The sequence below is a fragment of the Cavia porcellus genome, unplaced genomic scaffold (assembly GCF_034190915.1).
Source record: "Cavia porcellus strain 051 isolate PalLab524CR breed Dunkin Hartley unplaced genomic scaffold, mCavPor4.1 scaffold_8, whole genome shotgun sequence".
Classification (NCBI taxonomy): Eukaryota; Metazoa; Chordata; class Mammalia; order Rodentia; family Caviidae; genus Cavia; species Cavia porcellus.
Window position 1 is genome coordinate 45,833,988 of NW_026947491.1, and position 576,716 is coordinate 46,410,703.

The 576,716-nt window shown below is 38.8% G+C and overlaps 9 protein-coding genes, 1 non-coding gene and 2 pseudogenes across 18 annotated transcripts; 5 read left to right on the forward strand and 7 right to left on the reverse strand.

Moving 5' to 3' along the window:
• Positions 1-1,527: 1,527 nt before the first annotated feature.
• Positions 1,528-8,216, reverse strand: LOC101787806 (gametocyte-specific factor 1-like). Its single transcript, XM_063254209.1, has 8 exons — positions 8,125-8,216; positions 6,541-6,603; positions 4,777-4,888; positions 4,448-4,568; positions 4,197-4,298; positions 2,839-2,905; positions 2,233-2,304; positions 1,528-1,819 (listed from the first exon to the last, which is right to left on the reverse strand). Exons 3-8 carry the CDS (start codon positions 4,867-4,869, stop codon positions 1,747-1,749), a joined length of 528 nt encoding a protein of 175 aa, XP_063110279.1. The 5' UTR covers positions 4,870-4,888; positions 6,541-6,603; positions 8,125-8,216; the 3' UTR covers positions 1,528-1,746.
• Positions 8,217-9,638: 1,422 nt separating this feature from the next.
• On the forward strand, positions 9,639-62,489 carry Nckap1l (NCK associated protein 1 like). The gene is made up of 31 exons (XM_063254887.1): positions 9,639-9,831; positions 10,900-11,010; positions 13,285-13,377; positions 27,918-27,974; positions 28,557-28,699; positions 29,552-29,646; positions 29,733-29,866; positions 31,040-31,088; positions 31,186-31,342; positions 34,614-34,670; positions 34,953-35,049; positions 35,567-35,676; positions 35,831-35,963; positions 36,350-36,431; positions 36,598-36,656; positions 36,865-37,010; positions 37,729-37,861; positions 38,139-38,258; positions 40,859-41,004; positions 41,289-41,420; positions 44,166-44,384; positions 45,994-46,124; positions 49,827-49,924; positions 50,024-50,117; positions 50,252-50,334; positions 50,627-50,707; positions 53,628-53,721; positions 54,589-54,705; positions 55,191-55,300; positions 57,186-57,275; positions 61,090-62,489. The coding sequence occupies exons 1-31, from the start codon at positions 9,730-9,732 to the stop codon at positions 61,219-61,221; spliced, it is 3,405 nt and encodes a 1,134-aa protein (XP_063110957.1). The 5' UTR covers positions 9,639-9,729; the 3' UTR covers positions 61,222-62,489.
• Positions 62,490-67,155: 4,666 nt separating this feature from the next.
• Pde1b (phosphodiesterase 1B) lies at positions 67,156-94,855 on the forward strand. Of its 2 annotated transcripts, XM_003476233.5 has the most exons (16): positions 67,156-67,350; positions 67,439-67,561; positions 83,595-83,708; positions 84,788-84,970; positions 85,154-85,220; positions 85,511-85,627; positions 87,865-88,005; positions 88,633-88,733; positions 88,814-88,939; positions 89,065-89,166; positions 90,229-90,349; positions 90,670-90,751; positions 91,068-91,176; positions 92,344-92,474; positions 92,928-93,047; positions 93,503-94,855. In XM_003476233.5, the coding sequence occupies exons 2-15, from the start codon at positions 67,452-67,454 to the stop codon at positions 93,029-93,031; spliced, it is 1,608 nt and encodes a 535-aa protein (XP_003476281.3). In that variant the 5' UTR covers positions 67,156-67,350; positions 67,439-67,451; the 3' UTR covers positions 93,032-93,047; positions 93,503-94,855. The 2 variants fall into 2 exon arrangements, with proteins under 2 accessions (XP_003476281.3, XP_013014684.1); XM_013159230.3 differs by lacking the exons at positions 67,156-67,350; positions 67,439-67,561 and adding an exon at positions 79,193-79,352.
• An 860-nt stretch (positions 94,856-95,715) lies between these two features.
• On the reverse strand, positions 95,716-103,631 carry Ppp1r1a (protein phosphatase 1 regulatory inhibitor subunit 1A). Of its 2 annotated transcripts, XM_005006427.4 has the most exons (8): positions 103,386-103,631; positions 99,728-99,788; positions 98,689-98,726; positions 98,311-98,374; positions 97,955-97,990; positions 97,565-97,720; positions 96,350-96,456; positions 95,716-95,850 (listed from the first exon to the last, which is right to left on the reverse strand). In XM_005006427.4, the coding sequence occupies exons 1-8, from the start codon at positions 103,467-103,469 to the stop codon at positions 95,845-95,847; spliced, it is 552 nt and encodes a 183-aa protein (XP_005006484.1). In that variant the 5' UTR covers positions 103,470-103,631; the 3' UTR covers positions 95,716-95,844. The 2 variants fall into 2 exon arrangements, with proteins under 2 accessions (XP_005006484.1, XP_003476063.2); XM_003476015.5 differs by lacking the exon at positions 97,955-97,990 and having other exon boundaries at positions 103,386-103,627.
• On the reverse strand, positions 96,652-96,767 carry LOC111753330 (small nucleolar RNA SNORA61). The gene has a single exon (XR_002788145.1). It is a non-coding gene; the product is annotated as a small nucleolar RNA SNORA61 (small nucleolar RNA).
• Neurod4 (neuronal differentiation 4) lies at positions 102,310-382,136 on the forward strand. 6 transcript variants are annotated; one of them, XM_063254893.1, is made up of 7 exons: positions 288,255-288,408; positions 323,302-323,366; positions 323,964-324,024; positions 324,573-324,633; positions 349,970-350,075; positions 350,253-350,497; positions 378,662-382,136. In XM_063254893.1, the coding sequence occupies exon 7, from the start codon at positions 378,671-378,673 to the stop codon at positions 379,664-379,666; it is 996 nt and encodes a 331-aa protein (XP_063110963.1). In that variant the 5' UTR covers positions 288,255-288,408; positions 323,302-323,366; positions 323,964-324,024; positions 324,573-324,633; positions 349,970-350,075; positions 350,253-350,497; positions 378,662-378,670; the 3' UTR covers positions 379,667-382,136. The 6 variants fall into 6 exon arrangements, with proteins under 6 accessions (XP_063110962.1, XP_063110964.1, XP_063110963.1 ...); XM_063254892.1 differs by lacking the exons at positions 288,255-288,408; positions 324,573-324,633 and adding an exon at positions 102,310-102,895; XM_063254894.1 differs by lacking the exons at positions 288,255-288,408; positions 324,573-324,633 and adding an exon at positions 262,034-262,106.
• Positions 324,670-345,165, reverse strand: Tespa1 (thymocyte expressed, positive selection associated 1). Of its 2 annotated transcripts, none has more exons than XM_003476014.4 (10): positions 345,010-345,165; positions 342,323-342,431; positions 335,537-335,744; positions 334,644-334,686; positions 330,105-330,154; positions 329,324-329,377; positions 328,520-328,556; positions 327,975-328,073; positions 326,196-326,404; positions 324,670-325,678 (listed from the first exon to the last, which is right to left on the reverse strand). In XM_003476014.4, the coding sequence occupies exons 3-10, from the start codon at positions 335,697-335,699 to the stop codon at positions 324,807-324,809; spliced, it is 1,527 nt and encodes a 508-aa protein (XP_003476062.1). In that variant the 5' UTR covers positions 335,700-335,744; positions 342,323-342,431; positions 345,010-345,165; the 3' UTR covers positions 324,670-324,806. The 2 variants fall into 2 exon arrangements, with proteins under 2 accessions (XP_003476062.1, XP_063110959.1); XM_063254889.1 differs by having other exon boundaries at positions 342,211-342,431.
• Positions 382,137-439,523: 57,387 nt separating the features above from the next.
• Positions 439,524-440,464, reverse strand: LOC100722101 (olfactory receptor 9S13-like; annotated as a pseudogene).
• A 31,788-nt stretch (positions 440,465-472,252) lies between these two features.
• Positions 472,253-473,194, forward strand: LOC100721825 (olfactory receptor 9K2-like). The gene has a single exon (XM_003476013.1). It carries the CDS (start codon positions 472,253-472,255, stop codon positions 473,192-473,194), a length of 942 nt encoding a protein of 313 aa, XP_003476061.1.
• A 42,915-nt stretch (positions 473,195-516,109) lies between these two features.
• Positions 516,110-519,489, reverse strand: LOC100724686 (little elongation complex subunit 2-like; annotated as a pseudogene).
• A 2,737-nt stretch (positions 519,490-522,226) lies between these two features.
• On the reverse strand, positions 522,227-523,165 carry LOC100724409 (olfactory receptor 6C70-like). The gene has a single exon (XM_003476231.2). The coding sequence runs from the start codon at positions 523,163-523,165 to the stop codon at positions 522,227-522,229; it is 939 nt and encodes a 312-aa protein (XP_003476279.1).
• Positions 523,166-570,508: 47,343 nt separating this feature from the next.
• On the forward strand, positions 570,509-571,450 carry LOC100721550 (olfactory receptor 9K2-like). The gene has a single exon (XM_003476012.1). It carries the CDS (start codon positions 570,509-570,511, stop codon positions 571,448-571,450), a length of 942 nt encoding a protein of 313 aa, XP_003476060.1.
• The last annotated feature ends 5,266 nt before the right edge of the window (positions 571,451-576,716 follow it).

The window sequence follows — 576,716 nt, forward strand, 5'->3', positions numbered from 1 at the left end:
GGTTGGCCTCCAACTCACAGTGATCCTCTTGCTTCAGCCTCCTGAGTGCGGGGGTTATAGGCTTGCAACACCATGCCTGGCTGAAGGTTTTTATTCTGATAGAAATATTTATCCCAGAGTATTGAATCTAATTTTACCTAAGCAAGGCTTGCAAGTATAGATTCTCTTTCTCTCTCTCTTTGGAACCAGGGATAGAACTCATGACCTCTTGCCAGGCAAGCGCTTGTACCACTGAGCTAAACCCCCAACCCCAACAAGTATAGATTCTGTACATTCAGCAAACTTGACTGTGGATACAGGGCTATTACACAGTCAAGATCGGGTCTATCTTAAAGCATCTTATAGCTTAACAAAAAAGCAGAATGAAGGGTCCTATGGAGACAAACAACCTGTTAATCGGGTATGATAGCACATGCCTGTCATTCTAACACTCTGGGAGGCTGAGGCAGAAGGACTGCAAGTTCCAGGTCAGCCTAGGTAATTTAGCAATCTAGTGAGACCCTACCTCAAAATAAAAAAGGTGGAAGGGGGAAATCAGTGGAATGTAGCTCAGTATCACAGTCCTGGGTTCAATCCCCAAGATTACCAAACAAGACAAAATAAATGAACAAAAATCCCAGAATGATGAAGATGAAAGCACATTAAGATGGGAGTATATTGCCTTTAAAGAGTTAGGAAAGTAGATTTTTTTCTATACATTTTCTTTAGTGAGGAAAGTAGATTTTTAACCATATTCCAAAGTCAGCTTTTCATAAAAACTATCTTTAGGGCTGGAGATAAAACTTGTGCCACACTGGCACAAGTGCCTGTGTGGTAAGCACAGGGTTCTGAGTTCAATTCTCAGTACCAAACCAAACCAAACCAAACTCCAACCCCAACTCCTCCCTGCCTCAAAAAAGCAGTGGAAATTTTATAGAGAGAACTGATTGAAGAAGATTGCTCTGATGGTCATATAGTAAGTGACTTGGAGAAAAACTTTGAGGAATGAAGAACCTAATTGTGGGACAGTATTATCACCCAGAGACTATTTTCTTTAGTAATAAGGGAAATAGGGGCTGGGAATTTAGCTCAGCGGCATAAGTGCCTGCTTTGCAAGCGTGTGGCTGTTTGATCCCCAGTACCACCAAAAAAAAGAAAAACAAAAAGGAAATAGGCAAATACATTTTCAGATTTTTGGTTGACAAATGAGAATATGAAAATAAGGAAGGCTGGGTGTGGTGGTGCATGCACTCAGCATCCCAGCTCTCAGGAAGCTGAAGCAGGAGGATCTTTTTGAGTTCGAGGCCAGTGTGGGTTACAAAGTGAACTCAAGGCCAGCTTGAACTGCATAGTGAGACCCTATCTCAAAAAGACAGAAAAGAAAAAAAAAAAAAAAAAAAAAAAAAAAAAAAAAAAAGAAGAAAGGTAGGCCTGGTGGCATATGCCTGTAATCCCAGCATTTGGCAGAAGGATCCACAAGTTGGGGGCCAACCTGAGACACAGAGAGACCCTGTCTCAAAAAACAAAACAAAAAAAGAAAATAAGGAAGAATAAGAAACCAAATGGAACTTGTGATAGAAAAAATTATCTTTATTTAAACAAATTAAAACATGGTGAAATGCCAAAGTAAGAGTTGTCATTAAAACTTGACAGTTAAGATTTTTCTTTTACTGTGCTGGGGCTTGAACCCAGGGCCTCATGCATGCAAGGCAAGTACTCTGCAACTGAATTACATTCCCCACTCCACAATTAAGAGTTCCATAAAGCTTAAAAAAGACTGGAAAATAAATCTTTGGTCTGCTGATTCTTTAATCCACTCTTCTCTATCAGTTTTTCTGACCTGTAGGAAGAAAGAAGATTGAGATAGTCTCATTTTGATATGAGTACTATATGAAACACCTTAACTTGAGGTGAGTTAACAGCATTTCAGATACAGCCCTACACAGCCTTTCCTTCCAAGTTTAATTTGAGGCCATTAGGACTTCCCCTCTATCGTGAATGGAGGAGGAATTTAGAATAATATGACTTAATTTTCTTAAGAAAATTTTGGCTGTTTTAGGTTTTTTCCTCCCTTACCCGTACTGGGGGTTGAACCCATCACCTTCACACTGACCTATACCCCCAGATTTTGCTAACTCACTAAGCTGCCCAGGCTGGGCTCAAATTTGTAATCCTCCTGCCTCAGCCCTCTCAGAGTGTGGGGATTACAGGTATGTACCACCATGCCCAGCTATGTTAGTTAAAAAAAATTACCTTTTTTTTTGTCTTTTATTGTTGCTAGGGTTGTTATCAGCCATAGCCTCTTTTTTTAGGTCTCTTGAGTCACTATAGGAGAGGATCACAAGAGGAAAGTTAGTTGAAAACCAAAACTGGAGAATGTTTAGATAACCAGTTATAGGAGATGAAATTATTTTTATCAAACATATTTGATGTTACTAGGTGTCAGGAATTTTTTCCCCCTATTTTCTGTTTTGTAAAGTACAGTTTACGCCTTCTTCCTGTGTATGCTGTGGGTAATTCTATTAACAGCTCTTAGAACTCTTGAAAGTTCCTTTCAGGTTTGTTCGGTTGGGGATCCTGACCTGGTTCTTTCCCTTTCATATACTAACGAATTGTTCTTTTTTCTTTGAAAATCTTACACAGCATCAACAACATTATGTATGGGGCTCTTTATAGAAATACAGTGCAAAGTGGACCCATGGAGAAGAAATGGGAAGTACTCAGGGGCACCCCACAGATCTTAGTATTTGAAGCTTCGATGTCTGCTGTGCCCATGACCTAATGCCCATCTCACTTTAGAACCCAGCTCTAAAAGTATTCTGTTCTCCAATCTGACAATGAAAATGTAGCTTATCTCACCTTTCACAAACCAGGAGTTTTGGAGTAAAAGTCTTAAGAATGAATGGAGAAGAGTGATGCATGTTACCTGGAAAGAAGGAAAGGAGGAGTAGGTGACACAAGTACTAAGCACTTCTGTAACATTGCAGAGAAGACTCCCTGGCCGCAGCTGTTGAGCCCTCCTTCTGTAGTTGTCACTGGGAAGTGGCTGTTCTTCCAGGGACCACTTTCTCACTTCTCTCATGTTTAGGCCTGGCAATGTGACTAGTCTGCCAATGGAAAAGGAATGAAAGTGTTCTGGGCCGAGGCGCCTACTTCATTCTTTTGTGGTAGCTTTGAAAGCTAAAAGTGGACGGTGGCAGCAAGATGAAAAGACCATTTGCCTTTGATTCTCCATCCCTTATCCAATACTTGTACTGGGATTTATACAAGAAAACTTCTGTTGTGTTAAGTCACCACATTGCCTGACATGATCACCCATACCTCTAATCTTGGCACTCAGGAGGCTGAGGACAGAAGATCACTGGCAGTTTGAGGCCAGTCTGGGCTACTTAGTGAGTTCAAGGCCAGCCTGAACTAATAGTGAGAACTTGTCTCAAAAAAGAAAAAAACAATCCACTATATTAACATGGGTTGGAGGTTATGTATTATAGGAGCTAGTGTTGCTCTAACACACGTACCTTTATTTTGTGGTGGTGGAGGTTGAACTTAAAGAGTTTTATGCATGCAAGGCAAGTGCTCTGAACTACACTCAAGCTCCTGTTTAATATTAAGACCAACTGTGAGGCAGTCTTTTATAGATGAAGATATATCTTTACTTAAGGCCACAGCATATTGCTGAACCTAGATATGACTGAAAGCCAGTGAGAGATCCATTAAAACACTTTGCATTGTAGAGACAGGATATTACTTGAGATAAGTGATAAATTCCAAACTTTCAAGTTCCAGATGTGGGTAATCAGAATCATTTTTTTCCAGTACAGGGGATTAAATCCAGAGCCTTCCCATTCAGCTAGTTTTCAGGCTTTTCTGTTTTTTTATTTTGAGACAGTCTAAGTTGCCAAAGCTGGGCTTGAGCTTCTGCTCCTCCTGCTTCAGCCTCCCAGCATATCGGGATCACAGGTGTGTTGCCTCCATGTTCAACTTAAGAGTAGAAACTGTTATAAGTGAACTCAGATTTTTAGCTAGGCTCCTTTTTACTGGGCTAACTCTCCAGAGTCAGGTGAAATTCTTAGATTTACTAGTAGGATTGTTTAGTGAAGGATTTTATGGAAAGACTATCAACATTTAATTATCCAGGGCTCTGATTATTAGCTATTAAAGGACATAGAAATCAGGACTTCATTCATAATTATGCTCACCATTTCACCCTTGCTCACCTACATTCCAGACAATCGGGTCAGCAATCTGACTGGCACCATTAGAAAGTTTTTCATTTAATTCCAAACTTGTAGAAATAAACAAGGGAAGATTAATTGGCTCTGAAATGAAAGTAAACCAGGATTTAAAGGAGTAGAAATTTCATTTTGTATATTATTCCTCTGTTAAGGCTTCCATAGTTGTGAGAGATGGTGGCAAAGGGAAGAGCAGAATTTAATGCTGCTTACCTGCTATCAAATGAAAAGCTTACCATCATCGATAGCAGTTCTGCAGACACAGTTAGCCTCATGTTCCTTGAGTCTTTTGATTGGAACCACATGACAAGCATTATACTTGCAGTTAGCCATCTTTTTAGCTATGTTTGGATTTTTCTAGAAAGAAAAAAGTTCTTGTTAGATTTTGCTTGTATTCTACTCTCAACTCATTACTGGAAATGCTTGAAGAACTATCATATTTCAATGTTAAGAACTACCAGGTGCTATATATGGTCAGAAGCTTTTGTTTTCAACTTCAACTCCTTATATTTTCAGCTTATTTTTTTCCCCTCAAGGGATTTTTGTTCTTATCAGAAAAACTAACCTTTTTGCATAACACCAGGTGGTACTGTAATCTGCTAGCTGGCATCTTGTGAGTTGGGATATAAGGACATATTTTTAAGGCTTCTGGCTCCATGAGGCCTAAAGAGCAGGAACTGTAGGTTGGCAAAAAATTGACATTTTAGATTAGGGTAGTCTTGTCATAGGCCTATTTTCTATTTTTGAAAGAAAAGTAGAGTGAAAGATATAAGGTATCTCAAGTTTCACCTATGAAAATTTTGAATTACTAAAGCAGTAACCTAGCTGATTAGACAATAGAGGAAATTTATTTTCCACTCCTTGAAAGATCAAAATTTTAATAATAGTACATGTATTATAGGTTGTTTTAAAGAAAGTGTGTGGCTCTTAAAGAGAGTATTAAACAGGGAGGAATCTTTAGAAAACTAATAGACCTGGGACGAAAAACAGTGCTTAACACTGTGAATTAGAATGTTGGAGAAAGCAAGGCTGGGATAGAAAGTTCCTTTACACTGCTCAGCATTGCTTCCCTTCCTTCTCCAGCTTTCTTAAATTAAGCTTTTTGGCAGGGAAAGATGCTAATTGTCATATATGTCCACCTTCGGAGGAGAATGAACAGTACAATTTTCAGGTTTAGACTACTTTATAGTTACTTGAGAACATCAACCCAAAATCTTTAAGGTTGTACATATTAATATATGGAGACTCTTAGAAGTGAACTAAAAATACAACATCTCAAATGTGCTACATTTTTTACTGCCAATAGGAGGCCTACTTTTTCCTATGACTAGCTGTCTTTATCAGTCCTAATAGGCATTAATTTCAAGGATTCCTAAGTTTCCAAGCAATCAGCTACAGCTGAGATTCTGCATCAGGATGCATAGTTTGATGGGGAGATGGGAATGGGTGGGTGGAGATAAAGGCAGACTGGCATAAGTAGTAAGGATAGAAAAGTTCCCTAGAATATCCCATTTCAGTTCTACTTTGTATCATGCCGAGGGCATAGACAAAGGGCACGGAGCTAGACTGTTAAATGTTAGATTTTCCTGAGGGCATTTTGGTGATTAAATCTAGGGCTTAGACTCAGGTAGCTTTTAGGGATATAAGCCAGGGTAGTTCTTTAAAGCTTTCACTGCATATGAATGACTGTGTTAGAGCCATGACTACTTATTATAAAGTGAATTGGCTTTTTTGGAAAATAAAGTCCTCAATATAATCCAATATTGTATATAATTATTCTCAGGTTCTTAAAGATAATGAAAAAAGGTCTACAGATACAATTTTCAGATGATCCCAAATCCTTATGTTAGCCAGCAGCCTAGAAAAGTATGAATTCTGACCAGAGCAACAAGGCTAGTCTTAAAGACTGTTTCAGAATAGACGGTAACAATTAGTGACATTGGATTGTTCACCTAATTATTATGGTGATGACAATTATTATTTTGAGAAGGGATCTTGCTAAATTTCCCAGGCTGCCCTTAAATTTACAGTCCTCTCTTGTCAGCCCCCTGGGTTGCTGAGATTACAGGTGCACACCATCACACCCAGATTCACCTAATTACTCCCATGTAGGGAAGCCAAGACCATCATGACAGCCATGTGTGTGTTTTTCTTTTTAACCTGGAATTGAATTTGGGACCTCACACTTGCCAGATAGGCACTGCACCACTGAGCTAAATCCCCAGTCCTGAAGACTATGTGTTTTAACATAGGTCAGTTTTGTCAAAAGTATTTTGACCTTGGTGCCACTTTGACACTTAAACCTGCCCTAGAGGATCTGGAGACCTACCTGATCTCAAAGTAGTGTCAAGACTCCTGAGGGAAGTGTCCCTGGAAGAGGAATATGATCCTTCTGTAGGGCACACAAGTGGAATAGATGAGTATTTGAAGTGACAAAGCACAGTACCTTTCAAGCAATGATGGGAATCAACATGTTGTTCAAGCTCTCTGTGTAATTCCTTACCTCCCACCATAGCTTTTGTAGTTTCTCAGAGATTTGGAAGATTTTAATGTCATGATGAAATCTTTGAAAAGTGATTCTCAGTTTTCTTGGGAGTAAGAATCATTGAGTAGTTTTAAAGTGACAGATGCTTTGGTGTCACTCTAGAGTGATTGGATCAAAATCTCAAGAGTGTAGTCAAGCTGAGTGTGGCTTTAAAAAGGCTCCACAGGGGATTCTGGTTTGCAGCTGGGGTAATGGGTTTTGCTCTAGGGTAAATACCTTTAGGAGGGTTCTTCCAGTTCACAGTAGGATCTGCTACATAGTCTTTCCAATAACTCCTCTTAAGACTTACCAGTTGGCACAATCAGTCCCATATTGAAATTTGGCCTTTTTTCCTTACAGAATACCAAAAAGTCACATAAAAAGCTCACTATAGGGCTGGGGATATAACTCAGTGGCTCAAGTTTCTGCCTGGTAAGCATGGGGTTGTGAGTTCAATCCCTGGTACAAAAAAACAAAACAAAAAACCAAAAAAGCTCATTATATACTTATAAATAAAAATTTACTTTATTGTTGGCATTCCTAATGTACTAGGCCTTGAGCCAAATGTTTACATTTGTCAAATCATTATCACTTCCACCATTATGAGGGATTACCAACATAAATAGATTAGGCTACTAACTTATAATGAGCAGCCTGCAGTTGCAAAGCTAGAATGTGTTTGAACAGCATTATTAGTATTGTTTGAGGTAATGCATATAAAGCACTAAAATATTTAGCATATAGTAAATAACTAGGTTATTGTTTTGTATATACTAATTATTTAATACACAGAATAGACCCATGAGATAGGAGTTATTAATATCTCCATTATACAGGCAGAGAAATTTGGTCAGCTGGTGAATCATAGAGGGAGAATGTAACTCAAACTACTTGGCTCCAGAACCTGGGCTCTTAGCCTCCAAGTCATAAGGCTTAACTGTCTGTACTCAATTATGTTTGAACCCAATCCTGACAGATACGAAAATGTGAAACTTTCCTACCGAGTAAAGGAGAATACGTATTTCCAGGCTGAGGCAATCTTTCACTTTAGTAGGGAGTGTAATATGAAAGGGGAAATTAAAGAGAAAATCTGATTTAAGATGTAAAATAAGTGATATAAACCAAGAGTTCAGAAAGGACTAGACTTGGGAGTATTGGAATAGATCCTGAAGACTGAATAGTGTTTGTGTCAGTAAGAGGGAACCATACCTAAATGAAGGCAGAAAGGAGCACAGCACATTTACAATAGATAGATAGAGTACACAGTCCCTTCTATCGATATTAGGGAACCACACAAGACAAGGTTGGGCTGGGATAGAGACTCTTTGATAAGAGATTAGGATGAGAATAAGAAATACAAGTACAAAAAATGAAGAGAATGATACTAACCCTGAGAAGGCTGGTCCTGTTCTACTGCCCAGCTGCCTAAATGTTGACCTCCTTACAGATTTCTCTTTATGTTCTCCCACCAAGGTAAAAGACCAATAGAAATCACACAAGCCTCTTTAGTAGGTTCCAGGTTTCTTTGATTTCAGCAGGTGATTCTGATTTTAAGGGCCAATTTTACATTATTCCAGAGTCCTAGTTTTTAGGGACATAATCCAGAAAATAAACTGGAGGATAGTCTCTTTTCCAAAAATTCAAAGTCTCCCTTCGAGATGTTTAAAATTTAACATTTTAACCATGGGCACCTGAGGCTTCTTTAAAAAATATAGTCTCAAAAAAAAATGTTTTCTTGAGAGCAAACACATGCCTTCAATAATACTAATCAGTCCTGACTCCCCGTTCCTACTTGCCTCATCACCAGGGTTTATTGGAACAATGTGACAGCTCTAGATTTGGAGAAATGGGAATAACTAAATAGCAGAGAAAAGGTATTGGAAAAGACATGAATACAAAGATGACTATCTGATTTTGAATTTTTCCTAGGGCCTTTTTTAGTGTGTGTTGTGAAAGGAACTTAAAATGAGTTACAAGTGTTCTTGAGTTAAGGGTTAAGGTTTGGATCAAATGACAAGAATATTTTAGTGTGAAATTTATTCAGTCCTCTAAGATTTAAAGGTCATTAATTTCCTCTTGTTAATCTTGATTATTTGGTTCTTTTTCATGGACTTATATCTCAATGTAATCATAATAACTCAACAAATAAGCCAGTATATTTACTGAGTGGCAGCTGTATCCAAGAGGTATTGTTTCTAAATCAGTGCTTTTCATCATGTGTTCCCTTGAACTTTTGTAACAAAACCTCTTATGGTACATATAAAATCAGATTTCTGGGGCTTCCATTAAACTACCTATCTGAATCTCAGAGGACAGGGATTGACGGTTTAAGAATCACTGTGCTAGAACCTTGGAAGAATATAAATATTAGGAACAGTTCCTGTCATTAGGAGAATATGTGGTACTTAAAGAAATAAGACATCTACTTAAAAATATAGTAAGTCATAATACACAAAATTGTATCTATTTGGGCAATGTACAATATAATATTTGACATTGGTAGGGGTAGATGGGATTTGATCTGGGTTCTAAAATATTGATGGGGCCTAAGTTTCAGTAGACACATTCTTGGTGGGGACATAAAAGAGGGAAAGTATAGCAATGTGTGGGGTGGGATATTACATAACTTGCTGGTATGGTGTAGAACTTTTTCCAGGACACTTGTGGAAGGTTAAGATCAAAAAGATTGGTGCCACTCTATAGTCTTGCAAGCCTGTCCTTTTCTCTGCCACCACCCACTTCACAGCCCTACCAAAAGACTCAGAAAGAGGAAGTCTCCTTTGCTGAGTGTGCAAGAGGAAGCACAAGGGGGCCAAAAAGGGCCGTGAGCCATAGTGACTGCTGTTGCCCATGAGCCAATTGCAGAGGCAACAGGAAGACTTGTGCACCAACCAGCCTGAGTTCCTCCGCCCGCAGGGTGTCACCACCCAGGCTGAGAGTGTTTGGGCAGACCAGACATTGCTGTTTGGATGATCCTCTCCCTCGGTGGCCATCATGTCTTTGACCTCTGCCTACCAGCATAAATTAGCAGAGAAGCTCACTATCCTGAATAATCGAGGTCAGGGAGTTCTCATCCGTATGTACAACATCAAGAAGGTAAGTAGGAGCAACAGAACGGGTATAATTCTACTGTCGGTAGGACTGGGACGCCTGGAGTTGGCAGGTCCAGAAGTTAGACTTCCCTTACTTTTTCCCCCACTCTGACTGGCCTTAAATTGCTCAGATTGTGTAGGCCAGATGGTTCAGGAGGCAGAGAAAGGCTTCTTTTTAGGGGCTCCCTTTTCTAGGTCTGATTTTCACTCCAGGGATAGCGCTTGCTTTTTGCTGGAGCTAAGGGTTAGGGTGAGGGTGGCAGGGAGAAGAATTCTGAGTGATCTGAGCAAAGGTTTAGAATTCTGGGTCTTTTTATTATATATTGCTGATCCCCCACACTCTTGAGATGATCTAAAAATTGAGTCTGCAAAAACCGTCTCATGGAAGCAGTTTCCTTATAGGAAAAACAAACTTAGATTTCTAAAAGGTAGATGCCTCTTGAGGCACTGTATCTTAGACAACTCATGCTCTATTTGTGTATGTTGTATAGAATGGAAACTGTGAAACTGGGAGAAGCCGGTGACAAGAGGGGGTTCAGGGGCCCGGCAAATTCATAGGAAGTAAAGAGAAAGATGGTACGTCCTGGAAAAGATGATAGAATGTGGGTGCGAGAACTTCTGTGTATTTTGTAATAAATCACTAGAAACATGGTTTCTCTGTCCCCGTGTCTCTAATAAATGCCCTTTGGGATAAGATATTTATATAATGGGTGGTGTGTCACAAATTCTAACTTCTGAGCAGTCGCTTGCTCACTGCTTCCGGCTTCAGTTGAAGGGCAGGGAAACTGTTTCCTCTTTGTGCTAGGGCCAAGCAGATGTTATGCTTTACCTAGCAAGACAAGATTCCCAGGTTTAACTGTTTGAAAAGTAAAAAAAAAAAAAAATTCCCAAGTTGTTAGTTAGCTCTTAGTTGGCTTACTGTCCTGGGACTTGTTGCTGATCTACTCTGATACTGTTATAGTTAATTCCCAGATTGTCTTTCTTAAGAAACTGAAAATGAATGATGCAGGAAGAAGTATGTTTCTGAGGGGCAGGAGAAAGTGTTGAAAAACAGTTTGATTTATCTGTGCAGACTTGTTCAGACCCCAAATCCAAGCCACCTTTCTTAGTGGAAAAGTCCATGGAATCATCTGTCAAGTACATCAACAAGAAATTTCCCAACATAGATGTCCGAAACAGCACGGTGAGAACTCAGTCACTTTTTCCTTGTATCTCTGAAATAACTATGCTTGGATGGCTCACTTTCTCTCCTCTGCTTCTCTTCTAGCTTGGCAGGGAATGGAGTAGCCTTCTTTCAGTTTTCCTAGGCTCACTCTTAGAGTTTCAGGTTGAAGTGGAGATTAGGTCTTGAGAATTCTAGGATAAGATGGAAGTCTCTTAGGGTAAACTGGAGTAAAGCATTACCCGTTTCTCCATTGCAAGATTCACAAGAGTGCTGTGCTTGTAGATGAAGATAGCTTACCAATCCAGCAGCGTGAAAATATTCGATTGTTGTTGCTGTTTCCTACTCAGTGTTTCCTCACTACTTGTTGTAGAATTATGCATCTACCAGCATATCCCTTATTCTCCCTTATTAAATGTTAGCCCTACATGTCTTACCTTACTGACAGCATCTTCTCATTCTGATTCTTTTTACTTTTTATAAAAATAGTAAGCCTTGTGCTGGGCGTGGTAGTACACTCTTTTTTTTTTTATTTAAAGAAAGATTAAACAAAACAGAAAACAGGTAGAAATAGTACATATGTTCAAAGGAAAAAAAACAGTAAGAAATCAGTAGTTGATGTTGTCATTTTACAAATAGTTGTTCAAGGTACAAAAATGGAACATATAAAGTGGGAATTCAAACAGAGAGACTGCAAAAAGTTCTAATCAACTGTCCAACAAAAACTTAGTAACATGGTTGTCAATCCTATACATTTAAACATACATGCAGTTATCCATATCTTCATTTATGTTTAGATTAAACAAACTAAAGCAGGTTAAAATCATTCTGAACAAAGAATAACAGTATTGCTGGATTTCACATCATGACACTCCGTGATCAGCCCTGGGTACTGTAGTGTCTTTTTTAAAAATTTAATTTAAAGAAAGACTAAACAAAACAGAAAACGGGTAGAAATAATACATAATTTCAAAGAAAAAAATAAATGGTAAGAAATCACTAGTTGATGATTACAGATTGTCTTCTTACAAATAGTTATTCAAGATACTAAAGTGGAGCATATAAAGTGGGGATTCAAACAGTGAGATTGCAACCAGTTCTGTTCAACTATCCAACAAAAACTTAGGAATATGGTATTTAATCCTATACACTTAAACATATATGCAGTTACCCATATCTTCAATTATGTTGACTTTGAATAAATCCGAGCAGGTTAATATCACTCTGAACAAAGAATAACACTATTGCTGGGTTTCACATTATGACACTCCAGGATCAGCACTGGAGTCTCCTTTTCTTCAAAGTATCTGTTCATTTCATCAATTGTCATAAGATCAGTTCTCATAAACTGTTTATAGATCCTACACATGCATGTATCTTAACATGTATTTTTTTTTTAATTTTGAAAGTAGTAAAAATGCAACAACTCAAGACAGAACAAAGCCAATCGAGACAATGCAGTGAAATTGATACAGGATTTCACAGTAGAATACTGGGATAGTAGTAATAAGTACTATGGTATATCTCTTTAACTTAACAACAGCTGTCCAGTCAATTACGTATTGTAAAATCAAACCAAAAATAGAACGTTGTAAAACCAATTGAGAATACTGAATAGAGCAAAAGAAACATAACAAAACAGTGAAAACAACCTATGCCTTCAAACAGAAGGAAATCCCCCATATTTGCTATACTGCATATGGTCATCCTCCCAAGAGATGTTGAAACATCTATCCCTAGTAGCTAAGGGGGGAGGGGGCAGGTGGGAGAAGGGTGCTTGATTTTCAGATCGCCTAGCAGTAGGCTCACAGGTAAAGGTTCTTCTCCAGGCCCAAGCTGCAGACCAAGAGGGCGGGCGAATAAGCTGCCTGAGTCCCTCCATGGCTGGATCTCTGGAGCTAGTGCACTCTTATAATCCCATCACTTAGGCGTCTGAGGCAGGAGGATCACTGCAAGTTCGAGACCAACCTGGGCTACAAAAGGAGCCTGAGGTCAGCCTGAACTGCATAGTGAAACCCTGCCTCAAAAAGACAACAACAACAATAAAGAAGTAAGTCTCTTCAGCTGAAAGAAATCATGAAATTTTGCCTAATTTAGCCCTCTGTGTCTAGTCAAAATCACCTGCAATCATAGCCTATGTAGAGACTTTATCAGTTTAAGGAGACTATTGGAGAGGCTGTAGTTCCTCTGTCAGTTTATTTCAGTTCTCTAAGAATGTTTAGATATTGTCTTTGTCCTCAAGTTACTTTGATTAAGTCTTTTTATTTAGCATTTTTTGTTTTGTGTTTCTCTCAGCAACACTTAGGACCTGTACATCGAGAAAAATCTGAGATAGTCAGATTCCTCACCAGCTACTACCAGTCATTTGTGGATGTCATGGAATTTCGGGTGAGCTGTCTCTAGCCCAAGTTTCCAACATGATATGATCTTTCAGAGATGATTTTTTTCTTAATACAGATTTTTGAAAAAATAAGAGAGGTTTACCTAGTGGAAAAATATCTAAATTATAATGAAAGCAAATTGTGGAATAGGGTATGATGTATTATATCCTAATAATTTTAATTTTTGGTGCTGTGGATTGAGCCCACAATCTCACATATGCTAGGTTCTACCACTGAGCTACACCTCAACCCATTTTATTTTGACACAAGGTCTCATTAAGTTGTTTGGCTTGTCTTCAACTTACAGTCCTCCTGCCTCAGTCTCTCATTGATGTAGGATTATAGGAATGTGCTTGGCTCACGTTTTGAATTTTTCTTTTTTTTTACTGGTACACTTTAGCTATGTATAAAAGACAACATCCATCATAGAGAATTTATACCTGAACATGGTATATCTTGCTTCATTTTTCCTATTCTCCTCCCCTCCCTTCAAACCCTCCTCCTCTTTTCATTTATTTATTTTTTTGGTTTTTTGGAGACAGGGTCTCACTATGCAGTTCAGGCTGGTCTTGAACTCACTATGTAGTCCAGGTTGGCCTTGAACTCACAGCAATCCTCCTGACTCAGCTTTCTGAGTGCTGGGATTACAGGAGCAAGCTACTAGGCCTGGATTTTCCCTCTTTAGTTACAAAAGCTTTGTTTTCATTTTTTTTCTATTCTCTTTATTTTCTTATTCCTTTTTTCCTTTTACTCTCCTCCTAGTCTTGGCCCCCTTCTCATTTGAACTTTTTCTTCCCCTTTCCCAATATATATTACATATTTTGGCCCTTATTTACACTTTCAAGTTCTTACACCAGAGAAATAATGTGGTATTTAAACATGTATGTCCAGTTTATTTCACAGTCTCAAGGTCTGTCTATTTAGTGAGAAATGTTGCAAACTTCTCTTTCTTTATGGCAGAGTAGTTTTCTATTGAATTTAAAAAACCCTACATCTTCTACATTCATTCCTCATTTGATAGGCATTTGGGCTGTTTCCAGTTTTAGCTATTATGAACTGTGCCACTATAAATATGGATGTGCATATATCATTGCTTGATGCTTTTAATTCTTTTGGGAAGATACCAAAAATGGGATCAGTGTTTTGAGAAATCACCACACTGATTTCCACAGTGGTTTTACCAGTTTACACTCCCACCAACAGTGGAGAAGGGTTCCTTTTCCCTACAGCCTGTCAGCATTTGCTACTGATTATTTTCTCAATAATGGTCATTCTTTCTGGAGTAAGATAGAATCTCAGCATTGTTTTAGTTTGTATCTCTTGAACTTGACCAATGATGTTGAACATTTTTTCATATACTTATTTGCTGTTTCTCCTTCTTCATCTGAGAAATGTCTATTCATTTCAGATGCCCAATTTTGGACTGAATTTTTAAATTTAGGAGGTCTAATTTCTAGGCAAATGGAGGTATCTTGAGTCTATACTCTTAACTGAAATAAATATGACCATATTGTAAATACCATATTGTTTCTCTGGTGTGAAACCAAAAGTATAAATAAGGACCAAAAAGTATAATAGGTATTGTGAAAATGTTCAAATGGGGCAGGGGAACAAAGGAGAAGGGAAGAGGAAAAGATAGAAGGGAAAAGTAAAAAAAAAAAGACAAAAGAAGGAAAATATGTAAACAAAGCTTTTGTAAATGTGGGAAGGAGAAGAGGTTGAAGGGTGGGTAGAGGAATGGGGAAAAACCCCAAGTTATAGCATCTACTGGTACAAATTCTCTATGATGAATATGATTACTATGTATATATAAGATGTGCCAATAAATCCTGATTAAAAATAAATTTTGGGGGCTCTGATTTTTTTTAAGTTCTTTATTCTAGATAGTAGCCCTTTGAGGAACAGCTGTTGAAAATTTTTTCCTATAGTGTGGATTGTCTCTTTACTCTGTGGGTGTTTTCTCTTGCTGTGCAAAAGCTTTTAAATAAGACGAGATCCCAGTTGTTGATTCTTTGTAATATTTCCTGTGTGATCAGAGTTTTGTTCATAAAGTCTTTGCCTTCACAAATGTCTTTGAGGGTTCTGCCTATTCTATCATCCAGTGGATTTAGTGCTTCTGTTTTAATATTTAGATCTTTGATCCATTTTGGTTTCAGTTTAGTGCATGGTGAAAGTTGTGGTCTAGTTTTAATCTTTAGTATGTGCAAGACCAGTTTTTCAAGCACCATTTATCAAAAGGCTATCTTTCTTCTAGTGAAGGTGTTTGGATAGGGTGTTAAGTATGTCTGGAGTGGTTTCTGTATCTGCTATCATTCCATTGATCCTTGGGTCTATCTTTTTTTTGCCAGTACCATGTTATTTTTTTTTTAATTTTATTTTGAAAGTATACAACAGAATAAGACAGAATAAAGCCAATTAAGATCGTACAGTGAAATTGGTACAGAACTTCACAGCAGGTTACCGGGATAACAGTAATAGGTATCACAGTATATTTTGTTATCTTTATAATAGTTGTTCTTTCAATCATGTATATCAAATTGAGATGAAATATAGAACACTATAGAACTTATCAAAACAGAATATTGAATAGAGCAGTACCATTAATCAGAAAAGAGCAAAACGGTAATAAAAATATTTGCCTTCAAAGAGATGGTAGAAGGAAGTCCCCCTTATTTGCTATGGTCAACCTCCCAGGAGACGCTCAGATTTCTGGTTCCCATTTGCTAATGGGCGGTGGGGTGGGGGTGGGGGGCAGAAGGGGGGTAGAGGAAGTGGGATATTTGACTCTAGGCCGTATATCAGTAGGTTCACTATTGCTTAGCAGGGAGGCAGGCTGGTTGTTTGGTTTCACAGCGTCCTAAGTTCCAACATGCCATGGATCTCAGGAGCTGCTGCTGGTTCTCCCCCTGGAGGGGCCGCAGTCTGCCAGACCACCACCACTTACCGGGGAGGGGAGGTGCTTGCTTTGCTTCCCTGGGTCCTAGGTTCCAACATGGCGTGGATCTCAGGAGCTGCTGCTGGTTCTCCCCCTGGAAGGGCTGCAGTCTGCCACACTGCCACCTATTACCAGGGAGGGGAGGTGCTTACTTGGCTTCCCAGCGTCCTAAGTTCCAACATAGTGCAGATCTCAGGAGCTGCTGCTGGTTCTCCCCCTGGAAGGCGCAGTCTCCAGTACCATGTTATTTTTATCACAGTAGTTTTGTACTATAATTTCAAGTCAGGAATTGTGATGTTCCCTGCCTTCCTTTTGTTGCCCAGAATGGCCTTTCTATTCTAGCTCTCTTCTGGTTCCAAATGAATTTTAGGACTGTCTTCTCTAATTCTATGACATATGGTGTTGATCAGGATTGAATTAAATCTATATAGCAATTTTGGGAGTGTGGCCATTTTTATTGTATTGGTTCTTCCTATTGAAGAACAAAGGATATCTTTCTATTTTCTAATATCCTCTTTGATCTTCTTTTTCAGAGTACTATAGATTTCAATGTAGAGATCTTTTACTTCCTTTGCTAGATTGACTCATAGGTATTTCATTTATTTGGATGGTATTGTGAAAGGTATTATTTCCCTAATTCCTCTCCATGAGTTTTTTATTTGAGTACAGGAAGGCTATTGACTTTTGAATATGGACTTTGTATCCAGTTGTGTCACTGAATTTGGTTATTGTAAGTATTTTGGTGGAGTTTTTGGAGTCTTCTGTACACAGTATTATGTCATCCACAAATAATTATAGTGTACCTTCTATCTTTCCTACCCTTATAACTCTTTTCTAAGTGCTCTGGCTAATGGTTCTAGAACTATACTGAATAGAAGTGGTGATAGTAGACATCCTTGTCTTATTCCTGATTAAAATCACTTCACTCTAAAGAGTGAAAACTTTCAATTTTTGTCCAATTAATATGATATTGGCTGTTGGTTTGTCATAGATGGGTTTTATTGGATTGAGGTAAAGATCATCTATTCCAATTTTCTGAGTTATGAATGGGTTTGGACTTGCCAAATGCTTTTTCTGCATCTGTTGAGATGTTCATATGGCGTTTGTCATTGGCTTTGTTAATATTGTACATTATATTTAGTGTTTTGCATTTGTTGAACCATTCCTACATCCCTGGGATGAATCCTACTTGGTCATGGTATGTAATCTTCTTGATAATTTGGTACATTCTGCTTGCCAGTATCTTATTGAGAATTTTTGTATTTGTGTTTGTTAAGGAGATTGGCCTGTAGTATTCTTTTTTGATTGAGTTCTTCTCTGGTTTTGGTATCAGGGTAATGTTTGTTTTCAGAATGAATTTGGGAGTATTGATTTCCTTTCAGTTTTATTTAAAGAGTTTGAGAGGTAGTACCATTAGGTCGTCTCTAAATTTCTTGTAGAATTTAGCAATAAACTCATCAGGGCCTGTGCTTCTTTGTTGATAGGTTTTTAATTACATCTTAAATTTCATTGGTTGATATTGGTTTAAAATTTTTATGCCTTTTTGATTCAGCTTTGGTAAGTCATATGTATGTAAGAGTCTTTCCATTTCTTTCATGTTTTCCATCTTATTAGAATACTGGTTCTTGGCTGGGGATGTAGCTCAGTGGCTCAGTGCTTACCTGGCAAGTGTGAGGTCCTTAGTTTGATTCCCGGTAGCCCCCACTCCAATAAAAATAAATAGCAGACTGGTTCTCATAGTAGGTATTGATGATCTTCTGAGTTTCTGCAGGATCTGTTGTGATTTCATCCTTTTCATTCTGAATTGCATAGATTTGAATCTTTTCTCTTTTTTTTTTGATAAGGTTGGCTAAGGGTTTGTCAATTTTATTTAGTTTTTCAAAGAACAAACTCTTTGATTCATTGATACTTTGTAATGTTTTCTTAGTCCTCATCGCATTAATTTCTGCTTTGCTCTTTATAATTACTTCCCTCATATGAATTTTGGGTTTGACTTGCTCTTCTTTTTCTAGAAGCTTTAAGTTCTTTATTTCAGCTCATTCAGTTTTTTAATATGACAGTTCACTGCTATAATTTTCCTTGACAGGACTGCTTTCATTGTGTCCCATAAGTTCCGGTATGTTGTAGTGGCATTATTGTTTAATTGTAGAAACTGTCTACTTTTTTCTTTAATTTCATCTGTGACTCATTGGTTTTTCAGGAGGATATTATTTAATTTCCATTTTTTTTTGAAGTTTTTGTGTTTTCTTTTGGCATTGGTTTCCAGTTATGATCAGATAATATACATGGGATCATTTCAACTCCTTTGTGTTTACTTAAGCATTTTCTATGCGCTAATATGTGGTCTGTTTTGGAGAATGCTCCACAAGCAGCTGAGAAGAATATTCTGGTATTGTGGAGACAGAACACTCTGTAGACATTTTCTGAGTCCATTTATTAAAAAATTTGGTTAAGTTTTGATATTTCCTTGTTGGTTTTTTTTTTTTTTTTGGTCTAGTTGATCTATCTGTGAATGTAGGGTATTTTATCTTTTATTTTATTTTAAAGAAAACAATAATAGCTATCATAGTATATCTTGTTATCTTCATAATAGTTGTCCATTCCATCAGGTATCACAAAATCAAATGAAAAACAAAACACTATAAAACTAATCAAAACAAAATATTCAATAAAGCAAAACAATTAATCAGAACAAATCAAAACAGTGAAAACAATATTGGACTTCAAAGATAAGATAGAAGGAAATCTCCCACATTTGCTATATTGCATACTATCATCTTCCCAAGAGATGTTCAGACCACTGGCCTCAGGCTTGCATAATCAGCCAAACAATATAAGAATTTAGTTACTTAATGTACCTTAGTTGCTATCAACTCAGGCTGTCCTCAGAACTATCCGGCTGCTAAGGGGTGTTAGATGGGGGAGGTATGGATGGTGCACTGGTAGGCTGACAGAGGTGCTATCTGACTTTTGTCTCCCTGGAGTGTGTATGGCTTACACAACTTACCAGGAAGGCTGGCTACTTGATTTCTTGGTTGGTCCCCCAAGTCCTAGCGTTGAAAGTGTTTTTTAAAAAGATTTTTAAATTTTTAAATTTTTTTGGGATCAAACTCATAACCGCACACTTGCCAGGTGCCAGCTAAGCAGGTGCTTATGCTGCTGAGCTAATTCCTGGCTGAAAGTGGGGTATTGAGATCCGCCATTATAGTTGCAGTAGTGCATATTTGATTTTTCATGTCTATTAATATTTTATCTAGTTGAGTCATTGGTATTTGGTACACATATATTTGTGATTGTTATCTCTTCTTCTTGTATATATTCCTCCTTACACTTATGTAGTAACCTTCTTTGTTTCTCTTAATCAGTTTTGGCTTAAAATGTACTTTATCTGCAAATAGAATAAGCTATTTCTGCTTTTTTTCTGGATTCCTGCCACACAGAATATTGTTTATTATTTTTTGACTTTCAGTCTATGAATTTCTTTTTGAATTAAATGTGTTTCTTGTATGCAGCATATTGTTGGATCTTGCTCCTTGAACCATTGTGCAAGTCTGTTTTTTTTTTTGATTAGTGAATTGGGACCATTTACATTGATGCTGGTAACTGTTTTGTATTGACTTATCCTTGTGATATTATTTTCCTGTGTTTGATTCCCTTTTTCCCCCTCTGTTTAATTACTTGCCTTACCTGGTAGATTCATTCTGTTGGGGTTCACAGGCTTGTAGTCTTTATCTCTTTCTAGAATGTCATTCAGAACATTTTAGAATGTTCACTTGGTAGTCATGATTTTTTTTTCACTGAGCAAGTATTTAATGAGTACAAGAAAGAAAACAAATTGAAAATGCATTTTGGAGACATAAATTGTATATGCAAACAGCCATAAACAAAAGCTTTCTTTCAAGCTTCTCATTTTGTAAGAGGTCTGAATTGGAGCTTCTAGTAATGATCAATAAATGGGAAACTGTTCATTAAACCCTGTCTTTCTCTAGCCACTCTAGGAATAAAAAAGATAAAGGAGACTCTGTCTCCCTGAATCACTTCAAACTGTGTCCTATTTGAATAGAATTAGTGGTGCTTTATCTTCTAAAATATAGACACACTGCTGCCATATGTACTAAGCAAGCTATACCAGGAAAAGATTATGTCCACTTTTTAAAAAAATTTTATTTTGAAAGTGGTAAAACATAACAGAACAAGATAGAATAAAGCCAACTGAGATTGTACAGTGAAATTGGTACAGAACTTCACAGCAGGTTACCGGGATAACAGTAATAGATATCACAGTATATTTCATTATATTTATAATAGTTGTTCTTTCAATCATGTATATCAAAATGAGATGAAATACAGAACATTATAGAACTTATCAAAACAGAATGTTGAATAGAGCAGTACCATTAATCAGAATAGAGCAAAACAGTAATAAAAATATTAGCCTTCAAAGAGATGGTAGAAGGAAGTCCCCCTTATTTGCTATAGTCAACCTCCCAGGAGACGTTTAGATTTCTGGTTTCCATTTGCTAACGGCGGGGACAGGATAAGGGGGTAGAGGAAGTGGGATGTTTGACTCTAGACCGTGTATCAGTAAGTTCACTATTGCTTAGCAGGGAAGCAGGCTGGTTGTTTGGTTTCCCAGCATCCTAAGTTCCAACATGCCATGGATCTCAGGAGCTGCTGCTGGTTCTCCCGCTGGAAGGGCTGCAGTCTGCAACACCACCACTGCTTACAAGGGAGGGGAGTTGCTTGCTTGGCTTCTCAGTGTCCTAAGTTCCAACATGGTGTAGATCTCAGGAGCTGCTGCTGGTTCTCCCCCTGGAAGGACCGCAGTCTGCCCCACCGCTACTGCTTACCAGGGAGGGGAGGTCGGTAGTCATGAATTTCTTCAGTTGTTCTTTGTCTTGGAAGTATTTTATTTCTCAGCAATTTTGAAAGATAGTTTTGTAGGGTACGTCAGTGTGGGCTGATGGTTGTTTTCTTTTAGTACTTGAAATGCTTCACTCCAAACTCTTTCTTGACTTGAGGGTTTGCATTGAGATGTCTCCTGTGATTCTGATGGGGTTTCCTTTAGAGGTGATTTGTTTCTTTTCTTGGTAGCTTTTTTCTTTCTTTTTGAGATGTGGTTTCACTATGCAGTTCAGGCTGGACTTGAACTCACTTTGTAGCCCAGCCTGACCTAAAACTCACAGTGATCCTCCTGCCTCAGCCTTCTGAGTGCCCTGCTTATTCTAACAGCTTTTTGTATTTTGTCCTTGTGTTGAATCTTTGGAGTCTTGGCATACATTTTTTTTTGATCATGGATAATTGGAATTCTATTTGTCTCATGTATCTGTATGTCAAATTATTTTTTCATGCTTAGGAAAATTTTCTACCATTACTTCTGTGAAAAAATTTTAATGTCATTTGTGCTATCGCCTGCTTTTTGATTGACTCTGATCAATCTTAAGTTATTCTTTTTTGCATTATCTAGCAGCTGTTGCATTGATTTTCCATGGTGCCTTGGTATTTTAAAGAAATCTTTCTTTTCATAATCACTAACTGCAATCCTGTCTTCTGTGTCTGATATTCTGTCCTCATACTGGCTCATTCTAATGCATATAGATTCAGTGGAATTTTTAATCTCCTGGATATCTGATTGAATCTGTTTCATGGATTCCATTTCTTCCCTATATTTGATGTTCATAGTTTCCATCATTTACCTAAGACCCTGTATTTTTTTAATCTGCAACTACTCTAGAGTCATTGACCATGTCTTTCATTATTGTCATCATTTCTGCAGTATCTGAGAGATTACTTGTGATTTGATTTTTTTGTCCTAGAGCCTCATTTATCTGCTTTGTTATTTACATTTTTGGTACTTCAGAGAGTCCAGGTAGGTGGCTTTTGGATTGTTCTACTTCATTGCCCTCTGGGTTTGTCTTTGGTGAGTTAGAAGGCTGGGGTTGCATCTTGCATAAGTGTTTTCTGATTTTCTTTCTTTCTTTCTTTCTTTCTTTCTTTCTTTTTTTTTTTAGTTTAATTCTTGAGTTGATGCTTGTAAATTGCTTAAGGCAAGTAGCTATATTGCTAGTCTTTTTTTTTTTTTTTTGTCTTTTTCCTTTTTTTATCAGTACCGGGGATCGAACTCATGACTGCCTGCTTACAAGGCAGGTGCTTATGCCGCTGAGCTAAATCCCAGCTCCTATATTGCTAGTCTTTAGAACCTTGAGGTCTGCTTCTCAGACTCTTACAGGTATATATGGCTTTTGAGTTTTGAGTCTGTTGAAAGACCTGACCTCTTTACTTTACTGAGGATGAGAAAATGCTGCCTTTATGGCCTATCCCCTGGTTCTTTGGCATTGGCATAGTTTTATTTATGATCCTTAGGTAATCTCAGTCTTGGCATACCAGGAAGAACAACTGATTAGAACAATTATGTCACCTTGACTAAAGTAATATATTCAGCCATAACAATATCATTAAGCACAGCCTAAAAAATGGTAAACTGTGGTAACTATAACTTGCCACTTTAACCATATGAACTAGATTTGTGGTTATGTAACAAAATATAAAAGAAATAAGAAAAGTATGTATAGTAAATATACCTTCAATATGGTGATTTTACCCTTAGGGGAGAAAGTTTAAAAGAGTTAGGTGTAAAAATAGAGAAATAGAAGAGGAAAAGATTAGAAGCAAGACTCTATGACAAAGGAAGATTATGCAAACTTTGGGAAACTGGTGAAAAAGATGGGAGGGAAAGAAGGAAGAAATAAAAACAAGAACAGAACATAAAAACAGCAATAAATAACTAGAAACAATGTTCACAATAACAGACATTCAAGGAAAAAAAAAGAAAAGAAGAAAAACATGTCTGCTTCGATATTACTGGTAGACAGAGTGGGTGGGCAGAGCCCAGATCCATGTTGATTAATCCCTACAAGCCAACTGTAGATTTACTGCAAAGTAGTGGGTAATCACAGCAAGCCTGTACCTTTAATTCCACTGAAATTCCAACTGGTTTCTGGCTGTGAGGCTGGAACTTGACTTGGTTAGCCTGTAACACTCTGTGTACCTTCTGCCAGCATGAGTTCTGCTTCTGACTTCCTGGTGACTTGAATTCAGGCCCACCTTACCCTGACACTGGGAGCTGCTAGATGGAGCCAGTTTACAGATGCTCTGAGTTCTAAGATCAGTTCGTGCCTCTCCAAGATGGCCAGTCATCCTCTCTGAGGGAATATCTGAACCCAGTTAACTCACCAGTCACTGCAATGCTGTGTCCACTGCTCTGCTCCACTGGTGCATTTGTCTGTGGAGGCCTCTGGGGTTGCCAGTAGTTACTATGTATCTCCCAGTTTGAGTCACCCCTCCTATGCAGTTTGTAGGGAATAAGCAACACTTACCACCTCCTATAATGAGGTCTCTCTTCACTTTCCCCATGGGCTTCAATCCTTGCTTCAGGTCCTTGCTGGGTTTCAGGGACCCATTTCCTTCCTGCTTTTCTTCCTCATGTTGCTATATTCCGGTGTCTGGACACCAAATCTTGGAGAAGCTGTTCTCCACTCTGTTTACCACTCTGCCATCTTCCTGGAAGTCTCTTTGCATTTTGATTCTAAAAGGTACATAAACATATCCATATAGTATTATTACATAGGGATGTACTAATTTTGGAATGTTGTACATTAAAATGTTATAAGTAACTATTTTTACTTTTTTTTTTTTGAGATGGCATGTCACCATGTTCCATAGGCTAGTTTTGAACTCCTGGGCTTCAGTGATCCTTTCAAGTAGCTGGGACTACCAGAACATAACACTATGCCTGCCTTCTGTCTTCCAAATTTTTACTGTTAACCACGTTACAGCATATAACTTAGTGGTGTTAAGTACATTAATGTACAATGTACAATGATCTTTTCATGTCATAAAACTCTTTGCACTTTAAATAACAGGTCTTCCTTTCCCTTGTCCCTCAGTAGACCACCATTCTACCTTCTATTCCTATCATTCTGGGTACTCTGAAGTGCTTTATATAAAAGGCACTTCTTGTCTTTTTGTGGCTGGCTTGTGTCACTTAGCAGAATGTCTTCAAGTTATAACAAAATAAAGACTTTCCTCTCTTTTTAAGATTGAATAATCTTCCACTGTATGACAATGCTACTTTTGCTGACCTATTCATCTGTCAGTGGTTCAGGTATCTTTTACATTTTGACTGTCATGAATAATGCTGCTGAGATTGGATGTTCAACTATCTCTTTATGACTTTGCCTTTTAATTCTTTTGAGAATATATTTGAGGATATATTTGAGAAATGGAGCTGAGTGTGGTGGCACATGCCTGTAATTCCAGCACTCGGAACGGTGAGGCAGTAGAATCATTGTGAGTTAGAGACCATCCAGGGCTACATAGTAAACTCAAGGTCAGCCTGAACTATACAGCAAGATCCTGTCTCAAAAAAAAAAAAAAAAAAAAAAAGGCGATTCTGTTTTTAACTTTTTGAGGATCTGTAATAGTAGTTGTACCATTATTATATCCCACCAACAGTGCACAAGGTATTTAATTTTTCTGTATTTTTGCCTACCTTGTGTGTTTGTGTGTGTGTGTGTGTGCGCACATGTGCTGGGGACTGAATCTAGGGCCTTACATGTGTTAGGCAAGAACATTACCACTTACCTACATCCCTGTTGTAGACTGATTTGCATTTCCTTAATAACTAGTAATTTGAGAATCTTTTTGTGTTCTTATTGGTCACTTGTATTTTTTTGGAGAAATATATATTTCAAGTCTTTTGACTATTTTTGATTTTTTGGTGTTATATAGTTTATATAGAAAACTAAAACTCAAGCTTTTTGTGTTATTTGAATTAAAGTTTATTATTGTGCTTCTTTTTTTTTTCTTTTTTTCCGGTACTGGAGGTCGAACTCATGACCGCCTGCTTCCAGGGCAGGTGCTTATGCCGCTGAGCTAAATCCCCAGCCCCCTGTGCTTCTTGTAATACAGAATAACATGATTCATTTTGGTATAGGCCCATTGAATATTTTGATTGTTTTCGTATGCATTACCTAATTTTCCCTTTTTTCTCCATTCCAAATGTAAGAATTTGAGAGTATTTCCCCCAACATTTTATTATAAACCTACTAAAAATTTTCAAAAATTTCTAATCTGAAAATCTGAAATGGTCCAAAATTTGAAATCTTGAGCACTAACTTGATGTCACAGATGAAAAATTCTACATCTGACCTTCTTTGACTGGTAGTAGTCAAAATGCAGGCACACTAAAAATATTGTCTAAAGTTACTCTTAGGTTATATGTTTGAGGTATATATAAAAAAATAAATTTCATTTTTTGACTTGGGTCCCATTTCCAAGAATTATGTGCATGAAAATATTCCCAAATCTGAAAAAATCTGAAATATGAAACACTTTTGGTTCCAAACATTTTAGATAAGGGACATTCAACCTGCAAAACACTGTTCTGCTCTTCTCCTGAGTTTCCTAGTTGTTAGTATTTTGCCATATTTGCTCATTACTTTTTCCTGAACTAGTTGCTGTCATGACATTTTTTTACCAAAATATTTTAGCAGGCATCTGCTAAAGACAAAAATATTTTCTTGTATAATATTAATAAAATTATTGTACTGAAGAAATACTACACTGCTTCAATGTTACCAGTTTTTTTCTTTTTCTATTGGTACTGGGGATGGAACTCATGACTGCCTGCTTGCAAGGCAGGCACTTATGCCACTGAGCTAAATCCCCAGCCCCCAATGTTACCAGTTAATGCATAGCACATTTTACTATTTCTCTAGTTGTCTCAAGGATTGTATGCTGAAGTTAGTTATTTCTTTGTAGTCTTTAAGCTAGAATAACTCCCAGTTTTTGTTTGTCTTTCACACATCTAACTTTTTTTGAAGAATCCAGGATAGTTATTTTTAAAAATATTGCTGAGGGCTGGGAATATGGCTCAGCAACACAGCATCTGCTTGGCAAATGCAAAGTCCTGAGTTTAATTCCCCATACAAAATGAAACAAAACAAAACACAAAAAAAAATTGCTGAATTTGGATTTGTCTTGTTAAAAGTTTTTGATAGCAATATTATATGGGTGAATTTTTTTGAATAATAAGCATATACTGTTTTTGAAAACATCAAAACCATTTAAAATTATTTAGTATAATGTTTTTGGGAGGCAAACTGATGACAGGGCATAATGATGCTTATCTGTAATCTCAGCTAATCAGGGGGCTAAGGCAGGAGAATTGAAAGCTTTAAGGCCTGGGCTAGGGATGTAGCTCAGTGGTAGAGTACTTGCTTGTTAAGCATAAGACCATGGGTTCAATCCCCAAGTACCTGTGTCCCTGCAAATAAGCGAAACACTCCTCCACAAGCAAATGAAAAATGTGCTTCAAAAGTTTTAAAAATTGGGGTTGGGGATTTAGCTCAGCAGCATAAACGCCTGCCTTGCAAGTGTACAGTTGTGAGTTCCCCGATACTGATTAAAAAAATAGTGTTAAAAATTAATGAAGTCATTGTTCTTCTAGAATTTTTTCCTAAGGAACTAATCAACTAGAAATGCAAAGATAAATGTGCATGTCTGTAATCTTAGTATGTGGGATGCTGAGGCAGGAGATTTTCTAGTTTGGTACTAGTCTGGTCTGCATAGTGAGACTTATCTCCAAAAATTTTTTATTGTGCATCTCTTTTTAAAGAAACATTTTTGAGTAGTAGGAATCAAATCAAGACTTTGCGCTTTCCATGTAGGCACTGGGCCACTGAGCTATACCCCTGGCCCTATTGTACATCTTTGTAATACAGAATAACATGATTCATTGTGGTATAAGCTCATTGCATATTTTGATTTTTTCATCCCCATTACCAACTTTTCCCTTTTCTCTCCTTTCTGAATGTAAAATATTAAAAGTATTTCCCCTAACATTTTATTATAAACCTACTAAAAATTTCAAGAGTAGTAGAAGTTGATCTTTTCTAATCTGAAAATCTGAAATCTGAAATTGTCTAAAATCTGAAATCTTGAGCATTGTCATGACATCACAGATCATGTGGAAGAGAGAAGGGAGGTCAGGGAATGAAGAGAGACAGAAGGAAGAGAGACAGAGGGGAGAGGAAAAAGTTTTTGTTAAAAGTTCAGGATATATACATATAAATGATTATGCAGTTATTAAAGATAATATATTTGTGTTAATTAGCATGTAAAATTTTTCATGTACTATTTAATATAAGTGGAAAGTATAATAAAGCTTAAGCTGTAAGATATTCCTGAAATATTTACATAGATAAATATAAATATATAAAAGGGTAGAATTTCTGTCAGTAGGATTATGAGTGATTTGAAAAACTAATTGCAATTAAGCTTGTCAGTGTGTTCTAATTTTTCTACAGTGAACATGTATTATTGTTACATTTAACAAATAATGCATATTTTAGCACTCTGAGTGGTCCCAGTTTGTGGTCAACTTACCCATTTGGCAGAATAAGTTGACAAGGACCACTACTGACTAGTGGGGAGAAACTTCATTTTAACAATGCCTCACTAAGGGAGTGGGCCCTTCCCTTCAAATTCTAGTAGTACATGTCACTTTCTTTTTATTATTCATTTACATTCATTTTAAATTCTACCCCCAGGATCATGTATATGAACTTCTCAACACCATTGATGCCTGCCAGTGCCATTTTGATATCGTAAGATCCTTTGCAATTTTCTTCTACCCTAGAACAGAATTAAGAAAAGGCCAGCTCTGGTTTGGGGCAGTGTGGTGTTGGATGGCCATTTCATTTGTTCATGGAAGAATGGCCATTTCATTTGTTCCTTCTCAGAACCAGGATCAGAACCACGATTCTTTTGTAGAGTGTTGAAGTTATAATGAATGTACTTACATATAAAACAGATACATAATGTGGCTTTTTTTTTTTTGGATACACTAACAACTATCTAATATATTTGAAATGAGTTACAGGGTTACCATTATTAGCTATTATTTATTTACTTTTCTTTCAAATCCATTTTGTCCAAAGATAAAAAGGAAGAAACAAAACTATAACAAAATTTCAAAGCATGTCAATCAGGGGGCAATAAAACAGTATGATGTAATTCAAACCAAAATTAAAAATCTTTTACTGTACCTTCTCCAACCCCCAAATGTTATCTTATTTCCTGGCCTTCTTGTATCTCAAACTCATATCTAGCACCTAAGTTTGTTTCTATTTCTCTTCTGAGTGTTTAACTCTGTCAATCACTACTTTGATGTGGACTCATTCCTTTAGAATCTCAACTTTGACTTCACTCGGAGTTACCTGGACTTGATTGTGACTTATACCTCAGTTATTTTGCTTCTGTCGCGAATTGAGGATCGACGAGTACTCATTGGCATGTACAACTGTGCCCATGAAATGCTACATGGGCATGGGTGAGTAAAGAGGTGGCAAAGAACCTCACGTATGGTACTGTAAAGTAGGGGTATGTACAAAAGAAATAGAATGCCATGCCTTCTCATATGAGAATGTATAATCCACATGATGACCCATGGAAAATAAGGTACATTTTTTATATGTAGTTAACTTTTGAATATCTGCCAGTGGATTATCCAGTTTGTATTATCTCTGATCAATTTTTAATCTTAGACTGGCTTCTAATCTGCTTTTCAGGTTATTAGAAAAGGGAAAGATAATTCTTTTTAGTATTAGTAGAAGTATTAGTAAGATCAAACCTTTGGAAATACATAATATATGATAATACATTTGAAGGCAAATATAAATGAATTTTGGACTATCTGTAATTCTGCGCCCCCTTCATTAGTTTAAATGTAAGTATTATGGGCTGAAAAATGAAGACCCGAGGAAGCAGAGTGGGATATGGCAAATCGTTCTATGTGTGATGCACATTTCTGTTTATCTATATGGATACCTTGATGTGTGCTTTACCCATTAGCTTTGAATATTTATGAATTGCAAGTGTATGTATTTAGATCTAGGCACATTACTTGATTTCTAAGTAGTTGACACAAATAAGGTACCTATTATGTTTCCAATCCTGTTCTGCTTAACAGAAAGAAATTTTCACGGGCCCCCTTCAAATTGTATGGTTCTATTTAACCATAGCTTAGTAGGTTTGCATAGGTAACTCACAGTTTAGTGTGTCCATCTTTGGAGCTGGCAGGGAATGCCAGCCTATGCATATGGCTTTTGTCCTTTATGCAAACATATTCATTTACATCAAGGTTAAGGCCTATAACTCCTCCCTCAACTCTGCTTTCTTCTAGCGATCCTAGTTTTGCTCGTTTGGGTCAGATGGTCTTAGAATATGACCATCCACTGAAGAAGTTGACAGAAGAATTTGGGCCTCACACAAAGGCAAGTTCACTGAGACAGTGAATTCTTTAGGCAGATGTTTTAGTTCTTGTTTTTTCCATTAAGGATCTACTTTCTTTCTCCCACAGGCAGTGAGTGGAGCCCTCCTGTCTTTGCACTTCCTCTTTGTCAGGAGGAACCAGGGGGCTGAGCAGTGGCGAAATGCCCAGCTTCTCAGTCTCCTTAGCACTCCTCCCGCCATGATTAACCCTGCAAACTCAGAAACGGTGAGTTACCTTTCTTCCTGTTTACCAAAGCTATCTCCAGCGGCAGATAAGCTTTCAGGAAATGTCAGCCTTAAGGGTCTACCCCTTTTGAAGAACATGGCCCCTAGGTTGATCACTTCTTCTTCTTCTTCTTCTTTTTTTTTTTTTTTTTGTATCTGGGATGGACAACTCATGACCACGTGCTTATAAGGCAGGTGCTTATGCTGCTGAGCTAAATCCCCAGCCCAGGTGATCATTTCTTATAGCTAAAAAGTTGTGATTGAATTGCAACCTCTGTTCTGGCCAGGATTATTCAGTAGATATTTGTAGGACACATGAATGAATTGATGAAACTCAGGCACTAGTAGGGACTTGAACTTAGCAGTCAATCAAAATGTTTTTTCTCAACTATTATGGGCTCAAAGTCCTTCCTCCAAAGAATTTATAGTCTGAGTTGGGTGTGGTGGGGCATGCCTGTAATCCCAGCTCTCAGGAGGCTGAGGCTAGAGGATTGCTTAGAGTTTAAGGCTAGCCTGGACTATATAGTAGGTTCAAGGCCACCATGAATGACACAATGAGACCTTGCTACAAAACAAACAAATAAACAAATAAGTTATAGTCTAGTAGAGAAGACATGCCATGTTGTCGTAAAAAACACAACTGATGGTATAAGATTAGTGATAAGCACCAAATGAATGTTAATACTTAGGATTTATAATTTACGTGGTAAGAGAATCTAAAGGAGGAAAAAGTCATGGGAAAGTTTTGAATCTTGTTCCCTTGTTACTAAAAGTATCTGAACTGTTGAAGACAAATTAAACCTTTTATTTTGTACTGACTTCCAGCCTAAACTTCCTTTCCTTTTTCAGCTGTCCTTTTTTCCTGAGTCTGCTTCCAGTGCCTCCCCCCCTATTATTGGCAGGATTCCCAGCTATTGGTTTATCCAGTGCCCTAATCTGGCTTGTTAAAACAAAGTGTGTATGTGTATGCGTGTGTGTGTGTGTGTGTGTGTGTGTGTGTGTGTGTGTTTTGGTGCTATGGATTGACTCAAAGGCCTTGCTCATGCTAGTCGTGTACTCTGCACTTGATCTCAGATTTTAACAAGTTGATACTTAGATTCTAGATTGATTTTTCTCCTTTAGGAGAAGATTAGGTGAAATAATCACTTGGCCATTTCTGCCTCTCTTCTCACAGATGGCTTGTGAGTATCTGTCTGTGGAAGTAATGGAGCGCTGGATTATAAGTGAGTTTTGTGGGATTAGCTGGGGATAGATGTGGCAGCATCTTACACAATGGAGAGCAAATTCTAACAGCATTCCTCTGGACTCTACCACCTACAGTCGGGTTTCTTCTCTGTCATGGATGCCTCAACTCTAACAGTCATTGCCAGAAACTGTGGAAGCTGTCCTTGCAGGGTTCCCTGTATGTCACCCTCATCCGGGAAGACGTGTTACAGGTGCACAAGGTCACCGAGGACCTCTTTAGCAGTTTGAAAGGGTGAGACGAATGAGAACCGAACTGTTCTTTGGGGACTTTTAGCACCCTCCCAACATCATTTTGGTCTCTGTGAGTGTTTCTATAGTATGGGTGGTAAGGGTTAATTCTAATTGTTGAAGAAATACTTGTCAAATACCTACCATTTCCCAGTCATGGTGGTCCATGCCTCTAATCCCAGCATTTGGAGGCGGAGGCAGGAGGACTGCCTGAGTTCAAGGCCAGCCTGAACTACATAGCGAGACCTTGTCTCAAAAACCAAACCAAGCCAAACCAAACCCTATTATTTTAGGCATATGTTGGTTAATAAGATTACATAGAAGTTAATGGACAGCCTGAAACCAGACAGCCTGAATTTGAACTCAAGCTCTACCACTTACTAACTATGTGACCTTAGGCAAATTACTTAATTTTTCTGTGCCATTGGATCAATTTCCTTACCTGTAAGATATGGGATATTAATGCTTCTCTTATGACTCACTTCATAGGGTTATAGGGGATGAAAGAGTTATTATATTTGTAAAACATGTAGAAAAGAGTCTGGTACATTAAATGTACTGTACTTGTTAAATAAAGGTAGAATCTCTGTTGCTGAGGAGTTTACACATTGGTAGAAATTAGACATACTGTAAGGGGTGAACACAAAGCACTGTGGAAACATTTAGGGCACTTAAACTGGATACTGCAGAATCCAGAAAAAGCTGGAGACAGATCTCAGAGTTAAACCATTGAAAATTATGTGTGTGTTGTGAGGAGTTGTAGGAAGGTGGGGAGGTAGGGAGTTGCCTAAAGCAGAGAGATGTGTTCTAGGGAGAGAAACTATCAAGATTTTTTGAGGCCAGAGAGAGCACACATGGAAAATGCTGGGAGTCTCAGGTTTTTCAGTGTGTTGACTGATCGTGAAGAACATGTGGAGTGAGAAGAATAAGAAATAAACCTCTGGACACATTGCTTGTGTATATGTGTGCATGTATATATAAACTCGTCTATAAACACACAAAGATGAGCATATATTTGCAACTTTAAATGAGTAATTTTAAAAAGCAATGGTTCTACATTGTATTTATGGCTAGAGTTTGCTTATTTTTATTAATGTATTCTAGATACCTTTGAATATCAGTCTATTCTTTTTTTTATATCAGTCTATTCTTAATAGTTGAAAAATATTCCATTTTGCAGTTGTAACATAGTTCATTTGCCCAATCCCCTGTTGATGGATATTTGAATTGTTTCCCTTTTAAAAAATCATTGTAAACAGAAATCCTTAGGCATATATCTTTGTGAAACTATGCAAATATATCTATGTGGTAAATTCCCAGATGTTGACTAGAGTAAAGGTTATATGCATTTCAAATGTTAATAGCTTTTATCAAATTGCCCTCTAAACAAATTGTATTACCAACAGTCTTTGTGAATACTGATTTCTCAACAATATATTATTAGAAAAAAAATTACCTAAAGAGGGAAAGATAAAGAGAAAGAAATATAAAAATAAAAACAAAGAAATAAAAATAAAGTTAAAAAAATAATTGCCAATTAGTGATGCATACCTCTAATCCCAGTACTCTGGGAAGCTGAGGCAGGATGATTATAAGTTTAAGTTCAACCTTGATAACTTAGTGACTTAGTAAGACTTTTTCTCAAAAAGCAAAACATAACAAAAAAAAGGGCTGAGGATGTAGCTCAGTATGAAGGCCTGGATTCCATCCCTAGGATTGCACAGACCAAAAAAAAAAAAAAAAAAAAAAATCATTGTTAGAGTTAAGAGTCAGTAAAATCTAATCCAAGATTAATAATTAAAAATCACTGGGGGTATATTTGGATATATGTGAAAATTTTTTTTCTGATTGCCACCTTTTTTTTGATTAATACTTTTTTCCTTTTCTTTTTGAGATAGGGTTTCACTACACAGTGCAGACTGGCCTTGAGCTCACTTTGTAGCCCAGGCTGGTTTTGAATTTGCAATGATTCTCCTGCCTCAGCCTCCCAAGTGCTGGGATTACAGGCGTGCACTAGCATGCCTGGCTTTAATTACCACTTCTAAGGATTGGAAGAGAAATTTGAAGGTTATTTAGTTCCCTCATCACTAAGATCAGCAGCTAAGACATACGATTTATAGTTTAGGGAGTTCTTTGACATAAATGATCTATTTTGATCTTTATAACTCACATATAAGTAATAATATATATTTTTTGTAAGTAAGAAAATGGGAAGCTCAGTCTCAGTGTCCCTCAGTTAATAAAAGGTAGAGTTATGATTTTGTTTTCATTCTGAATCCTGTCTCTTTCCTCTGTATCATGTAAAGGTTGAAATAATTAGCCATCAGGAATAGAGTTGAATCCTAATTTAATTAAAATAATTGCAACTCTAAACTTCTTTGATTTGTCCTAAATTCAATAAGGGAGTGGCTTGGAGAAGGGACATGAGAAGTTTTGAAGTCCCACTAATGTGGTGGCAAAAGGGATACAGTAAAAGACAGAGCAAAGAGACTTTGGCACTGCTAGGATTCCAAGCACAGTAGAAAAAAAAAGATAAATCAAATTTTACAAACAATGAGAAGTCTTTAATTTGGTGATTCAAAAGTTCATGCTGCCCCCAGAGACAACAGTTTGTTACATGTCAAAGGCCTTGTGAGATTCAAAGGTCACTGAGAGGTGAGGAAGTCAAAAGGGAGTTTCTTTGGAGGAGTTTGGTGGCGTGGGAGAGTGGGAGAAGGTTCAGGGTTAAGTGAGGGGATTTTTAGGATAAGGGAAGCTTTGACATTGTTTGTTGGGGGAAGAGAATAAGCTAACAGACAGGAGGAGATTAAAGCAACAAAGAGATAACCAGCTGAGTTAAATTTTGAGTGGAAGTGGGTGGAAATGGGACCAGGTTGCAGCTGGTTGAGAGCCAGCTCTGTGTGATACTTGTGCAGTGTTTCTTTGGGCCATCTCGAACCTGGATGAGGGCCTTGACCTGAAGGTATGAAGGTAGGAGCGTGGGACAAGAAAAGTCTAGCTCAGCTTTGTGTTAAAGCCTTGTGTGACTTTGGGCAGGTCACTTCCTTTTTCCTAGTTACTTTCTTTATCTACAAAATAAAGAAGTAGACCAGAATAATCTATATGTCAGTGAAGCTCTATAAGTCCTTTATTAATGAGCTGGAGACGCATGAGTGGAAAGGTCCTGCTGGTAAGGGCTGCCTGTGTTTCCCCAGGCAGTAGCTGGAATCTTTGAGGATGAGAACCAAGTCCTAGCTGGTATTGTTGTCAATCCTGCTGTGCTTGTCAATCTTCAGGTATGGCAAGCGCGTGGCAGATATCAAGGAGAGCAAGGAATATGTGATTGCAAACAGGTAAATGTGGGAATGGGCTCTGGGGAAGGGATGGACTAGCAATCTTTCCTGACTTACTCTCATCCAAGCCATTATGAGTTCCGCTACAGACCCGTCCCTTCAACCTCAGAATATGCTGCTGGCTCACATATTCTTGCATCTTCTTTCCAAAGCTAACACTGGCCCTGAACCTTCCTCCTGCCTTCTAGCCCTCCCTAAGCACAACTCTCTTCTGGTCTGCATGTGGAGGATTGTAAAGAGAGGGGAAGGCGATATTCTTTAGTTTCCACTTGTCTTCCTCAGTGGCCAGTTTCACAGTCAGCGGCGGCAGTTTCTGCGGGTGGCTGTGAAGGAGCTGGAGACCGTGTTAACGGATGAGCCAGGACTACTGGGTCCTAAGGCAAGGCAGAAATACTGGGAGGGCTTATGACCAACGATAAGGGATCCAGGGAGGGAGAGTCTTGGCTTTCTCTAGATTTGTGTGGTTGAGTCTTGTGATTCTATTTGATGGGTTTAGGCTGATTTCTTGAATCTTAGAGTACTCATTGCATATCTATTTATTTCATAGTTATAGTATGCCGACTATGATAGCTGTTTGTGCACTTGTCTTATCTGTTTGAGAATGATCTTATTGATGACAGAGCTTGCTTTTTTGTTTTAAAACATATAAATGCTGAGTAAATATTTCTAAAATTTAATTTGGTGAGGGTGGGGAGGGTGCGGGCTATGAACCAGCAACACTTATATGGATGTCTGATTCTGCGTCACATGCTTGAGGTGTTTTGTGATTCTGAGTGTCTATGACTGGACATGGTTGGTGTGACTATCTGACTGTATCCCATGTGCAGGTTATTATAGTAATTTATAGTGAATCCTCTGTGCGTTAAATATTCTAATAAGCCCAGTTTTCCTCTTAGGCCCTTTTTGCTTTCATGGCCCTGTCCTTCATTCGTGATGAAGTCACCTGGCTGGTTCGCCATACAGAAAATGTCACCAAGACAAAGACACCCGAGGACTATGCTGACTCGTTAGTACCTGACATGGTTAAAAACCTTACCCTTCGGCGGACAGGGAGAAGGGATCAAGTGACCTCAGGAGGTCTCAGATTCTCAGTTGGAATCACTGACTGTCTCATATTTCTAGTCCCATGGCCCTTTCTGTTCTCACCCTCACCTTTACAGGAACATCGCAGAGCTACTGTTCTTGCTGGAGGAGATCAGGGCTCTGGTGCGACGACACATCAAAGTGATACAGCAATACCATCTTCAGTACTTGGCCAGATTTGATGCTCTTGTGCTCAGTGACGTCATTCAGGTATGTTTAACTGATTACACTTTGAAAAGTGCACGGTGATCTCTGATCATTTTCCTCTCAAAGCCATGCTCACTGAAACTCATGCTTTGTAGACTGGGTACCAAAAAGACTGATTTCTTCCTCTATATTTGTTAAAAGAACAAAATATGAGTAATTTCAGCAGCCCTACGTCCTAGTGATACTACATAGAAACAGGAGAGAAGAATAAAGAGACTTTGGATGTTAACAAGGCAGGGATCCCAGGAAGTTCCTTGTATCTTATGCCTGGCTCCTGATTTTGGCATCTAGCATTTCTTCCTACCCTTAACCACTTCCTGAGCCTGTGGTTCTAGTTTCTGTTCTGGGAAAACCTGTACCCACTGAAAGCAACTCCAACCTCTTTTTAGAACCTGTCCGTGTGTCCAGAGGAGGAGTCCGTCATCATGTCCTCATTTGTCAGTACCCTCTCCTCTTTGAATCTCAAACAAGGTAACTGAAGGGGAGAGGGAGGGCATATGTGAGGGTTGATAGTTTTTAAAAAACTATTGGTCTTTGAGCCAGGGATTAGGACAACATGACTTTGAAAAGAACATAGTTAAATACTAGGATGCTGTTCTACTATTTTCTTTCACACCTGCTTCTGTTTTTCTTGAAGTTGACAGTGGAGAGAAATTTGAGTTCTCTGGATTGAGGCTGGACTGGTTCCGCCTTCAGGTAACATTTGTTTCTGTTAGTGGTCCCATCCTCAGATTCTTCCTCTTTTTTGCCCCTTCTCTTTTTATTTCCTGAGCTCTGCTTTATGAATCAAATGAACCTTGAAAAATGACTGGATGGGACACACCCACACAAACTACAATATTAAGGCAGGGGTGCCAACTCATTCACCTTGTTTTCCCCACCCTCTCCCCACTACCACCATTAGGCATACACCAGTGTGGCCAAGGCCCCCCTGCACCTGCATGAGAACCCTGATCTAGCCAAGGTGATGAATCTCATTGTTTTTCATTCCCAAATGCTGGACTCAGTAGAGAAAGTGCTGGTGGAAACTTCTGATCTGTCTACTTTCTGGTATGTCTGGGTCTAGGCTTCTTTACCAATTCACTGGCTCTCCTTTCTGGCCTCTGTGGTCTCCATAATTCAGGCTGGCACAGAACTCACTGTGTAGTTCAGGCTGGCCTCAAACTCACTATGATCCTTCTGCCTCAGCATCCGATAGATGTGCAGCAGCTATGCCCAGGCAACATTGTTTTTCATGCTGAGGATCACACACAGTACCTTGTGCATGGTAGACCACTGAGATATTTACCCTGTACTGAATTGAGAACTTCTAATATAGGAAAAATGGCTCAAATCATGCAACTTTTGAGAAAGGAATTGCAAAAATTTTGTGCAGGAAAAGGCAAAAAAGATTATTATTAAACTGTCCTGGGGTCTATTATAAAAGTCTGAAAGGATTAAGTTTCTGTGGTTTCCTTCTCTCTCATGGGTAGAGAAATAGGGGGTGTGGTGGACATTAATAAATATATTTCTTCTCTTTTTTTTTTTTTTTTGTCTTTTTGAGACAGGGTTTCACTATGCTGTTCAGGCTGGCCTAGAACTCACTTTGTAGTTCAGGATGGCCTCAAGCTCATAGCAATCCTCCTGCCTCAGCCTCCTAAGTACTGGGTTTAGGGGCATGCACCACTATGCTGGAAATACATATTAGTTGAAAGAATTACTGTCATCTCCTCTTCAAAGGGCTTAACTCCTACATCCTGGTTTTAAGTCTCTTCCCCTTTCTCTACAGCTTTCATCTCCGCACCTTTGAGAAGATGTTTGCTATGACCCTGGAGGAACCTACCATGTTGCGTTATGCCATTGCTTTCCCGCTGATTTGTACCCATTTTGTCCACTGCACTCATGAGATGTGCCCAGAGGAGGTGGGTGTTCTGAACGCTAAGCCCTGGCATTTTTCCAGTCATATCTCATCCTTATTCTCCACAACAAAGCCAGGGGTTGGTTTTGGTCCTAAGAGGAATATAAGCATAGGTTTGTGATGTGAGCCTTTCAATGTCTTGGTTGATATGGAGTTGTCCTCTCTCCCTGGACCTCAGTTTCCTCTTCTGAGGGTAACTCAGGCAAGGGGCTTCCAGTGGTATGCTGAGGTAGCAGTGGTGATCCTGCTGATGACAGCTGCTCCTTTGGTCTTCCCTTTAGTACCCTCATCTGAAGAACCATGGTCTTCACCACTGCAATTCCTTCCTGGAAGAGCTGGCCAAGCAGACCAGCAACTGTATCTTGGAGATCTGTGCCGAACAGCGAAACCTGAGTGAGCAGGTGGGCTCAGTCTGCCTTTTCAGTCTCTTGCTCCCAGTGCTTTCTCTTTCTCCACCTTTGTTTTCCTCTCAGATGTCAGGTTTTCTAACTCTTCCTTGAGCAGGGTGATGAAGGTTTTTGTGTACTTGCATTTATGGCCAGAATCCTCACTTAGTGTTGTCTTCTCAGCCCTAATTCCTTTAGGACTAGATAGAGGTGTCTAAAAATACTCTTATTTGAACAGCTGCACTCCAGCGTAATTGGTGTCCCATTTGAAGAGTTCTGGGAGATGAGTTAACTTTCCAGTTCATTCTCCTCCTCCTGTCTTTGCCCTGTGAACACATGCTTAGGGCAGTGGCCCCAGGTCATCTGTCTTGACTCATCTTTCTGTCCATCTGCATCCTGACCTGCACTATTTGAATATCCCTAGGCACCTGTTTTGTGCTTATCCTCATGGTGCTTTTTTGTCTTTGTCTTCTGGCTTTTCCACCACCCCTCCTTCAACTGGTTCACAGCACCTGGTCATGATGAGCTCAACCTAAACTGCAGAAAATTTGAAGATGAGGAAGTAGTTTTGCTATTTCCCTGGAATCAATAGATTTCCCAGACTTCCCACCCTTCCTGAGTTTGAGTCAGGCTTTGAATCAAATTTGGTAGAAAGGGAGCTGGAGTGTATGTTTGTATCTGTGTGTGTGTAGATGCACAGCTGCATTATTACCTAACTTTTTCATTTTCTCATATAAAGCAAGGATAAGAATGCGATCTTCAAAGAGGTATCATAAAGATTAAACAGAGTACATGAAATATTTGATGTACTGTATTAAATGTATGTTAGTGTTTGTTGGTTTATTTTTTGAAACAGTCTTACTTTATAGTACAGGCTGGGCTTGAACTCACTGTGTAGCCCAGATTGGCTTTGAACTCTTGGTGATTTTTTTGCCTCAGCCTCCCAAATGCTGGAATGATAGACATGTACCACCACACCCATCTACATGTTAGCTCAAATATCCTTGCACTAGACATTTGGAGCAGAAACAATCCTTACACTGAGGAATGTTTGAGTTTAAGGGGAAAGGAGCTATAAATACTTTTTTTTTTTTTTTGGTGGTTCTGGGAATCAAACTCAGGACTTAATGTTTGCCAGGCAGGCGTTATGCCTCTGAGCTAAATCCCAGCCCCTATCAATACATGTCTGAAAGATATGTAAGTAATTACTACAAGGAAGATATGCAGATGAGTATACTTACAGTATATTAATAACTCAAAAATACCAACCAAAAGGATTGAGATGCAATATGTACATGTACCAACTTCCTACAATGAATGCATTGGTTATGTATTGCAGATATGTCTTAATAAAGTTTTTTTAAAGTTAAAAGAAAATGAATATTGACCACATGCGAAGGACACAGGTAAAGAGATTGGCTCAGTGTGTATCAGAAATGACTAAACCACGATGTGAATAATTGTTTTCACATACACCAGACTTTCACAGCCAAATGAGTATTGGCCCTCCAGAGTTACATTTTGAGTAAATCATTAGTGATATTGCTACTATTAATACAGTTATATTTTGGGGGACTGCTTTCAGAATTTTCCCCAGACATTTTTGCATTTTCGGGGGGGCTGACACAGCTTTGTTTAGCAAGATGGATTTGCTTTCTTGGGACTAGTGCAGTTTGGATTAAAAACAAAAAAGCGCAAATTCCAGCACTCTGGCAGCTTGAGAAGGAGGATTGCAAATTTGAGCCCTGCTTGGGCAATTTAAGGGCTTAATGAGACAAAGCAAAACACCAAAAAACAAAAAATATACGAACAGAGCCAAAACTAGTGCTAGGTATATAGGCTGATTGAAAGTCCTAGGTTAGGTCCTCAGTACAAACAAACAAACAAAAATCTGACTATAAAGTAGCAAAACTAGTTTTCTTGTATAGCTGTTAGGCTGATCTAAAAGTAATTCCTGCTGAGAAGTTTCCAGACATGCTCTACATGTGCTCCTTAATACTGGAATCAATGAAGAGAATTTCAAGATGTTTCCTTGAAGATGACACTTGGATATCCAATTTTATTTTCTATTTTCTATGTGGCTAACTAGAGACGAGAAGAGATGTAAAGCTGATGTGTAAGTGAACAAGAAAGAAATATATTTCAACAAAAGAAGTGGGAAGAGACTGTTGGCCACGTTGTGAACTCAAGTTTTGGAGAACTGTGGGGGTGTAGGTAACTCTTTTCATGAGATGGAATAAAAAGGAATGTAGCCAATGAGACAATTGTTCTATCTTACAAAAACAAATGCTTTTCTAAGGCTGGAAGACCATAGATGGAACAGCTGAGATCCTATTCTTTTTGCTTGAAATTTTCCACTAGGAAAGGCTCTCAGGATGGAGTGGGGGAACAATGCTCTGAATCTCACTAGATTCTGCTGTCTTGAGACATTGAGGCTGGCTGTGTATGGGGAGAGATTTATAAAAATCTAAAGGTAAGTGTGCTCCAAGTAGGCTCCCATTAGAGAAGAGAAACAGAAAGATGAGAGAGCAGACCATAACCTTCCAACTGTGAGAAGGGTTACTTGGTAGTTTTGGCAATGAATCTCATTTTCTCCCTTCACCTTGTTTCCAAAGCTTCTACCTAAGCACTGTGCCACAACCATCAGCAAGGCCAAGAATAAGAAGACCATGAAACAGAGGCAGGCTCCCAGGAAAGGAGAACCAGAAAGGGACAAGCCAGGAGCTGAGAGTCACCGGAAGAACCGCAGCCTTGTCACCAAGTGAGGACTGGGCCCCAGGGACCAAGGGATGCTGCATCAGAGAAGGGAGAAAAAGGAAGAGGAAAGTGGTACAGGAAAAAAGCTGTAGCAGTGGTGCTTATGGATATGGAAAAGCACTTACATGTGAATGTCTACTTGTTTTTGAAGTCAGCATTGATGTGTAATGATCTAGGCTGAGTATTCCTAGAAAATGAAAAGGGTTGAAAGGCCATGGACTGACACATCCTTCCCAGGAATCCACAGACAGAACAGGTTCCTAATTAATCTTCATTTTTTCTATCCAGCATGGACAAGTTACATCAACACTTGATGGAGCTGGCACTGACAATGAATCACGTACACACTTTCTCTGTGTTTGAACACACTATCTTCCCTTCTGAGTATCTCAGCAGTCACTTGGAGGCCAGGCTTAACAGGTATTCCTCTTTGCTTGTGTATTTTGGCACAGTATAGTAGTCCTCAACATTGGGCTCCGTTAGGTCCATCCCGGTAGTCATATCACGGGCTGGGGATTCTGATATGGTCTGTCTGGCAGAGGTCCCAAGTACCTCTATGAAAGTAGATGAAAAGAACCCCTAATCTCTATGAGTGGTTTTGATGAACAACCAGAATAACCACTCTTATTTAACAGAATGAACAGAGATCTTTAGTCAACAGAACTGTGTTGATATCCAGACCACTAGAGAAAACATGGGTGCAGAATATCTAGTTTATTTGAGCCAGTTTTCTTTTGTTCAAAGTAAAGATCATGATATTTACTTATAGATAATTGAAAATTATCTGGGGTTGAGAATTGGTAGACAATTAAAAACGATTACGAGTGCACAGTTCCTCACTCATATAATGGGCCCTAGTAAAATAAATTTTCTTTCCTCTGTGTTCCTCATTCACTTGTTCCCTAAAGTAGGAGCAGCACATTGAAAGTGGATGCTGTAATCATCAATTAGGGAAGAAATGCGAATAATTCCTTAGCTTTCTGTGTTTTGTTTTGGAATATGTAGCACATTCATGCATTTATTCAACTAGTATTTGTTGCACACCTAGTATGTGTCAGGAGTATTCTAGAAGCTGTTGATCCTGCAGTATACAAAATAGGTAACAATTCCTGCACCATGAAATTTATCTTCTAGTGGGGGAGACAGACAAAATAAGAAAGGAGAATAGATGTAGATTATGTTGTGATAAATGCTAGTGACTAGAAAGATAAAACAGGAAAGGGAGAGGTAAGTATGTGTGTGAGTGTGAGTGTGTGTGCTGCAGTTTTAGATAGGATGGTCAGGGAATGCCTCCTTGAGAAAGCAGCATCTGCAGAAACCCCTGAAGGTATTAAGGAAGTCAGGCATGTGACAATCAGGAGAATAAGCAATGTTGGTGAAGGAAATAGCTTGCTCCACCAGTATGAGGTGGGAACATTCACAATACATTTGAGGGATGTGGAGGAGGCTAGTGAGACTGCAGCAGAAGGCCTGCTAGAGATAGGGGAACTAGAGGTTAGAAGGGCCAGGGGAGGGGCCTGGCACTGAGGTACTTGTGTGTTATTGTAAGGACCTGTGCTTTTTTTTTCTTAATGGAAAGTTCATTTAATACATTTACAATGACTTACAGCCATTTTAGGGAAAAAGGCATAATAATACATCACAAACAAGAAATTCCTGGCTATATAGTAGATTGTAAGTACAGAGTTTAAATATTCAAGCTTGTGAGGAAAAGCAGCAAGGTAGGACCTGGGAATTTTTGTCTGAGATGGGGGCTTGGGCTAGTTTTTTTTTTGGGGGGGGGGGCTAGTTTTGAGCAGAGCTGTAATAAGATTTGCCTCCGTATTTCAATCTGGCTGTACTGGCAAAACAAGGTCTTCTAGAAGCAAGGAGACCAGTTATGAGTCTCAGTTTTGATTCAGGGAGATTCAGACTTGTTTTTCAATTAAGATCTTACTTGAGTGCAGGAAAATTAGTTTGTTTTCATTGCATACACATTAGCTATATGGGAGTAAGTATCTCATTTGCATATACAATGTCAAGAAGATGAGAGTGTGGTAATTGCCCACAGGCACACTTTGAGACTCTGTGGTGGTTTCCAGGCTCTGGAGCTTGTAGATATGATCCTATAGTTTTCCCTGAATATCTCTGATTCTTTTTTTTTTTTATTATTGGTACTGGGGATTGAACTCACGACTACCTGCTTGCAAGGCAGGTGCTTATGCCGCTGAGCTAAATCCCCAGCCCCATATCTCTGATTCTTGCTTCATGGACGTCATCGTTCCAAAGTCACAAGGCTGGCCCAGGTGTTCGGCCTCAGTGAAAACTTTAAAGTACACTGGGTTTGCCCTCAGTTTGCCCTGTAAGTAGTACAGGAAAGATCTTTTCACTTTTGTCTGAGGAGCAGTATCTCCTTCCCTTACAAATATTTTGCCAAAAATGCCAAACAAACAAATTCCCAAATATTGTGTGGTTTCTAAGGAATCTGAAAAACTCAATTATACTGATGTGCAAGTGACTGACAAAGGCATAAAGTGAGATTGTTCCTCTTTTCACTGGGTTTACCTTTTTACAAGGAAAAAAACACTGAAGTCCGATGATTAACTGTGAAATCTCAGGTACCTGAGGAAGGCGGGAAGATGTCTTGGAAGGATTTGAGGGGTCATGGGGAGGTATCCTCCTGGTGAGTCCCTGCATGCCAGCCCTGTGTGCTGTGTCCATACATGGTACTTGGGGTCACTGGGGACGGCACTGCCCTGCCAAGGATTTCCAAGGATAGTTTTCAGTTTCTAACAGTGATTGGAACTAATGCTTCCCGAGGAAAAAAGACAGTTATTGGCACTGAGGATGCAAGTGATATGAACCCATAAAATCAGGTGAAATTTGGGAACTGACTTAATTTTTCCAGCAGAGGCAGAAGAACATAATGGTTAGAGATTAAATGTTACTTGATCAGGTCCTAGCTCTACTGTGTGGTTCTCAGCAAATGATTTAGTATTTCTGTGTCTCAATTTTGTTACTCATTAAATGGGGATAACATTGTCTCTACCTTATTGACTTGCTATGAAGTTTATATGAAATACTATGTGTGGTAAAATCATGGCACAGCACCTGGAGCACAGGATATACTTAACAATTGGTACTGTGGTTATCCTTGTGATTGTAATTATGATTTTTATCACTTAGAGCCATTGTGTGTCTAGCTGGCTACAATACCACCACGCAGGAGATCCTAAGGCCTTCTGAGCTATTGGCAGGAGTCAAAGCGTACATTGGGTTCATACAATCATTGGCCCAGTTTTTGGGTGCTGATGTGTCCAGAGTCATCCGCAATGCCCTACTGCAGCAGACCCAGCCCCTGGATTCTTTCGGAGAGCAGACCATCACCACACTCTACACCAACTGGTCAGTGCTGCATGTCCTTCCACACTGTCTCACCCCTGTGTCAGCAGTTTTTTCTTTACAGAGGAAGGCCTCAGGTCCCATGCATTTTGCCTTTTAGATAATGGACACTCAAAGGCTTGTTTCTACTTGCGGACTGGAATAATAAGCTGGGGGCAAACCCAGATATCCTTCTGTCCACTGAGCAGTTTTCTCCTAAACTTCAGTATAACACATGTCAACCTATCCTGTAGCTACTTGACTTTTTTCCTCTTAATCTCCAGTTCTTAACTTTCCTTTTCTGGACTTTTACTGTTTTAATTTTGAATGACCTCACTTCCTCTTTTTATCGTCTTCTTATTTCTCTTTTTGCCCTGCCATCTACATTGGAGAACCATGCTGTCTATTCCCCTGTCTCCAGAACACTGACTCTTCATCCCCACACGGGACCATGTCAGGAATACTAGATCATTCCTGATAGGGAAGGGGCCTCCTCCCTGCTACTGAAAGTTTCCTTTGGAATGTATAAGGAATGGAGAGCCAGATTTCCTGCCTCCCCGAGCCACTGGGTGGCACCCTTAATCTAATATCAGCTTTGTGGGAGAAGTTTCAAAGAGGAATCTCACCCTCCCATTCGGTCCCTCCCTCCTGGGAGGGGTAGGAACAAAATTTGCAAGTGTAAATGCCAATAGGAATCAGGCAGGTACCCCAAAGATATTGTATGCTAGTGAGGACTTTGAGAGGTTGGAGAGGGACTGCCCTTCTCTAAAGGGCACAGCCACTGTTTAGCAGTACTTGAATTCTGCCTCACTAAATTCTTACTGTTTTATGTAAGATCTCTGTTTCAAAAATTTGACAACTAATTGAAATTATAGGACAAAATTATGTTGGGCTGCTCAGTTTGGTCCACTGGTGTTTAGCTTGTGATCTCGGTAAAACACAGACTGAAGCTGGTGCCTGAGAGGTAGGGGTTCATCAAACCCTCCTCTGTTAACCCTGGCTGGAACCCAGCTCTTTTGACATTGCTGAGAAGTTAGGGGGGAATTTTGGAAACTAGGTGGCCATTTTTTAGGGGCTTCTCTGCCCAGGAAGTTTGATGTAAGACTGACTTCCAGGATTCTGGATCTTGGGTACAGCATTTTCATGGTAATGTTAGGGCTAAGTATATTTCAGAGGAGCCCCAGTTAGTAAAGTTATTTTTTGTTTGTTTTTTTGCTAGGGATTGAACTCAGAGCCTTATACATGCTAAGCAAGTACTCTACCACCGAGGTACACTCTTAGCTCCCAGTAGTATTTTTTTAAATCCCAGGTTGATCCTGTCTTAGCTGCCAGAGGGTAAGGGTGGGGAATGCAATTGTTGGAAAAGAGCAGGAACTGAGGGAAAGGCTTGAGATGTGCACATCAATGTATTTGACAGCAGACTGGAGGCAAAGTGGAATTATATTATTGCTGGTTGTTTTTGATCCAACAGCTGATGGTGTTAATTAGATCCCTGTACTATCTTCTTTGAGTCTTTTCTTCATATCTCAGTCTTCACTGGAGTTTTACTTCCAAAGCCCAGTGGTGGTGTAGGGAGCAATGGTAGGGAGAACAGAGTGGATACTAATCTATGCTTTCTTGACCAACCTTGTAGGTACCTGGAAAGTCTGCTCAGACAGGCGAGCAGTGGGACCATTGTCCTCTCCCCAGCCATGCAGGCCTTCATCAGCCTCCCCAGAGAGGGTGAGCAGAACTTCAGTGCAGAGGAGTTCTCAGACATCTCTGGTGAGCACAGTCTGGTCTCCTTGTCAAGGAACTGAGCCTTCCCCCTCAAATGATACCTGTAAATCTCATTTCAATTATCCTGCTTTCCCAAAGGTCCACACTACATTCTCTTCAGCATCTCTGGGAGAACCTGCTAGACTTTGTGGACAATAAAAAGAGATTCTGATTAAGGTCTAGGACTGAGGAGTGGACTATGAGATGGAGACTGAGAAGGAAAGGAGAGGAGGTTAGGAGATAGTCAGTGACACTCAAGTTACTGAAGGGATGTATTTTTCTTTTGTTTTTTTCAATTTTTTTGGTCTTTTTCATTTTTATCGGTACCAGGGATCGAACTCATGATCACCTGCTTGCAAGGCAGGTGCTTATGCCACTGAGCTAAATCCCCAGCCCCAGGGATGTATTTTTCAAAAGGTAGAAAATGGGTCTTCTCTTTTTCCACTAAGAACAAAGGAGAAGCACATATAATGACAGATAAAGGATAAAATGTAAGTTGGGCATCTCTTGCGTGGAATGATTGAACAGTGGTCTGATGTTATGGTGTCTTCTTTGGGGATGAACTTCAGAGCCTTGGCCGATGTTTGGATGGCTCATATTTAATGCTGTAATAACGATGATGAGATGATGAATGACGTTCACTGTGAACCAGGTTCTAAATGCGTACACATATTAACTCAATCCTCATAACAGCTTTGAGGTAGATACTTTGTCTTTTGAGACAGTCTTGCTATGTAGCCCAGGCTGTTCTCAAACTTGTGATCCTCTTGCCTCCTGAATGCTGGGATTACAGGCAGATATCACCATGCCAGGCTATAGATATTATTCTCATTTTTCAGAGGAAGACACTGAGGTATGTGGAAGTTAAGGTGCTTGCCTGCTCGATGTATTTATAAACAATAAGACTGGAATTTTTGACTCAAGGCAGTCAGACTGCAGAACAGTGCAGGGCTGCTTCCCAGTGTATAGAAGTGCTTTTGTGTTGAAGGGAGGGAGGTAAAAGCTATATAGTGAATGAGATTTTAAACAGGGCTTAAAATCATATAGATCCATGTTTTTAAAAATAGTTCTAGAGATTGAACCCAGGAATACTAAGCTACACTCCCAGTCCTTATTTATTTATTTATAAATTTTGAGACAGTCTCACTAAATCATCCAGTCTAGCTTCTAATTTGTGATCCTTCTGCCTCAGCCTGCTACCAACTGAATGATTACTGCTGCCAGTTGAGTAATTCATGTATTATCCTATTTCTTCCTTCTCTCTCACCTCTGTTTAAATCATGGGTTGTTCATGGTATCTGGGACAGACAGAAGATGTCATAGTGATCCTCCCTCTCTGTTTTCCTCCTTATTTAGAAACATTGCAGGTGCCACAGTACAGAGGTACCTCAGTTCACAAACTTAATTCTTTCTACAATTCTGGTTGCAAATTGAACTGAACAAGAACTAAATCAAATTCAATGGTGGGTTCTATTTTCCAGTTCTTCTTTTGTGTTATCTTGACCCCATCAGTAAGTGGTTCCCACTCTACCTGCTGGTGGTTTTAGATGCCCACTTTTCATCAACTCTACCCATAAGCTGTAGGCAGCTTCTAAAATCCACTTTAGGTCTTGCAGATAACTGACAAGCAGCAGGAGGTAATGCTTATTCCCCCTTTCACCACCCCCACCCCAATTTCCCTAGGTTGCCATGGTGATGGGGCAATGCTACTGTAAAAATAGAAATATAGAAAGAAAAGGATGCCCCAGGGTTACTAACTGGGGGTAGAGAGGACTGGAGTAGGGAGTTCTGCAGATCCACACCAGCAGCTCAGTGTGCCTTCTCACCATCGGCTCCAGAGAAGACAATTCTGCTCCTCTTCCCCACTGTCAGCCATCTTAGTGTTATCTAAAGTGACCAATTAGGAAATCCTAATATAATTCTCAGCTCAGTTCTTTCTGTGATACGTAGGCACCTCTGAAAACGTGTAGTGTCTACTCTGCGGCCGTGACCAGGTCTGCTTCCTCTGTCATTGATGGAGGTGAAGATCAACTGGTCTTGCCTTCAGAGACTGAGCCTTGGGTTTCTTTCCTCTCTGTACACTGATGAATGATATTCAACTTGTCTTTCTTCTACTGGTGTCTCATTGTTGTTACTTTTGGCCTTTTATGTTTTCCCACTGCTGAGATGGTACACAGCCAAAGATCGTGGCTACAGCTCCCTCCTATCTGAATTTGTCATTAGCATTTTCCACATGGGATTTCTGCAGGCAGATTTTATTTACTACACCAAGGGCAAGAGGAGGCTGACTAGGGAGGGATAAGGCATTGAGGAAGAGTAGACTTAGAGTAAAAAAATAATTAGGGGAAAAAGAATTAAGCTCTAGAGATCAGAGACTGGGGCACTGCACTGGGTTTATAGACCCAACCTGATGTGGTTAGGTGACCTTGTCTGTAAAACTATGCTGAAATGCCAGTTCCCCATGCTGAGGGTTACTGACAACTGCTATAAGAAGCATCCCCTGTTTATATACAGGCTTATAGTTTTCTTTTCATTCTTTCTTTCTCTCTCTCTCTTTTTTTTTTTTTTTTTTTGGTACTAGGGATCAAACTCAAGACCTTACATTCATCAGGCAAGTGCTTGAGCCACTGAGCTAAATGCCTAGCCCAAAACTTTGGTTTGTTTTTTGGTACCAGGGATTGAATTCATGACCTTGTGCTTGCCAGGCAGGCACTTGTGCCATTGTGCTGTATCCCTGATCCACAATGCTTATAGTATTCTAAGGTATTTATAATGTAATATCTTACTCTTACATCAGTTCTGTGAGGAATTCCTAAAAGGTACTAATTTCTTCATTTTACAGAAAAGTAAATGGGCACAGAGTGGTTCAGTGAGTTGTTTGAGGTTGTCAGTTTTTTTTTTTTTTTTTTTTTTTTTTTTTTTTTTTTGAGGTTGTCAGTTTAACAAAACTAGTACAGATAGGACAGCAAGAGTGAAAACCAGTACCATATGAAGGAGGTTGGGGAAGTACAAATTCTTATAAGAAAATCAATAGTTATCATTTATAGTAAGCCTTGGTTTGAATTCCAGTGGAAGAGATTAGTCATCCCATGGACAGACCAAAAATGTCACTTGAATATAGGATTTTACTTGTTTATTTTGGTACTGAGAATCAAACTCAGGACCTCACACTTGCCAGGCAGGCATTGTGCTGTGAACTACATTCCCAGATGAATGTCTGAATGTAGGATTTTATGTTTTATTTACTTTTTTTTTTGGTACCAGGGGTCGATTTCATAATCTTGCACTTGTTATGCTGGTGCTTATGCTGCTGAGCTAAATCCCTGGTCCCAGAATGTAGGATTTTAGATCATGTTTTTGCTCCTTGACCTTCTTTCTACTTCCTTTCCTAGCTAGCAACATTTTATTGACTGATTGATTGATTGATACTAGGGATTGAAAGCAGGGTTTTTGCACTGAGCTACATCTCCAGTTCTTTAAATGTTTTTTTTAAATTTTGAGACAGGGTTTTACTAAATTGCTAATTTTCTCAGCTGAGCTTAAATTTGTAATCCTCCTGCCTCCTGCCTCAGCCTCCCAGAGTGCCGGGATTCTAGCTACCATGTCTGGCTTGACAACATTTTAAATGTTCAAATTACTCTATAGCCATTGTACCAATGCTTCAGTATACTCCGAGTCCAACCTGGGACCTCTGAAACTTTATTCCAGAGATGCGGGCCTTAGCTGAACTGCTGGGTCCCTATGGCATGAAGTTCCTGAGTGAAAACCTGATGTGGCATGTGACCTCTCAGATTGTGGAACTGAAGGTACTGTAGATCCACCCCCCCCAAACCCAAACAAACAAACAAAAAAAACCCATCTTGCCTTTGGGACCTGCTTAATGTCTCTGTGTTCCTGAGCTGCAGAAGCTGGTGGTGGAAAACATGGATACACTTGTTCAGATCAGATCCAACTTTAGCAAGCCAGACTTGATGGCATCTCTGCTGCCCCAGCTGACAGGTAAACACCTTGTCCTGTGGTCAGCAGGAACTATGGGAGCAGCATTGTGAATGGAAGCACTTCTCAGGGATCAGGGGGTTGAAACCTTCTCTGTTCTCCTAAGTTTTCTTCTCTAACAACCTTCTTTCTCTCAGGGGCTGAGAATGTGCTGAAGCGCATGACCATCATTGGAGTGATCCTCAGTTTTAGGGCCATGGCCCAAGAGGGACTTCGAGAGGTGAGTAGTAGGGAACTCCAAGAGAATCACAGTCTCTGCTGTGGTAGGATTTGTGAGAAGTTTGTAGAAGGGATTGGTGGGTGCTGAACCTAGGCTGCTTCACTCAGCAGGGGTCCTGGAAGATCCCTATGAATAGATGAGTTTAGGAGACCAGATTCGTAAGGAGAGGAACAGCTAGGAAAGCTGGCCAGGTTCTTTAAATCAGGGCCCCTTTCCTATTTGGTTTCCATCTGCTTTTGAAGGTGCGGCTTCTGTGCTTTGCTGTGGATTCACTCAGCTTCTCTTCCTACAGGTTTTCTCCTCCCACTGCCCATTTCTTATGGGTCCCATTGAGTGCCTCAAGGAGTTTGTCACTCCAGACACAGACATCAAGGTAGGCGGTGTATAGCTGGACCCAGCTAGGAGGCTTTCACTGTGTGAGGAAGATGTAGCTGGGATTTTGTAGGGGATAAAGTAGTCTGAAGAGCACTACAGGGACAAGGGCCAGGATTTAAACAGGAAGACTGGTCAGGAAGGCTTTTAAGAATAGAGACAGGGCAGAGCTAGGGAGACCTGGGGTGCAGAGAGAAGTAGAAGCCCTGTGGGAACCAGGGAGGGAAAGGAGTGAGATCTAAAATGGTGGATATAGGTTTTCATTTGAAATGAGCAATATGCAAATTACATGCCAAGCTATGTGCAAACAGGTCCCTTTTTTGCTCAGGAGCTTGGGCAATTTGCAAGATTTGGTACTTCAATTCATAGCTACCCTGCCTGTCTTCAGTTTTCTTTCTTTTCCTGGCTTTTCTTCCCTTCCAGTTCTTAAGCTTCCTCTCCGCCACCATCCCCTGCTTTTGTCACCTGCCTCAGATCCCACTGCCACAGGAGACCAACAGAGGAAAAAGGGCTTCTGCAAATAACCTGAATTAAATGTCCATTCTCCACCCTACTCCAACATGTCCCAGTCAGCTTGTCTTTTGAATCATCTGGAGCAAATGAATGTGTCACACAGGAAATGCAGTCAAAATCCGGGGACAATGTCCTTCCAACACAAAGTAGAGGCTACTTCTCCTATAATTGATTCTTTTTTTGTTTTGTTTTGTTTTTTTTTTTGTTTTTTTCCTTTTTATCGGTACTGGGGATAGAACTCACGACTGCCTGCTTGCAAGGCAGGCGCTTGTGCCACTGAACTAAATTCCCAGTCTAATTGATTCTTTTAAAGGAAAGAGTTCTGATGCAAGGGAACTGGTGAGCAGGAAGAATTAAAATTTTGTGTTAAGAAAAGCATACTTACTTTGGATTCAAAAGAGTTAGGAACTTCTACCTCTATTGTTCTGAAATTACTTGCTGGTCACATGGCCACAGGGGCAGTGAGGGCAGATGCTTGACTGGTTGGCTGCCCCACCTAAATGGTCTTTGATTTTGCACTGATCCAGGGTTTCTGGCAGCTGCTGATGTTGGGGCTGACTTCTCCAGACTTCTTCAGCCTGTCAGGAGCTTGTCTACCTGGGTAGCTGTTTGACAGCTCAGCTCTTTAGGCTGTCCTTGCTTGTAAAAATCAGCAGGTGGGGGCAGACAAGGAAATGACCAGGCCATCATTGGTGCTGTTATGGCCTCAGAGGGCTGATAAGATTAGAAGAGAAAAACGAGACCCCTGCAATCATTTTTTTCTTCATCCGGGAAACCACAGTTCCCTGATTGGTCATGGCTTAGACAAACCGGGTCATCTGGATCATAGGGGATTTCAACAAAGGGCAGAGCAGAAGGCCAATATTCAGCTTCTGCATCAGTTCCATGGGCCAAGTGCATGCACAGTTTAATGTTTGGTGGTGGTGGTGGGGGTGGCAGAAAGATGTGTTACTCAGGTGTCCCCTATTGAAACAATTATCCTAGTTTTCTCAAGACACCTTAAGAGTATTTATTTTTCTTACTTTTTCTTTTTGTACCAGGGATCAAACTCACAATCTTATGCTTGCCAGACAGGCACTTAGGTCACTGAGCTAAATCCCCGACCCTAGGTATTTATTTTTCAAAAGGGGTCTAAGTACTTGGTGTGGGGGTGGGGGTTGGGCTTTGTCCTGGGAACTTGATTCTAAGTACAGTGAATGATTCAGTATCAGTCAGTCTTTATTTAGTGCCTTCTACATGATTAGTATGGTGTTGAACTACTGGACAGGTTAAAGAAAAAGGCATAGTTCCTGGCTGTAAGATAAAGGAAGAATTAGTCACTAGGGAAGGTGCTTTACAGCTGTGGTCTAATTTGATTTTCACAATAGCTCTGTGAGGTAAATATTATTATTCCAGTTTTATGAATGAGAAAATTGAGGCCCAAAGAGATTGAGTAACTTTCAATCAAAGTTACCCTTTTAGTAAGTTGTATCACTAATATTTGAGCCCCGATCACTCTTCCTACAAAACTGCCTTCACTGTTCAGTATGCCCATGGATTTAAACATTGTAGTCTATTTGATGAGATAGTCATGTGTCTCCCACTCTTCCTCTGAAAAGATAATGGGTACCAGGCACTGTGTGTGATCCACATGAGGTCAGTGCTATCAGTTTTGGGAGGAATAGAAGAGTTCTGGCCTAAGCAGTCATGGAGGACTTCACAGAGGAGATGAGATTTGAGTTACGGGAAAGGGCTGGCTGACTCATAGGTAGAGTAAAGGAAGGGACACTAGAGAAAGGGAAGGCTATAAACCAAAGTATGAAAGAAAGAAAGGAAGGTATAATTTGGGGACACTGAAATAAATTACCCTGGCATTGACTGAGTAAAGCATTTAGGGAAATAAGGTTAAAAAGTAAATTTGTACTGCATAAAGCATGTGGGTTTTTTTTTTTTCCCTGAAGGTTAAGGAGCATTATAGAAGGGTTACCTAGAAAAAAATTATAGTACACCAAAAATTTAAAATTTGTGATCTAGGGGCTGGGGATATAGTTCAGTGGCACAAGTGCCTGCCTGGCAGGTCCTGAGTTTGATTCTCGGTAACAAAATAATAATAATAATAACACAAAATTTGTCACCTAAATTTGTGTGTGTGGTGGCAAATACCTATAATCCCAGAACTCTGGGAGGCTGAGTCAGGAGATTAGCAAGTTTGAACCCAGCCTGTGGAACTTAAGAGACTTAGCAAGACCCTACCTTAAGATAAAAATTTTAAAAGGGGGCTGGGAATGTAGCTCAATGTGAAGTGCGGTATGTCAGGGATGGGGAGAGGAGATCCATGATCGTGATCCATGAATCCTGCCACTCATAGCTTCTGATAAGTACTTTTCTCCTGAAATTCCTCTTGAGAATGCTGTTTTCTTCTCTATCAGGTAACTCTGAGTGTCTTCGAGCTGGCATCTGCCGCGGGAGTGGACTGTGACATTGATCCAGCCTTGGTAGCTGCTATTGCCAATCTGAAAGCTGGTAAGACAGGAGCAAGGGGGCAAGGCTTGTGCCCTACTTTTAGGTGGGAAAACCTCAATGTCAAAGAAACTTTTCTTTGTAATTGTCAGTTCAGAGGATATAAGCTGGGAGGTAGGGAAGATTTCAAGTGTAGACCCTAACCTCCAGAAAATACTTACACGGACGACTGAGGTCCTACCTCATTGGTCTACCAGTCAGGTAAGTAGTAGTTCTCATGGAGAGTCTGTTGATGCTCAGGAAGTGATGAAAGGACTTATTCATAGGGTTAGGGAGATAAAAATAATGCAAATGAATCAATGAGAGAACAATTCAAAATGGTATATGATTTCCCCCTAAGTTGTGTGCTACGGTATCTAAGTTCTCCACCGTGATCTTGTGTGCTTCCCACCCACATAATCACTTTGAACTCTCCACTCCTTCCCCAGTCTCATGCTTGACTCTTATATTTTCCATAGCACATTTCCTCTGATTAGCATGTTCATATTAAACGTACTCAGAGGAGATTACAACCTAGGGGCTGGTTTTAAGGTTTTTTAAAATTACAAGGTGCACTCTTTCCCTTCTCTCTTGGCTGGTGAGACTTTTCTCTCCTTTCTGCCTTTCTGCCCTTTCAGGGCTCTGACAGATATCTTAGAGTCCTCGGCCTAGAGTCAGGCCTTGTGAAGGGGAGGGAGGCCTCTAAGACTCGGGCTGTTCCTAAGTGTGAATGCCAGTCCTGTCTCCTTCAGTAATGACAACTTGCCTGTAGTGCTTGATAAAGTGTATCCTTAGATATCTTCTTATATGTACATAATTCTGTACAGTGGAGTTCCTGTGGAGACAGCCTGTTTTCTGAGCTTTGTCACTTTTCTTTTTTCCCTTTACCAGATAACTCATCTCCTGAAGAGGAATACAAGGTGGCCTGCCTGCTCTTGATCTTTCTTGCTGTTTCCCTCCCGCTGCTTGCCACAGACCCTTCTTCCTTCTATAGCATTGAGAAGGATGGTAAGTAAGCACTAGGTCTGAGGGACCAGTGCTTCTAGGTTGGTGTCCTGGGGTGGAGTTGAGATAGATGAGACAAAGACACTTCCTGAAACATACAGAGTTCTGATTTAGGTGTACATTTCTGTTTCAAAAAGCACTTGAGCTAGGGATGTCTGCACATGCCTATAATCCAAATACTCCAGAGCCCAAGGGAGGAGAATCATGAGTTTGAGGCCAGCCTGGGTTACCTGGCAGATTGTCTCAAAACACCACCACCAACAACACAAAAAACACTTGAGATTGGACAATAAAATTGTATTGCAGTCAAATAGATAAATAAATAAATTCCTACCTTTCCTCTAACCCCCCAATACTTTTCAGTCCTCTTGGTATCAAATGGGAGAAGCCCACACTGAAACTATAGAAATTATCACTTGGGATCAGCCTCGGGTGGCTCACTTTGTCATTTCCCTTGTGTCACTCCCTGTCTATCCGTAACACCCCAGGTTACAACAACAACATCCACTGCTTGACCAAGGCCATCATTCAGGTGTCTGCTGCTCTCTTCACGCTCTACAACAAGAATATTGAAACACACCTCAAGGAGTTTCTGGTGGTGAGTGGGTCTAGATTCTAAGCAAAGGAAGATTTCCAAGAGCCAGAATTTGTTTGAAGTTCATAGACAGTTATTGTTAAATAAGTTTTTGAGTCTAACCTCTCATCTGATTCATTCAGGAGATAGTGAAAGGCTACTATTAAAAAGGTAGGAGTTTGTCCTAAATTCCTCAGCACCTGGAGAATACTAGGAAAGATTGCTGGACAAATAGTAAGATAATCAGAATTCTACCACAATGAAGTTGTGTGAATTCTAAAGAGCCATGCTTGTGGTGCCTCAGTTTTCTTACTTAGTAAACTGTGGGAGATTAAAAGTGGGAGATTAAACTGAATCTACGACCTAATATCTTGGTCCATCAGGATTATCTCCTTGGGTACTTGTTAAAATAAAGGTTTCTAATTTGTCCCCATACCTACTGATTGGAACATGCTAGACTGAGGCTAGGCCTCTGTGTTGCTGGTTTGGTCTCCATGAGATCAAGTACAAATTAAAGTTTTAGAGATACTGAGTTTTGTAACCTATATGGCCCTTTCTATCTCTGTTTTGACAAGCCATCAATGACTGATTTTCAAACTTTGTTATAAATCAGAATCAGCTGAAGAATTTTTTTTTTTACATTTTCAGTAAGTTCCCAGTTAATGTTGGTGTTTTTTGTCTTGGGTTCTTACTTTGAGAATCATTGCTCAGATTTCTAAGGATTGGAATTTACAGCTAGGCAGTGGTTTCCATTGTAGGTCATGTCCAATTTGTTTGAGCAGTTGTTTAAGAAATGTTTTTAGTCAAAGTTTGACTCCCTGTAACTATCACTATTGATCTTAGTTTTGCCTCTGGAAAAACACAGAATAAGTAATCTCCTTTCTTAGTTGAAAGAGGCCCTAGGGTTTCGCATTCTAAATCCTCCTTGGAGGATTCCCATCCACTTATTTCTGATACATGGTCCATTTCCCACTTGCATGTTTGAGCATTCTCAGTAATAGGAAGCTTCTTTTTTCTCTTCTTTTTTTCTGGTGTTGATTTAAGAACTAATGCCTCACTTTTCTCCTTCCAGGAGGGAATAGTGAACATATTGTTTTCTTAGGACTTATGTCTTTGTCCTGAGAAGTACATGTCAGGGGCTCTTACATTGGTTACAGGGTCTCTGTGTAAACTTGACAACCAACCAGACAAAATGGGCTTTGAAAGGCTAAATAGCTTAGTGGCACAAGTACCTGCCTGGCAAGCACAGGGTCAATTTTCAATCCCCAGTACCAAAAAAAGAAAAAAAAAAAGGGCTTTGAGCATCTTAAATATAAAGAAGATTCATGTTAGATCTCTAACATAGGAAGAGAAAGAGTTTTCCTTTTCACCCTATTTGTTTGCTAAATGCAGGTGGCCTGGGCCTGGGATGTGATTCACAGTTCTTCTTCCCTCTTTGATCTGCTGGGGGCCTGGAGGTGAATGGAGATGACAGCCACTTGGGAGCTGACAGGAGGAGAATATCAAGGGCACTGTGTCTGAATCAGAGGCCCTGCTCTGGCTCCAGTAGGTTGGGAGTCAGCTGTAAACAGCCTGATGACAGAGGTCCCTGGAGGCTGCCTAGGAAGAGAGATTAATTTCTGGGCACATAAAATCACTGGCCTTTGTTCTAGGTTCTTCCCTTGCTTTTGCCCCCTCACCCCAGTCCTCTTAGCAAGCTGCTGCTGTCTGCACTGGCAGGCCAAGGGGATCCAACCTGTTTTATAGGCCACATATGTCCCTGAAAACCTAAGGGACTTGACTGCTTTTCTACCCTGAGCCCTTAGGAACATCCCCCGCACTTCTTAAGTCTCCCCCTTGATCTTCCTATAGCCTGAGGCTGTCCTACTCTGACCTCTATAAAATCTGCTTTACAATTCTCTCTTTACAGGTGGCTTCTGTCAGCCTCTTGCAGCTGGGCCAGGAGACTGACAAGCTTAAAACCAGAAATCGGGAATCCATTTCTCTGCTCATGCGCCTGGTATGTATCTCGTTTAAGATTGCTTGGGAGAAGAGAGGAAAGACAAGAGGGAAACTTCCTTTTTAGGGTCTTTGGGTCCCTGCCATGATCATCACCTAAAACTGTTAATGAAACTAAATTGTTCCTGACCCTCTGGGTTCAGTCCGCACATTCTGGTGAACATTCTAGATGTCCTATAATCCCAGAGTGGAGTATTCAAGTTCTCCTCTGCAGGACAGAACCTTCCTTGTCCTCTCATTGCTGTGTATCTTTTCCTGCAGTGCTCCTGACTCTGACCTAGTGGGGCAGCCACGTTCCTTATTGGTAACTCCCTGTCCAACATGTGTTTGGTTTTACTTGATAATTTTGGTACTAGAATATTTCTTGCCTCTGAGGATACTACTATGATGAGTATACTGGGTGATGCAGCGTGGAACTGAAGGGGTTTGGGAGTGAATCCACTAGGGGGATGGGATTTCAGCTCCACGGCAGAGAGCTTGGTGGGCCATGAATCAGGAAGTGCCTGCTATGTCTTCTTGCATCTGAAGCTTGGGGGTTGCCTTTACTCTGGCAAAAAGTTCTGGGAACTCTGACTCAGTAGATTTTAAAAAATATTTTTCCTCATGACCCTTTTCAACATGCTTATTCTTTTGGTCTAACAATCTGATTTTCCAGGACATTCTTTTTTTTTTTTTTTTTTTTTTTTTTGCTACTGGGGATTGAACTCACAATCTCATGCTTGCCAGGCAGGCGTTTATGCCACGGAGCTAAATCCCTGTGACTCTTAAGTTTTGCAAACTTAAATATGAACAGGAGAGGCTCCTGCCCCTAGCCTGTGTTTTAGAGACCCTCATTTGGTCTAGAGGCTGAGTATTCCTACTTGGAGTATATGACCCACCTGAAGTCTCACACTAAAACTATCTGGGACCCCAACTTTTCTAGCCCTGTGTGGGGCATGTGCAGAACTTCTCCTAAGTCTGCTCTGGAGGCAGACTAAGGATATACCTGTAGTACCTAAGAAATATGAGGTTGGAGTTTTGATACAGAGGTAGGGAAGGCTATTGTGTACAAAACCCTTCACACTGGGTATGAGAAATTGGGAGGATGAAACAAGACGCTGGTTCCCTTTTCTTTTGTGGGGTAGAACTCTGAGGAGTCTAAGAATTCTTAGTTCAAGTTCAGATTTCCATGAAATTACAAAGGTATATTGTAAAACAGCATAATAGTTTGTTTAATTTGCTTCTTAGTCATTTGCTGTGCGGGCCTCTATTTGTATTCTTGGTCTGAATCAAGACAGACCTTGGCAGACTCTCTTCTGGCCCCCTTCCTTAACTACTCAGGTTGCTGGGTTTGGTGGTATACATCATAATCCTAGTACTTGGAGGCTGAGGCAGGAGGATTACTGCAAGTTCAAGGCCACCTTGAACCAAGTTGCAAGACCCTGTCTCAAAAACACAAGACGAACAATAAAAATTTAAACAAAATGCTCAGGTCCCAAGAGGTAACTCTGCTCAGTTTCTCCATCTAGAAAAAGGCCTGGAATGATTAAGGGTTATGATGGAGGAGCGAATGGGCATGAAGATGTGTATGTGTGAGGCATGTGTGTGCTGAGGAGTAAGAGGCAGAGGAGGGAAACAAAGACAGAGGGAGGGCAAAGGTCAGCAGTGGACTTGGGGTACCACTGTGTTTGGAGCAGCATGAGTCCTTATCCAAAAAAAAATGGATAATAATCCTTACATTAGTATGGTTAGAATTCATGAGCTAATACATGGGAGCCTACTACACAGCAGTTACTCAACAAAAGTAGCGCCCTCTGCTATTCAATTTTGTGTTTGGGTGATTTAAGCATCCCTTTTTAATTCTTATGGTGGTTTTCACCTCCTTAAGGTGGGAGGTGATTCTCAATTGCCACTCAGCCTCACTCTTCTGCTCTGATCTCTACTTCAACCTCTGCCTTAAAGTGTTGGAAGTGCTTGTCTCTTGTGTCCTTCCAGTGAGGCTGGCAGAATGGCAGAGCAGAGCTAGGACTAGGCTCTTTTTGTGCTGGAGGTAGAGATTGGCTGGACTAGACGCTGCAAAACAATTTAAATGCAAATGTTTCCACAGAGAAATTGGAAATGACTGGAGGGAACAGAGCTGTATTCCAAGTTAAAAGGCTACTCATGTAGCCTCAAATTCTGACCAGCACTTCACTCCCTGGGGTCTTTCTGTTTTGGTGTCAAATCCAGGCAGTGTCCACCCAATGTTGCTAGTCTGTTCCTAGCATAGATTTCCTGGGGGAAAGTGATGCCTCTCTGACAGCATCATGGAATCTTTGATATCAGAGCCAGACCAAATGCTAAGAATTAGTCTAATACTTACAATTCATAGTGAAAAAGCTGAGAAAGAGATTCAAAGATTCCTCTAAAATAGATGGACAGATTTGGGAATAGAACCTGAGTTTTTTGTCCACGACCACTATAAATACCTTCCAGTTAGAAGCCTTGTTATTGGTGTTGTACAAACAAACAACAAAAACAAAATGAAACAAACAAGAAAAAAAAAAAAACAAAAAAAAAAAGAAGGCTTGTTATTTTCTTTTGCTTTGTGGAGACTAGGAAGTCATGGGCCAATGCATCCTTCTTGAAGTCATCACTCATGTCCAGGTACCTGAGGGTAGTTCAGTATCTGGAAAAGAGAGCTCATCTTTCCCTGGGTCTCGGGTTTGGAATTCTTGTCAAGCAAGGCGTTGTCTTTGCTGTCAACTTGGAGCAGGGCTGTGGTTTTGCCAGCAGATTGCCTTGCCTTCGGATTATGGAGTCTGCTCTTCCGAGGCTGCTGTGTGTACTGCACATGCAGGTGTTTCAGAACAGCAAAATCTTACAAATTGTAAAACTAGAGGGAGAGAGAGAGAGAGAGAGAGAGAGAGAGAGAGAGAGAGAGAGAGAGAGAGAGAGAGAACGAATGAACCAACATATTAGAGTAAGTATGATAGGTTTTCTTAGTGGATTTTCAGAACTTGAAATAACAGATATATTAGGAAGGGCCCATAAGAGGGAACTGCCAGCTGTATGGTGTGGAACACAGCTCTCCAGAGCATGATTTTAGTCCCTGTAACCTATTGGATGAGGAGGATGATGAAGGAAAAATACCTGATTCTTCCCCAGGGGTGGAGACCCTCCAGCCAGTGCTGGATTGTGCTGCTTTTTGGAACTTGCCCCTCTGCCACCTTCAGTTTTATCTCTCCCTTAGTCTTATCCAGGAATCCTGATCTATCTTCCTGCTTGGCTGTGGGGGCTGCTGGGATTACTACAGCACAGAGGCTTGTAATTAAACTAATTAATCATGCCTGCTCCTTTATGTAGCATCTTTACTGTTCCCCAAGCACTGTACTAAGAGAGGGAAGAGACTGAAGCCCAGCACAAGAGGACCCATATGGATTCCAGACCCACTTGCTTGGCTTGCAATGACGGTTGTTTCTCTTGCTGCAGAGCTTTGTAATTACTACGTTTACCCATCTTTACCTGCATTTGATCTGTGCTGCCCACTTACATAGGGTTTAATATCTTAGAGAGAATGTTTCTCTGCCCCTCCCTCTCTTTGGCCTCCCTTTTGATTCTCTGCCCTTTGTGTGTGCCCTGATGAAGAGGATACAGATGATTATAATGGAACTGAGGAGGCAATGTTGCCCTCTTGGAGCCAAACCAAGTGACAGAGGAATTGGGAAATGTGATTTGGAACCCTGTTCACTTGTAACTCTAAGGGCCACAGGAGGTCCAGGAATTGCATGAAGACATGCAGTGTCACAGAGATGTATCCCACCAGAGGTGCTCATCTCTTGTCCCTTCTGTTCCAGGTAGTGGAGGAGTCATCCTTCCTGACACTGGACATGCTGGAGTCCTGTTTCCCTTATGTCCTGCTTCGAAATGCCTATCGGGAGGTATCCCGTGCCTTCCATCTGAGTCGGGTGACTGCTAATACCTACTGAAAGGCCATTTGCATCCCTCAAAATCCATGCCAGAGTGGAAGCTGTGGACATTTTTTCAAGGGTGGGAGTGGGGTGGGGTCACTAGGGAGAGGATTAGGAGCCAGGTCTGAAGAACAAGTATATAGATGAATAATCCAGAGCATAGAAATCATACAGCAAGAAGTAGGGCACGCTAGAGGCATGAAAGACAGTTTATGGGGCCACATGTATGAATTTTTATCATGAAAAAACAAGTGACATATAAGTATATTTGCTATCTTTTAGTGACTGGAGCTTGAGCTCTGACAGACATGGGCTTTCCGACCTTCATCACTATTCTAGGATAACGCTGGCAGGCAGAGATGATCAATCATCATATTAAACCATAATGAGCTTATAATCCTCCCACTGGAGCTGCTATTGTCTCCTGCACATTCATTAGGACGATTATCTCTTTTCTTCCTTTCCCAAATGTGTTCAGCAAACATCCAACCTGCTCCTACTGCAGAGGAGCAAAAAAGGGACCCTCTACTTTGTGAGGCTCTTCCTCTGCCTCTGTTTGCCTGCTTTTCCTACTGGGGCAGGGAGGAAGTGCCCTTTAGAGAAAGGTATACACACACACTCACACACACACACACACACAATGTCACCACCATGGGTAATAAGTAAATTTTCTGCTGTTCTGCTTTTTCTTTGATAGCTCCAGAGCTCAGAGTAGAGGGGTAGTCTAGGTTAATCCTAAGTCACATGACAGCCAAGTGGACCAGACTTGTGTGAGTTTTCTCTCCTGTACCCATTTGGGGACATTCTGCCTATTTGGAGGGAGGAATCTAACCCCAGATCCTCTTTTCAGTCTAGGTACAGCTGTTGCTCCAGGCAGGGATTTCTTTTCTAGATCTTAAATTTCACAGACCTCATTAGGTTGTAGGGCCCTGAGAGTGTGTACCTCCAGGGAGTACAAGCTCTTTCAACTTAGCTCTTTTCTGCACTAATTAGAATTTCAAGTGTCATAGTGCCTGGGGCATTCAAGATAGCACTAAACTAGGTTTAGTTAACTCGAAGACAGGAGGAAGCCATGGCCCCATCCGTCACTGCTGTGCACCTATTGCCAGGGACGGCTGGAGCATCAGATCACGTATGTCAGTCCAGAGTGGTTGGAACGGGCAAGTATAATTAACTAATTGATTAATTAGGATCATACCCATATTTTCTTGATGAAAGGGAAGCAATTGTTGACTTTCAGTAAAACCATCTGGCATTCATTAAACCTGTTTGGTGGTTGCTTTGGATTTTGCCTGTGTTTGTTATTATTTCTCCAGACCTGGGCTTAGTCAATACTTTCTTGACTTTGCACCATAATCCACATACAAGTTTTTCTTAGCAACAACTGCCTGCTCATCAGGAAAGAAGCAACAGAGAATCCTGCTTCATGCGTTGGCTAATCGTCCTTCCTTGCTACAGGAAGGACATTTCGTTCTAAGGAGTGATTCAGTGTCAGACCTACAGAGACTGTGAACACAACTGACAAGGGAGAGAAGACTCAGAAGGATCTAATCAATGACCATACATTCTTAATATCTCTGCTCATTTCTTCAAGGCTGGGGAACTACTTACCAGGATTCTCCTAGAGGACAGCAAAGCAAGTTGGTTTGGGGCACGGAGGGTAAACAGTACCCTTTATAAGTTGAAAATTTTATTGAGATAGTAAACCCATATGCACTTGTAAGAAGTAATACAGAAGCAGCCTGCGTACCTTTACATAGTTTCCTTCAGTGGTAACAGCTCACAAAACCAGTACACTAGCACAATCAGGATATTGACCTTGATAACCCACTGATCTTAATCAGATGTCCCAGTTTTACTTATACCCATTTCTCTGTTTGTGGATTTAGTTCTATACAGCTTTGTCACATGTAGGTCTGTGTATCTACCATCAGTCAAGGCAGTTTGAGCATCACAAAGACCCTTCATGTTGCTATTTTATAACCATTCCCACTGCCCTCTTGCAACACCTTTTCTATCCCAATCTCTGGTACTAGAGATTTTTTTCTCTATTTCTAAAATTTTGTGGCTAGCCATACCTCTTCACAAACATGAAATTATACATGCATTTATGGACCAGGTCTACTTTTCAAAGCACTTTTGCATCCTTAAAGCAATTCTGCAAGGTAGCCAGGGAAAGCGTCCTCATTTCAGTTCAGGAAACAAACTCAACAGCCTTAAATTACTTAATGAGAGCCCTATGTTTAGCAGTAGAACTATGATTGAGATCCAAGTCTGACATTTAGTCTTGGACTTTCTTTTTTGACCAGACTGCTGCTTTTCAAGGGAAGATGTAGAGCTCAAAGCCCCAGTAGGAGGTGACGACACAGAGGACCACCTGAAGATCTAGGGGTGAAGGGACAGATCAGGTAGCAAGACCTATTAGCATTTCAGCAGTTTGTTTCCTTGACCAGTTTATTACTTTTTACAACCTGGAGCACAATCAATAAGCTGGGTTTTGCTCCTAAATTCTCAGCTTGCTTTACAGGGGCTCTAAAAGAAGTGAGGAATGACTATGAGGAGAAATTCTGGCCGCAATTGTTTTGTCTTGTCTTGGAGGCAGAGTAGGTGCTAGCCTCAGCATTTTCATTAGTGCAGTGTTTTCATTAAAGTATCCATTAAGTTATTTGCAGCAGTGAGATGGAATTATCCCTCCCACGAGGTCCAGGAGATGTGTGCCAGGTCTTCTCATTCCCTTGGGTAGTGGAGACATTGCCTCTTCTGCTATGGTGCTAGATATAGTAGGCAGGGGAGGAGTATAGTAGTCTCAAGGTACAGAAGGCCAGAGCTGTGGCTAAGGGGACCTTTCCCTCTGGCATTGTGTCTTTCAGGAAGGGAAGAACTGTGGTTGGGGCACCAGAATCCAAGGGGGATGGAGGTTCCGCCTAGAGAGAAGGCTTCCTTAGCCTTGGGTCCTCGTGTCAGGATCTGTTCTTTTCTAACAAAGTTTGATTTTGAGGAGCTGGCACATGGTTGAAATGCACTCAGGCTGTTGGGGGAAGAATGTTCTTCTAGTCCTCCCCACAAGGCCTCCTGCTTCTCCTGAGTACCTGTCATCAAAGGAGATGAAGATGAGTCTCCCTCAGCCCCCACACCTCAGGAGTTGTCAAGTACTCTCCCTCCCACCTGCACAGGAAGCAGGAACAGCAGGCCAGGGTGCAGGTTGGGGAAGTCAGAAGTTAACTTGAGCTGAGTTTGCAGCACTGGTGAGATTGAGGAGCAAGCTTTTCTCTTGTCACTTTGGAAGGAGAGAATTGTGGGGCCACCCCTTTAAATAGCATTCCTGTAGGAGGCAGATCACATCTATCCGTCACCTGCTGCCAAAGCATCGTTTTTTGGTTTCTATCAAACTCAGAGCTTTTCAGAAAGGATTGCAGGGTTAGGGGAGTGAGGAGGCAGGATTTCTAAGAGGTTGGGGACACTTCAGCAGCTGGAAAGAAGAGAAATAGGTTGGGAAGAAGAAGCCTGGGGAAGGGGGAGATGGGAGACAAGAGGAAAAGACAAAGAGAGAATAACTGTCTTTTAAGTCTAGGAATGGAAAACACGCATCCTATTTGTATCTTTTCAGAGGTTTGGTAAAGCAGAAAAGGGATTGGTTTGAAACAAGAGAATGAGGTTGAGACTAACCACAACACTGGTGACTAAAAAAGTGAAAGAGCCGCAGAAAACAAAAGGCACAGGAAAGCTTGAACTTTGTCACTGTCTGAGACACCAGAATTTTTCTAGGTTTAGTATTCCCATTTATAAAATGGAAGAGACTAGGCTAGATGGACCTCAATTTCTCTTTTATGAATTTTTTTTTAAGTGCTGGGGATTAGCAGCCTATATTGAAGGCTATATTAGAGCCTTATAAATGCTGGGCAAGAGCTCTGCCTCTGACCTACATCCCCAGCACAAATGACCCTTTTCTTAAGATGATTTAGAATTTAGGGGATGAGGACTGGATGTGCAACTGTATTGACCAGAAGTGATGACCGATCACTCTAGAAGAATATCTCCTGCCTCTTCCCTATCTCTCCTAGTTTAAACACAATACTTCCCTACACTGGGAAATTCCTTAGCTCTACTTTTAATTCTCTAATTAGAATATATATAGGCAGTCTACCTGTATAGTTCAGGCTGGCTTTGAACTATAATGATACAGCCTAGTTTGGCCTCAACCTCTCAGTCAGTGATCCTCCTGCCTCAGTCTCCTGATTGCTGAGATAACAGGTGTGCAGCACCATGCCGAGCCTAATTAGAATCCATTAATCTCAAATGTGCAATTCTTTTCTAGTTTCCAGCTCATTTCCTTTTCAATCGATAAGGAAGGAGATTGCTCCCAAATTTTGAGAACTAGATTGTGTAGGAGTGTGATGGGGTCTTAGGTGCAGCTATCTCTTGGCTGGGATAGCTCCTCAGGCCAGTGAGGAGAGAACCTGGATGCGTGCTGAAGCTGAACAGAAGGGAAGGTCCTAGTATAGTATTTCCACTTTTTGGTGCGTCTTTGACTCTGCCATCTTCTGTCTCTGTACTGCCTGGGAGCTGTTTCTGTTGATATTTTTACCAGATCCAAAGCCTTGACCTAAAGTTGAGAGTTAGTTTGAAGGGACTTTATGCTGAATCCAGGGCCTTTACATTGAGCTACCTTCCCAGCACTTTTTATTTTGACACTGGGTCTCACTAAAGCACTAAACAGACCAGGCTAGGCTTGAACTCACAAATCTTTTGCTTTAGCTTTCCAGAGTGCTGGGATTATGCACATGCTCACTCACCTGGTTCCATCCTTTTCTCTAGTTCACCATTCCCTTCTGTTATTTTCTCCTGATTTGCCTGGAAAAGGGGGAGCTTCTCCCATATATTTAGAAAAAAAAAAAAAACTCCTCCCATTCATCCCTCATCCCAATTTCCACAATTCTTAAAACTAAAATTCACATTTGAGATTGAGGATTAGCAGCCTATATTGAACACAGCAGTAAGTGACTACATCTGAACTTTATTTGCTTGAGAGTTTCCACCCTACAGATGCAGGTGGTCATTAGGGATGCACAACACCGAGAAAGAGAAGTGGTCTCTGCAAGAGCCTCAGGTAGGATGCAGTTAGCTGGAAGAGGTTTTGCCTCTGTCACCATCTTGAGTTCCAGTACCTATTGCACAAATGTATATTAAGCACTGAGGTTATTTAGTGCTGTGTCTTTAGCCCTTTGGTTTCTTTTCAAAGACAAAAGAGGAAATGAGCCGAAATGACTGGAGGCAGAGTTGAAGGAAGCCATCAGGAATGATTTCCTGGCAGTGTGCTGTTATTAGGTAGTCAGGGAAGATGTGAGGCTGCCTCTTCTGCAAGGCTTTAAACTTGGAAATTCCGGTTGGCCAGGGAGTGGTTAGAGGCACTCTGTGGCAGGTCACAGGGATGGAGACAGGTCAGGGAGACAAAGTGAAGGGGTTGAGAGGGAGGTGTGAGATGCCAGCACGGCTCGGAGGGGACACTGAACTTTTCCAAGATGGGAGCACGGGCGGGGTCTGGCCCTGCTGGACTGTGATTGCAGCAGGTAGCCACCGTGACCTGAGTCCGGTCCCGCTGGGAGGGGGTGGGCTTCTCCCCCCCTCCCCCACTGGACAAGCGGGCGGTGGGCACACGTGGATGTGTGAGGTCGTATTTGCACAGACAAACTCCAGCACACACTGAGGGCCCCGCCCCCACCGCAGTCCTGCCCGCCGCCCGCGCGGCTCTGGGTAAACACGCACTCCAGTCCTCGCGCGCTGGGCTCATGCTGCAGCTTGTGGTGCCGGGCGCCGGTGCGCGCTCTCGCCAGGGCGCTTCGGGCTGCGTGAGCCCGGCTCCCAACCGCTCCTCCGGGAGGGGGAGGAGTGGCTGTGCGGAGCGAGAGACGGGCGCGCGGGCTGGTCGGGGCGCAGGGAGGGGGGAAAGAAGGGGGGGCCGGCCCGTGGAGGAGGAGAGCGGCGAGGAGGCGGCGCTGGTAGCGCGCGGCGGCGGCGGCGCGGAGAGCTCGGACCAGGAGCCCCGAGATCTGCTGGGCAGCGGGAGACAAGAAGCCGCAGGAACTGCAAGCTCTGCCAGCTTGGGCCGAGACTAGAGACACCGGCCTGGCTGGTCCACGCCAGCCGCAGGTGGGAGCGGATAGAGATGGGGGGCAAGGGTCTCTCTGAAGAGGGCTGAAACTGAGCCGAGATCCTGTCTCCTTCCTCTGTTTCCTAGACGGTGGCTGAGCATGGAGCTGTCCCCCCGCAACGCTTCAGAGATGCTAGAATCGGATTGTCCGTCACCACTGGAGCTGAAGTCAGCCCCTAGCAAGAAAATGTGGATTAAGCTTCGGTCTCTGTGAGTCCCAGGCCGGGAAACGGGGTGGGGGGTGGTGGGGGGTGGGAAGACCTCAGGGAGATGGGAGCGTGTGTGTGTGTGTGTGTGTGTGTGTGTGTGTGTGTGTGTGTGTGGTGTGTGCGCGCGCGCATAATGGTGGTGATGGTGAATAGCTGGAGCCAGGCTGGTAAATTGTCCTGGCACGTTGGCAGGTGCGAGGAAACACGGCTGTGACACGCGTGTCCAGGCCACATGTTCAAGACATGTGCGGAGCAAGCCGGTTGGCTGGAGCTGGGTTAGGAGTTGCAAAGCTAATGATTTGCTTGTGCCTCTGGACCCGCGGGTGACACGCAGAGCAGAGAAGTGGCACAGTATGTGCGGTGTGGCAGGGCTGCAGACCGGTGCCAGGTTGACTCACACGTATCCCTGTGCAGGGTTGTGCAGATGTGAGATATCACATACGTGTGCACAAGTCTCTGTGGGTCACAGAGGTGTGTAGACTGATTACACATAGCTAGCTGCAGATTTAGTGCATGGGGATAATTGTACCAACCTGTGGGTTAGATGTATCTTGGTTAGAGTCGGTAGTTTCTGCCTCTTGAATCCTGCATAGGGGTTGGGGGGGGTACCCCACACTTAAGCCACTTATCTCTCCAGGGGCCTGGAAACTCACTCTGCATATTAATGGCACACCTGGAATCTGGAGGAGGGGGGGTGGAGCCCCACCTGGAAACTGTAAGAGTGGGTAGTAGGGAAGAAAGACTGATTGACAGGAGTAAGGTAATGTAACTGGCTTGATCAAAGCTTTTTGTTTATATAGGAGCTACCAGAATCTTCAAGCACATTTAGACATCTTACTGTTTCAAGACCTGGGGACATGGGGAGGAATAAATAGGAAAAGGAGGAACTCAGTTGTTCCATACACTAATCTTTAGAGAGGAAAGCAACTTTTCTTTCTACTTCTTGGAGGAGGAGAGGATTTACCTCCCAATCAACTGCCATCGATAATATCCGTTGATTCTTAATCACGAACAAGGGAACATGAACAAGGGAATCATGAACGAGGGAAGATGCCTCTCTCCATGAGATGACTGCCTAGAGCCTCAGGGAAGAGGCTCTGATAAGACAGCATGGATGTTTAGTGTGGAAACAGTAAACATAGCCCCTGAACCTCCATTCCTCCCCAGTATCCTCAGTCATGAGTGCTGAAGCTTCTCTCCCCATAAAGAGAGAAGGGGGATAGGAGATGGAGAGAAGGGTATTGTGATTTTTAAAAATACTTTACCTGTACTGATGACACCTTTATGTTGGACAGGTGGGTCTGATTTATATGCTTACCTTAGGGAGAACAGAGGCATGGTGCACCACAAGGCTTGGGATCCAAATGTGCTCCCCAGATCCCCTCCTTTCTGCTGGCCAATCCAGTTTGCCAGGCTCTATGAAGTGCAGCCTTGGAATGAGTTGTAGAATGAAGAAATGGAAACCAGATTGAACTGATTTTTGTTGGGAGGAACATTGAGTGATTCTTGATAGAAAATGATGCTCTATTAATGGTGACTGAGCTGAGGAGAGGAGGTAAGAAAATGATTGACAGGCAAAGAAAGGACCAACGAATGGGAGAATTCAAGGTGTCTTGGGATGTCTTTTTTATAGTAGTGGCTCATCGTATATTCCCTTCCCTTGCCTTGATTCCAGGTAGCAGAACCCTGTAGAAGAGTAGTTTTTACCAGTTTCATTACCTCCCACATCTTTTTTTTTTTTTTTTTTTTTGGTCTTTTTCGTTTTTATTGGTACCAGGGATCGAACTCACGACTGTCTGCACTGAGCTAAATCCCCATCCCCACCTCCCACATCTTTTAAACTAAAAGTTGTTCCTGAAAATGAATTGCTGTTTCTTCCTTTAGTGTAAGAAGTGCTCAAGAGTGAGGGAAGAGGGTCCTTAGAAGGTATCAAGACCTGGGGCAGAAGGGAGTAGAGGCAGCTGTTTCTACAGAGTGCCTAAGCTCAGTTGACCTTATATCGTGGGCAAGGATCACTAATCTTATTGCTTGTTCTGGTCTTCACTCCAGTGATCTGGTCTTTAAAGCTACATGTACTAATTAACCTAGAAAAGTAGTATTTTCTGATTATTAATCACCAGAATAGATTCTATTATTTTCTCCAAGCAGAGAAAGATCTTGATGTCAAGATAGATCCCAAGTTTATGACTCTCTTGATTTGTCCTTGTTTCAATATTGGGAGACTTTGGTAATCAGATGAAGGGAAATGAAAGGATTTAGGATTTTTGCTGGATAGGAGAAGTTCCCTAATTCTCTCAGGTGGTTTCTAAAGAGGTGAGAAAGGAGGAATTTTCTTATATGGAAATAGAGCCTTCCTCTTCTTCCTGGGCTAGGTAGGAGAAGGTTGTTTGGTCTGGAAATAGGAGTAGACATGATTATCTGGGTGACTGAGTAGTAAATGGAAATGAAGACAGATAAAATATCTATAGATCTATCTGTCTATATATCTATCTTGATTCCCCTGCTCAACACACATTCTCTCCTTCCCCTTTTAATTTCTGATCTAGACCATTTAGACTCTCTTCAAGGAGCCAGTTGTGGTGCTTTTGCCTCTGGATAAAAGACTGCCACCCCACCTCCGAATATAACTATGCAAGGCAATTTCTTTTTTGGAATAACATACAGGATTTCTGTTTCCCAAACTAGGACTCTGTTAAGGATAAATTCAGAAACTAGAGTACAGTCTATGAGATTTCACCTGTGGCTACCTGGAAAAATTTAGCTTCGCTGTCTTACAAACTCCAAGGCATGAGACAGGCTAAGAAAGTTGATCTGGAGATGCTGATGTTCAGCATCTGTATTCCCAAGATGAAGGATTTGATTTGGCTGTCCAGCTTTCTGAGACCAGAGGGCTTTGGAGATTGTGGGGGAGGGTCAGATAGAGGTAGACAGAGTTTCCTGTGTCTCTTGTAAATCAAGAAAAATCGGGGGCTGGGGATTTAGCTCAGCGGCATAAGCGCCTGCCTTGCAAGCAGGCAGTCGTGAGTTCTATCCCTGGTACCGATAAATAGGAAAAAGACCAAAAAAAAAAAAAAAAAAAAAAAATCAAGAAAAATCATGAGGAAAGAGAGATTGGTTTGCTACCTCGGTTCATTTGGTCATGAGCAATGATCTGAATGCCTTCTGTGGGCCCAGGTGCTGTGCTGGATGCTGGTATTACACAGGTGGACAAAATGGACTGGCCTCTGTTCCATGCTTGGAATCTGGTTTGACTCTATTCAGTGGTGTGGAGAGTAGGGGAAACATCCTTTATCTCACTTTGCTATAATTGGCAAAATTCTATCATGCTGGGTTTCTGCCATTAGGCTGTTACATATACAGGAAATGCACAGATAGAAGTTTGTCTTCCAAGATAGTACAAGCATCACTCTCATTTCTCTGCTTCAATTTCTTTTAAATTTTTGTATTTTACAAATAGCACTGCTTTCTTTTGGGACAGTGTAGATATAGTTCCTTTTTCTTCTCTCCCTACTTGGTTCACGCTAAGAACTCCTAACATTTAGACTCAATGTCGTGTACTGTGGTTCAAGGTCATTACAGCTGAGCTTTGAGGAAAGGATCCAATTTAGGATTATTTATTTTCTCATTTTCTTTCATCAGAATGGTACCTTGAACATAACAGGTTCTAAATAATACTGTTTTTAAAAAAGGGATGAACAAATGAATTAATGTATATATCTGTGTCATGGAGCCTAGTTCAGTCTCTGATTCTGTGGTGCGTATGTACCTCTGTGCAGAAAGGGAGGGCATAGAAAATGGAGGGGGAAGAAAGGGAGATGATGTTTTTTGAGTGGGTGACGCTTAAAAGGTGTGGGGTTTGGGGACCTAGCGACAGAGCCTAGAATTGGAGCAGTTATAGAGAGGATATAAAAACTATGGTATTTCAATTGTGTGAACAAGATATGTCAGGATGAAATTGTGAATGTCTGACATGTATATGTACGTGTCTGGATGCAGGTTGATGTACGTGCCGGAAGGAAAGCTCCATGATGGTTATATTTTTGTTGTTAAGTTTATAAATGGCATGTGTAATAACAAATGCATTGAGAAGGTATGCACTCACCTTAATACCTGAAATTGTCCTAGGTATGAATGAGATGACCTTTGTATGTAGGTAATGAGGTAATACAGATGTGTGATCTTAAGTATATATTTATGATACCTTCAACTTTTTTGATAATCCTGGGGGAAATCCAGAAAGCAGGAAGAGAAGCTGAGAGATAGGACTGGGTGCCACATTGATTTATCCTACCTTTTGTCCTCATTTTGTGTGTACCCCATGGGATGATCTGGTGTGGCTCTTACCAGTTTTGAAAATCATTTTGCCTTCCTCTTTTCTCTGTATGTAACTGGGGAGCTGCTGTGAAGATTTCAGGATAAGCTGTGGCTCCTTAGACCCCTGGAGGGAAGAAAAAAACTATATCTCCCAGGTCTTGGAGGAATGTTTTTTGATGCTGTCCTCTATGGATCAGCTTCATTTCCAACCTTCATCTCCAACCATGGCACAGGGAATCTGTTTTATACCCCCTGTCCTATGAGAGTTTCTTGTCTTTATTTTCTTGATGAGTTTTGCTTGACAGAAGATTGTGTAGTATCTCTGGAATAGTAAGGGTAGCCAATTCCTTTAGTAAGGTGAAAAAAGAGGTACAGAGATAGGGGGAATCAAATTTGGACTAGAGGAAGACCGCCACACGTTCTGGTCAGAGTAAGAGACTGGCGGGAATCCTGGAGGCAGTGTGATGTCAGGGAAGAACAGAGAGCAGAGTGGAGACTGGAGTTTGAGTTCATATTCTCACTCTGCTGATTACTAGCTATGGATCTTGAAGTCATACAGTCTCAGCTTCTCAGTTCTTTCTTTGACATCATCCATATGAAGGGGCTTTTAAATGTTGAAATCTAGAAAGAGATCTGTCAGCATGGAAGAGCATGCTTTACAAAGAAGAGGAAAATGAGAATGAATGGTTGACTTGACTGCAATGAGGGAGAAAGAGAAAGATTCAAGAGGCAGGAATCATTACCTAATATGTTCAACTTTCAGTGTTTGGGACATGATTTAAAAGAGCCTTGATGAATGTTTATCTGAAAGGTGTGAGGGCAGGGGTCTGAGTTTAGGGAATAAGACACTAGGCTATCAATGAAGGATATTGACTCCTAAAGTCAAAGGAGAAAGATTCTTTATCATTTTGTGCCAGTGGTCAAACGAAGTAAACAGACTAATTGTAATTCCAAGGCATGGTGAGGGTGGGAAGCCTCCACATGAGTGGGTTCTGTGAGCATTACGGATTTCTTCTTTGGCCTTCATCCTAGTCCCTAGGCCCGAGGATTATTGTTATCAGGTATGCCACACCCTATTTTAAGCACTCTTCAAAAGTCTGTTAGCACTTAATGGCAGTGAGCCTTAGTAGGTGGGGTAGAAAAGGACACAGAACATTCCACATGTGAGGTTGCGTTTGTCACTTTTGCCCAGAAGAAGGTAAAGGAGATTGGGGATGAAGTGGCAGGTGGGTGAGAGATTCGGTCAGATCAAAGCCTGGATATCTCCAGACCTTTTCTACTTGCCCTATGTCCAGTGCATTCCTGGAATCCATGCACTTTGCTCAAGTGTTCCTCTTTTATTTTTTGGTCTTTTTGAAACAGGATTTCAAAGTGCAATTCAGGGGGCTGGGGATTTAGCTCAGCGGCATAAGTGCCTGCCTTACATGTAAGCATGCGGTCATGAGTTCGATCCCCAGTATGGATAAAACAAACAAACAAACAAACAAACAAACAAACAACAAAAAAAAAACCCAAAGTGCAATTCAGGCTGTCCTTAGGTTCACTTTGTAGCCCAAGCTGGTCTTGCAAACAATCTCCTGCCTCAGCCTCCCAACTGCTGGGATTACTGGAGTGCACCACGCCCAGCTTTTTTTTTTTTTCTGGCCTCTTACTGTTCACCCTTGGGCTGGTAGGAAGAAGTAACCTTGGACAGAGATTTGCCTGCTTTCAAGACAAATCATTGGCTTTGTCTCTGTCTCCACTGTACTGTTTCCTTTCTTCTTCCTTAATTGCTGCTGCATCCTCTCCCCTGCCCTTTCCTCTTTTGTCTTTATCTTTCTCCGGTTTTCTTTGCTAGGATCCATTTGGTCTTCTTCCTTGGCTCTTCCCCTCTGGATTTCCTTTGACTTATGAGACCTCTCATTCTTGCCTTCAGTGTCAGGTGTTGCTGTGGTGATGTGTGGGACAAGTTTGCTGCAGGGACCCTTTGGGGCCTTCTTAGGAGTCCAACCTCAACTCCTGTTTTCTGCAAGGCCTTTCTTTGGCCTTCTTAGTGACCTCATCCTCTTATATCCTCCAGGGAGGAAGCTGAGTAATTGGCTTTGAATCTCAAGGGGCTGATTTTTCTCAGTTATGGAAGTTGGGTAGCTATTTTCCAACTCTCTTCAGGATAGCAGCAGAGAAAGAGGGTCAAAACCAAGGCAGCAGGTAGGGTGGAGGTGAGACAGCTGGGGAGACTGTAAGTGACTAGATAATGAGACTCCCTGCTAAGGGAGAAAGACCAGATGGCCCAAGTGATCTGGGAGAGGATCTTAGGAGGGGCCAGTGATGGGGCCTGAGGAGGGAAGAAGGGCTGCTGAGAAGGGAAAAGGAGAATCCTGAGCTGTTATCCATTCAGTTCAAGGTTCTCCCCAGTGCCAGTGCTTGCCCTCTGCCCTCATATCCCCAAGTCCTGCAGCTGCTCCTGTCCCCTCAGCTCCAGCCACATTTGTGGAGCTTAGCTTCATCTGGAAATGAAGCAAACAGCAGGTTAACATTCTGCTTTACCATTCTAGATCTGGCAGAAATCCACTGAAGAAGTTGCACTGGGGTTTTGGTTAGAGGAGCAGGATTGGTGGGAAAAAGGCCATGGTATGTCCAGGGAGAGGCCTGGGAAAAAGAGTCAGAAAGGGAGCAGTTCAGAGGATGATGTTGGCTAAAGTCAACCTCTGAGGGCATTTGATTCTACAGTTGCAACCAGGAGTCAGATTTGCAAATTATTGTGGAGGCTGCAGTGGGGTGATTAGGCTGCCAGCTGGTATTGGCACCATTTAGGTTAGGAAAGGATCTTGGCTTGCTGGGATGGGGAATGCAGGCAGGACCTGGAGACAAAGGAAGAAAGGAAGACAAGAAGAAGGGAAGGAAGTTTCTCTTGTCCTTGGTTTCCTGCTCCCGTTTATCAGCTCCTGCACATCTAGCTTGGCACCGTCTCCTGAGTTTTCTATGTCTACCTTGTTTCGAAACTTCTTGGAGCCTGGGCTGATTAGGCATATATGCCAACTGTGTTGCTGAGCTCCTAAACTCTAACTAACTCTTTACCAAGCAGGAGCTTTAGAAATTCCAACCTGAAAAATACATTATAAATCAAACTGCAGTAATCTCACCCAAACAATGTCTTTATTCCTACTGTTCTCCTTTTAAGTGCCAACAAAGTTAGCTGTTGTTTTGATTACAGCAAAATGGATTGGAGGTAGATATACAGGAGAACTTCCTGGGAAATTCTTGGAGGTTAGAATGTGATCTTTCTCTTTTTTTTTTTTTTTGTCTTTTTCCTTTTTAAGGGTACCAGGGATCGAACTCACGACTGCCTGCTTGCAAGGCAGGTGCTTATGCTGCTGAGCTAAATCCCCAGCCCCTATCTTTCTCTTATTAAAGAAGAAAGCAGCCCTCTTCTAAGACAGGTTAGCGCTGACTTGGGAAAATCAGTAAGCTAGTCAGAAAGGATGAACTCTTGGAATCTAGGAATCAAGGCCCCAGGCAGCCTATTCCCCTAGTGCTTCCACCCTAGATCCTAAACCTGAGAGGCATAAGGGGTTACAGAGAAGGAAACCGATTCCCTCAGATAGTTGGTATGATGGAGACAGTGCTGGAACCAGATTCAGATTCTGCTAATCTATAGGTCTAGTTGCTACTCCACTATATATGTGATTATCCCTTACCAAGTTTCCAATTAACTTTCCCATCCCAGGCTGCCTTTAGCATCTGCTAGGCATGCTAGAAGCAGGGCATCTGCTGGGAACATGTATGGGATTTGGTTTGGAAGGCCAGTGGAGTGGTCCATGAGGAGGTGATAAATGAGCAGAATTAAATAACATAGGAAAGGAGAGAAGGATGGATTAGTGAACTGGAGACAGAGTTCTTTGCACTGTGTCCTGAGAGTCTCCTCTCCCACCTGCTGTCCTCTGACTTCCTTGCCTACTCTTCTCAATTCCTCCCTGCCTGAGGGCTGAAGTCTGAGGCAGAGGGAGGTGATTTGTTTGTGTGTGTGTGTGTGTGGGGGTGGTGGGCTGAGAGCTGGGACACCAGGGTCATTATTAGTTTGGGCTCAGGCTTACACTGTTTAGCTTACTTCCTTCCTCATGTGATCTGCACTGTGCTGGGCTGTTGCTAGGAACACCTGTTGGAAACAGTTTCTGGTTAGAAGGCAGAGGGGGAGCTGCTTTCAGACGGCAGGGAGAAAACAGTCTCCCCTTTTATACCTCCTTCCTCAGTATTTTCCCTGACTCCATCCTGTAGCACCTTCCAAATCCCTTTAATTCCCTTCCTTCTCAGTAAGTCTTGCCTCCTCCCTTACCTCCCTGCACAATCTTGGTTTTGTTCTTCCCTCATTATTTCCCACTTCCTTTGTCCAGGGCCTTAGAGATCTCTCACCACTGCTACCATGTCAACCTGAGGCCTGCCACCTCACAGGATGGCACCCCAGCTCTGCCACCAGGGGGGCTATTTTTATCTCCGGAGCCACCCCCGCGGCTCTGCCCAGCCAGCTGCCAGAACTGGGGCTGCTCATAAAGCAATGGGGAGCCAGGGGCATGAGGGGAACAGAAATGCTTGGGTGAGGTAGAGGGCTGGTGGTTTTTGGTTTCTGGAGCCATGCTCCGCATAATTCCTGGCCTCCCTGGCCCCTGTAGAATCTGAAACCAGAGAGAAGCCCTAGACATCTTCAATGGTGGTGGCAGGGAGACTGGAGCTTTTCTTCCAGTAGTCCAGGTACTATTTGTGGCTTGGATAAAGAAATGAATTCTGCCTACAAGGGTTGGCATATGGTGCTTTGTTTGTGGAGGACTTTCAATAGATATTTACTGAGCTAACTAAAGGATGGGATTAAATGATAATTCTTTGCATTCATGTATTATTTTACAGTTCCCAAAGTGCTCTCATACAATATCTCATCGTCTTTGTGAAAATTTTTTTTTACCTCCTTTAGTCAAGGAAACTAGAGCTCAGAGTGACTTGCCCAAGGTCACATGTCATGAGAACATTTAGGTAGAATTCTCCTGATTTTAACTGATATCCTCTTTATAGGATTTAGAATTTGGTAATTTTAATTTCTGGGATTTTGGAGTCTTGAGATCAACCAGTTAATCCCTTCTCTGACACATGTCCCCTGCCCCTGTTGCTGCTCCTCTGATCTCCTCTGAGCAGAGGCAGTCTCCCATCTTTCGTTCCTTGTCCCAGAACCTATTCCTGAGTACGGAGTGGGAAAACCTGGGCATGGGCAGGGGAGGGAGGCATTATTTGGCTTCTATTTTTAAACAACATTTAAGGACTTCTGTTTTTAAACAACGTTAAGGAAAATTTTTACTGTACTCTTTGCTGGAGCCTTCATATCTAAGTTCTGCTCTCAGACTCAGGCAGTGTGTGAAGTGTGCATATATGTGTAAGTGTGTGAAATGTTTTCCCCGGGAAGGTATGGCGGCTGACCAATATTCCATCCTATTAAGATGCGTTCGTTAATAGTAAGAGGCTAGAATGAGTGATATAGCCTGTGTATGTGGGGCAAGGACCCCAGAAGGCAGTCATTTTCCAACCAACTTAATTGGACAGGACAGCAGAGAGAATGGATTAGATATCCTCGCCAAATGTTTCTAATTGAAGAAAAAGTTGCTGCCTTCCAGTAGCAAGGTTGAGGCCAGAGTAGCAGGGCCTAGAGTGAGGGGCCGAGGGAAGGAGGGGAGCTGGCCTGGCCTGGCCATTGTTGATGTTCCAGGTTGTGTGCAGCTGGCTTCCACCTGACCCACTCTCAGTCCTGCTCCTTTGGGCAGCATGTCCAAACAACAGGCCAAATGACTAGGCTCTCATACTCTGGCTGGCAGTTCTGCCTCTCTGACATTGGGTCAGTCAGCGTCTGGTGCTGTGCAGAGGCTGGAGGGTTAGGGCACAGAGTGAGTGGGTTTCCTTCCACAGGCTGCAACAGCCCTGACTCATAGCTACCAGTTTAGTAGAAAACAACTCAGAGGTCTTTGACCTCCAAATTCTCACTGCTGTTGAAGCCCACTTGCACTTCTCCCAGTGCTAGCAGATATGAGAAAAAGCAGGTCCCTAAACTTCAGTTGTTTAAAATCCTTCAAGGTTTAGGTATTTTGACAACATATTTTAATTTTTCTCTGCTTTTGAGGAGAAAGACTTCCCATCATGAAATCCAAACTCTTGGCCTGTTTCTTTTTTCCCCTTTTTTCTGCTGTGCTCATCCCCCTGGGCCCTTCTCCTCATTTCCACACCACCCACTACCCTAACGTAGAATAAGAGAACTACAGGCGCCCAGAACTCTCGCTGATGCCTTAGGTTTCACCCTGTGTTTTTAGCCCCGCCCTACGCCTCAGATGACCAATCGTAGCCCCAGTGTACTTGCATTGGTGATGTCATCTCACAGCCAATCAGGAGGCGGCTGGTTCTGTGTGCGCACGTTCTTTATCTTGCAGAAGCCAGCTTCTTTTTTCCCTAACCCGAGAGAGAGAGAGAGAGAGAGAGAGAGAGAGAGAGAGAGAGAGAGAAAGAAAGGCAGAGAGAGACAGAGAGACAGAGAGACAGAGAGAGAGAGAGAGAGGAAGAAATCCTGGTCTCTGAGTTCCTGGGCCCCCTTCTGGGCCATCCCACCACTTATGGGTCTCTTGGCTGGATTGACCTTTGGTTCAAGCAGTTTCCCATCAGTCTCCAGATGAGAAACCTAGGGCTGGGAATGTTGCAGTATTTTGCGCAGCTTCTTGGTCTTTATGAACAAGTTTCCCGGACTTTTATTCACTGTTTGGGTGTGAGGGCCCTTGCCTCCCTGTAGAGCACTTCCTGGCTCCTAGCTTTAGCAAGCCCCTCCCCTGCGGTTTCTAGATCTCCGGGAAGTTGGTCCCCTGTTTCCCTTCCATTCTTTCAGGAAGGTTAAAGATCATTTTGAAGAATGGATTCAGAGAAAAACCAAGAAGGATGCAAATCTTCTCAGCCCCTGGTGGTGGGGGAGGGCTTTGGCCATCCCCCCCCCTCGCCCCGCCCCCAAGCCAGACTTCTCCTTGACAGATTCAGAATGGTTGCTGGTCCCAGTGTCCTAAAGCTTCCCGCTAACCTCTTGTTCCCAAAGAGGAGCCCCACCTCCTCAGAACAAGGGGCTGGCCTATGCTATTTCTGTCCTTTCTGGGATTCTTCTGACAACAGATTCTTGTTTTCAGTCTGATTCAGATGTGAAACTTTTCCTGAGGCCTCTCACCAGATTCCTGTAGGCTGGGTCTCTGCCTCATCACTCCTTTCTCCTACTTTAGCCAGGCTCCTTCAAAATTCTCCTCCCCAAAGTGCTTTCTGGTCAGATGTTGAGTTCTGGGATTTGTAGGAGGAAGCTGGGGGCTCAAGAGGGAGTTGTTTCCCTTGCCCCAGGTCCCTAGGTCCCGGTGTTTTGATTCTCTGGAGTGGAAATCTTTGGTTCTCATGGCCAATCCTGTTCCTGTTCAGAGGAGCCATCTGCAGGGCCCCATTCTCAGGTAGGTGATAGGAGGTGAGAAGAGGGGAGGAAGAGTGCTCATGGATGGATCCACCAATTGAAGTTTAGTGGAGGGGAGGGATCAGGACTTGACTGTCCCCCCTGTGGTGTGTGCACATGTGTGTGCCTGTGCACTTTTTACTCCACCCACCTTGCCTTTACCTTATTCTCCTTCTGTTTCCATTTCTTTTTGTCACTTTCTCTTGACTATGGTAGGTAACTTAGCAGAGGTTCCCCTCTTTCTCTCCTTCCTGATCTCCAGCATCTTTAGAATTTTACATCCCTTTGAAATTTCTTTATCTTTCTTAAGAACTCAAACTAGAAATAGAATTCTTCTTATGCCAAGCTCCCTTGGCCTGGGGTTGTTTTAGCCTAAATACCCTACTTACACTCATCTTTTTTAGAGGATGGGTGCTGAAAGTAGTGGTGAGAGACTTTGGAAACCTCCAGAACATCAGCCATGAGGTGGTGTGGAGAAATGAGCTGGGGGGGGGGGGCTGGGAAAACTGGGCTTTCTGTGGTGTTAGTGATAGACCTTTCTTCCAAGTGGCTTCTAAAGCTAGGAGAGCCTTGGGCTTTTCAGGAGTGGAGATCTGGGGCTTTTCCAATCGCTTGAGGACTGAAGGTAAAGGAGAAGGAGGTGGCAGTGATCAGGCAGTGGTAAAGGATGGAAATAGAAGCAGTGTTGGGAGAAGGTTCCAGTTTTCCATGGGGCTGGCTGAGGATGATACTGTGCTCTTCTACAGGAAAAGGGCCATCCCTCTCTGGTTGGTGCTCTGAGGGCTGAGCTAGAGGACTGCATTCAAACTGATATGGGTAGGAGAAAGCCTTTCTGTAGAACAGTGAGGTGTGGGCTGTGGCTGAGATTGAGGAGATCCTAACTGGGTTTTGAAATAAGAGGCCCAGCTAGCCAGCAAGTATTGTGTATGTGTTTATTTGACGTTAGGAGGGTGCAGTTCAGCATCTGTGTCCTTTCAACTGCTTGAGTCAGGCTTCTGTTCTTGGACTTCGTCAAATTTATTCTTTAATCTTCCCTTTCCTCTTTATCCTTCTAGCCTTCTAGCATCCAGATGTTTGTTTCAGATGTCAGCAGAAGCTATACAAGAGCTCCTGGATGAGATCTAGAAGCAAGAGAAAGAGGAGCTTGGAGTTTAAGTGGAAGGAGTGATGTTTTCCAAGTCAATCTATGATTTCATTCTTCTTCCAGGGGCACTATTGGTGTCCCAGAAGTTGTGGCTTGGGAGTGTCAGTTGCAAGCTCTGGGAGATGGACTCCCACCTGAGGAATCTGCCCCATTTTCCTGTTTCTTAATTGATGAGTGCTCACTGAGCATACACTACTGCTCTGTGTATGGACGCCAAGGTACCAGCAGTTAGGTCAGTTGTCCAGGGGCTTATCATCTCTCAAGGTTGGACTGGCTGAGGCTGAAGGAGCTGGAGGAATGCTTTCTGCCCCTGTCCACATGATTAGAATAGTCCTGCTCTGACAACTTCATTGTGTGGCAATATAGGTGGATCCCATTAGTGTGAGCTGTAGGCCTGACCAAGCTGACTGAGATTGATAAGACTGACAAATCATTTGACGTTTGACAAGTTATTTAGCCACCTTTGTAAGGTTATGGAAGAATCAAATTGTATAGGGGAGATCCTAATCATCATAATTCTTTTATCTCTTTCATTAGAAGGCTTTGTCTTCTCCAGGTGGATTTAGAATGCTAGAATAGGCAGGTGCTTGGTGGGTTTGAAGGGAGCATGGTGTGAGCTGGGTTAGGTCAGTATAATGCTAGTCACTTTCCTATTCAAATCAGATTTATGGAGACCTTTTGCATGTGTCAGGCCTTTGGCATATATTATTTCATTTAATTCTCTTAATAGCCTTTTGAGAATGGTTTATTATCATCTTCATCATTTCATAGACAAGGAGATTGACACTCTAAAAGCCCTCAAACTCTGCATTAGAATGCATTAGAATCATCTGGGTTGTTTAAGATTACCATCTCCCTGGAGCATCTTCTCAGAAATCCTGGTCCAGGGAGGACTAGAATCTAATGTTTAACATGTCCCAAAGGCAGTTCTGATTTTGGGAGTCTCCAGGCCACATTTTAATAAATACTTACTAAGACTTAGTGACTTGCCCAAGGGCTCACAGCAGAAATTGATAGCTTTGAATTTACGGTTCCAGTCTTCTAGATTTCGCTGCTCTGTACACTTTGCTGAAAGTGCCTCTGTAGCTGAGTTTTGCATTGGAAATGGAGTTAGCATTTCTTTCTCTACATCCCTCCCTCACAGGCCCATTGTGAGGATAAAATGAGATAATGTAGGAGAAAACACTTTTTAAAATGTAGAGCTGGCAGCATGGTTAGAGATTATGCAAATGTATGCAAATAGGGACCCGTGGGTGTGGCTGTTCACTTGGGAGCCAGTGCTGGATTTGTGTTTCAAGTGATGGATCTAGAAAGAAATTGGGAGAACTGTGGTCGACCTTGACCCCTGGGGACAGAGTTTTTGGTTGTAAAGGGTTGATTTAAGTAGGAGGTTAAGGTAGGGGTGGAAATTAGGGTCAGAGAAAACCACAGACAGAAGTAAAGGCCTTCCTTTTTGGGTTGTGTGTCCCTATCTTCCAGGACTCTGGTCCTTAGGAATGACTGCTGTAGAAGAGGGAAGCCCTGGCTTGTGCCTTGGTCCCAGAAGCAGAGTATACCCCTTTGTTCTGTGATCTCTAGTGTATTCTGGAAGGTACTGGCTGGCAGCCCCTTTCTAGCTCATTTAGCAGGAAAAGCCTTTTGTGATGTCTAGTCTCCCTCCCTCTGTCCTCCTCCCTACTGCAAGTGGAGCTGGGGCTGAGCTTGGTAAACCTGCTCTCCCTCTCATTAAGCAACCCGCTGTTTCCACTTGGAAACAGTGCAGCGGGGAGGCTGGAAGTGAGATTTGAAGATAGCCCACCGGCAGAGGCTGCGGTGCCCTGTCGGACTCCTTACCCTCCCATTTTTACCTTTCCCTTCTGCCTCATTTGCTTTCAGACATGTTGGCCAGGACTGCTGGGCCTTGAAGTGAGAGTGGCCAGTGATTACTTCCTGGGCTGGCTATTTCGGGCTTCCCTGTTTCAAAGCTGCTGGGACCCCAGGATTCTAAAGCTGCTTCTGTTCAGGAATGTTATTGTCCTTGCTCCCTGTCCCAATCCCTGGAAATTGATGCTAATTTCAGCCTCTGGTCCCTGACTCATGCTCTTCTTTCTGACTCATAAGGTGACCTTGGGTGTTTTGAAGCCCCTCTTAGTGGGAATTGCAATGGTTACCATTTCACTCTAGTGTTGTTTTAGATGGAGTGGGGCAGGGCTAAAGAGAGGAAGGAATGTTTAATTTCTTTCTTTAAAGCCACCATCTAAAGCTAGGGAGCCTTGTTTGCTTTGTTACTGCCTGGGCTGGACTTGCCAGACTTGTGAGGAGCCTCTCAGCTGGTCATTGGCCTCAGAATTCATGAGGGCCAATCACAAGGGGATCATCCCTTTCAACAAAGCATCTAGTCAGTGAGGTCCCTGGCTCTACCAGATCACTTTTTCCATGGGAGATGCTTTGGCTGGGCCAGGGTGGGCATAATTATCTGTTTATGATTCTCTTAGACACCTGACTGGGGAGACAGGGGTTAACCCAGCTTTGTCCTGGTTGACAGATTCTGGAATCATAATCCATTAGCTCTGCCTGTGTGGAGTGAGGCCAGGCAAATCGTTCAGATGGGTCTTTGTTCTGTGCTGTTTGCCATCCTTGCTAGGGACAGAGGGGCTGCGTACATGTTCCTTTCTTCCTTGTCTTGACCAAGAGACAATGAAAGAATCCTGGGGATATTTTGATTACTCTCCAAAGCCCTCTTTTCTAGGGGAAATGAGAAATTTCAGCTCTTAGTTATTCATATATGAAAGAAATCATCCCAAAAGCATCATCCCAGGGAATTGTATCTGCCTAATTCTGCTCAGCCCAGACAGGCAGTTTAAACAAGAGTTTGTAGAAAATACTGGCTGGAGGGGTGGAGACAGAGTCAAAGAAGTCTGAAATTAAAGTTTGGGAGTAGATATATTTAATACTGGCAGTGGTCATGGCCCAGGATGAAAAACATTACCTGGTGTTATCATTAATTTTAGAATTATTAACAATTTGTGGCAGGCAGAAGGTGTTGCTATAAAATGTACCCTATAAGAAGGTTCTATGATGAGGTAGCAGTGTCTAAGCAGGACATCTTACACCCTGCAGGCTGCGCTACATGGTGAAGCAGTTGGAGAATGGAGAGGTAAACATTGAGGAGCTGAAGAAAAACCTGGAGTACACAGCTTCCCTGCTGGAGGCCGTCTACATCGATGAGACACGGTGAGGAAGACCAAACCCAAGAAGAAGTATCAGACGGGTGCAGTGTTCAGGGTGGGGAAGTAAGATGGAAAGCGGAGGTGAGGGTGAGTGAAAAAGACAGTCAAGAAGATAGAGATGGAGGGACACACAGAGCTAGTAGCGGAGATAAAGAGAAGAAGAGGCAGGGACGCAGAGGGAGAGACAAACACTGGTAACAAAAAGGGGCATAGCTCAGTGGGAGAGCACTTTCCTAGTATTTATGGGATGCCAGTTTCAGCCCCTGGCACCAGAAAATGAGAGGGAGGGAGGGAGAAAAGGAAAGATGGGAAGACAGTTTCAGGCTCATCTAGTCTTCGCCCTTCATGTGTGGAATACCTCTGTGCTGCTCAGTATGAGAGCCACCAATTACATAGCACCGCTGAGCGCTGGAAATGTGGTGAGGATGAATTAAAATGTGTAAGTAGATTACATGGTGGATTCCCAAGTCTTAGAAAGTGGAATGTAAAATATGCATTAATATCTTTATATAGATTTGCATTGAAATAATATTTTGAAGGTATTAGTTTAAATAAAATTTATCGTAAAACAAGTTTCACATTTTTAAACCTTTTTTTATCTTTCTGAATGTAGCTACTAGAAAATTTATTTTTTTTATTTTTTTTTTTGTCTTTTTTCTTTTTATCGGTACCGGGGATCGAACTCACGACTGCCTGCTTGCAAGGCAGGCACTTATGCCACTGAGCTAGATCCCCAGCCCCCGCTACTAGAAAATTTAAAATTTCATGTGTGTGGTTTAATAGAAATAATTATTTCTATTGGACTGCTCTGTAGCATCCACAGCAAACGATACTCCTTTGCTTTCGTGAACACTTTCATAGTCAGGGTGCTTATTGCTTCATATAAGTGAGCTATGTCATCATTGGAATCGTTAGATAGTAATACAGAAATACAAAGAAAGAGCAAGAGAAAGGAGAGGGAGAACCTGAGACCTAGAGCTGGCTTGAGAGTCACTAGGTAAGTGTGGTGTGGCTGGGAACAGGGCCTCTACGGTGTGGGAGCACTCGCTGTCTTTCCCTTGTGACTCCCCTTCTGGACCTCAGGCAAATCTTGGACACAGAGGATGAGCTCCAGGAGCTGCGATCAGATGCCGTGCCTTCAGAGGTGCGGGACTGGCTGGCCTCCACTTTCACCCAGCAAACTCGAGCCAAAGGCCGCCGAGCAGAGGAGAAGCCCAAGTTCCGAAGCATCGTGCATGCTGTGCAGGCCGGGATCTTTGTGGAACGGTGAGGTTTGCGTGCATTCAGCCTCCCTTTTCTTTTTGCTGTGCTCCCTCTTTCGCTGGCGTGCTGGTCTTTCATGATCCCACATGTCTGCAGTGCGTCTTTGTTGCTCTGTTTGCTCCCTGTTGCTCCAGACCCTGCTACCCAGGACTTTACACCTGGCTTCTTTGCATTCTTCTCTCTTAGGATGTTCCGGAGAACGTATACCTCTGTCGGCCCCACCTATTCCACTGCAGTCCACAACTGTCTGAAGGTGATGCTTGGGTTTTTGGAAAAGAGGTGAAATTTGGAGTTGGAATAGCCACCGGGGACTTCCAGACGCTGTTTGTGGTGTGATTTTTACCTTCCTTTTAACTGTGTTCTTGTGTTCCTCAGAACAGCTTTGCCCACTCTGTGGGAAAACCCGTCTTCTTATCTTTCCCATACTGAGAGACATTTGGGCAGAAAGAGGCCTACTTCACCACCTCTTTGTTGTCCTGCTTCCCAATTTCTGTAATCATTGGAAAGTCCTTCTTGAAATCTAACTTCATTGTTTCTCCACAGAACCTGGATCTCTGGTGCTTTGATGTCTTTTCCTTGAACCGGGCAGCAGATGACCATGCCCTGAAGACCATTGTTTTTGAGTTGCTGACTCGACATAACCTCATCAGCCGATTCAAGGTTGGACAGCATCCCACCTCTGCCTCCAGGAAGGAGTCCTCATTTCTCTCATTTCTGTTCTAAAACAGTCACAACATGTAGATTCCATGGATCAGTCAGTCTTGGCATCAAAAGCCTCCCTAAGTCTATCCCAACTCAGTCTTCCTGGCACTTGCTGCAGTTCCAGCCTCTGACCTTATTGATTAAAGAAGGATTCTGGTCCCAACATGTTTAGCTTGAGATTCTGTTCCTCCCCTTTGACTCCCCTGACCCGACTTGTTTGCTACTGCTGGTCTTAGTTCACTCTCCCTTTCAGCTCCTCTCTGGGGACTCTGGAGGCCTAGAGTCCGGATGCTGTCAGCAAGTGCCCTTTGGGACGAGAGTCTCCACTTAATTCCTAACACTAGAAAGGGAGACAGAACTGGTCACTCCCTTGCCTGTGACCCTGCTCTTGGCAGGGCTGGGGTGGGGCTGTGTGCAGCGGAGAGTGGATGCGTTCCATGTGCTCTTTAGCTTGGCTGTCCAGGAAGAGTACTGTGGGATGCAAGGCTTCTCTAGAACCTGCACTAGGAGGGAATCTCTTTTGGGAGGGAATAAAGGCCAGGAAAAAACACTTCCACATAGAAAAACTATATTTAGAAGTGAGGAGGAAGGGGTTTAAGAGTTGCCGTGGGTTACTTGGTTGGCACTTAGGCTGGACATTAGAGGTGAGGGAAACATGTTCTGAGTGGCCATGGAGGAAGGCAGTTAGGTGAAGGGCTCTCTCCCAGCTGGGTGCTGGAAAGTCATTGCTTCACTGTGACAGACTGTTCATCTGTGTGAGCCTTTCTTTGATGTTTGACCACCTCCTTTCCCAACTATTCCAGAGTTTCCAAAACTTTCCTGAGGTGCTCTGCTGAGATTTTCTTCAGTGAGTTTCTGAGGCCAGTCCTTTTGCTGTTTTGTTGTCTTCCTCCCAATACTGCTCTCCCTAGGGCAGAGACTAGCAGAGTCTTCTTCCCATACTGGTGTCCACGCTGGTTCTTAAGAGTACTCTAAATGCCAGCTTCTCCCAAACACTGCCTTCTTACTTCTCAGGAAGGTTTGGGTTAGGCAGATCCAGGTGTAGCTGCCCTGGGCTGGCTCCCAGGCAGTCAGAGAGGGGAGTTGCTTGTGGCTTTCCAGCCAGACTTACCCTTCTTCAGCTCTACATTCTCTCCTGGGCACCCAGCCCCTCCCTGCTCCACCCTTTCCCTTTCCTTCCCCCAGGGACACCATGGCAACGCAAAAGCAAGGGCAGTTGCCATGGAAACAGTCCTGTAAAATCCCTGAATTTGGGGCACAGCCCTCCAGGGGTAGGGATGGGGGGAAGATAGGGTCTGATTGGTGGCACGTCTTCTATGTCTCTGTTACTCTATAGCTCATTCTTACAGAGGCTTTCCCAAGTCCTCAGTCCTTTTCCAGTCTCAGGAGTCCAGGGACAGTTGACACCACCCCTGCCCTCTGGGAGCCTGGAGCCTTTTGAAAGACTTACAGAAACTCAAGCAACATCTATAGATGGACAGAATCCAGAGAGGCTAGATAGAGCTCTGGCTTCTGTGTGTGTGTGTGTGTGTGTGTGTGTGTGCGGCGGTACAGGTGTCTGTGTATGTGGAGGGGAGGTAGGCAGGAAAGGTTTCTCAGAGGAGCGAGTGACCTACTTCTGCTGGAAGGGGCCTCTCTCTGCACCCTTTGCCCTTCTCTCTGGTTTTGGATTTGGGGATGCAGTGGAGTGGTTGGAAGGTAGGAGGAGGGAAGCTTTATTTCCTTTCCTTAACAATCTTCAGGGGGCTGGAGGTTTAGCTCAGCGTCATAAGTACCTGCCTTGCAAGCAGGCAGTCATGAGTTCGATCATGAGTTCGATCCCCGGTACCGATAAAAAGGAAAAAGACCAAAAAAAAAAAAAAAAAAAAAATCTTCAGGGAAACAATAACTATAGCTACTCTTTGGAGACTACTTGCTAAGTGTCTTGTACTTATCTCATTAATTTCCAGGTAGGTGTTATAATCTTCATTCTACAAGTAAGTATCGGAGGTGAAGCAAGGCATGTGACTTGCACAAGGTCACACAGCCAGCAGCTGGCAGAGCTGGGATGTGAGCCCAGAGTCACCTGTGCAGAGCCCGTCCTCTCTCCCTGTGTGGTGCTGCCTCCTACAGGACAATGGGATTGCTGATCTTGGCTCTTTGCTTCCATTCTTGCAGATCCTCAGTATAGTTTGATTTTCTTTTGCCCACTGCAGATTCCCACTGTTTTTTTGATGTCATTACTGGAGGCTTTGGAGACAGGCTATGGGAAGTATAAGAATCCTTACCACAACCAGATCCACGCAGCTGATGTTACCCAGACAGTCCATTGCTTCCTGCTCCGCACAGGGATGGTGGTAGGTGCCCCTGGGACAACTCATATGATTCACTGTTCACAGCTTCAGAACTGGAAAGTCTAGGTTATGGTCTCAGTTCCATTTAAAAAAATTTTTTCCCTTCTCTCCCTTGTGCACTCCATCCCCCACTTTCCTTCTTTACTGGGGACTGAACACAAGGTTCTTGCATTAAGCTACATTAGCAGCTCTTTTTTTAAAAAAAATTTAAGACAGGATCTTGCTAAGTCACTGAGTTGCACGTGGGCTTGAGTTTTCGATCCTTTTGCTTGAGCCCTGCAGGATTCCAGGTGTGCTCTATCATGCCCAGTGTCCAGTTCCATGTTTCTCACTCTGGTTCTTCTTCGGCATCTGAAAGCCTTTACAGAGTCAAATTGTATTTGCTTATCCTAGAGAATTCTCAGGGTGTGATGAACTGCATGAATAGTGTTGGGGACATGTGCAGGGACGTAGTGAGTATGATGCAGGTTGGTCCCTTGACATTCTGGAAGCTGAGATCCTGGCTGCATTCACCCAAGAGCCGGCCTTGAAGAATGGAAGATGGGCTAAGTGGTCTAGCTGGTGTGGGGAGGTCTTCAGGGAGTGGCTGGCAGGGAGTCTGCCTTCGCTTATCCTATCTTTTTCCCCCAGCACTGCCTGTCGGAGATTGAGGTCTTGGCCATCATCTTTGCTGCAGCCATCCATGACTATGAGCACACAGGCACTACCAACAGCTTCCACATCCAGACCAAGTGAGGGGCAGGAGAGGCCAGCTGGAGGTGGGGGAGGGCCCCTGTCAGGGAGCTGGATCTGATGACCTTTGATTTTGCAGGTCAGAATGTGCCATCCTGTACAACGACCGTTCTGTGCTGGAAAATCACCACATTAGCTCTGTTTTCCGGATGATGCAGGATGATGAGATGAACATTTTCATCAACCTCACTAAGGATGAGTTTGTGTGAGCAGAAGCCAGAGCTCAGCATCCTTGAGAGACCCTTTATCACAGCCCTTTCTTCCACCTCCTGTGCTCCCTGTCCAGCAGTGCTGCAAGTGCCAAACGCTTCTCTTTTTCTGTCCATTCAGAGAGCTGCGGGCATTGGTCATTGAGATGGTATTGGCCACAGACATGTCCTGCCATTTCCAGCAAGTGAAGTCCATGAAGACAGCCTTGCAGCAGCTAGAGAGGTGGCATATGGTGGGGTGTGGCTGGGGCCAGGCCAGAGAGAGGGATGTACGGGGTAGTTGGTTGTCAGGATTTTACCTGAGTGTGGAGACTGCAGGCTCCGGGGGTCTCTCTGAGTATACCCCTGTGGAAGTGGTGTGGTGTATGTGAATGTGGCCTTGGGTTATGTACAGTCTGGGCAGCTGGTTGGCTGGGGGGCCCTGTGGGCTTAGACTCTGATATGGGGTTTCTTTCATTGCAACTTTAGGACAGGCTTACTCTGGAATGTTGGGAAATTCATTCAGCTCTTCCAGACTTCAGTGTCCTTATCTATGGCACAGTGAAAATGATATGCCTCCTTCCACAACTGCTTCCAATAGTTCCTACTCTAATAGGGTTGTTGGCGAGTCATGTGAGGTTAAAAAAAAAAAAGGACAGAACAAATACAGAACAAATGCCATAATTATATCTAAGGCCTCTTAGAAGTAGATGGAGTACATAAATGTGTATAAGAGCGAATGGGCTATGATTGTGTGTAACCTGAAGGTGTGTGTCAATCTCTGTGTATGGTGTCTGTATGTGCAGTGCCATGGCAGGGCGTTGTTGGGGGCATAACAGTAATGATTATCATTATAATCAGTATAATCAGTATTGTCATTTTAATCTAGTAAGCCCTTATTATGTGCCACTCTTCTCAATACTTATTTTGTTATATATCATTTAATTTCAGAACAACTCATTGTGTGTTAAGAGTTGTTATTTCTGATTTAGGGCGTAAGAAAATGAAACGGGTATTTTAAGCGACCTATGGTAGCTATGCTGAGGATTCAAACCTGTGCCCTCTGATTCTCAGAGCCTGGGTTCTCAGCTGTGGTAACCTGTGTTGCCACCTATGCTACCTACATGTGCATGTATGTGTCTGTGTGTCCAAGTGTGTGTCTCTGTCTGTGTCCCGGGAGGGCGTTTGAGGTTATGTGGAAGGATGCAGTTCCATGTATGTGGGTCTGAGAGAGGGCGTGTGATGCAAGGTTAGAGGCTGGCTCAGGTTTCCTTCTCCTAAAAGATCAGTTTCCTGCCCCAACCAGGATTGACAAGTCCAAGGCCCTGTCACTCTTGCTCCATGCTGCTGACATCAGCCACCCAACAAAGCAGTGGTCGGTCCATAGCCGCTGGACGAAGGCCCTCATGGAGGAATTCTTCCGCCAGGTAGTGTGGCATCTTTGTCCACCCCCTGCCCATGGGAGCCTTCTTGCCCCTTTTGCTCTTCAAGTTCCCCTCTGCCCCTACTCCAGAGTTTTAGTCATCTACCTTTTGATTCTGACCTGACCCCAGGCTCCCCAGTGCCATAACCAACCAATCCCCTATGCAAACAAAAAACATAAAACAAACAAAAGACAAAAAATATTAAAAAACCCACTTTATCCTCAAAGCTTAACCATGGCTCACACAGCATCATTACTCATCTCCTGGTCAAAGGCGCACAGCAGCCCACTGGTCGGTGGGTCTGAGGTGTCTTCTCTCTGCAGGGTGACAAGGAGGCAGAGCTTGGCCTGCCCTTTTCTCCACTCTGTGACCGCACTTCCACTCTGGTGGCCCAGTCCCAGATTGGTGAGTGTCCACTACAGGGAGGAGAGGAATGGGAAGGGGAAAGGATGCTGCCCGGTCTGGGCCTGGGCCAGGACTTCTCCTGACTCTGACCCACAGAACTTTTCCTGCAGAGGCAGCCTGCTGTGGCAGGGTGTGAGATCAGGCATTGGGAGGCCGGGGTCTCTGGGCGTACAGACACATTGTCCTAAAGTCTGTCCCCATTGAGAAGGTTGCAGCACAGGTTACTTTCCATGCATTCCATCTGCAGCCAGGGGCATGGCTATGCTAGCACTCTCCTCATCCAGTCCCTCTCCCACATAAGACATCTCCTCTGCAGGTTTCATTGACTTCATTGTGGAGCCCACATTCTCTGTGCTGACTGATGTGGCAGAGAAGAGCGTCCAGCCCCTGGCGGATGAGGACTCCAAGACCAAGAACCAGCCCAGGTAAGGTGGCAGAGGAGCCGGGTGTCCTAGTTCCAGAGAGGGATGGTAGACTCACAGAGAGGATAGGTTCCCAGAAGAGGTGCAGCTGTGGCAGGGTGGTGGGAGGCAGGCTGCTCCAAACTTGGGTGCCCCTCTGCTGTTTGTCACAGTCAGAGTGGAAGGATGGGACCAGAAGGGCAGGACTGCTCCATGATCCCCACCACATTTTACAGGCACGGTGGTGTACGCCTGTAATCTTAGCACTGAGGCAGAAGGATCATAGGTTTCAGTCCTGGACAATTCAGTGTGACCCTGTCTCAAAAAAAAAAAAAAAAAAAAAAAAAAAAAAAAAAAAATAGATGGGGAAGGGTGGAGGATTTAGCTCAGTGGCATAAGCACCTGCCTGGCAAGAACAAGGTTGTAAGTTCAATCCTTGGTACCAAAAACAAAACAAAACAAAACAAAACCAAAACAAAACAAAACACAAAACAAAAATGGATGGAGATGTAGCTCAGTGGTAGAGTTGCCAGAGGTTCAGTCCCCAGTACAACAAAATAAAACAAAAATCAAAACACACACACATGCACATATGTATGCACATACACAAGACTAACTTCAGAAAAACAACTTTGGGCTGGGGGTGTAGCTCAAGGTAGTGTCCTTTCCTTGCATATACAAGGCCCTGGGTTCAAACCCTAGCACTACAAAAACAATCCAAAAAACTCTTCCCATTATAACACAGTAGACACATCCTTTCCTTCCTTCCTTTTCAGTGTACCTTTACATGAAGCTCCATCCCTAGTTCCTTTTCAGAATTTTTATTTAAAAATTTTTTATTTTTAGATTTCACTGAGTTGCTCAGGCTGAGCTCGAGTTGGCAATCCTCCTATTTCAGCCTGCCAGAGTGCTGGGATTAAAGGCATATGTCATCACGCTTGGCCACTTTAGTTGTCTTACTGCCTTTCAGATATAGTTTTTATTTTCCTTCTACCAGAAGAGAAGGTGTGGTGAGGGAGGGTGGAACAGGAGGAAAGAGGGACAGGGATTGGTGGACTATCTAGTAGCTGCAAAATGAAAGCGCTTGGCTTGCTAAATGTTTTGACCTCCTATGGCCTCCACACTGAGGGCTATGAAGGCAGTTCTGGAGCGAACTGGGTCTCACCTTTGGAATGGGGGTCCTGTTTCTAGCTTCCAGTGGCGCCAGCCTTCTCTAGATGTGGATGTGGGGGACCCCAACCCTGATGTGGTCAGCTTCCGCTCTACCTGGACCAAGTACATTCAGGAGAACAAACAGAAATGGAAAGAACGGGCTGCGAGTGGTGGGTGCTATTAGGGGGGCCTGTGGACCTTGAGGGGGTGGCTACTTGAACAGTAGCTGGTTCCTTTTTTCTTAAAACCTGGGGCAACTCTTTGACTCTTCGTGTTGGGAATGGAGTCACTTAGATTAAAGTTAGGTCACAAGAAATGCTGACTAACTCAATAAGCTGGGCTGCTCCAGAATGGGGGCTGGATAGAGCATAGGGACAGCATAGGCAGCCACTGTGGTCTGTCTATGGTGTGGTTGGATAAACTGGTGGTTCTGGCTCCCCGTCCTTGGGGGTGAGGGTTGTTAGTTCTTGCAGGGTCAGAGAGGCTCTTCCAGCAGGGGTGGGTGGAATGGAGCTTGGCTTGGAAGGGCAATAGATGAGAATCCCCTGCTGTTCTTCATACACTCTTTGGTTCTGGGGAAGACACACCTTGGTCTGATCTCAGCTTCCTTGTCTCCTCTGCAGGCATCACCAACCAGATGTCTATTGATGAGCTGTCCCCCTGTGAAGAAGAGGCCCCACCCTCCCCTGCGGAAGATGAACACAACCAGAATGGGAATCTGGACTAGCCCGGGGCCGGCCCAGGTGAGCAGGTCATGGCCAGGAGAGTGGGCTGTGTCAACATGGCCGTCTCTGGCTGCAGATGTGAGGGTCTCTCCTGCTTTCTGTCCAGGCAGTAAACTGTAGGATGTGAAGGCAAAGATCTGAGATAGGGTGTGGGTGGGAAGCAGGGAAATCTTTTTCCCTCTTGGTCTCATAGACCCTGCAAGAAGCGATAGCAGCAGGCAAGATGGCACCTTCCTAGGCCTTGTGAGGGTGGGGAAAGTGCACACAAGCAGGGCACAAGGCTCGGGGGACCAGGTGAGTGTGGCTTCCACCTCAGCCCTGCTTGTGCCGTTGCCTGGCATGCTTCTTTCTGAGGGGCATTCTTTACAACTATATACGGGACTGAGTAGGGACCTGGCAGGACTTGGAGAAGATAGGCCAGGCTGGAGATGACAGCAGAGACCAGAGCTTTGAGCTTCTCTCTTTTTCCCCAGGTCCTCCCTGAGTCTGAAGTATCTGATGTCATTAGCACCATCCATTGGGACTGGCTCCCCCACCTGCTCCATGAAGAGACAACCCACCCGAAGGCCAAAAGCCAGAGAACACGGGGTTGAGGGAAGGGCCCCTCCCCACTGACACCCATTGGGGCGCACTTCAATTTCCTGACAGCAAGACCAGGAAACTTCAGGCTCCCAATGGTCACTGTGCCCACTTCCCTGTCTGTGGACACCCCTCCTGGCCTGATGGCTGCCTGGGAGAGGGGAGCTTTCTGAGGCTTCCCAGGGTTAAGGGGGAGGGTCAGAGATGCCAGCCCCCTGTGTCCTCCCCTATCCTTTTTGCCTCCAAGTTTCTAAGCAATACATTTTGGGGGTTCCCTCAGCCCCCCACCCCAGATCTTAGCTGGCAGGTCTGGGTTCCCTTTTTCCTCCCCTGGGAAGGGCTGGAAATGGGTAGAAAGCTGGGGTTTTTAAAGCCCTACATGTAGAGAGGGGAGGGGGTTCCCTCAGGGCATGGTTCCTTTCTAGAATAGGGTGGGGGTGAGTATCCCCATTACCTGATTTGCACTGCTTCGGCCCCACCTCCAGCCTGACTCCCTGCCATCTTTTCTCTCTCCCATGCTGAAATGGTGACTGGGGGAAGAGAGGAGCCATTGGGATCAGGTCCAAGGGGGGCCTTTCCTGGGGTCCTAGAGAACTTGGGGCTGGTCTGTGCTCCTGGGGCTTGTCACCTGCCCTAGCTGTCTCAGCCTGTTGCCTCTTTCTTCTCCCCTGGAGCTAGGCGAGGCTCCCATTCGACCAATGTCTGTAAGTGCTTTGAGGTCTCCCCAGCAAAAACCTTCAGGATGCATTTTATGAGCACAGGCGGGAAAGTCCAGCCAGGTCTGGGTCTCTGGTATATGGGGAGGGTAAGGTACAATTTCTATCCTGTTTTGCTAAAAGAGAGGGTTCTTTCCTGTCCCTTCCCCCTCCCAGAACTGGCTCAGCTGCAGGTACAAGAGACTCCCTGGGACAGTGGCTGGTAGAAGGCAGGCAGGGGAGGGGTGCAGGGCTCTGCGATTGGGACTTCTGGAGAAAGCCTAGCCAAGCTTGGTGCCCCTTCCTCTCAGGCTCCTCCTTGCTCCTACCTTGCCCTTGAAAGGCCAGAGTCCAGGTAACTGCCCCTTCCTCTCTTGTAAATACCAACCATGCATCTGTACAGTGAGCCCTGTTCTTGTGAAGTTCATACCCATAGCCCCCTGAACTTGTCCTGCCCACCCCACCCCAGTGGGGCAGAGACGCATGTGACTCCTGCCCTTGGTCTCCCAGGCCCCTGCTATAGCCAGAGATCAATAAAGAAGGGAGATTGGGCTGGCTGTGTCTGGTGTTCACTGGGGCAAGGTGACAGAGGATCTTCTTGTACACTGTCTTTCTAAAGCTGGATAAAATCTTGGTGAGGTTTATCCTGTGTGCAAGCCAAGGCTCCCAAAGGCCGGCACACAGTAGTAGATGCCAGGCAGGAGTAGGGCCTTACACTTCCTAGGACTGTTTTTCTCTGGGCCACGCTGTTGCTTTAGCAGAGAGGGTAGATGAAACTTCCCTTCCCTCCCTTCCTCTCTTCTACCTGGGAAAAATTAATGAATCAGGCAGGAGCGCTCGGGACATTTCACCTGTGCTTGATTTTTATCTTACCTTGGACTCTTAGTAAGTGGAACAGGGGGGAAGATGACCTTCTAGTTGCCAGAAAGGGCCTGTGATCAACCACTGTGCTCTCTTTCCCTTTATGCTAATGGTTTGGAAAAAGGGAGAAGGTTCTCAAACTGGCGGAGAAGACCCCCGATACTCCCCAACTCCACCATCATGGGCCAAAGGCCGGGGTGCATTTTCCTTTTTTCCCCAGAAGGTGGCGCCCATAGCATCATAACTGCCGGTGCAGGCTTTTAAGGGCTCCAAGTCATAAAGCTGTTAAGGCAGCCCTGCCAGGTCGCTGGACCTTTGCTCATTAAGAAGCAGAGAACCTGCAACCATCTTTCCTTGGCATCTTGGAGGTCAGTCCTCCCACCTGCCTGGCCCCCATTTCTTTCTGCAGCAGGTTAAGGCAAGGTCAGGGAAAAACCCTTTTGAAGTTTCTCCCCAGCAACCCTATTTCCTCCTTCCCAGAGGTAGCTGGGTAAGAGGGTTTCAGACGAGAGGAGGCAGAAAGGATTCTCCAAGTCTGGAAAGAAGGAAAGTGCCAAGGACCTAACACCAAATTTATCACTTTTTAAAAATGAGATTTTCCCCAAAAGTGAAGAGGTAAGAAACAGATCCAGTGTCCATGCATTCCCAATGCTGTTGTGATGCCAGGATGCCGCCTCCTTTCAAACCTGTTGTGGGAAAAGAACAGAAAGGGAAGGTGACAGAGCCGTCAGAGGTGCATTCATATCTCCCTGGTCTGCCCAACTATCCACCTCGTCAGGAAGCTCTGGAGTCAGTCTCCTCCACCCCTGGCCAGCCTATGTGGGGGAGTGAGGATTGTAAAATCAGAGCTCAGAGTAGCTCATCTGTCCTCCATCTCCAGGCAGGGCTATTGCCCACTAGCCTGGGCAGATGAGGCTCTCCCTTTGTGTTTCACTATTGGTGAAATGTCCTTCACCAATAAGTCCCCTGCTCAGGAGCCAGAGCTAACTTCAATCCCTTTCTGCTGCAGCTTGACCCCATTCTTCCAGGTTTATGTCCCAGGGAGATATGTCCCCTTCCCATAAGAATATCCCAGTGACAGAGCTGGACCTTTGTTTTGTTTTCTCTGATTCCAAGTATGAGTCCCTTGTCCTTATGAGCACAGGGCTGTCCTGCCAACCTGGTGGCCTAACCCTGGGGTCTTACCGAGTCGGCTCCCTGGGAGTCCAGGGGTGGTATATGGGATGTGGGTTCCTCTGTGCTAGGCTGCTTCCTGCTCCTCTCCTGAGTTTTAGGGATGGATCCTGCAGATTCTGGGAAGAAAAATGGGGGTATCACGGAGAGAACATTTATAAAGGCCTTGGAAAAAGGGATTGCTGCTGCTTACTGTACCCTGTGCCCAGTGACTCCTGAGAGAGACCCACGTGGGAGCAAGGTGGCAGGAACAACAGGGTTTCCTCTGATCACCGTTATTACTACAGACTTGCTACTTAAAACAAAAACAAAAACAAAACAAAACACTAGCCCGCATGTAAGGCTGTGAGGCCAGCTTCAGCATTCCTTTCCCTCCCTGATGATCACCAAGAACAGTGTTCAGATCCGATGGGAAAGGAAACTGGAGGGTCTAAGGTTTTTTTGAATTCATGGTGATCCTCCTGTCTCAGCCTGCCAAGGCCTGAGATAACAGGTGTTAGCCACCACACCTGACTGAGACTTGCTACTTTTTATCTGCATTCAGATACTGAAAAAAAAAGAGCTTCTAAAAACGTGGAAAAAATTGGGGTACACTGGTTATACCTGACCTGAAGTCTTTCTCCCACTCAGCCCATTCACCAGATTGTAGAATTATTAATGTGTTTGATTATAGAGTGCTCTGATATATATAGGATAGACAGTATATCACTTTCATAAAATTATCGACAAATTCTGAATTCAGGGACTGTGAACATGGATTAGAATCACCATCTCTACCAGATTCCATTTCTATCACACTTTATATCAGTGCTGCTGAACTAACTGCCAGACACCTTTTTTTCTTTTATGGTTTTTGTTTGTTTTTTAGACTTACTTTAATGACATAAGGACTCTCACAATCCCATTATCATTTTATAAACCCAGGTTAAGTTCAAGGCTAAGTGGCAAGTGGCAGAGTCAGGAACTTAGCCTGGGAGTGCTTTTCCCATGATGCTGGCTTCTCCCACACAGCCGCAGTTGAGACTTCTGGGGTCCCAGCTGGGATGGCTGAAGCCAGCAAGAAGAAGTGAAGGTTCAGATCCACGCAAGTCTGTCCATATCTCTGAACAGCCTTTTTATGACTTTAAGACTTCTCCCAGGCCCAACTCTACCTCTGCTCCCCAGTGTGTGTCTTGCCTTCTCCTGAGCTGGGGAACAGTGTCTGGGGCCCTTAAAGCCTGTACATACTCTGTGCTGTCCCCTGGACGCCCAGCCTTGACTCCGCTTCTGTGCCTGAGATCCCAGGTGGGCAGGGCTCCTGGGTCCCTGTGCTCTCCGTGGCTCCCTCAGGCTCCTCTCCCTGCTTCTGTTGCCCCAGGTGATGTTCAACCATTGTCTGGAGCTCTAGGAGCAGACAGAAAGGGAAGGAACACTGGACGTGACTACCTAGCCTCTCTCCATCCATCAACAGCCTGCTCGGGGGTTGGCACACACTGCTGGGCATTTGACTTTCCCATCCACTGAGATATGACAAGGAGGGACATTAGCTGGTAATAAGGAGGGACAAAAGCTAGACTGCAAAAAAGTTCTTTCAAAGGTAAGGGAGGCGTAGGGGAAGAATTGTGAAGAGTACTGTACCAGGTACTCCTGACTTGCTGGGATATGTGGTCTCCCCTGGGGACAGGAAAAGTTTCCATTTAGATTCAGGAAATATTTGAGTACCTTCTGCGGCTGTGCTGAATGCTGATGAGTTCACATACATTATTTATCTGCCATGATTAGGTGGTATTCAAGGCTGGGTGGGGTAGGCAGTTTCTGCCTAGCTGCTTGCAGGTTGGTCACAGAGCTGAGGTTCTAGCCCTATCATCGGGCAACAGCTGCATTCTGATAATAAGGGGTTTCAGGGACCACCCAAGTGACCTTCCCAAAGGGGCATCAGGTCTACTCAGCTTTAGGACTATAGAGAAAAAAGGGATGGGAGGGATCTTTCCAACCTTTCATTGTGGGTGTGGTCCTTGTCATCTTCTTCCGTTGCCGTGGAGACATTGCCAGAGTGGACTGTGGAGGACAAGAGGACAGATGGGTGTCAGCCGTTCCTGCCCTCCTCCTCTACCTTGCTGATTGCTTTTGGATTGGAGGCTGGGGCTTAAGAAAGATGAAGGAAGAAAATTCCTGCCCTCCAGACACTTTCATGGTGGTGGCAAGATTTATGTGTGTGTGTGTGTGTGTGTGTGTGTCTATGTGTATGTAGAGGGCTGTCCACTTGTGCCCTTGTGTCTTTTGGAGATGGGGTGCAGGGATGAGGGAGCCTACAGGTTGGGCACAGCTCTTTTTGATGTGTATGGAAGGTGCCGTTGAGGGGGGCAGCTTACCTTGAGAAGTGGGTTGGGGATCCGGTCTTCATCCACTTCTGAGGGGAACAGGGAAAGGAGAAGGCAGTAACGACAGGAAATCCAGAGTCCCAAAGAGCTGACTTCCTAAGCGGAAGGGACTGTACGATCCATTGCCTGGCTCCTGATCCCCTTGGGAAGTTGGCCCTCTGGTTGCCCCAGGCCCACCGGCTCCTGTTCCCCTCCTGTTCTGCTGGCTGGCCGCTCATCTTCTGCCTCCTGTCCTGTCCTTGGCTCTGGCCAATCTACAGCTGCATCCTCGCCCCTTCCTTGAGGTCTCTGAGGCAGAATCTGGAGACTTTCTGCTTCCTTTTTTTTCTCCCTCTGAAGTATCCATTTCTTTTTTTCCTTCCACCTATTCCCTTGTCCCAAGGCCAGAAGTGAGTCTGGCACAGGAGAGCTCATGACACGGAACAGTGCCAGGGTCCAGGCAGGCACAGTCATTTGCTGTAGGGAAGGGAAGCTGCAGACCCATCCTGAATTCCAGTCTAGCTTATTAACCTGGCCACCTTTCCTCCACATCCCTGTGAAGCTCCCTTGACATTCTCTGAGACCTTGTTCTTTCCCCAGACCTTGATTGGGACAGTGGTGACCACAATCCCAGCTGCTCCCTGAGCTGTTTCTAACCTCCCCTTTCTCTCTGGGGGCCATGAAGATCGCTGATGGAGGCAGTCCCTCCCTCTTGCAGCTGTCACTGCCTCTGGGGGTGGGGGCAGCGGGATCTCAGTTGCTGGAGAAACCTGGAAGGCTGTTGCTGCAGCAACCAGCACTCAACTCAGTTGACCGTCCGATTGCTGGGGGGCTTAGGAGTGGGATGATCCCCTCACCTTCTTAGCATTGTTCAATTTTTCTAAAAGCAAAAGAACTTCTGCCAATTCAAGTGGCTACGATTTTTGTTTTCAGGACTGAGGAGATTCCTAACTCCTTTCTGCCTGGCTTCTGCCAGCACCCCTCCGCTCTCATTGGGACTTTGCTGTTGGCAGAAGCTCCCACTTTCAACTGTGACCCACCCATTAGTTACCTGGAGATGACTGGTCACTGGTTAGCACAAGGGTGGCAGGTGTAGGACGGCGTCTCCGAATCTGGGTTGGGGTGGGAGAGGAAGAAGTCAGAGGTATGTGGAAGTATCTGTACAAGTCTCATCCAGTGCCCTGAGGTTACACAAGGGAGCCAGCCCACGTAACACACTTCAGAAATGCCATGTTACACTGGACCCACTGTTCTAGAGTGGATATCCTTGGGCTCATCTGTTCTTTATGAGAAGAGCTACTCCTGTCAATTCCAAAGACCATCGCTTCCTGCATGCCCCCTTCCTACTCCAGCTCTTCATCTCAGAGGCTTTATCTGCTTTAATGCATTGATCTCTGGCCTGCTGTCCTTCCGTCCATCATGGATCAATGGTCAGAAATAACCTGAGAGGGCACAGGGCTTTCCTTTGGCTGCCGTAGCCACCCCCTCTCAAGCAGACATTAACTCTTTGTAGCTCGGCAATCTGCAGATAACATCTTTGAAGCCCATCCAGCCCGGGGTGGGGGCAGCTCAAGTAAGGAATGTCTGAATGTGCCCATTGCTCCCTAAGGTCCTCCTGAGCTTTGGTCACACTGACTTTCTAATTGGGAAATCCCTGACATGGCAAATATAATACAAGGAAGAGCCTTAGGTAGGAAGGTGGCCAGGGCCTAAAAGTTAGCTGAAAAATCCTTACCCTGGGCTCCTGGTCCCATTCCCAGAGATTAACATGTGCAGCTGTGGAACTGCAGGGGCTTTGATCCCTGCCCCTGTGCCCCTCGTTCTTTTGTTCTGTAGCTGATAAAGCTGACTGTTGTTGAAGTCAGTCCAAGGACTTCTGGGATGTGTGGTTCTTTCTTTTCTCCACAAAGCTTGGGGTGGAAGAGTGTAGAACTCTTTGGGAGTTGGTGCCCCTGGAGCTCCCTCCAGGGCAGCAGTGGGCAGGAAAGGCTAATGAGGCCTAAAGGGGCAAAAGTTATAGAGGGCCCAGAAGAGTGGGGTAGGGATGCTAAATGATCAAATCTCTATCTTTGCATATCCATTGTTTAGCATAATCACCACTGGCATTGGAGGTTGGGAAACTGAGAAACACTGCCCTTCTCTATGCTAGAAAGTGGGTATCAGCTATAGTGAGAGATACTGTTTAAGCCAGAGAGGAATGTTCTCCACAAAGAAAAAATAGCATGGAAAAGTCAGAATGGGGGTATTTAAGGGTAGGGCACTGTTCCAGGAGAATCCAATGACATCTGTTTTGAGTGACATTTCAGGTCCCCCCCAGTGTCCACCTTGTATTTCTGTGCACAGGCACGTGCTGCACGAATATTAACTGTGAGTTGTCTGGCTATCCCTGGTGCACAGATGGCGGCCTGGCACTTGTGCTTCACACATGTGGGGGTAGGGTCATCTCTTTTGGAGGAGAGGACTCCTCCTCTATCTCTCTCCTGCCTTATTTGGGGAGTAGTGGCCCTACAAAGTGGAAGAGACAGCATTAGGTGGGATGGGGAAAAGGGGGTGGGATAACATCTGAACTGGGACCCCAAGGAAACTTCAAGTATGATAAAAACAAACTCTGAGAGGGAAGCAGCGCTCTGTGATCTTGCAAAGGTTTCTTGCTTAATCTGGTTCTTTGCCTTGGACAAGATTTGGAAGCATGCAGAGTTCTCGAGAACTGTGATATCCTATAGCAGGAGGGAGGGAAGTCAGACTTGCTGAGCCACCTCCCAGGCCCCTGAACTAGTAGTAGAGTCTCTTCCTTTTTATATCTATCCTAAATTCTAGCTCTCAAGGACACTTGGTGCCTTCACTTCTGATTTATTTCTAAATCAGCCATGCCAAGGATCTGGTGGTTCTGAGCATCCTTCTAGCCCTGCCACTCTGCTCCGTAATGCAGGCCTTCGCCTCCTTTCACCTTCCCCTGTGGGTCTAGGTTAGGAGCTCCTGCCAAGCCTGGAGCTTTTTTGCCTACATACTTGGTAACACAGCAGGAAGGGCTGAGGCTGGGCTGCAGGTAGAATTTTAGGCAGAGAAGATGCCAATTTCTGAAGATTACAGAAAAGCAGGCCCAAGTCCCAGCTCTTTTTTGCTTCTGGCTCCTTAGCACCCTCTGCCCCCACAGGTCCCCAAAGCAGCTGGCTGGCAACCTCCTCCCTATAACCAAAACACACCTACTGTACCTGCCTCCTGCAACACCAAACAGAAGCAGGTGTCCAGCCCTATTTGTGCCAGTGGGTGGTAGTTCCCCTCGGAGCCTCCAGCCCCCACAGTTTTTGGATCCTGTTTCCACAGTCAGAAGTTACCTTTGTCTGTCTCTTGTCTCTGGAAAGACAGAGAAGCCTTTCCCCTGACCCCAAGAACACCTCCATGAGAAGGGCTCTTCATCCTCCTCACACTGTATGAGGCAGGCAGTCACATTTTAGAGGTCTGGAGGTGGCACTCACTCCAAACCAGGGAGAGGTGGGAAACAGGCATCTTCCCCAACCTCTGCCTTGGAAAGCTAGTTACAGAAAGGACCTGCCCTTTCCCTTCACACCCAGACCTTATTCTAACCAAACAGCTGGAGGAAAAAAAAACCAATCTGCCATCTCAAGAGGTTACCAGGCTGTCCAGTTGTGGAAGCCCAGGCAGAGCCTGCTGGGCTGGTGTTTGTGTGGGGACCCAGCACTGACCTTGTGGGATCTGGGGGCTGGGTAGGAATGGGAAGGTCTAGGAGAACAGAAAATACAAAAAGAGACGGAGCAATGGGTAAATACGCAAATGTTTGGCAAACAGGCAGTAGGTAGTAACCCTCTCCACACGCTCACTCTCACTGAAACACACACTGCTCACACACTCACACATTGCTGCCTCTGCCAGGCGGCTTGGAGCTAAAAATAGGCCAGGCCGGGAGGCTGGGCCATTGCCCTGGACTCCCACCCATGAGCCAAGGCTCTCACAGTGCCTTGCAGATCACTCAGCTTGGACCCCCGTCCCTGGACAGCTTCCCCTCTGGGCCCCCAGTGTCATTCTCTCCATCCCGCACCCACGCCCCACTCCAAAGGGCAGGAGTTGGGAATCAGTATCCACGTGTTCAGACTTGCAGGGAAAGGGAGCCTGAGGTCCGCAGACCCCACCGCTCCTCTCCCCAAGCCCCAGGCCTCTCGGTTGGCCTCAGCCCCTTCTTGTTACCACTCCCGAGAGCCAGGTAAGGGGCGCCTCTAGGTGGGAGGGGACAAGGAGAGCAGGTTCTGCTCTTCCAACTCCCACAGCACCAAGCTTCCCCCCATCACCGACCCCCACCCAGCCCTCCCTTCAGCGCCTCCACGCGGCTCAGAACTCGGCGGGGGCCGCCTGGGTGGAGCAGGCGAGCTTGCTGACGGGGGGAGGGGTCGTGTCCTCAGGCAGGCGGCTCCCTTCCCCAGAGCTGGGGCGCAGTGAGCGACCCTCTCAGGGGACAGACATCGCACGGACACACTTGTCCTTTGGTCGATCTCAAAGAAGCAGATGAGCCCTGACGGTGGGGGAGGGGTCAGAAGACCCCCACCCCCACAAGAGGAGCACAAACGTCCTCAAAAGGGCGCCCCGCCGAGGAAGGACAGGGCGGAGATCCCGGGTCCCGCCAGCCCAGGCAGGGGTCGCCCGTCCCTGCTAGGAGAGTCCCCTGCCGCCCCGCCCCGCCCCGCCCCGCCCCGCACCTGCTCGGCGGCCTCGGGGTCAAGGTGCGGCTCGAGCAGCGGCACGGTGAACTGGATCTTGCGGGGGCTGTTGTCCTGCTCCATGGCTGGGGCGCCGCGGCGGCGGAGCGAAGGCGGCGGGACTGGGGGCTGGGGCGGGCGCGCTCCCTCTCCCTCCGCTCCGGCCCCGGCCCCAGCCCGGCGCGCTGGGCTCGCGGCTCCGGGCTCGGCGCTCCCGGCTCGCGGCTCCGGGACTCTGCGGCCGCCGATTGGCTCTGCGCCGCCCCTCCCGGCCCCCTCCCTTCCCCCGCCCGGAACCTTAACCCCGTCGTGACTGCGCCGGGGCCGCGGGGGTCACCGCCCCCGGGTGAGCCAGCCCGAGCTTGGCTGGGTCTCTGTCCGGGTGAGAGTCCGGGCCGATGTCCAGGTACCCTCGGACTTCTGGGCAGGAAGTGGGTTAGGGTGCGGTTACCAAGAACTTCTCCGAGCTGGGATTAGGGGCTGGCACGGTGGAGGGTCGCTAGGGAAGAGGAAGCAGCAGACCCAAGAGGAGAATTTCGTGTATGACCTAACAGGGGTGGCCACATAGAGGACAGATGGAAAGGACAGTTAGGCATGCAGCAGGAGAAATTCTGGTCAGACTCGGAGAGGGACTTTTCCTTGAAAAGAAAACCTTGGAGTGGAGGAGAAAGTAGTCCAGGTTTTGCAGTTCATGGGCAGGGAAAGGAAGCTGAGGCCTCAGGGTCTCCGGAGGGAAACCTCTCTTCAAATACTAGGGAGTGTGGGTGGAGGGCTTGGGGAGAAGGGACCATCTGGGGCTCGGCAGAAGGAATAATGGGGGTGGGGAGCCAGTAATGCTTGTGAAATAGATTTCGCTTTCAGCTTGCTAAATTTATGGAGATTGTAAAGTAGGCGAAAGGCTTATGGGTGGGAGAACGCTGGGGGACCGAGAGGAAGCTCCTTTGATGGGGTGGCTTGTTTATACTTGGAGCTGGTTTCCAGTTTCACTGTTGGCAGAAAAGGAAAATGATCTGCTGTAACCGAAGGCATGGAAGTTAGACTATGTGAAGAACTTACTGGTTTGATGTAGGACCAAGATGTCAGTCAGCACAGCCAGTGAGGGGATAGGATATTCATGTGAGCTGGTGTGCCCTGTGCTAGGGCCTGGGGATCTGGGCAGAGGGGAGGGAGGTGCTGGGTACCTGGGGAGGAGCAGGGCTGGTTACAAGCTTGGGGGGAGGAGAAACACAGAAGGAGAGACAGGGACTGCTGGGATTGGGACAGGGGCCAGGCCAGGAGGTAAACTGTGAACTAAGCCACTGGCAAGTTCCTTACAGGTTTATGATGGGCTCTCTGGGACCCTCATGATCATCCTCTCCTCCAAGGGGTTGGCTTCAAATCTCAGTTGCCCATTATCCTGGCTTGAACTTCGCAGGGTCCTTTCCCCTCTTACCTCCCAAAATAACTTCTCCTGCCCTCTTGCCTCAGCAGGATCTCTTTACACTGGGCAGGCTCAGTTTTCTCAAGGCAGAGGTATGGTTATAGGGACCCAGGGGACCCTGAAGGCTGGTCTAGCCAGTGGGGCTCCATTTGTGTTTTAATTGGTCTGAGTTTGGTGGTTACTCAGGCTCCAGGAAGGCTTCCCTACATGAAGCCCACAACTGGAGGACCCCATTTGCCCTGTTTGGGCAGCAGGAATGGCCCCCAAACAGTTGCCTAGGTTTCCCAGTTCCCTTTATCCCCAACATGAACAGCAGAAGGAAAGGCTGTGCAGGCACTGAAGCTGAGGGAGGGCGATAGACCCCATACAGCCCAGGTGCTTGCTCCATTCTCCTCGTGTTTTCCACAGAACACAGAGCAGGACCCAAAGTATTCTCTCAATCAGTCTTTTCCCTAACCTGTTCTAACAGGACCATGGGACTTGACCATGGGACTATGGGATTGTCACGTCCCTATCTCCAGGGCCTTAGGGTCCTGTCCCTGTGCCTCAGTCCCATTTAAAAATGGCCAGAATTACAAAATGCCTTCTGAGGTTGAGTGTCCTCTGAGGGTGATAGCTAGCACTTGATTGATAACTATAAATGTATTGCTTCCTGCAGGATTGTGGAATTAGAGGAGTCACCTCTGTAGGCGCTCATGAGAAGGTCCCCCTACTCCTACTGGCTCTCGCACATGAGAAGGTTCCCCTACTCCTACTGGCTCTCCCAGCTTGCCCAAGTGTCTTTCATGTTCCCTGCTTTCCCTGCATCTTTGGTCTGGCCATCCAAATGCTTCCCAAAGGCGCATACCCACCCTTCATGTTACCCCCTCAAGTCCTGGATTCTCAGACTCTCTTGTCCTGAAAACTACATGTTAAGAGAAGGGCTAAGAGAACTCAGGCTTGGAGAGACTGTCATGGAAAGGCTTCCTGAGAAGAGGGGTGTGGAAGCAGCCAGTGCTGGGTAGAAGCAGAAGAGAAGAGAACAAGGAAGGAGGGAAAAAGAGATGGGGAAGAGAGGACCCAGTTGGAGAAAGCATGTGGAGGAAGCAGTTGGAGAGCAGAGAAGTGGAGTGTGGCTGAGTGTAGGCTTCATTTCAGGTGGGCTGAGTGGGTCTGTCTGTGAAGATGTGTGTGTGTCACTCTGACCTTTATTTATGCCCAGAGCTCGGTGAGTAACTGTGAGTGCCTTCTGGGCATGTGGGTGTAAGCAGGCGTGGGCTGCTCACTCACAGGGCTGGGAGGTGCAGGGTGTCTGTCATACGCTCTTGGAACCCAGCTCACATTTTCTACATGAGATGTGCTCAGCTCCAGCCCAGGCCCCACAGCAGCAGCTGTTCTGTGCATACGTCCGGGTTCATGAATATTTAAGGTTACTGGGATGTGATTTGGTGATGCAGTCACGTAACAACCGCTCCCACTCTGCCCTGCTGTCTGTGCTGGACTCTGGGTTAATGGGGCTGCTTTTAGTTGCTGGACACTTTTTGCTCTTATTTTTCATCCTCCTCACCCCCATCAGCCTCCTTGTGATTTAATTCACTAATCCTGATAATCCAAGAGGGTAGGTGGGTACTGATATATTTAATACACTTCTCAAGTGCAGGTGCAGAGAGGTGTTGCTGAGATGGGCCACCTGGTTTAGGATTTAGGAGGTCAGATTCAAGATCTCCCTCTGCTACCAATTCCCTGGGTGACTGTGGAATCACCTCCATCCTGTATCCCACATGAGGCTCAGTTTTCTAGTCTCCAAAATGAAAGGGACCTGGTGTTCTACAGATCTAATATTCTGTGAGTTAAGGGTGTACCAGTTGTATAGCCAGGAAATTTCAGAATCAGGGTTGGAACCCAGGAAGAAGCATCTTACCTCTCTCTCTCTGCATCTTTCCTGGCCTGGCTGCTATGCTAGAGGCAAGCTCCTGCACAGTTACTATATGATGCTTGCACACGCAACTCTGATGAGGTAGGGCTAGAGACTGCTTTTAAACCTCAAAGGAGCAATGACCCCTTTCAAGTGGTCCTCTAGGAAGCCATATGCTCATTCCAATGTGCTGCTATTTCTCCAACGTTTCTGGAAACTCTTTTGGAATCATCTCAAAACTTGTGGCATATGCTCTAAAAATCCTTGGAGGGAGTACATCTTGCATTTTGCTTCTTGAAAATGACAGTCTTTAGTCATCAAGCCTTGGGAAGAAGGAGGGAGGTCAGGCTAGGAGCAGGTCTTGACCTGAAAGGTTAAGTTCCCTCCAGCGATATTATGTGTCCCACAGGGCTCCCAAGGCTTCTCTGCTAGAGAAACCGCAGAGTTTTCTGTAATCCCCAGAAGCACCTTCAAGATAGATGCGTGTCCTCTTGTGGATTGAAAGACTAGTGGGTAGGGCCTGTTTGCTGTGAGAAAGACCATCACTGCAATTCTGCTGGGCTCCACTACAATTCTCTGCTGCCAGTACTCTTGGGGCCAGAGCTGCTGATTCAAAGTCAGGGGATGCTGATTTCCAAAAGGCTTAGCTTCTTCACCAACTTTAAAACCACTGGGTTGAGATCAAAGAGACTTAGTGATCAGCCAGAAGTCTTGAGAATGAACCATGCCATCCCTTTCTCCAGAATGCCAGATTTGGTGACTATAGCAGGACAGCGGCTGGACCTGAAGCAAAACGTGGACGGGAAGAACTTCTGAAATTCATTTGAACCCTCTGGTCATCAACAGTCAAGAAGTTCCAATCCCTAGCTCACCTCTAGTCAGCTCCTTCTGTTCCCAACAATCTAACAGCTTGAATTTACTCTTTCAACAAATATTGGGTATTCCTACATGCCAGGCTTTATGCTGGGAAATACACAACAGATACAATTTCTATCTACTGATAGCTTTCAGCCTACCAGGAGCCAGGGGGAGTGATAGGGTGGCCAAGTAATTACCAGCCAGGAGAATGACAGAAGTGGAAGTGCAGGATGCTGTGGGATAAGGGGCAGCAGGAAGAAGGAAGGAGATCAGTGTGACCTGAGGCCTCTCAGACCTGCTGCTCCTCCTGTACACCAGATTCTCTCTGCAGAGTCTCAGCTAGCTGATGGCTCTGTGACCCTGGACACAGTTGTTTAACCTCTCTAACTTCTCAGAGCCTTGATTTCCTCTGCCTCAAAACTGGCTTAACAATAGGCACTATCCCTGTTATATATAGTGAGGAGTGGGATGAGGTAATGCTTCCAAACTTGCAAATGTTGCTTCCTTTGGCTCTTAAAAAAAGCAGGGATGAAGCTGGGGATTTCAGTGCTTTCAGAATCTGAGGAAAGTGTCTGCAGGGGACATCCCTGCATCTGGTTAGTTGGCTTCTGCTTCTCCCTTCTCTGGCGGGATCAACATTCTTGATGTCCAGCTGTGTCCTAGTCAGCATGGGCCATCACCCTGCCCTGCTAATTAACTCCACCCTGTTAATGATTAAATCTAACGACTTTGACTGGGGGGTAGGAGGATGGAAAATTCCTCAGCCATAGGACAGGGTAAGGGTAAGTTGTCCTGAGCCCGAGGGGAAGGACCCCCTGGGCTCTGGTCATGTTTATGTAGGTGGCCTGGGAGCAGGTGCCAGGTTTTTTTTCTGGGTCTGCTTGGCAGGGGAGCATGGCTGGAGGAGGGGTCATTTGAAAGTAATAGCTCTGCAGTCCTTCTGGGCTTGGCAAGCTCGTGGAGGACACCACTGGGGCCCCAGACCTATGGGGTCCCCAGACCTAGCCAGGGCTTGCATTCTGCTTGGCAGTGGTTGGCTATTGGCTGCTGCTGTGGTTGGAGGGACACGGTAGACTGGGGTGTGATAGTTTCCTATGCTTCTGTTCCAAAATACCACCAACTGGGTGGCTTGAAAATTACTGATTTATTTTCTGATAGTTCTGGAGGCCAGAGGTCCAAAATCATGGAAGTAGCTGGGCTACAGGCTCTAGGCAAGAATGTTTCCTTGCCTCTCAGTTCTTTGGCTTGTGGCAACATAACCTGGTAACTTAGGCTCACACAACCTTCTTCCTCCTGTGTGTCTCCCAGGGCCCTCTCTTCTTCAAGGGTAACAGTCCTTGGATTTAGGGACCACCCCAAGTCAAGGACAGTTTCATCTTGAGATCTTTAATTACATCAACAAAGATTTTATTTGTGTAGTCCGAGGTTCTGGGAGAACGTGCATTTTTGGGGAACACTGTTCACCTCAGGATGAATAGCGATACGGCCTGGTGAGGCAGGGAGAGGGCAAGTGTCCTGGGCTACTAGAGCTGGCACAGGAGGCACCGGCACCGAGTCTCTCTTGTCTTAAAGGGGGGAAGAGACAATCAGGATCCTTGAGGGCAGTTGAGCTGACTGTTGGGAGGCTGTAGGGGAGGCTATTGAGTGTGAGGGGGTGAAGGGAGCAGCACAATTGTAGCTGGGCAAAAAGAAGGAAGAAGGACTTTGAAGGGAAATGCTTAGTCCCAGGGTTTTTTTTTTTTTTTTTTTGTAATCTGTGGGATGCACAATCACAACTTGCCATAGTTGAAACTAAAATTACTTTCGATTATAGTACTCAAGTACATTTTTATTTTATTACTGTTTTTTGTTTGTTCCCTACTACCTTTTATACTTTATAGGGGTAGGTAGGCTGGCAAGGTAATTTCTTTCTTTGCTTCTGCAAGGAAATCCAGGAAACTCTCCTTACGTCGCTGCTCACTCTCAGATACGCATGGTCTCAATTCAGAAATTAACCTGTTTAGAGTCATTTCTCCAGCCTGCCAGCCCCTGGCGTGGAGGAACCTGCTTGCCTTGGGAAAGGGGTGAGGTGGTGTCCATCTCTCTGCCAAGCTTTTTGTGCCCTCAGGGCTTTGCCCAGGCCCTCTCTGGGCCTCTCAGGTGAGCTTCAGAGCTTGTGTGCTACAGGGTGGAGGAGATGCTGCGCCTGAGGCAGCGGCTGGTCAGGTTTACATCTGTTCCTCAGCTGGTGCTCAGGCTCCTTCTCCACCACTGGCCAACTCTGCAGTGCTCTGTGACTGTTCTCTCAGAGTTTTCTCAGCTCTTCAGAGCTCCTTCGTCAACCAGGTTCAGCCATGTTCCCTTTTTCCAGGAGTTTGAGACTTCTCTTCAGCTGTCCCTTGAGGTCCCTACTGGCCACAGCCCAAGTCGGACGCAGGGGGCGCACCTGTCTCCCTCTTCCGGGGGCCCATGGCTGCTTCCTGCTTTGCTGGCTGGCTCTGGGGCTGCAAGGTGTCTCTACAGAGCTCTGCCAAGCTGCCCAGGTGGCAGTCTTCTCTCCTTCTGAACTTCACTTAGCATCCAGACTCCAGAACACTCTGCTCCCCACCCTGGGGACCTCACACTCAGCTCTTGGGGTAATCTCTCCTATGAGGTCCACTAATAGGGCAGGCCCGCTTTCCTTCCCTTTCCCCATCCATTCTCTTCTCACAAAATCCACTTTCCCTCTGTACTATGACCCTTTTTTATGTCTTTGATTTGCCTGAAGGGGGTCACAAACTGGTCCTTGCAGGCCTGTTATTCCGGCACTTGGGAGGCTGAGGCTGGAGGATTGCTGCAAGTTCGAATCCATTCTGGGCTGCACAGTGAGTTTGAGGCCAGCCTGAACTATAATGGTGAGACTCTGTCTCAAAAAAAAAAAAAAAAAAAAAAAAAAAAACAAAAAAAAAAAAAAAAAAAGAAAAGAAAGAAAAGAAAAAGAAAAAACAATAAAAAGGAGAAAGAAAAACTAGTTTTTGTAATTTTCCTTTGAAATTCTTCATATAATCATATGAACTTGTGTCCCAAAGTGCCTCACTTTGAAATTTTATATATTGTGTATTGATGCTTACTTAAAATTTAAATTTCTTTTTATAAGTGTAGGAAGAGTGGTTACAACTGTGCCAGGGCAGAGGGGTATCAGACTCTGCTTCTAGGCCAACAGCTTCCTTTTGGGTCGGGAGGACAAAACCCAGAGGTAAAATGGCCACCAGAGGGCAGCAGACCCACTTCAAGCCCTGTTTCCTTCCTTGGACTCCTTGGTGCTGAATTGCTTTATTCAGTTTCCAGAGGCCAGAGTCCTCCAAGGTGCTGGGGACTCGCTCTCCTGATATGTCAGCAGGTTCCCTGAAAGTTGATACTGCTTCCTGGGTTTCTTCACTGTTCTTCCAATTGAAGTGTCAAAAAGAAATCATTTGCTTTGTACACTGATTGTCGTTTCTTAACACCTCCATGGCAGTGAGGGGAGAGCTGAAAGTGGTTTGGTCCAGAGAAGTGGGTTTGGGAAGCGAGAGCCCAGGACACAGAGCTGCAGAACGGCAACTTCGGTTGCTGGGGCAGGTATCAGGGCTTTGGGAGCATGGGGGAAGGAGCAGCTGGAGGGAACTGTGCAGGGCTGCAGAGGAGGGCAAGTTAGAGTTACGGTTTTTTTCTTTTTGGGGAGAAGGTGAGAATTAGGGGTAGGCAAATTGACAAATTCCTGGGAGAAGAAGGAGGTGGAGGCAGGATAGCAGAAAGTGTTGTTGTTGGGGTGTTTGGGGGCTGAGAGAATATGGGATACAGTGGGGAAGTTTGGGAAGGCTCTGGTTTTCCCTCTTAGTAACCACAGAACTTCCTTGGCCATTTGCACATTCAGGAAAGAGGATGTAAGGCTCTGTGGCTTCAGATATATATATTTTAATTTGGAGGTCATGGGAGAAAATAGGGTGGAAAGATGGGAGTTTTTCAGAGAAGAAAAGCTTAGAGTATTTGATGTTGTTTAGTGGGCAGAGAAAACACAGATGAAGGGGTGTTGTCACCCTGTGGTGCTTGGCGTACCAGAGGGAAGAGGGCGGGGGCTTCAGATGGAGCCATATGGCTCCTGGGACAATCCTTGTTCTTCCAATACTCTGGTGATCTTGGGTGGTTGTTTGACTTCTCCGAGTTTATTTCCTTATCTATGGAATGGGAACAGCCCCAGTGATATTGCAGGTACTGGATGTGATAGTGTATATAAAATTCTCAGTGCGTTCCTAATCAGAGATTGTTAAGTGGTCACATCTATTACTCAAATGATAATTGTCTTTGCATCTTTCAGAAGCTGTCACATGGAAAGGAGAATTTATCTGTTCTGCTCCACGGGGCTGAACTAGGGATGCCAGTTCAAGGAGAGAAAGTCAGGCTGGCTTGGAGGGTGCAGGCTTTTGCAGAGTCACCAGAGCCTGGAGGAGGCCGCCTTGTACCAAGAGATCTCTTTTGCTGCAAGTGGCTGAGCAGAGAGGCTTTGGGGGGCTCTTTCTCCCTAGTGCTTCAGATCCTAGTGTCCTGAAACTATGCACAGGGTGTATGGGTAAAAGGCTCTGTGTGTACACTTGAAGGAGAAGGAGCCCTGGAGCAGCAGGGTTTGAGGAGCCAGCTGTGGACAGATCAGTGCTTTGCTAGTCTAGGCCTGAGCTGTCCCATCTCCTCAGCTTAGGGAAGGAGCTATTCCCTCCTGTCACCAAGTGAGGGGTGTCCATATTCTGTGAAGGAAGATTAGGAGTGATGAGGGACTGTGTGCTTGTATAAGATCCCACCTCCAAACCCATAAGAGACAATAACTGCCCCCCGCTCCCCGTACATGTGTTAAGAAGCCTTCCTGGGACATAATGTCAGGCTTCCTCACTCATGACACTGTGCTAGGTTCTCTGGGAAGGCAGCTCCTCCTTATCTTCACAGCAGTCCTCTAGAGGCTGGAGGTGAGAGTGGGATTCTGAGCAAAACGCCTTCTCAGCCTTCCCAGGATCCTTTTCTTTTCAGCTCCTCCGAGAGGGAGGCTCTTTTCTACCACCCTTCCCAGAGGCCCGGGTTTATCAGAGGACCTTGCTGCCTTCCTCACAGGCAGTGAGTGTCCTTTTCCAGCTTCCCTCTGGTCCTTGTTTGCGGCTTTTTAGGAAATGAGCAGTTAAGTCACCATGCATGCATTCATTTATTCAGTTCACTTGCAAATTCAGATTTATTCACAGAATGCCAGTTCTTTGCCCAATAATTACAGTGCAAGCTTCTGGAAAGAAAGTAATGAAAAATAATGTTCAATAAGTTCCCAGGCTTCATGGAGCACACATTTTTGTGAGGTCAAAATTACATATGCAGGTAAACAAATGTATAAGTCAGTTCAGAGCCTGAAAGTACAATGAGAGGCATGAAAGGGTGAGGTGACAGAAGCAACTGGGGACAGGTAGAGGGGATGAGGGCTGAATAGGGAAGGAGGAGGCTCCTTTTAGCAGACAGCATGACCCAAACAGTGATAGAGAGGCAGCTGTGTAAACAACAGAAAGAAGAAGAGCAAGGACAAAAGTCCTGAGCTGGGAAAGATGTGAATGCGCTGGGCTGAGCACCGTGGAGGATGGCAGAATGAGATGGGGCTGCGGGCGGCTGTTGGAGCAGCCATGCCTGCTAAACGCTTGGATTTTATCTTAGGTGCAAGTGGACACTCAAAGGAAAAGTCCCAATGACATCGTCCCGTGGATTCTGCCCCTTCCCCACATTCTCTTAGCCTTGTAACAATACCAGTACCCCTAACATCTGGCCTGGCCTGTGTCTTGTTTATAGAAGAGGCCATTCCAGCTCAGGAGGCCCTTGGCTTCAGTAGAATGATGACCTTTGTGCAAACCTATTTGCCACTGACCGTGGCCTGAGATAGATGCTCTGATCTCAGAATAGTTAGCTGCAGTTTTTCCTCACTGTCTGCCATCTGTTACCCTGACTCTGTAAGAGTGGCTGTTTTGGCACTTGGGAGCCAGCAGCCCTTCTCATCTCTTTATCTTAAATAAAGCCTGTCCTTGCTGCAAATATCTCTCTCTGTCTCTGTCTCTATTTGTCTCTCTGTCTGTCTCTCTCTCCTTTTTCATTTCTTACAGAGCACCCAAGGATTTTAAATAGCAGACAGGCTGATGTGATCTAAAGGATCATGTGTCTGCATGTCGAGAGATGGATGAATCCGGAGAGGAAGAATGGAACCAACGTGTTAGTTAGGAAGCTGTTGGAGGAGTCCAGGTGATAAACAGTGGTGGACAAACTAGAGTGGTGGCCAGGGAGAGGGGAGCAAGGGTGAAGCCAGGATGTATTGTGGAGATAGAGTCTGTATCCTTGTCAGTGTATTGGTTGTGGGGATTTAGGGAAAGGCAGAAATCGATATCAACGCCCAGGTCTTTGGCTTGGGAAATGGAGTATATGAGGTTGATATCCAGTAAGCTAGGGAGATGAGGTGGGCAAGGATATTCAGGTGCTAGTTCAGGTGTAGTTAACAAGGCCAGAATATCATGGAATAAAAAGAAGGAATGTTAACGGGGGTAATGTGCTGGCTCCACAATACTCAGAACTTTTGTTACTCTTTTTAAATAGGTGGCTACTAGTTATTGGCCTCAAGTGGGTATTCCAGCTCCCAGTTCTTTATCTCATTCCAGTCAGTGGGAAGGGTATAGAAAGGAGAAAGAAAGAGCATACATACTCCTCTTCTGTCAGGAGCAATAGTCGTAACTTGCCCAGTTATTTGCTGAGACCACACTGGCCAGGACCTAGTCACGTGGCCATGTTAGCTGCAAGGAAACTGAGAAATGTAGTCATTAGCTAAATGGGGAGCATGGCAGGTTCAGTGGATTGGAAATTATGATTAGGTCAAAGATCTGTTCCAACAGTGCTCCCAGGGAAACGGAGACGAGGGGACAGAGGGTTGTGGACAGATGGCAGGATCACTGAACTTAGGGTTTGGAGGCTACTGCGGCATAGTGTCACCTGAAATGCAAAAGTCAAGGGCTGAGCAGCCAGAGTGAAAGTGAGAAGTCATCTGTGTGAATATCAAACGTCTCCAGCAGTGACAACAGGGGCAAGCGGGAGAGGAAGACTGGGCACCGAGGCCATTAGTGAATAAGGCAGAGAGGCTGGAAGGAGACAGCCTATTCTGAGCTATAGAAGAGAGAACTTTCGGAGGAAAGAGGAGATAGGGAACAAGGAGAACACCTCTCCTCCTTTTGGATGTGAGATAAATAATGGATGAGAGAATAAGTGGCTTTCACTTGGGAGGACTGTAGATGCTGTGGATTCTTAGGACATCTTAAAATGTTATATAAGATTAAGTGATAGGCCATTGGAGCAAGCCATTAGGAATGTCAAGGATTTTCTGATAACAGATCAGTAGGAGGCACCATGCAAGGGTTTAAAAGGGAGAGTCTGGGCAGAGGTTTGGGGTGGGGTGGCAGAGCCAAGTGGTAATGGGGGTGAACAGCACAGATTCCCAGAGACTTTGGCTTGGTCCTGGTGATGACAGAGATCAGCAAAAGAAGTGTAACAGCAGGGACCAGGGAACTCACAGTCATCTCAGCGAAGTGTTGATCTTAGTGCCTGCCTGGTTTGAAGATCTGGGGTCATTGATTTCTGTGGCTTAAGGTGGTGGCAATTCCACAGGAGCAGGAGATGTATGGCAGCAGAATAATTCATGGCTCCCCATCATAACCAAGCACCAGAAGTTGTGGATATGTTAGGTTACATGGGTGGCAGGAATTAAGGCTGCAGAAGAAATTGAGGCTGCTAGTCAGTTGGCCTGAAAATAGGCAGATTATCCTAGGTCAGTGATGGCAAAGCTTTTAGAGATGAGTGCCCAAGCTGCAGCCCCAAACCCACTCACTCAGGTATGTATGTATGCATGTATGAATTTATTGGTCTTTTTTGAGACAGGGTCTTGCTATGCAGTTCAGGCTGGTCTGGAGCTCATTTTGCAGCCCAAGCTGGTCTGAAACTCACAATGATCCTCTTGCCTCAGCCTCCTGAGTACTGGGATCACAGCCATGTGCCATCATGCCTGGCTCGAAACCCACTCATTTATCACCAAGTGCCAACACTGCAATTAAACCCAAATAGTGAAGTTTTAGTTTAGAAAAAACAACTCATATGTTAACGTATTTTGTCTTAAAAGAAAAACAGCATGCATGCCATAGGTTTGCCACCACTGTCCCAGTTGATCCAGAAGTTTCCTTAAATCTGGAAGGAGGCAGAAAAGAGAACTGGATTGATGTCAGGGTGAGAAGTTCTGGGCTGGAGGCCGCTGGCTTTGAAAGGGGCTGTATGCAGAAGCACACGGGCAGTTTCTCCACCCTTGTACCTAGAAGGGACCAGGAAGCAAGATTCTCCCCTGGAGCCTCCAAAATGGAATGTAGCCCTCCCAACCTCTGTGATTTTAACCCAGTGAGACCCAGTGGGGCGTCTGAGCTACAGAACTGCATGGTAATACATTTGTGTTGTTATAAGCTGGTCTGTGGTAATTTGTAGTTAGAAAACAAATGCAAGATGAAAAGGCTGTCCTCTCCCGTGACTGCTCCCTCCTGCAGGGTGAGATGCTATGACAGCTGGTGAGGCGAAACATTTATTAGCCCATGTTTCATGAGGAGGTGGTGTTAATGTGTTAACAAGAATGTTCCCGAGTGGCTTTGTCTCTTGCTGTCCCACCCTCTCTCACGAGGACGCAGAACTGCACAGGGTTTCCCTTCCCTGCCCCTCTACTGGGATATCTGTTGTTTCTTCCCTTGTTTGGGAGCTTAGGCAGGAGGAAGGCAAAGGCCCCTTTTGGCATTCTCCAGCCCAGGTTTCCTGGGAGTCAGCATGTGGGAGGTTGTGTGGCCGTCTGGCCATTCATGAAACCAATGCTTTGTTTCCTTTTGTGACTATTCTCTGGGGGCTGGGGCTGGCCTCAGTGGGGTGAGGCATGGCATCCTGGTAGGCCTCCCTGGAGCCCGCAGGTGAATTTGAAGACTAGCCTTGGGGGACCCTGTATGGTGAATTTTAACAGGCAAAAGCAACTCTTACCTATAGCTGTCTAAGTGTGGCTGAAGCTGAAAATTACCCCAATTCCATGTGGGTTTAGAGCACCAGACTGTGAAATGTTGGCTTCAGATTATATGTACTAATCTTCAGCTGGCAACTCTAGCTTGATTTTCCCAGATCCTAGCTGCCTATTTTGTTTTGAACTTCATTTAGGGTCACAGCAGGGATCATGGAGGGATTTAAGCTATGGTCTGATCACAGGCCCCTGGAATTATTTCCTACCTCAGAGTTTCCAGTTGGCTTGGGGTTGTATATTTACTAAGCTCTGACTGAGACAGCAAATTTTAGAGGCCCACCATGAGGCTAACTGCAGAGGTATGGTGGACTCCAGACAGATAAAAAAGAATAGGATCCCTGTAGAGAGGTAATATCATTGTGTGTGAGGTGACGAAAAGCTCAGTGGAATTATCACAAACCTAAAGGATAAGACAAAAAGGAACCAAGTTATGTACCTGGAACCTTCTGTTTCTAGAAGTCAGATTTATTCAGGAATCAAAGGAACATGAGTCTATGTAAGTAAGATACAAGTCTTGATCGTGTAGTGAGAAAAGCCAGGGAAAAAAGAAGCCAGTTCTATTGATTGAACTGGAAAAAGGTAGGATTTCTTCAGGAGAAAGGTTGAGTTCAAAGAGCTCAGGCTTGAGATAATATTAAAAGAAAGCAGATTTTTCCATGCAGAAATACTTTTAGGGAGGAAACTAGGACCGGGGCGGTCTAACAATGATGCAAAACAGGGGGAGGCCGCTAGAGGGAGCCAGGATCCACCACAGACAGTGACTTGCAGGGTACGGAGGGAAGCCAGGTTTAGGGGCGAAGCTGTGAGCCTAATTAGGGAAGTTTCAGAGGGACACAGTTATTCTTTTTAGGGGAGGGTATTGCTCGTGCTCCGGGAAACATTCCCAGGAAACATGCCACGCGGTGAACGAGAAGATGAAACACAGCGCAGTGGAAGTTCATTACTAAAGAAACGGATCTGGGCATAGCTGAGTTAAACTGGGCTAATGGGAGAAATAATGAAAATCTCTAATTATCACAAGATAACAGAAGAGACAGAGTCTTGGTTACTTTTCTCTCGATGCTGGGACAAAATACCCAGCACCGCAAATTAAAGAAGGAAAAGTTTATTTAGCTTACAGTTTTTGGAGGTTTCAGTCATAATCGCTCCAAGGTGGGGTGGCATAGCACTGGGGCAACACTTCAAGGCAGCAGCCAGAGCAAAAAGAGGGAAGAGCAAGCCTCTTTTCCTCCCTTATATTATACACAGCGCCCTCCCCCTTCTCCCATGGTGGATGTAGCACTCACAAGATCTCTGCATCCTCCTTTTGCACAGGATGAGGACATTTACAAAGTAAGGATCCTGGCTCCCTGCTGAGTCTTTCAGTTAAACTTCTAAACTTTTCAAGTTGATACAGTGTATTAACAATAACAGTATACGGGGCTGGGGATTTAGCTCAGCGGCATAAGCGCCTGCCTTGCAAGCAGGCAGTCGTGAGTTCGATCCCCGGTACTGATAAAAATGAAAAAGACAAAAAAACCCAAACAAACAAAAAAACAAAAAAAACAATAACAGTATACACAACCCACATTTAAGCTGTGAATGCCCCAAACCAACCTGTCCATTGGAAATTTCTCCCGCTTGAGGTTTAAGTGCCTGTGCTGAGAACTCTGCAGTTGGCAAGGATGTGAAAGCCAGGTGAGGTCAAGGCTTTGTTTCTTCTCTCAAGTGCCATGGAGTTTCTGCCATGAAGTGTTGCTGGCAGTAGCAAGGCGATTTCAGCTGAGCTCAAGGGTTCCTGCCCAGCCTTCGGAATTTGAGGAGAAGATGCGGTGCCATTGCCTTTTCTGATCTGCTTGCCTACGCAAGCCACAGCCCTGGCTCCAGCAGCTGTCTGCTGCTGCTGACCCTTAGGAAGAGCATGGACAGATGAGAGGAGGCTTGCAAGCAGCAGTGGAAGCATGGCTGGAGACCTCCCCGGAACCATGTACACCTGAGGTGATAGCTGAGTATCTGTCTTCTATTTCCTCTATATGAGCAGCTCAGTCACATTACTCCATATATCTCATTTTGGAGTTAAATTGTATACTATTTAGATTCAATTCAGGGGTTTTGGGGGCCAAGTGTAACCTGGACACCCCGCAGATTTCAGGAGGACCCAACAACTAGTGATGAAAACTATTCATTGGGAAGAAGGGATGACAACTTTCTGTCTTTGCAAGGGTTAAATGAGTCAATAGGTGCGAGGCATTTGAAAGTGGGGTCTGTCACATAATGGGAGCTGTATACATTAGTGGGCTATGTGGTCACATATTGGGTCCCAAACAGTGTCCCTTCCTGACGAAAGAGCAGGCTGGAGAGGGTATTTTCCAGCCTACCTTTCCATTCCTTCCTGACTCCTCTCCTGGGAGAGGATATAATCTTAGCACCTTGAGCCTGGCAGTGGCTTATCCAGCTCTGTCTCTGTTCGTTGGGTGAGTGGGGGGGGGGCTGTGGGGGGCAGAAGGCCCCATTAGCCTGGGGTCTCCTATTCAGTTGTAATAGGAAGCCCTGCACTTTGAATTTTACTGGTACATTTGTCTAGCCGTTGTTTATGAGTCCTTTGATCCCCACAGGGCAACAGCTCTGTGGCATTTTCTGGATTAGTCTGAACTGAGTGAGGATCAGAAGGATGTCTAGTTTAGGTGTCTTAATCTCCAAGGCATTTCATTTTCTCTAATCTATTTCTCTCAGGAAACTTCGAATTTCTTTCTGAACTATGTTAAGAATTTTTCCCCATGTCTCAAGTTATAGCTTGAGAGAGACTCGATAAAATTTTCTATCTAGTTTGGGAGATATTTTGGTGGAGCTGTGCATCCCTTTACTGGGCAGGGGTAAGGATAAGGGAGGAACAGCGGGCAGGTGGTCTTTTCAATATCAGGAGAAAGCAAAGGAAGGAGTTATTTTATCTGTCTCTAGAACTGCACACAGTTTGCCCAGATTTTCCTGGATCAGGTCAGTGCTGGCCTAGAAGGTCAGTTGCTCTGTTGGTATCCTGAGCACCTTTTTCATGTATCCTAGGGGAAGGACCCTAGAAATTAGAGGGTTTTATTCCCATTGTCCTACCTGGCCTTTAATGGACAGCCTTCCCTGCAGCTGACAAACAGAAAAAGACTCTCATTTTCCCATTTTCTCCTTTATGCATTAAATTCCACATGCCTTGATGCTGAAGGCTTCCCTGGGTTGCAGGGGATTGACACACAGAAGGTAATGGTAATGGGTCTGGCATGTGGTAAGCCCTCACTAGATGTTAGTTGACTGGCAACTGGAAGCCATGTACCCTGAATAGTCCTGGAAGATGAGGATGTAGAGGTGCAGAGAAAGAGGGTTGGAGAGAAGACAAGATGCTACTGTATGTGACCTTGGGGATATCGAATGCAAAGCCCCAATATATGTGAGGAGAATCAGCAAAGTGTAGTGTGCTAAAAAGCTACTGATGAGAGGATTCTAGAAGTAACTGTGTTCAACTCTCCAGAGGCGGTGCAGAGATGCAGGCCTGAGAAACAGCGCTTGTTGCTGTGGATTTGGGGAGAGCAAGAGCAGCAGGCTGGTGGGTGGGAAAAGGCAGACTGCAGAGGGTGAGGAGGCGCAGTGTTGTGCTGAGGGGGTGGGGGGGCAGGGTGAGGGGGGTCAAGTCTTTGCAAGGGATGTCTGGGGATGGGGAATAAGCAGGCTTGTGAGCTGAAGGCAGGACAGTTTAAATTTAAAGTGGTAGGGGAGTGAAAGAAGAGTCCACAGGCAAGACCTGTGGGTGTCTTGCCTCCTTTTCTGGCCTCACAAAGCCTCCAGAGGTCTGGGTTTGGACTGTGACTCTTTAATGCGCACATTTGTGAGATGGTGGTTGGGATGAACAGAGGTAGGTAGCCCCTGCCAGGGCCCAGTTTGGGATTTAGGCACTCTCGTCATTAGGGCTTCATGACATGGTTGGCACTGGGACTAAGCTTTTCAGATCTCCATGAATTGTCGTGAATGTCATGATTTTGTCCAAATTCTTGAGTTTATGGCTGAGCTTGGTCATTTTTCCCTCAGAGGTGGTTGCTGGGGAACAGTGCGAGAGAAACAGCAAGTTAGGGTTGGTTCCTTCCTGACCTCCCTGCACTCTAGGGACAGCCTTCCACAGACCTGGCAGTGGGTCCTTTGATTTCACTTACATGTAATCTTTCTCTCTGTCTCTCTCTGACTCTCTGTCTCTGTCTGTTTGTCTGTCTCTCTCTGGTATTGGGGATTGAGCCAAGGCCATAGCACTGAGCTACAAGCCTGTCTTTTTAAATTTTTAGTTTTTCTTTCTTTCTCTTTCTTTTTCCTCTTTTTCTCTTGTTCTTGTTCTTCTTCTTCTTTTTGGTTTATTTTGACAGAGAGTCTTGCTGCATTTCTCAGTCTGGACTCTAATTTATAATCCTCCTGCCCCAGCCTCCCAGAGTCCGTGAATTACAGTTGTGAGCCATCACACCAGGCTTTATTTACATTCTTGCTCTCCCACATCATCCTTCCTCCTTCTAACCCCACTTATTTCCACCCAGTGTAGCTTTGCTTTTCTTCTTAATACCTTCCCAGCTGCTTCTGTCTTTCCCTGGCTCTTACCAGGCCTGGGAGGGAGTTCGGTGGTCTCTTATGACTGACGCATGGCATTTCTTTTTTTTTTTTTTTTTTTTGTCTTTTTTGTTTTTATCGGTACCAGGGATCGAACTCACGACTGCCTGCTTGCAAGGCAGGCGCTTATGCCGCTGAGCTAAATCCCCAGCCCCGACGCATGGCATTTCTGAAACTCTCTTTGTGGAGGATGGAGTGGGGCTGAATGGAGTTTCAGCTCTTTGGCCTGGTGTGTTTTATGTCTACATTCTCTTTGGCAATCATCTTTTCTCTGAAGATGAAAGACTCCTTAGAAAGGTCCTTACTAGAGACATGGTCCTTCCTGGGATGTTTGGGAGGAAAAACTGGACAGCTGAGATAGGAGGGATGGAAAAGATGAGGGCAGAGAAGGATCTGAGGTGAGAAGCAGTAAGCCAGTGCTGTATTGTGGATCATGGCCTAGATAACACACAAGTAGGACTGAGGTCTTGTTCCAAATCTGTGAGAACCCTACAGACACATAGTTGATTTTGAATGCCATTGATTGGGAACTCTACCTCACCCTCAGCAAATCCCCCTTCTCAGTTAAAAGAGATGGAATTTGCAAATGTCTGTTCTATTGTTTTGGTTCATGCTAAGAACTCAGTAACATTAGTTCTTTTTCTCTGAATTCTAGCTATTATTTAGCATTTTCCCTGTCTGGCTTCTTGCAGGTAAATTAAGAGATGTTAACTTGAGATGAACCCACATCAACAGATAATCTACAAAGTAGAATATAGAAACATTCACAGTTTTGGGCTGTGGGTGTTGGGGCCTGGAGCCAATAATCCCCTCAGTATTATTGCCTTAACGTCAGCCAAAAATCTTTACCTGCTAGCATTTGGCATGAGGAATGGGCCCCCAATGATCACTCAGCTTGAGAGCTGTTCAGATGGTTCCTGGTGCCTGAATCTTGGCCAGTTAGCACAGCAGGAAGGCTTAAGGCCAAGAAGGGACTGTCTTTGCTCTGCTTCTTCTCCACGTAGAAGAATTCATCATTTACTGGCCAATCACTTAGTACCACTAACTTTTTTTTTTAAAAAAAGTTTTGGTTCTTTTTTGAGACAGGGTCTCTCTCTGTGTAGTCCAGGTTGGCTTGGAACTCACTGTGCAGCCAAGGCCAGTTTTGCACTCACTATAATCGTCTTGACTCAGTTTTCCAAATGCTGGGATTACAGGGTGTGTGCCATCACACCCAGTTTATCACTCATTTACTCTAAAGGATGCTAGCGTGATACTAACATCTGTGTTCTGAGTGTTTACTGGGATTTCATCTTCTGGCTTTGAAACAAAAGAGGTTAAAATATCCAGAGGTCTCAAAATAGTTAATATATGAGTCATTTCTCTGTAACCGCTCAACCCTTTTCAGCCCCAGCATTATCAATACCCCTTACTTTTTTTTTTAATGGTAGAAAAAATTATTAGGGAAAGTAAAAGTGAAGCATGAGGGAGAAATTGACTGCAGAGAAAGCTTGGGCTGGGTAAAAGAGTAAAAGCAAGATAAAAATATACCCAGGAAGGAAGACACAGAGCAGGCTGCCATGACGGCCTCCCTTACTTGTCTCTGCTTTTTGCAGTGTTTTGAATACACTATAAATTTATTTGATAAATTTTATTTTATTACTTTTTCTTTCTCCTAAACTGTAATCTCAGCGGTGACTGAGGATTCTAGTCTATTAGTGTACCCCAAATCCCTAGAAGTCTGTCTGCCACGGAGTAAGTGCTTACCAAATAGCTATTGAATGTGTATGTCTTGGTTTTTACTATGCAGAAGGAGGCGGAGTGGTCCGGAGAAATGTAGTGACCCTGATTGTCACTACATTAGGATTGTCACAGCATTAGGAGAAACTGTGATGGAATGACAACCTCCGTTGATGCCAGTCTGCCCTGATTTGGGTGTAGTTTGGCCCCTCTGCTCCCAACCTTAGCTCCCAACCTTTCTGGGTTGTAAGATTTCTGGGGTCATATGTCCTTGTTCCCTGCCTCCGTCCATAAGTCATCCCAGGTGTGGACTTTTCATTCTCCATCTCCTCATCCTCTACACAGCACAATGCAAGGTTAACAAAAGATTCTATGGGGAGTGGGAAGGATGGCGACAGAGGTGAAGGCCAGGCTGGCCAGCAGCAGGACAGTGCAGACTTCCATGACAGAGCAGAACAGGATCGGTTTTCCTGGGGAGGCTATTTAGAGCTGCTGAGGAAGCAGGCTGGCAGGAGCTTTATTTATTTTGGGGTAGGGATAGGCTATGGGGAAAACTGGTTCAGCATTGGACTTGGGAGCACCAAGTTTCCTTTCCAGAGTTTTCCATTACAAATGCATTTGTTTTTGGGAACTGGAGTTTCCACACAGGAAAGTAAGGCTCCCAGCCTTCTCCCTGGCCTGGGGCCTACTCAAGCTGTGCCAGACCCAGGCTCTGTCCCTCTGTGACTTTAGATTAACTTTCTGGTGTGAGTGACCTTCCTTTATGGCGCTCACGACTGAGATAATTTTACTTCTATACATTGCCATTTAATCAATACCCGTTTCCCTAGAAGAACAAATGGCTGGTATTGTATCTTGTGGTTGTTTTTTTCAGTGCCTTGAAAGTAGCTGGCACATAGTAGGTGCTCAGAAAATTTTATTAAATAAAATTGATTCAGTTGGTGATTGAATCAAGGAAGGGCTAGACAAACTCTCCAACAGTATAGGAATGAAGGAATGAGGCAGTTAATGGAGCCCCAACAAACGTCCCCTGTTTATTCACGTGAGATAGATTCACAATGGTCACAGAGCATGTTTATGGGGCAAGAGACTCATATTCGCCAAAGTGAGGTGACTGGTGGAATCACATATTTAGGTGTGTTAGAATCAGGTCAGTCTAACTTCATATCCAGTACCTACGAGGCAAGTGCAAGTGTGGGATGTGTAAGGAAGCATCTGGAGAGCAGGTGGGGGCCGTGCCTAGGATTTGGATCCTGGGCCTCAGCTTGGGGACCGAACTAATTGATCTTCTCCGTCCTCCAGCTGGAGGTTTTGATGATCTCTGAAACATCTGTTTCTCCATTGTCTCTAGGCAGGAGAGGGCTGCCATGACCTGAGACTGCATCCTGCCTTTAGCGGAAAGCATACAGAGTCCCACTGAGGGTAAGGTCTGGCCCACAGACCAGCATGAACATTGGGCTGAGCCTGCTGGTGTGTGTCCTCCCTCTCCGGGAAGGAGAGCCCCAAGCAGTTGACGGCCAGTCTACAGTTAACTCCACACAGCTCTCCCCAGGCAAGAAGTTTGTCTTGGGCTGCCTCCCACATCTCCTTCCTCCAGATTTTCCCTTCTCAACAGCAGGGCTCTGGGGAATAGGACAAGGGCGTTCACAGGGAATCCACTGTGAGGATTTCAGCTTGGCAGGATTATTTCCTAATCTGCCATCACCTGCAGGCTACCATCATGTCTGTGCTGGGCTATTTTTAGTAGTTTTTCATTCCTCTTATGGTTTGTAAGCTGTCTCTTCCACAGTCCATCCACACCAATGCTGGAGGCACATTCCAAAGTTCATGCTGACTCCGTAACTTCAAAGTCGTCATCTACATGATGAAGTCCAGTCTTCTCAGTCCTCGTAATTTGCCTCTTACCTCTGTGAATGGCTCCCTACTCACTGAAGTGCATACTATCCCTCCTTCAGGTTGCTCTTTCCCCTCATCCGCCTGCTATGTTCCTGTCATGACCCAGATCTCTCCTTGGAGTAACCCAGCCTCCTTAGCAGCCTGCCATCTTTGATGAGTCATTTCATCTCTGTGGCCCCACAATTCATGTTTGTATATTCACCTTTCCATTCTTCCCTTGCTATTTATTGAGTATCTACCATTTGCAAGTTTTAGAGATATAATGGTGAGCAAAGCTGCCTGGTCCCTGGCTTTGTGGCCTGTAATTGTCTAGTACTTATGGCAATCTGTTGTCATTATCTAATTGAAGTCTGTCGCTCATACTGGTCAGTTACCATTTAGAGCACAAGAGTTGTAGTTTGCTTTTTTTTTTTTTTTTATGGTACTAGGGATTGAACTCATGACCCTTGTATTTGCCAGGCAGGAGCTCATGCCACTGAGCTAAATCCACTGCCCTTATTTTTTTTTTTTTAAAGAGAATAAAAGCAAACAAAATAAAATAGAATAGAGCCAATTAAAATAAAACAGTGGGGTTGGAGATTTAGCTCAGCGCCATAAGCGCCTGCCTTGCAAGTGTGCGGTCGTGAGTTCGATCCCTGGTACCGATAAAAATGAAAAAGACAAAAAAACAAAACAAAACAAAACAAAAAAAACCCAAAAAAACCAAAAAACCAAAAAAACCCTAACAAAACCCACAGTGAATGTAATACCGGACTTAAAACAAGAAAACAGGAAATCAACAATGGCTCCCATAATGTCTCTTGTTATCTTCAAGGTAACTGCCTAGACCATAAAACATAATAAAATCAAACAAAAGAATACAGTATAAAATCAATCAAAACAAAGCAACGAAGATACAGGGCTTCAAAACAAGATAATAGGAAATCAACAATGGCTACCTTAATATATCTTGCTATCTTTGAAATAGCTGCCCCTACCACCAGATATAATAAAGTAAAACCAAACAAAAAAGAACAATAAAAGTGGTCCAGAGCTTCAAAACAAGATAATAAGAAGTTAAAAATGGCTACCACCTTTCCTTTTTAGAAGTTCCCTCCTTTCACTTTCACAATATGTATGGTACATTTTGGACCCCACTAACTCCTTCAGTTTTTATACTAGGAAGACAATATGATGTTCCCCCATGTGAGTCTGAACCATTTCAGCCATGAGCACAATCTTAAGTTGCATCCATTTATCTAAAGAGCTATGTGATTTATTCTTCTTTATAGCTGAGTAGCTTTCCATTATATAAAAATGCCATATCTTTCTTATCCATTCTGCAGTTTATAGGCAGCTACCCCTACTTTTTTCTGGTTCCGTGTAGCATGGAGCATTGTTTTCTCTTCTTTGAATTTCTGTTTGAGTTAAATGTTTCTTGTATACCACATGTCGATGGATCTTGTTTGTTGATCCACTCTGCCTGTGTTTCTTTTTTATTGGTGAATTGAGGCTATTTACATTAATGGTTTATGGCCAACATGTACTGGCTTGTCTCTGCCTTGCTTTCCTGCTGTTGGTGTCCTACTTTCCCTCTCCATTCAATTGACTGCCCCACTCAGTAATCTTCGTCTCCTGCTATTTCTGGAATCTGGGTCATTTTTTATCACTTTTCTAGAATGTTCTTCAATATTCTTTGTAGGGTTGGTTTGGTGGTAATGAATTCCTTCAGTTGTTCTTCATCATGGAAGTATCTTGTTTCTCTATTAATTTTGAAAGATAGTTTTTCAGGGTATATCAATATGGGTTGGAAGTTGTTTTCTTTCAGGATTTGAGATGCTTCACTCCAACCTCTTCTTGACTTGATGTTTTGTGTTAAGAAGTCTATTGTGATTTTAATGGGTTTTCCTTTGTAGGTGATCTGCTTCTTTTCTCTAGCAGTGTTTAGTTATTCTGTTCTTGTGCTTGTTAAAACTTGGGCCCCGGTATAAAATCCAAGGAGGCAAGAGACCGAAAATTTAGGTGGCAAAGGCTTTATTTCCAGGCCTGGCGATCAGTCTCCGGGAGCCAATTTGGAGACTGTCCCCAGAGACTGAAGGGAGGACTTTAAAAAGAGGCTGGAGGAAAAGGGGGGGGGGCAGAGAAACAAAGAAACCTGCAGAGCCATCAAACTTGTTGACCCAAGTCTGGAAACTGTATTGCTGTCCACTTAGCTCTGACAATCTCGGGAGTTCCTGGTGTTTCTCAAATTACTCCCATCCTACAGACTGACATTATCTCGGAGTGGCACATCTGCAGCAATATTTGGGGAAGAAAGTGGACAGTTAATTATCCCAGGACAGCTCGTTTTCGCTAGTGGGTGCGAAGGGGTCAAGAGTTACAAGAAGCTGAAACTTAAGTTTTACAAAGATCTGGTATCTAACTCATTTGATGCATACAGAACAAAAGGAAAGCACCGATTGGGGTTTGGGCCATAGTATTTCCTGTAATTTCTTTGAAGCTAAACAGTTCTTAAAATTTGGGGCAGGCTCATTTTATGACAGATCATCACCGGGTTGGGAGGAGGTCACCAGAAACCCAAATTCTTTATGGCCTAGATAGATAGGTGAGGGGAGAGGGAGGCAATAAGGCGCCATACAGAACAGAAAATGGCGGTTATGTGTCAAGGTCAGGGTAAAGGGTTAAACTCATACGCAAATCTCTCTGCACACAAGCAGGTTACTTTAAACAAGTATAAATTAATGGGCCATTCTAGTTTTCTTTAGCTCTTTAGCAGAGAATAGAGGCGCCTAACAGTGATTAACAACCCTTGTTAGCTTGTTTTAGCACAACTTCTGTAGTTTGGAGAGGGCAACAATGGTTAACATATCAATTAGGTGAGATTCTTGTAATTCTTTACAGAGGAGAGTATTGCTCAACATATCAATTAGGTCACTTAACATATCAGTTAGGGAAAAAGGATAAAAAAAACACATTTAGTAAGCCACTTTACAGGTTTGCTATAATACACATATAACGAAGCTATTTTCTGAGAGTACAACAGTGCTAAATTTCTGAGATCTTGATTATTATATGTCTGGGTGTAGATTTACATGGTTATGGCTAGTTGGAGTTGTATATGCTTCACTTGTCTGTATATCAGGTTCTTTTTCCATGCTTCAGAAGTTTTCTGCTATTATTAATCTGTTTTTTTAAAACAATTTTTTTGTACTGAGAATTGAGCTCATGACCTCATGCTTTCCAGGCGAGTGATGTGCTGCTGAGCTATATCCCGGGCCCCTGCTGTTATTCTGTAAATAGTCTTTTAGTGTCATTTGTGTTGACCCCTGTTTCTTTGTTGATACCAATAGTCTTAAATTTTTTTTATTTGTATCTTCATGCAACTGTTGAATTGTTATTTCTGGACTCCTTGTTATTTTTAAGAGATCTTTCCTTTTAGCTGCAATCCTGTCTTCAAGATCTGAGACTCTATCTTTGGTTTCTTTCAAGCAGTTTCTCCAGCTTTCAGTAGAGTTTTAAATTTCTTGGATATTTCTTTGAATTTGTTTCATGCATTCCAATATTGCTCATTCAAGTTTTCCCTAATTTTCCTATGCTCCTTTTTTAAAAATTAAAATCTATGTCTTCTTCAGATATGCTCAAGAACTCTTTCATTATGTTTGTTACTTCTTCTTTTACCTGAGATATTATTTATGATCTGATTTCTTTTACAGCTTCATGAAGTAGTTTCTTTACTTCAGTTGCCATCATCACAGAAATTTCAGGTATGCAATTTCCGATTTCTTCCATGTCCATTTCTCCTAGGCCTGTTCTGTGTGGGCTGGGGATCAGAGATTACCTTTTGCTCTTTTGCTTGACATTTTTGTGGTTTCCTCTGGACAAGCTGTTGTGGGGTCCCAGGTGCTTCTTACATTGGCTACCCATCTGTGGTGTAGGAGAATGGGTCAGGCACCTGGGTTACTCCTAACTTAGGTTCCCAGGAAGGTAATGGGATACGAGATGCACTTCTCTAGACCTGTGTGGCTTCTCCAAAGTGTGGCTGGAAGGTTCTCCTTGCCCATGTTGTCCATAGGTCCCTGATGGTGGATGCAGGGCTCAGAGGGATGGGTGTGGCTGCTTCTCCCAGCTGGAGCTGGCTACTTGGGGGAGTGTCCTCATCAGTTTGTTTATTTTTGAATCCCAGTTTATTTAGTACATCTTTATGCTTTCTGAGTATACTTGCCTGTTTTTGTTGAGTGAGTTGATTTGTTTGTTCAAATCTGGCCCCAGGAATGTTTGCTCAGTGAAGTGTCTCCTTGGTGTGTATGTGACTTCTAAGAGGCCTTCTTCAACAAATAAATATTTCAACAAGAATGTGTTGAAGCTGGGTGTGGTGGCACACCCCTATAATCCCAGCACTTGGGAGACTGAGGCAGGAGGATTGCCATGAGTTCAAGGCCCTGTCTCAACCTGCTCCACAGAAAAGTCAAAAATCAAAACTAAAACCAAGAGAAGATGGTTTTATTTTATAATTATAAATCTAAATTTTAATTCATATATATATATGAATATGCTTTTAAAAAATTGATCATAGCTTGTCCCGGCCTGCGGGTGAGTCCATGGAGACCCTAGAGGACGAGTGGGGATGAAAAGGAGCAAGAGACACAGAGGATGGAGATAAGATGAAGAAGTTCAATCAAGTCTCGTTTATTCAAGGAAGGAGTATCAAATATATAGGGTAATGGGGAGGATGGAGTTGGGCTCTGAAACATCAGCAGGTAACTAGGCAGCAGTGGCAAGCCCAAGGGTTATAGGTTAATTCAAATTTCCCTGTGCTTGGGCTCATAAGGCTGGCTGATTAACATAATCCCTGAATAGATCAAACAAGCTAGGTAGGCAAGGTGCTGCTTAACTACTAAACTTAACTCCTAGAGGGACTTAAGGTGGTGCGGCCTGTAGATATAAGGTGGCAGCCAATTACAAGGCTTCCCACAATAGCTCAGTGGCAGAAGTGCTTGCCTGGAAAGCACAAGATTCTGAGTTTGATTCCTGGTACCAAAAAAAAAAAAAAAGAATATATATATATACTCATATATTTTCTAACTTTAAACTGTTTTTCATTCTTCCATTCATGATATGGATCCACTTGCTGCTAGATGGCTTCAATGCTTGCAAGTAAGAGAGATTTATCTGTATTTCCTCTTTTGGTGGACACTCCTTTGAATTTTTTAATAAAAACTGGCTATGCTGACTATTTGTAAGTGTTCTTCTTTGTCTGCTCCAGAGCAGCTTGAATGGAATTGGGTTGTTTAAAGGGGCAATAGAATTCACTGTCTCAAAGCCCTGAGTTTGGTGTTATATTTATTTATTTTTTATGAATTAGCTCATACTATTGTCTTTTCTTCTATAGTAATGTGAATATGTTTGTGTGGTTTATCTGTACTAGGGCCAATTTTCTTGCCAATATTTGTTTTCATTCTCATTTCTCATTCTGTTTTCTTTCATGTCCCTTTTCTTTTTCTCTCTATTTGTCCCCAAATGAATAGTTCTTAGATATTTAAAATTTAATGTCTGTAATTTTCTCCTTTCTGTTTAATCTCTGATTTTATTAATTTATTCTTTGTTTTCATTAAATTCTTTTGGTATTTAATTACTTTTAAACATTTGATTTATGTAAATATTACATTTTTGAAATTCCCTATAAATATTCTATTTAGCTGTATCTCATAGATTTTGGTATTTTGGTTGTTATTGTGTTCTAGATATTCGGCAACTTTTGTTTTCTTCTTTGTTTGATTTTTGGGTCCTGGGAAATGAACTCACGACCTTGCGCTTGCCAGGCAGGTGCTTGCTCCTGAGCTAAATGACTAGCCCTGTTTTCCTTTTTTGAATCAAGAGTTGTTTAAAAGGGTTTTAAATTCATATATGCTGTAAGGTATTTTTTGATTATCTAGTTATTTACTTAATTTCTAGTTTTATAGCTTTATGATTGGAGAAGGTCCATTTGCACTATTTCTACATTTCAGAGCTTATTAACATATCAGTCAGTGGTGCAGATGTGGATGAAGAATACCTGCGTACATTTACCCTCAAGTAAAAACGGACTGATATTAAGATCATTATTCTGTTTTTTCCTTCTTTTCCCATCTTTTTACTCTCAAAAAATATTTATTATTTATTTGTTTACTTACAGTACTAGGGATTAAACCCAGTTCACATTGAGCTATATCCCCAGGCCTTAAAAAATTTTTTTTAGGGGTACAAGGTCTCACTATGTCTCTGAGTCACTAAGGCTGTGCTCAAACTTGTCATCTGCCTCAGCCTCCAAAATGCTGGCATGAGCCTCTGTGCAGGGCACATTTAAACAGGTTTGAATTATTTGAGAGTGCAACTTTTTCTTTTGAATTTTGTGTATTTTCTAGTAAAAATACAGTCTCACCATCACCTCAATGCAATAATTAAAATCAGGAAATAAACATTTGACACACTATTGATATCATATTGCCATCTAAACCACAGGCTCCAGTTAATAGGTTACATATTATCTTCCCAGAAACAGTTGTTCAAATTACAAAATTAAAGCATATAAAGTGGACATTCATACAGTGAAATTGGAGACAGTTCCGTTCAATGATCCAACGAAATCTTTTTTTTGTTTTCACTGAGGCTCACACTCACAACCTCACATTTTCCAGGCAGGTGCTTATGCTGCTGAGCTAAATCCCCGGCCCTTATCATCATAATCTTTGAAGTGTACAGTTCATCAGTCCTAAGTATAGTCACACTGCTTGTGACCACCCAGTCTCTGGAGACTTTTTGTTTTGTTTTTGTGAGACAAGGCTTAGTATGTAGCTGAGGCTGACCTTAGACTTGTTATATAGCCTAGCTGGCATTGAACTCATAGCAATCTTTCTGTCTCAAAAGAACTCAGCGTTCTGAGTTCTGAGATTTTAGTCCTGTTCCCTAGTGCCTGCCTCTGGAATGTTTTCAGCTTTCAAAAGTGAAACTCCATATTAATTAAACTGCCTATTTTCCCTTCTCTAAAGCCAGACTCAAGTTTTCTTTCATTTTTAAAGAACATTTTCTTTATTATGTTTTCCTCTTTCATGTGTTTAGTTCTGTTTTTCATGAGCTTTCTTATATACACTGTGAGTCTGGTGTCCTTATTTTTGTTCCTCTGGGTGTCTTGTGTACTTTTGAGAACTCTGTGCTTTGCCTCTGATCGTGATCCGTTGGTGTTGGCCACCATGTCATCATTCTCTCTTAATTTGATTCTGATTCATTATCTGGTAAAACTTCTTCACAGAAAGTATTATTTGGGGCTACCAATGTTTTGTTTTTATCTAAGATAGCATTTGTGTGTCTATATTTTTCTTGTTGGCATCAATGCAGTTGGTTTTAGAGATACGAAGTTGAGAGATAATGTCTTTAATTCTTCCTTCTTAAACTTAGAATGATGTCATTAAGTGCTTTTGTGTATGTAAATGATGCCTTTGTGTAGAATTTACTTATAACACCCCTCACATCTAAACTTCCATAGCCTCAGAAAGTAGAAAAACAACTGCAAAACCAGAAATAGGCCTGTTTTCATTAAACGAGTGTTTTCAGTGGTTTCATGGATTTAGAGTGGGAAGGGTGGTAGCAGGCTATGCTTAGCCTTCAAGCTTACACATGCATTTGCAAAAAGTCTGAGTAGTTCTTGCCACAGGGTCCCTCCCTCACAATAGGATAGAACGGTATCTATAGACCCTACCATGAGGGTGAGCTCTCTACCTCTGCTTTCTGGTGGCTCCTTTGGACTCCTGCTGTTACCTCAGGGTTGAAAGAGATGTCATCAGGCCAGGGATTTGACCTGGAACAGTATTTGGAGAAGATGCCCCCCCCCCCCGCCCATCAGGCTTTATTGCCCTCACTGCATTGAAAGCCACCACTTTGTGAGTGTGAGATGGCTGAAATTTTCTCTTTTGAGGGGAGCAGTTTGAAGTATGCTGGGGTGCTGTAAGCAGCTGACACTGAAGCCTGAGCAGCGAGGTTTGGAAAAGTGTGTGCATTATTGACCTGCTTACTTTCTAGAGAAGAGAACAGACAACAAATAAGTAAATTATATAGAACCAAGTGAGAAATGGTGAGAAGAAAATAGAATAGGGAATATGTGCGAGAAAGTTGCAGTTTTAGAAAGCCTGACCAGTAAAGGCCCTCCTGAGAAGGCAGCATTTGAATAAGGATCTGGAGAAAGTAAATGAGTGAGTCGTAAAGGTGTTGGAGAAGAATGTTCTAGGAGGAAAGGAAAACTAAGTTCTTCATGCAGGAACATGATTGGGGAAATTCAAGGAGGCCAGCGTAGATGGAACAGAGTAAAACTCAATATTGGGGATAACACCAGAGAAGAAATCGTGGCTAGACCCTGGAGGACCTTCTAGTGCACCGGGAAGACCACCTTTCACTCTGAGGGTCTTTGGAGGGTTCTTAGCAAAGAAGTGATATGAGGTGACATGAATTGTCTTTTAAAATGGCTGCTGCATTGAGATCATGCTGGAGGAGGAGCAAAGTTGGAACCCGGGAGGACAGTTAAAAGGAAATTACAACAATCCAGCAAAAGATGGTGGAAGCTCAGATGGGTTGATAACAGTAAAAGAGCAAGGCTAGGGTGGGCTCCAGAGAGGAATAAAGTGGAGGTGGAAAGGTATTCTGGGGCAGGAAAGTTATAAATAATACCCTGAGAAGAAACATTTACGAAGTAGGAACTCTTTCCTCATGGCTTATGGGGAGGCTGGGTCACCCTGAATGGGAGGACTGCCATATATTGTCTTAATCTTAGCCCATGAGGTCTTGATGTGCATGAGATATGATGAGAACTTCCTAACTTTACTTCCTTTTAAAAAATTCATTATGAATGTTCTCACCACCATTCCTATTGGCTTTGCTTTTGTAGTCCAAGCATTTATTTATAAAAACATTATTACCTACCTGGTCATGTGCTACCCTTCTGTTTTGAAAATACCCTATATTCTTTTCCTCTGTGCTTTGCCTTTTGTTTACTCCCTTCCCTTATTCCAACCTCTGCGCCTTAAACTGTGAGTGAAGAAATGCACGGTCTACAGCTTCCTGGGAAGGAATGCACTCTGTGAGATCAAGGAAATGATCTATGAGACAGACTCTAATCATAAGGTGGAGGTAGGGATCAGCCAAGCTCATGCAGTATGCTCCAAGAGATGCTCAAACTCAGGAATAGTCAACTAAGCTGTAAAAGGGGTATCCTCTGATTGGCATCTGGTACCTAATGCTTCACAACCTCTTTCTGGTCCCAGGATGATCAACCTTTCTAATTTAAAGATAATTCTGATGTGGGGTGAAGAAGGCTATAGTCTTGCTTTCTTTTTAGTTAGTACTGGGGATTGAACCCAGGACCTTGAGGGACACCAGGTAAAAACTGTAGCTCTGAACCACACCCTCAGCTCTGGGGCTACAGTCACTAGAAGACTTTTTTGATCTGCACAGATTTCTGTGTCCTGAGGTTAATTTGTCTACTCCTCTACCCCGGAGCAGGCCTTGTGTCATTTGGGTTGATTAGAGTGTCTAGAGAACTTTCTAGAAGCCTGAGTTCATCCAGGAAATTCTCTTGAGATATGAGGAATTCGTTTCTTTGAGACAAGGTCTCACTATATAGTCTAGGGTGGCCTTGAATTCACTTAGTAGCCTAAACTGGCCTTGAACTCAAATGATCTTCCTCCTGCAACCTCCTGAATGCTGGGTTACAGGTGTGCACTATCACATCCAGTGAGAAGTTCTTATTCTTTACACAGGAATTACTTTCTTAGAAATGTTTGACCCAGGCAAACAGTAAAGAGAATTTGGAGTACCCAGCTTGTTTGAACTGAAGATTAATGGAAACAATAGCCTCCTGTTTTAATTACTTTTCTCCTTGCTGGTACAAAATACCTGACACTCAAAGTTAAAGGAAGAAAGGTTTATTTAGCTCACAGTTTGAAGATGTTTCAGTGTGTAATTGGCCGGCTCCAAGACAGAGTGGCTTCATGGAGAACAGTGCATGGTGGGCAGGAGACAGCAAAAGCAACAAGGGGTGTCCACAGTTCTTTCTATCATTTATGTCTCATCCGGGCTACTCAGCAGCAAATGCTCCCCCACTGCCAGTGTACTTGAGTTTCTTAGTTGCCCAGGTAATAGTTTCTGTTCCAGATCTGGTTGCTCCTGTCTCTTAGGAATGGCTGGTCACTGTGATGCATAGCTGGTCACTATGATGGACACTGTATAAACCAATCTCCAATTGACAAGCCATTCTGCCTTGTACTTCCTGCTTGCTTATCTAATATAAGCCATAGACCACCAGAGATCAGGGCCTCATATTCTGGGAATGATTCTGTAAGTTGTCACTGATGCAAATAAATCTGCCTCCAAATCTTGGTGTTGTTTTGGGGTTTCTGCTTGTCATTGCACTCAGTGTAAGTAACATTCACACCATTAATCCTAGTGCCCTTTACCCTAGCATTACACCATGAATCAATCACAGTGTCACACACACTAGATTCAGCTACTTCTGAAAAAGCTCCACTTATGATCATATGAGGCTTTGGGGGGTGGGAAACAACATCTAAACACAAACCCATTACACTTGCTGAAAGAATGAGTTCGAGAGTGAGGCTATTTACTAGTTTCTAGAGGCTGTCATGACCAAGTACGCCCTCAACTGGTGGCTTAAAACATCATACATTTATTGTCTCGTAGTTCTGGGGACTAAAATCCACAATCTGCATGTCAACAGGACCAGGCTATCTCTAAACTCTGTAGGGAGAATCTTTCCTTGCCTCCTTTTCTGGGGTTGGCTCATAGTCTTGTAGATGCATCATCCTACTCTCTGCCTCCATTATCATAGGGTTGTCTGGTGTGATGCATCTTCACATCAGCTTCTGCCTGTGTCTGTGTCTAAGTTATCTTCTTCTTACCTCTTCTTAGGTGGCCCGTCTTGATGAAGAGCCACTTTATTCCAGTATGACCCCAACTAGTTACATTAGCAATGCCCTTATTTCCAAATAAGGTCATAGTTTGTGGGGATGATTAGAATCTCAACCTGCCCTTTTGGGGGACAAAGTGCAATAGGACAACTATCTACTCAAGTGTAAAATGTTCTGTTTGCTCAATGTTGATTGTAGATGTGCTCAGAGAGATCTGTTCCTGAGGATTACCCTTGTCTCCTTGAGTTTTATTACAGGCACAGTGGTAAGAAGGGATATGCATTTCTTCATTCCTTTCTGACAGAGTCTATGCCAAAAACTCCCCACACTCAGGACAGAAGGGGAGCAAATCAGATGGATTAGGAGGAAGGCCAGTCTAGATTAAGTTTTCTGGGGTGTTAAAGAACAGATGGGCCATATGCCTGTCCTGGAGAGGGTTCAGGCAGGAGTTTAGATTAGTCTTCTCCTGTTTACCTGTGTGCAAGTTGCTGATGTGGTCTGTGGTGGAAGGAAACAAGAGATCCAGGGGGAAGTGACCAAGATCCCTTTGAGAGATGGGGAAGATGACTCACACATCCAAAACATAGTTATATATAGTTTCTATACATTATTGCTCAAGGATTTTAAGGGTCTCAGTTGATCTTTTTAGTCAAGTGCTGGTTATCATTTTAGTAGCTCGTTATTTTATTTTCTGATCTAATTAACCATTACCATTCACTTTGGCTCAGTGTGGACTGATTAGGAGGCATAAAGGTGAGTTTCTAATATGAGTACTAGAAAGTAGCGCTCATCGGGTAGGCTTTGATTCTATCCATGAGGATGAGTCCTTGGAGGTTGATTTAAGTTTTGAAAGTGCTCAAATGTTATTAGGAGCCATGTAGGAATAGGAGGCCGATGAGAACTAGAATGGAATTTGGACCAGAAGGAGGCTCAGCGCGTGTGGATGTAGCTGGGTGTGAATAAAAGGACCTGTTAGAGGCTCAGCCTTGCAGGCAGGTTGAGGCTGGCCAACAGCCTGGGTCAGGTCACCATGGCACTCTGGCAGGGCTCTTTTGCCCAGTACTTGTCAAGGGCCCACCCAACAGAGCACAGGCACACAGGGAATGGGATGCTTTCAATTTAATAGCTCTGGGCTGAAAAGATGTTTAAGGCTTTGTGTCCAGTGATCCTGATTCTTTTCAGATTTAAGAAAGGAGTCGAATAAGTCTGTTTATCTTTTTATCTATAATTTCCTTTATATCTGGAAAGAAAGAAGAGATGAGGATCAGGTTTCCAGGGCAGCAGGGACCAGTCCCATCCCTTCTGCTCCTCTCCAATGCCATGTTCTACCCTTCAGTCCCACTGATCCCCTCAGAGGGATGCACAGAAACTGAGGCATAGACATTTCAAACTGAAGTGAGAGAAGCTCTAGGGGCTGAGGGTGTGGCCATTGTGGGTGTCACGTGTGGTGACAGAATTGGGGGTGCTTTCCCACTTCCTACTCCTGGCTGGTGGGTGGAGAGTATTCTAGTTCCCACTAGTCTTTGCCTTGGGATACACTCACAGTTATTTAATGTCTTTCCAATTCCTATGACTTTATTCACATTTTCTTGAAAATTTTCATAAGACTCTTTTATTTTCAGTGCAAGGGCTGCATCTTTTGGAGCAGAAGAATCATATCAGTAGAAAAGCCATATCATTTACAGAAAACCCCACAGACATCATCCCTGGGCCCTTTCCTAAAGTGCCTCCAAGGCTGAGGTGTAGGGTGCAGGCAGTCAAATACATAACTTCAGAAGCCCTGGGTGTGGGTGTAGCAAAGGCACCCTTGGGGTCCTTTGTATTGGGGTGTGAGTTTGTCTGTTCTCCCCAGGAGATGTCATGGGGTCCGTTGCCAGAGACTTCTCTGGCTTCACATAGAGAAAGAGACTTACAGAGGAGCTTCAGCTTCTGTAGCGCCTCTGCCACCCAGCCTGTTTGTGACACTGCGGGTAAAGTCGTTTCAGTTACAAACACATACATTTATGGTTTTAACAAAGTCAAATTGTTTTTTCTCCTTGTAGTAGATCTCAGGGTTCCCAGGTCTCTCACCTGTATTGGGTACCAGGATACAGAAGTGGTATAGCATGAAAGGTACTCTCTCATGGGGTTAGGATTTCATATCCTGGATGCCTTCCTGGAATGTTCTGGGCAGGGTTAGACACTTTCAGTGGGCAGAGTTGGGGAAGGATTTAGATTAGAGTCTAGTGAGACATGGGGAGCACTTGAGAGACAAAGTGAGTCTTGAAGGTGGGACATTGCTGGGGGAGGATGCTTGAGATGGCTTTCTGGGGGCAGGAAGGGAGCTGGCAGTGGGTGGGAAGGAAGGTGTGAGGTAGGTGTGGGAAATGGAAACAAGTTCAACTGAGCTGATGTGGGTGATGTATGAAGGAGACTCATGGAAAATAGATGTGGAAAACGAAGTGTGAAGCCAGATGATAGGTACCTTGGTACCAAGGTGGGAGTTAATGGGAGGTATTTGTGGGTGAAGATATTTGTGCCATGTGGAATCATTACTTACTGCGTTACTGTTTAACCTCGTTTCTCTCCTTTTATTTTCTCCTTTCCTGCCCTGGGTTATCCTCTTTTGTCCTTAGCCCCATCCCTCCCCCTTGTTTGTTACCGTTACCCTCTTTATAATACCACCTGCTTCTCTCCATTATCACCAAGAGCAGAATCCCAATCCCTCCCCTGGCTTCTTCCCACCTCCACCCATGTCCATAGCTCTTGAGCCTTCTCATAGAAGGCAAGGGTGGGAAGGACTCACAAGTTGTAGGGACCTCCTTGTAGCTGATAATGGCATCTTCTGCAATGGGGGAAGCAGATGTCAGATTAGAGACAGGACTCAATCAGGCTATTTGGGCCACCCTTCCTCCCATTCCCCAAACATAGCTCTCAGTAATTTCTGTGGCTAGAAGGAGATCAAGGTTCCTCTTCATTGAACATATCCTTCTGCCACATCAGTAGTTCCACAGGGCATTCTTGCTGCGATTTATGGTTCACATTTTTCTGCACGTTTTCTCTTTTGCAAAGTGCAAAGTATGCTATCCCTGAGAACACTGCCTGCCTGTAACTTTTCCTGCTTTGTGAGGGTTCTCTGAGATTGCTGTCAGGAGGCCAATCATGGTCCGAGGGGCTCAAGGTCCTCTGTGGTTGCGGAAGATGGAGTGGGGGCCCTGAGCCGTGTCCAGTGATCTTTGGGATTGGGATCCCAGCCTTTCCTCTGTCTGTTCCCTCAACATAATGATTACGTACAACTCTGCCAGTTCATAGAAGTTCAATGCTAAAAAACCCCCAGATAATACCAGTATTTCAGCAGAACTCACATTCTATTATATTGTATGATGATACTAGAAGAGGGGAAATACAGCATAGTGTGACAAGGACAAGAGGAATGTAATTTGTTCTACATGTTTATGAAGGGCTTTTCACAGAAACTTTATCTAAACAGACTGGCTAGGTGAAAACAATCATTGGCCAGGTGACTTTAAGGACTGGAAGGTTGGTTGGATGGGCAGAAGAAAGACATTCCAGGCAGAGGGCAGAGCAAGAAGGGTTGAGATATTTAAGGGTACTGCTGAGCCAGGTGGTGCTTTTGTGGCACTGGGAAAGACCTTCCTTCCCCCTGAGTGACACAACCCTAGTGTGGCAGGTGGAACATGGACTAGATTAGATCCTACCAATGCTTCGTGCAGGAGGCAACTGCCCAACTATTTTCAGTGGCCAAAGACACTGAAGAAGGTCAGTGTGGCTGGAGCATAGCAGGGAAAGGATGATGTCGGGGTGATGAGTCAGGAAAATAGGTGGAACCCAGAGAGACCCTGGTTCCTGCCTAGGGAGGTCAGGAGGCCATGTGAGGACTGGAGCAGGAGTTATTTGTAGAGCAGGGAAGTCAGGTTAGGGCAGAAGAGGTTGAAGAAAGGATCTCAGACTGCCTGGACTATAAGAATTCTGAGGTGAAAGGATCATACTCACGGGCACAGAACAAGGTCCCCTGCAGAGCAGCCAGGAATAAGAGAGTCAGGAATCTCATGCTGTGGGATGAGCAGTGAGTGTAACCACAGACTCCTCAAGGGGTCTGGGCATGGAGGCTGACTTGCTGTACTCCTTAAAAGATATCAAGGGCCAATAAGAATTAAGCTTCGAGGGGTGTGACTTCCACATCCTCCTCCCCTTCTTTCCCAAAATGCCACCTGCTAAATCAACAAAAGTGAAGCTGGTGTCCTTGTAGGCATGTCCAAAATAGAAGCCTTTCCCTGCTAACTCCAGCCACAGCTTCCTTCTGCTTCTTTCTTCCTTCTCCACATGCTTTATGGGTTCATATTCCTGGGATCTCAGGGACTGTAGTAGGTAGAGGACGTTTCATTTTGGAGAGATTCTGTCTGTTGAGGACAATGGTGTAAGAGTCAGTATCTCCAGAAGGAGGCTGAGGACTCAGGAGATCACATTGTCCATCTCCTGCTTCAGCCTACACAGAGCTTGGTGCAGGCACTAAGGCACTCAGACTAAATGAGCCTCTTTGGCCAGGAGGCCACACCCATGATATCTGAAGACTGTGGCTAACCTTTCCTCTTGAGGGGAAGGGCTTGTAGATGTGTGTGCCTTCTGTGGAGTTGTTCCTTGGTCTTGAAGTATTTAACCCCTAGTAAGGACTCTTCGAGCTCCACACAGGCCCTTGCCATGCTATCTTTAGGCCCAGTTGATGGGAACTCACATTTACAACAAGATCTGGTCAAAGGATGGTGGGAGTTCACCGGAACTGGAGTTGTTCCTCCTTTGAGTGCATTGACCCATGATGTGATAATTCAGAGAGGCAGAGGATTCTCAGGATTTCTTTTTTCCTTGATCTGGGATTCACAAGGTCTGAATTTTGAACTGTGGTTTTGTAAAAGACATATGGCAGAAGCTGTCACAGCCTGAAAAATGTTAAATGTAAAATGTCATGTACATAGCTCCCATGTACAGGATGTGATGGAGATGAAGTAAGATACTAATCTATGAGAAACATTAATGTATGAGGAACTCTCTACAGACAGAGAGACTGGAGCGAACCCCTGGTGAGGAGGTCTTGGCTGATAGATCTCTGCACTTTCATAGTCCGGAGTCTAAATTCATGGTGAGCTGATACCCAGAGGAAACATCCACTCTCCAGTCCTTACATAGCTATAGATTTTGGTGGATTGTGGAACCAAGACTCAAGTCTTGACTTATGTCTATTTCCCAATAAGTTTCTTTTCTCTTTCCAGCTTTAAATTCTCTTTAGAGAATAGGATTTATCTGTCGCTATCTCAACTTGCTAGGGCAGCTATGAGAGAGACTAATAGATATTTTTTGAATTTTCTTTGCCCACTGTGCTTGGCTCTGGAATCCCCAGGTGAGCAAGAGATTAACCTAGTCCTTAAAGAGCTTTTACTGTGGCAGAAACTTAGAAAAACAAAGAACAAAATATTAAGGTACAGGTTTATAATCCCTTACTTGGAACTTTTGGGGTCAAATTTTGGAATGGTAATCTTTTTTAATTTTAGAAAGTATTAAGATGCATGGGTTGTATATTATAAGGTCATACCACTGCCAAACACACTATTTCAGTGACAGAACTTATGACTATTTGTACAAAATGAGCTAAAGGACTATAAATAGCATATGTCAGTTTGACTCTTTTTTAAAACCAAATTAACTAAGCACTAATCAGATTTTTCTAGCAAATCATATGTGAAAGAGCTTTTGGTTTTCAGTCATTTTGGACCTCAAAATCATGAAGAAGCTTGTACAACAAGGTAGCATTGGAAGAATGGAAGGAATATGCACTCTCAAGTTCAAAGACCTGAGGATGATCTTCTGTATTACTGTGAGGGTTGAATAACTTTAGGAATAATCACTTATCTCAATTTTTCCATCTAGAATGTGTGAATGATAATTTAGAGTTATTATGAAAACTGAAGGTCTGGACCTGGAATCCTCTTAGGGAGCCTTACATGAAATGGGAAAGGTGAAGGGACAGGAGAGAGTTTTGAGGGATCAGTACCCCAGTGTTGGGCATGTGTGTGTACACTGTAGAGGGAGAAGCCCTGACTTCAAATCTCTAGCGCCTCCACACAACTAATGTCATTTGCACAAGAGGAAATTAGAACTTTGGCATCAACACTAGAACTGTCACAAAGCCTGCCCTGGGTGATTTGCTTTTCAAATGTTACTGCTTATCTTTCCCAATCCTCCTCCTGGTCTCAGGATTTAAAGAGGCAGATATTCACACAAATAGGGATGAGGTAGAAAGCAAAGACATTTATTTTATATAAAAATTTCATTATTTTATAACAAGGCCCAGGTGTAATGTTACTACTACAGATTATAGGGCCTGGGAAAGAATTGCAGGCCCTATAATCTGTAGTAACATATTAAAGAAATATGTATTAAAGAAAAGAGATACCCAGTGTGTACCTGGGTGAGCAGCCGTCATGTGTGATGTCTTGTCTTCTAGGATATCTGAACTCCTAGATGACTGTTTACAGATATCTATTTTTCTTATGTGCTACTTGTTCTCTGTGCATTGTAAACTCCCCTCCCAAATCTGGCCATCTCCTTACTGACTTGGAAGGATGATGACCTTTGTGAGCTGCCTTACCTTGGTCCCCTTGGTCTCTGGCTTCTTAGATGAGTTTGGCTAATGAGAGAACTAATGGGAGATGAAAGGGTACAGAGATAGATCCAGGAATTTGTTATTTCTGTTCCCTCCCTGTTGAGTATGTGTGGTGGGTTGACTTCTAAGATGGCTTCCAGTGGTTCCCGGTGGTGCCCGCTTTGTGTATTCATGGCCTTATGTAGTCCTTTAGGAGCATAGAAACAGCTTCAGACATACTAAAAATTGAAAAGAATAGAATAAAAACAATAAAAACAAAACAATGAATGCAATAAAGGACATCAAAACAAGTCTTTAGTAAATAATGATGGCTTCCATAACATATTTTGCTATCTTTCAAATATATGCTATGCCATCAGAGTTAACATAAGCAAAACAGAAGAAAATAAAAACCCAACCCAACAAAACAATGAAAATGATATGGGTTCTGGGTGGGGATCTCCTCCCAAGGGGCCTGGTTCTCTCCCTCCACAGTTCACGAATGGCGCTGACTCATCAACAGAGGCTTGGGTCTGGCTTTTGTGGCAGCTTCGGAGGTGGTCTCCTCTGTGAAGCTCTGGTGAACATGACCATGCCTGCCACTCTTGATTGATGTTCTTGATCTCTCACCTTCATTAGTCGGGGAGCTGGAAAGACAGAAATGGAGTGGAAGTTTTAAAAACTCCAATTGTTTCTTTCTTTTTAAATTTTCTTTCCAATTATTTCTTTAACAGACATATAGCCTATTGTACATAGCAAGCACTGTTGTCAGAGCTTTATAAATTTTTAGTCTTATTTAGTCCTCTAAACAACCCAGGGACATAGGTACTGTTGCTACCCTTTGTTTACAGATGAAGGAAATAAGACAAGGGCAGATTAAGAAACTGGCCCATAATGACACGACTAGTAAGTGACAGAGCTGGATTTTCTTTTCTTTTCTTTTTTAAATTTTATTTAAAAGGAAAAAGAGAAAAAACAAAAACAAAACAAAGCGGTGTAAGGATACAAGTAATACAGAACTACAAAAAAACAAAAAACAAAAAACAAAAACAAAAAAACAGTAAGAAATCACCAGTTAATAGATTACATATTATCATCTTAGAGATAGTTGCTCAAGTCACAGTATCAAAGCATACAAAGTGGACACTCAAACAGTGAGACTGTAAACAGTTGTGTTCAATGATCCAACCAAAAACATTAATATGGTTAGCTATTTAACACCCTTAAACACACTTGCTGTTGTATCCTTTAGAGCAATTTTTTTCCCTCTCTTTTTTACAACAAAATTTACACATTTTGGGTTTTATTACTCCTTAGTTCTTATTACTTTTTGGTGGGGGGGGAGAATAAAGTCAAATATGGCAAAACAAAGCTGTCAGTCAAAACCAAGGATAGACATAGCACATGATATAAAACAGAGTACAAGGTTATCAACAATGGTTATCAACGATGTCTCTTGTTTCCTTAAAAAGAATTGTCTATCGACAGAGCTGGATTTTCAACACAGCTTTCTGGCTCCGTTGTCTGCTATCAAGCACAGCTCCCTGGCAGAATGGTAAATTCCACTTTGTGACAAGCATCAAGTCTCTGTACCATTAAGTTTATCTCATTTTAACTAATCAGTGCCTGTATTAGTAAGGGTTTTCCTGGGGAACAGAACAAGTTGAATGCGTGTGTGTGGGGGGGGCAGAAGAAATTGGCTCCTATGATTATGGAGGCTAACAGGAAGAAAACCTGAGTTAAAATCTAGAGGCAGTGTGCTGTCAGAAGTTCCCTTTTGGTTGGGAGTGTCAATATTTTGTTCTATTTAGGGTTCTATTTAGCTGACTGGGGAAGCCTGCCCATATTATGAAACAATCTGCTTTCCACGCAGTCCACTAACTTAGTGTCAAGAGCACTCAAAACATCTCACAGAAGCATCCAGAATAATGTTGGACCACATTTGGGCACTGTGGCCCAGGGAAATTAGTTCATATAATTATACATAATAGCACCTTTCAAGTGGATACTAAGGGGAATCCAGAGACAGAATGATATGTGCAGCTTCAGAGAGCTTTTTCTGGACCTTAATGCAAAAGACTCAGGGAGTCACAGAACAAATCTACAGGGAAGAACAGAGCCTGCCCTCCTCCTTTCTGTGGCCTAAGTAGAAGGAATTCTTTTTTCTAAAATTATTTTTTTTTGGTAGTATTGGCAGTTAAACTCATGACCTTGCCAGGCAGGTGCTTATGCCACTGAGCTAAATCCCCAACCCCAGTAAAAAATTCTTTTGGCTCCCACATGTTCCAACTATCTTACTTGGCAAAGTTCAGAGAGGAATTTGGAGAAAAAGGCCAGAGTTAGGGGTTGCAGATTTCATTGTTTGCAAGAGTGAAATAGGTAACATAAAGGAACGAGGCAGTCCAGGTGTAAGGCAAACAGCTGCGTGTGTGCAGTGATGAGTAGCCATGTCTTCCACTTCAGGGCCGGGAGTCAGGAGGAAGTGGAAGAGGGGGGCAGCCTGCAGTATGCCTGCCCCACCTAAAGCATTCAGCTCCACCCGCCCCCAGTTGGTTATTGCCCGACATTCTCAATCTTCAAGAGGAGTTGGAACTATTTCCATGTGAAATTCCTTCATTTTCTTATTATTTTATACATTTTATGTAGTATTTTATTTTAGAATGATTCCAACTGATATTTTTGTTGTGTACAATGTGATGTTTTGAATGTATATACATTGTGGAATGGCTAAATGATGTTGATTATAATGTGCCTTACCTTCTTTTTATTTTGCAATAACTTCAGACTTACAGGGAATTTGTAAAAAAAAAAAAAAAATAGTACAGTTTCCATATACTTTTCCTTGGTTTACTAGGGACTACAGTTCCCAAATCCTAACATTAATCATGCTTACTTTTTTATTCATTATTTTTGTCTCTGCCTTTTCTTGAACCTTTTAAGAATTAAAACTGAATTTTTAATAACCATGGCAGAAGACTTGTTCAGAAATGACTGTCCTTGATTTTCTTCACGATGGAAAGTCTGATCCTTGTGGATTTATCTTTAGAAACAATAGTTTCTTGAATAGTTGGGATTTGGTAGAGTTTTTTTTCTTTAGACAGTGCTCCCAAGTATGTATTGTCAAACCTCCCCTTAGTGATGACATATTTAGCAGATTCTGTGTTTTCTTTTCTTTTTTTTAGCTTTATTTAATTTTTTGGTTAGTTTAGAACTTTATTTTCTTTCTTTTCTCTGGCAGACATTTTGCTGGAGAGATATCAAAGGGAACATGCAGAGTCTGATTCTGGATCTTGGGAGAAGTAAGATCGGGCAAAATTCAGAGTATGATGGTCTCCATTTAGATGAAGTTCAGCTCCGCCTCAGCCTATTGAAGAGTTGCAGTTACTTTAGGTCCTGCCAGTGGCCAGCCACCAACTGTCTCATCAGGGGCTGCCTCCTCTCATCTGGCCTGGAGACTCCTGTGCAGCCCTTTGGCTCTTGATCAGTCTTCTAAATGCATTCATGGGTGCACTGGAGAATTCTGTGTTCTCTTCTTACCCTTCAGATGCCTCAGGAGACTTGGGTGGGAGTGTCCTTTTGTACTTTTCCCTGGGATACCATGGATAACGTTCAGCTTCCACAATGATAATAAACAGGCACCTGTTTCTTCGTTCACTCTGTTCTGTGGCAGAAGTTGCTACAGGAATATCAACATTCACTTCAATCATTTTCCTGTTAGATGTTCCCCAGCCCTTACCACTAGTGTGGCTATGGGACTGAGTTATTGCCAATAACACATATCACTTTATAGTGTTGCCTATATAAGTCTCCGAGCAATCTGTTCCATGTTACTTCTTCTTTATTGTTTAAATGTTAAAGGTCCCCTGAAAACCTATAAATAAATGCCCCAGGATTGCGGAATTCAGGTCTCCTCTGTTCTCTCTTTGCTTCTTGGCATAGGAGATGAAAAGTTTTCTCTGCTACATTGTCTCTGCTATTGCTATCCGAGATCCAGAGGCCCAAAGAAGTGGGTCCACTTGATCTTGGACTGGAAAGTGCATGTTCTCATCTTAATATTCATTACAGTAATGTGAATCTGACTTAGCACATTTCCATGGCTGGAATGTTGCTAAACAGAACAGAATGGTCTTAATATCTTTTTTTTTTTTTTGTGGTACTGGGGTCAAACTCATGACCTTGTATTTGCCAGGCAAGCGCTGTACCACTGACCTATATCCCTGGTCCTTGGACAGAATGATCTTGAAGCCAGGTATTAAAAATGACAGAGCTATTGCTATCCTAAATTTCTCAGTGACTACATCTGTAAGACTGGCTTCCACCCATTTGCCTCAAATCTGAAGCTATTCTTTTTTTTTTTTAAATTTTATTTAAGGAGAAAAGAAAAAAAAAGCAGAGAAAGGGTACAAGTTATACAGATTTGCAGAAAAAAAATGAACAGTAGGAAATCACTAGTTAATGGATTACATATTGTCATCTTAGAAATAATTGTTCAAGTCACAAAATTAAAGCTTGTAAAGTGGACATTCCATCAATGATACTGCAAACAGTTCTGTTCAATGATCCAATAAAACTCTGTGATATCATATTCTATCTTATACACTTAAATATACATGCAGTTATATAGTTTAGAGCCCTTTCTTTTCCTCTCTTTTGTACAATGACTATTACACATTTTGGGTTTCATTGCTCTCACGGTTCTTATTACTTTTTTGGAAGAGAGTAAAACCAAATGTGACATAACAGAACAGAATCAGTCAAGTCAAAAGGGTGGACATAATAGATAATGTGAAAACATAATACAAGGTGATCAACAATGGTTACCATAATGCCTCCCGCTATCTCTAATAGAATTGCCTATACCATTAGTTATAATACAATTGAACAAAACAGTAAAGAACAAAACGGACAAAACCAAAACATTGGAGACATTGTAGGTCTTCAAAAGTAGATAAAAGTCAACGAGAATGGGCGTTATAATGAATCTCATTATCTTCACAGCTGATGCCTAAATTTTCGAACCTGATACTATCCAGCAAAACAGAATAGGGGAACATTAGTTAAAAACCAGATGGTGAGAGTAATACAGGGCTGTAAATCGAGGTAATGGAAAGTCAAAGTGGGTTACTATAATATATCCTGCTATTTTTTTTGAAGCTATTCTTTTTGGGTACTACCAGAGGTGGTGTTTGAGTTCTTGTATTTTGGGTTATTTTTGGCAAAAGTTTAGTTTTCCTTAGCTAATGACTCCTGATACTGCGGATGAGAAAGAAAGTTAGGGCTTGGCTAAAACTGGCTGGGAAAGGGAGTGTGACAAGATTCTGAAACACATGTGCAGAACAGTTTTTGAAGCCCTGCGTATGGACTTCTCTCAGAACTCAAGCAGGTTTTTGATAGGATGACCCAGTTGTGACACCAACGTGGAAAATATGAAAAGGAGACAGTTACTATAAAGTGCTCACTGTTGCACCTCTTCACAACGGCTCGCCTACACTCTGGGTTGCATTTTTATTTTTTGTACCAGGAATCAAAAGCACAACCTTGCACTTGCCAGGCAGGCACTATGCCCCTGAGCTACATCCCCAGTTTTCTATTTTTATTTTTCCTCCCTTTTTACTTGGCCCAAATTTATTCTGCAGAGCCCATTTTCTTCCTACTGTTCTGCCTTTCTCCCCAGCTTTTAATATATGTGAAACTTTGCCACTGTTTATGCTTGTTTTGTTTAATTCTTTGTTTGGAACAGAATGAACCTAGAAATCAGTCTAAGAGGAAATGCTAGCAGCTCAGAATCTGCTAAGAGAAACACAGGATCTCTCAGGAGCTGTCTTACTGTGTTCTACTCTGGGAGTTTCCAAGTTAGCCTAGAGTGAACATCCAGATGGGGAGGGAGATGCCAGTCTCCTTTAGGAGAAACGCCAGGGATTGATAAAAACACTTTTCCATATTCCATGGGGTGCTAGGAAAAATTTGTTTGGTTTGAGCACTGCATTTCCCAGATTCCATTTTTCTCCTCCACAGGCTAGGGAATGAATGATAGCCCTGAAGGTGACGCTTTTTGTAGTTCTAAGTAAGGCTCACAGTTGGGGGCAAGTATTGTCATCCGAAATATTAATTATTGTAATCCAAGTATTATAATCCATTTTCCAGTCTTCCTCGAAATCCAAAAGGTTTTATTTGTAATCCATTGAGATGTTATTGGAAGTTAATTCCAATCTACCAACTCCAATGTAACCCATGGTGACAGTAAAGACACCAAGACATATTCAAAGTTAACCAATCCTATCTAAATCCAATCCCTGTGAGTATGTGCAGACAAAGGCCCTGATCCAAGGCCTCTCCCAGAATTTATTATCTTGTGAAGAAGAGGGTGGCTTGAGGATTAGTGACAGTGAGGATGGTGGAACTATGTGAGTAACTTGAGCCAGCTAGCCAAGTATGGAGAAAAGCATCTTTGCAAAATGCAGGGAGAATGACATGCAGAAGGATCACTCTGCATAATTCTTTAAAGTAGAAATTCAATTGTTTTTGGAAGCTGTTGCTTCAGTTTCTGATATGTAAACTTCTGTGCCCAGGGGACTCATAGCTTCTTTATTTTGGGGCTCTTATTCAGTTGACATTTCTGGAGCTGATTGGCTCTACCATCCCGCTGTGCTCATCATAGCTTTTTTTTTTTGTCTTTTTCCTTTTTATAGGTACCGTGGATCAAACTCACGACTGCCTGCTTTGAAGGCAGGCACTTATGCCGCTGTGCTAAATCCCCAGCCCGCTCATCATAGCTTTTACAAAGGCAACAGAAGACTGTCTAATGGCTTAGAGATTACATACTAGTACCTGGCTAGCCTTATTTGCAATGCTTAGAACCAACGAAAGAGAGAAGGAAATACCATAGTCAACTCCGTACATATTTGTATATAGAAATAAGCCTTGATATAATCAATATTGCAGCAGTTGTTCTGCATTCAAGGAGAGTCACTCAAATAGTCTCCTACAGGCAAGATTTGGTAAAGCTCCATGTATAAGAAGTTCTCCAAGGAATGTGAGGGTACTTTAGGTCTGTGTTACAGTTTTCCAGCACAATAAAGGAGCAGAATATAAGCAAAAGTAAAAGTGGCCTTTTTATTTAAAGGATGTGGAGAAGAGCCCACAACAGGGTTCGGCTTTCTCCTCTTCCCGGATATGGGGGTATAGGGTATATGTGACCTTTGATCACATGTGGTGCTTGGGGTGGGCATCGATGATGCATGAGGAGCTGACTGGAATTTTCTTCGAGTGCACTGGAAAAGGAAGAAGGAAGTTGTAATTGAGGAAGAAGGAGGAAGTGGCCATCAGGGTAAGCATCCCTGATTTGGCCTTCCACCATGTTGAACTACTGCCATAATGTCCTGTAATTTATTCTAGGGCAAAACTCTTTCAGTCTGTGATTCCCAGCTGTGGGTTCTAGAGCCAATACCAAGGCAGTGAGTGAGAAAGTCTCACTTAACACCGTGATGCACAATAAAATGACACTGGACAAGAAAGTGAGGGGTAAGGAGGTGACCAGCTTAGGGACTGAGGCTCAGCTCCTGCAGATATGTGAGGGCTTAGATAAGAATCAAAGAACTTGCTTTAGCCTGTGCTTTCTGAAGACACTGACTTTGGAACCTGGGTTGAGGGGAAAATTCTAGGTTGTTTATGGAGGCCTTTTGAGTTCCTTCCTTCCTCCTATAGGGTCCTGGTCAGGCTTTTTACCCTACCACTTCTCAAGAAAACATACACACTTGAAGTTTGATGCTTTCAGTTTAAGAGCTAATTTTTTTGTTTTATTTTGATTGTATGTTGTAGACTTGAAGCCTACTGCTGCTCTTGGGCTTCATTTCTTAGTTTCTTATATCTTAAATCCTGATTCAAGTTTATCCTCAATGTTGTGGATGGTATCTAGAACAAATGTAGAAAACAAATAAAGGAAAGAGATGAGAAGAGACAAAGAGGAAGCTGGGGATTTAGCTCAGCGGCATAAGCACCTGCCTTGCAAGCAGGCGGTCTTGAGTTCGATCCCTGGTACCGATAAAAATGAAAGAGACAAAAAAAAAAAAAAAAAAAAAAAAAAAAGAGACAAGGAAAGAGAAAGAAAGAAGAGAGGATTTGGGGAAGAAAAAGAGGAAAGAAGAAGCCATAAATAAGCCTTCAGGGGCCCAGGCACCAGCTCCACCCTTTCTGCTCCACTCCAATGCCATCTTCTGCCCTTCAAGCCCACTGAGCCCCCACAGGGGCTATCTAGAAACTGGGGCAGGAAGTTTGGATTCACCAGAGGCTGAAGGACCTTGTGGGTAGGCAAGAGGGATAGAAACAAGCAGGCTTTCCAGTGGTATGGGGGTTAGACCCTGGGTGTGTATGTGGGGCCTCTGTATCAAACAACAATGGGAATTTGAATCTAAATGAGATGTTGGAACCTTTTGAAAATGCAGGAGCTGTGGCTGGTTCAGATTCCAGGGATGGGGTTTGAAGAAGGGGACTGGCCCTGAGGGAGGACTGGTGATGCTTGTATGGGGGCTCACAGACCTTACATAGGGCCCACTTACCTTCACCCTTATGTTTTAGAGTTTCAATTTTTTGCAGTGCTGAGTCTTTGATTTCCTTAATCATTTCTACTCCCTTTTGGCCTTTTTCTAGGATGGATTCTAATGCAGGGCAGAAAAAGTTACAACAGACCAGTCACTTCACTGTATGGAAACTACCTCCAGCTGTGAGCACCATGAGCACCCCTTTGCAATTTTTTTTCTCATGGGAAGGTTAGTAGGCCAGTACACATAGCTACTTCCCCAGAAATTCTGTATGTAGAAGCACAAGTACACAACTTCCCCCGCTCCTCTCAGGACTCTGGCTTTGTCTCTGTCTCATCTGGCTGACTCCAGAGATCCTGGTCTTTGTGCATTATAATTCAAGAGCTTTCTGTTTTTGTCGAGGACTCCCTATATAGTTCAGGCTGTCCTTAAATTCACTGTGTAGTCCAGGCTGGCCTTGACCTCAAAGGTGATCCTTCTACCAAGTGCTGGGATTATAGGCAGCGACACCATGTCCAGCTAAGACCCAGCTATTGACAGAGACTTACCCAGATGGTTAGATCTGCCTTTCCTTGACGGGTATGTTGTTTCACTGGCTAAATTTGGGTTTTCTGCATTTTCCTTTCTGGCAGCTAATGCCTTGTGGGGTTCTGTAAGAGGGTAGAAAAATGAAGGCAGCCTGCTTCCTCTTGGGGAGCTGCTTCAGGTCATGCGCTCGCCTACTTTTTTTTTTTTTTTTTTTTGTACCAGGGATTTAACTCACTACCTCGCACTTACCAGGCAGGTGCTTGTGCTGCTGAGCTATTTCCCCAGCCCACGTACCCATTTCTTTTAGTGTATAGCTTTTATCAAGCGCTAGGGGCTTAGCATCCTCCAAGCCTTTTATTTCTTCAGAGACTTTTGCTGCTTTAAAAATTTTTTTTTTTATTTTGAAGAGATTAAGACAAAAGAGGACATAACAAAGCAGATCAGAACAGAACAATGTAGGCAACATAGTATTTCACCACAGGATAACCCATAATTACAGTAGCTACCATAATGTATCTTACTTTGAAATAGTTGAGCATAACTTCATATACAATAATATTAAACATAACAAAATAGTATAAAACCATTCAAGAGAATGAAAGTATTACAGGGCATTCAGAACCAAACAACAGTCAAGGAACAATGGCTACTATGTTATCTCATTTTCTGTAGAAAATTTGTTTATACTATCACACATAATAAAATTCAGTAAGATACAATATGATAGAACCAATGGAAACAGAAGAACAAAAGTCAGAGTAAGATGATATTAAATCAGCACTGGCTATTATAATATCTTGTTTTCTTCAAAATAGCTGTGCATACCATCACACATAATAAAATCAAACAAACCAGGATAAAACCATTCCAACTAATGAATGCAAAGCTTATAAGGCTTCAAAGCAATGTAATGGGGAAACATGATTATAAACTCTTATGTACTCTTACCATTTCTTACACTAGGGAGACTATATGGTATTTATACATGTGAGTTTGATTAATTTCGCTTATGAGTATGGTCTCAAGTTGCATCTGTTTATTTATAAATATCTTTCTCTCTCTCTTTTTTTTTTACTGGTACTGGGGATCAAACTCACAACCCCCTGCATGCAAGGCAGGTGCTTATGCCACTGAGCTAAATCCCCGGCCCCTATTTATAAATATCTCAATGTGATCACTCTTTATAGCTGAGTAGTACTCCATTGTAAAAAATACACAACTTTTTTTTATCCATTCCTCAGTTGATGGACACTTAGGTTGTTTCCAAGATCTGGCTATTACAAATTGTGCTGCTATAAACATGGGTGCACATATATCACTGTGGTATGATGCTTTCAGTTCTTCTGGGAATATGCCTAGAAGTGGAATAGTTGGGTCGAATGGGACTTCCAATCTAGCTTTTCGAGGAATCTCCAGACTGACCTCCACAGTGGTTACACCAGTCTACACTCCCACCAACAGTGAAGGAGAGTTCCTTTTCACCCACAGCCTCTCCAGCATTTCTTGTTGGTAGTTTTCTTGATCCTGGCCATTCTTTCTGGAGTGAGATGGAATCTCAGTGTTGCTTTAATTTGCATTTCTCTAATGACCAATGATGATGAACATTTTTTCATGTATTTATTTGCCATTTGTATTTCTTCAACTGTGTATTCATCTTAGATGCCCATTTTTGGATTGGGTCTTTGAATTTTGGGGTCTGATTTTTTAAATTCTTATGTGTGTTTTAGACAGAAGTCCTTTGTCTGAGGGAGAGTTCACTAAGATTTTTTTCCCAGTTTGTGGGTTTTCTTTTCACTATGCTGGAGATTTCTTTTGACATGCAGAAACTTTTTAATAAGACAAGATCCCAGTTATTGATTCTGGGACGTATTTCCTGTGCAGCTAGAGTCCTGTTCATGAGTTCTCTACCTCCCCCTATGTCTTCAAGGTTTTTACCTGAAAAACAGATTCAGTGTTTCTGTTTTAATATTCAGATCTTTTAAAATTTTTTTATTTTTTTAATATTCAGATCTTTGCTCCATTTAGATTTTAGTTTAGTACATGGTGATAGGTATGGGTCTAGTTTTAGTTTTTGGCATATGGAGAGGCAGTTTTTCCAGCACCATTTATTAAAGAGACTGTCGTTCTTCCAGTGAACATGTTGGCCCCTTTATCAAAGATAAGGTGGTCGAGTGTGTTTGTAGTTGTGATTGTATCTTCTAATCTATTCCATTGATCTTCAGATCTGTTTTTATTACAGTACCATGTTGATTTTACTACAGTAACTTTATAGTATAACTTCAAGGGATTGTCTGCCTCCTGCCTTGCCTTTGCTGCTTAGAGTTGCTTTTGCTATTCTAGGTCTCTTTTGGTTCCACATGAATTTAAGGAGTGATTTCTGTAGATCTATGAGATATGTTGACGGTATTTTCATTGGGATTGCATTGAATCTGTATAACAGTTTTGGGAGAATGGCCATTTTAACAATATTTATTCTTCCTATCCATGAACAAGGGATGTCTTTCCATTTTCTGAAATCCTCTTCAATTTCTTTTTCAGGGTATTATAATTTTCTTTCTATACATCTTTTACTTCTTTCATGAGATTAATTCCTAACTATTTCATCTTTTTGGATGCTAGTGTGAAGGGTGTGGCTTCTCTTTATTTCTCTCTCAGTGATTTTGTTGTTAGTGTATAGAAATGCTATTTATTTTTCAGTATTGATTTTGTATCCAGCTACATTGCTGAATTTATTTACTATATCTAGGAGTCTTTCAATGGAGTTTTGCGAGTCTTCTATGTAGATATGTAGAGTATCATGTCATCTGCAAACAATGATAATTTAACTTCCTCTTTTTCTATCTTTATCCCTTTTATTTCTGTCTCTTGTCTAATTGCTCTGGCTAGTATTTCCAGTACTATGTTGAGTAGGAGCGGTGATGAGGAATATCGTTGTCTTGTGCCTGATTTTAAGTTAAAGGCCTTCAGTTTTTGGCCATTTAATATGATGCTGGCTGTTGCTTTGTCACAGATGGTCTTTATCATATCAAGGTAAAGACCATCTATTCCAATTTTCTGTAAGGTTCTTATCATGAATGAATGTTGGACCTTATCAAAAGCCTTTTCTGCATGTATAGAAATGATCATGTGACTCTTACTTTTAGCTTTATTGGTATGATGGATTACATTTATTGATTTACGTATGTTGAACCATCCCTGCATGCCTGGGATGAATCCCACTTGGTCATGGTGTATAATCTTCTTGATGATTTGCTGTATTCTATTTGCCAATATTTTATTGAGGATTTTGCATCTGTGTTCATTAGGAAGATTGGCCTGTAGTTCTCTTTTTTAGTTGGATCTTTCTCAGATTTTGGTACTAGAGTAATATTTGCTTCCAGGAATGACTTAGGAAGAATTGTTTCCCTTTTGATTTCATTGAAGAGTTTGAGGAGTGTCAGCATTAAGTCTTCTTTATATTTCTTGTAGAATTCTGCAGTGAATCCGTCTGGGCCTGGGCTCTTCTTCGTAGGTAAGGAACTAATTACATTTTCAATTTCATTAATAGAAATTGTGTTATTCAGCAGTTTTACTTCTTCTTGACCTAGCTTTGGTACTTCATATGTTTCTAGGAATCTGTCCATTTCTTATGTGTTATCGAACTTATGAGAGTAGAGATTTTTGAAATAGGAGTTGACGATCTTCTGTATTTCCACAGAGTCTATAGTGATTTCACCTTTTTCATTCCTTATTGCATGAATTTGAGCCTTTTCTTTTCTTTTTTAAAATAAGAGTGGCTAGGGGCTTATCAATTTTATTTATTCTTTCGAAGAACCAACTCTTCGAGTCACTGATTTTTTGGATTGTTTTCTTAGTCTCTATTACATTAATTTCTGCTCTGATTTTTATAATTTCCTCCCTTTTTTTGGCTTTGGGTTTGCCTTGCTCTTCTTTTTCTAGATGTTTGAGGTGTAGCATCAGGTTGTTTATTTGTATTTGTTCTGTTTTCCTGATGTGGGAACTCAGTGCAATAAATTTTCCTCTAAGGACTGCTTTTATTGCATCCCAAAGATTGCGGTAAGTTGTATTTGTATTTTCGTTTGCTTGTAGGTATTGTTTAATTTCTTCTTTAATTTCCCTTGTGATCCACTGATTGCTTGAGTATATTGTTTAATTTCCATGTGTTTGTGGGTTTTTGCAGTTTCTTTTATCATTAATTTCTAGTTTCATGGCACTATTATCTGATAACATGCATGGGATAATTTCAGTTCTTTTGCATTTATTTAAATGTTCTGTGGGCCAGTATATGGTCTAGTTAATAGAATGACTCATGTACTGCTGAGAAGAATGTACATTCTGTTGTTGTTGGATGGAACACTCTATGTAAGTCTATCAAGTCCATTTGTTCACAGGTGTGATTCAGTTCTGTTATTTCTTTGCTGATTTTCTGTCTGGTTGATCTGTGCCTTGGTGTCAATGGTATGTTAAGATCTCTTGTTATAACTGTGTTATTTCTAATTTGATTTTTCATTTCTATTAATATTTTGCTTTGTATAATTGGGTGCTCTGGAATTTGATGCATATATATTTAAGATTGTTATCTCTTCCTCTTGAAATTTTCCTCTAACTAGTATGTAATGACCTTCTTTATCTCTTAGGATCATTCTTGGTTTCAAGTTCACATTGTATGCAAACAGAATAGCTACCCCTGCCTTTTTTTGGTTCCTGTTGCATGAAGTATTGTTTTCCTTCCTTTGACTTTCAGTCTGTGAGTTTCCTTTTGGGTTAGATGGGTTTCTGGTAGACAGCATATGGTTGGATGTTGTTTCTTGATCCATTCTGCCAGTCTGTTTGTTTTAATTGGTGAATTGAGACCATTTACATTACTGGTTATAACTGTTCTATATTGGTTTATTGTTGACATGTTATCTTTCTGCTGTTGCATCTTTATCTTTCCATTCTGTTTAATTGTCTGCCTTGCTTAGTGGTTTTTTCCTATGTGTATCTAAACTGTCTTTCAGTATACTTTGCACGGTTGGCTTGGTGATCATGAAGTTCTTCAGCTGTTCTTTGTCTTGGAAGTATCTTATTTCTCCATCCATTTTGAAGGACAGTTTTTCAGGGTACATCAGTCTAGGTTGGAAATCATTTTCCTTTAGGATCTGAAATACTTCATGCCATTCTGTTCTTGACTTCATTGTTTGTGTTGAGAAGTCTGCTGTGATTCTGATAGGTTTTCCTTTATAGGCGATCTGTCTTTTCTCTCTGTCTTTTAATATTCTGTTCTTACGTTGGATTTCTAGGATGGTGATTATTATATGTCTGGGTGTAGTTTTATTTTGGTTATGGCTATTTGGGGTTCTGTATGCTTCACCAATCCGTATGTCTGTTTCCATTCTCATGTTTGGGAAATTTTCAGCTATTACTTCTGTAAATAGTCTCTTTATATCATTTATGTTACCCTCTTCTTTTTCACTTATCCCTATCAATCTTATATTGTTTTTCTTTGCATTATCTTGCATCTGTTGAATTGTTTTTTCCTGATTCCTTGTTATTTTTAAAAGAGCTTTCCTTTCCTGTTTTCTAGCTGCAATCTTGTCTTTGAGGTCTGAAATTCTATCTTTACTTTCATTGAGGCAGTTTTGACAATTTTCAGTGGAATTTTTGATTTCCTATATATCTTTTTGAATCTGCTTCATGTATTCTGTTTATTTCTCATATTGTTCACCCAGGGACTCTATCTTGTTGTTTTGTTCCTCTAATTTCTTAACTGTGTCTTGTTTATATGTATTTAGCATCTCTTTCTCTACTTTTATCATTTTTTCTTTTACCTGGGAGATTATTTCTAATTTGAATTCCTTTAAAGCTTCCCAGAGTTGCTTCTTTATTTCAGTTGATATTATTTCAGATATTTCAAGTATATGGCATATATTTTCTTTTATGAAGCCCCTAGGCTTTCTTGGGATGGGCTGGGTGTTTGAGATTGCATTTTGGTCTTTTGTTTTGTCATTTTCCTATATTCCTGTGTTTCAAGTGTTGTTCCAAGGCTTCCCCTGGGCATGTTGAAAATAACTTCCTATGCCCTTGGTTCCTGGGATTAAATAGAGGTTGCTGGGATTGTCCAGTCAAGTCCACAGGACTCTGGGCGGGCACCTAACCACTGTGCGTGGTGGTCCAAAGCTCTCCCCAGGCAAGGACCAATGGGTTGAAAGTCACTTCACATGCTCTCAACTCCCCTGATTGAAGAAGGTCATTGGGTGTAATCTAGTTGGGCTGCAAAATGTTCCAAGCCTAGTCTAGTGTGGCTGGATGCTGGGCGAGTACTTGACCACTGGGAGTGATGATCTTAAAATCTCCTGGGGATGGTGAGCAGGAACTCACCTCCGCTGGGATCCCTTTTCCCTCCTCTAGCAGCACAGTTCCCTGAATTGAACGAAGGTCACTTGGCATGGTCCAAGCAGTGCCCAGTCTAGGGTGGCTGAAAGCTGGGTGTGTCCTTGACCAACGGGAGCAAAGATCTTACACTCTCCTGGGGCTTGGACTGGTAAGCAGGAACTCACCCCTATCTAAACTACATCCCTTTCTCTCTTACTCTTTTCAGCCCTTGACTATCAGTACCATTCCCATGATAATGGATTAATTCTCTGACTGTCCTCTGTAGCCTATTAGATGTCTAAGTTTAGAATTAAAACTGAAGGTGGTGGTGATGGGGAAGGACTAGTTTTCATTAGCATTTGGGATGAAGACTCCAGCCCTCCATAATTTTGTTATTTTAACAGTATAGAGTTCTGACAGGGTTTTAGGAGGTAGGAATGTGGCTGTAAGGAAGACAGATATTCTTCACTTGGGGAAATTGACTGTCAATTGGGGGATATGGAAGAATTAACATAATCACTCAGTAATTATTGAATTATATTTGTGATAGTACTAGGAAGGAAGAGTGCAATGCAATAAAAAGTAAGAATGTTAACTCTTCTAGGATATCAGTAAGGCTACAATGAGGAAATAAATTGACATAGAGATAAAAGGACAAATGTGAACATTGGGCAGGAGGGTGGCTGAAGGGTAGGTGGACAGGTATCGGTAGGGAATGGTGAGAAGCACATGTTAAAGTCTCGGCAGTGGGAAATTTCTTGTCTTACTGATGGGAAAAAGATGTCAGGGAGCCTGAAGCAAAGTAAGCAAACCAGAGATAGGGAGGAAATGGGACTATGGAGCCAGGCAGGAGCCAGTTGGGGCTCCTGGTTCTTTCTGACCAGTGGGCAGAGTGATGAGTCCAGTGGGAGATAGGAATGAGCCACAGATACTGCGTGAAAGAACTGTCTCTGCCGAGGAGGAGAGAAAAGTTAAGGTAGGGGCCAGACTTTTGGGGCTAGGACAGGAGGGAGAAGGACTATGAGGATGAGCTAAGGGGAAGGATTGTACTCACAGGCACAGACCAGAGCCCACACCAGAGCTGCCAAGAAGAGGAAAGCCATGAATCTCTTGCTTCCGTATCTTAGAGTGAGGATGCTACAGAATCCTCAGAGATCCTCAGGTCAAATGTATTGGTACTGTCTTTTTGAGCCTCTTTTATTCATGACAGGTTCCAGTGGGAACCAGTGTTCCAGTGGTGTGTTCCCTTTTCTTCCTCTTCTTCCACCTCAGAACAATAGGGGCTACAAAGTCAACAAGGGCTGGTTGGAGCTGGTTGCTGTCCATTTTTCCTGCAGGTAGGTCCTGGAGAGCAGTTCTGGAACACTCACTGTCCTTATCAGCATCCTTTGTCTGCCTCTCCCATCCCTGGGTTTCCATTTCTGATAACATTTGTGGCCTTGTGGTTCCTGTGAGGAGTTTGGCAAAAGGGCTGTACTCAGACATTTCTCCATGTGACAGTAGGATGCTAGATTAGAAGGTCACTATGAGAAGGCCATCAGTACCATTTAGAGTAGCTGGGTCTTCTACACAGTGAAGCACATCTCAGGAAGCTGCTATCAGATCATCTGAGGACTCCTCCTTAAGGTCCAGAGATGCATTGGTCTCCCCTTTGCAACCAGTATGTGATGGACTGAAAACTGATGGTCAACTTAAACACCAGCTGAACTAAATCAGCGTGGTACTGAGTGTAGAGGATCTACCTGAGGATTGTTGCCAGCATTAAAAGGAGAAGTGGTGAGGAAGAGTAGCATTGTGGGTTTTCCTAAGTGTTGTTTGGAGCTGTTGGTTCTCCTGGAGGAGATTGTCATGTAGCCTTCCCTGATATGAACTCGACTGTTATCAGAGGAGCTCGGGACCTTGATGCTGAGAATGGCTGTGGTTCACTTTAGGGGATCTCTGATCCTTACTTGGAGCATCACTTACTGGTTCTGGAGGGGGAGATGACATGATATTCAGTCTCCAGGAGAAGCTTGTTACACGGGCTTCCTGATATGAACTTGGCTGTTCTCATTGTCAGAAGAGCTTGAGACCTCACTGTTGTTGAGGATGGCTATAGTACTTTTTAGGGGAGCCCTGGTCCTTATTTGAGCATTGCTTCTTGGTTCCAGTGCAAAACCCTCAACCTACTGGTGTATATCCTTCACCCTACTGGTATAGACTTTCTAGCTTTGGGCCTTCCCAGTGCAGATCTGTGAAACAGACTTGCGTGAGTCATTGTCATGGGCTCTAGGCCTCCAGTTGGACTTGTGGAGGGCATTGTCACGGGCTCTTGGTCTTCTGTTGGATTCATGCAAGACATTGCTGTGGGATTGAGGCCCTTGACTAGATTCTCTAGGTCTTCAGGGTGTGGGAGATTTCCTGCACTTTCTTTGTATTTGATTCCTTGGGTGACCATTATAAATAATGCTATAAATTATATGTCCTGCATGTAATCATTTTACTTGCAGTGCTCTGAGTACAACACAGTGCTTCCCAGCCACTGTAGGCTCTGACTAAGATATGACAGTCTCAGGTGGTCACCCTCAACTCCATAAATTTGTGGAAAGATAGGAAGAGCATGAGGTCATTTCTCAGCTTGCCTTGAGACTGGGAGAAGTGACCAGTGGTGTGGATAGTTTACATTAGTGGAAAAGCCAAAGGTGCTTCTCTGTGTCTTGGAATCCCTTTGGGGATACTTAAGATGGCAGAAACAGTCCTAGAGATACCAGGTTTATGACCTGATTTTGTGTATTAGGTGTGTACACTTGGGAGAAGCAGTTTACCTGACCCACTTCTATTGTTTTCACTTGACACTGAGAAATTATAGTTCTTTTTAATGAGTGTAATATAAAGAATATATATGTCAGGATTGTTCACCTCTCTTGTCTATCTCTTTGGAATCTGAGGACAACATGATATCTTTGTTTCTGGTCCTGACAAAACTAGTTATTTCCATGAGACATCTTTCCATGCAGTGGTCCTGGGAGTGAGCTCTTCCCTTTTTCCTGGGCTGTGGTTAAAATGCACTGGGAATTATTTTTCAAGAAGCTTTCCTCATGGCTGGCACTGTATAGAATTCAGACAGACAAACATGAGTAGGTTGTGGTCTTGCCTGGAGGACACATAGTGGGCCCTCTAGAGTGGGCCAGAGCCCCAGGCAGACAGGGAGATAAATAGCTGAGATGCAGTGGTGGTAGCAGGAGACAGACGTCATAGCAGAAGTACATGTTCTTAGTCCAAGAGATTGGGCATCTGCTGCATTTAGTAGCTGACTAATTTGGGACAGTCTTGGAATGTTTGTGACTCCAGCTCTTAACCTGGGGTACTTGGGAAAGTCAGATTGGAAGAGCTTTCTGAAGTTTCTCCCAGTGCTCTTGCTGCTGTCCTCTCACCTCCATGGGAACTTGCTCTGGTTAACACCCACATTTCTTTTCTGCATGGTTAACTGTGAGTCTCTCCTGGCTTTTTTCTTTCAATGTGTGGATATTTTAGGTAGAAGCAAGCAAATACTTCTTCACACTACCCCTTTCTTTCTAATACTTTTGCAATCAGGCTTTTTGAAACTATATTTTCTCTCCCTCAGAATCCTTGTTTTCCTTGATGTTCTTTTCACCCTATAATGTTTCTATCATAATCCCTGAAACAGACAAATCCGTCGCTTTCCATCTTTATCTTATCTGACCACTGTTGATCATTCAGACTTTGACGTGCTATGCTTTTGTCTTTCTCCCTTTTCACCCACCTTAACATTTCCTGCCCCTTTAGTAGTCTCAAGTTCTATTTTTCTTGAGTTCATTGTCTTCTCTTTTCTCCTTGGACACACTCTCCTATGTGAATCATTCTTGAGTCACACTTATGACTTATGACTTTGAGTCTTAAGTGTGACTCAAGAATGGTTCTCGACTCCCACATCTTCATTCTGTTGCAGACTGCTCACCAGAACATTTATTACCTGTTAAGGTCTGGGCAGTAACAGCATACTACAAAAATACAAAACCATACTAGTTGAGACCTAGTCTCATCTCTTTCTGGACATCTTTCCCTATCACCTGCTCATTCTCCTCCACTGTTTTAGGTTTTGATTAGCAGCACCAGCTTCACTTGGTAATCTAGACAGAGATCAGGGATTATATTTTCCCTTCTTTCTGACCTGCTGTATTACAGAGATGTGGAAATTGACCAAGTTTCCCCCTTTACATGCTGCCTCTTCATCATTCCCAGGACCTCTGTCCTGGAATCTTTGCTATTTCTTATCTTTACTAAAGATACAGGCCCACAATTTATCATCTCAACTTCCATCTATCTAGTTTAGAGATTCTGATACAAACTGTGGCAGAGCACACTTCGCCTTTGCTGAGCTGTCCCTTCTAAGCCCTTCAAGGTCAGCTCTCTTTGCTCTTTTATCTAGACTCTGCCTCTGTCATGTTACATTTTCTTTAGATTCTTGCAGAGGTTTTAGTTTTCCTCACCTTTGCGCCTTCACGTGTTTTCCTCCATGTATTTTCTTTAATGTCCCTCTATATTTATATAGCAGAGCCTCTTCCTTTTTATTCTCCAGAATTAAGGTTAGGACACCTTCTTTCAGGAATATTTTCTTGGTATTCTTGTCCTCCTTCTTCTCCCCAAGTGGTGTCAGGTTGTCCCTATGAGCTCCTTGTTCTTTTCTCTCCCTGTGCATCTGTCAGCCTGTGTTAGGGTGCATAGACCCATTTGAGGCTGGTCTCCCACGTTAGACAAGCTGTGTTTGCATATGTATGCCTAGTTAATATACCTGTTATACAGTTAGAATGAAGTCTGGGAGACTAAAGCAGGAGGATCACAAGTTTGAGGCCAGCCTGGGAACTTAGTGACTTAGCAAGAATCTACTTCAAAAATTAAAAGAAAAATAAAGACCTGGAAATTCACCTCAGTGAGAAGGCTCTGGTTCAATCCAGTCTCAGTCACACACACACACACACACACACACACACACACACACACACACACACGCTCACAGGGGAGGGGAGAGAGGGAGAGAGAAATGAATGTGGTCATTTTTGTGTCACTGTGTGTGTGTGTGTGTGTGTGTGTGTGTGTGTGAGTTCAAGTGAGTCACCCCAGAAACCTTCAGAATTAGGGCTGAAGAGATGTGAAGCGACTGTTTAAAATTTAGGTAAAACTAATTACAGATGTCTGCTTTTTTTTTTAAACTAAGATTCAGTATTTTAAAAATAGTTTTTCTTCACAAGGTAAGACATATATAATGAAATGTATATATTAACTATACTTTGGAATTTTGACAAATGCATCTACTGACTCTAAGACATAAAACATTACCAGCAACCCAGAAATTTCCCTAATGCTCCTTCACAAGCAATCCACTAGAGGCAAACATAGCTGTTGTTATGGTTGATGCACTGTCAACTTGAGAAGTTTAGAAGTTTAACTGAGAGACTCAGCATGGAGCAGGATCCTTACTTTGTAAATATCCTCATCCCCTGCAAAGGAGGGCAAGGAGGTTTTATGGGTGCTACACCTGTCCTGAAGGGGGTGAGAGTGACCTGTATACAGAGTAAGCCAGGAAAAGAGGCTTTTCTCCCCTTTTTCTCTGGCTGCTGCCTTGAAGTGTGGCCTCAGTGCCATGCCACCCTGCCTTGGAGCCAGCTGATTATGGACTGAAACCTCCAAAAGCTGTAAGATAAATAAGCCTTTCCTTCCTTCATTTTGGGTGTTGGATGTTTTGTCCCAGCAGCCAGAAAAAAGTAACCAAGACAGTTGACAGTTGTTCTTTTTTTTTTTTTTTTTGGTACCAGGGATTGAACTCACCATCTTGCACTTGCCAGGCAGGAGCTTATGTCACTGAGCTAAATCCCCAGCAAGCCAGTTGTTCTAAAAGTGGACCCTGTTGGAATACCTGTAGGTTTTGCTCTTTGAATGCAGCCTAATTGTCTCATTTTCTGTCCCACTAGGTGGGCTGGTGCCTGTATAAACCTGATGATTCAGACTACAGTTTTCTTATGTCAGAAAACAACTTGAATGCTTGGCGTAGTCTCTTTGGGGTTCCACTGTGCAGAGGGCTGGCAGTGGGCCTTGTTTTCTGTGTATCTCATAGTGTGATTTTCCAGGAAAAGGCCAGAAGGCAGGGAAGATACAAGTAATTCTTGTTTTGGGAGAAAATGTCACTGCTTTCTTTAATTGATGGTGTAGGGACAAGGGTCTATAGGCAAGGAAAGACTAGAATGAGGGCTTCATCAGGCTTTATTAAATAAGTTAGCAGAAAGTATTACTAAAAGCGGTTAGATTCACTGACTAATCCTGACTCGAGGAGTTAGAACTTTACTTGGGGAGTTCTTTTAGGAGCAATTAAAAGGACAAAGGTTAAAAAAAAAAAGCAAAACCAAAACCAACCAGATATAGAGAGGCACCAGATAGCACAAATGGCACAAGACCTTAAAACAAAGGAAGGAATGCTCTTTATTTTTTTTTTTTTTAATTTTTGGTATCAAGAATTAAACTCAGGACCTTGAGCTTGTCAGACAGGTGCTAATGCTGCTGAGCTATATCCCTGGCACTTTTTTTTTTTAAATTTTATTTTAAAGAGAATAAAATCAAACCAAACCAAACAGAATAAAGCCTATCAGAATAGAAAAATGAAAGCAATATAGGACTTCAAGATAAGATAATAGGAAATCCACAATGGCTATGTAATGTCTCTTGTTTTCTTTAAAATAGCAGCCCATACCATCACACATAATAAAATCAAACAAAACAGAACAGAATAAAACCAATCAAAACAGAAAACTGAATAAAACAAAACAAAAAAAAAATGGAACAAAACGAAACAGTGAGAACAATATTGCATTTCAAAAACAAGACAGAAGGAAATCCCCCCACAGTTGCTGTACTGCATATTGTTATCCTCTTAATAGATGTTTTAGACTACTGGCCAGAGGCCTGCAAAGTCAGTCAAACATAAAAACATTAAGTTGTTTTTGTACCTCAGCTGCTATCAGCTCAGCCTGTCCTCTGAATCAGCTGGTTGCTTATGGGCCTTGGGGGTCAGGAGAGATGTTCTTATCTCCCAGCCTGCATGCTAGTTGGAAGGGTGAATTGGATTTTTGTTACTCCTGGCAGGCCCAGCATGGCTTCTGTTGACTCACAGGAAGGGCCAATTGGCTTGTTTCTCCTTGCAGGCCCTGTGTGGCTTGCCCTGGTTCACAGGAAGGGCCTGGAAAAAATGCTCTTCTTCTTCTTCTTTTTTTAAAAAACTTTTTAAGGAATGCTCTTTAATGGAGAAATTAACTAAAAGAAAAGTTGAGCTTGGAGAAAGCCAGAAGCAAGGAAGTCAGGATAAATGCCCTCCTCCTGCATAAAAAGGAGATAAGGGGAGGCTACCTAATTTAAAAGAGAATTCTCATTTTGTATGTAAAAATGCACACATTTATGCATATACACACATATGTATATTCACCAAATCTTTTTTTTTTTTTTTGGTCTTTTTCCTTTTTATCGGTACCAGGGATCGAACTCACGACTGCCTGCTTGTAAGGTAGGCACTTATGCCACTGAGCTAAATCCCCAGCCCCCATATTCACCAAATCTTAAGCTGTCTTTTCCTATATTGTTCCTCCTAACCAACCTATACATCCCAGAGATAAGGCCCTGACAAGGACAAAAGGGCAAGAAGTCAAACAAAGCCCACAAAAAGGAATGTGCACATAGGAAAAGGTGCCCGTGTTAGGGTCTTATAACCTGGAGCCCATCCAAAGACAACCCTGAAACGAATCAGATTGTGACAAATGTCACATATCTACCTGGAAGAGCTACTAATCCTAATGAAAGAAACCAGGAACAAAGGCTCTGGAATGTCCATCTTTTTCCCCAAACCCCTGTTTTCTCTCCAGGGTAGGTTGTTTCTGTATTCTGCTTTTTTCTCCTTTTAAATAAACTATCTTTCTTTCTTAAACTCTGTTCGTCTAATTCATCATTGGTGCTGAGGTTTGATCCTGGATAGTTGCCCACCCTGCAATGACAATGGCTTCCAGCATGTTCCTCAGAAGAAAGGATAAGATAGGTCCAATAGTTGGAGTGGAAATGAAATTGGTGGAGAACTGGGAATGAGGAGGCAAATCATTTCTGGTCCCAAAGGTGAGTTATAGCTTGGTGGGGAGAAGCAGCATGAATTCAGAGGCAGGTGAGTTGGGACTTCCTTCTGCACTCCTGGGTATTCATCAGAGAAAGAGATGACTTGGTTTCTACTGTTGGGGGCCCACAAGATGGGCTTGATAATAAAATAAAACTAAACAATTTGATTCAAATGTGACCTATAATGGAGCACTTAGAAGAAGAAAAAGTAAGGGTCTAAAGAGGGTCAGGGATGTTGAGAAGAGAGAGAAATGCTACGAAAGTCCTTAGTGCATTATGAGGAGGGGAAGAGAGAGGGAGAGGGGGAATTGTCCCACTGCTACAGAGATTAAACCCAAGTGAGTGAGAGGATCTGAGTGGGGGAAGGCTTGAGTATTATGTATGTGTATGTGTATTATGTTTGTGTTGAGGGAGAAAAATGTTCGCTTTTAAATCCCGAAGTCATCATGAATAGATAATTTTATAGTCAACAGGAACATTCTTGCTGTTTGCACAAATCTTTTCCAGGACAAAGTTAGCCCTCAGGCCTCTGGAATCCACCTCTCTGCACACAGCCTGGCTTTCTTCTCTTTCTTGGGCCTCAGGAAGTAAAGGAGCAGGTATTCCCAGGACTGGCAGGGAGGGACAGAGACATGCATGGTAGAGACCTTTCATCACTCATTAGAATAGGATGCTTCTTAGGAATTCAAAACATGTGTGTAATGATCTGTTACCAATCTTAGAATATAGAAGGGAAGGCACAGGATGACTGTGAGGGCCAGTGATGCCTGAAATACTGCAATTCCTTTTCCCATGGTTAAAGATAAATACCGAGTTCTCTGGGTTCTTTGGGGGAGCAGTTGTCCTTAGGTGCATGGTGGAAGGTCCTTGGTGATCGCTAGGGGGCTGATCTGACTCTTCTCTTCTGTGAGTCCTTTCCTTGGTCTTTTCTACCAGGGTACAGAGTCCTGTCCAAGGACTGAAAATCAGTTCAAAAGGAAATATAATGGTGGAGCAAGGGAAATCCATTTGGGATTTGTATGGCTTCTCAAGGTGCCTAGTTTAAAGAATGAGTGCTCGTGTAGTTGTAGAACTTCTGGTTATTTGTGACAAATCAGTTCGGCTGTCTTTATTTTTGTTAAATTTGTACTTGGCCTTAGCAAGTTAAATTGGCACACTTAGTACATGCTAAATTCCTTTATCCCAAGGGATAGAGTTGATCTGGAGAGTCAGTAAATCAGGGAAGTTACTGGAGGGAATTAATATGGGGAAGCTTTGTGGACAAAGAGGGAATAGAAGTAAGAGCTCTCAGTGTTGGGGAGTTGTTTAGTGTTAAGTCTGAATGCAGAATCATGGTATATTACCTGCATGGAACTGATTTCAGGACCCCTTAAAACAACAGCACAGAAGAGCTGAGGGCAGTGGTTGTGAGAATGCTAAGATAAATTGTTGCAGCCAACTTTTAAACAAGAGAAAGGGGATGTCTTCCTGGTCATCTATCCTTTATTGCTTCTGGATAAATGGATCTAGTTCTAAAGGAATAATAAGACCTGAGTACGATGTAGGTCTTCCTTGACCTCCACATCTCGTGATACAATCTCTTGTCCCTAGAAGTGCTACAGGGTCAGGCACAGGTGTACAGAGAGCTGATTTCCCAAGGAGATAATTTGGATAAATAAAAATTTTGTGTTCTTGTTAATTCATGTATGAACCTGAGGCATTGTGGAGCAGGCAGCTGAAGAAAGAAGTTGCTTATAAAATCTGTAGAAAGTAGCTGGTCCTGTTCTTTGCTGAGATTCTAGTACCCTGGAAGGCTGTTGTCCTAAAATGGATGTGTCTCAATCGGCCACCACAAGCCCTGGCTTCATCTGGTCCTCTGGCTGTCTCCTGGGTGCAGTTCCAACTTCTCCCTACCTCCTGTACCGAGTTAGTGACAATGAAAGAAACTTCTGAATAAGTGGGAAAATGTAACCTCTCTAGAGACCTAAAGACCCAGAGAGACGGGTTGCAGAGAAGTCATTGCATCTATATCCATGAGGCCGGCTGAAAGAAGGGAAGTGAAAGGACCAGTTGAGTCTATACAGGAGAATGAGAGACTAGTTTTTTGCTTTTGCTCTGCCATTTATTTTGTGTGTAATTCTTGCTAAATTTTGTTTCCTCTATTCCATGTATTTGTGTCCAGTTTTCTCAATGTTGGGACAGGGAGGAAGCCTGTAGCCCTTTAGCTTCTCTAATACAGTCATACCTTGATATTTCCAGGGAGTTGGTTCCATGATCTCTGGAGGACAGTGAAATCTAGGGATGACAGAATCTGCAAATGCTAAACACCTTTATATAAAATGATGTAGTATTTGCATATAATTTATGCAATCCTCCCATTTACTTTAGTTTTTTTTTGTCTTTTTGAGACAGGGTTTCACTATTCAGTTCAGGCTGTCCTTGAGCGCACTTTGTAGCCCATGCTGGTCTCGAATCAGGCTTGTCTCGAATTTGCAATAATCCTCCTGCCTCAGCCTCCCAAGTGCTGAGATTACAGGTGTGCGCCACCACACCTGGAAAATCCTCCTATATACTTTAAATTATCTCTAGATTACTTCCCTTGCTAAATACAATGCTTTATAGTTGCTATGTAAATAATTGTACTGTATTGTTTAGAAAATAATGACAAGAAAAAGATCTTGTACATGTTTAGTATAGATGCAATTGTTCAAGTATTTTTATTGCTCGTTGATTGACTCACCGGATGCAGAATCTAAAAATACAGAGGCTGACTGTTTTATTTTTCATATGCAATGAATAGACTTGACCCCACTCTCCACTTGGAAAAATCCAACTGCTTTGTCAACATCTGTTTGGATTTTAGGAGCTTCTGCTCTTATGATCACTCTTGTCTTCTCTGTGATTTCCTCCTCCTGATGAATCATCGGTTTCATTTGTGTCTTGATTCTCATGTGTGGAGAGATATAGTTCTTTTTGCAAATATAGCACCCAAATTATTTTCTGAGCACACCAAGACAAAGTTTTTCTCTTTGCTGAAAATTGAGGATTAAATTCCAGCACAAAAACACGTTACCAGGGAGTTTTAATTATCCACATCTCCAGTTTCAGGGGCTGTGGGGAGCTTGGGCGGAGGAGGGTGCACAGCAGCTCTCTCTCTGTGGATCCTCAGTCTCCTCTGGTAGTTGTCTTCCTCCCAGCACTTCACGCACACTTGCTTAACTTTACCTTCATTTATTTACCAGTGCATATGTGAGTGCCTGCCATGTGCCAAGCACTCCTGTAGTCACTAGTGTGATTTAGATATACGTAATGATCATATTAACCACAGGGAATTTGAACCTGTATATGATATAGCTTTACTCTTTTTTCCCCCTGATCCTCTCCCCTCCCTTCAACCCCTCTTTTTTTGTTTCTATTTTACCCTTCACTAATTCATTTAAATAGTTTACTTTTCTCTGTCTGCTACCACCCGGGGGAACTTTACCTTCCTCCACTGCAAATGACACTCAGCTGTGCTGCCATTTTAATTAAGTATGTCACACAACTCAAGTAAAAAAAAAAAGCCCTTTGTATCTATAAACCATGATGAATCAGAACTTGGCTAAGCACTAATCCGCCAAACCAGCCGAGCCTTGATCCTTTACCCTGTGAGTTGTTGACTTTCTAGTAAAAGGAACTTACTTTTATGACTCTAGTCTCTTATACAACTTGACTCTGATGTCTGCTAATGATAAAATTATCCTTGCTGATGTAATAATCATGAGAAACTTCTGTTTTTCTACAAATGAAGTAAGAGGCAAATCAGTTGTTACTTTGCTGTTTCCTTTTATCTTCTCTGTTATTCAGCAAGTTCCAATTCTTCTAAATAAGTTCCTAGCAAAACTTGTTAATAAAAATCATTTATTTTTAATGGTTCAATTTTTTCTTTGAGTTTTCTGATTTAGATATTTTAACCTTACCCAAAGACTATGTTTTTTGACATTGTCCAAAACTCACTGAAGTATGTCCTTAAGCACAAAAGCTATGCACATCTGGATAAGTTATGCCATTATTTTGGGAAGCCAGTAATTTTTGTCATGAATTATTCTATAGTAAGAATTATGGAATTTGATTAATAGAATGAAATGTGATAGAAAAATACGATGAATGTTTAAATAAAAAATGGTTACAGGCCTCCCTTCCTGGTAAGCGGCCCTGGTGCGAGCAAGCAGTGGACAAGCCAGGAAGAGAACCAGTCAGCATCTCCTGTCAGCCTACTGGCGCTCGGGCTGAGAATCAAACATCCTACCCCTCCATTAGCAAGTGGGGGCCAGAGGTCTGAGTATCTCTTGGGAGGATGACAGTACGCAATATAGCAAATATGGGGGATTTCCTTCTATCTTCTATTTGAAGGCAAATGTTGTTTTCACTGTTTGGCTTTGTTCTGATTTATTGTTTTGCTCTATTCAGTATTACGTTTTGATAGGTTTTATAATGTTTTGTTTTTGGTTTGATTTTGCTATATCTGATGGAATGGACAAATATTGTGAGCATAATAAGATATACTATGTTATCCCGGTGTCCTGCTCTGAAGTTCTGTACTAATTTCACTGCATTGCCTTGATTGGCTTTGTTCTGTTGTATTTTACTACCTTAAAAATTAAAAGAAAGTGATTACAGGAAGAGACACATTGCCATTAATTAACTTTAAGATGCTTCCCCTCCCTTTGAACACATTTATTCCATCCTTCCTGCCACTCTCCGAAGGAGACCTGGAAGGCCTCTTTCACGAGTGTCTTCAGTTGTGCTATCTTTGCCTCAATATCCTGAATTGATTCAAAATGTTTACCTTTCATGGTCATTCTAACTTTGGGAAAGAGCCATAAGGAGCACAATGTCAGATCTAGTGAATAAGATGGACAAGGACATCGTAATGCTTTTATGAGCCCACCTCTGTTGGGAACCTTTTTGATTATACCTTATAAAGACTTGAAAGAGGCCTTCCAGAAAAGCTGCTTCAGAAAGTGGCAAGAACAATGGGAAAAGTAGGCTAAAAGTGAGGGACAGTATGCTGTAGAAGATGAATAGTAGTGTATCTTTTACTATAATACAGTTTTTAAACAAACATTCACTGTACATTTTGACTGTACCTTGTAGGGAGAAGGCCTGTGGAGAAACAGAAGGGTCCCACTGAAGAGGGAGGAAATTCCTTGCTCAGTGGATGTCCCTGAGGCCCCTGCTGGTTCTAACACACTGAGTTTCAATCTAGCACACTTTCTGCCCCTCCTCTGTACCCTTAGTTCCCTGTCCCTAACTTAATATGTATTCCTAGATCTCTGGATAATTCAATAAGGAAATCAGAACTAGATAGCTGATCCTAGGGGAGCTCACAGGTTTTTGGGAGGCTATGTCATTGCTAAGTTTTTGGGAGTTGGGTGAAAGAGGGATCTCTGGACTGAGCACTAAGGAAACAGGAAGGCTCGGAACCCAGTCTGTGCACCAGTTAGCAGGAGACCAAGCAGCATCCTTGTGAAGCACAACACAGCTTGGGAGTGCCGGCAGGACATCAGGGACAATTATAGGGTGGTAAAGTGGAACATTCTCCAGAATAACTCATAGGGACAGATTCTGGTGGCCTGGCCTGACTCCCATTTCTTGCAGCACAAAACACTTAGCATCTGTGAGTTTAGAGTTAAAAAGACAGTGTATACATTCAGGCTTTATTTCTCAATTTTCAGATATGGAAATTTAGTGTGAGTAGAACATCTAAATAAGACATGGGAGCCATGTGATAGGATGGTGTGTGTTAGAACAGTGGACAATTCCAGGCCTGCATTGGAGCTTTCAGGATGATGTAGCCCGCATAGGCTTCCTAACCTATTAAACAGTGTGACCCAGTATCACTGCTCTTCCTTTATCCTTATCAAGGCTTTATCAAAGTTTCCCAAGTTTGCTATAACTAAAAGCTGTACATTTCTGGCTGCGAGTCACAGAATTCATGGGAAGTGTTCTGCCGTGTGTCTGGTTCACCTCTGCTCTGTAGTTGCTATTTCCAGGGAACATCTCTGCTGAGTGCTAGGAGACTATGGTTTCTTTTACAGCTGTCACTGGATTACTGGGTCTCCCTGGAATGCCACCACCCCTCTCTCAGCCTTTGCCCCTTTCTGTGCAACATGAATGGACTTCACTAGTTATTTCTTAGGACCCTACCAGTTCTGACAGCCCCAGTGCCTGGGCTGGAGAATTCTAGAGCTCTCAGTACTTTCTGCTGATGCAGCACTTTCTGAGACTCAGAACAAGAAGCCCACTTTTCCAGGGAGTGCTCTGAGTACGTCCTGGGCCGGCAGTCTTTACCCCCTCCAAATACCCCAGCCATGGCAAACTTCTGCTTTAGGGAAACAATGAGCTAAGAACATGTTTTCCAGCCTTCTGTGTTTGCTGCTTCTTTCAGGTTAAGACCTAATTTCAAGATATCGACTGCCCTCCATAAACAAGGATAAATATGTGTGTGAGGACTCAGCTTCTTCCCCTAAATGCCATAGGATCAACTCTGTCTTCATGAGAAAAGCAAATTTGGGCCAGCAAAGGGCTCTGGGGCAACAAATATACAGCTTCCCTTACCCCGTTTGCCTTCAGAAGTATCCCAGATAGCCTCTGCCCTTAAGCCACTCATCCTAGAGTCACCTCCTACCCCTGCTCTTTTCATTTCTGCAGTTCCCACAGTGACATGTACATAGAGGTATCTGGTAGAGACACATACTTAACGCATGTTTGTCAAATGAATGAGTAGATGCAAGAAACAGAAATCTCTTTTTGGTTTCTACCTTCTATGGACACAAGCGTGATACCAGGAACTGGGTGGGGGGTCTCCTGATGGGAGAACCAAAAACTAAACTCTGGGGATGTTGATCCTAAGACTCCTCTTCTTCTATCAGTGGTTCTGATATTGTGTTGGAGAGACCAGTGTGAAGGAGGATGGGGTTATAGGCTAGGCTCTGCAGTGTGATCCTCTAGGGAAGAAGCCAGACTGCTAGTCTTGGGGTGTGTATTGTTTTCTTTGAGCACCTGCAGCAACCATGCACTGACCAAGAGATACTGATGGGTGGTTGTGGCCCTTTGGGGATCTCATAGTTTAACAGTTGCAGGAAAGAAAGGAGATGAGCGAGAGGGAGAGGCTTCATGGTTCAGGCAGGGGATGTGGCTGACTCAAGCAGGGGGAGGCAGGGTAGTCTCAAGATGGGCAGTTGAGACTGGGGATTAGCGGGGCTGGTTGTATTGTTGGTAGTAGGGAAACATTGCCTTAGTCTACAGAGGGCATGTGCTGAAGAGCAATGGGAAATGGAGCAGAGTGGGTAATTATGGTTAGATTATATTTAAGGGAGCAATGTTTTGCAATTTAAAAATCATTACTTTTGTTTATTGAGAGAACTTTTTGAAAATACAAGGGAACACATTCCCCATTAAAGCGTCCAAGGAACATGCATGTGGTTTTTGCTTAGAAGACTGAGAATTTATTCTCCAAATTCCTTCCATTATCATTTTTGCTTCCTGAGCCCAGGCTGCTATTTCTTTCTTTCTTTTTTTTTTTCAGGCTGGTATTTCTGATTTATACTATGACTACAACTATGTGTCCTTGTCTCTCTGTATTTTTCTGCGCTGTAGTTCTGCCAGGACGAGTTTTTGAGAAAGTGTATCAAATCATACCAACTTTCACTTTCACAATCTGTCAGTGAAACACTGGCAGTAGGAATTCTAAAATTTTTGGCATGGTGTTAAGGCTTTCAAAAAACGAGTCCCTTTTTAGAAGATTTTGTGAATATGAGGCAACTCCGCATAGATTTGGAATTTTTCTGAATTTCAGTTAAAAACACACATGGAACCCCCAAACTCGGAAATATTTATAACAAAACTAGATAACAAGTATCCTCACAAACTCTGAAATACAGGAAGAAGATGACATATCACCAAATGACACAAGATATGAAGAAACTTGGCAAACTCAGGAGCAGGAAAACCCGAAACAACCAGCAGGCTGTCCTGGAAAGCACAGCAGGCCAAAGTGAGACAGAAGAACAGTTGGAAACAAGAAGTGTTCTTCTATTTGTGGAGGATTCAAGGGGCCAGTGGTAGAGACTGGAGCAGCCCAGCCCGGCCCTGCTGAGGAGAGCTGATGGGGCTCCCTTCCAGGGGAAACCTGCCAGGAGTAGGGAAAGCTGAGGAGGGGATAAGAGAGACAGAGGCTGGGATAAAAGGTAAAGGTGCGGCAGGGACAGAACCAGGAAACCTCAAACAGGAGCTGCCATTTGCTTCTTTTATTATTACATAAAAGCAACAAGAGAGGTATGTCTGTGAAGCTAGACAAAAAACAACCTGAACCATGTCTCCTTTTAAAAGTCCAGGAGTATAAATTTCACTTGAAAAAGTAACAGAGTATTGAGTTCAAATCCTATAAAATGTCTTTTCATAAAAACAAATCAGCACAATACCCTTCAAGACAAGGAAAGCATGACAAGAAGACATACCCACAGAACAGATCAAATTTTATAATCCTTTACTTCAAGATGAACTAAAAGTAGTCAGAAAATTATGCGAAGCATGAAAGAGCAACGTAGCTGGGGATTTAGCTCAGCGGCATAAGTGTCTGCCTGGCAAGTTCGAGGTTGTGAGTTCGATCCCTGGTGCAAAACAAAGAACAACATAAATCCGGACTGTGACCTCAAAAACTCTGGCGGTGAGAAATGAAAGGAAAATTATTTTATAAATGAACTTAACTGCAAGAAATATAAGAATGAACAAAACAGAAAATGCCTCATTAATTGAAAAGTAGAAACGTGAAAATAAAAAAAGAAAGACGATAAAAAGGATTCAACAAGAAGTGAGAGATTCTGAATATAGGCAGAGAACATTAACAGTCATATAATAGAACTCCTTTTTTGTTTGTTTGTTTCAGGAATCAAACTCAGGACCTTGCATTTGTCAGGCAGGTGCTGTGTGACTGAGCTATATCCCTCACTGAGAAATTCTTGAAAAGAAAACTAGAGATAAAGAAGTAGAATAAATACTTAAAGCCATACAGTAAGAAATTTTCCTGAAATAAAAAGATTTCAAAGTACAAATTGAAAGAGTGCACCACCTACCTGACTGATGATTAACTGACGATTAAGATATACTGTAATAAGATTTCTGGACTTTGAAGCAAAATAAAAAGTCTTTGGGCTAGTAGGCAAAAAGTAGTAAGTGGCTTAAAAGGAAAAGCAAGTTAGGTTACTATTAGACTTATTGACAGCACTGCTATTCGTGCAAGAAGAAAATAAAGTAACATTTATTGTTTATCCAGCAGATACTGAAGTTAAAATGTAAAGGATACAAACCCCTATTAATATGTTTCCTCAGGAATCTGCTAGAAAATGAGAGTCAGATGAAATTAGTAGAGATTACTATAAGGACTGGTGATGATCTTGAATTAAATATAGTTAATGTTAAACTGAATAAAATGAGAGGTAAAAAGGAAGAGAGTGTAATGTGTTCAATTCAGGCACTTGAGATATGGCTTTAGAAGAATGAGAGGAGGGCATAGGCAATTAAAACAACTGTTTTGAGTAGTGGAGGTGGTAGTGTTGACATCGTTATTCTCAAACTATTTGTTGTGTTGCCGCAAGCCTGTAATCCCAGCACTCCAGAGGCTGAAGCAGGAGGATCACTGTGATTTTAAGGCTAGCCCAGGCTACATAGTGAGTTCAAGGCCAGCCTGAACTACACAGTGAGACCTTTGTGGAGGACCACCTGGATGACTTTCCTGGAAAGAAGAACATTTGGCTCTACTTCAGTGTATTGCTATGTATAGAGCTGGCTAGGATATTTCTTTATCCCCTCAATTGGCTTTAAGCATTGCAAATGGGTCTAGCTGGTGCTGATATATTGTTTTAAAGCAATGTGACAGGTCAGTGATGACTCGTCTATAGCTCCCACATAGTATGTGTGAACTAGGCTGGGGTTGGCTGAGACTGAGCCTCAAGAAGGAATATATGACATCTCAGAGCATGCAGATTACACATTAGAGCTGCCCCTATACATTTTATTATATATTAATAATATATTAATAATATATTATATTATTAATGTGATGGACTGGCAACCGGTCAACTTAACGTCCATCTGAACAGAATCAGCATGGTGCTGGGTATGGATAGCCCACCTGAGAATTGTTGCCAACAGCATCAAAAGGACAAATGGAGAGGAAGACGTGATAGTGCTAGTTCTCCTGTTGCCATTAGTTCTTCTGGAGAAGCTTGTCGAGATTCTTTCCTGATATGAACTTGGCTGTGCTCATTGTCAGAGGAGCTCGGGACCTTGTTGTTGCTGAGAAGGGCCGTGGTTCACTTTGCAGGGTCTCTAGTCCTTACTTTGTGCATTGCTTCCTGGCTCTGGAGGAGAAGATGTGTGCTGTTCAATTTCCTGGAGAAGCTTGTCACAATAGCCTCCTGATATGAACTCAGCTGTTCTCATTGTTGGAAGAGTTCGGGACCTCCTTGTTGCTGAGGAAGGCTGTGGTATTGTTTTGAGGAGATGTGGTCCTTATTTTGAGTGTCACTTCCTGGTTCCAGTGCAGATCCTTCAGCCTGTTGGCACAGATCCTTCACCCCACTGGCACAGACTTTCTAGCTTTTATCATGCTGGACTTTGGGCCTCCTCATCATAAATCCATGAAACAGACTTGCATGAGACATTGTCATGGGCTCAACTGGTATTCAACTGGACTCATGCAGGATACTGGCATGAGATCCAGGATCTCACTTGGATTCTTTGGGTCTTAGTGTTTGGACAGATTTCCTGCACTCTTTCTTTTGTACTTGACTCTTTGGTGACTATCATAAAATAATACTATAAATTATGTGCCCTGTATTGTCTTGTTCTCCTTGCAAATCCTGACTGCAACAAGATACTCAATTTGTGATATGCAGAGTACTCTTTCTGCATCTCTCTCTCTCTCTCTCTCTCTCTCTCTCTCTCTCTGTCTGTCTGTCTCTGTTTCTCTCTGTCTCTCTCAACATATTGCAGAGATGGTATCAGGCTTACCTCCTAGCTCAGCTTATAGCATTCAAGTAATTATCTGAATTCCATCTTTTCCCTGGGATTATAAATGTGGATTCCTGCAGACTGCAATGAGGTTCAGAAGAGCTTCTTGTAACCCTGTCTCAAAACACCAAAAAAAAAAAAAAAAAAAAAAAAGGGAAGAGAGACTATGTAGTGGGGTCAGTTCAGTCAGTTGAGATATGAGTGAGCAGAGGGCATAGGAAATTGACACAATTGTTTTGAGTAGTGGAGGTGGTAGTGTTAATATTGTTATTTTCAAACTATTGCATGTATAACGTGGAATAGATTGAAGGAGTAATTGTGATCTATCATCTTCTTATGTCTTTATGAGCCAGGATTCTCGATATGGTGAAGAGCAGACTATATGTAATATAGAATGGTAATATATGTAGACTACATGTAATATAGAATAATAAAACTTCTGTAGTCCTGAAATGAATTGAGAGTATCAGTAGGAACTTACGAGGTGTTTAATCTTAAAACTATGTACAGTGTATATGTTGACTTGTGCATGTGTGTGTGTGTGTGTGTGTAATAGTGAGCATCCTTGACGCTGGACATATGTGCTGAAATTCCATTATTTAAAAAAAGGAATTTGGGCCTTTGTCAGGAAGGATTGATTTCAGGTCTCTGGCAGGAAATGTGCAATGTAAGCCATTTTGTCACATCAGTTGCTGAAGAAGCTATAAAGATTACTAGGATCAAAAGAATTCAGGATCCTCTGAAGAGGTTCCTATTGGCCAAAGATGAGGACAATCTGAGTGTCAAGCAGCATAATATCTATAATTGATTGAAACCTATTAAATATTTAAATTCATGAATTAGTACTCAGAAAGCTCATAGATCACTTTTGGAGGACATTGAAAAAGCTGGTTTGTCACTTTGGAAGAATGATAGGAGAATAATTCATTGTCTTTAAAGCTTTGGAGGAAAGGGAAAGATTTGAGTATTTACACTGCCTTTTCTAAATGCTGGGACCCAAATAGTAGATGAGGAAGTATATATTTCAGTAATAAATGAAAAAGAAATGTTAGAGTATGTATGCTTTGCAACCCCAAGTAATTAAAATTTAGGTATTGGACATCGATAGCACTAACATAACGCACACAAAAGATAACCAGGCAAATGTTATCTCTCTCTAGAGAAAAGAACATCATCTCATACACAATCTCATCCTAAGAGTTGAGCATCAATTTGACCCAGCTCTATCGAGTTATCAGTTTGTTGAAAATACACAGGACAGAAACCTGTTATACTGAATTGTAAATATGGAATCAAACAAAATCTAAAATATCAAAAACTGTACAGGTTAAATATCTATTCATAGGCTAAAAATTTGTCTTCGATACATGCATTGAAAGGAAAAGAAATAAGTAGAGGGTAAACCTTTACATAAACAGATGTTTCAAAATTGCACATAAAAACATTCTCCTACATGGCTTCCAGGCACACACACTTGGGAGACAGAGCCATAAACAAACACATGGAATAGTTTACACACATCAGGATAGTGGTCACTTTTGGCTGGAGGAGAGAAGTTGTGATTGAGACAAAGCAGTTGGTTGTCTTCTACAGTGGTCAGCAAAGCTCTTTGATGTGGATTTCTGGGTACATGGTATTTTCCTTAAAATAACTCATGAAGCTATGCATCTATTTTCTGTATCTGTGTTTTATTTTAAAAAGGGTCTAGTAAATTTAGCCTTTTTCTAAAATTTCTGTCATCCACAAGCCAGTCCCTATGCACCTCTTTGACTTCTCCAGTCTGGGCACTGACGGCTCCTATGACAGGTCAGTGCCCTCTCCCATTCCAAGACTTTGGAGGGCTGCTCCTTTTTGCCTGGAATTACCTTCCCAGGTTAAAAGTTGGCTCTGTACTCCTGGGTGACTGGGCCCTTTTGAGTATAGTGAGGAGATACTTAGGATGAGATTGTGTATGAGATGATGTTCTTTTCTCTAAGAGAGAGATAACATTTGCCTGATTATCTTTTGCGTGCGTTATGTTAGTGCTATCGATGTCCAATACCTAAATTTTCACTTTCATACTTCCACTTTCATAATTCAAGTTGACTCAGAGGTCTTCCATCCATAACTGGTGCCATTTCTCCCAAAGTAAGTCGTCTGGGCTTGCTACATACCATGGAGTGTGGAGGACTTTTCATCACCCGCTTCATTCTTGGAGACCTCCATATTTTAGGGCCTGTGGCTTTGGAACTTACCACTCTGTTCCTTTTATTTGTTTCCTTATGAGTTTGTGATATTTGGCACCGCACATTTTCCTCTTGGCAGCCAGAGAGGTTTTAACCTTCTGAGAAGGTCTTAACTTCAAGCAAGGGCACACTAACAGATTTTGGCCACCTTTGTGGTCATGAGGCTACTCCTTTGGCGGTTGAAGAATCCAAGAGGAGGTAAATATGTGGTTTCAAGTTCTTGCCTCAGAGATATAGACAGAGCAGGGAAAAACTAAGAGCCAGTACCACAGAAGCACCAAGACTCAATGTCACAGTTCTTTCAGTTTTCTTAGTTTAAACTGAGTTTAATTTGTACATACTTACCTTGTGCAGCACCATGTTTTAAAATTTATATACATAACAGAATGATTCATTGTAGCTAGTTAAGTGTTACACATTGGTGATAAGAACATTTTTATATCTATTACTGTAGCATTTTTTCCAGGTTAAGATACGATTTTTTTATCCAATACCAGGCCAGATTCTTGGGTTTAGGGGACTTTCCAATCACAGGCACATGTTGGGCAGGTGAAACCAGCTCCCTAGGCCTCACCCTGTGTTATGTAGTGAATTCCTTTTTGGGAGCCTCTGGTGTTTTTTCTATCAATGGATTTTACTGGGATACACTCAGTCAGTGAGGGGTGGGCATGTACTACTTATTTTTTTTCCCAGAAATGGAGAGGTCAGTGCTTCAGTCCCTTTCTTAGAAGCCTTGTTGGTATTCATACCATGTTCACTCCAGGAATTTAGCTACTGACCCTCTAGGGATCGTGAACAAGCTAGCCTTTTAAGGCACATACTGAACATCTGATGACACCATTCTTCAAGAAAGTACTTATCAATTTGTAACTGCATAGTGAAGGGTTATTCAGTGATTCCTACAATAACAATAACACCAAGAACAACAACAGTAAGAATTTTCTCAGATTGACTCTTCATTAGACAACTATAAAGACTGGTAAAATCTTTCACCTTTTTTTTGATTCCAATAATCAAACTCAGGACTTTGTGCTTGCCAGGCAGGCACTTATGCTACTGAGCTATGTCCCAAAGACTGGTAAAATCTTAAATTCTATATCACTAACTATCCCATTCTACAAATAATAGTTTCAAATTTATACTGAGCCCTTGACAGGTAAATCTTGTTTGATACAAGCTAATTACCTTGAGTTCATACAGTTTAGAATATAAAAGGAGAGATAATTTCTATTTTTTCTGGGCATCCTTATTACTTGTATGTGTGATTCCATTAGAGCTGATTAAAAAGGTCAGTGGATAGAGGACCCCACTGACTACCTTTGTGGGCCACTAGTTCTGTGGGGAGCCCAGGTAGGGACATATTTTATGTGACACAGACATAGAATATATCCCACCTCAGGTCTTTTATAAAAATCTACTCTGAGATTTAGAAGACTCATGTTCTTCTTGGCATGTTTGTTGATATCTATCATGAGGCTCTGCTGAAGCTTTTTCCTAGGGTATATGAGTGTGTGTGGGTGTGTGTGCTTGTGTATGTACATTATAAACCATCACATATATGAACGTACATGGCTGGGTTGCAGTACATTCATGAGGAAAATAATGACTAATGTTTCAAAGAAGTTAAGAATTTTAAAGTCAAAATGCTTTCACATACATTAGAATAATTAAAGTGTTTCTAAGAAAAATAGCAACAGCAATGATTTTCTCCAGAAGTAAAGCTAAGATTTCAAATTCTGTAATGTGTAGGCCAGGGTTATAGTGTAGGGAGACATTCCCATGTGTGTGCATGTGTGCACTTCCACACACACTAGTGGGTTCTCTGAAGGGGCATTGCTCACATGATCAAGGTAGCAGGGACTGGAAGAGATCTGCTGGAGAGCAGGAGGCATGGTTTTGCCCACCACCTCCTCCTTTTCTCCACAGCCTGTGAAATTGTTGAGCTCTGACTATATAGCAGGCTTGTTTACCTTGGGGATTCTGGGAAAAGAGACTAGTTTCTTGACTTCTACAGTCAATGTACTGGTAGAGACAGATGAGAAAACACGTGATTTCAAGGCCAGTTGAGAGACTGGTGGATAAGTTGATGGAGACTGGAGACCATGTAGATCTCATGTTGAATCCCAGCTTTTCTCCATAAGTATCACTTTGATTTTCTATATACGCTTTCAAATCTTTTCCTACCAATTTTAAAGTATGCACACATGAAAATTAAGAATAATTTTCTATGAGATAATTGTTTTAATCATTTTGATTTCTCCTTTTGCATATCTTTCTTTTATTAGAATGTATAAATATATCTCATGCTTTTGAAACTGTAGCCTATTACTTTATTTTGTTTTATTTTTTCTTTATTTTAAAAGGAATAAAGCAAAACAATAAAACATGACAAAACAAAACAGTGAGAGCAATGCTTGATTTCAAAAACAAGACAGAAGAAAATCCCCCACAGTTGCTATATTGCATATTGTTATCCTCTAAATAGACGTTTAGATTTCTGATTTTAGGACTGCAAAGTCAATCAAATAATTCAAATGTTAAATTGTTTTCTTTTTACTTTATTTGGTATAATCTCAGCCTGTGTTCCTCTGAATCAGCCGGTTACTTACTGGGGCAGGGAAGGTGGGGTGTTCTTGTCTCCTGGCCTGGTTCACTCACAGGAGGGCTTGGCCTGGCTTCTTGATTCTCCTCCTGGCCTGCATGGTTGCCTCTGGATAGCCTATTATTTTAAAAGCCTGAATACTCTTATTTAGACATTTGCTTACTGATGAATTTTTCATGGTTGTTTCAATTTCCCCCTCTTACAAATGACAGGAACTGAAAGTCTTTTTTGTACATGCATAAATACATATTTTTAAAGGATGGACGCACAGAAGTTGAAATCACTTGTTCAGACTGTTCTCATTTAAAATCTTGATAGATATCTAATACTGTCTTCCTAAAAATTTTCCAGTTCATCCTCACTAATTGTGTATGAAAGTGTCTGATTCCCATATCCTGTTTACCTGGAGATACTGTCAGTGTTTTAGAATTTGGCTAACTCCTTGGCAAGAAAGCAACTTTGTGTTGTTACTTTAATTTGCATTTCTTTGTAACTAGTGAGTTTAAATACCTTGGATAGAATTCTTAGCCTTTTATATTTTCTCTTCTGTATTTTTTCTGTGAATCATTTGTTTATACTTTGAGTTCTTTGTTATTTTTGAGCATTTTATTAAATATTTTGCTAACATTTGTTGTCATGTATTAGAAAAGCAAGAACTTGGGTTAAACTGCAGAAGTACAGAAATAAAAACAAGAAAGAAAGAAAGAAAGAGGGAGAGAGAGTGAGATTGGTGACTTTTCCAGACTAAGTAGATGAGACCACCCAAATACTTTGTTCTCCTCCTTCCTCTGGCGCAGCCTGTCCCAGGGGCCCCTGGGTCTGTTATGCTTCCATTTGAGAAGACTGATGGTGGCCCAGCACTACTTTATCTGTGAGCTAATAGTAACTGATTAATTCTTGGTTCAGTGGTAGAAAGTTTGTATTATGTAGATATGAGCCATATTTTCTATCAGCTTTACCAGTAGGAAAGATGATATCTTGTCTTTTATTTTATAATATTCTTTTTAAAAGGTCAATGTTTTATTTTGAAGTACTTTAAAATTATGTTACATAAACAAATAACTTTAATAAATTTGTCACCCAGACTTCTTGCTGCTAATTGTCACAATTACCTTATCATTTCATCATGATTATTAATTTTATCCACTTCAGACATGATGCTCAAGTACTAGTTAAGTGTATATTTCTTAAAAGTAAAGACATTTTTCTAAGTAGCTAATGTATGTCCCTTAAAACCAAGAAGTTAACACTGATAAAATACTACCATTTAATTCGCACTCAAATTATGTCATTTGTCCAATAATATTTCTTATAGCAAGACATACAGATAACAAAACAATAATCATAAAAATTCTCTTTTCTGACTTGACTCTCTAAGAGTTCCTGTAGGATCATGCATGACATTTGGGCTTTATATCTCTTTCTTTCAATGTAGAAGAGCTCACTGTGTATCTTCAAGACAAAAAAAAAAAAAAAAAAAGAAAGAACTCAGTAAATAAAGCTTGGTTCTTGCCAACGACCCCAGGGGAAGGTTGAAGCCAGGAATCAATAAACCAGGGAGAACTGACCAAGTGGATAATCATAAAGGCAAATAACAAATAAATACGACTGGAGCAGTCAGTTCCTTTCCCTTTCTCATGTTTACGGAGTGATCCACAGAGTGTTTGCTTTGGATCAAGCAAAGCAAAAGGGATATGGAATGAGACCTGCAGTAAACCTGGGTTTTCAGGTGGTCACAGAGGAGAACGAGAGAGAGAAGCGATGCACTTAAAAGGGGGCACCTGTTTGTCTACTGACTCCATTTCCACAGATCCATATACTTTAGTGGGAGAGTCTCAGCGTCATTATCTTGTCTGTCTCTTTAGGCTTTAGGCTCCCAGTAAGGGGAGCAAGACCATTGTGGAACCAGACAAATAGAAAGTGGTAGAAACCCCTGCAGATATCTAAGGCACTTCACAGTGCTCAGGAGTAAGCCCCTGAGGTGCCGCATATAAAATAAAGAATTATCAAATATTTGAGGAAAATGAAGTGTGCAAAGTAAAAAATCCAGATGAAGCAACAGTATAACTGGTTCATTACAAAACAAACATTTTCATTGTTATACAAAAATTATAAATGATTGGAAAACATTAGGTGGGGATCGAATCTGTAAAGCTACGGTAGATTTCTAGGAAGAAGCACAATCCCTAAATAAGAAAGACTTATGATTTTAGAAGATGCATACTATATTTAAAAAGCCATTAGTAGATGTGCTGGGTAACTGAAAGCACAAGGTAAATTAGTGCTTTGGAAATTAAGATTTTCATAAAAGAAAAAGGAAACTGAGATTTTCTTTTTTGTCATCTGAAAGCCAAAAGATGATACAAGTAATGAGACTAAAGTTCTCTAAACAAAGAAGAAAAGTCCAGGGACCAAATATTCATTTAAGAAGAGTGAAAGAGAAGACAGCAGAAGGGACATAAGAAGTCAAAGACAAGCTGACAGGAAGTTTCTCTGAGGGCAATGCATACTACGTCTAGTGTGCCCAATAGTGCTAGGTAGGAACACTGAAAGAAGATCTAGTACCTACACTCAATGGGGTGGAATCCTGAATTTCAAAGATGGAGAGTCTTTTTTTTTTTTTTTTTTTTTTAATTGGGCAGGGGATCGAACTCATGACCACATGTTTGCAAGGCAGGCGCTTATGCCACTGAGCTAAATCCCCAGCCCTAGGATGGAGACTCTTACTTTCTGGATTAAATGGTCACTCAAAGGAAAGCAAAGCAGTGTAGCACTATGTCTTTCTTACTTCAGTGAAAATTAATGGACCAGGGATCAGAACCTACATATTGGAGCTAGAATTCTACAGCCATTTAAACACCAGGGCAAGTAAAGAGCTGTGAACGCATATCATTCATGCTCCTCTTGTTTTTTTAAATCCATCTACAAACAATACCATTTCAAGAGAGCAGATCATGATATTTAAGAAAGCGTGGTAAACAAATAAACCACAGTGTAAAAAATTCTTCTTGTGTTTAATGGAGTTGATATAAGCAATTCCTATAACAGAATATATTGTTATATTAACAATTATAATAAAATAGTTATTTTATTACATGCATTAGTTCATTTAATAACTTAATTTTATTATAATAATTACATTATTTTATTAACAAATGCATACATAATATAGTACATAGTTATATGGGTATAAGGCTAATTATGTATACATATATAAAAGTACAAGAATCTATATAGTTCTATGATGTTAATAACAAATGAACAATATCTGAAACAAAGTTAGTTACTTAAAATCTTAGCAGCATGAGTGGTGAAGAAGGGTAACTTTTGCATGATAGAGATCTTATTTTTCAATGGAGAAAAAGTCATGAGATTATATTGTTACAAACAGATTTATATATGTTTGTTAGAAATTCAAACGGGTATAGTTCGTAGATGTGGCAGTGATGTTACTGGCTTTCTCAGTTTATTGTCTTTCTGTCCTTGGTTCTTCCTTTTTTGTAATAGAATATGGTTTTATTTAGGGAGTGATGTGTTTGGTTAAAGTACAACATTCGCAGCCATGCTTGCAGTTAACTGGAGGGAGGCTGTGTGACTAAATGTCGATGGAAATACTGTGTGAAACATCAGCACAGGTTTCTTAAAAGGTGCTAGCCAGGTTGGCACACAGCCCTTGGGCCCCTCTGCCTTTTTCCTGCCATCTGCTTGAAATTTGGACACTAAGGCCGGAGCCTTAGCAGTTGCCTTATGTTCTCGAGAATACAAGTTTTGTCCTAAGAAAGGTGGGTGGGGCAGGAAGCAAATAGGAAGCTGGATTCTTGAGGACAGCAGAGCCTCTTTGCAGGAGTGTTGGACAGCGCTTTTTAAAATTTCTTTTATTTGATGGGTTCCTGGGAAAGGGAAAGGTTCTGCCTTTATTTATTTTGGAGTTTTTATCCCACGTAAATGAGTTGAGTCTTAACTGATCTACAGATCTTGAGAAGAGACAGAGTGAAAAAGAGGAACACAAGAAAAGCCTTGACTGATCCAGCATAGGTTTGGAAACAATAATAACAACAACAAAGTTAAAATAAAATAACCACAGCAGAAAATGGGAAAGAACTAAATGTCATGGTTAGAAAGTAAAATGCAATCAGATTTCTTTCATAAGAGACATGAGAAAATAAACTGATGCGCAAAGTTTTGTTCTAAGAAAAGACACCTTTCACATAAAGGGTGACCAGAGAAATACTAAAAGTAATGGCAATAACATCTAGCAAAATAGAATTGAAGATCAAAATAATAAGAGGGAGTTTAAACTTCTATTTAAATTGCATAGAGAGGTAGAAGGCAAAATATGCAGAGATGATATAATAGTATAATAGTTAAAAACCATTCTATGTGAAGTTTTTACAGAAAAACAAAACAAAACAAAAACTGTTACAACTGTGAGGAGTATCTGAAAAAAGCTGGTCTTATTGGAGGACCTCAAGTATAGACCTCAGGGATGGACAATTTGAATGGACAAAACATAGTTTTGTATGTAGTTTGAGTGACACACGAAATAAACTTACTCTGAATGTTATATCCAGTTTTAGGAGAAAAAACTTTTTTCAGTACTTACAGATGTTTGTAAAGTTGGTTAAATATTGGGCTTAAGGAAAATTTGAAACAATTCTCACAGAAGAAATTATAAAGGCCACATTTCCTTACTATGACATAATAACTAGAAATTAACAGTGAAAGACAAATAATAGTTTGATAATGAACTTCTGGGGGAAAGCATAATCTTTCAAATAACCCTCTGTGTTAAAAAGTAAGTGGGTGATGCTAGAGGCTGAGGCAAGAGGATCGAAAGTTCCAGGCCAGCTTGGGGAATATAGAGGAACCTGTTTTAAAGTAAAATAAAAAAGGAGGGAAGATGCAGCTCAGTGCTTCCTGAGTTCACTCACCAGTACCCCACCCTCCACACAGAGAACTGAAACATTAAATTATGATGGTTTGTTACATAAACACTACATGTCTATCTGTACTAGAATTTCTGCAAAAGTTGTTTTCAGAAAAACCCCTGGTTCAGTACTTTATGAGAAAAGAATATGTAGCAAAAATAAAGTGAGAAAATGAGCAACAAAACAGCCTGAAATAAGGAAAGAAGGGAATTAATCAATTTTGAAAGAGAAATTATTAACCAAACTAAAAAGCAATCTCAATAGAAAAGAAAATGGGTCCCTAGACTCCTCAGATTGGGCAGCAGAGCTGGCAAACATGTCCATCACTGAAGCACCCACTGCAGCTTTGGCCATATCACTGATGGGCCCTCCTCCCTGAGGACTCTTGGGTCTTCTGTTGTTCTCTCCCCATGTGTCCTCTGTGGGAATCCCAGCCACTCCCTTCCCTTTAAGGAAGACTGACTCCTGGAAGGTGGTTTTAATTTTTCTTTTTAATGTTTGAACACATTTATTTATCTTTTAAATTTACAAAAATTTTAAAAATTTAAAATGAATTCATCAAAAAGAACAGTTAGGGACTTCCGGGAGGACATGGCAGACAGATAGCAGCAGCTATGGAGGCTCTCTGAAAGACCCAGCTTAGAATCCAGGAGTAGTGCAGAGTGAGGAATCCTAAGCAAGAGGAGATATGCCCTGCTGACCCAAGAATGAACTGGGCTGAGAGAAACCAACTGGGAATGCAATCCTGGTGCTATAACAGGAAAGATAAAGCCTAAGCTTGGAAGCTGGAGCCCGCGCCACTGGAAGCCACGATTTGGGTTTCCTGCCACCACAGCTGCGTTTGAATCGGCTCAGCAGGGAGAGACACGCAAAAGCTCTGAGAACAGGAATCCGTGAACGGAGTTGAGAGCGGGACAGGTGGGGAGCTGTGCATCAACCTGTGGTGAGTGAGGGAAACTGGGACTCTTCCACGGTCTAGAGGATCCAACAGAGGACTTTCTGGAACTGGGCAGACTTGCCAGAACAGGGCGCTGTAGTGACTTCAGTCACATATCCCCCTCACAAGCAGGAGTGATGAGCAGTGCCTAGCTTACGTGACGCTGCTGGCTGAGACCCAGTAGGCTAGCACAACCCAGATCCCAGCACAACCCAGATCCCAGTGCCTGAAAGTGACCTGGAGGGGTGAGCCCCCCATAGGCTGCCCAGTCTGTAACTCCCTGGTGCTCTGCAGTGGGTGGGAACACCTAGCCGGTGCAATTCAAACAGACTGTGGCAACAGGGAAGGAAGCTGGGCCTCCTTTATACGCTTGCATATATAAGGAACAAAGAATATGGGAAGAGGGAGCAACAAGAAAGGCCCCTCGGCCCCCAACCCTGAGAAACAGGCAATAGCAGACACAGCACCAATAGACATAAAGCGCTATCTCCATAGCCTCATAGACAAGTTCAGGAATGAAGTTATTAATGACCTGAAGCTAGACATAAGCAGAATAGTTAGAGAAATGCTAAGCACCACCCAAGAAAAAACAGATGGTGGAATGGAAGAACAGAAAAAGAGGGGAGAATTGTTTGATGGAGAAAATAGAGAAAGCATAGAATACGTGAAGCAGGTTCAAAGGGACTACCAGGAAACTAAAAACTCTATTGAAAGCTGGCATAACAGCTTGAAAGAAACTAAGGATAGATTATCTGAACTGGAGGCCAGGTTTGTAATATGGGAGCATGAAATGAAAAACTTCTTAAAAATAACAAAGAAACAAACAGCAATAATACAAAGACTAGAAGATGATAAGAAGATCTATAACTTAAGAATTAAGAACATAAAAGAAGAGGTATGGACACAAACAAATGAACTACAAAAGCTACTCACAGAAATAATCTAGGAGAATTTTCCTAATTTAGCAAAAGGTAAAAATACTCAGATGTATGAAGCATTCAGGACCCCAGCCACCTACAACCCAAACAGAGCTACACCCAGGTATATAATAATCAAAATACCAGAAATCCAATATAAGAACAGAATATTAAAAGCCATCAGAGACAAGAAACTGATCACTTACAAGGGAACACCCATCAGAATTACAGCAGATTTCTCGGCACAAACCATCAAATCACAAAGAGCGTGGGGGGAAATAATTCAAGCTTTGAAAGATAATAACCTCCAGCCAAGATTGATATATCCTGCACAACTATTCCTGGAAATTGATGGAAAAACAAGGTGTTTCCAGGATAAAGAGGAACTAGGGGAATATGCAACCACCAATTCAACTCTACAGAGAATACTGCAGGATATTATAAAAAAGAAAAATATGAAGAACCCAGAAATAGTGGCAGAGAGGCCACAATGAATGGAGCAGAAAACAAAATGAAGAAGACAAACTGACAACTAATGACAGAAAAAGAGTTCAACAGAAACGAGGTGGAGAAGACTGGATGATAGGAACAGCTATTTTGAAGAAAATGACGTCATGATAGGTAATACTGATTTAGTATCATCTTGTTTTGAAGTTTCATCAAGATTTTGTTCTTCTGTCTCCATTGGTCTTAACATGTTATATCTTATTGGATCTTATTATATGTGATAGATAGAAGAAGATTATACAGAAACCATTGTTCATTTTCTGTTAGTTGATTCTAAATACCCTGTAATACTGTCATTCTCTTGAATGGTTTACATTGTTTTGATATATTTGATGCTACAGTATACAAAGTTATACTCAAAGATTTCAAGGAAAGAGACAATATGGTAACTACTTTTATGTCGGGATTATCTTGTGGTGAAACACTATTTTGCTTAAATGGTTATGTTTTGATCTGTGCTGTTTTGTGGTTATGCCCTGTTTTATCTCAATCTCCATTTCATTATTTACTTTTTTATTTTTATCCTTTTAATTAAGGGAAAAATAAATAAAAAATAGCAGGATATATTATAGTAACCCACTTTGACTTACTATTAACTTGATTTGAAGCCCTGTATTGCTTTCACCATCTTGTTTTGACTGATGTTCCTCTATTCTGTTTTGCTTGATAGTACCAGGTTTGAAAGTTTAAGCAACAGCTGTGAAGATAGTGGGATTCATTATGATGCCCATTCTGGTTGATGATTATCTACTTTTGAAGACCTGTAATGTCTCCAATGTTTTGGTTTTGTTGGTTTCATTCTTTACTGTTTTGTTCAATTTTATTATAACTGATGATATAGGTAATTCTATTTGGGATAGCGGGAGGCATTATGGTAACCATTGTTGATCACCTTGTATTATGTTTTTATATTATCTATTATGTCCACCCTTTTGATTTGACCGACTCTGTTCTGTTATGTCACATTTGGTTTTACTCTCTTCCAAAAAAAGTAATAAGAACTGTGGAAGCAATAAAACCCAAAATGTGTAATTGTCATTGTACAAAAGAGAGGAAAAGAAAGTGCTCTAAATGATATAACTGCATGTATATTTAAGTATATAAGATAGACAATGATATTACTGAGTTTTGTTGGCTCATTGAACAGAACTGTTTGGTCTCATTGTTTGAATGTCCACTATATAAGCTTTAATTTTGTAACTTAAACAAATATTTCTAAGATGACAATATGCAATCCATTAACTAGTGATTTCCTACTGTTTATTTTTTTCTGAAATTCTGTATAACTTGTACCCTTTTTCTGCTTTTTTTTTCCTTTTTCTCCTTAAATAAAATAAAAAAAAGAATGGTTATCATAGTATATCCTGCTATTTTTGGAATATCTGTTTGTGCTCTCAAATCTAGTACAAGTTGACAGATTGGAACAGAATAAAATCAAATTAAACAGAGTGATGAGAATAATGTGGATTTTAAATCCTGATACTCTCTTAACAATGTCTTCTTCCTTCCTTTTTTAGATAATTCCTCCCCTTTCACTTTCACAGGGTGCATTGTACATTTTGGGTCCCACTAACTTCAGTTTTTAGATTAGGGGGACAACCTGCTATTTCCCTAAGTGATTCTAAACCTTTTTACCCCTGGGCTTAGTTTTAAGTTGTATTCCTTTACCTACTAAAGCCTCAAGGTTTTCCTTTGTTATAGCTGAGCAGTTCTCCTCTACACAAAAGGTCATGTCTTTCCAATCTATCTGCAGCTGCTGGATGAGATGCCCCTATTTCTCTCTGGTTCCCTATCACATAGAGCATTGTTTTCTCATATTTGACTTTTGGTCCATAAACCCTCTTGCAACTTAATTATATTTCCTACATAGAGTTTCTCAATGGGCTCTATCTCCTGATCTACTTTGCCTGTGTTTCTTTTTGCTAGTGTATTAACGCCATCTGTGTTAGAGATTATAGCCAGTATTCTCTGCCTCATTTCTGCTATGCTGTTTTCCTGCCATTGGTTTTCTATTTTTCTCCTTCATTCTACTGTCTGCCCCATTCATTGAGGCCTCTCTGCCACTGTTCCTGAAATCCTGTTTTTTTTTCTCTCTCTAGAATGTCCTTCAGTATTTTTTGTAGGGTTGGATTGGTGGTCACGAACTTCCCAAGTTCCTCTTTGTCATGGAAGCATCTTTTCTCTCCATTAATTTTGAGAGACATTTTTGTAGGGTACATCCATCTGGGTTGGAGGTTATTTTCTTTCAGGGCTTGGAATACTTTGTTCCAAGCTCTTCTTGATTTGGTGGTTTGTGCCAAGAAGTCTGTTGTGATTTTGATGGGTTTTCCTTTATAGGTGATCAGTTTCTTTTCTCTGACAGCTTTTAATATTTTGTTCTTGTGATGAATTTCTGGGATCCTAATTATTATATTTCTAGGTATAGATCTGTTTTGGTTGTATCTGGCTGAAGTTCTATATGCTTCATACATCTAAATATCATTTCCTTTTCCTATGGTTGGGAGGTTTTCCTTAATTATTTCTGTAAATAGTCTTTGTATTGCGTTTGTCCCTGCTTCTTCACTCACATTTTTTATTCTTAAGTTATAGAACCTCTTGTCATCTTTTAGCCTTTGTATTGTTACTACCTGTTTCCTTGTTATTTTTAAGAGATCTTTCCTTTCACAATCACAAAATGCAAATCTACATTCAAGTTTTGTTAATCTATTTTTAGTTTCTGTCAGGCAATTTTGCCAGCTTTCAATGGAGTTTTTAATTTCCAGGTACTCTTTTTGAATCTGTTTCATGTATTCTAGGTTTTTAAAAAATATTCTTCATGGAAGAATATAAAAAATGTAGGGTTGTTTGGATGGTGACTCTTTTTTCTGTGTTCCTCCTGTCTTATATCTGTGTCTTCTTGAGAAGTGCTTAGCATTTCTTTTATTAATCCTCTTACATCTTGCTTTACTTGTATTAGAATTTCAGTTTTGAGTTCATCTCTAATGTCATGAAGAGATGTCTTTATGTCAGCTGATGTCATGTCTAATACTGCCTGTTTGCTGCCCTCAATCTCTTCTGTATTTACCTCTCTTGGACCCATTTTCTCTGGGTTGGGGGCTGGAGGCTTTTTCTTATTTCTTTCTTGTCATGTTTCTGGTTTCTTCCATACAGGTATATGGTAGAGGTCCCAGCCCCTTTCTGTATTGGTTATGGTTCTTCTGAAGCATTCTGTCTAGGGATTTCTGCCCTCTCCCATTTGCTGTTGGTCACTGAGGTGCAAGCAGGGGTGATGTAGGCTGGCCCCTCTGTTCTTAGCCAGTGAACCAGAGTGGGCCTTCACAATGTTAGTGTGTGCCATGTGTACAGAACTGGTTTGGGACAACTTGGGGACAATTTCATCCCTGGCTATTGAGTCCTGGCCAGGGATGTGACCCAGTCCAAGCAGATCCCACCAATCTGCTCTGGGCAGGGAGCTGCCCACTGAAGTCATTGCCATTCCTTGTTCAGGCCCAGCCTGCCCAATTCCAATATGTGGTCCAGTCACTCACCCTCCCCTCCCCCCACTCCTGGGAGGACCAAATTCTGAGCACTCACTATGGGTTAGTGCAGATCCATGCTGGCTCTGTTCTCTGTTGGGCTTGCCATTCCCCGACTTCAGTGCAACTGCAGCTCTGATGAAAGCACTGTGACCACAAGTGTGACTGGCTCCAACGGTAGTGCTCTGGCTGCAAGTCTGACCGGCTCCAGTGAAAGCACTGTGACTGTGAGTCAGACTGGCTCTGGTCAGAGCACATCTGGCTCTAGCCTTGTGTCCATGTTTTTCTTTTTTTTTCCTTTTTTTAATTTTCCTTTTCTTTTTTCCCCCTTAGTTTCTTTCTGGGTCATGAGAATTCCTCTCCTTTTGTTTGGTCTCTATGGTGGCAAATTCCAGTGTCTGGGCTGTTTCTCTTAGAGAGGTTCCTTACCTTGCTACTTATCAATCTGCCATCTTCTCCAATCTCAAAAATCAGTGAATTTCTAGACCTGTTTAGGGTAAGTGAAGAGCCTTCATAAATAGTTTATATTGTCCAGACCCAAGATAAGCTGCAAACATACTCACTCACTGCAGGAATGGCCACAGAATAAATCTGAGCTGTGGGGACAGTGGATCCCGGTGCGCACTTCCCAGCAGGAAAACACGCACAGATCTCCAGCTCCTTAGCTCTCCCAGCAACCTTTTTCCTTTTCACAATAAAAGCAGGAATCTTTACAGACTCTTGTTCCATAGGCTTAGGTTTGTCTGCTTGAGACTGACCAAATTAAAAGAGGCCATGAATTTGGAGAAAAAGCAGCAAGATTTATCCAAACCTGCCTCTGAGGAGATTCAAGTATATTTCGTGTATACAGCATATTGTTGGGTTTTGTTTCTTAATCTCCTCTGCCATGTTGTTTCTCTTGATTGGTACATTGAGAATATTTACATTAATGATTATAACTGACATGTATTGTCTTATCTTTGTCATGTTATCTTTCTGCTGTTGGTTCCCTACTTTCCTCCCTCTGGTTAATTGCTTTTCCTTCTTGGTGGTTTTTTCTGTTGTTGTTTTTGGAATTCTGGTCATTGTTTTTCTCTTTCTAGAACATTTTTCAGTACTCTTTGTAGGGTTGTTTGGATGGTCATGAATTTCTTCAGTTTTTCTTTGTCATGGAAGTGTCTTATTTCTCCACTGATTTTGAAAGAAAAGTAGTTTTTCAGGGTGCATAAATCTGATTTGGGTAGCCCAGCTAGCCACATGGTGGGTCGCAGAAGTTCTGAACTCCTCCTAGCCAGGAGCAAGGCCCTGGCACCATAGCTGGGGACATGTTCTAGCATGCTCTAGATGCTCTGAACTTCTCCCAGCCAGAGGCAAAGTCCAGGTGGTACCACACTCAGGGTTGTGCTCTGCCTAGCCACTTGGGTCCTGGAAGTTCTGAACTCCACCCAGCCAGGCATAAGGCCCTGGCACTGCACTCCAGGGATGTATCCTCACTAGCTGCACAGAGGATCTGAATTCTGCCCAGTCCAGTGACCCAACACAATCCATCAGTGGAATGCCCAGCTAGTCTCACTGTTCACAGAGGTACCAAGACCACCTAACCCAGAATCCCAGAGTTGCCCATCAGGGAGTGATGACAGGTCTTGGAGAATTTGAGCTCCACCCATCTGAGCACAAGGCCCCAGCTCCATAGTTCAGCAGTGCAGCCCAGCTAGGCATGAAACCCAAGGTTTCAAACTCCACCCAGCCAGGAGCAAGGCCCTGACACTGTACACTGGAATATGCTCTGACTAGCTGCATGCTCCAGAGGCTCTGGACTTCTCCCAGCCAGAGGCAAAGTGCAGGCAGTGTCACACTCAGGGTTATGCTCTGCCTAGACATCTGGGTCCTGGAGATTCTGAACTCCACCCAGCCAGGTGCTAGGCCCTGGTGACACACTAGGGGTGTGTTCCTACTAGCCACCTGAGTTCTGAACTCCAGACAGCCAGGTTCTAGGCCTTGGCAACACACTCTTAGCAACACACTCCTAGAGTGCGTCCTTGCTAGCAGCAAGAGGATCCAACCTCTGCTCAGTCTCGAATTCCAGAGCAACTCAGAGCAGTACATCAGGGGAACACCTGGCCAGTCTCACAGGCCACAGAGCACAAGGAAGGGTGCTATAGTTCAGGGGTGTACTCTGGCTAGGCATGGTGAGGATTAAAACTCTGCCCAGTGCAGTGTTACACTGCAATCCATCAGAAAGGTACCTGACTAGCCACATGAGTCCCAGAGGAAAATGACAAAACAAAAGAGAAAGAGGCAGTCTCAGTCCTCCAGTCCACTGAGAACAAACCCAAGAGAAACTGAAATGGAAGACATTGGAAATTGCACAACTGAAATGTTTGAAATGATAGCATATTAAGTAAGGAAACAACTCCATGGAATTATAGAGGAAATTAGGTCAGAAATAATCTCTCAGGTAAAAAATGAAATGACAAATATTATGAAAGAAATGCTGTGGTAGCTAAAGAAGATTTAAATAAAAAATGGAGGACCATAAGAAAATGATGGAAACTTTGAATGAACAATATGAGACATAATTAGACTGCATGAAACAGATTCAAAGGATATTCAAGAAATTAAAAATTACATTGAAAGCTGGTGAAACCTCTTGAATGAAGCTGAAGATAGACTCTCAGACTTTGAAGACAGGATGGGAGATTATGACTATGACAGAAAAGATTTCTTAGAAATAATAAGGAACCAGGAAACAACAATTCAACAGCTGCAAGATAATACAAAGAGAAACAATGTAAGATTGATAGGTGTCAATGAAAAAGCAGGGGCAACACAAATGACCTGTGAAGACTATTTGCAGAAATAATAACAGAAAAATTTCCAACCGTGGGAAGAGAATCTGATATTCAGATAAATGAGGTATACAGAACCCCAGTTAACCATACCCAAAATAAGTCTTTACCCAGACATATAATAATTTGGATATCAGAAATTCAGCACAAGAAGAGAATTCCAGAAGCTGTCAGAGAAAAGAAACATAACCTGTGAAGGAAAACCTATCAGAATCATGGTAGACTTTTCAACACAAATCTTCAAGTCAAGAAGAGCTTAGAGTGAAGTGTTTCAGGTCCTGAAAGAAAACAACTTTCAACTCAAATTAACCTATCCTGCAAAACTATCTTTGAAAATAAATGGAGATCAGAGCCGCTTCATAGTAGTCTCCAACAGAGGTTTATACATTTTATCTAATTTTTCAAAGAACCAATTCTTTGATACATTGATCCTTTGTGTTGTTTTCTTAGCCTCAACTGCATTACTTTCTACCCTGATCTTTATCATTTTGTGTCTCATACATACAAGCTTTGGGTTTGATTTATTCTTTCTTTTCTGGAAATTTGAGGTTCAGCATTAAGTTGTTTGTTTGCACTTCCTGATGTGAGAGTTCCTCATCAAAAAAAAAAAAAAAAAAAGAAAGAAAGAAATTGATGGAAAATTAAGATACTTACATGACAAAGAACAACTGAAGAAATTCATGGCCACCAAACCAACTACAAAGAGTACTGAAAGACATTCAAGAAAGAGGCAAAGATAATGACAATCTCAAGAACAACAACAAAAGGAAACCACTAAGCAGGGTAAACAAACAGAAAAAGTAGAAAACCAACAACAGAAGATAACATGACAGTGATGTGATAAGCAGGCACTTATCAGTTATATCCATCAACATAAATGGTCTCATTCACCAATAAAAAGAAACAATGACAGAGTGGATTAAGAAACAACATCCAACAACGTGCTGGGTACAAGAAACACATTTAACTCAAAAGGAAATTCATAGACTAACAGTCAAAGGATGGAGTTAATGCAACAGGAACCCAGGAAAAAGCAGGGGTAGCTATTTTGTTTGCAGACAACATGAACTTCAAACCAAGAATGATCAAAAGAGATAAAGAAGGTCACTATATACTTGTTAGGGGAAAAATTCAAGAGGAAGATATTGCAAACATAAGTATATACCAACTGAATATGGGAGTGCCCAACTATGTAAGGCAAATTTTAATAGACATGAAAAACCAAACAAAGAATAATACAGTTATAACAGGGAATCTTCACACTCCATTGACACAGAGACAGGTATACTAAACAAAAAATCAGCAAAGAAATAACAGAACTAAACCCAAGTTGTGAAAAAATGGACCTAGTAGATATGTACAGAATGTACACATCTGAATAAGATACTTTCATGACACTAAAAGATGTTAGAGAGAAAAGACAGATCACCTATAAAGGAAAACCTATCAGAATCACAGCAGACTTCTCAGCACAAAAAATGAACTCAAGAAGAGCATGGACTGAAGGATTTCAGATCCTAAAGGAGAATGATATCCAGTCCAGACTGATGTATCCTGCAAAACTGTCCTTCAAAATGGATGGAGAAATAAGATACTTGCAAGACAAAGAACAGCTGAAGAACTTCATGATCACCAAACCAACCCTGCAAAGAATACTAAAAGACATTCTAGATAGACATAGGAAAAAACCACTAAGCAAGACAGACCATTAAACAGAGTGGAAAGTTAAAAATGCACAGCAGAAAGATAACATGTCAACAATAAACCAATATATATCAGTTATAACCATTAATGTAAATGACCTCAATTTACCAATTAAAAGGAACAGACTGGCAGAATGGATCAAGAAACAACATCCAACCATATGCTGTAAACAAGAAACCCATCTAACCCAAAAAGAAACTCATAGACTGAAGGTCAAAGGATGGAAGGCAATTTTTTATGCAACAGGACCCCTCCCCCCAAAGCATGGGTAGCTATTCTGTTTGCAGACAATGTAAACTTCAAACCAAGAGTGATCCTAAGAGATAAAGAAGGTCACTACATACTAGTTAGGGGAAAACTTCAAGAGGAAGAGATAAAAATCTTAAACATATAGGCACCAAATTCTGGAGCACTCCGCTATACAAAATAAGTATTAACAGAAATGAAAAATCAAATAAGCAATAACAAAATACATCTTCTTCTCAGCTGCACACGTGTCATTCTCTAAAATATATCATATACTAACTCACAGAACATGCTTAAGTAAATGCAAAGGAGTTGAAATAATTCCATGCATATTATCTGATCATAGTGCAATAAAGTTGGAAATTAATGACAACCCCCCCCAAATGCCATAAACACATGGAAAATATATAACACTCTCTTAAAAAACCAGTGAGTCACAGAAGAAACTAAAGAAGAAATTAAACAATATCTACAATGGAATGAAAATACAAATTACTGGAACCTATGGGACACAATGAAAGCAGTCCTTAGTGGGAAATTTATAGCACTCAACTCACACATTAGGAAAATCAAAAGAACACACAGAAACAACTTAATGCTGCACTTCAGACTTCTAGAAAAAGAGCAAGTCAAGCCCAAAGCCCAAAGAAGGCAAGAAATTATAAAGATCAGAGCAGAAATTAATGCAATTGAAACTAAGAAAACAACAAAGAATTCATGAATCAAAGAGTTGGTTCTTTGAAAGAATACATAAAATTGATAACCTCCAGCTAACATTATCAAAAAGAAGAAAAAAACCCCTCAAATCCATGCAATAAGAAATGAAAAATGTGAAATCACTAAAGACCCTGTAGAAATACAGAAGACATCAATACCTACTTTGAAAACCTTTACTCTCATAGGTTCAATAACTGAAGAAATGGACAGATTCCTAGAAACATATGAATTACCAAAGCTGAATCAAGAAGACGTAAAACTGCTAAATAATCCAATTTCAGTCGATGAAACTGAAGATGTAATTAGAGTCCTGCCAACAAAGAAAAACTCAGGTCCTGATGAGTTCACTGCAGAATTCTACAAGACATTTAGGGAAGATATGATTTCAACATTTGTCAAACTCTTCAATGAAATTGAAAGGGAAGCAATTCTCCCTAACTCAGTCCTAGAAGCAAATATACCATAATACCAGGACCAGAGAAAGACCCAACCAAAAAAGAAAATTATAGGCCAATATCTCTAATAAACATAGATGCAAAAATTCTCAATAAAGCACTGGAAAATAGAATGCAACAAGTCATCAGGAAGATTATACACCATGGTCTGGTGGGGTTCATCCCAGGAATGCAGGGATAGTTCAACATACACAAATCAATAAATGTAATATACCATATCAATAGAGCCAAGGACAAGAACCACATGGTCATCTCAATAGATGCAGCAAAGGCTTTCAATAAACTCCAACATTCATTCATATAAAAACCCTACAGAAAATTGGAATAGGTGATAAAATGTGATAAAAGCCATATATGATAAACCAACAGCCAATATATTACTAAATGGACAAAAACTGAAAGGTTTCAACCTAAAATCAAGAACAAGACAAGGATGTCCATTATTACCACACATATTTGATATAGTGCTGGAAACCTTAGCCAGAGCAATTGGACAAGAAGGAGAAATAAAAGGAATAAGGATAGAAAAGGAAGAAGTTAAATTATCATTATTTGCAGATGATATGATACTCTACATAGAAGACCCCAAAACTCCATTGAAAGACTCTTAGACATAATAATCAAATTCAGTAATGTAGCTGGATACAAGAGCAACACTCAAAAAAAGATATGTTTGTATATATGATAGCTAAAATGATTATACTACTAATTGTATTAGTTATTGTAAAAGAACAATTAATACTCATGTTTATATCAGTTTTATATGACTATATATGTTAATCTAAGCGACTCTCCTGAAGGTAAAAATATACAATATTACCATTGTTAAATACCTATCATCTTGTTTTGTAAACCTATACTATTGTTGTATTTGGTTTCTTGTTGTTTATTTGTCTTATTGCTTTTTACTTTTCTGTATCTTTTTAATCTTAAATAAAAAAATTCTGGTTTTAGAAGCTGTTTTCTTTAAGTACTTGAAATACTTCACTCCATGCTTTTCTTGAGTTGATGGCCCCATGGCCCTCAGTGAGGATTCCCAGATGACTGCAGGTTGGAACCCTGATCCCATGGACTTCTGATCCCTGCAGGCCTCACAGATAGTTGTGGACAGGTGACTAGGTACAGATTTTAAGTTCCCAGGAGCCTTACCTAAGGTTCTTAGGTGTGGACAGGTCACTGGATACAGATCCCCACTCCCTGTGGGCTTCACAGTGGGTTCCCAGTTGACCATGAGTTGCTGCGTGCAGACTCACAGTCCTCACAGGCCTTGAAGACGGTTTCCCATCTGTGGGTGGATCACTGGGTACAGCCTCCTAGTCCCTAGGAGCCCCAAGGAGTCCCTTGAGAGGTCTCTAGGAGCCTCACCTATCGTTCTTGGGTGTAGAAAGATCGCTGGGCACAGCTTCCCAGTCCCTGCAGGCCTCACGAGGTTCCTAGATGACTGCAGATCACTTGGTGAGACTCCTAATCCCTGCAGGCCTCAGAGATGGTTACTGGCTATGAGTAGGGTGCTGGGCACAGATTCCCAAACTCTGTGGAACTCAGTGTTGGTTGCCAGATAACTGGAGGTCAATGGATGCGTACTCCTGGTCCCTGCAGATAGTTGCAATTTCTTTTTCTTTTTTTTTTTTTACCTGAGAGATTATTTTTGATCTTATTTCCTCTATAGCCTCATGGATTTCTTAACATCATTTGCTATATTTTCAGAAATTTCAAGTGTGTGCTTTCCAGTGTCTTCTATGTTGATGTCTCCTACACTTGTTCCAGATGGGCTGGAGGTCTGAGATTACCTTTTGCTTTTTCATCTTGTCATTTTCATCTATTGGTTGATATTTTAGTCTTTTCAATCCCCCTAATCTCACTTGTCCAGCATGTGTGTCTTGTCAGGTTTTACTGTGTGGCTGGCATTCATCCATATGCAAGGTCCCACAGTGAGGGGAGGGGCCAGTCATCTGAATTCTTCCTGTGGTTCAGTTGGATGAGTTCTGGATTTTTCCTTGGCTGAGTAGTCTAGGAGTATTGATGTGAACCAATCCTTGGCTCCTATTGTGACTGATGCTTCAGACTTTTCCAGGCTGTCAGACCTACCTGTCAATGATGTGCTCTCCAGCTTGGGCCCTACTATATTACTGGGGGTCTTGCAGGCCTGCCCTGCCTAGGGCTCTCCATGTGTGTGTACAAGTCATTGGCTCTCTTGTTGGCCCAATAAGGTCCTTAGGGCAGTGAGAGGGCTCACCCAGATACTCATCAGTCCCCTGAGGTTCTCAAACCATGTCTTTCCAACAGATGCATAGGCTCTCTAATTAGCTCTTTTTCACTGTTTTATCACCCATGTTTTGCTCTACAGTGATGCTGCAGTCCACATTCATTTTTAACTGATATATAAAGACATGAAAATTGTACACATGTGATGTTTGATTCTGTATATGCATTGTATAATCATGGTAAATATATCTGTTTCCTCAAATATTTATCATTTCTAGTGAAAACATTAAATTTTCTCTTAATTTTTGAAAGGTACAGTACATTATTGTTATCTACTGTGCACATCAGAATTTCTGTTTCCTATCTAACTACAGTTCATGAAGGAATTTTTATCAGCAAAGCTGTGTTTCACATTAGAGTGTAAAAAGAAAGTGGAATAATTATTGTTAAACTGAATTATAAGCACATGAAAAATATTTAGTGGTGAAAATATTGATCAAATGAAGTGTAGAAAACTTGAACATCAGAAGGTTTTAGTAAATAGCAGTGACTGAAAAAAGATAGCAAGGAAACACAAGGGCTCTGAGATTTGTTTACAAAAAAAGTGAAAATTTGAACAAAAGAAATGATGAATATTTAAACAGTTTGTTTTAATTTGGAGATTTTAGGCCATTTCGCCTCTCTGGGAAGAAGTTTTTGATAGATCTATATTTAAATGAATGTGTTGACATTGTATTCTGGAATTGCATGAAATTGAAAGGGACTTTAATTTTTCAACATCTGGTTCTGCTGAAATGAAGCATAAACAAATATAATTTATCAATTCACTTTGGCTTCTTAAAAATTAAATAAAAGCACTTTAAATAGAACATGTGGTAGCTGTGAAAATATCTGGTCTATAATATTTACCTATTTCAATGAAAGAAATCCAGAATACAATATTATTTTGTGGGTTTGCCAGGTCCTTCAAGAACTGTGTGTAGGATTTTTTTTTTTTACCTCAAGCACCGTGGCTTGCAGAATAGAATTAATTGAAGGCATCAACAGTTTTAAATTTATTGAACCTAAAATGCAACCTTAGTAAAAATTGCAGAAAATTCTAATAAAAATTAAAAAACTAAAGTTCTATTGAAAAAAATTCTTCAGAATAAAATCAGTGACATGATTATAGAGACACAAATCTATGATCATAATTATTCTAGGAAGTTATTTTCCAATGCATGGTTTTGTGGTATGATATATATGTTACATTCTAGGGAAAACAACATTGTACATGAATTATTACTTACTAACATATTGTATAATGACTATTTTTTTCATTTTCTGCGTGACATAGTAGAGAAGTAGAAAGGGACTAAGCATGTGGGAAACCTCAATTTATAATGACTCACTGTCGAGCGAACTAATCCAGTCTCATGAGACCTATACTCTTCCTTGAGAGGAAAGCCAATCCATTCATCACCCTCCACTAGACCTTACTTCTTAAAGCTTTCATTAACTCAGCACTGGTACACTGGAGGCCAGACTTCCAGCACTTGAATCTGTGGCATAAAAACCGTTTCCAAACGACAGGAGAACTAATAAATTCACTCAGTGGAATTATAGCACACAAAGTCAGCACACCCTCCTTATAGGCTAGAGTGAACTATCTCAGAATGAAATTAAGAAAACAATCCCATTCATAAAATACTTTAAAACAATAAATTTATCAAATAGTGTCTCCTTAACATACAGTGTTTAAAAAACTGGACAAACACATGCAAATGAGTAAAATTGAATCCTTATGTTATATCATACACAAAAATCAACAAAGATTAAAGATTTAAGTGAGACCTGAAACTGCCATATCCTTCCAAGAAAACAGAGGAAAGGCTTTTGACAGTAGTTTTGGCAATATTTTTTTTGGATATGACACCAAAATCATAGGCAACAAAAGGAAAAAATAGACAAGTGACACCACTTTAGACTAAAAAGCTTTTGTACAGCAAAGGAATAATGAACAGGATGAAAAAGCAACCTATCAAGTTAGAGAAAATATTTGCAAGCTGTATATCTGACAAGAAGTTAATATTCAAAATACACAAGGAAACCCTACAACTCAATAGCAAAAAACTCCAACCCTATTGAAAAATGAATGAAGGACTTAGTATTCATATATCTAAAGAAGACTGACAAGTGGCCTAGTTTTATTATTATGCTCAACATTGCTCAACATTGTTAGAAATCATGGAAATCAAAACCATGATAAGATGTCATCTTATACTCATTAAGATATCGTCCACACCTACAAGAATAGTTTCAAAAATTCAAATATGATCATCTTAGCACACGCCTAAAATCTTCCAGGACTTATCTCCTGCTCTTAGGGATAAGACTGTGATCCTCAGCAGGGCAAACATGATCTTTCACGATCTACCTACATTTTCAGTTTTTTGTTGTCAGTCTATCACATGGACTTTGCACTTTTGCTGTGATTCTGTGCAGATCAATTTTTTCATTAACTTACAACTATTTTTCCCTTGAGAGTGTTTCTTATTTTAGTAATGTGCCTAAGTCCATTCATCTTTAAGCCTCAGAGAAAGACTGTGTCTGAGGAGTGAGCTCAACATGAAGTGGCAATAAACTGTCTAGGGGCCAGTGGATTGTCTGATGAATGAGGCTGGTAGTGTGGGGTGTAATTGTGTGGGAGAGATATTGGGAAATAGGACAGGGCAGGAAGCCTTAGTCTCCACTTATCTACTAGGTAAACTGTCCCAGATAGAATGGGGGCAGACAGTGAATTTCATGGTTCTTCCTGAAGGAAGAACTCTATCTGACAGAATTAGAAAGGAGAGGAGTTTGAAGTGAGGATCTTACGGTAAAAAATGCTTACTGTCATTCTTGGCTGTAGAAGTAGAGAGGCAAAACCAGGATTAGTGAACCTAGTGGAATTGATTTTGGAGACTCCCACAAATGGAGAATGACAGAGATATGAGATGGAGGGAATTTTCAGAAAGCTGGGCTGGTTTCTTTTGGGGAAGACTGTTAGATGGTGGAGTTCAAAGTGGGAGCAAGGGAGTGTCCTGCTTGGATCCCTGCTTTGTCTAGTTTGTTAGAAACAGTCCTGAAGTGCTGATGGGGCCTGAACTGGGTCTGAGTCCTTGCCAACTTGCAGCTCTTCTGATCCATGCCTTTAATCCTTGGAGGCACACGGAAGTCAAGCCTAGGTGCGTGCATTGCCAATTCATTCATGGAAATGACTTGGACAAATAGAAGTTTTATGTTTTTGCTAAGCTTTGGGAACAAAGGTGCTGCCTGGTGGGGCATGAAGGGCACAGCATTCCTGTTCCCTGCTTAAATTCCAGGAACCGCAGGAGATCACTGTGTCCTGAAATGTTCCAAATGTCCACAGTTCCAGCCTGGCTACCTTTCTGCCTGTTCTGTATCTTTTGGGTAGTTTCATTTCTTCCCTCTGTTCCTGTAGCAAGGTAGCATAAAGAATGGTATATACGGAGAGATTTAGTTTGTTAAGGTTTCCAAGGGATTTGAAGGAGATGTGGTGTTGGTAGCTGTCTTTTCATTTAGATTTGTGAGACAGACAAGAAGCAAGGAAAAAACCAGCCTTGTGTCTGATAATTGACTTGCTTTGTGTATGGAGAGGCCAGAATGAATTTTTGACTGTGGCTTTACATTTTGCTTTAAATATATAAGCTTGTTATATATACGTGCTGTGATTGTGTGTTAGAAACACACTTATCTCAAGGCTGGATGTTTCCTGTTCTCTAATCTTTAATATTGTCTTCTTTTTTTAGTGGAGAAAATAGACCATGTATTTAAGATTAGCCAGCTGGACTCGGTTTAGATGATCCTAATTTTATTGGCAGTATTGACCTCGGCCACATTGATGTCATAGAGCTTCTTCACAGCTTGTTTGATCTGGTGCTTAATGGCCTTGACATCCACAGTGAACATGAGTATGTTATTGTCCTGTCTTCTTCATAACTGACTCTGTTGTCAGGGGGAACTTGATGGTGGTATAGTGGTCAAGATTGTTTCTCCTGAGGGTGCTCTTCTGAGGGTATTTTGATTACCTCTGGGTCCGCAGTGTTTTGGGAAGGCAGGAGATGGGTGATGTGTGGATCTTCTTTTTGTAGCCTGGGATTACTTTCTACATGCCCTTCCTGGCCTTCAAAGCTTTTGCTTTGGCTTCAGATTTGGGAGGGGCAAGAGCTTCCTTCTTTGCCTTTGACACCATCTTAGTATAAAAGCAATATCTTCTTTTAATAGATGAAAACTCTCAAATGGGCAAATCCAGTTCAGTCCCCTAAACATCCGTGAATCCCTAGGAGCTCTACTCCTGTCACCGTCCCTCCCTGTGAGTTCCTCTTCCTGCACAGTTACCAGGCTCACTGGTACTTTGTTCCTTGCAGCTATTTTGTCACCTTTGGATTCCTCTAGACACAAGACCGAGTCCCTCTTCATTAAGCAATAAGCATCACCAACATGAGGCTGCTATAGGACAGCTTCAAGCCTGTAGTTTTATCAAACAATTTTATCTTGACTGTTATTCACCTACAACCTGTGTTCACTGGCCATAGCTGACAAGCATTCCTCTTCATCCAACCTGCTCTTCAGGTCTACTCCTGGCTGTTGTCTCCCTCCACAGGCCCCTCTCCTGATCACCTCCACCAGGTTAAGCACTCACTTGTTCATGAAACATGAAGGCATTTTGTGAGTTTTGGCAGTACAACTCTCCTTGACTCTGGTTGCCTTGAAGAATTCAACTGTTGCTAGCAACAGGCCTTCACAGGGGGCATTAGGGTATAGTTTTAAGCAAAAAACAAAAGCAAAAACAAAAACAAAAGCAAAAACAACCCCCCCCAAAACAAACGAGACAAAGCAATGTAAAATAAATGAAAATCACCTGCTTCTGCATAAAATTTGTCACACTTCTAGATGACATGAGGTCTATAGTCAATTATTTTATCATGGGCTTTTCTTAATCTTTGTGGTATAGATAAGGTGTCAGGATGAGGCCACTAGTAGTGTGTGTGTGTGTGTGTTTGTGTGTGTGTGTGTGTGTGTGTGTCTAAGGGTTGGAGAGCAAGGAAGATCACACTGAAGGCTTAAGTTGTTCCCTGGTGGTAGTTGGCAGGATTGTCTCAAGCGAGGTCTGGCATTAACTGTGGGCCTTGGTCCTCCCTCTCTCCCAGCTCTTAGTTCCTTTTTGGCCCAGTGCCAACTGTTTCCCAGGCATCTTTCATCCTGTGACTTTTGAAGGGAAGTATACTGTGTCATTGACTGTATTTGGATGGCAGCATGTGTGAGAATTTCCAGATGGGGAGCAGATCAAGATCAAGGAGATACCTGCCCAACATTTTGGGAGAGTTTAGAGGTAGCCATTTGAGAAGGCAGGCAGCAGAATGAGATGGCTTGTAAGCTGTGATAATGAAAGATCAATGTAAGGCCAGGACAGGATTGCAAAGCAGCAAAACATAGGCTCAAGAGCTTAACCACCTCGTCTTATTTCTAGTGCTATCCCTGAATTCTCTAGTGACTTTAGGAGATACTGGGGTCTTGTATGGGAGAGGTGGCTATGCTGGGTTCTTAAATTTAAACCAAAGAATTGGAGGTTACTGCAGATGGGAACTAAGCAGAAGGCTGGTGGAAGAAGGTGAAAGAGGTTAGGGTTAGCTGGATACTAGTAAGGTCACTGGGTGTGGGGAAGAGGGATACATTAGGGTAACATTGCAGCAAATCAGTAAGAAAAGATACGACATCCAACTGGATGTGGGACACAGGGAAAGGGACAGATATTGTATGCCTAAGGGTTAAAGTGTAACAGTCATGTATGCGTGTGTTGAGCTTGATGTATGTACATGTTATGTGTATGCAATTTGGTGTCTCTGTGCAGTTTATGCATATTGTGTATGTTTTGTCTGTCAGTATGTGCACAAGTTGCAGTTGGATTTACTTTAATTTAATTTTTTAGAGCCAGAAGTATCTCAAGCATTAGGAATATAAACAGGCAAGTTTGCATTCTAGGGACTTAGTCAAAGGAGGCCCATTTTGTGGTGCTCTGATGTTCTGCCTTCTCCTTAATGACATTCTGGGCAAAGGAATTGAAGCTTTATGAATTGCCTGTCAAAGTGGGGAAGGAAACCTCGATAATATTTCTCCTACAAGGTCTGTGTCCCTACCACTGGCCATCCTTCTAAGGCTTTTCTATGCCTGGACATTGTCCTTGCTTTTTCTATGACCTTGAGAGTTGAATTGTATGGTAACAGTGATGCCAAAGTAAATACCAAACTGGTGCTTGTCTAAGCCCTGGGAAAATACTTGCTAAAGAGCAGTGTAAATGCCCTCAGGCAGCAAGAGGTGAATGCACAGATTAAGGCACAGGTAAAGGATAGGCAAGAAAGGGAATTAAAAGGAAGATTCTTTTGACAAGGTGGTTTGAGCCTGTGTCCTTGACATGCTTCTGGGTGATTGGGCATAAGAGTTTTCAGGTGAGGAGCAGATCAAGCTCAAGGAGACTCCTGCCCATGATTTTGGGGAGCTTTGAGGCAGCAATTTAAGGAGGGTCCTTTGGTGTTAAGGTCAAGGAGTTTGGGTATATTTCCCTGATTTCTGGTGAAGATTTTGGATTTGACAGTATATACTAATCTCTAAGAATTTCTCAGTGAATCTGCAGAGAGGGAATTAGGAGAGGAGTGAGCAAGTTTTGTCATAGGGGTAAAGCATAAAAAGTGTGGGTGGGCAGAGCTATGCCGAGATAGAAAAACATGCAAAGGAAGGCAGGAAGAGACAAACAGGGAAAGGGAGATATTTGTAGATACAGAAATGTAAGAGATTAAAAAAAATAGAAAAATAGACAATAAAAAGAATGTCCTGAGAAGCTCTCTGCTTTTCAAGTTTGGGTTGATGGAGAGAAGACTGTGGTTACTCTGGTGGCCATAACTTGGAAAGGCCCATGAAGTTCTCTGGAATTAGGGTAGAATGGGTATCTGTGCCTACCAAAGGCAGTGGGCTGCTCCTGGCTAGAGGAGGGCAGCTGGGGTTTGGGAGGGTATCAGGTATGTGTTCCTGTTTCTCTATGGCTAGTAGGGAATGGCTGAGGTCTCTGGGACCACACTTAGGTAAGTGGGAAGATCGTGGGAAGTAAGCCCGGTGAATGAGGGCAACCTTGGAATTGTCCTTTAGTTGGAGCTTCAGTTGGTTTCTGCTTCTCTTAGGATTGAAATGGGATACCTTGCTGTGGGCCAACAGATACTGTGGAGAAACTTGAACAATTCTATTAATTCCACTTGGAAACCTGAGGTTGCTCACTCCTCAAGGAGCATTTAGTTTCCATCTCTGCCCTGACTCTGTGAGCCACAGGTGCAGCCTACAGGACAAACTGGCTAAAACACATGCTTGCCTTCATTTTTACCTTCTTTTTTCCCTTCTCTGGTCTGTCTGTCTACCTCTTACTTACTTTCTCAATCTTGTTCTCATCTGTCTACTTCCTACTTACTTTCAGTTGCCTCTGCTTCAGATAATCAGATTTGTTTATTTCCCTGTTGGGCTGTGACTGGGCTAAAGCAGTGATCAGAACAAACAGGGCCATGGTAATCATTGAATTTATATCCTTGTCATTGGGGACTCAGAAAACAAACAAATAAATACAATATAATTGTTAGTTTAACCCCTACCCCCATCCTCAGTAGTTTAACTTCTATCCTACGTTTTAAGCCAGCTGACTTCTTCATTTGTCCCTCATTCCAATCCCTTATCGCAGGTTTAAAAGCTGAGCCCTAAGCCTGACGGTGGGCTGAATTCCCTTCACAGACCCCCAACATGCGGCTCTATTTGCTGCACTAATAAATCTTTCCACTTCAGGTGGTTTTCTTCAGGTCTTAAATCTACCTAACATTTGGTATTCAAAACCAGGAGGCAACCTGGATATATGAGGCAATGAATCCAGAAAGCATTCCTTGCCATTGCTAACGTTCCTTACAACTCCAGCCATCCTCTGTACTGCAGGGAGCCATCCTGTCTGAGTCAGGTTGTCTTTTGTCTGTCCATCCATCTGAAAATCCTAGCACTGAAAATAACTGCTAATTCACAGTGGCCATGGTGTGCCCCCACCAATGGCAGCAACAACAGAGACTAAACTCGAAACTCCAAGCTCATACTAAGAAAACAAGGGCAAAACCTGAAGTAAAACAAAATATCAATGACAAAAAAAGCTCTGCTAATAAGGTGAAGATAAAAGAATCTAATTCACCAGAATAAGTTCAACTGATTCTAGACCCAAGTTGGTATAAAAAATAAATCAAATTATCAAGGCATGGCCTACATTTGCTCCTGACAATAGCAAGCTAAGATTGACTCCTGCTTCAGGATGTCGAAAGAGAAAACAGCCTCTGACTTCCCATACAAAGGTAACGAGGAACCATTAGGAAAACATTTTAAGTGATTCATAAATTTGCCTTAAATTTTGTGGCTTAAATTAATATTTTTGTCTGATTGATGTGCTTAAGACATTTCTTATAAACAACTTTTGGATAAGTCTTAATTCTACAGTTACAAGATTAACTTAATGTTCTGTTGTTTTCCATGTGTATTAAAATAATTTATCATTTGAGGTCATATAGAGTTTTAAAAGGTTGTTAGCCCCAGTTTAAATGTAACATCTTTGCTCTTCTGTTTACTTCTTGCTGGTATAAGACAATTTAATATTCAAGTCTATTTTTTAGCCAACTCAAATGAAAATATAACATCTCTGAGTTAACTCAGGGATTTAAAAAAAAAAGTACCATGAATATTTTCAAGTCCAAGTGGCTCCTAGGCTTGATAGAAAAGAAAAACCATAAAAAAGGCAAAAAAAAGTACATTAAAAAGTTCTAAGCATGACAATATATTTCTGATCTCAAAACAAGGAGATCTAAATATGTCAAAAGATTTGCAGAGGGTGAAGCTTCTAAAAGGAAATACATGTTTGGCTGTTCTATTTTTACTCTTGTTCACTTAGTTAAGTCTAGGATGATCTTTCCCCTTCACCCTTCTTGTTGCTCACTTGTGGCTAAAAAGGGACATGACATGAATGTAAATCATCAGTGTCTTCCTTCCCACACGGCACCAAATAAGACCAACAACTGCAGTAAAGTCCAACAATAAACTACAATAAACAATAATTAATCAATGATGCCTTCAAGACAAAAGGGGATATTACAAAAAATGAAAGCTGTCCAAATCAAAATGGAGTACCTTGTGTCAATTCTACCAAAATATAAAGAGAGCTAAGAGGTTAAGAAAGAGTTTGTAATGCCTCATTAAAACTATCACCAAAGATCGTTATTTGGGTCTGACTTTCAAAGTAGGTGAAAACTGCTCCTAATGATTATTCTTAAATAATTCTCTTTGATTCATGTTTGTATGATTATCTTCTTCAGTTTACTTCCTCCAGAATCCCACAGTTCTCAGAGTCTCAGACCAATACAGAAACCTAGTTTAAAAACCATTTAGATCTTATCACATACCTTAGGTTTCAACTGTAAGGTCAAAGTTACCCTACTTCTGATGACCAGCAAATTCAAAAAAGGTCCTTAACAACATCCCCACTCAGGTCTCAACAGGTATATATATATAACCACTTTGCCTCTTGTCAGTGCTTGACTTTCATTCATTAGAAAACACATAGTGATAAAAGGGTTAAAAATTTCAGCTTCCAAACATCTTTGATAATGCACTTCTGTCTGGCACCTGCTGGACAACTATAGAACATTACTCTAATGGGATTAAAAACAGCCCAAGGAAAAGGTAAATGCAGAAATGATGCTTTTCCTTCCCTGAATTAAAAGGATGATCTGATTATATCAGACCACTGGCAATGGAGAAAACCATTCCAAATCCAAGACCAACTCCAACCAGTCCTTTCCCAGTCTGCTGGAACTTGGTGCTGACTGCTGACTAGGCCCCAACTCTAAAGCTCCCATGACCTCCGTAACCAAAATAGAACCCAGGGTGTATCTAAAGATAGTAGGTAAACTCCTTTCTTTTGGGTACAGGAGCAGTGTTATTTGTTTTTACAGAAATATGGAGAACTTTTAGCTCCTGACTTTGTCTCTGTTATGGGGGTTGATGAGCTTATCTCCAAAATACTCTATTCCAAGCCTGTGCCTTACACATTAAATTCTCACACATTTCTTTCTAGGACTTCCAATGTCCCACCCCATTAATGGGACAAGATATACTGAAAACTCTCATAACTCACCTGAACGCCTTCTTGAGGGATTCTACAACAGTTCACACATTTTCAAGTAGACACTAGCCAAAGACCTCCTGTCTTGTTTTTTTCAAAATAGCTGCTCATACCATCACACATAATAAAATCAAACAAACAAAACAGAATAAAACCAATTAAACAAATGAATGAAAGCATTATAAGACTTCAAAACAAGATAATAGGAAACCAATCATAAGTACCATAATACATCCCATTATGTCCAAAATAGCTGCCCATACCATCAGACAAAGTAAAATCTAACAATATAAGACACAACAACCTAACAAAATTGTGAAAACAGTACAAGAGTTCAACAAAAGACAATAAGAAATTAACAGTAGTTAATACCTTTCCTTCCCAGGTGTTTCCTCCCCTATCACTTTTACAATAACTATTTTGCTTTTTGGGTCTCATTAGTTCCTTCTGTTTTTAATGCTAGGGTTCACCCATATGAGTTCAAACTGTTTCACCCATGAACATGATCTCCAGTTGTATCCATTTACTTACAGGAGATTATTCTTGAGATTCTTGAGATTATTCTTGAGATTATTCTACTTTACAGCTGGGTAGCCTTCCATTGTCATATCTTTCGTATTCACTCTGTGGCTGATGGGCAAGTTACCCTTGCTTTTTTCTGGTCTTCTGTTTTGTGGAACAATTGTTTTCTCTCCTTTGATTTCAGTCTATGAATTTCCTTTTGGGTTAAAGGTTTTTCTTGTATACAGTATTTTGATGGATCTTGTTTCTTTATTTACCCCCCCCTGTGTTTCTTTTTATTGATGAACTGAGGCCATCTACATTAATGGTTATAGCCAGAATACATTGGTTCATCTCTGCCATGCTATCCTCCTGCTGTTGGCCCTCCACTTTCCCCATTCATTCAATTGCCTGTCCTATTTGGCGATCCTCCTCTGCTGCTGTTCCTGGAACCATGATCATCTTTATCTCTCTCTAGAATATCCTTTAGCACTCTCTGTAGTGTTGGTTTGGTGGTCATGAATTACTTCAGTTGTTCTTTAACATGGAAGTATCTTATTTCTCCATCAGTTTTCAAAGATAGTTTTTCAGGGCACACCAATCTTGGTTGGAAGTTGTTTTCTTTCAGGATTTGAACCATTACACTCCAAACTCTTCTTAACTTGATGGTTTGTGGTGACAAGTCTGCTGTGATTCTGATTGGTTTTCCTATATAGGTGATCTGTTTCTTTTCTACAATGCTTTTAATATTCTGTTCTTGTGCTGATTTTTGGAGATCTTCATCATTATATGTCTGGGTGTGGATTTACTTTGGTTATGACTAGTTGAAATTCTATACGCCTCACTTATCTGCATGCAGATCCTTTTCCCATCTTTGGGAAGTTTCTGCTATTATTTTTTTTTAATTTCAATTGTGTTGACCTTGACTTCTTCACTGATACTTATCACTCTTCATTATGCTTCTTTGAGTCCTCTTGCAACCATTGAATTGTTATTTCCTGATTCCTTGTTACTTTTAAGAGATCTTTTCTTTCATGATTGCTAGCTGCAATCCTATCCTCAAGGTTTGAAAGTCTATCTTTTATGAAAATTGCCTGGATTTTTTCACTGGGGAAGAGTTTTAGGATGGATACTGGATGGCAAGAATTTTATACCACACTGTGGGCAGGCAGTTGTAGTAATCTGGGGAGAGGTAACATTGGTTTGTGACAGGTAGTGGTAAAAGAAATAGTTGTAGGTGGTCAGTTTCTAGATCCTGAAGGCAAATTTGACAGGATTTGTTGGAAAACTTTGTGTGAGTTATTGGGGGAGACAAAAAGAAGAGGCAGTGGTCAAGGATGATGCCAGGGTTTTTAGCCTGAGCACCTTCAAAATTGGGTTAGTTAACAGAGTTTGGAGAAGTATGTGGAACATCCAGTGTGTATAGCTAGTGAGAAAATGCTGTCTTGTCTGGGAGATTATTAGACTTCCTGGTGAAGCTTTTAGGAAGGTAAATTGACATATAAGATTGGAATTTAGAGGATATTTCTAGCTGAGTGATATCTGAAGTCCAGAGAAAAAATGGGATTACTCAGGAATGGGTACAGATACAGAAGAGGACATGTGTGGCCAGGAAAATGGGAGCAGACTGAGAAACAAGGACCAGAGTAAAAGATGTGAGGTGATGAGTCCTGGAAGCCTTGCGTGTGTAGTGTTTCTGGGAGGCTGTGGTTTCCTTTATCATTACTGCTGAGTTTCATGAGAGACAAAGCAAGAAGTGATCAATCAGAAGGTGGTTGACTATCTTGACAAAGTGTTTTCAGGATACCTGTAGGGAGCTGAAACCTGTTTAGAATGAGTTTGCAAAAGGGGGGACAGGATGATGGACTTAATATTGTGAAATTTTCTTACACTACCAAATAAGAGAACCAGCATAAAACATGTCTTTCATTACATTATTGGATCTGAAAGAAGTCAAGGAATTCTATAGAGGGAGTAAAAATCCTTTAATAGACCATGAAGTAAGGCCAGAATTATAAGCAGTGAACTGCTTCCCTGGGAATGGAGATTCAAGGGCATCTGAAGGTCAAAGTTCTCACTTTAAACCAAGTCTGCACACTTATCATTTTTTGAGGGTCCCTCTCCTTCTCCATCATTGCCATAACTTCAGCATAAGAGATCTGAAGGGTCAAACCTTTAATTGGTGTCCCAACTCTGGAAACTCCCAGTCAGACTCTAACCATTGTCCAAACCCTCAAAGAGTGGCCTCCTGTTCCCCACATATATTCCCCATTGTGTATTCACAATCCCCTCCTCTTCCACGTAACTACATTCTCTAGGACTGCAAGACACGAGATAACTCTGTATTGTTTTCTATACACCACTGTTGTCATGGAAACTAAGTTCTGAAGGCAGCCCATCTCCTGATCCCTTCCTTGGCCCCTCTACCTGCAGTTTGTTCCATGCTGCCAGTAGTGATGATTCAAGTTGTAGGATGCAGCAAGTTTAAAACATGGGATACTAGAGCTTCAGTTCCCACAGCAAGAAAGGCTACCCTGCCTTCTTTTGAGAAAACACCAAGTGACCTTGCCAGGCCCTGTGAGCAAAAAACCCCATGAGTATAATAAATACCTCATAGCAAATGTCTCTAGGGTAGCATTGAATTCCCCTGACATGGTGATAGGGTGGAGGTAGGGGTGAAGTGTTGTCAGGATAAGATCTCCATTTCTTCCTGTCTCCTCCTACATCCATGAAGTTGATGAAAGCTGAAAGGCTGCGAGCTACAAGGCACCACTTCCATGGTGCTCAGTTTTCTAGTAGCATTCAAGCTATCAAAATGGATCAAGAAAGACAAATGAACAGATGACTCACAGTAGGAGAATTCAAAGATGACTAAAATTTGTATAAAAAACACACAGAGATCAGCTTATTTTAGAACTGAAGTACAGCTATGTTTTAAAATTTTTCAATGTTTCTATGGTTAAGAATCAATATTTAAGTTTTCAGTGAACTGAAAATCAATGTCTGTATCAATATAATTTTTCTATGAATGTGAAGCAAAACTTAAGTGTAAAACACAAACCATGATGTTTTATTAGACTTAGCAGGCACAAAGTTACTGCAAATTGCTACCAAATTTCTAAACACTCACTCTCAATTCCTGTATCCATTGGCAAAACTGTGGACCCACAAGTGACCTACATGTTCATCTGTGGGATGTCTGAACATGTTACTCCCTACGTGGCAAAGAGACTTTGCTGATGTGACCAAGGATCTTGAGACATGAAGATCATTTTGGGTTATCCAGATGGACCCAAAGTTGTAACATGGTTCTTACAAGTTATGGACATCTATGGTGGAAAACAGAGATCAGTGTGAACTGAGTCAAAGAATATTGACAGCTTTCAAAATAAAAAGGTGGGGTCAGATTTTTCCTGTGGAGTTTCCAGAAGGAACACAGCCCTGTGACATCTTGATTTGTAAGCTAAATTATGTATTCTCTCTGGCATTACATTTGTGTCAATTTGTTACAGCCTAGTAGGAAATTAACACTCTGTATTTACCTCATGAATACAGAATATATTTTGCAGACTTGTACTAGTTTTAGGACCATACTTTAGCATATAATTTGGCATTACTTAAATTATTCTAACTATAAAAAGATGACAGTTCTCCAAATAGCTTTATGAGGCTTGGGCAAGAGCAAAATAATAATTAAGGAAATATAAAAATAGAAATTTAAACATTAACACAGAGGCAATAAAATCTAGAGTAAACATATTATAAAATGAAATAGATCATTACACTGAAAGAATGATGTGTTATGAAGAAGTAGGATATAGCAATAGATGTACACAAGATTCTTTGTACAAAATGTTATTAAGAAATATTTCAATATTTTATTAAGTGATAACAAAGGAAAGGAGAAAGATCATATTAACAGATTAATTCAACAAAATTGATTCTCCAAGGCCTTTAATATGTCGTTATGTTTCTTAATTAAAATTCTAAGAAAAAAAGGCATTCTTAATTAAACTGTAGGAAAATGGAATGGTGAGCAGCAGAGAAAGAACCTTTCCAAGATTTGATGTTCTGACATTGGAATAGAGCAATGTGTGGAAGTGAAGGAAGAGGGAAGTGGGTGCCCAGATTTCAGGAAGGATCTGCACCAAGAATTGAAGCCCATGGAGAGATAAAAAAATAACAGACCACAACACAGAAGAGGAGGTGGCAGGCGGTGCTTTGTTCCTGAGCCCTGACTCACTGCATGGGAGGCGTGTGTGGTTGGAACCTGCAGATGTATGGTGACTTCTGGCGAACTCAGAGAAACACAGTAGTGGAATCAAAAACAGTGCGTACAGGGAACTGCAGTGACTAGTGAGTTATTTGGGTTAGAAATCTCTCAGAAGAGAGGGATTGTGTGGTAGCCACATTGGCAAAGTGCCAACTGTGTTCAGAGCTCAGAACAGCTGTGTGTCAGGTTCATCTAATGGTTCCTAGCATCAGAGTGAGGCTGGAAGTTCGAATGGTGGGAGGTTAGTGAGCAGACCTGAAACTGGCACGATGGGGCCGGGGATTAATTTAGTGTGCAGCACCTACCTGGCAAGTGTGAGGTCTTGAGTTCAATTCCTAATACAAACAACAACAACAACACCAAGCAAAGCTGACAGGGAGCTGAGTTCAAGCCAGCAGGATGTACATGGAGTGTTATAGGCTGAACAAACCTAGTAGCAGCCTCACACCCAGAAAGCAGTGCAGGCTTTTTGGGACTATTCACTACACCAGTATAAATGTATGGCTGGCTGGCGAGGATTAATGAACATGGATCTGGATTCTGTCTGCCCATGTTATCTACAAGTGACAGCAGAGACATGATTTGAAGTGGACATTTCTTATTGTCTTGTTTTTTTCCTGATCTTTTTTTATGAGTGTGACATAATTTCTAGATATTTTTGTTTTTCTGTTGCCCTTGTTTTTATTTGTTCCTTCTCTCTTCCCTTCCTGTGTTCTTTACCAGTTTCCAAAGTTTGCAAAATCTTTCTATGTCCCCCAGCTTTGCTTCTAATCCCATCCTCTTCTATTTTTATGTTTTACCTCAACTCCTTTTCAATTTTTCTCCTGAAGGTAACATCACCATACTGAAGGCTTATTTGTTTTGTCTAATTTTATCATTCATTTTAGATTTTGTTGTAGAACCACAAATGTATCTCACATGGTTAAAGTGGCAAATTGATAGTTACCACAGTTTGTCATTTTCTGGGCTGTTTGATTTGTTTGTTTCTGGGCTACGGTTATTGCTGGTTGTATTACTTCAGCCAAGGTGCCATAGTCTTAATCAGTTGTTCTTCCTAGTATACCAAGACTGAGATTCCCTAAAGATGATAACAACACTACAGGGTAATGCAAAAGAACCAGAGCCTATGCCAAAGGGGCAGCAACTTCTTATGTCTAATAAATTGAAGAGGTCAGATTTTTTTTGGTCTTTTTTTTTTGAGACAGGGTCTTGCTCTGCAATTAGGCTGGACTTGAGCTCACTTTGTAGCCCAGGCTGGTTTTGAACTTGCAAGGATCCTCGTGCCTCAGCCTACTGAGTGCTGGGATTACAGTTATATGCCATCACATTTGGCAAGAAGTTAGATCTTCCAACAGATGCAAAACTCACTAGCCAACTAGACCTAGAAAACACTTCTGAGAAGTAGTCATTTCCTAAGGATTCTAACTTCTAGCAGAAAAACTATTTGCTATAAGAAATTTACAAGCAGCAACCTATGAGTTAAACTAAAAAAGAAAAGAAAAAAAGAAAATGAGAACACACTTAAACAAGAGGCAAGTCCTGATTTCTAGGTCACCAAAGGCAAGGTCATTGGGGCCCATGAGATGGGACAAGCTGTAAGCAACCCAGGAGAACTCTCTAAAGTGGTAATGGTGCAAGTAATAAAACAGGTGATTGAGGTTCTAGAAAAAAATAATTTCTCAAATAGCAGAGATACAAACCATAATGAAATACATGGTTAATGACTCTAGAGCAGATATAGCTAAAAAAGCACAGAAGCTTAAGAAAATGATGGAAACCATGAATATTCAACATAGGAGGGAAATAGAATTCATGAAACAGATTCAAATAGATATCTAGGAGATTAAGAATTCCATTGAAAATATATAAAACAGTATGAGCTAATGTGAGGACACAATCTCAGACCTAGAGACAGAATTATGGTTAGTGATCATGAAGAGAAAGATTTCTTAAAAATAGCAAAAGACCATGAGAAATCAATGCAACAGTGCCTAGATGATGAAAAGAACAACATAAAATTGATGAGAGTCAACTAAAAAGCAATCGATTGTGAACACGACATGAGAAATCTGTTCACAGATGTAATGGTAGAAAACTTCCCAAGCACGGATAAAGAATTTGACATACAGGTAAGTAAGATGTACCAAAATACAATTAGCCATGATAAAAAAATCTACGCAAAGTCATATAACAGTGAAGATTCCAGAAATTAAGCAGAAGAATAGAATATTAAAAGTTGTTAGAGAAAAGAAACAAAACACCTACAAAGGAAAACTCATCAAAATTACAGAAGACTTCTCAACACAAATCTTCAAGTCAAGGAGAGCTTGGAGTTTAATATTTCAAGTCTTGAAAGAAAACAAAGTACAACCCACATTGATGGTGCTGGATTGATTTTTTATGGTCCTTCATTCTTCATTGAAAGAATAAAATTAGCAAATACTTGAGGCAAACTAGCATCATAAAATAAAAAGACCAAAGAGAATAAATAGGATGATAAATCAAGAGTGTAAAAAAAATAAGCTTCAAAATTATATTCACTACTTTCAGAAGATATTGAGGATATGATGTTCATAAGTCAAGGGCTTATCACATATAGGAAGTTTTATATCTTAAAAATTACTTATCAAAATAAAGACCCAAATAATTGGAAGAAGATAAATCGGTAACCTGGGAATTCAAGGATGCTCCATGACCCAGGAGACAAAATGATGAAGCTAAACATAATGGACATGAAGGACAGGTCTGGGAGATGAAATACAAGGATTTAAGAAATCAGATAAGGAGAGCAGAACAGGCAGGAAAAGAAAACTTCTAGAAGTGAAGATGTACTGCTTTTTTTTTTTAAATCAAAACTGCCCAGTGAGAGAAAGAAGTAGGAAATGGTGAAAAGTCTAGATTCTGAATTCTGGAGCTGAAGAGAATAATTTACGTGTTTTCAGAAAAAATATGCAAAATAAATTCAGTTGGAACGGCTAAGATTCAGCTACTAGATTAAGCACCTGTGGACAAGAGAACGGGAGTTACTTGGTTCTGAGGAAAAATTAAGAATCTGAATCTCGGCGACTTCCGGGAGAACATGGCGGACAGATAACAGCAACTACCGGAGGCTCTCTGAAAAACTAGGCTCAGAAGCCAGGTATGGTGCGGACTAAAGAGACATAAGCAGGTGGAGTTATGCTCTGCTGACTCAGGAACGACCTCGGCTGAGAGAAACCAACTTGGAATGCAGTCCTGGTGCTAAAACGGGAACAGAAAAGTCTCGCTGCTGAGGCTGGACCCTGCGCCATTGGAAGCCGTGATTTGGGTTTCCCGCCGCCCGGCGGCTGGCTGCCTCTACATCAGCTCGGCAAGGAGAGAGACGCGCGGAAGCTCTGAGAACGGGAGTCTGCGAACGGAGTCGAAAACAGGACGGGCAGGGAGGCATGTTCTGACTTGTGGCGAGGTGAGTGACAGAAACTGACACTCCACCACAGTTTGACTCCAACGGACTTTCTGGGCCAGAGCAGTCCTGTGGGAGCAGGGCGCGCTGGCGACTCCAGCCACACATTCCCCTCTCGGGCGGGATTGGTGAAAAGTGCCTGGCCTACGTGACGCCGCTGCCAGCGGCCCCTTAGGCTGGCCCAAACCAGATCCCAGAGCCTGACGGAGGCCGGGAGGGGCGGGCCCCCGCGTAGGCTGCCTGGTGCACAGCGGTGAGTGGGAACACCTAACCGGCGCAATTCGATCAGGCTGTGGCTGACAGGGAGAGAAGCTGGGCCTCTCATATAAGCTTGCATATATAAGGAACAGAGAATATGGGAAGAGGCAGCAACAAGAAAGGCTTCTCGGCCCCCAATTCTGAGAAACAGGCAATAGTGGACACCGCACCAATATACATTAAGCGCCATCTAGAGAGCCTCATAGACCAATTCAGGAATGAAGTTATCAACGACCTGAAGCTAGAAGTATGCAAAATAGTTAGGGAAATGCTAAGCCCCACCCAAGAAAAAACAGATGGTGGAATGGAAGAACAGAAAAAGAGGGGAGAATTGTTTGATGGAGAAAACAGGGAAAGCATAGAATACGTGAAGCAGGTTCAAAGGGACTACCAAGAAACTAAGAAGTCTATCGAAGACTGGCATAACAGCTTGAAAGAAACTAAGGACAGACTATCTGAACTGGAGGGCAGAATTGTAATATGGGAGAATGAAATGAAAAACTTCTTAAAAATAACAAAGAAACAAACAGCAATAATACAAAGACAAGAAGATGATAAGAGGATCCATAACTTAAGGATTAAGAACATAAAAGAAGAAGTAGGGACACACACAAGTGAACTACAAAAGCTACTCACAGAAATAATCCAGGAGAATTTTCCTAATTTAGCAAAAGGTAAAGATACTCAGATGTATGAGGCATACAGGACCCCAGCTACCTACAACCCAAACAGAGCAACACCCAGGCATATAATAATAAAAATTCCAGAAATTCAATACAAGAACAGAATATTAAAAGCTGTCAGAGACAAGAAACAGACCACTTACAAGGGAACACCCATCAGAATTACAGCAGATTTCTCTGCACAAACCATCAAATCACGAAGAGCGTGGGGGGAAATAATTCAAGCTTTGAAAGATAATAATCTCCAGCCAAGATTGAGATATCCTGCACAACTGTCCCTGGAAATTGATGGAAAAATGAGGTGCTTCCAGGATAAAGAGGAACTGGGGGAATTTGCCACCACCAATTCAACTCTACAGAGAGTATTGCAGGATATTCTAAAAAAAGAAAAATACAAAGAATCCAGAAATAGTGGAGGCCACAACTAATGGAGCAGAGAACAAAGTGAAGAAGACAAACTGACAGCTCCTGACAGAATAAGAGCTCAACAGAAATGAGGCAGAGAAGATTGGATGATAGGAACAGCTATTTTGGAGAAAATGACATCTTAATAGGTAATACTGATTTAGTATCATCTTGTTTTGAAGTCTCATCTAGCTTTTGTCCTTCTGTCTCCAATGGTCTAAATAGGTTGTATCTTACTGAATTTTATTATGTACGACAGTATAAGCAAAAACCTTTTAAAGACAAGGAGATTATACAGAAACCATTATTCATTTTCTGTTAGTCGACTCTAAATACTCTGTAATGCTGTCATTCTCTTAAATGGTTTTACATTGTTTTGATATACTTAATGCTACAGTATACGAAGTTGTACTCAAGGATTTCAAGGAAAGAGACAATATGGTAACTACTTTTAGGTCAGGATTATCTGGTGGTGAAACACTGTTCTGCTTAAATGGTTATGTTTTGATCTGTGCTGTTTCGTTGTTATGCCCTCTTTTATCTCAATCTCCACTCCATTATTTACTGTTTTAATACTTTTTTTATTTTTATCCTTTTAATTAAAGAAAAAAAAATAACAGGATATGTTATAGTAACCCACTTTGACTTTCCATTACCTCAATTTAAAGCCCTGTATTACTCTCACCATCTGGTTTTTAACTGATGTTCCCCTATTCTGTTTTGCTGGATAGTATCAGGTTCGAAAATTTAGGCATCAGCTGTGAAGATAATGAGATTCATTATAACGCCCATTCTCGTTGACTTTTATCTACTTTTGAAGACCTACAATGTCTCCAATGGTTTGGTTTTGTCGGTTTTGTTCTTTACTGTTTTGTTCAATTGTATTATAACTAATGGTATAGGCAATTCTATTAGAGATAGCGGGAGGCATTATGGTAACCATTGTTGATCACCTTGTATTATGTTTTCACATTATCTATTATGTCCACCCTTTTGACTTGACCGATTCTGTTCTGTTATGTCACATTTGGTTTTACTCTCTTCCAAAAAAGTAATAAGAACCGTGAGAACAATGAAACCCAAAATGTGTAATAGTCATTGTACAAAAGAGAGGAAAAGAAAGTGCTCTAAATTATATAACTGCATGTATGTTTAAGTGTATAAGATAGAATATGATATCACAGAGTTTTATTGGATCATTGAACAGAACTGTTTGCAGTATCATTGATGGAATGTCCACTTTACAAGCTTTAATTTTGTGACTTGAACAATTATTTCTAAGATGACAATATGTAATCCATTAACTAGTAATTTCCTACTGTTCATTTTTTTTCTGCAAATCTGTATAACTTGTACCCTTTCTCTGCTTTTTTTTTCTTTTCTCCTTAAATAAAATAAAAAAAAAATCATCTCTGTCATTGAAAAAAAAAAAAAAAAAAAAAAAAAAAAAAAGAATCTGAATCTCTGTAGTTAGAATATGATACAAGAGTTAGGCAAAAATATATATCTATAAAATGATTCATCCATTAGTCATTTCTGAAAATAATATTCTCAGATAAAACAACTCAAGAAAGAAAATAACAATTATAGTGCAATTGCACTTGCAGATTGCAATTACAGTGTAAGACAATTATTATTATTTATTGTAAAATTAATAAAATTAAGATTGTGTTTCAGCTATTACAAATGTATTTCTTTCATAAAAAGAATAATTATTACAAAAATTGACCATAATTTGGAAGCACAATATCAATAATATTTGGAAGACATGACTTGAAAAGACACAAAGTTAAGAATGATACATTTCTTTTTTAGAGGGAAGGTCATAACAATTGATTGCTAACATTTGTAGGGGAATACTTCTTTAGGTAATGCTGTTAAAACATCAGTGAAATAGCTGGTAGGATGGCTGGAGCATATAGATTTTGGCTGATTTCACTTGCCTGTTTAATATCTTCTTTTTTTCCTTTTAGAAATGGATGATGTCTTGCTAGGTCCAGCTGAAAGACCATTTTTCCAACTACTCTTGTAACTAGGTTTATATTAAGTATCTAGTCACTTTCATATGACCTTGTTCTAATCATAGGTAAGTGAAAATCTCTGATGGAGCTCACTGGGCTGTGGGAAAAAACAAATATATAAACAAACAAACAAACAAATGAAGAACTTAAAAAAAGGGGAAAAGCCCCCAGAATATAATAGCATCAGGGTAAAAAAGGGTCAGATAATGCTTTTTATAAGAGGTAAACCAAAGATAAATGGACACACCAGGGTTGAAAATAAATGGACAGATTAATATACATGAAGTAAACTAAAATAGAACAAGGTCAGTTAGGGCAGAACAGTATCAGCCAAAGTAGAATCAAGGTCAAAGTTCTTTAAGTGAACAGAGAATACTATTTTATGTAGAAAAAGAGGTACAAGAAGCTGGAGTCATGAACTTTCATATATCAAAACTCCCTTGCACAGAGACAAACAAAGCAATTCTGTTAAAATTATAAGAAAAAAAGCAACAATAGTAGGGTACATTTAAAACATCTTTTTTTTTCAAAACTACAAAACAAAACACACAGAAATAAGAGGGACATTTTGAGTGTTCTGGCTTTGAGTACAATGAACAAAGAATGAACAGTATTTTCAATTCCTAGAGGGCTTTAGAACTGGGTCATTGATCAACATTAGACATTGAAGAAAATACCAATAAATTCCTAAAGTTGAAAATGTACAGGTTACATGTTTCAATCCAATGTAATGTAAATAGAATTTTAAAAAGTTGTGATTTAAAGACATTTAAAAACTATTTGAAAATATTTAGAAAAGGTTTTCCGAGTATGTCTTGGTGAAAGGGAAAACTGAGCATTTGGGAGTTGACAACCTGAGCACTTCATGCCTTAACATGGGATTGCAGAGAATTCTTCATCTTATTTTTGTTGCAAAATGAGATGTATCAAAAGTAAATAAACAACTCATTTAACTTTAGAAACTGTACTATAAAACTAAATATACCAAGAAACAACAAAAGGGCTTTAATAGATGGAAAGGCAGACATCATTTGAATGAAAAATTGCAAAGAGGACAAAGCTTCCGGGGCCCCCTCTTCCCTGGGAAGCACCTGCACTGCAGCCCCGAGGAGGTACAGAGGAAGCCTGTGCCCCTCAGGGTGGGAGCAGAGACACTTTGGTCTGCTCTGTTTTTTCAGTCTCGAGTTCTTGTCTCTGATGCTCCTTTCTCTGTCTTCCCCACATTCGTTACATAGGACTCATCTACTGTCTCCATTTCCTTCATGTAAGATATGGAGTACTGGATCCCCAACTCGTGTTCTGCCCCACTGCCTGGGTAGCTTGTGTTTTCCCGAGCCTCCCCATTTTGATCTCTTCTTTTTCAGTAAGTTTCATCCCAAATGCTCTGGCAAAACATAGACCAATTCATTTATGAAATTCTTAGTTCAAATATCCCTCCATCCATGGCTGTACCTTTTCCCTAACTCTGACATGAATGTTGGATCTGAGCATTCTTTACCCTTAATGCCTTGGCTGTTTTGGTTTGTCCACTGCTGTCTTTATAACCTTTCCTTTGTGTGTGAGATTGGTGATCCAATACACTCAACTCATGAAATGTAGATGCTCTGGTTTATTTGTGGATGTGATGAACCAGTTTCCCTCACATATTGTCATCATTACTTTGGATTGAAACTCAGCGATTTCACTCACTGACTTTTTGAAAATTTGACTTTTGAGTCCTCAGGAGCATCAGGAGATGAGGAGTCATCAGGCCTTGGAGGTGGAGGGTGATCCCGGAAAGTTTCATAGAAGAAGAGGCCTGTGATTGATTGGTGCAGGCTTGTCTGCAGGTTAAAGGTGCTCTACAGGTTCAAGGAGAAGTGCAAGGCTAAGTGTGTGAAGAGTCCAGAATATCACAATGGTTCTATCAGACACAAGGAAGTACTGGGCATAGAGTATGGGGGAAGCAGGTTCTGCTGACTTCTTTTATGATTCCAGGAAAGCCATTTTCAAATGTGTCCAGAAATCCTTTGATCATGTGACATACTCTAGACCCTTATGTCCTCTGAATTTCTGCAAACAGGATTTCGCCTCCCTCTAACTCCAAAAAAGCAACAGAGGGTGGGGCAAGCTTCCTAAGGAATACAGGTGGAATTAGAAGGAAAAGAATTCAGAGATTTTGCCCCATCCGTGTGCTGCTCAAGTAGGAAGCGATCGATGTTGTCCTTCTTGCCCTTGGGTGCTTGTGGGGTTTTGGCACAGAGGCTCATTTATGAAGGACAGAAGAGGAAGCCTTCTCTTAAACTCTAGTCAGTCTGTGGATCAGTTCATCAGTCTCTGTCTTGAGAACTGCCTGAGCCTGGCTTCAGGGTGGGAGGCCATGGAGGAGATACAGGCACACTCAAAGCAGCACGCACCTGCTCGGCAGCCAAGGCCTCTCCCAGCACTTTGAGATTCCTTTCAACTTCATATCCCACTGTCTGTTTTCCTCCCACTGCTTGTCTAAGACATCCCACTGTTTCCAAACATTGTGAGGGTGTTCCCAACTGTACCCCTTTCCTGATTCCACTCTCTGCCAGGAATGCTCTTGTCTAAATATTGCCCATTCTTAAGACCCTGCATAAAAGCTACATCTGTGGATTCTCCAACACCCCCTCCATCAGCATTAATTTTTCCTTCTTGGCACTCATTTGTCTAGGGCAGTCCCAAAGTCTAATTTCAGACTTAGATATCCAATATCTTTCTGTCTCTCTCTTTCTCTCTTTTCTGCTTTGGACACTGCTTCATAAGGGCAGGATTTTTGTGTTTAATAATAGCATACAATGGTTGTCCAATAGATATTTCTTGAAATGAAAACAACTCTTGGATATCTGTGTCTTAGGGGAACAGACCACACAAGGAGTAGAACAGGCTGGAGCAGTGGGAGATCCACATCTGGAGATCTGTGGAGAGGCAGGGGCAGTAGAGCTCTGTTGTAGGTAATGGACAGAAAGCTGGGGTGGATTCCCTTCCTTCAGGCACCTTGTAGGTATATAATTGTTAGTAATCACTGTGGTTCTTGTTCTCAATTTTGCACTTTTAGGCCAGAAATTTGGATAAGGACAGTACATCTGTGTGTGTGTGTGTGTGTGTGTGTGTGTGTGTGTGTAGGGCAGAGCAAAGAGGAAGGGAAGGGGAATGGAGGAAGAGGGACAGACAGAGACAGAGAGACAAAGACAGAGACAGAGAAAGAGACAGAGAGAGACAGACAGAGACAGAGATAGACAGAGATAGAGACAGAGAATGAGAATGGAATAGTATTAGGGAAGGAGAAGGGGAAAGCCATGAACAGAAATGTGCAGCATTTCTTCACACCAACAATGGCCACTGATGAAGCATGTTTGGCAGAAAAATGAAGCTCTCATGAAAGATGTCAGTGTCTAATCCCCAGTACCAGAGGGTGTTATGTTACCTGATAAGGTGGTGGTAAGTTTCCCAATGGACTGGCACTGAGATAGGAGTTCTGTAGGATATCTGAATAAGCACAGGGGCCTTCTAAATGATAGAGGGAGGCAAGGGTCAGAGAAAAAGGAGGAAAGAGAGGAAGAGGAAGCAGAGATGAGGGGAGGATGAGAAAGAGAAGAAAGAAGAGAAGGAGAGGGAGGAAAGGAGGAGTAGGAATGGTGTGACTGATGGCTTTGAAACAGACAGGAATCCCGGAGCTAAGGAATATGTGCAGCCCTGCAGGGTAAAGGCAGGGAGATGGAGTCTCCCCAGATACTTGATTAGAGCCCTGTGTCTCACTTCAGAAATGTGATTTCTAGAGCTGTAAGATGTATTTCATAATTAAGCTGCTGGGTTTTAGTAATTCACACTACAGGGAAGGAAGACCTGTCCAGGTGTCTCTTCCCCAGGAAGACTCTCTCTCCAGTTGAAAGCCCCAGGCATTTCCAGCTTTGAGCTATTGTGGTGATATAGAGGAAAGAAAATACAGTCCAGTATGAATTTGTGTTCATTAAAATTGAATAAATTTTAGAAACAATGGAGGTTAAGAGAGAACATACTTATTGAGAGAAAGAAAGCTTCTGTCTGAGAGACAAAAGGGGTCCTTGGACTTCCGGGAGAACATGGCGGACAGATAACAGCAGCTACGGAGGCTCTCTGAAAGACTCGGCTCAGAATTCAGGAATGGTGCGGAGTAAGGAGTCATAAGCAGGTGGAGATATGCTCTGCTGACCCAGGAACGAACTGGGCTGAGAGAAACCAACGTGGAATGCAGTCCTGGTGCTAGAACAGGAACAGAGGGGCCTCAGGGTGGAGGCTGGAGCCCGTGCCATTGGAAGCTGCGATTTGGGTTTCCCGCTGCATGGCGGCTGCATCTACATCGGCTCGGCAAGGAGAGAGACGCGCGGAAGCTCTGCAGGACGGGCGGGGAGCCGTGCACTGACTTGTGGTGAGGTGAGTGAGAGAAACTGACACTCTACCACAGTTTGACTCCAGTGGAGGACATTCTGGGACTGGGCAGACTTGCGGGAGTGGGGTGCTGCAGCGACTTCAGCCACGTATCCCCCTCTCAAGCGGGATTGGTGAGAAGTGCCTAGCCTACGTGACGCTGCTGGTGGAGACCCAGTAGGCTGGCACAACCCAGATCCCAGAGCCTGAGGGTGGCCTGGAGGGGTGGGCTTTGCGTGGGCTGCCTGGTCTGGAATTTCCTGGTGTGCTGTGATGGGCGGGAACACCTAGCTGGCGCAATTCGATCAGGCTATGGCTGACAGGGAGGGAAGCTGGGCCTCCTATATAAGCTTGCATATATAAGGAACAAAGAATATGGGGAGAGGCAGCAACAAGAAAGGCTCCTCAGCCCCCAATCCTGAGAAACAGGCAATAGCGGACACTGCACCAATAGACATAAAGCGCCATCTAGAGAGCCTCATAGAGTTCAGGAATGAAGTTATTAATGACCTGAAGCTAGAAATAAGCAGAATAGTTAGAGAAATGCTAAGCACCACCCAAGAAAAAACAGATGGTGGAATGGAAGAACAGAAAAAGAGGGGAGAATTGTTTGATGGAGAAAATAGAGAAAGCATAGAATACGTGAAGCAGGTTCAAAGGGACTACCAGGAAACTAAAAACTCTATGGAAAACTGGCATAACAGCTTGAAAGAAACTAAGGATAGACTATCTGAACTGGAGGGCAGACTTGTAATATGGGAGAATGAAATGAAAAACTTCTTAAAAGTAACAAAGAAACAAACAGCAATAATACAAAGACAAGAAGATGATAAGAGGATCCATAATTTAAGGATTAAGAACATAAAAGAAGAAGTAGGGACACAAACAAATGAACTACAAAAGCTACTCACAGAAATAATCCAGGAAAATTTTCCTAATTTAGCAAAAGGTAAAGATACTCAGATGTATGAGGCATACAGGACCCCAGCCACCTACAACCCAAACAGAGCAACACCCAGGCATATAATAATAAAAATTCCAGAAATTCAATACAAGAACAGAATATTAAAAGCTGTCAGAGACAAGAAACAGACCACTTACAAGGGAACACCCATCAGAATCACAGCAGATTTCTCTGCACAAACCATCAAATCACGAAGAACGTGGGGTGGTAAAATAATTCAAGCTGTGAAAGATAATAATCTCCAGCCAAGATTGAGATATCCTGCACAACTGTCCCTAGAAATTGATGGAAAAACAAGGTGCTTCCAGGATAAAGAGGAACTGGGGGAATTTGCAACCACCAATTCAACTCTACAGAGAGTATTGCAGGATATTCTAAAAAAGAAAAATACAAAGAATCCAGAAATAGTGGCGGGGAGGCCACAATGAATGGAGCAGAGAACAAAATGAAGAAGACAAACTGACAACTAATGACAGAAAAAGAGCTCAACAGAAATGAGGCAGAGAAGATTGGATGATAGGAACAGTTATTTTGGAGAAAACGACGTCATAATAGCTAGTGCTGATTTAGTATCATCTTGTTTTGAAGTCTCATCAAACTTTTGTTCTTCTGTCTCCATTGGTCTAAGCAGGTTGTATCTTATTGGATTTTATTATGTACGATAGTATAAGCAAAAACTTTTAATGACAAGGAGATTATACAGAAACCATTGTTCATTTTGTTAGTTGATTCTAAATACCCTGTAATGCTGTCATTCTCTTAAATGGTTTTACATTGTTTTGATATATTTAATGCTACAATATACAAAGTTGTACTCGAGGATTTCAAGGAAAGAGACACTATGGTAACTCCTTTTATGTCGGGATTATCTTGTGGTGAAACACTATACTGCTTAAATGGTTATGTTTTGATCTGTGCTGTTTTGCTGTTATGCCCTCTTTTATCTCAATCTCCACTCCATTATTTACTTTTTTATTTTTATCCTTTTAATTAAGGGAAAAATAAATAAAAATAACAGGATATATTATAGCAACCCACTTCGACTTTCCATTATCTTGATTTAAAGCCCTGTATTACTCTCACCATCTTGTTTTTGACTGATGTCCCCCTATTCTGCTTTGCTTGATAGTACCAGGTTCGAAAGTTTAGGCAACAGCTGTGAAGATAGTGAGATTCATTATGACGCCCGTTCTCAATGACTTTTATCTACTTTTGAAGACCTACAATGTCTCTAATGTTTTGGTTTTGTCAGTTTTGTTCTTTACTGTTTTGTTCAATTTTATTATAACTGATGATATAGGCAATTCTATTAGAGATAGCGGGAGGCATTATGGTAACCATTATTGACCACCTTGTATTATGCTTTTACATTATTTATTATGTCCACCCTTTTGATTTGATTGACTCTGTTCTGTTATGTCACATTTGGTTCTACTCTCTTCCAAAAAAGTAATAAGAACTGTGGGAGTAACAAAACCCAAAATGTGTAATTGTCATTGTACAAAAGAGAGGAAAAGAAAGTGCTCTAAATGATATAACTGCATGTATGTTTAAGTGTATAAGATAGAAAATGATATCACTGAGTTTTATTGGATCATTGAACAGAACTGTTTGCAGTCTCACTGTTGGAATGTCCGCTTTACAAGCTTTAATTTTGTGACTTGAACAATTATTTCTAAGATGACAATATGTAATCCATTAACTAGTGATTTCCTACTGTTCATTTTTTTCTGTAAATCTGTATATCTTGTACCCTTTCTCTGCTTTTTTTCTCCTTAAATAAAAAAAAAAAGACATAGGCATGAAAAATGAAAAAGAAAAAAAAGGGGTCCTTGAGTGGGTTGCCAAAGATGGTCTTCTCTAGGGACTTTTATAGGGTAGAGCCATGAGGTGAGCTAGGTCCAAGGAGAAGAAAACATGGAAACTGGCAAGGCAGGTATAAGGTGGGACACAACTATGATCAATCAATAAGATTAATTGCTCAGTTAAAATTGATTAAATTTGGGACAAATAGGGAAGCAAGTCCATAGCAAGGAGGCATACTTAAAGATCAATGACTCTTCCTGTAGGGCTTTGGGGTACTGACGCCTGATTTTCTCAAGGTGACCCATACCTATTTAGAATATCAACCCTTGAGGGTGTCATTGCATTTGTTTTGCCTTTTGTTTTGAGGCCTGAGCCACAGCAGGAAGTGTCTGTCTCCCCCACTGTTAAAAGTTATCTGGGCTTCTGCACTGGCTCCTTCAAGGGCCTAGTCCTGTCTCACTGCCTATATATATATTTTTTTATTTAAAGAGAAAAAAGAAAGGAAATAAAAAAACAAAGCAGTAAAAGGGTACAAATAATACAGAATTTCAAGAAAAAATATACAGTAAGAAATCACTAGTTAATAGGTTACATATTGTCATCTTAGAAACAGTTGTCAAAATTATAAAATTAAAGCCCATAAAGTGGACATTCATACAGTGAGATTGCAGACAGTTCCGTTCAGTGATCCAACAAAAGCTCAGTGATATGGTTTTCCATCCTACACACTCAAACATACATGCAATTATATCCCTTAGACCACCTTCCTTTCCTCTCTTTTTTACAATAACAATTACACTTTTAGGGTTTTTTTTACTCCCACAGTTCTTAATTCTTTTTTTGAAGAGAATAAAACCTAACGTGACTAAACAAAACAGAGTTGGTTAGAACAGAAGGATGGGCATAGTACATGATGCAAAAATAGAATATCAGGTGACCAAAAATGGTTACCATTGTGCCTCTTGCTATTTTTAAAAGAGTTGCCTATAAGGTATAATAGAATTGATCAAAACAGTACAGAACAAGACCAATAAAATCTACACTGGAGACCTTACAGGACTTCAAAAGAAGATAATAGTCAAACCATAATGGGTATCATAGTAAATCTTATTGCCTTCAAAGTGGATACATATACCCTCAAACTTGATACTATCAAACAAAATAGAATATAGTAAAATCAGAGAGAACAAGATGGGGAGAGCAATACTGGGGTTCAAATCAGGTTAATAGGAAAACAAAACTATAATATATCCCGCTATTTTTAAATTTGGTTTCCCCTTAATTGAAAAAAAATAAGAAAAGATAGATTAATTAAAAAAAAGGGTGGAGATTGAGATAAAAGAGGACATTGTAACAGAACAATACAGGTCAGAACCTGTATTAAGCATCATTGTGTTTCACCTCCAGATAATCTACCATAATAGTAGTCACCATAGTGCCTCTTTCCTTGAATTATTTGAGTATAACTTCGTATACTATAGCATCAAGCATATCAAGACAATGTGAAGCCATTCAAGAGAATGAAAGAATTACAGGGTATTTAGAACCAGTTAACAGAAAACGAACAATGGTTTCTATATTATCTCTTTGCCTATAAAAATTTTGTTTATACTATCACATAAAGTAAAATATAGTATGATACAACATATTAAAACCAGTGGAAACAGATGTACAACAGCTTGATGGGACTTCAAAACAAGATGATATTAAATCAGCACTAGCTTTTATGATGTGTTGTTTTCTTCAGAATAGCTATTCCTACTATCACCGATACTAAAATCGAACAACCTAGGTTAAAACCATTGCAATTAATGAGTAAAAACATTATATTGCTTCAAACCAATATGATTGGGAATCATGATTACCACATACTTTTATGTATTCTTATCACTTCTTACACTGGGAAAACTATTTGGTATTTTATATGTGAGTTTGATTTATTTCACTTACGAGTATGGTCTCAAGCTGCGACCATTTATTTATAAATATCTCAATGTGATCATTCTTTATAGCTGAGTAGTACTCCATTGTATAAAAATACCACTTTATTTTTTACCATTCCTCAGTTGATGGACACTTAGGTTGTTTCCAAGATCTGGCTATTACAAATTGTGCTGCTATAAACATGAGTGCACATATATCACTGTGGTATGATGCTTTCAGTTCTTCTGGGAATATGCCTAGAGGTGGAATAGCTGGGTCAAATGGGGCTTCCAGTCCCAGCTTTCTGAGAAATCTCCAGACTGACCTCCACAATGGTTGCACTAGTCTACACTCCCACCAACAGTGCAGGAGAGTTCCTTTTTCCCCACAGCCTCTCCAGCATTTGTTGTTGGTGGTTTTCTTGATCTTGGCCATTCTTTCAGGAGTGAGATGAAATCTCAGTGTGGTTTTAATTTGCATTTCTCTAATGACCAGTGATGGAGAATGTTTTTTCATGTATTTGTTTGTCATTTGTATTTCTTCATCTGAAAATTGTTTATTCATCTCAGATGCCCATTTTTGGATTGGGTCTTTGAATTTTGGGGGTCTGATTTTTTTTTAATTCTTTATATGTTTTAGACAGAAGTCCTTTGTCTGAGGGACAGTTCACTAAGATTTTTTCCCAGTTTGTGGGTTTTCTTTTCACTATGCTGGAGATTTCTTTTGACGTGCAGAAACTTTTTAATAAGAGGTGAATCCCAATTATTGATTCTGGGAAGTATTTCTCATGCGGTTTGTGTCCTGTTCATGAATTCTCTACCTACTCCTATGTCTTCAAGGTTTTTACTCAATTTGTCTTCCAATAGATTTAGTGTTTCTGTTTTAAAATTTAGATCTTTGATCCATTTAGATTTTATTTTAGTACATGCTGATAGGCATGGGTCTAGTTTTAGTTTTCGGCATATGGAGAGCCAGTTTTTCCAACATCATTTATTAAAGAGACTGTCGTTCTTCCAGTGAACATGTTTGGCCCCTTTATCAAAGATAGGGTGGTTGAGTGTGTTTGTAGTTGTGGTTGTATCTTCTAATCTAGTCCACTGATCTTTGGCTCTGTTTTGGTTCCAGTACCATGTTGATTTTACTACTGTTGCTTTGTAGCATAACTTCAAGTCAGGGATTGTGATACCTCTTGCCTTGTCTTTGCTGCTTAGAACTGTCCTTGCTATTCTAGGTCTCTTCTCGCACCAGATGAATTTTAGGAGTGATTTCTCGAGATTTATGAGGTATTTTTTTTATTGGGATTGCATTGAATCTGTATAAAAGTTTTGGGAGAATGGCCATTTTCACAATATTTATTCTTCCTATCCATGAGCAAGGTATGTCTTTCCATTTTCTGAGATCATCTTCAATTTGATTTTTCAGTGTATTATAATTTTCCCTGTATAGGCCTTTCACTTCTTTCGTGAGAGTAATTCCTAAATATTTCATGTTTTTGGTTGCTAGTGTGAAGGGTGTGGCCTCTCTTATTTCTCTCTCTGTGACTTTGTTGTTAGTGTATAGGAATGCTATTGATTTTTGAGTATGGATTCTGTATCCAGCTACATTACTGAATTTATTTATTATATCTAGGAGTCTTTCAGTGGAGTTTTGGGGATGTTCTATATAGAGTATCACTCAGTTACCTGTTACAGTGGGGCACAGTTCTGCAGCAGCCCCCTGGAGGATGTGGTCTTGGTGATGACTGAGATGTCTGTAATCAATCGGAAGCTTGCTTGGGACACTGTACTGCCTAGTGTCTAATTCCCTTTCCCCGGGTCTTCCCTTGGTGTCACTGGGTGATCCTTTGGACTTCAACCTCTTATTGGTAAACAAGGTGGCTGGATCGGATTGGCCACTGGCAGCAGATGCTGGTTGGCCTTTGCCCTGATTTCTCTGATAAAGAGATGCTCTCCACTGTGGGTGGACAGCCTTCCACAGTGCGTGCCCTCGAAAGGCCTCCCTCAAACTCTGGACTCCTCATTTATTTAGGGGGAACACTAAGTAAAGATATTTGTGTCATATTATATGTCCAGATTCCAAAACAGTCTGCTTCCAGCTGGAGTGGAAGGGGGGGAAGCGCAGGATTAAGACTGGCTTCAGGGTTGATTTTTCAGTAAATTATTGGTCATAGCCTAAATAAACAGCAGAGGTCGCTGTTGGACAAATGTTCGTAACAAGAATTGCTGAATGATTTCATTTTTCGTAATTTTGTGCTAGCTGTATGAAACTGATAGGTTAATCTAGTTCGTGAAATAATTAAAATAAAAAAGAATAGAAAAATGTATTTAACACATCATATACCCACTGTCAACTAAATTAAAATTTAATTATGTGTATTTAATTCTAAAACAGAAACTAATAAAGTATTAATTTAACTTTAAATCTTCTATTTACCGAGAACTAGCCACTATCATTAATTTAGTTTTTGTCCTAATTTTCAGTTTAGTCTTCAATCTACACAATCATAAATCCATTTATATTATAAAGTATTGTTTTGCAGACTTATAATTTTGTAAACATGGCCTCACACTTTTGTTTTCATCTGTTCCACCTGCAGGTTTCTTTCTAAACCATTCCACACCATGTTTTTGAGATTTGTGCTGAGTGTATTCCTAATTCTTTAAACTACTGTTCCATTAGAAGGATGACAGTCTGTTTATCTATTCCCTAGTTGGTGGATGTTTGGTTTTCTATTTCTTTCATTAAAAATACCGCAAGGAAATCCGTGCAGATGTGCCCTTGTGTGTATATGTTAGAGTTGGGGAGTTACCAGGATAACACATTGCTATTTTCACACACGTTGCCAAATTGTCTTCTAAAATGTTTGAGCTAACTAGTCAGCTGCGGCAGTACCCACAGTGCTTTTTATTGTCTTCCCATTTCTCCAGCCCTTGATACTAACAGATTAAAAAATCTGCGAATATGATGACAATTATGACAATTTTCTACTTAAATTCTTCCAACGGTGAGGTTGAGTTTCCTTTCATATGAGCTAATGTGAACTGTTACACTAAAAGTTAAGATAGTTCGAAAAACATCCGAACTTACTAAGATTCATCCTACTGATGAAGAATAATACAAAATTCTCATTACCATACAGCACAATGATAAGTCAAATTCAGAAAGAAAGGAGGATGATACACGATTAATGATGAAGGATGCTTTCTCCCAGGTTTATGGAGATATAATTGACAAAAATTACCCGCATGTATTTAGGGTGGACAATGTGTTTGTATGAGTTTGTATATGTATGTATTAAATAAGTTTGTATATGTATGTATTAAAAACTTATTTCCACAATCAATATCCATATCCAATGAGTTTGTATATGTATGTATTAAAAATCAATATCCATATCCATCACATTACATAGTCCATTGTCTTTTTTTTGTGGTGACACTCAGGGTCCATCTCTTAGGAAATTTCAAGGACATAAGACAGTATTATTAACCATAGTCACCATGTGGTGCTTTAGATTTCCTAGAACTTATTCAGTTTATAAATGAAAGCTTATGCCTTTTGAACAACATTTTTTTCCCATGCCCCTGAACCCCTGGAAGCTACTGCTCTATTCTCTATTTCTGTGAGTCCCATCGTTCTATATTCTATTCCTGGTTTATTTTCACTGAACATGATGCTGTTCAGGATCATTAACGGATTCTTAAAAGAACAATATGACAGTATTTAGAAGACTTCTAATATAAAAATTATCACATCACAAACAGAAATGCCATATGATGTTGACATGTCTATAATTGATATTTATAACACAAAATAAAAATTTACACTAAAATCAGTGTTTGAAATGCTCAAAAGGAAAGAACAACTGGGATAGGGAAAAGAAGAAAAGGAAGAATTGAAGAGATTATATGTGTATAGGTAAGCATATATATGTGTGTATGTATATATATACAAGATAGATAGCTAGACTCCTAATCTCTCTAAAGTCATCAAAAAAGCAGTTTTTGCTTTCATTATTCAATTTTTTATGCCTAAATCTTGTAATCTGAACAACCACTTTTAAGATAATAATATGTAATATATTAACTAGTGTTAATTGCCTATATTGTTTAAAATTCTGTATTGTTTCTATCCTTTTTTTTGTTAAAAAAACTCTGTACACTTGGAATGCAATCAAATTAGTTTAAAATAATAGCAAGAAATAAAATGTCCTAATATTTTAAAATTGTCAAATGCCGATAAATTTTTATCAGTTACTATATGGTGGCCTGCCGGTTATGGAATATCTGAACTAAAAATAGCTAAGCAAAACAATGTTTGTTATCTCATATAAGACTTACAGAGCTAAGAAGGTTCTAGGTTCAATTTAGTGCTTTGGTGGTGTCAGCTGAGAGCCAGTGTCCTTCCATTTGGTTTGGTATTTGCAGTTTATGGGCACTGTCATTCGTCACGCTGGCAAGCTATGTCCAGCGGTTCCAGTGTGTCTCCCAGAGACACATTACTGCCCTGCCTGTGACCGTGTTTTTCAGCTTCGGCTTTGCTGTTATTGCTGTCTGTTCCTAACTGGGTTGGTAGAAAGAATGTCCACCACACAAACCAAGAGAAGTTTGAAGAATCGTAACAGAAAATCATGCTAAACATATAATAAAAATTTCACTGGCCAAATAACTGAAAATTGTTCTGCTTTGCTTGTGAGTAACAAAGTGGAAGTTGTTTATTTATTGACTGATGAAGATGTAAAATAAAAATAAAATCACACTTGAAGTGTGGTTTGGAGACATTGGAGACATACTATATTGAATGGAGGTAAATTTGGTTTTATATTTTATACGTGTTTTAAGCGACATCTATTGGTACACCCAACAATTCTACATTTAGGAATTTTTCCTGAAGAACAATCAGGCAAGATAACGTTTTGCTACTTCTATTTTCAGTGAAGTTTTCCTTCAACAGTGAGAGTTCACTGTAATTTTCTTATTCATTTTTAAGTGACAGATACCAGCTTTTGTTCCAACTCTACTGCCACAAACAATATTTCTTGAGTAGCTTTAGATGTGCCCCCTATGAATGTGTATGGGATTGGGATGAATGAATTTGGGGATGCATGCCAAATGTAACATCACCCAGGACTGCCAGATTCCTTCTGGGCTGACAGGACCAATGTAGGCCTCCACTGACAGCTGATGAAAGTTTCCCTAGGTATTCTCATCCATACAGAATATAGCAACATTTAATTGTATCCATTTTTTTCAAATTAGCAATAGTGAGGTGGAATTCAGATAACAGAAGTTAAAACTGTATTTATATAATTGCTAATTATTTGTATTTTCCCTGAAGTGCTTTATATGTGCTTTGCCCATTTTTGTGTTTCTTGTTTTGTTTGTATAATAAAAATCAGTTATTTACTGAATTCAGAGATTTACTGAGTATTTCCGAAGTTCCAGGGAATGAGTCTTCTAGATAATTTAGTAGCTGGCATGGTGGTATCTGCCTGTAATCCTAGTATTTAGGAGGCTGAGGCAGGAGGACTGTCACAAACTCAGGGCCAGCCTGACCTACATGGTGACACACTGTGTCAAACAAAAACAACAACAAAAAATTCAATATTCACAATAGCCTGTTGAAGCAGATGCTGTTATTTACTATCTTCCTATGACTGGTGAAGGAGTAAAACCAAAAAAGGTTAAATACAGGGTTTAAAAGTCCACTTTCAGTTGCGAAACTGGGTTATGCAAGCACTCTTCCCAATATCTGCTCTCTTTGTCAGTAATGAAACTTGAAATGTTGAGCTCATGGCCCAACAAAGGAAATTCCATTTCTCAAGCTCCCTTGCAGAGAGGTGTGATATGTGGTTAAATTTGGTCGGTGTGAGCAAGTGTTGTGCAACTTCTGAAAAGTGTGCTGAAAGGGGTGGGGCATCTGTTTTTGTTTTCTTCTTTCTTTTTGTAATGTAGGTGTGATAACCAGGGTGGCATCAGCACCGTGGACCATAAAGTGAAAAAAGTATGGGGAGGATGTTAGGGTGCCTTGCAATGCAGAGTGGCCATATAAACCCTGGGTTTTCAGAGAGGAAGGAGGGGAAAAAGGGAGAGAGAGAGAGAGAGAGAGAGAGAGAGAGAGAGAGGAAGGAGGAGGGGAAGGAGAAGGAAAAGGAGGAGGTAGAGAAGTAGGAGAAGAAAGTCGGAGCAAGAGATACAGGGTCAGGGGTGGACAAGTCAAGAATATTTAAGACATCATTTAATTTTATGCTGACCCCAACTTACACTAACTCACATTTTGTTACCAGGAAGTAGGACACAAACTAAAATATGACATGATTTTGATGGTGACTAAAGGGTAGCAAGTATCCAGATTTTGCAGGCACAAAGTCTGATGGTGCTTGTTATGTAATTTTTGAGAAAAAAAAAAAAAAAAAGAAAGACACAGTTGGAAGTAATTCTCATGCCAATAGAGGCTGTGGTTTTATTGAAATGATGGAAGAGTATAGGACATGGGTGTGGATTGGCTGCTCTTTTGCACTTTCATCCTTGTTCTAGGAAAGAGGCTTGCATGCTTGCAAGCCAAGACAGGAGGAGGCACAGCTCTCTGGCAGTTGCTTGCCATCTGAGGCCTCTAATTCAAACTGACTGAATGTCTGGAATGTGGAGACTTGCTGTTTATAAAAGATAACTCTACAGCACTCCAAAATGAAGGAGTTTACATGCAGTAGCTGCAAAAATCAGCCTAAGAAGGAGATCAAACTGCTGCGCAAGCTTCACAGCACCTGCTGTTAAGATTCTTGCAGTTTGGTAGAGAGATTTGGATGTGGGATTCTGAAACTGCAAACAGATCAGACCTCTGCTAAGATTTGAAAAATGTCATTGACAATCACCAGCCTGGCTGTGTAAGCCCTTGATTATTCTACTCCAAAAGGCCAGCCCTCTAAACCACAGTAGGAAGTTGGGCAGCTCCCCAAGTCCACTTCTTTTTTGGCCATGGAAGATACAGGAGAAGGAAAACCAGTGGAAGCAGGTGCATATCCCTAAGGGTAGAACTAGGCGAATCCACTGGGTCCAAATTAGGGTACTTGCTCTAAACCAAAGGAAAAAAAGTAGAAACGATTAACGGTTATTGACTAGTGATTGGTGTGTTATTTCCCTTGCTTCCTTTTAGCCACCTGTAGATTTAATTGCAGATCAGTTTCTCACTCCTCACTTTCATTTTGAGGAACATCTTTTAGTCTGTTGGTTGCCAGATCACAGAGTCAGATTTGGACTTGACTGAGAGTCCATCGCCCTGAGATCCTGGGCAGCAATCTGCAAACAGTGCCGGTTCTCATTTGCTTTGGTCTCTTTTGAGAAGGGCATGTGTGTCCCTCAGGAGAGGAAGGGTGTGTGATATTTGGGTGTCCAAAGAGACAGATTGTGTTAGAGATGACAGTAAATCCCTAAATATCTATTCTTCCATTAGTCTTTAGCAAGAACCCCAAACTATTAGCTAGAAACTGGTCTCTTAGCTTTGTAGTTTCTTCTGGAGCTGCCACTATGCTCATAAGATAAAGACTGAGGTCTAGGCAGGAGTATATGTGTGGGGGTGTTTGGTACCTCTGTGGAGCAGGGTCCTCACATGGGAGAGTACAGATGTCCTCTTCTTTCCCTTTTTCCTTCCTTCTGGCCAGAGGGAGGACATATTAGCCAGAAGTGGAAGGGATAACAGCAACTGAGAGCTAATGTAGAATTCCTGGGATGAGGGTGGCGGGGTGCCAAGACAGAAAGAAACTGCTTATCTATAATTGTGGAGCCCCAGAACAGCCATTGTCATGCTAATGTGAGAGAAAAGTACATTTTGGATCTAGTCTGAACTAGTACATTACATCCCCTTAGATTTATATAAAGATAAAAAACCAGTATAACATCTGAGAAATGACTAAACAACACCCAAGACGCCAACTCCTAGAGGAGGCATTGTAGAGAAGTAAAAGTATGGATTTGAAAATGCTGTGGCTATCAAGTGATAGAGATAGACATGTTGTGTTTTCTTTTCTCTCAGTGATCATTTTGTTGAGTAAAAACAACCTCTGCAATGCTTGGGACTTGATGGGATTGCTTTGCAAGTTGACTAGCAGTTACACAGCAGACACGCCTTTCTGATAAGGGCTCTGGCCTTCCCTAGCTATGCACACTTCTTGAACACTTTCCCTAAGATATTTTTCATAATTGATCTTTTTTAACCATCAGGCATAAGTTGTATTCACAAACAGGAAAAATTGGTCAATTCGTTGTTAGAGGATCACACATAAATATTTTGAATGGTACAAAAATGTTACATAAAAGTAAGAAATTTAGAGCAAATAGGCGTTATCAGCCCAATTATATAATGTAACACTGGAGTACATGATATTAGCAACTTTAATGATAGATGTGTCAGCCAGGTGTGGTGGTACATGTCTGTAATACCAGCAGTTGGGAGTCTGAGGTAGGAGGATCGTTGTGAGTTTGAAACCAGTTTTGGCTTCAAAGTGAGCTCAAGGCCAGCCTGAACTGCATAGCAAGACCCTGTCTCGGGGAAAAAAAAAAAAAAAAAAAAAAAAAAAAAAAAAAAGACAAAGACAAAGACAAAGAAAAAAAGGTAGATGGGTCTCTGTCCTATACATTACTTAAATGGAATTATTATATTGCATTGAAAAGTGCAGTGCTAAAAAGTAATATCTGAAAAATATCATGAACATTTCATTTCAAGCACATATAGAAATAAACCATGTTATCCTCTATTTGAAGTAAAAATCTTACTCTGAAGTGTAGTATTTAAAGAAGTTGAGTGCTGAGTCCTCTGATGGGAATCCTGGTGGTTGGCTGCCTTCTGCCCCGGCCCCTCTGGCCTCCTCAGGCATCTCAGGATCTTGGCCAGATCTACTGCAGCCCTCAGGGAAAGGGATGCTGTTTATGGAGTATAGTATACGTGATGAAGATCTTCACTGTGACTACTGTATCTCAGCTGCTCTGGAGTGTTGGGCCCCAGGGTTGGACTTCAATCAGAAAGCAAATTTTGTATTATTGTTTAATTTATTTGTTGGGTTTACTAGAGAAAGTCTGTAGGTGGGAGAGGGGTAGGGAAAGAAGAGCAGAGGGAAGGAGGAGGAGCAGGAGTAGCAGCAGGAGGAGAAGGAGGAAGAAGAGGATGAAGCGGTGGAGGTGGAGAAGATGGCGGAGGAGGACTACTCATGTTCAGAGTAATCTAATAAGAAACTTTCTGTCTCCCTTGCTCTTTCCATAGCTCCATCAAATTATACTCTTCAAAAAGTTAAAACAAGAACAACCATGAATCTCATACAGTATTAGAATATGTAAAATGGGGACTGGGGATTTAGCTCAGTGGCTTAAGTGCTTGCCTACTTGGCAAGCACGAGGTCATGAGTTTGATCCCCGGCACCAAAAAAAAAAAAAAAAAAAAAAAAATCAATTACTTAATGCAGTAATAAAGGAAACCAGCGAGATAGGCATATTTGTTTTATTAAAGAAAAAAAAATGTTAGAACAGATTGAAAAATTTAAAGGGTTCAACTTTTGGGGATAATCCTTTCTATTGGAAAGAAAATTATTCTAACTTACCAGTCTTCTTCAAATTGCCATCTAACTTGCAGAGTATGGACCAGACTAAAAAGTAGATAGCTCGATAGTGCTCTGTTCAGTAGAGAATCTGATGACCCTTATGTGAGCTTGTTAGACTCTGTCCAGCATCAGGTCTCACCGTAATGTTTTTGGTTTATTTCCAGGTTTAGAAAACTCTTCTTGATATTTCCTTTCTTCCTCATTTCTAAGGATCTTTAATTTGTTCCTTTCCTTTTCCCCCTATAACTTTCAGTCCCTTATAAAGCTGTTATGGGCTCTGTTCTGGCTCTGGGATGTAGTGGGGGACTCTTGCAGACTCTACTACTGCAGCTCTCTCCAAGATTGTACTACCTCCGAGCCCAGCTTGGTGTGAGGCAGGACAGGCTGCTGTTTTCTGAGGCCTGGGTCCTGCCTTCTCAGGAGTTGGTCCCCTCAGCTCATGTGATGGACTGCTCTGACTGCTCTTGGTAGGGCTAAGTGTCTGCTGCTGCTTGGCAGAGTGGCACAAGGCGGGGAGCAGTCAGGGCATTTGTTGCTCCTGAGACAGAGCTACAACTAGTAAGTGAAGTTCTTGAGCTGCACATAGATTTACATAGATATTTACCCATTTATTTTTTGCCTCTAGGTTTAGGAGGCATTTCAACATCTGCATATCATGTTTTTTGTTCATCATTCACTCTTCTTACTGCCCTTTAACATTCCCACCTACTCAGAGTGAATTCTTTTCTCTTACAAAAGCAAGTAATAGCTGTTATTTTGTTTTGCTTGAACATAATTACATGACAAAGAACTTCCAAAGTAACTCCTATGACAGAAAAATAGAGGCAGTGGCTCATTATTTTCTTGTTTTCAAGGATTACTGTGTTAATTACACTGTTTTTTTTTATTGTTCTCTGAACAAACAACTGAAGGGCATGTATGATGCATGCTTGTTACAGTCGTGTGAGTTTCCTCATTGCTCTCACAGTTTATAAATATAGTCATCTTTTGGTACTTGTGGGGGCTGGTTCCAGGACTCTTCCTGGGTACCAAAATCCTGAATGCTCAAATCTCTTATATATAAGTGATGGAGTATTTGCATATAATTTTGCATAGCCTCTCATGTTATATAATTTCCAGATTATTGCTAATATCTAACGCAATGTAGATGCTATGTAAGTGGTTATTATATTGTATTGCATTTAGGAGACAATGAAAAGAAAAATTCTGTGTCTAGTACAGATATAAATTTTCCCCCTAAATTTTCTAGATTTGGGCTGTGTGAATCAAAATCCAAACCAAACCTGTGGCTCTGGAGGGCTGTCTGTATATCTACACCCACCTCCACTCTTCCTGTGAAAGGTCTGGAAACCACTTTGGAAGCAAATGAAGAAGAGGAAGATGAATTTGTCACAAATGCACCTTACTGTACAGTTAGTTGTCTGGTGTGTAAGGTTCTGAAGCAAAATATTCAATATAACCAGTAAAATATAACTCAGTGGCCTATTTTCTAAAAAAGAACTGTGAATCTAGGATGGTTTAAGTTTGGAGAAATCTTAAAAATCCTTCAACATCTGACAATAATTTGTAGTATAATTTTGAAAGGTTTCACTCCCCCTGTGTTTGACAGACTCAGATATAATACAGCAATTTATTTTTATATTTGTTAGTTTGAGGTTTAGTGAGAAAGTCATATGCTTTTTAAATATTCAACATAGTGCTTTCTCTGTCACTTTCCTGCTTTATGCATAGCCTTTATATTCTTGATTATGACAGAACTGGTTCTGTGGGAAGGGAAAAACAAATAAATCTGACTTGTATGTGAGGATAGATATGCTTGACAAATACATGAAACATAGTTTATGTGATTCTGCTGTTTTTCTATTTTTAGAAATTTGTAGCAGAGAAATTGACTTTTTGCTTCTAATTTACTCTTCTATATGGTGAAGAATTTCCAAATAGGGCTATTATCATGTAAGACTGATGGTCTAGATGCAAGTAAAATAAAACTAACAAAAATGAAGTTTTTTTTTTATTTTAAAGAGAAAAAACAATAAAAACAGTGATAGAGAATTTCAAAACAAGGTAAAAGGAGATTAACAATGGTTAATGTATTGTGCAGTTATCTTCAAAGTGGTTGCTCAGTTTACAAGGTGATAAAAAATTGATCAAACAATATAGATACAAACCATTCTTTTCAATGAAATAATAGAAATTAGTTGTATAATTCTTTTAGATATTATATATCTATATTATTATCCGTATCTGTATCTATTCTTTTCCCTTCCTATTTTTCTCCTTTGCCTTGTCCTAGTTGATCTTTCCTTTTGAGCAGTTACTTCCCTTTTCACAATATCTATTTTGCATTTTGTATCTTATTTACTCTTTCAGTTTCTTATACTAGGAAGACAATACATTGTTTACCCAGTCAAGGCTGACTATTTCCACCTATTAGTATGGTCACTTATGAGTATTGCATCCCTTTATCTATAAAAGCCTCGAGTTTATCCTTCTTTATAGGTGAGTAGCACTGCAATGAATAAAATACTACATCTTTTTTATTCAGTCTACATTCCATGGGAATTTGGGTTGTTTCCAAGATTTAGCTGTTAGAAATTGTGCTGTTATAAACATGGGTGCACATGTATCACTATGGTGTGATGTTTTTAATTCTTCTGGGAAAATTCCCAGAAGGGGAATAGCTATAGCAAATCTGATCTCTAAACCTAGTTTTTTGAAGAATCTCCACACTGATTTCCACAGTGGTTGTACCAGTGCACACTCTTAGCCACAGTGGAGAAGGATTCCATTTTCCCCACACCTCTTCCAGCATTTGTTATTAGTTGACTTCTTGATGATAGCCATTCTTGATGATAGCATTTCTGTTTTAGATCTTCGATCTATTTTGACTTTAGTTTAGTGCACATTGATAGACATGGGTCTAGTTTTATGCTTCAGCATGTAGACAACCATTTTTCCAGCAGTGTTTATTAAAAAGCTATCTTTTTTCCAGTGAGTATATTTTTCCTCTTTGTGAAACATAAGGTAGCTGAGTATGTTTGTAGTTGTGCCTGCATCTTCTAATCTGTTCCACTGTTTCTCAGGTCTGTTTTTATTTTTATTTTTTAAATTTTTTTGCCAGTACCATGCTGATTTTATCACAATAGGTTTGTAGTATAATTTTGAGTCAGGGATTTTGAAAACTCCTGCTTTGCCTTTGTTATCCAGGATTGCCTTTGCTGTTTGATGTCTCACCTGGTTCCAAAAGAATTTTAGGATTTTTAAAAATAGATCTGTTAGGTGTGCTAATAGTATGTTGATCAGAATTGCATTAAATCTGTATACCAGTTTTGGGATATGGTCATTTTCACAACCTTGGTTCTTCCTATGAAGAGCAATTTTCTGATCTTCTCTTCAATCTCCTATTTGAGAGTACTGTGATTTTAAATGTACATATATTTTACTTCCTTTGTTAGACTGATTCCTAAGTATTTAATTTTTGGGGATGCTATTGTAATGAATGTTGTTTCCTTAGTTTCTGTATCAGTGAGTTTGTTGCTTGTTCACAGGACTCCTATTGATTTTTGAGTGTTGATTTTGTATTCAGCTACACTATAGAGTTTATTTATTAAATTTAGAAGTCTTTTGGTAGAGTTTTTGGGGTCTTCTATGTAGAGCATAATGTCTTCTGTGATGAAGTTTACTTCTTTCTTTCTTATCCTTTTTTCTTTCTCTTTTTTTCTTGTTTAATTGCTCTGGCTAATATTTCCAGAACTGTATTTAATAGGAGTGACGATAGTGGACATCTTTATCTTGTTGCCGATTTTAGAGTTAAAGCTTTCAATTTTTGTCCATTTAATATGATGTTGGCTGTTGGTTTATCATAGATGACTTTACAGTAAAGATATTCTATTCTGAATTTCTGTAGTGTTTTTTCATGCATGAGTGTTGGGATTTTTGAAAAAATTTTTCTGCATCTATTGAGATGATCATGTGGTTTTTTTTGTTGCCTCTTTTAATATTGGGTACTACATTTATTGATTTGCATATGTTGAACCATCCCTGAATTCCTGGGATGAATTCCTTTAGGTTGTGTCATATAATCTTCTTCATAATTTATTGCATTGTGTTTGCAAGTTCCTCAGTATTTAATTGAGAATTTTTGCATCTATGTTCATTAGGGAGATTGACTTGTAGTTCTTCTTTTGGTTGGGTCTTTCTTTGGTTTTGGTTTCAGGTAATACTTTCTTCCAAGAATGAGTTAGGGAGGACTGCTTCCCTTTTAATTTCATTAAAGAGTTTGAGTAGTATTGGCTTTACATGCTCTCTAAATTTCCTATAGAATTCAACTATGAATCAAGCAGGACCTGGGGTTTTCTTTGTTTGTCAGCTTTTAATTACTTTTTCTATCTCATCAACTGATACTGGATTATTCAGAATTTTTGTTATCTTCTTGATTCAGCTTTGGTAATTCATACGTGTCTGGGAATATTCCTTTACTTCTGCATTTTCTATGCTATATGACTAAAGATTCCCAAGGTAGATATTGATGAACTTCTAAGTTTCCACAGAATCTGTAGTTATTTCACCCTTTTCATTCCTCATTTCATGAATTTGAATTCTTTATTTATTTTTTGTGAAAATGACTGGCTAGGCATTTATCAATTTTATGTATTTTTTCAAGGAAACAACGCTTCAGTTCAGTAATTCTATATTTTGTTTTTGTAGTTCCAACTGCATTAATTTCTGCTCTGAATTTTATAATTTCCTCCCTCTTAAAACTGCTTTCAGGTTCTGGTATACTATATCAGAATTTTTGTTTGATTGTAGATATTGTTTAATTTCTTTTAACTTCATCCATGATCCATTGGTTGGTCAGGGGAGAGTTATTTAATTTGCATGTGTTTATGTAGTTTTTGCAGTTTCTCTTGCCATTAATTTCGAATTTCAGTGTACTCTGGTCAGATTATTTGCATGAGATAATTTTAATTCCTTTGAGGAGAACATGGCGGACAGACAACAGCAACTACCGAAGGCTCTCTGAAAGGCTCGGCTCAGAGGCCAGGAATGATGCGGACTAAGGAGACACGAACCAGTAGAGATATGCTCTGCTGACTCAGGAACGAACTGGGCTGAGAGAAACCAACTTAGAATACAGTCCTGGCGCTAAAATAGGAACAGAAAAGGCTCGGTGTGGAGGCTCGACTGCGCGCCATTGGAAACTGCGATTTGGGTTTCCCACCGCCCGGCGGCTGGCTGCCTCCACAGCGGCTCGGCAAGGAGAGACGCGCAGAAGCTCGGGAACGGGAGTCTGCGAACGGAGTCGAAAACAGGATGGACAAGGAGGTGTACACGAAAACTGACTGGTGGCGAGGTGAGTGAGAAACTGACCCCCTGCCACAGTTTGACTCCAGCGGAGGACTTTTTGGGCTCGGGCAGTCCTGTAAGAGCAGGGCGCGGTGGCAACTCCAGCCACACATTCCCCTCTCGGACGGGATTGGTGAAAAGTCCCTGGCCTGAGTGACGCAGCTGGCGGACTCCCTAGGATGGCCTAACCCAGATCCCAGAGCCTGACGGTGGCCCGGAGGAGCGACTGACTCCCGCGTAGGCTGCCTCCTCCGCAACTCCCTGGTGCGCAGCGGTGGGCGGGAACACCTAGCCAGCGCAATTTGATCAGGCTGTGGCTGACAGGCAGGGAAGCCGGGCCTCCTATGTAAGCTTGCATTTTATAAGGAACAGAAAATATGGGGAAGGGAAGCAACAAAAAAGGCTCCTCAGCCCCCAATCCTGAGAAACAGGCAATAGTGGACACCGCACCAATATACATTAAGCGCCATCTAGAGAGCCTCATAGACCAATTCAGGAATGAAGTTATCAACGACCTGAAGCTAGAAGTATGCAGAATAGTTAGAGAAATGCTAAGCACCACCCAGGAAAAAACAGATGGTGGAATGGAAGAACAGAAAAAGAGGGGAGAATTGCTTGATGGAGAAAACAGAGAAAACATTGAGTATGTGAAGCAGGTTCAAAGGGACTATCAAGAAATTAAGAAGTCTATCCAAGACTGGCATAACAGCTTGAAAGAAACTAAGGACAGACTATCTGAACTGGAGGGCAGACTTGTAATATGGGAGAATGAAATGAAAAACTTCTTAAAAATAACAAAGAAACAAACAGCAATAATACAAAGACAAGAAGATGATAAGAGGAGCCATAACTTAAGGATTAAGAACATAAAAGAAGAAGTAGGGACACAAACAAGTGAACTACAAAAGCTACTCACAGAAATAATCCAGGAGAATTTTCCTAATTTAGCAAAAGGTAAAGATACTCAGATGTATGAGGCATACAGGACCCCAGCTACCTACAACCCAAACAGAGAAACACCCAGGCATATAATAATAAAAATTCCAGAAATTCAATACAAGAACAGAATATTAAAAGCTGTCAGAGACAAGAAACAGACCACTTACAAGGGAACACCCATCAGAATTACAGCAGATTTCTCTGCACAAACCATCAAATCACGAAGAGCGTGGGGGGAAATAATTCAAGCTTTGAAAGATAATAATCTCCAGCCAAGATTGAGATATCCTGCACAACTGTCCCTGGAAATTGATGGAAAAACGAGGTGCTTCCAGGATAAAGAGGAACTGGGGGAATTTGCAACCACCAATTCAACCCTACAGAAAGTGTTGCAGGATATTCTAAAAAAAGAAAAACACAAAGAACCCAGAAATAGTGGCGGGGAGGCTACAACGAATGGAGCAGAGAACAAAATGAAGAAGACAAACTGACATCTACTGACAGAAAAAGAGCTCAACAGAAATGAGACAGAGACGATTGGATGATAGGAACAGCTATTTTGGAGAAAATGACATCTTAATAGGTAATACTAATTTAGTACCATCTTGTTTTGAAGTCTCATCTAGGTTTTGTTCTTCTGTCTCCAATGGTCTAAACAGGTTGTATCTTATTGGATTTTATTATGTACGATAGTATAAGCAAAAACCTTTTAAAGACAAGGAGATTATACAGAAACCATTGTTCATTTTCTGTTAGTCGATTCTAAATACTCTATAATGCTGTCATTCTCTTAAATGGTTTTACATTGTTTTGATATACTTAATGCTACAGTATATGAAGTTGTACTCAAGGACTTCAAGGAAAGAGTCAATATGGTAACTACTTTTGGGTCGGAAATATCTGGTGGTGAAACACTATTCTGCTTAAATGGTTATGTTTTGATCTGCCCTGTTTCACTGTTATGCCCTCTTTTTTTCTCAATCTCCACTCCATTATTTACTTTTTTATTTTTATCCGTTTAATTAAAGGGAAAAAATAGCAGGATATAGTATAGTAACCCACTTTGACTTTCTATTATCTCGATTTGAAGCCCTGTATTACTCTCACCATCTTGTTTTTGACTGAGGTTCCTCTATTCTGTTTTGCTGGATAGTATCAGGTTCGAAAGTTTAGGCATCATCTGAGAAGATAATGAGATTCATTATAACGCCCATTCTTGTTGACTTTTATCTACTTTTGAAGACCTACAATATCTCCAATGTTTTGGTTTTGTCGGTTTTATTCTTTACGGTTTTGTTCAATTGTATTACAACTAATGATATAGGCAATTCTATTAGAAATAGCGGGAGGCATTATGGTAACCATTGTTGATCACCTTGTATTATGTTTTTATGTTATCTATTATATCCACCCTTTTGACTTGACCGATTCTGTTCTGTTATGTCACATTTGGTTTTACTCTCTTCCAAAAAAGCAATAAGAACTGTGGGAGCAATGAAACCCAAAATGTGTAATAGTCACTGTACAAAAGAGAGGAAAAGAAAGTGCTCTAAACTATATAACTGCATGTATATTTAAATGTATAAGATAGAAAATGATATCACAGAGTTTTATTGGATCAGTGAACAGAACTGTTTGCAGTATCATTGTTGGAATGTCCACTCTACAAGCTTTAATTTTGTGACTTGAACAATTATTTCTAAGATGGCAATATGTAATCCATTAACTAGTGATTTCCTACTGCACATTTTTTTCTTCTGTAAATCTGTATAACTTGTACCCCTTCACTGTTTTTTTTCTTTTCTTTTCTCCTTAAATAAAAATAAATAAATAAATAAACAATAAAAAAATTTTAATTCCTTTGCATTTACTTAAACATGTTCTATGGTCTAGTATGTGGTCTATTTTAGAGAACATCCTGTGTGCAGCTGAGAAGAATGTATATTCTGATGTTGCTGGGTGAAAGACTGCAATTGCCTGTTCAGCCCATTTGTTTTGGGTTTGGTTTAGTTCTGTTATTTCTTTGCTGACTGTTTAGCTGATCTATCTCTTTATGTCAATGGGTTGTTAAGTTCACCCAATTTTGTTAGCATGTATTTGATTTTTCATGTGTATTAATAGTTATCTTATATAGTTGTGTGCTCCCATATTTGCTTCACATATATTTATGATTGATATCTATTCCTCTTGTATTTTTTTCCTAACATATATGTAGTGACCTTTTTAAAAAAATTTCTATTTTAAAGAGAAGAAAACCATGCAAAATAAAACAGAATAAAGCCAATCAAAAAAAAAAAAAACCAGTGTAAGTGACTCAGAACTTCAAAATGACAATAACTATCAATACCGCCTGTGTTTCTCTGGATCGGCCAGTGGCTTATGAGGATGAGGAGGTTTGTCTCTTCATGTTTCCCAGCCCACACACCAGAAGGAGTTGGTGCCTGGCTCTTCCTCCAAAAGCCTAGGCATGGCACTAATTCTCAGGGAGGGCTTTCTTCTTGGTGATTTCTTATTGTTTTTCTCCCACAGTCCATGAATAGCTCTGACTCATGGGAAAAGGCTTGGGTCTCACTGTCAACCCAATGGCCCATGCATGGTGCTGATTTGCAGGGAGGTCTTGTTTCTTGGTGACTTCTTCTTTTTTAAAATTTTTTCTTGGTGACTTCTTGTTTTCTTCCCTTGAAGTCTACAAATGATTCTGACTCATGGGAAAAAGCTGGGGTCTGGCTATACCTCTTCATCCCATGCGTGGTGCCTGTAGTGGCCTTTATCTGTTTTGCTCCTTCTTGTTTTGAGTTTCACATTGTCTGCAAACACAATAGATAGTCCTGCTTTTTTTTTCTGGGTTCCTGTTGCATGGAGTATTGTTTTTCTTCTTGTGATTTTCAGTCTATGAGTTTTTTTTTGAGTTAAATATATTTCTTGTATATAGCATATTGTTGGATCTTGTTGCTTGATTCTTTTTGCTAATCAATTTCTTTCAATTCATGAATTGAGGCCATTTACATTGATGCTTATAACTGATAGGTTTTGACTTATCATTGTCATGTTATTATCCTAGTATTGGTTTCCTACTTTTTTCCTCTGTTTAATTGCTTGCCCTGTGGTAGTTTCCTTCTGCTGCTGTTCTTGAAATTGTGGTCATTTTTATCTCTGTCTAGAATGTCTTTTAGTAGTCTCTGAGGGTTGGTTTGGTAGTCATGAATTGCTTCTGTTGTTCTTTGTCATGGAAATATCTTATTTCTCCATTTATCTTGAAAGATAGTTTTGCATGGTACGTCAATCTGGTTTGGAAGTTGCTATATTTTAGGACTCTAAATATTTTGCTCCAAGCTCTTTTTAACTTGAGAATTTATGCTGTGAAAATGGTCATGATTCTGACCATTCTGGGCTTCGCTTTATGAATAATCTGTTTCTTGTATCTAACAGCTTTTAATATTCTGTTCTGGTACTGAATTTCTGAGATCTTAATTATTATATGTGTAGATGTAAATGTATTTTGATTATGACTGGAGTTCTATATGCCTCATTGATCTGTATGTCAGATTCTGTTCTCATGTTTGGGAAATTTTCTGCTATTCTACAAATATTTTTATATCACTTTTATTGACTCGTCTTTTCACTGACACTGATCAATCATATATTGTTTTTCTCTGCATCATTTTGGAGCTATTGAATTGTTATTTCTTGATCCCTGTTATTTTTCAGAGATCTTTCATTTTACGATCACTAATCTTGAGCCCATCTTCGGGGTCTGAAATTCTATCTTCAGTTTCATACAGATGATTTGGCCAGCTTTCAGTGGAATTTCTAATTTTCTGGATATGCGTTTGAATTTATTTCATGCGTTCTATTTGTGTCCTATATTGGCTGTTTACAGTTTCCATCCTTTTCCTATCATCATCTATTTTTTCATCTATGTCTACTTTAGATTTGCTGAGCAATTCCTTTATGAGTGTTGAATCCCTTTATAAATTTCTTTTTTTACCTGAGATATAATTTCTCATCTGATTTCCTCTATAGCCTCATGGATTTGTTTCTTTACCTTGGTTGTTTCCATTTCAGAAGTTTTAGGTGTGTGCCTTCCATTTTCCTCTACCTCCTTGTCTCTTGGACTTGTTCTGGGTGAGCTAGATGTCAGAGACTGTATTTTGCTTCTTTGTCTTGATCATTTTCTATTTCACAAATTTTTATTTATTTTTCTGCATTGATTCTTGTAAACTTTTGCAGTAGGTAGTTTATATCTCTAGAATCAAGTCCTCTCTATGAAAAGTCATTTCTCAGAGTTGTCTTCTGTTTTAGAAATTTCTTGGCTTATGACTGTTAAAGAATCCTACCTTCCCAGTTAGTTAAGAATGGGCTAATGGTATCTTTTTGGCTCAGTCTCCAGTTCTTTGGTGTTGGACTGTGGTGAGATTATTATCCCAGAGCTTCTAAATGTTGTTACAGAAGACAGAACAACTGATTAGAACAAACTATCCCCAAGCACAATGATATTTTAACTGAAGTAGTATAATTAAAATAACAATAGCATCAGGCACAGATTAGTAACTAACAAACTGTTGTAGCTATTAATTTTGTACCTTCAGCCATAGGAGCAAAAATCTACAATTATATTACAGAATTGGTTGTAAATTGGTAGCTCAAAGTGTTTTCCCTTGTTAGAGTGGTTTCACCCTGTGATGGGGAGATTTAAGAACAGTGTATAAAACAAAGATAACTGAAAAGAAAGTAGTAGCAATGCTGCAGGACAAAGGATGATCAGTCAAACTCTCAGAGACTAGAGGAGAAGGCAGAAGAGAAAGAATGAGGGAGTAAGCAGGTGACTATCTGACTTTGGTCTTTGGGTTTGAGGGTGGGGTTAGTTTCCTGTGGTTAGAGTTCTCCCAAGCCACTTAGCAAAGAGAAAAAAGAAAAGAGAAAAGAAAAAGAAAAAAATAAAGAAGAAAAGTTAAAAACCCCAAACAAAAACAAAGAAAACAAACAAAATACTAATAATGAAAAAACAAAAAAGAAAAAAGAGAGATCAAGGCAGATCAACACCCACCTGTCTCTATACCAGGAGTCTTTGTCCCCCAGCACAATGCTGGTTTACCTAACTTACCACCTGTTAGCTCATACTGTTGTTGTTGCTCGGACTTTTCTTGCCACTGGTCCCACCTGTCCATCTGTGTGCCCTAGTTGAAACTCTACTGGTTTCTGGTATTTCTTCTCATCTCGGGGCCTTTCTTAGTGGTTTACCTCAGTCATGGCAGCACCATGGGAGGGGACTTTCTCTGGGCCTTCTGCTAGGGTTCACTGGCATTGCAGCCATTTGATGGCAATGGAAGGGCCCACACTGTTCACCTGTGTTGTAGCACAAAGATGGTAATGCGAGGAGAACACAAGTGAAGTGATTTTTCCGAATTTTGTTTGGGGGCAAGCATCCTGATGTATCAAATATTTTCACACATTAATTTTGAGTATTTTGTTTGTAAATTATTTAAAAATATTTGTAAATATTCATTGGTGCAAGAGAGCATAATATTTTTTCTAAATTCATTTAGCCAATGTACACACTTCATATTTGTATTAATTTTTTTTTTTTTTGGTACTGGGGATCGAACTCGTGACCACACACTTGCCAGGCAAACGCTTAAGGCACTGAGATAAATCCCTGGCCCAATATTTGTATTAATTGAAAACACATATTTGAAGTATTTAAAACTTCATAAGAATACTTTTTATAGATAAACAAATTGGTTTTATAATCATAATTAATCTTGACCATATCATGTTCTCTAAAGCTATTTTCAGGTTTGATGATTGTTTAGAGAAGGATTCACAGAGCTCAGAAAGGCTATTATGATTTACTACAGAAAAGAGGGGCAGGATAAGAGGAACAGAGGAAAAAGAGACAGGATAGAGTTTAGGAAGAAGCAGATATGGGCTTCCGGTCTTCCTCTCCCAGTAGAAGGGAAAGGACAGTACCAATCTTTCCAGGACTGATGTGTGACTATGTCACACATCAGTTGCCAATTGGAGGGACCCATTGGAGCCCTGGTGTTGGGGGTTTGGGTGTCACCTAAGCATGAACCTTGATATATCTGACTGTAGCTATTCAGTTGATAACTCCCCTAGAAGTCAAACTAATGCAGTGTGATCCAGAGACTAGCATTTACTATAAACCACTTCATTAGCCTAAATTCTCTGGTGCAACTCCAGGTCTCAGGTACAAGACACACTTATTAGAAACGATATTCCAAAGGCTCAGAGTTGCTCATAGGCCAGTCCTTTCTCGCCAAAAGGGTTTGACCATCTCAACCTGTTGAGTTAGGCCTGTATTTTAGAATGTATTCTTTCAACAGAATACATCTCATCATTGCAGCTTGTTTGTATTAGTTATGTTGTCGGGGTGTTTAGTTAAATTGTTACCTATTAAATGATGTGCTTATTAGCCATGTACAGGTTCAGAAACACCAGAAATTAATGATGTAAAAGGTAGATAAACATAGAGGCTTAAGCCCAAGTTTAAGAGCATATTGAAAGACAGGAAGAATTCTTACTTTTATAGATTTTAAAACTTTTATCTTCTAGTAGTCCTTTGTCAAAAAGTCCAGGCACAAGGGGAAAGATCTGTGTTTGACTTTACTTAAGTGAGAAAAACAAACTTCCCACCCTTAAGGAGATTACATGTCATTAGCAAACTATCAGTTAAATATATGGATATATAATGTGTCAGATTATCTAGTGGTTAGAATAAAAGCAGAGTCAGGTAAAATGGAACATTTTCCTTTATACGGATATAATTAAAAAAAAAGTATCCAAGGAGATACTTTTCATTAAATGATTAGGACCAAGGATGTAGCCCAGTCAGAAATATTTATCTCAGTGCAGGAGTGCTAGGGCTTGGTACCTAGCACTGAAAATAAAAAGATACAGAGGAGATGCGGGAGTGAGCCTAGTGAGCAGGGGAAGACTGACCCAGGCAGAAGCAGTGAGTGGCATGCACCTGAGACAGGCATCCTGCTGCTGGGGAGAGGTGAGCATGGGCAGAGGGAGAAGGCGAAGATTGTAAAGAGGGTCTTGTGGAGACAGAAAAGTATGGGAGGTTTGTAAAGCAGATTCTCCATTAGCTCAAAGTCATCATTAAGGACTCTGATGATGCAAAACTATATCTGAAGACCCAGAAGGAATGGGATTAGTGTTACTTACCAGAACAGTCCTGTTTGTACACAAGTTTTCTGCATACTCAATGCTGGATCCAAACAGCATCCTAAAACTTAGCCAGTTGTAATCCACTAACATAGTATTCTTTTCTGGAGAAGAGGACAGGGAGAGGGATGTTGACTATTTTTATTTTTTCTCCTGTTACTCACTGAGTTAACAAATTTATGGTGTGCTTCTTGGAAGGGTGTTGGGTAACCTTTCTTTCTTTTCTTTACATTTATTTATTTATTTTGTCTTTTTGAGACAAGGTTGCATTTTGCATTAGGCTGGCCTTGAACTGACTTTTCAGCCCAGGATGGCTTCGAACTCCCAGTGATCCCCCTATCTCTGCCTCCTGAGTGCGGGATGACATGTGTGTGTGACCGTGTCTAGTCTGTTAACATTTCTTGACTGCTTACATGTGTGATTCTAAACTATTTACATGCACATATTAGGTTAATTCTCAAATGTACCCTCTGAATTACACACTATTACTGATCTGATTTTTATATAAGGACATTGAGGTCAAGAGATATTAAATAATTTGGCCATGATCTTTTCATGTGCCGGATAGCAGTCAGACTTAGGCAGCCTGGTTTAGTTACCTGCTTTTATATCATTATTATAAAGATAGAGCAGTTGATGCTGTGAAAATATGTCACACATGTCTCCACTTGAAACTAAGCCAGTAGCTATGCATATTTTTATGTTGCCAGAGCTGTTTATTTGGGTTAAAACAAACATAATCTAATCAATTAACAAAATGCAAGATGAATTCTCAAGAGCTGGTCTTCTAAGTTTGCTTTTGTGTAGGGGTGTTTGGTCACTGCACATCTCTACAATGGTCACCAGCTGGCAGTATAACCCAACTTAACACGGTGCCAATGTAAAAAATCTGTTGAAAATTGATTCTGTCACTTTTTCGTGCTTCACACCAAAGTGATGTCTCTAAATACTGTTGCTTGATTCTACAGAGGAATTAATTGTTAAGATTTTTTCTTTTTCTCAGTTATAGCCACATGAATCTTCTGTAAAGTATGAAAGGGCTCTATTTTAACTTATTTTTATTTCTATTTTTTAGTTTTTTTTTTTTTTTTTTTTTTTTTTTTTTTTTTTTTTTTTTTGAGATAGGGCCTCACTCTGTAGTCCATATTGTCCTTGAAATCACTATATTTTATTTCTTTTTGGTACTGGGAGTTGAAGTCAAGACCTTGTGCTTGCCAGGTAGGCGCTGTGCTGCTGAGTTATATTCTTGGCCTCCAGTACTATACTTTCAGTGTACGCAGTTGTAGACAACTTAAAGGAGTAATTTTCCCCAGATTATTTCCTCATATTGGAGCTTATTTGAATCCATTTGCCTGAGAAGCAACCTGTAATCAGGAAGTTATCCTATGTGACTCTTCCATTTCCTCTTTCTCAGTGATATGTCTCCCACTTTAAAAAGAAAAACACAATTCTCATTCCATACATTACAGATGCATAAAAACCTCTGGGGCATCAAACTGAAGCAGCTGATATTAAGAATGTGAATGACTCTACTGACTGAAAAACCAGTTATTTTGCAAGCAAAGAGACCTCTGACCCTTTGCCAGTTGATAGATCACTAATTTCTTGATACAAGATGAGTATATGATGTTTTTAAACATAAAACTTACAAAGTGTACAAAGAATTGAGTGACTTGTGCATGTCTAAATTTATTTATTTCTACCAAACTAATTTTAAGACTATTTTTCCAATGCTCACAACTAAAAACATAAAATTGAAATAGTATTGATATTGACTCATATAATTAAATAATATTCATCCTTGAATTCATTCAATAATTGACAAAAAATCCCTTTAATCAAATATATTTCAATCTTAATTTATGAGGCTCTGTATTTTATATGTGTTATTTAGACCAACAGCTAATAAATAAAATCATAATGAGTAAATGTAAAAGTAAATATTTGGCACTTGGAGCTTTATATCTGTAGAAAATATAAGTAATACACATATTTTGTTAGAAAAGAGTATGACAAAATAATTAATGAAATACTTTGAAGGACAGAAAATATTAAGATAAAGTTCTGTGGGAGAATATAAGTCCAAGTTTAAGGAGAAAAAGGAATTTTGTGAACCTTCAGATTTAAAAATAACTTCTCTTAAAAATGTTTGATGGTGGGATTCAAATTGGCTTGACATTTAGATTCCACTGGATACATTTAAAAAAGTGAAGTAGCAGGTTTATTTTAAATGTCAGTCTTGTAATGTGCTGGGTGTTATACCGCTTGCAAATATTTAAACTCAAATAATTTCTTTAAAGATTTTAAATGTCCACATAAAATTGTATTAGAGGCTATGTAGCTTTTCAGAATCTTCTGCAGGTGTTTGTGAGTAAAGAGTTTAGGAATCACAGGGCTGGACCAAGTGAAGTCTCCTTTGATGATGGGAGTAAGTGCTTCCCGCCTTTCTTTGGCTGACATTGAATCTTGGAAGCTGGGAAAGGGCTGAAGAATTTCTACCTACAAATGTTAGAAGGGGAAGAGCCAAGTGAGAATCCCCCCATTCCATCTACTTGCTAAACACATGTCTTCTTAGTTTTTTCTGATATCTGACTAATCAGAGCAGCCCTATTTCTCTCAGATAAAATGTGGTATGTTAGTTCAAGGTAGAAACACTGTGTAGCATCAGAGGCCAGCAAATGATGTGAAATTAAGAGCTAAAGTAAAGGAACCTGGGAATAGCAAATTGGGATAATAATATACAGTTATAGTTGAATGCATTTCTTTTGAGAGGCTGTCATATGAAAATATTTTAATCTGTAAGTAGAATATTTTTAGCAACATAATGGACTATTACCTTCTTACAATGTGGGTTTGTATATGTTTTACAGCATGTACGTTATTGAATAGTAACTATTGAGATGTATAATGCCTCAATCATGTTCACAATTAGAATACATGACACCACACTACAGTGATATTCAACAACTGATCTATTATTTTATATGCTTTTTTTTGGTGTTCTCTATGCCTAAGTATATGAGAAATTTCCCAGAATTAGTCCTGTTTATTCTTACTAGAATATATTTATCTTGAAGATGTTTGGTATTTAATTTGTTGAATTTTCTGATATTTTTGGATTATTCTAAAAGTGAATGTTTATCCAAGGGATTCATGGCATCACAGTTAGGTAAATAAAGAATAAATGAACATTTAAGTCTGGCTGAGTGTTTTTAAGGTCCAAGGTTGTAATGCATCCTATAGTTGTTGGGGACTATAGTCCCCTGCTGTGATGGGGATTATGGAGAATTAGAAGCATCAGTATAATTCTTTCTCAGGATGAAAATTACTTGTGTGTAGCTGAACTAAATTAACAGTGAACAAAAGGGGATATAGTCACAGACACTGCAGAAGTTGAAATGTAATGAGATGCCTAGAGGAGAAGGGATCCAAGAGAAGCAGAGACTGTGATACAGGTAAGAGGACAGGGTTAAAAAAAAAGAATTAAGACATGTCATGTACATGTACCAACTCTCCATGATGAGTGTAATTATTATATATTAATAAACATAAACCATGAGAAATTAATTAGTAATATTTCAGAAGTAACTTCAGGATAATGAATTTGAAATTGAATGAAATGTGCAGAATTTTTATAAATATAAATAAATAAAATAAAATCAAGAATAAGAAATGTCAATGTTGCTATAACAAGTAAGTTGAGTTGGTAAATACAAATATTTCCACAAAGTGTAAGTCAATAGGATGTGCAGGTGATCTGGCTGCCACATCTGTCATCCCATTGATCACCAGGGTTGATTTGACTGATCACGCTGGTAGGCAGGTGTTCCCTTGCTCTCTCATCACTCTATGTACAACCCTCCCAATGATCACCCCAGGTAGGGGAGCACTGTTCCCCAGCCGAGGGTGTAGGAGTATCTGTGCTGTCCTACTGGAACTTCCATAGAAGCTCTCAAAAAGTAAGTCAATAATTTCGAAGTATGGGTTGGAGGTTTAGCTCAGCAGCACCAGTACCTGCCTACAAGCGTGAGGCTGTGAGTTCAATCTTCAGTCCCCCCTGCAAAAAAAATCCAAAGTAAGTTAAATTAAAACTGGAGGTTTTGCATGTCAAGCATAGCAATAATTTCAGGAATAAATAATTCTAAACATGGACAGTTCTTTCTGAAGATAGAAGAAATATTATATTTGTTAATGAAAATACCATAAACTTGATACTAAAACTTTTAGAGGGAAATATAAGAATAATTTATTACTGCCTGATATTGTTTATGAAATGATGCAAAACTAATTGGAGACAAACTGAATCCAACAATTGATAATCATAAGACACATCATCAGGAGAGCTGGATTTCTTCCTGGACACAGAAGTTACTCTAAAAAGTGTGTTATTATAATTCACTATATGAAGATATGAGAAGAGAAAGCTCCTATGATTATCTAATTAAATGCAGAAATAACAGTGTTACCTTTCAGTGTCAATCTATCATTGTAAGTATTAGGAAACAAAAGATAAGAAACTTTTTTAAACCTAAAACATTTAGGTCATTTACAAATAACTCATAGAAATATCATATTCAATTGTAAATTCTGAATGTATTTGTCTTAAATTTGAGAGTAAATCAGAGAATGCTTCTGTCACTACTTTTGTTCAACATTGTGCTAGAATTTGTGGCCTGAAGAAGAAAAGAAAAAAGGATTAAATAGCTGGACGGAAAGAGAGAAAAAAAAGAGTCATTTGTGGCAGGTTGATTACCTGTATTAAAATAAATTTATTAAAATATAGTATGTCAGTGTCTCTATTTGTAAAATAGAGATACGATTCATGTCAAGTCTTGTTACGAGAATTGAGTAGCATGCCATGTATGGCCTCCCAGCATGGAATTTGGCTTGCAGTTCTGCAGCTTTTCAGTCATGCATGATGCAGATTGGGAGCTGCTGTACACATTTTAGGAATTTTCACAAGATCTCAGCTTGGAGACAAGCAGTATGTGGAAACAGCCTTTTACTAGCACAGGTTGCCTACAGCAGCATGTAAATTAAAAAGGAGCAAAGTGATCCACAAATTTTGCTGGTGCATTTGCTCTTATTGCCAATTAAATTCTTAGTAATTAGTGCTTATTGTCTTTAGATGAGTCCCGTGGCAGAATTATTGACAGTGTTACCAGAAACTTAGACACGTGTTTCTCCAGCATTTCTAGTGACTTTAAAAACCAACTGATAGTCTTTATAATTAAGTTACTCTTCTAATTAAATTGGCCCTAGACTAGACTAGCTTGCAATAGATATCTTGGGTGATACATAATTAATCTCTTACATATGTTTACTTAACTTGATTATAGTAATTTTATGTGGACAAGATGGAATTTTTATTTTCAGCCAATCCACTACAAATATTATTTCTACATTATTGGCTTTTCATTGTTGTTTTCATGTTTAATGTTAATGATTATAAAATAATATAACATTTTATTAAATCATTTTGTTGGGGGGCATTTAAGTTATTTCCTCGTTATATTTATTGTACCATTATAGAAACAATCATTTTTACACATTCAGCTGCTTTTTTCCTTCTTCTGATTCCATTCTTATGATCATCCGCACATGTGCCTTTTCCACCAACTGCTCCATTGCTTTCCAAAATATTGTTCTATTGTTTTCAACGTAACTTCTGAAACCCTAGAATACGGAATATCCTCTAAGAATTTTAAAACTGTTGATTATGTCGATGATTAAGCCTGGTTGTCGATTTGAGAGGATTAAGAGATACGTAGAAAATTAATGAAGCGTTCTCGGGGTGCATCTGTGTTTCCAGAGAATATGGGCTTGTGGGTCGCAGCAGCATTCGGTCAGCTGGAGCCCAGGGTGAAATGGAGAGGTGGAACAAGAAAGAAGCTGACACTTGTGTGTGCTCAAACCTTCTTGAGCAGGTGGATTTTCTGCTGCTGTTATCACTCATGTGTCAGACTCCAGACTCTTCAGCCTTTTCCCATTGACTTTTAGTTACAACTTTCCCAGGGGATTGCAGATCATTCGCCTTGGACTAGGGTTCTCTCCTTGATCTGACTTGTTCTAAGGCTTCTAGCCTTTTAGACAGAAAACCTACCAGATTCCCCAGGACTCCATCCTGCAGATGGTCATTGTGGGACTGGCCAGGTTCTGAGCATGTAAGGCAATCTAATAAATTCCCTCTTATAATCTTATATTCTATTGATTCCCTTTCTTTAGAGAACTCTGACTAATCTATTTTACTTGCTTATCAGAAAATATTTCGATTTTCATAGGGCAGGCTTTCTTGCATTCTTTCAGTTGATAATATTTAACCCCAGATTTTCCCATAAGCTATAGTTTTATCTTGTTAGGAGCAGAACTAACATCAGAACTCCATGATGCTAACACTGTAATTCTTGTGCTTATAATTTCCTTTAAGCACCGTTTAGGCTCCAAATACTTCTGAGCTGTGAGGCTACAGCTGTGAATAGGACAAAGTGAGCAAAGTTTTACTCTCATGGATTTTGCCTTCCAAATAGAAATAGACAAGAAAATAAAGAAGATAATTTCTTAGAAGTGTATCATGAAAATCCCAGTGGCAGTTAGATCCCCTTTTACCTTTTCTTTCTTACTGTTTTTTGCTTCTCTTAGTTTTGGCATCATAGTATGTCACAGCAAGAGACCAGCGCCATCATGCTCCCTCCTCTGTCCTGAACTTCTCAGTCTTCAAAACTGTAAGCTAATAAATTCCTGTATCACTGTAAATTATCCCATTGTGACATTTTGTTACAGTGTATGTGGACTCAGACAATAGTGAATGTATCTTCAACAAGAGTTCCAAAAATACAAATAGAGATACTCTTTTCAATGAACATTGTTGGGCAAACTGACTATCCGTGTATGTAATGAAGGTGGACCCATGGCCTCCACCATACTGAAAAATCAACTATAAGTGAATTAAAGACTTAACATAAAACTCTGACAAAAACTACTAAAAAAGATAGGTAAGTTGAGCCCTTCCCACATCGGGAGAACCTTGGAGCATTTTCTGTTTGTCTCTGGCAAGGATCATCTTGTGTGAGGAGTCAGATCCCCTTCCCTGGGACTTAGGGTTAGAGTCCCTTCTGCTTCATTCTTTTCTTTGTGTTGTTTTAGTTTTCCAATTTCTCTGTGATTTCTATTTTTCTTGTCAGCCCTTACTTGATTTTGTAGGGCTCTTCCTCCACTTCCTATAACTAACTTGTTGTTTTCCAGATGTGTGGATTCAAGATCCTGGAGATGTTGAAGGACGCTGCCAGGCTTCCCTCTACCCTCCCTCCATTTTCCTGCAGGTGACATTACTTTGTTCTTCATTCTGATAGAATAATGTTTAACTGTGTACATGGACCACATTTTCCTTATCTATTCATCTGTTGAAGGGCACCTTGCCTCTTTTCATACCTTTGCTATATGAACTGTACTGCAGTAAACATGGGTATGCAGATATCTCTATAGTATACTGACATTAATTCTTTTGGCAGTAAACTGAAGAATGTATAGCTGGATCACATGGTATCATTATTTTTATTTTTTAAATTTTTGATGAACTCCACACTGATTTACATAGTAAATGAACTAGTTTACATTTAACTAACAGTGTAGAAGAGCATCTCCCACCAATGCTAGCATTAATTGTTTTTTATATTTTTGATAACCAATCTGATTGGGTGACATAGAATCTCAATATAGAATTGATCTGCATGTCTTTAATGACTAAGAATGTTGACTATATTTTCATACATTTTTAGGCCATTTATATTTCCATTTTTTTAGAAGTATCTATCCAAATCATTTTGATTAGACTTTTTTGATGTTAAGATCTTTGAGTTCTTAATATGTTGTGAATGCAAATCTTTTATATAAGGGAAGAATAGCTGGCTGTTAATGTTTCGATCTAAATGTCTCTGTAAAGTCTCATCTGTTCACACCTTTTGGAAAGTGATTGGATCATGGGGCATTGTATTCATCAATGGATGAATCGATCGAGAAATTTATAGCTGAATATGCTGTTTGGAGCTTTGGCCTAGTTGGAGGTGAGTCAAAGTGGGCATAATCTGAAAGGGTGTATTTCTGTTTCTGTCTCCTCTCTTCTTTCTTCCTACTTCCTGGCTGCCACTTCCTGTGTTCAGCAACTTTTCTCTGCCATGCCCTCTTACTATATGGACTTTGCCATGCAGCCAGCCAACCATGGACTGAATTCTCTAAAATTGTGAGCCAAATAAACTTATCCTCCTTAAATCGTATGTATCAGATATTTTGTCCCAGTGACAGGAAACTGTCTAATACAATGGCAAACATTTTTTCCCACTCTGTAGGTGTCCATTTACTCTGTTTATTAATTCCTTTCCTATGCACAAGCTCTTTAAATTTGTTGTAGTTTCATTTGTTGATATCTACTATGATTTTCAGTGTGGAGGAGATTTTATCTGCAGAGGAGGCCAAAAAGATAGAGGAAACCTTCACTCCAAATGAGTTTACAGAATTGTAAAATGTGGGAAATAGTGTAAAATTTTGTAGAAAAGAACCACCTGAATAAGTCTGTAGCAGTGTGAGTGATAAATCTGTTTAAAAACAATACAATGTCATATTTCCATGACATTCTCAAAAGCAGGCAAAAAGCAAAAGTTAAAGTTACATGAAAAGAAAAAGGTACTATTGAACCTGTAGATAGCAGTGATTCTGCTGGTGAGAGTGAGTCCCCCACATCAGTGGTCTCTAAACCTTTTAGAGACCAAGTGCTCAAACCCACTTATTTATTGCGAAGTGCTACTGCAGTTAAACCTGAATGCTAGGCTGCTAGTGTGAGTTGGAGGTAACTTGGTTTGCTGGGGCGAATTGGTTCATTTGCTGACGGAGAAGGCTCTGCATGCCTCCTGTGACATGCATGCCTTAAGTTTGCCACCACAGTCCTACACAATAACCCTCCTTTCTCTCATATCCCTCCAGTGGGCAAGGTTTTCAAAAATAAGCACGTTAATAAACACATTAATTTATTTTTCTTTACATTTCTGTTTTCTGTATGATTTTGCATTATACTACAATATTGTACATATATTATTGTATGAATATTTTTGGGTTGTAGAATGAATTGCCTGAGCATCTGTTATTTCTTTTGGGGAAATTCACTTTGACATTCAAGTGTTTTGGAGTACAGGCATGTTTCTGCAATGAATTATGCTTTCAAACCAAGGTTTTACTATATTCTGAATTTGGATATTGAGATGCTTGTCAACATTGCTCCTTTTGCTCAGGATTGCTTTGGCTGTTCTGGGCTGCTATCACAGAACTCTTAGGATTGTTTTTCTAGCTTTGTGAAGAATGTCACTGGTATTTTGATGGTGACAAAACTTAATCTTTTTTCTTTCTTTCTCTTGCCTCATTGGTCTGGCTAAAATTTCAAGTACTGTGTTGAGTAGGAGCTGTAAGAGAGCTTCTCATTCTTGATCTTTGAGGGCACACTTTCAATTTCTGTCATTCAGTATTATTGTCATGTCACTCATTATGATCTGGGCTGTAGACTTGTGGTGTAGTTTTTATTTTATTGAAGAAAGATCCTTCTGTATCATGGTTTTTGAGAGTTTTTATCATGAAGAGATATTGAATTTTGTCAAAAGCTTTTATGCATCTGTTGAGATGATCATGTGTTTTAAAAAAATCTTTGACTCTATTCATGTGGTACATTAAATTTATTTAAATATCATCAAAGATCCTTCCATCCTTGGGATGGATTGGGCTTGTTCATGGTTTATGATTTTGTAATGTATTGTTGAATTTTGTTTGCAAGAATCTCAATTAGGAATTTTGAAGCTATCCTTATGATTTGTCTTCCCCCCACTTCTTCTCATCTTCTTCTTATGTGTACTAGAGATTGAACCAAGGACCTTTACATGGAGAAACATCCTGAGCAGCGTCTCTCTAATTTGCTAAATTTCCCAGGCTTTATCTAAACTTGCAAACCTCTTACCTCAGAGTGCTGGATTATAGCAGTAAGCCACCATGCCTAGTTTCTTTTATTTTCTTCCTTTTTTGATCAAATTTGCTTGGTTCCAGGGAACACAGTGATACTGGATTTGTAGCATGAGTGGAATGAGCTTAAATACCTTTTTTCCCTTTCTACTTCATAGAACGATTTGAGGAACATTAGTTCTTCAAACCGATAAAGCTCAGAAGTCAGCCAGTCTGATCCTGGGCTTTTCTTTGTTGGGAAAACTTTTATCATTGTTTTAATCTCTTTGCTTGTTTGATTGGTTTAGATTTTTAGTATGCTTTTTATTTAATTTTGGTGGATCATATATTTCTAAAAATTTATCAGTTTATTTAAGATTCTCAAATTTAATGAAATCTAAGTTTTCAAAATAGTTTCAAATTTACCTCTGAATATCAGTGCTATGTATTACAACATTGCCTTTTTTGTCTAATTTCATTAATTTGAGGCTTTCCTCTTTCTATGGTTACTTTAGTTAAGGGCTTGTGTATATTTTTATATTTTCAAAAAATTAACTTTGCTTTCATTGATCTTTCTTATTGATTTCTTAGCTTTCATTAATTAATTTTAGCTCTGATCTTTATTATTTCTTTCCTTCCATTGGATTTAAGTTTGGTTTGTTCTTATTTTTCTAGGACCTTGAGACGCACAATCAGATTGTATAATTTGAGATCTGTTCCATTGTTAAAGTTAGGCACTTAGAGTTATGAACTTCCTTTTCATGGCTGCTTTTGCTGTATCCTACAGATTCTGGCATGTTATATTTCATTATCATTTCATTGTAGAAATTTCTAATTACCCCTCATGATTTTGTCAATATTCTTATTATTCAAAGTCACACTTTTTGTATTTTTGTATTACACAGGAAGTGTTGAATATGAGTTAGACTTTTTCCTTCAGTACCAAAAACCAGATTTCTAGATGTTTCACCCCCTCAGTGAGTAAATGCATTACTTTGTGGGTATAAATGTTAATCACATTGAATTTTCTGAGAATCAAGAAATAGCCATGATTCTGGTGAAAAACTTTTTAAAAAATAATTCTTAACAAGAAGAAACATGGAGCATACAAACAGAACAGATAAATCACCGAGAAATTCAATGTGGACAAATAGAAACAAATGAAGAGACCATTGGCCCTTTATCTCTACCTTGGTTTGTTTTTAATTGATAACTTCTGCATCCTGTCCACTTTAAATAACAATATTTAACCTATATAGCTAAAATATACTGAGAGTTGGTTTGGGTAAAATAATAATATTCAAATTAATCTTGCCTATAAGTAGATCATATCATATAGAAAGAAACAAGTTCAAAGGTAAAAGGAAAGGGGCTGGAGATTTAGCTCAGCAGCATAAGCACCTGCCTTGCAAGCAAGCAGTCGTGAGTTCGATCCCCAGTACCGATAAAAAGGAAAAAAAAAAAAAAAGTAAAAGGAAGGAAATGAGCTAATACAAGTTTAAAAAAGTTGAAATGACCATATGAATATCAGATATTACCTGGAATAAAAGAGATTTCCATAATGATAAAGGGATCAATTCAATGAGAAGATAACAATCCTAAACATGTATACACATAATCACAAAGATTCAAAATAAATGCTTTGTCTCTTTCCTGTCTCTGGGACAAAATGCATGAGACCCTCTTTATTTTAAAATTTTATTTAAGGAGAAAAAGAAAAAAAAACAGAAAAAGGGTATACAGAATTTCAGAAAAAATAAACAGTAGGAAATCACTAGTTAATAGATTACATATTGTCATGTTAGAAATAGTTGTTCAAGTTACAAAATTAAAGCATGTAAAGTGGACATTCAGTCAGTTAGACTGCAAACAGTTCTGTTCAATGATCCAACAAAACTCAGTAATATGGTTATCTATCTTATACGCTTAAATATACATGCAGTTACATCCTTTAGAGCACTTTGTTTTCCTTTCTGTTGTACAATGACAGTTACACATTTTGGGTTTTATTACTCCCACAGTTATTATTACTTTTTTTTGAAGAGAGTAAAACCAAATGTGATATAAACAAAACAGAGTCAGTCAAATCAAAAGTATGGACATAATACATAATGTTAAAACAAAATACAAGGTGATCAACAATGGTTACCATAATGCCTCTTGCTATCTTAAAAAAAAATTGCCTATATCATCAGTTATAATAAAATTGAACAAAACAGTAAAGAACAAAACCAAAACATTGGAGACATTACAGGACTTCAAAAGAAGATAATAGTCAACCAGAATGGGCGTCATAATGAATCTTATTGTCTTCACAGTTGTTGCCTATACTCTTGAACTTGGTACTATCAAGCAGAACAGAATACAGGAAAAATCAGTGAAAACAAGGTGGTGAGAGCAATACAGGGTTTCAAATCAAGTTATAGGAAATCAAAGTGGGTTACTATAACATATCCTGCTATTTTTATTTATTTTTTCCTTAATTAAAAAGATAAAATTAAAAAAATAGATAATAAAAAAAGAGATTGAGATAAAAGAGAACATAACAACAAAACAGCACAGGTCAAAACATAACTATTTAAGCAAAATAGTGTTTCACCACAAGATATGCCAACATAAAAGTAGTTACCATAGTGTCTCTTTCCCTGAAATCTTTGAGTGTAACTTTGTATACTGTAGCATCAAACATATCAAGATAATGTGAAACCATTCAAGAAAATGACAGTAGTACAGGGTATTTAGAATCAACTAGCAGAAAATGAACAATGTTTTCTGTATAATCTCCTTGTCTATAAAAGTTTTTGTTTGTATTATCACATATAATAAAATCCAATAAGATACAACATGTTAAGACCAATGGAGACAGAAGAACAAAAGCTTGATGGGACTTCAAAACAAGATGATATTAAATCAGCTTGATGATATTAAAAAAGTTTGATATTTGATGATATAAACAAGATGATATTAAATCAGCTATTATGACATCTTGTTTTCTCAAAAATAGCTGTTCCTACCATCCAACCTTCTCTGCCTCATTTCTGTTGAGCTCTTTTTCTGTCATTAGTTGTCAGTTTGTCTTCTTCATTTCGCTTTATGCTCCATTCATTGTGGCCTCTCTACCACTGTTTCTGGAATCATGGTATTTTTCTCTTTTAGAATGTCCTGCAGTATTCTCTGTAGAGTTAAATTGGTGGTTGCAAATTCCCCTAGTTTCTCTTTATCCTGGAAGCACCTTGTTTTTCCATCAATTTCTAGGGACAGTTGTACAGGATATATCAATCTTGGCTGGAGGTTATTATCTTTCAAAGCTTGAATTATTTCCTCCCATGCTCTTCGTGCTTTGATGGTTTGTGCAGGGAAGTCTGCTGTAATTCTGGTGGGTGTTCCCTTGCAAGTGATCTGTTTCTCGTCTCTGATGGCTTTTAATATTCTGTTCTTATATTAAATTTCTGGAATTTTGATATTATATGCCTGGGTGTTGTTCTGTTTGGGTTGTAGGTGGCTGGGGTCCTGTATGCCTCATTCATCTGAGTATCTTTACCTTTTGCTAAATTAGGAAAATTCTCCTGGATTATTTCTGTGAATAGCCTTTGTAATTCATTTGTTTGTGTCCCTACTTCTTCTTTTATGTTCTTAATTCTTATGTTATAGATCCTCTTATCATCTTCTAGCCTTTGTATCATTGCTGTTTGGTTCCTTGTTATTCTTAAGTTTTTCATTTCGTGCTCCCACATTCCAAATCTGTCTTCCAGTTCAGATAATCTATCCTTAGTTTCTTTTAAGCTGTTATGCCAGCTTTCAATAGAGTTTTTTTTAGTTTCCTGGTAATCTCTTTGAACCTGCTTCATGTATTCTATGTTTTCTCTATTTTCTCCATCAAACAATTCTTCCCTTTTTTTCTGTTCTTCCAGTCTACCACCTGTTTTTTCTTGGGTGGTGCTTAGCATTTCTCTAACTATTCTACTTATATCTTGCTTTACTTTGTTAAATACTTCACTTTTGAACTCGTCTATGAGGCTCCGGAGATATTGCTTTATGTCTATTGGTGCCATGTCTGATATTGAATGTTTTCTGTCTTTATTCTCCTTTGCATTTACTTTTCCTGGATCAGTGTTCTCAGGATTGGGGACTGAGGACCTTTCTTGTTGCTCCCTCTTTCTATATTTTTTGTTCCTTCCATACAAGCGTATATAGGAGGCCCAGTTTCTTTCTTTGTCAGTTACAGTTTGTTTGAATTGCACTGGCTAGGTGTTCCCACCCACTGCAGTGTACTAGGGAGACACAGACCTGGGCAGCCTCTGCTGGGCCCGCCCCTCCAGGTCAACCTACTGAAAGCTTCACTGCTAGGGTGCACCACCAGGTGCTGGGACCTGGTTTGGGCTAGCCTACCGGGTCTTATTCCATGCCATCACCCAGGCCAAGCACTCCCCACCAATGGTGCTTGAGAGGGGAGTATGCGACTAAAGTCACTGCAGCGTCCTGTTCTAGCTAGTCTGCCTGGTCCCAGAATGTCCTCTGTTAGAGCCTCCTAATCTGTGGAAGGGTCCTTGTTCTTCTCACTTACCACAGGTCAACGCAGGGTTCCCTGCCAGTCCTGCTCTCAACTCTGATCGTTGATTCCTGCTCTCAGAGAGCTTTCGCGCATCTCTCTCCCTACTGTGCCAATTCAGACGCAGCAACAGCAGCAGCAGGAAATTCAAATCACGATTTCCAGAGCCGCGGGTTCCAGCTTCTATGCTGAGATTTTATCTTTTCTGGTTATAGCACCGGGATTGCATTTCCAATTGATTTCTCTCAGCTTAGTTCATTCCTGTGTCGGCAGGGTATATCTCCCCTTGCTTAGGACTCCTCCCACCACACCATTCCTGGATTCTATGCTGGCTGTCTCAGAGAGCATCTTTAGCTGCTGTTATCTGTCCACCATGTTCTCCCGGAAGCTGAGACCCTCTTCTTAAAGAAGGTAGATTTGTTTTGGTTGAGTTTCAGTGGATTTGCCCATGGTGAGCTTATTCCAAAGCAAAAACTGCATGATGGAACAAAACTGGTCACTCTACTGTGCCCAGGATGAAGAGAGAGGAGGGAAGAGGTAGGGACTATATCTCATCCTTCCACGTCACATCCCAGTGTGACTTACAAGGCATCACCTCCTACCAGCACATAAAATGCCTCTATGGTGCAGAAGTTATCATTAAAAACAAAACAAGGTAGAGATAAGGGGCAAGCAGGTGTTACAGAAATAATCTAGTGATAGCAGAGTGAGTGTTGTAGAAAGTTCTAGGGTTGGAGCAGAGGGCTCCAAGATCTAGGAATACTGTGGCACTATGTGCAGACAACATCAGTAAGTATATGATAACAAAATTGGTACACTGGTTGGTTTAGTATAGTTTTGGGTTATCATATACTTACAATCCAAATTCTCACCCTTAAATCATGCCACCTACCAATTCGCCCTACTGATGAACACGTGATGCTTTGGAGAATGTCTAGTTTTAAGCCATATATCTACCTTAGAAATCACATGTGTGCTTGTACACAAATAGAAGTACAAACATATAAACTTACAACTGTTTCTATATGTCTGTATACATCCCCATATATGTAGAAATTTATCTTTTATATGTCTTAAAATTTTCTCTGAGGGCCACTTCCACACTCTTTTTATGTCAGATACTCCTGTTATGTGTCCTCCCATGACCACTGTGGCAGTCAGTGAGTTAGCTGACTACCATCTCCTCAGCTCACCACTGAGATCGTAGACATCTGGTATGGAAGTCAGGATTGTCAATTCATGGTTTCCTAGGGAAAGTCTCCAACCTTAATGTTCTTTGATTTTTTTCCTTATGCAAATTTTGAAAGCAGTGTTATGCCCCGACCAAACATGGAATCAGAGGGATCTTTTCTTGCATTTTTCTACAACTCACAATGTGGACCATCTGTCTTGGCCAGTGTCTAACTAGATCTTACTTTTGCCCGTGGAAAGTTGTTCTATGATCTGAATTTTGCCCCCCAACCTGGATCAGTGTTCCATAGATTCCTTTTACTAATGCTTTGCTACAATGAGTTCAGTGTTTCATACGCCACATTTCAGTGCTATATAGCCCTCACTCTGGTTTGGTGTTGGCTCTATCCTTTCTTCTTGGACTCTCACCTGAGAATGCCTCATGAGAATTTCCCCTATTCCCCTCAACTTAAGTGTGTGTGTTCTTCAAATATTAACAATTCTAATGACTTTAAAAATATACATCTCGAGTCCAGGACCCTTGGCACAGTGTAGAGTGTAGCCAAGGTGAAGAGCTGCAGTAATTCACAGTGAGTGCTGGAGATTGGATCCCGTGGTGAGTGTGGCCAGCTGGAGGAAATATTGGAGTTGGGCATGATGGGCCTGAACTTGGAACTACAGTGGCACCAGTCAGCCACCCCTGGCCCAGAGAGGACTGGTGGGATCTGCTTGGGTTGGGTCACACCCCTGGTCGGGACCCAATAGCCAACCTTGAAACTGTGCTGAACCTGTGACATCCACACAGTACAGACTAACATTCTGAAGGCACTCACTAGTTGACTGGCTCAAAGAAGAGGGGCTAGCCCCCATTATCCCTGCATGCACCTCAGATAGCAGTAAACTGGAGAAGGCAGCAAGCCCCCAGCCAGCATGCTTTAGAAAAACCATAAGCAATATGGAGAGGGCCTGAGACCTCCACCATCCACCTGTCTGAAAGAAACCAGAAACATGACAAGAGAAAGAAATAAGAAAAAGCCTCTGGCCACTGACCCTGGGAAAATAAGCCCAGGAGACATAAATACAAAAGAGATCCAGGGCAGCAATCATGCAATATCAGTCACAGCATCACTGGACATAAGGAAATACCATTGTGACCTCACAAACTTAAAACTGAAATTCTAATCCAAGTGAGGCAAAGTATAGAAAGATTAATAAAAGTAATTCTAAGCTCCTCTCAAGAAGACACAGATGGAAGAATGGAGGAACCCAGACAAAGAAGAGAAACCTTGGTGAAGAATATACAAATACAATATAAACAAAATCTAGAATACATGAAACAGATCCAAAGAGATTACCAGGAAATTAAAAACTCCACTGAAAGCTGGCAAAATGCCTCAAAAGAAACTAAAGTTAGCCTTTCAAAATTTGAAGATAGATTTGCAATGTGTGATCATGAAAGAAAAGACCTCTTAAAAATAACAAGGAACCAGGAAGTAACAATGCAAAGGCTGGAAGATGACAAGAGGATCTATAACTTAAGAATAAAAAATGTGAGCGAAGAAGCAGGAGTAAACACAAATGAAATACAAAGGCTATTCACAGAAATAATTAAGGAAAACTTCCCAAGCATAGGAAAAAGAAATGATATCCAGCCAACTACAACCAAAACAGATAGACACTAAGACATATAATAATCAAGATCCCAGAAGTTCACCACAAGAACAGAATATTAAAAGTGGTCGGAGACAAGAAACATTACCTATAAAGGAAAATCCATCAAAATAATGACAGACTTCTCAACAAACTATCAATTTAAGAAAAGCTTGAAGCCAAGTAGTCTAAGCCCTGATAGAAAATAACCTCCAACCCAGATGATGTACCCTGAAAAACTCTCTCTGAAAATTAATGGAGAAACAAGTTGTTTCCATGACAAAGAGGAACTGCGGGAGTTCATGACCACCAATCCAACCCTACAAAAAATACTGAAGGGCATTCTAGAGAGGGATAGAAAAAAATACCAGGATTCCAGGAACAGTGGCAGAGATCCTTCAATGAATGGGGCAGACAGTGGATTGAAGGAGAAAAGTGGACAAATAATAGCAGAAAAATAGAATAACAGAGGTGAGGCAGAGAAAGTTGGCTATAACCTCTAATATAGATGGCCTTGATACACTAACAAAAAGAACTACAGCCATAGTAGATCAGGATCCAGGATCCATCGAGATGCTCTGAATAGGAAATATACTCAGCCTGAAAGAGGGTTAATTAACTGAAAGTCAGAGATGAAAAAAAATGTTCTTTGTTACAGGGAACCAGAGAGAAATAGGGGCAACTTGTCCAGCAGCTGCAGGTAGACTGGAAAGTCATGATACTTTTGTGCAATGCAGAACTACTCAGCTATAAGGAAGGAAAACCTTGAGGCTTTAGTAAGTAAAGCAATGCAGCTCAAGGTCAAGCTCAGGGGTAAAAAGATTCAGCATTAATATAGATAATGAGTTGCCCTAATCTAAAAACTAAAGGATTTAGTGGGACCCAAAATATATAAAGCACCCTGAGAAAGGGAAAGGGGAAGAAATATCTAAAAAAGGAAGGCAGAGGACATTGTTAATAGTGTATCAGGATTTAAAATCCACATTATTCTTATCAATCTGTTTGATTTTATTCTGTTCCAGTCTGTCTACTCATATTAGATTTGAGGGCAGAGACAACTATCCCCAAAATAGCAAAATATACTACAGTAACTATCCTTAATTTCCTATTAACTTTAACTGAAGCCCTGTATTGCTTACATTGTCTTACTATGACTGATCTTACTTGAATCTGGTTTGTTAGACTGATGTTTTGTCTTGATTGATTTTACTTGAATTTGGTATGCTTGAGAGTATCAAGTCTAAGAGTAGAGGCAACTACTCTGAAGATGACAAGCTGCAGTAAGATACCCATTCTGGTTGATTATTTTTAAAAATTTTATTTAAAGAAAGACTACAAAAAACAGAAAATGGATAGAAATAATGCATACTTTCAAAGAAAAACAGTAAGAAATCACTAGTTGATGATTACATATTGTCCTCTTACAAATAATTGTTCAAGATACAAAAGTGAAACATATAAAGTAGGGATTCAAACAGGGAGAATGCAAACATTTCTGTTCAACTATCCATCAAAAACTTAGTAATATGGTTATCAATACTACACACTTAAACATGCAGTTATCCATCTTTGTTCATTTCATCATGCATTAAAAGATCAGTTCTTATAAACTGTTTGTAGGTTCTACACATGTATGAGTCTTAACATGTATTTCTGCCCTTTCTATATTAGAGGGAGAAACAAAACAAAGCGAGACAAAACAAAACATATTCCTATAAGCACATGAAACAAATAATACATATAAAACCACTGTACGAGTTCTACCCTTGTTATTGTGTTGTCTTTGTTATTTTCAATAGAATTGGCTATATCATCAGACATACTATATTTGAATAAAAGTACATAACAATATTAATAAAAACACAACATTGTAGATAATGTAAAACATAAAAAAAGGTAGTAATCAAAGCAGAATGGGTGTCATAGTGAATCTTGTCATCTTCAGTGTAGTTGCCTATACTCTCAGACTCGATACTATCAAACATAACAGTTTTGAATAAAATCTGTCAATACCAAACAACAATAAAAAAAAACAGATTTAATTAAGATCAGTCATGATACAGCAGTATAAGTTATACAGGGCTCCAGATTAAGTTAATAGGAAATTAAGGATGATTACTGTACTATATCATGATATTTTTGGGATAGCTGCCTGTGTCCTCAGATCTAGTGCAAGTAGACAAACTGGGACAGAATATAATCTATCTAAGCAAAGCAGTGTAAGTAATGTGGGTTTTAAATCCCGGTACGCTATTAACAATATCCTCTGCCTTCTTTTTTAAAGACTATTCTTCTCCTTTCACTCCCCCAGAGTATACTGTACATTTGTGGGTCTCACCACCTACCTCAGTTTTTAGGTTGGGCAGGGGAACCTGCTATTTGCTTAAGTGGTTCTGAACCTTCTCCCTCCTGGACTTGATCTCAAGTTGTATTCCTTTGCTTATTAAAGCCCGTCTTTCCAACCTATCTTCAGGTGCTGATCAAGTTGCCCTTATTACTCTCTGGTTCCCTATCACATAGAGCATTGCTTTTCATAGTTGATTTTCAGTCCATAAACCCTTTTTCAGGTTAATTATATTTCCTATAAAAAGCATCTTGGTGGACCCTACTCCCTGATATACTCTGCCTGTGTTTCTCTCTTTTTTTTCTTTTTAGTGTATCAAGGCCATTTATATTAGAGATTATAGCCAACCTTCTCTGCCTCATTTCTGTTGTGCTATTTTTCTTCCATTAGTTGATTGCTTTTCTCCTTCATTCTGCTTTCTGCTCCATTCATTGAGGCTTCTCTGCCACTGTTCCTGAAATCCTGGTACTTTTCTCTCTCTTTAGAATGTCCTTCAGTATTCTCTGTAAGGTTGGATAGGTGGTCACAAATTCCCCCAGTTCCTCTTTGTCTTGGAAGCATCTTGTTTCTCCATTAATTTCTAGAGACAGTTTTTCAGGTACATCAATCTGGGCTGGGGGTTATTTTCTTTTAGGGCTTGGAATACTTTGCTCCAAGCTCTTCTTGATTTGATGGTCTGTGTTGAGAAGTCTGCCATGATATTGATAGATTTTCCTTTATATGTGATCTGTTTATTTTCTCTGACAGCTTTTAATATTTTGTTCTTATATTGTATTTCTGGGATCTTAAGTATTGTATGTCTTTGTGTGGCTCTGTTTTGGTTGTAGTTTGGTTGAAAGCCTCATACATCTGAGTATCATTTCCTTTTCCTATGCTTGGGAATTTTTCCTTAATTATTTCTGTGAATAGCCCTTTTAGTTTCTTTGTTTATAACCCTACTTCTTCAGTCACATTCTTTATTCTTAAGTTATAGATCCTCTTGTTGTCTTCTAGCCTTTGTATTTTTACTGCCTATTTCCTTTGTATTTTTAAGAAATTTTTCCTTTCATGATCCCAAATTGCAAACCTGTCTCCAAGTTTTGATAGTCTATCCTCAGTTCCTTTCCAGCAGTTTTGCCAGCTTTCAATGGAATTTTTTATTTCCTGGTACTCTCTTTGAATCTGCTTCATGTATTCTATGTTTTCTTTACATTCTTCATCGAATGTTTCTCTCCATTTTTTGTGCTCCTCCATTCTTCCATCTGTTTCTTCTTGAGAAGTGCTTAGTATTTCTTTTATTAATGTACTTATATCTTGCTTTACTTGATTAAATATTTCATGTTTGAGCTTGTCTATGAGGTCCCAAAGATATCTCTTTATGTGCACTGATGCTGTATCTGGTATTGCACGTTTGCTGCCTGCAGTGTCTTTTGTATTGACCTCTCCTGGATCAATGTTCTCAGGGCTGGGGACTGAAGACTTTTTCTTGTTTCTTCCTTTTGTCAGGTTTTTGGTTTCTTCCATACAGGTGTATAGAGGAGATCCTAGTCTCTTTCTTTGTTGGTTATGGTTCTTCTAAAGCACACTGGCAAGGTATTTCTGACCACTGCAGTGTTCTATTGAGGTATAAACAGGAGCAGTATATGCTGGCCCCTCGCCTCCAGGTCAGTCAACCTGCTGAGGCCTTCACTGCATTAGTGTGTGCCACATGCAGGGAATTCTTTTGGGACAACTTATTAGGTCTCATCCAGGGGTGTGACCAAGGCCAAGCATACTCCACCAATCTGGTCTGGGAAGGGAACAACTGACTGAAGTCACTGCTGTTCCTTGTTCCTGCCAGTCCTGCCCAATTCCAAAATGTTCTCCCGTTGGTGCCCCTTTTTTGGTGGAAGGGTCGTATTCCCAGCACTCACTACAGGTCAATGTAGGTCCCTTGCTGGCTCCATTCTCGTTGGGCTCGCCAACCTCTGACTCAGTGTGACTGTGGTTCCAAGGAGTTGAATCAGTGGGAATTTAGGCGACTTGATGAGTTGCCACTGAGTGAGTTTGGATACTGCAGCGAGAGCACTGAATCTTAGCTGTTCCAATAGTAGCCCTGTGACTACAGATTTGATGTTTTTTTTTCCTTTAGTTTCTTCCTGGGTCAAGGGGATCTATCTCCCTCTGTCCGAGCCTCCCTATGATGTTTTATTTTGGCATCTGAATTGTCTGTCTCAGGGAGCCTCTGTATTCTGCTCTTATTTATCCGCTATGTGTTCCCCTCCCTTAAATAATGTTGTTAAAAATTTAGTGGAATAGCTGGTGGATGACTACAGCATGTAGATTTTGGCTGATTTCACGTGCCTGTTTCCTATCTTTTTTTTTTCTCTTTAGAAATGGGTGACGTGCTGTTAGGCCTAGCTCAAAGACCATTTTCCAAACACTCTTTTAACTAGGTTTACACTAAATATCTAATCACATCCATGAGACCAGGTTCTAACTATATGTAGGCAGAAATCTCCAGTGGCACTTAGTGGGCTGAGACATGCCCAGTTTTTACCCTGCCATTTTTTTCTTGGGCATGAAAGTGGGAGTCTCAGCAGTCACCTTATTTTGAGAAAAGATATGATTTAAGCATAGGGCAGTAGAAAGAAAGTGGCACCTGGGTTCTTGAGGACAGTGACTGGTCACCTTATCCTTGTGCTTTCATCTTCCAGGATTCTGTGTAAGAATATATGTTCACTATCTACTCTTAGCATTTCTGCTCTTCTTGGTGAAATTAAATACTGACTGACACAAAATCCTTGAAATCACTAGAAAAAAAAGTAACAGAAACCTAAAACTTAATGAATTGTTGAAAAGTCAGTTAGGGACAAAACAACAAAAGTATTAAAAAGAAGGGGAAACACCCCCAAAATAATAGATGTCAAAGCCAAAAAGAAAGCATTGTATCTTGGCATACCTGATGTCATCTTGTGCCCTGTATTTGACCCAGAAGAGTGAAAAATTACTCAGGGTACAAGTCTTGTGAGAAAAGCAGAATGATCTGCATCCACAAGGGAAAAATTAACCTGCTAAGCAAGAAGCAGGATACAGGTGTCAACTAAAAATTAATGTAAGACTCTAGCTAAATTCTTTCCAATAGGATGTCTTTTTGTGTTTTTTTGTTTTAAAAGCTCTGTGACTTTCTAGTTCAGTGGCACTCATTTAGACTCTGAAACTGGGGTCCATGGGTGGTTGCTGAGCTCAGCTAATTAAATTCCAAATTTATCAGTTTGGCTTTTTGGATTCCTATATTGTTCATGAATCCACTTCAGAAAGATCCTTGTTAAACTCCTTCCAGACCCACCATGGCCTCCATCAACTCACACAAAGGGTGAATTGGCTTGTTTCTCTTCCTGAGCCCTTCATAGTTTGTGTGGTTCTTGGCCAGGTTGAATTGGTTTCTTGTTAAACTCCTCCCAGACCCCACATAGCCTCTACTGACTAATGGGAATTGTTTCATTTGTCTTCCTGACCCCTGCATGATTTGTGCAGCTCACAGGAAGGGCAAAGTGGCTTCTTGATAAAGTCCTCCCAGACTGAGAATGACTTCTGCTGACTCATGGGAAGGACAAATAATGTTTTTTTTTTTTTAATAAGAGATGCCCCAAAGATAAATGGGCACAGCAATGTTGAAAATAAATGGACAAATTAATATATATGAAGTAAACTAAAACAGAACAAGGTCAGATAGGACAGAACAGTATCAGTTACAGTGGAATCAAGGGTCTTTAAGTGGAACAGAGAATATTATTTTATATAGAAAACGGGGTACAACTCAGCAAGAATCTGAAGTCACAAACTTTTATATATCAAAACTCTTGCACAGAGACAAAGATGACAAGTTCTGTTAAAAATATAAGGAAAAACTAATCATATTATGGGATATTTAAAACATTTTTTTTTCAAAAGTACAAAACAAAACAAACAGAAACAAGAAGAATTTGAGTGTTCTGGCTCTGAATTCAATGAACAAGAATGAATATTATTTTCAATTCCTAGGAGGCAATAGAACTGGAACATTGAGCCATTGAACTAGGCACCAAAGAAAATCCGAAAAAAATCTCTAAGATTGAAAATGTTTAGATCACATTTTGCAATCCAATGTAATGCAAGCAGAATTTAAAAAGTTGTAATTTAAAGAGACTTTTGAACTATTTGTAGCTATTTTAAAAAGGTTTTATGAGTACATCATCGTGAAAGGGAAAACTGGCATTTAATACTGGTTTTTTGGGAGTTGACAACATGAGCACTTCATACCTTAACCTGGGGTTGCAGAGAATTCTTAATCTTGAGTGATTTTTGTTGCAAAATGAGATGTATCAAAAATAAATGAATATTACTAGTGATAGAACTGTGGGGGACCGGCGGCGGCTGAAAAGATAAGTATGAAATATAAATGACTTTTATTTTGAGAATGTGGGGAGAGACACCCCCGATCCCCTGGGGTGCGGCATCTCCCTCTGGGGTCAGCGAGCTCTCTGTGGAACACGTGGAGTGGGGGCATACATGTAGCTTAGGTTAGGGGTGGTGCCTGAGGGGCATTAGGGATGCACAAGTAGCCCATTGGTATTCTTTTGACACCACAGGTAGATTCCTAGAGGTTGGGGAGATAGGAGCTCCTTGGTTCCGGCTGAGGCTTTTCCAGCTACAGAGTCTGGCCTGGGCCAAAACTCTTTCATATCCCATCTTATGATTATTATTATGAAAAGGGGCAAAGATTTCTCTCTTTAACTGCTTCCTACTGGCAGAGGGCACTGTACTGGGATTTAGGGGAGTCAACGGGATGACAGTTGATGCCCATGTAGAAGCTGGTGCCAGGTGTTTTAGCCAGGACAAATTTACTGATGAATGCACATATGTTAGACTGGAAAAACAAAGAGACAAGATGTTACGAGGAGGTATGGCACTGTCATATTTAAGGTTCCGTGTGAGGTAGAAGGAAAGGTGCCTTTGATTTAGACATGTCATAATATCAGGACCATATTGAGGTAGAAACATTGTCATGGTGAGGTAGAATTCTGAAAATAAGTGTGGGGTTAGGAGGAGTGAAGTTATGAGAGGTGATTACTCCCCCATCTGAAAGCATAAAAGTTAAGAGGGTAGGTGGGTAAAACTTGTCTTTGATCCAGGAGTTGAACTGGAAAAAATAGGGGGAGCAGGGAAGGCGGTGGCTGTACCAGTATAGGGAAGGTAAGGGCTTAGGCTTTCAGGGATGTCACGTTTAACCAGACAGATGAGGGTAGAAAGGCTAAGACAGTTGTCACATAGAACATTATGAAGATGATCTTACACATGATGTGGGAGTCTTTAGGAAAGACTGTCAAGAGTCCTGCTGTAAAAAGAATAAGAAATTAGAAACCAAATTGGATAACAAAACATGACAACCTGAGAGTCATGGCTATGAGCCTTGGTAAGGCAGAGATGAGTAGGCAACAGGATAGTTAGATCTAGGGCCTGTGTGATGCGAAACCAGAATGGCAGTCTAGCAACTTTGATCACTGTTGAGGTTGCCAAGAATATCAGGTATGGGTCGCTGTAACCTGGTTGTAGTCCTTGGAATGATTTGCTGTAACAGAACTTTAGCAAGTATATCAGCAGTTTCCCTGGTTGTGGGAAAGGCTTCCATGTATCCTGAAAAAGTATAAACAAAGTGAGAAGACAAAATGTATCTGTCAGTCTTGACCAGGGTTGCCTGAGAAATTGGTGAATAAGAAAGGAAGGAGGTGGTCTCATATCACTGAGGAGAGGTTTACTAGTGATAACAGGTGGAAGCTGTTGAGGCCTCAGTGTGTCTAAGTCAGCCTGTATAAACACAAGGGAATAAAAGGCATTTTAAGATTTAGGACTGAAGAGTAAGTGGTGGAGGAAAGACTTGGCACCACTGGGTGGACTTGGAAGAAGCAGTCTGGAATCTGCATGAAACAGGCCTTGTTTGTAAATGGCATAGGTGGACCTTTAATACCTCCCAGAGGCTGAGCATTTAATATTGCGGCCTGAAAACTCAGGAAGAACTCTGTACATACCGCCTCTATGTCCACAAATAAAGAGAATATCTTACCTCAGACTTTAGTGGGACTTGGACTCTGAGAAGGACACCCACAAAGGGGGCTGTTGCTGGCCCTGAGAGCCATCAGTCTTTGGCAGTAAGTTTAAGCAGATCTGTTGGTGATGAATCTGGCAGTGTTGACATTTTCTGTGAGGGCTGGAAGTTAGGATGGCTTACCCACTCTCTGGTGGGTAAGACAGTCCAGTGGCCCTGGGGTAAGGTCTCAAAGAATGCCAGGATGGGGCACTCTCTTGCCCAATGTCTTCTGCTGCTTTTAAGGCATGGTCCATGGTGGGGGGGGGCGACCCAGGTAGCTCCACCTTGTGTCGGTTTATCTGTCTCAGAACTCCAAGTGTCACAAGTGTTATTGTCATCTCTGTTGTTGAAAACATGAAAAACCATTAAGGTCTCTATGAAGTTTGAAGGTCAAGTTTTGCCTTTTTGTTGTGGGATCTGGACTACAGTAGAAGGTATCTGTAGAATTAAGTAAGTATGCAGGAGTTAAATATAATCAACAGGGCATTTATGAGTTTAGCAATGCAGATAGGCTGGGAAAAGGTTTAAGTTTGGCTTCTGCCACAGTGCTGGCCCCAATGCCCTCTTTGAGTGGCCTGTAATGTAAACATGATTTTGGCATTCCAGATCAGAGAGCAGGCTTCATCTGAATGGCACACCGCTTTTTTCCAGGGTGTCGCGTGGCAGGCCATCATTTTACTGAAATTACATACTTAACAAAAAAGGCTTTAGTCTGCCCTCCCCCTTTTGGAGTATAATCTCATTTTAATGGAAACATTTTGCAGTAAAGTTTCACCAATCTTATGAATAAATCTACCAAAACTGATCTAATACTGTCAAATTCTGAATGCATTTACTTCTTTTCAAACTTGTTATTTGCAGTACTATAAACCAAGACAAAATTCACATCCTCTCGAGCTTTCCACAACTTACTATATACCCTCAAAGTTGAGCTTTTCCTATCGTCTTTCACATTCTGGCACAGCCAGACATTTTTACTTGAAGACAAAACCACTTTCTTTGTCCCTTTTTAAAATTTATTACCAGTCAATTACCTCTCGCTTCTCAGACAACATTAAAACTTTCAACAAAACCCTTGAAGTGATTTTCTTTCATTAGTCTAAAATATATTGAATTATTTCATGTGTTTTCACCACCTTCCTTGTTTTGGAAAAGAGCTAGTGGTTCCCAGCAAAAGGAATTTATAATTATTTTTAATTTTAGTTGTTAAACAGGAGATCGGTGACTACAGTACAATACAGGCAATAAGCCCAACACAGAACACCAGTGGTGGTTTATAGCAAAAGGAATTGATAAATGACAATGCCGTATAATATAGGCAGTAAGCTTAACATAGAATATTATTGGTGGTTTAGAGCAAAAGGAATTGACAAATACTTCCCAACCCCAGCTGCAAAACAGGAGATTACTGAAGGCTTTAATTGATAAACAAGACTGGTAAAATTACCAGGTGGCCACTTTTTGCTTATCAGTTAAAGTCTTGTCTATTGTCAGCTTATTTAACCTTGATTAAATTGTTTGAGAATATAAAAAATAGCATCTCTGAGTGGAGCCACCGAGCTGCTGTCTATCTGTGCCTGTGTTTAAAGTGGTGCCTGTGTTTGGGAGAAGCCCGCCTGGGAGACGCACAGTGCCTAAGGCAGGACGGAAGTCAGAGGCTGGGCGGGGTGCCCCCAGGGTGGGGGCGGCGCATGGGCAGGGCATTTGTCAATGGCTGGAACACAAAAAAACGGCAGCAGAAACAATCTGAACTTTATATCTGAAAACATGAACAGCATCAGATCAACAATATGAGTTATCTGTTGCGCCTGTCTGCACTAGCAGACAGAGCGCACCTGCAGAGAGAGCCATACCCGCGCTTGGGGGCAGGGGCTGGGATCTCTCTGGCATGCAGTGCTTAGGTGGAACATGCAGAGTGGGTGGGGTGCTTAGGGCAGGCGGGGCGCCAGGGTGGGGGTGGCAAATGCAGAGTAAAGGTGGGGCAAGCCCTGGGACATAGCGCGCCCAGGGTGGGGCTGGGACCGACCCGGAAATGTGCAAGGTGGCGGCAGCTGCAGGTGCATGGGGCACTCAACATATGGGGGTGGAGCTGGGATGGCACACAGGGTGGGGGGGATGGTGGTGGTGGTGGTGGTGGCAGTGCGCACACTGGGAGGCGGAGTTGGGATGCAGCGTGAAGCTGGGACCTTACACACTGGCAGACCGATGGACTGATGTGGAGCTGTGCCACCACATGGAGCTGGAACTGCTCTTGGGGTGCGCGGATTAGGGTGCAGCATTAAAGTCGAACCGAGTGGACCTGGAGCGCGGCATGAGAGCCAAGATATCACATGGAGTTGGGGCACAGCGTGAAAGCTTAAAGCAACTTAAAGCATAAAGCAGCCCTGTGTGTATCTCTCAACACTGTTTGGGCTAGTTTTTCCCATCTCGGCAGGGAATGGGTTGGCGCGCACGGTGGGGGGGGGAGGGGGAGGAAGCAGCGAGGAAACAAAAGGGATGGGGATGCTGGTGGGAAAGGACACATTCCCAAAACAAAGGCTTAAAGAGAGTTTTGTAAACTTGTCATCAGTGTGATAAACCATAGACAGGTATGGTTTTTTGAGGGGGGACAGGAAGTGGTCCCCAAGATAAAATCTGGTGTGGGGTCTAGCCCACAGAGTTATAGCCAGATGGGGCAATGGACCATGGTCTGCTAAGTATAAGTCGTCACTTTTTACTTATAGACCGATCGGTATATTATATGGTTCCAAAACTTCGTAATAATTGGCCATCACCAATATATACGAGTGGATTTCACATGGGTTTAGTAACAACTCTGTCCATGAGAACTTAAAAAGCTCTGAAGGACATGAGAGTCTCTCAGTGTGGACATAGCCTGGCCTAGGAAAACTCTGCTTTGGGCTATCCAAACCCAAAGGATGTAAGAGTCCCCCAGTGTGGACACAGGTTGCCAGAAAGACCCTGCCTTGGGCTATCTAAGGACGTGAGAGCATCACAGGAACCCACGGAAAGGGGGAGAAAACCCACCTGGGGCCTGGCCCAGCGGCAATCTCCAGGGGTTGCTCACCTGTGGTAAATTGGGTCAGTGTTGTTTGCGAACTGGCAGCGACACGTTTACAGCTCCCGAGTGTAGAAGTGAGGAATTAATGCAGGATGCAATCCGGTCCTGGTCCTGAATGGCAGGGGACTCAAACTGGGAAAAAAGCACCAGGAGTCTCTCGCTTGCCATTCCCTGTCAGGGAACCATACGATAGAACTGTGGGGGATCGGCGGTGGTGGTGGCTGAAAAGACAAGAAGTATGAAATATAAATGACCTTTATTTTGAGAATGTGGGGAGAGACACCCCCAATCCCCTGGGATGCGGCATCCCCCTCCCCCCCAGGTCAGCAATCTCTCTGTGGAGTGGGGACATACATGTAGCTTAGGGTACGGGTGGTGCTTGAGGGGCATTAGGGATGCACAAGTAGCCCATTGGTATTCTTTTGGTGCCACAGGTAAATTCCTAGGGGTGGGGAAGATAGAGCCATAGGTAGATTCCTAAGGGTGGGGGAGATAGGAGCTCCTTGGTTCCAGCTGAGGATTTTCCAGCTACAGTGTCTGGCCTGGGCCAAAACTCTTCCAACTAGTACTTGGGAGACTGATGCAGGAAGACCATTAGAATTTCAAGATCAGCCTGGGCTTCAAAGTGAGCTCAAAGTCAGCCTGAACAGCATAGCAAGAACTTGTCTCAAAAAAAAAGGTAAATGAATAAATCATTTAACTACACTATAAAATCAAATACACTAAGAAACAAGAGAGGGCTTTAATCGATGAAAAGGCAGATATCATTTGAATGAAAAACTGCAAACCAAACAGTTTGCAGGGACCACCTGTTCTTGGGAAGTGCAGCTCTGCTGCCTCCTGGAGGTCCAGAGGCAGCCTGCACACCTTAAAGCTGGGAGCTGCGACTCCTTGGCCTACTCTGTTGCTTGCAGACCCAAGTTCTTGTCTCTGAGGTTCTTGTTCTCTGGCTCCCCCACTTCATGTAGGACTCATCTAATCTCCCCATCTCCTTAATGTATGATTTCGAGTAATGGATCCCTATCCCATGGCCTGCTTACATCCAGGATAGCTCTTGTTTACCTTATCCTGCCCATATCTGGCCTCTTATTTTCCAATAAATTTCATCCTAGCTGCTATGAGAAAACACAGGCCCATTCATTATGAAATTCTTCTTCTAATAACTCTCTACTCATGATCTCGTGGGCTGGAGCAGAGGGAGACAACTCTCAGGTCTGTGGGAGGCAGGGAGCAGAAGAGCTCCGCTATGGGTAATGAACAGAAAGCTGGAGGAAGTGGATTCCTTTCCTCCAGGCTGTCTTATAAGATTACTAATGATGACTGGTATGATTCTTGGTCTTCATTTTATAATTTTGGGTCAGAAAGTTGGATAAGGACAGTACATCTGTGTGTATATATGTGTGTATGTGTGTGTGTCTATGTGTGCCCGCACACGTGCACATGTGTGAGTATAGGGTAGAGCAAAATGATAGGGAAGGAAGGAAGGAGGGAGAGAGACAGAGGCAGAGAGTGAGAATGGAATAGTATCAGGGAAGGAGAAGGGGAAAGCCATGAACAGAAATGTACAGCATTTCTTCAGACCAACAATGGCCACTGGTGAAGCTTGTTTGGCAGAAAAATGAACCCTGAAAGATGTCCATGTCTAATCCCCAATACCAGAGAAGATGTTATAATACCTGACAAGGTGGAGTTAAGCTTTCCAGTGGATTGGTAGTAAGATGGGAGCTCGCTAGGATTATCTGAGTAAGCCCAGGGGCCCTTCTAAATGAAAGAAGGAGGCAAGGGTCAGAGGAAGAAGAGGTGGAGGAGACAGAGAAGGAGGCGGAAGAGAGGGAAGAAGAGAAATGGAGGAAGGAGGAGGAGAAGGAAAGGGAGAAGAGGAGTAGGAATGTTGTGACTGATGGCTTTGAAACAGGCAGGAATCCCAGAGCTAAGGAATTTATACAGCCCTGCAAGGTAAAGGCAGGAAGATGGATTCTCCCCAGACCCTCTGACTGATGCCTTGATTTGAGCCCTGTGTCTCATTTCAGAGATGTGATTTCTAGAACTGTAGATTTATGTCACTGTAATTAAGACACTGGTTTTTAGTAATTTGCTACAGGGAAAGCAGACGTTTCCAGGTGTCTCTTTCCCAGGGAGATTCTCTTTCCAGTTGTAAGTACCAGACAGTTCCAGCTTTGAGCTAGTGTAGGGGCACAGTTCTGTGGCATCCCACTGGTGGATGTGGTCTGTGTGATGACAGAGATGTCTGTAATCAATCTGAGGCTTGTCTAGGACGCTGTACTGCCTAGTATCTAATCCCCTTTCCCCAGGTCTGTCTGTGTGGCTTGGTGTCACTGGGTGATCCTTTGGACTTCAACCTTTCATTGATAAACAAGGTGGCTGGATCGGATTTCTGTTGGGCACTGGCAGCAGACCGTGGTTTGTCCATCACCCTGAGTTCTCTCATAGAGAGACGCTCTTCACCTTGGCCAGACACGGTCTTCCACAGTGTGTGCTCTTGGAAGGCCTCCCTCAAACTCTAGGCTCCTCATTTGTTTGAAAAAAACACTGTAAAGAATAAATTTTTAATACAAATAAAATATAGATTATTTTTCTTTCTTTTTTAACCACATTCTCCAGATTCAAAAACATGGCCTGTTGGATATAGACTTGCTTCCTTGTGGAGTGGAAGGGGAAAGAAGTGTGTGATTAAGTAAGTCTCAGGTTTCAGAGTTGAATTTTGCAGTAAATTACTTGTCATAGCCTAAATGGACAGCAGGGGACGCTGTTGGACAAGTGCTCGCAACTTGAACTGCTGTGTGATTTTTTTTTTTTCATAATTCTGTTAGGTGTTTGAAAATCATCAGTTAATCCAGTTCGTGAAATAATTAAGACAAAAAACAATAATGTGTTTAACTTATCACATACTCATTGTCAACTAAGTTGAAATTTAACAGTGTGTGTGATGCTAATAAAGCATCAACTTTGCTTTTTTATTTTTAAATTTTATTTAAAAAAGATTAAGATAAAAGAGGACATAACAACATAGGTCAGAGCAGAACAATTTAAGCAACCACAAGACAATGCGACATAACAGTAGCTACCATAGTGTCTCTTTCCTTGAAATACTTGAGTATACCTTCATATACTATAATATCAAACATAGCAAGACAGTGTAAAACCATTCAAAAGAATGAAAGTATTACAGGGTATTCAGAATCAACTAACAGAAAACTAACCAGCATCAACTTTGAATCTTCTATGTACCAAGAAGTAGCGACTATCATTAATTTAGTGTTTGTCCTAATTTTCATGCTCTTCATCTTTAAACTGCGTAATCATTTATCCATTTTTATCATAAAGTACTTTTTGTAGATCTAAAATTTTATACAGATTTTCTCGTGCCTTTGTTTCCACGTATTGCACTTCCAGGTTTTTTTCTAAACCATTCCACATCTTATGTTTTTGTTTTTTATGCTGAATGTATTCTCTATTCATTTATTTAAAACACTATTCCATTAGAAGGATGACTGCCTGAAATTCCTCAGCTTTCCCTGCAGGCATGATGCAGAGTGCGAGCTGCTGTATGTGTTTTAGGAATTTTCACAAGCTCTCAGCTTGGAGATGAGCAGTTTGTGGGGACAGCCTTTCTGGTGCTAGCACAGTTGCCTGCAAAAGCATGTGAGTTAAAAGGGAGCAAAAGTGATACACAAGTTTTGTAGTACTGTTTGCTCTTGCTGCCAATTAAATTCTTAACATTCAGAGCTTATTGATTTTGCCCTTAGATGAGTCCAATGGCAGAATTGTTAACATTGTTACCAGAATCTTAGACATGTGTTTCTCCAGCCTTTCTAGTGATTTTAAGAACCAACTGGTAGTCCTTACTAGGTTACTCTTCTGTTTATGTTGGCCTTAGACTAGACTAGCTTGCAATAGGTGTTTTGGCTGATACATAATTATTTTCTTCTCTTGGGCATATTTATTTTACTTGATTATAGTAATTTTATGTGGACAAGATAGAATTTATATTTTCAACCAATTCACTACAAATATTATTTCTACATTATTATCTTTTCACTGTTGTTTTCATGTGCAATGTTAATGATTATAAAATATTGTAACATTTTATTAAATCATTTTTTTGTGGAGCATTTAGGTTATTCCCATGATATATTTATTGTGGCCATTATAGAAATAATCATTTTTATACACCCAGCTGCTTTTTTTCTTCCTCTGATTCCATACTTATGATCATTACCAAGTGCGCCTTTTGCACTAACTATTCTATGGTTTTCCAAAATATTTTCCTCAATATGACTTCTGAAACCCTGGAATACGGAATATTCTCCAAGAATTTTAAAACTGTTGCTTTATGTGATGGTTAAACCTAACTGTCAATTTGAGAGATACGTAGAAAATTGATGGAGCATCCTCTGGGTGCATCTGTGTTTCTAGAAAAAAGATGGGCTTGTGGGTTGCGGCAGCATTCGGTCAGCTCGAGCCCCGGGTGAAATGAAGAGGGGGAAGAAGGAACCTGACACTTGTGTGTGCTCAGCCCTTCTTGAGCAGGTGGATTTTCTGCTGCGGTTGTCACTCATGCATGTCAGACTCCGCACTCTTCAGCCTTTGACCGTTGACTTCTATTTACAACTTTCCCAGGGGATTATGGTTTATCTGCCTTGGACTGGGATTCTCTCCATGATCTGACTTGTTCTGAAGCTTCCAGCTGTTTGGACAGAAAGGCTACCTGATTTCCCAACACTCCATTCTGCAAATGGTCAATGTGGGACTGGCCAGGTTCTGAGCATGTAAGCCAATCTAATAACTGCCCTCTTATCATTTATATTCTATTGATTCCATTTCTTTAGAAAACTCTGACTAATCTACTTTACTTGCTTATCAGAAAATGTTTTGAGTTTGATAAGGCTTTATTGCATTCTTTCAGTTGATAATATTTAACCCCAGATTTCCTGTAAGTCATAGACTTATCTGCTAAGATCAGGACTCCATGATGCTAACACTGTAATTCTTGTGCTTTTAAGCACCTTCTAGGCTCTCAACACTACTAAGCTGTGAGGCTACAACTGTGAATAGGACAAAGTGAACAAAGTTTTTGTCTCATGGATTTTGCCTTCCAAATAGGGGAAGACAAGGGAATAAAGAAGACAATTTCAGAGAAGTGTGTCATGAAAATTCCAGTGGGTGTTTGGTCACTTTTTGCCTTTTTCTCTTACTGTTTTTCGCTTCTCTTCCTTCATCTTTGCCTCATAGTATGTCACAGCGAGACCATCACTGGATGTTACATCCTCTCTCTTGGACTTCCCAGTCTTCAAAACTGTGAGCGAATAAATTCCTGCTTCGTTGTAAATTACCCCTTTTGTGACATTTTGTCACAGTGCGTGTGGACTAAGACAATAGTGAACTGATACTCAACAAGAGTTCCAAGACTGCAGAGATAGTCCTTTTGATAAACAGTGCTGGAAAAACTGACTATCCATGTATGTAATGAAAGTGGGCCCATCTCTTACACCACACACAAAAATCAACTAAAAATGAATTAAAGACTTAACATAAAACTCTGACAAAAACTGCTAAAAAATAGATTAAGTTGTCTAGACACAATTTCCATTTTTGTGGTTTTATTTGTAGAGTTTTGTGTTTAAATGTGACAGGATAATCCCACTTAGATTGATGATAATTGTTCTTTTTAAATGTAGCTGTTATACACGATATACCAACCTTTCTGTTCAGAACTTAGAGAGAAGTCCTTCCTCTCACAGAATGAGTCATGTGGCATTAGGTGGATTCATGTCTAAACCACCTCAGGGCCTGACTCACTTTCACATTCTTTCACTTCTTTAATTTGCTTTTCCACTAGGCAAATATTTTTGAAAATGTGCTAAAGAGCACATGTGCTAAAGAGAGCATAACTAAAAAAAGAAACAAAAACATGGTCTCTGCCCTTGAAGAACTAGGAAATGAGTTGATTTTGGATGAACTTTGTCATTTCTGTGTTGAACCATTGCCTGCCTACAGCTGACAGAGTTATGTAATTAAGTCTGTTTGCCTCATTTTTATTCTTGGGATTTTAACTTTGCTTGTATTCCATCTCCTTTGCTTTATCCAAGTGGAGAGCTTGATTTCAGCCTTGGTTTTAAGAAAGAGCAGTGCCTATAGTGTAAGGTTTCATGCTTTTGTTTTCAAGTTTTAGAGAGCTGAGGACAGGAAGTTCAAATACTCCAGCTACGCTCACCTTTTGAAACTCAACAACTTAGCTCTGTAGGTTCTCAGAATATCATTCTTCTGAATGACCTACTGTTTAAAATATATTGTCTTAATAAAATATCGTAACCAAGTAACTGCATCTCTTTTGAATTAGTGAAATTATATCATCATTTATGTTTAGCAAAATTAATATAACTTCTGCCATTTAGACTAGAAATTATGACAGCCTGATGGACAGGCTGTACCTTTTTAATACTGGTTTCTTGAGGAAGATGCTTGCATACACTCCCCAAATTTGGTTACTTATGATTCATTCAAAGAACATTGGTGGAACTTATACTGTATGTTCACATACATTAATGTGAGCAAACTTCCTTATTAATGAAGACTATACCAGTCACTCATGGCTTGTGGTACTTCCTGAAGAGTCTTAATCATATTATTTATAGCCGAGCCAGTCAGAAGACACAGCATACATAAAAATGGGCCGTCTTCTTTACTTATAATGTCCTGGAGCACCTGGAGGGTTTACGAGGACCACTGAGAAGGAATCAAATCCCTCCCTCCTGGTACATCATAGCAACAGTCTGAAATGAGGAAGATTTGATGGTCTATAAATCAGTACTTGGGTGTCTATCTTGGGTTTGACATCTAAAAATAATATCACAAATGAAATCAGCCAAAGAATTCAAATGTTTGTGGGATAATTTCACTGGATTCCATTACTATTAGAGCTACCATACAGTTTATTATTTTCCTTTAACAAAACATTCTCTCCAATACATTTTCTTTTCATTATCTTGTAGGAGCATGGCATAGGAGCAGAGAATTAGTACTTAAATTCTAGATTTATAAGTTTGAAGTGTGGTAAAGGTACGTTCTTGCATGAATTTTGTTCTCATTAATCACTCCACAACATGGTGGGTGCTACTATGGATTTCCTCTCCCATTCTGGCCTGCCTTGTGGGAAGAGTCACTTTCAGAAGCCTACACTGCACTTACAGCTCATTATAATAATGTGGGGTTTTCTTGGGGCTCAACCTGCAGGTTTGTTTTTCTCTCCAGCAAGGCTGATCCTTTCTGGCTCACCTTATGTTTGCGGAGACAGATCCCTCTCCCCGCATTTAGGGTTAGTGTTCCTTTCTGCTTCATTCTTTTCTTTGTGTTGTTTTTAGTTTCTCCAGTTTCTCTGTGATTTCTATTTTTCTTGTCAGCCCTTTCTCAGTTTCGCGGGGCTCTTGTGTGTTTTCTAGTTGCTGAATTGTTGTTCTCCAAGTGTCTGGATTCCAGATTCTGGAAGATGCTGGAATATGCTGCCAGTATTCACTCAACCCTCCACCCATTTTCTTGCAAATAACATCATATTTTTCTTTCTTCTGACTGATTAATATTCCTTTTTGTATATATACAACATTTTCTTTATGTATTAACCTGTTAATAGTCACCTAGGCTCTTTCCATACCTTTGCCATATGAATTGTATTGCAAAAAACATGGTTATGTAAATATGTACATAGTACATTGATTTTAATTCTTTTAGCAATAAACTGAAGAGTGGTACAGCTGGATTAAATGACATCATTATTTTTATTATTTTTTAAAATTTTTGAGAACATCCCCGCTGATTTCCATGGTGAATGTACTTGATGAGTTTACATTTGACCAACAGTGGAGAAGAGCACCTTCCACCAATGCTAGCATTTATTGTTTTTTGTATTTTTGATAGCCATTCTGTTTGGGTGAGGTAGAATCTCAATATAGTATTGATCTGCATTTCCCTAATGACTCAGAATTTTGAACATTTTTTCATATATTTTTAGACTATTCATACTTTTGTTTTTTAGAAGTATCCATGCAACTCAATTTTGACTAGATTTTGTTTTTGGTGTTAAGAGCTTTGGGTTTTTAATATGCTGTAAACACACATGTTTGCATATGTGGGAAGAGTAGCTGGCAGTTAATATTTAGATATAAAATGTCCCCTCAAAATCTCATTTGTTCACAGGTGAGTCTTTTGGAAGGTGACTTGGTCATGGGGGACGAATCCACTGAGGAGCTCAGTGTGCTGTTAGGAGGTGTGTCCTAGTTGGAGGTGGGTCAAAGTGGGCATAACCTGGAAGGGCATGTTACTATTTCTGTTTCTTCTCTTTTCTTTCCTCACTTCCTGGGTGCCACTTCCTTTGTTCAGCAACTTTTCTCCACCATGCCCTCCTACCATGGATTTGGCCATGCAGCCAACCAACCATGGACCGAATTCTCTAAAATTGTGAGCCAAATAAACTTCTCCTCCTTAAACTGTCAATACTGGATATTTTGGCCTAGTGACAGGAAACTGACTATACAATGGCAAATATTTTCTTCTATTCTCTAGGCTGTCTCTTTACTCTGTTGGTTATTTCCTTGGCTATGCATAACTTTTTAAATTTGATGTAGTCCCATTTGTTGATAGCCACTATGGTTTCCCATGCCAGTAGCGACCATTCAAGATATCTTTGCCTGTGCCTATGACTTCAAATATTTCCACTCTGTATTCTTCTAACGATTTCAAAATTTTATGTCTTATACCTACATATTTGACATGCTTTGAGTTTGTTTTAGTACAGGGTGAGAGATGTGGATCCAGTTTTAGTCTTCTACATGTGGATAATCATGTTTCCTAGCACATTTGTTAATGAGGGGTCTTTTCTCCATCATGTTTTTTGGCCCCTGTGTGCATAACCAGACAGCAATAGTTGTATAAGTTTGTCTGTATATGCCCTCTATCCTAGTCCTTTGCTCCTTATTTCTACTTTTTTGCCAATATGATATTGTTTTAGTTATGATGGCTTTGCTATCTGCAGAAAAACCTTGGATGGCGAGTAACTTGTTCTGTGAGTGTACTGAAAGATGAGCAAACATTTCTAATGAATTTTAAAGTGATAAATGAGCAATATCTTGCAATAAAAGTAGTATTAAATACCTCACATCAGATGATCACAACTGAGCTAATGGTTTCCTTCTTTCTCTCTTTCCTGCTCTGGGACTGTGGGTGTGTGTGTGTGTGTGTGTGTGATCATCTGCCAACAGTAATACATTATCAGAGCAGGAGGAGGAGAAAGAGACGGAGGAATCCCTCACTTCAGATGAGATTACAGAGATTGTAAAATGTAGAAAATAGTGCAAAATTTTGTAGAAAAGCACCACTTGAATAAGGTTGTAGCAGTGCAAGTGACAAATCTGTTTAACAATAATGAAATGTCCCATTTCCAGGTGGCAGCGGACCCTTTAGAGACCAAGTGTCCAATCTGAAACCCAAAACCACATATTTAATGCAAAGTGCCAACACTGCAGTTAAATCACAACCCTAGACTGCTAGAGTATGTAAAGACAACTTGGTTCACTGAAAGTGGCGTTAGCTCATTTGCTGACCTATGTACCTGCTGTACCTGCATGCCACCAGAGTTTACAACACCACCTCCTCTCCCTGATCTGGACAAGAAGGTTTTCAAAAATAAATACAGCTTAATTTGTTTATTTTTTTATTTTGCGTTTTCTATATTATTTTGTACTATATTACAGTACTATAACCTATTTTTATATGAATATTTTTGGGTTGTGATAGGAATCATCTGAGCTTCTATTATTTCTCATGGGGAAATTCACTTTGACATACAAGTGTTTTGGAATATAGGCATGTTTCCACAGTGAATTATGCTTGCAAACCAAGTTTTTACTGTATTCTGAACTTGGCTCTGTGATTCGGCCTGCACTGTGCTTTTCACTCTGGGTTCCTTTTGGCTGTTTTGGGCCTTTGCGTTTTCACAGGATGCCTAGGATTGTTTTTCTAGCTCAGTGAAGGATGTCATTGGTATTTTGATGATGACTGAATTGAATCTGTAGAACTGTTTCAGCAATATGGCCTTTTAATCAATATTAATTTTGCCAATCCATGAAAACGTGGTGGGGAGCTTTGCATTTTTAATATCTTCTGCAATTGCTTTGTTCACTGTTCTATAATTTTCATTGTAAAGGCCTTTCAGTTTCACAATTAGGTTGATTCTGAGGTACTTTATTAGTTTTTTTAAAATTTTATTTAAGGAGAAAAAGAAAAAAAACAGAAAAAAGGGTACAAGCAATACAAAATTTAAAAAATAAATAGTAAGCAATCACTAGTTAATAGATTACATATTCTCATCTTAGAAATAGTTGTTCAAGTTATAAAATTAAGGCATATAAAGTGGACTTTCAAACAGTGGGACTGCAAACAGTTTTGTTTAATGATCCAAAAAAACTTAGTAATATGGTTATCTATCTTATACACTTAAACATATATGCAGTTATAACCTTTAGAGCACATTCTTTTCTTTTCTTTTGTACAATGACAATTACACATTTTGGGTTTTATTACTCCCACAGTTCTTATTACTTTTTTTGGAGAGAGTAAAAGCAAATGCGACATACCAGAACAGAGTCAGTCAAATCAAAAGGATGGACATAATAGATAATGTAAAAACAAAATACAAGGTGATCAATAATAGTTACCATACTGCCTCTTGCTATTTTAAGAAGAATTGCCTATACCATCAGTTATAATAAAATTGAACAAAACAGTAAAGAATGAAACCAAAACATTGGAGACATTACAGGACTTTAAAAGAAGATAATAGTCAACCAGAATGGGCATCATAATGAATCTTATTGTCTTGGCAGTTGTTGCCTATACTTTCAAACTTGGTACTATCATGCTAAGCAGAATAGGAAAAAATCAGTCAAAACAAGATGGTCAGGGCAATACAGGGTTTCAAATCAAGTTAATAGGAAATCAAAGTAGGTTACTATAATGTATCCTGCTATTTTTAATTTATTTTTCCCTTAATTAAAAAGATAAAAAATAATTAAACAAAGGCGATTGAGATAAAAGAGGGCATAACAACAAAACAGTGCAGGTCAAAACATAACTATTTAAGCAAAATAGTGTTTCACCACAAGATATCCTGACATAAAAGTAGTTACCGTAGTGTTTTTTTCCTTGAAATCCTTCAGTATAACTTCAGATACTATAGCACCAAACATATCCAGACAATGTAAACCATTCAAGAGAATGACACTATTACAGGGTGTTTAGAACTGACTAACAGAAAATGAACCATGGTTTCTGTATAATCTCCTTGTCTATAAAAGTTTTTGTTTATATTATCACATATAATAAAATCCAGTAAGATACAACCTGTTAAGACTGATGGAGATAGAAGAATAAAAGCTTGATGAGACTTCAAAACAAGATGATACTAAATCAGCACTAGCTATTATGATGTCTTCTTTTCTCCAAAGTAGCTGTTCCTACCATCCAATCTTCTCTGCCTCATTTCTGTTGAGCTCTTTTTCTGTCATTTGTTGTCAGTTTGCCTTTTTCATTTTGCTTTCTACTCCATTCATTGTGGCCTCTCTGCCACTATTTCTGGAATCTTGGTATTTTCCTTTTTTAGAATGTCCTGCAGTATTCTCTGTAGAGTTGAATTGGTGGTTGCAAATTCCCCTAGTTCCTCTTTATCCTGGAAGCACTTTGTTTTTCCATCAATTTCTAGGGACAGTTGTGCAGGATATATCAATCTTGGCTGGAGATTATTATCTTTCAAAGCTTGAATTATTTCCACCAAGCTCTTCGTGATTTGATGGTTTGTGTCAAGAAATCTGCTGTAATTCTGATGGTTGTTCCCTTGTAAGTGATCTGTTTCTTGTCTCTGGCTGCTTTTAATATTCTGTTCTTATATTGGATTTCTGGAATTTTGATTATTATATGCCTGGGTGTAGTTCTGTTTGGGTTGTAGGTAGCTGGGGTCCTGTACGCCTCATACATCTGAGTATCTTTACCTTTTGCTAAATTAGGGAAATTCTCTTGGATTATTTCTGTGAATAGCTTTTGTAGTCCATTTGTTTGTGTCCCTACTTCTTCTTTTATGTTCTTAATTCTTAAGTTATAGATCTTCTTATCATCTTCTAGCCTTTGTATTATTGCTGTTTGTTTTCTTGTTATTTTTAAGAAGTTTTTCATTTCATGCTCCCACATTACAAATCTGTCCACCAGTTCAGATAATCTATCCTGTTTCTTTCAAGCAGTAATGCCAGCTTTCAATAGAGTTTTTAGTTTCCTGGTAATCTCTTTGAACCTGTTTCACGTATTCTATGTTTTCTCTATTTTCTCCGTCAAACAATTCTCCCCATTTTTTCTGTTCTTTCATTCTACCATCTGTTTTTTCTTGGGCAGTGCTTAGCATTTCTCTAACTATTCTACTTATATCTTGCTTTAGGTCATTAATAACTTCATTTTTGAATTGGTCTATGAGGCTCTGGAGATATCGCTTTATGTCTATTGGTGCCGTATCTGATATTGCATGTATCTCAGGATTGGGGGCCGAGAACCCTTTCTTGTTGCTCCCTCTTCCCATATTTTTTGTTCTTTCCATACAAGTGTATATAGGAGGCCCAGTTTCTTTCTTTGTTGGTTACAGTTTGTTTGAATTGTGCTGGGTAGGTGTTCCCACCCACTGCAGTGTACTAGGGAGACACAGACCTGGGCAGTCTATGCTTGACCCACCCCTCCAGGTCAACCTACTGAAGGCTTCACTGCTACGGTGCACCTCCATGAGCTGGGACCTGGTTTGGGCTAGCCTACTGGGTCTTAAGTCAGCGGCGACACCCAGGCCAGGCACTCCCCACCAATCCTGCTTGAGAGGGGAATATGCAACTAAGGACACTGCAGCATCCTGTTCTGGCAAGTCTGCCTGGTCCCAGTATGTCCTTTGCTGAAGCCTCCTACTCTATGCAAGGGTCCCTGATCCGCTCACTCACTGCAGGTCAATGCAGGCCTCCTGGCCAGTCCTGCTCTCTACTCCATTCGCTGCCTCCCACTCTCAGAGCTTTCATGCCTCTCTCCTTGCCATGCCAATTGGGATGCAGCAGCAGCAGCAGGAAATTCAAATTGAGGCTTCCAGTGGCGTGGGTTCCAGCTTCCACGCTGAGACCTTATCTGTTCCTGTTATAGCATGGGGATTGCATTTACAGTTGGTTTCTCTTAGTTTAGTTCATTCCTGGGTCACCAGGGTATATTTCCCCTTGCTTAGGACTTCTTGCCCCGCACCATTCCTGGATTTTAAGTGGGATATCTCAGAGAGCCTCCGTAGCTGCTGCTATCTATCCGCCATGTCCTCCCCCTTTATTAATCTTTTTAAGCTATCAATGAAAGTTTTTTTTTTCTTTTCTCAGCAGATTCATAGTGGCATGTAGGTAAATTATTGAATTTTATTTGTTTTCATATGCCACTACTCTTCTGATTTTGTTTGCATGATTTAAAATTTTTCTGCTGAAGTTTTAAGGTTCTTTTTAAGCAAAGGATCATATCATCTGAAAATGAGAATAATTTAACATGTTCCTTTCCTACTTCTATTCCTTTTCTTTCTTTCTTTGTCTAACTGGTGTGGCCAAAGTTTCAAGTACTGTAATTTGAATAGGAGTTATAAGAGTGAGCATTCCTTCTCATTCTTGATCTTTGAAGGTATGCTTTCAATTTTCTGCCATTTGGTATGACTTTGACTGTAGGTTTGTGGTATACAGCTTTTATTTTTTTAAAGGAGAGATCCTTCTATTCCAAGGTTCTTCAGGGTTTTTACTGTGGAAGGATGTTGAATTTTGTCAAAAGCTTTTGTGCATCTATTGAGATGACCATGTGTTTTTTGAGAACATCTTTGATTCTATTTATATGGTATAGTACATTTATTTATTTAAATATGATCAAACATCCTTCCATCCTTGGGATAGAATGGACTTGGTCATGGTATATAATTTTGTAATATGTTGTTGAATTTTGTTTGCAAGTATCTCAATTAGAAATTTTGATTCTAAGTTTAAGACTTTTCTCCTCCTCTTTTTTCTCATCTTCTTCTTTTATGGTACTAGATACTGAACCAAGGATTTTTGCATGGGGCCACATCCTCAGTAATGTCTCACTAAGTTGCTAAGTTGTTCAGACTGGGTTCAAACATGCAAATCCCTTGCCTCAGCCTGTGGGACTGCTGGGTTACAGCAGTAAAGCACAATGCCCAACTTCATTTCTTTTCTTTTTGGTCCAATCTATTTGATTCTAGGGAGCAAAGTGATAATGGCTTTGCAGAGTGAAGAGAATGAATGTAGAAGCATTCTTTTCCTTTGTATTTCTTGGATTAGGATGAGGAACATGTGTTCCTTAAACAAGTAAAGTTCAGCAATAAGCCAGTCTGGTTCTGGGCTTTTCTTTGTTGGGAGACGTTTTATAATTGTTTTAATCTCACTGCTTATTTGATTGAGTTAGATTTTTAGTATCCTCTTAATTTAATTTTTGTAGGTCATATGTGTCTATTAATTTATCAATTCATTCTAGATTCTCAAATGTAATACAATCGAAGTTTTCAAAATAGTTTCCAAATGATCTCTTAATATCAGTGTGGTGTGTTGTAATATGGTCTTTTATGTCTAATTTTGTTTATTTTTTGCTTTTATATCTTTCTTTTTGTTACTTTGGCTAAGGGTTTATGGATATTTTTGTATTTTCAAATAACCAACTTTTTACTTCATTCATGCTTTGTATTTTTTCGTTTTCATTTAATTAATTTTAGCTTTGATCTTTATTATTTCTTCCCTTCCATCAAGTTTAAATTTGGTTTGTTCTTATTTTTCTAGGATCTTGAAATGTGCCATCACACTCTATATTTGAAATCCATTGCATTTTTGAAGTTAGGCACTTAGAGATATGAACTTCTCTTTTATGACTGCCTTTGCTGTATCATATAGATTCTGACATGGTATGTTTTCATTATCTTTTGATTGTAGGAATCTTTAAATACTCCTAATGATTTTGTCAATGTCCCACTGCTTGTTCAATAGTCACACTTGGTATTTTCACATGACATAGGATGGGTTGAATACTAGACTTTGTCCTTCAATACCAAGAAACACAGATTTCTAGATGTTTTGCTTCCTTAGTAAATGTACTACTATGTGGATATAAATGTTAGTTGTACCCAAATTTCTGAGAATCAAGAGATAGTCACGACTGTAGTGAAAAGTCTTTTCAAAAGTGATTTTTAACTAGAAGAAATATGGAGTATATAAACAAAACAGATAATGCATTAAGAAATATTCAATGGGGACAAGCAGAAACAAATGGGGAGACAATATGCTTAAACTTGTTGACTTTAATAACAGCATGAAACCTAAATAGCTAAAATATTCTGATTAAAAATTGTCAGGTTGGGTAAAATGACATATTCAAGCTAATTTTGCCCGTAAGTAGCGCATATCATACATTAAAAAAACAGCCTTAAAAAGTAAAAGCAAGAAAATGAGCTAACACAAAGTTTTGAAAAGCTGGAATGGCCATATTAGTTAGCATCAGATACTACCAGGAATAAAAGAGACTGTTTCATAATGGTAAAGGGATCAGCTCATTCAGGATAGCAATCATAAACATGTACACACATCATCACAAAGATTCAATGTAAATGCATTGCATGAGTCGCTTTCCTGCCTCTGGGACAAAATGCATGACACTCAATTTAAAGGAAAATGGATTTGTTCAGGCTCACTTTTAATGGATTCACCTACAGTTAACTAATTCCAAGGCAAAAATGGCATGGTGGAAGAAAGCCGCTCACCCTGTGTGGCCAGGAAGCAGAGAGAGGAAGGAGGAGCTCAAGCTAAGAACATACCCTTACAGGTCACATCTTGTGAGATGTACCAGGCACCACCTCCTAGCAGGACATTCAATGCCTCCATGAGGCTGAAGTTATCATTAAAAACAAAACAAAGTAGAGAAAGAGGGCAAACAGACATTATTGAAAAAATTCAGTGAGGGTGGAGTGTTCTGGAAAGCTCTAGGGCTGGAGCAGATGGCTCTAAGGATCCAGGAACACCCTGGCACATGTGTGCTGACAATATCAGTCTGTGGGCTGGATGTGCTGGGAGACTTTAGGACAAAATCTGCTTGACAGCCATCTATGAGGTGAGGCTCATTGTAGGGAACCAGCCCTCCTCAGCACGGCTTGGAGCTGCTGGCTGGGGAGAGACTCTTTGAACTGGGTAAACTCTTGCTGGCTGTGGTGGATTGAGGTTTCAGTGACTTTGTGACACATTTTTCTTTTCCACTGCGTCTGTGGAAAACACAAGGAGCACACATCTCCTCTGTTACTCATTTGCTGGCCTACTCAGGGCCCACATTATTGTTGGGACTTTTGTTTTATTTTAAAGAGGGTAAAATTAAACATAACAAAATAGAATAAAACAGATGATAAGAAAGCAATTTAAGAAACACAGATTTCAAAGCAAGACCACCAGAGATCTTCATTGTCTATCATATTGTCTTTCGTTTTCTTCCAAATAGTTGTCCAAATCTTCACACACAGTGAATTCATACTGAACAAAATAGTATTAAACTTATCAGAACAGGATGATGATGGCATTTTAGGTCTTCAAGACCAGACAATAGAGAAGTCAACAATGGCTGCCATAATGTCTCTTGTTCTCTTCAAAATAGCTGTCCATACCTTTATGTATGTTGAAATTAAACAAAAGAATACAGACTAATATCACTGAACAAAGAATAATAGTATTGTTGGATTTTATATCATGATGCTATGGAATTAGCACTGGGTATCTTAGTGTCTCTTTTTCTTCAAAGTGTCTGTTCATTGCATTGTGCATTATAATCGATTCTCATAAACTGTTTAGAAGTTCTACGTATGCATGAGTCTACATGTATACCTCTCTTTTCTGTGTTAGAGGGAAAAACAAATCAAAACAAGACAACAAAACAAATTCCTAGAAAAACGTGAAACAAAAAGACATATAAAACTACAATACAATGATCTGCAGTAGTTACTATGATGTCTCTTGTTATTTTCAATAGATTTGTCCAAATCATCAGGTATAGTATAATTGAAGACAGCAGTACATATCAATATTAATAAAAACAAAACATTGGAGACAATGTAGGACTTGAAAAGCAGTTAATAATTAAAACTGGAATGGATTTCCTATTGAATCTTGTTGTCTTCAGAGTAGTTGCCTCTACTCTTAGACTTGATATTATCAAGCGTATCAGATTCTAATAAAATCAGTCAAGACAAAACAGTGATCTATCAAACCAGATTCAAATAAGATCCTTCACAGTAAGACAGTGTAAGTAATACAGAGCTTCAGTTTAAGTTAATAGGAAATTAAGGATAGTTGCCGTAGTATATTCTGCTATTTTTGAGATAACTGTCTGTGCTCTCAAATCTAGTATGAGTAGACAGACTGGAACAAAATAAAATCAAACTAAACAGAGTGATAAGAATAATGTGGATTTTAAATCCTAATATACTGTTAACAATGTCCTCTGCTTTCCTTTTTTAGACAGTTACTCCCCTTTCACTTTTATAGGGTGCTTTGTACATTTTGGGGCCCAGTAACTCCTTTAGTTTTTAAATTAGGGGATAACCTGCTATCTACCTAAGTGGTTCTGAACCCTTTTACCCCTGAGCTTGATCTTGAGCTGTATTCCTTTACCTACTAAAGCCTCAAGGTTTTCCTTCCTTATAGCTGAATTGTTCTACACTGCACAAAAGTGTCATCACTTTCCAACCTATCTGCAACTGTTGGACGAGCTGTCCCTATTTCTCTCTGGTTCCCTGTCACTAGAGCATTGGTTTCTTATCTTCGACTTTCGGTTCATTAACCCACATTCAGGTTGATTATATTTCCTATTCAGAGCATCTCAATGGACTTTATCTTTGATCTATTCTGGCTGTGTTTCTTTTTGTTAGTGTATCAAGGCTATCTGTGTTAGAGATTATAGCCAGTATTCTCTGCCTCATCTCTGCCGTTTTATTTTTCTGCTATTGTTGTCTACTTTTCTCTTTTATTCCACTGTCTGCCCCATTCATGGAGGCCTTTCTGCCACTGTTCCTGGAATCCTGGTGACTTTTTCTGTTTCTCCAATGTCCTTCAGTATTTTTTTGTAGGGTTGGATTTGTGGTCTTGAACTCCCACAGTTCCTCTTTGTCATGGAAACATCTTGTTTCTCCATTAATTTTGAGACACAATTTTTCAGGTTACATCAATCTGGGTTAGAGGTTATTTTCTTTCAGGGCTTGGAATATTTCACTCCAAGCTCTTCTTGGTTTGTGTCAAGAAGTCTGTCTTGATTTTGATGGTTTTTCCTTTATAGATGATCTTTTTCTTTTTCTGGCTGCTTTTAATATTCTGCTCTTGTGATGAATTTCTGGGATCTTGATTATTATATGTCTGGGTGTAGATCTGTTTTGGTTGTAGCTGGCTGGAGTTCTGTATGCCTCATATATCTGAATATCACTGCTTTTTCTTATGCTTAGGAAGTTTTTCTTAATTATTTCTGTGAATAGCCTTTGTATTTCATTTGTATTACCCCTGTTTCTTGGCTCACATTTTTTATTCTTAAGTTATAGATCCTCTTGTCATCTTCTAGCCTTTGTATTGTTACTTCATGGTTCCTTGCTGTTTTTAAGAGATCTTTTCTTTCGTGATCACATTGCAAATCTATCTTCAAGTTTTGAAAGTCTAACTTTAGTTTCTGTCAAGCAATTTTGCCAGCTTTCAATGGGGTTTTAAATTTCCTGGTAATCTCTTTGAATCTGTTTCATGTATTCTAGATTTTGTTTATATTCTTAAAGAAAGGTTTCTCTACTTTCTCTGGGTTCCTTCATTCTTCCATCTGTGTCTTGAGAGGGGCTTAGCATTTCTTTAATTAATCTTATATTTTGCTTCACTTGAATTAGAATTTCAGTTTTAAGTTCGTCTATGATGTCACAAAGATATTTCTTTATGTCTGCTGATGCCATGTCCAATATTACATGTTTGCTGCCTTCAATCTCTTCTGTATTTACCTCTCCTGGACTTATTTTCCCTGGGTCAGTGGCTGGAGGCTTTTTCTTATTTCTTTCTTTTGTCACATTTCTGATTTCTTTCAAATGTGTGTATGGTGGAGGTCTCAGGTTTTCCATACTGCTTACAGTTTTTCTGAAGCATGCTTGCTAGGGGATTGCTGCCTTCTCTTCGCTGTTGATTGTGAGGTGCATGTAGTGGGGCAATGTGGGTTGGCCCCTCTCTTGAGACAGTCAACCAGCGATTGCCTGTTAGTCTGTGCTGTGTGGATTTTACAGGTTTGGGACAGTTTTGTCTCTGCCTTTTGGGTCCCAACCAGGGGCATTACCCAGCACAAGTAAATCCTACCAGTCTGCTTTGGGCCAGGAGTGGTTGAGTGATGCCACTGGTGTTCTGGGATCAGGCCTGTCCTGCCCAACTCTAATATATAGTCTAGCTGGTCACCTCCCCCCACAGGACCAAATTCTGAGCACTCACCATGGGTCAGTGAAGCTCCAAATTCATTTAGGCTTGAGCCAGAGCTCCATCACAATTGGTAGCTCTGCAGGAGACTCAGCTTTACGGCAGGACCCAGGAGAAAAAAAGGCCAGCATGCTGCGTTTGTAGCTTGTGGTGTGAAAGGACAGCAACCTTTTTTGGGCAGCAGTGAGGTGTGGTACCATATCCCTCTTTGGTCCCAGTGCAGTTCTTTTTTGTAGTTGTGGCTGAGGAGTTTTGTACTTTACCTGCTCCACAGCATGGTCTTGCTGGTAGATAGGAGGAGGAACTGGTTGGATCTGGGCCTTTGTCACCCAGTAATCTGGGCATGGTCTCTGTACCTCTTGTATCATTATCAATACAGGCAGGACTCAAAGGGAAGGCACCTTCTTTGCCCATGAAGGCAGAGCAATAGAAAATATACCCTGGACTTGGGCCAGGAGTTGACGGGAGCAAACTTGAGCTCCCTTTCATTTCCTTTACCCCTAGTGCTCTAGTTCCCATTAATTAGCATCACAAAAAGTGAAAAAGACTTGAGTTTCCTGATGAAACAGAGGAGGACCTCATGTATTTAGAAAACAGATAATAAGGAAGATTTTAGGAAAGAATAAAAGAAATAAAGAGAGAGAGAGAAAAAGAAAAATAGAAAGTCCACTGCGCTCCTCCCCAGTCTGAGTACATAGCCTCTCTACCAGGTCCCAAGGATGAGTGTGCTATCACCAGTTGCAGGTGCATAGCCTGGGATGGGTTCCCATTTGTTTAAAAAGGGGAGCTGCAGCATTAGGAAGACAGAATCTATGCCTCTGATTTTTTGAGAGTGAGAGACATTAGGGAGGAAAAGAGAAGAAGCTTAAAATAATAATCAAAAGGATCTCCTCCCATCTAAAGTGTTCAAGACCCTAAGATGTGCATGCTTTGTGCAGATAACTTCCTTAGGTACTCTCTTGAGGCCTGTTCTTTCCAGTATGATAGATAGCTAAGTTAGGTAAAAGTATTATAGGCTATGAGATAGGGATGGGACCTTTAAAGAGTCAGGACAAAAGATGAAAATACAATAGAACTTTGGCTGGAGGCACATCATTTGGCGGGCCATGCCTGAAGATAAGAAGAAATTCAGTTTTTTCTCAGGCTTACATATTTTCTGAAGAGGTAAGTGGTAACACCTGGCCTAAGGACGTCTAGATAGCCATCAGTCACCTCAGTGGGTGATGAAGTTCCCCCAGATTCATCCTGTCTTGAAAGTCTCTTTGTTATTTTTATATACACTTGCTAAGTGACTTGCTTTCTCATTGGATCAATATTACCTTAGTGGCCATACTTAAAATCTTATTGGTTAATCATAACCGAAATCTAAATGGTTATGGTGTATAAAACTTGCACCAAGAAGCGGGGGTCCTTGGCAACTCACTTTTGGGCCTCCTCTGTCTCTCAGAAAGAAGCTATCTTTCCCTCAGTAAAAATTTCCTACTGTTAACCTCTGTTGTTTCTAAAATTCTTTGATTTTAGAGAACATGAACTAGGCATAGTGGACATCAAACAGTCTGGGAGTTATAATATTTCCTCTATAACATTTGTGGAGGTCTTGATATCATTTCTCATACCATGAGGACTAGATTTCAAAAACCAGTTATCTGAAAAAACTATGCTTGAGACATTGAATGGGTCTATCCTTTCTTGTGTCTCCCAGATGGTGAAGTTTCATCTGACTCAGGAACAAGATATGTTTGCCTGAGGGGCTATTTAATGACACTACAAATTCTCCTGAAGTGAATGCCTTGATATCGCCAACCAATTTTTGGTTAAAAGCACCAAGTGCCTTGTATCTTAACTGCTGAAAAGGAAACACTGAAAGCTGCAGAGATTTGCTGAAGCAGCTGGGTTATAAGACAGCAAACAAAATGGGAAACTGAGGAAGAGAATGAAAAACCTCTGGCTGGACTTAAGTCATAATGCCAATACCTAGCTTACTTCCCACTACTGACTTTCTGAAGGCTATGTCACTGAAGAGGGTTCCAGAGTGTTCCCCAAAGTGGACATAGAGCACACACAGAGCAAGTTTGTCAACTTGCATCACAGAAAAGGAATTTTTAGGATGCATCAGGAAGAGGCATCAATGTACTCATTAGACAAAAAAAAAAAAAAAAAAAAAAAAAAAATTAGTCTGTGGGCCCTCAAGAGAGACTTGTTGAACATCACTATTTAAAAAAAAATTCCAAACATGCACTGAAAAAAAGTTTTTTTCCCATAAAACTTTTACAGTATTTTAACTCCCACTTGTTTTTTTTTTTCACATGCTAAGTAAATTTAAATAAAACTACATGATTTTCTTTCTTAGAAGACGTAAGACTTGTGACAAGTAGAAATACATCTTTGACTGGCATTTCACCATCTTCAAGTGCTTTGAATGGAACTTTGGAGAGAGCCCTTATTATTGTCACAACATTTTCAACTCACATACTGAATGTAGCTCTAGGTTTGCTGTAATGAAGTTTTTAAGGGTACATCTATATGAATGGTATTATTTATTGGATATCTGAGTTGTTTCCAAGATTTGGGTGCATGTATATCTCTGTAGAGATATATTTTCTGGGAGGATAGCCAAAAGGGAAACAGTTGGGTGAAATAGGACCTCTAACCTAGTTTCTTCAGGAATCTCCATGCTGTTTTCCACAATGGTCGCACCAGTTCACACTCCCACCAAGAGAGCAGAAGACTCCCTTTTCCCACACAGCCCTGCTAGCATTTGTTATTGGTTGATTTCTTAATTATAGTCATTCTTTCTGGAGTAAGATGGAGTCTCAGCATTATTTTAACTTGCATCTCTCTAACAACCAGTGCTGTTGAACTTTTTTTTTCATATACTTATTTGCCATTTGTTGTTCTTCACCTGAGAAATATGTATTCACCTGAGATGCACAGTCTTGGATTGGATCTTTAAATTTTTGAGGTGTCTGATTTTTTTCAGTTCTTTATATGTCCTAGATATAAGTCTTTTGGCTGAACAATAACAGGATAAAATTAGTTTCCACTGTGTGGGCTGTCTTTTCACTCTGTTGGTCATTACTTTTGCTGTGAAAAAACTTTTAGTAAGATGAGATCACAGTTATTGATGCTTTGTATTATTTCCTGTGAGATTGGGGGTTTATTCATGAAATCTTTACCTATACTTATATATTCAAGAGTACTGCCTGTTTTCCCTTCCTGAAGATTTAGTGTTTCTGTTTTAGTATTTAGAACTTTGATCCATTTTGACTTTAGTGCATAGTGATAGACATGGGTCTAGTTTTAGTCTTTGGTGTGTGGAAAGCCAGCTTTTCCAGCACTATTTATTAAAAATCCTATCTTTTTTCCTATGAAGATGTTTGGGTCCTATGTCAAAAATAAGGTGGCTGAATGTGCTTGATTTATTTCTGTACCTTCTAGTCTGCTCCAATGATCCTCAGGTATGTTTTTTTGTTTGTTTGTTTCTTTTACTTTTGCCATGTAGTTTTTATCACAGTAGCTTTGTAGCACAATCTTCAGTCAGAAATTTGGATTCTGCTTGCCTTTGTTGCCAGGAATTGTTTTTGATATGCTAGGTTCTTTGGTTCCAACATTTTAGGAATGTTTTCTGTAGTTCTGTGAGATAAGTTAGTGGTACCTTGATCTGGATTGCATTAAGTCTGTAAACAATTTTTGGAGTGTGGCCATTTTCACTGTGTTGGCTCATTCAATCCATCAGCAAGGAATATCTTCCCATTTTTTTTTTTTTTTTTGTCTTTTTCATTTTTATCGGTACCGGGGATCGAACTCACGACCGCCTGCTTGCAAGGCAGGCGCTTATGCCGCTGAGCTAAATCCCCAGCCCCAATCTTCCCATTTTTTCATATCCACTTTTATCTCCTTTTTTCAAATAACTGTAATTTTCAGTATATAAATCTTTTACTTCCTTTGTTAGAATGATTCCTAAATATTTCATTTTTCGGATGTTGTTATGAAGAATGTTGTTTCCCTAATTTTTCTCAGTGTGTTTGTTATTTGTGTATAAAAATGTTTTTGATTTTTGAGTGTTGACTTTGTGTCCAACCTCTCTATTGAATTTGGTTATTAAATCTATAATTTTTTTTGGCTCTTTTATGTAAAATATTATGTCATCTACAACTTTTTTCCTTCTTCCTCTTGTCTAATTGTTATGGCTAATGTTTCCAGAACTGTATTAAATAGAAGTAGTGATAGTGGACACCTTTGATTTGTTCTTGATCTTAAAGTGAAAGCTTTTGGTTTTTGACCATTTTGTGTGATATTGGTTGTTGGTTTGTCATAGATGGCTTATATCAGATTGAGATAAAGACTATCTATTTCAGTGTTCTGTAGAGTTTTTTTTCTTGTTTTGTTTTAACATGAGTGGATATTGGACTTTGTCAGATTCTTTTTCTGAATCTATTGAGATGATTGAGTGATTTTACTTTTGAATCTGTGAATATGGTATATTACATGTATTGATTTGTGTATGTTGAAACATCCCTACATCCTGTAGATGAATCCCACTTGGTCATGTGTATAATTTTATTGATAATTTGCTGTATTCTATTTGGTGGTATCATAATGAGTATTTTTATGTTTATGTTAATTATGGAGATTGGCCTAAAGTGTATTTTATTTTATTTTTTTGATTGGGTCCTTCTCTGATTTTGGCAGCAGGATAATAATTGCTTCTGGGAACAATTTTTGGAAGTATTGTTTCCTTTTCAATTTCTTTAAAAAATTTCAACATTTGTGGCTTTAATTCTTCTCTAAGTTTTCTGTAGAATTCAACAGTAAATCCATCAAGATCTGAGTTTTTCTTTGTTGGTAAGTTTTAAATTACATTTTCAATTTCTTTGATCGATATCAGGTTGTTTAAAAGTTTTATATCTTCTTGCTTCAGTTTTGGTAATTCTTAAGTATCTAGGAATGTGTCCATCTCTTCTGTTTTTTCCATCTTATTAGAACACAGATTCTCAAAGCAGGTTTTGATAATCTGGATTTCTGCAGGGTCTATTGTGACTTCCATCTTTTCAGTTCTCATCAAGAATACTTAAAATCAAGAATACTTAAAATAATATAAAAGACTTTTTTGGGTAAAATTTGATTTCTATTTTTCCTAGTCTCAATTCTGATCTTTCTTCCACTAAACAAAAGATGTAAGTTCGGAACATATTTTGATATTCCCTTCCTCTATACCTTTGAACATGCCTCATTCTGTGTAAAATGTTGATTCTCTGCTTCTTTTCCACATTTTCCTACCATCCTGTTCTATTTGACCTTTACTCATCTGTGTAGACTCACCTGGACATAACATTTGGGAAGTTCATTTTTCTGTGTTCCATGACATTTAATGTAAAATAGCATTTTCTTGTTATGATTTTCACTAAACTATGTGTTCAAAGTACTCAGTGAGCATTCCTGCTTCCTGCAGTATACCATTCCTCTTGCCAGTGAGTTTATAAGGCCTGCCAAATGCAGTAGTGACAAAGAGAATGAAAGTATTGCTGCTTAATTGATAACATCCAGGGACATGGTCCATGAAGGTCAGAATCAAGCAGAGGCAGTGAGGCTTGCTCTGAAGCACAGCAACAGCTGGGGCTCCTGCACTATCAGGGACCTATGCTCTGTGGAAAGAACACTGACTTGGGACCCAGGAGACTTGAGACTAATTCTGGCTCAGATACTAACTGATTGCATAATCTTTCTGAATCTTTTCCTACCCGGAACCTAATAAGGTATAAATGGTTTTAGCTATCTGTATGATTATAAAATTTACACAACACCCTATCTCTGAAAGTGCTATATAAATAGTAGGATTTTTTCTTTCAGGAAGATCATGTGAGGTAGTAAGAATGGAGGCAGTAGCCGGGGATTTAGCTCAGTGGCATAAGAGCCTACCTTGCAAGCCTAGGTTGTGAGTTTGGTACTCAGTACCAAACAAAAACAAAAACAAAAACAAAAACAAAAACAAAAACAGACAAACCAAACAACAAAGCAACAACAACAAAAAAATCCACACAAAAAACAGAAGCAAATAAACAACAAAAATAAAGAATGGAGCCAGGGCTGCTGCTTTGCACAGCTCAGGGAGTGATGTTACCTATTCCATGTGGAAAGTTGTGTGGTTTGACAGCTTTGGCCATTGCTTTTGACTCACTTGAACTACAACTGAGAAAATGGGAATTATATGGTACAAATGTGTTACCTGTGCCTTCCATAGTCATAAGAGGAGACACCAGACATAGGGAGGGTTGAGGAACAAAGGAGAGAATATGTAAATATGTAAGAGAAAATGCAAATAAAAAATAAGGGTGTTCACTTTCTCTGGTGAAAAACAAAAAACGCATTCATACCCTTTCTTGAAATTTATTTAAAATATTTCTGAGTATTTTCTATGTGTCTTTGAAGTTGTAAAAATTATTTTAAGGACTAAATGTTCTGCTATCATATTTATAACTGTGAAATGTCTTTCTCAAAGGCCCAGAAGCCACCTGTATTTCTTTTTCTTTTACTGTAGTAAAAATACTTAACATGAGATTTATCCTACTAACACAATTTTCAATATGTAATACATAATTGTTATCTATAGATATAATGTTTTATAAAAGATGTTAGACTTTAATCATCTCATAAAACTGAAACTTTCCGATTGTCAGATAGTAATTCCCCATTCTTTCTCCCCACCACCCAGACTCTGACAATCACTATTCTGTTCTCTGCTTCTATGCATTTGTCTACTTTATGTATCACTGTTTGACTTTCTGAGTACAGGTTATTTCACAAAGCTTGATGTCTAAAAGTTTCAACTCTGTCATTATAGGTTGCAGGATACACAGCTGTTCTTTTTAATGGCCAAATCATATTTGATTGTATCTGTGTCACATTAACTTTATCTATTCATTTACTGAAATGAGGGTTATTTTTATATTTGACTGTGAATAGTTCTGCAGTGAATATGAGTGGTATATTTCTTTGAGGCCTTAACTTTAATTATTATAGATGAACACCTGGAAATGTGATATCTGATTTCTGTGATAGTTATATTTTTATTTTTAAATTCCATACTGTTCTACATCAGTAGCTGTGCTATTTTATATCAGCAACAGTGTATTAGAATTCCAATTACTTCACATCCTTGCCAACACTTTTTTGTTTTTTTAGTCATCCAGCAATTTCTCCCATTCTCTTCACTCAATTTGTTCTTGTCTTTACTGTGCTAAAGATTTTTTAAGTTAACATCATCTTCTTTGTTGATTCTTGTTATTATTTCTTGAATAATTGCGATCGTGTTAAAAAGGATATATATATGTTATATATATATATATGTATGTGTGTGTATATATATATCTTCCAGCGATTTTACCTATTTTATCAGGAATTGTAGCTTTTAATGTTTAGATCTTTAATCCATTTTATTTTACTACATGGACAGAGACACAGGACTAGACTCAATCTTCTCATAGTGGCTAGTTAGTTTTTCCAGCATCGCTTGTTAAAAGAAGCTTTCCTCTAGGTTATACATTTTGCTCCTTTGAAAAAGATCAGAAGGTGAAATATGCCTGAGATTATTCAGGCATCCTCTGTTCTGTTCCATTAATCCACATGTCTGGTTCCCACCACTCCCCCCAGTGTCATGCTCTTTTTATCTCCGTAGATTTGTGACACAACTTGAAATCTGGAATTGGGATGCTCTGGGCTTGCTCTTGGTGCTCAGGATTGCATTTACAACTCTGCATCTCTTCTTGCTCTCTATAAATTTTAGGTTTGTTTTTCTTGTTCTGTGGGGTAAGTTGCTTGTATTTTATTGGGATTGCTTTAAATCTATTTATCAGTTTTGGTAGCATGGCCATTCTGACAGTATTGATTATGTCTTTCCAGAAACTATTCCTTGGACAAGAAATGTATGTTTAAAATATAAAAAGAACTCAAAAAATTAGATCCCTGAAAATAAAAGATCCCCAGTGCTGTTTGGTCATGACTGGTGTAACTTTGTGTTAAGTGGTGGGACTGGGGAGGGTTGGAGCTCTAGTTTTGTTCCTTTATCAAAGTTGTTTAGATTATTTTGAGTCTTTTCTATTTTTACAGAAATATAAGAATCAAAATGTTAATTTTTATGAAAAATGTTGATAAGGGATTGTGTTTTTCATCTTTATTATTTTGTTCTATTTGATTTTGGTTTTATTCTGTCTTTTACTGTTAATTTCTCAATGAAAGATATGAGGACATTTCATAACTGTCTTCTTTTCTAATACATGTACTTGGTGTTAAAAAAAAGAAATGGGCAACTGGAATGGACAGACACTTCTCAGAAGTACAAGTGGCCAATAAACACATAAAAATGTTTCAACATCTCTGGTAAATTAAAACACATTGAGATTGCATCTTACTCCAGAAAGAATGGCCATTACCAAGAATTCAAATAATAACAAATGCTGGTGAGGTTGTGGGAAAAAAGAAAGACTTCTTTATTGTTGGTGGGAATGTAAAACTAGTACAATCACTATAGAGATCAGTATGGAGAGACCTCAAAAAATTAAAAAGAGAAATTCCATTTGACCAGTTGGTTGCCCCTCTAGATATCTTCTCCAAACAGACATAATATTAGAATGATACATGCAAATTTATGTTTATAGCATCACAACTCATAATAGCTGTTATGATTGATACATTGTGTACTGGAGCAGTTAGAAGTTTAACTGAGAGACTCAGCATGGAGCCAGGGTTCTCACTTTGTAAATATCCTCATCCTGTGCAAGAGGAAGGCAAGGAGAATTTGAGTGCTACATGGGCTCTGGTGGGAGGAGTGGCCTGTGTACAATATAAAGGATGAAGAGAGACTTGCTCTTCTTCCTTTTGTTCTGGCTGTTTTTTCTGGCTGCTGCCTTAAAGTGTTGCCCCTGTGCCATGCCAACTTGCCTGGAACCCAGATGATTGTGGACTGAAGCCACAAACAGTGAACTAAATAAACCTTTCCTTCCTTCATTTTTGAGTGTTGAGTATTTTGTCCCAGCAATGAGAAAAAAGCAACCAATAAGATAACTAAATTTTGGAAGCTGCTTCTATGTCCCCAGCAGATAAATTGATAAAGAAAACATGGTATTTATACCTAATGAAGTACTACTCTGCTATAAAGAAGGATATGTTTGAGTCTTTTATAGGAACACGGCTGTGTCTTAAGACCATAATGTTGGGGCTGGGGATTTAGCTCAGCGGCATAAGCGCCTGCCTTGCAAGCAGACAGTCGTGAGTTTGATCCCTGGTACCGATAAAAACGAAAAAGACAAAAAAAAAAAAAAAAAAGACCATAATGTTAAATGAAATAAATCAGACACATAATCTTAAATATTGCATGATTTCCCTTACACAAGAAGCTAAAGTATAAATCATTTAAAGGGAAAAATAAAGGCTGGATGGTAAGCATCAGGGACATAGAGTTTTGTAAATGGAAAAGGGATCTAGGGATGGAAGGAGGAAGTGGTGGGGAGAGAAGTAAAAATAATTAATATGTTACGTACATGTACCAACTCCCTATGATGACTATAATCATTCTGTACTGAAAACACAGTACACAATAAAAAAGGTACTTAATAAAATATTTTAAAAACCAATAGCCATCTAGCAGCTGTGATACATTATTGTAGTATTGTTTTACATTTCTTTATTCGTGAATGTGGGCACTTTTTGATATATCTGCTGACTACCTGTACTTTCTTTTTAGAGAAGTGACACTTACAAAACACATATGGGAAACTTTTTCAATTTAATAGTGAAAACCTCCAGGTAAATAAATTATCTGATAGAAAAACTGGCAAACATTTTGGGGACCATGTCTATGAAATGTAATTCAAGGCAGATGTTGGCTGCATAGGAGGATAGGAACTTGAGTATCTTCTTCCAGCTTGCAAAATCCTTGTTTGTCTTAAAGGTCAGAGTTCTTTTTTTCTTTGAAATATGCTAGTTAGCTAACACAGATATTCACTCCAATTATCAGGTGATGCTGTGGTGTCTTATGTGGAACAAATGATGCACTAGGAATGTCATAGTTGTTTCTGCTTGGCTATATACAAGAATGAGTTTTCTTTCTGTTTGTACAACCACTTTTACAGATTTTCTGTGATGCACATAATATCCTGAATGAATGATATGGCCCTCTTACTCATATCATTGTAGAGAAATTTGGGGGGCTAGAAAGAGATTTTGCTTTTATTTTTATTTTCCTAACAACCACAAAGCAACCTTGGTAAAAATTGTAAGTGAACTGGAAAAATAATCATTACATTCTCATAATGTTCTCCCTTTCTGTTCTTTGTTTTCCTGTCTTTCCCAGCTGACAGTTCCTCCTCAGAATTTAGTTTGATATAAAAACAACTGTCGAGTATTATCTACCACTTGGACAACAGTTAAATAATTAAATGAGTTGTTACCCATAAAGATTAAGGATAATGTCTACATTTAGCAGTCATTTATTTTTTTAATCATTGTTATATTATTATTTATTTGTATCAGTGAGCAAGACCCAGGTCACATAAGTTCCACTAAGTACAAAACAGCACTTTGAGTTACCCACCATTTGGGGATATCAAATAAACATTTCTTCTTTCTCCTAGGCTCTGCTTGTCTTTCCAGCTACCTCCTCCTGTCTTTTCTCCTATTGCTGCTAGCAGAATTGACTGTAAAATGAAACCCTCAAGCCATAGATATGGTCAACTCACAGAGTATGTATGCATTAGTCATCTCGTAAAAGAAACAAACAGAACAACAAAAACTAAATTTTCTTTTTGCTCCTCTGTCTTATTAATGTGGTAAAGATTGAATGGAGCACATTTCAGCAAAAGGACACCGATAGAAATGGTTGTCAGTTTGAAATACTTGAGTATGGTGGAAATTATGAGTAATGATAAGGATCATCTATTCCCAGGAACTTGGACGAAGATTAACATCTTCTTTGGCAGATTCTAAATGAGGAAATGAGGAGGAAAGAAAGCTACAAGCCGGGGTCAGGTCTTCTCTTAACAGAAAATGTTTCCTTGTGCTGATTTAAAAAAAAAGCAAAAACAAAAAACCCCCTCAGAAACAGGAACTCCCTTTCAAAAGGTGAAATCCCTTGAGTTCTTATGTGGCAAACTCAGTAGGACTGATTTTAAGCCTATATAGCTGAGTATCCTTAGGCAGTGCAGATTGTTCAACTGTACAGAGCAGCCAATTGAAGGCTTCTATCATTCCCACCTAGGCTCACATGCCTTCAGTAGCCGCTAAGTAGTAGAGTAACACCGAGGACTTAATATAGCACTACAATGGGAAATTGTTAATTTTGGAGAAATAGTTATATATTCATGAAGGGGCAGATATGGGACTGCTTTGCAGTGTATCTAGGAGTTGTCCCCACCTGCTTCTGTCTTTGAAGGTGGTAAGTGGGTTTCCTCTTTCTGCATTTACTATTCAAGTGTTAATTTCAGCAGAAAAGAAGAGGGAGGGAGGAGAGAGAGAGAGAGAGAGAGAGAGAGAGAGAGAGAGAGAGAATATCACAGCTCTGTGAAAAGATTAAATAAATGCATAGAACCGTGACAAGATTTGAAATCAACAGCCAAAGCCTGTATTACCAAAGAGACCTCTCATTCTTTTAGGTAATCATAGAAGAGCAATTTACAAAACCGTTCCCTCATTTACTTGAGATACTATGTGCATTTTATTTCTAAGGTTACTATATTTAACTGAAACTGAAAAAAACCATCTTTTGTAAGATTCATAATTATGTTATATTGCGTGTAAAGACTGCAAAAGGACAATCAAATTGGCTGATACTATCAACTGAGGACCCTTCCTGATAATGGAGATGTTAAAATGTCAATAAATGTGTGGCTTAGGGTTTATAAAGAAGAGCATTTCTGTCACTTCTACTGAAATGAGATCCCATTTCCTTGGCAAAAAATAAAATGTAGTAATTTACTTCAAATGTACAGCTCTCTGAAAAATCATCTCTAATATTTTAGGATACTGGATTTAGTGAAAATGGAGACTGGTTTATGAGAAGAAGTGGTGCTCTGGCCATTTCATATATTCCCTGGAGGGGCAGCACTATACTTAGCCCATTTTGCTGGATATCTTGCTATTTTCTTGTGTGTGCCTGACATCTGCTGGATAAAGCAAAGCACTGTATTTTAGAGTATATTTAGTTTTTGACAAGGCAATTTAGATGTGGGAGATATAGTACACATTTTCTACAAGATTTAAATTTAAGAGTCTAAGAATAAATTTCCTTTCCAAATTTTTTATAGAATGGCTGAGTGTGAATGAGTTTTATCATGAATGTTCCTTGTAGTGCGTCTTTAATATGTAGAGAATAAATCCTTTCAATTACTGATTATTTTTCAGTACTAGAGATAGAGTTTAGAGTCTTGAGTATAGTGGGCAACTCCTCTATCACTGAGCCACACTCCCAGCTCAAGCTGATACTTTTTATGATCTATTGTGGTAAATCGTTTATAAAGATGACCACAACAATCTTCCCATCCTATGTGCTTTTGTACAATATGACTCTAACATTTCATTAAAAATTGGTTGCTCTCTACTCCTTCAAATCTAGATTGGTTATGTTACTTACCTTCACCAATACTGTATAGCAGAGAAATCAATGTGCAACTTTCAAAAGAGTTATTTCAGATTTGGTTTTACACGAACTTTCACACAAGTAGAACAGGCTAGATATTGAAGGGCGATAGAGAGCTCCTAGCTGACAGCACCGAGATCCTAACCATGTTGGTGAATCTGTTTCTGGCCTTCTAATCCAGCTACTTGCCAAATGCAGTTACATTAAGTGAACCTAAGTGAGATGAACAAAAAATGTACCAGCCAACCTTGACACAATGCTTCCTTTAAACTATTATGTTTTGGGTGATTATTATGCAGCAAGAAGTAAATAATGTACTTGGAAAGTTTCAAAAGAAGAACAAATTACAATACTAAGTTTCAGCTTAAGAGATTTGCATTTAATTTTATTGGGTGGGTCCCTGAAATAGTTATTTTAAAAATACTTACCAGTATTAAAAACTACTGACATATGTATTTAAGCTCATTATTACCTTTTCTACAATTCATTACTATCAGCAATAGCATTATTATTATTTGAATACTTTGTGTTTCCTTCATATACTTCCTGTAAAGTGTTAAAGCTTCATGCAGATACATGGTATACAGGTATCTGTGCATGTATAAAAATTATTATTTTGCTATTACATAAGACAAAAACCAAAGATGAATGATCTTTCTAATATCACTGAGTTAGCATGAAGTACACCATTTAACTGCACACCATAAGCTTCTTTTACTTTTTATAGCAGTTTTAGGTAGAAAAATTGAGCAAAATACAGTAAAATTGAGCAAGACAGAGATTCCCTATACCTGTATTGTCTCCATGTATACACATCCCTTGTTACCAACATCCCCTTACATTTATGACTGATGCACCTACATTGACACATCATTACCCAGAGTCCACAGTTGATACTAGGGTTCAATCTTGGTGTTGATGTTGTATGGGTTGTACAGATATGTAATGATATATGTCCACCATTATAGTATCACTCAGAGTAGTTTTATCACCTTAAAAATCTCCTCTGGTCTACCAATTCATTCTTCTCTTACCTCTACATCCTGTCTACATTATTTTTCTTTAATGTTATCATAGTTTTTCCCTTTCCAGGAAACCATAAAGTTGAAACCCTATAGTATAAGGGGTATTCAGATTAGATTTTTGTCACTTAGTAATATACAATCAAGTTTCCTTCATGTCTTTTTATGGTTTGATAACTCACTTCTTTCAACTAACATGCCATTGTCTGGCCCACCATACTTTCTTGATCCACTAATCTATTGGAGGGCATCTTGGTTGCTTTCAAGTTTCAGTGAGAAAGCTGCTATACATGGGCAGGTTTTTGTGTAGACATTAAGTTTTGGATTTGTCAGGTAAACAAATAGCAAGAAGAATGATTGCTGTAAAACATGGTAACGGTTTGTTTAGATTTTTAAGAAACTGCCAAGCTCTCTTTCAAAGTGGCTGTACCATTTTGTATTCTCAACAGCAATGAAAGAAAACTCCTAATGTTCCATATTCTTACCAGCACTCCATTGTCATAGGTATTTCAGATTTTGGCCATTATAAAAGCTGAAGATGGCCTGGCCAACCACCTTGCAGGACCCAGGAATTCCAGCCAGTGGCATATGCAGGATCAGGCCAGACCCGGGCCCTTCCTTCGACCCCTACCATCCCCGCCAACCACCTCATGGGACCAGAGGCTCCAGCTGGTGGTGCTCACAAGGCCCCTCCTGTACCCTCATTGTCCTGGCCATCTCCAGGAACTCCAGCCAAGGGTTCCTGTCCCCCACAGTCCCACCACTGCCATTGGGGACCCTCCCTACCTCCTGGATCTAGTACTGCTGATGATCTCGGCTCCCACTATTCCCCATAGAACCTTGGACTGCAGTGGATTAGCCATGCTGTATCAAGGGGAGGCTCAGTAATTCCTCATCCAAACAGAAGAACCCAGCAGGCTTCCATCAGTGAGGTGAGTTTGCCCCTAAAATAGGAATAGAGTTTGCCACCTTCAGGAGCAATAGTGGAGCCTCCTCCGGAGGTAGGCCCTTGGCAAGCGTGTGGGTGAGTCCTTTCTCCACACCAAGAACCTCAGGTAGGTTGAGGAGGCTTCCAATAAGGCCTCCCCCAACCTAGAGAAAATTAAGGGGGACTATGGGACAGACATCCAGAGACACAGTAGGGTCCCAGCTGAGACAAACACTATAAACAGGGAGATCTGGTGACTCCGAACAACCTAAAGACATAATAACAACAGGAACTAAAGGTTGATTTCCATCAATACTTCTAAGCTCGTCAGTCTATGAAGAGTATAGGATTCACCCAACAGGCTCTGCAGGGGAAATTCAGGTGAATGGCCCACCTATTCATTGTAGGACCCAGAAATTGAACAAACATCAACCTTATAGTAGGACCCCAAGATACACACTACCAACAGTTGAGACTAGTGGGACTAAAAGACCAAATATTAACCCAAAAATGGAAAATGGCAAAATGAAAAAGCAAAATGCAATCTCAAACATCTAATCCATCAGGAGCAAGTACAGAAGACATTGAAATAGAGGAATTCAAAGTCATATATTGGAAATCTCTGAAAAGATAATAAGTGAAATAAAAAAATCCATGAGGTTATAGAGAAAATGAAATTAGAAGTAATCTCTCATATAAAGACAGTAATAACAATGTTATTAAAGGAGTTGCTCAGTGCAGCTAGAAAAGAAGTAGATAAAAAAGTACAGGAGCATGGGAAACTGACTGAAACCTTGAATGAACAATATAGAAAACAAGAATAATCCACAAAACAAGCTTAAAGAAACATCAAAGGAAAAAAATTCTATTGAAAGCTGGCAAAACCATTTAAATGAAGCTGAGGATAGAATTTTGGACCTTGAGGACAGGATCATAATTAGTGATCATGAAAGGACTTTGAAAAACAACAAAGCAGCATGAAATGACAATGGAGTAGTTTCAAGATGATGTTAAGAGAAACGATATGAGACTAACAGGAATCAGTGAAGACACAGGAGTCAATGAAAATGACATAGATAAACTATTCACAGAAGTAATAACAGAAAATTTCCCAAACATGGGGAAAAAATCTGATATACAATAAGTGAGGTATATAGAACACCAAATAGTCACAACCAATATAAGTCTACACCCAGACATAATAAGATCCCAGACATACAGCATGAAAACAGAATACTAAAGCTGTTAGAGAAAAGACACAACTCACTTATCAAGGAAAGCCCATTGGAATCACGGCAGACTTTTCAGCACAAACCCTCAAGTCAAGACAAGCTTGGAGTGAGGTATTTCATGCCCTGAAGGAAAACAACTTTTAATCCAGACTGTGTACCAGCAAAACTTTCATTCAAATTTAATGGAGAAACAAGATACTTCCGTGACACAGAACAACTAAAGGAATTCATGTCCACCAAACTAACCCTAGAAAGAGTATTGAAAGACATACTAGATAAATATAAAAATGACCATGGTCTCCAGAACAATGACAAAAAGAAATCACCAGGCAGGACAAGTAATTAAACAAGGGGGAAAAGCAGAAAGCAAACAACTGGAACATAACATGGCCAGTACATATAAGTTATATTCATAAATGTAAATGGCCTCAATTCACCTACCAAAAGAAATAGATTGACAGAATGGATCAAGAAACATGATTTCACAATATGCTGTATACGAGAAGCATATCTGGCCCAAAAGGAAACTCATAGATTAAAAGTCAAAGGATGGAAAGAGTATTCTATGCAATAAGAACCCAGAAAAAAGCAGGGGTAACTATTCTATTTGCAGACAATGTGAACTTCAAATCTAAAAATGATTAAAAGAAATAAAGAAGGTCACTACATACTCGTTAGTGGAAAAATTCAAGAGGAAGAACTAACAATTATAAATATATATGCACCAAATACAGGAGCACCCAACTATATAAGACAATACTAATGGACATGAAAACCAAATACAGAAGACCACAATTATAACTTAATACTCCATTGTCATAAACAGATAGATCAACTAGACAAAAAGTTAGCAAAGAGATAACAGAACTGACTCATACCTATGAACAAATGGACTTAGTAGATATTTACAGAGTGTTCTACCCAATCACATCAGAATACACATTCTTCTCCACTGTGCATGGGACATTCTCAAAACAGACCATATATAATCCCATAAAACATTCTTAAGTAAATGCAAAGGCATTGAAATTATTCCATAGATATCTGATGATAGAACACTGAAATTAGAAATTACTGGCAAAAGAAATTGCAAAACCTGCATAAATAAATAAATGGAACTTAAATAAATAACAACCTTCTGAACAACCAGTGGGCTACAGATGAAACTAAAGAAGAAATAAAGCAATACCTACATTTCAATGAAAATGCAGAAACAACATACTGCAATCTGTGAGATGCAATGAAAGCAGTCTTAAGAGGGAAATATACAGCAATAAATTGTCATATCAAGAAAACAGAATGAGCACAAATAACCTAATGCTTTAATCTCAAGCTTCTAGAAAAAGAAATGTTCACCATCACTAGTCATTCAAGAAATGCAAATTAAAACAACATTGAGATTCCATCTCACTCCAGAAAGAATGGTTGCCATCAACAAAACAACTGATAACAAATATTGGTGAGGCTGCAGGGAAAAAGGAACACTGCTCCATTGTTGGTGGGAGGGTAGACTGCTGCAACCACTATGAAAATCACTATAGATTTCTCAGAACACTAGGATTGGAAGTTCCATTCAACCCAGCTATTCCCCTCCTGGGTATTTTTCCAGAAAAACTTAAAAGGTCATGTCACAGTGAGGTATGTGCATCCACGTTGTAATAGCTAAATCTTGGAAACAACCAAGATGCTTATCAACTGCAGAGTGGATGAAATAGATGTGGTATTTTTATACAATGGAGTATTACTCAGCTATAAAATGGATGATCTTGAGACTTTTATAGGTGAATGGAGGCAACTTGATACTATTCTCATAAGTAAAATAAATAAGAATCGTATTTGCAAATATCACATTGTGTCTTTAGTGTAAAAAGTAATAAAAACTGTAGGCTTAAGAAGACTCAAAATGTGTAACTGCTATTGTAAAAAAGAGAGGGAAAGAAAATGCTCTAAAGGATATAACTGCATGTATGTTTAAGTGTGTAAGATAGAATACCATATTACTAAGTTTTTGTTGGATCATTGAGCAGAACTGTTTACAGTCTCACTGTCTGAGTGTCCACTTTTTATACTTTGATTTTGTAACTTGAAAATAACTACTTCTAAGATGACAGTATGTAATTTATCAATGAGTGATTTCTTAGTTTTTTTTTTGAAATTCTGTATTATTTCTACAATTTTTTCCTGTTTTGCTTCTTTTGTTCTTTAAATAACATTTTAAAAAAAGGTGTGACAACATTACTTTCTGGTTACTGGAACAAAAATCTATGGCACCCACATTTTAAAAGGAGAGAGCTTTATTTTAGTTCACAGATTTTAGAGAATTTAGTGCATGGTTGGTTGGCTGCAAAACATAAAACTGCATGATGTAGAAGTATGGTGGAGGAATGATACTCAATCCCTGATAGCCAGGAATCTGAGAAAGAGGAGAGGAATTGTAGAGAAATTTTTTTTTTTTATGTTAGATCCCTAGGGTCATGGTTTATGTGGGTGGCTCCCAGGCCTCATGCATTTGCATTATGCATTTGTGATTGGTTCTTTGTCTAGAGCTTGGATTGATGGTGTCAGTGCTACACCCACATAGGGGTGGAGCCAGCATACAATGTAATGGCAGGAAGAAGGCGTGTCTCTCTCTTGCTGGTTTCTGTCTTGCTATTTGCAGCTGCCATGAACTGCGCCCTGCTATGCCACCCTGCTTTGGAGCCAATTGAGTATGGACTGAAACCTCCAAAACCTGTAAGAAGTAAACCTTTCCTTCCCCAACTTTGGGCATCAGATATTTTATCTCAGCGACTAGTAAAGAGTAACTAAGATTCCTAGTTACCCTCTTCTATGTCTCCCATCCTAACAGCACATTCAGTCATGAACTCATAACTAATTAGTCCACTAGTGAGAATAGTGCCCAGGATTCAATCACCTCCCAAAAATCCCATGTGTGAATACACAAGACACGGGGAAACATTTTAAATTTAAACTATAACACATCTTATTGTTGTTACAATTAAATTTTCCTGGTGATACGTTATGTGAAGCATTTTGTCATATTCTCATTTTCCATTTGTTAATTTTTACTCAGGTATCTTTTAAGGTTGTCAGCCTGTTTTAAAATCAGTGTAATTGTGCTCTTATTGGTGAATTTTAGAGATTTTTCTTTCTGTATTTTGGAGTATACAGTATGTTTATCTGATTCATATTCTGTAAGTATTTTCCTTCATCTGTAGATTTTTTCATTTCTTTTAACAGTGTCTTTCACAGAAGTATTTAATTTTAATGAATTCCAATTTATCAATTCTTTTTAAAATAGATCATGCTTTGGGTGTTACATTTAAAAAGTCATTGACAAATGCAAGGTCATCCACTGTATTTACTATGTTATCTATGGAGATTTTTATAGTTTTGTATTTTACATTTTGGTCATGACCCATTTTAAGTTAATTTTTATGAAAGGTGTAAGGTCAAGGCCTAAATTCATTTTCTTTTGCATGTGAATGTTGTTTTCCTAATATTTATTGGAAAGAATATCTATTCTCCACTGTATTCCTTTACTCCGTTGTCAATGATAAATTGACTGAGTTTATTTGTATCTGTTTCTGAACCCTCTATTCTGTCCCAATGATCTTTTGTCTATTTCTTTTAACAAAGCCAGATATGTTGATTACTGTATCTTTGTGGTAATTGTTTTAAAATTGGTTATTGTCAATTCTCAGACATTGCTTTTTGCTTCCACATATAAATTTTAGTATCGGTTAGTTGCTATATAAGCAAAATCATTTGCTGGGTTTTGATTAGGATTGCACTGAGTTTATATCAAGTTGGAAAGAATTGACATCTTCAAAATATTAAATTCTCTTATGCATGAACACGGAGTATTTCTCCATTTATTTAGGTTTTTTCACTTCTCTCAGCATAGTTTTATATTTTTCCTTATATAAATTTTGTACATATTTGTTAAATTTATACCTAAGTATTAATTATTGGTAAACTATATAAATGATATTGTGTTTCAAATGTCAAATTCTACTCATTTATTGTTAGTATATAAGAATGCAATTCACTGTTATATATTAACTTTTTTTTAAAATCAGTACCAGGGATTGAACTCACGACTGCCTGCTTGCAAGGCAGATGCTTATGCCGCTGAGCTAAATCCCCATCCTCTATATTAACTTTTTAAACAATCTAATCCTGTGATAAGCATTTATTAATTGCAAAAGTATTTTTGTTTGTATTTCTCTTGGATTTTCTACACAGAAAACTGCTTCTCTATAATTGAAGGAAGTTTTATTTTTCTCTTCTCAGCATATGTATTTACTTTTCCTGGCTTGCATTTGTGAGGATTTTCAGTGCTACATTGAAAAGTAGAGGTAAGAAAGAACATCACCGCTTTTTACCTAAGCTTAGTAGGAAAGTTTGTCATGACTAACCATTTAGGTATGCAGTTAGTTGTAACTTTTTATCAATACGTTTTATTCACTTAAGGCAGTTTCTCTGCATTCCTACTTTTCTGAGTTTTTATCATGAATGGGTGCTGAACTTTGTTAAATGACTTTGCTACATCTTTTGATATAACTATGTGATCTGTGATTTTTAAAAAGCCCGTTGATGTGATGATTATATCATTTCTAATGTTGCATACCTGGAAGAAGTCCTGTTTGGCCATGGTGTATAATCCTTATTATCTATTGTAGGTTTTGAGCTGCTGATATTTTGAAACTTTTCACATCTGTATTTATGAGAGTATTGATCTGTAGTTTTTTTTCCTAATAATGTCCTTGTTTGGTCTTAAGTGATAGCCTTATAGAATGAATTAGTCAGTGTTCTCTCGGTTATGACTTAGCTTCTGCTGTGTCAGTGATGTGATGGTGAGGGAAATAGGAGCTGAGGTACAGTTCTACATTTAGTGCAAGGTGAGATACATGCAAATGGCAATGTAAATAATCATAGCTTCTCTCTGACACAAGGATTTGAGAGCTTCTCCAAGAACCCCCCTGAACTTGATGACAATATCATCTATAGACCCAGGTAAGAGGACTGTAAATAAGTTTTAGATGGGGTGTGGAGTAGTCAATAGACTTAAATGATGTGCCCACCTCAATCCTATGCTATCCCTTTTAAAACATGCTCTATTTATGTAGGATCACAAAATCTGCTGGTAAAATGACCCTGATTTGGTTTCAGGGAACTGTTCTGGTATCTGTTCTCTCAGAGGCTGACCTCTACACTAGTGTATGCAACCTTAGGCCTGAGTGATGACCAATGGATGGCTGCCTGTACAGATAAGAGATTGTGACTGCATGGGCAGACTGGGGTAAATGTGTAAGATCTTTCATGAGATCTCAGGAAATATCTGGTCATAGAAAGAGAAGAAAACAGACCACAGGATAGGGAGAAGTTCTGCCCACACTATTGTCTTCCAGCACAGAAGTCCTATCAGTGTGAGACTTCTAGATTTGCAACCTGGTCTTTTAGGTCTTATCTGTTACATATTTGTCAAGATAGAAGACCACATATTTTATTTAATAGTGCTTAGTTTTGCATATACCTAAACTTCCTTTTAAACTTTTATGAAGATTCCTGTAAATGATAAAGGCAGATGGATTTCATGAAAACCTTCAGAGAAGATGAGATCAGGTAAGATTAATAAAAGCAATTATGAAACATGAACTCTTATATGAAATAAGGCCATTTTATCTTTTTCTTTCTTTATTAATCCATCCGCACAAGTACCTGAGTTTAATTCATGAAGTGGCGTGTCTGTTAAGGACAAGATAACTGGATCCCCTTTGCTCAAAGGCTCTCCTCCTTCATCTTCTGCACAAGCATTCAGAGATTTTCTCTTCCAGCGTCTCCCTCACCTCCAATTCATTCACCTTTTCTGAATCAAAAGTGCCCTGAGGCTGCTCTGTTAGGGATCGGTGCAGTTCTGTTCGATCTCCTCCACACTTCTTCCATTTTTGCTGGATGATGGACAGGTCCAGTGACTTAACCTTCTTGTCCAGAGGAATTTGTTGAAATAAACTCTTTCTTGCTTTGGTCTTTCTTATCCAGAAAGTTTCATTCTTGGCTGAATGGGCTTCCATATTAGTGGCCTGGAGATCGCACAGCTCTCTATTTACCTGTGCAGGATTTGTGCTCCACTGAGAAAATGCATTTGTTAGAGAATGTGTGTAATAGGGTTCCTCTAGGTTGGAATCCAGAGTTCGTGATGGTGCCAGCACTGGGGACATTCTTGGCCATGTTTGGGAGCAAAGGGCACATGGAGAGGAAGAAGTGGGCAGCTTTATGTTTCCTAAGGGGGCCACAGTACCTTCCTGTGGGCCTTGCCCAAGCTCAGACTCTTGATGTAGAACTAACTTCTCACCTCTTACTTTGTCCATCACTTCCCAAACCACTTGGTCCAAACTGTTCTTTTTGGGGATGTTGTGAGATGGTGACAGCCGGTCTCGGGAACCCGTGTACAGACACATTTTGGAGATAGCTTTCCGGAGGCGGTCCCTAGGTGAGTGTGGTTCAGGCTCTGGAGCCAGAATTCTGATGGAAGGCACATCGGTTGGGTTGCAATTCCAGAACATGTGGGATGGTGTGAACTTTTGAACCGGTGTCTTGGACACGTAGGAGTAGAGACAGAAGAAGGCATCCGCAGTAGCAGCCAGTGTTTGCACCTGCTTAAACCTGCCTGGAGACAAAGTTTGAAGACAGTGCTTTGGGAGCTCATCAACAAATTATCTCTTATATATCTCACTTCAAAAGCCTTTCCAAAGATCAAAATTTCAGAAGGAAGCTTCCAGTTCTCCCAATGCTATTTCTTACACTTAGGTATCTGACACTAAGGATTCTCTTTCTTGGCTTCTCAATTTCCCATCCCTAGTAGATGCCCCAAGTAGGAAATAGAAAATAGGTGAAGATTTAAAGACATTATCATGATTTGATTCAGGTCAAGAAGAGAAGGCCAAAAGGAAGCAATTGAGGTCTCTTGAAGACTATTTCCTAAAGAGAAAGAAGATTCTAAACTTTTCCATCTTTACTAAACAACATAAGAGGAAATAGAAGTCACAAAGGATCCGCTGAAGCTAACCAAGAGAAGAAGTAGGATTTGGAGCCACTTGGAAAATAGGACTGGGAGCCAGCACACCTTGGTGTGAATAATTGGAGAATGAGGTAGAGGAGGGGCGTGGATCTGTGGTGATACTCACTGGCCAGCATGAGGCAGGGATCCTCCATCTCAATCCTCTGCACCTGTGCCTTTAAGAAGAGCTGGAAATCAATGCCCTTGGCCTGAGAGGGGTTGGTGAAAAATCTTGCGGGGATCCGAGTAGTGTCTTTGTGGTCCTCTTGGCCAAAGCCTAGACTGAAGAGAACATCTTCTGCATCCTCTTGTACCTGGTCCAGAATCTCTGAAATGCTGAAAAGGGGAGTTAGAAAAGTTAGGATGACAATTTTGAGACATTTGGTAATCTGGAATATCTAATAAAAGTATCAAGATACTGAAATTTTTTTCTGGCCAGTTTTCTACCTTCCAGTGTGACTGTGGGAAAAGTTTTCACTTAAATTGTCTGTCTGAAACACAAAAATTACAATTTGGTTTTGGTTATAAAAACTAAAAAAAATTATCATAAATTATTAAACAATCTATTATAGATGGAAATAAATTTAAGTTAATATGAAAACATTTAAAATTGAAAACTAGCATAATGCAGAGAAATATTGGGGTTGCATTATTACCACTTGTACATACTGTGATATATCTAGCTTTGGCTGGATGCTTTGCAACTTGCCCCTCAGTTTACCCTATTCTGTAGTTGTTTAAGACACTGAGGTGATGGGTGGGTAAGAAACATGGACTTATTTATTTACATTATAAGGTTAAAAATGAACCAATAAGTACATTGAAAAGCTACTTTTGAGAGCCATCCCTCTCTGAAGCACTATTTTTACTCAAAATGCCGTGTCACAGAAAGTCAAAGAGTCCATTTGTTTTTCTATTGCATCAACCTGTAATTATACCCAAATTTATGTACCATCAAGCTGAATGACACCAGTGGTCTAGTTTAACAATGGGGTTAAGGGAAGTATAGATAATTTGAGGCTTTGGATAATCATTGTCACTGTCTTCAGTAAAGGTGCTACATTTTTTGATTCAAATACAGATACCTTGTTTAATTAATAGCTAGACAGTTAAAATTCATGACTTGTCAGCTAAATACTTATTTTATCTCAAGAGTCTTAAATTTCCCTATGTGTGAATTGAGGGCATAAGACTGGATCAGTAGTTCACAACCAAGGGTGCATATTATGACATCTTGTAGGGCTATTAAAAATGCAAATGTTTGAATCCAGTCTAGATTTTCTCATTCATTGAACTGGGTGCAGCTAGGAACACAACTCAGTGAAGAAAAACCACTGATATAAGCACAAGATAAAATTTGTCTCAGAATTAGTACTTCAAATTTTCAATACTTTTCATCACAACACACTAATAATTTTCATTATTTTCTACCTTATTTTAGATTGTTTTTTGTGTAAGTCTTGCCCATCCTATGAAATTGCTGAGCTCCTAGTGGCAAGACTTTTGTCTGATTCAGCTTTTAAAAGTCCATATAGTTTGTGTCTGGCTACATCAATTCAATTTTATTGCTTTATTAAGTAAAAATTAGTTTATTAATCAATATATTGTTTATTGAGTACCAACTATGAATCTAGGACTGTGTTGGTCTCATTATTACACTTCCTGGTACATATGGTTTAGTGGGAAGAGATATCTGCATTCTGTACATAGTATTTAGTTTGGGGAGGATTCATCTGTATCCCCGCCTATTCTTGAAGCAAATATTGTCTTGTACTTCTAGTGTGCATAGAAAGTACATGCAAGCTCCAGTAAGGTACCTTAGAAAAAATAGGCAATAGTACTCAGTTCCATTCTCCTTTGCTGTCATCTTCTCTACTCTCCCAGTCATATGAAATTTAGTACCTACCTTGAACTAGTCTTGTTGGTTCCACCAGTCATGCAGCTGGAAGCCAAACTACAGCCAAGATCAAGTAGCTGGTGAGGCTTAGATGTCTGGAGGAGACTCCTGTAGAGGTAGAAGCTGATGTCATAAAATCTTGCTGCCAGTTGGCCTCCTTCTGAAGAACCAACCACCTGTTGAGCAAACTGTCTATGTCTTCATTACTGGTTAGAAAATCTCACTAGTGTGATTTGTGTGTGTGTGTGTGTGTGTGTGTGTGTGTGTGTGTGTGTGTGTGTGTGTGATACTAGAGTCTGAACCCAGGGCCTGTGCTCTGAGCTACATCCTTAGCCTTTTTTTATTTTGAGGGTCTTGCTAAGTCCCTAAACTGCCTAGTCTAATCTTGAACCTGTAGTCTTTCTGCCTTAACTTTCCAGAATGCTAGTATTACAGGCAGTGCCAGAATTACAGTGCCCCATGACACTGGGCTTTAGATCTTTGTTTTTAATCTCTGGTACTTATGCAAGTTCATTGTCGTCTGAAGATAACCATGTAGCTTGGCTGAAACTTACCTAGAGAAGAGTTTGTCATTAGCGGCCAGCAGTGTGGCTGTACAAGGAACAGAAAGGCAAAGAGCATGTTAGAAGGAAAAATGCAGGTCCACTTGAGTTTAGCACAACCCTTCTGTTTCCCTATGCCACTATGAGAGGTCAGCTGAAACCCAAGAATTTGTCTTTCAATCAGGAAGTCTAAGATTATCTTCCTACAGCTTGGGTAGAGAGATAAATAAGGTAGAGAACACTTAACCTGAAGCCTCTGAACTCTAGACTAATATTTAATGTGCTGGTGAGAGCCCCTCAGTTGGGGAGTAGGAGAGCCATTCAGCTCGACTCCTGTTTCTGCCCCACCACATGAGTCTCTACAAGCCCTAGAGTTACAGAGTGGTAGCAGTGCCTTCATCCTTTATTCAAGCCCCTGTCCTTGTGCAGTGCAGTCTCTTTCTTAAAATCAAGACTAAGGCTTCAGTGGGTTTTCTATAGAGATGGTCTCACTGACATCTGGGTATCAAATGATATTCTAAATATATATATATATATATATATATATATATATATATATATATACATATTTTTTCCCCAAGGACCAAAAGATTATTCCAGTAATGGGCCAACAGGAGTCATCATGATTAGCTGGTAGAACATGTTTCTAGGTGTGTGATACTATTTTTGCATGAGATCATAACAAGGTGATCTGCCCCTACAGATATACCCCAGAGAGAAGCCATTTTTTTCCTAAAGTTGTTCCCTCCATACTATTCTTAAATTTCATCCATTGTGTAGTCTCTTTGACATCAACCCCAGAGCTGTGCCACTCACCCTCAGCTCCAAGCATCAGGTCATCTTCAAAACTGGTTCCATGGCTAGAAAATCCTGTCAAATAATCAGGAGAAGGTCATCAAAAATCAGTCCTAAATATGCACACATGTACACACAAATAAACAGCTGCATATTTCAACATCTACATATGTTCTTAGACTGGCGTGATCATACAAGGCATTCACATACTTGCCATACTATTCTCCACTCTACATATACTACAGCATGAATCACATTCCATTCATGTTTGACTGAGAGTAATGTATACAGTCATCTATATCTAACCTGTGTCTTATATCATATAATCATATATACAACCTCCAGTCAAACAGTAAACACAGAAGCTGTACATCAATACTTTAGAAATGCACACATTTTAGGCAGAACTTTTCCCAAAGTGTGGCTGTTAGTTGAGCAACCACCAGAAGTAGTTTTTTAAATTAATTAATTTTATTTTATTTTAAAAAGCAAAGTAAAACAGGACAGAAATGATATGGAATTTCAAAAAAGATAGTAGGAAATTAATGCTAGTTACTCAAAAACTATTGTGTGCTTGTTTGAACAGTAGATAGTTTTTTAGTATTAATGAACTTGTGCATTAGAGCCAGCATTTTATTTTGGGTCTTATGGACTGCCTTATGACAATTAAAAGGCCCTTATATTCACGTTAAAGAAAATCAGGCTTTCTTATGTGTACATGCCTATGTACACACATAATCACACAAATGCACACAGCTACTTTGCCTTCTAACTTGGACAGGAGAGCAACACCCATATTTACCATTGTAGATGGATTGCCCAGATTCCTCAGAAAACCCCTCTTCAGAGTCTCTGAAATCCAAAAATAATATTACAAGTTGACATTGCTACATTTTCCAATAGATTGTTCTCACATATTCCTCACATGTTCACTTATTTTTCATTGGGAGTGAACAATATCTAATTGGCTTCCACATTGGAGAAAACTAAGGCAAAGTGGTTTCTTGATGGACAAATTCATTGATGTAGTTCTGAGGTAGCTTGGTTTGAAATGTGCTTTATTTTTGATGGTATTGCCATTCCCTTGCTTCATTATTTAAAGTTGATTTTCCAATGATTTGTCACTCTTTAGGGAACATTACAGAAGCAAAATTCACTTATGGGAAAAGGGGCTTTTGTGTCATAATTTCCAAATCATAAATATAATCATAAACATAAAAGATTTTTAAGAGATTAACTTATCTACACTCTTCTTTTTCTTAGAATCATGTTGTTGCTGAATATCACATGTTCTAGGAAGCAACAGAAACTGTATCCTGGTTACAGATATTTTAAGATATGAGCCTATCAAACATTTACCATCTCTACTAGAACAACAAATGGAAATCTGCATAAATGGTAGTGAGAAACAACTCTGTTTTAAATACAAAGTAGAAATTCTTTCTGTCCAAATCAAGTGAATAAAAGAACATGAAAAAATGCTTTGAGCTGGGACCAGTACACTTGGACTTCAGTCCTGGTCATTGTTGATGCTAAGCTCTAAAATACCATATAAGAAGACTTAATCTAGATTGTATCATTATGTAAGTCTACTTTAAGCACTAATATTATGTTTTGTAGAATTTTCTTTTCTATAAGTTTTTAATTGGAATCTGTGCATGATGCTTAGAACATAATCTCCGTCAGAAGCTGGAGCAGAGCAGAGAAGAGTTGGTGGAGTGAGTCAGAGCCTGAGTGCACCCTTTGTAGATGATCCTAAGTGCTGCTTCTTCCACTCATCTGCCTTTAGCAGTTCCAATAACTTTCAAGTTCTTGGTGTATCACTTCATAGGATATCTAACAATGGGAATGGGCTTATTAACGAAGATCTATCAATCAAGTATTGCTTAAATCTTACAAAATAAATAATAGACAACTTTTGTTAGTACCTTCAATATTTAAAAAAATTCCAGTATTTGCAAAATTTGAATTTTTAATGTCTTTAGAAAAAAACTGTACATCAGGGTACATTATAAAATGTGAAATATTCAAGCTAATTAAGAATGAATTATTAATAATATAATTAAAGGAGAAAATATACTTCTTTTCTTAATATATAATTATACAAATATATGTTATAATATAATATTATAATATAATAAAAACATGTTTTAAATATTAAAACATGTTTAAAATATATAAGAATTACTATGGTATCTAATATCTACTACTATGATAATTAATATGATCATCTAGTACTACAACACTGTATTTACTGTTGTACTTAACATTTGTGTTACTACTTGGGACAAGTTGAGCATCCATTATCCAAAAAGCTTGAGATCAGATGTACTTCATGTATTAGATTTCTTTTGGATTTACAAATATTTGCATACACATAATGAGTTATCTTGGGGAAGAGACACAAGTCAACATAAAATTCACTTGCATATCGTATACAGTACCCTCCAAATGAATAACTTAAAGATAGTTTCACAGAATATTTTCAGTGTGTCTGTATTTTGACTGTGGCTCATCACATAAGATAAACTGTGACTTTTCTGTCTATGGTGTCACGTCAGTGTTTGAACAGCTTCGTAATTGGATCTTCATATGCGGGATGCAAATGTTAAGGCCAACTATTACCAGAAACTACAATTAAAGCAGACTACTACTTCACTTCTAAGTTGTACTCAATGGAAATGCCTGTATTTATTCATCAAAAGAAATTCTAGTCATAATAACCCAGAAAAGAATTCCAAGAATCTCTGTTTATTGTAAAATGGAAAAATTGGATGATAGTTACACAATTTAATACTACATTGCAATATAATTGAATGACCTAGTGCTGCATGCAAATACATAGATGAACATTACAAATATGATACTAAACAAATGAAAGATAAAACAGTAATATTTTATGATTCTGTTTTATGTAAGTTTCAAATAATGACCCATAAAATTATTTGTGATGTTATAAGTCAAATTAGTGGTTACTCTGGGGGGCAGGGTAGCGAATGAAAGAGGACAGAAAGGAACTTTTGCAGTGCTAATAATGCTCTCCTTCACATTTCTTTGAAAAACATACATCAAGGTTTTGATTTGCTTTTTTAGTAAGTGTAATATACTGCAATATAATTTATGTTAAAAATAAAAATGCTATTGATATGCATGCAATAAAGAAGATCTCATTGCTATTCATCAGACATGCTTTTGTTAAGTGCTCATCTTACAGTTAGTTCTCTTCTCAGATTGTACTCTGGCAAGAAGTTTCTAATTCCCTTTTTGAGGGCAGTTTCCTGTTCTTATGTAGGCTTTATCCTAGCAGTATGACATAGGCTGGATCTGTTGATGTCATCTCACTGAGCACGAAGGTTTGAAACTTCATGGCTGCCACCCAAGCCCTATGAACCTTAAGGGTTGTTATGCAGGGTATAAGATCAATGCCCAGGGACTATATTTACAGCTTCCTCCTTTTTTGTCCTGCCATTGAAAGATTCTTTAGTGCAATTGCAAGTCTGAAATAAAAGAGGTAAAGTATTGCTCCTCTTGTATATCCAATTTAGTTGGATAGAGGAATTGTGTTGCAAGAAAAGGCATGTGGCTTCCAACAATTTCTATATATGCCTGTCTGCACAATTTAAGTTGAAGGCCACTTAGGCAATATTTGGGCTCTGAACTTTATGATGATTTCTTAGCAATATGTTCATATCCCAGAAAGCTTAAGAAAAGAAAGAAAAAAGGAGAGGAACAGTTTGTAAAGATGTAAAGAATGGATTGCCACTGGATTCATTGGCACCAAGAGACATTAACACTCAGTTACTGAGAAGGGTAGGGGACTTTCTTGGACAGCTTGTTAGGAATGAAAACTCTCTTGTTATACCGGGTATTTGGCTTTGGAAAGAAAATGGAAACTTGATGGTCTTGAAACCGAAACTGAAAAATGCCTCCCAAGGCACTGGTGATATTGTGACCAGATAAGCAGTGACTGTGGAATTTCTTATCCATCCTTTTCCCTCTACGGTTCTGACAGACCAAGAATCAAAGACTGTGGTAACTCAGAATATCATAATTATGCTGTGCTTTTCCTTTATCCTCTTCATTATCTTTTATCAGAAGTCAAGTGTTCTCTCATTATCACCAATCATTATCAGAATCCTTCAAATTTTTGATTTACTCACATAATTAAAAAGTCCAGCATATGCTGCCTACTGTCTGAGATACATTCTGAGAAATATGTCATTGGATGATATCACTGCTTACTCAGAGTGCACTTACACAAACTAACAGAGCTGCAATGTCACTAGCTGATGTAACCTTAGGGAACAACCACTGCAAATATAGTTTGTCATTGACTGCAGATGTGTATATACTGCATAATTATTAGAAAGAATTAGAACACAAGAAAAATTTTCTAAATCTAACAGTTGCCTTCCCAGAGATGAATGTAAGTATGTTAATACATTTTCTTATCAACTTTTTGAAGTTTAAATATTAAAGATTTTCAAAACACAGAGTAAGGAATAGTGACAGTACCTTTGTACCTGCCATCCTATTTTTATACATGTAAACATTTTGTCATATTTGCTTCAGAAAGAAATAAAATATAAGTAAAAGAATAAGAAACAATAAAAATAAATAAGATAAAGATATATCTACAGGTGACTACCACTCTTTCTACCCATTTCCTTCCTAGTAGTAGCCACTAACCAAAAAGCTGTTGTGTTTCATTTCTGGATATATTTTTTCTAGTAAAGAAAGAGATGTAGATAGAAAGACAGTTAATTCACTGGATAGAAGGATTTACTTTGTAAAATTATCAGAAGTTTAAAAAGCTCCTTTTAAATGGTACTACTCACGCACCACTATTGAGCAAGAAACAAACATGTATCATCACATTTAAACCTCACAAAAAACTTTGACACTATTATTCTAGTTTCTTATTTTATAGGTACGGAGTCTTCCATGGAAATAATTTCAGTTATTTGCTTATGTGTGACCACACAGGTAGTAACAGAAGAATATGCTCAAATCTTGGAGCCTCTTCACCTCTCTTTTGTCATACAATGTAAGACATCAGTTGGAAGGGGAAGGCTATACAGTAGGGTTTTGAAACAGCCTACCCACTCCACTCTGTATTCTCAGATCTGTGGCTGAACCTAGTCCCTGCCCAGAGTGGGATAGTCACAGCCTGGGTCACCAGCTGACCCCAGTCTCCTCAATTCCCTTTCCAGTTACCATTTCAACCTTGTTTCCTTAGGTCTAGTTCAAATCCATTTTCCTACCTCTGAATTCCCAAAGGTTCTACCTGTTTTCATCCAACCATCAACCCTTTCTAGCCCCATGGTTTGCTCAAACTCACCCACAGTCCTGCAGCCAGTTTTCAATCTTGTTGATTGGATTCCCTAGAGAAATCAGATACCAGATCTTTATGAGAATGGAAGGAAACCAGACCTCTGCCCTGCCACTCTCCCCTTACCCCATTCCACAACTTTATCCTTGTGTAAGTCACATTATGATCTCTCTCCAAATCTTTTCTGTAAGATGTGAGTAAAACAATATATAAAGAAAGTGGATCTATCTTCTGTTTCCCTTCTCCTTGGGAATCTAAAAAATGTCCAAGATGTCAGGCCCACTGCTTTGTCAAGTTTTGGGTACAAGGATGTCACCTTTTCTAAAAGCAAAGCAAAACAAAACACAGTACAGCAAAAGTACAACTGTGTGCCTTTTGTGTTTTACCAAATAAGAAAGGATGGGTTTATTTCTATCCGAATTCGTGTCTTATTCCCATGTCTGTGGTCTCATGCAAGTCTCTGAGAAGCATGTAGGAAAGTGCCTACTGCTTCTGTTGGGCAAGCACTGTTTTAGCAAATGACTTTCCAAAAATCACAGAGCTTGTTAGTGAGAGTGCAATGTCCAGAGTCCAGGGGCAACCTGGGAGTAGTGTTGCTACGTAAACAAAATAGAAGCCTTCCAAAACATTCACATGCAGAAAACCCTTAGCCTCAGTTTATTATAGAAGCTTCTTTGGATGATGCAAAAATGTCCTTTTTTTCCCTAATCTTACACTTACTTCTTACACAATTCACGTTTGTGTTGCTTTATGCCTCTTCTTTTACTTCCATTTAAGTCAGAAAACATGAAACTTCCTGAGATCTCAGTCCAATCAAAGGGCTGCAGCTCATCCTCTGCAGACCTGTGCTTGCTATCCCATTCTCCTTGGGGGAGGTCTGTGTGATGTCTGAAGCTTCTTACCTTCATGGAAAACATCATCGAGGTTGGAAGGCTCAGGGTCTGGGACATCCTGCAGGGCAGCTGCAGCTTCCTCTTCCAACACCTGGGTTTGCCAGTTCCGGCTCTGACGGAGCCATGCTCTCCGCTTCTCCCAGGATGTAGGGCTCAGCACGGAGGCCTCCATGGTCCTGGCTCACACTTCAGGGCCTCTCACCACCTTAATGCAGTCCTGAAAGTTGAAGCAGAAGCGATCCTTCTTTGGCTTCTGTTCAGAAACCACTGCTGTCAAGGTTGCTTCAATTTTTCCCCTTCTGCTAAAAGTTATCTGATTTCTCCACCTAGTCAGGAGGGAGGAGATGTCATCTTCTATCCCCTTCCCCTAAAAGTAAGTGCTATGAAAATATCTAAATGCTAGAATAAATATGTTCAACTGGTAAGTTTGAAAACTTCAGATTTCATAGGATTTGAGTGACACTGAGAAAGGTTTTGTGAGTTAGGGTTGGGATTAAGACCAGAAGTATCTTTACTTCTTATGGTAGATGAAGTGGTGGAGGGGAAAGAAAGGGTAGAGAAAGGGGATTAAAAAAGGAATTAAGATATGTTATGTGAATGTACCAAATTCTTACAAGGAATGCAATCACTATGTACTACACATGCACTAATAAGCTAAACTAAAAGATAAGTAAATAAATAAAACCTTGTTTCCAAATTTTTTTCTTTGACACTTAAGGATTCTGATTCTCAGAGTCTTGCATCAAAACTAAAATATCTGGTAATTTACAACTTACTAAGTTCACTTTTTGTCTCAATTTGTTTTGTTTCCTGTTTGATATATTATGAGTCCATGTGATTTTTTTTCAGGGAAAAAAAAGAGAGTCTATGTAAGAAACAAGGGGAGATTGCCTTGAAGCAATGAGCAGACAGCACATTAGGATGATCACTTTCTAATCTGTGAACTTGCACATCTACATGATTTTGAGATTCTTATCCTGTTTAACAATGCAGTTATTGATCTATATACTTATATTTTATTTGACCCCACCTAATCAACATCTCTCTATATTTTTAAAAATACGTAACAATGGCTCTATGCCCAGATTCAAAAAGGAAGAGAGAGGGGAACACTCATTCAGTTGTCCAGATGGAGCTTAGAAAGACTGGAGGGGATGAGTTCTCTCTCCTGCTGCCTCTTCTTTTGACCACACTCATATCCCACAACAGTGAATAAGTAAATGTGGGACCAGGACTTTCATCATTTTTCCCTTTGTGTTAGTCAACTTTTTGTTGCTGTTGTTGTTGAGGAAAAGTTAATTTTGGCTCACAATTTCAGAGTTTTCTGTCTGTGGTCAGTGGTTCCATTGCTTTTAGGCATGTGCTATGGCAGAAACACGGTGGAAGGGAAGGTGGAGGGAAGCAGTTCATCTCATAGCAGCTGGGAAACAGACAGTGCAGGAAGACAGCCAGAGAGCAAGTTGGGGGGGGGGAGCACAGATTTACCTTTGGAAGATGCGTACCTGGGGATCTACTTCCTGTGACTGGGCTCTACCTCCTAATAGCCCAGCTATGAACTCATCAATGGCCTAATCCACTGATGATGTTAACACCCTTGTGATCTAGAATCATCTCTCTAGTCCTCACTTCTGAACATTGTGCATTGGAAATCGAGCCCTTAATACTTAAGACTTTGGGAAACACTTCTTATTTAAACCATAACAGCCTCTATTTCCTTGAGCAGCCATAAATGACTTCTTCAGAGAAATACTTTAATTGTTAGAGTTAGGAAAATAAAAGAAAAAAATTAGAAGAGTCTCAGTTTCGAGAGACCTCTGCTTTTCCAAGACTTAACAAAATCATTAGTGATACATTCAGTAATTAAGGCACTAAAATAGCTATTTTTGAAAAGAACATTGTGGATTTAAAATGTTTTTCTAGGGCAATAAAATTGCTTTAGATGCCTCTGCTTGCCACAGGCAGAGCATATCCAGGGACAAATAACACATAACTACTGCTGCCTGATACAGATTCTTTCACTTCAGGTCCAGTCCAAGACTTCTTTTCTCCCAGGTGAGACGGCAGTTAGCACAATGAGACTTTATGTTCACCACAGGTAACTGCATTCTGTGCCTTTTAAGGGACATTGAATTAAACTTGTGTTATAAGGAAGCTATCAAGAGGAGTAACAAGGATGATAGGTTTTTTCTTAAATGATGCAGAGAGGTTGGAGCTGCTAACAGAAAGGATTCATGAAGAAAGACTGAAAAGCCTAAATCAAAGTGTGTTTTTCTAGCCCTGTTTTTAAAGTATTTAAGTTGGCCCCTCTTGGCCCTAGAGAAGAAGATGTCAAAGGTTGCCTTGTCTGCTGTTTTTTAATTTCCAAAGGAAATGAACTGAATCCAAATCTCCAGAAGACTTTTGGTAGTTAGGGGAATTTAAAAGGAAGGCATGAGGTCAGGAAGGAAGCATGACAAGCAAAGGGAAGGAAAGAAAGGAGGAAGAAAGGAGAGGAGAAGAAAGGAGAGAGAGATGGGGATAAATGGCATACATTGTTCTACTCCCTAATGGTATACCCTAGAAAATTAATTTTTTTCTCTTGTCTCAGTTTTTTGGTGAGGACACCACAGCTCTGATGTTCACTATTCCAGTACTATAAACTACATTTTAGAGTGAAATCCCAATAATTCTTAGCACAGACTAGAATGTCACTGACTGAGAAGATGAAGAACTTCAACACTGATTGCAATACGAATCTATTTTACAACCCCTTTTCATCTCTGAAAATATTTCAGGGTTATAGAGGCTAATTTCCTTGCTCCTTTCAGTCACCATTTTCTTTTCATATTTTCCCTTTGCTCCTTCTTTCTTTTGGCCCTTGTTGTCCTTCACCCGAAAAGCCCCATCTCTTAACCAGCTTCTCCGTGAAGCCAGGCCTGGTTTCTGTGGCCTCCTTAACTGCTGCCACTGAGTGCCTTCTCCGTGGCACTTTTTCTGCCTGGTTACTACATATACCATTCTATATATTTTATTTACTTATCTATTTTATTGTTTACCACTAGCATTCTTTTTTAAAACTTATTTATCTAATTTATTATTTAGTCTTCTGGTTAGAATATAAACTCCAACAGTATAGAGATGCTTGTCTGGCTCATTCACCACTAAGTTTCTAATGCCTAAGTTGGAATTTAACACATAGTAGTTGCTCAACAAACACTCATTGTCTAACTGAAGACATATTTTGTAGCTGACTATTTCCCATGAGAACCCAGAACTGTACAGTCATCGTAGACACATGCGGGAGATCAGCTTCACAATTGTAATCATAAAATTTATCATGTTTACTAAGCATGTGAAAATGTTTTGCTGTGGATTTAGCTCAGTGGCTCAAGCACTTACCAGGCAAGTGCAAGGTTGCGAGTTCAATCCCTGGTACAAAAAAAAAAAAAAAATGTTTTGGACTTAAAGTTGGTGAAAGGACAGAAGGTTACTCTCTGACTTTTTCTACCCTGTGAATTCCCATTGTTGAAAACAGAAGTTGTATTTGCCTGGTGATTCCTATTTGCCATGTGTTTCTATGTCCTATGTACAGAAGTTTGTTAAAACAACAACAACAACAACAACAACACCACCACCAGGGGCTGGGGATTTAGCCCAGCGGCATAAGCATCTGCCTTGCAAGCAGGCAGTCATGAGTTCGATCCCCGGTACTGTTAAAAAGGAAAAAGACAAAAACAAACAAACAAACAAAAAAACCAAAAACAAAACCTAAAAAACGCTTACGGAAACAGAGTCCATATTGCTTAAAGAATTTCCAACAAAAATTCACAAATGAATGGTCATTATAGTTATGACAACTAAAATACTAGATAAACTAAATGCTGTACTGCTTACTGTGAAAAGTCATCCTTTTCTAAGCAATTCAGGTGAGGTGGGATAATTTTTTCCTTGAAACAGTAGCAATGATCTCAAGTCTGAGAAAAAAGATGCAAGGTTTTCATAACTTTGAAGCACTGTTCTTAAGCTGGGGAATTGAATAAATTAGTTTTCCACAATCTCTGCCACACTCTCCAAGGTGTGTTACATGGAATTACTGTAAAAATAGCAATATTAGGAAGCAGGGAGAAACAGAATGCCTGGTTCAAGGTACAAGAGGAAGCTGTACTGCTGGGAGATAAGAAATTGGAGGAAGTGGCAACTGGTTATCAGGTAAACACATCAACAGTGAATGTGTTAGAGAAAATTGAAAGCTGGGCACATGTAGCTTTCAGGATAGCAATTTTGGATATCCTGGGGCCACTTGTGATAGAGAGAAAGACATGGAGATATTGTCTTCAAATAGTTAACAAAAAAGCATATCTCTTCAATACAGTGAAAAATGTATTTCCTGGGAATAAAGGCAGATGGGTAATTTTCCATCATTTTTGTGTGAATTGTTGACTTCTGACAAACCAACTGGGTTTCCCACTTGGATATCAGTCAGTTTTGTTATCTAGAGAATGATTTGATAAGAACCAATGTTGTATAAATTTTCCTCCAGGGCTAATGTTTATGAATTTATTTTCATAAGTTCTAGATGAGTGAAATATTAATGGCAATAGAATCCTCAAAAGAAAACATATTTATAAATTTTCTCATAAAAGTAGGAAATGGTCCAGTAATCCCTGGAGTTATGTTATCTAGCAAATTATCTTTCAAATTCACTCTGAGTTGTGAGGTTCTTGGACTCACAGCTTTCTCAGATCCAAGAAAGTGGTAAGCCTGAATGAGAGAAGCCAGGATAGAACCCAAATGAATGTGATTCCATCAATATTCCTCATTGATTATCAGAATTTCTGTGTTTTCTGCTTTTTGGCTTTAGTTTACAGTTTTATCTGCTTCTTTCTGTACACAAACAAATACTATTTACCTTTTAAAATTCATCTCAAGTTATCTTTTTGTAACTAAACTCTACTAACTAGTACACACACTTGTGCCATTTTCAACAAGACAGTGTGAGTGGTACTCTCATCCTTACATACCACTCCTATGACTCTCCTCTAAATCCTCTTTCAGGCCCAGCACAGTACTTTTCAGTGGAGGTAGCTCTCCTTGTTCTCAGCATATTGATATAAAACAGCATATTTACAGTAAAAACAGAAATTGTAGCAGTCATGACAGAGATTAGACCAGAGAAATCATTTACAATGGCTTAAGATTAGGGATTTGTTGTGCAATGATTATCTTCCAACAAAAATTATCACTAGAACAGTTATCTGTTCTTACCCTGCAATAGAGAACACTGGAGAGGAAGAGAAGAAGGGAAGGAGAGAGAGAGAGAGAGAGAGAGAGAAAGAGAGAGAGCGCGAGAGAGCAGTGATCTGTTCTTCTAGTGATTATTTTTTCTCCTGCAGAAAACCTATAAGGATATATCATTACTGCTGGGAACATCACTTATTTCCAGTCTCTGATTTCTTAGGGTTGAAGTTGGAATTTTACTATATGTTGACCTGGGTATGTCTAAGCAATCGGGATATATAGTCACTGATAGGTGCAGGTTACCTATTACTTGCCCATAAACTCTTCTGTAAAGAACTTTAATACTGGCAAATACTTTTGTCACCTGAGTTCAGAAAGTTAGCTTCTACCTGAAGAAAGAATATCTGCCCAGAATTTCACATCGCTTTCAGATTATGAGGCATTCAGAGCATTTAAAGTGGTTTTAGGGTGGTACTGAACAATAAGAACTAACGGTTGCCACAGACCCCATGTCAGCCTTTAAGGGTCTGGCTGGCATGCAGTGAGTTTTTGGGATTACAATGGGGGAATTAGTGGGACTGTCTGGAATAGTTGGGCTGGTGACGAACACTGAAAAGGCTCGGAGCAATAAACATTTACTGCAATTTACTGTAGCCATATTCTGATAGTTCAACAACAATCATGGGCCTACCAATCTGTTCCTGGAAAATGCCAGGTCTGCCTATAGGAACTTCAACATGGAGATATTTTTAAGGATCGCAGTAAGGGGGTCAATATTTGTTTTATTCTAAAGTCCAGAGTGTTATTTAGAAACCAAAAATGGTACGCATACTTTGAAACTTGAAATCAGAGTAAGCCTTGTTTGGAATCACAATTCTGTCTGCTAACACACGCATGTCTTTGGTAAAATATGTGTTCCTTCTATTCACAATTTTTAAAAAAAGATACGTAAAGAGATGATGTGCCAAACTTTTTACGTCACTGGAGGTTAAAATAAAGTACTATAATATGTAATAAATGATAGCAATGGATATTATTAATCTGTCTTCAGCCTAAAAATAGGAACATTTTATGAATAAGGAAGAAGGAAGAGTGAGCAGCAGAATATAGCAGAGTGCGAAAAATCTAGATGGTTAAAGATGAGTGTTGCTGTTAGGTAGAGATGACCAAGAAGCAGGGAAAATTTCTCATCCTTATATAACACCCAACAGGATAAAAGAAATAATCTAATCCTAGTTTCTTACCCTGCAATAGAGAAAACTAGAGGGGAAGAGAAGAAGAAGAAAAAGAAGAAGAAGAAGAAGAAGAAAAAGAAGAAGAAGAAGAAGAAGAAGAAGAAGAAGAAGAAGAAGAAGAAGAAGAAGAAGAAGAAAGAGAGAGAGAGAAGAAAAGAGAGAGAGAAACAGAGAGACAGAGACAGAGAGAGAGACAGAGAGAGAGACAGAGAGAGAGAGAGACTGACTTACCTGGAGTCATATAAAGTGTTAGAGGTTGTGAGTGGGACTCAACTCATAAATTTGAATTCCCACACATGTACTTTCTTCCTTTATATAACGCAGATGTTCTTTTGCTACTTACTCTCTTGGTTCTAAGGCTGAATCTTCAATTTTCTGGCCCTCCTCCCAGAGATGTAGATCAGACAGGCCTCTCCTCTCCTATGTTGCTATGTCTATGCCTCAGGCAGAATCTGTGAATTGGGACAGAGATTAAAACAAGCACATGAAGAGAGAAAAAAGAAATAGAGTTTCCATGATGGCCTTTCCATAGGCCTTCCACATTTACACTGGAACACCCATCCCTGCATTGCAAAGAGCTGCGGGGAATCCCAGAACAGCTAATAGGTCTCTGTTTGTGGACAGCACAAACTCTACCTCAAGTCAACTGAGCCCCATTCCACCTATCTCCAGTGTGCAATAGATTCACATATCCCTTCACATATGAGAAATATCTTCCTGGTTTCCTATTCAATGTTACTGCAATTTGGAAATCATAAAAACAAAACTTACCCATATCAATACTAACTGACAAATATGCATAAAAATGCATAGAGCATTTGAGCATTCTGAGACCTTGTGGTCAAAGAGAGCTCCTCAGACTTTTTCAGGGAAAAAGGAAGATGTTACTTGATATATAGTAGGAAGAAAAATTCCATTTAACAACAACAGTTTTCCCTCTCTTTTTTCATACCTTTCTTCTTAAAAATAAATTTAGTGAATAAATACTAAAAGAACATGTCTTTTGCTATCCTTTACTTCCTTCCTTATATCCATATTCAGGATGTGGGTGAGTTTTATGGAAGGATGTAAATTGATATAGGAAATATTAAAGTCATGCATTTGGAAAAAACTAATTCTATGCTTTCAGTGAAAGAAGTCAAATTTGTTTTATTTTTATTTTTCATCTGGATAGGCAATGAGGCATAAAGAATAAGAAATGGTCATTCATCTGGACTAATTTACAGATGGTTTTGTCTAGAAATGGTAGGAAGAATGAGCATATTTCTTGGCCATTGAATTAGCTCTTTGAATTATTTGTTAATTCTTTAGATCTATTTTCTTGACAATGAAACTTTTTCTCTTGGACACTCATTTTTTTTTCTCAGTAGCTGCACACACTCTTCTGGTCTCCCTCACCTCATTTGACTGAACTTTATCTTCAACTTGAATCTATGTTGCAGCCATTCTGCACTGGGTTTGGGTTTGTGTAAGGTACAGAGTGCTATGAGTATTGGGTTAGTCACTTTGATCTGGTCCCTTAGGTGGAAAATAGAACAGCTGTCACTTTGCAAGTGGAAATAAATGTTTGATGTTTTCCTTTTATTGCAGCCCAGAATGAAGTTTGTTAGTACTGATATGGGCTAAGACCAAATTTCTTCTCCATTATCTATTAACATCTGAACCACAAAACTTGAACTGAAAATGACTGACTATGGTCACCGGAATGCTTAATCTCAGGACTACATCTTAATTTTCAGAGGGCCAAAAGAGTTACGAGAATGCATGATTAGTATGGTTGAAATAGTCTACAAAGTGCCTGGGATATCTACGAAGAAGAAAGCATGTTTTAGATGCTTTCTGTCTCCTCTGCTATATCTTCATCTTGTTATCTTTGATAATGTTCTCAGTACAGTTACACTGTGGACCCAGCTTCCTTTGTTCCCAGTAATGCTTCAGGTTCCGGGAGAGACCAGAGCTGTGGGTCTAACCACTTAAACTAAATAACCGCTGAGTTTGAACGTTGACATGTAAGTTTCAAATCCCCGACCTCTAACCTCTATGAGGCACTGCCCTGAACTGTTTAGAAAGTTCCCTTGCCTCTCTATTCATGGATATGTGTGGTGGACAGAGTCACCAGTACTTTCCCTGATGTGCCTTCTAAACTCTCCTTTTATCAAACCACTTCTGTGGGAATGCTCCGATCTTCACTGTTCTCTGTCTTTAGGATCATTTCCCTTACCCCAATAGTGAGCTCAGTGGCACAATATGGTTGCGGGAAAACCCCAGTGGGGATGATCTTTCCACTCCTCTACCTCCCCAAGCATCATGTAGGTGGTGACATGCTCAGTCTGCCTACCCTTGAGACAAGCAGTGTTAGAGGACCACCTCAAGTATTAGGATCACTGAGAGGTCAACGTATCCCTCTGTGAGATAGTCTGGAAACCAATCCATATGGATGTTGACTATTTTTAATCCCTTCCTTAACTTGACCTGCTGTATCTTCCTGCATAAGTAACCATCACATATCAAGGTGTAGTTTAGCTCCACAAAACTCTCTCCTGTAGCCTATGAGAAAAAAGGTCCCACTCACAGATAGCAAGGCTGGGTCAGGCCCTGCATGCTCAGTTCTCAGACCTGTGGCCGCTAAAATAAGACCTGGAATGAAACTCAGAAACTTTCCCCTTTGTAACTTTCTAAAGTTTGATTTAGATTCAAAGGACTACAAATGCAAGTGTCACAAGATACAGAGAGGAACTTCTCAGGTAACAAAAGTGAAAAATTCCTAAATATTAATTCATGTCATCAAAGAAGACTATATTTTGTGACCCTATAATGACGGCTTCTCTGGTAACATAGAAAATAAAAATGATAGGATCTTCTTGTTCCGATAGGCACAGCGATGATGTTAGTAAGGTTAAGTCAGAAAGGTATGAAGCGCTTTCCCAACTTTTCTCTTCTCTTGAATTTTCTCTGACCTGTTTCCTTCTATCTCATAGTATAGCCCTAGGCAAGAACAGCATTAAAACTGAGGCAAGAGCTATAACTTACCTGTCTGCTGGAAGAGGGCCGAGTTTGAGGTAAAGCAGTTCTCACGGCTGAGCACAGCCCTTCCCAAATCTGGGGACAGGGGCAAGGACAGTAAGACAATCTCATGGTGTGAATTGTGCCTTTGTTTCTGTTCTCATTCAACTGCTGTTGCCAGCTTGAAAGAGGAAGCGGAAATGAGAACACACACACATCTACACAGGCATCTGCACAGGCCCCACCTCCAACCCCAGCCACATCCTTTGTTCTGGGTCAGGACACTGAAGAACAAAACACCTGCTGAACTCACAAGTAGGAGGCACTTCCATTCAGAGAGCTGCCTGGATCCTTCCAGAGCATCACGGGATCTTTTCCTGGTGAGGGAAGGTACACTGAACGATGTACATTTGAGAAAGTCTTCCTCCTGGATAGCTCGACTTGCACTGCTGCCCCGGAGGAGAGATGAGATGGAAATTCTTCTCTCTTTGGAAAATCATCTCACATATGTGTCAGGGAAGGTGTTTGGTGTCCTGTCTGGGCCAAGTTAGTCTAATTTCACAATTAGAAAATTCTAATTCTCTGGAAAATTCCCCAGAAGCTGACTTTCAAATATGCATAACTACTTGTAAGCAACTTTTTTACCTTAACTTCTTGAACATTGTTTTTTGTTTAAGATAGTCTGAAGTTTTGCTTTTTAAAGTAATAGCTACTTTCCTAAGAAATTTTAAAAGCTGTATTTTAAAATCTGTTATACCCCAGAGATGTCTTCCTTTTACTGGCTTTCAGTTCCAGGAAATCTGATTAAACTCTGGAAGATTCCCCCATCCTCACTTTCACCGTTGGGTGGCATTCAGCAACAATGAGCTCTTCTCTGCCTCCAGTAGCTTCTGACAGGCTTTCTTCTTTGATGTTGTGCTGTTGCAGATATCTCTACCTCTCTTTACTGGTTTTTATTCTGCTTCTTTCTCTGCATTATCTATTTACAAATATTTATCACAATATTTATTAAGGCATTCCTCTAGTGTGCTAAATATGATGGATTTTCACATGTCCATTCTCTTCTTCCTAACTATATGGTTCTAAATATATGGATATTGTTTTACCATGTTCCCAGATTTCATTTCCACTCACCAATAAGACAACTGTATTGAATATCTAGATACTAGCTGAAATGGAAAGATTATGACAAGTTTTTGTTTAGCAAAATAAGTTCCATAATTATTTTCTTAAGTATAAGGAAAACAATAATTCTTTTCCCTTTTTTGCTCTTTCTCAAATACCTATGTCCCCTGCAACTACATTCCTTTTCATGTAGAAGAAAATATCCAATAAAAATTTCAGTTCTTAGTAAATGCTAAATGTATACAACAAGTAATAAAATTCAACTAAACACTCCCTTGTTCTCTCCATTATTATTCTTTCCTATACACATTAAATATAAAGGTAAACTAATAGAATGCTTGAAATTAACTGTAATCCTAATTTCTGCAGTTCATATTTTTGACAGTTATAGTTGATGTGTTTTGGATACGGAGAGTGTCATCTCTATGGGCAGCCTGGAAATCTGTGAAGGAGTTTTCTTTTTCATAGTGATGGGAGGCTGACATTAGTATTTAGTTCTTGGAGGCCAAAGAAGCTGAGTGCCTTTGAAAGTGTGAAATGGTATGGCACAAGGAATATTTTATCCTGACAAAGATCTCATCATTTTTTCAACACTGAGAAGTCCATAATTAGAGAAACAGGCTTCGGAACCAGACTTTGGCTTTGAATGGCTCCGTAGTTCTGAACACATGTTCAAGCCTCAGTTTACCTGGCTGCAAAATGAGGATAGCTGCTCTAAATGCAAAGGAATAAAGGAATCAAAGAAAAAGTTCGATCAACACCAGTTATTTTTGAGGACTCTTGAAATATAATATTTTTAACTTACCCAGTGTGCTATATATCTATCATTAAAGAAGTCATTTCATAAGCAATTTCTATATATAATTTATTAATAAAAAGGACATTGCTATTAGTGATTTATTAAAAAAAGAAATGCTTCCCCCTCTGATCTTCCCTCCTTCCAGCCTTGGGAAATGTTAAATGCTTCCATATCTTTGATGGCACGAGCTTCTTTGATTATGTTTTCCACATGTTTCATGAAAGCATAACCATTGATCCTTTCTGTAGTAGATATAGTTCAGGATTTCAGAAGGTTTTATGAGATTTGTTTTGATTTTTCCTTTGTCTAAAAATAAAAACTCTTACAATAACTGAGCTAACATGAGTTAGCTCTTTATTAAGTATTTAATCCAGCAGTTTGGTGCCTTGTCAAATGGTCAGTTTGTCCTTCTGAGGAAGCTTTCCCTCCTTTTCCATAGAACTTAGCAAAAACAGTGGAGTGGAGTAAGAAACACCTAACGTTAGTCACGTAACACTTAATTTTATTGAATATCGGTCTCCTGCCAAAGAGGGAAATCTTGGCTTTAGCCATCTATAACAACACAAATTATTTTTTCTATCTTTTATAATTTACAGGTTGTTTATTATGGCTAATGAAAATTTTATATTACATATTTGGTAAGAAATCCTTGTAAAGTTAATTAAAATTTCTCTCAAATACTCTTATCCATTGCAAAACAAGGTAAAACTGCTTTTGAAAAATACTGTTCTCTGGATATGTAACTGTGATAATTCGGAAGAATTTCTGAACATAGATGTGCCCATCAGACAGATGGATGGGCCTGGGCATAAGTTCTGAAGCAAAAAAAAGAGCTCATCTGGCAGGTTGCCCAGACCTGGGGCCGAGCCAGGCCAGCTGTGCAGAGGCCGTCCCAGGACAGAGAGGTTGTGCAGAGTCCCTGCTCTGCCAGCTGCTGGGAGCCTCTTCCTAGGTCCAGGTGCAAGTCATCTGCTTCCAGCTGCTCTCAGATCCTGGAAAAACCCATTTTTAAGGATTCCATTCCTTCGAACTGCTGAGATGGGATTTTTTTCGCCCAAAACACTGTACCAAAAACTAAAAAGTGGGACTAGAACAGCCAGAATTCTAGTGGGAAAAGGCAATAGTTCAATGCATCAGGATTCTCCTGGAAGTTCTCTGGGCAGAATAGAGTCTTTGCAGGTCATCTTGTCTTCCTCTCTGTTTCTATATTCTGGGTACAAACAATCCTAAGAAATGGGATTCTTTCACTTTTCTAGGATGACCGAGTTCCTGAATCACTTCTCTCAATGAAGGAAAGTTATTCCTTCTGTCCAGTTCTAGCTTTCTAGTTAATAAATCCAGCAGGACAAAGAACAATCTGTCTCAGTTTACAGGGGGCATATTTCAGAGATCTGGTTCATAGCTGAGCTCAAGTTTGTTTATTGGGTACTTTCTCAAACTCAGAAATGAACTAGATCCAGAAGTGTGTGTGTGTGTGTGTGTGTGTGTGTGTGTGTGTGTGAGAGAGAGAGAGAGAGAGAGAGAGAGAGAGAGAGAGAGAGAAACTGTGAGTGTATATAAAGAGAAATAATTTAAAATAGTTTACTTTTCAGAAGGATTAATAAAAGACAAACTTGTTTCTTTAGGGCACAACTTCTTGAAGATTTTCATAAGCTGATATAAATTGTGACTTTCCTAGAGGAAGAAGTATTATACTTCCCAGTTTCTTTTCTTATTCTGAAGAATTTCCTTTTGGGAAAGTGGTCCTCCATGACAGCTGCTCAGTTCTATCTTCTTCAGAGTAAACAATGAACTTACGTTGTCACAGTGATTAGGAGGCTGAGAGCACAGGATTGTTTAATTGTCCACTAAGCTTGAGGTCCAACTTTCTTCTGATCAAATCCTTTCCCTTCGTAAGGACAGGGTTTCCAAGGGATTGCAAGTGGGTTTTGGACAATGGATGCTAAGTGTTTTCTAAGCCCACCAGAAGAGGGCCTGGGGCAAAAGTGCAGTGGGAAATGAACAGTCTGGGGAGTTAGCAGGATGGGAATTAGGGGCCCTTGTGCAACTCCATGGACTTGAGGAATAAGCATGTGAAGTCATTCTTAATTTTATCTCCTTACCTGGAAGAAAAGAAGGCTTCAAGTGAGGTTCTTTCCTATGCTACGTCCCTGGTATAAAGCAAATACTCACAGGTCACAATGATGTAATTGGTTACTATGAAGGAAAAGGAGTAATGAAAAATTTTAAGGTGAAGGAGTATTTAAGGTGAGTAGAAACTGACTTAATCCACTTGGACTGCTATAACAAAATAAAAAAAGTGGGTGGCTTATAAGCAACAGATGTGTATTTCTCACAGCTTTGGGGACAGAGACATTCAAGGCCAAGGTGCCAGCAGATTTAGTGTCTGACGAGAGCTGCCTCCTGGTTTCCATGTAGTTGTCTTTTCACTGTGACTTCACATGGTAGAAGGGAAAGCTAGCTCTGTGTGGTAACTTTTATAAGGTTACTAATCCCACTCACAAGAGTTCTGTCTTCATGACCTAATTATCTTACAAAAGTTCCCCAATTTTGGACTGGGACATGTAGCTCAGTGGTAGCATGCTTGCCTAGCATCCACAAGGCCCTGAGTTCAATCCCCAGCACCACACACACAGAAAGAAAGAAAGAAAGAAAGAAAGAAAGAAAGAAAGAAAAGAAAGAAATTCCTTAATTTCTAATACCATCAGTTTGGGGATTAATATTTCAACATATGCATTGGAAGACAGGGAAGACCATTCAGGTCATAGCAATTTTGGAGGGAATATGGAACAGGTACCAGAACCCTAGTGATCTCATGGATCTGAGGAACACTGAACTGGGACTCAGCACTCTAAAATCCTAAGAAAGGTAAGCATTAAAAGGTACAATAACAGAAAAGAATCTGGAAACTGCTCTATCTATGGCAGCAGGGAAAAAAGGAAAGTGACTGGCTAGAGTGAGAAGTGATTAGGGGATGGGGGTTTGGGTTGTGGTAAGAGGAGGTCACAGACTGGAGGACCAGCAGCTTCTGAACACAAATAAGTTTTTCTCTCTTCTTTTCAGAAGGGAAAACCGGAAGTTCTGAGGCCAAACCACCAAAGTTAGGTTGTACCCCTCCGTCACAGGGAACTGGAGACTCTGGTAGAAAAGTACACATCAGCCCCCAGGAGTAAGTGTGCAGCAGAGCCCGGTGATGGGTGGGGAACCAGAGCGTAGGATTTTGCCTTCCTGTCCTGTCCTGATAATTAGGGGAAGTAGTGCAACTCTGCTTCCAGATCAGAGAGGGATCCAGGTCTGTGCAGACGTCGCGGGACCAAGAGAGGTTTTTTTTTTTTTTTTTTGCCAGGCTTTGAGAAAGATGAACAAATGGAGAAGAGGAAGAGAGACGGCCTGGGGAGAAAATCTGAAAGGAAATGATTCACAAAGGAGAGAAAGTGAAACCGAAATGTAACCCCCACCCAAACGGAAAGAGGCCATCCTCTGGGTCACAGAGGAAAAGGCTCATCTTTCTCAGGCACCTGTCCTTGCCGCAGTCCTCCTCCCACAGCCTGCCTCCTCTGGTTTAGAAGACAAAGCAATGAGACAACGCATGTGAGTGAGACTTAAATACTTAAAGGAAGTGTAGGCTGGAAATATAACTCAGTGGCACAGTGCCTTCCTGGCAAAGGGTGAGGTCTTAGGTTAGATTCACAGTACCAAAAAGAGATAGAAAAAGGTGAATAAATAAATAAATACAGTGTTCTGCAGCTACCTGGTTTAGAGTTGGCTATATGTATCTTGAACCCATGGCTTCTGGTCTGCATGTGGTCATACTCCTCTGGGTGAGGAATAGTAGCTTGCCCCTCAGGTCTTGCTCTGTCCCTCTTCTGGATTGTAAATTCCTTAACTGTGAAATGATGAAATGAAAATAAATTGTCATGAAGATTCTTTTAGTGTACTGTGGCATTTTTAATAATACCTATCACTTATTATGTGAATAATATTAACATGCTATATTATTAGACTAGTGATAAGCATATATTAACCCAAATCCTTAAAATTTAGAAAGTGGATATTATGATTTACTAAATGAGACTATGTCTCCGTTTTCTCACCCTGCAAACCTGTGTTTAGAGACGCTCCTCCTACTTTGATGTACTGATAAGAACCACTAGGCGGCAACCTACTCCCATTCGCTGAGTTTGCAGTGACAGGTGAGAATCAGAGCCCACTCAGCTACCCAGAAGATTGACCTAACCCAGACAGAAATAACCCAGTTTGGGAGCATCTGGACAACCACAGCTTATCTGATTTGGATCACAGAAGGCTGGGTGGATTTAGAGCTAAATTGGCAACTAAGATATTTCCCCTTCAATTGTTCATTTTTTAATTAAGGATGTCCAGGGTTGAAGAGTATTTCAAAAGTTTAAGGACAAGAAGGCTGTCTAACTGAGAGGTCTCAGTAGTACAGATTCCAAGATGGAAAAGTGCAAGATATGTTTGAGGAAAAATCAGTAGGTCTTTGTGGATTTACTGAAATTTATTCAATGGGAAAGAAGGAATTGAAGCTAAGATACTTAACAGAAGTGGAGTTTTGAATAAGAATTACTTGAATGCCATATTTTTGTATTCAAGAATTATTTGAATGATTTGAACTCTATTTTGATTATTAAATATTTATTTTGAAATAATTTAAACTTACAGAAAAGTTGTAAAAACAGTAAAGATAACTTCTGTACAACTGTACATTTGTCACTCCAACTTATAATTGTTAAATATTTTGCTTTATTATCCTTTTTAAACTGAACTTTTGAAGATTATATTATAAATGTTGTGCTTCTCACCTTTATTTTAAACCAAGAATAGTGATTTTTATAACTATAGCGTGATTATCAAAACTAGGAAATTTAACATTTCTTAGGATTTAATTTATAGATTGTTTAAGTTTTATCATTTTTATAGCAATTTTGAGGATCACACACTGCATATAGTTTTAATTTCTCTTTTGCCTTCTTTAATCTTCCCTCTATCTTCCTTTATCTTTCATGACATTGATACTTTTGAAGAGGATAGTGCTTTTATTCTGTAGAGCACCCCTCAATTTGCCTTGTCTGCAGTTGTAATCAAGTTTGCATAAGGGATTTTGTCAGGATTGCTGTGTGTGATGCTGTATTTTTCTTGGTGCATCATATCAGGAAGAATATTGGAACACAATGTAGTATTTTCCTTTTTTATTACTATAAAGTTATAATTTCTCTTTTTAAATTATTAAGTATTTTAAAATATTTTAAAACTATGTAAACATTCTATCGCATATCAAAATTTTGACTTGTACCCATTAATTTGGGCATTTTATTTTCTTCACAATGGAAAGACACTGAAAATTGAGATGAGTGGGATAAAATCAGAGCCAAGTTAGAAATAGCACTCTGGAAGCTGTGTGTGTATGTGTGTGATTTTACTGTTTCTAACTTCCATGTTTTATCTTCCTTCCTCCTCCTTGGGACTCTTATACTAGAGTTCTACTAACTTACTGCAAGACTCTTTTACTTTGAGCTTAAAAATACAACGATCTCAGCAAATTGGGGGAGGGATGCTCTGATTCCAGGCTGACATAGTACATGTCTCTGATTAGACAGTTTGGTTATATTTGCTTACTTGGGCAGGTATCTAGTGAAAGGCACACCCAGCAGGATGATAAGATCAGAGACCTGCAACTCTGTACTGGATTTGGGGAACATCAGAATCCTTGAGAGAACAAATATTTTTCTAACACTGTAAAACTGTATCACATTGAGGAGAACGTATGTTTATTAGACTCTGACTACTTCACGATCTTGCTTCTAGTTGACTCACTGTACATACTGTCACTTAAACTTTATCGCCATCATTCTAGGCGTATGTTACAATTCCCACTACACAGATAAAGACACTGAAGTCGAGCAGTCTCATGGGAAGACTAGATTGCTCATCTCTCTAATTCTAAAAAATACTATTGTTTTTTCTGTTCTATATCTCCATTGACTGCACCAACAATTTTAAGAGCAATTTTGTCATTGTTTCACAATGGACATAATTAGCTTTTAAACATACATTTTTCTAATACTTTCACAGCAGCCTATGGTGAACATAAAATAAATGCCAGTTGCCTACTGAAGATAAGTGCCCACAGTGTGAGTGAGCAAACCAAGATTAGTCTTTCAGTCAAGACCTCTGATTTTAGTTTGCATCTTCTTCTGAGGAAAGGGGGAAGGATTTAGGGGAGCAAGGGAGAAGAGATGGGGAATGAAAGCAGGAGCAGCAGACATAAAGCGCGAGACTCTGAAGTCATGATTCCTCCTCTGGCTTCCTGGACATGGCTGTGGAGCTGTCGCGTGATGCCCACAGCTTTCAGGATGCAGAACACATCTGTGCTTCTTTAGTACCTCTCAGCAGAGCCCAGGAGACTGGCAGGGACCCCAGAGAAGACCCACTCCTGGGTGTAGGGCAGATGTCTAGCAGCTGAGCAAGCAGGACCAGAGTCAGTAGGGAGGGTTGTTCCTTCAGATCCTGGGTTTTCAGAGGCCCCTCTCTTTCTCCCTAGGGGAAGAAAACTGCTTTCCTTTCCACTGGTACCTAGAGGCTCTTAAGGCCTCTGAGGTGGCTTTTGCCTAAGAAAAAGTTGAAAGAGTAACAGAATCTCAAAGTATAAAGAAATGGGAAAACTGGACATCTCTGCTTTTTTATTATAAGGCAAGAGGCAACTATAAGAGAGCAGAGAATGATTTTGGAGATCCTTGAAGAAGAGGGCAAAGGTTGAAAGAAGCAAGGAAACTTCTCTCTTGGTAAAGAAAATGATGCCCAATGTATCTCTATAGGTCCTTTTCCCCCTCAGAATTCATTTGAGTGGCCCTGAGTTGGCTTGATGTGGAGAAAGATTTCCATGGAACTCTGAGGTGTTCTGTCACCTTGCAGGATAGATGAACCCTGCAGGTCTGTTGGGGCACAGAAGGTGAGTAATGATACCAGGGGAGCAGTGTGCTTCCTTGAGGGGCAGTGAGGAGAGTATGGGTTGTTGGACTTGAATCCTTGCCCAGTCATTAACAGATTCTTTGAGTCTGGCAAGCTGCATAGGCTTAAGTGTTGTCTTCTCATATGCAGGACAATAGTGCCCATGTCAAAGTGGTATGTGACTGAAGCCAGGGGATGTAAAGCTTAGCATGTCACCATGTCCATTGTCATTGAGCCAAGAAGCCAGCTGTTATCACACTTGTCACTAATAGTGAAAAGAGCATTGCTTGGAGTGTGAGGCAACCTGGTTTCCATTAGTTTCTTTCTAAGTATCCAGATCTTTCTCTGGCAAACAATATCCTCTCTTTTCCTGCCATACGTCCTCTACACAGAAACAGATTTGTATGAGAGCCAACTCCATTTCCAGTTCTGATACTAACTCCTATTTTGAACCAACACACAGTACCACTTTGAACCTCAGTTGTCTCATAGATAAATGCAGGAGATAATACCTATTTGGATTGTTGCTTAATAATAGCATAGCATTTAGATCCTGATAGGCCTGGCTTTGGAGTGTACCCTCAACTAGCTAATATGATTGTGGGTATTTTATTTAATGCCTCTTGCCTCAGTTTCCTCAGCAAAATGAATGGTTACAATACCTTATATAGATTTATAAAACCTACTTAAGATAACAAGTGTAAGATTCATAGTTAACTAGAACTCAGCACAAAGTAAGTACCTGGGAAGTCAATTACTAGGAGGTAGCTTTTCTGTGTGAATGAAATCATTTAATGTATATACTGTTAATCACAGCTCTCCTTCCTTAAACAAAAAGGAGGTGATGCATAGACACAGTTCAAACCCCATTTATATGGTCCCAGTGAAAAGGTGTTTGAAAATATTTCCCCACAAATTCAACCATAACCTTGTCTGACACCTCTTCTTTCCCCCTTCAGGGTAACCCACAAGGCCCATCTATCAACTCTCAAGCTTACCTTTGTCATGCAGAGTGAACTAGCCCCTAGCTACAAATCCCTCCCTAACACACACACACACACACACACACACACACACTTTCTCAAAAGCCAAATTAAAGTCACCGTGTCCAGTCACTGCCAGAAGCCCTTTTCCTTTTCCCTTCTCCCAAGGGAATCTTCACCTCCATTTTCAACGTCCCCCCTCTATTCTCCAACACAGACACACACTGGTCACCATCCCACTTCTCCTCCCCTTCTCTATTGCTCCATAATTATATTCTCCGCCTCCCAGTGTCATGCTAATACAAGCTCCTGGCACAGCTGCCCAGATTAAATTAGAGCTCAAACCAGCAGGCTGACTAATTATATTTTCTGGGTTAGAATTGTCTTCCCCCACCTTTAGGGTAGTGGGCCAATAAAGAATAAATGAGCACTGCCAATATTTGCTGAGGATATTTGACTCTCCTTGCCTGGATGGTTTTGTTCTCTCCAACCAATCTGGGCCCCTTGAATTAGATTATACTAGAATGGGAGAAGATCCCATTCAAGGGATCCCATTTACTCAAAGGATCTCTTCAATCTCATCCATTCTCCTGCTGGTCAGCTCAGCTGAGCCTGACCACTATCATCAAGCCATAGAAGAGAGAATGAACTGGGCTTTCTCAAGAATGAGCTTCTCCTGATACCTTTATGGGTCTTTCTCTTTTTCTCTCCGGCCTCAAAGTTTTTCTTCCAAATATTCATTGCCATGTGTTCAGCAATGATTATTACTGAATGATGTTACCAGTGTCTCACATGAAAAAAAAGCTATTTCTTCTCGGAGAACACTTTCAAAGTCTATCTGCCAATACTGCTTGCTTTATTCATAGCCAGAATGTAGCAAGTTTCAATTTGTTTGTAGAGAAAGTTTTCTTCACTTCTTTTTCCATATTTAGTGAACACGTACAGTACACCACATAGCAAGAAGGGTGTTAGAGAATGGAAACACATAGTTTCTGCTTTCAGCAAGATCAGGGCCTTGTGGGTACAAAATATATGTACAAGTGCAGAAATCAGGAAGTTTGTAGGATGTAGTGTAGGGACAGGAATAAATGTTATTGAAGAGATGACCCTGGAGTGAAATCTTGAAAAATTGTTCAGAAAGCTAATAAATGAGGTCAAATTCTGGGTAGGGAGATTAAACATATTGAGACAAGAAGTGTATTAATTTCATTACCTTCAAAGTGAGGAATAAGACAGGGGAGTAGCCAGAGATGAGTCTTGAGAAGTAAAAGGGTGTTCTATTTATGTGGTTCTCTGAATCCCAAATTTATGTTTTATGGCGGAGAGAGAGCAGATCCACTTCATAAATATGCGGACTATACTGGCTAGGACTCTTTCCTTTCCTATCAATTTTGCTCCTTACATTGTCTTGTAATAATCTCTCCCACAAATAATTGTCCTACTCTAGTGTGACTATTTCCTTTGGAAGTGTGTTTAAGGAAGAATCTAAGATTTTCCAAGCATTAAATTGAAAAATTCTGGTCACAGAGTTGCTAAAACCAAAATCAAACCTCTGCTTGTGTCATTGATCTTAACCTGTATAGTCAGCAAACTTCTCTGCCTATCATTCAGCACATATCAAGTACTGTTCTAGAGAGGGTTTAGTGTAGAGAACCAGGCCCAAGTCCTTCCTTTGAGCAATTCAGTCTGGATGCATAGATGACTAACAACGGGAGCAAAGTGACCAGAGAGCAGGTGAATTGTAATTATTTTTTGGGCTTCTCTCACAGCGCCTTGAGCACTGCGTAGCTGTCCCCTGCTACCTTTCTTCTTGAAGGTTACAAAGAAATTGTCCTTGCTCTTCCCAGCTTCTGGTAGTTTGCAGGCAGTTTTGGCATTCTTTGACTGGTAAATCCATTGCTGCAATACTCCGTCCTTACAAGGCATCCTTCCTGTCTGTCTGTGTCTTTACATTGCTGTTTTTTTTTTTTTAAATAAGGACACACATAATAAGGACCTGAGTTCACGTTGTTCTAATATAATTTCATGTAAACTAATTACATCTGTGACAACCTTGTGTTCTAATAAGGCTACATTTTAAAGTGTTCAGGGTTAGTAATTCAATGTGTCTTTTTGAGGAGAACAAAATTCAACTCATAGTAGATAATTAACTCTTTGTACATCAGAAGTTGTGAGTGGTGGTATTAAATTTTAATCCCAGAATAACAAATAATAATTAACTAAAAAGAGTGATACAGGGAAGATATTACTTTGGAAGAATGACTTGGAAAGAAGCAAAAAGATGTAGAAACACAACTTCCGGGAGAACATGGCGGACAGATAACAGCAACTACCAGAGGCTCTCTGAAAGACTCGGCTCAGAAGCCAGGAATGGTGCGGACTAAGGAGACATAAGTCAGTGGAGATATGGTCTGCTGACTCAGGAACGAACTGGGCTGAGAGAAGCCAACTTGGAATGCAGTCCTGGTGCTAAAACAGGAACAGAAAAGACTTGGTGTGGAGGCTGGAACCGTGCCATTGTAAGCCGCGATTTGGGTTTCCCGCCGCGCGGCGGCTGGCTGCCTCTACAGTGGCTCGGCAAGGAGAGAGACGCACAGAAGCTCTGAGAACGGCAATCTGCGAACGGCAGGGAGGTGTGCACTGACTTGTGGTGAGGTGAGTGAGAGAAACTGACACTCTACCACAGTTTGACTCCAGCAGAGGACTTTCTGGGCCCGGGCAGTCCTGCGGGAGCAGGGCGCGGTGGGACTCCAGCCACACATCCCCCTCTCGGGCGGGATTGGTGAAAAGTGCCTGGCCTGCGTGACGCTGCCGGCAGACCTGGTAGACTGTCCCAACCCAGATCCCAGAGCCTGACGGTGGCCGGGAGGGGAGATGCGTAGGCTGCCTGGTCCGAAACTCCCTGGTGCACAGCGGTGAGTGGGAACAACTAACTGGCGCAATTCGATCAGGCTGTGGCTGACTGGGAGAGAAGCTGGGCCTCTTATATAAGCTTGCATATATAAGGAACAGAGAAGAGGCAGCATGGGAAGAGGTAGCAACAAGAAAGGCTCCTCGGCCCCCAATTCTGAGAAACAGGCAATAGCAGACACCACACCAATACACATAAGGCACCATATAGAGAGCCTCATAGACCAATTCAGGAATGAAGTTATCAATGACCTGAAGCTAGAAGTATGCAGAATAGTTAGAGAAATGTTAAGTACCACCCAAGAAAAAACAGGTGGTGGAATGGAAGAACAGAAAAAAAGGGGAGAATTGTTTGATGGAGAAAACAGAGAAAGCATAGAATACGTGAAGCAGGTTCAAAGGGACTACCAAGATACTAAGAAGTCTATAGAAGACTGGAATAACAGCTTGAAAGAAACTAAGGACAGACTATCTGAACTGGAGGGCAGACTTGTAATATGGGAGAATGAAATGAAAAACTTCTTAAAAATAACAAAGAAACAAACAGCAATAATACAAAGACAAGAAGATGATAAGAGGATCCATAACTTAAGGATTAAGAACATAAAAGAAGAAGTAGGGACACAAACAAGTGAACTACAAAAGCTACTCACAGAAATAATCCAGGAGAATTTTCCTAATTTAGCAAAAGGTAAAGATACTCGGATGTATGAGGCATACAGGACCCCAGCTACCTACAACCCAAACAGAGCAACACCCAGGCATATAATAATAAAAATTCCAGAAATTCAATACAAGAACAGAATATTAAAAGCTGTAAGAGACAAGAAACAGACCACCTACAAGGGAACACCCATCAGAATTACAGCAGATTTCTCTGCACAAACCATCAAATCACGAAGAGCGTGGGGGGAAATAATTCAAGCATTGAAAGATAATAATCTCCAGCCAAGATTGAGATATCCTGCACAACTGTCCCTGGAAATTGATGGAAAAACAAGGTGCTTCCAGGATAAAGAGGAACTGGGGGAATTTGCAACCACCAATTCAACTCTACAGAGAGTATTGCAGGATATTCTAAAAAAAGAAAAATACAAAGAATCCAGAAATAATGGCAGAGAGGCCACAACGAATGGAGCAGAGAACAAAATGAAGAAGACAAACTGACAGCTACGGACAGAAAAAGAGCTTAACAGAAATGAGGCAGAGAAGATTGGATGATAGGAACAGCTATTTTGGAGAAAATGACATCTTAATAGGTAATACAGATTTAGTATCATCTTGTTTTGAAGTCTCATCTAGCTTTTGTCCTTCTGTCTCCAATGGTCTAAATAGGCTGTATCTTATTGGATTTTATTATGTACGATAGTATAAGCAAAAACCTTTTAAAGACAAGGAGATTATACAGAAACCATTGTTCATTTTGTTAGTCGATTCTAAATACTCTGTAATGCTGTCATTCTCTTGAATGGTTTTACATTGTTTTGATATACTTAATGCTACAGTATACGAAGTTGTACTCAAGGATTTCAAAGAAAGAAACAATATGGTAACTACTTTTAGGTTAGGATTATCTGGTGGTGAAACACTATTCTGCTTAAATGGTTATGTTTTGATCTGCGCTGTTTCGTTGTTATGCCCTCTTTTATCTCAATCTCCACTCCATTATTTACTTTTTTATCTTTATCCTTTTAATTAAAGGGAAAAAATAGCAGGATATATTATAGTAACCCACTTTGACTTTTCATTACCTTGATTTAAAGCCCTGTATTACTCTCACCATCTGGTTTTTAACTGATGTTCCCCTATTCTGTTTTGCTGGATAGTATCAGGTTCGAAAGTTTAGGCATCAGCTGTGAAGATAATGAGATTCATTATGACGCCCATTCTTGTTGACTTTTGTCTACTTTTGAAGACCTACAATGTCTCCAATGTTTTGGTTTTGTCGGTTTTGTTCTTTACTGTTTTGTTCAATTGTATTATAACTAATGATATAGGCAATTCTATTAGAGATAGCGGGAGGCATTATGGTAACCATTGTTGATCACCTTGTATTATGTTTTTACATTATCTATTATGTCCACCCTTTTGACTTGACCGATTCTGTTCTGTTATGTCACATTTGGTTTTACTCTCTTCCAAAAAAGTAATAAGAACCGTGGGAGCAATGAAACCCAAAATGTGTAATAGTCATGGTACAAAAGAGAAGAAAAGAAAGTGCTCCAAACTATATAACTGCATGTATATTTAAGTGTATAAGATAGAAAATGATATCACAGAGTTTTATTGGATCAATGAACAGAACTGTTTGCAGTATCATTGATGGAATGTCCACTTTACAAGCTCTAATTTTGTGACTTGAACAATTATTTCTAAGATGACAATATGTAATCCATTAACTAGTGATTTCCTACTGTTCATTTTTTTTCTGTAAATCTGTATAACTTGTACCCTTTCCCTGCTTTTTTTTTCTTTTCTCCTTAAATAAAATTAAAAAAAAAAAAGATGTAGAAACACTTGCAGGCATAAGAAATAACAGAGGTTTTCAACCACAAGGACTTCTTGCAAGGAGAAATTGTGTTTCTCTTCTAAAAAGACTTTGGGACAGGGTGAAAGCAAGGCAGAACGTCCTAACTTTATACACTAGATTTTCTCCTCTATGTTTAAAGAATAGCTATAAAATTCAATTTTCTAGTTGTTATTTAAATATAAATAATATGACATAATTGAGGAAAAAACTCATCATCTCAGTTTCCTCCTAGATCTCTAGTGCTTAGCACAGTGCCTGACCATCAAGAATGCATCGTAAAAATTTATGCAATGATATCAAGAGAAAACTAATTGTTGAGATAGCCATAGTTCTATTCAGTACCTAACATAAATGCATGCATTTTTGTTGCAAAGACTTAATTGAAAAGTCAGGCAATATGTAATATAATAAGCATTGTTAATTTCCTTTTGTCTTGAAATTCTGTATTACCTTATTATTTTTTATTTTCTTTAAAATTAAAAAAACAAGTCAAGAGAATTTTTTAGCATGAGAAGAGCTTGCGTCCTATAGGAGAAATGAACACCCAGTATGAATTGTAATGTTACAGCATATAATAAGTGCTATGATAAGATAAAAGACAAGTGTTTCTTTCATTTAAAAAAAATATGGAGAGAGGATTAATTTAGCTTGGGAAGGAAAACCATTGAGAAAGTGTCATAAACTTAAAAGAAAAGCAGAATGGGTTTTTAACAGTGGAAATCGCATAGAGGTGCAGCATAATTCATTTTTAATAGAATCTGGACATGGATAAAGATTGTAAGAGATGAGGGAGGGAATATGCGAATACCTGGGATAAAAGTGTTTGTAACTAAGGAAGGAGCAAGTGCAAATGTTCTGAGTCATGGTTAGGGTTTTGGAAAGTTAAGGCGGAAACATGAACCTGGAGTAGAGTGTTTGAGGCAGAAGGTGGGGCAAGAGCACAGCAGAGATGGAAGAGGAAGGAGGCAGGATATGCAGAGTCTTACAAGGCATTTTAAGGACCTTTGTTTCTCCTGCAAAATATGAAGTCATTAGAGGTTTTGAACAAAAGCAGGACGTACTTATCACTTCATCGCTGTGTTGAGAATAGACTAAAAGGAGTAAGGACCGAAGCAGGGAGATCAGTTGAGAGACTCCGACAATATTCCATGTGAAAGATGATGGTGGCTCAGATGGAAGTGGTAGTAAGGTGGCACCCTTAACATTTGAAAGTGGAGTTGACAAGGCTGTATTGATGGGTTGGAAGGGTCATAGAATTAGCACTTAGGAATGCCTTCAAAGTAATGGCCTCAGAGCAGCTGGAAAGAGAGGTTTGCCCAGATCAGCTAAAATGAGGAAGCTTGGAGGAAAGCAGATTTGGAGGAAGATCTGAAACTCAGCTGCAACAAGGTAAGCTTGCAATACCTAGTAGTAACTGGTGACCCTAGTTGGCAATTAGATCTGTGAGTCCAGAATCTAAAGGGTGATTGGGTTGAAGATGCATGTGGTGTTTGGTCATCAACACTTGTAGTCAGGGTTTGCATGGAAAACAATTTAATACAGGACACCTATTTTATAATAGTTACCCAGAGAGTCAAATGCAAGAAGTGCAAGAAATCTGTCCACACACTAAGACCCAAAGAATCCACCTGAGGGCCTGGATCCCATGGAAATGTCCTGCATGAGTCCAACTTAAGACCTAGAGCCCATGATAATGCTCCCTATAAGTCCAACTGGAGGCCTACAACCCACAACAATAACTCATGTGAGTCTGTTTCACAGATCTGTGCTTGGAAGGACCCAAGGTCAGTGGTGGAAGCTAGAAAGTCTGTGTCAGCAGGGTGAAGGATCTGTGCCAGATAAGGTTTCTGCACTTGAACAGGAAGCAATGCTCAAAATAAAACCAGAGCTCCCCTGAAAAGGTACCCAGCCATCCTTAGCAACAACGGGGTCCCAAGCTCCTCTGATGATGATAACAGCTGAGTTGGTATCAGGAAGCCAGCATGACAAGCTTCTCCAGGAGACTGAACAACATCTTCTCCTCTGGAGCCAGGAAGTGATGCTTAAAATAAGGACCAGAGCTCCCCCAAGGTGAACTGCAGCCTTTCTCAACAACAGTGAGGTCCTGAGTTCCTCTGAGGATGAGAACAGCCAAGTTCATTTCAGGGAAGAAGCTCAGCAAGCTCCTCTAGGAGAACCAACAAAAAAAACAACAGGAAAACCAACAACACCTTTACTTCTTCCTCACAAGGTCTCCTTTGTTATGTTGGCAGCAGTCCTCATGTGGGCCCTCCACATTCAGCACCATGCTGATTCAGTTCTGCTGGTGTTACAAATCGATCACCAGTTATCAATCTACCACACTGCTTTTGGCAAAGGTGGCTTTAGCAAAAGAATCACAGTCAGGTATAGGAGATTAGTGTGAGTAGGGTTAGCACAGAGTTAGAAATCTAATTTGTAGATGCAAAATAGAATTGTGATTTTAAAGTTTATGTTTGAACCATCAGGTGGCACTGTTTTTTGAAATGCTTTTAATGTTCTGTGTTCCAATGGCATGAAATACATTTTCAGAAACTTCTAGGTAGTTCAATGAAATTATATATTGACTACTGACATAAAGCGGCAAAAGCTATTTATCTCTTTACTTCTAAAAGTAAAGAAAATTTAAAAATCACACATAGCTTACTGTATAAGTGGTAACCTCTATTAAAAGTCTGTTGTCTTTCTTTCCTGCCTTTTTGGGGAATATTTTCAAATGCGATTATCTAGAACATTCTACCAAAATAACTTGCTGATAAAGCAGAGCTGATTTTTATGCTAATATGGCAAGAGAGATCACTATCTTATTAGTGCCTTTTTTTTTTTTGAGGACAGAAGAGTCAACATACTCAGAAAGTTTTCAGGTGAAATTTAAGAAAGACCTTTTGATATGAGCAATGAACAGGATTGAAAAAAGATAATAATAAAATGACTCAGGATTGAGAAAGGAAGACATAAATGATAAGATGATAATTTCAAAGAGCCTTGGATAATAAATGATTATTTAATATTCATTTAATTTTTTTGGTAAATGCGTAGAATAAACTTATTTATGATATATTTGGTTTCCTGGGCAGGAGCTTAGTAGAATAGGAAAACCATATTCATGTAGAGAGTAAGCTATTATGGATCCAGAAAGGTTTCAATTTTTTATTTTTTGTAGGTAATTGAGATCATATTGAATAAAAAATTTGTATATTATATGATTTTCATGTATGTTGTGTCATTTTCTATGTTGCATATATTTCTTGCATGTACCATGGATAAAAACTGTACAGTTTCAGCTTATGAACTCACTTGGATACAAGGACAATTCTGAATATTGTTTCTTTAAAACTTTTGAAGCATGTGAGGTAAAATTACAGAACCAAAAATTTGCAACTGCATGTTTACTTTAAAGTTTGTTTTTGTTCACTCCCAGATAAGCTTCGGTCATATAAATCAGTCATATAAATCAGTGTGGGTATTCAAGTCACTAGAGGTAGATTATCTTTTCTCTTTTTTCCACCCCCCCCCCCAAATAATTCAGGTTTTCTACCTGAGGGAGGAAAAATTGTAGGAGGCAAGCATTCAGAGCTCTTTCTAAACATAGATTTGTTATCTTCTCTCACTCCAAATAGTTAGAATCATAAAATCTGGTGTATGGCAGCCCTATTATGCAACTTTTTTCCTCAGAAAACAAGGCATTGAGTTTTCTACATTAGTCAAGGATGACAAACAAGATCTTCCGGCTTTCTCCAGCTGTCACAATCCCTTACACAAAAACCAAAAGCTGCTAAGCTTTCCATCTTAAACAAATAGCTCCCCGGAAGTTTACTCATACAAAGCATCTAATTAAATTATTGGTTCACATTTAATACTAAGTTAACGGAATGACTTCTAATACTGTAACTGTCTCAAAACACAAGTCAAATTCCATCTCCTACTGTAACCACTCCCTAAGCCCTCTCTGAGATTCCTATACCATGTTTTGCCCTCATCAGAGTTTTTCTTGATTCCTTTTATTCCTTTATTCATCTGTGTGCATAGCCGCCATTAGGCTGTGAAACTCTGAAATCCCTGTGTTTCCTATTTTATTATTATTTGTGTTCTCGGTATTTCACAAGGATTTGAACAAATGGGTATTCATTGAATGAGATATAGTTTTGGATTATCTGCCAATTGGGATTTTCTGGACCATTGCTCCCTACTGTCAGGGTGCCTAATCCCGAGTTTACCCATAGCCGAGCTACTGTTACGTCAGTAAGTCTTAATTTTATAGCATTAGAAGCCCAGTAGGGGAGAGGAAGCAAAGCAGTTTCACAGGACTGTCCCTTCACTGCTTTCTGTGACTTCAAAGGCTGTTTTTGAGGGGCTAGTAAAAATCAGGCTGAGTGAACAACGGGGAAAAATGAAAAAGTTTCTACCGAGTGCTAAAATGAAGTAGGGTAAGGGAACTTTACCTAAACCTTGCACCCTCCCTTTGAAATTGCCTACAGGGAAGGGAGGAGAGGGGTGATGATGGCTGCTGGCCAGGGAGGGATGGTGAGAGGCTGACAGATGGAGTGCTTCTTTGAGGGCTCTCTGAGGACAGCCGTTGCAAAGCTACACAATATACAGAAGTAAATCAAATTGCACACATACACTAAAAGGAGAAAGAATGGAGCAGGAAGGCACCCAGAAGGGAGGGTGTGAAAGGGAGGTGGAGGTCTCCTTAAATCCTAAAGAAGAGAGAGCAAAGAGAGCTAGGGAGAGGAAAAGCAGCCTTATCTTCAGGGGCCTGACTTTTTCTGGAGCAGTTGAGGGAGCAGGAAGGAAGAGGTGTTCAGAGAGGAACAGAGATGCATAGCACCCTGAGGCTCCATGGAAGTTGGTTGAGCATTTCATTCATTCTCAAGTATCTAGGCAAGACCAAACTCTTACTGCTGCAAGTATATCACTGTGGGGAGTGGGAGTGATATCCAGGCAAATGTTCCACTTGAACCTTAATAATTGTGGCAACATCTCTCCCGGAATGCTGTAGGTGGTTCCTAGAGGATAGTGCAGTGCTTTAAACTGGGCCTCATGTGGCATGCACTGAACATATTTAGACTTAATTTAGCCTTTAAAGAAGTTAAATCCTTGCTAGTCTGGGGGGAAATGGCTCTTTCCCTTAGAGCTGCATTTTGGCTTTAACTTCTAGATTTTCAGTAAGTGAAGCTAGAGAGTTGGGGACTGAAAACCAAGAGGTTGTGCCTGAGGATATTTTTCATAGTCACTGGATAAAGTAGAGCTCCCCCCATCCCAGTATCTCTGCATCCCTCCAACCCTTTGTAGATGGTCCTTTGCTGGCTAGGGAGTATAGAGTAGACTTTTTTCTTAATGGTGAAGTAAACTAGGGTGAAATAACTAGGTAAAATAGCTAATAAGTACACTAGCTCTATAAAAGGTATAAATTATAACTGCACTAAGCAGTACAGGACTTATAGAGTCCCTAGATGAGACTAAATTGGCAAAGAACTCAGTACTTGTGTAATTCATGGATGCCTGAGTGTTTGGGAGCGGGCAGGAGTGGGAAAGGAGAACTATTAACTTGCTACAGAGAGTTGCCTCTGTGTGGTAACTGTCTGGAACCATTTATCAATTGTATTCCTTGGAAAAGGTGGAATTCTGGAATGTGGTATTATTTATCAATTATTCCACTTCCATTCTAATCTATCCTCCCAGTACTTAGGGATGAAATGTAATATAATAAACAAAACGGGCATATGCTCAAATTACAGCACACATTTTCTGTTTCTGTGTTGTTAGACAATTTACTACTCATCTTTTCTGTTTTTCTCACTGATGTAGATCTCCAGGGCCTGCTGTATAAAGGAAACACTTAAATATTTTTTGAATAAATAAATTAATCGGTTTGTTCCTATCTACTAAATACAAGTGATAAGGAGATGGGAACTTAGCAATTGTGCAGCACTGTGGCAAGTTGAACAGTTTTCACATCCCACTCCTACCCTCTCTCAAATGTGAGACTCACAGTGGTGTAAAAAAAATGGAAAGATAAGGATAATAATATAATCCTTGCCAAAGAGCTGTTGCACCAGTTAAAAGAAGCAATGCTGATAAAATTCTTATTTCAATACAAAAGTCTGTTTCTAAAGATGATCTTTGCTGATTACTGATGCAATAATTGTGGTATAGACTCTTAGCAAATGTGTTTTCCTTCACTTCTTTTCCCCTTTTGTAGTCTATTTTGGTATCTTAAAATACTCACTTTTAAATCCCAAAGGGCTAGAATGGCTTTGTACTCTTTATGTTGGCTGGCTCCATGTTTTCTTAGCTCGTATCAACATTAACAAGTCCACAAATGATTGCAGTTCTAGGTGACAGAATGGGAGAGCAGGAAGAAGGGCAAATGTCTAAGTTCTCCTAGACCTTTATGATTGAAGAATCGTTTACGGCAGAAGCACAGTTTCAGAGAAATGGAGGGAGTCTGTCTGTCTGTCTATCTGTCTACCTATCTATCAGCTATCTGCCTATTTTTTCCCAGATGGAAATCCCCATCTGCATGATGAGTCTCAAGTGGGTGTGCAGTATCTGGCCTTCTTCTATGCCTCCCACAATGGTATTCTTTCAGCACTCTGGTTAGCGTGAATCCTGAAGGACTCTGTATTTCATTTCATTGGAGAAATTATTCTTTATGTTGTAAAATAGTGCCTTAAAACTTAATATATGGAGAGAGTTGGGGTTTAGAGAAGGCCAGATGAGTGGGAGAGTATGTTTCTTACTATAGGGTCTTCTAGGAACCAAACTGTTACCCTCACCCCACCACACCTTATCACTTGTAATGGTAAAATCCTATATTAAAACTGAATCTCAGGCACTGTACTCTGTGTCAAATATGGTTTCTGAATGGATCCTGAAAATGGAGAACTAGAGGAGACTCTGTTGCACCAGTTGCTTCAGGGCGAGTCAGCAGAGAGGCCAGGTTCATCATTCTTCATTCAGTGTTTCTCCTGGAGCATCTGAAGAATAGATTCTGGACTTGTACTTTATTATCAGTGCCTCCTTCAGGACGGTAACATGGTATAGTAGCATAGATTGATTGCATCCAAATTCCACTATTGTAACTCCTGTGTGGCCAGGGGTAAATGATTTAATGTCTCTGTGGCCCATTAACTCATTTGGAAAATGGAAATAATAATATCTTACAGTATTGTTATGAAATAGGTACATGAAAAACACTTAAAACAGATTTGACATATGACGTGTTCCATAGGACTAGTTATAGTTTTTATAGATGGGAATTAGCTTCTTCTCCTTAGCTTCGGCCTCACCCAATTGCCAAATGCTTAGGAGAGGTGACATGAGTGGAGCACTGGCCTGGTGGAGCAGACTGCTTACAGCTACCTGGAGCTCAAGGGAATTGCCCTCACAGTGGCTGAGTGTCCACTTAGCTCCAAATGGCTTTGCTTCTGATCTGAGAATGCCTTTGTCAGTGCCCTGTTTAGTCCTTCCAGAGATCTGGGTGCTTCATGAAGGTACCACTTAAAATTTATCTCTTTATCTATTTTTTTTGGTAGTGGTATAAATCAAGTCTGGATTGTCAGGAAATCCTCACTGTTCTGCACTAGATATCTCTCTGGGATAAAGAATCACATGACTGAAGTCTCTTAAAAATAACCAGCAGTTTATTCCTAAGACTGTACAAGTACTCCTGGGGCTGAGTAGAGGTGGGTGACTTTGGTGGGAACTAATGCAGTGGTCCTTCCATGGAACAGCATGTAAACTGCAGGGCTTAGCTTATGATCTGGGGATCTTGGGTTGGTTGCTGAAAATATATTGGGTTATGAGTTGTGAATGGAATTTTAAAAACAACACCATTTAGTTATGTTTTAAAATCAATTTTACTCAAGTTACATATGAATAGATGAAATTCAAATAAAAGCAAAACAAATTTATTTGGTAACTATTTAATTTAAGTTGGCTTTATGTCAAAAGTAAGGTACCTTGAGACAAAGGTCCACTATTACCAGTTTGTGTGCATATATACTTGTGTAATATCCATGGTATACATATTTTAGTGGATGCATGCTTTAAAATTTTAATTTATCACATTGAACCCAGAGTTCTATAAATTGATTTATGTTTTTCTCCATACCATACTAGTACATATAGCATGTTATTTTTTATTAGTACATATAGATGAAATTAGGCAAATTAAATGATATTTCATTGTTTGGTAAACCATTGCTTAGTTAATGCATTGAAAATATATTTTTCACTTTTAAGCACAATGCTGAAATTAATGTCTCCATAATGACCCCTTTGGCAACATATTCGATTATGATAGAGAGCCATACACAGAGAAGTGGAGGTTTTAAATTGTATTTCTATATTTAGTTTTCTACTAAATTTATTGTATTGAAAGTTGATAGAAATGAGAAGCCTTATTTAGTTTTGTATTCTTAGAGTCTTGCAAAATGCCCTTGGCTTTAAATCTATATACGTTTGTTGGTAAAGTAATACAGTGTGATATTAGTATATAAGAATATGTAGATTGAGTTGGAGGCAGAAACAAGGCCTCTAAAACATCCTGGTAAAGATTTTTTCTTGATTTATAAGGGATAAAAATTAGATCTAAATTTTTAAGATGAAATACCATTTTTTGAGCCTTTGCTAAGTGTCAGATCCTAAAGGAGGTATTTTGCATATATTGTCTCATAGTACTCCTCACAGCAAGCTTATTGGCTAAGCAATATTACCTCTAATTTACTGATGATAAATAACTCATCAGAGTAAAATAATAAATAGCTTACAGAGATAAATGACTTCTTTGACTTTATATCATTAGTAAAGAGCAATGTTGACAGTGAATTGAATCCTAGAGGTCTCTGCTTTTAGGAACTGAGTGTAGGAAGCACAGAGGATGTTGACAATATCGTGTAGAGTTTTCAAAGTTGTAGAAGCTTTAGTAGACTTTAACAAACAAGGTGATTTTGTGTGACTGTAATGAGTCAATCTGTGTATCAATCTGTGAATGACCAAATGCATAGAGCTCCAATGAATGGAATGGGAGAAGTTTGAATTAAGTGTTCATCCCAGTAGGGACCAGTAAGTGAGGTGGAGAGGATACTCACATGGATTTTCGGGATTAGATCCATTTCATCACTAATCTATTTTATGGCCTGTTCAAATGTGGGATTCAGTCTGCATGCCTTTGAATGGGCCAGTATTATTTAATTTCACAGGGTGATTATGAGATTTAACTACGTCCCCATCACTGAATGTGTGAGCTAGAAGAAACCTGAAGCCCAGAGAGTGAGATCACTCATCATAGTCACACAGAGGTGAACTAAGATTTAGAATACCAAGGTTGCCTCACTCCTACGTTTTGCTTTTTTCCTCCATGGCAGCACAAATTTGTAAAAAGAATGAAGGATTTTGCAGTTGTAAGGGAGGGTTATTATATTTTCCCATTTTTCTTTTTTTTTTCCTCATCCAAAGATTCAAACCATTTTTCTTTTCAGACTATTTAGAAACTCAACTGACACCTCTGTGTTTTATGCCACAGGAGAAGCTCATGCTATGTAAGATGTTGTTAACTTCCTCATAATCATTTTTTCATAATTATTTTGAATCTGTACCACTTTATTACAGCAACACTAAGCTTCTTGAGTCAAGGACTGTGTTTCTTTTTCCTTTGCCCTCAACTCTTACCACTCTGTGTTTAATTTCCAGAGAGCAACTTCAGGATCTGCTGAAGTTTTATTCTGAATATGGACAGCCAAACCACTTCTTTCTTTCTTAGAATTTCACCTTCCTACTTCCTATAGGTCCTGATTTATGTTTCTGGGCTCCATTTGTTTGGCAGTATTCATTTTAATTCAGCAAAGCAAGTGGTCTCCCGAGGGAAGGTGAGAAGGAGGGACATCTGGGGACTGTTAGCAACAGGATCTGTGGTTTGCATCTTAGCACCCTAGGGCCTAATGTTCGACATTGGTCCCAGGTCTTCAGTGTTTGGTCAGAGATGACAATTTCTAACCCCCTGAGGGCCCTATAGGCAGGTCTCCTTTGGGGGTCAGGATTAGTGGGAATACTAATTAATTCATTAGTGGAGTTGATGGATTATCAGGCTGTCTCCTGGCAGAGGGGCCTTGGAGGGGTGAGCAGATTGCTGCCCATAAATCTGCCTGTTGCCTCACTTCTCACTGCTTCAATGGCTCCTGGCATCAGGCTTGTGGGCCAGCAACTACGCGCTGGTCTCATTCTCTCCACTCAGCAGATGGTTCTAACAGGTTAGCTCAGAGCTTTACAAAAAGCAGAAGAAAAAGAAGCAAGGGCTGGGGAATTGGCCAGCTTGCCCAGGAGCCATGTGAGGACCATGAGGGGTGGGGGAGAGGATGAATGCAAATACTCTTCGTTTTCTTTTCCTAGGGCAGTCACCACCCCCTTTCCTGTGCTGACTGCACACGCCCCTATTGCCCCTTCTTACCCTTTCAGAGTTCAGCAATCAACAGTACAACTGTCAAGGAGTTGTGATGAGAGGATGACCCCAATAAAATAGATTCTATCTCTCTCTCTGCAAAAGGCAGCTCTTAAAGAGAATTCAGCATCATCCACTCCCTTTAATGCTGCACAAGTATGCACGCACGCACGCACACACACACACACGCACACACACACACACACGCACGCACACAAAACTGAATGTATTTTGAAAGCTAATCCTATTATATCCACTCCCTTACATCTGTCAGAGAAAGCAAGGAGCCTCTGCAGAATGTTTCGTCCCCACCCTCATCTTTATCTCAATATGTTCACCTTTCTGCTAATCTGCTATTCTTCTCCTCCCCCTTGAAACTGCACAGGCAGGACACCAACACCACCAATAACATCAACTTTTAACTATCCACAGACATGGCTTTAAGACACAAAGCAGGAGATCAATCCACTCAATACGGCCTCATTGAACAACTATTAAGCAGCTCTAGACTAAACACAAATTAGCCCATAGATAACTTCCCTCTGGCTGAGGACTGAATGCTGCGTTGATTTACAGAAATTCACTATTCCTAACTTCTGTTTTTTAATTAATTAGAAAATGAACTTTATTTTGTTAAACAAGTGTTTCCTGGACAGGTATACAAAACAGATTAGTAAGAGTTTAGAGATTTGCTGAAAATGAATAACTTCTGAAAACTAAAAAAATGTTAATTTTTATTCTTTAGTTTTCCATGAGGGAGAAGAGTCATATGACACATCAAAAATTTTTTAAAAAAATAACTATTTTAAACCCAAGGTATTCTTTTAACTTCATTGGTAATAAAACTATCTTTTGTGGCTGGGGGAGTAGCTCAGTGGCAATACATATGTGTAGCATGCATGAAGCCCTGAGTCTGATCTCCAGTAACAGCAAACAACAATCAAATAAACGAACAATTAAAAAAAAATCTCTCCATGCACAAAGTATATTTATTTCCCTCATCACTATTAGACAATGTGCCCGATATATTGGAAGAGCAAATGATTTCCAAAAAGCCAGGGAAATTTTTCTCAAGTTACTTTCAAAAAGACATTTTTCTCTGACTCAAAATGTTGTCATGCTACAGAGGGGCAAAACTTAAATTATCAACTCATCTAACAATTCTGAGAACTGATGCTCAGAGTGAAGCTGATCTGATTAACCTGAGCATCTTTTCTTAATCTCTTCAGGATCACTAAGATAATTGATTATAAAATCCTTGACATCTTAAAATGAACTCACAGTTACTTATTTGCTCTTGGTTAGTTTTAAAAGGTACTATGTGTAACAATATATTCACTTCAAATTATTCCAGATGTTTTCTTTTTTGTCTTCTAGCAACTTGATCTCACTTCATAATGCCAAAGAAGTTTTAGGGATTATACAGTCCTCTTTCTTTCCAAATTCATTACCACTCAGGTGGGCTTTTTCTACCTGAATGCTTAATAATGTAATTTTGAAAAACAATAATGGTTCCCAGATTGTAAATCAAGGAAATAAATATTAAGATAATGGCTTTATTTATTTGCCTTTTGTTTTCCTACATTTCAAATGAAAAAAGATTGAAAAAACAGTACAATAAATGTAGCTTTATATATAGTCATGGGTTAAACCAAGAGTTTTAAAGGGAGTAAGTTTGACATGTTGAAAAGCAGGAAGAGGCAGATACTCCTTTAAACTTTTAGATCTCAAAGGGAATCTAAAGAGGAGAAAGAACACTAATTCGCGTGTGAAAGAAACAGTCCCTGCTGCTGTGTTCTCTGGACACGTCTCCCTGTCATTTTCTGATTAGTTTCAGAAGTGAGCCAGCAGTTTCATTTGTCCTTTTCAGCTCTCTCTAGCGCGTACAGTCTCTCCCCAGTTTCCTTTCTCCATTCTGCTCTCCAGACTTCACCTTTTTTAACCACTAAGGTCTCCAAGTTCTCTTTCTCTTTTACCCCTCAATTTCAGCAAATCGTCTCACGTTCCCTTCGACTATCCACCCCTCTTTAAATAAACAGTGGCAAAGTTGGACCTGGTCAGAGGGGGCCCTTTCCAGTAGGCGTGACTTTCGCTGGGGGAGGGAGGAGCTTGTCTATGGGCAGCGCTACCCCTCCCTGGTCAGCTGGGAGAGCAATCAAAACTGCTGCAAGTCTGTAGCTCCGGCCAGAGAACAGGAGCTGCCCAGAGGTTGTGGTTCTGAAATCGCCACTCTGGGAGCTAACCAGGCTGGAGAGGTTCTGAAGCAACCGGCAGCACCAGTAGCATCGGAGGCTTCAGCCCCAGTGCGTCTTGGAGGAGAATCAGAACTCCATGGAGACGAATAAGTAGCATTCAGAAGAACTAGACCTAGAGAAATATCTAAGAGGTAGTTATCAGGTTTTAATATGGATCGCTGAAAGCACTTCCCTCTCCCATGATCTGTATGGTCTGGGGGCCTTGGCTTCTCTGTCTTCTAGGACACAGATTTGCAGAGTTCAACCCAGGAACTGCCACTAACTGAGGTGAGCCAGTGGATGGGTTGGTGTTAGTGGAGGTTAGTGAAGTCTCTGTTGGAAGTTCGTGTAGATCTAGAACGGCCAGAGTGAGGTAAGTCTCTTCTAGGATAAAGGAGGAGGGAGGAAGATTTAGAAAACTTCAATGTACAAGCAGAGAAAGTCTTTTAAGAAAACTTAAAATGGATGCACATTTTAAGAATTTTATTAAGTTTCATAGCGCCTGACATCCAAAGTAGAATTCATAAATGCTGTAAATCATTTTTATAAAATAAAACTGTAAATTATCTCTTTATTTCTGTCAAACTGACCATGACATTATATTGCTAATACTGAAAAACACCCAAAAGTTTAACTGCTTTTCCAGAGTGATGCAGCAAGCTGGTTAGAAAAGGGACTCAATCCACCACTCTGGACTCTATACTATAGGCATATTGAAGGAATGGAATGGAGACAGAGGGAGTGCAAATCAAACTAGGAATGGGAGAATATTTTGGAAAGCCAGGGCAGAACAGTGTCACTACTGCCCCATTTGGTTCACTAAAGATCATTAAATAATTGGGATGGGATGGGGAAATTTCTTTTCTCCTAGTTCTTTCAGTTGTGAAATCAGAAAACATTGTCCAAGTATACTTTTTTCTGACTTACATGCATCGTTTATCTACCAAAGAAATGTATTTGAAAAATCCTACTAAATGTACAATACTGACCTCACTTTTCGACAAAGGAATCAGAGATCATATACGTGGAGAGAAAACAGAAGGTTTGACAAATTTCACTATTAAGATTTGATGTGATGGAGTCTGAAGGGTGACATGCTTTTGCTAGATAGGATGTATATGTGCATGCATGTGTGAATACTTTCTAATCAAAAAGTAGTGTATAAAGAGCTTGGTAGCAAAAGCACCAAAAAGTCTACTGGTTGTTTCCAAGCAAGGCTATTTGTGAGTATTATTATAGTCTGTAGTCTATCTTTTTATTGCAGACTGTGCAACTTTGAGCAAATCATATGTCTATCTGGTCCTTAGATTCCTTAGAAACTAGGTCAGACTGTTGTCTTCCTGTTTATTTAGAGTTATAGGACAGGTGGTAAAAGACTACTGTCAGTTTTTAAGGCAAAAGACACTATCCAGCCTCTATATACTCATGTGGTTTACTAAAAGTCACTAATACACTTATTCATCATTTGAAACTTCTCCAAAGTAAAAATTAATAAAAGTATAGGAAGAGTTCCATGACAAGCATCACATGGTTGTAATGCCAAGTAAACTTGGCTCCAGTGTAATGAAAATATTGAACAGTCACAAAGCAAACACTTTGCTAGAACAGGTTTGTAAGTGAAAAAATGGAAGATATATTTTGACTTAGAATAAATTAAAGTTGAAATTTCATGGAAGCATCCTAAATAGAGAGGAAAATTCTGTCACATTGTTAAGGTAACAAAACCAAGGTCAAAGACTAAATGGGATTTGTAAAATCAGAATGTTTTTGTATGTGTTGATGGGGGAGGGGCTGGATTCCGCTCCCAGAACCAGTAATCATTGATTTCTGTCATTATGGAATCTGCTTCCTATAAATTTTGAGGGTTAATTTCTTTTCTGCAAATTAAGAACACCTTAAGATGATTTATCATGATACTTTGTGAGACAGTGCTATAGATTTTCCCATATATAGTTTGTATAAAGTAATTCTAACACTAACACATATAAAATGGTTTCATAAATACAACTTCCAAATATAGTGAACAATGTGAACATGTTTGCAGTTTGACCTCAGGATAAAGGAATTAAAATAATTTATGTTTATTCCATAAGTGAGTGAAGAAAGAGGGTCTTAGTTTCATGCTTCTTTTAGTACAACTCTGAGACAGCTCTGAGATGGTTCACTAACAGGCCAATCACTGCATTTGATTCAGATGCCTGTTCTGGAAAGAATCTAGCTTCTTTTGTCAAAACTCAAAAATGTGCCACACGTGTTTTTAACACTCAGATATGTAACTGGATTTTCTCTTTCTTCCTTCAACTAACATTTTGATGCTGTAAAACATACTTAGGAAGAAAAGAATTTTTTCTTTATCTTTGAGGAGTCTTGGCTTTTACTTCTATTTAAGACACACTTCATTTTCTTCCTACAGCCTGTCATTTGGTTTTTGTGAGAAAGACATATTCCCCATATTGATTATCAAAGGTAAAATGTCCACATGCCTATGAAACTTAAGAAGTTAACCATTCTGAATACAATGGAAGAGTTCTAGTCAATCCAAATATTTTGCCTACCAAAAATAAGATTTTTGGTATTTAATGTTACTAGGAAGTAGGGAAACCAGAAACATAAGGAACTTTTTTTGACATCAGTGTTGAAATGGAGCCACTGACTTTTGCTGACATGAAGTCAACGTTAGGCACACTTTATAATTATGTTTATTTTTGCCCAAGCAGCCAGAAAAATTCATGATGAAATTTAAGAATAATTATTCCTTAAATTTATGTGGAATTTATGTTATCTGGCAGTATATCAACTCATTTTGTACTCATAATAATCTTATGACTTATAAAATTATTACTACCATTTTAAAAAGAAGACTAAAAAAAAAATGAAGGTTACAAAACTTCAAGTCAAGGTAAGTGGCAGAGCTGAAATTTGAACCCAATTTGTTCTTCCCATGGTTAGTAGAAGAACAGAGGTAAAATTTACCACCCTTTTTAATTGTTTTGGCCGAAGCCAGTTTGTTATTTTCCTTCATGCCTACTAGCAGTCTAATTGTTATGGAAACTAGCAAACATGCTAAATGTAAAAGATGACTTGTTTCATTCTCCCAAGTCCACTTCTTGATGGGGGTGACTACTGATGGCTCCTGTAGCAGTTCAGAGGTATAGAGATAGGGATGGTAAAGAATGCCGAATACCCAAGATGGTGTGGAATTGAGATCCAAAGAGAAGTCACAAGGCTTTCCTCTCTTACACATTTCTCCTCTTCCCTCTTTCTCATCTCTCTATACGTGTAGTTATGGCTCAGAGTAATAATGAAGATGAGAGGAAGAGGAGAAGGAAAAAACATGGGAATCCAGATGAGAAAAAAAGAGAATAAATGAGTGAACAGTAACAGTGAAAACATTTGGAAAAGCAATTCTGGAAATTTTAAAGAAGCACCAGTTTAACCTACACCAACCTTCCTGTGGATGAAAATTACTCCTGTTGACTTAGTTCCATTGATCTACAGCTACTAAAGTCAAAAGCAACTTTCTTTTTATAGCTGGGATGAAATAATAAAGGGAAAAAAATCTAAAACCCAGGATTAGAATCAAAATTGTTTTTATATCCTTCTTCACCAGCTCTGTATCTGTGCATTTCGCCCATCACTTGAATGACCTGATCCACAGTGACTCTGCATTCCTATCTCCCTCAAAGGTTTGCTCCAAGTAACATGTGAATTAATGGATGCAAAAGTGCCCTGAAAACTTTAAAATGATACACGAATATTATTATAATTACATAGGGAGCATTAGGTTTCCCAAGCCCATTCAATCCTTTTTGGCCTCAGAGTGCACCTGCCTCTGAAAGATCTGTGTTACTTTAAAAGAAAGTTAATTAGGTCCTTCCATGTCCCTCTGGATATCTGCCCGAGTCAGAAGTGCAGCTCAGCATAGAAGCTCCATTATCCATATTAAAAGTAGGATTTTCTGACTTGGCCTGGGCAGCCAGTTGACCAATAGGTTCCAATGTGTGTTTTCAATAAAGCTGCTTATCCAGGAAGCCTTATTAAGTGAGTAAGTCAAGCTGACATGATTTCTGTGCTGATTAACATGAAACCTAGGCTGTTTTCACAACGCAGTAACATTAATTATTTATAGGAGGTAAATGAGGTTACAAGGAAAACAAGCTCCAATTACCAGAAACAAATCAAATGTATTTATATTTCTAAAAACTATGTACTAATCCCTGCATTCATTTATTTGAGGTGCAAGCTTTAAGGATCAAAAAACATTTATTATCTCCTCCTTTTTCTCATAATCAAAAGCAACAGAGGGTTTAATGTTTTAAAGACTACCTGGTAAACTGGGATGCCCTGATAGAGCTTATCAGTTATTTTTATTAGTAAACTATATACCTAAAAATTGCTCGACAAATTTCAAAACAATTCAAAGTATTCTAGATATAAAAGCAAAATGTTTACTAAACTACTCAGTTTTGCCTGTTTTATTAATAATAAAAATTTCATAGAAGATCCTGATTAAACAGCACTGTATCTATTTGGCAGACAAAATAGACTATCTCAGAAATCATCCTTTCTTGTATTTGCAGTCAGCATATTCTTTTAGCTTAACATTTTTTCCAGATTTTTTTTTATTTTAACAAAGTATTTTTGTAATATTTTCAGTGAAATAGTCTTGGATGGGTTTGTTGGAGTGCTTCCTTATTTTTCTGGCTGTCTTTCTTGGTTGTGCCTGATGGTGTGAGTTGAATGGGCAATGGAGAGAGTTCTCACTTTGACATATGGGCAAACTTGATAGATGACCAGTGATAACACCCCTTACTTTTCATGATTCTTTCAAGACACCATTCCACTGACACCTCTAGCACTTCTAATGCTAGACAGCACTTATTTCAAAACAAAATTCTCTTCCAAAAGTGGTGAGACAAATATTTGATAGTCATATGGCCTACCAGCTAGTTGCAATATGCACATTTCCTAGGGAATGCTTGAAGCCACCAGTTGGCAGTGCCAGTGGGAAATATGAAATATTGTAAGTTAGATGTTTTCGAAATGACTCTAAATAGAGGTTGAACAGTCCTTTGTAGAACGCATAAAAGTAGTCTGAAAAATCTTGCTACAGTTTTTCATTTATCTGATGATATAATTGTACAACAGTTTACTGAATAAACTGTTTAATGTGCATTTTTTTGTTTTGTAATATTTCTAATATATGTATTGTATAATTATAATTATTTTTAAGAACATCTTTCACTTTCTGGAATTTCTCTATTGTTGGTGATTTATTAAGTTGTCCCATCTTATCTATTTCCTTTATTTCATATTTCTAGGGAGAAAAAAAATTAAATGTTTGGATTTTTATCCATGAATGTTTATGCAAAATATCCATGAAATAAAGAACCTGAGACTAAAATAAGTTAGACAATAGGATGGCAATGAATATCAAGACGATTTTTGTTTTCTATACATGATTTTCTTACAATGCAGTGAAATTAGTTGAATATACTGGGCATTTTTTGAACCTTGAGTTAATCACTTAAAATGGAAGGCATAGACAAGATAACTATGAATGAATACTAATATAAAGTTTGTGCTTTATATACAATATGAAAGAAGATTCAGGATCAAATCAAGCCAGGTATTTTCAGGAATTAACTTTTTGTTTTTCTTTTCCAGAAACTGGAAATGGCAAAAACTTACATGAAAACCAAGGAAATTGTGGAGCTGGCCAACACACAGTCCTTCATGGACAAGGGTCTGAGCTCTCAAAATGAGATGAAGGGAGAGGAAAGAAGACCAGGTGCTTATGGGTTGCTTGGAAGCATGACTGAAGAGCATGACAGTATTGAAGAGGAAGAAGAAGAGGAAGAAGATGGGGAAAAACCTAAGAGAAGAGGTCCCAAGAAAAAGAAGATGACTAAAGCTCGGCTTGAGAGATTCAGGGCTCGAAGAGTCAAGGCCAATGCTAGAGAACGGACCCGGATGCATGGCCTGAATGATGCCCTAGACAACCTCAGGAGAGTCATGCCATGTTACTCTAAAACTCAGAAGCTTTCCAAGATTGAGACTCTGAGACTGGCTAGGAACTACATTTGGGCTTTGTCTGAAGTCCTAGAGAGTGGCCAGACACCTGAAGGGAAGGGTTTTGTGGAGATGCTCTGTAAAGGGCTCTCTCAGCCTACAAGCAATCTAGTGGCTGGATGCCTCCAGCTGGGCCCACAGTCTATTCTCCTGGAGAAGCATGAGGACAAATCTCAGATTTGTGACTCTACTATCTCTGTACACAACTTCAATTATCAGTCTCCAGGGCTCCCCAGCCCTCCTTATGGTCATATGGAAACACACCTTCTTCATCTCAAACCTCAAGTATTCAAGAGTTTGGGAGAGTCATCATTTGGGAATCATCCCCCTGACTGCAGTACACCCCCTTATGAGGGCCCACTCACTCCACCTCTGAGCATCAGTGGGAACTTCTCCCTGAAGCAAGATGGCTCTCCTGACCTGGAAAAATCTTACAGCTTTATGTCACATTATCCTTCTGCAAGCCTAAGCTCGGGGCATGTGCATTCAACTCCTTTTCAGGCTGGTACCTCCCGCTATGATATCCCCATAGATATGTCCTTTGATTCCTATCCTCATCATGGTATTGGATCCCAACTCAATACAATTTTCACTGATTAGGCAGTAACATCTGCATTTCAGAGAATGATGTGGAGATATTTCCCATAATCCAAATGATTGAGCTGAAGATTCAGACTTTAAACAAATGCTATGGATATATATCAAACAATAATCTGAGTCCATTTAGGACCTCTAACATCTGTCCTCATCTTTTGTCATTGATTTCTCACATTGTATTGATTCCTTTAGAGTCCATGAGTGAAATTGTTTGATGACTTAAAGCTATGTGATAACAGAAAACCTAGGCCCTATTACGGTGGTGCCAAAAACTCAGTGAGTAATTTCTGCCAACTAATTTTCCTTTTACTGGTGATATGAAGAAGTTGTTCTAAGTTTGGATAATTTTTACAGACATCCTTGGTTCTGGAGTGCCACAACTTTGCTGAAAACTCTTATAAATTTCTCAAAACTGAAAAAAAAGCAATACTAGGAAATGAACAGTATGCATAGAATGATCAAATGGAGCACAAAGACACATCTGTTGGTGTACAGAATGCAAAGTTCATTTGAACTTAGTGACAAGACTTCTTGTATTTATCTAAGAACAGCTTCTAGAAGTTAAAATTCTAACTTGACTGTCACTGTGAATAGATTAGTTCTACTTCTCATTGGACTAGAAATTGAAAATATCTGTGTTAGCAATTTGAAAACCACAAGAGAACATTATGCCTACTTTATTCTTACAGCATTTCAAAAGCACTTTCTTTGTACTGGAGGTAGGGCAACAAAATCATTGAAATTTCAGACTTTTATGACCAATGGAACATGGAGAAGCCATTTGGATCATTTCATGGTCTCGGAAGCCAGAAACTTCTGGAAATTCTGACAGTGCTCAGGTGCTGCAATTGGAATCACACAACCCAAGTTTACATTATAGGGCAATAAAATGGTGGTTGGCTACAGTAACTACCAGTTCAGGGACTCTATCGAGCTCATACTTGTGTGTAAGAAAACCACTGGCAAGATGCATTTCATTTGGCTAAAGATTATTAAAACTAACCACTTCTGTTCACATTAAATCATATTTTTCAGAAACATAGCACTCATCAATTTATCAGTTAAACTTGAATTTTTCTGACATATATGCAATTCCTTACCTCTCTCACCACTAATTGTTACCTCTTTCTCATTCCTAGGACACAATGTTATTTCATTTTGTAGATAACATTCCAAGTGGTGAAACTTGAGGGTTCAGAAACAAAGTCTAAGGTCAGTCAATGCTTTAGCAATTTCTGTCTTCACCACAAGTTTAGCCCAATCTGCTGGAAGAGTATTGTTCGTTATGCAGTTTCTCTTTTCTTCACATTAACACTACTTTGTTGAATTTATCTTTCATCCAGAAAATAAAATCTAAGAAATTTTAGTCCTGTTCAGTCAACCAGGACAATTAATTTAGGTTCAAACCAAGAACACCATAAATGACTTATTTAGTAGTAGATCAGGTCCTGCTCCTTCAGAGAAAGTACATTTAGTAATGCAGATACACCAATAGGACCAATGAATAAAACTGATAAGACAGATTAGTATGTCATTTTCTATGTCTTAGTTACCTCCTAAAATCTGCGAAACAGTATGTATATCTTATTTTTTAACTCCTCTTATTTATTTCCCATAGAAGATAGTATCTTGTTTTAAAGCACTTACTCTGTTGTATTGTGCATCCTTGGTTTGTAAACCCATTTGAAGGTAGTTTTTGTAGAGAGATCATAAAACTCCATCAGCCACCAGAGTGATTCCCCTCATCATGATCTGCCCTAGTAGGAATAGGCAAGTAAGATGATTTATAAAACCATCCTATCTGGTTTTTCAACATTTGCTGGTACTTATTTTATGGGGGGGAGATATGAGAGATTTTTATCCTTAAAGCTAGCATTTTCTAGCATTTGTTGTCTGAGTTATTTATTAGATACTACATGCTGTCTGAATTATTTATTAGATACTATTTATTTAATTTATTTCTCCTCTCCTTTTATTCAAATTCTTTGGATTCCATAGACATGCTTACAACCCAGCACTCCCGAAAGTTTCATTTAGAGAAACACTCATAATTTTGCTGGGCAGTACTGAGTTTTGGAGTGGAGGAAATAAAGGAATTTGGTTCACAATTGCTTGTAATTATTTGAATGTCTTTTAAATTATTTAAATTCAACTAATGATTTTAGATGTTTTCCCTTCACTCTAAGATGAAATGGAAGGTTTATTTTGTTTGGAAACACTGTTTATGCCTTTGGAGAGTATATAGTATCCATGAACCAGATCTCCCTGGAATTGTGCAGAAGAATTTTTAATTGAATTAAAATTTAGTAATGCAGTATGCCGGGGAAGATTCTGCTCTTCAAACTGGAGTAGTTTCATTGTTCTGTGGACTTTTTCAGATAAAATGAAGCAGGTGTTTAAATCTTTTGTTTAAAAAAATGACTGGTTTTCCTCCCTTTTTTCTAGCAGAAATAAAGCTGTGAGTTTTATTAGACATTGTGTTGTGTTGTTGGTCTTCAAAACCCTCTTAACTCTCTTCTATTCATTTTCTTGGGCCCCCTGATCTGCAAGTAACAGAACACAGTTACAGCCTTTCCAGAAGATTTACACGTTCCAGTTTCAGCTGATGTTCAAAAGGTCTAAGCAGTTAAAAATCTGGAAGCACAAAACTATGCCTCTCATACAACAGACTGTAGAATCTGTAGCCAAGAACAACAAAAATTTAAAAAAATAAGGCTTATGATAGTAATCTGTAGGGATAGGGGTAGTCTAAATTATTGCATCATACTTGGAAAGAAGGCATATTATCTACAATCTAAGTGAGTCTATCAGCTTTTCAAAAAAATTATGAAGTATGTTTTTTGTCAACTGCTTTTTAGCATCTCTTTTCTTAAATTTTTGTAGTTTGTTTTCTAGTTAAAACATTTCAGATTCCTTTCTTGTAAAATAAAATAAAATATAAATTAAAAAATAATGACAGTAATAATAAAAGTAAACAAACAAAGTTGGTTAATCAAGGGGGGACTTGGCTTAAAATTTTTAAGAAACAAAAAATATTGAAAGCCATCTTCTCACACCTATCTTCCATCTGGTAGTTCATGCTCTGCAGTTTGAAACTACTTTAGGAAAACATTTAAATTTTTAGTTATCAGAGATATGTTATGCATACATGAATCAGTATTAGGTATATTAGGTGCAAATAATAGGGTGTACTATGCTTTCATTTTGCTATAGATAAGGGTGTAATAATGCAGTTCTACATATTCCTTTTTAAAATATTTAAGCACACATCTTGGCATATTTTCACATTTAATAAAGTTTCTTAAATCTATATTACAATTGGTTAGCTTTCTACATTAAATACTATAATTTACGAGATTGAATGATGCAAATTATGTTTTTCCAAACTTTTCTAATCCTGAATGATTACATATACATAAACGGAAACTTATTAAGAGTTTACTTTGCAAAGAATGTCTCAAAGAGTCAAAAGATAAACAGATAAGAGGTATCCCATCTCTTAGTTATTGGATGCTTTCTATGTGATTCATGTGTGTTATACTGTTCAGCCCTGAAGTCACTCTTCTGAGGCAGTCACTGTTATTCCCATTTTGTAGAGTAGGAAACTACGAGAGAGTAATATGTTTAAACTCTCAGTGAAGGATGGAGCCAGAATTTGAACTAGTTGGTTTACCCAAAGTGTGTGAATAATTTTTCAGTGCTTATCTGTTTCGTAAGCATGTGAGAATGTCACACCTACTTGGTGCTGCAGCTGGTAAAGGTACAGTGAAACTGAGAGGAGACTCACTTTCTTTTTCCTTTGTTTTTTTTTTTTTGCTCTGTAATCAAGGCTGTCCCTGAGTTCACTGTGTAGCCTAGGCTGGCCTTGAACTCACAGCAATCCTCCTGTCTCAGTCTCCCAAGTGCTGGGATTACTGGTGCATGCCTCCATGCCCAGCAAGATCTATTTTCTTTTGACAAACCTTGACTTTTTATTAGAACTTGCCTATGCAGACTGTATAAATGTATAGCATATCCTAGATCAATACCTTGTTGCTCAACAGAGTCCATCTTTCAGAGGATATAAATCCATTTCATGATTTTATCCCTAGAGTTTAAGAAAAATGTTTCAGTAGAGAATTATATATACTAAAAAATCTACCAATGTACAACCATACTAATTTCAAGTTTAGTTTCTTTAGTCTATATAACTTTGGAGGTTATTTTGGTGTAGTAATTACACTATCAACTTAGATATATGATTTACTGGTTGAATCAGTTTTCTTGAACTGATTAACTTGCAAAGTCTCAATTTCCTCAAATTTAAAATAATGGTAATAGAAACACCTTCTTTATAGGATTAATGAATTGAGATAATACACCCAGTGTACTTAGCAATGTTTGGTAATAAGTACTTCTTATTACCATGTATGTTACTATTGATTATTTTCTGTTGTATTCATCTTAACTTTTCTCCTTGCCTCCAATATATGAGTGGGGGCTTAGAGAGTTCATAGAATTTCAGTTATTATGGCGAGTCAGATAGGTTTCGAATTTGAAGCTAACTAGCTCTGTAGCCCTAGATAAGTTGTTTAACCTATTTCAACTTCATTCTTTGTAAAAAAGATATGCAATACTACCAAAGCTATGGAGCTGATATGATAATTAAAAATGATAATGTCAGCAAAGTGTTTCAGTCAGTTTCTGGGAAAAGAGAAGCACTTTATTATCCTTATTTTATTGCAATTAGAAGTCAAGTGAGAGCAGATGAAGTAATTGAGAACCAGAGGACAGCAGATTCTTTGACTTTACACATTAAATTGTTGATTAAGCCCAACGTCAAAATTAAGCCTTTTGCCAGAACTGCATACATTGATATATGCTATTTTCCAACTCACCATATTCCTTTAGTTAGAAATTTTCAACAGCAAATTACTAATTTTTGGAAATAAGAATACTGAATATTTCTTTCTTTTGTAGAAATTGGTAGAGTTAAGAGAAGCTTTGTGGTGATTTTTTTTGCTGTCATTTAAGCTATGACTAAGTAGAAAAAGAATAGTATTATCTCACAAATACATAATACCTGCTTTTGATTCAATTTTATAATTAGCTATTGAACATTTCCTCGGTGCTAAGCACTCAGATAAGTGCAGGGAATAAAAAATATGTGAATGGGCATTACAGTCTAACATGATTATAAGTGAATATAGCACATTTACACATCTATTGCTCAGTATTGGCAGCAATATTGAATATTACACATCTTATTTGATGAGGGAGAAAACAAAAACTCAGGATTTACTGATTTTTATGTCAAGCTATTAGCTTGGAAAGAAGTTATAGATTATATGATTCTAATTTTATTTTGTATGCTTATTTGTTTTTTGTACGTGAATTCCTATTCTGTGTTTAAGTTAAACACATTTTATGAAACTAGATTAATAAATTATTATGAAAATTTTGGATTCTTACAGGTGGTATAATTTTAGTTAATTACTGTAAATTGATTAAGCTACGGGGCTGGGGATTTAGCTCAGCTGCATAAGTGTCTGCCTACCAGCAGGCAGTCGTAAGTTCGATCCCTGGTACCGAGAAAAAAGAAAAAGACAAAAAAAATTGATTAAGTTACTAAATGTGAACTGAAGAAAAGTTTGGAAAACAATGTCTCATTCTTCTTACGCTGACCTTTCTCTCTGCTTTCTGCTTCATGCCGTGGCTGTCTCTCCTCTGCCAAGCATCTCTGCTATGCCACCCTGTCTTGGAGCCATCCAACCATAAACTGAAACCTCTATAAACTAAACCAAAATAAACCTATTTTTTAAAAAAGTTGCTTAAGGAAAGGAAGAGGAAACTGCAATTGATTTGGCATCTTGTTATGCATAAGCCATCAAATTAAATTCCTTATATTGAGTTGATCTTCAAACAAGCCATTGAAGTAGATTCCCGATACCATAAAAATCTAGGTAGAAATATGTAAATAAATACAGAAACATGAGAAATCATGCAAATCTCTGAGATTCTACTTTCTCATCTATATAGTAAGATTCTTGTGCCATTAGATAGCTAATTTTTTTCTCATTTTAATATTTTCATAGTTTCCTAAGCAGCTAATGTTCATTTTCTCTCTGACAGAATAGCAAATACATATACTTTGCAAAAATGAGTGAGTGAATGAACAAAAGATGGTAAGACGGTATGAAGTATAAAATAGACTTCACAATATTTAAACTGAGGTGGCGTTTGGGTGCCTTCTGTGGTTTTCCAATTGCTTATCAACTATCTTAGCTTCTCTTTTGCTTTATAAGTAAATTACTACTGTTTGTGTTTATGTCAAACATATTTTCTGAGATGAGACTAATAAGTTATTGTGACAATTTTGGATATCAATTTAGAAGACAATTTATTTAGGCAGTGGATTTATCCTTTAATAACTGTAGCAACACATTTGATAATCAAAAGACACATAATCTACACTTAGGTAAAAATTTGTTGGAGGCCAAATGCAAAAATTATACAATTTCTACAGTTTTGCAGTTGACTTTTTCCTTCTCTCAGTGAGAAAGAATAGGAAGATATTGAATATAAGTTGATTTGTTTGTGAACAGAGTTAAGTTTTCAGATATTCTTTTGAATAAGATGTGTTGAGGATTATTGATGAACAATATTTCATGTGAAGCTCGTTTTTCTATATCAGCTGAGATATGTTGATTTTTGCATGTAGACACATGTACTAATATATGAATATTTGGACAAATGTGAATGTATGCATGTGTATATGTTTGTGTGTGTGCATTTTAAAATATGTGTAAACATACATTTTGGTGTATGTTGAACACACATCCATATGCATCTCTGTATACACACATAAGCAGATGTTTGCAGCCCCCATGTTTGCAGCCCCCCAAAGTCAAGTGGAAATGCTGTTCGGATAATATAATTTTTGTCAAGTTTATAGGCATTAACTGAACCAAAAGGTTAAGTACTAAGAAAGAAGGTGGAGGAAGATGAGTAGGAAGGACAAAGGAGAGGGTTCTAGATTTTCCTATCAGGCTGGACCTGGGTGAAGCAGTCCGATAATGGTAAGCATTCATCCTTGTCTAAGCATGTGCTCTCTCCTCATCTGAGTTCTGGCCTCTGAGCTCAGGCAGATCCAGGACATGCAGGCACGTGGCTGGCCCTCTGTGGCCAGGAACAGCCGCAAGCTGCTGGGGGACTCCTGGAGCAGACTATCCCCTGGCTCCTGCCCATCCCACTGCTGCCAGCCGGCAGCTTCCCTCCTGCCAGACCCCTGGGCATGCTGATGGGAATGGCACAATTACCTAATCCCTGCCCAGGGAGATCTAGGACACATGCAGACAGATGGAGGACCAGGGGGATTCAGAGCTGTTTAGTATTGGCAGAGAAAAGGATACAAAACTGAGAGCATGGACCAGGCTTGAAGGAGATCCTGAAATCGCCTTTACTCTAAACAGCTCCAATGTAAGCTTTTCCTCACTTGAATGAAGTTCTTGAAGAAAGTACCTAGACCTTTCACTAGTTGTTGGTGAAGAACCCGAGAAAGGGCACTGGTTTCTTTCGGGATTCCATAAAGGAAAGAAAGTTTCAAAGAGATATGGAGAAAACTGGAATTAGGGAGAGTTAGAGTTTCAGAAAAGCCCATGCAGAGAGGGTAATACAGTCAGGGAGAAAGAGAGGAAAGCAGCCCAAAAAGGAGTTGAGTATATCACCTTTATGCATTCTTTACCCTCACACATGTGTACTTACCCTCACTGTCACTGCCTTTGTTCAGGGCTTCAACATCTGTTTGGATTCATGCAACAGTGTTCTTTTAAACTTCTAATCTTTCTTCACTCAATGCCTCTTTTTTCTTACAAATCCATCCTGGTTGAGTGTCTTCTAGTAAATAAAAAATCATGTCATTTCTTTAAGTTAAGAAGAATTGCACTGGTTTTCCTATCATTACAGAATGAAGTCCAAACTTACCAGCCTAATCTTTAAGTGATCCTGGTCTACACTTGCAAGTATGTACCTCACTTGCATCAGAATCTATCCATCCTTTCCACCTGTCCTTCAGGGCCATTCCACATATAGCTTTGTATTTACCCGCTGGACTACTGTTCTTGCTATCAATACAAAGTGAAGTTGATACTTCTCCCTGCCTCCGGAGTGCTCTCTCCTCTGTCTTCTCTTATCAAAACCATATGGTTCTTCAAGGCCTAGATGACACTGTCCCCTGTTGGAACCTCTTCTAAGTATCCCTGTAATTACTGTTTTCATTACTTCATTTGAAGCTTAGGGATTCATGATGATTGATGCTAAGAATTAATTTGATATTTCTATGTGTCTTCTACTTGTTTAAAAATTCCTGGGGAAGGATCTATTTTATTCGTGTGCTGCAGTGAGAGTTTCCAGTGCAATCCTAGGCATGCAATAAGGAAGAGATAAAGCAATCAGAGGAGGCACTTAAATACATACTGGACATTGTGATCTTAGCCTTATCTTTTCACAAACTCATGTAACTTCAGGATAAATATTTTACTTTCTGATTTAGAGAAGTCCACAAGTTTCTGATAATGTCTGACTATGCTCAACTCATAAGAAGGGTGTAATGAGAATTCTTAGCTAAAGTTGTCAGAATGATTTTTGCATAGATGATAACAGTAAAATACAAAGAGAATTGTTGAAGCACAGAATTTTAGAAATGAAACCAGAGAAACAAAAGATAAACCAACATCAAGGCTGAGGGAAACTAGTACAAAATCCAGGTAAGATAAAAAGATTGTTGGTACAACTTCTCCAATTAGGAATTCTTAAGCACTTTTAGATATTATTCTAGATTCCCAGGGTCTTTTAGCAGTCTGTGGGAAGAAGTAAGGTCTACATCAAGATACTGCTTCTATGTTTCTTAAGAGATATGTGTTTTGATTCTTGCTGGACAAACCCTGGTCACCACTATAATCTACACCTAGCCTTCCTAAGAATAGTCCCTTACTGTCTGTTTTCAGAGCAACAGAAAATCACCACATTTCTTTTTGAATAAGACCAAAGGCAAGACAGTTCTTGAATTATCCCATTCATCAGTAGACTTTTAATGCAATATGAAAGTTTCCATTTGGTGACTAGGTATATTTTCCTTAATGACATGATATAACAAACAAACCACAGTTTACTGATGCTATAGATGAGTAAATTTCTCTTTTGTAGTCATTGAAGTCTAAGGATTTGTTTTGGGCTTGTTAATCCAACACGCTTTGTATAAATGCTGGGTTTGTCACATATTATCCTGACAGTGGCAAGTTTCATAATCTCCTAAGACTTTAAATTCTTTATTTGAAAAGTGATGATAGTAATATTGTGCAGGCTTTTTTGTGACATTAAAAATAACTGACATAGCACATTAATATGTATCCTTGTATATTATTGCTTGATCATTGGTACTCATTATCACTTTCTTTGTGACCTCATTCTTCATTCTCTTCCCTACTACCATGATCTCTTATGTGAATGAGGTCTCCATCATGTTGGGTTGATAGAGAAACTAACACTGAGGTAGAATGATGAGGAAAGGTGACCCATGAGGGTACAGGCAGTACTGGATAATGACTAAACCATCAGAAGGAATTACTGAGTTGCAATCTGGAGTGTGTGACTCAGCTGGAGGTTGAATACAAAATGTCCCTAAGCAGAAGCATCAGGGACAGACAGGGGGCAGCTGATAACTGTGCCCACAGTTGGCACAGCCCAACAAGATTTTCAAGGATAAATGAAAAAAAAAAAATCAGTCCTGAGAGAGAACACCGCTGAACCATGTTGCCCTGTTTCTGAGCAGCAGCTGCAAGCAAGGCTAGCAGCTGCAGCTGTTCCTAGAAGCCTGGATTCCCAGGGAAAGCGGGCATCAGGAAAGCAGTAGGGAGGGAGAGGGAAGTGTGGGGGAAGGCCGCTGCGGATTCCCAGGATGGGAGATTCCGCTGCACAGAAATAAGGGAACTGAGAAAGCAGGAGACGTGTGGGACAGTAAGGAGAGGGTGTTCTGAATGTGAAATGGTGCTCTCTATTGAAATCCTGCTGAGGAAAGACAGATGTCTTGGAAACCAGGACCTTTCTTGTCCTGTTTGCTCTTAGATTGCTACACATGGGCAGATAACTTTAACAGGTAGTGCTAATTAATGCTAACTAGGTACCATAAAATTTCCTTAATCTTTTCCATAAACAATTAGTATAATTCTCACTACATTAAAAGATCTATATGAATACTGCCTACATTTCACAAATGGAAGTCTTCCCCACAAAGAGATAAAGCTGTTCTACTAGGTCGCTTAACTAGCAAGTATAAAGCTTATATTTAACCTGGAACTATGACTCTTGGGCCTACATTTCTCATAGCATGTTTAAAATTTTTTTTAGCTGACATAATAATTCTATATGTTTTTAGGGGATAGTGTGGTATTTCAATATGTACATATAATGTGTAATAATCAGATCAGGGTAACTGGCATAACCATCTTTTCAAATATTTGTCATTTGTTTGATTTGGGAAAATTCAAAATCTTTCTTTCTAGTTTTTTTGAATATGCAATTAATTGTTGTCAAACATAGTTACCTTAATGTGCTGTAGAGTAAAAGAAGCAATTCCTTCTACCCAACAGCATTCTTGTCTCTGTTAACCATTTTTTCCACCTCTCTTTTCTCTCCTTCCTTTCCAGTCTCTGGTAACCATTTGTCTAATGTTTAATTCCATGAGATTTTTTTTCAGTTTCTACAGATAAATGAAATTACGTAGTACTTATCTTTCTGGAATTTCAGTTAACATAATGTATCCTAGATTCATCCACACTGCCACAAATGACAGTATTTCTTTTTGTGGCTTAATAGTATTCCATTGAGGGTATGTCCCAATTTTCTTTACCTGTTCATCTATCCCCTGGTATTTTGGTTAGTTCCATATCTTGGCTATGGTGAATAGTGATACAATAAGTGTGAGAGTGCAGATGTCTTTCTGACACACAGGTTTTATTTCCTTTGGGTAAATATCTACTAGTGGGATTGTTGGATATGATAATTCTAGTCAATTTTTGAGGAACTCCAATACTGCTTCCCATAATGGCTATACAAATTACATTTGTACCAAAAATAGATTTTTTTTTGTCTTTTTGATAATAACCATTCTAATTATTGTGAGGCCTTGCCTGCATTTTTATCCTTCATTCCCACCCGGAGCTGTCCAATAGAACTTCTTGCAATGATGGAAATATTGTATAACACTGAGTGCTTGAAAACTGGCGAGAGCTAATGAGGAGCCAAATATTTGATTTTATTTAATTGTAATTAATTCAAAGTTTTGATAGTCTCACATGACAACAGCTTTATATTTCCTAAAGAGACAGAGTTCTTTACCTTGGGTGGCTTGGTTGTTAGTCTTTTCTATCTGAAAAATTTGGATTATACTCAGGGTTGATAAATATGTGAAAATATTTCTCTAATTTCCCTTTGCCAACCCATAAAAACACCATTATTCAAGCGTGACTTTGTTTATTACTGAGCGTGGACATTCTTCTGAATCTGTCATTGAGGAGAAATCTTTTTAGAGTGCAGACTCTTCAATGAGAAGGCAATGTACAGCTCTGGACTTCAGGTGGAAACATCTAAGGAAATTACTAGGTTTAGGCATCAGAGGGAAGCTGTCCTGCTAGGCAACTCTACTCGAGGAACAGTGCTTTTCTTTCCTTGTAACCAGTTTTGCCCCCAGCAAGTTCTCTTCTCTCACACAGTACATCCCTTAAGTCTCAATCCGTGGGGGCCCACTTTTTGTTGTATATTTAACTTTTTAACTGATTTTTTTCTGAAAATGTCCTCTCCAAGACAATTTTGCTACATTGGATATCTATTTCCTGATCAACAGAAGTGAATAGAGAAAGAGAAACATTTTTTCCTCTTCTAAATATAGCACTAAACGTGACCTCTACTAAGATCCATCAAACACTAAGCAGGTGGTAGTTCCTGCAAACGTGTGGAAAACAATGGATCTTTATATAACTCTTCAACTAGAATTTTATTTTGAACTTTGAGATGGGCTGAATTATATTTTTTATATCAGCCTAGGCCTTTGAAGCTCTGGATCCATACTGGAAGAGTATTTTTCTTGTTGATTCTCACCAAACTACTTTCTTGCTCAAATGACCTATCAGCTGCCCTCCTTTCCCTGTTTTGTGCCTGTTGAATTTATACTCAAATTTCAAGAGCAGCCCAAACATCTCTTGCTCTGGAAAGTCTCTTGGATCTTCTCCTTACTCACACATCACTCAGGCCTGGAGAGGTTTTCTTACCTCATGATCTAATACTTTTTTAAAAAAGTTTTTATATTTTCACTCATCTCTACCAGAGCATTTAACACATTCTGCTGGAATACAATGTTTATGAATCTGTCTTCCCTGGAAGCTCTTAGCTCATCAATAACAGGGAGATAAATTAAGGGGTCACTGTCTCCAACACCTTGCAAAGAGCTTGATATATGGCAGGAGTTAAATAAATATTCATTGGATGGACAGAGAATAAATGACTGTGCTAGACAAGATCAGACTCGTGTGACAGAGCAGATCAGTAGTACCGACACACAAACCCAAGGTCAAGAACAAAAGAGCCTATTCTCTGACTAACTTGATATTTTCTCTGCTGAACAGAATAATGAGGGATAAACTCTTTCTCTTAATTCTCTGACATCCGCATAAAAATCTGGTTATTCTAATTTTATCTCCACATGTGCCTCCCCTCCAAATCCTGCACAGTTCCAAAACACTCGGCTTCCTCTCCTTCTGTCCCAATTGTTCCTCTTTCTATAGTATTGGAATCTCATTGTCCTCTTTGCCCTATTCCCTCATGACCTCCCAGCCACTCATTGTTAGGTGGTAGGAGGACCCCGGTGACAGCTGGGCCCCAGCAGGGCAGGCCTGATGTTCCCAGGGCATCCCTGGCAGGTGCTGAAATACTCAGCAGCCTGGCCTCATATCTCCACCCTCTTCTTTCCACAGGTCCCCTGCGGCCTCCTACAGCTCCAAGTCCCTCTCTCTGAGGGCCATGTGATTAGCATGACTCGGGACAGCCTTAATAAAAAAACCAGTTTGGTTTTTTCTCTGGGATACTGGCACTCTAATGCTTCTCTTTTCAGTCATATCCTGTATGTACCATTTACCCAAGCATTCCTAAAAACATCTCCAAATGCCAAATTCCAGCTTGGAACTCCTGTAAAATTGTGACTGACACATCATTTAAGCCCTTAACGTGTATACAATCATTCAAAGCTCAGGTCCACGAGACAGCCTCTCTTTATTTCAGCATCTCTTTTGCCTGCCAAGATCCCTGCAATGCTACGAATATGCCTCTGCCTCAGCATGGGTCTCCTGTTGCCTCATTGCTGTGCAGATCAGTGTTCAGTAATATAGAATCTGAATACTGTGCATCAGCTACGTGCCAGTTACTGTTCAGGAAGTTTATCTTTACACTTGCATTTGCTCTTCGTGATAATTTATTGTAGGACTATCATTTCCATTTCCCAGATTAGAAAACAGACTCTCAGTTTATTATTTGCCTCAAGTTATTCAGCTGGCAGAGCCCAGACTTGATTTTCTTTACATTTTGGTTAGTGTGTATTGTTGCACAGATTAATGGGCTTTATTTTGGCAGATTTGTACATGCACATAGCATACTTTAATCATTTCTTCTCTCATTATCTACCATGCTCAATTCAACCCAGCAGTTTCACATTTTTGAGCGGATCCAATGTGTGCCGCGTTTTTTGGTCATATTCATGCCCGTATTAGTCATACTTTCACTCCCTCACACTCGCCCTTCTTCCCTTCCTCTTGTCTAATATTAGCTTCTCTTCATGATGATCATATCTATCCATTTTTTTAGAAATGACAAACTTTCAATTTTTTAATGGCTACTCTGCTAGAAGAGTAACTGGTAAAGATTTTTCTTTCATTCTGTAGGCTCTCTTTTCACTCTGTTAGTTGTTCCCCTTTTTTTGCAGAGACTTTAATTTGTCGTAGTTCCATTTGTCAGTTCTTACTTTTATTGCTTGTGCTATAGCAAGGCTTCAAGAAGTCACCTTGTGCTTATGGCTTCAACAGTTTCCCCTGTGTTTTCTTTTTAGCAATTTCAAAAGTCTTTGACTTATTTTGAATTGATTTTTGTACAGGATGAAAAATAAGAATCTAGTTTCAACCTTCTACAAGCAGATATACAGTTTTTCCATCATCATTTCTTAAAAATCCTGTCTCTTCTCCAGTGTTTATTTGTGGCTCCTTTGCCTGGAATCAAATGAATGCAGTTGTATGGATTTGTTTTGTTTCATTTGTTTATGTGTCTATTTTTATGCTAGTAGTATACTGTTTTTATTATTATGGCTTTGTAGTATAACCTGAAACCAATGACTACAATGCCCCCAACCTTGGTCTTGTTGCATAGGATTGTTTTGTCTCTTCTGGGTCTTTTGTGTTTCCAGGTGAACATTAGGGTTGCTTTTTCCAGATCTATAAAGATTGTGTACTGATCAACTTTCATATTACTGAGTACATATCCAACACTCACAATTTAGGGGAGAAAAAGTTAATTTAGCTTGGGAGGTTGGGTAGCAGCCAGCTGGCTCCAAGACTGCAACATGGCAACTGTTCTTGTTCATGGCAACATCCAGGGAGCAGAGCAGGAGAACAGCACCAGAAAACAGTGGCTGGGAAGTCATATGTAGCACCGAAGTTCTGCCTTCTCTACCCACACAGATACACCAAGAAAGGTGCTCTACTAATCTACTAGGTGTTTCTCAAACCAGTGAAGTTACCATATCAGGATACCATACCATAAATGTCATTGGTATTATGATGGAGATTGAGATGAATCCGCAGACCACGTGGTAGTATGGCCATTTAAACAATATTAATTCTGGTAACTCATGAACATGGAGAACCTTCTATTTTCTGATATCTTCTTCAATTTCTTTCTTCAATGTTACAGATTTTTTACTTAAAGGTATTTTACCTGTTCAGTTAGTGATTCGTGGGTATTTTGCTTTTTAAAAAACTACTGTGAATGTTATTCTGATGGGTTTGCTTCTATAAGTGGCCTGGAGGTTTTCCCTTAGAGTTTTCCGTATTCTTTCCTTCTTCTTTACTCTTGCCATTTTAACCACAGGTGATGTGGAGAGATTCTTTTCTGTTTTTTTCTGCCGGGAGTGCTGAGTACCTTGTGTATGTGGATGTCCACATCTTTGCCAAAATTCAGAATGCTTTCTGATATTATTTCATTAAATAGATATTGTATGCTATTAGCCTAAAACATTGCACCCTTCTCTACACCAAAAAATTCACTAATTTGCCCTTTTAACCATGTCCTCGAGTTCTTGGATATTTTGTGCATAAATTCTTGGTTTTTTTTCTTTCTTAGTGTCTGCACGTGCTGTTCCTCTATCATTATCTTCATTATTCTGTCCTCTTCTTGATCCTATTTATTAGTGAAACTTCGGCTGAGTTTTTTATTGGACTTACTGTGTTTTTCCTCTTCCAGGATTTCTGTTTTGTTCTTTAGAATCTAATATTTTATTGAATTGTTCCTTCACATCCCGTATTACCTTTCTTAAATTTTAGTTGCTTATTTGTATCTTCTAATTCATTGATTATTTTATAAATTAGTCTTTGGAATTCCATATGTGATTTCATCAGCTTTGATGTCTTTGTATTCAATTATTGACAAAATACGGAAAACTGGATGAGTTATGCTCCCTTGTTTTTTCATACTTTTTGTGTTTTTATTTGATATTTATGCACCTTTCAGGATGAATATCCCTTCCATTTTTATTTGGGGCTTCTTTTTAATATCTATCCTTCTTGATCCTGAGACCTATGAGAAAGAAGACAACTATGGAGGAGAACTATGAGAAAGGAGAAGTGTTTTGTATTAGCAGAGACAGCATCCCTTTTCTGGGAGCCAGGGCCAGATTTTAGATTACTGCGTTCCTTTCTTTGCATTGTCTTCAATTTATTTGTGATTTTTACCTTTCCTGTCAGCTCAGCTAATTCCTAGTGGCCTTTTTCTCTTTTCCTTTTCTAAGTTGCTATTTTTCTTGTGTTTTAATTTCTGGTTCTGGAGGTTATGACTGGCTTCTATTGTGCCACATTAAATAAGATTTGAATTTTGTGGCTTTGTGCTACATAATCTTTGTCTTGAAATTCACCAAATATTTAAATGTTATTAATGTAATTATAAAGTCTAAGATAACACAGAATTCAGAAAGACAAACAGAATGGGGAAATAATAAAGCTCATATACAGAGAGTCCTCAACTTACAAACATTTACATTGAGAAGTTTCACACACTAATGGACACTGAATTATGTAGATGTGAACAAATCATGGAGCTCACATGTCTGTTATGCTCTGTCACAGCTGTGCTGCTGTGTGCTTAGTGTATCGTGCAGTAGTGAACAGTGCTTAATCGAGCCCAGGATGTCTGGACGCAACAGAAAAGCAGTTGTGATGTAAAGTTTTTTTTTTTTTAAGCTTCACATAGTATATTTGTTTCAAAGTTATAAGACTCACTTGTTGGACTTAACTAATACATCCAACTTCTGGATCAGAACTCTTTTGTAAGTAGAGGACTTATGTGTTAGAAAAATTGTCCTAATTATAAGAGGGAATACTACTTGATTTTTTTATAGAATTTTGAGAAATAGAAGTAAATTACTATTTATATGGGAATGAATTCAGTAAAGGTCTAAGACAGTAACAGAATGAATGGAAAGACAATTTTTTTTATTTTCAATTAAATTTTTTGTAATCCTACCTTATCCTTACCTCCAGTGATGTCAACACCAACGGCAAACAATAAGTAATCCTCATACTTAAGGTAAAGACCTTTTCCAGTAGGTAGAAAGTTTATGTAGTTACTCATGTCCCACTGAAGCCCTTGACTATTCTTACTTGATGAAAGAGACACTCAGTAGTACAAAGCATCTCACTATACTGGCTTTGAATTCACCTTGTCGCCAGACTGATGTCTAATTTGTAGTGTCTTCTCATCTCATCTTGAGTGCTGGGATTACAGATGTTTGCCACTGCACCCAGCCAGGACAAATACAATTCTAAAATAGGTCTTGCGTGTAAACTATTCAAGTCTCCCAAAGGCTCTAATCTGTGTGAATACGGTCACTAGTCATGACTCAGCTCTCAACTTGGGTTTTTTTTTTAATGTTGCCCTTGTCGTCAAATTCCTTGCTCTTTTTCTGATACAACAAGATCCCAGTCAGTTGATGGGGGAATGTGGAATATGGAACGAGGAAATTAGTACAGTGAACACATAACTCTTTTATTCTGGAGATGAAGAAGATGGGAAGTTGGGCATGACGGTTATTTTCTAGGCCTCAACATATAGGACTGCAAGTGTTAGCCTTTCCTGCACAGTTATGTTGGCTCCAGGAGGCAGTCAAGGAACTGATTATGTGATAGTCAACAATTTGTTGCCTGGAGAAGATTACTTCCTCACTTGGGGCTCACAGAATCCAATGTTCTGCTGTTCTCAGATTTGAATTTTACTCAAAGGCAAGAAATAGACAATTTGTTGATACCCTAAGTATAGGTTTTTAAAACATAGGTAACAGTTGAAATGCAGTGATTCTGAACAGGAAGAAGTACGTTCTTAATTCCAGATATGAAATGTTTCCTCTGATTTTACCTTTGGTCCCAAGGTTTACACATCCACCCAGGTATTTCCCTTTCCTGCTCAGGAATGTAGATAAAACTAGTATTGTAAACAATGTAGATAAAGCTAGTATTGTAAACAAAGTTATATTCTTTGATGACTAGCAGTGGCTGCATCATATGAATGATTTGTATTGATATATCTAATTTTTATTGATTTTTTTATTTTAAAGATAATAAAAATACAGTAAAAATGGTGCAGAATTTTAAACAAGATGGTAAGAGATTGATTCATTTTAAGAATAAAATAATTTTACAGTGATGAAGAGATACATGTTTAAGTTTAGTATGCATTTAATATTTTAAATAAAGAAAATTTAAAATGCAGACTTTAAACTTAAACCTTTATTTCTCACTAAAGAATTACCTCATTATTAAAATAAGTCAATGCTGTATACCTGTAATTTCTTTGACATAACATTCCAAAATTTCTTATTCAGTTTGCAACACTCATTGATATTGATTATGTACATGTCATTTTTCTATATCTCACTTGGTATATTTAGAAAATATGAAAGAGGAGAAATGAATCTGTTTTTCTATGCCTAAGAAAATTAATCCACTACTAATTGGGCATATTTCCAGAGATATGCTGGGTGAAATTAAACTAATTTGGAGGATAAACCTACCAGTCCACCAATGTGATTCAGATTGAATTTTTACTTTCATGTTGTTTCCATGAAGAATAAATTCATTGACATTCCCTTGTCACGAGGACAAGAATGAACAGTGCTAACTGTCAGCCTGAAACTGGCCCGTAAGGCTACTATGTAAGTAGCACTGGACAAATCATTTTTAGCTCAAGTGTCCTCTAGACAGTGAAGCATTGCATTGGATGGCATCCATTGAAATAAACCTTCATCAGTTACATTTAACTTACAGAACTTTTTTGAGTAAAGTGTAAGGAGAAGACAAATGAATATATTCTGGAAGAATGAAGTTAAAACAAGCAGATACAGTTACTTTGTCATGCATTCCATCCACTTGCCCTCACTTCCTCACGTCTTGCAGAGGTAGCCATGCCTCTGAAAATAACTTAAATATGATAAAAGAATTATCTTTGACTTCTTGGTTTTAAGGAAATAGATACAAGTAAGGAGTACTTCAAAGTATAGAATAAAAATCTGTCTTTACTGATATAAATAAATGACTAAGCAAATCAAAAATTAAAAAAAAAAGAAGAATAGAAAATACCCTTTGCAGAAGAATTCTAAGTAATTGATGACCTCTAGATGGTGGAAAGCAGGAAGGGTATACTTTGGTGCTCCTTAAACTATGAAGAATGACTACTGTTTTCATCTATCTTTCTGTTTCTAAATGACTCACTTACCTCAGTAACAATATTGTTTACATCTATCATGCAAGAGATGATTTCTAATTATCCATGCTAATTTATACATAATAACTAACAACTGTATTTAGTATTACTTATCAATTACATAGTATTTGACACCTATTTATTGATTTTTAATTAATAAATGTTATTGAATAGAGGAATTCTAGCGTTAATTATTTTTCATTTTCATTGATGTAATACTTTCTCTCTTATTTATTTTTGCTCTCATAATAACTCTTAAAGATAAGCAGTGGTTATGAGCAGTGAAACCTTAAACTGTCAGCCTTGAGCACTGCCTGGCATTCATCTAGCTCCCTTCTCCCTGGGACAGAGTTTAATGGGTGAGTTGACAAAATTATTGTGCACTGGCCCACTAAAATGTTAGTGTTTTTCCTCCCTCAAAGGCCTCCTTTTGCTATGGCACAGACAAAAGAGGGTAGATGGGATTACCTCTTATGTCTATAATTATCTTCTTGACAATTGTACTTTAGGATTATGTTCTTGTATCAATTTATCCTGATTTGTAGCAGGCAATTGTTTTTGTCTGGGCTGTCATAAAAATGCCTTAGACTCAATAACTTTATAAATGTCATAAGTTTATTTCTTACAGTCTTACAATTGAGGAGTCCAAGATCAAGGAATCTACAAATTCAGTGTTTGGTGAGAGTTTGCTTTTTGCTTTAAAGTTGTCCTTCTAGCTGTGTCCTAACATGGCAAAGAGAAAAGGAGGGAGGCATCCTTAAGTGTCCTTTAGGAGGAACTTCTGACCTAATCACTTTTATAGGCCCTACACATTAATATATCACACAGTGTATTAACTTTCAACATATTAATCTTTTTTATTTTATGGAAAAATAAAATTTCAAAATAAAAGTGAGAGAATAACAATGATTAATAAATACATTGCATTCTGTTATGTACAAAGTAGTTACTCATAGTACAAAGTATGGACATAAAAGATTCTAAAGCAATATTAGCACAGATATTTCTTTTCAGTAAATTAAGAGAAAATAATAGTAATTTTTTTCCTTTTCCCTTCCTTCCTTTCCCCTTCCCCCCACCCTGCTTCCTCTTATCTTTTGAATGCATTCTTCCCATTTCACAGGGTCTATTGTATATTTTGGACCTTATTTACTCTTCCAGTTTCCCACATCAGGGAGACAATACAATATTTACACCTGTGAGTCTGATTTATTTCACTTATGAGTACAGTCTCAAGTTGCAACCATTTACCTATAAAAGTCTTAGATACAAACATTCAGACCACAGCAGTGTTCATCTCTCAATTCGTAGCTCATTGCTTGGAATTCACAAACACTTCTGATGCTGTTCCTCCAGACTGAATTAGAGAGACCACATCTTCTACTTTTATGTGTTTTTCTCCTAAGTATGTAAGATAATAAAGTAAATATCATAACAAAGGAGAAAATTTATCCAACATAAGCAAGTGTTCTCATAGGCCACAGGAAAAAATATTTTACGGCACTTCCCCAAATGTGTCCATCTTTGCTGTTCAAATCTTTCTTTTTCTTGATTCAATTTTATGCATGCCCGCTTTATACAAACATAGGCTGCATTTAATCTAGGATTCTTTTTTTTTCACTTGAGAATACACATTTCCAAGTTTATTTTGTTGAATAAAATATAAAACCTTAAGCTCAACAACAAGTCAATTCATGAAAGATTTTGATTGCATTCAAAGTGGACATCAGCACCATGAGGATACAAACAAATGGAGAACTATTCAGGGAATGATGAGAAAATGATTTTCTTATGAAAAGGCTACAAATTGTATTTTTCCTATTAAAGTCAATATAAAATCCCCTTCCATTTCCTAAAAGGCATATTCTAAACCTTTTGGCATTAGCTGTGTGTTTGTGTGTTGGTGTGCATGTTTCTATTTTTGTGTGTGATGTATGTATGTCTGTGTGTTTGTGGGTACATGTATGTGTTTATGCCTTTAGCATGAGCCAAAGCTTGCTGTTTGTTTAGATGCTCAGTCATCTACCGAATGTCGTAGATTTAGGCACACAAAAATAATTACCAGTTTCCAGATATTAATGAACCGTAATCCCCCTTTGACCTACTTCCTTCTCTAATCCTCAGTAATCAAAAGGCTTGATATGCAGTAAGTTTTCATCAAATCTTTCTTGAGAGGATCATCAAAAGATCTTTGTGACTACTCCAAAGAGAAAGAAGCTTAGCAATTAGATGATCTCAATGGAAAACACACACAGAGAGCCTAGTACTTTTCTTGACTGGTATCGAAACTGTTGCCAGAAACTCGGGAGCAGAAAGCTGAGAATAGGCATTATACAGACCAAGGTGCTTAGCACACAGAAGCAGAGTCAGATGAATCTTTACACCATTTTAAATGAGGGGAGTTCTAAACTCAGCCCTGACTGCCTGTAATGCTTCTTTCCCTTTCTCTGCCTCTCTAAACTGAATAAGTACCTTCCCAGCCCTGGGGTGTGATGCAGAAGTTCCTAAGGGCCACAAACAAGAATTGGCCAAAACAGATATGTTCTTTATGGTCTTGTTCTGATATCCTTATCTTTAAACAGAAAGCCTTAAGGAAAAAAAACTGGACAAAAGATGAGAAACTTAGTGGTAGAGGAGAAAATTTTCCTAGGCAATTGAACTCATTCAACCAGGACTGCAAGGCCTAAGTCAGAAGTTCTCAGTTTTGTACTCCACGGTCTAGGAGTGAGCTTGATTTACAAGTTATGAAGACATTTCCTAGCTACTCTCCCAGAGCACTCTGACTCAGACTTACATGAAAGAAGAAGCTAGCAAGCAAAAGCTCACTACAGTACTGTTGCTATTAGCATTCACAATGACCTTGGAAAATTCATATTCCCTTCCTGGACCTTGGCTCCATCTTTTGCAAAATAAAAGCATTTATGGTTAATTTGTGAGATTCAACAGAATTAAGAGAAATTCTCCTTTAATTTGCTCAGTACAGTTTTAAGTCACAGCAACAATAAGTCACCACTATCTGCTACATTCACTAGTTTATTTAGGTCATTATTATGTCCTCTATGATTCTACCCAATACCAAAAGGAAACGGGGTGGATAGGGAACAGTGTTCTTGTGTGTCACTATTTTATTTTTTTAAATAGAAAAGAAATACAGGACAGTACCTAGCAGAATTTCCTTTTGTCTTGCTTCTCCTGGAATTTGATGATTCGCTTGTTTCTAGATGGGCAAGACACTAACACAAAAAAATCTTTCTATTTTTTACTGTGTATTAGTAGGAATGACTACAGTTAAGCAACTAACAGTCTGACTTAGTAACAGGCAGTCAAAACCTCAAAGTTTACAGCATATAGGAGCTTGTTCATTTTCCCTTTTATTTTGCTTAGTTTTATTCTCTCTAAAATACAGTTTTAAAAAAATTGAGAGCTCTGTAGCTCTCAGACCATTCAAATGCACTGTTTTTGTTTGAGAAGTTCGACCTGAGCCTCTAGTTGTGCCACTGTTGGGTCAGAGAAGACACTTGAGATCTTAACCAACCTTGTAATTTTATGTAAGAGAAGACCAATTTTATGTAAGACAAGATCATTCCAATGAGGAAAGAACCTCCTTCCAAAGTAGTAGAAACAGAACGTAGGAATCTTACTCTTTTTTTCTACATAACAATTCATAAAATATTCCCTAAAAAGCCAAGCCTTTTCACTCACAAGGCAGCTCTGACTGTACTCTCTCTAGGAAGGCATCTTGCCTCTGGGACTTCTATTTATATTACACATAGCTGTATGGTTGTTGCCTTGGAAGTGTTAAACTCTTTCTGTTGCCAGTTTTCTAAGGTTGCATTTCTCATGTCTCTGTGTGCTTCTGGAGCCTTGGACATCCTGAGGCAGGGCAGACGGATCACTGAAAAGGGATTGCTTTCTTTGCTTTTTACCCTGATTTTCACTTATCTGCCAAGGTTTGTTACTTGTCTCTCAGATAAGAGTGAAGATTTGATGATTCTGGGCCCCTGATGAAAGAATTGCAGCAATCTGGGCAGGGTGACCCCGAACTTGATCCTAATAGGCCCCTTAGGATAATCCCTGCTTCTCTTTCCCAGCCAGCATTTTAGGAGGTCAGGCACCAAGGTGCTGAGGTTGGTGTGGGGGTGGGAGCTGGATTTTGAGCTGCCCTCCATGTCAGCTGGTGTCTGTTTTCACGACAGATGGTGGATGGTGACATGGCTCTATTGTCCTCCCCTGCCTGCCCTACAGGGAGATTTCCTTTGCCAGCAAATGTGCTATACTTCCAGAGGAAATAGCATCTGCCTCTGAGACCGTGTCCAGCAGGCATCTCTATAGTCTCCGTTCCAACCTTGGCCTGAAGGCAACCTTGGCATGTAAGGCCCAAAGACTAACCTGTTGCTCCTAGTTGCTTCTAATGGCTAGTTCAAAGGTACAAGTTTAACTTTTCCTAGGAGCTTCTAAATTATAGACATGGGGTAAACATATTTTTAAGTAAGGACTATTAGATAGGACGTATTGAATTAAAAACTTGACTGTTGGTAATTGTGACTACTTCCCTCCCCCATGCTCCTCCTCTCTGATTTTCTTTTTCCCTACCCCAGTACTGTGATATTTCCCTCTATTGTTCAATACTAGCCCTCCTTTTAGATAGTGGAAAATGAAAAATACTTTATGGATGGCTTCCTGAAAGCTCAGTGGTGCTCAAGTGTTAAAAAGGGTTAGGACTGGTTATATGCTTTGTATGTGGAAGGGTTGGGAGTGCTTGCAAAGATGCCAGCCTCAGGGCTTGATTGCAGGTTCTTGTTAAGCAGGCATGGAAATCCTAGACTAATCATTTTTGCTAACACTTTTAAGGGACAGTGAGTTTGAACATTTTTTCCTGAGGCTTTTCCTAAGGTTATTCATTTAACAGATTAGATAAGTATTTTAGAGGAAAATAAAGTAGAGGAAAAGTAAGATGACTCATTGCTAAGGGAAGAGAGAGAAAAGGAAAGTGCATAAAGTTAAATGAGAAAAGAAATGGGGGAATTATGTGAATTAAAGCATCAGCCACTGGTGCAAAAAGAGATCCTGGAGACCGTAGGTGATAGGAGAGGCAGAAGAATTGACAGCTCCCATGTAATGTGATGGCACTTAGGATGCAGTCACTTCAGTTAAACCCGAATTAAAATGGAAAATATTCTTTGATTTATGGAAGATATTAAGTTTAAAAAAAGACTAAAATCTGGAACTCTACTTCAGGTCCACTTAGTGATGGGATCCTTAGATATTTGTGTGTCTGGGCCCCTACTGGAATAATGGCAAAAACGACAATTTATTCTTACAAGATGATGGAGTAGTTGGGATATTAGGGTACTGATTTGATTAATCCAAAATAATTGTGACATGAACAACATACAGAAGGTTATGTTCTCTTGAAAGGGAAAGTGTGAACAAGAATGAAAAAGTAACTATAGTTATCAGGGACCCAGGATCTCTGTGTCTAGGTTTTATTATTTGCTTGTTTTTGTCTTCAGCATGTGCATTTTACTCACACCTGAAATGATTGCTTTATAATTACAACCCGTGCACAAGGAGAACAGGGATTGAGCGGCAGAGCTGGTGGCAGACAAGTGTAGGCCTTGGATGAGAGCCTGACCTGTAAGTTACATTACATCAATGGATTGAACTTGGCTACATGACCATCACTAGCTGCAAATCTGTGCTCAGCTTCATCTGATAGTCTAGGTAGGGACAGAAAAACAAATTTGGTGAATTTCAGTGTTCTTTTTGACAAGCGATAGTTTTTAAAAATCTAACACAAACTGCATGTGGTGGCACACGCCTATAAACCCAGCACACGGCAGACTGAGGCAGGAGCATCTCTGCAAGCTTGAGGCCAGTCTGGGCTACAAAGTGATTTCAAGGCCAGCCTGAAATCCATAGTGAAATTCTGTCTCAAAAAAAAAAAAAAAAAAAAAAGAGAGAAAAACAAACAAACAAACAAATACCAATAAAACCTGACACCAGTCATCTCCATCTCCTATTAGCAGTGTGAGACAGCTAACATGGTCAGTATTGTTTCTACGTTTAGATGAGGAAGATGAGAGTATAAGTGACACCTCGTGGCTGAGTATGAATGTGAATTCTGCCCTTTTGATTACGATAGCCACTAAGTTGGAATGTTTCCCATTCATGTGCAGGCAGAACTCTCTTGACCTCATCCTCAGTTTCTAAGTACAGCTAAGCACTTTGAAATGTAACCAGTACCCTTTATTTTCTCTGTCTTACCCTAAATTTTCATCCTTTCAGGCTTGGATGGCAGGAGATGTTTAAGTCCCTTGCTTTGAGTTTAACAGCTGTCAGGAACCAGAGGGCTATATTTCATGGTTATTTTTAATACAGGTTTTGGGAGCAGCCTCTCAGTTTAATCCTTGGCAGATAAACTAACAGTAGGGAGATTGGGAGTTATTTACAAAGACTTGCTGGCCATAAGAGATTGGGTAGTTGTTAATCTTTCTGGCTGAGGTTGAGGGAACCCATTTTAATCAGAATTTGTGCAGGAATAATCCTTTCTTTAGATTCTGACCCAATCCCTCTAATAATTGCAATCAGGGCAGTTCTCTTAGGAAGATGGTGTGTTAATATGGAATTTAGAGGGATGAAACAGGCTGACTAAATCATACCATAAAATACCTCAAAACGAGTTCTGAATCTACTCTCTCATAACATAGGCCTCCAAGACTGAATAAGTCTAGGAATCTCCAGCCCTTTACCTATGTCTAGAGGGTACTTTAAATTATGTCACCCAGGAACCTAGAAAATAAAAATTATAACTTTTCATAAGTTTTGCTTAAAGAAAGAACAAAATAAGAGAGAGAGAGAGAAAGAGAGAGAGAGAGAGAGAGAAAGAGAAGCAAAGATTATTTTTACACAGATCCAGAGAGGAGCTTCTGTTGGAACTACTGAGTAAATACACAATTGTGTTTATGCAGGGAGAGAGGGTGCTGCTCAACTGTAAGGCAAGAAACCAAGCATGTGGATTTGGAATATTTGAGAAACAGAGGCCTAGGTATGATTAGGCCAGCAGGAGACCTTTTCGGAGAAGAAACACGTATGAAGGTAAAAGAGAGGAGACGTGAGCAGGTAGGAAAAACCATCAGACCATGGTACAGGTCTGATACTGATGAGAAAGGGAGAGGAAGAAGATCCTGCCACAAGAGACCCCACAGCAGAGAGCTCTGCCAAAGTTTGGGCTGCGCTGGTGGGGAGTCTCTGAGCCATGGCTGGCTGGTGGAGGAGTCTTGCATGAATAGGGCCCATGCTGTGCTTCTGTGTGGCTGAGAGTAGCCCTGGCAGCTATACCCCTCTGCGCATATGGTGGGCAACCCAGAGGGACCTGGGCTGGACCTGTCAGTCAACTGTGCTCCTGGAAATTTTTCTGCAGAAGATCTAAGTAGTGCATGTCTGTGGTCACTATACCTGGGTGCTCTGTCATTCCACTTTTAGAAATTTCCTTTCTCATCTGGGCTTCAAGTATTTTCATCTATAAAACAAAGTGGTTAAATCCAGATGAGTTTTGGGTCCTGTGCATTCTCTCATCTTCTGAGTTTACAAAAAGTGTCAGTTTTGACTCCCAAAAAACTGAATGCATTTGTGTTGGGCAGGGCATTAGGTGAGGGGAGGTTGTCTGGGCAGGGTGGATTAATGAATGGTTGGGTCAGGTGCTTTCCTTCTGTCATAGCCTGCTCCCCCTTTTTGGTGCTACAACCTGGGCCCTTGGCTGGGCTGGCTATAGCCTCAACCTAATCTAATCATCTAATCTAATCTATCAGGGAAGTAATGAACTATAAAAGTGTGGATTCAATTATAATTAGAGGGGAGTTGTGTGTTGGCTGGAGTCTGGTGCTTGCGAGAGAATAGAAACTCAGGCTGGGTTGAAAGACCCCATCTGTGTTAGCAAGATCGGCTGTTAGGAGCCAAGCAAAACCTCACTGAACACAATGAAGAAAGAACAAGACTCATATCAATGAGTTTCTTTTAAAGGGGGAAAAGTTTTCGTTATTTAGATTTTGTCTTTTTCATGACAGAGCCACAAGAAAGAAATGTTTCTTGGACTTTCCCCCCCTCATTCTCTGGGTAGAGCCCAGGAGTCCCTGGAGCCTTGATGAGAGAGGTTTCCTCCTCTAGGGCGCCTGCACCCTCACTGTTCTGCTCTTCCCTTTTCTTCCTAAATGGTACAGATCTAGGCAGTGGGTAGCCTGTCCTCTAGGTTTTGAAGAGTATCTCATGTTGGTGCAGTTCTTTCATATTCTGGAAAAGCGCTTCCCATCATTCCCTCTTCCTTTATTTGCAGTCCAAGGCTGCGCAGCCTCTCCGGTCTGTGAAGGGCTCTTGCTCCAAATGCACCCAGGAGACTCTCAGGGAGCTGTCATCTGTTTCTCCCTCCGAAGCTTCCACTGCACTTCGTTACACTCTTGATAAAGTCTTTCACATCATGCACTACAAATATTTACACTGACTTATTTTACTTATTTTTATTATCTTTTTACTGTCTTACAGATTGTTTGATTTCATGGAAGTTTATTATTGTTATTACTAATCTGTGTGTCCTCAGTACTAAGCCCATCCCTAATTAGCATGTAATAGTCACTAAATACAGATTTACAGAGAAGAATAAATGCATAGTCAAGAGATTTATTTCTCTGCTGTCTTTGGCCTCATTGTTACCTTTTTTCTTGCTTCCTTGCTTAATTCCCCTTTCCAAATAGACCACTAAGCAAACCAATTAAAAAACAAGATATATTTTTAAAAAATGAGGCTTTTCTCTTTTTTGCCAACTCATTTTCTCTTTCACTACTTCTTGACACAATTATCATTATTCTTATCTGAGGTGTTTTAATTTAAAGTATAAATGTGGGGAATGCATGGCAATATTTGGCTTTCCTGAAATTCTGTATGAATTTAGATAAGACTGTCTCTGTAACCACCTACCTATGTACCAATAAGGTCATGGTCTATTTTTTTTTAAATTTTTACTAAACAAATAGTAAAAGCTATCCTTCATTTAATCTCTACCTTTTACTAACAACATGATCTTGGGTGTATACAATCTTTCTGTGCTTCAATTTCCTTATCTGTAAAAAAGCTATAGTAATTTTATCTTCCACCTACACTGATTTTGAATACTTTTGCAATTGATGAGGCATAGCAAGCAATAAGAACTTGCTGTGTTTATTACTATTATTGTTAAACATTATTCAAAATGGGAGAGCAAACAGAAATGTATAAGAGCTACTCTTAATTCATTACCAAATGCCCATATTTTCTGAAGAAAAAAATTGAAAATGTCTAAAACTTTTCTTTTTTTTCAGTGGACGTATGTATGCTGAGGACTGAAACAATAATATTTGAAGGATTTATAAAATGCCAGAAAAGAGGGTCGGAGCTGGATCCTCTCAGAGCTTCTTACATTGGGTGGCTCTAACTGAATGCCTGTGTCTCACAGGATGTAGGGCACGATGCATTGATGAGGGTGGGGGCCTGTGGACTGGAGAGCTTCTGCCTGTTCTAAAATCAAGCAAATAACATGAAAATCAGATGCAAAATAAAACTCAGATTAGCATATAATCACATTAGCAGACTAATTAAGTCAGGAGCTCAGCACATTGTGTAATAAGGTTGCACTTTTCAAAGAGGGAATAAGAGAGTCCGAAGTGTTTATCCACCCTTCTATTTCAATGCAGAGCATAGGGTCCTGGGACCAGATGTGGCCAGGGTCCCATCCCGGCAGTTAGCACAGTATCACTTACTCTAGGGGACCCATAAGAGCGGATTAAGGGTCATAGACTGAGTGAGGCAGCTCCCTAAGGCCTGAGGGATTAGCATCTAATGTATCCAGCTTTGCAGAAAATAGGGCTCAGATGAGGATGGAACCTCCTCTATTCATCTTTGTTTGTCCAAAGCTCTAAGAAGGAGATGGTTTATTTTTCTTTTCATACAGTGAAGGCCTTTCTAGCCTGATAAAATGGGGTGGGGACAGTGATGTTGGATCTACAGGTGATTTGGCAGTTCTGAAACAAATTATTTTTCTTCTATCCATGTTTCATCTGCACTGGCTAGGTTTTTATTTCTTCTGTTGAATTTCTCTGTATCTCCTTCTCTTTCTTGATTTATAACACCCAGAGTTTTCTTTTTGTTTTTTACCTTTCCTTTCTTTTCCTTTTCTTTTTTCTCTCTTTCTTTCTTTCTTTCTTTCTTTCTTTCTTTCTTTCTTTCTTTCTTTCTTTCTTTCTTTCTTTCTTTCTGTTTTTTCTTTGAGATGAGGTCTCACTATGTAGTTCAGCCTGGCTTTGAACTCACTATGTAGCCTGAGCTACAAAGTTGTGGTGATCCTCCTGCCTCAGCCTCCAAATCCTGGGATTGTAGGCAGGCACCACTGCATTGGACTAACAGCACATATTTCTCTAAGCTTATTGAAACCAGTTACTTTACTGCTCTTTAAATTTTCAAAGGAAACTTTCAAATAAATTCAACATTCTCGCACCCTCAGCTTACCTGGATCAGTTATTAGTATTGTTATATTTGCTTTCAATTATTCAAAAGACAGTATTTTAATGCTCATTATATGCAGATCAAACATTTCTAATCTTTGCTATCTAAATCATTAAAATATATGGAGAAGACAAGACTATGCCAGACTGGGAGTTAAGACAATCAGGCTGACTATAATTCATCCAGCTCAGTTCCTTCAGGGAGGGACAGGAAGACAAGATAAATTTATATTAAACAAAGTGCTTATGAGCCTAGAAGTAGTTATGGGATGGAAAAACTGTAACTCAGGACAATTCTCCCCATGAGAATGTAGTTTTCATTATGTGTCTGTGTATACAATTACTTCATAGTTAAATTTCCTTCTGAGTACTATTTTCTAAACAATGAATAAAGTTGCAAAGTTTAGTACACTTTGTCATTTTTTCTGTAGAAAAAGGGCGTGGTTTGAACATTGGAAAATTTGGTCCTTTATTTTCCCTTTAAATTTGCATCACGCATTATTTAGAGCAATGAGAAATTTCTGTGAAAGACTCCTATCTCCTTCTCTTTTCTCAAAGGTATAGGAAAAGCACAATAGCAGCAAAGTGCAAAAAATTTCTCAGTTAATCTGTGACTTTAGTGAGAGTATAAAGGTCCCTGGAAAACATGTTAGAGTTGGGCGAAGGCTCCAGTCACAGCTCTATGCTCATAACACATGTGGCAGTAAGGAAAGTCCATACTTAAACTTCTGTTTTCTATGTCTGTATGGTCTCATAAGATGCAACCCTCATCGGACGGTTTTAACACTAAAGAAGGTTATGCATGTAGAATGGCTGCAACTCGGAAGTCACCAACCAAAGGGACACTTGGAAGAACATTTATCTATTAAGTAACTACTATATAAAATGTGATGTAATTTGGAAGCTAGCATAAATAAATGAAATTTAAAAAGGGAACACAGTATAACCTATGCTTCAAAGACATCTGTAATTTTGAGAGATGACCATAATAAAAATTCAGTTCCAGGAGCATTTAAAAAAATGTTACCAGGATTTAACCTTAGAATATACAATATAAGATCCTGCTCAGTTTTTCAAGGAGATTTATTTCTATTATGTAACCTCAGAAAAACATGATGCTTGCTAATATGGAAGCGTTAATAATATAAATGATGCAGACAAAAAAGGTTTGTAAAGAGAGATGACAAAATTATAAACATTTAAAGCTTACCAATGAAAGGTAAAGGCAGAGAAACAGGTCAACGGTAGGAATGGAAGCAAACAACTCATGCTTGGAAATAACTGGGGACACCCTGGAAATAAGGAATGTTCTAAGAAATCAGTGTTTACAATCCATTTGATTGCTAACACCATTGTGCAGTGTGTGTGTGTGTGTGTGTGTGTGTGTGTGTGTGTGTGTGTCTGTGTGTGTGTGTGTACACTTGAGGTGTCCTTTCTGTCCCTCTTCCCCTGCTCTCTGCTTCCTGGACACCATTAGTTGAGCAGCTTTTCTTCATCACATCCTTCTGCCATGAAGTTTCTGCCTTGCAGCCAGAAGCCCACTACTGAAATTTTGAAGCTGGGCACCAAAAGATATCTCACATTTTTAAAGTTGCAATTTCAAGTATTTTTCCCCAGTGATGGGAGAGCTGATCAATACAGTGCTTTCAACAAAGCAGTATTTCCTAAAGGAGAGTCTGTTGAATCTTCTTAGAGTGGCACGTTTTCACCCAAAATGGCCTAGGGAGATATAGATTACTCTGCACCTCTTTAACATTGAGGAATGAGTCAGAGGCAGATCTGGACTCCAACTTTTGCAAGGTGCCAGTCTGTTATTCATCTCCCATCTGTCCCAACCCCACTTGCAGTCCTGGATCTCATTAGGGCAGTGGGCAGGGACACTCCTACCTCCAACTCCCTCTTATCCAGTTTCTACACCCAAACAATCACACCAGAGTCAAGTTGATTGTTTCCTATGGAAATCAGCCATGTGGAGTCCCAAGGGGGACAGCTCTGGCCCCTTGTATTCATTTTCTTCCTGTGTGGATCAGCGTTGGGGAGGGCAATTCTTAGCCTTTCACATATGCCTGAGAGAATGAGACAGGAGAAAGGAAGAGAGACTGGCAGGGACAGACAGTGGCTTAGGGTAAAAAAGGAGATGACAGCAGCAGAAGAATCACTTTGGTTAAATCAGACAATTTTGTTTGGGTAGAATTTCACATTTTTAGGGCTGTTAAAGTTGGAAAAGGCAATCTGATAGCTATCTCTTTTAAATATTAACATGCTAGGATACTAACATGAAAGTGCTGGACAGCCTACATAGTTTTACTATTACACCAAACCTCTCCTAATCACGGTTTCAGGTCATTTATTCATCTGTTTTCTGTTGGACATGGATTTTTTTTTTCGAAATTTTGGTTGTTATCCTATAATGTTCAGTGAGTCACAACATTTGATGTTGTGTATTTAAAATGCAAATTTGACAAGTTCTAGATTTTATCTACTTGCTTTTGGACACTAAATTACATTGCAAGGTCTGTTTCCTGAAAATCTTGTTATATTTTCAAAATTTTTCTAGAAATAACTGACTGTAGCCCTTACTTCTCAATCTCTCTTCTTTTCCAAAGAAAGCAATCTTGAATTACTGTGTAACTGCATTTAAAAATAATCTAAATGATATATTTATGAGAAAATATTGATACTATGAAATCAGGTCTATTCCTGCTAGTTTGACACATTCGTGTAAATCTGACACTGAGACAGGTCCAGGGGCCCAGCTGGCTTGGAATTATTGTAATCCTTTCCACTTTGTGAACTCATTTTAGTTGTGCACAGTTTCTTGAAGTCAGCCAGCTAGCATTTGGTTTCTTCCTTTAAGACTTCTTGACAGTTCTGTTTATCACTTTATGTTTTAATCTCTTTTTTTCAGTTACGTCCAACAAGCTCTCAAATGTAGCCCAGACCCTCACTAAGAATACTAGGCAGTCTGTCCTTATCCCCAGCCGCAGCTCTGTCTTCCCAGACCTCACACTGAAAAATGTGTTAGCACCTCCTGTGGCTCCCTCTGCATTGTCCCCCAACACCACGGAGGGTTGGTTCCAGGATACACAGCTACTAACATCTGTAGATGCCCATGCTCCTTGTATATAATTTTAGAGTATTTGCATATAACTTATGCATATTCTTCTATATGCTTGAAATATCTCTAAATTACATAGACTATAATACAATATAGACACTATGTAACTAATTACTATACTATATTACTTAAAGAATAAGTAATACTATATTACTTAAAGAATAAAGACAAAAAACTGTATGTGAGTATAATATATATGACTGTACATAGGAACGCATTTTTTTTCCCTCAGGTTGGTTAAATACATGCAGAAGAATCGGTGGATATGGAAGGCTGGAGATATACATCGTATTTTTTTATCTGCTAGTGTTGGATTCCATTTCATTCATATATAAAACTCAGTGATTAAAAAAACCCCTCGGTGATCTTCAGTATTATTGACTGGTAAACTAGTACAGATTCTACAGTCCTTTCTAACTTACGATATGGAGTAAAAAACTAGCCTTTAAGAAGACGTCTCAGTCACCGCATCCACCCGATGCACTTTTGTTTGAAATGTAAACAAACATGCAGAGTCATCTTTACTTCTGTGAACTCTGAAAGGAGCCCCTCTCCCTTCAGACCTGTCCTCAGCAGAGGAGGCCCTGCTGCGGCTGCTGCAGCCTCCTGGGTCCAGGCCACAGCTTGCTGGAAGCTCAGCTTTCCAGAGAGAGCTGCAGACGCTGCCGGGAGGGTGACAGATGGCTGGGCAGCAGCAACAGTTTGGGGAAACAGTCACAGAGCGGACCCTGGAGGGGCACGTGTCAGACCTTCCTAGGGGGGAAGAAAAGCCCAAGGGGAGGGAGAACCAGGATCGCGGTTGTTTTATAGGCAGGCCTCTGGGAATCGGGACCAAGGAAACAAGCGCAAAGTGAAAAGCTCCCTCCTGGGGCCCAGGCTGCTTTTCTTGTCAGTCATCCTCAGAAGCCTCTGCTTAGTCCCCTTCTGTAACTTCAGACAGCGTTCTTTTCGGATCCAGCTGGTTGCGGAAAGGAGTCTGACTTCTCCGCGGCCCAGGCTGAGGCCTCATCTGCAGATCGAGCTCGGGCCCTGATTTTCAGAATGCTGGTCCTTGGGGCACAAAGGCTGGGAACAGGCCCTTGCAGAGGGAGGATCCTGCAGGAGCAGGAAGGCCCAGGCTCCGGACAGAATCGAGGCTGCTACGGTTTTGTTTCCAAGTCTACCGCTGAGCTGGGATTAAACTCAGGGCTTAATCGCCTTGCTGTTGAGTCTGTTCGCTCACGTGCGGCTCGGCCGAGCCCCGCCCGCCGGGGCCTGCACTCGGCCAACCTTGAGCCCTCAGTCCTTCCCACCAGCCAGAGAGGAGTCGACAGTGCGCCGCCTCGTGGCCGAGAGGACCACAGCAACTCGGAAGGCACCTTGTTGCGTTTTCGTTTGGAATCATCATTATTACTTCTTTAAATACACAGATTATTTTGAAATTATAAATAACACAATAAAATAACATAGATCATTGTAAAATTAAACACCTTGCTTAAATATTACAAAACCTAAAATTTACCTTTAGAGAAACATGAGCAAACTGTTCTGGACAGTGTTAAAGGTGATTTCAACATTAATGTATTATCTCTGAAATTAGTTAGGATGTGTAGTTAGAAGTTGTGTAGTTAGGATGTTCATTCTTACTGTCAGGAATAAAGATATTTGTTATACTTTTGGTTTCTTTTAAATTTTATTATCATTTTAAATTTTAAAATGAAAAAAGAATAAAACTGATGATATAATTTTAAAACAAAGCAATAGGAGATTAACAATGGTTAATATTTTGCATATTATCTTCAAGGTAGTTGCTCTGATTACAAGATATAGGTATGAAAATATGATTAAACAATGAAAGCACAAATCATTCTTTTTGACAAGCTAACAGATTAGCAGTACAATTATCTATCATATATCCCTATCATATATATGTATATACATACATACACACATATATATATATATATATATATATATATATATATATATATATATATATCTCCAGTCACTTTTACAAGGACAGAAAGCAAAGAGTGGTATTTGAGTCCTTGGACAACTGGAGTCTGAGGTCTTGTGACGCCTCTCATTCTTTTGAAGCACCAGTAATCTCATTTTGGATCTGTGACGCTTTATAATGTGAGGGCGCCCCACTGAGAGATACCTCAGGGTCTAAACCCAGTTGCTGATACGATTTTTTCACTTAGGGCAAATCGATTATTTTTCAGAAACTCCGTTTCCTCTATGGAATGCAAAGGGAAAAGTGAACTAAACTGATTCTAAAGTTCTGTCTACACCTATCACTTAGGATTTAATGGGAACAACTTTCAAACTCGCTTTGATTTCTTTCAAATCAGGCTCTTGGCGCCAAGCTTGGTGGTGCTAGCGTAGACATGTGCTGCCACCTCGTGGTAGTTTCAGTTATCTGCAATGCATTCAGTTTCTGTTTTATCTGGAATATTTCCTATTTATTTTGAAATTTTATGTTGCATACATTTGCTTGACGTTTGGAAACTTTTGAATACAATGCCCTATTCTTGAACCTGTTTATACAAGCCGCATAAACGATGGCATTTTAAATACATAAAATCATTTGATTTTAATAAGTTAAAATTTTGTGCATTTATGAGATTTAAATTGACTCACTTCTTAAATGCTGGACACAAAGTATTTTCAAATATATCAGTCAAATTTTTTTAACTAGTGTACGGGAAATTCATTATTCAATACCACACTTCACAAACATCCTATTGTGTAGAAGATTTCTCTAAGACTTACTGCTAATGAGCACTCAATAGATATTTATTGTGTGGACAATAATAGTCACATTTAACATGACCTATGTCTTGGTGTACTAGGGATATCTTATCTTCAAAGTCTAATGAAGGAAAGTAGGGCTTTGGGGAAGACCAAATAGTGTAGCGGCTTTTTCAAGTCTGTCTTTGTTCTCATAGCTCAAAAATGTCCAAATTTAGAGGTACAGAAAATGCAGACATTTTGCTCTATATAAAGTCACTGTGTCTTGAAAAGCTTGTGTCTTTGAGCAAAGTGACTCTCTTTAGTCAGTTCCAGCTGGTGATTTGTGTAGGGTGTTTTTCTAGTTTCTGTTGCGGCCCAATGGCTACTTAGTGGATCATCTAGATATGCAGCGAAATCCCCAAGTCTGTGAAACGAAAAGAGAAGGCAAATGTAAGCTAAAGTGTAAGGCACAGGCAGGTAAAACATGCGTTTCGTTTGTGCCACTGTACACTGATTGGTATTATGTGGTTAAAAGAGGTCGCAAGAGAAAAGAATGGAGATTTCAAGGATCACTCAAGGATCCGGGCGTCAAGACAAAGAGAAAGTACAGGCTCATAATATTTTGCTAAGACAACTTCCCATTCTTTATATTTAAATTTTTTGTGGATCATTTGCTTTGATTTTTACATTCCTACTCATGTGCATGATTATTTAAATCAGCAACTCTTACTTATCCACAGCAATGAGTGATAGCTCATACATTTGTAATGCAATTATGTGATTTTTTTGAGGAGGATCACAGACTGCAATCCATCTGGTAATCCTCAACCTCCTGAATGATTCTTTAAAATCAGGGTACATAAGCTTTACCCTTTGTGTTGTAAAGTTTTATGTATTTTGACAGATGCAAAAGGCCTGGTGGCCTGAGCCCGCCCAGGCGGTATTGCATGGAAAAGTTTAAATGTATGACTGTTGCTCTGTCATTTGTTTTGTCAACTTTCCACCCTTCCAGTCCCGGTAGCTTTTAATGTGTGTAACTCCTCTATTCACTTGCATTTTTCTAGAACATCCCACCAAAAACAATGTCACACAAAGCAAGAACAGAATGAAAAAGAATGACTTCTTTAATGTAGCAAAAAGCATTTAAGATTCATCCGTATTTTGAAGTAGTTGGATTGATAATTTTAATATTGAAGAACATTTCATTCTTTGGATGTATTAGGATTAGCTTTTTCATTTCTCTATTTCAGGACACTAGAATTACTTTCAGGTTTTCCAGATGATGAATGTCTCCTAAACATTTGAATGCAGTTTCAGTGTGGACAGACACTTTCCAGATTACTAGATCTTATGGAAACATTGCAATTACTTTTTCAAGAAACTGCCCAATTGTGTTTCGAAGTAGTTCTATTACTTTGTATTTCTGCCAATTAGAGTTTTTATTAACATCTTCACCAATAATTGGTGTAGGTATGAGGTTTGTTGTGGTATTGGGTTTAGTTGACACATTATATTTTGTAGCATATTTATGGGGAATACCATGAAAATTCACTACACTTAGGTGTAATGTGTGTAATGACCAATGGGGGTAAGTAGTATTACATGTCATCAACCATGTATCATTTTTCTGTGTTAGAAATCTCTTAACACTTCCTTTCTAGTTATCTTGAAATATATAATGAGTTCTTATAGGTTATAGTTATCCTTCTGTGCTAAAGAACACTAGAAATAATTTCTCATATCTAACCCTTTTGGCACCTATTATCCAATCTCTTTTTATCTCTTCCTACCAATCTTCTAGTGACCACTATTTTACTCGGTGTGAGAATTTTTTTTTAGGTTTTACATATAGTAAGAACATTGGCACTATCTTTCTATGGCTGGTTTATTTCTTTTAACGTCTCCTCCAGTTTTACCCATACTACCACTAATCTCACTGTTTTATTCCTGAATAATATTCCTTGGAGCACATATGGAGGGTTGTAGCTGCACTTTGTTACTCTCTGTTTGGTCACCCTGCATTCCCACACAGTTCAGGGGTATCATCATTCCCTTGTCTAATTCCAGTGTTTCTTCTTAGGAAGTCAACTGGACATGTAATTATTCCTCTGTTGTTTTGGTTCTTCTTTGTGCAGGAAGTGAATTCTGGGCAGCTCTACTTACACATCTTAGATCCTCTTCTCCTGATAATATTGTATCATTTCTTTTTAGTATTATTGTGTTTTTTTTTTTTTTTTTTTTTTGTCTTTTTCCTTTTTATCGGTACCAGGGATCGAATTCACGACTGCCTGCTTGCAAGGCAGGCGCTTATGCCGTTAGTATTATTGTTAATGTACTTAAAGGAAAGGAAATGTAAAACAAAGAGTTGGAGACTTAACACTTGGAAAGCCTCAATGAAGAATAAGGTGTATTTTTCACTAAAGTATATATTCACTTGAAATTCCAGGAAACAAAAAATAATATGACACACTTTGCAAGAGCATAGAAAGTATTCAGTCAAGAACACTGCATGTGGTTGAGGCTTCAAAAAATGTGGGACAGTTGAATGCTTTGTGTTTCATCATGTTGACTTGTTTTAGAGGTCAGCTCATGATGTTAAACGAAACATTGTCTAATTGCTCCATTGTAGTACTAAGTAACTTTTCCTTTAATCTTTTGTATTTCTTGCAAACTAAATGTTAGGTCTAAACTAGAGGCTCAACTCATTTTGAATCTTTTTGGCAAAGGTACTTTAGAGATATACATTTAATATAACACATTAAAGATATATGAGGTGTGATGAAAAATAGGATTAATGTTTAAATTTTAAAATATCTTTTAAATTTTAAAAATTTATTACCATAAAATATACACATTGTCATTAATTCCCTCAGAATACTTTCCTTTTCTTGAAACACATTTATCATTGTTGCCACTTTCTGAAATAGATCTGGAGGGCTTCATTCACGTCTTTAGTTGTACTGTCCTGGCTGCCTCACTAACCTGAGTTGATCCAAAGCAGTTACCTTTTATGATCTTTTTGACTTTGTGGATGAGCCAGAAGTCACGGAGTGCCAGTTCTGGCCAACAAGGTTGATGAGGACACACAGTGATGTTTTTATTAGTCTGCCTTTCAGTCGGGTGGCACTTGGCAGCAGCACTCTGCCTTTTAAAAATCACACCTCATGAAGACTCCCCCAAAGAGGACTTCTAGAACTGCTTCAAAAGTGGCAAGGAAGCTGGGATAAAGGTGTTCAAAGCAAGCTGGAGTCTTCTGAGGGAGATTAATGGCATTATGTTCTCGTTGTAATATTTTTAAAAAGTATAAACATTCAAAACGTATTTTGATCACCCTTTGTACATTTTAGGTTACGCTCTACTAATGGTGCAAAACTTTATCCCTGGATTAAGGTGATTTCACTGACTTTGGCCTTCTGAATTTATGGCCTCTTTGATGATAGCAAATGATTTATGCCATGTAAATATCTAATTCCCCTTCATTATTTCACGTAGTGACTTTGCCATCAACTGTTGATGCTTTTGACCAAATTAGTTTTTTAGTGTTCTATTCATTTATTAATTCACATCGCTTTGTTGGTGGTTTTAGTCTTCATGTAATACAACTCTAATAGTTACGGTAGGAATGGTGAAGATGAAAGAATCAAGTGATCAGAACATTTATTTTAGTAAATACAGCTGGTGAGTCAACATGCCAGGAAACTTGCTCTATCATATTGCTTCCAGTATTTTATAAGATACCAGTGAATATAAAGAATGGATTACTACAAAGACATTAATCTGATTGGTAAATCTTTTCAGGTTGACCTTCTAATGGAGATTTTAGGAAAACTTCTGGAAACAAGAGGGTTTTTTTTTTTTTAATGAGGGGCAAGGTTTCTTGATTTTCTTATTAGTTTATTTCCATTAAAAGTTTTCTAACAGAAGATATTTCTCACAGACATTATAACTAACTTTGGAAAATATAGTCTATTGAAGTTATACTTCAGAATTTTAAAATGAAAATTGAGTTCAAGTGATAGTCTCATTTTATTTCTAGTGATTGCTTAGATTTTCACATTTGTTATAGAAAAGTAACATATTACATCTATCTTACACTAGAAGGAAGTCTTTGAGTCCTGGCAAAAGCTTTATCCTTTCACACATTAACCACATAGGATTATTTTTGTCCCTCTGATGTCTTAAATTCTTACTGGCACAATTCATCTGCTGAAAAGAGCAGTGGCATGTGCTTATTTTCTAAACACAATTAAATTACAACATAATTTTTCTTTCTTCTTCCATTCCTTCCTTTATTCACTTATTCCTTCCTTTTTTATCTTTCTACCTCCCTTTTTCTCATCTTTTCTTATCATTCTTTTTGAATACAGGAGTGCAGCACTCCTAAGACCCTGGGAAGAAATATTTATACCTTCTTATAATCAATTCCAGTTACAAATGCAAAGATATGTGCAACTGATAATAAAGGCACAGAGACCAATTTAATGATAATTACAAATGAAAATAATACAAGGAAGAAGTATGTACTTAGATAAGCATTAATTATGCTTATTTAAACTTATGATGGCTATAAAGTATTCTTAAAATAGGAGGGTAGAGCAGGATAAAATATTTCATTTCAATTTTATGAATGAGGAAACTAAAACATTAAAAATAGATTAAATGACATATTTAGTTTCATGAGATTGATTAGTTCACAATTAATGCATCATAAATGGAAAACTGACAATAAATTCAATACTTCACATATCATAGAATCTTTTAAAATTGTTTAATTATAAGCATTTATAATTATATATTCTTATAAAAAGTACACAATTATTATGAATAAATTAAAAGTTTACAACTATAAAATATTTCATAGTTTTCATGGTTATAGTTTCACTAATTTTGATCTGTTTTTTAAAAGTAGATTACCTCATTGGAAGTACAGCAGAGTCAACTTGGCCTTAGGTATAGTAGTCTACTGTTAGAAAACAATTATATTAACCAAAATATTGACTGATTGTAGAAAGTAGAGAAATCTTCAAAATAGCCTCTCACAGTGTCTAAACCTACAAAACTGCATGTTCCTTAAATAAAGATTTTGCATTAATTAGAAAGTTGTGGTTTTAACAGAAATATTGTTTCAAAAGAAAAGTTTTAATTAGTGAAACTATCAGACCTTTGAAAAGTTAATAGAGACTGTAAATGAAAGGAAAAAGCCATAGTCAGTTGAAGCAATACGATTTTAGAACTGGAATAGTGCCTGGTCATTTGCAGAGACCATTTGTGAGTAGTGGAAGCATTCAAAAGATGCTTCAGTCGAGCTGAAGAAAGTTAGTTACTGAAGCAAAGTGTGAGAACGACAGTATAGTGTTTCCTGAAGACCATCATTCTACCCCTACTGACTAGAAAAAAGAATTGATAGCTGTAAAAAAGATCAGAGCCTTCTGGACTCAAAATAGAATAGTCAGAAATTTAATTTGAAAAACTTAACAAAGTACATGCCTGATTCCTGAAATAATGACTCCTGCTGAGGAAAGCAGGTATTTAAGTATTGTTACTTATCTAACAAAGATGAACACCAAAATCATTAAAGGCGTGAAATCAAAGGAGACTCTTGGGAATGGAATAGAGAATGTTAAAAGCTAAGATCAGTGATCCTAAGAATCAAAGTAGCTCCTGACAGACAAATTCAGATACATTGTAATTGGTCAATGTATTTCATCTTTGTTCATTTCTTGCCTGGAACAGGGAGTATGATCTTACAGAGACTTGCATTCAGTGAAAAAAATCAAAAGGAGGAGAGGAAAAATAATACTGTCAATGACAGATAAGTTTATTTTGAGAAATAAGAAGATATAGGGAGGTCACAAAAATCCAGCTATTTCTAACCAAAACCTCTGCTCAGGATTATATGATGAGGGTGGAAGTTAGGGAATCAGGAAACAGTTCATGTTTGTTGTATTTGTCAGTTGTCCTAAAGTTTCCATTTTGTCGCAGTCCTGGGGTTTTCATCTAACATTTAAATGTGGTGGAGGATAGGTACCAGGTGGCAGCAAACTGCCAGAGAAGCCAGAGATTCCTCTGGAGCACAGCCCCCAGAAATCCTGAGCCGTTCTGTACATCGTGGGTCACACCTTTCACTGCACCATAGGAGATCTTGTTATGAAGAAAATGTTTTGGATGCTTTTTACTATATTTCAGAAGGACTGTAAAGCAGAAAATTGTATTAACCAGTGTACAGAAATAAATCATAGTACATTTCAAGGGTTATATCTCAAGAATGCAAATTTGATTTACTATTATAAAATCTATCAACATATTTACAATAAGGAAAAGAAAGACACTCATGACATCATGTCAATAAAAGTAGGAAAAGCACTTGATAAAATTAAGAAAATGCAATGTAAATTAATAGTGAAATGATCCAATACACTACTTGGCAGCACAAAATTTTTAAGAGAATAATTGATGCTAACTCTTGGCAGGAATGTAAATGACTCTGTCATACATGCTAAATATTGGAATATAGCTGAAGTGGCTTGTGGTTAAGCATATTTAAATATATGTATCATTTAATTATTTTTAACAAAATAACCATTTCTACTATATATGCTATTTCAGGTAAAATCCTTTCTGAGCCCATTTTTTTCCACTGTAAAGGGATATTTGATCATAAAATTTTCAGTATTTATTTACTTGAAATCAACTATTTTTGCTTGTTTTCTTGATACTCAAGGGTCTCTTTCTTTCTTGGGTATTGAGTATTATATGTTCAACTATTTTATCATGAGCATTAATACTATTGTATCATTGTTTTCTCATTTATATGTGGCTGTTGAGGACTCAGCTGTCAGTCAGATAAACTTATTACCTTGTATTTTTGTCTTCGTTTTGGCTGCTTCTCTTTGTCTTTGGTATTGCACATCCCACTATGGTATGTTTTTGTATGTACTTTCTTATTTTAAAGAGAATAACAACAAACAAAATAAAATAGAATAAAGCCAGTTAAAACAAAACAGTGAAAGTGATACAGGACTTCAAAATAGGATACTAGGAAGTCAAACATTACTACCATAATGCTTCTGTTTTCTTCAAAATTGCTACCCATAAATCAGGCATAAAATCAAACAAAATAGAACAGAATAAAACCAATCAAAACATTGAATAAAACAAAGCAACCAAATGGAGCAAAACAAAAAAGAACATTATTGAATTTTGAAAACAGGATGAAAGAAAATCCCTCATACTGGCTATACTGCATGTTGCTAGCCTCTAAATAATTGACCAGACTACTGCCTTTAGGACTAAAAAGTCAATCAAATGACTAAGCATTAGATTGTTCTTGTAGCTTAGTTGCTATCAACTCAATCTTTGTTCTTCTGATTCAGCCAGTTGCTCCTGGGGTGGGGTGGGGTACTGGGGCTGGCTCTCCTTATCTCCCAGCCTGCACACTGGCTGGCTCACAGGAAGGGCGCTTCCTGCTTCTCCTCCCAGACTACAGTTTCCACTGAGTCACAGGAAGGGCACAATAAGAAAAAGGGTACTTTTTCTTTTTATGAATTCTCTTTGAGATTATTTCTCTAACTGGCTTTCTTGAATTCTGTCATTTCAGTTGGTCATGCTACTGACTCACAGTCACCAACATCTTATACTTGGATGTCACAGAATTAGTCTCTTTGTTTCTTTTATCCAGGCTTTTTCAGGGGTCTTAGTTCTTTCTTCTGCTGTGCTTCCTCTATATTTAATTTTCCAACTTTAATTTAAATTTCATGCTTTAATGTTGAGTTTCTAGTTTTACTTTTTAAAAATTTTAGCAGCTTTATTTTTAAATTTGGTAATATCTTATAGTTTCTCTTTTTAAAACATAATATTGTGTTTAAAGGAAAGAAAAATTTTAAATGAAATAGAGATTAAGCATATGTAAAAACTCACTGATGAATAAGACATGGTTTTTGCTATAGAGGCATTCAGTTGGTATTTCAGGGAGCAAAAAATTAAAAAAAAGACAGTAGAAGGAGGAGCTAAAGATGGATAGATAAGCAGCAGAATACAGAGGCTCCCTGAGACAGATAACTCAGATGCCAGAATGAAACATCTTGGGGAGGTCCGGACAGAGGGAGATGGATTTTCTCAACCCAGGAAGAAAACTAAAGGGAAAATAACTGGTCAAACACGCAGTCCCGGGGCTACCATTGGAGCAGCTAAGATAAGCAGCCACAGTGCTCTCGCCACAGTGCCTGAACTTGTGTGGCCATGACTCGCTGAGCCGCCTGAATTCCTGCCACTGTGATCAAGCTGCCCAAACTTCCACTGCTTCAACTGAGCTGTCTGAACTGCCGCTGCAAGTCGCTGGAACCACAATCCATCACACTGAAGTTGGAGGTTGGCAAGCCCAATGGACAAGGGAGCCGGCAAGCGGCTGCACTGACCCACAGTGAGTGCTGGGAATAAGACCCTCCCACAGGAAAGGGGCGACCAATTGGACCACATGTTGGAATTGCGCAGGACTGGAAGGAACAAGGAACAGCAGTGACTTCAGTCAGTTATTCTCTTCCCAGACCAGATTAGGGGGATCTGCTTGGCCTGGGTCATCCCCTGGTCAAGACCCAATAAGTCATCCCAAACCAATTCCTTACATGCACTGCACACTAATGCAGTGATGCCCCCCACAGATTGACTGACCCAGAGGGGAGGGGCCAGCATATGCAGCCCCTGTTTTCTTTTTCTTTTTCTTTTTTAAAGAAAAAAAAAAAAGAAATAGCAAAACAAAACAGTGTAAGGGTACAACTACAAAAAAAAAAAAGGTAAGAAATCACTAGTTAATAGATTACATATTGTCATCTTAGAAACAGTTGTTCAAGTTACAGGATCAAAACATACAAAGTGGACATTCAAACAGTTGTGTTCAATGATCCAATAAAAACTCAGTAATATGGTCATCTATCTTAACACACCTAAACACACTTGCAGTTGTATCCTTTAGAGTACTTTCTTTTCCTCTCCTTTTTACAACAAATTTTACACATTTTGGGTTTTATTACTCTCACAGTTCTTATTACTTTTTTTTTTGGAAAAGGATAAAACCAAATATGACAAAACAAAGCTTTCAGTCAAAACCAAGGATAGACATAGCATATGATGTAAAAACAGACTACAAGGTTATCAACAATGGTTACCATAGTGCCTCTTGCTTCCTTAAAAAGAATTACCTATATCATTAGGTATAATAAAGTTGAACAAAACAGTACAGAACTGTTGGGCGCAGGTGCTTCACATACCCCGCCCGGGACTAAGGACCACGCCAGCTTCTGCAATGCGCTACGTCCCTCTCCAAATTAGCCACCCCGTGCTCACTCCGTATTCTCCCCATGCTGACTCTGTGGCAACCCCTGATTGGCCACAGCTGGGTATATTAGCCAGAGCCCGAGCCTCATCCCAACCCTGCCTCCTCGTGGCAGCCTATGATTGGTCACGGCCGAATATATAAGCCAGAGCCCGCGTCAATAAAGCAGTTAGTTACCTGTTACCAACAAGAGTGTCCTCTGTCTCATTGGGGGGCTGCGCTGGTCAACTGGTGGCCCGTATGGGGAACCTCTCTCTCTGATGGAACAGAGATGTTAACAGGTAAAACTGCCAGATGCTGGTAGTGGGGGCTACACAGCGGGTAGTAGGGGCTACACAGCGGATAGCGGGGGCTACAGCGCCAGATAGCGGGGGCTATTGGGCAACCTTGGGTGGACGCATTGCAAGGGATTGAGGAGCTCGTAAAGAGAGTTCCGGGAGCCGTAAAAAGGCGGGATTGAGGAACTCGTAAAGAGAGTTCCGGGAGCCGTAAAGAGGCTGGTTTTGGGGGCGCCGTGAAGGGGCGCGGGGATTAAGCTGTCCCCGGAAAGGAACATTTGCTTTAAGACGGTTAAGACGGGAAAGGAAACTAACCTTAAGATGGGCAACACTGCCAGTCAGCCGCTGTTAATTGCTTTGAGCGACTTACTGAGAGAAAAGGGACTGAAAATAAAACGAAAGCAAATCCAAAATTTTCTAGACCAGGTTGATAAGGTAGCACCTTGGTTTGGACCCACGGGCTCCGTCACAATCCCTAGTTGGGACAAACTAGGGAGAGACCTAGATTTTGCAGCAGAAAATGGCCTCCTAGAATCAGGAGTTAGACCTCTTTGGGCGATAGTGAGGAGTTGCCTCACAGATGCTACATGTCGTGACCATATAAGGGCAGGCGCCATGGCGCTCAGCCACCATCAGACAGAATCTTCCCGTGAGCAATCTCGTGAGCTCAGCGTCGCAGGTGAGGCGGCTGTCCCTGACCCAGAGAGTGAGGACTCGTTAGATAGTGAAGAGGAGGAAGAGGCACACAAAATGGCGGACGCAGCGGCCACCGGAAAGGAGGAAGTTAGACACCCAAAGTCAGGTGAACTCAATTAACAGAATTGAAGATCATTATAGAGGTCTTTAAGCAATACCTACAACCCTTTAACCTACTCTCAGACTCACATTATGTCATCAATGCCCTGCAAGTGTTAGAGATCTCGGGCCCTACTAGGGAATCCTCCAGAGCCCACTCTCTTTTCCTGGAGCTCCGCACGCTATTAGGCCAGACTACAGAGACTCCAGTCCGTGTTTTTCATAGCAATGTTTCAGGGGTGAGGAGCAACGATTCCTTCACACCCTCCACCTACAAGTCTCAAAAGGTCTTCAATATCACAAAAACCCCAGTCTGCCTGCAAGCTCCCTACCTTTTTCTGTTGTTTGAAGCCACCACAAATATGATTTTTCTAAATTGCTCTACCGCAACCTGTTATGTGTCACAGTGTTGGGATAACAGTACACTTTCAGCTGTTGTTATGCAGGTACCCCAGTTCGTACCGATTCCAGTTATGGCGGACCCAGACGAGTTTCCTGTGATCCAGGTCGTGTGCAATATACTGCCATAAACTTGGGGCAACTCTCCAATTGGATTTATAAAGCTTTCTCTTTCATAAAGGAATGGGCAGGAATAGAGGCTCTGGCTGCCATGGCTACACTTGCCGTGTTCGGCAGTCTACTTCTGCTCTGTCGGATTCGCAGACAAAGGAATAGGGACAAAGTAATTATCAAACAAGCATTGCTGGCCGTGGAATCTGGTCAAAGCCTGGCAGCATGGCTCACCATGCTGTGACGCAGGTGTGGAGCAAAGCATCGCAGGGGGTGTCATCCTTGGCCAGGAGACACCCCGGTCTCCAAGTCGATGAGCATGCGGGTTGGGCTCATAAAACAATACTCCCACCCCCTCCAAAAGAGCACCAACGAGTAGTGAGGCACTGTCATGACTGCAGCGTGACACCTCATGAGGGGCACCGACCCCTGGAGACCCTGTGTCAGTTATAAAGAAAGGGGGAGATGTTGGGCTCAGGTGCTTCACATACCCCGCCCGGGACTAAGGACCACGCCAGCTTCTGCAATGCGCTATGTCCCTCTCCAAATTAGCCACCCCGTGCTCACTCCGTATTCGCTCCGTGCCAACTCTGTGGCAACCCCTGATTGGCCACAGCTGGGTATATTAGCCAGAGCCCACATCTCATCCCAACCCTGCCTCCTCGTGGCAGCCTGTGATTGGTCACGGCTGAATATATAAGCCAGAGCCCGCGTCAATAAAGCAGTTAGTTACCTGTTACCAACAAGAGCATCCTCTGTCTCATTGGGGGGCTGCGCCAGTCACAGAACAAGAGCAACAAAACCTAAACATTGTAAACGTTACAGGACTTCAAAAGAAGATAATAGTGAAACCAGAATCAGCATCATAGTGAATCTTATTGCCTTCAAAGTAGTTGCCTATACCCTCAAACTTGATACTATGAAACAGAATGGAACAGTGTCTAATCAGTCAAAACAAGATAGTGGGAGCAATACTTCAAATCAAGTTAATAAGAAATCAAAAAAGTTACTATATCTTGCTTTTTTTTTGATTTTTCCCCTTAATTAAAAAATAATAAAAAATAATTTTTTTCATGGATAAGGGGGAGATTGAGATAAAAGAGGACATAACAACATAACAATACAGGTCAAAGCATCACAATTTCAGCAACCTAGTGCTTCACCACCAAATAATCTGGCTTAATAGTAGTTACCATAGTGTCTTTTTCCTTGAAATATTTGAATGTAACTTCATATATTATAGCGTCAAATGTATCAAGACAGTGTGAAACCATTCAAGTGGATGAAACCACAGGGTATTTAGAGCCAGCTAACAGAAAATGAACAATAGTTTCTATATTATCTCTTTGCCTATAAAAATTTTTGTTTATACTATCACATATAATAAAATCCAGTAAGATACAACATGATAAAACCAGTGGAGACAGAAAAGCAACAGTTTGGTGGGGCTTCAAAACAAGATGATATTAAATCAGCACCAGCTATTATGATGTCTTGTTTTCTTCAAAATAGCTGTTCATTTCATCACAGGCAATAATATCAAGCAGCCCAGAATAAAGCCATTCCAAATAATGAGTGAAAACTTTGTAAGGCTTCAAAGCCACATAATGGGGAATCATGATTACCACATACTTTTATTTATTTGAGTCATTTCTTACACTAGGGAAACTATTCAATGTTCACACATGTGAGTTTGAATTATTTCATTTATGAGTATAGTCTCAAGCTGAGTCCATTTATTTATAAAAATCTCAATGTGATCCTTCTTTATAGCTGAGTAGTACTCCATTGTATAAAAATACCACAACTTTTTTTTATCCATTCCTCAGTTGATGGATACTTGGGTTATTTCTAAGATCTGGAAATTACAAATTATGCTGTTATAAACATAGGTGCACATATATCACTGTGGTGTGATGCTCTCAGTTCTTCTGGGAATATGCCTAGAAGTGGGATAGCTGGAACAAAAGGCACTTCAAATCCCAGCTTTTTGAGAAATCTCCAGACTGACCTCCACAATGGTTGCACCAGTCTACACTCCTACTAACAATGCAGGAGAGTTCCTTTTTCCCCAAAGCCTCTCCAGCATTTGTTGTTGATGGTTTTATTGATCCTGGCCATTCTTTCATGAATGAGATGGAATCTCAGTGTGGTTTTAATTTGCATTTCTTTAATGAGTAATGATGATGAACATTTTTTATGTATTTATTTGCCATTTGTATTTCTTCATCTGAGAAGTGTGTATTCATCTCAGATGCCCATTTTTGGATTGGATCTTTGAGTTTTGGGGGTTAGATTATTTAAAAATTCTTTATATGTTTTAGACAGAAGTCCTTTTTTTGATGGAGAGTTCATTAAGATTTTTTCCCAGTTTGTGGGTTTTTTTTCACTATGCTGGAGATTTCTTTTGACATGCAGAAACTTTTTAATAAGAAGTGGTCCTTGTCATTGATTCTGGAAAGTATTTCCCACGCAGTTTGAATCTGTTCTTAAATTCTCTACCTACCCCTATGTCTTCAAGGTTTCTACCCAATTTGTCTTCCATTAGATTTAGTGTTTCTGTTTTAATATTCAGATCTTTGATCCATTTAGATTTTAATTTATTACATGGTGATAGGCATGGGTCTAGTTTTAGTTTTCGGCATATGGAGAGCCAGTTTTTCCAACACCATTTATTAAAAAGACTGTCATTCTTCCAGTGAACCTGCTTGGCCCCTTTATCAAAGATAAGGTGGTTGAGTGTGTTTGTAGTTGTGGTTGTATCTTGTAATCTATTCCATTGATGTTCAGCTCTGTTTTGATTCCAGTACCATGTTGATTTTATTATGGTTGCTTTGTAGTATAACTTCAAGTCAGGGATTGTGATGCCTCCTGACTTGCCTTTGTTGCTTAGAACTGTCTTTGCTATTCTAGGTCTCTTTTCGTTCCAGATGAATTTTAGGAGTGATTTCTCTAGATCTATGAGGTGTGTTGTTGGTATTTTTATTGGGATTGCATTGAATCTGCATAAGAGTTTTGGGAGAATTGCCATTTGCACAATATTTATTCTTCCTATCCATGAGCAAGGGATGTCTTTCCGTTTTCTGAGATCATCTTCAATTTCTTTTTTCAGTGTATTATAGTTTTTCCTGTATAAGTCTTTCAGTTCTTTCATCAGAGTAATTCCTAAATATTTTTTTTTTAGGTTGCTAGTGTGAAGGGTGTGGCTTCTCTTATTTCTCTCTCTGTGATTTTGTTGTTAGTGTATAGGAATGCTACTGATTTCTGAGTATTGATTTTGTATCCAGCTACATTACTGAATTTATTTATTATATCTAAGAGTCTTTCAATGGAGTTTAGGGGGTCTTCTATGTAGAGTATCATGTCATCTGCAAACAATGATAATTTAACTTCTTTTCTTATTTTTACCCCTTTTATTTCTCTATTGTCTAATTGCTCTGGCTAGTATTTCCAGTACTATATTAAATAGGAGTGGTGATAAAGGGCATCCTTGTCTTGCTCCTGATTTTAGCAGACCCTGTTTTCACCTCAGTGACCAATAGCAAACTGGAGAGGGAAAAAATCCCTAGCCAGAGTGCTTCAGAAGAACCCTAACCAACAAGGAAGGGGGCAGGGACCTCCTCTATACACCTGTTTGGAAGAAACCAAAAACACAACAAAAGAAAGAAGAAAGAAAAAGTCCCCAACCCCCAGTCCTGAGAACATTGATCTAAGAGAGGTTGATACAAAAGAGATTGAGAGCAGCCAACATGCAATATCAGACATGGCATCAGTGGACATAAAGAGATATCTTTGGGACCTCACAGACTGCTCAAAAGTGAAATATTCAATCAGGTAAAGCAAGATATAAATAGATTACTAAAAGAAATGTTAAATGCCTCTCAAGAAGACACAAACAGAAGAAAGGAGGAACACACAAAAAAAGAGAGAAAAATTCGATGAAGAATATAAAGCAAACCTAGAATACATGAAGCAGATTCAAAGAGATTACCAGGAAATAAAAAACTCCATTGAAAGCTGGCAAAACTCAAAGAAACTAAGAATAGACTATCAAAACCTGAATACAGGTTTGCAATGTGTGATTATGAAAGGAAAAATTTCTAAAAAATAACAAGGAGACAGGCAGTAACAACACAAAGGCTAGAAGATGACAGGATCCATAACTTAAGAACAAAGAATGTGAATGAAGAATCAGGAGTAAAAACAAAGGAAATACAAATGATATTCACAGAAATAATTAAGGAAAACTCCCCAAGCATAGGAAAAGGAAATTATATTCAGATGTATGAGGCATACAGAACTCCAGCCACCTACAACCAAAACGGAGCCACACCCAGACATATAATAATCAAGATCCAGAAATTCATCACAAGAACAGAATATTAAAAGTTGTCAGAGAAAAGAAACAGATCAGCTATAAAGGAAAACCCATCAAAATCTCTACAGACTTCCTGACACAGACCATCAAATCAAGAAGAGCATGGAGCAAAGTATCCCAAACCCTGAAAGAAAATAACCCCTGGCTCAGATTGATGTACCCTGAAAAACTGTTTCTAGAAATTAATGGAGAAACAAGACACTTCCAAGACAAAGAGGAACTGGAGGAATTCATAACCATCAATCCAACCCTACAGAGAATACTGGAGGACATTCCAGAGACAGAAACAAGTACCGGTATTTCAGGAACAGTGGCCAAGAGGCCTCAATGAATGGAGCAGAAAGTGGAATGAAGGAAAAAGGAGGACAATTAATGGCAGAAAAATAGCGCAACAGAAAAGAGGCAGAGAGGATTAGCTATAATCTCTAAAATATATGGCCTGGATACACTAAAGAAAAAGGAAAAAAAGAAACACAGGCAGAGTACTTCAGGTGGTAGGAAAGTGGTAAAGGACCTGCCCAGCTTCCAGCCACACTAGACTGGATTCTGCAGGTTTGGGGCCTATCTGGGCCATGCCCAGAGACCTTCTTTCTTTTTTTTAATTTTATTTTGAAAGTATAGAACAGAACAAGACAGAATAAAGCCAACTAAGATTGTACAGTGAAATTAGTTCAGAACTTCACAGCAGGTTATTGGGATAACAGTAATAGGTATCACAGTATATTTTGTTATCTTTATAATAGTTGTTCTTTCCATCATGTATATCAAATTGAAGTGAAATATAGAACACTATAGAACTTATCAAATCAGAATATTGAATAGAGCAGTACCATTAATCAGAAAAGAGCAAAACAGTAATAAAAATATTTTCCTTCAAAGAGATGGTAGAAGGAAGTCCCCCTTATTTGCTAATGGTCAACCTCCCAGGAGATGCTCAGATTTCTGGTTCCCATTTGCTAATGGGTATTGGGGAGGGGGGAAGAAGGGGGATAGGGGAAGTGGGGTATTTGACTCTAGGCCATGCATCAGTAGGTTCACTATTGCTTACCAGGGAGAGGAGGTGCTTGCTTGGCTTCCCAGAGAGGGACCTTCTTTCAATACAGGGAGTGGGACTGCCAGGGGTGGGGTGTGAATTTCTGTACACCATCCTGAGCTCCAGGAGAGTTTAAGATCATTGCTTCCAGTAGTCAAGAACCCGCCCAGCTTCCAGCCACACTAGACTAGGCTTGGGAGGTTTTGTGGCCAGACTAGATTACACCCAGCAACCTTCTTCAATCAGGGGGGTTGAGAGCACATGAAGTGAGTTCCAGTGCATTGGTCCTTGCCCATGGAGAGCTTTGGACTATCATCCACAGTGGTTAGGTGCCTGCCCAGCTTCCTAGAACACTAGAGGTGGCACAGGAGGTCCTGTGGGCCTGAATGGGCCATGCTCAGCAACCTTCATTCAGTCCCAGGAGCTCAGAGCATAGGAGATAATTTCCAACACACACAGTGGAAGTCTTGCAACAATACTTGAAACAAGGAACTATAGGAAAATGACAAAATGAAACACCAAAATGCAGTCTCAAACTTCCAACCCATCCCAAGAAAGCCTAGGAACCATGTATATAGAAGAAAATATATGCAATACACCAGAAATACCTGAAAAAATAGCAACTGAAATAAAGGAGTAACTGTGGGAAGCGTTAAAGGAATTAAAAATAGAAATAATCTCCCAGGTAAAAGAAGAAATGATAAAAGTAATGAAAGTGATGCTGCACATACCTGAAGAAGACATAGTTAAAAATTAGAGGAACAGAACAAAAAGACAGAATCCCTGGATGAACAATGCAAGAAACAAACAGAATACATAAAGCAGATTCAAAGAGATATACAGGAAATCAAAAATTCCATTGAAAGTTGTCGAAACTTCCTCAATAAAAGTGAAGATAGGATTTCAGACCTCAAAGACAAGATTGCAGCTAGTGAACAGGAAAGGAAAAATCTTTTAAAAACAACAAGGAATCAGGAAATAAAAATTCAACAGCTGCAGATGATGCAAAGAAAAACAACATAAGATTGATAGGGGTAAATGAAAAAGAATGGGACAACACAAATGATATCAAGACGCTATTTATAGAAGTAATAGCCAAAAATTTCCCAAACATGAATATGGACACTGACATACAGATTAGTGAAGCATATAGAACCCCAAATAGCCACAACCAAAATAAAACTACAACCAGACATATAATAATCACCATCCTAGAAATTCAACTTAAGAACAGAATATTGAAAGTGTCAGAGAGAAAAGAAAGATCACCTATAAAGGAAAACCTATCAGAACCACAGCAGACTTCTCAACACAAACAATGAAGTCAAGAAGAGCGTGAAGTATTCGAAGAGTGTGGAGTGAAGTATTTCAGATCCTAAAGGAAAATGATTTCCAACCTAGACTGATGTACCATGCAAAACTGTCATTCAAAATTGATGGAGAAATAAGATACTTCCATGAAAAAGAACAGCTGAAGAACTTCATGATCACCAAGCCAACCCTGCAAAGAATACTGAAAGATGTTCTACATACACATAGGAAAAGAACCACTAAGCAAGACAGATTATACAGAATGGAAAGATAGAGATGCAACAGCAGAAAGATAACATGTCAGTAGTAAACCGATATATAACAGTTATAACTATTAATGTAAATGGTCTCAATTCAACAATTAAAAGAAACAGACTGGCAGAATGGATCAAGAAAAACATTCAACCGTATGCTGTCTACAAGAAACCCATCTAACCCAAAAGGAAACTCATAGACTGAAAGTCAAAGGATGGAAAACAATATTTCATGTAACAGGAACCGATGCAACAGGAACCAAAAAAAAAAAAAAAAAAAAAAAAAGTCAGGTGTAGCTATTCTGTTTGTATAAAATGTGAACTTCAAACCAAGGATGATCCTAAGAGATAAAGAAGGTCACTCCACACTGATTAGGGGAAAATTTCAAGGGGGAGAGATAAAAATCTTAAATATATATGCACCAAATTTTAGAGCACCCAGTTATACAAAGCAAGTATTAAAAGAAATGAAAACTCAAATTAGCAATACCACAATTATAACAGTAGACCTTAACACACCATTGACACCAAGGGACAGATCAACCAGACAGAAAATCAGCAAAGAAATAACAGAACTGAATCACACCTCTGAACAAATGGACTTGATAGACATATTCAGAGTGTTCCATCCAACAAAATCAGAACACACATTCTTCTCAGCAGAACATGGGACATTCTCTAAAATAGATCATATACTAGCTCACAGAACAGATTTAAATAAATGCAAAAGAATTGAAATTATCCCATGCATATTATCAGATTATAGCACCATGAAACTAGAAATTAATGATACAAGAAACTGCAAAAATTCCATAAAAACATGGAAATTGAATAATACACTCAAGCAATTAGTGGGTCACAGGGGAAATTAAAGAAGAAATTAAACAATACCAACAAGTAAACAAAAATAAAGATACCACTTAACGGAATCTGTGGAGTTCAATGAAAGAAGTCCTCAGAGGAAAATTTATTGCACTGAGTTCCCACATCAGGAAAACAGAACGAATACAAATAAACAACCTGATGCTACACCTCAAACATCTAGAAAAAAAAGAACAAATCAAGTCCAAAGCCAAAAGAAGGGAGGAAATCATAAAAATCGGAGCAGAAATTAATGCAATAGAGGCTAAGAAAACAACTCAAAGAATCAATGAATCAAAGAGTTGGTTCTTTGAAAGAATAAATAAAATTGATAAGCCCCTAGTCAACTTTATATAAAAAAGGAAAGAATAACTTCAAATTCATGCAATAAGGAATGAAAAAGGTGAAATAACCATAGACTCTGGGTCTTCTCTTATGGCCAAGGGTGTGCGGTGGTGAGGCTGCTTCTCTTAGCTTGTGTCTACACTGGGACTTGTGTGATTATGGCAGGCACAAAAGGGTGTGTTTATCTGATTCTCCCAGTGAGTGATGGCTGCCTGAAGGAAGCAAGGGCCTGCAATGTTGGCCCACAGGTGCATGGGGCTTACCTGGATGCATGTCCATGCTCCTGCTGATTTTCTGCAGAAAGCAAACCTTTTGGTGGCTGTGGCAAGCAGACATATCTGGATCTGCTGGTTCTCTCTGCCTGTACTGGCTGCTCACTGGAAGGAGCCTTCTGGTAGCACTGGCTGGCAGGCAGAGGCCTTCTTTAATTTTTTATTGGCATGTTTGTGATCCAGAGTGATCACATTCAGCTTGGGGACTGATAGAGAAACATGCCGCATCTCGATCTCTTGTAGTCTCCCTGCTCCCTGCCATCTTTCTTTTTCCAGATTCCTTTCTTATCTTTACATAAATAACTCTTAAAGAATCCATACAATTGTGAGGATCTCATGTTTCTTAACTTTTAGATGATAAAGTACTTCCTGGAGAAAATTTTATTACTTGCCACATTGTTTTTAGTCAGAGAACATTCAAAAACATAATTTTGCAAGCCTCAGAAACTATTCATAAATAGGAGTTGAGGGTAAAAAAAATGATACTTAAATGCCAGATACAAGCATAAATGATGTAATACAGGCCTACATTTCAAAGATTAGGATTGAAAAAAATAACTTCTCAGCAACAACATACAAACAACAAAAAGGAACATAGAAAAGATAAAATACTAATGATGGCAAGTATAGATTAAAAGAAGAGATTATAATAATGAATGTAAACAACACATGTTATCTCAATTTTAAGGTAATCATGTTTCTGTTGGAGGAGGTAAAGCTTGTTTTAGAAAATATAACAGGTATATAGTATTATATAAGAAAGCTGAAATATCAAAGCACAAGATATATAATAGGAGATATTGCATTGTAGGTAAATTTAATATATTTTCCTTTTCCTCTTGAGTTTTCTAATTTCTGTTTGACAATTAAACTAAAAGCTACAATACTGTCTTCAGTGGTTCTGAATGTAGGGAGATCACATTCTCAGGAAACTTACATGATAAATGGAGGAGGTTAAAGAGATGCAAAGAGAGGATGAATTTTAAACTTAAACACAAGTGATATTGTGTTTCAAAGAAAAAAGTAACAGAATTATCACTTTTATTATAGTAATATACAAAAGAAATAGAGAACTACAATATTAAAAGGGAAAAATGAAGAAAGTAATAGACCATTACAGTGAATATAAATGAGATATACCTCTCTCATTTAAGAACAGAGAGTCTCTGTGGTGTGGACGTGGGAAAGGGGAAGAGGGTACAGGGACAACTGTAAAATTCTAGGTAAGAAAGTTTAAACTCAGGTAAGAAACTTTAAACTATTTTTAATAAAATAGTCTACATAAAGTATAAGAAATAAGCAAAGTGTCATTTGATACTAAATAAAGTAGAATTTAGGAAAATGTGTTCATTAGTATGATTAGGAAATAAATGCATATATAGTAAAAATGTAACTAAATGACTTACATTCAGTAATACATATAACAGAAACAATTATAACAGAAAAATGACTGAAATACTCAAAACAATATGTTAGCATATTCAACTAAAGTGGAAAAATTAATCGATCTGGAGAGATTTGAATGAGATTTTAAATATATTTGAGACAACAAATTCATTTGCAAAGTTAAAACTGATAGAGGACAAAACTTTCATGAACCTCTGCCACATAATTTTTATCTGGATGAGTATTAGTGTGAAAAACTTCTCTCCTCAGGCTCTAGCCCAGTAAATGGCAGTGTTTTCTAAGATAAAACTGATGAACTAGCAAATTTTGTCAATGTAAATTGTATACCTAATATAATGTTGCCTTTACTATAAATGTGATTTGAAAATTAAAGAAATATATATGTTCTTCTTGTAGTACCTAATTTTTGTAGGAAGTATTTTAAGTACTGATAAAAGATGCAAAATTGACTCTTAATTAGTCTTTAAATCTTGCATGTAACTTAAAAATTATAAAATGGAATAAAAGTTTATTATTTGAACACATAATGTGCATGCCTGGTAGTTTTTAATACTTTCATTAGTAAACATAAGCTGTTAAATATTTTTATCACAACTAGAGCAAATATAGAAATATAGATAGAAGTATGTTTGGTAAATATTTTATGGCTGTCAAATAGAGAAACTGTATAACATTGATAAAACAAATACAGAGACAATGAAAGTGGCAAGACCATTTGATGAATATTTTCTTGTGATATATGCTTGATGTATGGTATTTTATGTAATTATCACAATTATTGAATGAAATTAGTAGACTAACAGTTTTCATTCACTCAAATAATTCAAGGATCCTTCAAAATCTATGTGTAGTAGTAGCACACTACTTAAACCCAAGGTGCTATCAATGGCTTGAACTCAATCTGTTCTTATAAATATGCATCATAAATAAGTCAAATATGTTCCAAATGCAATTCTTCTAAAATGCAAATTATTTTTGGAAACAAAATAAGTTTAAAAGTATTGAGAATACAAAGTAAAAGATTTTAAAAACTTGTAATCACGTTAAACATTAAATCCTATCATGCAACAACCATGTGATACCAGAATAAAAAAAGATGTACCCAGTTAAAATGGCTATAGTAAAAAAGACAACTAAAAGTGCTAGTAAGTAGACAGACAAGGGAAATCTTACACAGCTTTAGTGGGAATCTAAGTTAGCATTTTTAATGGAAACAAGAGTTTCTTAAAAATACCCTAAAAATAGAACTATTGGTCAATTCATCTCTCTGAGCATGTATCCAGGGGAAATGAATTAAAAGAACTGAACCTTATCACTTATAAAAAATGTGGATAGTGTTTTAGGACATTGCATGATTGAGTATTTTTGGTGCTCAATCTAAAGTGGTACAGGAGAGATAGGAAGGAGACAAAATAGGAAGAGGCCTTTAATGAGGGAATGAGAGAGCTTTCCAGGGGTGCAGCAGCTCTCAGCGAGAACAAAGAAGTGCAATTACTTTTGTTAGTCTTGGCTGGAGGAGGAGTTTGGGAGATGGGAAAAATGACATATTAATTTGAAGGAGCATCTGCCTGTGTAAACAGGAGACTGTGGGGTGGGGGTGTAGGTTTGGGTGATTGTCGAGTGTTGCGATCTTAGAGGGTTTTGAGCATGTACAAAAAGGAAGCAGGTGGTTTATCTCTGGAATGAGGAGAACATAGAAGTTACTGTTGGAGAGATAAGTTGTTTCTCTGGGTCTGGTACCAAGTTGGGTGGATGTCATGTTACAGATAGCTAAGCCCCAGGTTAGCAGAACCTATCATTGTACTAAATGAAGTAAAACAGATACAGATGAATAATCCCACATCTTCTCATTCATATGTGGAAGATAAAAGTGTTGAATAAATTAGTGGTCAGTAGTGGGCTTGAATGAATAAAAGGTAGGGTTAGGAGATCTTGAATGTTACTTATCAATATACAGTCACAGGAGGAATAAGTTCTAAAGTTCTGCAGCAATGTAGCACAACTGTGTATTTTACAAAGCTCTAGAAGAGAGGTGTCCAAAGTTTTCCCATATAAAGAAATGATGAATGTTTAAAGAAAAACATGCTGATTACCATGATCATCACATTGCAAACTGTAAATACGTATGTATTTATGTATGTAAATATGTATATGTCAATTAAAAGCTTTAAAAATAATTTATCTTATAAGTATGTACATTAAGTATAGATATGATAAATCAATAGAATAAAACAGCACAAGGAAGAATATAGTATTGATAAATATTTACTAATAATCACAACAAATAAAAAGAATGCTATTGATTAGGAATTTATTGTATTTGAGTTCCATTGACTAATTACTAGGATCAGTAATTTCTTGATTTAGTTCTAGCTTGATTAACTGTCTTATTATGAATTATGTGTGAAGCTTATTTGCCTGAAGTAACAATAAAAATTAAAAGCATGAATCATTTTATATTAATTAGTTAGAACTGAGTGTCAAATTGAACTAGAATAGGGACACCTGAAGTCTTGAGAGATCAGTATTTCCCTTTGGCTTAAATTCAAACATTAATACCCATTAAAAATGAAAAAGCCTTGCTGTGAGATTAGATACAAGGTACACTCAGAGGAAGGAAAATGAAAAGCCTAAGTTTCTATTCTGATGTGACATGGTTGTACCAAAACTGTGCTTATTATTTTTGAGTGCATTTTTAAACAAGTGATTCACCTTGAGTATTAAGATTAAAACATAACGTACAAAAAGTTAGCATTAAAAAAATCTTGACTTTGAGTGGTAAGTATATGTAATCCATATTAACATAAGTAAAGTTACATGCAATTGTTCTAGCATGATATAAAATTGATTAAAGTGTTAAAAAATAGAATGATAGTATTTACACCAATAATGACAGAAGGGCCAATTTTATGTTCCATGATCCATCCTATGTCAACATCTCCCTCTAAGGATGATTGTGCTGTTACATTTATAGACTACTACATAGGTATTGGAATATGTATTTGCATATATTTGGATAATACATTTATGGAATCATAGTAAGACTGCACTCCACTCAACAAAATAAATTACTTAGGGTCCTGGTACTTCAATTTCATCATTTAAAAAGTAATGATAAAATAGTGTACAATATAGACTCTTTATGTTTACATATGATATGGCATGAAATATTTTATATTAAGAGGATAATGGGGAAGTAATACCTAGCAGAATGATATTATTACAATGCCTTGTCTGAGTGCCCTTTTAATTGGTGTTGCGCCTCTAGGGATGATAATTCCTCAGCATAAATCTGAATCTGTGGTAAACAAAAGTTTAACTCAGAAGTATCATATGTAACCATTACATTCTATTTTGCCATCAACACAGTGCACTTCATCCTGTAAACAAGACAAAGCTATCTTATAAAAAATCCATATATATAATTTTAATGACTATATAATAGAAATCTAATGTTTACATCTTAATCAAGGCAAAATTCAAATGAAAGTATAATTACCATATCACAAATTAAAAACACATATCCTGTCATATATTCTAGGTAAATAAAATAATGATGTGTGTTTATGTTATTAGAAACATTGTTTTATAAAAAATGTTTGTCATAATAATTTTAGGAGAACAAAAGTGACTAAAACTCTTATAAAACAAACTTTTCCACTCTATCATGACTTTATAAGTGTCACTAAGAGGACAATTTCCCACATAATATTTTTTTCACAGCATCTTTCACATCTCTGTTTCTCAGACTGTATATTAGAGGGTTTAGCATTGGTATTACAAGTGTGTAGAACACAGCTACTGTCTTGCTTTGCTCTAGTGAGGATATGGCCCCAGGCTGAGCATACATGAAGAACACAGTTCCATAGAACAAACTTACTACTAATATGTGGGAGCCACAAGTGGAGAAAGTCTTTCTCTTGCCTTGAGTTGAGGGAATCTTCAGGACAGTGGAGAGGATGTATGCATAGGAAACCAGAATGGTAGCTGTGGTGGTGATTATGATAATAGCAGAGAGAATAAACAGCACATTCTCATTTACAAAGGTGTCAACACAGGAGATCTTGATCAGAGCTGGGACATCACAGAAGAAGTGGTCTAGTTTATTTTTTTGACAGAAATGTAAACTGAAAGTGAAGCTGGTCTGCACTATGGCATTGATAGATCCACAGAAGTAAGATCCAGCTACTAACTGAATACAAACCTTCTGGGACATATGCACAGGGTAAAGGAGAGGGCAACAAATGGCTGAGAATCTATCAAAGGCCATTACAGCTAGAAGAAAGCCTTCAGTTGTGACAAGGCAAAGAAGAAAAACTGTGCTGCACAACCATTATATGAAATTTTCTTTTCAGTAGTCAAGAAATTGGCTAAAGTTTTGGGTGCAATGACTGTGGAGTAACAGAGATCTAAATAGGACAAATTTCTAAGAAAGAAATACATGGGTGTTTGAAGTCTAGAGTCCATCTTACTGACAATTATCATGCTGACATTTCCCACTACAATGAACATGTAGATTACCAAGAATACTAAAAATAAGAGGATCTGTAGCTTTGGGGGCATTTTAAATCCTAACAGAATGAATTCAGCCACTTCAGAATAATTCTTCTTCAGCTCTCTCTTCATTGCTGAGGTATGGGTACAACTGGAGGATGGTAAAGGTGAGAGACATAAGCAATTAGAATACTTGTTTTAGTAAAAAGAACTGGTGAGCAAGCATGGAAGAAAATGTATCATATTGTTCTCAGTATTTTTATAAATACCATTGAATACAAATAATGGATTACTATTTTTGAAATGATTTCCTACTGAAGAGTTCAATCTCAGTGGTAAACTTTTATAAACAGTAACCTGTGAGTAGTGCAGATTGACTCTGTGTGTTTGGGGGAAATGGAGACTTTAGAAAAGGTGGAAATGAGAGCTTTGGCTTTTGAAATTTTTTGCTTGATTACTTCCATTTATAATTTCCTCCCTTAGTAGAAGTTATTTCTCCTGGACTTTATAACCCACTTATTGAAGGTATATTCTGCTGAATATAATTGATTTCAAATTTTTAGACTAAAGAGTTGAGTTCAATCAATAGTGTATTTTTTAATGATTTTTTTATTTTAAAAACATATTATGTTAAAAGAACATCTAAAATTATATCTTTCTTACATTATTAGAGAGAAGCCTTCAGATCCTAAGACAAGTTATTTTCTTTTGCACATTAGCTTCATATTTTTATTTTTGTCTTTATAAGGACATATATCCTACTGATAATATTAGGCTCCTAAAAATACTGTTTATTTTGCTTATAATTCTTAAGCACAGTGAAATGAGACTTTCATTTTACTTATTAGCTTTCTCCTTTTGTACCTTGCAAGCTTCCTCCCTTCTTTTACCTATTTTTGAGCCAAGAAATACAAGTGGAAATTTCTAAAATTTTTGGCAAAGATATTTTTTCTTTTTAGAAAGAAACGTAATTAGATATGGAAAGATAATAAATGCATGGAACATAAAAGACATGTAGAACAATTTAAAGAGCTACAATTGAGAGGATTTCCAAAGATGGTGAATTGATAGGTAGCAGGGTAGAGAACCTCTCTGAAAAAACAACTCAGATGCTAGAATTTAACATCATGAAGATCAGATGAAAATAGAGGGATTCTTGTGACCCAGGAAGAAACTGAGGAAAAAGAAAAAAGAAAGGAAGGAAGGAAAAACATGATGAAAGGCTGGAACCCGACACACTCTCACTGGAGCCGGTCCACACTGTGCTGAGTGTGCCTTGGAGTCAGACTACTCATGGTTGCACTGAAGTCATGGTAGAGCTGAAATCAGGGGTTGGTGAGCCCCTCAAGGCCCTTAGTAGGAGGACCAATGGAGAGTGGAACCAATGTGAAGAGCTACATTAACCCATGGTGAGTGCTAGAAATTGGGTCTCACGGAGTGGGTGACTGGCTGGACAACATATTGGAGTTGGGCAGGATGGGCCTGAACCTGGAACCACAGTGGCATCAGTCAGCCACTCCTCTGCTTAGGCTGGGTCATGTCCCTGGTCAGGATCCAATAGCCAATGACGAAACTGTCCCAAACCTGTGATGTCTGCATGGCACAGACTAATGTGCTGAAGGCACTTGCTGGTTGACTGGTTTAGAGGAGAGGGGTCAGCCCACATTGTCCCTGCATGCACCTCACAGATCCACAGCAAACTGGAGAGGGCAGCAATTCCCTAGCCAGCATGCTTCAGAAAAACCATAAGCAATATGGAAAGGGCCTGAGACCTCCACTATACAGCTGTCTAAAAGAAACCAGAAACATGAAAAGAGAAAGAAACAAGAAAAAGCCTCCAGCCACTAACTCAGGGAAAATAAGGCCAGAAGAAATTGAGGGCAGCAAACATGCAACACCAGACACAACATCAGCAGACATAAAGAAATACCTTTGGGACATTATAGATGAACTTAAAATTGAAATTCTAATTCAAGGGAGGCAAGATATAAAAAAGATTAATAAAAGAAATGCTAAGTGCCTCTCAAGAAGACACAGATGGAAGAATGGAGGAACCCAGAAAAAGGAAAGAAACCTTTGATGAAGAATACAAAACAAAATCTAGAATACATGAAACACATCCAAAGAGATTACCAGGAAATTAAAAACTCCACTGAAAGCTGGTAAAATTCCTTGACAGAAACTAAAGTTAAACTTTCAAAACTTGAAGATAGATTTGCAATGTGTGGTCATGAAAGGAAAGATCTCTTAAAAATAAGAAGGAACCAAGAAGTAACAATACAAAAGCTAGAAGATGACAAAAGGATCTATAACTTAAGAATAACAAATGTGAGTGAAGAAGCAGGGATAAACACGAATGAAATACAAAGGCTATTTACAGAAATAATCAAGGAAAACTTCCCAAGCATAGGAAATGGAAATTATATTCAAATATATTAGGCATACAGAACTCCAACCAACTACAATAAAAACAGATCTACACCCAGACATATAATAATCAAGATACCAGAAATTTATCACAAGAGCAGAATATTAAAAGTGGTCAGAGAACATAAACAGATCACCTATAAAGGGAAACCCATCAAAATCATGACAGACTTCTTGACACAAACTATGAAATCAAGAAGAGCTTGGAAGGAAACATTCCAAGTCCTGAAAGAAAATATCCTGCAACCCAGATTGATGTAACTCCAAAACTGTCTCTCAAAATTAATGGGGAAACAAGATGTTTCCCTGACACAGAGGAACTGGAAAGTTCATGATCACCAATCCAACCCTACAAAAAATTCTTAAGGACATTCTAGAGAGAGAGAAAAAAATCACCAGGATTCCAGGAACAATGGCAGAGAGGCCTCAATTAATGGGGCAGACAGTGGAATGAAGGAGAAAGGTACACAACCAACAGCAGAAAAATAGCATAGCAGAAATGAGGCAGAGAATATTGGCTATAATCTCTCACACAGATGACTTTGATAAACTAACAAAAAGAAACACAGGCAGAGTAGATCAGGAGATAGCGTCCATCAAGGTGCTCTATATAGGAAATATAATCTACCTGAAAGAGGTGGATTAATGAACCAAAAGTCAAAGATGAGAAAGCAATGCTCTATGTGACAGGGAACCAGAGAGAAATAGGGACAGTTCATCCAGCAGTTGCAGATAGGTTGGAAAATCATGACACTTTTGTGCAGTGGAGAACTACTCAGCTGTAAGGAAGAAAAACCTTGAGGCTTTAGTAGGTAAAGGAAAACAGCTCAAGATCAAGCTCAGGGGTAAAAAGGTTCAGAATCACTTAGGTAGAGAGTGGGTTGCCCTCCTAATCTAAAAACTAAAAGAGCTAGTGGGACCCAAAATGTACAAAGCACCCTGAGAAAGGGAAAGGGGAGGAATTGTCTAAAAATGGAAGGCAGGGGACATTGTTAATAGTGTATCAAGATTTAAAAACCACATTACTCTTGTTGCTCTGTTTAGTTTGATTTTATTGTATTCCAGTCTGTCTACTTGTACTAGATTTGAGGGCACAGACAGCTATCCCAAAAATAGTAGGACATACTATGGTAACTATCCTTAATTTCCTATTAACTTAATCTTAAGCCCTGTGTTACTTACACTGTCATACTATGACTGATCTTATTTGAATCTGGTTTGTTAGATCACCATTTTGTCTTGACTGATTTTAGTCAAATTTGACATGCTTGATAGTATCAAGTCTAAGAGCAGAGGCCACTACTCTGAAGATGACAAGATGCAATAGGATAATCATCCTGGTTTGATTATTAACTGTTTCTGGAGTCCTGTAATGCCTCCAATGTTTTGTTTTTATTAATATTGCTATGTAGTGTGATGTTCAATTATATTATGCCTAATGATATAGAGAATTCTGTTGAAAATAACAAGACACATCATAGTAACTACTGTAGATCCCCTAGTACTGTGGTTTTATATGTCTTTTCGTTTCATGTTTTTCTAGGAATTTGTTTTGATGTCTTGTTTTGATTTGTTTTTCCCTTTAATACATAAAGGATAGGTATACATGTAGAGATTCACGCATGTGTAGAACTTCTGAAAAGTTTACAAGAATAGATTATATAATGTATGATATAATGAACAGATACACTGAAGAAAATGAGACACTAACATACCCAGTGCTAATTCCATAGCATCATGATATAACATCTAGCAATACTATTATTCTCTGTCCAGAGTAATATTAGTCTGTTTTCTTTTAGTTTCAACATACAGAAAGATACAGACAGCTATTTTGAAGAGAATGAGAGACATTATGGCAGCCATTGTTGACTTCCCTATTGTCTGGTCTTGAAGACCTAAAATGCCTTCGTCATCCTGTTCTGATCAGTTTATTACTATTTTATTCAGTATGAATTCACTGTGTGTGAAGATATGGACAACTATTTGGAAGAAAACAAGAGATAATTGATAGACAGTGAAGGTCTCCAGTGGTCTTGCTTTGAAATCTGTGTTTCTTAAATTGTTTTCTTATGACCTGTTTTGTTTTGTTTAATTTTACCTTCTTTAAAATAAAAAAAAAAATAAAAAAGTAAAGTATTCCTAATGGGAAAAGGTAACTAAAATTAAATTAAGATAAATATAAAATATATGTTTAATATCACAAGTATTTGTATCTTTTCATGTAGTGAACTTCTGTGGACAAAAATCATTAACTGAGTGCAAGCAAATAATTTATATCATGCAATTTATAATGCAATTAAGCACCATATTCTAAGCATATAAAATACGTATACCCTTTATTTGTTTACTTAATCTCTGATGACAAATCAACTCAGCTCAGGAGCTGAAATACAGCAGTAATCATGAATCAAATGATAATCAGAAAACCTTGTGAATTTATTGGTCTAAAGAAAAATTCATTTCCCTGTCTTTGTGATTCATTCCAAGAAGATAGGAAAAAAGTTAATCTGCTGTGCATTTTAGTTTAAGTATCTAAAAAATCTCTAAGACAGGAAGAAGTATATATAGAACTGGACAAAAAGTATTTGGTGATGACAATGATGATAATTTGTATGTTATTTTATTATCTGTTTCACAAAAAATGAAAGACTTCCTGTGAGCTTGTTTCTAAGTGTTACAACTAGAGGTATACATTTTTGTCAATTTGAGAAAATTGTTGTTTTTGTAATTGTAATGTATTTTACTTTCTTTTTATCAGCTAATTTGTAACTTTATGCTTAGGTAAACATTTTCTTTAGCTCTATTTTCTCATGTTGTAATTATTTTCATTAAAACTAACAGTGATTGTAATTTATTCTTGGTCAAAAATATTCTTGTAATTTAAGTACAAAGTGGAAAATTGTCCTATGTATTTTACTTCAGTCAGAATGTAATTGCCATCCATGATACAAATTTTAGATTCTCATGTATTTTAAGTTCTCACTTACATAAACACCTGTTCTGCTTGTTGTTTCCAGTTTAATGAGTTTAGGGAGGTTTATAGCTCTGAACTGAGAATAGTTCTTTCATTTTGATATTTAATTTTGTTTCTCTTTTATAAATGTTTTGTAAAAAGAGAATCGTTTAGCATCTGTTTTGTTCCCTTCAAATGTCTGTCCTAATTATCCACTGTAATAAAAATGACACAGTTCTAAAAATAGTTACAACTGAAAACAATAAAATGAAAAATATGTATTCAAGTTTCTATTATATTTAGTGTTCTCTTGATTATAAAACATTCTTAAATAAAATACAGTGGAAGGGTAAGAAATGAAAATTTTTCATTTTAAGCAACTCACTAGTTTACTAATCAATAATCTGTCATAATTGAAAAGAAAACTGGCAAACAATTCAATAAATTATATCATATGAAAACGTCTTTTGTAACTACAGTTATACAAATTTAAAATTATATGTTTATGAATGTAATATGATGAATTAATTACATGATACATTTCTACAGTAATTATAAAGTGTCTTTGGTATTTTTGTTGTCATCAATATGAAAGATTTCATTAATTTTTACGTGTTTTTAAAGGCAGTTTAGATTATTGGGAGGATATTAAAATCATGCTGATCTAGGTTCAGTAGTCAAACTTCTTGAAAATAATTAAAGATTAACATACATGGACCAATTTTTTTAAGGTACAGGAATGGTGAAAATAACCCCGTATAGAGCCTAGTAAACTTAAATGTTGCATGTTTTCCTGAAAATCATGTTTTATATTAATAAGTGCCTGGTTTTACATTAATAAGGGATATCGTAAAGTGTTAATAAATACGATAAAATCTGTCTAAAAGAAAGGAGTATGGCAAATAAACAAATTAAATATAAAGTGTGGTCAAAAATGATTATTGGTTCTTATCTAACTAAACAAAGATACATCAATTCAAGTTCATTCATGAAAAGACAAAACGTGAAAAGAAAGGACAAACCTTTGCTTAACAGGAAGCTTTTTTGAAATACAGATTGCAGTTTTTGATCTTCAGATCATTACTGAAATTTTCTAACTTGGACAAATACTAGAAAAATTGCAGCTTTTATCATATGTGTTTTATTTGACTGCATTTTCTAATTTATTAAGCTAACAAATAGGCTTGTGGTGAGTCCTAAGAGAAATTCTCTCGTGGGGAGGGGAAAACCAAACCGGTGGGCAAACTCTCTCCAGGATAGTCACTGGAGATTAATGGGCTCTTTCATCATAATGGAGAAAGAAAAAGAAAAGAGAAAAACATTGATTACTAAGTTTTCCAGAAGTTGATTAAAGTTTTACACAGAACAAACACAGTTGGGTGAAAAATTCTTGTTTATAGTATATACAGAAGGGTAGTCAGTAATTTTATATCACTGGACTACAACCATGCTTTTAGAGGGCCTCTTATTGCTACTCTAAATACATCATGCTGGTGTTAGAGGAAAGTTAACAGAAAGAGTAAATAACAGTCAGTAAAAGTCCTGGAATAAAAATAGCAGCTAACAAGTAACACAATCTAGCAAGAGCAGACAGCCATATCATCATCTGTGATTTCAAGGTATGGGAAGAGGGGTGTTTAAAAGATTCCAGCCACCTGGAACTTTCTTGAAGAGTGAGTGTCACAGAGCAGCTTGCCCACCAGATGTTAGAATCAAAATAATACACTCAAAGAGAAAAAGAAAATATTTGCCTCATACCTCTCAACTGTGAAATTGTAGTACAAAAGCAGCCTTGGCTATTTCAAAATTAACTAACTGACTGACCTGATCATGGAGAAGGCTGATGCCTAGGAAGAAAAGGTAATCCCAGAAGGATGGCAGACCTGGGAGGAAAGTAGAGACCTAGTAGCAGTACTAGCAACAAGAAAAGCCCATCCCTACTGTGAACAACAAAACCAGTGGAGGGTCTTAACCTAAAAGTGACTACTTCACAGAAAGATAGAATTGGAAAAGAAACCCAGTTTAGTGCCTGCCACATTGTCAGAAACAGTTTAAACAGACTCCCTTTGGGAAGGTGTTGTTTAAAATTGAGCCACAGAGAAAATATGTAACAACTCTATTTCAGAGTTTCTGGAGTTTCCTCTCAAGGTGATTGGAGAGAGACAGCCATGAGAGAGAGTTATCGAGAGTATGTGGAGTAGGCAGAGACACCCTGAGAAGTTTAAACTCAGTGTGAGAAGGACACAGGCTGTGTCCTCCATGGTGAAAAGCCAGGCCCAGTGAGTGTGACTTTTAGAGATATAAAAGTGCTCGCATTAAATCCGACAGTCTGTTTGAACCCCTGTCCGACAGCATTTATCTAGCAGAGACCAGAGGGCTGATTGCTTTCCCCACCTACTAATGTGAACAAGGACGTACCCTCAGCAGTCTGGGGCACATGAACAAGGGGCCTCTGAACTAAGGCAGGTATCTCACAAAAATATAGACTATAAAGGTAGGCAGAGAAAATCATGACTTGTTGGATTCCAAGACTGCAGATCTCAGAACTACTTATAGAAAAAGACTGGGGAGTTATTATAATTATTGTTATTATTACTCAGGTTTTTTTCCCTTACCATTCATTGGTTTATTGGGGCTTAAGCTTTTTTTTTTCTTTTTCTTTTCTGTAATTATATTTTCTTATTCTTTATCTTTTTTCTTTTATTTTGCTGTTTTTCTTCTTTTATGTGTTTGTTTTTTTTTCTCTTATTGTTACATAGTGCTATTAATTTCCTTTTACACCTCAGTAGAATTACTAATCTAATCTTTCTTTCCTCCTTCTCACTTTCCACTGATTAATATTTAAAATTTACTTTTCTCATTAGCCAGTTCCCCGCCCCTTCAGTTTTTTTCAGTATAATCATTAAGCTTTGTGAGTCTTTAGGTAGTCAGCCCTGTGGTATTACTGAAAAACTCTGTTCTATTGAAAATGCAAGTAAAGCAGTTCCATTTCACAGATATTTACTGTAGGTCAATATTTTGTTTGTCTTAGTGTTTACAATTGTACATCTATTTTCTGTGGTTATGGGTGGTATGTTATACTTAGGGTATGTCAGTATCCAATTCATTCTTTTTTTTAAATTTTATTTAAGGAGAAAAGAAAAAAAAAGCAAAGAAAGTGTACAAGTTATACAGATTTACAGAAAAAAAATAAACAGTAGGAAATCACTAGTTAATGGATTACATATTGTCATCTTAGAAATAATTGTTCAAGTCACAAAATTAAAGCTTGTAAAGTGGACATTCCAACAATGATACTGCAAACAGTTCTGTTCAATGATCCAATAAAACTCTGTGATATCATTTTCTATCTTATACACTTAAATATACATGCAGTTATATAGTTTAGAGCACTTTCTTTTCCTCTCTTTTGTACAATGACTATTACACATTTTGGGTTTCATTGCTCCCACGGTTCTTATTCCTTTTTTGGAAGAGAGTAAAAGCAAATGTGACATAACAGAACAGAATCGGTCAAGTCAAAAGGGTGGACATAATAGATAATGTAAAAACATAATACAAGGTGATCAACAATGGTTACCATAATGCCTCCCGCTATCTCTAATAGAATTGCCTATATCATTAGTTATAATACAATTGAACAAAACAGTAAAGAATAAAACCGACAAAACCAAAACATTGGAGACATTGTAGGTCTTCAAAAGTAGATAAAAGTCAATGAGAATGGGCGTTATAATGAATCTCATTATCTTCAAAGCTGATGCCTAAACTTTCGAACCTGATACTATCCAGCAAAACAGAATAGGGGAACATCAGTCAAAAACAAGATGGTGAGAGTAATACAGGGCTTTAAATCGAGATAATAGAAAGTCAAAGTGGGTTACTATAATATATCCTGCTATTTTTTTCCTTTAATTAAAAGGCTAAAAATAAAAAAGTAAATAATGGAGTGGAGATTGAGATAAAAGAGGGCAACAGTGCAGATCAAAACATAACCATTTAAACAGAATAGTGTTTCACCACCAGATAATCCTGACCTAAAAGTAGTTACCATATTGTCTCTTTCCTTGAAATCCTTGAGTACAACTTTGTATACTGTAGCATTAAGTATATCAAAACAATGTAAAACCATTCAAGAGAATGACAGCATTACAGAGTATTTAGAATCGACTAACAGAAAATGAACAATGGTTTCTGTATAATCTTCTTGTCTTTAAAAGGTTTTTGCTTATACTATCGTACATAATAAAATCCAGTAAGATACAACCTATTTAGACCATTGGAGACAGAAGAACAAAAGCTAGATGAGACTTCAAAACAAGATGATACTAAATCAGTATTACCTATTAAGTTGTCATTTTCTCCAAAATAGCTGTTCCTATTATCCAATCTTCTCTGCCTCATTTCTGTTGAGCTCTTTTTCTGTCAGTAGCTGTCAGTTTGTCTTCTTCATTTTGTGCTCTGCTCCATTCGTTGTGGCCTCCCTGCCACTATTTCTGGATTCTTTGTATTTTTCTTTTTTTAGAATATCCTGCAATACTCTCTGTAGAGTTGAATTGGTGGTTGCAAATTCCCCCAGTTCCTCTTTATCCTGGAAGCACCTTGTTTTTCCATCAATTTCCAGGGACAGTTGTGCAGGATATCTCAATCTTGGCTGGAGATTATTATCTTTCAAAGCTTGAATTATTTCCCCCCATGCTCTTCGTGATTTGATGGTTTGTGCAGAGAAATCTGCTGTAATTCTGATGGGTGTTCCCTTGTAAGTGGTCTGTTTCTTGTCTCTGACAGCTTTTAATATTCTGTTCTTGTATTGAATTTCTGGAATTTTTATTATTATATGCCTGGGTGTTGCTCTGTTTGGGTTGTAGGTAGCTGCGGTCCTGTATGTCTCATACATCTGAGTATCTTTACCTTTTGCTAAATTAGGAAAATTCTCCTGGATTATTTCTGTGAGTAGCTTTTGTAGTTCACTTGTTTGTGTCCCTACTTCTTTTATGTTCTTAATCCTTAAGTTATCATCTTCTTGTCTTTGTATTATTGCTGTTTCTTTGTTATTTTTAAGAAGTTTTTCATTTCATTCTCCCATATTACAAGTCTGCCCTCCAGTTCAGATAGTCTGTCCTTAGTTTCTTTCAAGCTGTTATGCCAGTCTTCGATAGACTTCTTAGTTTCTTGGTAGTCCCTTTGAACCTGCTTCACGTATTCTATGCTTTCTCTGTTTTCTCCATCAAACAATTCTCCCCTCTTTTTCTGTTCTTCCATTCCACCATCTGTTTTTTCTTGGGTGGTGCTTAGCATTTCTCTAACTATTCTGCATACTTCTAGCTTCAGGTCGTTGATAACTTCATTCCTGAATTGATCTATGAGGCTCGCTATATGGCACTTTATGTCTATTGGTGCGGTGTCCGCTATTGCCTGTTTCTCGGAATTGGGGGCTGAGGAGCCTTTCTTGTTGCTGCCTTTTCCCATATTCTCTGTTCCTTATATATGCAAGCTTATATAGGAGACCCAGCTTCTCTTCCTGTCAGCCACAGCCTGATCGAATTGCGCCGGTTAGGTGTTCCCACCCACCACAGGGCACCAGGGAGTTACGGACCAGGCAGCCTACGCGGGGCCCGCCCCTCCCGGCCACCATCAGGCTCTGGGATGTGGGTTGGACCAGCCTACTGGGTCCGCCAGCAGTGTCACGCAGGCCAGGCACTTTTCACCAATCCCGCCTGAGAGGGGGATGTGTGGCTGGAGTCGCCACCGCGCCCTGCTCCCGCAGGACTGCCCGGGCCCAGAAAGTCCTCTGCTGGAGTCAAACTGTGGTAGAGTGTCAGTTTCTCTCACTCACCTCACCACAAGTCAGTGCACGCCTCCCTGCCCATCCTGTTTTCGACTCCGTTCGCAGATTCCCGTTCTCAGAGCTTCCGCGCGTCTCTCTCCTTGCCGAGCCACTGTAGAGGCAGTCGCCACGCGGCGGGAAACCCAAATCGCGGCTTCCAATGGCGCGGGGTCCAGTCTCCACACTGAGGCTTTTCTGTTCCTGTTTTAGCACCAGGACTGCATTCCAAGTTGGTTTCTCTCAGCCCAGTTCGTTCCTGAGTCAGCAGAGCATATCTCCACCTGCTTATGTCTCCTTACTCTGCACCCTTCCTGACTTCTGAACCAAGCCTTTCAGAGAGCCTCCGTAGTATCTGTTATCTGTCTGCCATGTTCTCCCCGAAGTCTCCAATTTATTCTTGATACTATGGTTGCTGGTTTTATTACTCTAATCAAGATGATATCGTTGTTGGTATCAGTTGGTTTTCTTGGTATGCCTATATCTGGATTGTCTTGGTGTCACTAACAGTATTGTTACCCATTCTCAGGGAACTGATTACCGAGCCAAACACACTGCAGCCTTCCCACCCAAACAAATGGAGATGATTAGATCCTGGGACAGAGGCAAAAGCTAATAGCCATGCCCAGAAGGCATCATTAAAATGCAAATATTAAATAAAGGAGTCTCCATAACCACAACAGAGCTTTCCACTATAATTAACCACCAAGACTGAAAGACTGAGCACACACACACACACACACACACACACACACACACACAGTAAACAACAACAAAATTTAAACTTGAGAAGTCAAAGCAAAAAAAAAAAAAAAAAGAGAATGCCTTCAAAAACTGTCAACTTCAAATCTGATCCACGGGACATCAAAGGAGACTAAATCAAAAGCTGCATGGCTAGATTATTTGAAACGATAATAGTGGAGATAACCACAGTGGTCAGTAAGGTGTTTGGTGAGCTCAGAGAAGATATATCTAAGCAGATATTAGCTTACTAAATAAAACCATCAGCAGATCTACACAAGACACTAATGAAAAGCTAGCTGAGCTAAACAAAATGATAGAAATGTGAATGACCAGGATAGCAAAGAATTAAAGTTCTTAAAAAAAGTGTGAAACAGAAGTTTGGGAGATTAACAATTTTATTGAAAGTATGGGCAGCATAAATGACCAAAATGAGGAAAAAGTATCAGAACCAGGGTTGCTGTTAATGGCCAGTTAAAGAGAGTTAATTTAAAAATAACCAGAAAACATGAAAATTAGATCGAATTGCTGTTAGATGATGCAAAGATCAACCTCAGATTAACTGGAATTAGTGAAAATTCCAAGGACAAGATGAATGGCATAAATTCTGTTTACTGATATAATAGCAGAAAAATTTCCAAATATGGGAAAAATTTTATGTATAAATAAATGAGACCTATAGAACCTTAAAAAGCCATGACTGGAAAAGAACCTCTCCAAGACACACCATGGTCAGAATCATAGATGCCCAACACAACAGCAGAATCTTAAAAGCTGTTAGAAAAAAAAAATCAATATATACTGGGTGTGGTAGAGCACACCTATAATCCCAGCTTTTGGAAAGCTGGGGCAGGAGGATTGCCATGAGTTCTAGGCCAATTTGGGCAACATAGTGAGTCTAAGGCCAGCTTGTACTACATGGTGAGACCCTGCCTCAGAAAACAATCAAGCAAGCCAACAAACAAACAAATTACTTATAAAAAAATGCTCATTAGAATTATACAAGACTTCTCAACACCAACTTTAAAGGACAGATGAGATTAGAATTATTTCAACCTTTAAAAGAAAATGATATCCAATGAAGAATGATATATCCTGCAAAACTATCTCTAAAAATTTAATGGAGAAATGAGACATTTCTATGATAAACAACATCTAAAAAAACTGATGACCATCAAAGCAATACTTCAAAAAATTCTCAAGGATATCCTAGAAAGGAAATAGATATAAACAATGCCAAAAGCAGAATAAGTAGAAAGGTAAAGTGAGCAGTTAAATTGAAGGGAAACAAAGAGAATTAGAAACAGGAAAATAGTGTAAATGACAGGAATAAGCCAATACATTTCAGTAATATAAATCACTTAAAATGAATAGTCTTAATGAAAAGACGGGATTGACAAAATGTATCAAGAAATAAAATCCAATGGTACGCTACATACAAGAAACACATTTAATCTAAAAAGAAATTCATAGACTAAAAATCAAAGGAGGGCTGGGGTTCAACTCAGTGGTGTAAGCTCTTGCCTGGCAAGCATGAAGTCGTGAGTTTGATCGCAGGGCTTCCCACCCCCAAAATCAAAGAATTGAAAATAATAATCCATGCAGTAGGAACCCTAAAACAGGATAAGCTGTCTTATTTTCAACCAAAATGGACATGAAGCCAAAAATGATCAGAAGAGGCAACGAAGGTCACTATATATTTGTTAAGGGAGAATTTTAACAGCAAAAATATCATAAATATATATGCAGATTGGGCATGATGGCACACACCTGTAATTTCAGCACTTGACAGGGACTGTGAGGCAGGAGGATCACCAGGAATTTGAGTTCACCCTGATTACATAATGAGATCCCCTCTGTGTCGCAAAGCAAAGCAAACCAAACCAAACCAAAACAGACTAAATCCCTAAAACAAAACTGAACAAAAAAGTAAAAACCAAGGAAACACATGGAAATTTAACAATACACTTTTGAAAAATCAGTGGGTACAAGAAGAAAACAAGAAAGAAGTGGAGATTCCTAGAATTAAATGACAATGCAGATGCAGCATACCAGAACCCAAGGGATACAATGAAAGCAGTCCTAAGAAGGAAAGTTTTAGCTGTGAATGTTCCCACATCATAAAAACAAAATGAGCCCCCTAAAGTCTCATAAAAACAAGAATAACTTAAACACATCTCATGTAGAAGGAAGTTTATATGTCAGATAAAAAATTAATGTAATTGAGATAGAAAAAACAGTACAAAAGATCAATGAACCAGAGGTTTTCTTTGAAAGAATAAATGAAACAGACAAGTTAGACACTGATGAAATCCAAAAACTTATTAACAACTACTTGGCAAAAGTGATACCAAAAAATTTGAGAAGTCAGACAAAATGAATAGATTCCTAGATACATATGAAATACTAAAAACGAACCAGGAACATTAAAAAACCTGGATAATTCAATTACAGATAACGATATAGATGCAGTGATACAAAAACCAATTAAGAAAAGTCCATACACTGATGGATTCCATGCTAAATTCCATGCTGTATTCTATAAGAATTTCAGGGAAGAAATAACGCCAGTAGTTCTCAAACTCTTTCATGAGATTGACAAGGAAAGAGTGCTTTCAAAGATATTCCTGGAAAGTATATTATCCTGATTCCAAATCAGACAAAGATCAAACAGAGAGAGAAGGGAGGGTGAAGGAGAGAGACAGGGAGAGAAACTACAGGCCAATCTCTTTAATGACCACAGATCCAAGAATCCTCAACAAGATACTCGCAAACAGAATGCAACAACTCACCAAAAAAGATCATACATCATTATCAGGTAGTCTTTATTGCAGGCATGTACATATGGTTCAACATGCACTAATAATACAATACCTTACATAGAAACCAGAACAATAAACCATCCCAATAGGTGGATAAGAAGCCTTTGACAAAATCCATACCATAAGAAAACAAGTATAGAAGGGCTTTATCTTAATTTGATAAAAGCTATTCTGCCAACTTCATACTAAATGGAGAACAACTGAAAGCCTTTCCTCTAAAATTCAGAGGAGCACAAATATGTCCATTTTCATCATTCCTGTTCAAGATAGTACTTAAAACATAAGAGCAATCAGGCAAAATAAAGAGATAAAAAGCATATAAACAGGGAAAGAATAAATCAACTATCATTATTTGCTCGTAGTGAGCCTCTACATGGTGGAACTGACAAAGACTCCTAGAATTAATAATCAAATTCATCAGTGTAGCAGGATACAATATCAACCCAACATAACTCATAGCATTCCTGTATATCACTAATGAACTCACTGAGAAAAGAATTAGAATCTACAGAAAGGTTAAAAAAATACTTTTGCCAGCTCTTTCTCAGAGTATTAATATATAGAATACAAAGAACTAAAAAAAATTAGACATTCCCAAAGCAAAAGACCCAATAAAAATGGGTAGCTGAAATGAATACACACTTCTTACAAGTACAAATGGATAATAAATGTGTAAAGAAATGTTCAACATCTCTGGCTACTGGCTAAATGCAAATTAAAATAATACTGAAATTACACTGTATTTTAGAAAGAATGGCCATCATCAAGAAATCAAATAATGAAAATATTGGTAAAGTTGCAGAGAAAAATATCTTCTACATTATTGGTAGGAATATAAACTACACATGACCACTGTGGAAATTAGTATTGTGTTTCCTTAGAAAACTTAATAGATATTCCATGCAACCCACCTATTTGCTCTTTAGGTGCCTCCCTAAAAGTGGTAAAACATCATATTACAGTGATAGATGCATATCCATGTTTATAGCTGCACAATTCATAATGGCTAAATCTTGCAAGCAGCCTACATGCCCATCAATAGATGAATCAATAAAAAAGTGATATCACTGAGATATTTATAAGTAAACGGACACAGCTTGAGACCATACTCATAAGCAAAATAAATCAAACTCACATGCATAAACACTGAATAGTTTCCCTAGTGTAAGAAATGGTAAGAAAGCATAAAAGTATGTGATAATCATGATTCCCCAATATATTGCTTTGAATCCTTATAATGTTTTCATTCATTAGTTGGAATGGTTTTATTTTGAGTTGTTTGATTTTATTGTCTGTGATGGTATGAACAGATATTTTGAAGAAAACAAGACATTATAATAGCTACTGATGATTTAATATCATCTTGTTTTGGAGTCCCACCAAGCTTTTGTTCTTCTGTCTCCATTGGTTTTATAATGTTGTATCTTATTGGATTTTATTATATGTGATAGTATAAACAAAATTTTAATAGACAAGGAGATTATATAGTAACCATTGTTTGTTTTTCTGTTGGTTCTGAATACCCTGTAACACTGTCATTCTCTTGAATGGTTTTATACTGTCTTGTTATGTTTGATACTATAGTATATGAAGATATACTCAAATATTTCAAGGAAAGAGACACTATGGTAGCTACTGTTATGCTGGGTTGTCTTGTGGTGAAATACTATGTTGCTTAAATTGTTCTGTTCTGACCTGTGCTGTTATGTCCTCTTTTATCTTAATCTTTTTTTAAAATAAAAAAATTAAAAAAAGAAAATATGATACACTTATCAGTCCTAAATTCTTGACTCAATTCTTTTACTACAGCTTTAAATAAAACAAATGCCGGTATCATTCTTATTTTGTAAAAATCCTTAATTTCAAAGGAATTATTCTTCTCTCAGCATTGTAAGTGTTTTTAATTTTCACTGCAGTATGTCTATGCTTTTATTTTCTTCCTAATTAATTTTGTTGATACATTTTAGACATAGATGATGATTTCAGTTATCACAGGGAATCTGTATGTGTATATGACATATGTTGATTTTTCTTCTTTTCCCCTCCTTTCAACCTCTCATCCCCTCATTTACAAAAGCTTCATTTCCATTTTTTCTATATTTTTTTCCATTCCTTTTCCCCCCTCTCTCCTCCTTAGTTCCCCTTCCTATTTGAACATTTGCTTCCTATTTCATAATATTTATTATACATGTTGGGCCATATTTACACTTGCTTTCTCACACCAGAGAAACAGTGTTATATTTACGTATGTATGTCCAATTTATTTCATCTAAGAGTATGGTCTGAAGGTGTAAGAATTTACTTAAAAATGTCTCAAGTTTATCCTTCTCTCTAGCAGAGTAGTACTTCATTGTATGAAAAAAATCCAAATATTCTTTATCCTTTCATTAGTTAATGGGCATTTGAGCTGTTTCGAAGATTAAGCTACTACAAATTGTGCTGCTCTAAACATGGGAGTACATATCTCACTGTGGAATGATGTTTTTAACTCTTTTGGAGAGATACCAAGAAGCAGAATAGCTAGGTAAAAAAGAACTTCTATTCCTAGTCTTTAAAGGAATTTCCATACTGATTTCCATAGTGGTTGCTCCAGTCTACACTCCCAACAATGGAGAAAGGTTTTTCTCAAAAAGTTCACCAGCATTTGTTATTGGTTGATTTCTCAATAATAGCTATCTTTCTGGAGTACGAGGTAATTTCAGTGTTGTTTTAATTTGCATCTTTTGAATGACCAGTGATGTGGAATATCTTTGCATATATTTATTTGTCATCTCTACTTCATCTGTGAAGTGTCTATTCATATCAAATGCCCATTTTGGATTGGGTCTTTACGTTTGGGAAGTTCTGATTTTTTAAAATTATTTTAAAGGGAGTAAAAAAGAACTGTAAAAGGTAACAAACCAGTACAGTAGAAAATCCACAGTCTAAATGGTTGCTCTGAGCACTGGTTGCAGGCCTGTAAAGTTGATCAAATAACATAAATGTCAGGTTGCTTCCTTATTTCAGTTATTATCATTTCAGTCTGTGTTGTGTCCAGTTGTTCATGGGTGGGGTGGGGACTGGAAGGCAGAGGCAGCTTCCTTGAAGTTTATCACTGACCAACATGGTCTGGCCAGCACACAGGGAGGATGTCCAGCTTACTTGCATTCTAGATATTAGACCTTTGTGAGGAACACCTGACAAAAAATTTCCCACTCTGTGGGTTGTCTCTTCACTCTGTTGGTGATTTCCTTTGCTGTGCCAAAGCTTTTAAATAAGATTAGATTTCAGTTGTTAATTTTCTGTAATAAGGCCCATGTGATTGGGGATTGGTTCATAAAATTTTTGCCTATTAGTGTGTCTTCAAGACATAGGTGTCTACCTGTTCTATATTTCAGCAGATTTAGTGTTTTGGTCTAAATATTTAGATCTTTGATCCAATGTATTTTAACCCAGTGTATGGTAAGAGCATGGTTGAGTTTTAGCTTTTTACCTTAAGAGTTATGTTGTCTTCTAGATCAGGTATAGCGTCATACCCTTGTAATCCCAGCAGTAGAGAGGATGAGACAGAAATTCCACTGTGAGTTTGAGGCTAGCTTGTGCTGTATAGTGGGCTCAAAGCCAGCCAGGGCCACAAAGCAAGACCCGGTCTTACAAAACAAACAAACAAACAAACAAACAAACAAACAAAACTAACCAACCAGCTTTCAAAAGTTATATTGTCTTCTATGGATTCTGTTTTTTTGAAAAGGTTTTTATACTATATATATATATATATATATATATATATATATATATATATGTGTGTGTGTGTGTGTGTATATATATATATATATACACACACACACACACACACAATTCTGGTAAATTCTGAATCATCACCATTGTTTTCAGGTTGTTCTCCTGCTTCTTTTGAGATCTGTGTGCATAAGATATTGTTTTCCATCTTTTAATTTTTGCTCTATGGATAGTTTTTTAGATTAGATGAGTTTCTTGAATGCAACATACCATTAGATTCTCTTTTTTGATCTAGCCTGCCCATCTGTATTTTTAAACTGGAGAGATGTGGCCATTAAACACTCAGAGATATTACTGAGAATTTGTTATTTATGCTCATTACCTTCTTTATCTTTTGGTGTAACCTTTGTTTCTCTCCTTTTTTAGATGATTTTTGTTTCTGTTTATCTATTTACCCTACTAATTTTCTCTGTATTTTTAGCTGTGTCCATTTGTTATTTCTGAGACAGCAATTCTAATATCATACAAGCTAAAACTGATTAGAAGAGACAATGGTTACTACATACTAGTTAAAGGTACAACCCAACAAGAAGAGATAACCTTGATAAACATACACTGAAAACTGGAGCATCTATCTTTATAAAACAAATACTGCTGAGAATAAAAGATCAACACTAACACAATCATAGTATGGAATTTTCACAAAGAGGCAAAAACCACCTAAACAAAAACCAGTAAGTTTCAATGTGAAACTGCACTCTTGATCATATGGATTTAATGGATATAATCGAGTACTAGCCTCTGTACAACACAGTGTACATTCTTTTTAGCAGTACATAGTAGTTTTTTCCAAAATAGGTCACATACTAGTTTCTGAAGTATGCTTAAATAAATACAAAAGAATAGAAATTACTTCATGCATATCCTCAGACCACTGTGCAATAAAAATCAAGAACAGAAGAATTTTGGAAAAGGCAAAATCTGTGAAATTAACAGCATACTCCTATACAACAAATGGGTCACAGAAGAAATCAATGAAGAAATATAAAGTTTTCTGGAAGTTAATGACAATAGTGGTCCCACTTGTTGAAAACTTTGGGTCATTATTAAAGCAGTTCTAAGAGGAAAATTTATCCTAATCAATGCTCATATTAGGAAAAAAAGGAAGTTCAAGTAGAGAAGCTTTTGAGGAATCTTAAGATACTTGAGAAACAACAAACTGTAACTGAAGAGCAAAATTGTACACTTGAGAGCAGAAATCAGTGAAATTGAGACTAAAAAATATGAATGAATCAAATGCTTGTTCTTTAAAAGCATAAATAAAATAGATAGTTCTTCATGCCAGCACAATTAGAAATTAAAATGGTAAAATCACAATAGACTCTGTGGAAGTCCAGAAGATAGTAACTACCTTGAAAAATTATATTCCAATAAATTTTAAAGAAGTTAACAGATTCCTAGAGACATACAAACCACCAAAACTAACCAAAAGACATAAATATGCTTAACAACCTAATAATATGCAATGAAATTCACACAGTAATAAGGAATCTAACAACAAATAAAACTTCAGCACTTGATGGATTCATTACTGAATTCTATAAAGCAATAAAGATGCTATATGACCAATACTCCTCAAACTCCTCAAAGAAATCGAAAGGAATGGATTGCTCTCACATTCATTTATGATAGGCAGCATTATGCTGAACCCCAAACCAGATAAAGGCCCAACTAATAATGAAAACTACAGACTAATACCCTTCATGACATAGATACAAAAATCCTTAACAAGATATTAGCAAATAGAATGGAGCACTTTATCAAATAGGTATTACATAATGATTAAGTAGGCTTCATTCAAAGATGGAAGGACAGCTCAACATATGTAAGCCAGTAAGTGTAATACAACACATCAATAGAAACAAGGTCAGAAACCATATGATTATATCAAGGTTGCAGAAAAAGCTTGTGAGATAAAAACAATGCCATGTTATACTAAAAACTCTGAAGGAAACAGGTATAAGAGGATGATACCAAATATGATAACCATTGCTGATTTCCTATCATCTTGTTTTGAAGTCCTACTATGCTTTTGTCCTTCTGCTTTGGTTTGTTCTATCCTGTTGTGTTTTATTTGATTTTATTATGTAGGATAGTATGGACAAATTTTTTGAGGAAAATGAGATATTATAGTAGCCATTGTTCATTTCCTGCTACTTGGTTTTGAAGTCCTGTAATGCTTTCATTCTTTTGAATAATTTTACACTATTTTGTTATGTTTGATATTATTGTGTGTGAAGATATCCTCAACTGTATTGAAGAAAAGAGACATTATGGTAGCTACTGTTGATGTCCAGTTGTCTTGTGAAGTGCTGAGTTGCTTGCACTGTTCTGTTCTGATTTGCTTTGTTCTGTTCTCTTGATTTTATTCTCTTTAAAATAGATTTAAAAAATGATTGTACTTACAAAAATCTTCTACAGATTCACTGTAGTACCAACCAAAATACCAAGAATATAATTTTCAGATCTTGAAAAACTAACACTAAAATTCAAATGGAACCAGAAGAGACCCAGAATAGCAAAAGCAATTTTGGGCAACAAGAACAAATCAAGCAACACTTGACTTCAAGCTATTACAAAGTAGCAATGATAAAAAATGGCATGGTACTGGAACAAAAAACAGATGTGTGGATCAATGGAACACAACTGGGGATACAGAAACTTCCCCTGACACATTCAGTTTTGATAAAGGTGCCAAAAGCATATCTTGGCAGAAAACAGCTTATTCAACAAGGGGTGCTGAGAAAAGCTTGTCATCTGTTTGCAGGAGATTGAAACTAGACTGTTTTCTCTCATCATATACCAAATTAAATTAAAAATGATTTAAGAACTGAAAAAAGATGGCGAATAGATAACAGCAAGCTACAGAGGTTCCCTGAGATAGTCAACTTAGATTCCAAAAATAATACAGCATGGGGAGTCCTGAACAGAGAGAGACAGACCTTCCTGATCCAGGAACAAACTACACTGAGAGAAACCAATTAAAAATATAGTCCCAGTGCCACTACTGGAACAGCTACAGTCTCAGTACTGCTACTTGAACTCACTGCTTGAACACCAAATATGATAACCATTGCTGATTTCCTATCATCTTGTGCTATCCTATCATCATGATTTCCTATCATCTTTCCTATCTGCTGTGCCTGAACCCATGCAGTGGAAACTTACTGAGCTACCAAAAGACTGCCAGTTTCAACTCACTGGAGACACATTTGCACTAAGGATGGGAATTGGTGAGCTGAACTGAGAGCCGAGCTGGTGGGAGCCCTGCATTGACGTGTGGTGAGTGATGCGAATAAAAACCCATCCATAGACAAAGAGGCTCCAACAGATGACATTCTGGGACTGGGCAGACTGGCCAGAACAAGGGGCTGCTGTGACTTCAGTCAGCTACTCCCTTCTCAAGTGGGATTGATGGGGAGCACTTGACCTGGGTAACACCCCGGACTGAGACCCAATAGGCTAGCCCAAACCAAGTCCCTATGCCTAGCAGTGCACCCTAATGCAGTGAAGCCTTCAGCAGGTTGTCTGACCCAGAGGGGCGGGCCCAGCATAGGCTGCCCCAGTCTGTATCTCCCTAGTACACTGGAGTGGATGGGAGCACCTAACCTGCGTGATTCAGACAAATTGTAACCAACAAAGGAAGAAGCTGGGCCTCCTATATACACCTGTATGGAAGGAACAAAAAATATGAGAAGAGGAAGCAACAAGAAAGGGTCCACAGTCCCTAATTCTGAGAACATTGATCCAGGAAAGGTAAATGCAAAGGAGAATGAGGACAGCAAACATTCAGTATGAGACATGGCACCAGTAGACATAAAACAATATCTTTGGGACCTCATAGATGAATTTAAAAGTGAAGTATTTAACTAAGTAAAGCAAGATATAAATAGAATAATTAAAGAAATGCTAAGCACATCTCAAGAAAAAAACAGATGGAAGAAGGGGAGAACATAAAAAAAGGGAAGAATTGTTTGATAAAGGAAATAGAGAAAACATAGAATACATGAAGCAGGTTCAAAGAGATTACCAGGAAATTAAAAACTCCATTGAAAGCTGGCAAAACTGCTTGAAAGAAACTAAGGACAGATTATCTGAACTAGAGGACAGGTTTGCAATGTGGGATCATGATAGGAAAAATTTCTTAAAAGTAACAAGGAAACAAGCAGTAACAATACAAAGGTTAGAAGACGACAAGAGGATCTATAACTTAAGAATAAGGAATGTGAATGAAGAAGCAGGGATACAAACAAGGGAACTACAAAGGCTATTCACAGAAATAAGTAAGGAAAACTTCCCAAACATAAGAAAAGGAAATGATATTCTGATATATGAGGCATGCAGAACTCCAGCCACCTACAACCAAAACAGAGCTACACCCAGGCATATAATAATCAAGATCCCAGAAATCCAATATAAGAACAGAATATAAAAGCTGTCAGAGACAAGAAACATTACCTACAAGGGAAAGGCCATCAGAATTTTGGCAGACTTCTCAGCACAAATCATCAAATTAAGAATAGAGTGGAGTGAAGATTCCAAATTCTGAAAGAAAATAACCTCTAACCAAGAGTGACATACCCTGAAAAAATGCCCTGGAAATTAATGGAGAAACAAGATGCTTCCAAGATAAAGAGGAACAGGGAATTCGCAACCACAAATACAACCCTACAGAGAATACTGCAGGACATCTAAAGAGAGAGACAAGCACCAGGATTTCAGGAACAGTGGCAGAGAGGCCCGAATGAATGGAGCAAAAAGTGAAATGAAGAAGACAAACAAACAACTAATGATGGAAAAAGGGCACAACAGAAACAAGGCAAAGAAGGTTGGATATAATTTCTAATATAGATGGCCTAGATACACTAAATTAAAGGAAAAAGAGAGAATTGCAGGAAGAGTGGATCAAGTGGTAGGAGCCACTGAGATGCTCTTTACAGGAAATATAATTAACCTGAAGAAGGGTATATGGACCAAAATCAAATATGAGAAAACAGAACTCCATGTGATAGGGAACCAGAGAGTAATAAGTGCTCCTGGACCAGTATTTATGGGTAGGTTGGAAAGACAGGCTTTAATAAGTAAAGAAATACAATTAGAGGTCAAGTCCAGCATTGAGAAAGTTCAGAAACACTTAGGTAAACAGCAGGTTGCCCCCACCAATATAAAACCGAGGTGTTGGGGAGACCCACAAATATTCAGTACACCTTGCGGGGAGCAGAAGGGAAGGAATAGTCTTAAAAAAGACAGCAGAAGATATTGCTAATAGTGTATCAGGAATTAAAACCCATTTTACTCACACCACTCTGTTTAGATAGAACTTATTCCCTCCCAGTTTGTATACAAGCACTACATCTGAGGCACAGAGGGCTATCCTAAAATTATCAGCATGTAGCACAGTAATCATCTTTAATTTCCTATTAACTTAATCTGTATTCCTGTATAACTTACACTGTTAATCATGACTGATTTTAGTTAAATCTGATTTGTTTGATTGCTGCTTGTTATTGAGAGATTTGATTCAAAACTGTTAGGTTGATAGTATCAAGTCAGAGAGTGCAGACAACTATACTGAAAATGACAATGAATCACTACGATACCCATTCTGATTTGATTACTCCCTGTTTTTGTATTTCTACACTATCTACAAAGTTATATTTCTATTAATACTGTTATGTACTGATATATTCAATTATACTTTATCTGATGATATAGCCAATTCTATTGATGATAACAAGACGCAAAACAGTAACTATGGTAGAACTCCTTGTACAGCAGTTTTATATATCTTTTTAGTTTAGGAATATGTTTTGTTCTGTCCTGCTTTGTTCTGTTTCTCCCTCTAATATAGAAGGGATAGAAATACATGTTAAGACTCATGCTTGCATAAAACCTATAAACACTTTAAGAGAACTGATTTTATGACACATGATGAAATGAACCAATGCTTTGAAGGAAAAAAAAAGGCACTACAGTACCTAGTGCTGATTTTGGAGTGTCATTATGTGAAATCTAGCAATACTATTAATCTTTGTTCAGAGTGATTTTAGTCTGTTTTAGTTTATTTAATCTCAACATAAATGAAGATATGGATAAATGCATTCATGATTAAGTGTATAGGATTGATAGCCATATTAGTAAGTTTTTATTAGATAGTTGAACAGAATTATTTGCAGTCTCCCTGTTTGAATTCCCATTTATGTGTTCCACTTTTATATCTTGAACAATTACTTGTAAGAGGACAATATGTAAACATCAACAAGTGATTTATTACTGTTTATTTTATTCTTTGAAAGTATGTACTATTTCTACCCATTTCCACTTTGTTTTGTCTTTCTTTAAATAAAAAAATAAATTAAATGTGTAAACATGGAAACAGAAGCATTAAAGCTACTGGAAAGTAAGCCACTTGATGACACAGTTGCAGGGAAGTATTTTCTGAACAGAGTCACAATTGCACAAGGAACAACAGCAACAATAACAAATGGTATTACATAAGTCTAAACAAACAGAACACTAATATCTAGAATACAGAAAGAATTAAAAAAATTAACCCACCTAAAATTAAGATCCAGTCAAGAAATACCAAAGGAATTGAACAGAAACTGCACAGAAGAAGTACTAATGGTCAGCAAATATATTAAAAATGTTCAACATCTCTGGCCATTAGAAAAATACAAGTTAGCACAACACTAAGATTTCATCTTACTCCACAAAGAATGGTGACCATTAGGAAGCCAAAAAAAAAAGCAAATGTATGGGAGGCTGTGTTAAAAAAAGAACCCTTCACTGTTGGTGGGAATGTAAACTAGTACAACCATTTCAGAAATTACTAGTACAACCTTTGGTAATTTCTCAAAAAACTGAAGTCAGAAATTCCATATCACCCAGGTATCCCTCTATTAACTACCTTCACCAAAGAGATTAAGACATCATACCACAGTGATGCATGCATACCAATGTTATAGCAGTACAACTCTTAATAGTTAAATCCTGGAAGCAGACTGTCTACCCATAAATAGGAATTGTACAATTCCTATCTTTATACAAATAGGATTGTATAAAGAAAATTTTGTATCTGCATATAATGCCATAGTACTCTGCTATACAGACTGTCACATTTGAGACATTTTTAGGAAAATGGATGCACACTAAAAAGTATAGTGTTGAGCAAAATAAGCTAGAGACACACATTTAAATAGCATGTGGTAACTGTCATTTGAGTGAGACAAAGTACAAAAAAAGAGAATAATAAAGGAAGGATTGAAGAGGCCTAGGAGATGGAGCTCTTGCAACCAGGAAGCAGTTCAAGTGAAAAAGCTTGAAGAGGAGGGAAAGGGGAAGGGGAAATAAGTAGAATAAAGATGTTCCACGTATAGCAGCCAAATAACCTTAATTAATGTAAATATTATATGTCAGACAGTAGCTAAAATCAGTAATATCAACAAGAATGAAGAATGGGATAGGAGAGTTATAGGAGGAAGGAAGAAGAGGGAGTGAGGGGAAGGGATTTTTAAAAAAGGACACAAGCTATGTGAATATAACCACCCCCTTAGGTGATTGTAACCTGGATGAATTGCAAATATGTACTAATAAAAGCAAAAATTAAAGAAAAAGAATGCTCCCATCTATGTCTGGCTAGATCTGGGATTAAAGACATGAGACGGATTCTAGGTTTGAAAAAAAAAACAAACCTCTATTTCCCTAAATGTTACGTAGTTCTATTTTGTTTCCAATAGCTTTGTGGAAAAGAAACCAATACGAACAATTCATTAGCAGACTAAGATTTTTCCCAGTGTTTAATCATGGTTTTTGACTCGTTTCTATTCTTGTAGTGATAATTAAGAGACAATTGTAACTGTGACAATAACAAAATCACGAAAACTTGACTGTGTCTAGAAAACACCATGCTAAATGGCCCGGTAAAAATGTTACTCACAAATTCATTAAATGTAAATGATAATGCAAAGTATTTTCTGTCTGAAGACAGTAGGAGTATAATAAATCCCAGTGGGGAGACTGTTGGCTTATTGAATAGGGCTGATAATGAAGGAAGTTTTCTAGCTGTGGTTGCAAGTTAAACTTCAAGGAGAAAGATTAAAAGGCACTAACAATTAAGAAACTTTTTTCTATGTGTATAGTTCATACGCAAAACCCCAAATGATTTATAGACTACTGTACCTGGAAAATATCTAGTGACTTTTTTTCTGCTCTAACTTAGATCTTCTAACTTCTAAAACTGAAAAGCCCTCTGGGAAATCCCCACTGATGCCAAAGCTACTTAATGACAAAACTGTGAATTTTATTCCTCTTTTCTGGTATATCTTTTAAGGAATGTATTCAATATAAATTATAACCTCAGATTCAAAGAGTAAAATTTGTTTCTAACCTTTGATATTAAATTTCTTTGCATTATTCTTTTATCATCCATACAATGACAAAATAGAACTCTAGTAGCTGAAACTAGTGTATAAAATTGTTCTTAGTATTAAGTTCAGTCCATATAAAACATTTAGGAAATGCTTGACATGAACTTAATTTTCAATAAATTTAATTATTTTGTCACTGGTTGTGTTGTAAGTTACTTTAAAATTATTTTTAGAATAAAGAACAGTAAATACATTCTGTAAGTTAAAAGCAAAGTGAACACTTGGGTTATATACGTATTGTGGTGTTATAGGATCTTACAAGCAACTCATTCTATCTTAAAACAGATAGAATTCATATGGAAATATAAAATGCATGCATACAATGATCCCAGAATAAATAGATGTTACTGTAGGAGGATATGACTATGATTATATTAAAAGGAGTATGAAGAAGTCATGTCTGCCATGGCTACAGTGGTAGGTAACATAATTCTAAGGAGATAGGAAATGAATCCTGGGTACTGATAAGATTTAGAACTGGACTCAAAGAAAAAACGAACATATTCATATAAAGGGTAATTCAAATACAGATATTGAGTCTACTCTGAATGAGAAAAATGGATGTCCAGTGAGGCTCTGCATCTGACCTCCTAGTCGCTTCAAGTTAGTAGACGTTCAGTTTGTAATATTTTAAGTTATGATGATAAATGGACACACTAAGGTATACAGGTACTTTGGTGATATTTATAAGTGATTTCAATACAAAATTGAAAATATGAGCGTAGGAAATATAGTAGGAGCAATAAAAGAATGAATAACATCAGGAAGTATAGAAACTCCAATATATACTTAGACAATAGAAGCAGTATCCTAAGACTGATTAGAGGCAGAAGGAGAAGAGAGAGGATAAGAAACTGGAAACATATATTATTAAGTAATATTGTGAAGCACATATATATAATATATATTTATATAAAATAAGTATATATAAAGAGCATGTATATATGAAACTAGTTTGTGAAAAGCTCATAGAGTTGTCTAGATTCTTAGCTTTGCAGATTAGAAATACTAAAAACAAGTAACTAGGCAGTGATATTTCAACTGGATAGATTGACATGAAATTGTAGCAATAGGTTTGTGCTTTTTTTTTTTTTAAAGAAGGACATTAGCAGGATAGAAATTATTCAATTGCCGCTGTAAAAAGATCCCAATATAAATTAATTAAAATCCAGAAATAATTGACTATGAGCCAATACATGCCATCTTTTTAAAGTTTGAAAAGGATAAACTAGAAGTGTTTTAGTGTAGCTTCAAGAAACAGAGTAGACGCTCTGGCCACAAGTAGGTGGAAGTGACAGAGACACTTTGGATTAGTATAAAGATCTTTGTCACAAGGACTGTTGCCCCAAAATAACTTTGTTATTGTCCCAAGAGTATGCAACAAGTAAAGAAATCACACTTGGTATTTGCTCCTCTTATAGTCCCATGGGATAGCCCTGAAGTTTGCTTTTGTTATGAAATTATAATTGACTTATTTTTCAGCCCTCTTGCAGATGAAACTCATCCTCCACAGTCTTGAAACTTTTATACTCCAATTCTCTGAAACAGTTTCAAGGGATTGGAAAAACTTCACAGCCACTAATTCCACCTGCTGCTACTTTTGTATGTCTTCAGGGATAAAGGAGTCTTTTTGCTCATTTTAAATTTCCATTTGTTCTCACTTTTATTCTGAAGCCTGTGAAATGTCAGCATGGAGGCTAGAGATTGTCTTGTAGTTTGATTTCATATACTCATCGGCACTTTCAATTTTCATAGAAAAATAATCATAATTCTCTGAGAAAGCAAACAGATTTTCTCTAAGAAAGAAAAGAATTCTGCAATGAATTTTCAAACAGAATCATACTAAGGAAAGAGCCAATTTTAATAACAGGTAATGAGAAATCATGAATTTAAGCAATACTCCTAGAACATTTTCACACCACACCTATGAAAGTTTTGGTTTTACTGGAATTTAAAAATTATTTGAGATGTTTAACTTTGGCATTGTTATAAATAGTATTTTTCACACATGTATTCCTTTTTAGAATGAAATAACAATCCTTGGGACTCTACAGTTTTAAGTGAAAAAGTTCACAAGACAAGGGAAATATAATTCAGGTAAGAGTGATTATAAAACCGCCAACTATTTTAGTTAGATAGCCAAGAATATTATCTAGATGTCTAAAATACATTTTCTTTCTTGAGTTTCAAAATGTGCAATGTCATAAGCTTAAGATAGTCAAGGTGAGAATAGATCTGAAAGAAGACCATAGCTAAATCAGACTGGGAATGTGGTAACTGATGTTTATAAGATAGTCCTACAGATGTGTATTCTATTATCTCATTTTTATCACTTTAATGGTTGAAAATCTCAGTCATAAAATACTCTCATCTCTATTTCAATTATTTCACAAGTAATATTGTTTAGTCATAAATGTGTTTTTATAGTCTATATTTTATAGTTTTGCGTGCAAATATTAACCAATATTACTTTATTCTTTACTTTGCATCTGAGTTTTCCTTCTGCACATATATTGACAAATGTTCTGAATTAAAAATCATGACTAGAATACAGTATTTCATGTCAGGATTACTCTCAAAAACCTACCTATACCAAGGCCTCTCAGTGGATAGAACCTTTTAGTTAATGATTTTACTATCTTTAGTTTAGTAATTAAAAATGTAATCCTTAAAGGACCAACCACAAATGTATTTATTTGTTGCTGATAAATTAGGCACACATTAAACAAACATTTCAAATCATGTATAATATACTTCTAGTATTATATTTGATAATGTTTATATATTTACATCAAACATAATACTTCAATGCTTAAATTCATAATACAGACCAAATACTTAAAATCTGACTAAAGTTATTAATGAATGACTAGACAGATAAAAATGCATTATTCTTGACAAATTAATGTGTCACTTTCCTTGATACAGTATAAACATTTGATTTTGTATAAGAATTTAGAAATAAATTCAATTTCCTCATCTGCTCCTCTTTTGCTTCTGAAATAAGATCAAATAAGTCTTGTTAAGCCAGTGAGTTTCACAAAAAGATTTATAGTGATGTCATTTATATAAAATTACATATATTTAAGATATAAAATGGGATTTTAATGTAGTATGTATTATGAAATTATCACAATCAAGCTAATTAAAATCACAGTCTTATTGAAGAAGAAGATACATGTGAAAAGATTTTTGGATGTCTTAAAAATCCTTTCTATTCTCTACATCGAATCTTCCTTTACCATTCTAAGCCAACAAACTGTTGATACTTTAACCCAATCTCATTAACTTTATTTCTGAAAATCTTTGTTCTTTTATTTTAAGAATAAAATCAAGTCATCTTCATATATATTAAACTGGGAAGATTATTCATCTTCCTCATTAAAACCAAATTATTATCAGCTAATTTTCATATATTTCAGATATATGGGGCAGCAGCCAATGAGGCTGGAGATTGGGAATAGTGATATTATTAATAGGTCTGGTCATGTTTTTCCTTGAGTTGAATTTGTACAAATTTATTTTATGTGCTATTTTGAGAAAGTTGCTTGGAGGGGTAATACATAAAGTGCGAAGAAAGTCATGGAGACTTTGAAACGCAAAGGACAAATAAAACAAATAAAATTAAACTCCTTACAGCTGAAAATGATGAGTGAAAGAGAAACTTTGCAGAGACACTAATTTTAATTGTTATTGTACCACTTATTTCAATTTTGGCAAGGAAATATTCTACGTCATTTTCAGGTGTTTATTATTCATATCAAGCATCAAAATAATGAATGATGCATGTTTAAATGTCACCAAAGAAGAAAATGTTAGGACAATTTTTAGTTGCTAGACAACTTAATTAATAGCGAGTGTGTTTCACATTAAAATTAAAAGTGAACATGTTTTATAGTAACTAGAGTAGTTTTGGTTCTGTAAGAGGTCACCCAGATCCAATTAGTTAGTTTGCAAGCTTCTAGGAAATTAATACATATCCATTCTTATATCTACTGAGGACTTCCTGTCAAATTAAGGGCTCATTAAAATTTGCTAATTTAATATTATCTTTTACATAGTCCGCATTTGAACTGGTTCCCTTCTGAAGCTCCTATTTTCTCAATTTCAGAAAAGTTTTGCATGAATAGATTCTTGACAAATTTATATAAAGAACCAATGAATTTCACAGAATAAAAAATACAAGTACATCACTGAGACTTGATTTTTGTATTTTAATAAAATTAGTTTCAGGAGCAAGAGACTCATTACTTTTTACAAAAACTCTAAGTAAAATAATTAATTTCTTTGTAAATTTTTTTGGTCTTTTGAGCTCTCTTTGATACAAATCTCATGTTATTTTATTTGTTTATTTATTTAATTTTGTTACCAGGGATCAAACTCACGACTTCGTGTTTGCCAAGCAGGCACTTACACTGCTGAGCTAAACCTCTGGTCCTACATCTCACATTATTTTAAAACGTACTTTTAGATCTCCTTTTCTTCACTTATGTATGTTTTATCACTACAAGAAAACAGTGCTATTAGAGAGAAAAATAAACATTAAATTTAAAGTTAAGGAAGTACTTTTTCATAGATTTGGGGCTTTTTAAGACTTTAATGTTATTCAATTGTTATCTTAATTAAAAGTAGCACCTCATAAGACAAAGTAGAAAGATATAAAGTCTCAAACTACATTGTTTTGACATTATCACTAGTCTTAAGTACAAAATGCAGTACCTCACGTTGATTTACATTGTATTTTTAGCCAGTTGTGTTACATTAGGTAACAAAACATCTATCATCTTTATTTTGCTGGTGCCTAACTTTAATGGGATTATGGCTACAATTGTAATTTGACAACTGTAAGGTCTTCCTCAATGTGAAGTGCTATTTGTGACTGTAAAGTAAAAGTAGAAAGTTTACTTGTTGACTTTCTCTTATACCTTGAAGCAGAGATTTGACATGAATGACAAGGGAGGAGACAATCGTTCAGAAGTGACTGACTTCATTCTTGTAGGCATCAGGGTCCGTCCAGAGATGCACAGTCTCCTCTTTCTGCTATTCCTGGTTATTTACGGGATGGTCCTTCTGGGGAACCTTAGCATGATTGGCCTCATTGTGACTGATGCCCGACTGAACACACCAATGTATTTTTTCCTAGGCAACCTCTCCATCATTGACCTCTCCTATTGCACTGTTATTGTACCCAAAGCCATGGTCAACATCCTATCTCAGAAAAAGACCATATCCTTTGCAGGTTGTGTGACCCAGCTGTTTCTTTATGCACTTTTCATGGTAACAGAGGCCTTTGTCCTGGCAGCCATGGCCTATGACCGCTTCATTGCCATCTGCAGCCCTCTTCTTTACAGTGTCCGCATGTCAAGAAGTGTCTGCATCCAGTTGGTGGCTGGTTCGTACCTTTGTGGCTGGGTTAGTTCTATTCTCCAAATCAGCGTGACCTTCTCTATGTCATTTTGTGCTTCTCGAGTTATTGATCACTTTTACTGTGATTCAAACCCAATTGAAAAGATCTCCTGTTCTAATGTTTTTATCAATAAGATGGTGTCACTTAGTTTAGCTGTTGTCATCATTTTGCCCACAATAATCATTATTGTAGTGTCTTATATGTATATTATATCCACCGTTTTGAAAATTCCCTCCACAGAAGGGAGAAAGAAAGTCTTTTCCACTTGCAGTTCTCACCTGGGGGTTGTAAGTTTGCTTTATGGAACTGTCTCGTTTGTGTATCTCACACCTCCGAATGACCCTGAACTTCGCAAGGTGGCTTCAGTATGTTACATTTTGTTCACACCTATGTTGAATCCTTTAATTTACTCCCTAAGAAATAAAGATGTTAAAGATGCAGTGAGAAAAGTCTTATGGAAAACAAAAGTTTTACATTAAATCCACTTCTACTTGCTTTGTTGTTTCATGTATTAATTGATTTCCATTACCTAATAATATAGAGTTAGACTTTTAAAATTCATTTTAAAAAGAGAAATGTCAAATCCTTAATGTTTTATTTCATGGCAGTGATCACTTTTTAAAAGAATGCTCAAATAAACTTTTCACTTTTCCTCAAGGTAATTATACCTGAAAGTTCTGAACATCTGTGAAAATTTGCTGCATTTCTGCATACAGTTAAATATGTCTTACTTTCCATATAATATCATGTTATATGAATGGGAAAATATAGTATTGTTTCTGGCCCTGGTATGTCTAAGTAAAATTTAGATACAGAACACACTTTATTCAATGATTAACTTGGAAACAGTGTGTCTCAACCAGCTTATATGAAAATCACACTCTGAGTAAATTCTTCTATTGTGTTTTGTTTTTGATGGCATGCTGAAAATGTCAGAACATGTATACATGTTTAAGAGGAAATGGGAAGGAAAAATAAGTGTCATGGTCTTTTTACTAAACAAGAAACATAAAATTGCTTTGATTTGATATAAATAAAAGTATACATTTTTTTCAAAGAGCATGGATTGCCTACATTTCAGTGTAACAAAAAGATTTTACAATGTTTATAATGCTTTTTCAGCTTAATCTCTATCTTTGGGGAAATATAAATTAACCTGCTGTAACTAAAAATACTATATTGAACTCAATTTGAAAATGTTAATTAAAATGTTACTCAAAAATATTGTAAGATTCACAAAATATGTTAACAGTTGGATTGTACGTATGTATGTGTGTGTACACATACACATGTGTAGTTTATACGTCAGTTCTTGTGCATATTAATTTGGTTATTGGGTAGTTTTAAAATGTGACTCTTTCTAAATATAGGTATCAACTGAGACAAAGATCATTAAAAGAGCATTTCACAGAGTTGACAGATTTGAGAGAAAGTCACACCAGTGTTACAATTGTGCAAGTGATTTAAATAATACTCAAGTGAACAATGCTTATGACTAGACAATGTTGTCATAGAAAAAAATTAAATCTAAGAAATACAGTTTGGTTGCCAGTTTGGTCTATGTTCTCAGCTCTAGGAAAACTCACAATATGGATCTCTGTTAGGTCTTCTTTCTGCTTTTGTTTGGATTGCAAGTCCCCATTGATGACTGCACAATAACATGCATTTTAGGTTAATATTTCCTGAGCTAAAGGGTATGGGAAATTATTATTTGCATGTTATAAATAGAGAAGTTAAGTGACAATAAGGCTGAATTTATCCCCTCTGTTCCAAGCCTGTTCGCCATTTTTCTTGATGCTTAATTTAATAAAAAATATCACATAAGAGCAAATAGCAGAGAAATCAATTGGGGAATGATTCTGTAGCATATATTATTACTAATCTGAAAGATTCCCATTCCTTTAGTTTTAATCATTTCCATTGCATCCCCATCAGGCTTTGGTAGTTGTTCTTTGTTGTGTACATCAAGTATGAGGCTTTAGAGACTATTAGGAAAACATAATAAAATACTGGGTAAGAGTACAGCCAAGATCCACTTTCTACCATTTTATGTATAATGGGTTTCATTTTCTGTTTTGTAGCCATAACAGACTAAGGTATTCCAAGGCGTAACATTACAAGTGACACCAGTTAAAGTACTCTCTGCGTTTAAAGGGATCTGAGTAAGTTGAAAATCCAAGGCAAAATGCTTTCAAAAGTATTACATTGAGATAGCTTTTATTTTCTTTTAGTTTTCATGCTAAACTTTTTCCTAGTTCATAAGACTTGCATGAAAACTAGTGCCTAATTTATCTTTCTTGTTATTTGTGCCATCGAACTTCCATTAGAGCAATTCATTGTCATTCCAACATGCTTCTGGCTCTTATTAACAAAGTATTTTTATTTTTCAATGATGCATGGACTGATCTCGGAATACTGACATAGCCAAGAGAGTTTGAAGTTTACATTCTGCAACCAGTAAGTTATAAGTCACTAGAAGTGAGTCTAAAATTGCCCATAAAATCCACATGGAGAAAGTTTTGAATCAGGTGCTATGATCTTGAGAAGCAGAAGTTTGCCTTGGGCTTCTCAAAGGATGTTATTTGTTCTGCATTGTTCATCTTCCCTGACGACAACTTTTTGAACATGAACATGTATTTATTGTCCTAAGATACAATGTGATTCATTTGTCCTTAAATTTTATGTAGTATGTTTACCTAATATTTAGTGTATTGATACGGCATTTAGTATTTTCTCTGTCACCAGGATTTTAAGATTCTCTGTTTCAAGTAGTTGCAAGTCATAAATAAGCAGGTATTAAAAATTCATAGATGTAAATTAAAGTTATTAAGTTCAAAATTATAGATTAGGACCCAAATGGAATCTTCTGCAATTTTTTTTAGCTTTGAAAAGTTTCAACTCATTATGGGATTTAAATTATGTTGATTGGAGTAGCTGAAGTGATACAGCACTGTAAAGGCATCATAAGTTTGAACAGATAACGGTTTGTTATTCTTATGCTTGTGAACTAAGTATGTAATATCACTTTGTTCACCCTCAGCACACCAGAATAGATCATCCAAATTGTTTTTCCAAGCTGTCATTGTAGCGATCTCATTGAGAGTAACATTACTGTCGAGGGTGATGGAAGAGGGAGAAGAAAGAAGGCACGAAAAAAGAAAAAAAACTAGAATTTAGAATCGCCTGAAAAAAGGAGTCCATGTTGAAGTAATTTCTTAAATACTACAGTTTTAAAATAGGTAAAGCAAAAATAAAAATGTTGAAGATGAGTGTTCATATTTCTTACTTTTACAGAATATAACTTCTAGCTTAATGAGTCGTTTCTTTCTTTTTTTAGTATTAATAAGTTTTTGGTACATTTCGTATATACATAATGATCACTTTCAGCATAGGGACTTTGTACCTGTACCTGAATTTTCTCAACTCCTCTTTTCTCCACTCCCTTATTCTCTCTTCAACCCTTTCCCCCTTATTTACAAAGGCTTTGCTTCAATTTTTCCTTCTTTTCTTATTTTTTTCCTTTCTGTTCCTTCTTTTTCTTCTTCACCCTTCTCAGTTCCACTTCTCAGTTGAGCATTTTCTACCTATTTTGTAATATCTATCATGCATTCTAGCCCTAATTGCCTTTTGGTTTCTCACACCAGAGAAACAAAGTGATATTTACACATATGTGATTTGTCTCACTTAAGAGTTTGGGGTCAAGCTGCAGCTGTTTACCTACAAATGTCTCAAATTTATCTCTCTCTATAGTTAAGTAGTACTCCATTATATGAAAAAAAGACCACATATTCTTTATTCATCAGATGATGGACATTTGGGCTGTTTTCAAGCATTAGCTATTATAGATTGTGCTTCTATAAACATGAGTGTGGATACATCGTTGTGGTATGATGTTTTTAATTCTTTTGGGGAGATACCAAGAAGGGAAATAGCTAGGTCAAATGGAACCTCTAGTTTTAGTATTTTGAGGACTCTGCACACTAATTTTTTTAGTAGTTGCACCAGTTTATGTTCCAAGCAACAGAGAATACACAGAACTCTTCTTTCTTTTTAATAGTATTTTTAAAGTATCATTTAAAAATTCATAGCTTCTGGCAGTCTAATAGATGCAATTTTTATCAAAGGAATGTTTTGTTTTATATATATATATATATATATGTTTATTTATTTTTACTGTCTTTTTGAGTCAGGGTCTCTCTCTGCAGTTCAGGCTGGCTTTGGGCTCACTTTCAAGCCCAGGCTGGTCTCAAATTTACAATGATCTTCCCTCCTTAGCCTCCCAAAAGTTGGAATTACAGGAGTGCACCAACACACTCAGTTAGAAATGTTTTATAGTTAGATTTCTTTTTTGAACCAACATAAATTAACTTTGAACGGTCTAAGCAAAAGGCAAATATTCAGTCATATGTATTTTCTTTTGCTCTGGCTGGACACACACAATGATAAGCCTAAAATAAATGAGTTTCCACATTTCCAGGTAGCTAGAAAATACAAAACAGAAGAGTAGTGTTCAAAGAGAATAAAAATCTGTCCAATGACACATGCTCAGAAATATTTTCTTCAAAATTTTCTAAATTCATATCTCTGTGGAAATTTAAATTCTAGTGAAGGAGATGCTTACATCCCAACCTTGAGCATGTACCCAGTCATTTTCTTCAAGAATTCAAAGCTCCTCATTGAAGCTGTGTCTCTTTTCTGCAAGGGACACATTCCAAATTTCCTAGTGGATACTTGAAATACAGATGGTGCTATAATCTGTATGTACTATTTTTTCTAACCAAACATGTCTATGATAAAGTATACTTTATAGATTAAGAATATACCATAATATGAGTTACATGAATATGATTATCTCTAAGTATCTTATTGTATTGTAGTGTTACTTTGAATCACAGTTGACCACAAGTAGCTGAAATTGTAGAAAGAAACTGTGGGTAAAGAGGGGACTACTATATATAACTGTGAGGAACTAATTCTTTAAAAGTCAGGGTGCTGTTTATACGGCAGATTTATGGTTAACAGAGCAAAACACTGATTCTTCTAATAATCCATTTATTTTATTAACCAAATTCTACACGTCTTCTTTCCACGTGTATAATACCCAAACTCTAACATCTAACCTAATACAAAAATTCTACATCCATAAAATCTATTTTTACTTAAGAGACATGACCCAAAATATTACTAATTGCTATACTTAGCTTGAGTCTAAGATATTCCTGGTATAGAGTAAAAGTACTTGTACACTAAATATATCTGAAAGCTACCTATAGGAGAGTAAAAGTTATTGATTGGCTATTTGCTAGGCACTACCTTTTTTCTTTTGTGAAGTCTTAAGCCAGAAAAGTTCTTATCACTCAAGGCATATTAGGATATTCTTATTATGCTGTTTATTTTCTCTCAGAGATAACCAGTTTAGAAATGGGAACATGTTCATTTTGCATTTAGTACATTAAAATGTGTTAAATGTGAAGAATAGTCTAAATATCTCTAAAAGCCACAAAATGTGGGTATGTAAATCAACCACTGAAACATATAAAGTGTCGTCGAAATTTCACTCCTTTGATATTAGAATGGGCCTTTCAATCAGTAAAATCCAGCCTATTTTGATTCTAATGACTATGTAGAAACCAAGTCAGTTCAAAGAAAGAGAAATAAGCATGATCTAAATCACAGTCGTCTCAGATCTCTGCTGATCAGATCATACCCTTCATCACTTATTTCATTCTTAGACTTCCCAGTAATTTACTGTCCATATATGATCACATACATCCTATTCACTAATAAGCCAAAGCTCCCACTATCATATAAACCAAATCTTTTTCTCTCTTAGTCTTCATAATTTCAAGTCTGTCAGTCCACTATTCCCACTGAAGTCAGACTGACCATTATAAATTTATGGTTTTCTACAAGCTTCTTCAGTGAAAAACAGTGACAGCTGACCTGAAATTTGTCAGTTGGTCAAGAGATTATTTTTCACAAGATGTGTCTCATGTATCAGTTTCCTTAAAAAACCCAATATTATTTAATAGTTTGTGTTTATCAATCTAGAAAACTATTAGGACTCTATTTATTTATGTGGACTAAATGGTAAATGTCACATTTCTAGTAAGTAGAAATTTGCCCAATATCTCTCTTGCTTCCATTATCCTAATACTCAATAAAGATCTGTAAAGTTTATTCGTACCTAATTATACTATTGTCAGTAAGTATGAATTCAATTCTAGGTACAAGAAAACACCCCAGAATAATCATCACATTTTTAAAACAAGTCTTATATATATTCTCAATTGCACTGGAGATGTTCCCTGTTCCAGGATACTGGGGTATGACTGTACACACTGATTCCATGAAAATGTGAAGTGAGATGTGAGGGAAATTAACAGTTTGCTTTTTCAAGGCATCTTCTTCAAGTGAGGGAGTAATATAGTACATATTGAAGGAAGTACAGAAGAGCTTCACCAGGGCAACATATGCAATGTTATTCTCTATATAAAAGTGGCATTGGGGACCCGAGTAGCATTGGAACCTCTTGCACTGAGTGGCACTAGCTAAAGACCTGCAAAGCAAACTCTACCTAGCTGTGTAGCTGTGGGACCTCACTTGGAACCTGGTAGGGATCCACCCAGCATCTCCAAACAGGTAGGGACCTTTATTCCTCACTTTGGCCCTGGTTGGTCCCTGCCCAGCAACCCCAAGTATCTGGGACCTGACCAAGATCCCCAATCTCCCAAATGAATGTGCAGTGAAGGCTGTATGACTTTTAGAGATCTAGAAGGATCAAAACCGTCTAGTAGAGTTTGAGACTCTGGGGGCTGAGACAAAGAACTTCTATGGATAGCCCATGTTTATTAGGTTTTCTAATAAAGAGAAGGGAAAGTATGGGAACTGGCAGGACTTTAGGAGTCACTTTAAAGATTTCTTCAAGTAATAAATTATGCCAATTTAGAACTGTCTTATTTCCATGATGACATTTATGGTAGGAGTGAGATAGCAGTAGTGAGATGCCTGCAGCTGCAGTCTCTATCTGTTTAATTGGGGTTGATTTCAGGTGACCTCAGCTGGGCTTTCTCTTGCCCTCTGAAGTATCTCTGACATCACAGGCCAATACAGGTTTCAGCCAGGACCAGTGATTCATAGAGGTTTGCTTACTATGAATCAGCTCCGATCACCAGACAAGAGGATTAGGCCAAGGACAGACTCACAGATAAGCATAGAAAGCCAATTAGTTAATTTTAAATTCTGCTCAGAGCTGCCTCATTGTAATCTCCAATACGCAAGCAGCTGAGGAGCTTCAGTGGGCTGCATTATGCAAGCTGAAGTCTTGCATAGTGAACTCCAGCTAGACACACAGCCTCAGTATCTCACTTGGAACATAGTAGGACTATATCAGGTGACCGTAAGTAGTAGGGTGCACCACAGTGTGCACCATGTGGCATGAGCTGAAGGCCTGCATAGTGTACACTATCTAGATGTTCAGCCTTGGTACACCACTCACCCTGATAAGGTCATACCCAGTAACCTCAAGCAGTCAGGAAGCTTCAGAGCACAGTGTGCTGAAGGTCCAGCCAGCATAATATGCCCATTTGGGAGCATTTGAGTGCCAATAGGGACCCCGTAAGGCCTTCCTAGTGACCCCCACTCAACTGAGGAAACTGTCTGCAATACGGACATACATTCTTAACACAGGAAACAGTTGAGACTTTGCATTTGGCTTCCCCAGAGGAATATACAAAAATGACAAAACAAAAGCTCAAAATGCAATCTCAAACCTCCAGTCTATCCTTAACAAACATAGGAGATGTGAACATAGAAGAATATATAAACCATACATGTTCAACTTCTGACATGATAGCAACTAAAGTAGAGAAACAAATCTACGAAGCTATAAGGAACTCAGATCAGAAAAATCCTCCAGATAAAAGAAGAAATGATAAATGCAATGAAAGAAATGATGAACAAATCTAAACAAGACATAGTTAAAAAGCCAAAGAAGCACTGCAAAAAGATGTAAACCTTGAATGAACAATATAAGGAAGAAAGAGAATGCATGAAACAGATTCAAAGAGATACACAGGAAATAAAAAATTCCATCAAAAGATGGCAATACTGCCTGAATGAATGTGAAGATAAACTTTGAGACCCCAAAGACAAGATTGCAGGAAAGAAAAGATCTTTAAAAAGTAACAAGGAATCGGGAAATAATAATTCAACAGTTACAAGATGATGCAAAGAAAAATAATGTAAGATTGATAGGTGCAAATGCAAAAAGTGACAACACAAATGATATAAAAAGACTATTTATAGAAGTAATAGCCAAAAATTTCCCAAACACAGGAAACTGACATATAGATAAAAGAAGCATATAGAACTCCATTTAGCCATAACCAAAATAAATCTACATTTAGACATTTAATAATCAACATCCCAGAAATTCAGCATAAGGACAGAACATTAAAAGACTTTAGAGAAAAGAAACAAATCAACTCCAAAGGAAATCCCATCAGAATCACAGCAGACTTAACAGAAAAAAATGAAGTCAAGAAGAGCATGGAGTGAAGTATTTCAAATTCTGAAGGAAAATGACTTCCAACCCATATTGATATATCCTGCAAAACTGTTCTTCAAAATTGATGGAGATATAAGAAACTTCCATAACAAAGAATGGCTGAAGAACTTCATGACTGCCAAACCAACCCTGCAAACAATACTGAGAGATAGTCTAGATAGATATAAAAATAACTATGACTTCAAGAACACCAAGAAAAAACCTACTAAAAAGACAAAAAGTTAAACAGGGGAGGAAAATGTAAAGAACCAACAGCCGAAAGAGAGCATGACAAAAATAAGCCAATATATATGTTATAACCATTGATGTAAATGGCCTCAATTCAAAATTAAAAGAAATGGATTGACAGAATGGATCAAGAAACAACATCCTTGTATATGCTGTATATAAGAAACCCATCTAAACCAAAAGGAAACTCATAGACTGAAAGTCAAAGGATGGAAAACAATACTTCATGCACCAGTAAACCCCCCCCCCAAAAAAAAGCAGGGGTAGCTATACTCTTTGCAGACTATGTGAATTTCAAACCAAGAATGATCAAAAGAGACAAAGAAGGTCACTACGTACTGGTTAGGGGAAAACGTCAAAAGGAAGAGATAACAATCTTAAATATATATGCACCAAATATGGGAGCACACAGATATGTAAAACAAATATTAACAGAAATGAAAACTCAAATAAGCAATAACATAATTATAATGGGAGACCTTAACACCCATTGACACAAAAGAGACAGATCAACTGGACAGAAAATCAGCAAAGAAGTAGCAGAACTGCATAAAACTTGTGAACAAAAGGACTTAGTAGATGAGTAGAGTGTTCCACCCAACAATATCAAAATAGACATTCTTCTCCGTTGCACATGTGACATTCTCTAAATTAGACCATACACTAGCCCATAGAACATGCTTAAGTAGGTGTAAAATAAATCAAATTATCCCAGGCATATTATCTGATCATATTGCCATGAAACTGGAAATTAATGACAAAGGAAACTGCAAATCTTCATAAACACATGGAAATTAAATAATACAATCCTCAACAATCAAATAAGTCACTGCAGAAATTAAAGAAGAAATTAAACAATTATATACAAGCAAATACAAATACAAATACAACATACCAGCATCTGTGGGATACCGTGAAAGCAGTCCTTAGAGGGAAATTTATTGTGGTGAATTCTCACATTAGGGAAACAGAATGAATGCAAATAAACAACCTGATGCTATGCCTCAGAGATCTAGAAGAAGCAGAGCAAGTCAAACCAAAAACCAAAAAAAAAAAAAAAAAAAAAAAAAAAAAGGAAGAAATTATGAAAATCAGAGCAGAAATTAATGCAATAGAGACAAAGAAAACAATACAAAGGATTAACAAATGAAAGAATTGGATCTTTGGAAGAATAAATAAAATCATAAGCCAACTTATTTTTTAAAAAAAAGGAAAGAAAAACTCAAATTCATGCAGTAAAGAGTGAAAAGGGTGAAATCCACAGACCCTCTGGAAATACAAAAGATCATCAATAACTACTTCAAAAACATTTACTCACATAAACTCAATAACACAGAAGAAATGGACAGATTTCTAGAAACATGATTTATCAAAGCTGGATCACGAAGATGTAAAACTTCTGAATAATCAAATTTACTTAATGGAATTGAAAATGTAATTAAAATCTTACCAACAAAGACAAGCTCAGGTCTGGATGGATTCACTGCTGAATTCTCCAAGAAACTCAAGGAAGACTTAATGCCAACACTTTTCAAACTCTTCAATGAAATTTAAAGCAATTTTCCCTTATTTCTGGAAGCAAAAATTACCCTAATACCAAAATCAGAAAAAGACTCAAACAAAAGAGACAACTATAGGCCACTCTCTTTAATGAACATAGATGCAAAAATCCTCAATAAAATACTGGCAAACAGAATGCAGCAAGTCATCAAGATTATATACCACAACCAAGTAGTGTTCATTCCAAGAATGCAATGGTGGTTCAATGTATGCAAATCAATAAATGTAATACACCATATCAGTAGAGCCAAAACTAAGAATCACACAATCACTTCAATAATTCAGAAAAAGTCCAATACTCTTCATGATAAGAACCCTATGAAAATTGGAATAGATGATCTTTATCTCAATCTGATAAAAGCAATTTGTAACAAACCAATAGCCAGCATCATATTAAATGGTCAAAAGCTGAAAGCTGTCAGCATAAAATCAGGATCAAGACAATGATGTCCATCATCACCACTCCTATTCAACATAATGCTGGAAACATTAGCTAGAGCAATAAGATGAGAGAGAAATAAAGGCAATAAGGATGAGAAAGGAAGTTAAATTATCTTTATTTTCAGATGACATGATACTCTACAAAGAGGACCCAAAAACTCCATTCAAAGAATTCTAGATGTGATAACCAAATTCAGGTATTGTAGCTGAATGCAAAGTCAACACTCAAAAATCAATAGCATTTCTGTACACAAACAAAAAACTCACTGAGACAAAAATAAGAGAAAAGATATCTTTTATAATGGCATTCAAAAATGAAATACTTAGGAATCAATATAACAAAGGAAGTAAAAGATCTACCCAGTGAATATTGGAATACTTTTAAAATGAAATCAAAGAAAATCTCAGAAAATGGAAAGACATCCCTTGTTCATGGATAGGCAGAACGAACATTGTGAAAGTGACCATTTTCCCAAAATTGTTAAAGAGATTTAATGCGATTCAAATCAAAATACCATTATCACACCTCACAGAGCTAGAGAAATCATTCCTAAAATTTATCTAGACCTAGAATAGTAAAGACAATTCTGAGCAACAAAGGCAAGGCAGGAAGTATCACAATCCCTGACTTGAAGTTATACTACAAAGCTACTGTAATAAAATCAGCATCATACTGGAATAAAAACAATGGAAGAACAATGTAATAGATTAGAAGATACAACCACAACTACAAACATGCTAAGCCACTTATCTTTGACAAAGGAGCCAAACATGTTCACTGGAAGAAATAAAGCCAATATGTGGTACTGGAAAAACTGGCTTTCCATGTACTGAAATCTATAACTAGACTCATGGCTATCACCATGTACTAAACTAAAGTCAAAATAGATCAAAGCTGTAAATATTAAAACAAAAATGCTAAATCTGCTAGAACTCAAAGTAGGTAGAAATCTTGAAGACATAGGGGTAGACAGAGAATATATGAATAATTATCAAACTGCACAGGAAATATTCCCCCAAATCAACAACTGGGATCTTCTCTTATTAAAAAGTTTTGCATGTCCAAAGAAATATCCAACAGAGTGAAAAGAAAACACACTAATTGGGAAAAAAGTCTTAGTCAAGTGTCCCTCAGACAAAGGACTTTCATCTAGAAAACCATAAAGAATTAAAAAAATCAAGCCTCCGAAATTCAAAAATCCAATCCAAAAGTGGATTGAATGAATACACACTTCTCAGATGAAGAAATACAAATCCAAATAAATATATGAATAAATGTTCAACATCATTGGTCATTAGAGAAATGAAAATTAAAACCACACCGAGTTCCATCTCACTCCTGAAAGAAGAGCGAGGATGAAGAAAACCACCAATAACAAGTGCTGGAGAGGCTGTGGGGAAAAAGGAACTCTTCTGCACTGTTGGTGGGTGTATAGACATGAAAATCCCTGGGGAGGTTCCTCAAAAAGCTGGGTTTATAAGTTGCATTTGACCCACCTATTTCACTTCTGGGCATATTCCCAGAAGAACTGAAAATATTGTACTATAGTGATACATGTGCACCCATGTTTATAGCACCACAATTTGTAATAGTCAAATCTTGCAAACAGCCCAAATGTCCATCAACCAAGGAATGGATAAAAAAGATGTGGTATTTTTATATAATGGAGTACTACTCAGCAGTAAAGAAGGATCACATTGAGGCTTTTATAGGTAAATGGATGCAACTTGAAACCACACTCATAAGTGAAATAAATCAAACTCACAAGTATCAATACCATATTGTCTCCATAGTGTAAGAAACTGAAAGAATAAATAAAATAAAAAAATCATCAATAAATGCCATGAAAGGGTAAAAAACTGCACAAAGGGGGAAAAGTAACTCAGGGAAAATGAGAAAAGATGGAAGGAAAAAAATATAAAGTGGTATGTATATACTTAATATAGTTGAAATAATTGTACTACTAACTCTATTAGTTCTTGGAACAAAACAGTAACATTCATAGAGTTAGATCAATTTTGCATGTCTATATCTGGTAATCTAAGTAAGTCTTTTGACAATAATATGCAAAAGAACAATCTTTGTTATATTCCTACCACTTTATTTTGAAAGCATATATTGTTATTGTTTTGGGATCTTTGTTATTGCTATTTGTTTGTCTCATTTGTTTCTTGTTTTTGTTGTATTTTGATTTGTTCTGTTTTCCCCTCTATTATAGAAAGTATTGATGTGCATGTATAAGCTTATACATGTCTAGAACTTTTCCTAAAGAGTTTACAAGAATTGAGTTTATTATGAGTGACAGTATGAACTGCTACTGTGAAGAAAATGAGACATTATGATAGCCATTGCTGACTTCTTATCATATTGTTTTGAAGTCCAATAATGCATTTATTCTTTGTTTTGATTTGTTTTAGTCTGTTTTCTATTATTTGATTTCAGTATGTGAACTTATGGACAGCTATTTTGAAGAAAACAAGAGACATGGTAGCCATTGTTTATTTCCCTATTGTCTGGTTTTGAAGGCCTGTAATGCTTTCATTATTTTGTTTTGATTGGTTTTATACTATTTTGTTTTGTTTGAATTCATTATGTGTAAAGATATGGGCAACTACTTCAAAGAAAATAAGAGACATTATGGTAGTCACTGTTGATTTCCTATTGTCTTTGTTTGAAGTGCTGTGTTGCTTGTATTGTTTTGTTCTTATCTGCTTTGTTTTGATTTGTTTTATTCTCTTTAAAAAATGTGGCCTTGGTGGCATTTTAAAAATGTCAGGATTTGAAGTATTTTAAATAATTTGACACACAAAAATTCTTAGTCTAATCGTGTGAGACATGTGGGATACACAAGTCATTACATTTTGTAGTCAGCAAACCAAACACTCATATTCTATAGTTTTGTGCTGTTTCATCTCTGCAGCTAAAAATATGAAATTGTTTTGTTATAGAGACAAAAATTCTGTTTAAAAATGATGTGTTTCAACTCAATCTTCAGTTATCAAAAGCACTAACACTGTTTTAGTCTTTGAATTAATTATGCCATGTATATTTCCTGATGAAAATCATAAAGTCCACAAGATTTCTGCTTTTAGAGTGTATGTGATTCCACTTAACCATATGATTATTAGACATTTATTCACCAGCAGAAAATGGAGGTTTTTCTCATACATCTTATTTTCAGTCAGATAAAGAGTACTAGATCTTAGTTTTCTTGAAGGAATTATAAAGCTTACTTCCTGGTATCAATTTTGGATATTTATTTGGAGTTTTGGATACATGTACTATAAAGCGATTTAACCTAGGAAAGAAGTTATTGATTAGAAGGAAAAGTATTGGTAATGTAGAAAATTAATAAGTAGGCAAAAAAGTCATTACTAACATAGGGTAAAAATAAGCTTGTGCCAATTACAAAGACACTCAGCCACTTGGTATTTGACAAAGGGGCTAAACATGTTCACTGGAAGAAGAATAGCCTCTTTAATAAATGGTGTTAATACACTGGCTCTCCACATGCCGAAGACTGAAACTAGATCCATGCTTATAACCATGCACAAAACTAAAGTCTAAATGGATCAGAGACCATAATATTAAAACAGAAATATTAAATGTACTGGAAGACAAGATAGGTAGAAGTCTTGGAGACATAGAGGTAGGCAGAGAATTCATGAACCAAATGCAAACTGCATGAGAAACATTTCAAAGAATCAACAACTTAGATCTCATATTATTGAAAAGTTTCTGCACTTTAAAAGAAATCACCAACAGAGTGCAAAGAAAACCTACAGAATGGGAAAGAATTTTATCCAGCAACCCCAGAGACAAAGAACTTATATCCAGAACATATAAAGAATTGAAAAACATCAAGTCCCCTAAATTCAAAGACCCTCTCCAAAAATGGGCATTTGAGATGAATAAACAGTTCTCAGATGAAAATATACAAATGGCAAATAAATAAATACATGAAATGTTCACCATCACTGGTTATTGGAGAAATGCAAATTAAAACAGCATTTAGATTTCATCTCACTCCAGAAAGAATAGCTGCCATCAAGAAATGAACTGATACCAAATTTTGGTGAGGCTGCGGTGAAAAAGGAACACTGCTGCACTGTTGGTGGGAGTGTAGACTGGTGCAACCACTATGGAAATCACTATGGAGAATTCTCAGAAGACTAGGAGTGGAAGTTCCATTCAATTTAGCTATACCCCTCCTGGGTATTTTCCTGGAAAAACTGAAAAGGTCATATCAAAGTGATATATGTGTACCCATAATCATAGCAGCACAATTTGTAATAGCTAAATCTTGGAAACAACCAAGATGCCCATCAACTGCAGAGAGGAAGAAAAAGATGTAGTATTTTTATACAATGGAATATTACTCAGTTATAAAAAAGGATGATCTTGAGGCCTTCAGAGACAAATGTGGACAACTTGAGGCTATCCTCATTAGTGAAGTAAATAAGAATCATATTTATAAATGTCACATTGTGTCTTTACTATAAAAAGTAATAAGAAATGTAGGAGTAATAAACCCAAAATGTGTAATTGCTGTTATTAAAAAAGAGGAAAAGAAAGTGCTCTAATGGATATAACTACATGTATGTTTAAATGTGTAGAATTGCTAACCATTTATTTTATTTAAAGAGAGAAGAAAAAAAAGAAAGGACATAAAAAACAATGCGGTAAAAGGGTACAAATAATACAGTATTTCAAGAAAAAATATATACAGTATGAAATCACCAGTTAATAGGTTACATATTATCTTCCCAGAAACAGTTGTCCATATCACTAAATTAAAGCATATTAAGTGGACATTCATACAGTGAAATTGGAGACAGTTCCATTCAATGATCCAACAAAAGCTCAGTTATATAGTTTTCCATCCTACACGCTTGAACATACCTGCGGTTATATCCCTTAGTCCACCTTACTTTCCTCTCTTTTTTACAGTAACAATTAGACTTTTAGGGTTTATTACTCTCACAGTTCTTATTACTTTTTTGAAGAGAATAAAACCAAATGTGACTAGGCAAAACAAAGTCAGTTAGAACAGAAGGGTGGGCATAGCACATGATGCAAAAATAGAATACCAGGTGATCAAAAGTGGTTACCATTGTGCCTCTTGCTATTTTTAAATTGAGTTGTCTATATCATCAGGTATAATAGAATTGATCAAAACAGTACAGAACAAAACCTATAAAGCCTACACTGAGGACCTTACAGGACTTCAAAAAAAGGATAATAGTCAATCCATATTGGGCATCATAGTATATCTTATTGCCTTCAAAGTGGTTGCCAATACCCTCAAACTTGATACTATCAAACAAAATAGAATATATAATAATCAGACAGAACAAGATGGGGAGAGCAATACTGGGGTTCAAGTAAGGTTAAGAGGACAACAAAAAAGTTACTATATGTCCCATTATTTTCAATTTAGTTTTCCCTTAATTAAAAAAATGAGAATAAATAGATTAATTTAAAAAAGGGGGGAGATTGAGATAAGAGCGGACATTGTAATAGAACAACATAGGGTAGAACCGAGCAATTCAAACATCATTGTGTTTCACTACCAGATAATCTAACATAATAGTAGTCGCCATAGTGCCTCTTTCCTTAAATTATTTGAGTGTAACTTCGCATGCTATAATATCAAGCATATCTAGACAGTGTGAAGCCTTTCAAGAGAATGCAAGAATTACAGGGTATTTAGAACCTGCTAATAGAAAACAAACAATGGCTTCTATATTATCTCTTTGCCTATAAAGAATTTTGTTTATACTATAGCATATAGTGAAATATAGTAAGATACAACATGTTAAAACCAGTGGAAACAGATGTACTACAGCTTGATGGGACTTCAAAACAAGACAATATTAAATCAGCACTAGCTTTTATGTTGTGTTGCTTTCTTAAAAATAGCTATTCGTGCTTTCATAGATACTAAAATCAAACAATCCAGGCTAAAACCATTGCAGTTAATAGGTGAAAACATTATATGGCTTCAAACCAATATGATTGGGAATCATGATTACCACATACTTCTATGTATTCTTATCATTTCTTACACTAGGAAAACTATTCGGTATTTATACATGTGAGTTTGATTTATTTCACTTATGAGTATTGTCTCAAGCTGCGTCCATTTATTTATAAATGTCTCAATGCGGTCATTCTTTATAGCTGAGTAGTACTCCATTGTATAAAAATACCACAACTTTTTTATCCATTCTTCAGTCGATGGACACTTAGGTTGTTTCCAAGATCTGGCTATTATAAATTGTGCTGCTAGAAACATGGGTGCACATATATCACTGTGGTATGATGCTTTCAGTTCTTCTGGGAATATGCCTAGAAGTGGTATAGCTGGGTCATATGGGGCTTCCAGGCCTAGTTTTCTGAGAAATCTCCAGACAGACCTCCACAATGGTTGCACCAGTCTACACTCCCTCCAACAGTGCAGGGGAGTTCTTTTTCTCCACAGCCTCTCCAGCATTTGTTGTTGGTGGTTTTCTTGATCTTGGCCATTCTTTCAGGAATGAGATGAAATCTCAGTGTGGTTTTGATTTGCATTTCTCTAATGACCAATGATGATGAACATTTTTTCATACATTTATTTGCAATTTGTACTTCATCTGAGAATTGTTTATTCATCTCAGATGCCCATTTTTGGATTGGGTCTTTGAATTTTGGGGGTCTGATTTTTTTAAATTCTTTATATGTTTTAGACAGAAATCCTTTGTCTGAGGGGCAGTTCACTAAGATTTTTTCCCAATTTGTGGGTTTTCATCTCACCATGCTGGAGACTTCTTTTGACATGCAGAAACTTTTTAGTAAGAGGTGATCCCAATTATTGACTCTGGGAAGTATTTCCCAGGCGGTTTGAGTCCTGTTCATGAATTACCTACTCCTATATCTTCAAGGTTTTTACCCAATTTGTCTTCCAATAGATTTAGTGTTTCTGTTTTAATATTTAGATCTTTGATCCATTTAGATTTTATTTTAGTATGTGGTGATAGGCATGTGTCTAGTTTTAGTTTTCGACATATGGAGAGCCAGTTTTTCCAGCACCATTTATTAAAGAGACTGTTGTTCTCCTAGTGAACATGTTTGGCCCCTTTATCGAAGATAAGGTGGTTGAGTGTGTTTGTAGTTGTGGTTGTATCTTTTAATCTATTCCACTGATCTTCAGCTCTGTTTTGGTTCCAGTACCTTGTTGATTTTACTACAGTTGCCTTGTAGTATAACTTCAAGTCAGGGATTGTGATACCTCCTGCCTTGCCTTTACTGCTTAGAACTGTCTTTGCTATTTTAGGTCTCTTCTCACTCCAGATGAATTTTAGGAGTGATTTCCCGAGTTCTATGAGGTATGTTGATGGTATTTTTACTGGGATTGCATTGAACCTGTATAACAGTTTTGGGAGAATGGCCATTTTCACAATGTTTGTTCTTCCTACCCATGAGCGAGGGATGTCTTTCCATTTTCTGAGATCATCTTCAATTTCATTTTTCAGTGTATTACAATTTTTCATGTACAGGTCTTTTCACTTCTTTTGTGAGAGTAATTCCTAGATATTTCATTTTTTTTTTTTTTTGGGTTGCTAGTGTGAAGGGTGTGGCCTCTCTCATTTCCCTTTCTGTGAATTTGTTGTTAGTGTATAGGAATGCTATTGATTTTTGAGTATTGATTTTATAGCCAGCTACATTACTAAGTTTATTTATTATATCTAGGAGCCTTTCAATGGAGATTTGGGGATCTTCTATACAGAGTATCATGTCATCTGCAAATAATGATAGCTTAGCTTCTTCTTTTCCTATCTTTATGCCTTTTATTTCTCTCTCTTGTCTAATTGCTCTAGCTAGTATTTCCAGTACTATATTAAATAGGAATGATGATAAGGGACATCACTGTCCCATCCTTGTGCCTGATTTTAAAGTAAAGACTTTCAATTTTTGGCCATTTAGTATGATATTGGCTGTTGGTTTGTCATAGATGGCCTTTATTATATTGAGGTAAAGACCATCTATGCCAATTTTTTTGCAGGGTTCTTATCATGAATGAATGTTGGACCTTGTCAAAAGCTTTTTCTGCATCTATAGAAGTGATCATACGGTTCTTACTTTTGGCTCTATTGGTATGGTGCATTACATTTATTGATTTACGTATATTGAACCATCCCTGCATGCCTGGGATGAATCCCACTTGGTCATGGTGTATGATCTTGATGATTTGCTACATCCTATTTGCCAATATTTTATTGAGGATTTTTACATCTGTGTTCATTAGGGAGATTGGTCTATAGTTCTCTTTTTTAGTTGGGTCTTTCTCAGGTTTTGGTACTAGAGTAATATTTGCTTCCAGGAATGACTTAGGAAGGATTGCTTCCCTTTCAATTTCATTGAATAGTTTGAGGAGTGTTGGCATTAGGTCTTCTTTGTATTTCTTGTAGAATTCTGCAGTGAATCCATCTAGGCCTGGGATCTTCTTTGTAAGTAAGGACTTAATTACATTTTCAATTTCATTAACAGAGATTGGGTTATTCAACAGTTTTACATCCTCTTGATCTAGCTTTGGTACTTTGTATGTTTCTAAGAATCTGTCTATTTCTTCTGTGTTATCCACCCTTTGAGAGTAGAGGTTTTCAAAATAGGTGTGGATCACCTTCCGTATTTCTATTGGGTCTGTAGTTATTTCACCTTTTTCATTTCTTATTGCATGAATTTGAGCTTTTTCTTCCCATTTTAAAGTAAGGTTGGCTAGCGGCTTATCAATTTTATTCTTTCAAAGAACCAACTCTTTGATTCATTGATTTTTTGGATTTTTTTTTAGTGTCTATTGCATTGATTTCTGCTCTGATTTTTATAATTTTTTCTCTTTTTTTGGCTTTGGGCTTGACTTGCTCTTCTTTTTCTAGATGTTTGAGGTGTAAAATCAGGTTATTTATTTGTATTCGTTCTGTTTTCCTGATGTGTGAACTCAGTGCACTAAATTTTCCTCTGAGGACAGCTTTCATTGCATCCCACAGATTCTGGTAAGTTGTATTTGTGTTTTCATTTTCTTGTAGGTAGTGTTTAATTTCTTCTTTGATTCCCTCTGTGACCCACTGATTACTCAAGAGTGTATTATTCAGTTTCCATGTGTTTGTGGGAATTTTGTAGTATCTTTTATCATTAATTTCTAATTGCATAGTGCTATGGTCTGATAGCATGCAAGGGATGATTTCAACCCTTTTGCACTTATTTAGATATGTTTTGTGAATTAATATATGGTCTATTTTAGAAAATGACCCATGCACTTCTGAGAAGAATGCACTTCTGTTGTTGTTGGGTGGAATACTCTGTATATGTCTATTAAGTCCATTTGTTCACAGGTGCGATTCAGTTCTTTTATTTCTTTGCTGATTTTCTGTCTGGTTGATCTGTCCATTGGTGTCAATGGTGTATTAAGGTCTGTTAGAAGTGTGTCACTGTTAACTTGGTTTTTCATTTCTGTTAGTACTTACTTTATATAACTGGATGCTCTGGAATTTGGTGCATATATATTTAAGATAGTTATCTCTTCCTCTTGGAATTTTCCCCTAACCAGTATGTAGTGACCTTCTTTATCCCTTCTGATCATTATTGGCTTGAAGTTCCCATTGTCTGCAAACAGAATAGCCACCCCGCTTTTTTTTCTTGGGTTCCTGTTGCATGAAGTATTGTTTTCCATCCTTTGACTTTCAGTCTGTGGGTATTCTTTTGGGTTTAATGGGTTTCTTGTAGACAACATATGGTTGGATTTTGTTTCTTCATCCATTCTTCCAGTTTGTTTCTTTTAATTGGTGCATTGAGACCATTTACATTAATGGTTATAACTGTTATATATTGGTTTATTGTTGACATGTTATCTTTCTGCTGTTGCATCTTTATCTTTCGGTTCTTTTTAATTGTCTGCTTTGTTTAGTGGTTTTTTCCTAGATGCGTCTTGGCTGTCTTTCAGTATTCTTTGCAGGTTGAGTTGGTGATCATGTAGTTTTTAAAGCTGTTCTTTGTCATGGAAGTATCTCATTTCTCCATACATTTTGAAGGACAGTTTTGCAGGATACATCAGCCTAGGTTGGAAATCATTTTCCTTTAGGATCTGAAGTACTTTGCTCCATGCTCTTCTTGACTTTATTGTTTGTGATTGGTAACCATATTACTAAGTTTTTGCTGGATCATTGAACAGAAATGTTTGCAGTCTCGCTGTTTAATGTCCACTTAGCATGCTTTACTTTTGTAACTTCAACAACTGTTTCTAAGACGATTGATATGTAATTATCAAGTAGTGATTTCTTACTGTTTAATTTTTGAAATTGTGTGTTAGTTCTACCTTTTTCCTGTTTTGTTTTTTGTCTTTAAATACCCCCCAACACACACACACACACACGCACACAAACACACACACACACTAAGCTGTGGCAGTGAATACTGAAGCAGGACATACAGGAGTAATCTAGCAGAGATTCACCTGGTAACAATGTCATATATTGGAAATACAAACTCTAAGAATCTTGTACTCTGAAATATAGTGTCAAAATTTTAAATATCATTTTGACCTTTCTTTGACCTTCTGTTTGTGAAGAAAAAACAGTACACCAAAATTGAGTTCAATAGACCATATAGAATACTTAGCATCTCAACAATAAACCATTTTTTTGAGTAAGAAGAAATGAAAACAAGATTGCAAAAAAGTAAAACATAGCCACTGTATAGTTTTTACTTACGTCTTTAGTTTTTCAAGGCAAGATTTCATGAAAAGGAGATTTATGATTTAATTTCTCAGTTCTTAGAGAATGTTCTATCTTGTTGATGTTTAGATAAAAGTAATTTTGTAGTACAGGTTGATTTTTTTTGACTTCCCAGCATCTAAATTGTTTCTTCTGCTTGAAAATGTACCAGTGTACAGTTATTGGTGGAAATCATGGTCCTATTACTTACCACTTTATTTTTATATCCACCCTCAGGTTTGTTGAAGCATAATAGATGTTTCACATATTTATACATTTTGAAATTTGTAAGTAAATCTAATGAATGCAGCATTATCTCATATTCTTAATCTTTTTGCATCGTAAGAAATTTTAAGGTTTGTTTCTAAGCAATTCTCATGTACATAATATACTAGTGGTGACCACAGCCACCATATTGCATAATTGATTTCTAGAGCTTACTTTTATCATTCAACTAAAACTTTTTCCCCTTTGGCCAACATCCATCCAACTCTATCCCAGGAAAACACTTCTGTCTGCTGAAACCAAAGATAGAACTTGGCCACTGCTTCTTATAGAAGTTTAAGGTTAAGGTGTTTATTTCTGTATTTGTGAATACTGATATGATGATTTTGTCTGGAACTTTGAATTTAGATAGAGTACTGATCAGAGACCATAGAAATTTGAAATGAACTTTTGTTAGTAGCAGTGGTTGGATGCAGTGATGAAAAAATCTTGGCACTGTTGCCTGTGATGACAATTCATTGTCGTGAGATATTGATAATGGTGGGACAACAATTTGGTGTTAATACAAATAACAATGATGGCTGTGGATCTAGATGCCCAGACTGAGCTTCTATTTATTTTCTGAATCAGGATTTTCATTTATGCAAATTGTATTAAAGAACTAATTTTGTTCAAATAAATTAAATTTACAAATATACTGGAAATATAAGATAATTGAGTTATTTAACACAGCACAACAAAACTGGAACCAGTTTGCAATAACTTTACCTATACTAAAGTTTTTCTTCAATGATTTTAAAACACAGCACATTGGCATATTACATGACTTCAGATTATATTAAAAACTTCTTTCAGATGAATTTATCCCATTGAGTGTCTGAGAATGAATAAAGAGAGTCCAATGGTAGGTTAGAGTCCAATCTGTCTTTAGGTCAGTTGTACTTGTACTTATTACAACTGTTTATTAGCAATGCCATATGTATACTGCAGTGTTTTGCCATAAAAATTTAAAAGATAACTTAAGAATTATTATTTTTATTACTTTTTGGTTCATTTCATACATACATAATGATCATATTCATCATAGGGAATTTGTACATGATATATTTTGACTGCTTTCTTAAAACCAACTCCCTCTCCATTCTTCAGCCTATATTCCTATTTAGCTTTGTTTTTATTTTATTCTTTGTTTTTTTAAAATTTCTTTTTCCTGTCTTAAAACATTTTTAAAAAAATTTTTATTTAAGGAGAAAAAGAAAAAAAAGCAGAGAAAGGGTACAAGTTATACAGATTTACAGAAAAAAATAAACAGTAGGAAATCACTAGTTAATGGATTACATATTGTCATCTTAGAAATAAATGTTCAAGTTACAAAAATAAAGCTTATAAAGTGGACATTCCAACAGTGAGACTGCAAACAGTTCTGTTCAATGATCCAACAAAACTCAGTGATATCATTATCTATCTTATACACTTAAATATACATGCAGTTATATCATTTAGAGCACTTTCTTTTCCTCTCTTTTGTACAATGACAATTACACATTTTGGGTTTTGTTTCTCCCACAGTTCTTATTACTTTTTTGGAAGAGAGTAGAACCAAATGTGACATAACAGAACACAGTCAGTCAAATCAAAAGGATGGACATAACAGATAACGTAAAAGCACAATACAAGGTAATCAACAATGGTTACCATAATGCCTCCTGCTATCTCTAATAGAATAGCCTATATCATCAGTTATAATAAAATTGAACAAAACAGTAAAGAACAAAACCGACAGAACCAAAACACTGGAGACATTATAGGTCTTCAAAAGTAGATAATAGTAAATCAGAATTGGCGTCATAATGAATCCCACTATCTTCACAACTGTTGCCTAAACTTTTGAACCTGGTACTATCAAGCAAAACAGAATAGAGGGACATCAATCAAAACAAGATGGTGAGAGCAATACAGGGCTTTAAATCAAGATAATGGAAAGTCAAAGGGTTATTATAATACATCATATTTTTCATTTATTTTTCCCTTAATTAAAAGGATAAAAATAAAAAATAAATAATAAAGTGGAGATTGAGATAAAAGAGGGCATAACAGCAAAACAGCACAGATCAAAACATAACCATTCAAGCAAAATAGTGTTTCACTACAAGATAATCCCGACATAAAAGTAGTTACCATATTGTCTGTTTCCTTGAAATCTTTGAGTATAACTTCGTATACTGTAGCATCAAATATATCAAAACAATGTAAAACCATTTAAGAGAATGACAGTATTACAGGGTATTTAGAATCAACTAACAGAAAATGAACAATGGTTTCTGTATAATCTCCTTGTCTATAAAAGTTTTTGCTTATACTATCATACATAATAAAATCCAATAAGATACAACCTGTTTAGACCAATGGAGACAGAAGAACAAAAGCGTGATGAGACTTCAAAACAAGATGATACTAAATCAGTATTACCTATTAAGACATCATTTTCTCCAAAATAGCTGCTCCTATAATCCAATCTTCTCTGCCTCATTTCTGTTGAGCTCTTTTTCTGTCATTAGTTGTCAGTTTATCTTCTTCATTTTGTTTTCTGCTCCATTCATTGTGGCCTCTCTGACACTATTTCTGGATTCTTCATATTTTTCTTTTTTAGAATATCCTGCAGTATTCTCTGTAGAGTTGAACTGGTGGTTGCATATTCCCCTAGTTCCTCTTTATCCTGGAAGCACCTTGTTTTTCCATCAATTTCCAGGGATAGTTGTGCAGGATATATCAATCTTGGCTGGAGATTATTATCTTCCAAAGCTTGAATTATTTTCCCCCATGCTCTTCGTGATTTGATGGTTTGTGCCGAGAAGTCTGCTGTAATTCTGATGGGTGTTCCCTTGTAAGTGATGTGTTTCTTGTCTCTGATGGCTTTTAATATTCTGTTCTTGTATTGGATTTCTGGAATTTTAATTATTATATGCCTGGGTGTTGCTCTGTTTGGGTTGTAGGTGGCTGGGGTCCTGTATGCTTCATACAACTGAGTATCTTTACCTTTTGCTAAATTAGGAAAATTCTCCTGGATTATTTCTGTGAGTAGCTTTTGTAGTTCATTTGTTTGTGTCCCCACTTCTTCTTTTATGTTCTTAATTCTTAAGTTATGGATCCTCTTATCATCTTTTAGTCTTTGTATTATTGCTGTTTGTTTCTTTGTTATTTTTAAGAAGTTTTTCATTTCATTCTCCCATATTACAAATCTGCCCTCCAGTTCACATAATCTATCCTTAGTTTCTTTCAAGCTGTTATGCCAGTTTTTGATAGAGTTTTTAGTTTCTTGGTAATCTCTTTGAACCTGCTTCACGTATTCTATGCTTTCTCTATTTTCTCCATCAAACAATTCTCCCCTCTTTTTCTGTTCTTCCATTCCACCATCTGTTTTTTCTTGGGTGGTGTTTAGCATTTCTCTAAATATTCTGCTTATGTCTAGCTTCAGGTCATTAATAACTTCATTCCTGAACTTGTCTATGAGGCTCTGGAGATAGCACTTTATGTCTATTGGTGCTGTGTCTGCTATTGCGTATTTCTCAGGATTGGGGGCTGAGGAGCCTTTCTTGTTGCTGCCTCTTCCCATATTCTTTGTTCCTTATATATGCAAGCATATATAGGAGACCCAGCTTCCTTCCCTGTCAGCCACAGTCTGATTGAATTGCTCTGGCTAGTTGTTCCTGCCCACCGCAGCACACCAGGAAGTTGCAGACCAGGCAGCCTATGTGGGGCCTGCCCCTCCAGGTCACCTTCAGGCACTGGGATCTGGGTTGTGCTAGCCTACTGGGTCTTAGCCAGCAGCGTCATGTAGGCTAGGCACTTCTCACCAATCCCGCTTGAGAGGGGGATACGTGGCTGAAGTCACTGTAGCACCCTGTTCCTGCAAGTCTGCACGGTCCCAGAATGTCTTCTGTTGGAGTCTCCTAGACCATGGAAGAGTTCCTGTTTCTCTCATTCACCGCAAGTCAATGCACAGATCCCTGCCCGTCCTGCTTTCAACTCCGTTCACCAATTCCCATTCTCAGAGCTTCTGTGCGTGTCTCTCCCTGCCAGGCTGATGTAGACGCAGCAGCGGTGGTGGATCGCGGCTTCTAATGCCTCGGGCTCCAGCTTCCACACAGGCTTTTCTGTTCCTGTTGTAGCCCCAGGATTGCATTCCCAGTTGGTTTCTCTCAGCCATGTTCATTCTTGGGTCAGCAGGGCATACCTCCACTTGCTTATAATTCCTTACTCTGCACCATTCCTGAATTCTAAGCTGGGTCTTTCAGAGAGCCTCCATAGCTGCTGCTATCTGTCTGCCATGTTCTCCCGGAAGTCCTCTTCTTAAACCTTTAGAAAAGACTGCTTTGGAAAATAGGTTTGTGCTGGTGTTGCTTTGGGAACCTAGGTGAAAAGGTCCTAGTAATTCAAGTTCTCTCTGTCTCTGTCTCTGTCTCTGTCTCTCTCTCACAGTCCCTTCAGAAAAGGAGAAGACAAAAGGCAATCTGAGAATTATCAGGAGAACCAGCTGACAACTGAGAGCAGGCAGCCACGTGGATGGACTCTAGACCAAACTCTTTTCCTCCAGTTAATGGGAAAATGACCTCGAAGTGTAGAGTTTGGTAGGAATCAAGCTTATATACTATTAAAGAATTACATGTCTTGGACAGAGAATGTTATGTATTTCCTGGTATATATTTTGGCAGATTTTCGAACAAAAATGATCAGAGCATGTATTTGTCTGTAGAAAAAATAGTTCTTATCTGAGTTTCCCTTTCAGATCTGTGCCACTATGCAATAAATTTGTCAGATTAAAAATAGTCTTAAAATTGGAAGTGAAATGTAAGGATTGTTGGGAGCCGCGGCCGAGCCCGGTCGCCTTACTTGGCGGACGTGAGGCCTGTAGGAAAGAGCAAAGCCTGAGCTAGATTACCCCTCCCATCGAGTGTGCTAAGATGGCGCTTATCTCCTGCTTCTTGCTTGGTAAACAACCCGCCCTGTAAGATCTCCTGCTTCCTGCTTGGTAAACAACCCGCCCTGTAAGATCTCCTGCTTCACAACCCGCCCTGTAAGATAGTCTGCCTAGCAACAACTGATGTTAGCCAATCAGCCCGCATCGCGCGCTTTGAACTGATTGGCCACTGTAACCCTATAAAAGTGAGTGCCTCTCCCGCCACGAAAAAAGAAGCAGAAGAAGCACGCAAGGAGCCGCGGAGAGCGGACCGGTAGAGGCTTCGGGACAGACTGTAGAGAGAAGCACGCAAGGAGCCGCGGAGAGCGGACCGGTAGAGGCTTCGGGACAGACTGTAGGGAGAAGCACGCAAGGAGCCGCGGGGAGCAGACCAACAGAGGCTTCGGCCGGGAGGATTCCCGGGGCAGGCTGTACGGAGAAGGAAAATAAAAGAAAAGGTTGTCCACTGCCAGACTTTGTTGTGTGTCCTTCCTGCCGGCCGGGAGTGACACCGACAAAGGATAACACATAAGTAACTTTTTGAATAGAGATTAGGCATTGTCTAGAACATTTGTATTTGAAATTTAAGGAAGAAACTCAAAAATGTACAGGAAATCCCTAATTTATGAAAGCTCAAGTTGCAAACTTTCACAGACACCAACAGATCTCCTATTATTAACATTTCATAAATGTCAACAAATCATAGAAGTAGCTCACATGGCTGCTGGAAATTCTCACAGTTGTGTTACTGTGTGCTTAGTGTACAGTGTGAAACTGTACAGTAGTACAGTGCTCAATCAGAACCCAAGTGCTCCATAAACAAGAAGAAAAGCAGTGATGATGTTTAGGGGAGTGCTAGGAAGTGCAAAGCATTAACCATGAAAACAAAAGTGAAAATAATTGCAAAAGTAAACCAAGGCAAAAAAAAATGGTAGATGTTACTTTTTATAATTAATTTGAATGACTCAATCATTGACACAATTTTAAAGGACAAGGACAAGATCATGGAGCATGTGTGAAGCTTTTATATGCTTTATATTGTATATTTGTTTCAGTGATTTATAAGATTCACTTTCTCATATAATGGAACTCATTCATAAATTGAGGATTTATTTATAGAGTAACCTCAATGAATATTATTCCTATCATAATTAAAGTAAAAGAAATTATCAATCCATTTCTAAAAATACTTGAATGATCCCTGAAACCATCCCAGTGTACCATAGAATGATGTTATATAATGGATGAATGAATCATAAGATGAATATGATGTTTTATGAGTCCAGACAAACAGACAGACACACAAACACAGGCACACACAATTTACCAACAATATCAAACTTTTAAAAAGCTTCTGGTATCAAATACAGTACTTTTAACTGAAATACTTGAGAGCAAGTTGCTGATATTATGTCCAGCTGCTTAGATGTTTTACTTTGCAGTTTATACCAAAAGAGATGTTTTTCTGCACAATCACGTTTCAGCCTTCAGTCTGAAGCAGAATCTGCTACTCTCCAAACCTTGGAACTCATCAACTGTCCTAAAGCTGTACTTAACAGTGAAAGAAACAATAGCTGTAAAACGTTAGAATTGTGTTTTGTATTTCATTGTCTTGTGTTTTAAGTCTCCTTAAATATGGAACAGTTCTTTACTCTTCCCTTGACATTTCTTTTTTATTTTTATCATTCTTTTTATTTAAAAAAAAAGAAAGAAACAAGGCCAAACAGAAAAAAGGGTAGAAGTAATACATAATTTCAAAGAGAATATTAATACTAAGAAGTTAAGAGTGTCAAAGTTATTGTCCTCTTAGAACTAGTTGTTCAAGTTACAAAATTAAAGCAAAAAAAGAAGACAGAACCTCAAACATTCTGTTCAATGATCTACTTAAAATTTAGCAATGTGATCATCTATCTTAGAGTTACATTCTTTAGAGAACTTTGCTTCCCTTTCATTTTTACAATATCTATTATATATTTTGTATCTTATTACTCTTTCAGTTCTTATTTTTTATACTAGAGAAACAATATGATATTTTCAAAAGTGAGTCTTATTTATTTCACTTATGAGGATATTCTCAAGTTGCCTCCATTTACCTATAAAAGCCTCAAGATCATGCTTTTTTATAGCTGAGTAACATTGCATTGTATAAAAATACCGTATCTTTTTCATCCACTTTTCTCTTAATGGGCATTTTGGTTGTTTCCAAGATTTAGCTATTACAAATTGTGATGCTATAAACATGGGAGCACATACATCACTGTGCATGATCTTTTCAGCTTTTTTTGGAAAATACCCAGGTGGGGAATAGCTGGATTGAATGAAACTTCTAATCCTACTTTGTTGAGGGATTTCCATAGGGACTGCATCAGTCTACACTCCCACCAACAGTGAAAAAGCGTTCCTTTTCCCCCTGCAGCCTCATCAACATTTGTTATCAGTTGACTTTTTAATGGCAGCCATTCTTTACAGAGTGAGATGATATCTGAATGCTATTTAATTTGCATTTCTCGAATGACCAGTGATGGTGAACATTTCTTCATGAATTTATTTTCCATTTGTATATCTTCATCTGAGAAATGTGTTTCATCTCTGATGTCCATTTTTGGAGAGGATCTTTGAATTTGGGACGGTGGATGTTTTTCAGTTCTTTGTATATTCTAGATACGTCCTTTGTCTGAGGGGTTGCTGGTTAAAATTCTTTTCCATTCTGTGTGTTTTCTTGTTACTCTGTTGCTGATATCTTTTGAAGTGCAAAAACTATTTATATTATGAGATCTCAGTTGTTGATTCTTTGAAGTATTTCCCATGCAGTTTGTGTTTTGTTCATGAATTCTGTGCCTACCCTTATGTCTCCAAGTTTTCTACTTACCTTGTCTTCACAAATTTAGTGTTTCTGTTTTAATATTTAGATCTTCAATCCATTTTGACTTTAGTGTACGGTGACAGAGATGGGTCTAGTTATAGTTTTTGGCATGTGGAAAGTCAACTTTTTCAATACCATTTATTAAAGAAGCTATCTTTCAGTGAACATGTTTAGCCCCTTTATTAAATATCAGGTGACTGAGTATCTTTGTAGTAGTGTTTGCATCTTCTAATCTGTTCCATTGGTCCTTGGGTCTATTTCTTTGTCAGAACCATGATGATTTTATCACTCCAGCTTTGTAGTATAGTTTCAAGTCAGGAATTGAAATGCCTCCTGCTTTTCCTTTGTTACCCAGAATTACCTTGGCTATTCCAGGTTTCTTCTGTTTCCAAATGAACTCTAGGAGTGTTTTCTCTAGATCTGTGAGGTATGTTAATGGCTTTTTGATTGGGATTGCAATAAATCTGTATAATAGTTTCGAGAGTATGGCCATTTTCATAATGTTGGTTCTTCATAACCAAGAGCAAGAAATATCCTTCCATTTTCTAATATCCTCTTCAATGTCCCATTTTTAGAGTAGGATAATTTTCAGCATACAGGTCTTTTACATTCTTGTTTAGGTTGATTCCTAAGTGTTTCACTTTATTAGATGCTATTGTGAAAGGCAGTATTTCCATAATTTCTCTCTCAGTGAATTTTTTTGCTTGTGTACAGGAATGCTATTGATTTTTGAGTGTTGACTTTGTATCCAACTATGCTGCTGAATTTGTATATTACCTCTAGTAATCTTTTAAAGGAGTTTTTGGGGTCTTCTATGTAAAGTATCATGTCATTAGCAAACAATGATAGTTTAACTACTGCCTTTCCTATCTTTATTCCTTTTATTACTTTCTCTTACCTGATTGCTCTGGCTAATGTTTCCAGAACTATATTGAAAACGAATGTTGATAGTGGACATTCTTGTCTTGTTCCTGATTTTAGAGTGACAGCTTTCAGTTTTTGTCCATTTAGTGTCCAAGCTAGTGGTTCCTTTCTGTTGTTATTCTGGAGACTGTGGTCATTTTTATCTCTATATATGTTGGCTGTTGGTTTGTCATAGATGGTCTTTATGAGAGTGAGGTACATACTATCTATCCTGAGTTTCTGTAGGGTTTTTATCATGAGCAAGTGTTGGACTTTATCAAAAGCTTTTTCTGTGTTTATTGAGATGATCATGTGGTTTTTATTTTTGGCACTGTTGATATGGTATATTACATTTATTGATTTGTGTATGTTAAACCATTTCTGCATTCCTGGAATAAATTCCACTTGATTGTGATTTATAATCTTCTTGATGATTTGTTGCATTCTATTTGTCAGTATTTTATTGAGAATCTTTTCATCATTGTTCATTAGTGAGATTGGTCTACAGTTCTCCTTTTTGTTTGGGTCTTTCTCTGGTTTTGGTATCAGAGTGATACTTGCCTCTAGGAATGAGTTAGGGAGGATTGCTTCTTTTTCAATTTCATTGAAGAGTTTAAGGAGTATTGGCATCAAATCTCCAAACTTCTTGTAGAATTCAGCCATGAATCCATCAGGACCTGGGATTTTAATTGTTGGTAAGTTTTTAATCACATTTTCAATTTCAATAGCTGATATTGGGTTATTCAAAATTGTTATATCTTCTTAATGAAGCTTTGGTAGTTCATATGTTTCTAGAAATCTATCCATTTCCTCTGTGTTTTCCACCCTATAAGACTAGAGATTTTCAAGGTAAGTATTCATCATCTTTTGAATTTTATGGGATCCGTAGTGATTTCTCTGTTTTCCATCCTTATTGTGTGAATTTGAGTTTTTTTCTTTTTCTTGATAAGGTTGGCTAGAGGTTTATCAATTTTGTTTATTCTTTCAAAAAATCAGCTCTTTGATTTGTTAATTCTTGTATGTTTTTTAGTTTCAATTGCATTGATTTCTGTTCTGATCTTTACAATTTTCTCTCTTCTGTGAGCTGTGAGTTTAACTTGCTCTTCCTTTTCTAGAAGCTTGTGATGTAGCTCCAGGTTGTTTATTTGTGCTCGTTCTGTTTTCTTGATGTGACAATTTATTGATATATATTTCCATCTTAGCATCATTTTCATTGTGTCCTACAGGTTACAGCATGTTGTTTCTGCATTTTCATTGAATTGTAAGTAATGATTTATTTCTTTAATTTTACCTGTAGCACATTGATTGTTCAAAAGTTTGTTATTTAATATCCATGAATTTATGTAGATTTTGTAATTGCTTTTGCCATTAATTTCCAATTTCAGTGCAATATGATCAGATATTATTCATGGATTATTTCAACTCCTTTGAATTTACTTAAGAATTTTTAATGTATTAATATATGGTCTATTTTGGAGAATGTCCTATGTGCAGCTGAGAAGAATGTATATTCTGATGTGATTGGGTGGAACACTCTGTAAACATCTACTAAGTCCATTTTCTCATAGGTATGATTCCGTTCTATTATTTCTTTGCTGACTTTATGTCTAGTTGATCTATCTCTTTGTAATAGTGGGGTATTAAGGTCTTTTATTACAATTGTGTTCTTGTGTATTTGATTATTCATGTCCATTGGTATTTGTCTTATATAGTTGGGTGTTCCTGCATTTGGTGCATATATATTTATAATTGTTAGTTCTTCCTCTTGTAATTTTCTACTTACAAGTATGTAGTGACCTTCTTTATCTCTTTTAATCATTGTAGGTTTGACGTTCACATTGTCTGCAAACAGAATAGCTACTCTGCTTTTTTCTGGGTTCCTGTTGCATGGAATACTGTTTTCCATCCTTTGACTTTTATTCTATGAGTTTCTTTTTGAGTCAGATGTGTTTCTTGTATACATTATATTGTGGGATCCTGTTTCTTGATCTATTCTGTCAACCTATTTCTTTTGATAAGTGAATTGAGCCCATTTACATTTATGAATATCACTGATATGTACTGGCTTGACTTTGCCATGTTGTATTCCTAATGTTGGTTTCCTGCTTTTCTCCCTTGTTTATTTTCTTGTCCAGGCTAGTGGTTTCTTTCTGGAGACTGTGGTCATTTTTATCTCTATCTAGCATGTATTGCAGCATGTTGGAGACCACTATGAGGCAGCTCTGAGCAGGATTTAAATTTTACTAATTGGCTTTGTGTGTTTATCTGTGAGTCTGTCCTAGGACTAGGCCCCTTGCCTGGTGACAGGAGCTGATTCATGGTAAGTGAACCTCTATGAATCACTGGTCCTGGCTGAGGCCTGTAGTGGCCTGTGAGGCCAGACATACCTCAAAGGGCAAGATAAGATCACAGCTGTGGGCACTCTGACTCCAACCCCAATTTACTAGGTAGAGACTGCAGCTGCAAAGATTACCCCTATAGTCTCACTTCTACCAATGTCTTCATGGTAAGACAGTGCTATTAAATTGATTTGATTCATTACTTGGAGACATCCTTGAAGTGACTTCCAAGGTCCCGCTCATTGCCTGCACTTTCCTCAGTTTCTCCACACTTTGTCCTTGGCCCTAATATAAGTGGACTGATCCAGAGAATCCTTTGTTTTTACTCTCGAAGCCTCAAGCTTAATGAAAGGGTTTTGATCCTCTTGGAGCCCTAAAAATCATACAATTTGTCTCTTTTTATTTAACCTCCACTGTACACTCATTTGGGAGATCAGGGATCTAGGACAGAACCCAATAGCAGTACTCTTTCTAGGGTTGGTTTGGTGGACATGAATTTCTTCAGTTGCTCTTTGTCATGGAAGTATCTTGTTCTCCATTAAATTTGAAAGACAGTTTTTCTGGGTACATCAGTCTAGGTAGAAAATTGTTTTCTTTTAGAGCTTGAAATACTTCACTTGAAGCTCATCTTAACCTGAATATTTGTGCTAAAAAGTCTGCCATGATTCTGACAGGCTTCCCTTGATAGGTGAGTTGCGTCTTTTTTCTTAAACCTTTAATATTGTGCTTTTATGCTATATGTCTATGATATTTTTTTTAATTTAAGGAGAAAAAGAGAAAAACAGAAAAAGTACAAATAATACAAAATTTAAAAAATAAACTGTAAGAAATCACTAGTTAATAGATTACATATTCTCATCTTAGAAATAGTTGTTCAAGTTACAAAATTGAAGCATATAAAGTGGACTTTCAAACAGTGAGACTGCAAACAGTTTGTTCAATGATCCAAAAAACACTCAGTAATATGGTTTTCTATTTTATGTACTTAAACATATATGCAGTTATAATCTTTAGAGCACTTTCTTTTTTTTCTTTTGTACAATGAAAATTACACATTTTGTGTTTTATTACTCCCACAGTTCTTATTATTTTTTTTGAAGACAGTAAAACCAAATGCGACATATCAGAACAAAGTCAGTCAAATCAAAAGGATGGACATAATAGATAATGTAAAAACAAAACATAAGGTGATCAACAATGGTTACCATACTGCCTCTTGCTATTTTAAGAAGAATTGGCAGTTATAATAAAATTGAACTAAACAGTAAAGAATAAAACCAAAGCATTGGAGACATTACAGGATTTTAAAAGAAAATAATAGTCAACCAGAATGGGCATCATAATGAATCTTATTGTCTTCACAGTTTTGCCTATACTTTCAAACTTGGTACTCTCAAGCAAAGCAGAATAGAGGAAAATCAGTCAAAACAAGATGGTGAGGGCAACACAGGATTTCAAATCAAGTTAGTAGGAAATCAAAGTAGGTTACTCTAATGTATTCTGCTATTTTTTATTTAATTTTCCCTTAATTAAAAAATAAAAATAAAAAAGTAAATAATTTGAAAAAAGGGGATTGAGATAAAAGAGAGCATAACAACAGAATAGTGCAGGTCAAAACATAACCATTTAAGCAAAATAGTGTTTCACCACAAGATATCCTGACATAAAAATAGTTACCATAGTGTCTCTTTTCTTGAAATCTTTGAGTATAACTTCTTATACTGTAGTATCAAACATATCAAGACACTATAAAACCATTCAAGAGAATTACATTTTTATAGGGTATTTAGAATCAATTAATAGAAAATGAACCATGGTTTCTATATAAACTCCTTGTCTATAAAAGTTTTTGCTTATATTATCATATATAATAAAATCCAGTAAGATATAACCTTTTAAGACCAATAGAAACAGAAGCATACCAGTTTGATGGGACTTCAAAACCAGATGATACTAAATCAGCACTAGCTATTATGATGTCTTGTTTTCTCCAAAATAGCTGTTCCTACCATCCAGTCTTCTCTGCTTCATTTCTGTTGAGCTCTTTTTCTGTCGTTTGTTGTCAGTTTGTCTTCTTCATTTCATTTTCTGCTCCATTCATTGTGGCCTCTCTGCCACTATTTCTGGAATCTCAGTATTTTCCTTTTTTAGGCTATTCTGCAGTATTCTCTGTAGAGTTGAATTAGTGGTTGCAAATTCCCCTAGTTCCTCTTTATCCTGGAAGCACCTTGTTTTTCCATCAATTTCTAGGGACAGTTGTGCAGGATATATCAATCTTGGTTGGAGGTTATTATCTTTCAAAGCTTGAATTATTTCTCACCATGTTCTTCATGATTGACGGTATGTCTTGAGAAGTCTGCTGTAATTCTGATGGGTGTTCCCTTGTAAGTGATCTGTTTCTTGTCTCTGATGGCTTTTAATATTCTGTTCTTATATTGGATTTCTGGAATTTTGATTATTATATGCCTAGGTGTTAGTTTGTTTGAGTTGTAGGTGACTGGGGTCCTGTATCCCTCATATATCTGAGTATCTTTACCATTTGCTAAATTAGGGAAATTCTCTTGGATTATTTCTGTGAATAGTTTTTGTTGTCAAATTGTTTGTGTCCCAACTTCTTCTCTTATGTTCTTAATTCTTAAGTTATAGCTCCTCTTATCATCTTCTAGTTTTTGTATTGTTGCTGTTTGTTTTTTTGTTATTTTTAAGAAGTTTTTCATTTCATGCTCCCATATTACAAATCTACCCTCCAGTTCAGATAATCTAATCTTAGTTTCTTTCAAGCTGTTATGCTAGTTTTCGATAGAGTTTTTAGTTTCCTGGTAATCTCTTTGAACCTGCTTCATGTATTCTATGTTTTCTCTACTTTCTCCATCAAACAATTCTCCCCTTTTTTCTGTTCTTCCATTCCACCATCTGTCTTTTCTTGGGCAGTGCTTAGCATTTCTCTAACTTTTCTGCTTATGTCTTACTTCAGGTCATTAATAACTTCATTTTTGAACTCGTCTATGAGGCTCTGGACATAGTGCTTTATGTCTATTGGTGCCGTGTCTGCTATTGTATATTTCTCAGGATTGGGGGCTGAGGAGCTTTTCTTGTTGCGTCCTCTTCCCATATTCTTTGTTCCTTATATATAATCATATATAGGAGGCCCAGCTTCCTTCCCTGTCGACCTCAATCTGTTTGAATTGTGCTGCCTAGGTGTTCCTTCCCACCGCAGCACACCTGGGAGAAACAGACCAGGCAGTCTATGCTGGGCCTGCCCCTCCAGATCAACCTACTGAAGGCTCTACCACTAGGGTGCACCTCCAGGTGCTGGGACCTGGGTTGTGCTAGCCTACTGAGTCTCAGCCAGCGGTGTCATGCAGGCCAGGCACTCCCCACCAATCCCGCTTGAGAGGGGCACATGTGACTGAAGTCACTGCAGCACTTGTTCTGGATAGTCTGCCTGGTCCGAGTATGTCCTCTGCTGAAGCCTCCTTCTCTATGGAAGGGTCCTCGATCCACTCACTCACTGCAGGTAGATTCAGGGCACCCAGCCAGTCCTGCTCCCAACTCCTTCCAATGCTTCCACTCTCAGAACCTTCATGCCTCTCTCCCAACTGTGACAACCAGAATGCACCAGCAGCTGCAGGAAATTCAAATTGCAGCTTCCAGTGGCGTAGGGTCCAGCTTCTGTGCTGAGACCTTATCTGTTCCTGCTGTATCACCGGGATTGCGTTTCCAGTTGGTTTCTCTTAATTTAGTTCATTCCTGGGTCAGCAAAGAATATCCCCTCTTGCCTAGGACTTCCTGCCTGGCACCATTCCTGGATTTTTTTTTATTTAAGAGGAAAAAGAGAAAAACACAAAACAAAACAAAGTGGTGTAAGGGTACACGTAATACAGAACTACAAAAAAAAAAAAACATAACAGTAAGAAGTCACCTGTTAATAGATTACATATTATCATCTTGAAAATAGTTGCTCAAATCACAGTATCAAAGAATACAAGGTGGACATTCAAACAGGGAGACTGAAAACAGCTGTGTTCAATGATCCAAAAACATTGATATAGTCAGCTATTTAACACCCCTAAACACACTTGCTGTTATATCCGTTAGAGCTCTTTTTTTCCCCTCTCTTTTTTACAACAAAATTTACACATTTTGGATTTTATTACTCCTTAGTTCTTATTACTTTTTTGCGGGGGGGGGAGAGAATACAGTCAAATATGGCAAAACAAAGCTGTCAGTCAAAACCAAGGATAGACATAGCACATGGTGTAGAACAGAGTACAAGGTTATCAACAATGGTTATCAACGTTGTCTCTTGTTTCCTTAAAAAGAATTGTCTATCTCATTAGATATTATAAAGTTGGACAAAACAGTAGAGAACAAGACCAATAAAACTTAGGCATTGTAAACATTACAGGACTTCCAAAGAAGACAATAGTCAAACCAGAATGGGTATCTTAGTGAATCTTAGTGCCTTCAAAGTAGTTGCCTATGTCTTCAAACTTGATACTATCATACAGAATGGAACAGAGTCTAATCAGTCAAAACAAGATCGTAGGAGTATTACAGGACTTCAAAACAAGTTAATAGGAAATCAAAAAGAGTTACTATTATATACCCTAATTTTTAAAATTTTTGCCCTTAATTAAAACAAAGATAAGAAATAACTAAATAATTTTTTTAAAGAATAAGGGAGAGATTGAGTTAAAACAGGACATAACAATATAACAATAGAGGTCAAAGCATGACTGTTTCAGCAACCTCGTGCTTCACCACCAAATAACCCGATTTAATAGTAGTTACCATAGTGTCTGTCTTTTTCCTTGAAATATTTGGATAAAACTTCATATACTATAGCTTCAAATATTTCCATATCAAGAAGCCCAGAATAAAGCCTTTCTAATTAATAAGTGAAAATTTTATAAGGCTTCAAGGCCACATAATGGGGAATCATGATTACCACATAGTTTTATATATTTGAATCGTTACTTACATTAGGGAAACTATTCGGTATTCACACATACGAGATTGATTTATTTCACTTATGAGTATGGTCTCAAGCTGCGCCCATTTATTGATAAATATCTCAATGTGATCCTTCTTTATAGCTGAATAATACTCCATTGTATAGAAATACCACAACTTTTTTATCCATTCCTCAGTTGATGGATACTTGGGTTGTTTCCAAGATCTGGCGATTACAAATTGTGCTGCTATAAACATAGGTGCACATATATCACTGTGGTATGATGCTTTCACTTCTTCTGGGAATATGCCTAGAAGTGGAATAGCTGGAATAAATGGGATTTCCAGTCCCAACTTTTTGAGAAATCTCCAGACAGATCTCCACAAAGGCTGTACCAGTCTACACTCCCACCAGCAGTGCAGGAGAGTTCCTTTTTCCCCACAGCCTCTCCAGCATTTGTTGTTGGTTTTCTTGGTCCTGGCCATTCTTTCAGGAGTGAGATGGAATCTCAGTGTGGTTTTAATTTGCATTTCTCTAATGACCAATGATGATGAGCATTTTTTCATGTATTTATTTGCCATTTGCATTTCTTCATCTGAGAATTGCGTATTCATCTCAGATGCCCATTTTTGGATTGGATCTTTGAATTTTGGAGGTCTGAGTTTCTTTAATTCTTTATATGTTTTAGACAAGAGGCCCTTGTCTGAGAGAGAGTTCACTAAAATCTTTTCCCAGTTTGTGGGTTTTCTTTTCACTATGCTGGAGATTTCTTTTGACATGCAGAAACTTTTTAATAAGAAGTGGTCCCAGTTATTGATTCTGGGGAGTATTTCCCGTGCGGTTTGAGTCTTGTTCATGAATTCTTTACCTACTCCTATGTCTCCAAGGTTTCTACCTAATTTGTCTTCCAATAGATTTAGTGTTTCTGTTTTAATATTCAGATCTTTGACCCATTTAGATTTTAATTTAGTACATGGTGATAGACATGGGTCTAGCTTTAGTTTTCGTCAAATGGAGAGCCAGTTTTTCTAGCACCATTTATTAAAGAGACTGTCGTTCTTCCAGTGAACCTGCTTGGCTCCTTTATCAAAGATAAGGTGGTTGAGTGTGTTTGTAGTTGTGGTTGTATCTTCTAATCTATTCCATTGATCTTCGGCTCTGTTTTGATTCCAATACCATGTTGATTTTACTACTGTTGCTTTGTAGTATACCTTCAAGTCAGGGATTGTGATGCCTCCTGCTTTGTCTTTGCTGCTTAGAATTGCCTTTGCTATTCTAGGTCTCTTCTGGTTCCAGATGAAATTTAGGAGTGATTTCTCTAGATCTATAAGGTATGTTGATGGTATTTCTATTGGGATTGCATTGAATCTGTATAACAGTTTTGGGAGAATGGCCATTTTCACAATGTTTGTTCTTCCTATCCATGAGCAAGGGATGTCTTTCCATTTTCTGAGACCATCTTCAATTTCCTTTTTCAGTGTATTATAATTTTCACTGTATAAGTCTTTCACTTCTTTCGTGAGTAATTCCTAAATATTTCATTTTTTTGCTTGCTAATGTGAATAGTCCAGTTTCCCTTATTTCCCTCTCTGTGATTTTGTTGTTCGTGTATAGGAATGCTATTGATTTCTGAGTATTGATTTTGTATCCAGCCACATTACTGAATTTATTTATTGTATCTAAGAGTCTTTCAATGGAGTTTAGGGGTCTTCTATGTAGAGTATCATGTCATCTGCAAACAATGATAATTTAACTTCTTCTTTTCCTATCTTTACCCCTTTTATTTCTCTTTCTTGCCTAATTGCTCTGGCTAGTATTTCCAGTACTATATTAAATAGGAGTGGTGATAAAGGGCATCCTTGTATTGTGCCTGATTTTAAAGTAAAGGCTTTCAATTTTTGGCCATTTAGTATGATGCTGGCTGTTGGTTTGTCATAAATGGCCTTTATTATATTGAGGTAAAGACCATTTATTCCAATTTTCTGTAAAGTTCTTATCATGAATAAGTGTTGGACCTTATCGAAGGCTTTTTCTGCATCTATAGAAATGATCATGTGATTCTTATTTTTGGCTTTATTGATATGGTGGATTACATTTATTGATTTGTGTATGTTGAACCATCCTTGCATTCCTGGGATGAATCCCACTTGGTCATGGTGTATAATCTTCTTGATGATTTGCTGGATCCTATTTGCCAATATTCTATTGAGGATTTTTGCATCTGTGTTCATTAGGGAGATCGGTCTATAGTTCTCTTTTTTAGTTGGGTCTTTCTCAGGTTTTGGTACTAGAGTAATATTTGCTTCCAGGAATGACTTAGGAAGGATTGCTTCCCTTTCAATTTCATTGAATAGTTTGAGGAGTGTCGGCATTAGGTCTTCTTTGTATTTCTTGTAGAATTCTGCAGTGAATGCATCTGGGCCTGGGCTCTTCTTGGTGGGTAAGGACTTAATTACATTTTCAATTTCATTAGCAAAGATTGGGTTATTCAACAGTTTTACATCCTCTTGATCTAGCTTTGGTACTTCATATGCTTCTAAGAATCTGTCTATTTCTTCTGTGTTATCAAACTTTTGAGAGTAGAGGTTTTCGAAATAGGTGTTGATGATCCTCTGTATTTCTATTGGGTCTGTAGTGATTTCTCCTTTTTCATTTCTTATTGCATGAATTTGAGCTTTTTCTTCCCTTTTTTTAAATAAGGTTGGCTAGGGGCTTATCGATTTTATTTATTCTTTCAAAGAACCAACTCTTTGATTCGTTGATTCTTTGGATTGTTTTCTTAGTCTCTATTGCATTGATTTCTGCTCTGATTTTTATAATTTCCTCTCTTCTTTTGGCTTTGGGCTTGACTTGCTCTTCTTTTTCTAGCTGTTTGAGGTGTAGCATCAAGTTATTTATTTGTATTCATTCTGTTTTCCTGATGTGGGAACTCAGTGCAATAAATTTTCCTCTCAGGATGGCTTTCATTGCATCCCACAGATTCCGGTAAGTTGTATCTGCATTTTCATTTTCTTTTAGGTATTGTTTAATTTCTTCTTTAATTTCTTCTGTGACCCACTGATTGCTCAAGAGTGTGTTATTCAGTTTCCATGTGTTTGCGGAATTTTTGCAGTATCTTTTATCATTAATTTCTAATTTCAGAGCCCTATGATCCGATAATATGCAAGGGATGATTTCAACTCTTTTGCATTTGCTTAAATATGTTCTGTGAGCTAATATATGGTCTATTTTAGAAATGATCCATGTACTGCTGAGAAGAATGTGTATTCTGATGTTGTTGGGTGGAACATTCTGTATATGTCTATCAATCCCATTTGTTCACAGGTATGATTCAGTTCTGTTATTTCTTTGCTCATTTTCTGTCTGGTTGATCTGTCCCTTGGTGTCAGTGGTGTATTAAGGTCTCCTGTTACAATTGTGTTACTGATAATTTGAGTTTTCATTTCTGTTAATAATTGTTTTATATAACAGGGTGCTCTGGAGTTTGGTGCGTATATATTTAAGATAGTTATCTCTTCCTCTTTGAGTTTTCCCTTTACGAGTATGTAGTGACCTTCTTTGTCCTTTATGGTCATTGTTGGTTTAAAGTTCACATTGTCTGCAAACAGAATGGCTACTCCTGCCTTTTTTTTGGATTCCTGCTGCATGAAGAATTGTTTTCCATCCTTTGACTTTCAGTCTGTGAGTATCCTTCTGGGTTAGATGGGTTTCCTGTAAACAGCATATGGTTGGATTTTGTTTCTTGATCCATTCTGCTAGTCTGTTTCTTTTGATTGGTGCATTGAGACCATTTACATTAATGGTTATTACTGTTAAATGCTGGTTAATTGTAGGAATGTTATCTCTCTGCTGTTGCATCTTTATCTTTCTGTTCTGTTTAATTATTTGCTTTGCTTAGCGGTTTTTTCCTTTGTGTATCTAACCTGTCTTTCAATATTTTTTGCAGGGTTGGTTTGGTGTTCATGAAGTTCTTCAGCTGTTCTTTGTCATGGAAGTATCATATTTCACCATCTACTTTGAATGATAGTTTTGCAGGATATATCAGTCTTGGTTGGAAATTGTTTCGCTTTAGGATCTGGAATATTTCACTCCATGCTCTTCTTGACTTTATCGTTTGTGCTGAGAAGTCTGCTGTGATTCTGATAGGTTTTCCTTTATAAGTGATCTGTCTTTTCTCTCTGACAGCTTTTAATAATCTATTCTTGTGTTGGATTTCTGGGATGGTGATTATTATATGTCTGGGTGTAGTTTTATTTTGGTTATGACTATTTGGAGTTCTATATGCTTCACTGATCCTGATGTCAGTTTCTGATCTCATGCTTGGGAAATTTTCAGTTATTACTTCTCTAAATATCCTCTTGATATCCTTTATGTTGTCTCCCTCTCTTTCATTAATCCCTATCATTCTTATGTTATTCTTCTTTGCATCGTCTTGCAGTTGTTGAATTGTTGTTTCCTGATTCCTTGTTATTTTCAAAAGATCTTTCCTTTCCTGTTCACTAGCTTCAATCCTGTCTTCAAGGTCTGAAATTCTATCTTCACTTTCATTAAGGTGGTTTTTACAACTTTCAGTGGAGTTTTTTATTTCCTGTATATCTCTGTGCATCTGCATTATGTATTCTGTTTGTTTCTTATATTGCTCGTCTAGGGATTCTATCTTTTTGTTTAGTTCCTCCAATTTTTTATGTGTTTTCTTTAGATATATTTAAAATCTCTTTCATTTCTTTTATCATTTCTTCTTTTATCTGGGAGATTATTTTGAGTTTGAATTTCTTTAAAGCTTCCTGGAGTTGCTTGTCAATTTCAGTAGCTATTGTGTCCGATATATGAGGTGGATGGGATATATTTTCTTCTATGTACATCTCTCCTAGGGTTTCTTGAGATGGGCTGGAGGTTTGAGGTTGTAATTTGGTCTTTCGTTTTGTCATTTTCCTATATTTCTGTATTTCAAGTGTTATTTGAAAGCTTCCTCAGGATCTGTTGAAAATCCCCTTTTATTTTTGGAGCTACTGAGACTCTGGCACCACGCTACCCCAAGCCATTGGGCCTACAGAACCAATGGCCCTCCTCTACCTGCTCAGAACTCCGCAGTTCCAGACAAGCTGGGCCTCAGGGACACTGTGTGCCCACCTGCCCCTTGGAAGCTCCACAATTCTTCAATTGCACGTGAGTTAAGGTACTCACCACAGGCCACTGTGCCTCAGGAACCTGTGGTCCCTCCCTGCTTGCAGAGATATCCACAGTCCTCCAGACACACGGAGAGGCCGATGAGGGCACCCCAGATCCGCCCAGCTCCTCCTCTGCACACCGATGGCCAGGCGGGGCAGCAAAACAGGCTGGGCTAGGCTGATAGTGTGGGCCCGCCCACCCGTCAGGAGCTCAGCAGTTCTCCAAGTGTAACCGGAATGGGGAGGCTGATGTGGAAGCCTCGAACCCACCTCTCCCCTTCACTGCACCTGGAAGCCTGGGGGAACTCCAACAGTCTGGGCGGAGATATCCAGAGTCCTCCAGACATGCAGAGAGGCTGATGAGGGCACCCCAGATCTGCCCAGCTCCTCCTCTGCACACCAATGGCCAGGCGCGGCAGCCTCAGGTTTTTACTTTCAATTGTCTCTGTCCTCTAGAACATTTAGTCTTTTGTCATTAGCACATAACACATTGGTAGCAATATCATTGTCATCAGCATTTAAAAAAATTTAAGGATAGTAAAATCCAACAAAACAAAACAGAACAAAGCTAATCAAAAGAAAGCAGTAAAACGTACAGAATTTCAAAGCAGGATACTAGGAAAACAACAGTAGCTAACATAGTATATCCTGTTATTTTCACAATAGTCATCCATTCCATCAGGCATAGCTAAATCAAGCCAAAAACAAAGCAATAAAATCAATTAAAACAGAAGATTGAATAAAGCAGAACAATTAATCAGAACGAAGCAAAAACGGTGAGAACTGTATTGGATTTAAAAGACAAGATAGAAGGAAATCCCCCATATTTGCTATATAGCATACTGTCATCCTCTCAAGAGATGCTCAGACCTCTGGTCCCAGGCCTACATAATCAACCCAACAATACATTAGTTACTATCAATTCAGCCTATGCTCTGAACCCACCAGTTGCTTGGGTGGGGAAGCGGGGAAGAGGAGCAGTGTGATTTTCCGTCCATAGGTTTGTAGGCTCACAGGAGGTGCTACCTGACTTTTCTCTTTCTGGACCCCACATAGCTTGTGAAGCTTTTGGAAAGACTGGTTAGTTGGCTTCTTGTTGGGTCCTCCCTGTCCCAGCATGGGTTATTCACAGGAGGTGTTGACCTTTCTCTTCATCAGCATTTTGAATTTCCTTGGAACTTTCCAACTGTAAGGCCTCAAATGTCTTTAGGTCATTGTCTTGCATAGAATTGGATACATTTTCACCATATAGTCCAAGTCTCTGATCTTTATTTTTGCACTCTTCAGGGGCCACTTTCCATACTGATGATCAACTGTTTCTCTTTCTGCAACTGTTCCATCAGAATCTGAGACAAACTTCTAGAATTCTCAGAGGTGTCTGCTACTGTTGTTGCCACAGAGACAGTACCTGTTTTGGGGCCCAAGAGTGTATTTGTTATGGCAGGTATTGAATGATTACTTGCTGGGCCAGGTGACTTGGATGGTTTTGTAGAAGCTGTACCAAAACTTCAAGTTCTGTGACCATCAAAATTCAGATCCAAATTTTCAAGTGTCTCAATTTTTTTAGTACTTAGTAATGTCAATGGATGTGTCCATTTCAGATGTGTACTCTTCAGATCTGTCCATAAACACTGCAGAAGTTGGAACAGATGTGTTTTTGGATATAATATATTTTAATGGACTTCACAGAAAATTTGATTTTTCAGTCTCATTGTATTTTCTCCTGAGGAAGCAAAGGATTAATATAAATTACTTTAATTGTTTTGGAACCTGCAACAGGTATAACTTGAACACAAACTGGAATTTTCCTACTGTTCCTTGTAGTCTGGTCCATGACTATTTAATAAGGTAAGTAATGACTGGCTTGTCAGAGCTATCTGAGGATGATACCTTGAAGCAAGCTTCTCTACATTTGGATTTTTACTAATGTCATAGTTCATAGCTTCAGCTATGTTTTCTGGGCTTTTGATGGGAGACATAGAACTTTCTTAGAGCTTCACTATTGTAGGCATTGAGGAGAATGCAGTTTTCACAAATTTTACATTGCCCAATGCAAGAAGGGTTTTCTCCAATTTTAATACTGTCTATATTCTGAATGAAAGAGCCCCATTAAGTTGTTGACTTCATGAAGAGTATATTCTAGATACTTTTTTACTTGTTTGATGTGAGCTCTTAAAAATTTGCTCTGTGAGAAAATGAGGATCATAAGACAACATATTATAATCTTGTGCACATTTCTTTACAGAATTTAGTGAAAATTTAAGAATTTGGTAACTTCATTTGTGTGTTTCCTCATATCAAAATATTGCAGGTATTCATTTTCATTTATTGCAACAGTTTTTAAAAAATTTTATTTAAGAAGAAAAAAAAGAAAAAAAAGCAGAGAAAGGGTACAAGCTATACAGATTTACAGAAAAAATAAACAGTAGGAAATCACTAGTTAATGGATTACATTTTGTCATCTTAGAAATAATTGTTCAAGTTACAAAATTAAAGCTTATAAAGTGGACATTCCAACAGTGAGACTGCAAATAGTTCTGTTCAGTGATCCAACAAAACTCAGTAATATCATTATCTATCCTATACACTTAAATATACATGCAGTTATATCGTTTAGAGCACTTTCTTTTCCTCTCTTTTGTACAATGACAATTACACATTTTGGGTTTTGTTGCTCCCACAGTTCTTATTACGTTTTTGGAAAAGAGTAGAACCAAATGTGACATAACAGAACAGTCAGTCAAATCAAAAGGGTGGACGTAATAGATAATGTAAAAGCATAATACTAGGTGATCAACAATGGTTACCATAATGCCTCCCACTATCTCTAATAGAATTGCCTATATCATTAGTTATAATAAAATTTGAACAAAACAGTAAAGAACAAAACCAACAAAACCAAAACATTGGAGACATGATAGGTCTTCAAAAGTAGATAATAGTCAACCAGAATGGGCGTCATAATGAATCCCACTATCTTCACAGCCGTATTGCAACAGTTTTGGAATTTGCACCAACCTTTGTATGTTTAACCAAAGTTCACATAACTCCTCTGCTGTTTCTATTAGATAAAATATATAGTTCTTTTAAATTTGGATCCAGGGACTATTCTTTATAGTTTTTAAAAATTTTATTTAAGGAGAAAAAAAAAAAAAGAAAAAGGGTACAAGTAATACAGAATTTCAAAAAAATAAACAGTAGAAAATCACTAGTTAATAGATTACATATTGTCATCTTAGAAATAGTTGTTCAAGTTACAAAATTAAAGCATATAAAATGGACTTTCAAACAGTGAGACTGCAAACAGTTCTGTTCAATGATCCAACAAAAAATCAGTAATATGGTTATCTATCTTATACGCTTAAATATACATGCATTATATCCTTTAGAGCACTTTTTTTTCCTCTCTTTTTAAAATGACAATTATACATTTTGGGTTTTATTACTCCCACAGTTCTTATTACATTTTTTAAAGAGAATAAAACTAAATGTGACATAACAAAACAGTCAAATCAAAAGGATGGACATAGTACATGATGTAAAAACAGAATACAAGGTGATCAACAATGGTTACCATAATGCCTCTTGCTATCTTAAAAAGAATTGCCTATATCATCAGTTATAATAAAATTGAACAAAACAGTAAAGAACAAAACCAATAAAACCAAAACATTGGAGACATTACGGGACTTCAAAAGAAGATAATAGTCAAACCAGAATGGTATGGTTTTTTTTGAAAGAAAAATGTTTTCAGGGCTTTTTGGGGAAACATTCCAGTTTAGCTTTGGTTCACTCATGGATATGCAGGAACTCATTTTCCTAGATTTCTGCTTCACTCTAGCACATAATTATGTTGAGGCAGTGAAGGCAGGATCCCTCAAGCATCTAAATGTAACACATTTAGATGGGCAGTGGTGCCTGCCTGGCAGTGGACCCAGGCCATATACTCCACCCCAAGGTTCACTCTCTGATGAGTTTTAAGACTCAAAATTTGGAGTAAAAATAAGAGTGAGAATTATATTCATCTACACTGGACAAAATAAAATATAGCTTATCTTTAAAGTTGTGTACATTTTTAAACACTAATATTCAGTGAAAATCATGGATAGAATTAAAAACTGATGATTATGTGAAAAGTAATATAATTCATCATATATATCTAATTGTGTAATACATTAATTGAAATATTTAAGAGATATATACTTAGTTGTATATTCTTTAAAAAGTTTGTATATGTGATCTGGCCTGCGGATCAATCCATGGGCCTCACCTGGAGAGGGGATCGGGGATGGGGGCAGGGCAAGAGAAAAGAGAGATGGAGACAGGATGCGATTCCAATCGAGTCTCGTTTATTTTTAAAATGGCTACAACTTATATAGGGTGGGGGCGGACCAATGGGGCAGGAAGAGGGCAAAGAGTGTTATCTGATAGGTCATCATCACATCCAGATATATGACGTAAGCAGGAGAGGATTATGGGTAATGTAGGCAGACATGAGGATCATGGGAAATATAGGCTGACACACAAAATGCCCTCAGGTAGGAGGGGCAGGGCAGTAGCAGCTATTCGAAGACGCTCCCTACATATATGTAATGAGCTGTTTTTTAAATCATATTTCATTCTTACTGCAATTTTTAAAATTTCCAACAGAAATCCTTATATTATGATGCAAATATGTATGAGTTTTTCCAAAGCAGATTATGCTTTCTTACAGTAGTGACAATAAACATTGTGAAAAATAATTTCATAAAATAATTCTTCACATTACTTTAAAGAGTAAGCTCTTAGAACATCAAAAACACATTAACAAAGACAAAAATGCAATAATCAGGAGAACAAAGGTACACAAAAGGTACAATGTCATTCCCAAATTAGTCACCCAGAGCACAACACATCTGCATTCAATAGTTTGAACAGTACCAGCGCAAATCTTTTTCTTCAATTAACCAGAGGAATCAGTAGTATAACAGTCTTTACACACACACACACACACACACACACACACACACACACACACACACAGTTGCAGCTTCTCATACAAGTGAGATGATATGATGTTTACACATGCATGTCTGATTTATTTCATTTATGAGTATTGTCTCAAGTTGTATCCATTTACCTATGAAAGTCTCAATTTTGTCCTTCTTTATGGCCAAGTAGTACTTCATCGTATACAAAGTACCATATTTTTTTTATCCATTCCTCAGTTGATGGGCATTTTTGTTGTTTTCAAGATCTAGCTATTACAAATTGTGCTGCTATGAACACAGGTGCACATATACTGCTGTAATATGATGTTTTTAATTCTTGTATGACACTCAAAAGAGGAATAGCTGGGTCAAATGGAACCTACAATCCTAGTTTTTTGAGAAACCTCTACATTGATTTACAAGCAGTTGTGTGAATACACTCCCATCAACAGTAGAGAAGCATTCTTTTTCTCCCACACCCCCTCCAGCATTTATTATTGGTTGATTTCTTTTGATACTAGACATTCTTTCTGGGTGAGGTAGAATCTCAGTGTTGTTTTAATTTGGGTTTCTTGAATGATTAGTGATGTTGAACACTTTTTTCATATATTTATTTGCTTTTTTTATCTAAGAAATATGAATTCATCTCAGATGCCCATTTTTGGATTGAGTTTTTAAATTTGGGAGGACTGATTTTTTTTGAGTTCTTTATATGTTCTTGATAGTAATCATGTGGGAATCTTGATAGTACTGGTCTTTGTCTGAGGAACAGCTGGAAGACATTTTCTCCCACATTTTGTGTTGTCTCTTCACTCTGTTGGTGGTTTCTCTTGCTGTGCAAAAATTTTTCAGTAAGATGAGATCTCTGCTGTTGATTCACCGTGACAGTTCCTGTGCAATCAGAGTTTTGTTCATAAAGACTTTGCCTACACCAATGTCTTGAAGACTTTTACCTATTCTATTTTCTAGCAGATTTAATGTTTCTGTTTTAATATTTAGATCTTTGATCCATTCCAAATTTAGTTTAGTGCATGGTGAAAGATATAGAGCCAACTTTAGTCTTCAGTATGTGCACAGCCAGTTTTTCCAGCACTATTTATAAAAGAGGATTTCTTCCAGTGAATGGGTTTAGCACCTTTGTCAAAAATAAGACAGTTTAGTGCATCTGGAATTGTTTCTGCATCTTCTAATCGGTTTCATTGGTCTTTGGGTCTGTTTTTTTAAAAAATGACAAAAATATAATCATCTAAGATTTTTAAGAGTACAGCTTTAAAAAAAGTATATGTTTTTATCCAGCTTTTCAGTAATTTTTGTTCTATAATAATACCAAAACTTCTCATTCATTTTAGTGTAACACAGTTATAGAAAATCCATTTTGAATTCCAAATATCTAAAAAAGAAAATTTTCACACTGAAAAGCAAAAAGTTAAATCAAAATAGACAGAACAAATCATTTCTAATATTGGGCAAGCTAAAGTGCACATTTGAATACAAGTTATCAGTTCTTAACCTGAAAGAGACAAATCAGTTTTCAGTCAAAGTTCTTTTTATGCTTTTATGTAAATTATTTCAATAAATAGTGTTACTTCTCTGAATCAGAAAATATCTTTCTAAATACTGCTTTGCAGGCTTGCTTAACTTGCTGATTCCTCAGAGTATAAATGAATGGGTTCAACAAAGGGGCAACTGAAGTGTTGAGCACAGCTATTCCTTTGCTTACAGTAATTCTTTCCTTTGCTGATGGCTTTATGTAGATAAATATGCAGCTACCATAAGTGATAGAGACAACAATCATGTGGGAACAACATGTGGAGAAAGCCTTTTTCTTTTGCTGAGCTGAAGGGAATTTTAGAATTGTCTTGATGATGTGAGAGTATGAAAGAATTACTAATAATAATGTGACAATGATTATCACCACAGCTAAGAAGAAAGCAATGGATTCTAATAATTGTGTGTCTGTGCAAGAAAGTTGTAGGACAGGAGAAGCATCACAAATGAAATGATCAATAACATTTGAAGCACAGAAATCCAAGTTGAGCACTAATGTCAGTGGAGGGAAAATAACCAGGAATCCAGTTAACCATGAACTCAGGACAAGCTGATGGCAAACTTTGTTGCTCATGATGGATGTATAATGCAAAGGTTTGCAGATGGCAACATAGCGGTCATAGGACATGGCAGCCAAAAGAAAAAACTCTGTAGCTCCCAAGAATATGTAAAAAAACAACTGAGATATACAACCATTATAGGAAATTGTCTTTTCCCTGGTTATCATGACAATGAGGAATCTGGGAATGCAAGCAGTTGTGAATGAAATTTCAAGTAAGGAGAAATTACGGAGGAAGAAATACATTGGGGTCTTGAGATGGGAATCCAGCAGGGTGAGGGCAATGATGGTGAAGTTCCCTATCATACTTAATATGTAATTTAGAAGTAGAAATAAGAAAATTACAATTTGTAGCTGAGAATTATCTGTCAATCCCAGAAGGATAAACTGTATCTCTCTTGTATGGTTCTTCATTTCTCCTTTGTCATTTCAGTGAAATTCTAGAAATAAAAATGCATAAAGCCAAACCACATGAGTAGGTGTATATCTAAGAAAAGATACACTCCCATCATACCCACTTAAGATACAATTCTCCAAAAATGTAAAAGTTATGATACATAATTCTATAACAGAAACTTCACTAAAGTTTAAAAGTTCTGTGGAAGGGAATTAGCTTTTGAAAACTGATTGCAAATCCTATACCAGCGGATTATCTTCACCCTTTCAGTTCAAATTATCAGTTATTTGTAAGCAATTAAAATGTGTCCCACTGATAAACACGTTAAATAACATTCTTGCATCAGGATTTAAAAGTTATCAGTTTTAAAATTAATTTCATCCAAAAATCATTGTGCCAAAATAATGAATTAAAACCTACAGTTAGATTCTGAACCTTTAAATTTCAAATGAAACTGACAGTTCCAAGAACCCAACTTTTACCTTTTGTAACTTCTCTGTAAACTCCTGTTGAAGACATAAATACCTGAAAATATGTTCATATCACAGAAATAAGTACTGCTTGATTCTAAGAAAGTTGAAAAAGAATATTAAGCACATACAGCCACATTTATGAAGTAAAAAAATACATAAGAATCTATTTGAGTTCAATATTTTGCTAAATGTAACAAAAATCAAAATAATAAAGTGGGAACAGAATATACACTGCATGTCCTCACCATCTTTATGCAGTTACACTTAAGAGTGTAAATCCATTTTCCACATGTAATATTATGAGAGTAAAAAGAAAATAAAGGTAATTTCTTATTACACTGCCTCGTATAGCAATGATCATTTATATACTTGAGTGAAACTCAGAATAGAACTCACCTAATTTATTTCATTGTCCAAATTCTAGTGTGCAACCATAAGAAACTATTAATTATGAAATATGTACTGATTTGGAGGGAGTAACTTCATTCTTAGAGGGTATTATGTTTGTAATCCTTGCTTTCTAGAGAACCAAAGAGGAAAACAGTAAATATAAAGCAAAGTGTAGCCAGAATGGGAGTCTGTTCAGAATTATAAAATGAATTTAACACTAAAAGGTTAAACTTTGAGCAGCCCTTCTATTGATTAAGGATAAATTTTTCAAAGCTAAACTTAATATCAGAAATCAAATAATGGAACATAAGTTAGGAGTTTAGAATTAGACTCAGAGATCTTGTAGAATTTTTATTTATTGCTTACTACTGGTTACATAGTCTTGGGAAAATGAGTTTTCTCATTTTAGTTTTATGTCTAAAAAAATTTTGATCTCAGTTACAAAACTCAAATGAAGTGCACACAGAGGATATCAATGTCTAATGACTGCTTCATACCCAGTGAACAGACCAGTCAATGTCCACAAACAGTGTCAACCGGTTTGTGCTTATCAGGTTATAGGTAGTTATAGGTATGCCACAGGTCACCAATCGCAGAAGTCTGCTGAGAAATCTGGGCTTCTGGGTAGTAGAAATATGTTCCATTTTAATTATGAAATAAATTATGTAATTTTTAAAAAAATCATAATTTCATAAGAAGATATACCTCTTATTTATCAAACTGCAGTATTTAATAAGGACAGAATGTGTTTTAAATTTTCAATTCCAAAAAGGGACATGGTTGAGTTTCAGTTCACTTATAGGATGCAGCAAAAGACACCAGGAAGGAATACTGTAGGAAATTGCATTTGTAGCATTATTCCTAAACATGGACATTGTTTTTCAGTAACTCTGCTTACATATTTTCAAAATTAAAGAATTAATTACCTGAATTAGTATTCATCTAATTTTTTTCATTCTCCAAATTCTAGTGTAAAATTGTAAATTGAATAATGTGTATTTGTGGTAAAAAGACAATATTAGAAATGAGAGAATGTATGCTCACTTCAGAGGTACATATACTAGACATGAGAAAGTGGAGAAAGTAAAAATGTTTTTAAATTAAAAAGTTAAAGCTGGGCATGTTGTTGCATGCCTGTAATCCCAGAGATTATTCTGGGGATTGAGATAAGAGTATTGAAAATTGGGGCCTATGTGAGTAATTCAATTAGTCCATATCAAATTATAGAATGAAAAATGAACTTGGAACATTGTTCAGGGGTAGAGTGCTATCTTAGTGCACGTGAGGCCCTGGATTGAGTCCTTGTTGAAAGACAGAGAGAGAGAGAGACAGACAGAGAGAGAGAGAGAGAGAGAGAGAGAGAGAGAGAGAGAGAGAGAGAGAAAATGAATTAAAAATGTAATGGTGACCTCACTCAAACAACCTCAACAGCCAAGGGAGCCTTGGCTGTCACTGCCCCTCACCTACATGACCTCAGCACCTGAGGGAAGCCTTGGTCACTCTTCCTCCTCATCTGGGTGAACTCAGTAGCTGAGGGGAGCCTCAGCCACCCCTCACCCACACCAAGAAGACCTCAGCAGCCAATGAGAACATCAGTGACTCTTCCACCACCCACAGTACCATGGTTGGCTGGTGTGAGCCTTGCTGACCCCTTTTGAGACTCAGAGATCCTTGGCAGGATGTTGAGAGCATGGTGAGTCTCCCACCATGCAGAGGACCTCAGTGGGTTGGCAGGAGCCTTGGTAAACACTCCCCACACCTGGATGACTTAGAAGTCTAGAGAGAGCATGAGTAAGCCTTTTTTCCATACAAAGAACACTGTGTGGGCTGGCAAGAGCATGAGCAAGGCCTCCACCCACCCAGAGGAACCTGGCTGGGCCTGTGAGACCCCAAGTGATACAGTACGGTCCTGGTCAGGGCTCACACCACGGACAAGTGTGTATGGTAATTTGAACCAGTCTGAAGTCACAGTAACAGTAAGCACTAAGGATTGATTGACATCAATACTCACAGGCTAGTCAGCCTAGCAAGAACATAGGACTCATCCAACTGGCCTCACAGGAGGAATTCAGGTAACTGGCCTCTCCCCTACACTGTAGCACCTAGAAACTGGGTGAACATCAGCCACACAGTAGGACTCTAAGACACAAATGATGGACAGTAGAGACTAGCGGGATTGAAAAGACAAGAATATTAAACAAGAGGTGAAAAATGACAAAACAAAAAAAGCACAATGAAATCTTAAATCCGGGAGACTCTTGAAATAGAGGACACTGGAATTTACACACCTGAAATTTCTGAAAAGATAGCAAATGAAGTAAAGAAAAAAATTCATGAGTCTACAGAGGAAATCAGATCAGAAATAATGTCTCAGGTAAAGAAAGAAAGGGAGTTGCTCAGCATAGCTAGAGAGGACATAGATTAAAAAAGTACAGGAGCATGGGGAAATGATGGAAACCTTGAATGAGCAATACAGGAAAAAAACCGAATGCATGAAACAAATTCAAAGAGATATCCAGGAAATTAAAAATTCCATTGAAAGCCTGAAAAACCACTTAAATGAAACTGAAGATAGATTTTCAGACTCTGAAGACAGGACCACAACTAGTGATCACAAAATGAAACAGTTCTTTTTTATTTTGAAAAGAATAAAACAAAAAAAAAAGCAAACCAAAATAAAACAGAACAAAATGGTTCAGAGTAAACACAAATAGTACAGAACTTCACGACAAGACAACAGGAAATCAACAGTGGCTACCAAAATGTCTTTTGTTTTCTTCAAAACAGTTGTCCATGCACATAGTAAGTTAATACAAAACAAAATAGTATAAAAGCAATCAGAACAAAAGAATGAGGGCCTTATGAGTGTTCAAAACCAGACAATAGGAAATCAATAATGGCTACCATAATATCTCTTGTTTTCTTCAAAATAGCTGTTCGTACCTTCACCCATATTGAAATCAAATAATTGAAAACAGACTGAAAACCAATCAAAACCAAGAATTAAAGCATTATTAGACTTCAAAACAAAATGATAGGAAATCTTCAATGGCTGCCATGATGTCTTGTTTTCTTCAATGTACATATCACATATACTAAAATCAATTCTTGTAAATTCTTTAGGTGAAGTTCTAGGCATATATAAGCCTATACCTGTACACCTATCCTTTCTGTATTGAGAGAAAAACAAAACAAAATACAACAAAGTATAAGAAAAATAAGAATCAAGGGCCAAATAAGTAACTATAACAAAGAGTCCAAAACCATAAAAATGTAGGCTTTCAAAACAAGATGGTAAGAATATAATAAATTTTGTTGTTTTGCATAGTTATCTTCGAAAGTCTTACTCAAATTACCAGATATAGTCATGCAAAATTGATATAATCCTAAGAATGTTATTTGTTTTGTTCCAAGAACTAATAGAATTAGCAGTACAATCATCTTAGTAATTTTAAGTGTATATATAGAAATTCATATTTTTTCCTTCTCTCTTCCTTCTTTTCTCCTTTTCCCTGAGTTGTTTTTTCCTTTTTGAGAAGTTTCTTGCCCTTTCACAATATTTCTTGAAGATTTTCAGTTTCTTACACTAGGGAGACAAAATGATATTTACGTGTGTGAGCTTCATTTGTTTCACTTATGAATATGGTTTCAAGTTAGACACGTTTACGTATAAAAGCCTCATTGTGGTCCTTCCTCATAGCTGAGTAGTATTCCATTGTATAAAAATACAACATCTTTTTTTTATCCATTTCTCAGTTGGTGGGCATCTGGGCTTTTCCCAAGATTTAGTTATTACAAATTGTGCTGCTATAAACATGAGTGCACATATAGCACCATGGTATGATGTTTTCAGTTCTTCTGGGAATAGGCCCAGAAGTGGAATAGCTGGGTCAAATGGGAACTCCAATCCAAGCTTTTTGAGAAATCTCCACAGTGATTTCCACAGTGGTTGCACCAGTCTACACCTCTCGAAACAGTGCAGAAGTGTTCGTTTCTCCCAAAGCCTCTCCAGTATTTGTTATTAATGGTTTTCTTGATCTTGGCTATTCTTTCTGGGGTGAGATGGAATCTCAGTGTTGTATTAATTTGTATTTCTCTAATGACCAATGATGTTGAACATCTTTTCATGTGTTTATTTGTTATTTGTATTTCTTTATCTGAGATGTCTGTATTCATCTCAGATGCCCATTTTTGGATTGGATTTTAGAATTTCAGGGGCCTGCTTTTTAAAAATTCTTTATACATTCTAGATAGAAGTCATTTGTCTGACAGACAGTTGACTAACATCTTTTCCCAATTTGTGGGTTTTCTTTCATTCTGTTGGAGATGTCCTTTGACATGCAAACATTTTTAGTAAGTTGAGATGCCAGTTCTTGATTCTTTGATGTATTTTCCATGCAGTTTGATTTTTGTTTATGAATTCTCTGCTGACTCCTATGTCTTCAAGATTTCTACTTACTTCGTCTTCCAGCAGATTTAGTGTTTGTTTTAATATTTAGATCTTAGATCCATTTTGACTTTAGTACATGGTGATAGGTATTGATCTAGTTTAATTTTCAGCATAGAAAAGCCAGTTTTGGCTGCACCATTTGTTAAACAAGCTATCATTCTTCCAGCAAATATGTTTGGCCTGTTTGTCAAACATAAGGTGGTTGAGTATGTTTATAGTTGTAGGTCATATCTTCTAATCTATTCCATTGATCTTCAGGTCTATTTTATTCCAGTATCATGCTTATTTTATCACAGTGGCTTTGTAGTATAACTTCAAGTCAGGAATTGTGATGCCTCCTGCCTTGCCTTTGTTGTCCAGAATTGCCTTTGATATTCTAGGTCTCTTGTGGTTCCAGATGAGTTTTAGGAATGGATTATCTAGATCTGTGAGGCATACTAATGATATTTTGATTGCAATTGTGTTAAATCTGTAGAACAATTTTTGGAAAATGGACATTTTCAAACATTTGTTGCTCTTATCCATGAACAGAGAATATCTTTGCATTTCCTGAGATACTTTTTTTTCAGAGTATTGTAATTTGCACTGAACAGATGTTTTACTTCTTTTGCTAGATTGATTCCTAAGTATTTCATTTTTTGGATGCTATTGTGAAGAGTGTGGCTTCTCTTCTTTCTCTCTCAGTGAGTTTGTTGTTTGTGTATAGGAATGCTATTGATTTTTGAGTGTTGACTTTGTATCCAGCTACATTACTGAATTTGGTTATTACATCTGGAATTCTTTCAATGGAGTTTTGGGAGTCTTCTTTCCTTTTTAAAATAAGGTTTGCTAGGGGCTTATCAATTTTATTTATTCTTTCAAAGAACCGATTCTTTGATTTATTAATTCTTTGTTTTTTTTCAGTCTATTGCTTTGGTTTCTACTTTGATGTTTATAATTTACTCCCATCCTTTGGCTTTGGGCTTTGCTTGCTGTTTTTCTAGATGTTTGAAATGTAGCATCGAGTTGTTTATTGATTCATTATGTTTTTTTTAATTTAAGGAGAAGAAAGAAAAAAAAAAACAGAAAAAGGATACAAGTAATACAAAATTTAAAAAATAAACAGTAAGAAATCACTAGTTAATAGAGTACATATTGTCATCTTAGAAAAAGTTGTTCAAGTTACAAAATTGAAGCATATAAAGTGGGCTTTCAAACAGTGAGAGTGCAAACAGTTTTGTTCAATGATCCAAAAAAACTCAGTAATATGGCTATCTTATACACTTACATATGTGCAGTTATAACCTTTAGAGCACTTTCTTTTCCTTTCTTTTGTACAATAACAATTACATATTTTGGGTTATATTACTCTGTTCTTATTACTTTTTTTGAAGAGAGTAAAACCAAATGCGACATAGCAGAACAGTCAGTCAAATCAAAAGGATGGACATAATAGATAATGTAAAAACAAAATACAAGGTGATCAACAATGGTTACCATACTGCCTCTTGCTATTTTAAGAAGAATTGACAGTTATAATAAAATTGCACAAAACAGTAAAGAATAAAACCAAAGCATTGGAGATATTACAGGACTTTAAAAGCAGATAATAGTCAACCAGAATGGGCATCATAATGAATCTTATTGTCTTCACAGTTTTGCCTATACTTTTGAATTTGGTACTATCAAGCAAAGCAGAATAGGGGAAAATCAGTCAAAACAAGATGGTGATGGCAATACAGGGTTTCAAATCAAGTTAATAGGAAATCAAAGTAGGTTACTATAATGTATCCTGCTCTTTTTAATTTATTTTTCCTTAATTAAAAAGATAAAAAGAAAAAAGTAAATAATTTAAAAAAAAGGGGGATTGAGATAAAAGAGGGCAAAACAACAGAACAGCGCAGGTCAAAACATAACCATTTAAGCAAAATAGTGTTTCACCACAAGATATTCTGACATAAAAATAGTTACCATAGTGTCTCTTTCCTTGAAATCTTTGAGTATAACTTCTTATACTGTAGCACCAAACATATCAAGTCACTATAAAACCATACATTATTACAGGGTATTTAGAACCAATTAACAGAAAATGAACAGTGGTTTCTGTATAATCTCCTTGTCTATAAAAGTTTTTGCTTATATCATCATATATAATAAAATCCAATAGGATACAACCTTTTAAGATCTATGGAGACAGAAGAATATAAGTTTGATGGGACTTCAAAACCAGATGATACTAAATCAGCACTAGCTATTATGATGTCTTGTTTTCTCCAAAATAGCTGTTCCTACCATCCGATCTTCTCTGCCTCATTTCTGTTGAGCTCTTTTTCTGTCTTTGGTTGTCAGTTTGTCTTCTTCATTTTGTTTTCTGCTCCATTCATTATGGCCTCTCTGCCACTATTTCTGAAATCTTGGTATTTTCCTTTTTAGACTATCCTGCAGTATTCTGTGTAAAGTTGAATTGGTGGTTGCAAATTCCCCTAGTTCCTCTTTATCCTGGAAGCACCTTGTTTTTCCATCAATTTCTAGGGACAGTTGTGCAGGATATATCAATCTTGGCTGGAGGTTATTATCTTTCAAAGCTTGAATTATTTCCCCCCACGCTCTTCGTGATTTGATGGTTTGTGCCGAGAAGTCTGCTGCTATCGCCAATGCTTTGGTTCCCTTGTAAGTGATCTGCTTCTTGTCTCTGATGGCTTTTAATATTCTGTTCTTATATTGGATTTCTGGAATTTTGATTATTATATGCCTAGGTGTTAGTTTGTTTGAGTTGTAGGTGACTGGGGTCCTGTATCCCTCATATATCTGAGTATCTTTACCATTTGCTAAATTAGGGAAATTCTCTTGGATTATTTCTGTGAATAGTTTTTGTAGTCAAATTGTTTGTGTCCCAACTTCTTCTCTTACGTTCTTAAGTTATAGCTCCTCTTATCATCTTCTAGTTTTTGTATTGTTGCTGTTTGTTTTTTGTTATTTTAAGAAGTTTTTCATTTCATGCTCCCATATTACAAATCTTCCCTCCAGTTCAGATAATCTATCCTTAGTTTCTTTCAAGCTGTTATTTCAGTTTTCTATAGAGTTTTTAGTTTCCTGGTAATCTCTTTGAACCTGCTTCATGTATTCTATGCTTTCACTATTTTCTCCATCAAACAATTCTCCCCCTTTTTTCTGTTCTTCCATTCCACCATCTGTATTTTCTTGGGCAGTGTTTAGCATTTCTCTAACTATTGTACTTATATCTTGCTTCAGGTCATTAGTAACTTCATTCCTGGACTCATCTATGAGGCTCTGGAGATAGCACTTTATGTCTATTGGTGCCGTGTCTGATATTACATGTTTCTCAGGATTGGGGGCCAAGGACCCTTTCTTGTTGCTCCCTCTTCCCATATTTTTTGCTCCTTTTATACAAGCGAGTATAGGAGGCCCAGTTTCTTTCTTTCTTTCTTTCTTTCTTTTTTTTTTTTTTGTCTTTTTCCTTTTTATTGGTACCAGGGATCGAACTCAGGACTGCCTGCTTACAAGGCAGGCGCTTATGCCACTGAGCTAAATCTCCAGCCCCCAATTTCTTTCTTTGTTGGTTACGGTTTGTTTGAATTGCACCGGCTAGGTGTTCCCGCCCACTGTAGTGTACTTGGGCGACAGAGACCTGGGCAGCCTATGCTGGGCCCACCCCTCCAGGTCAACCTACCGAAGGCTTCACTGCTACAGTGCACTTCCAGGCACTGAGACCTGGTTTGGGCTAGCCTACTGAGTCTTAGTCAGTGGCATCACGCAGGCCAGATACCCCCCACCAATCCTGCTTGGGAAGGAAATATGTGACTGAAGTCACTGCCCCAACCTGTTCCAGCTAGTCTGCCTGGTCCCAGTATGTTCTTTGCTGAAGCCTCCTATGGAAGCATCCCTGATCTGCTCACTCACCACAGGTCGATGCAGGGCTCCCAGCCAGTCCCGCTCTCACCTCCATTCACCACTTCCCACTCTCAGAGCTTCGTGCCTCTCTCCTTGCCACGCCGATTGGGACGCAGCAGTGGCTGCGGGAAATTCAAATCGCAGCTTCCAGTGGTGGGGGGTCCAGCTTCCACGCTGAGACCTTATCTGTTCCTGTTATATCACCGGGATTGCATTTCCAGTTGGGTTCTCTTAGTTTAGTTCATTCCTGGGTTGGCAAAGTACATTTCCCCTTGCTTAGGATTTCTCGCCTGGCACCATTCCTGGATTTTAAGTGCAGTTTCTCAGAGAGCCTCTGAAACTGTTGCTATCTATCCGCCATGTTCTCCCGGAAATCTCATTATGTTTTTTTTTTTTTTTTTGATGTAGGAATTCACCACAATAAATTTCCTTCTGAGGACTGCTTTCATTGCATCCCATGGGTTCCAGTAAGTTGCATTTTTATTTTTATTTACTTGTAGATACTGTTTAATTTCTTCTTTATCTTTGACCCATTGATTGTTCAGTAATGTTTTATTTAGTTTCCATGTGTTTAAGGAATTTTTGCAGTTTCTTTTTTCATTAATTTCATGTTTTATAGCACTATGATCAAATAATTTGCATGGAGCACTTTTGAGTCTTTTGCATATACTTACACATGTTCTATTGTTTTGCATATGGTCTATTTTAGAGAATGCCCCATGTGCAGCTGATAAGAATGTATATTCTGATATTGCTGGGTGGAATACTCTGCACACATTTATTAAGTTCACTTGTTCACATGTTTGATTCAGTTTCTTTATTTCTTTGTTGGTTTTCTGCCTCATTGATCTTCTCTTTGTGTTAATTGGGGTGTTAAATTTTCCTGTTATAATTGTGTTATTGTTTATTTGATTTTTATTTCACATAGCTTAGCGCTCCCATATGTGGTGCATGTATATTTAAAACTGTTACCTCTTTCTCTTGAAGTTTTCCTCTAACCAGTAGGGACTTTATTTCTTTTGATCATTTTTGGTTTGAAGTTCACATTGTCTTCAAACAGAATAGCTACTTCTGCTTTCCTTTTGGCTTTGTGTTAGGTGAAGCATTGTTTTGCATGCTTTGACTTTCAGTCTGTGAATTTCCTTTTGGATTAGATGGATTTCTTCCATGCAGCATGTTTGGATGTTGTTTGTTTGTTGATTCATCCTGCCAGTCTGTTTTTTTAATTGGTGAATTGAGGCCAATTACATTAATAGATGTATCTAATACATATTGGCTTATTTTTGTCATGTTATCTATCTGCTATTGGTTCTTTACCTTTCTCCTCTGTTTAAGTGTTTGTGCTGCTGAGTGATTTTTTCCTGTCAGTGTTCTTGAAGTTGTGGTTATTTTTATGTCTATCTATATATTTCAATATATGTTTTTAAATATCTTTCAATTTTTTTGCAGGATTGGTTTACTATCATGTCATGAATTTCTTCAGCTGTTCTTTATCATGGAAATACCATTTCTCCATTGATTTTGAAGGATAGTTTTACAGGGTACATCAATTTGACTTGGAAGTCATTTTCCTTTAGGATTTGAAATACTTCACTCCGTGTTCTTGATTTCATTGTTTGTATTGAAACGTCTGCTGTGAGTCTCATCAGCTTTCCTTTGTAGGTAATTGGTTTCTTTTCTCTAACAGTTAACATTCTACTCTTAAGTTGAATTTCTGGGATGTTGATTATTATATGTCTGGGTGTAGATTTATTTTGGTTATGGGTAATTGGAGTTCAGTATGTTTCACTTATCTATATATCAGTTTCATTTCCCATGTCTGGAAAAGTTTCAGTTATTACTTTTTTAAACAGTCTTTTGATATCATTTTTGTTGTCACTGTCTTTTTCATTTACACCTATTAATCTTATATTGCTTTTCTTTGCATCATCTTGCAACCACTGAATTGCTACTTCCTGACTCCTTGTGATTTTTAAAAGATCTTTGTTTTCCTGTTCACTAGATACAATCTTGTCTTTGAGGTCTAAAAGTCAATCTTCATATTCATTGAGGCAGCTTTGCTGGCTTTTGATGAAATTTTTGACTTCCTGGATATCTGTTTGAATCTGTTTCATGAATTCTATTTCTTTCTTATATTGTTCATTCAAGGTTTCCATCATTTTGCAGTGCTCTTCAGTTTTTTTTAAACTATATCTTCTTTAGATGTTACAATCAAAGTCTTTTGACTGCATAGCTAGTTAGAGTTCACTTGGGAGGCCTTCAGGTAACATTACTTAACATGCAGTGGCTCTTGGTTGCCTGAGGGTTGCTGGATGGGGCCCAAATATAGTAAATAACTCTTAAATATAACAAGGGACCATGCAACAAAAATTCAACAGTTCCATTATGATGCAAAGAAAAAATATAATACTAATAGGTTTCAATGACAATGCAATAGTCCATACAGATGATATACAAAAACGATTTGTAGAAGTAATAGCAGAAAATTTTCCAATCATGGGAAAAGAATTTGAAATACATATAAGTGAAGCATATGGAATTCCAAATGGCCATAACCAAAGTAAATCTACTCCCAGACATATAACAATCAAAGTCCCAGAAAGTCAGCATAAAAACTGAGTACCAAAAGCTGTTAAAGAAAATAAACAGATCATCTATCAAGGAAAGCCTATTAGAACCATGGCCCATTTGTCAACACAAACCATCAAATCAAGACAAGCTTGTAGTGAAGTATTTCACACCATGAAAAAAAATAACTTTCAACCCAGATTGATGTACCCCACAAAATTATCTTTCAAATTTGATGGAGAAATAAGATATTTCACGACAAAGAGCAACTGAAGAAACTGATGTCCACCAAACCAACTCTAAAAAGAGTACTGAATGATATTCTAGACAGAGATAGTAATGACCATAATTCCCAGAACACCAACAGAACAAACCACCAGGCAGGGTAAGAAATTAAACAAAGGAGAAAATAAGTGAACCAACAACAGGAAAATAACATGGCAAACATAAAGATGACAAACATAAACATGACAAAGATAAATCAGTTACGACCATCAATGTAAATGGCCTCAATTCCCTCAATTCACCAATTAAAAGAAATAGGCAGAATGGATCAAGAAACAAGATCCAATAATATACCACACACAAGAAACACATCTAAAAGAAAAAGAAGCTCATAGACTGAAGGTCAAAGGTTGGAGAACAATATTCCATCTGACAAGAGCCCAGAAGAAAGCAGAGATAATTATTATGTTTGCAGGCAATGTGAACTTCAAACCAATACTGATCAAAAGAGAAAAAGAATATCACTACATGCTTGTTAGGGGAAAAATTCTAGAGGAAGAGATAACAATCCTAAATATATATGCACAAAATATGGGAGCACCCAAATATATAAGACATTTAATAATACACATGAAAAATCAAATATGCAGCCTATCTGGGCCTGCCCAGTGATTGACTAGCTGCTTGCATTCCACCTGGCATGCCAGAAAGTGCTTGCAGGATTGTATAGCCCATGAAGCTTTGACACTGCTGGGAGACTGGCAAGATCCTGCCCTGCCTCCACATTGCTGGAGGATGCACCAGGAAGTCTCTCTGGGCCTATCTGGGCCCTGCCAGTGATTGCCAGCTGTGTGCATTCCACCTGGTGGCCTGAAGATGTATGTTGTGCACCCCAGCCCATGGAAGTTTTGGTGCTTTGCTGGGAGACTGGTAAGACCCCACCCTGACTCACACATCACTGGAGGATGCACTGGGAGGTCCTTCTAGGCCTATCTGGGCCCCACTCAGTGACTCCCCAGCTGAGCACTGCAGCTGCCAGGCTTTGGCCTGGCAGTACTCTCCAGCCCATGGGGAAACTTGGGCGCTTCACTCCTAGACTGGCAAGGCCCTTTCCAGCAATCCCAAGTGGCTAGAGCCATTTGGTAAGGTCAGTCTAAGGACCTCCACTCAACTGGGGAAACTCCCTGCACTAGAAATAGATATTCTCAACCCAAGAAACAATGGAGATCTTGCATTTATCTTCCCTAAGGGAATATAGGACAATGACAAAATGAAAGAGCAATGCAATCTCAAACCTTTAGCCTATCCCAAGCAAATCTAGGAGACATGGACATAGAACAAAATGTAGGTCATACACCTGAAACTCCTGAAATAATAGCAATTGAAGTAAAGAAACAACTGTGGGAAGCTATAAAAGAACTCAGATCAAAAATAATCTCCAGGTAAAAGAAGAAATGATAAATGTAATGAAAGTAATGTTGAACACATCTAAAGAAGACATAATTAAAAAATTGAGGAACAATGCAAAAATATGGAAACCTTGAATGAAAAATATAAGAAACAGAATGCATGAAACAGATTTAAAGAGATATCCAGGAAATAAAAAATTCCATTGAAAGTTGGCAAAACCACCTCAATGAAAGTGAAGATAAACTTTCAGACCTTGTCTTAATTACTTTTTACTTGTCACTGAGACAAAATACTTGATGCTCAAAATTGGGAAAGGAAAGGTTTATTTCTTACAGTTTTTGGAGGTTTCAGTCAATACTCAGTTGGATCCAAGGCAAGGTGGCATGGCAGGGCCTCAGTTCATGGCAGCTGCAAACAACAAGGTGGAAATCAGCAAGAGAGAGGGACATGCCTTTTTCCAGTCATTACATTGTATGCTGGCTCTACCCCTAGGTGGGTTTAGCACCAACACTATCAATCCAAGGGCTAGACAATGAACCAATCACAAGTGCACAATGCATATGCATGAGGCTTGGGGCCGCTGGCAAAAACCACGACAGACCTAGAAGACAAGATTGCAGCTAGTGAAAAGGAAAGGAAAGATCTTTGAAAATAACAAGGAATCAGGAAATAACAATTCAGCAGTTGCAAGGTGATGCAAAGAAAAACAACATAAGACTGATAGATATAAAAAGAAGCTGACAACACAAATGATATCAAGAGGCTATTTACAGAAGGAATAGTTGAAAATTTTCCAAACATGAGAATAAAAACTGACAAACAGATCAATGAAGAATATAGAACTCCAAATAGCCATAACCAAAATAAAACTACATTCAGATGTATCATAATCAACATCCCAGATATCCAACATAAGAATAGAATATTAAAAGCTGTTAGAGAGAAAAGGCAGATCACCCATAAAAGAAAACCTATCAGAATCACAGCAGACTTCTCAACAGAAACAATGAAGTCAAGAAGAGCATGGAGTAAAGTATTTTAGATCCTAAAGGAAAATGACTTCCAACCCAGACTGATGTACCTGCAAAACTGTCATTCAAAATTGATGGCGAAATAAAATACTTTCATGGCAAAGAACAGCTGAAAAACTTCATGACTACCAAATCAACCCTGCAAAGAATACTGAAAGACATTTTAGACAGGCATAGGATAAAACCACTAAACAAAGCAAACAATTAAACAGAGTGGAAAGGTTAAGAATCAATAGCAGGGAAAGAACATGTCAAAAATAAACCAATATATTTCAGTTATAACCATTAACACGAGCGACTTCAATTCACCAATTGAAAGAAACAGACTGGCAGAATGGATCAAGAAACAACATTCAACCATATGCTGTATATAAGAAACACACCTAACCCAAAAGGAAACTCATAGACTGAAAGCAAAGGATGGAAAACGATACTCTCTGCAACAGGAACTCCCCCCCATCCAAGGCAGGGGTAGCCATTCTGTTTGAAGACACTGTAAACTTCAAACTAAGAATGATCCAAAGAGATAAAGAAGGTCATTACAAACTAGTTAGAGGAAAACCTCAAGAGGAAGAGATAACAATCTTAAATATATATGTACCAAATTTGGAGCACCAAACTATATAAAACAAATATTAAGAAAAATTAAAAATCAAATAAGTAATAACACAATTATAATGGGAGACCTTAACACCCCATTGATATAAAGAGACAGATCAACTAGGCAGAAAATCAGCAAAGAAATAACAGAACTGAATCACACATGTGAACAAATGGACTGGGTGGACATATATAGAGTTGTTCCACCCAACAACATCAGAATAAACATTCTTCTCAGCAGCATATGAGTCATTCTCTAAAATAGACCATGTACTAGTCCACAGAACATGCTTAAGTAAATTCAAAAGAACTGAAATTATTCCGTGCATTTTATCAGATCATAGTGCCATGAAACTAGAAATTAATGAAAGAAACTGCAAAAACTCCACAAACACATAGAAATTGAATAATACACTCCTGAGGAATCAGTGAGCCACAGAGGAAATTAAAGAAGAAATTAAACAATATCTACAAGCAAACAAAAATACAAATACAACTTACCAGAACCCATGGGATGCAATGAAAGCAGTCCTCAGAGGAAAATATTGCAGTGAATTCCCACATCAGGAAAACAGACACAAATAAACAACTTGATGCTACACCAGAAACATCTAGAAAAAGAAGAACAAGTCAAACCCAAAGCCAAAAGAAAGGAGGAAATTTTAAAGATCAGAGCAGAAATCAATGCACTAGAGACTAAGAAAACAATACAAAGAATTAATGAATGAGAGTTGGTTCTTTGAAAGAATAAATAAAATTGATAAGCCCTAGCCAACCTTATTAAAAAAAGGAAAGAAAAAGCTCAAGTTCAAGCAATAAGGAATGAAAAAGGTGAAATCACTACAGACTCTGTGAAAATACAGAAGATGATCAATACCTACTTCAAAAACCTCTACTTTCATAAGCTTGATAACACAAAAGAAACGGACACATTCCTAGAAACATATGAATTGCCAAAGCTGGATCAAGAAGATGTAAAACTGCTGAATAACCCAATTTCAATTAATGACATTTAAAATGTGATTAAAACTTTACCAACAGGGGCTGGGGATTTAGCTCAGTGGCATAAGTGCCTACCTTGCAAGCAGGCAGTTGTGAGTTTGATCCCCGATACTGATAAAAAGGAAAAAGACAAAAAACAAAACAAAACAAAACAACCCCCCCCCCAAAAAAAACAAAACAAAAAAACCCCTTTACCAACAAAGAAAAGCTTAGGTTCAGATGGATTCACTGCAGAATTTTATAAAAAATTCAAAGAAGACTTAATGCCAACACTCCTCAAACTCTTCAATGAAATCAGAAGGGAAGCAGTTCTTCCTAACTCATTTCTGGAAGCAAGTATTACTCTAATACCAAAACCAGAGAAAGATCCAATAAAAAAGAACTACAGAGCAATCTCCTTAATGAAATAGATGCAAAAAAATTCAATTAAATATTGGCAAACAGAATGTAGTAAATAATCAAGAAGATTATACACCACAACCAAGTGAGGTTCATCCCAGGAATTCAGGGGTGGTTCACCATATGCAAATCAATAAATGTAGCCCACCATATCAATAGAATCAAAAATAAGAATCACATGATCATTTCTATAGATGCACAAAAAGCTTTTGATAAGCCCCAACACTCATTCATGGTAAGAACCTTACAGAAAATTGGAATAGATGGTATTTACCTCAATATGATAAAAGCCATGTATGACAAACCAATATCCAGCTTCATATTAAATGACAATATCTGAAATCCTTTACTCTAAAATCAAGAACAATACAAGGATGTCCATTATCATCACTCCTACTTAATATACTGCTGGAAACACTAGCCAGAAATATTAGACAAGAGAGAGAAATAAAAAGAGGAAGGATTGGAAAAGAAGAAGTTAAATTATTATTATTTGTAGACAACATGATACTCTACATAGAAGACCCCCAGCACTCCACTGAAAGACTCGTAGGTGTAATAAATAAATTCAGTAATTAGCTGGATACAAAGTCAACACTCAAAAACCAATAGCATTCCTATACACAAACAACAAACTCACTGAGGAAGAACTAAGAGAAGCTACAACCTTTACAATAGCATCCAGAAAATGAATTACTTGGGAATCAATCTAAGAAAAGAATAAAAGACCTATTCAGGGAAAATTATGATACCCTGAAAAAAGAAATTGAAGAAGATATCAGAAAATGGAAAGACATTGCCTATTCATGGATAGAAAGAACAAACATTATGAAATGGCCATTTTCCAGAAAGTGGCCATTTTCCAGATTTAATGCAATTCCCATTAAAATAACCACTATACCTCACAAACCTAGAGAAATCATTCCTAAAATTCATCTGGAACCAGAAAAGACCTAGAATATCAAAGGCAATTCTGAACAACAAAGTGAAGGCAGGAGGCATCACAATTCCTGTCTTGAAGTTATACTACAAAGCTACTGTAATAAAATCAGCATAGTAGTGAATTAAAAACAGACCTGAAGATCAGTGGAATAGAGTAGAAGATACAACTACAACTACAAACACACTTCATCACCTAATGTTTGATAAAGGGGCCAAACACGTTCACTTGAAGAAAGATAGTCTGTTTAATAAATGTTGCTGGAAAAACTGGCTCTTGATATGCTGAAAACTAAAACTAGACCCATGCCTATTACCATGTACTAAGCATAAGTTAAAATGGATCAAAGATCAAAATATTAAAACAGAAACACTAAATCTGCTGGAAGACAAAGTAGGAAGAAATCTTGAAGACATAGTGGTAGGTAGAGAATTCATGAACAAAAATCAGAATGCATGGCAAATACTTTCCAGAATCAATAACTGCAATGTCATCTTATTAAAAAGTTTTTGCAGGTCAAAATAAATCTCCAACAGAGTAAAAAGGAAACACATGAATTTTGAAAAAGTCTTAGTCAAATGTCCCCCAGACAAAGGACTTCTGAGGCATGCAGAACTCCAGCCACCTACAACCAAAACAGAGCTACACCCAGACATATAATAACCAAGATCCCAGAAATTCAATATAAGAACAGAATATTAAAAACTTTCAAAGAAACAGATCACATATTAAGGAAAACCCTCAAAATCATGGCAGAAGAGCTTGGAGCAAAGAATTACAAACCCTGAAAGAGAATAACCTCCAGCCCAGTTTGATGTATCCTGCAAAACTGTTGCTAGAAATTAATGGAGAAACAAGATACTTCCAAGACAAAGAGAAACTGGGGAATTTCATGACCACCAATCCAACCCTACAGAGAATACTGAAGGACATACTAAAGAGAGAAAAAAGTACCAGGATTTCAGGAACAGTGGCAGAGAGGCCTCAATGAGTGGAGCAGAAAGTGGAATGAAGGAGAAAAGCAGACAACTAATGGCAGAAAAAGAGCACAACAGAAATGAGGCAGAGAAGGTTGGCTATAATCTCTAATATAGATGGCCTTGATACACTAAAAAAAAAAGAAAAGAAAAACAGAAACACAGGCAGAATAGATCAGGAGGCAGGGCTCACCGAGATGCTCTATATAGGAAATATAATTAACCTGAAAAAGGGTTTACAGACTGAAAACCAAATATGAGCAAACAATGCTCTCTGTGACAGAGAACCAGAGAGTAATAGGGGCAACTCGACCGGCACCTGCAAATATGTTGGAAAGAGGTTTGTAGGTAAAGGAATACAACTTGAGATCAAGTCCAGGAGAGAGAAGATTCAGAACCACTTAGGTAAATACAGATTGTCCCTCAATCTAAAAACTGAGGGAGTTAGTGGGACCCAAAAATACACAGTGCACCCTATGGGAATGAACATGGAGGAATAATAAAAAAAGAAGAAGGCAGAGGATATTGCTAATAGTGTATCAGGAATTAAAATCCACATTACTCACATCACTCTGTTTAGATAGATTATATTCTGTTCCAGTTTGTCTACTTGCACTAGATTTGAGGGCACAGACAGCTTTCCCAAAAATAGCAGGATATAATATGGTAATCATCCTTAATTCCCTATTAACTTAATCTGAAGCCCTGTATAACTCATACTGTTTTACCATGACTGATCTTAGTTGAATCTGGTTTGTTAGATATATTGACAAATTTTATTCCAAACTGTTATGATTGATAGTATCAAGCCTGAGAGTATAGGCAACTACACTTCAGTGTGAAGATGACAAGATTCACTATGATACCCATTATGGTTTGATTATTACTTGCTTTTGAATGCTACACTATCTACAATGTTTTGTTTTTATTAATATTGTTATGTACTGCTATATTCCATTGTACTATGCCTGAAGATATAGATAATTCTATTGAAGATAACAAGAAACAACACAGTAACCATTGTAGAACACTTTGTACTGTGGTTTTATATGACTTTTTCATTTCATGTGTTTATAGGAATATATTTTGTTTTGTTTTGCTTTGTTTTCCCTCTAATATAGAGAGGATAGAAATACTTGTAGAGACTCATGCATGTATAGAACCTTTAAGCAGTTTATGAGAACTGATTTTATAGTGCATGATGAAATGAACAACTACTCTGAAGAAAAAGAGACACTACAGTCCCAGTACCCAGAGCTGATCCCATAGTGTCAGGATGTCAAATCCAGAAATACTATTATTCTTTGTTCAGAGTGTTTTTAGCCTGCTTTGGTTTGTTTAATCTTAACATACATGAAGATATGGATAACTGCATGTATGTTTAAGTGTATAGGATTGTTAACCGTATTACTAAGTTTTTGTTGGATAGTTGAACAGAACTGTTTGTAGTCTCACTGTTTGGATGTCCACTTTGTATACTTCACTTTTGTAACTTGAACAACTATTTGTAAGAGGACAATATGCATTATCGATATTTTGGACTTCTGGGAGAACATGGCGGACAGATAGCAGCAGCTACGGAGGCTCTCTGAAAGACTCAGCTTAGAATTCAGGAATGGTGCTGAGTAAGGAATCATAAGCAGGAGGAGATATGGCCTGGTGACCCAAGAATGAACTGGACTGAAAGAAACCAACTTGGAATGCAATCCTGGTGCTATAACAGGAACAGAAAAGCCTCAGTGTGGAAGCTGGAGCCCGCGCCACTGGAAGCCGTGATTTGGGTTTCCCGCCACACAGCAGCTGCGTCTACATCAGCTCGGCAGGGAGAGAGATGTGTGGAAGCTCTGAGAATGGGAATCGGCAAATGGAGTTGAAAACAGGATGGGCGGGGAGCTGTGCATTGACTTGCGGTGAGGTGAGTGAGAGAAACTGACACTCTTCCACAGTTTAGGAGACTCCAGCAGAGGTCATTCTGGGACTGGGCAGACTTGCGGGAGCGGGGCGCTGAGCGACTTCAGCCACGTATCCCCCTCTCAAGGAGGATTGGTGAGAAGTGCCTAGCCTACATGACGCTGCTGGCTGAGACCCAGTAGGCTAGCACAACCCAGATCCCAGAGCCTGAGGGGGGCCTGGAGGGGCGGACCCTGCATAGGCTGCCTGGTCTGCAACTTCCTGGTGTGCTGCGGTGGGCGGGAACACCTAGCCGGAGCAATTCGATCAGGCTGTGGCTGACAGGGAGGGAAGCTGGGCCTCCTATATACGCTTGCATATATAAGGAACAAAGAATATGGGAAGAGGGAGCAACAAGAAAGGCCCTTCGGCCCCCAATTCTGAGAAGCAGGCAATAGCGGTCACTGCAACAATAGACATAAAGCGCCATCTAGAGAGCCTCATAGATGAGTTCAGGAATGAAGTTATTAATGACCTGAAGCTAGAAATAAGCAGAATAGTTAGAGAAATGCTAAGCACCACCCAAGAAAAAACAGATGGTGGAATGGAAGAACAGAAAAAGAGGGGAGAATTGTTTGATGGAGAAAATAGAGAAAGCATAGAATACGTGAAGCAGGTTTAAAGAGACTACCAGGAAACTAAAAACTCTATCGAAAACTGGCATAACAGCTTGAAAGAAACTAAGGACAGACTATCTGAACTGGAGGGCAGATTTGTAATATGGGAGAATGAAATGAAAAACTTCTTAAAAGTAACAAAGAAACAAACAGCAATAATACAAAGACAAGAAGATGATAAGAGGATCTATAACTTAAGAAGTAAGAACATAAAAGAAGAAGTAGGGACACAAACAAATGAACTACAAAAGCTACTCACAGAAATAATCCAGGAGAATTTTCCTAATTTAGCAAAAGGTAAAGATACTCAGTTGTATGAAGCATACAGGACTCCAGCCACCTACAACCCAAACAGAGCTACACCCAGGCATATAATAATTAAAATTCCAAAAATCCAATACAAGAACAGAATACTAAAAGCCATCATAGACAAGAAACAGATCACTTACAAGGGAACACCCATCAGAATTACAGCAGACTTCTCGGCACAAACCATCAGATCACGAAGAGCGTGGGGGGAAGTAATTCAAGCTTTGAAAGATAATAACTTCCAGCCAAGATTGATATATCCTTCACAACTATCCCTGGAAATTGATGGAAAAACAAGGTGCTTCCAGGATAAAGAGGAACTAGGGGAATATGCAACCACCAATTCAACTCTACAGAGAATACTGCAGGATATTCTAAAAAAGAAAAATACAAAGAATCCAGAAATAGTGGCAGAGAGGCCACAATGAATGGAGCAGAAAAGAAAATGAAGAAGACAAACTGACAACTAATGACAGAAAAAGAGCTCAACAGAAATGAGGCAGAGAAGATTGGATGATAGGAACAGCTATTTTGGAGAAAATGACATCTTAATAGGTAATACTGATTTAGTATCATCTTGTTTTGAAGTCTCATCAAGCTTTTGTTCTTCTGTCTCCATTAGTCTAAACAGGTTGTATCTCTTTGGATTTTATTATGTATGATAGTATAAGCAAAAACTGTTAAAGACAAGGAGATTATACAGAAACCATTGTTCATTTTCTGTTAGTTGATTCTAAATACCCTGTAATGCTGTCATTCTCTTAAATGGTTTTACATTGTTTTGATATATTTGATGCCACAGTATATGAAGTTATACTCAAAGATTTCAAGAAAGAGACAATATGGTAACTACTTTTATGTCAGGATTATCTTGTGGTGAAACACTATTCTGCTTAAATGGTTATGTTTTGATCTGTGCTGTTTTGCTGTTATGCCCTCTTTTATCTCAATCTCCACTTCATTATTTACTTTTTTATTTTTATCCTTTTAATTAAGGGAAAAATAAATAAAAAAGAGCAGGATATATTATAGTAACCCACTTTCCATTATCTTGATTTAAAGCCCTGTATTACTCTCACCATCTTGTTTTTGACTGATGTCCCCCTATTCTGTTTTGCTTGGTAGTACCAGGTTCGAAAGTTTAGGCAACAGCTGTGAAGATAGTGAGATTCATTATGATGCCCATTCTCGTTGACTATTATCTACTTTTGAAGACCTATAATGTCTCCAGTGTTTTGGTTTTGTTGGTTTTGTTCTTTACTGTTTTGTTCAATTTTATTATAACTCAAGATATAGGAAATTCTATTAGAGATAGCAGGAGGCATTATGGTAACCATTGTTGATCACCTTGTATTATGCTTTTACATTATCTATTATGTCCATCCTTTTGATTTGATTGACTCTGTTCTGTTATGTCACATTTGGTTCTACTCCCTTCCAAAAAAGTAATAAGAACTGTGGGAGCAACAAAATCCAAAATGTGTAATTGTCATTGTACAAAAGAGAGGAAAAGAAAGTGCTCTAAATGATATAACTGCATGTATATTTAAGTGTATAAGATAGATAATGATATCACTGAGTTTTGTTGGATCATTGAACAGAACTATTTGCAGTCTCACTGTTGGAATGTCCACTTTACAAGCTTTAATTTTGTGACTTGAACAATTATTTCTAAGATGACAATATGTGATCCATTAACTAGTGATTTCCTACTGTTTATTTTTTTTCTGTAAATCTGTATAACTTGTACCCTTTCTCTGCTTTTTTTTCTCCTTAAATAAAATTTAAAAAATATAAAAAAATATGCATTATCAACTAGAATAGATGGTATCTACCTTAATCTGATAAAAGCCATGTATGACAAACCAACAGCCAACATCATACTAAATGGTCAAAAGTGAAAACTTCCACTCTAAAATCAGGAACAAGAAAAAGATGCCTGCTATCACCTCTCCTATTCAATGTAGTTCTGGAAATGTTGGCCAGTACAGTTGGACAAGAGGGAGCAATAAAAGGAAAGGATCAGAGAAACAGATTAGAATATGAAGACACAATTATAAAGATACTCACTCACCTTATCTTTGACAAAGTTGCCAAATGTGTTCACTGGAAGAAAGCCTTATATACTTTTCACACACCAAAGACTAAAACTAGACTGAGAATTGATTATATAATGCATGATGAAATGAACAGCTATTTTGAAGAAAAACAGACAGTATGATAGACTGAAGTCTATCATCATGTAGTAGTCTAATAGATCAAGATATAAACATTAAATCTTTTTTTTTTGGTAGCAAGAATCAAACTCATGACCCCGTACTTGCCAGGCAGACACATTGTGCCACTGAGTTATTTCCCCAACCCCTAGAAAGAGAAAATCTATTAAAGAGAAAACAGTTTTAGAGTAAAAATTTACCTGTCTCAAAAAACAATTATATATATTATATATGTTATGTATATATAGTATAGTCTATTATATATGTAGTATTATATATTATATATATAGTATAGGCTATTATATATATAGTATAGGCTGAATGTTTCACTTTAACAATGAAAAATAAAACACATTCAAAATATTGAAAAATAAGAAACTTTAAATAATTTTATCTATTTAGGTAATAATATTTTGCAGCAAGGACACAGATAATATACATCTCTGTAAGAAACATTCCAGTGTATTTTAGATACTGTGTTAGTTTCTTTTCTCATTTCTAAGACAAAAATACCTGATGGCAAAGTTAACAGGGGAAAAGTTTATTTAGCTCACAGCTTGTAATCAGTTGGCTCGAGGTAGGGTAACTTAGCAGAGGGGTATCATAGAGGAAAAGAGGAGAGCAAGTTAATGGCAAGCAGAAGACAGCAAAAGCAAGCTAGCAAGAGCCAAGACAAGCCTGTTTCTGTCCCTTACATTGTATCCAGGTTTCTAGCATTGCAGTGGTGCCAAACCAATCATGGGCTGATTTACTAATGACATGCCCATAATCACAGTATTGTATCATTAATCAATCATACATTTTAGATCAGCCACCTTTGAAAAAGTCTGATCTCTGACTGCAAGAGGTTTGAGGTGACATTGAAACACATGCCACAACAGATACTGTATTGCAAAAGCAGTTTTATAAATTGGGTATATCTTTTATGATGAGTACCTAGGGTGAATGCAGCTAAAAAGAGTGCTAAACTGAAATTCTCTGATAATGAGATATTAAATTACAATCAACATATTTTTACTTTAAAAAATCATCATTCTTAATATTGTATCAAAGGAAATAATCAATTGCAACTTGTTTTTATTCAAATTTCCCTCTTTAAAATAAGTGTTCAAAAGTACACTGTACCTTACTAATTACAATTTATAAATCAATATTTTTATGACAGTTTTGACATTTTTTATTTTACTGTTTAAAAACAGAATTTTTTCCTTTTGTATGGTTTTATAAATTCAAAAACCTCCTGTTATTTCATTTATCAGTTTTATCCCGTTAGTAAGCAACTGTTCTCTGATTTCACTTTTCTTAGTATATTTCTTCTCCTTTTATACTAATTTCCCAAGAAAAAATCTTCAGACTTTTGGTGGAAATGCGAGATCTCAAAGAACCACATAGGAATCAAAATCATTCTTAATCTCATCTAGATATGGTACTTTTTATTTTGTTATCTTGGCTGTGATTTGACATCTTTATTTTTGCAAAACACATTGAATGTTTCTGTTCTTTAAATACAGTTATCAGCATGGTTTGAAAGTCAAGAAATAGACAAGTGTTCTTCAAGGAGTGCTCATTTGGCAATTAATAATTATAAAAAACCATTGTCATTGCTTGTGTGTTAATCAGCATCAGCTAATATGTGCTATTTTTCCTATTTTGAAAAATGTACTTAAATATGTGAAGTCAGTTGTGTAAGAAAAATGTTTTTCAACCTTGTTTTTTGATAGATTTTTTGGATTTTATTCAGAGAGAAGTAGAATAATCATCATGCCCTCCCCAGTACTCCAATGTAGTGTTTGCTTTGAACAATGAAAGCGCTAGAGATACAGGTTTAAACATATAATTGAAAATTCATCGTTTTGCATTGATATAAATTCATAATATAGAAAATGAGCAATTATTAGTGTTTCTCAAAAAGAAAGGTAAAATATTAGGTTTAAATTACTATTTATTGCATTTGGGTAATTTACATTGTATGTGCAATTATTCCTAAATTATTGAAAGAAAATTACCACTATATTACTTACCATTAGAAGTATATGTTGGAATCTTTTATTCTTTCCAGAATACAGAAATAACCACAATTAAAGGCAAATATACTCATTAGAAAACAATATTTAGTTTCACTGATAGGACTACTGACTTAAAATTATCTCTCAGATTAGTTCCAAGTAGAGAGAGAAGATACATAGGATTTAGTGATTTAGTAAATTTTCTTCACTGTCAGATGTGTATGACTACATGGTTGTACATCTACCTTGGCTAATAAAGATTTCTATTAAAGTCTTCTTTCAAAGCCAGATAATAGTAAGATAATATGTCCAACTATCCCATCTTACAAGCCATCACAATAATTATGGTATCTGAAGAGATTTATTGGAAGCTAGGAAGTACTCATTTCCAATTACTTAAAGGGTGCAAATGCTTCTCTATGTAAAGTCTTATGGGATAACATCCCTAAGGAACAATAAGAAAAATTAAAACACATCCAAAATAGCAACAACAAGCAAAAAACCCCCAAAGTTTCACTTTATAGGAAAGTAAGTTTACTATTTCAGACATGACAATATAAAGAAACTTGTGTTTATCACATTAAAAATAATTATATCAAACAATCATGAAGACTTTACAAACTAGCAGGTTATTTTGAATCATATGTAATACAAACTGCCAAACTATCATGATAGTTCCTTATAAGGAGTAATTCCTTTGGAAAATTTATTTATATTCCAATTATATAGCTCTGTCACTAGAATAACAGCATCTAAATATTTAGAGGAATATTACTTTCACTTATTTTTGAAAAGATGAAAGTGTTTACTATTACCAAAGGTACAACTTCTTTGTAATTTTGTGATTGTAAAACAAATGTTTGAGTATTTTCTTTAGTGATTTCAAAACTAGTACATAACTTTAATCTTTCTTGTATCATTATTATTAGAAAATATGTCATAAACTAAACATTTGCTATGCATGAAGCATGGTTAACTGTTAATATATTATTCAATTTACTCATCAAAATAGGAAATGTGGCAGAATTGGGGATATTACTTGTTAACCCAAATGGCAGTTAAGTAATTGTGAAAAGAAGATGCAGCTTGGCTGAGTACAGAAGGAGGCATGTCTGAGAGTCTCTGATGTGACTGGAAAAAGGGGAGAGATATATAACCTGATGCAAAATCAGTTTGTACAAAGAGACTTGTGTATTAAACAAAACAATGCAGAGGAGTTTATGAAGAAATCTGACCACCACATTCTGATCAGAGACTCCTCTAAACCACCCTGCCCACCAGAGCTGCTCCTGGAGACTCAACACCATCAGCCCTGCTATTGATAGTAGCCACTACTCCTTGCACTTTCCCAAGCCTTGTCCTTGGGCAGCCACTACTGCTGGGCTCTCTAAAGTCTTGTTCTCCTCAACTCCCCACTTCCTGTGATCCTACGGAAGATCCCATAGCCCGAAAAAGAGCAAGTGGTATGGTGTCTGGTGCCAGTGCAATCCCTCTCAGGTTTGTTCTGCAATAAACTTGTCCATTGAGCTCATACCTCTGTTTCTTCTTTTCTTTTTCCTAACAGCTTAAAAGTTACCATAGTGTCTCTTTTCTTGAAATCTTTGAGTATAACTTCTTATACTGTAGTACCAAACATATAAAGACACTATAAAACCATTCAAGAGAATGACATTTTTACAGGGTATGTAGAACCAATTAACAGAAAATGAACAATGGTTTCTATATAACTTCTTGTCTATAAATGTTTTTGCTTATATTATCATATATAATAAAATTCAATAAGATACAACCTTTTATGACCAATGGTGACAGAAGAATACCAGTTTGATGGGACTTCAAAACCAGATGATACTAAATCAGCACTAGCTATTATGATGTCTTGTTTTCTCCAAAATATCCGTTCCTGCCTTCCAATATTCTCTGCCTCATTTCTGTTGAGCTCCTTTTCTGTCGTTTGTTGTCAGTTTGTATTCTTCATTTCATTTTCTGCTCCATTCATTGTGGCCTCTCTGCCATTATTTCTGGAATCTTGGTATTTTCCTTTTTTAGGCTATTCTGCAGTATTCTCTGTAGAGTTGAATTAGTGGTTGCAAATTCCCCTAGTTCTTCTTTATCCTGGAAGCACCTTGTTTTTCCATCAATTGCTAGGGACAGTTGTGTAGGATATATCAATCTTGGTTGGAGGTTATTATCTTTCAAAGCTTGAATTATTTCTCACCATGTTCTTCATGATTGACGGTATGTCTTGAGAAGTCTGCTGTAATTCTGATGGGTGTTCCCTTGTAAGTGATCTGTTTCTTGTCTCTGATGGCTTTTAATATTCTGTTCTTATATTGGATTTCTGGAATTTTGCTTATTATATGACTGGGTGTAGCTCTGTTTGGGTTGTATGTGGCTGGAGTCCTGTATGCCTCTTTGAAATAGTTGAGTATAACTTCGTATACAATAGTATCAAACATAACAAAATAGTACAAAAACATTCAAGAGAATGAGAGTACTACAGGGCTTTCAGAACCAAATAACAGAAAATAAACAATGGCTACTATATTATCTCATTTTCCCTAGGAAATTTGTTTATACTTTCACATGTAATACAATCCAATAAGGTACAGCATATAGAGCCAATGGAAACAGAAGAGCGAGAGCATGGTAGGACTTCAGATTAGGATGGTATTATATCAGTACTGGCTATTATAATGACTTGTTTCCCTCAAATTAGCTGTTCATACCACCACAGATAATAAAAATAAAAAACCAGGACAAACACATTACAACTGCGATCATTAGAATGCTTCAAAACAATGCAATGGGGAATCATTACCCTAAATTCTTATGTACTTACTATTTCTTACACTAGGGAGACAATACTGTATTTATACATGTGAGTTTGATTTATTTCACTTATGAGTATGGTCTCAAGTTGCACTCATTTATTAGTAAATATCTCAATGTGATCATTCTTTATAGCTGAGTAGTAATCCATTGTATAAAAAAACCACATTTTTAAAATCCGTTTCTCAGTTGATGGACACTTAGGTTGTTTCCAAGATCTGGCTATTACAAATTGTGCTGCTATAAACATGGGGGCACATATATCACTGTGGTATGATGTTTTAGTTATTTTGTGCTCGTTGCTGAGACAAAATACCTGAAGCCCAAAGTTGGGAAAGGAAAGGTTTATTTCTTACAGTTTTTGGAGGTTTCAGTCCACACTCAGTTGGCTCCAAGACAGGCAGACATGGCTGGGCTGCAATTCATGGCAGCCGCCAACAGCAAACTCGAACCAGCAAAGAGAAAAACACACCTTCTTCCTGCCATTACATCACATCCTGGCTCCACCCCTATGTGGGTGGAGCATTGACACCATCAATCCAAGCACTATACAATGAACCATCACATATGAACAATGCAAACTCACGAGGCCTGGGGGACACAAACATAAACCATGACATTCCACCCCTGGCCCCCAGGACTCATGTACATCCTTCATACAAAAGACATTTTAGTCAACTTCCAAGAGTTGCCAAAGTCCTAGCAGCTTTAACATTGCTGAAAAGTCCAAGTCCCAAGTCTCCTCCAAGATCTACGGCAAACTCTTAACTGTAAGCCCCTGTACAAAAGAAACAAAGTTAAACATTTCTGAAATGCAAAGGCACAAGATAAACATTACCATTCCAAAAGTTAAAAACAGGAGAATAGAAAGCATTCGAAACCAAGCAATTCCAACATCCAGCAGGGCAAACATTAAGTCCTAGAGTTCTACACTCAGCATCTGAAGCAATCTGGTTGCAAGTTCCGAAAGCCTTGGGTGATTCCACCCCCCAGGGTACTTCCAGCAATTTCAACTCCAGCAGCTTTTCTCTTAAATCCTCTCTGCTCGCTTTTTGCAGCTTTCCTTGGATCATGCACGTTCCTGGCTTTTCCAAACTTCTGGGGTCTCCACTGCACCTTTGGCTTCACCTCTACATCTTCACAAATTGCCCTCTCAGGGGCACACTGCTTGGCCAGCCAGGCCCTTTGCAATCGAGGTGGAAGCCGTCTTACCCTCAGAATTTGTGCATTTTCCTTGCACCTAAAATCAGCACCTTGTGGATGCCGCCAAGGTTTGCTCCTAGCTGGAGCAGTAGCCAGGCTTTTCTCTTTCTTGGCTCTAGGGGTCAGTTGCCTGGATCGCAGGGCTCTGTTTACCTGATTGTGATGAAAAGCTTCTCTATGTTGCCGCCTTTCTGGAAACTCATGTGGCCACTGTTGCCATTCTGGAACCTCACATGGTCTCTGTTGCCATTCTGGAACCTCACGTGGCCTCTGTCACCATTCTGGAACCTCACTTGGCCTCTGTTGCCATTCTGGAGCGTGGCACTCTGTAGATTTTTCCTCTGAGCAAAATTTTTCATCTTTGCTGTGAGGCTGCACAGGGTGGGGACTTGCTTCCTGGGATGCCCCGGGGCCATCTTTCTTATCTCTCTGTTTCTCCTCAGGAATCAAAATCTCAACTCTGTCTTTACAATCCACACCCTTCCTGGAATCTTCCTTTGGGCCAAACTCACAGCATTGTACATTATCCTGCTGGGATCTGTGCTCCTGATTTGAAACATAAAGCTGGCTAAAAGCTCCCAACAATAGCCATGCCACAGCCTCTGTTGGGAGCCGCGGCCGACACCGGTCGCCTTACTTGGCAGACGTAGGGCCTGTGGGTGGGAGCGGAGCCTGAGCTAGATTGCCCCTCCCATCGAATGAGCCAAGTTGGCGCCTGCTTCCTGCCCCCTGATTGCACTGGCGACTTAAACAACCCGCTCTATAAGATAGTCTGCGTAGCAACAGCTGATGTTAGCCAGTCAGCCCGCATCGCGCGCTTTGAACTGATTGGCCACTGTTACCCTATAAAAGTAAATGCCTCTCCCTCCACAAGGGAGAAGCACAGAGGAAGCACAGAGAGAGATAGAGAAAGTCCACCGGCGAGAAAGGGCTGGTAGCAGAGTGGAGGCCTCGCGGGGCCCACGCGGAGATAAATAAAGGCAAGGTTGCACACCGCCAGACTTTGTCGTGTGTCTTTCCTGCCGGCCGGGAGCGACATCGACATTTGGTGACCCGCACGGGGACTGATCAACCCCGAGACACGGCGGTGGTGTGCAACGCTCCAGCGTGGTGCTGCTGGACAGGTGAGTTGGGGATAAGCCTGGGCTCTGGGTGGCGCGCACCTACAGGGCTTTTAGACTCCCCTCAGGCTCACGCGTAGGTGACGGGTTCTTTAAGTCACACGCAGTGAGTAACAGCCCTTAGAGGTTGAGAATGGGTAATTTACCGAGCGCGGAGGCGCGGCCCTTGGTAAAGGCCCTTAGAAAGCTTTTAAAAGCTAGAGACCTCAGGGTAGGTCAAAAAACACTGGAACTATTCATAGCAGAGATAGATAGGGTGGCTCCCTGGTTTTTACCCACAGGGCATTTAAACCTGCCGTCATGGGAGAAGTTAGGCGGGGACCTCGCCTCGGCGGAATTGGGAGGCGATATTTCGCCGGCTATTCGCCCCCTGTGGGAAATGATACATGCGTGCCTTGACTCCTATGCCGAGTTGCGCCGCGAATTGTGTGCGTGCGCCGCTCGAAAAAAGCAGAGAGAGGAAAAAGGGCCCCCGAGCGCTCTCTGGAGGGGAGGAGATAGAGAGCCATCCGCTCCGCCCTGGAGCTCTTCTCCAGAAGCGGCTCCCCGCTGAGAGGCCGCTACAGGGAACCCTCCCTTCTCTCAGCCGGCACAGGAAGTGACGCCCCGTTCCACTCTGTCGCGACCGCCGTCCTATGACGTTGCGTTGCGGGGCGGACGGTATTTTCATGGGCGGCTACTCTGCCGAGCAGGCTGAGAAAAACGCCGGTCGAGGAAACGGGGGCTGGGGATTTAGCTTAGCGGCATAAGCGCCTGCCTTGTAAGCAGGCAATCGCGAGTTCGATCCCTGGCACCGATAAAAAAAAAAAAAAACGAAAAAGACCAAAAATAAAAAAAAATAAAAAATAAAAAATAAAAAGGGGGAGTAAGCCAAGGCCTGCCTCCAAAGGCGCGGTTATCTATGGCATGACAATGGATGGGCCCGGATCCGGTGGTTAGCTGGAACCGAGGCGCGGTTTGTGTTTTTCCGCAGGAACCGGGACGAAAACCACTGTGGGTCCCAGAGAGGTTGACGCGACAAGTCCCTCGACTGAAGATCAGGCCTGTTCCACCAGAGGCCAACCACAGACCCAACAACAAGATGAGCCCTAAAAGAACTGCAGGATAATCCCTTTTGGGGAGCCTGGAATGGCTTGCTCCCCTATGTTTTACCATTGTTAGGTCCCCTGTGCTCCTTGCTTCTGCTCTTACTTGTAGGACCATTCTTGCTCCGATGGGTTACATCATTTATTAATGGGCGCCTTGCGGCGGCCCTGGCAGCAGCCCGTGATGGGCACAATGACCCCCAGGCCTACGCATGGCTCGCTCGACTGGCCTATGACCGGGTTTAGGTGTGGCGGGTCTTCCGCATTCCTTCCCTAATGACACCACACAGCAGGGTAGGTGAGTCAATGACGGGTAAGAGCGTGCCTCCCCAGCACGACTCGACCTAAGCCAGGCCCTACCCCATGGCGCACGAAAGCCGCTGGATTACTAGAATCTAACCAGATCTAGATGCCTCTCCGAGGGGATCACACGGAGGGGCATCAGTGCATGCCTATGTGCATCCAGGTTCCGTCCAGTTCACTCCTGGCCCTGGAAAAAGGACGAGGGTCTCAAGGCCTTGGCGGACCCGGGGGCGGCCGACCAGGGTCCAAGCCAAGGGCCTACGGTGGGCCTCAACACAGGGCATAAGCCTCTGCACTCGATCCAGGGCGGGCTGCGATGCATACATTCATTCAAAGTAAATAAAATAGGGGGAGATGTTGGGAGCCGCGGCCGACACCGGTCGCCTTACTTGGCGGACGTAGGGCCTGTGGGTGGGAGCGGAGCCTGAGCTAGATTGCCCCTCCCATCGAATGAGCCAAGTTGGCACCTGCTTCCTGCCCCCTGATTGCGCTGGCGACTTAAACAACCCGCTCTATAAGATAGTCTGCCTAGCAACAGCTGATGTTAGCCAGTCAGCCCGCATCGCGCGCTTTGAACTGATTGGCCACTGTTACCCTATAAAAGTAAATGCCTCTCCCGCCACAAGGGAGAAGCACAGAGGAAGCACAGAGAGAGATAGAGAAAGTCCACCGGCGAGAAAGGGCTGGTAGCAGAGTGGAGGCCTCGCGGGGCCCACGTGGAGATAAATAAAGGCAAGGTTGCACACCGCCAGACTTTGTCGTGTGTCTTTCCTGCCAGCCGGGAGCGACATCGACAAGCCTCAATGTTCGATTGCTTTTTAATTTCTTTTTCAAGATTAATCAGTCCATTGCCCTTTGTCTCAGTCTCAGGCAAAGTCTCTGGGCAGGAGCAAAATGCAGACAAACTTTCTGCCAAGCCATAACACACATCATGTGGAGTCCAACAACCAATGCAGTCCTTTCCAGCAGAAACCTCCCAAGCCTGGTCTTTACCAAGAGGCTTTCTATCATCAGCCTTCTGGTCTCCTGAGCTCTGATCAGAATCTCCTCTACAGAACAGCCTAAGCTGCTCCAGCTCTATGCATCCAGGCGACATGTCCAAACCTTTCCAAATGCCGCCCACAAACCATTTCCAAAGCCTCTTGAAAAACATAGCTAGGTATAGTCACAGCAAACGACCCCACTCCTGGTACCAAATTTCTGTTTTAGTTACTTTATGCTCGTCGCTGAGACAAAATACCTGAAGCCCAAAGTTGGGAAAGGAAAGGTTTATTTCTTACAGTTTTTGGAGGTTTCAGTCCACACTCAGTTGGCTCCAAGACAGGCAGGCATGGCTGGGCTGCAGTTCATGGTGGCTGCCAACAGCAAACTCGAACCAGCAAAGAGAAAAACACACTTTCTTCCTGCCATTACATCACATCCTGGCTCCACCCCTATGTGGGTGGAGCATTGACACCATCAATCCAAGCTCTATACAATGAACCATCACATATGAACAATGCAAACTCATGCAAACTCATGAGGCCTGGGGGACACAAACATAAACCATGACATATGATGTTTTCAGTTCTTCTGGGAATATGCCCAAAAGTGGAATAGCTGGGTTGAATGGGACCTCTAATCCCAGATTTTGAGGAATCTCCAGACTGACCACCAGAGTGGTTGCACCAGTCTGCACTCCCACCAACAGTGCAGAAGAGTTACTTTTCCCTCCACAGCCTCTCCAGAATTTGTTGTTGGTAGGTTTCTTAATCCTGGCTATTCTTTCTGGAGTGAGATGGAATCTCAGTGTTGTTTTAATTTGCATTTTTCTAATGACTAATGATGATGAATATTTTTTCATTTATTTATTTGTGATTTGTATTTCTTCATCTGAGAACTGTGTATTTATCTCAGATGCCAATTTTTGGATTGGGTGCTTGAGTTTCAGGGATCTGATTTTTTAAAATTCTTTATATATTTTGGACAGAAGTTCTTTGTCTGAGGGACAGTTCACTAGGATTTTTTTCCCAGTTTGTGGGTTTTCTTTTCACTATGCTGGTGATTGCTTTTGACATGCAGAAATATTTTAATTAGATGTGATCCCAGTTATTGATTATGGGAATTAATTCCCATGTGGTTTGATTCCTATTCATGAATTCTCTACCTACCCTTATGTCTTCAAGATGTTTACCTACTTTGTCTTCCAACAGATTTACTGTTGGAAGTTTTAATATTCAGACATTTGATCCATTTAGATTTTAGTGTAGTATATGGTGGTAGGCATTAATCTAGTTTTAATTTTCAGCATATGGAGAGCCAGTTTTTCCATCACCTTTTATTAAAGAGACTGTTTTATTTCCAGTGAACATGTTTGGCCCCTTTATCAAAAATAAGGTGCTTGAGTGTTTTGGTAGTTGTGGTTGTATCTTCTAGTCTATTCCATTGATCTTCAGATTTATTTTTATTCCAGTACCATGTTGATGTTATTACAGTAGCTTTGTAGTATAATTTCAAGTCAGGGATTGTGATGTCTCCTGCCTTGCCTTTGCTGCTTAGAATTGCCTTTGGTATTCTAGGTCTCTTCTGGTTCCAGATGAATTTTAGGAGTGATTTTTCTAGATCTATGAGATATGTTGATGGTATTTTCATTGGGATTGCATTGTATCCATATAACAATTTTTGGGAGAATGGCCATTTTCACAATATTTATTCTCCCTATCCATGAACAAGGGATGTCTTTCCATTTTCTGAGATTTTCTTTGATTTCTTTTTCAGAGCATTGTAGTTTTCAGGGCATTATAGTTATCATTATAGATCTTTTACTTCTTTGTGAGATTAATTCCTAAGTCTTTCATTTTTTTGGATGCTAGTGTGAAGGGTGTGAATTCTCTTATTTCTCTCTCCATAATTTTGTGGTTAGTGTATAGAAACTGTATTGATTTTTGATCCAGCTACATTGCTGATTTATTTATCAAATCTAGGAGTCCTTCAATGGAGTTTTGGGGGTTTTCTTTGTAGAGTATCATGTCATCTGGAAATAATGATAATTTCATTTCCTCTTTTCCTATCTTTACCCCTTTTATTTCTCTCTCTTGTCTAAGTGCTCTGGCTAGTATTTCTAGTACTATATTGAATAGGAGCAGTGATAAGGGATATCCTTGTCTTATGCCTGGTTTTGAAGTAGAGGTCTTCAGTTTTTGGCCATTTAATATGATGCTGGCTGTTGGTTTGTCATAGATGGTGTTTGTTGTATTGAGGTAAAGACCACCTATTCCAATTTTCTGTAAGTTTCTTATTGTGAATGAGTGTTGGACCTTATCAAAAGTTTTTCTGCATCTGTAGAAATGATCATGTGATTCTTACTTTTGGCTTTATTGATATCATGGATTACATTTATTGATTTATGTATGTTGAACCATCCCTGAATGCCTGGGATGAACCCCACTTGGTTGTGGTATATAATTTTCTTGATGTTTTGCTGCATCCTATTCGCCAATATTTTATTGAGGATTTTTGCTTCTGGGTTCATTAGGGAGATTGGCATATAGTTCTCTGTTTTAGTTGGGTCTTTCTCAGGTTTTGGTACTAGAATAGTATTTGCTTCCAGGAATGACTTAGGAAGAATTGCTTCCCTTTCAATTTCATTGAAGAGTTTGATGAGTGTTGGCATTGTCTTCTTTGTATTTCTTGTAAAATTCTGCAGTGAATCCATCTGGGCCTGGGCTATTCTTTGCAGGTAATGACTTAATTACAGTTTCAATTTCATTGATAGAAATTGGGGTATTCAGCAATTTTACATATTCTTATCCCAGCTTTGGTACTTCATATGTTTCTAGGAATCCATCTATTTCTTCTGTGTTATTGAACCTATGAGAGTAGTGGTTTTTGAAGCAGGTGCTGATGATCTTCTTTATTTCCAATGTCTGTAGTGATTTTGCCTTTTTTGTTCCTTATTGCATGAATTTGAGCTTTTTCTTTCCTTTTTAATTAGGTTGGCTAGGGGCTTATCAATTTTATTTATTCTTTCAAAGAACCAACTCTTTGATTCATTGATTTTTTTGGATTGTTTTCTTAGTCTCTATTGCATTAATTTCTGTTCAGATTTTTATGATTTCCTCCCTTCTTTTGGCTTTGGGCTTGACTTGCTCTTCTTTTCCAGGATGTTTGAGCTGTAGCATCAGGTTATTTATTTGTATTTTTCTGTTTTCCTGATGTGGGAACTCAGTGCAATAAATTTTCCTCTGAGGACAGCTTTCATTGCATCCCACAGATTCTGGTAAGTTGCTTTGTATTTTTATTTGCTTGTAGATATTGTTTAAGTTCTTCTTTAATTTCCCCTGTGACACACTCAAGAGTGTATGATTCGATTTCTATGTGTTTGTCAGGTTTTTGCAGTTTCTTTTATCATTAATTTCTCATTTTATGGTGCTATGATCTGATAACATGCATGGGATAATTTCAACTTGTTTGCATTAATTTCAATATGTTTTGTGGGTTAGTATGTGTTCTATTTTAGAGAATGTCCCACATACCACTGAGAAGAATGTATGTTCTGATATTGTTGAATGAAACACTCTGTATGTGTCTGTCAAGTCCATTTGTTCACAAGTGTGATTCAGTTCTGTTATTTTTTTTGCTGATTTTCTCTCTGGGTGATCTGTCCCTTGGTGTCAATGGTGTGTTAATAAGGTCTCCTGTCATAATTGTGTTATTATTAATATGATTTTTCATTTATATTAATACTTGCTTTGTATAACTTGGTTCTCTGGAATTTGGTGTATATATATTTAAGATTGTTATCTCTGCCTCTTGAAGTGTTCCAGTAACCAGTATGTGATGACTTTCTTTATCTCTTAGGATCATTCTTGGTCTTTAAGTTCACATTATCTGCATACAGGATAGCTACCTCCACTTTTTTTGGGGGTTCCCGTTGCATGTAATATTGTTTTCCATTCTTTGACTTTCAGTCTATGAGTTTTCTTTTGGGTTAGATGGGTTTCTTGTAGACAGCATATGGTTGAATGTTGTTTGTTCATCCATGCTGCAAGTCTGTTTCTTTTAATTGGAGAATTGAGACCATTGTATTAATGGTTGTAACTGTTATATATTGCTTTATTTTTGACATGTTACCTTTTTGCTGTTGCATCTTTATCTTTCCATACTGTTTAGTTGTCTGTCTTTTTTATTGGTTTTATCTTATGTGCATCTAAAGTGTCTTTCAGTATTCTTTGCAAGGTTTGCTTCATGGTCATGAAGTTCTTCAGCTGTTTTTTTTTTTTTTTTGTCATGGAAGTATCTTATTTCTCCATCCATTTTGAAGGACAGTTTTCCTGGGTACATCAGTCTAGGTTGGAAGTCATTTTCCTTTAAGATCTGAAATACTTCACTCCATGCTCTTCTTGACTTCATTATTTCTGTTGAGAAGTCTGCTGTGATTCTGATAGGTTTTCCTTTATAGGTGATCTGTCTCTTCTGTTTGACACCTTTTAATATTCTATTTTTATGTTGGATTTCTGGGATGGTGATTATTATATGTCTGGGTGTAGTTTTGTTTTGGTTATGGCTATTTGGAGTTCTATATGCTTCACTAATCCTAATGCCAATTTCTGTTCTCATGTTTGGGATATTTTCAGCTATTACTTCTGTAAACACTCTCTTGATATCATTTTGTTGCCCCTTTCTTTTTAATTTATCCCTTTTAATTTATCCCCTTATGTTGTTTTTCGAGTCATCTTGCAGCTAATGGATTATTTCCTGATTACTTATTTTTAAGAGATCTTTCCTTTCCTGTTCACTAGCTGCAATCTTGTCTTTGAGATCTGAAATTCTATCTTCACTTTCATTGAGGTAGTTTTTACAACTTTCAATGTAATTTTTGATTTCCTGTATATCTCTTTGAATCTGCTTTATATATTCTGTTTGTTTCTTATGTGGTTTATCCAGGAACTCTATCTTTTTGTTTTGTTCCTCTGATTTTTTATCTGTGTCTTCTTTAGATGTGTTCAGCATCTCTGTCATTACTTATATCATTTCTTCTTTTACCTGGAAAATTATTTCTCATTTGAATTCCTTTAAAGCTTCCTGGAATTGCTTCTTTATTTCAGTTACTACTATTTCAGGTATTTCAGGTGTATGGCATGTATTTTCTTCTATGTACATGGCTCCTAGGCTTTCTTGGGATGGGCTGAATGTTTGAGATTGCATTTTGGTTTTTCGTTTTGTCATTTTTCTATATTTCCATGTTTCAAGTGTTGTTCCAAAGCTTCCCCTGTGCGTGTTGGAAATTTTCTCTCATGTCCTGGGCTACTGGGACTCCTCTGGTAATGTAGCTCCCTCCTTGGGCAACGAGGCTTCCTGATTAAAAGAAGGTTGCCAGGCTCATCTCAGGTAGGCCTAAAGCCTCCTCAACCTGCACAGCTCCCCCTCTGGCAGCAAAGCTCCCCATACAGAAAGAAGGACACCAGGCATGGTCCACGCAGGCCCGAATCCCACTAAGCCCAATCTAGTGTGGCTGCAAGCCAAGTGGGCCCCCAACCACCTAGAGCAAAGATCTCAAACTCTCCCAGGGATCGGATGCTGTGCAACCATCCACTTCCTTGCGTGGCAGAGCTCCTTTGGCTGACAGGTCACCCCTATCGCCTAGATAGGCCTCAAACCACTCAGGGCTGCTCCCTCCTGCAGGTGGTGGCAGTAGCACTCTTGCTTTCGAGGCTGAGAGAGGGTCACTGGCAAGACCTGAACAGGTTCCTGTGGCTCAGCTCAGCTCCCTTCTCCAGGCAGGACAGCTGCGGCATGCTCTCCTGGTGGAGAGAAGAAATATAATGGTATTTATAATGAGAAATGAATTTATAAAGGGGGCCTTCTTGTATTTTCATTAAAAGTGTATTTTTAGCTTCAATTAAATTTATTTATTTAATCCAGGTAATGAATTTTTATTCACAAAGCTTGGATTCAGCATTCAATTTTCCTAAACTTATCTGGGTAAATGTACATATACCTATGTGAAAATGTCTGCCTATTTATATGTTCATGAGCTTATTCTGTACAGAAATAGAGTTAAGAATAATGAAATCTTTATTGAAGTTTTACTTTATATTTTCTTAAGGACTCAATTTCTTATGAAGTACAATGGTTAAATCCACATTATGATCATCATAATAAGAAGCAAATATGTATGCAAGGGTATTTTAAAAATTAAGTTAGTCATATTACAATTCAGTAAAATTTAATTAATATTATTTTCTTATAAAATAGTGGCTTGTTTATTGTAAAATGCAATAATATAATGGATAAATATTTTGATTAGATTTTATGTGAGAAAATATGCCCTAATCTTATATGTAGTAATCCATTACTTTAATATTATTTTTAAATGTGTGATTTAAGTTTGATAAAGAAATATAGATCTCTTTTATTTCTTCTTTTAGAAATAATAGAAGCTATACACAAGGAATGAACTTATATCAGTCTGTCATCAATCAACAAGAAGTATCAATACTTGAGAATAACTAAACCAAAAATATTTTCACTCTACTAAGGACTGCTTCTGTTGTTATATATCAAATACAATGTCTTGCTTTTATCCAGAAGTACTGAAGTTAAGTCATTATTTTTCTCTTCCTAACAAGCCAAATGTCATTGCTACTTGCTGTATAGTTTATAAACCAGGTGATTAGTTTAACTCTTAACTTTGATTTCTCTTTAACAGATTTTTCAAGTTTAATTCAAGCAATCCAACAGACATAGAGCATTTCAAGTGAAATATTTCATGTTTTTTTTTCCAGCACATGCCCACCAATTCCAAATTTTGGACATTGACCTATTGATAGATGGACATATCTAAAATGTCCAAAATATTGAATATTAACATATCAATGCATACTCAGTAAATTAAACTGTGGAGTAGGTTCCCACTAATATGTTGAAGAAAATCACCTCCTCTCCAGATTCTTTTTTTCCACCTCATTATTTATTTGGTGTATTCTTATAATAATACTTTGAAAGTGAACTTAACAATATGGATTGCTCAGAATAGACTGACTTGGAAACTGCCAACACCATCTTCCCACTTTTAGATGACAGGCTCTGATAAGTGCCCTATAATTTGAGCCACCAGTCAGTCATCCTGGTTAGGTATACTTCTTTCTGTGCCCTGCTCAAGATATCATTTCATCTTTCCTGCTAGAGTCAATTGTGTTCTTACATCCCTGTGAAGACTCAACAAATGTCTTAGCAATCTGTATGCCATATTTACTTGAGATTTGGAGCAAGGTATTCATTTTACATGAGAAGTCAGGTGAAGATCCTGTATCCCCGGGATCCAAGAGAATTATTATGTACCTACTCAAACTGAATTAGAGAGCTTACAGAATCATGGAATTACTGGTCAGATTTCCTTGTTGGATCAACTTTGTGTCTCCTTGTAAAACTGGATCACTTCCATTCAGGACATAGTTTGTTCCCTGTGTTAACATCTAATACACAAAGCCATTTTTCTCATAAACAAAGTGTGGATTCAAATACAAGGGATCAAAGTAAGAATGCTAACTACCCATGTAGATCTTAGTCAGTTATTCTCAAATTTACTTCCTTACTGCTCCCATGGCACTGAGTCTTCTGCATTGTTGTTCTGACTATCTATTAGAGGAGTAATAATCTAAATTGAATTTTTCATTTGAATTAATAGGCAACATATTCTTCATATTATTTTTAGTAACTTTATTATCAGCAATATATATTAATAGAAGAGAAACAAGAGGAACACATGTGTAAGCTAAGAAATTTAAAGACATTTTAAAAATTACAATGGAAGATTGATCATTAAATGATCCAAACTAAGAGAAATTGGAAGTAAATCTTTAGATAAGAGGAAAATATAGCCAAATAAGAATGTAGATTTGCAGAAAAGATTTTAAAATCCATAGTGAAGAACAATAGCATGAGTAGATATAAGAGAATTAAAGTATTATTTAAATACTTTTAATCTATTTAAAGAAAATGATAAAAATATGTATGGAAGAAAACATTTCTATAAGAAAGTGTATTACAAGAGTAGTTTGGAGACACGGAGGAGAGAAATGAAAGTAGATTACTAGAAAGTGACTTTTATATACATGGATTGATAGAGTATTCCCTTGTTTGTAATGTGAATTATAAACTTTAGAACAATCGCTAAAATAATAAAGCAAAAAGGGAAAAAGAAATTTGAGTTATAAATATGCTCACTCCATAAGAATGTAGGGAAAAATGCAATGAAAAGTAGGGAAGAGACAAATAGAGCACAAAAAGATGATAAAGTGAAACATAATCAGAAATAATAACAGTAAATGAAAATGGACAAAAACCCTTAATTTAAAGTTTTGGCAGAGATTTTCATATTGAATAAGAGAGGGGAAACTGCATTTATGTACTTTGCACAAAAATCTGCTTAAACTGTGAAAACGCAGAAATAGATTAAAACAGTGAAAAAGATGTACCATGCTAACAATATAAGAAAACTGAAAGTATTATATTAATATTGGATCAATTGAATTTCAGACTAGAGTCTATTATTTGATGAAGTAAAAACATAAGTTCACAATGACAATTGATCTAGGGGACATAATAATCTTACATGTTAGTACAATATATAACAGTGTTTCAAAATACATGAAGCAAAATTTGAAAGAAGTGTAAGGAGAAATAGACCCCACACTGAGGGTCAGATAGCATTACTTTTATTTTGGTAATCGATAGAGGAAATAGAAATTTGGTAAGTCCATAGAAGATAGTGAAGATAGCTGATATTTAGAGAGAATTTCGTGCAACCATAGAATATAAATTCCTTTCAAGTACACATACAAAATTCAGCAAGACAGATTGTATAGTCTGGATTTATAAAAACAATGTCAATGAATTGAAAAGTGCAGAAGTCATATAATGTATGTTTTCTCATTCCAGTGAGATGAAATAATCATTAATAATGTAAACGTATTATGGAATATCTATTAACATTTGGATACAAAGTAGCAGACATCTAAAGAAACTATAGGTCAAAAAAGAAATGAGAATGGAAAAGCAGGCAACATTTTGATTTGAATGAAAATGAATGTGCAACATACTGTAATTGTAGTATGTTATAATGTAGTGTGCAGGTAGAATTTATAGGTCACAAGTTTATATTAGGAAAGAAAGATCTTAATGAATTCAATTCCATCATAAAAAATTAGAAAAATAAGAAATTAGAATTAAAGCATGAGAATGAAAGGTGATAAAAACTATCAGACAATACAAACTGACTTAGAAAATAGGAAAACATGAAGAAAAGTAAGGGACCTGAAAGCTTAGAAGCTGTTCCTTTCAGAAATTAATAAAAATTAATATATTTAGCTAAGCTAATCAAATAAAGGGACTGAAATTATCATTATCAGAAATTCATGTGTCTTGAATGATTTTGGCTTCTTCTGTTTTTAAGGACTTATATGAGTACAGTTTGTCTGCATGGATAATATAGGAGAGTATTTCTATATTTCTATATCTATACTTATATAGTAATCTTAACTGCATCTATAAAATCCTTTTTGCCTAATAATCTGTTAATCTTCAAATTATTTTCACTGTATATATATATATATATATATATATATATATATTTTTTTTTTTTTTTTTTTTTGTCTTTTTCCTTTTCATCTGTACCAGGGATCAAACTCACGATTGCCTGCTTGCAAGGCAGGCACTTATGCCGCTGAGCTAAATCCCATAGCATAAAAGTATACGTGACACCATAGAACAAAAGTTTTTGGGGCCAAGATGATGATCTCTGTAGCTAAGATCTAATATTAGAGAAGATATAAATCATAAAAAGGTTACAATCTCAGTATCTGCGAGTTTTTGGTGGTAGCTGTGGTAGCATGACCATTGACTCTTTCCAAATATCCACATGAAACTAGAGCAATTAGAGACTAAACAAGTGTCTCTTGGGCTGAAAATATCAGAACAAATCAGGCAACAAACTTTAACTATAAATTTACAAATATAAAGATGTGGGAACAAATCACCAAAGGTCTAATTATGAACAGTGTTGGCTTAGGTGTTGGAGAAAATGAATAGAAGAAGTGAAATATTTAAAAGATAGGAGAAAAGAAAAACAGTCATTTGAAAGAGTGGCAGACTGTCTTGGGAACATTAGCTAACGCTGAGAAAGATACTATCTCTTCTAGTACTGAGTATTTGCAAAGGAAAGCACAAAGTGGTTATTGAAATCTACATGTTATGCATTTCCTAAATAGAATATCTGGGCTCCATTTGCAGATACATCCTTGCATTGAAAAGAAATTCTCCTACTTAGTCATCTCTTCCCTTGCCTATGCTCTTTTATTAAGAGGCTTTGTAGTGTTACCAGTTCAAAGAAGGATAGTCTGCCCATATGCTTGAGCCATCCACATTATTTGATTTGGCCAATGTGATGTTAGTATGAAATGTACTTCAATATTTCTGAACATTCATTTGTCCTTCTCAGTCATCTCTATAATCAGATTTCATCATCGTTCAATGAAAGAGAAAACACACAGTGAAAGAAGTTCTCTCAGTCCTCTGAATTAAGTCCTTCCTCAAGCAACCTACACTCAAGCTTGCATTGCCAATATTAGCAGAGTTGCCTGGTTGATGACTCAGGTCATATGAGGATATATGATGCTGAAGGTTTGATTGTTCTGTAAACATTATTTTTATAAAAGCTACATGATAAAGATGTTACGTTAAATTTTGCTTAAACAGTATAATTTGCACAATATATTTTGTTATCAATAACAAATCCAGTATATTGTATACTATGGGTGACTATAATTCTACATATGTGCTTCCTTTAAGATCAATCAGTTTTTCTTTAATTCCTATATCTTTATGAATTAGACACATTCTGCTAGCTGAAATTTCAGATTTGGTGTCTAGATAGAACCACAGTATTCAACCCACAACTGATTACAGGTTTTAAGGTAACAATTGCCATTTACATTCTTTGAATTCAAGGAATATATATTCTTTGAATGTAGACTTCATTACCCATGAAACATTGATCACTATGTTTCATTATGGCTATACTGCTCACATGATCTGTAATATATTTCCTGATGTAATATATAAATGTAAATCTTTCATCCAAGATTCTATAGGAAAAATTGGAATAATGAATCTAGAAATCAGAAGAGTATGAGAAAGCATGTAAAAGAAACAACTGACTTCATTGTGAATGTAGAAGGTATAATTTAACCCAAATAAAAAATATGTAAAATATATTTTTTCTATATTTTAAAGCAACATTTTCTATCAAAAAGTAGTGTTCAGAAAAGTCCCAGAGATAATTCAAAGTAATAAAGATATTCTTATTGTTCCTTCCCATGTGGTTTTCAATCAGAAAACCAGGAGTTTTCCATCCATATCATGTATACTTGATTTATTCCTATCTTCTCCCACAGGGACCGTTTCTCATTGAATCTATGCTATCAATACCTGCAGTAGAGCTAACTAAAAGTGCCACCATTTCCTCCTCTTGTGGTTCCACAGGCCATTGGGGAGTGCTTTTATTCACCAGTGATTTTATCTGTGTCTTATTTGGATTTCCACGGGTTTTATGTTAAAATCTATAAAATATAACTCCCTGCAGGACAGGCAGGCCCAAGCACTGTGATTCTAATGGTTTATTTGCACTTTGCTTTTTGACTTGATAAAGAAATGCTCAAAGGCTTAGAAAAAGACTTACTGGACCAACTCTTGTCCATTCTTGTCTATAGAAAGTTGTGAATAATTACAGAGGATTTCTCAGCAAAGTACCAGCCAAGAAAATGAAAAGAACATGTTTTGGTAAAGAAAGTAATAATTAACCTACGGGCAGAGCCTGAAACTGAGCCTACGTAGTATATTTTACACCAAGATTTTAATAGCTATACTAAATTTTTATTGTGTGTGTTTACTTTTGAGTCTGCCTTTAATTTATTATATATATAGTTTTATCATTTTTGGCTTTTTAGAATTAAATATATAACTTCTGCTTGCTTGTATCTACTATTAAAAAGCTGTTCAGAAGTAGGGAAAAAGGGATATTAAGGTAAGAAACAAGATAAACTATTTATGCATTAAAGAATAAAATTTATTTTATGATTAGTAAGATTACAAGTTTCAAAGAAAAAGAATCATAGTATTCACCTTATAAAATAAGGACTCCTGGCAGGCAGTGGTACCTGCCTGTAATCCAAACATTCTGGGTGGCTGAAGGCAGAAAGGTCATAAGGTGTAGGCAAGGAAATTTAGCAGTTTAGGGATATCCTGTTTAAAAATAAAAACAAATATGGATTGGGATGTAGTTCAGGGTAGAGACTCTGGGTTTAACTCCCAGTACGCCCAGAAAAAAAATACAAAAGAAAAGCACACACAAAAAACAAGTACCAACAGAACAACAAATAACAATAAAACAAAATCAAATCAAAATTCTTTTCCTGAAGGGCAGATTGTAATATTTTTGTTCCTTTTGAAATTAGACAATGAAGAAAGTGCACTGCTTTTGTACTTTTACAAGAAACATTTCTAGTTCTTGTGTGTTTTCTTATTCTGTATGTCATATAGTAGGAGGCTCTTAAGTGTCTAGTGACTAAGCAAATGATGGGGTTATAACAAACTGTTCTTGAAAAAATAATATCAAAATAATTGTTTCCTAGTACTGGCTCCTGGCTGCTGTAGTTTTAGATGATACGCTATCATTTGATTACTGAAACTAAAAACAAAACCAAATCAAGCACATGAACAAAGAAAATTTGCAGCTAAGCTCTTGTCTAATATCCAGTTGTGTGGTGTCAATTTAGTAGTTTTGACAAGATCTTACTTTCTCTAAATATTTCTAATCTTGTTTCTGTTATGTTACCCACTTGTATCTCATAGTAGATGGGCAAAATCACTCTGCAAAATATTCATTCTGTGGGTCCCACTTTACCATACTATGGAAGTGTACTGTGGTTAACAGGACTTAAATTATGCAAGTGAACTCTTTTTCCAACGACATATTTAGTTAGGATTGCTTAAATGGATTTGAATGTGGAATGGGAGTGGGTTTGAAACATGTCATAGGACTCATATAACTGGGATGTAATCAATTTTTTTCTTTGGTAAAATTAGTGGTTAACATCTTGATAAAAGTTGATATTAGAAGGATGGGAGAAAGTTCAGGTGAAGAGAAGATATTGAAAGCAATGGGAGACAAGGGATTTGAGACAAAAATAAAGAATACAGAATGGTCCTGTGCATGAGACAGAATGAGAGCCAAGGACAAAATCCAGTGATTTCTATATTCATGTCACACCAAACAAAAATACTTTTTGCATCATTTGCTGCTTTAGTAAGTAATGCAAACTCTTCACTCTGATAAGAAGGAGAGTATAAAATAAAAATAGAGTTTCAAAATTTGAGCACAAGAAATAAATGATCATATTTCTTTATTAGGGAAAATAGAAAGAAGATACAGAACAAATAAATTGGACTATTTAAGTATATGATGGTCTAAGCAGCCTTTATGACAATTTAAATGCATTCATATTTCTCTTTAATTTCAGAGATGACAGTGTCAGTTTCACAATTAGTCTGTTTTTTCCCCTAAGTATAAATTATAGTAAATACTCTGCTGAAATTTTTCATTTTTTATTGATATATAATGGTTAAGTTAAAATTTGCTTCTTGACAGATTTGTACAGAGATTTCTATGATTATGGATACTTTCTCTTGCCATGTCTGGACATTGCCAACTTCAAGAGATTGAAGGTACATATTATTTTTAAGTTGTTTAGTTCAAGCTATGAAATACAATCTTTTGCTAACCTACTTCCAACTCTTATGAGTTATTAATACTCTATTGACCTCTAATAAAACCAAATGTCTATCATGGTGTTACAAATAACTCTTTAATTTGATCCTTTTGTTGTACATACAAGCACTATTTATGACAAACTAACATTTAAATTGGCAGTTAACCATGAGTAAGTTTTGGTATATCTCTCAAAACTGTCAAATATGTTAAACTTACTATGTAAATCAAGTGAAAAACTAGTAAGGTATAAAGTAATACTTCTTTAACAGTGAAAAGTACTTTATTAAAATGATAAACTCGGGGGTTAGAGAAATACATTAGAAAATCACAAGTCAGACAACTCATTTATTGCATGATTATTGGAAATAACAACATACTTCATATTCAGTTCCTATAAAAGCATATAGCAATTCATACCTAATAGAACTGTGCAGCATAAAAGAGATAAGAACACACATCTCAATATCTTGTACAAGAGAAAAGGATATTTTGATACCAGAATATAGGTATAAAAATTTTTTTAATCTTGTCTTGTCCCTCTTAGGTTCTTGTGATGGGTGACAGGGCACCAGACAATCACTCAGATGTAACTGACTTCATTCTTGTAGGCTTCAGAGTACGTACAGAGCTCTGCATCTTCCTCTTCCTCCTGTTCCTGTTGGTCTATGGCATGGTCCTTTTGGGAAACATTAGTATGATGGTCATCATTATGACTGACTCCCAACTGAACACACCAATGTATTTCTTCCTGGGCAATCTCTCCTTCCTTGACCTCTCCTACTCCACTGTTATTGCTCCTAAAGCCATGGGCAACTTCCTGTCTGAGAAAAAGACTGTCTCCTTTGTAGGCTGTGTTGTGCAGTCTTTCCTATTTTCACTCTTCATAGTGACAGAGGGGTTCGTACTGGCAGTCATGGCTTATGACCGCTTCAGTGCCATCTGCTATCCTCTTCTTTATAGTGTCCACATGTCACGACGTTTGTGTATTCAGCTGGTTGCTGGCTCTTATTTCTTTGGCTGGATCAGTTCCACCCTCCAAGTCAGTGTAACATTCTCAGTGTCCTTTTGTGCTTCCAGAGTCATTGATCATTTCTACTGTGATTCTTACCAAATTGAGAAGATCTCCTGCTCTAATCTCTTTATCAACAAGATGGTGTCTCTGAGTTTGTCTATTTTCATTATTTTGCCAACAATAATTGTCATAACAGTATCTTACATATATATCATATCCAAAGTTCTAAAAATTCCCTCAAGGCAAGGGAGAAAGAAAGCCTTCTCTACCTGCAGTTCTCACCTTGGGGTTGTAAGTGTGCTTTATGGAACAGTCTCGTTTGTGTATCTCACACCTCCCAGAAATCCTGAACTTCGCAAGGTGGCTTCAGTATTTTACACACTGGTCACACCTATGTTAAACCCTTTGATCTACTCTCTAAGAAATAAAGACGTCAAAGAGGCCTTGAGAAAAATCTTGGTAGAGAAAAATGTTTTATTCTAAATGTTCGTTTTTGTGATTTCATAATTAAAGGCCCATTGATTGCTTCAGCTTCATTTGCTAGTAATCTGGTATCAAATTTGAGTCATTCATGGATTCCTTAAATTAAACATCTCATAAATGAATTATTTTCATTGAGGAATTTGTGCTTATTCATTATTCAGCTTCTGTAAGACCAGTATTTTTTATTAATATTGTGGAAGTCAGTAAAAATTATTAGACATTCTATTTTCTTTCTTTCTTTCTTTCTTTCTTTCTTTCTTTCTTTCTTTCTTTCTTTCTATCACTTTCTCTTCTCTCTCTCTCCTTCCTTCTTTTTTCCTTCCATTCTTCCTTCCTATTATACCAGTACTGATATTTATAATCATATCTGGGCACCTTCTATCACTGAGCCTCCCTGTCAGGCAGGGTCTCAGTAGGTTGCATAGGATGGATTCAAATTTACTACCCTCTTGTCTCAGTCTTCTGAATATCTGGGGTTATAGGTATACATAACCATATTTGGCTATTATATATATATATATATATATATATATATATATATCTTTTGATAGATATAGAGAGAACAACTAAATTTTTTCCCTGAGTTTATTGAGATGGTGAGTGGGACAAGATTGCTTTGGAAAGGTGTTAAACTCATACCTATAGTATCAGCGAGAAGCTATGTTGATAATCTATACTTTTTGACAGGTGATGAGAAGGTTATTGCTGTTTTCTGATTTTCAAAACACAAATCTATAGCTTTCCTACTAGAAAAAATTCAGACAAAAAACAAATTGAGGTGTATTTTATGAAATATTTAACATGCTTCTTAGAATTGTCAACAGAATATGAAACCAGAAAACTCAAGAGATGCTCCCAGGACCAAAAGTTTCCTTGACACAATCAGAATATGGAAGAAATCTCAGAACAGAAAAAAACTGTAGTTAAAAATTAATGAAATATGAATAAATGGTCGTGTTTGGTAGTGATACAGCATCATTTCTTCTTTGATTTTGATAAATCTTCTATAATGTTGTCAAATGTGAACTCGTGAGAAACCTGGCAAGAGGTTTATAGGACCTCTCTGTACTGTCTGTAAATTTTATGTAAATCTTAAGCTATTCTAAAATATAAATTTTTAAAAACAAACTGATAAGTAAAGAAATATGCACTTTTAGGAAGGGAAAATAAATAACAGCTTGACTACATTTTAAAAATTCTACTATAGTCCAATACTTTAAGATACCAGAGCAAATAATTCATTCTCCAATTGTTATTTCTATTATAGATATAAACTTATATTTAGGGGCTTTCCAAACAAACAAACAAACCAAACACAAACCAAACAACAGCAACACAAATATGCAGAATAACAGAAAATATCCAACTTTCTTCAAACAGATAAAATATGAAGAGAAAATATAGTATATGAAAATTAGTAACTGCTTTGTCATTACATTTTGAAACTTGTCATAGGCCATTGATAGACTTTGTCCTACTTCACATTGTGAGATGACAACATTGGAAAAGGTCTGATACAATAACTTCCTGTGTGCATTTGTGTCCAACATCCATTGTGTCCAATGTAGTGGTTTTGAATATTTATTTTGATTATAATGTCAGGGAGAGTATTTCAGAAGACCTTTTGTGTTTCATTATCTTTCTCCACTTTATGGAACCAACTCCATTTCCCATGTCGTATTGAATTAAAATATTCATTTTATAACACAACCTATTTCTTCATCTTGTCATTTCAAAGCTAAAAATCAACAGACATTTAATTATAACTTCTAATTCAACTAAATCATCTCGTGTCATTTGGTAGAAATATTTTTCTACTTGGGTCTAAGTTTTCAAAACCAATAAATATTGGGGATCTATAAATAAGTACTTAATTTTAAAAAAATGATCTTGACTTTTTTAAAAAAGTTTTCAGATTCAAATGAAAGATACAGTTCATATTTTTACTTATTCCTCACAATCATGCACAAGATGTTATCTAAAAATATATGAATGCTGCAATTAAAAATTTATTAAAATGCAATTAATGATGAATTGTTAGTAATGTCCTTCAGAATAATTCCCCTGTTTGGAACACTATTATCCCATCATTCTCGCCACTTTCTGAAATAATTCTGTAATTCCTTTCTGTGTCTTTAGTGGCACTATTGTAGCTGCTTTGGTGTCTTTGACCCATTAAAAATGTTTATCTTTCATAGTAATTTTGACTCTGGGGAATAGACACTGGTGGATGAGGATATACAGTAGTGTTTTTGCAAAACTGTCTTTTCTTTGGATGACAGTTGACAGCTGCATTCATGGTATTTATGATTAAGTATATTTTGATGACACTTTGCAACCAGTTCATTGACATAGCAGTTGTATATTTAGGTCTTATCATCAGGAAAATAAATTGAACAATATAGATATCTGGCCTAACATGATGATTATATTTGTAGCTAAAGATGTAATGGATCTTCAAGAGACTATTTCATAATTTAATAAGACTTGTTTTTCTGGGTGGTTGTGATGGTTGTTCTATGTTGTCAACTTCATTGGCTTGAGAGACACTCAGGGTATAATCAAGCACACTTCTGGGTATGCCTGAATGGGTAAGAGGACACGGTCTTGTGTAGTCACTGGTCCTTTCTTGTCTGGCTCTTGCCCTCCTCTCTGTTTCCTAGGGGCCATGAGTTGGGCAGTTGTCCTCTGCTAAACCTTTCAACCCTTATGTTTCTGCATTGGAGCCACTAAACGGTAGACACTGAAACCATGAACCACAAATGAACATCTCCTTCAATTTGCAGTTAAGAGTTTTTTTTTTTACCCAGCAACAGAAAATCCAATACAGTGGTCAACAAGATTGATTATTCCCTCTGTCAAATTTTCAGGAAAATTTTCCAAAAGGTCACACAGATAAAATAAAGGAAGGACCAATTAATTATATGGAAAAATCAGGTAGGCTGAGAGCATGAATAATGTCCTTAGAAATTCAGACCCTGTTAATCCTCAGTTCCACTAAAAAGAAAAGATAATGCTGTATACAATGAAGAACTTCTGGAAATGCCCAAAGGTTTTACTTTTTTTTTTTTTAACAATAAACACCTCTTTTGGACAGCCCATCTTCTAACATCATATCTTTGGACTAGAATTAGACACTAACTCTAGTGACTGAAATTATGAAGATATGGAGAAAAATGGTAATAAAAGGGGGTGGTTGTAAATTTAGCATTTTCTTTAAGCATATTGAATACAAAAGATGACTATTCCAAAATGCAATGGTAAACATGGTCAGTCAAAATGTTCTTCAATCAAATAATGAATGGAGCACAATAATGAGTGGGAAATAATGAAGAGCTCATGGCATCACCAGCCCAAGTAATTCTGAAATCCCATGGGTCAAATCCAAAAAGAGGAATGTAATGCTCTACAGTTCCTTTCTTTGACACATCATTCTACTTTTGTCATAATTCCAATCTTTGAGATACTTCGTTTTTCTTTGTATTCCTTGAGTAGTTCTGATTAGTCCTTATCAGAAGCTCTGTAGCTTTATCAGCCTGGTTGCTGCTTGTCATGGTTTAGATCCAGAAAGGGGCACAGAGCTCTTTTGTACTCAGAGGTAGAGTATAGGTAGCTAGCTCCAGGCCTTGTCATGGTCTAGAGGAGTTTACATTTGTAATCCCAGGGAAAAGTTATTGGAATTCTACTAAGTAAATTCCAAATCTACCACTTCCAGTGCAACCTGTGGTGAGAACAAAGACAGACATAACTGTGTTGTGGGGAGCCAAAGGGGTCTTAAGACAAATCAGAGAATTGGCTAACCAGAATATAGCCCTGACCTAGGGCCTCATCCTCTTTTGATTAATTTGTGAAGAGGGGCGTGGTTTGGGGTTAAATGTGAGAATGGTGGGAGTATGTGAGTACTGTGAGTTGGACTAGATAGGAGGCAAAATAGTACCTCTACAGCATATGGAGAGAAGTACCAGAAATAAAACCATATTTGGGTAACAGCCTCCAAGTTTGGAGAAATCTGCATAGCAGGATTTGAGGGAGTATCTTGTGTTTTTGGTTGGTTGTCTTAGCTTTGCTATCTGGCCTTTATGCTCTGACAGTCACAGACTCTTTTTCAAGGCTCAGTCCCAGCTGATAGTAAGGCATTTCTTGGGCTAGCTCATGCTAAGCAGTAGGGAGAAATAGATCGGGTATCACTGACCTGTCACATTTCTTTAAAGGCTGCACATCAGCTCCTTGGTTAGACCCATTTGCATTGCTTAAAGTCAATTGACAGGGTAGACTTTATATTAGATAGCTCTGTACATATCAATACATGGACTCAGGATGAGATTTAGCCCAAATGGAGACAAATGGTTTTCTTTCAAGGAAAGCTGTCCCAGTGGTCCTCCACAATGGAACTTTTAGAGAGTGAGTGGATCCCTAGCTATCGATGTGCAGAGGAGGGGCTGGGCGGATCTGGGGCAACTGCATTGGCCTCCCCATGTGTCTGGAGGACTGTGGATATCTCAGCAAGCAGGGAGGGATTGCAGGTTCCTGAGGCACTGCGGCCTGTGGTGAGTGCTCAGCACACTCTGCCCAAATCTCAGACTGTTCTGGACCTTCCAGGCTTCCGGGTGCAGTGAAGTGGAGAAGTGGGTTTGAGGCCTCTACATCCGCCTCCCCATCCCAGCTGCACTTGGAGAACTGCTGAGCTTCCGACGGGTGGGCGGGCCCACACTATCCCCAGAGCCCAGCCTGTTTCGGACTGCCAAGCCTAGCCATCGGAGTGCAGAGGAGGGGCTGGGTGGATCTGGGGCGCCTGCATTGGCCTCCCTGTGTGTCTGGAGGACTGTGGATGTCTCGGCGGGCGGTGGAGCATTGCGGGTTCCAGAGGCCCTGCAGCCTGTGGTGAGTGCTCAGCACACTCTGCCCCGAGCCAAGACTGTTTGGGTCCCTCCAGGCTTCCAGGTGCAGTGAAGTGGAGAGGTGGGTTTGAGGCATCTACATCTGCCTCCATATCCCGGCTGCGATTGGAGAGCTTTGGAGCTTCCAACAGGCAGGTGGGCGCACAGTGTCCCTGAGGCCCAGCTTGTCTGGAACTGCGGAATTCTGAGCAGCAGAGGAGGGCCATTGGTTCTGCAGGCCCAGTGGCTTGGGGTAGCATGGTATCAGAGTCTCAGTAGCTGCAAACATAGAAGGGGATTTCCAACAGATCCTGAGGAAGCTTTCAAATAACACTTGAACACAGAAATATAGGAAAATGACAAAACAAAAGACCAAATTACAACCTCAA

What these genes read in the sequence shown, in the direction of transcription:
- LOC101787806 (XM_063254209.1), bottom strand. Translation starts at nt 4,869, where the DNA reads ATGGAGCCAGAAGCCTTAAAAATATGTCCTTATATCCCAACTCACAAG. An exon ending in CAGAACTGCTATCGATGATG is followed by an intron (nt 4,299 to 4,447) that starts GTAAGCTTTTCA and finishes CTTTCATTTCAG; the next exon opens with AGCCAATTAATCTTCCCTTG. An exon ending in CCCGATTGTCTGGAATGTAG is followed by an intron (nt 2,906 to 4,196) that starts GTGAGCAAGGGT and finishes CCTTCTTTCCAG; the next exon opens with GTAACATGCATCACTCTTCT.
- Nckap1l (XM_063254887.1), top strand. Translation starts at nt 9,730, where the DNA reads ATGTCTTTGACCTCTGCCTACCAGCATAAATTAGCAGAGAAGCTCACT. An exon ending in TGCTCAGTGACGTCATTCAG is followed by an intron (nt 35,964 to 36,349) that starts GTATGTTTAACT and finishes ACCTCTTTTTAG; the next exon opens with AACCTGTCCGTGTGTCCAGA. An exon ending in CTCAGATTGTGGAACTGAAG is followed by an intron (nt 49,925 to 50,023) that starts GTACTGTAGATC and finishes CCTGAGCTGCAG; the next exon opens with AAGCTGGTGGTGGAAAACAT.
- Pde1b (XM_003476233.5), top strand. Translation starts at nt 67,452, where the DNA reads ATGGAGCTGTCCCCCCGCAACGCTTCAGAGATGCTAGAATCGGATTGT. An exon ending in GTCTACATCGATGAGACACG is followed by an intron (nt 83,709 to 84,787) that starts GTGAGGAAGACC and finishes TCTGGACCTCAG; the next exon opens with GCAAATCTTGGACACAGAGG. An exon ending in GGTGGCCCAGTCCCAGATTG is followed by an intron (nt 90,752 to 91,067) that starts GTGAGTGTCCAC and finishes TCTCCTCTGCAG; the next exon opens with GTTTCATTGACTTCATTGTG.
- Ppp1r1a (XM_005006427.4), bottom strand. Translation starts at nt 103,469, where the DNA reads ATGGAGCAGGACAACAGCCCCCGCAAGATCCAGTTCACCGTGCCGCTG. An exon ending in ACCCCGAGGCCGCCGAGCAG is followed by an intron (nt 99,789 to 103,385) that starts GTGCGGGGCGGG and finishes ACCCCAACCCAG; the next exon opens with ATTCGGAGACGCCGTCCTAC. An exon ending in CAGCAAGTCAGGAGTACCTG is followed by an intron (nt 97,721 to 97,954) that starts GTACAGTACTCT and finishes GTCTGCTCCTAG; the next exon opens with AGCTCCAGACAATGGTTGAA.
- Tespa1 (XM_003476014.4), bottom strand. Translation starts at nt 335,699, where the DNA reads ATGGAGGCCTCCGTGCTGAGCCCTACATCCTGGGAGAAGCGGAGAGCA. An exon ending in TGGGCAATCCATCTACAATG is followed by an intron (nt 329,378 to 330,104) that starts GTAAATATGGGT and finishes ATTATTTGACAG; the next exon opens with GATTTTCTAGCCATGGAACC. An exon ending in TCCCTGCCTCATGCTGGCCA is followed by an intron (nt 325,679 to 326,195) that starts GTGAGTATCACC and finishes CTTTGTCTCCAG; the next exon opens with GCAGGTTTAAGCAGGTGCAA.
- Neurod4 (XM_063254892.1), top strand. Translation starts at nt 378,671, where the DNA reads ATGGCAAAAACTTACATGAAAACCAAGGAAATTGTGGAGCTGGCCAAC.
- LOC100721825 (XM_003476013.1), top strand. Translation starts at nt 472,253, where the DNA reads ATGAATGACAAGGGAGGAGACAATCGTTCAGAAGTGACTGACTTCATT.
- LOC100724409 (XM_003476231.2), bottom strand. Translation starts at nt 523,165, where the DNA reads ATGAAGAACCATACAAGAGAGATACAGTTTATCCTTCTGGGATTGACA.
- LOC100721550 (XM_003476012.1), top strand. Translation starts at nt 570,509, where the DNA reads ATGGGTGACAGGGCACCAGACAATCACTCAGATGTAACTGACTTCATT.